Source organism: Amblyraja radiata, chromosome 2 (genome assembly GCF_010909765.2).
Source record: "Amblyraja radiata isolate CabotCenter1 chromosome 2, sAmbRad1.1.pri, whole genome shotgun sequence".
Classification (NCBI taxonomy): Eukaryota; Metazoa; Chordata; class Chondrichthyes; order Rajiformes; family Rajidae; genus Amblyraja; species Amblyraja radiata.
The window spans coordinates 61,757,459-62,334,174 of NC_045957.1; the positions used below are offsets into that span (position 1 = coordinate 61,757,459).

Sequence of the window (576,716 nt, forward strand, 5' to 3'; positions counted from 1 at the left end):
TCCCGCCCCGGAGACGTACAAGGTACAACAATTTAACTATTTTAAAATGTAACAAGGTACAACACTTCCATAGAGGGAGTACAGAGAAGGTTCACCAGACTGATTCCTGGGATGGCAGGACTTTCATATGAAGAAAGACTGGATAGACTCGGTTTGTACTTGCTATAATTTAGAAGATTGAGGGGGGATCTTATAGAAACTTACAAAATTCTTAAGGGGTTGGACAGGCTAAATGCAGGAAGATTGTTTCCAATGTTGGGGAAGTCCAGAACAAGGGGTCACAGTTTAAGGATAAGGGGGAAATCACACAGAGAGTGGTGAATCTGTGGAATTCACTGCCACAGAAGGTAGGTGTGGCCAGTTCATTGGCTATATTTAAGAGGGAGTTAGATGTGGCCTTTGTGGCAACAGGGATCAGGGGTTATGGAGAGAAGGCAGGTACAGGATACTGAGTTGGATGATCAGCCATGATCATATTGAATGGCGGTGCAGGCTCGAAGGGCCGAATGGCCTACTCCTGCACCTATTTTCTATGTTTCTATGTAATTCCTGCAGCAAATAAAAACCAAATAAAGATCGTCAGGTGCTCCAGGTCCGGCGAGCAGGAACGGGAAAGCATCTTGATATTTCCAGGGTTGCACCAGTTGTTATTGGTCATGAAGTTCCAGTGACGTCAGTGAGTTCGCGGAAGCAGTCATGGACTTCATCGCAACAGTAACCGACAACATCGTCCCCACGGTAAGGGTAAGCACCTTTCCGAACCAAAAACCCTGGGTAGACAGGTCCGTTCGTGTGGCCTTGAATGCTCGCACCGCTGCCTACAACTCGGGTCTGGCATCAGGAAACATGGACGTCTTCAAGGCAGAGTCCTACCGACTGCGAAGGGCGGTGAAGGACGCTAAAAGGAGGTACAGGGACAAGATGGAGTCACAGATGGAGCAGCAGGACACCAGACGCCTGTGGCAGAGGCTACGGACTGTAACCAACTACCGGAGCAGCCCACCCTCATCCGCAAGTGCCGGCACCTCCCTAGCTGATGACCTGAACTCCTTTTACGCTCGTTTCGAGATAGGCAACACCACCCCAGGTCTGCCGACTATCGACAATACCGCCAGCGGGCTGGCTACCGAAGCTGAAGGGAGGAATGTGCACACATTCTCGCTGTCTGAGCACGACGTGAGGAGGGCTCTGACACGGGTGAACACGAGGAAAGCTGCAGACCCCGATGGCATCTCGGGGCGAGTACTCAAGTCCTGTGCTACGCAGCTAGCTCCAGTGCTCACTACAATATTCAACCTCTCCCTGGACAAGTCCGTGGTCCCTGCCTGCTTAAAAAAATCCACCATTGTACCGGTACCAAAAAATGCCTCCCCAGCCTGTCTGAATGACTACCGTCCGGTGGCCCTTACCTCGGTAGTCATGAAATGCTTTGAGAGGCTGGTGAAGAAACACATCTGCGCCTTCCTCCCTCGGAACATGGACCCGTTGCAGTTCGCATACCGTCCGAACAGATCCACGGACGATGCGGTCTCCCAGATTTTGCACACCACTCTCTCCCATCTGGACAGCCAGAAGGGGGGCTACGTGAGGATGCTGTTCATAGACTTCAGTTCAGCCTTCAACACGATAGTCCCCACCAGACTGGCCGGGAAGCTACAGGAATTGGGGCTCAACACCCCCCTGTGTGCCTGGGTCCTGGACTTTCTCACTGCCAGGCCCCAGGTAGTCAAGATGGGAGGGAATACATCAAAGTCCCTCACCCTGAGCACAGGATCGCCCCAGGGTTGCGTCCTCAACCCCCTATTGTACTCCCTGTACACACATGACTGTGTGGCTAGGTTCAACTCAATAATTAAGTTTGCTGGTGACACTGTGGTGGTGGGCCTGATCTCAGACAACGATGAGAGGGCCTACCGGGAGGAGGTGGCTGATCTAGCACTCTGGTGCCAGGACAACAGCCTCCTCTTGAACATCAAAAAAACTAAGGAGCTGATCGTGGACTTTAGGAGGGCATATCATCCGAGGACGTACACTCCATTGAGGATAAATGGGGATCCTGTGGATAGGGTGAGCTGTTTTAAATATCTGGGAGTCCACATCTCTGAGGATATGACATGGACATCACACGCCTCAGCACTCGTGAGTAAGGCAAGGCAGCGCCTTTACCACCTCAGGCAATTGAGGAAATTCAGAGTGTCTCCGAGGATCCTCCAGTGCTTCTACGCAGCGGTTGTGGAAAGCATCTTGTCCGGAAACATTACCATCTGGTTTGGGAATTGCTCTGCCCAGGACAAGAAGGCTCTGCAGAGAGTAGTGCGTTCGGCCGAACGCACTGTGGGAACTTCACTCGCCCCCCTGCAGGAACTATACATCAGGAGGTGCAACTCCAGAGCCAATAAAATCATGGGAGACCCCTTCCACTCCTGCAACGGACTGTTCCAGCTGCTACGGTCAGGCAAACGCCTCCGTTGCCATGCTGTGAGAACGGAGAGGTTGAGAAGGAGTTTCTTCCCAGAGGCCATTCGGACTGTAAACTCCTATCTCACTAGGGACTAACTTTACTGAACGTTTTTCCTTCCAATATTTAATATGTAAAATAATATGTGTGTGTTTATGATTGTGTTTATAGTTTGTTTGGTTGTTTGTTTGTTTGTCTTTTTGCACAAAGTCCGCGAGCATTGCCACTTTCATTTCACTGCACATCTCGTATGTGTATGTGACGAATAAACTTGACTTGACTTGACTTGAAATATAGATTTTTTAAAAGTGTTTCACACCTATTTATCATTTAGGCTTCATGTCCGTTCGGCGTCATAAATTTTCAACTTCATGTCCGTTTGATGTCATTTCCTATCGGCGTCGTGTCCTTTCTTTTTTTTTGGAATTTATTTTATTAGAAGCAATTGTACAAGAATAAAGCAATCAACATGAAAGTTGTACAATTTTCATACAGCTTCATTTTTAACATTAATACATGAATTTTAAAACAAGCGAAAAAAGGAAAGAATGGGGAAAAAGGAGAAAAATGCAAAAGAGAGAGAAAAGACCCCTAAACTACCAGAGAAGTGCGAGAGGAAAAAAGAGAAATAAGAAAAAAGGTGTAGATATGCCCCTCGTCCTCCCCCCCCCCCCCCCCCCCATCACCCCCCCCCCCCCCCCCGCTCACCCATCCCTAGCATCGGTTTTAAATTTGTGTTCAACCATTCTGTTGTTGAAGAAATTCAGTGAAAGGAGGCCATGTTTTGAAGAATTGGTCTGCTTTTTCAGCCAAAACAAGCCTAATGTTTTCTAAATGTAGTGTCTCGGACATGTCAGTAATCCACATCTTCACTGTGGGAACTGTTGTCGTTTTCCAGAATTTAAGTATGTTTTTTCTGAGTTATTAGGGCGTAGTCAAGGAAGCGTCTTTGAAATATCGTTAACTTAGAACAGGCCTCTGACATACCTAAAGTTATTAGTTTTGTATTGGATTCCAGTTTAATTTTAAGTGTTTTAGAGAAGATATCGAATATTCCCATCCAGAAGTTTTGTATCTTTATACAGGATGCAAAGGAATGGGTTAAGGTCACTTCTTGCAGGTGGCATTTATCACAGATAGGGGAAACAGTTGTGAAGATCTTATTCAATTTAGTCTTTGAATAGTATAGCCCATGCAGTATTTTGAATTGTATCAGGGAGTGCCTGACATTGAGAGAGCAATAATGTATGTATAGTAGGCTTTCCTCCCATATATCTTTTGAAATTAATAAACCCAACTCGTTTTCCCATGCTCGCCTATACATCTCAGAAGGTGGGGTATCCGCATTTAAGAGAGTGTTATAAATGTAAGATATTAACTTGCTTGTGTCGGCATGTCTATTCAAACTCGTCTAGTATAACTGGACCCATAAAATGACAGTCTTGTGTGTATGTTTTCACATAATCGCGGATTTGAAGATATCTAAAAAGATTGCTTGCTTTCAAATAATATTTCTCCTGTAGTTCTTGAAAAGAGAGGAAAGTCCCCTTCTTATAGAGGTCTCCCACCGTTTTAATTCCTAGGTTTTTCCATTGCGCAAACGCCTTATCTAAAATAGACGGTTTAAACGAGGGATTGTTAGCAATAGGTAGAAGGAGAGACAAATTTCTCAGTTTGAGACTTAATTTCAACTGTTTCCAGATACGTAGGGTACTGTGTATTATTGGATTTTGCTCATACGTTGATTTATTCAGATGTGTTGGAGAAAGAAGAATCGCGCCTATGTTAAAAGGCAAACAATCTTCCCTCTCCATTTTTAACCAATTTACCTGTTGACATGTATCACCCATCCAGAAAATTATATTTTTGATGTTAGTCGCCCAATAGTCGAAAAGAAAGTTAGGACGAGCTAATCCTCCATTTTCTTTGGATTTACTCAAATGTCTTTTGTGTATTCTGTGGGTTTTGTAGTCCCAGATGAAGTTTGTAATAATAGAGTCCATTTTTTTGAAAAAACTTTTGAGGAAGATATATTGGTATTGATTGAAATATAGGAGTTGTGGAAGGAAGATTATCTTTGTGGCATTTGCTCTACCTATAAGGGAAATAGGGAGTGTTTTCCAGAATTTAATGTGGGCATTTAGTTCAGTAATTAGTGGTGGGAAATTTGTTTTAAATAGGGAGGTGTATTTTCTAATCACGTAAACTCCGAGGTATCTAAATTTTTCAGTAACAATTCTGAAGGGAAATTTTTGGAGTTGAGAAGGATCTTGAGCTTTTATTGGTATAATTTCACTTTTATTCCAATTTATTCTATAACCTGAAAAGGCACCAAATTGTTCGATAAGGTTTAATACCTTTGGGATACTAACTTGGGAGTTAGTAATGTATAAAAGTACATCGTCTGCATATAACAAAATCTTGTTACTGATATATTTAGTGTTATATCCATGAATACCCGAATGTACTCTAATACAGTGTCGTGTCCTATCGGCGTCACGTCCGTTCGGATTCGTGTCCTTTCAGCGTTTTGTCTGTTCGGCATCTCGGCTTTTCGACGTGATGTCCGTTCGGCATCTTGGCTTCAACTTGGCTTCACCTTCTTGGCTTGGCTTCTCGTCCCTCAGCGTCCCGTCCGGGTACCCTGAGGACCTGCTGAAAGGTTGTCGAATGTTTCAAGAAGACCTAGATCAACTGGCAAAGCGGGCAAAGGAATGGCAGATGAAATCTTGCGTATAAGCTTGACAAGCTTAAGCTTAGGGCCTTGAGATCTAGGGGGGCCTCGCAGAGTCGGATTTGCCACTTGGCTTCATAGGCTGAAGCCTAGGGCCTCAAAATCTAGGGGGCCTCCAGCCAAGGCAGGACACCTGTCATTCAACTCCGGGCGGACCCCCCTCTCTATCTCTCTCTCTCTCTCTCTGTCACTCTCCGTCTCCGCCCGCCATCCGTATCCATGTCCGTGCCGCCGGGCTCCGCTCTCCGCTCATTCCTCATCCGCCGGCACGGCAGGCCGCCTTACACATGCGCATTGCTACGGCCAGCACATCCTCCCCACTGCACATGCGCACAACCACGGCCAGCACATCATTGGCCGCCCTGTGCATGCGCACTGCCATGGCAACTGGTTGGCACTGGGCACTTTCTCCCTCGCTTTGAATTGTGGGAGATCTGGCCACCATTGCTGTCCGGTCACCACCTTGCCGCGACCGCTGAAAACCAACGCAGAATCGCTCCCTGACTCTGGATCTGGAATAACTCCCTGGAGTAACTCTCGCTTCTGGTTTCCTGGTCCTCCATAAATATTCTAAATGGAATTTAAACTGGAGGCGATGGAGGGCAGAACAATAACAGCCTATTGCATTTTATCTATTTATTTATTGTGTATATATATGGTCTATGGTATATAAACACACTGAACTTTTATCTCCTGTTCTGTATTATGTTTACATATTCTGTTGTGCTGCAGCAAGCAAGAATTTCATTGTCCTATCTGGGACACATGACAATAATACTCTCTTGACTCTTGATTTGGACTTAAGCAAAAAAGGGTTCTTGGGGAAAAAAGAGGTACCTTAAATTTAGTTGCGTCTGGTTGGGTAACTATGGTAGGGTGAAGACTATTCCATGCTTTAATTGTGCGGGGGAACTCCATGGAGCAGCCAGCAACTCTGGATAGAAGAAATTGGGTGACATTTCGGGTCGAGACCCTTCTTTAGACTCCCTCTGGTTTTAGTGTTTTCAGTTTAATTTAAAGATACAGCGTGGAAACAGGCCCTTCGGCCCACCGAGTCCACACCGTCTACCGATCACCCGTAACCCAGTTCTATCCCACACATTAGCGGAGTAAGTCAAGTCAAGAGTGTTTTATTCTTTCACGTCCCAGTTAGAACAATGAAATCCTTACTTGCAGCAGCACAACAGAATATGTAAACATAGTACTCTGTAAACAAAGTTATAAACATGAACAAAACATAGATACATAGAAAATAGGTGCAGGAGTAGGCCATTCGGCCCTTCAAGCCTGCACCGCCATTCAATATGATCATGGCTGATCATCCAACTCAGTATCCTGTACCTGCCTTCTCTCCATACCCCCTGATCCCTTTAGCCACAAGGGCCACATCTAACTCCCTCTTAAATATAGCCAATGAACTGGCCTCAACTACCATCTGTGGCAGAGAGTTCCAGAGATTCACCACTCTCTGTGTGAAAAATGTTTTTCTCATCTCGGTCTTAAAGGATTTCCCCCTTATCCTTAAGCTGTGACCCCTTGTCCTGGACTTCCCCAACATCGGGAACAATCTTCCTGCATCTAGCCTGTCCAACCCCTTAAGAATTTTGTAAGTTTCTATAAGATCCCCCCTCAATCTCCTAAATTCTAGCGAGTATAAGCCGAGTCTATCCAGTCTTTCTTCATATGAAAGTCCTGACATCCCAGGAATCAGTCTGGTGAACTTTCTCTGCACTCCCTCTATGGCAATAATGTCCTTCCTCAGATTTGGAGACCAAAACTGTACGCAATACTCCAGGTGTGGTCTCACCAAGACCCTGTACAACTGCAGTAGAACCTCCCTGCTCCTATACTCAAATCCTTTTGCTATGAAAGCTAACATACCATTTGCTTTTTCACTGCCTGCTGCACCTGCATGCCTACTTTCAATGACTGGTGTACCATGACACCCAGGTCTCGTTGCATCTCCCGTTTTCCTAATCGGCCACCATTTAGATAATAGTCTGCTTTTCTGTTTTTGCCACCAAAGTGGATAACCTCACATTTATCCACATTATACTGCATCTGCCAAACATTTGCCCACTCACCCAGCCTATCAAAGTCACCTTGCAGTCTCTTAGCATCCTCCTCACAGCTAACACTGCCCCCCAGCTTAGTGTCATCCGCAAACTTGGAGATGTTGCCTTCAATTCCCTCATCCAGGTCATTAATATATATTGTAAATAGCTGGGGTCCCAGCACTGAGCCTTGCGGTACCCCACTAGTCACTGCCTGCCATTGTGAAAAGGACCCGTTTACTCCTACTCTTTGCTTCCTGTTTGCCAGCCAGTTCTCTATCCACATCAATACTGAACCCCCAATACCGTGTGCTTTAAGTTTGTATACTAATCTCTTATGTGGGACCTTGTCGAAAGCCTTCTGAAAGTCCAGATACAACACATCCACTGGTTCTCCCCTATCCACGCTACTAGTTACATCCTCGAAAAATTCTATAAGATTCGTCAGACATGATTTACCTTTCGTAAATCCATGCTGACTTTGTCCAATGATTTCACCACTTTCCAAATGTGCTGCTATCCCATCTTTAATAATTGACTCTAGCAGTTTCCCCACTACCGATGTTAAACTAACTGGTCTGTAATTCCCCGTTTTCTCTCTCCCTCCCTTCTTAAAAAGTGGGGTTACGTTAGCTACCCTCCAATCCTCAGGAACTACTCCAGAATCTAAAGAGTTTTGAAAAATTATAACTAATGCATCCACTATTTCTGGAGCTACTTCCTTAAGTACTCTGGGATGCAGCCTATCTGGCCCTGGGGATTTATCGGCCTTTAATCCATTCAATTTACCCAACACCACTTCCCGACTAACCTGGATTTCACTCAGTTCCTCCATCTCCTTTGACCCGCGGTCCCCTGCTATTTCCGGCAGATTATTTATGTCTTCCTTAGTGAAGACGGAACCAAAGTAGTTATTCAATTGGTCCGCCATATCCTTCTTCTCCATGATTAATTCACCTGTTTCTGACTGCAAAGGACCTACATTTATTTTAACTAATCTCTTTCTCTTCACATAAACGGTGTATATTTATTTATGAATATATAACTATGTGTGTGTGTATGTGTGTGTGTGTGTGTGTGTGTGTGTGTGTGTGTGTGTGTGTGTGTGTGTGTGTGTGTGTGTGTGTGTGTGTGTGTGTGTGTGTGTGTGTGTGTGTGTGTAATATATATACCCACACACACACACACAATTTCCCTCCTGGGATTAATAAAGTTATATCGTATAGTATCGTGTGTGTAGGAAGGAACTGCAGATGCTGGTTTAAACTGAAGTTAGACACAAAAAGCCAGAGTAACTCAACAGGTCAGACAGAATCTCTGGACAAAAGGAAAATATTATGTTTTGGGTTGGGTCTGAAATAGGTTCCTGCACACCTTTGGAATGTGGAAAGAAACAAGAGCACCCGGAGAAAACCCATGCGATCAAAAGGAAAAGGAGCAAACTCCTTACAGACAGCACCCATAGTCAGGATCAATTCCGGGTCTCTGGCACTTTTAGGCAGCAACTTTATGGCCAATGTACTGCCCCATAGTCTTGAACTTAATTAACACATACAGTAGCTGTAAAGGGGGACATAGCATCACTTGGAGATTTAAGACTGAAAATTGATATTTTCATTTTTTTAGTAACCAAAGTTATCAACGTATAATTTTTTGTGTGTTGAAAAACAATATATAGTGGCACAGCTGGTAGACTTGCTGCCTCACACGCCAGCGATCAGTGTTTGATCCTGTCCTCGGGCACTGTCTGTGTTGAATTTGCACATTCTCCCTGCAAGCGTGTGGGTTTCCTCCCACATCCCAAAGACACATTGGCTTTGTAGGTTAATTTGTCTCTGTAAAATTTCCCTTAATGTGTAGGGAGTGGGTGAGGAAGGGATAACTGAACTTGTGTGAATGGGTAGACAAAAATGCTGGAGAAACTCAACGGGTGAGGCAGCATCTATGGACCGAAGGAAATAGGCGATGTTTTGGGTCGAGACCCTTCTTCAGACTGATGTGAGGGTGGGGGGGACGGGAAGAAGAAAGGAGGAGGCGGAGACAGTGGGCTGAAGGAGAGCTGGGAAGGGGAGGAGAAAGCAGGGATTACCTGAAATTGAAGAAGTCAATGTTCATACCGCTGGGGTTTAAACTGCCCAAGCAAAACATGAGGTGCTGCTCCTCCAATTTACGGTAGACCTCACTCTGGCCATGGAAGAGGCCCAGGACAGAAAGGTCGGATTTGGAATGGGAGGGGGTTGAAGTGCTGAGCCACCGGGAGATCAGGTTGGTTATTGCGGACCAAGCGGAGGTGTTGGGCGAAGCGATCGCCAAGCCTGCGCTTGGACTCACCGAGGTTGATCACACACTGAATAATCTAACCACATTTTTGTTTGGAAGTGAAAAGAAATAATAGAAATTGCATTCATTGCAACGTGTAAAAAGAGTTGAGATACTGTATTATAATTTTGCTGCATGTCATTGTGGTATATATCATGTCTTGATTGGTGAATATGTTTAGTTTGTGACTTTATTTGAAGCAGAAATAATATGTGAATGCTTCATTGAGCATAATTCCGACTGGTAACTACGCATTTCGTCCGAGCACATTATCGCACGCGTCATGCAAGCCGTCTTAAATGACCACCTAAACTGTCATTTGGCAACTTAAAAAGCTGCCAAGGTTGCCCGGCTGACAACAGAGAAAAAAAATTAAGTGAGAGCCCTGCGAATGCAAGGTCCCTGAGAAGTGAGGCAGAACTAAGAGACGATCACTCTTGGCTGACTGAAGTATTGCAGCTGGATTCACAGTGCACCAGGAGAAAATAATGAAACAGTATTTTTGTAGGGATAGGGAATCTTTATTGAGACTCTGCCAAAGATTTTGCTCAGGTAAGTGTCCAATTACCTACTGATCATTGTAAACCAGCTGCCATTCTGCATGCTCACATAACAATATAAGAAACAGGAGGAGTAGCAGACCATGTGTTTTCTCAAGCGTTTACCATGACTGATCTTCCAGCGCGCCTTCATTTTGCGCACTTTCTCCAGATCTCTTGATTCCCTTCCTATCAATCTCTGTCTTGTTAAAACAGGTTGAGTTAAGGTGGAAATGAACCTGGCCTTGAGTGGACGGCAGCTGCAATGTCTGGGGTATTTGATCCAGATATTAGTTTTAAATGAGCTTCACCTCTACCAAGAGAGCAGTCCAAGCACAGGCATGGGCTCCAGGTGTGCCTGCAGGGAACTGAGACTTGTTATGGGTCTCCACCTTTGGATTCAATGCTTCCCTTCTTCTTTGTGCTCCCTTGGCACGTTGCCCTTGTCTTTGTGAACTTCCCTCTTTGTCTGAAGGAACAGCTGCTAAAGCATGCAAATGTGTTAAACAAGTTTATGCCTTGAGAAACAAAAAAAATGCAAATTGCTGGAAATCTAAATAAAAATGGAAAATGCTGGAGGAAATCTGCAGATCAAGCAGCATCTGAGGAGAATGAAGCACAGATAACAATTCAGTTCGATGTCCACTTCTAAAGAATCGGAAACGTTAGAAATCTACCATGTTTGAAATTGCAGAAAAAAGGGGAGGATGAAAATAAAGAGAATCTTGCAAGGAAGATTACCTACAATCTTTTGCTCTCAGTGATTGTAATTTGAGCTGCAAATGTCTCACCAATAAGCCATCAAGTGACAGAAGATTGTTCTAAATAATTTGTCAATGCTGTTATGATCCAATTCCTATATATGGTTCATTTTGCATTTTAAATGTGTATTTGTGATTCGGTTTCACTGGGGAACTCGGCTTTATCCACATGCATGATGCTCCATTTTCATGTAAGCCTCATGCTGCTCCTGGCATGAAATTCGACACTCATATTAAATGAAACTTGGCCACTCTGAGCATTATCATCATTTGAGGCCATGAGAGTACATATTGTGAGATAAGATTGCTCCTGCTGAGAGCTCAATATAGCTCATCTATGGTAAATTTTCAGTGCTATATCACATCTGAACTTATTCATTTTGCCACAGTGCTGGTGTCACATATTGGAGGCTTCAGTGTGGAAACAGGCCTTCATGTGGAATGTTCAGTGCTCTCTGTCATTACTTTCATGGGCTGATGCATCAGTGACAGACAGACTGATGAGTGAGAGAACAGGCAGGTTTTCCCTCCTGTTGGTAATCACAATTGTCTTTAAATTGAGGACACATATCATTAGCTCAATGTGGGAGCTGTGTCCTACGGGGCTCAAAACAGCAGTGATAACAATCAAACTCCTTTTCTGAAAGAAACTGAAATGTCCGACACAGATTGTCAGTTCCTTGATGGGGGGGGGAACAGGGGACGGGGGGGGGGGGGGGGGGACGGGGGGGGACGGGGGGGGGGACGGGGGGGGGGGAAGGTGTGAAGGGAGGTATTTAATGTTGGATGTCTCTTTGATCAACAGACTGATCTTTTATGGTTAAAGCTGATATTCTTGACTGTGCTAAATGTTCAACTATAGACAATTTCATCACATGGCTGACTCATCCCTTCCTCGCAATGGAGAGATCTTGGGCAATCAGAAGGTGAGTGACCTTTGTAGAGTGCTGAGCCTATAAGCTGTTGTAGTCACAGCACTTAAGTGCTTGGATTTAGTTTGTGGTCACCTTTGGCCCGTGGGATGTTGATGGTAGAGAATTGAAAGGGCCTGTACCTGGCACTGAGTGGTGTGGACATTAGTTCCCATGTATCAACTTTGGTCTCAATATTGCCTAAAGATTTTGCATGCAGTTATGGGTTGCTGCACAATCTGAGAAAGTGAAAATTAGAACTGAGTTATGCAATTATTAATGAATAACCAATTCTGTCTTCAAGGTGAAAGGAAGGATGAGTCTGAAGAAGGGTCTCCACCTGAAACGTCACCCATTCCTTGGCTCCAGAGATGGTGCCTCACCCGCTGAGTTACTCCAGCATTTTGTGTCTACCTTCAAGGAAGGATTGGCCTTAATAAATCAGCTGAAGATGGGAACATGTAAAATATTGCCCTGGGTAACACCTACAGTGGCTTCCTATGGCCAAGTTGACTGGCTTCCAAGAATCATTACCTATGCTGAGGAACCTGTGCTGAGTATAGTTCAATCCAGTCTGGTCTCCTTTGACTTCACTACACTTGTGCTCACTTAGAGTCATGGAGTCATACAACATGGAAACAGGTTCTTCAGCCCAACTTTCCCATCCTGACCAAAATGCCCCATCTATATTTGTTCCACCTGCCTGAGTTTGGCCCACATCACTATCTATGCACCCGTCCAAATGTATTTTAAATGTTGTTTTGTACCTGGCTCAACTATGTCCTCTGGTAGCTCATTCCATATATCCACCACACAAAGTGGTCCCTCAGGTTTCTATTAAATCTTCCTCCTCTCACCTTAAACCCATGTCTTCTGGTTCTTGATTCCCCTACTCTGGGTAAAAGACTGCATTCACCCCATCTATTCACCTCATGACCTTATGCACCTCTATAAGATCACCCTTCATCCTCCTGCAGTCCAAGGAATATAGTCTTAGCATTCCCAGCCTCTCCTTATAACTTAGCCCCTCAAGTCCTGACAACATCCTTGTAAATCTTCTCTGCCTTTCTTTCAGCTTAACAACATTTTTTCTATAACAAGGTAGACAAAACGGAAAACAATACTCCAAATGTGGCTTTACCAGGGTCTTGTACAACTGTAACATAACATCCCAATTTCGGTATTCAATACCCTGACTGATGAAGGCCAATGTACCTAAAACCTTCCTGGCCACCCTATCTTGTGGCCTACTTTGTCAAATGCTGCTTTGAATTTGATGGCAGCTCCTGTTTGACATTCAGCTCTTTTGTCCTTTCAGGTTTGACTTGTCTGGAACCCAGCTACCCTTGTGGAACCCAAGCTGTTCATCGATAGGCAGGTTAGTGGTGAGTTGGAGTTATGAAATATATTTTTTTGCATCATCTAACATCCTTCTAATTGCATGATAATAAGCCAGATTAAATTTATCCTGCTTCTCAAGGCCAACTATGCAATTTTTCAACTTTATCAGATTGATGCCAGTATTTTAATTGTACTGGGCATGAGTGCATTTCTTTGTTCAGAAATACATCTTTAAGTCCAAAATGTTGTCCCATAACATTGGATCAGCGAAGACTGCTGATACAGTATTGAATTAGCTGAAATTAGACTTCTCTTATGGCGGTGCTTTTATTATTTCAGAAATAAACTTTACTGAGAATGAAAAATATATACGCAACAAAACCCATGTGTAAACTCTTCATATATTCTCAGTCTGTATTCCTTCAGCATTACATCATCTACTCTGCACATCTGGCTGAGGATGGCTGCAAACATTTCAGACTCGCCTTTTACATGTACACAAGGTTCTGCCGTCATTAGGGTAAGGTTGGACCCTTATCCTCTGATCAATATTTTAACAGTCTGCATTATACATGACTGGATGTGGCATGATTCTGGAGCTTTGCTCTGATCCATTGGATATGGGAATGCATTTTGCTCTACCTATAGCATTCATTTTTCACTACTTAGCATGCATGAGGCACTGTGCAATAGCTTTTTAATCTGCAGAATCTTCTACTGGTCACTAATCAACTATTCTGATACCTCAGTACAGGATGTGATCAAGATCTTGAAGAAACTATTTAATAGTTACTCCATAAAAAGCCACAACATGCTGTGGTAACTCAACGGGTTAGGCAGCATCTCTGGAGAACATCGATAGGTGATGTTTCATGTTCACACCCATCACGACCCGAAACATCACATAACCATGTTCTCCAGAAATGCTGCCTAACCCGCTGAGTTACTCCAGCACGTTGTGTCTTTTTTGTAAACCGGCATCAGCAGTTCTTAGCTTCTACAAATATTACTCCAGTTCCATTGTGCAGTGGTGTTTCTGCAGCTCATTGATACTGAGTGGGATAGAACCACTGACATCCCTATTTGAGGCCGTCTGATTTCTCATAGACAGACATATTGAAATCAAGATACAAAACCTGTTGGACCATATGTTAACCTACCTATAAACATGCTTTTGAAATTTGGGAAAGATTAATTAAAAAATGTTGGGATGAAAAGTATACTTTACCTGAAAAGGCATACTAAAGTGGCTTTGTGTGGAGTCCTGCATGAGTTATGTACAAGTGTCATCCAACCTCAAGCACTAATATTCTGTTAGTAATTTTATATTCACAAATATAAGGTCATAAGTGATAGGAACAGAATTTGGCAATTTGGCTCATCAAGTCGACTCTACCATTCAGGCTGATCTATCTCTCCCTTCTAACCCTATTCTCCTGCCTTCTCCCCATAGCCCCTGACACCTGTACTAATCAAGAGTCTGTCTGTCTGACTGTCTGTCTGTCTCCGCCTGCCTTAAAAGTTCAGGTGCTAGAAAATAGCCCTACATTTAAAGGCCTGTCCCACTTGGGCGACCTAATCCGTAAGTTCTGGCGAGTTTGCCCTCGACACATACACGCAGCATGGTCGACATGAGGTTGCAGGTCTTCGTAACTCTCCTTCATGCTCGAGAGTGGTCTCCGCATACTCGAGGCCTCAGCTAGGCGTTTTTTTTCAATATGTTAAAAAACGCCCGCGAGCAAAAAAAAGTCGCCATGAAAAAAATCAATACTTTTTTTACTCGTAGATTTAGTCGTAATAGGTCGTAGTATGTCGGCATGTTAGTCGTAGGTACTTGAGGGTAGTCGAAGGTAGTCATAAATAGTCTTCATCATAGTCGAAGGGAGGTCGAAGGGAGGTCGAAAGAGATCGAAGGAGGTCGTCTTCACTCTCCACTATTCGGTGTCCAATTTTCCCGAAGTTAATCGTAGCTAGTCATACCTAGTCGAAGCTAGTCTTCAACATAGTCGAAGGAGGTCGAAGGATGTCTTCTACAGTCGAAGGAGGTCTTCAACATGTCATTTTTTTAACTCTTCTAAACTCGCCAATTAGGTCGCCCAAGTGGTGCAGCCCCTTTAACATATTGAAAAAAATGCCGCGACCTAGCTGAGGCCTTGAGTACGCGAAGACCACTCTCGAGCATGAAGGAGTGTTACGAAGACCTCCTACGACCTTGTGTCGACCATGCTGCGAGTATGATTCAAGGGCAAACTCGCCAGAACTCGCGGATTAGGTCGCCCAAGTAGGACGGGCTTAGGATCACACCAAAGCTCTTTGTCTACATGCACTAGTTATTACAGAGCTTACAGAGCAAAGGGGTTGTGCTGTGGGTTGTCAGGTTGGCTTGGGTGTTAGACAGGATTGACTGTGTCGAGATAAATTCAGGGGGATAGAGGGGATCTTGGTTTGGATCTTCGATTGGACGAGTTGATGTGGGAGGATTAATCAATAAGGCGATCTGCAGGGTTGGTGAAAGGGTGGCATGGAGGAGTTGGGTGGGACAATCTATCAGGTATGTAATTGAATGTGGTAGCAGGAAATGAATGAGCATAAAGAGTACGTCTTTAAGGGGAACCGACCCAAAATACAATTGAGAGAAGACTACGGAAGGTTGAGCCCCCTTTATCTAATATGCAGGCCTCAATCCTCCATGTTAAGGAAGGCTTGGTTCATTGAGAGCCTCACACATAAACCGCATATGCATAAAATAATTTTTGTAAATGATATTGAATTGCGCATTAATGCTTTTTGACATTATTTTCCGTGCCCATTGATCCATGTATGGATTTGGCTTGATAGTAGCAGAAGAAAGGAACATTTGGGTCGATAAAAGCAAAAGGAAGGAGCAAAATGTATCAAAACGTTGTATGGAATGCAGTTTTGAGCATTTCAAGTTTTCCAACGTGAGTCAGAAGAAAAGCAACAAAAAGTTTAGTTTGATTCAGTAATTAGGGATACAGATGTTGACGTCTGTAAGCAGCACAGGTCATCTTAAATTCATATAAAAGAATATTGGGGGTGAGCACCCTCAAATTAGTGCTGCGATAAGCAGATTCAGAATGTTATAATGTGATTTTGAGGGGTGCAAGTCCTTTTTCATGGCATATTAGCACTAGCACAGAAACTGTTTGGAGAAGTTAGACACAAAAGGCTGGAGTAACTCAACGGGACAGGCAGCATCTCTGGAGAGAAGGAATGGGTGATGTTTCGTGTCGAGACCCTTCCTCAGTCTGTTTGGAGAAGCTGCACTTAAACAAATTGGAACCTGGGCTCAAGCAGAAAATTAAACAGAACAGACATAATGAGTCGCAACTGGTAAATGATGGTATTTGGTGAGGGAAGGGATGAATGGAGAGAGTTCAGGGCATATGGTGATATCAGTCATAGGTCTAGATCAAACAAACGGACAGGAAGTTAAACAAAGAGCACTGCAGATGAAAACAGTAAAGGACTGATTGATATGAGTATAAATGTAGCAATTGGAGTTCAACATAAGCAAATATGAGGTTATCCACTTTACATTTAAATAGGATAAAACAAGATAATTCCTAAATTGTGAAAAGATAGAAGCAATGGAGGTCAGAGGAGACAGATAATTATGTAAGACAATTAATGCTATTGAATGAAAAATAATACGGAAGGTTATCTGACAGTGAAACGCTACTTAGATATCAAGGGGAAAACTTTCAGTTCAGTCTGGAACTCAGCTCTTTTGGTTATGTTTGGACCAAGGCTATATCAATATCTAGAGCTGAGTTGTCCCGGCATAACTTAAATTTAGCATCAATAGGCAGATTATTTGTGAGAAAAGTTATATGTGAACATACAAAGAAGGTAGAGATTAAGTTTTAACCTTAAGGAACTTTATTTATTTTTGCCAAGACTGCTATGCAAACACATCTGCACAGCACTCAAAATGATGAATGCCGAAGTTCAAAACTGTGACACAAATACCATAAATCTTGCTGACTTGGAGAACTATCAACTGTGCACTTTTCTGTTCAGTTCAGAATGTAGCAACAATTATATATATATATATATATATATATATATATATATATATATATATATATATATATATATGTGTGTGTGTGTGTGTGTGTGTGTGTGTGTGTGTATATATATATATATATATATATATGTGTGTGTGTGTATAAGTGTATGTATATACACATATATATATATACCTTTCTATATATCTCTCTATATATACATATGTACACATGTGTATATGGAATTTATAGATATATCAACAAAAGATTCAGCACTTGCTACCAGAGATAGATGTCTAGCATATGTGAAAAATATTGTTAAATAATGTTGAAATGGCTTGAGATGGGGTAGAGGTAGTACATATATAATTTATGTATCAACATTGCAATATATATATATATATATCGCAATGTTGATACATAAATTATATATGTACTACCTCAGCCCCCTCTCAAGCCATTCCAACATTATTCAACAAGATTTTTCACATATGTTAGACATCTATCTCTGATAGCAAGAGCAGAATCTTTTGTTGCCCACAGTCTGATTTGGACAGTATTCATATGCAAAGCTCTTAGATGATCCATTGTCAGCACAGACCTGTATTCCTTTAGCAGTGGTCATCTCTGGTTCCAGATAATGAGAACTTCATATGTTCATATTCATATGTTCTTCAGGGCAAAGGCAATTTTTGAACTTATGGAAGAACCATTTGAGGCAATGGCTTCATTTTATGGGACAGGAAGACCAGAGATTTGTGATCTGTGACAATTATGAAGTGGTTTCTTAAATGCTTTGCACTCTAAAGATGAGGGCTAAATCTCCTTTATCCAGCTCTGAGTACTTTCTCTGCTGCTATTAGCATTCAGGGTATAAGGTCAGTCGACTTTTCAGAGCCATTGCTTATCTGATGGGCCAACACAGCAGCAACTCATTGTTTAGTAGTGGGCTAGCATGTGAGTACAAAGTGCTGGAGTAACTCAGCAGGTCAGGCAGTAGCTCTGGAGAACATGGATCAGTGACGTTTTGGGTCAGGTCTCTTCCACATGTTTAGCATGTTAGTTATCTGTAACCGTTCTTTGGAAGATACAAAAGCCTTTTTGTCCATTTCTATTGCACATCCTTTCGCACCGATTGATGTAATGCAGCTAAAAACATGGGTACATTTGATATGATTATAAAAATTCAACAATCTCAGATTGTCATCAGCTCAATAACATGAGTTGGGGCAGAAGCATTGATGATGCCTTTTACTAAACCTTGAACTGTGGATAGTCCTCCAGCATGTGCCAAGTACTATACTTCATTCAGCAAGAAAGTTCACTTACCTCTCTTTAAATCTAGGTTTGTATTTTCCATTCTGCTCCAGACTGCTTCCAGATTCTGCAGCTGCTCATCTGTCGAGACTCTTGTAAGCAGGATATCATCCAAGTAGACACTAAACATGGGAATGCCCTGCAGCAAGCACGTCATGGCTCTACGAAAGATAGCATGCACATACAAAGCATGTGTGTGTTCACGGTCAAAAGCCTTTATACTGATCCTTTTGCACAATCAGTTGATCTGCATAATTCAACTGCCTATCAACAATGTTATTGGCCACCCTTCAATCAAAATTGCAAATAGTTCTTCAGTTCCAAAATTGGAAACTGTTCCAAGGACAAGACTCAATAATAATAATAATAAAGGATGGGATTTATATAGCGCCTTTCTAATACTCAAGGCGCTTTACATCGCATTATTCATTCACTCCTCAGTCACCACGGTGGTGATAAGCTACTTCTGTAGCCACAGCTGCCCTGGGGCAGACTGACGGAAGCGTGTCTGCCAATCTGCGCCTACGGCCCCTCCGACCACCACCAATCACTCACACACATTCACACACATTCACACACAGGCAAAGGTGGGTGAAGTGTCTTGCCCAAGGACACAACGACAGTATGCATTCCAAGCGGGATTCGAGCCGGCTACCTTCCGGTTGCCAGCCGAACACTTAGCCCATTGTGCCATCTGTCGTCCCAATAAACAATAATTTTATAATTTCCATGTCACGCTGGATCCGTTATGCCATAATTATATGATTTTACAGGGTTGTATGCAAAACAAGGCATTTCCCTGTACCTAGGTACATATAACAATAAAGTATAATAGTAAGATTAAACGAGAACTTACCAGTTCGAAGTTTGATCGTTATTTTATGAGGAGTACGTTGAGGGAATACGTGAAGAACCCTGCCAGGACGCATGCGTGGCATTCTTCAAAGCAGCGGTGTGAAATCACAGATAACTGTAATGACTTAAACATAGTAAGATTAGAGAAGAAATACCAGTTAAGTATATGATCATGGGTGGGAGCGGAGGGCACGTATTCCCTCAACGTACTCCTCATAAAATAATGATCAAACTTCAAACTGGTAAGTTCTCGTTTAATCTTACTATTTTACTTCGGAGTCACGTGAGTGACTACGTGAAGGTTTCAAAGCTCTGTGATTTCATGCCATGGAAACGAGTCCATGCATCACATCTGCCTTAATGACTGTAGGAGGAATTGTGTCAACATAATTTAGACATAAATCCGACATTGAAATTCATGAAATTTATTAACACAAAATTATAGCCCCCATTATTGGGGTAAATTAAATTACAGAACTTAAAATTGTTTCTGCAAACGTTCCAGGTTTAATGACTGGTTTATGATAAAATAGTTGGAATTTTTTATTTCCCCCCCCCCCCACCCCCTGCTGTCTTGAGGATTTGGTCCATTGGTACATCCAACTGCATAGCTACCGATGTAGCTGCAGCCCTGGTGGAATGAGATTTAAAAATATTAGCTTTTGGTATTAGAACCTGTTTCAGCCATCTTGAGATGGTCTGGACCGTCACTCTTTTGTGTGGTTGCTTATGGCTGACTAAAAGTGCCTTCTCATTGCCTCTGATGATTTTCGTGTTCTCCATGTATAACAACAAATGTCTTACTATACAGAGACGATCATCTGTTGGGTAAGACCTAAATTCTATATTGAGGCCTGCTGATCCCTGTCTGTTCTGCTTAACTAATTCATAAATATGAAACGTAATATTTTCAGATGAAGAAGTCATGTTGTCCAGTCTTAATTTATGTAATGACTGTACCCTTTGTGCCGTGACCAAAGCCATTAGCATGACTGTTTTTAATGTCAGTCTATGTAGGGACAGAGCTGTTGCTGGAGACCAATTCCTGAGCATCTTCAGGACAATACTCACATCCCATATTTGCGAGTACCTGGTTCTTGGGGGAATGGTATTAAAAATTCCTCTCATAAGTTTTGTTACCAGTGGGTGAGTCCCAACAGAGTGACGCTCTGTTCCTTGCCATACATAAGTTGACAGGGCACTTCTGGCGCAGTTGATGGCACTATAACTGAGCCCCTCATCATAATGGAGGCCTGCCAGGTATTCCAGAACAGACGGGATGTTCATTTCTCTGTAGGTGATGCTGTTTTTGTGACAATACATCTCCCACTTCCTGATATAGACCAGATACTGTTTTTTGGTGGACTGTCTGTGGGCCGCCGAAATCATGTTCACTGTTCGGTCCGTCAGTCCCAGCTGTAGTAGTGGTATTTTTAGACTCTACAAATTAATAAATTCAAATAGTTATGGCATGGGTGGCTATCCCTAGTTATGGGATGAACCAATAAGTCTGGTCTATTCGGGATGGTGATACATGGTTCTAATACCATGTTCAGTATCACTGGGAACCATGGTTGAGTAGGCCAATTGGGTACTACCAAAATACCAGACGCAGAGTCTTGCTGTATTTTCCTTAATACCCGACTGATGAGGCAGAAAGGAGGGAATGCATAAATAAACAATTTCCCCCAATGCAGCGAAAATGCATCTGTCGCCGCTGCCCCAGGGTCTGGTTCCCACGAAACATAGTTTGATAACTGGTGATTAAGCCTGGATGCGAATAGATCGATATCTGGTGTTCCATATCGTGCTGTAATATCAGCAAATACTTTTTTATTCAACATCCATTCGGTGTTTTCATTAAATTTGCGTGACCTGGTGTCTGCCACTAAATTTAGTTTACCTGGTAGGTAAGTGTCTGATATCCGAATATATCTCTGGATACACCATTGCCAAATTGTATTAGCCAGATTGTCACATGATGTCGATTTGTTTCCACCCATGTGGTTGATATATGCTACCACCGTGGTATTGTCAATCTGTAGTCTAACATGCTGGTGATATGACCCAGTACAATATGACTTTAGGCCATAGAATGCACCCAACATTTCCAGGTAGTTTATGCCCAGTGTTAGTAATAATGATGCCTCCTGAGCAGTCCATCTACCTCCACAGCTGGAGATGGAATTGGTGGCACCCCAACCAAGTGCACTGGCATCAGTTTGTAGCACCATAGAAGGGTTGCTGATAATGATTGGATTGAAACAAAGCCGAATGTTATCTATCCACCATTTTAGTTCCATTATAGCTTTGATTGGTAGTTTCATTGGTCTGTCAAAATGACCAGCATTAATTTTGAGTGCTTGTATTTTTGCTCTCTGTAAATTTTGGTAATGTAAAGGTCCAAATTGTGTGGCTGGAAAAGCAGCCACCATTTTGCCAATTACTTTTGCTACCAATCTGATGGACGGTTTACTGATGTCAATGAGGTTATTGCAAGCCTCTATTAAGTCTATAGCCTTTCCCTTTGGCAAAGTCACCGACATGTGAACTGAGTCAATGGTGAACCCCAAATAGTCTATAGTAGTGGAAGGCGTTAATTTAGATTTAACTGGATGAATGATAAACCCCAGTTTTACTTCGGAGTCACGTGAGTGACTACGTGAAGAAGCCCGCCAGGACGCATGCGTGCCATATCGCTTTCACGCTTGCAAAACGACAGGCGGGGTGGAACGTTCCCCCGCAGCGGTAAGTTTGAAACCGCGACCTGCAGGTAAGTGATTTACTCTGCGGTAGTTTTTGTCCCCGCACTGTTTTTACACAGGGGGGGGGAGCTGGGAAAAATATCGTCCACAAGTGCTGCGAGTAAAGCTGCCTGGGGAGGACTGCGAAGTTGTGGGAGGCAGCAGCAGCTGAAGGCACAAGCCCCATAATGAATCAGCTGTGCCGACTTTTTGTCCCGCGCCGGCCAGAACACCACGGCCGGGCGGGAGACTATTCAGAATGGGGCCGTCGACGTTTGACAAGTCGAAAACGGAGGAGGCGGGGCGACAATTTAAACCAGGACCTGCAGGTAAGAGCTGCGGTCTTTTTGTGTTTTCCCATGCTGATTACAGGTGGAGAAACCAACGGGCTGCGACAAAGCTGGTGAGGGATGACCGCGGAGCAGCGGGCAGCCAGCAGCAGCCAGCGGCACTCGGATCACCGATAGTGGGATCAGCTGTGCCCGATGTCGCCTCCGCACCGGCCAGATCCACGCGGCCGGGTGGTAAGGCTAGACACAAAACAAACAAGGTCGTGGACTCAGAGGAGTCCGACTTTGAACAACAGCGGGCGGCCAGCGACCGAGAGCGCTGGAGCCGGATGGAGCGGAGGGTGGAGCATTTGCTCCAACGTGACAGACTCCGGGAGATGGAGTCGGTTCACTATGGGCCCTATGATAAACCCACAGCAGTATCTCTTGAAGGGCTGCACAGTGCTTCTACCTCATCAGAGGGGAGCACTGCGGGTCAGTTCTGGGCTGACCTGGAAGAGGGGTCCGCAGAAGGAAAGACAAGTGTGCAAGGGGTGCAGGGACTGTGCAAACCTGGGACCACAAAACCACCAATACTATTGTTTGGAGGCAACCTATCGAAGCAAGTCAAGGAGCTCAATGAGGAAGCAAAAACCCTGGGACTAATAAAAGGGACTCCAACAAAAACCCACTACAGCCAAAGACAGCACCCCTACGCACCCACCAGCAGAACTGGTGAAAGCTCGAAGGCCCGGTACTCAAAACATGAGTCTTTTTAGGCCATGGCCCAGGCCGGCCTTCTTGGAAGATACGGGGACCTCCAACGCCAACCAAAGCGAAATTCCAGACACCAGCGCAACAACAGCAGCGAAGAACCTACAAAAAAGAAGTAAACCTGCCACTGGTAACTATGGAGGTAGGTGGGTCTGGTTCCCTACAAAATACAGGGAGCATGGAGGTTGGGGGGAGATTACACTCTTTTCTGAATGCATGGAGCATGTTAACAACCGATACTTACATCTTAAGCAGTATCCAGGGATATACAATAGAGTTTATACACAAGTACAGCCCTCAAGTTCAACATATACCGAACCGAATGTTCGTGCTTTCTGATAAAGAAAAATCAAAAGCGCAAGCTGAACTGGAGCGGCTTTACGTAAAAGGTGTAATTGAGAAAACTCAACATGAACCATTAGAATTCGTGTCCAATATATTTACCAAAAACAAAAAAGATGGTGGTTGTCGCATCATCATAGATCTGACCAAATTGAATACATTTGTACAATATATTCACTTCAAAATGGAAACCTTTGTTACTGCTAAACAATTAATTTCCAAAGGTTACTTCATGGCCAGCATCGATTTAAAAGATGCTTACTATTCAGTGTCTATACGAGGTGACCACAGATGTTACTTAAAATTCAACTGGATGGGACAACAATGGCAGTATAAAGCACTGCCAAATGGTTTATCATCAGCCCCCAGGCTGTTCACAAAAATTTTGAAACCAGCCCTAGCGTTTCTACGGAAACATAAACACATGGTCATGGCATATTTCGATGACATACTCATTGTGGGCAAAACTTTGGAATTGGCCAAACAAACTGTAACAGCCAAAAACAGTTATTTGAAATACTGGGATTTATTATCCATCCAGTTAAATCTAAACTAACGCCTTCCACTACTATGGACTATTTGGGGTTCACCATTGACTCAATTCACATGTCGGTGACTCTGCCTAAGGGAAAGGCTAGAGATTTAATAGAGGCTTGCAATAACCTCATTGACATCAGCAAACCATCCATCAGATTGGTAGCAAAAGTAATTAGCGAAATGGTGGCTGCCTTTCCAGCCACACAATTTGGACCTCTACATTACCAAAACTTACAGAGAGCAAAAATACAAGCACTCAAAATTAATGCAGGTCACTTTGACAGACCTATGAAACTACCAATCAAAGCTAAAATGGAACTAAAATGGTGGATAGATCTGGCTTTGTTCCAATCCAATCATTGTCAGTAACTCTTCCATGGTACTACAAACTGATGCCAGTGCACTTGGGTGGGGAGCCACCAATACCATCACCATCTGTGGAGGTAGATGGATAAATGTGAGGTTATCCATTTTGGTGGCAACAACAGGAAAGCAGACTAGGAAAAGGGGAGATGCAGCGAGACCTGGGTGTCATGGTACACCAGTCATTGAAAGTAGGCATGCAGGTGCAGCAGGCAGTGAAGAAAGCGAATGGTATGTTAGCTTTCATAGCAAAAGGATTTGAGTATAGGAGCAGGGACGTTCTACTGCAGTTGTACAGGGTCTTGGTGAGACCACATCTGGAGTATTGCGTACAGTTTTGGTCTCCAAATCTGAGGAAGGACATTATTGCCATAGAGGGAGTGCAGAGAAGGTTCACCAGACTGATTCCTGGGATGTCAGGACTGTCTTATGAAGAAAGACTGGATAGACTTGGTTTATACTCTCTAGAATTTAGGAGATTGAGAGGGGATCTCATAGAAACTTATAAAATTCTTAAGGGGTTGGACAGGCTAGATGCAGGAAGATTGCTCCCGATGTTGGGGAAGTCCAGGACAAGGGGTCACAGCTTAAGGATAAGGGGGTAATCCTTTAAAACCGAGATGAGAAGAACTTTTTCACACACAGTGGTGAATCTCTGGAACTCTCTGCCACAGAGGGTAGTCGAGGCCAGTTCATTGGCTATATTTAAGAGGGAGTTAGATGTGGCCCTTGTGGCTAAGGGGATCAGAGGGTATGGAGAGAAGGCAGGTACGGGATACTGAGTTGGATGATCAGCCATGATCATATTGAATGGCGGTGCAGGCTCGAAGGGCCGAATGGCCTACTCCTGCACCTAATTTCTATGTTTCTATGTTTCTATGACTGCTCAGGAGGCATCATTATTACTCACACTGGGCATAAACTACCTGGAAATGTTGGGTGCATTCCATGGCCTAAAGTCATATTGTATTGGGTCATATCACCAGCATGTTAGACTACAGATAGACAATACCACCGTGGTAGCATACATTAACCACATGGGTGGAAACAAATCGACATCATGTGACAATCTGGCTAATACAATTTGGCAATGGTGTATCCAGAGAGATATTTGGATATCAGCCACTTACCTACCAGGAAGACTAAATTTATTGGCAGACACCAGGTCACGCAAATTTAATGAAAACACCGAATGGATGTTGAATAAAAAAGAATTTGCTGATATTACAGCAAAATATGGAACACCAGATATCGATCTATTCGCATCCAGACATAACCACCAGTTATCAAATTATGTTTCATGGGAACCAGACCCTGGGGCAGCGGCGACAGATGCATTTCCGCTGCATTGGGGGGAAATTGTTTATTTACGCATTCCGTCCTTTCTGCCTCATCAGGCGGGTATTAAGGAAAATACAACAAGACTCTGCGTCTGGTATTTTGGTAGTACCCGATTGGCCTACTCAACCATGGTTCCCAGTGGTATTAAACATGGTATTAGAACCATGTATCACCATCCCACATAGACCAGATTTATTGCTACATCCCGTAACAAGGGATAGCCACCCATGCCATAAACATTTGAACTTATTAATTTGTAGAGTTTAAAAACACCTCTACTACAACTGGGACTGATGGACCGAACAGTGAACATGATCTCGGCGGCCCAAAGACAGTCAACCAAAAAACAGTATCTGGTCTATATCAGGAAGTGGGAGATGTACTGCCATAAAAACAACATCACCTACAGAGACATGAACATCCCGTCTGTTCTGGAATATCTGGCAGGCCTCCACTATGATGAGGGGCTCAGTTACAGTGCCATCAACTGCGCCAGAAGTGCCCTATCGACTTACCTATGGCAGGGGACAGAGCGTTACTCTGTTGGGACTCACCCACTGGTAACAAAACTTATTAGCTGAATTTTTAATACCAATCCCCCAAGAACCAGGTACTCGCAAATATGGGATGTGAGTATTGTCCTGAAGATGCTCAGGAATTGGTCTCCAGCAACAGCTCTGTCCCTACACAGACTGACATTAAAAACAGTCATGCTAATGGCATTGGTCACAGCACAGAGGGTACAGTCACTGCATAAACTAAGACTGGACAACATGACTTCCTCAACAGAAAATATTATGTTTCATATCTATGAGTTAGTAAAGCAGAACAGACAGGGATCAGCAGGCCTCAATATAGAATTTAGGTCATACCCAACAGATGACCGTCTCTGTATAGTAAGACATTTGTCGTTATACATGGAGACAACGAAAATCCTAAGAGGCAATGAGAAGGCACTTTTGGTCAGCCACAAGCAACCACACAAAAGAGTGACAGTCCAGACCATCTCAAGATGGCTGAAACAGGTGCTAACACAGGCTAGGGTGGATACTAATATTTTAAAATCTCATTCCACCAGGGCTGCAGCTACATCGGCAGCGATACAGTTGGATGTACCAATGGACCAAATCCTCAAGGCAGCAGGATGGTCTGGGGAAAAAACATTCCAATTATTTTACAACAAACCAGTAATGAAACCTGGAACGTTTGCAGAAACAATTTTAAGTTCTGTAAATTAATTTAAACCCATAAAAAGGGGTTATAATTTGGTGTTAACAAATTTTATGATTTCAATGTCGAATTCATGTCCAAATTATGTTAACACAATTCCTCCTACAGTCATCAAGGCAGACGTGATGCATGGACTCGTTTCCACGGCATGAAATCACAGAGCTTTAAAATCTTCACGTAGTCACTCACTGAATCCGAAGTAAATTAGTAAGATTAAACGAGAACTTACCAGTTTGAAGTTTGATCTGTATTTTATGAGGAGTTACGATGAGGGATTACATGCCCTCTGCTCCCACCCTTGATCATATACTTAACTGGTATCTCTTCTCTAATCTTACTATGTTTAGTCATTACAGTTATCTGTGATTTCACACCGCTGCTTTGAAGAATGACACGCATGCGTCCTGGCGGGCTTCTTCACGTAATCCCTCATCGTAACTCCTCATAAAATACAGATCAAACTTCAAACTGGTAAGTTCTCGTTTAATCTTACTATTTTTCAAATAACTGTTTTGTGGCTGTTACAGTTTGTTTGGCCAATTCCAAAGTAGTTTGTTTGGCCAATTCCAAAGTTTTGCCCACAATAAGTATGTCATCTAGATATGACATGACCATGTGTTTTAGTTTCCGTAGAAACGCTAGGGCTGGTTTCAAAATTTTTGTGAACAGCCTTGGGGCTGATGTTAAGCCATTTGGCAGTGCTCTATACTGCCATATGCTGTCCCATCCAGTTCAATTTTAAGTAACATCTGTGGTCACCTCGTATAGGCACTGAATAGTAAGCATATTTTAAATCGATGCTAGCCATGAAGTAACCTTTGGAAATCAATTGTTTTGCAGTAACAAAGGTTTCCATTTTATAATGAATATATTGTACAAATGTATTCAATTTGGTCAGATCTATGATGATGCGACAACCACCATCTTTTTTGTTTTTGGTAAAGATATTGGACACGAATTCTAGCGGTTCGTGTTGGGATTTTTCAATTACCCCTTTTGCGTAAAGCCGCTCCAGTTCAGCATGCGCTTCTGATTTTTCTTTACCGGAAAGTACGAACATTCGGTTTGGTGTATGTTGAACTGGAGGGCTGTACTTGTGTATAAATTCTATGGTATATCCCTGGATACTGCTTAAAATATAAGTGTCGGTAGTTAATATACTCCATGCATCCAGAAAGGAGTGTAATCTCCCCACAACCTCCATGCTCCCTGCAATTTGTAGGGAACCAGACCCAGCTACCTCCATAGTTACCAGTGGCAGGTTTACTTCTTTTTGTAAATCCTTCGTTGATGTTGAGGCGTCGGTGTCTGGGTTTGTGGTTTGGTTGATGTTGGAGGTTTGCGTATCTTCCAAGAAGGCCGGCCTGGGCCATGGCCTAAAAAAGACTCATGTTCGGTGTACCGGACCTTCGAGCTTTCACCAGTCAGTCTTGTTCTACTGGTGGGTGCGTAAGGGTGCTGTCTATCCGCTGTGCGGGTGAAAGCTGTTATCCCCGCTGTTAGGAGTTTTAATACATTTTGGAGTTTGATATCCATGCCTCTAACTCCTATTCCAATATGTTTCCATATACAAGTATTTACTACAGGAACATTCAGGGATATACAGTTACCCGGTGCCAGGTGTCTTGACGTGGTGTCCAATACAGCCTGTTCTTGTAGTTGGTTAAAGGACATATAATCTATACTGGCAGCTAGTTTTTGCTCCAGGTTTTGGCCAGTCTGATCTGGCTGTATGAAGTTGGACACCATGTCCAGTAGATTTTCACGTTCCTGCACCCCCTGCACACTTGATTTCTCTTCTGCAAACCCCTCTTCAGGATCAGCCCAGTACTGACCCCCAGTACTCCCCTCTGACGAGGGAGAAGCACTGTGCAGCCCTACAAGAGGTGCTGCTGTGGGTTTTACATAGAGCCCACAGTGACTCGACTCCATCTCCCGGAGCCTGTCACATTGGAGCAAATGCTCCACACACCGCTCCATCCGGCTCCAGCGCTCACGGTCGCTGGCCGCCTGCGGCTGCTCAAAGTCGGACTCATCTGTGTCCACGACTTTGTTGGTTTTTTGTTTTGCCTTACCGCCCGGCCGCGGAGTGGATCTGGCCGGTGCGGAGGCGACATCGGGCACAGCTGATCCCATTATAGGTGATTCAAGTGCCGCTGGCCGCTGCTGGCTGCCCGCTACTCCGCGGTCCTCCCCCACCAGCTTTGCCGCAGCCCTCGTTGCTTTCTTCGACTTGTCCATGCTCCCCACCTGTAATCAGTATGGGAAAACACAAAAAGACCGCAGAGTACTCTTACCTGCAGGTTCTGGCTTTTAAACTGCCGCTGCGGGGGAACGTCGTTCCACCCCGCCTGACTGTTTCGCAATGCGTGTAGCGATATGCCACGCATGCGTCCTGACGGGGTTCTTCACGTAGTCACTCACGTGACTCCGAAGTAAAATTGAATCATTGAATTGAATTGGTGCAATGGGTGCTGCCCTTTCAGAGTACTTACCTTCAATTACATTCTCTCTAAGAAGCCTGTTAATTTTTGCCCCAATGTAGTTTTTACTGTTTAAACGTCAGGCTTGCAGGACTACCGTGGTGCATTGGGATTAACATGGATTTTTGCTTGGGTGCCAATTAATATTCCCAGTTTATCCTTGAAACCCCTTTTACGACTCCCAAATCACCCCCTGTATTTTCTAGCTTCCTTCATATTAATGTGATGAATGTTTCTCCAGTCCAGGGGAATTACTTTGAGCCAGGTTGTTCCCAGCTGGTTTGATCTGGAGCCTGCAACAATTACCAATGGTAAAGGGTTTAGACCTTTCCTTGGCATTTCACTGCCAAATCGGCCACTGCAAATCCCTCAGTCCTTTCTGATTTAGAAGTGCCTTTAATATTGTTTCGACCAATATTGCATATTTGGTCTGCATAATCAGCAATGCAATGAATCTAGTGTTAAATGTTAGGTCCTTGTCATTCACTTTCAAAACAACTATCAATGTTTGCCATTTCATGTATGAACCACCACTTTATCGCTTCCTTTGCTTGATGAGATATTGGTAAATTTGGAAATGTTGATTGCTTTCCTTTAACAGCTCACTTTGATTTGGTTTCATATTATAGTCATACTGCATGGAATCATGCCCTTCAGCCCAACGCATCCATGCTGACCGAGATGCTCCATCTAAGCCTGCTCCATTTGCTTGCATTTGGCCCTTATCCCTCTAAACCTATCCTATCCATGTACCTATCCACGTATCTTTTACATGTTTTTATAGTACCTGCCTCCACTACCTCCTTTGGCAGCGCATTCCACATACCCACCCTTGTCTTGTGAAACTTATGTTAATTCTTACAAGCTCTGGTGATGCCATATTTCAAACAAGATTTTTCCTGAGACCAGCAGTCAGTGAGCATATATATTTCCTCCAATTTAGTAACAGCATTTAAAGACAATGCCCATTTCGCATTGCCAGTTGTCCCATGTGCACACTGTTGCATGGGGCTACAGGTATCAATGGCAAGTACTACATGTTTGTCCTTGCAGATTCAACTGCTTGGACAATGTTAAGTGCGTTCCTGAAGGTCAATTCACCCATGATAACAAATTGCACTGAATCAGTCATTGATTCCACACACTTAAGGGCCTGTCCCACGAGCATGCGACTTCATGCGGCAAGCGCGACCTAAAGGGCCGGTCCCACCAGCATGCGCCTGCATGCGGCAAGCGTGACCTAACGTGGTCTCTTGAGCCGTACGGCCTCGCAGGGCCGGTCCCACTTCGATCGCCGGAGCCGTATGGAGTTGTGCGGAGCTGGTCCCGACATCGCGCGGGGCTCCGAAAAAATGACCGTGTTCAAAAATTCCGCGTGGCAACGGCCTGTCGGCCTGCAGCTGCCTCGACGCCATGTCACTCACTCGACCTCCGCGCGGCTCCCGCTTCTGGTTTGGTCGCGCTTGCCGCATGCAGGTCGCAGGCTCGTGGGACAGGCCCTTTACCTATTACTTTACAACTGAAAGAGTGTGTGGTCATAATTACATGCCTGTAATTAGTTCCTAAATTTTTCCCCATAGTCAACACAGAAGTTCATTAAATTTGCTTAACAATCAGTTATATTCAGATTTTTGCTTGTTCTTACATGACTTTGAGTCCAATTGATTCTTCCCGAATTCGGTTAATTTATCTTTTTTTATTACAGGGTTTCTCAAAGCTCCCCTGTTCCTCATTAAATGGACTGTTGAGGCTTTCACCACAGTAATTACGACAGACCTTTGGTAATTTTCATCATTTTTTTTGGTAACAAACAACATTCAACCGTATCTCACAAAATGTCTCCCATGTCTTGATTTAAGAGCTAAATGCTGCAATCAAGCCTGTGGTGGCAGTGTGTTGTTAGACACTCTGTATCTCTTCCACAAAGTCACCAATCCACATTCTCGAAAGATGCCTGACCCGCTGAGTTACAACAGCAATTTGTGTTGTTAAACGAAGCAGCACAACCCTTACAGAATGCACCCAAAATTGTATATGTCAAACAGTGACACATGATTAGCTTTCAGAAGGATAGACAAACTTGCTGGTTTTGAAAAAAACAATTATCAAATGTACACGTTCAATTACATGTGATGTAATTATATATAGAAATTTATATGTAAAAATTGGATATGTTACTAAAAATAAATGCCATGGCCACATCCTTGACAAACTTCCCATCACTATAGCTATGAACGAGAATAAGCTGAAGGGTGAGTAACTGGTCAGTCAATATTTATCTTAAACTTTGTGGATGAGATCTTTCAGGGCAATTTTCCACTTCCACAGATGTTGTATTGTAAATGTCTATCTTTGGAGCACAGGTCTTTAATGTTACAGTTGGGATGTTGTCAGATCTCTTAGTCTTTGCTATATATGTGCTCAGCCAAGTTTGATGGAAAATAGATTAAAATGAATTGGTTGCATTCTGACATCAAGAATAAATGAAACGGATTGTGCATGTTATACCTCTAACTTGGCTGAACGGATTTATTTTATTTTGCATATATCAGCTTATATCCATGATAACTAATAGTAAGATTAAACGAGAACTTACCAGTTCGAAGTTTGATCGTTATTTTATGAGGAGTACGTTGAGGGAATACGTTAAGAACCCCGCCAGAACGCATGCGTGTCATTCTTCAAAGCAGCGGTGTGAAATCACAGATAACTGTAATGACTTAAACATAGTAAGATTAGAGAAGAAATACCAGTTGAGTATATGATCATGGGTGGGAGCGGAGGGCACGTATTCCCTCAACGTACTCCTCATAAAATAACGATCAAACTTCGAACTGGTAAGTTCTCGTTTAATCTTACTATTTTACTTCGGAGTCACGTGAGTGACTACGTGAGGATTTCAAAGCTCTGTGATTTCATGCCGTGGAAATGAGTCCATGCATCACATCTGCCTTAATGACTATAGGAGGAATTGTGTCAACATGATTTAGACATGAATCCGACATTGAAATCCATGAAATTTATTAACACAAAATTATAGCCCCTATTTATGGGGTAAATTTAATTACAGAACTTAAAATTGTTTCTGCAAACGTTCCAGGTTTAATGACTGGTTTATGATAAAATAGTTGGAATGTTTTTTCCCCTGACCATCCTGCTGCCTTCAGGATTTGGTCCATTGGTACATCCAACTGCATAGCTGCCGATGTAGCTGCAGCCCTGCTGGAATGGGATTTAAAAATATTAGTATCCACCCCAGCCTGTATTAGAACCTGTTTCAGCCATCTTGAGATGGTCTGGACCGTCACTCTTTTGTGTGGTTGCTTATGGCTGACTAAAAGTGCCTTCTCATTGCCTCTGATGATTTTCGTGTTCTCCATGTATAACGACAAATGTCTTACTATAAAGAGACGATCATCTGTTGGGTAAGACCTAAATTCTATATTGAGGCCTGCTGATCCCTGTCTGTTCTGCTTTACTAATTCATAAATATGAAACGTAATATTTTCAGATGAAGAAGTCATGTTGTCCAGTCTTAATTTATGTAATGACTGTACCCTTTGTGCCGTGACCAATGCCATTAGCATGACTGTTTTTAATGTCAGTCTATGTAGGGACAGAGCTGTTGCTGGAGACCAATTCCTGAGCATCTTCAGGACAATACTCACATCCCATATTTGCGAGTACCTGGTTCTTGGGGGATTGGTATTAAAGATTTCCCTCATATGTTTAGTTACCAGTGGGTGAGTCCCAACAGAGTGACGCTCTGTTCCTTGCCATAGATAAGTTGATAGGGCACTTCTGGCGCAGTTGATGGCACTATAACTGAGCCCCTCATCATAATGGAGGCCTGCCAGGTATTCCAGAACAGACGGGATGTTCATATATCTGTAGGTGATCCTGTGTTTGTGACAATACATCTCCCACTTCCTGATATAGACCAGATACTGTTTTTTGGTGGACTGTCTGTGGGCCGCCGAAATCATGTTCACTGTTCGGTCCGTCAGTCCCAGCTGTAGTAGTGGTATTTTTAAACTCTACAAATTAATAAATTCAAATAGTTATGGCATGGGTGGCTATCCCTAGTTACGGGATGAACCAATAAGTCTGGTCTATTCGGGATGGTGATACATGGTTCTAATACCATGTTCAGTATCACTGGGAACCATGGTTGAGTAGGCCAATCGGGTACTACCAAAATACCAGACGCAGAGTCTTGCTGTATTTTCCTTAATACTCGACTGATGAGGCAGAAAGGAGGGAACGCATAAATAAACAATTTCCCCCAATGCCGCGAAAATGCATCTGTCGCCGCTGCCCCAGGGTCTGGTTCCCACGAAACATAGTTTGATAACTGGTGATTAAGCCTGGATGCGAATAGATCGATATCTGGTGTTCCATATCGTGCTGTAATATCAGCAAATACTTTTTTATTCAACATCCATTTGCGTGACCTAGTGTCTGCCACTAAATTTAGTTTACCTGGTAGGTAAGTAGCTGATATCCAAATATCTCTCTGGATACACCACTGCCAAATTGTATTAGCCAGATTGTCACATGATGTCGATTTGTTTCCACCCATGTGGTTGATATATGCTACCACGGTGGTATTGTCAATCTGTAGTCTAACATGCTGGTGATATGACCCAGTACAATATGACTTTAGGCCATAGAATGCACCCAACATTTCCAGGTAGTTTATGCCCAGTGTTAGTAATAATGATGCCTTCTGAGCAGTCCATCTACCTCCACAGCTGGAGATGGAATTGGTGGCACCCCGAACAAGTGCACTGGCATCAGTTTGTAGCACCATAGAAGGGTTGCTGATAATGATTGGATTGAAACAAAGCCAAATGTTATCTATCCACCATTTTAGTTCCATTATAGCTTTGATTGGTAGCTTCATCGGTCTGTCAAAATGACCAACATTGATTTTGAGTGCTTATATTTTTGCTCTCTGTAAATTTTGGTAATGTAAAGGTCCAAATTGTGTGGCTGGAAAAGCAGCCACCATTTTGCCAATTATTTTGCTACCAATCTGATGGACGGTTTACTGATGTCAATGAGGTTATTGCAAGCCTCTATTAAGTCTATAGCCTTTCCCTTTGGCAAAGTCACCGACATGTGAACTGAGTCAATGGTGAACCCCAAATAGTCCATAGTAGTGGAAGGCGTTAATTTAGATTTAACTGGATGGATAATAAACCCCAGTTTTTCAAATAAATGTTTTGTGGCTGTTACAGTTTGTTTGGCCAATTCCAAAGTTTGGCCCACAATTAGTATGTCTCACAGCGGCAGAGACCCGGGTTGCTGATTGTACTACGAGTGCTGTCTGTACGGAGTTTGCTCCGGGTGCCCTGGTTTTCCCCACACTCCATGTTTGCAGGTTAATTGAATTTGTCCCGAGTGTGTGTAGGATAGTGCTAGTGCGTACGGGCATCGCTTCGGTGGGCCGAAGGGCCTGTTTCCACACTGAATCTCTAAAGCTGTGCTACCACAGAACCCGCTAAATAGCCCACCGCATGGAACGTGTTAAGAGCTTGCTGCGGGCCGGATAAAATCTCGTTGCCTGCGCGTTATAGTTTGGAGACCCCTGGTCTAGATCATGCTGTAAGGAGTTAGTCTTACTTTGTTGTTTTCTCATGTTGGTACGTACCTCTTTCAGGTATGGCTGTACTCCTCTGACATTGAACTTCTGCACTACACATTACACAGTGGTTAGAGGACTCATGGAATTGATAGAGGAAGAGACACAGCACGTCATGACATATTGTGGTGGAGACATGTTGTGCAAAAGTCTCAAGAACACCTTGTCTTGATGTTCTGTCTGGACTTTGCCCCCATGAGAACTGTACAGTCATCACTCCGAATAATACCTTGGCAGAAAGATGAATCCCCCACTGGTGGATTAATAAGAATAACTCAGAACAGGTTTGCTTTTGTTTCGGTTTTTCTCATCACCTTCCAAAAGCCAGCTATGGCAGTGATATGCTCATAAGGTCTTCTTCTGATGAAAACGGAAGGCCCTTGCTCACACCCACTGTGCATAGTGCCAGAAATAGTTAATACTAGACCAAGTGCAGACCCGTTGGGTCTGTTCCCCCAATGTGCGTTTGTGGAGGGGGGGGGGGAGGCAGCACGCAGCGTCACACACACTAACTATCCCCCCCCGCACTCACGCTAATTACCCCCTTGATATTATATTAATATTATTAATTTGCTCCTTTTACCCAATAACCACCCTATCTACTGACGCATAGCCCCCAACTTGCAGTCACATCTAGAGAGGGAGGGGGGGGGGGGGGGGGGGGGGGGTAGAGGGTGAGGGCAGAGAGAGAAGGGGCAGAGAGAGAGACAGAGACACAGAGAGAGGGGCAAGAGGGATAGGGGGGTGGAGAGGAGGATAAGAGGGAGGGTGGGTGAGGGGGGAAAGGTGGGGGAGGAGGGGAGGAGAGAGAGAGGGTGAGAGTGAGGGGGAGAGAGAGGGGGTGCTGAGAGGGGGTGAGGTAGGGAGCAGGGAGGGGGGAGGGCGGAGTGAAGAGGGTAGGGGGTGTGGAGGGGAGGGGGTTTAGGGGAGGGAGGGAGGGAGGGTGGGGGAGGGGTGAGAGGGGAGAGGGGGGGAGAGAGGGGAAAGGGGGGGAGAGAGGGGAAAGGGTGGAGAGAGGGTGTGCTGAGAGGGGAGGGGGAGAGGTGGGGAGCAGGGAGGGGGAGGGAGGGTGGGGGAAGGGGGTAGGGGTGTGTGGAGGGGAGGGGGTTTAGGGGAGGAATGGTGGGGGAGGGGAGGGGGGGAGAGGGGAAATAGAGCGGGGAGAGGAGAGGAGAGGGGGGGAAGGAGAGGGGGGGAGGAGAGGGGGGGAGAGGAGAGGGGGGGAAGGAGAGGGGGGAGGAGAGGGGGGGAGGAGAGGGGGGAGAGGAGAGGGGGGGGAGAGGAGAGGGGGGGAGAGAAGAGGGGGGGGAGAGGAGAGGGGGGAGAGGAGAGGGGAGGGGGTAGAGGAGGGGGGGAAGAGGAAAGGAGGGGGAGAACCTAAAAAACATTTTAGAACCAAAAAAGACACATTCTGCAAGCATTGTAGAACCAAAAGAGACACTTTTTGCAAACATTTTAGAACCAATAAACACTTTTTGCAAACATTTTAGAACCAATAGACACATTCTGCAAACGTTTTAGAACCACTGAGGCCACTTACATTTGAGTAGACATGTGTTCAGTGTTATTCACAGCTCAGAGAAACGTGACCCTCTGCCTTCCTCCAGCTTGCAGACACTGATTGAGGCACACCACTTCCTGGTTTTATAGTCCCTCCCCCCTGCCGCCAGCAGGGGCAGCAGAGAGAATGGGGAATTTTGTAAAATCATTAATATCTCTGTCTTTTTTCATCGACGGGAAAATTCCTCGGCACACATATGTCGGAGGGGGGCTCTGAGCAAGGTGGCCAAAAATGACGGCCGTAGGTGGCGGCGTTCTCTCGGAAATCGCAGCACAGATGGCCAAAACCGGTCAAGAACAGACTTTTAGTAATATATAGATAGATTATAATGGTGGATTGGGGGCAGGTTGAATGGATTACTTTGAGCTGAGTGGTGTTGAAAACTCTGTGCATCAATGAACTTGCAATCACCAAGGCAAGGGAAAAATACTGCATAATTCTCTTTTGCTATGTCTTGGAGGTGTTTGCAAATCTTGTGGTATCAGGAATTGAGCCACTTTTCAAAGATTAATGAGTCTCTACCTAGCTCATGTAGCCACAAGATTTACATAGCAAATTTCTGGTAAATATTTATTGAACTTTATCCAACAGAATATATGTTAATGAGCAGCCTCTCTCTTTGCACATGATCATGACATGCAGGCTACAAAGCTCCGTTGCCCAGGTTTCACTACTTATCAACATCAGCTATTTAATTGAGGTATGATAAATAAGGTGAAGAATTGCAAGCATCTGAGAACATTATAATTTCTGAGCTCATGATCAAAAAAACATCACCAATGAAGGTAGACACAAAAAGCTGGAGTAACTCATAGGGCCAGGCAGCATCTCTGGAGAGAAGGAATGGGTGACGTTTCGCGTCGATATCCTTCGATGGTTAAATTGGGAGGATGTCCCCATTGGATACAAAAATCATAACTATTTACCTCTTATCTAGGTAATATTACTGCCAGTGAATTAATTTTGCACATGTTTCCCCACTGACAAATTTACTAGAGCAACAGAGTTTAATGTTCTGTCAAATATAACAGGAATGTCAAAGGCATGTCTGATTACTGGGACTGAATAGTCATGCAGAACCCAATTTTACATTTGCAGTCAGGTTATTAGTAACTATGTATTATTTGATAGAACATTTAATTGATCATCTTTTCCATTGTACTTTGCTGAAAGTTACAATCTGCCTTGCTGTCACTCTTCCATTCTTTAAATCATTGGCTCGCCAGGTTGCTGTCTTGGCAATTTGAACAGAGTAAGAATAATAATGTAGAAACAAAGAACTGCAAATGCTGGTTACACAGAGTGCAGGAGCAACTCAGCAGGTCAGGTAGCATCTCTGGAGACATGGATCTCTACAGAGTATGAGGAAGGTTGCGGTGAGGACATGGAAAGAAAGAGAGAGGTGTATTTTTCATCACATCTGCGATTTGCAAGTCAGAAGATGGGGAAGGTTAACTATAAGGATGCCATTATTTTCAAGGTTCTTCTCTGCTGCTGCTGCTCAATACAGTTAATGGATACTCAAGTGATGAAGAGGGTTGTATCCTCCATTGATGTGACCAGTATGGGAACAAAATGAAATTAAACTCAATAATTTCCTTTCCATTGTGTGAGAGAGGAAATTAATGATTCATACCTGTGTGATTGTTCAAATTAACCTTTCTGAATTTATATTATATCTTATTATGATTTCAAGTAGTATGCAGTTCTGACCTTCCCGTTAGAAGAAGTGTGGAAGCTTTAGAGAGGGTGCAGAAGATGTTTATCATAATGCTTCCTGGTTTAGAGGGAATTAGCTTTAAGGTTTAATAAACTTGGATTGTTTTCTCTGGGGCATCATAGGTTGAGGGGAGAACAGATAGAAGTATAAAAAATTATGATATCTATATAATAGAACAGAGCCCTTTTCCAAAGGTGGAAATGTCAAAGTCTAGAGGGCATATCTTTAAGGCAAGAGGAAGAAAGTTTAAAGGTGATGTGCGGAGCACTGAGAGTAGTGGGGCCGGGAATGTGATGCCAGGAGAGGGAGTAGTGGGGACGGGAATGTGATGCCAGGAGAGGGAATAGTGGGGTTGGGAATGTGATGCCAGGGATGGGAGTAGTGGGGCCGGGAATGTGATGCCAGGGATGGTCACAGAGGCAGATATGTTAGTGATATTTAGGGAATGGAGGATTATGGATCACGTGCAGAGGAGATTAGTTTAACTTGGTATCATGTTTGGCATGGACAATGTGGAGCTAACAGCCTGTTCCTGTGCTGTACTGGCCACTTCCATGTACATAAGGAACTTTATCATATGGGAAATATGGCAGGTGGTATGTAAATGATTCTAAAAATGAGAGGACACCAACAGAACAGGAGAAGGAAGATAAGTTAGTCATCAAATGCATGTTTGCCCTGCACCTATGCTCTGTCCACAACGAACATCCCGAATGCCAGGATAAATGTCATTTTAACTTTTCTTCCCATCTCCACACTAACCTCTCTGTCCTAGGCCTTGTCCACTGCCAGGGTGAGGCTCAATGCAAACTGGAATAACACCTTATATTCCACCAGAGTGGTCTGCAACCCAATGATATGAACATTACATTTTACTTTCTCATGTCACCCTTGCCTCCTATGTTCCCCTCTCACTCGCCTTCTGATGCACCATTGGTCCACCCATTTTTGTCCCCTTTCCTTTACCCCGTCAGAGCTGACCATTACCCATTTCATCCTCCTTCTCCTTCTCCTTCTCCTTCTCCTTCTCCTTCTCCTTCTCCTTCTCCTTCTCCTTCTCCTTCTCCTTCTCCTTCTCCTTCTCCTTCTCCTTCTCCTTCTCCTTCTCCTTCTCCTTCTCCTTCTCCTTCTCCTTCTCCTTCTCCTTCTCCTGGATCCATCCAACCACTACCTACACATTTTACCCACCAGATATTCACTCCACCTGGCTTCACTTGCCCTTCATTTAAATAGTTCCCATTACTACCATCCTCACCTATCAGATTCCCTAACTTATAACAGCTGTTTCCCTGCTTTTTACTCTCTTACCCCCCCCCCCCCCCCTGTCTCCACCTTCACCTCCATTCACCCCACCTGGCTCCATCTGTCCCCCTCTTATTTTTTCTTCTTCATATTTGCCCCTGCCTGTGGCCTGCTATTCCATCCCTTCCACACCCCCACGGTTCCTTTTGTTCATGATCCTTCAACCACCTTTGGTCTACCTATCATCTACCACCTCCTGTCCCCCCATCTGTAAATGGGCTATATTTGCTCCCCACTCTGTCCAAATGCAAGGTCTTGATGAAAAATGTTGACATTTCCTTTCCCCCCCACAGATGCTGCTTAACTCAATGCATTCTTCCAGCAGTTTGCTTTCTGCTGCACATTCAAGTATCTGTAGGCTCTTGTGTCTCCGAGGTACAGATAGAGTCTGATACAGAAAACTGGCAAAACACAAATAAATAATTTTATCCGGATTGATTTCACAATCTTGGAGACAGGGCCGGCCTTAAGCCAATTGGGCCCCACACCTAAGGGGGCCCCGCGCTAGAGTAATCTACTCTCGGCTCGGGTAGATCTACCCTGGGTGGAGGGGAGAGAAAGGGGGTGCAGAGAGAGTAGAGGGGTGGAGGAGGAAGAAAGGGGTCGACGGGGAGAGGGGTGTGAGGGGGAATGGAGAAGGGGGGGAGGTGGGTCGTTCCCTCACGGTCCCGAGGCAGCGCTCCCACCCCTCCAGTCGCCGTGCTTCAAGCACACAGCCCCGGCTCCACCCCTCTCGCTCCCCGGGAAGATGCGGTGAACAATACAGGGAGGACCGGGCCGGGCCGGGCCGGGGGTTGGAGCAACTTTGACAAACCTCGGCCTCAGCTCACACCCGTCCACCCGGACCCCGGCATCCGCTCCCGCCGCCGGCCCTCTCCCATCCTTCTCTCCTTCCCTCCCTCCATCCCAGGCTCCATGGTGTTTAAAATTCAGCACCGCCCGCGGCTGAATGTCTGCAGCCACTGCTACTCGGAGGTTGGAGTCGGCGGTCTCAGCACTCTGGAGCCCACCGCACGGCGACCAGGGTAAGGCATCGCCCACTCCATGATGGTGCTTCAGTGTTGTGCCGCCGGCAAAGCTGAAGTTCTGGCCGGTCCCAGCAGGAAAACGCCGCTCCAGTCTGTTGGTAGGCCGTGAGGAAGGGGCGAAAATACAGCTCGGAGAAAAGCTGCATCTCTGATCAGGTAGCGACTGAGAAAAATAGTTTCCCCCTTTCCCTCCCCCCACATAAAAAGGCTAGAAGACCTCCAAAACAAAAACTTTTAACTCACTAAAAATAAAATAAAGCGTGAAAGGACTAACAGCTGCTGGCAGGGCAGCCATACTCTTGGGCGGCGCGACTCTTGTCAGCAGCGGCCTCTGCAGTCCGTATGTCTTTTTTAAAATTGTTTTCTGTCTTGTTCTATGTAGTTTTTATTGTTTTTTTTGTCGGGGTATGTGTGTGGGGGTGGGGGAACTTTAAGGTCTTTCCCCTGCACGGGAGACCCGACCTTTTCTTTGTCGGGTCTCCATTGTCGTTGGGGCTGCAACGTGGAGCGGCCTCCAACAGGAATGACCTGGGGCTCCAGTCGCGGAGCTGCGGATCTACTCACCATCACGGAGCTGGCCGAGTCCGGAGCGGGTGTAGCTGTGGTGGAGCGCTGCTGTGACCCGACACCCGGAGATTCGGAGGCTCCAACCGCAGGTCTGTGGACAGTGATGCCGGGAGCCCGCGGGTCCCTGGTGGGAGACCGCTTTTCGGGGCTTCCGCAATGGCGACTTCTCCCGCCCGAGTTGCGGGGTTGAAGAGCACCTGGAGCGGGGCCTTACATCACCGCCCCGCGTGGCTTGGAATGGCCGCGGGACTTTGTGAGCGACCGCCGGGGCTCCAACACCAAGAGCCCGCCGGGGCTCCAACACCAAGACCCGGTGCGTGGCCTTGCATCACCCGGCGTGGCTTTAATGGCTGCGGGACATTTAACATCGCCCGCCGGGGGCTTTGACTCTGTCTTTGACTCTGACATGGGGGGGAGAGGGGAGTGCAGGGGAGAGATATGTTTAAGTTTTGCCTTCTATCACAGTGAGGAGGACTCACTGTGATGGATGTTTATGTGAGTTGAATTGTGTTGGTGTGTGTCTTGGTTCTTTTTTTGTATGGCTGCAGAAACCAAATTTCGTTTGAACCTCATGTGAGGTTCAAATGACAATAAAAGGTATTGTATTGTGTAGGTATTGTATTGTATACCCGAAGGAACCCTTCTTCAGACTGAAGTCTGAAGTGGAAGTGACTGTCGGAAAAAGGGTCCCGACGCGAAACATCTCCTATCCATGTTCTCCAAATATGCTTCCTGACCTGGTAAATTACTCTAGCACTTTGTGCCTTTTTTGTAAACCACCATCTGCAGTTCTTTGTTTCTACCCACTATCTAAGTCTGAGTGTGACTGATGGTCGTACTGGCTCACAGACTGAGGGATCTGTTAGCTGTACTTACCAGTTTACTGAAGCCTGAGACACATCAGCAACTTTGCAGATATAGAAATTCCAGGGGATGATTCATAACATGTTAGGACAATACCTGGGCAACACTTTATATCTAACAAGTTCGCTGTTTTCTCAGTGGATCATGACTGAAGCCTTCTCGTGGCGATCCCTGGAAACAACGACACGATGCACTCTGTGACGCGTCGGGCGATCAATTCTGTCAACACGTTGGACGACGACGAAAGCCAACAGCGAGCTATGCGTCGTCTGACACACGAACCAACACACTATTTTCTCAGAGGCTTGACAGAGTAAATGTGGAGCTGATGTTTCCCCTGGCTCTGGAGTTTAGAATCAGTTACAGACATAAACTGTGGGGTTGGCCTCTGGGATGAGATTTTTTTTAACCCAGAAAGTATGGTATCTGTGGAGTTCCACACCCAAGAGGACTGTCCCTGAGAATATCTAAAATAGGAACTATTTTTATTTATTAAAGAAATTAAGAGGTGCAGTGTTAGTGCGGTGAAGTGGCACTGAGGTAAAAGATCGGCCATGTCCTTATTGAATAGTGAAACAGGCACAGATTTTGTTTGGGGGGGGGGGGGGGGTGATTAAATAATCTTCTCATGCTCATATAGTGCTTCTTATATTCTCCTGTGATAGTTTCTTTGTTGAATATTACGTCAATAATATTGACTGCAAATTGCAACCTTTTGATCAACCTTTTGTAGTGCTACACAAACTAGTGAAATTATTTAATCATAAAATATAATAGGAAATTGATGTTGGTATTAGTGCTAAGACCCCCCAGCCAGTTTCCTGATGGACAGGAATGAGTTCCATGCTCCATGCTTAAAGTACCTGTTATTTGTGTTCAAAAACAGCTATTAAGAATAAGGTGGTGGGCCATTTAGATGAGGAAAAACTTTTTCACACAGAGAGTTGTGAATTTGTGGAATTCTCTGCCTTTGTAGGCAGTAGAGGTCAATTCACTGGATGCATTCAAAAGAGAGTTATATAGAGCTCTTAGGGCTAGCGGAATCAAGGGATATGGGGAGAAGGCAGGAACGGGGTACTGATTGTGGATGATCAGCCATGATCACATTGAATGGTGGAGCAGGCTCGAACGGCCAAATGGCCTACTCCTGCACCTACTGTCTATGTCTCTATGTATCTATGTATCTAGCTGCAAATCCATTTTCCCTAATATTCAAAAGGGGATGGCTGCTGAAACAAAATGCCATCAAGTCGTAGGAGAGTCATTTGTGGGAATTTGAAAAGCAATGTTACTTTATTTTAACAATTTTACAGATACTAGAAAAATAATATAGCAATTGAGTTGGGCTCTATTTAACTCTGGAACAGTCCCAAGAAGTAGAGTCATAGAGTGATACAGTGTGGAAACAGGCCCTTCAGCCCAACTGGCCCACACCGGCCAACACATCCCAGTTACATTAGTCCCATCCACCTGTATTTGTTCCATATTCCTCCAAACCTGTCCAATCCAGGTATCTGTCTAACTGTTTCTGAAATATTGGGATAGTCGCAGCCTCAACTACCTCCTCTGGCAGCTCGTTCCATACATCCACCACCCTTTGTGTGAAAAAGTTACCCCTCAAATTCCTATTAAATCTTTTCGCCTTCATCTTAAACATTTGTCCTCTGGTCCTCGATTCACCTACTCTGGGTAAGAGACTGTGCATCTATCTGATCTATTCCTCTCATGATTTTAAGTAAGAACACAGCAACAACAAAAGTAGAATACAGATCCCTGCTAGGACTTGTGATTCTTGAGTAGTACAGGTGCCAGGGGTTAAGGGGAGAAGGCAGGAGAATGGGATTAGGAGGGAGAGATAGATAAGCCATGATTGAATGGCGGAATAGACAATGGGCCAAATGGCCTAATTCTACTCCTATCACTTATGAACTTATGAACATGTGTTTAGAGGGTTATGGGCCAAATGCAGGCAAATGGGACTACCCTAGAATGCCAGCTTGGTCAGCCAAACAATCCATTTTCCATCTGTATAGCTCCATTCCTCTTGTGTATGTGCATGGAGATAATACTGGGAACCACAGTGCAGCAATTGAAGAGTGCACCTTCTGAGATGAGGACTGTACAGAGCTGGTCGGGGGGGGGGTGCCGAGGAACAACTCCAGGACTGTTTGGCATCTGTAGACTGGGCGATGTTCAGGGACTCGGTAACGGGACTGAACGAATACACCACAATATAAAGACTTCATAAAGAAATGTTTGGAGGACTGCATCTCAACAAAAACCTTCCGAGTGTTTCCCAATCAGAAGCCTTGGATGAACTATGAAATCCGCACTCTTCTGAAGACCAGACACTTCATGTCCGAAGATACAGAGGTCTACAAGAAGTCCAGATACGACCATCAAAAAGGCCAAAAGAGAACTGCTCCAAACTGGAGGATGAGACGGATGTTCGGTAGCTGTGGTGGGGCTTGAATGCCATCACCTCCTACAAGGCGAAACCAGGAGGCAGCTCAAATGTCAGCGAAGCATCACTCCCTGACGAGCTCAATGCGTTCTACGCACGCTTTGATAGGGTGAACACTGATGTGCCTTCCCGAGCCCCCATTTGCCATGATGGTATTTCGGTCACAGTCACAAAGGTCGACGTCAAAAAATCCTTCAGAGGGGTGAACCCTCGGAAAGCGCCTGGACCTGATGGCATACCCGGTCGTGTTCTAAAAACCTGTGCGGACCAACTGGCTGGAGTTTTTACAGACATTTTCAACCTCTCACTTCTAAAGTCTGAGGTTCCCACCTGCTTTAAAAGGGCATCAATAATACCGGTGCCCAAGAAGAGTAAGGTGACGTGCCTCAACGACTATCGACCAGTGGCACTAACGTCTGTGGTGATGAAGTGCTTTAAGAGGCTGATCATGGCACAAATCAACTCCTACCTCGACGAAAACCTGGACCCACTGCAGTTCGCTTACCGCCACAACAGATCAACGGTGGATGCGATCTCGCTGCACTCCGTTCTGGACCACTTGGACAACAAAAACTCATATGTCAGGCTGTCATTCATTGACTACAGCTCGGCATTTAATACAATCATCCCCTCCAAGCTGGTTACCAAGCTCTCAGAACTGGGTCTCTGCGCATCCCTCTGCAATTGGATCGTCGACTTCCTCATTCACAGCATAGTCTGTTCGTATTGGTGGAAATGTGTCAGCCTCGATAACAATCAGCATGGAAGCACCTCAAGGCTGTGTGCTCAGCCCCCTGCTGTACTCACTCTATATTCATGACTGCGTAGCCGGTCATAGTGCAAACTCCATCATCAAATTCGCCAACGACACCACTTTTGTGGGAAGTATCACTGATGGAGACAAGTCGGAGTATAGAAGTGAGATCGACCGATTGACCAAATGGTGCCAGCACAATAACCTGGCTCTCAACACCAGCAAAACCAAGGAACATTGGAAGGGGTAGGATGGGGACCCACAGTCCCGTTTATATCAACGGGTCGATGGTGGAAAGGGTCAAGTGCTTTAAATTCCTGGGCGTGCATATTTCCAAAGATCTCTCCTGGTCCCAGAACACTGATGCAATTATAAAGAAAGCACATCAGCGCCTCTACTTCCTGAGAAGATTACGGAGAGTCGGTATGTCAAGGAGGACTCTCTCTAACTTCTACAGGTGCACAGTAGAGAGCATGCTGACCGTTGTATCGTGGCTTGGTTCGGCAACTTGAGTGCCCAGGAGTGGAAAAGAATGCAAAAAGTTGTAAACACTGCCCAGTCAATCATCGGCTCTGACCTCCCTACCATCGAGTGGATCTACCACAGTTGCTGCCTCAAAAAGGCTGGCAGCATCATCAAGGATCCACACCATCCTGGCCACACACTCATCTCTCCGCCGCCATCAGGTAGAAGATACAGGAGCCTGAAACCTGCAACATCCAGGTTCAGGTACAGCTGCTTCCCCACAGCCATCAGACTATTAAACTCAACTCAAACAAAAATCTGAAATTTAATAGCCTAGTGCACTTTATATGTTTATAATCAATAGACAATAGACAATAGGTGCAGGAGCAGGCCATTTGGCCCTTTGAGCCAGCACCGCCAGTCAATGTGATCATGGCTGATCATCCCCAATCAGTACCCCGTTCCTGCCTTCACCCCATATCCCCTGACTCCGCTATTTTTAAGAGCCCTATCTAGCTCTCTCTTGAAAGCATCCAGAGAACCTGCCTCCACCGCCCTGAGGCAGAGAATTCCACAGACTCACCACTCTCTGTGAGTAAAAAGTGTTTCCTCGTCTCCGTTCTAAATGGCTTACTCCTTATTCTTAAATTGTGGCCCCCGGTTCTGGACTCCCCTGACATCCAGAACATGTTTCCTGCCTCTAGCGTGTCCAAACCCTTAACAATCTTATATGTTTCAATGAGATATCCTCTCATCCTTCTAAACTCCAGAGTGTCAAGCCCAGCTGCTCCATTCTCTCAGCATATGACAGTCCCGCCATCCCGGGAATTAACCTTGTAAACCTACGCTGCACTCCCTCAATAGCAAGAATGTCCTTCCTCAAATTAGGAGACCAAACCTGCACACAATACTCCAGGTCTCACTGATCTGTTCTGTATTTATTTATGCCTACAATATTCTGTTGTGCTGAAGCAAAGCAAGAATTTCATTGTCCTATCTGGGACACATGACAATAAACTCTTGAATCTTGAATCATATGTAATGAAAACAACAAATACTAGTTACGCAAAGCCTACCAGGCAACAGCTGTGGCAGTTTGGAGAGTGAGTCAGAGTCAATGACTTTTCATCAGACAGAGTTGATCTGACACGTTGACTGCATCCAAAGGTGCTGGCTAATCTGCAGTCTATTTCCAGCATTTCCTATTTTTACATTTTGTGTCTACATTTACTAGTGATTTAATGTAAATGGCAGAAAACAAATCAGTTACTGTATTAAAAAAATGTTTGTTAGTCAATTATAAATATGGCCTTTGTGCTGGAATATAGATGTACTGTTGCAAAAGTAGCCATTAAGAAATGTCCTAACACTAGGCATCTCCTGGTTGAGCTTGAGTTATGTTTGGAGTTTTCTAGTGTTAATAGATTGACTAATTACCAACAGGGAAATTATCGTTTCTAGTCTAAAACAGGAAACAAACTCAGGGCTCATTTGGTCATGACACAGTTATTTTGAGATTGCTACCCCAACCCGAATGGGGAGGATAGTTGCATCGTAGATTAAGAAATCAGCCATGAAGAGTGCACAGAAAAAGGTATAAACTTTCCAAACAAGATGGAGTGGAGACATATGAAAATCATTTAGAAAGAGCAGGTCAGAGGGTTAACAATAGCCTTTTAGGAAGGATCCTGAAATAACCAACAGGGGAAGGGACATATCACTGGATACACATCAAACCAAAACGCAATACATTTTCCAAAGAAAGATGCAAGAGCTGGAGGAGAGTTTGAATGTGTAAAGTTCGGAGATAGTGAATGCTAGAGTTAAAAGCGATATAACCTTCTGAGATGTACATACAAGGAACTGCAGATGCTAGTTTACAAAAATACTCCAACACAAAGTGCTGGAGTAACTCAGTGGGTCAGGCAGCATCTCTAGAGAACAAGGATAGGTGATGTTTTGGGTCCAAAGTAGGTTCCCGACCCAACATGTCACCTATCCATGTTCTTTAGAGATGCTGCCTGACCCACTGAGTAACTCCAGCATTTTGTGTCTATAATCTTCTGATATCTTGTCTTTCATGAGTATGGGGTATTTTAAATATGTAAACAAAGTGTTTTCTGTAAGTATAAGGTAGACAAAAATGCTGGAGAAACTCAGCAGGTGAGGCAGCATCTACGAAGCGACAGAAATAGGCAACGTTTCGGGTCGAAACCCTTCTTCAGGCTCTGTAAGTATAAGCTGTTTTCACCTTGTTAATTTTTCCCCGTGTGCATGCAGTTGTACGATATTTGTAAGATAGGATGAGTCATATTTTGATTTTCAACTATTTGTACTTCAGGACATTTATTTGGCTCAGGAATATCATGTAAAGATCTGACAGCCTCTGAGCTGATAATGCATTACAACCTCATACAAGCAGCAAGTATATACAGTTGACATTTTCCAATTTAACTGTCGCCCCAAGTTAAAGCTGAAATTGCACAAATGCTCAACATAAATGTGGCAATTTTGAGTCCTGAGCTGTGGGTTTTCAGGGATTTCCAAGTTGTGCTCTGAAGTTGGACATCCCTTGCAATCTGGTGATGGAAGTTAGACCTACCAATTTCTCAGCACTCATGCTAAGGAATACAGCACAGTGGCACAGTGGTAGAATTGGTGCCTTACAGCGCCAGAGACCCGGGTTCGATCCCAACTAAGGGTGCTGTCAGTACGGAGTTTGTACATTCTCCCTGTAACCATTCACATTCCAAAGAAGTAATGGTTTGTAGGGTAATTGGTTGTGGTACATTTGTTAATTTCCCTAATGTCTAGGACAGTGTTAGTATACAGGCGATCACTGTTTGGCATGGACTTGGTGGGCTTAAGGGAATGTTTCCGCACTATATCTCTAACTTCCCAAATCTTTAACACTGACACATTATGAATTCTTGCAAGTCGCAAACAAGGAGCAGGCAGTCATCAACGAAAACCGCACATTGTTCAAATAGTGTCCCCAATTGAAGAACAGGTTGTGGACACTATTAGCAGGTCACTTCAGGAGCTTGGTATCTGGCAAGCTTGTTAGCCAAGTTTTGAAGTCTTTTTAACAATTTCCATTCCTGATATTTCCATTACTCACATGGCGTGACATATTGCAGCTGCTTTCACGATTCACTTATCCACCTTTGCATAACCTTGCAACTGTTACTTTCTTATATTTCAGATCCAGACAATACAGATAGCCTGCAGGTAAAGGAGACGGTAAAGCTGCTGAACAAGAAGTGTTAATTAATCTTACATCTATAAACACTAGGTAAGAGACTAGCACGGTGTGTCACACATACAGTAAGATGAATCTGCTCAAAGCAACTCAAGCAATAAAGTAGCAAGGAGGGGAGGGGGGGGGGGGGGGGGGGAGAGAGAGCAAAATACGGCAACTTCTCATACATGGTGGCCCCTCAGTGTTGCCGTACAACAGGATCAGGTTGCAAGCCTTCCCTCTAGTTTGCTGTTTCATGGTTACTAAGTTGCTGTATTTCGCTCTCTCGCTCTCTCCCCCCGCCCTCCTACTTTATTGTGTGAGTTTCTTTGAGCACATTCATCTTACTGTATATGTGACACACAGTGCTAGTCTCTTGGTCTAATGGTCATCCACAAGGGCCTTCAAAGTGCACTGGTCTATGTGTCAGTGGATTTTGCACTAAGTTGAAGAACAAAGGAATCTTGGATCAACCTGGGTGCTGACTTTGTACATGAGATCAAGAATATGGAGTAAATTGAGAGAGGATTTGCATGCAAAGATCTATGGGTGACATCTCCAATGGATTTGATAGCAGATCAGACATATATCTTTATATATTTCTGGTATCCAGCATATCCGTTGTTTTTATAAACCCTGAGGTGGATGTTGCAGCATACTTGCAATCTATTTTTATGAAAATAACAAAAATTTGGGAAACTAAAAGTGGCGTTGATTCCACAGAAATACTTGCTCAAGAGGAGAGCGTGTCTGGCCTCTGTCAGTCTCTCCACCAGTATTCCTATCAGTGCTAGATAGATATTCACATGAGGCGATGCAGCCAAACCTCCCAGCGTTTGTCTGCTGTAGGTGTGTGAGCGACTAGATTTCCTTGAGGTTGCCCAAAGCAATCGTCTCAAGTAGCCATAACAGAAGCTCAGCTGTAATTAGAAAAGCCTCTTTGTACATAGATCACTTGAAAAGGGTAAGGACCACGTAAAATATTCATTAATCGATTGAACAAAGGCAATTTGTGAATAACATTAGTATGTAAGACTTTGTCGAATGGTGTTTGTGGAGTTCTGAAGTACAGTGGGGGGTGGGGGGTGGGGGGCCGGTCCTCTCTGCCTTCTACATTGTTTTGTCAGCCAGCGAGATCCAGCCCTCAGGGCTGTTAAAGCTATCATGTAAAAACCTGTAAAATCCAAATACAACTGAAAACTAAAATAGTTACCTTTTTTAAAGTTTTAATTTACTAAAATAATTCTACTTCCATAAAACAACGACCTATTAATTAATTGATTTAAATAAAAGAGAGTTAGATTTAGTTCAGATTTTGATATTGAATGGTTCGAAGGGCCAAATGGCCTACTGCATCTATTTGTCTATGTTTCTATGTTTATGAAAGAAAAAGGAATTTAGCTTCAACACTGTCCTATGCTGTTTCTTCCCATCCATTGCAATGGGCCTTCTGAACTTGCCCTGGAACCGGAAGACTGGAGGAGCTCCGCACTGCCTGAGGAGTCTATTGACATTGAACAAGTGTTGTCACAGCAGATTGACAGTTTTGGAACAGTAGAATGGGGCTATTTTGTTTTTGGACCATTGTTAATCTTCAATATCTTATTGGCTTCGGGAGAACACAGACATTTTAGAGCATGATGCTGTGAGCCAAATGGCAAGACGGAGTGTTGGGAGAAGCGCAGGATTGATGCAGAATGACTCCTGAATGAAAGGCAAAGCTCTTCATCCTCTTCTTCAATTTTCTCCAATTTTTCTTCCTCCTCATGGATCTCCAAAGCATCCATGCTCTTAATAAGGACATTTTAGGAAATCAGCAAATGATGACAAGCATTATAAGCAGCTTTGAGTTATAGCGATTAAATGTTCCCTATTTATTCAGAAGAACCATGATGCCATTGCTCTGTACACTCTGTGATATAGAACTCTCATTCATTCAGAGGAATCATCTGTGTCTGGGTTCATGAGAAACATGACAACAAGCAGGTGGTGAAGACATCATGCCTTTCTGACACTTGGTTAATTGAATGTAGAGGGAGAAAATCAGGTATTCCCCCGACTGTCAAACTGCCAAGAAATGAAGCACAAGCTTACATAGAAATATAGAAACATAGAAACATAGAAAATAGGTGCAGGAGTAGGTCATTCGGCACTTTGAGCCAGCACTGTCATTCAATATGATCATGGCTGATCATCTAAAATCAGTACCCCATTCCTGCTTTTTCCCCATATCCCTTGATTCCATTTGCCCAGCGAGCTAAATCTAACTCTCTCTTGAAAACATCCTGCGAATTGGCATCCACTGCCTTCTGTGGCAGAGAATTCCACAGATTCACAACTCTCCGGGTGAAAAATATTTTCCCCATCTCAGTCCTAAATGACCTACCTTTTATTCTTAAACTGTGATCCCTGGTTCTGGACTCCCTCAACATCTGGAACATTCTTCCTGCATCTAGCCTGTCCAATTCCTTAAGGATTTTATATGTTTCCATAAGATTCAAAGAAGGATTCCAGAAGAAATTACACGACTCAATGTCTGAGAATACAAGTATTTTGGATATTGACCAATTCAGAAACAGTGGTGGGTTATGAATTGTAGTCAAAGAACCCCTGTACCTGTGGGAATGCAGAAGTACAAGTACATTTCAGAATTGGATGCAAGCATACTGATGGTAGACAGAAAAAGCTGGAGTAACTCAGCGGGACAGGCATCATTTCTGGAGAGAACGAATGGGTGACGTTTCGGGTCGAGACCCTTCTTCAGACTGGTATGGGATAAGGGAAACGAGAGATATAGACGATGATGTGCAGAGATAAAAAAGAATGAATGAAAGACATACAAAAAAGTAACGATGGTAAAAGTAACAGGCCATTGTTAGCTGTTTGTAGGGTGAAAACAAGAAGCTAGTGCGACTTGGGTCGGGGAGCGATAGGGAGAAAGGGAATGCCGGGACTACCTGAAGTGAGAGAAATCAATATTCATACCACTGTAAGCTGCCCAAGCAAAATATGAGATGCTGTTCCACCAATTTGCATTTAGCCTCACTCTGACAATGGAGGAGACCTAGGATAGAAAGGTCTGTGCAGGAATGGGAAGGAGAATTAAAGTGTCCAGCAACTGGGATATCAGGTAGGTTCAGGCGGACTGAGCTAAGGTGTTCTGTGAAACGATCGCCCAGTGTGCGTTTGGTCTCGTCTATGTTTGAGAGTCCAAATCTTGAACAACAGATACAGTAGGTGAGGTTGGAGAAGGTGCAAGTGAACCTCTGCCTAACCTGAAAGGACTGTCGGGGTCCCTGGACAGAGTCGAGGGAGGAGGTATAGGGACAGGTGTTGCATCTTCTGCGGTTGCAGGGGAAGATCCCTGGGGAGGGGGTGCTTTGGGTGGGAAGGGATGAGTTAACCAGGGAGCTACGGAGGGAACGATCTCTGCGGAAGTCAGGAAGGGGTGGAGATGGGAAAATGTGGCTAGTGGTGGGATCCCGTTGGATGTTGCAGAAATTTTGGAGGATTATGTGGTGTATGCGTTGGCTGATGGGGTGGAAGGTAAGGACTAGGAGGACTCTTTCTCTGTTGCGACTAGGGGGAGGGGGAGCAAGGGCGGAGCTGCAGGGTACCGATGAGACACAAGTGCGAGCCTCATTTATGATGGGACAGGGGAACCCCCGTTCCCTAAAGAATTAGGACATCTCAGATGTTCTATTGGATGACAATAGACAATAGGTGCAGGAGTAGGCCATTCGGCCGTTTGAGCCAGCACCGCCATTCTATGTGATCATGGCTGATCATCCCCAATCAGTACCCCGTTCCTGCCTTCTCCCCATATCCTCTGATTCTGCTATCTTTAAGAGCCCTATCTAACTCTCTCTTGAAAGTATCCAGAGAACCGGCCTCCACCGCCCTCCGAGGCAGAGAATTCCACGGACTCACAACTCTCTGTGAGAAAAAGTGTTTCCTCGTCTCCGTTCAAAATGACTTACCCCTTATTTTTAAACTGTGGCCCCTGGTTCTGAACTCCCCCAACATCGGGAAAATGTTTCCTACCTCTAGCGTGTCCAAACCCTTAATAATCTTATATGTTTCAATAAGATCTGCTCTCATCCTTCTAAACTCCAGAGTGTACAAGCCCAGCCGCTCCATTCTCTCAGCATATGACAGTCCCGCCATCCCGGGAATTAACCTTGTAAACCTACGTTGCACTCCCTCAATAGCAAGAATGTCCTTCCTCAAATTAGGGGATCAAAACTGCACACAATACTCCAGGTGTGGTCTCACTAGGGCTCTGTACAACTGCAGAAAGACCTCTTTGCTCCTATACTCGACTCCTATTGTTATGAAGGCCAACATGCCATTTGCTTTCTTCAGTGTCTGCTGTACCTGCATGCTTACATTCATAGACTGATGAACAAGGACCCCCAGATCCCGTTGTACTCCCCTTTTCCCAACTTGATGACATTTAGATAGTAATTTGCCTTCCTGTTTTTTATACCAAAGTGGATAACCTCACATTTATCCACATTAAACTTCATCTGCCATGCATCTGCCCACTCCCCCAACCTGTCCAAGTCACCCTACATTCTCAGTGCATCCTCCTCACAGTTCACACTGCCACCCAGCTTTGTCATCTGCAAATTTGCTAATGTTACTTTGAATCCCTTCATCCAAATAATTGATGTATATTGTAAATAGCTGCGGTCCCAGCACCGAGCCTTGTGGTACTCCACTAGTCACTGCCTGCCATTCTGAAAGGGACCCGTTAATCCCTACTCTTTGTTTCCTGTCTGCCAACCACTTCTCTATCCATGTCAGCATCTACCCCCAATCCCATTTGCCCTAATTTTGCCCAATAATCTCCTATGTGGGACCTTATCAAATGCTTTCTGAAAGTCCAGGTACACTATATCCACTGACACTCCCTTGTCTATTTTCCTAGTTACATCCTCAAAAAATTCCAGAAGATTAGGCAAGCATGATTTCCCCTTCGTAAATCCATGCTGACTCGGACCGATCCTGTTACTGCTATCCAAATGTGCGGCTATTTCATCTTTTATAATTGACTCCAGCAACTTCCCCACCACCGATGTCAGGCTAACTCATCTATAATTCCATGTTTTCTCTCTCCCGCCTTTCTTAAAGAGTGGGATATCATCACAATTGAGGAGCCATCTTGGTGAACGGCTGCTAGCCAGCAGCCGTCCGTTTTAACTCGTTTTTTAAATAGTTTTTAGTGAGTCCTGTTTTTCGTTTGTAGGGGATATGGACTTTTTAATGTGGGGGGTAGGTCTCAACTTTATTTCTAGGTCCCTACCTGGTCGGTGTGGCAGCTTTTTCTCCAGGCTGCCCGTCGACACGTCCTCGTGGCCTACCAGCGGGCTTGGAGCGCCGTTTCCTGGCGGGGACCGCCCACCACCTCAGCCTCGGTGGCGGCACAGCGCTGGAGCGCTATCGCGGAGCGGAGTGGAGCGGGCGATGCCTTGCCTGGGTCGCCGCGTGGATCGACGCGCTGAAGCTCTGGTGAGCTGGACCGCCGAGAGCAACATCTCTGGGCTGCGGGTCTGCGGAGCGGAGAGGCGGCGCCGACTTTAACATCGGGAGCCTGGGAGCTCCAAACCGGCGCGGCCTTGTCGGCTTCGGAAGCCGTGGTCTCCAGCTAGAAAGCGGCCGTTCCAGGTGGCCCAGCCGCCGAGAGGACTCTCCCGACGCCGGGGCAAGACCACCCGGTGAGAACGGCCAGGAACATCGTGCCTCCGTAGAGGTAATTGCGGTGGCCTCAATAGGCCTGACTTTGGGGTGAACTTGGGGTGGGGACTGGACATTGTGCCTTCCCCCACAGTGGTATCCATTGTGGGGGGATGATTTTTTTGTCTAATGTAATCCTGTAAGTCTGTGTCCAAGATGGCTGCCGTGAAGGGAGAGTGGACGCTGGCGCGCTTTGGCTGCCGCTGCTCTCTCTTCACACTGTGTTTTTGATTTTCTGTTTTTGGACTGAATTCTGTTTTTAATTTGTGTCTCTGTGATGTCTTTATTACTTATTTTATTCTGATTATATGTTTTTATTTCTATGAATCTATGTAAGGTGTCCTTGAGATGTCTGAAAGGCGCCCATTAAATAAAATTTATTATTATTATTATTATTAGCTACCCTCTAATCCACAAGAACTGATCCTGAGTCTATAGAACATTAGAAAATTATCACCAATGCATCCATTTCTGGAGCCATTTCCTTAAGTACGCTGGGATACAGACCATCAGGCCCTGGGGATTTATCAACCTTCAGTCCCATCAGTCTATCCAACACCATTACCAGCCTAATGTGGATTCCCTTCAGTTCCTCCATCACCCCACATCCGCTGGCCACTACTATATCAGGAAGATTGTTTGTGTCCTCCTTAGTGAAGACGGATCTAAAGTACCTGTTCAACTCATCTGCCATTTCCTTGTTCCCCATAATAAATTCACCTTTTTCCGTCTTCAAGGGTCCAACTTTGGGCTTAACTAATTTTTTCCTCTTCACATACCTAAAGAAGCTTTTACTATCCTCCTTTATATTATTGGCTAGCTTACCTTCGTACCTCATCTTTTCTACCCGTATTGTCTTTTTAGTTACCTTCTATTGCTCTTTAAACATTACCCAATCCTCTTGCTTCCCGCTCATCTTTGCTAGGCTGTACTTCTTCTCTTTTATTTTTATACTGTCCCTTGTCAGCCACGGTCACCCCTTACTCCCCTTGGAATCTTTCTTCCTCCTAGGAATGAACTGATCCTGCACCTTCTGTATTATTCCTAGAAATACTTGCTATTGTTGTTCCACTGTCATCCCTGCTAGTGTATCTTTCCAGTCAACTTTGGCCAGCTCCTCCCTCATGGCCCCATAGTCCCCTTTATTCAACTGTAACACTGACACCTCCAATCTATCCTTCTCCCTCTCCAATTGCAGATTAAACCTGACCATATTATGGTCACTGCCTCCTAATGGCTCATTAACCTCAAGTTCCTTTATCAAATCCAGTTAATTACATAACACTAAATCCAGTATTGCCTTCTCCCTGGTAGGCTCCAATACAAGCTGTTCTAAGAATCCATCATGAAGACACTCTACAAAGTCCCTTTCTTGGGGTCCAGTACCAACCTGATTTTCCCAGTCTACCTGCATGTTGAAATCTCCCATAATAACAACAGCATTACCTTTGCTACATGCCAATTTTAACTTCTGATTCAACTTGCGCCCTATGTCCAGGCTACTGTTTGGGGGCCTGTAGATAAGTCCCATTAGGGTCTTTTTACCCTTACAATTCCTTAGTTCTATCCATACTGACTCCACATCTCCTGTTTCAATGTCACCCCTTGCAAGGGACTGAATTTCATTCCTCACCAACAGAGCAACCCCACCCCCTCTGCCCACCCGTCTGTCTTTTCGATAGGAGGTATACCCTTGAATATTCAGTTCCCAGCCCTGACCCTCTTGCAGCCATGTCTCTGTAATTCCCACAACATCATACTTGCCAATTTCTAACTGAGCCTCAAGCTTGTCCACTTTATTTCTTATACTTCGCGCATTCATATACAACACTTTGACCTCCGTATTCACGTCCCCCCTCACACCGCTCGCAATTGGCCCTGACTTTACTCTCTTATCCCTTCTAGAAATTTCCTTCCCATTAATTCGAGAATCTTTTGTAACTTTTCCTGTACTTACTTCCCCTTCAACTCCATCTTGATACTCCCAATTTGTCAATTCCTCCCCCCCACTATTTAGTTTAAACCCACAAGTGTAGCCCTAGCAAACCTGCCTGCCAGAATGTCGGTCCCCCTCCAGTTAAGGTGGAACCCGTCCCTTTTGTGCAGGTCACCCCTACCCCAGAAGAGATCCCAGTGGTCTAGAAATCTAAATCTTTGCTCCCTGCACCAGCCCCTCAGCCACACATTCAGATCCCATATCTCCATGTTCTTGGATGGTTCTGCAGTCAAGGAAGAAGCGGAGTGCTTGAAGGCCTTCCTGGTGGGGGATGGAAGTATAGAATGGCTGAATGTCCATAGTAAAGATGAGGGAGTGGGGGCACGGAAAGTGATTGTCATTAAAGAGACGAAGGGCATGTGAGGTATCTTGGACATAGGTCGGGAGAGATTGGACCAGGGGGGATAGGATCAAGTCGAGGTACGTGGAATAGCATACTGATTGTCTTTCTACATGACAAAGAAAATAAACTATTTTCAACATGCAAAGTGACTTGACCAATGATTAGCATTATTGATGTGATGGATTGCCATTAACACCGTAAACGGAGCAATGATACTAATGTGACTAAACATTTTTTTCTTCTCTGTGGATTGTCACTTTGTCGTGTGGTCCTGAGACCCTGAGAGCGATGCTGTCTGGAGCTATGCTCCTGGTAGGGTCACCCATGGCGGTAAGGTCAAGGGGGAGGTCTCTGACAAAGAGCAATCCAACCAAGACCTCAATGGTGGAACAGGCGGAGGATGATGGCAGACTTTAGTGGGGCATCACAATGGCTGGGAAGGCGGATAAAGGCTGCAGCAGAAAAGGGTCTCCGGTCGTCTTCGATTCCATGCCACTGGATTCTGACCGAGATCTGTCAAGGACCGTGCGGTGGCTGTCTGTGCACCAGTCTCCCCACGTTAAACAAAGTCACGCACAAGCGTCCTCCATGAGAGGACATTCATACTTGTTTCAAGTGACCGCCGATGATGAAAAATGGTTTGAACCGCACTGGCAGCTGAGTATTCGGTATTCCTTCTCTCATGTCACCACATGTCAATAATAACGTGTTGTGATTGTACTGTGTCTAAACGTACAGGATATGGCAGAAAGCTACGATGATTGCTTTGCAGGAGTCTTCACTTCTGTAAATAATCCTTAATAACATTTAATAGGTTACAGTGCCAACATGAACAATGTTAAAACATTAAATTGCTGACAGTTAAGAACATCAAAACCGACTAGGCTGCTGGTTCCAATGGCACATAAGCAGGTGGGGCATTTGCTTTGCAAGCTGCTTTATGCATCCTCATAGCTCACTAGAGTCAGGTATTATTGCCTTGGATTGAAATAGTGTCCAAAGAATGTCAAAATTATTGAATTAATCAAAACACGCTATTGTTTTGTGTAGGAAGGAACTGCAGATGCTGGTTTCAAGTCAAGTCAAGAGAGTTTATTGTCAAGTGTCCCAGATAGGACAATGAAATTCTTGCTTGCTGCAGCACAAGAGAGTATTGTAAGCATAAATACAGAACAGTTCAGAGAGTCTATATAGCATAGACCATATATATACACGTAAATAAACAGATAAATTGCAATAGGCTGTTGTAGTTCAGAGTTTGTTTGATGGCAAGTTTAATAGCCTGATGGCTGTGGGGAAGTAGCTGTTCCTGAACCTAGATATATCAGATGTCAGGCACATGTACCTTCTACCTGATGGCAGCGGAGAGATGAGTGTGTGGCCAGGATGGTGTGGGCCCTTGATGATGTTGGCAGCCTTTTTGAGGAGTGGTGTAATCGGTGCCGTTTCAGACAAGCTGCTTGGGCAGCTGAAAGCACTGGCAAGGGGCAGAGGAACAACTCCAGGACTGTTTGGAATCTGTAGACTGGGCAATGTTCAAGGACTCGACAATGGACTTGAACGAATACAACACAGTCGTTACAGACTTTTTAAAGAAATGTGTGGAGGACTGCATCCCTACAAAAACCTTCCGAGTGCTTCCCAATCAGAAATCTTGGATGAACTTTGAGATCCGCACTCTTCTGAAGTCCAGACACCGGGCATTCACGTCCGATGATACAGTGGCCTACAAGAAGTCCAGATACGACCTTGGTAAGTCCATCAAAAAGGCCAAAAGGGACTTCTGCTCCAAACTGGAGGATGAGACAGATGTTCGGCAGCTGTGGCGGGGCCTGAATGCAATCACCTCCTACATGGTGAAACCAGGAGGCAGCTCGAATGTCGGCGAAACATCACTCCCTGACGAGCTCAATGCGTTTTACGCACGCTTTGATAGGGAGAATACTGATGTGCCTTCCCGAGCCCCCATTCGCTGTGATGGTATTTCAGTCTCAGTCACAAAGTCCGACGTCAGGAAATCCTTCAGAGGGGTAAACCCCCGAAAAGCGCCTGGACCTGATGGTATACCTGGTCGTGTTCTAAAAACCTGTGCGGACCAACTGGCCAGAATTTTTACGGACATTTTCAACCTCTCACTTCTGAGGTCTGTGGTCCCCACCTGCTTTAAAAGGGCATCAATTATACCAGTGCCCAAGAAGAGTAAGGTGACGTGCCTCAATGACTATCGACCAGTGGCACTAACGCCGGTGGTGATGAAGTGCTTTGAGAGGTTGATTATGGAGCAAATCAACTCCTACCTCGACAAAAACCTGGACCCACTGCAGTTCGCTTACCACCGCAACAGATCAACGGTGGATGCGATCTCGCTGGCCCTCCACTCCGCTCTGGACCACGGACAACAAAAACTCATATGTCAGGCTGTTATTCATTGATTACAGCTCGGCATTTAACACAATCATCCCCTCCAAGCTGGTTACCAAACTCACAGAACTGGGTCTCTGCGCATCCCTCTGCAATTGGATCCTCGACTTCCTCATTCACAGACCACAGTCTGTTCGTATTGGTGGAAATGTGTCAGCCTCGATAACAATCAGCACGGGAGCACTTCAAGGCTGCGTGCTCAGCCCTCTGCTGTACTCACTCTATACTCATGACTGTGTAGCCGGTCACAGTGCAAACTCCATCATCAAGTTCGTTGATGACACCACTGTTGTGGGACGTATCACTGATGGGGATGAGTCAGACTATAGAAGAGAGATCGGGCAACTCTCCATATGGAGCCAGCACAATAACCTGGCCCTCAACACCAGCAAAACCAAGGAACTGATTGTGGACTTTGGAAGGAGTAGGAAGGGGACCCACAGCCCCGTTTATATCAACGGGTCGATGGTTGAAAGGGTCAAGAGCTTCAAATTCCTGGGCGTGCACATCTCTGAAGATCTTTCCTGGTCCGAGAACACTAATGCAATTATCAAGAAAGCTCATCAGCGCCTCTACTTCGTGTGAAGATTACGGAGAGTCAGTTTGTCAAGGAGGACTCTCTCTAACTTCTACAGGTGCACAGTAGAGAGCATGTTGACCGGTTGCATCGTGGCTTGGTTCGGCAACTTGAGCGCCCATGAGAGGAAAAGACTACAAAAAGTAGTAAACACTACCCAGTCCATCATCGGCTCTGCTCTTCCTTCCATCGAGGGGATTTATCGCAGTCGCTGCCTCAAAAAGGCTGGCAGTATCATCAAAAACCTACACCATCCTGGCCACACACTCATCTCCCTGCTACCTTCAGGTAGAAGGTACAGGAGCTTGAAGACTGCAACAACCAGGTTCAGTAATAGCTGCTTCCCCACAGCCATCAGGCTATTAAACCTGGCTCGGACAAAACTCTGATTATTAATAACCCATTATCTGTTATTTGCACTTTATCAGTTTATTTATTCATGTGTGTATATATTAATATTATGGTATATGGACACACTGATCTGTTTTGTAGTAAATGCCTACTATGTTCTGTGTGCGGAAGCAAAGCAAGATTTTCAGTGACCCATCAGGGACACATGACAATAACTTGAACTTGAAAGATAGATAGATAGATAGATAGATAGATAGATAGATAGATAGATAGATAGATAGATAGATAGATAGATAGATAGATAGATAGATAGATAGATAGATAGATAGATAGATAGATAGATAGATAGATAGATGATATTTAGCATGATTAGTTTTGTTTTCTTGTTTATTGGACAATAGTTTAGCTTCATAGAAGTGTTCCAAAAACTCTATGTTTAAAACAATTTATCCAAATGGGCTTGTTTTTGGTTTGCAGGTTGACCTGATATGTCTATTAAAAATAATGAATATACAAATGCATTTATATTAACAGACTATTATAATTAGATTCATTTGGAAAGATTCGGTAGGATTGTGTAGACATTAATGTTGTAAAGGTTCGGGTGTCATGTTTTTTTTCTTTGGGAAGAGGATTGTGCACTTATTGAATAATTGTCTGTAAAGAGAGCACTTGTTGCAAACTCACAAAAGTTCCTGAATGGAGCAGAGATCACAGAAACAAAAATGGGTGCTACTCTAAAGCATGATTACATGATCTCTTGGACTGGTTTTATATTCTCATGGAAGACATTGGATTATTTTTTTTAATTTAACCCAGAGGGCTATCTAATTGCTATTTGATGGTGAATCTCACTGGTGAAAGCATCATGAAAATGGCAACTGAGTTGAACCAGCAGTACCTCCGTACTTGTTTGCATCGATGCAATAGTTTATCAGATATTCACACCATTGAATTATATCAATAGAAATCTGCTGGAAGACATGTCTTTGCAAAGGGGAGCATCCCTCCCTAAATAACCAAAGCCAAGTCATTTTAAGAATCTCTCCCTGTGTGGAGGTGCAGATGGACTGGATGGACTGGATGATGCCACTGGCATCTTTTACAGGCTCTCCTCTTCACTGAATTCTCAGTGGCAAGCCATCTGGTGCCTGTAAATGAATCTCAGCACATGAAATTAAATGGCAGCGGCTGAAAATAATGTGACTGATCAGAGTACTAGCTGAAAACATCATAGGCTTTATAAACCTGTGGCTGTTTTAATAATCACCCCACCTGCATATCTGAAATGCATTTGTCCATTCAGGTTTCACCAATATAATGGGATATTTTCTCTTTTGGAGCCTCAGAGTGCCAGTAAATGGTTTCATTGTCAGGTCCATTCCATTACCGAGCCTAGTTAAAATTTCAATAGCCTGAATGCAGGTTTAGTTGCCCACTTGCATGAATAATGACTATTTAGAGATTCTATGGTTAACATATATATCGGTTACGTTTAGGCTATACTAAAAACAAAGGACAAACCAAGTCTTACAGGATTTTTATGGATGCAAATTAACCGCAATTAAAGGAATCAATATGCAAGTGTTGACATTTAACTCTTTTTTTTCCAGCCTTCATTTATTCCAAATAACACGGTGATTACTTCAGTTACATAGAAGTATATAATGCTATTTTAAGTATTAATTATGTGGTGATTCAAAATATTCCATGAAATATATAAGATTTTGCATCTGTATTTACTCAAGCACTGTAGCATAGGAGATCATAAATGTATACCTATATTAACGCACTATGTAGCACATGTATATGAGTATATTACTGACATTCGGAGCTGTCAACAGCTGTCTCAGTCTGAAAGGTCACAGAAACCTGCCATTCATACTAAGCAGTTGGAATAAAAGATCAGACAAATTTATATGCAGGCATTGTCGTCTGCCAGTAAATTAATGGTGCATTTGATTCTTCAGGTAATAATTTCCTAGTGCTGAGTGTAGCTTCTGATGTTATACAAATGGTCCTGTTCACATTACAGTGTATGTTTGCAGCACTGCATCCAGCTGTACATTACTGCATGTTAGAACTTATACCTGTCATTAGATTTATACACCCCTTGCCGCCCTCCTGATTTATAACCATGCATCAGTTGTTTTCAGCTTTTTTTGAAAACTGTTGAAATTAGAAATAGTAATCTTGCATTTATGTTTTCATTTTACATTCTACCGGAAGAAATTTTGAAAGAGAAACAGCACAAATAAATTTGCCAGGATTACATTTATAATATTTCAAAATCTTCAGCACTTCCCAAAGCAATTCATATCCACTGAAAGACCTATGTTGTGGAATACCTATGCTGGGGATCACAGCAGCCTATTGAGCACTAGCATGATTCTGAAAACAGCAATAGGATTAATGACCAAAATCATTCTCTTTTGCTGATGGTGGTTGAGGAATAAAAGTTGGCCATGACACTGGCAAAATGTTCCTTTCCTTGAGTGGTGCAGTAAATTTATTGAGACATATCTGTGTAATCTGGAAAGGCCACGGTGTCATGTGTCGTGCAGAGGATGCCACCACAATTGTAGCAGTCCCTCAGCTCTGCACTGAAGCACCAGCATATGTTACTTGTTCCAGTCTCCAGAAAGGGGCTTTAACTTGAATCAGTAGACAGTCCTTCACCAAGAAAGCAAAATGACACCACTTAAAATCTTCCCTACTGTGTCTCTTTAGTAAATTGTTTCTCCAGGACAATGACTGGAATTTTCAAGTATTTTTCTGTGAAGAATAAATTGCAAATCGATCAAATACATGTGTAGGAAGGAACTGCAGATGCTGGTTTAAACGGAAAAAGCCGGAGTAACTCAGCGGACAGGCAGCATCTCTGGATGGAAGGAATGGGTGACGTTTCCCGCTGCCTGTCCCGCTGAGTTACTCCAGGTTTTTGTGTCTATCTTTCATTAGATACATATTATTTCCATAGGAGAAATTGCAAAGAGATTTTAGATTGCTATTGCAGCTATTACTGGGTTTCTGCGAAGGTTGACAGCACCATTGGTGAATGTTTCACCTTGAATTCTGAACAAAATGAGATGATAAAATTGAATACCTTCTGACTAGAATATGTGCTGCTGGGATGGTCCACAAGGTGGAATGTTAAGGTCTACCAGCTGAAGTGTCCTGCACATGGATTCCATATATAAAAACTTAACGAGTTGGAGGACACCTGAATTTCCACTGTGCGTTTCAATAAAACAAATTACAATGTGTTTTTGATTTAGCATGGCATCGGCTTCATTCATACAGTAAGAGTACATGTGGTTTTCAAATAATAGACTTCCTCAAATAAGCTACAACATGAGCTTGAGAACGATGTATTCACATTTTCGTCTGCATGCCTGTGCTTTCTGTGAGAAAACAGCCAAACCATTCAATTCACACACAAACCCGTTGTGAGATTTGATCAATTATTTGTCTGGCAGCATTGGTTGAACAGTTAGAAAGACTGTTATATAAATTTGCCTACTCAGCTTGTTTTAAGATGCTAATCAAACTATGTGGTTAAATTGAGTCCTGAAACATTAACCCCCGAGTATCTGCGGATTTGGGAATTGGTTGGAGGTTGAATCTGGTTAAGGATAGCGCAGTCACCTGCAACTTGCTGATTTCCACATTTAAAATAAGCATGTCAGGTTGCACTTAGGACAGACAGATTGCCAATGTGAAAATGTTAGCACTTCATTGAGAACAATACTAACAAGGGGTTTGAACTTTATGTTTGACTGCACAGAATTCCAGATCTCTTGGAGCTCATGTTGAAAGCAGACGGAGAGCAGAAAATAAATTCGCCAAACAGCGCAGCGCTACACCCTCAGAGTTGCTTAGTTGAATAATTTATCGAAAGATTTTTGTTTGCAGAACTTGATGTTGAAACTTCACCTTACTGCTGTGATTTGTGAACTTTACAGTTTAATTTCCAATCTTTTGGAGTGACTACTTGTAATCTTCAAATTTAATTCCTTAATGATGACATAATACTTTTCAGATGCTGAGCATAAGCAGTAGTTTATTCAGGAACAAAAGAAAACTGCCTTGTAAATAGCTTCATCTCCACGGGAGAGAGAACAGCTGAGTGATGCAGGTCGCAAGAAGCCATACCTACAAACCAAAAATCTGCTTCTGCATTTCTGAACGCCAGTGTCTCAAGGTTTCATTTCCAGGGGAGCAGACATTTACAGTCAATTGGAATAAGACATTCTGCCTGCTGGACAGTTTCTTGCTGGCTACCCAAATCACTACTGTCCCCAGATTTTTTGCCTCTAGGTCATACCAAAGCTCTACCAGAAACAATTGAGTTCTTACTGCTGATGGAACACCAATCCACAAGACTAATGGCTTAGCTACCAAGGTGAGCTGTTACAACAGCTATATTTGTGGTTCAGCCAACTGGAATGAGTGGGCATCAGCTTTGTGGCATTGGCTACTTTCCCAGTGTGTGTGGGTTCATCAATAAACTGCAATGAACGCATCACCAGGCCATTGGGCAGTCCTCCTCAATACAAGGGATGCCACATGACCGAAATGCAACTACCGTGAAATCACAAAATTATCTCAACGCAGTGTCCAAGAATCCTTGGCAGTCCCTGCTCCTTACATGTTGCAACATTTAATTTCAGCACAGAGATCATAAATAAGATCATGTGATAGGAGCAGAATTAGGCCATTCGGCCCATCAAGTCTATTCTTCCATTCAATCATGGCTGATCTATCTCTCTCTCCTAACCCCATGCTTCTGCCTTCGTCCCATAAGCTCTGACACCCGTACTAATCAAGAATCTATCTATCTCTGGCTTAAAAATATCCACTGACTTGGCCTCCACAGTCTTCTGTGGCAAAGAATTCCACAGATTCACCACACTCTGACTAAAGAAATTCCTCCTCATATCCTTTTTAAAAGAACGTCCTTTAATTCTGAGGCTCAGACCTCTAGGGACCACAGACCGTTCCATTGTGTTCTATTTATGCTACATATCCACTCTTACATATGCACAGCAGTTATGAATCACGTATTTATCTTAAATTGGAATAAGTGCAGTGTTCAAAATGGAACTAATCTAGTTAAAGGTAACTACGAAACTGCCAAATTCTTGTAAAAACCTTAGTTTATTAATGTCATTCAGTGACAGAGATTTGCCTTCCTTTTTCATCTTGGTTGATATGAGACTCCAGACTCCAAAGTGGATGACACCCGACTGTTTCCTCAGATCAAGAGCAATTAGGGATGAATAATAAATGCAAGCAATGCCCAAAATAAATAAGAAATATATATCTCTTACTACTGCTTTGGTTCAGATTATTTTGTTGTTTAATATTTGACAAGCAGTTATGGCTTGTCCAATTCCAAAGTGGTCTTATTCTGTTCTGAAGACAAGGGTGTGTATATGTGGGTGGCTTTTGGCATGCTGGCCTTCATCAGTCAGGGAACTGAGTATAGAAATTGGGACATTATGTTACAGCAGTACGATATGTTGGTAAGGCTGCACTTGCTGTATTGTGTTCCGTAAAGTTCAGTCTGCTGTAGGAAAGATGCCATTAAGTTGGAAAGGGTGCAGAGAGATTTATGAGGATGCTGCCAGGACTCAAAGCTCTTGGATACCGAGAGAGATTGAGCAGGCTCGGACTAATCCCTGGAGTGCAGGAGGCTGTGGAATGATTTTATAGATAGGGTGAATGTACAGAATCTTTTATTCAGCATAGTCAAGAATTAGAGGGCACAGATTTAAGGTGAGAGAGGGAAGATTTTATAGAAAATTGAGGGGTATTTTTGTGACACAATGTGTGTCTTATGTAGTGAGCTGCCAGAGGAAGTAATTGAGGCAGGTACAATGATAACATTGAGAAGATAATTGAACAGGTACATGAATAGTAATAGTTGGAGGGATATGGGCCAAACACGGGCACCTGTGACTACCTTAGATGGGATATTTTGGTTGGCATGGGCAAGTTTAATGGAAGAGCCTGTTTCCATGTCGTATGACTTTATGATTCTAAGGTTAGCAACAAATATGGATGAAAAAAAATATAGCATTAGAAGGATACTAACAATGTAGGGAGTGGATTAGAAAGCGGGATTAGGTGGAGTGGATTAGAAAGAGTGGATTAGTACATAGAACTATGTGAACTCGGTGGTTGGTGTGGACTCGGTGGGCTGAAAATTCTGTTTCTATGCTTTGTCTCTAAGCTCTAAGCTAAACTGCATGTTACAAAATGTAACCTGAACTGACTAAAACCAGAAATTAAAGAAAAAACATGTATTTGGAAAATTGTTTTATTAGTCTTGACTTGTAGTTCCAGGTCTTTCCTTGAAGTAGCAAGAGCTGACAGGTGTTAATGCATTAGGTACATTCATTTACAAATTGATTTTATATTTTGAATGAAGAAATACGCTCAATGTAGCATCATAAATGTGTTGATTACCACAAGAATGGGTTTTTTGGGGACATGGCAGAACACTGTCTCATCAATATCAGTGTAGCTGGGAGACTACAAGTGAAAGAAAAAAATGGATGAACCAATTGTGTGAAATGATTCAGACTACAAGAGGAAGAAGCACATTCCTACAATTCTCTCCAGATGACATTTTAAAATTCACAGAGAAAAGCCCAGACATTACTACTTTCGGACAATGACTTCACAGTCATATATTTTGTCCTCAAAGGAAAAGGTACAAACATGCCAACTTGTCCTAATTGAACCAGGGTTTCATGTTCTCTGTAACTGGGATTTATTTTAAAGCATCTGAACACCATGAATAAACTACTTGGCATCACATTGCAACATTAAAGCTAGGGACGAATGAAGCAATCTATACTCAAAAGGGATCCTAACTAGAAATGTCTATCAGTTCAGGATCCATTTCTGGTCTTTCTATATAATACATGATTCATTTTTGCTCTTCTTCAAGCATCAGTCAACTGCAACTGCATTCTGGCAGTGAAGGTATGTCAGGGCAAATTAAAGAGATTGAATGCGTCCTGACTTACTGCAACAGAGATGGATTGAATTTAGAGATATCACTCCATTCTAGTATCTACCCGATGCCTGTCTCCTGATGTTTCACTGGTGCCATATGCTCATTTAAAACAAAATATTAGAACTAAGGCAAAGATGTGGATCATGTTGCTTTGAAGTAAATATGCCATAGAGGTGTCCAGTGTCATTGCCATTAGAAAATATCTTCTTGAGATTATTGACAAAGACCAAAAATTTAAGTGACTTAAAAACAATCAGTGGTGTACTTTTAAAGCTAAAAAAAGTATCTATCTATCTATCTATCTATCTATCTATCTATCTATCTATCTATCTATCTATCTATCTATCTATCTATCTATCTATCTATCTATCTATCTATCTATCTATCTATCTATCTATCTATCTATCTATCTATCTCCCATTTCATTTCAACGTTGTGTAAGCCGATGTACACCATAATGCCTTTCTCCATTCTCTCTACACCTCATATAGCCTGGCTGTTTAGAAGCAATGGATATCCCCTTAAAATGTGACTAATGACGTACCAACACAAAAGATTGCAGTTTGCTGGAATCTGGAGCAACATTGTGTGAATGGAACTCAGTGGATTGAACAAAATGGAATCTGAGGAGACAGATGGACTAAAGAAGGTCCATCTGTCTCCTCAGATTCTGGTGAACTTCTACCGCTGCACCATCGAGAGCATCCTTATCAACTGTATCACAGTATGGTATGGCAACAGCTCTGTCTCCGACTGGAAAGCATTGCAGATGATAATGAAAACTGCCCAACTCATCACCGGTTCCTCACTCCCCTCCATTGAGTCTGTCCAAAGCAAGCAATGTCTACGAAGGGCGCGCAGCATCGTCAAGAACTGCTCTCACCCCAACCACATTGTCAATGTACTGTACACTGCACAATGACAATAAAGATTAAATCTGAATCTGAATCTGAATATCTGCGGGGGGTGGAGGGGGGGAAATGACCAGTCAAAGTTTTTGTTTTGAATTACATATCTTTATTTTTCCCAATGCTTTTATATAGTGTGATTCCAAAGATATCAGCAGAGAGGATGTTGGCATAGATCCCAACTCCTGGATGTTCCTCGCTGATTTTGGCTGCTGTGAGAGTCATCAGGACACAGACCACAGGTTACATTACCAATGCTTTTCCAGAAATGAACGTGAGGTTGTGAGGCAGAATGTAGGGTATAGCTTGAAGCCACACAATCACTGAGACATTAAAGTGTTCCTCATGCCCTTTCATCATCATCCCTTGCTTGCCACCCATGCACCTCTCAGGTAGTAATGGGTTTGTATGTATTTTGCATAGATTAGTTGGCATCAGTTTACAGTCCAGGCTCTTGGCTTCTTGTATGGATAGTTTCAATGTAGATTGAATTCCCATGACAAAACACATGTGATATGCTTGAAGCAGCAAGTATAGGTTAGCTGTGGCATTTACCTGTACATTATCAAAAGTATCCTGTTCATCAATTCAATATCTATCTATCTATCTATCTATCTATCTATCTATCTATCTATCTATCTATCTATCTATCTATCTATCTATCTATCTATCTATCTATCTATCTATCTATCTATCTATCTATCTATCTATCTATCTATCTCATCTTGTTTCTATCTATATATCTATCTCTGAAACTCTCATCTTGTTTCTATCTATCTCTAAAACTCTCATCTTGTTTCTATCTATCTATGCGTATGTGCTCCCGGAACTATGCCAAAACAGTACACGTTAGCGCTAAATCCCGTTTCATTGTGGGGGGAGGGGGGTGGGGGGGGGGGGGGGGGTTGGAATAGGGGAGAGGTCTTATTTCCAGAACTTTGTTTGTGAGAGTGGGATGGGGGGCAGATCAGCGCAGACACGGCGTCCGCGTTGACCTGGGGGTTTTCATTGTGGGGGGGGGGGGGGGTGGAATAGGGGAGAGGTTTCATTTCCAGAACTTTCCTTGTGTGGGGGGGGGGGGGGGGGGGGGGGGGGGGGCTTTCACGTTGGAAGGATTCATTAATGTTTTACAAAAAAAGATTCCAGAAATTTACTCCGACGCCGCCCCCGGGTGAGTGGTGAGTTATTGCGTTGGGGGAATGGGACTCAACGGGACCGACTTGCGCTCGTATTATATTATTAAAACTCTCATCTTGTTTGTTTTGTGAGTGGCTGTGCGTGTGTGTCTGTGATTCATGCCCTGAATTACGCTACAATCACCTTACTCACCATTGTCCTGTGGTCTTGACTATCAAGTTTTGTTCAGTTTTGTTCAGATTCACATTTTCAACTTTACAAAATCGAATTTGAGAAAGAATCACTTGAACACTGCAGTGGAAGTTACAGCTATGACGTCACAATGGGATCTCATTTACATAAACTGCCCGGCAGCAGTGCTCCACTGTTACAATGTTAACAAAGACAGGACTGCCAGTGCAATGAGAGATTTGTTACATTGTTGTAAGGTGAGGGAGGGAATAGGGGAGGGGGCGATGAGAGGATTGTTGTTTAATATTATTTAAGCAGATAGCAGGAGAGGAGGGGGGTAGGGAGGGGAGAGGATTTATGGAAGGAGGGATGGGGAAGAGATGAGTGTTGGAAATGGGTTGTGTTGGGGGACCAGGCCTCCCATGTGACAGGGACCCAACAGGTCCCACTTGGTCTATTATTATATTACTAAAACTCTCATCTTGTTTGCTTGTGTGTGTGATATTCCAAAACCCCGCCAAAACGGTACACGATAGCGCTACAATTTTTGGCCCACCTTACTCACCATTGTCCTGGGATGTGAAAGAAACGTTTTGTTCAGATTGATGGTATATTTTACGTTATTGACAATAGACAATAGACAATAGGTGCAGGAGTAGGCCATTTGGCCCTTCGAGCCAGAACTGCCATTCAATGTGATCATGGCTGATCATCCCCAATCAGTACCCCGTTCCAGCTTTCTCCCCATATCACCTGACTGTTCTATTTTTAAGAGCCCTATCTAGCTCGCTCTTGAAAGCATCCAGAGAACCTGCCTCCACCACCATCTGACATTTTAAACTTTACAAAAAACACTTTTCAAACCGCATTTACACTTGCCCAGCCCGTCAGCTGCATTCAACATCTTCACAAAGACGTCGCAATGGGATCCTGAATCTCATCTACATTTTAAAAAATCGTGATTTTCAACAAAATCCGTTTTAATCATATTCTTCCGTTTTCATTAACAGTTAACATTGTGTTTAGGATTTAAACAAAACATCATGATTTTCATTGTGGCGAGGGGGATAGGGGGGAGGTGAAGTGTGGGGGAGCAGGGGGATATGGAGGAGGGAGGCAGGGAGGGGAGAGGGAGGGGGAAGTGGGTAAGGTGAGGAGGGAGTGTGGGGAGGAGGGGGGATATAGGGAGAGGAGGGGGGGAGGGGGGGAGGGGGGGAGGTAGGGAGTGATAGATAGAGGGAGAGGAGGGCAGTGGTGGAGTTGAGGAGGGAGTATGGGGGAGTTGGATATGGGGAGGTGAGGAATTGGGGTACAGGGAGATAGAGGGAGAGGAATGAGGTAGGGAGGGAAGAGCGGTTATGGAGGGAGGGAGAGTTTGACTGAGGGTAGGGGAAAGGAGAGGGAGGGAGAGGTGAGGGGAGGGGAGGAGAGGGGAAAGAAGAGGGAGGTGAAGAGGAGGGGGACGGAATGATGGGAGATGAGGGGGAATGGAGGAGAAAAGGGGTAGGAAGAGGGATGGCGAGGCGCAGTTGGGGAGGGTTGCTGTGACTCGCGTCACAACATGGATCTCTGGCGTCACAACGGGAACCACTCAGCCATGCCTGCGCAGTTGGGGGCTATGGGTCAGTGGTGGAATATTGCCTTGGGGGACTGATCAATGGGTCCACACCTGGTCTAGTTAAGATTAAAATGGTGGCAAAGGAAAGAATAGGTCCCCTTGAATATCAGGATGGCTATCTCTTTGTACAACTACAACAAATGGAAGAGATGAATACTTTTCAGCCATTTTTACTGAAGAGACGATTGTAGAAGCTAAGGAATTGAGACATAGGAAATATGATGTCTTTGATCATATAGCAATTATCAATGAGGCTGTTTAGGGGACTTTACAGCACATTAACATGGATGAATCCTCACACCTGAACAAATGCATCCCCGGACACTGTGTGAAGCTATGGAGGAAACAGCAGAGGTCCTTGTTTGCGTCTTCTTGAGCTACAGCTGAAGTTCTGGAAGGCTGGAGAGTGAGGAATGTTGTATCATTATTTAGGCAGCGCAGGAAGAACAAGCCAGGTAACTAAGGCTGGTGAGCCTGACGTCAGTTGTTGGTGAGGATTCCTAGGGCCATGGTCTACTGGCATTTGGATCGGCATTGACTGATTAGAGGTAATCAGCGTGGCGTTGTGTGTGGGAAATCGTGTCTTACAAATCTGACAATTTTTTGAGGCGATCACGAAGAGGATTCACAATTTTTGAGGTGATCACGAAGAGGATTCACAATTCTCCTTCATTGGGAAATACATTGACTTGAAACATTGGCACATCATGATGTAGTTGTACAAGTCATCGGTGAGACTACTTGGAGTTCTGGTCACCCAGCTAGAGAAAGGATGTCAGTAAGTTAGAAAGGGTGCAGAAAAGATTCACCAGGATGTTACCTGGCCTTGCAAGCCTGAATCATAGCGAAAGGTTAGATAGGTTGGGACTTTTTTCTTTGTAACATAGGAGACTGAATGTTGATCTTATTGAAGAGTACAACATCACGAAGGGCTTTTATAATGTGAAAGCTCATGGTCTTTTTCCAAGTTTGTAGGATTCTAAAACTAGAAGGCATAGGCAAGGGGAGAGATTTAAAAGGAACCTCAGGAACAATATTGGAATGAGCTGCTGGAATGAGAGGAAGTTATTGAAGCTCATTCAATTACGACCAAAAGACATTTGGACAGATATATGGATAAGAAGTGCTTAGGGGGCTATGGGCCAATTGCAGGTGAATGGGACTACGTGGTCTTCATTGACAAGGTGGGCTGAAGGGTCTGATGTCATGCTGTATAGCTCTATGACTATCACCCGAGGTGCTACATCTGCATCACGTTGTGTTGAGTATTGCAAATCCTACGCTTTCAATTCAACCTTTCATTGGTGTCTCTACCATCTGCTGAGTGATGTGTGAGTCACCTGGAAATAAATACCAACAATCTTACAGTGCTGTCAATGGGAACATCTGAGCTGTTGCCTGGTCTGCATGAACCTTTGGCACTTCAACTGTCACAGTGAGACCTTTTCTGAGGACTCATCAACATCCTCCTGCACCACCTGCAGCATGATGTTTAAGGGCCCCGAAAGAGAACAATGACATGATATGAAAGAGAGCTGTCAAGGGAAGAATGTTTTAGGTTATCGTTATGCACATGATCATTTTGCATGTTGGCCTAAAGCTGACAAGACTGAGTATTGTGTGCAACATGAGATCCTGATATACCCATCACTGATGGCCAGCCACTCAGCTATGTCAGTTATTCCACTCACTGCCCCTTGCTTCTGTTCTGTGCTCACTCCTCCTGCAAGAAGTCGATGAGTAAAAGCAACAAAAAATGGCCAGTGGATGGATGTAGAATTTTCACTGAGGATTACTTAAGAGGGAGAGGCATAGCATGGAATTGAAGCTGAAGCTGAAGCTGATTGATGCTGGTGGCATCTAGAGAAGGATATGGAGAATTGTATAGACAGAGGGGATGGTACAAGATGGTGCAAGAGGAATGAGTTGCTGGTATGAATTAAAAGGAACTTGTTGATTTTATTTAGCAATATGCATGCAAAGGCATCAGAAAAAAGAAACAGCAGTAGTTTAGTTTAGAGATACAGCACGGAAACAGGCCATTCGACCCACCGAGTCTGCACCGACCAGCGATCCCCACATATTAACACTATCCTACACACACTAGGGACAATTTACACATACACCAAGCCTTCTTCTTCTTGCGAATGAAACATAAATAAACTAAAGGCATAATTAGATCTCAAGCCGGGTGTTGAGCAGCCGGGTTGTTTTCTCTGTGTCAATGTCTGCCAGGCCCTGAGCTCCATTTGGTGAGTGGTAGAACGAGCACTCAGAGATGACATGGTTTGCTGTCTGTTGTTCTGTTCCGCATTCACAGGCTGGGCTCTGGTGGAGCCCCCCCTCTCCACATGCTGGCATTGAAACGCCCAACTCCAGTACGGAGTCTGCTGAGCCAATTAACCTACATACCTGTACTTCTTTGGAATGTGGGAGGAAACTGAAGATTTCGGAGAAAGCCCACACGATCAGAGGGAGAACGTACAAACTCCGTACAGGCAACACCTGTAATCATGATCGAACCCGGGTCTCCAGTGCTGCAAGCCCTGTAAAACAGCAACGCTACCGCTGTGCCACCGTGGCCGCCCAGTAGGCCCTCAGGCTGTCAGGCCCACTCCACCATTCAATATGATTATGGGTGATCTATGCTGGCCTGAACTCGTCTATCATACCATTTCTCCAGACACTTCTATTCCTAATTTATTAAATATTTATCCACTCTGTTTCAAATACTTCCCACAATCCAACTTCCACCACCCACCAGTGCAAATACTTTCCAAGATTCACAGCACTCTGCAAGGAAAAAAACGACTATTTACCTTAATTTTAACTGACCATCCCCTTATTTTTGCACTACAGCCCTCTCATCACAGGCATTAGCTTGGTGAATCTCTTTTGGACTGCCTCCAGTATTACCATGTGATTGTTATAGTAAAGTTCCAAAACTGTATGCAATATTCCAGGAGTGGCCTCACCAACACACTATACAATTGCAACAAAACCTTAGTTATAAACTACATTCCCTTTGCAATGAAGGCCAAAATGCTATTTGCCTTCTTAAATACTTATTGAACCTGCCTGCTAGCTTTTTATGATGATGCACATTATGTTTTAGGTAGATCTGTCACTCTGCTAATTTTTGATCTAACTTAATCATTAAACTGCTTGCAATGCCAAATACAAGTGTGACACCTCACTCCTGATGCTAACTTCTGGTGTGTCTTCTTGACAACATTTGCTCTATCCATTAGGAGGGAACATTATCTGTTCATATTTGCTTTCCAACCCACCAGTCACTAAAACAAGAGGACGCCTATGATATTCTGCATTCCATTCTTTATCTACATGATTTTCTTCTTGCAAATCTAGAACCTATCACTGCCATGCTTGGAATGTTCCTTCGAAGACTTGACAGTTCATATGGGCTATCACATCCCCTCAAACCTATTGTGAGAGTATGCAATTGTTGGATAACGAAGAAATGCTGTTGGAAATCCCAGGTTTTCTGCAATCCTTGGATTCCTGCCACTTTTTTGCCCTCCTTTACCCTACCCATCCCATCTACCTGCTGTATTATGTTTTACATTCTCTATAATCTTTTCCTTATACAGAGCTGAACTGCTCATGGTATTCCCTATGATATTATCAACATTTAATAAAACATTTACAACCCTGTGGTCTTTCAATACTATGTCTCAAGGCTGACAGTTATTAATACTTTAGGTACATCCCATATTACTAATTGATTATATCTTGTTGTTGGACCTAAATGAAGAAACACTTTCAAGAAAGAAAGCACTTTGCTTTCAAGGAGGATAGCATTTGATTCCAGAGAGATTCTTATATAGCCCATGATATGCATTAGTCAGTGTGATACAATCAATTACCTCCACCTTCACAATTCAGACATCCTGCAACTAATAATGATTTTCATTCTTAGCTTAAAATGGATGTAGACTTTTACTGTGCCATAAACAGTGGTTTGAAGTTCCCAAATCAGTGCTCACTTTCTGCCAGGCACCGTAACAAGGGATTACTAACACAGATTGAATGCCTTTATGGCAAGCACGTTATCCATTTATAAACCTGATACGTACTCATGAAATGTTCCACTTAAGAACATTTGCTGTTACACACAGTAATGAGCATTTAGAACTATACAAAGTAGCATGTTTACTCAATGGGGTCTAAAGGATTAAGAATATTTTCTTGACTCGGTCGGCAGTAGTCAGAGTCTGAAGAAGGGTCTCAATCCAAAATCTCATCTATCCATGTTCTCCAGCGATGCTGCCTGACCTGCTGAGTTACTCCAGCATTTCGTGTCTTTTATTCATTTGCCTCATAGTTTCATTTAAAGCTACACCCAATCCTACAACGCTACTGTTCATTTGGGGAAATAATCCACATTACTACAAATCTGACATTATAGTTTAATAACCACTCAGATCTGGGGATTTATCTATCTTAATATGTTTTAAGACTGCAAATACCTTCTCTTTGGTAATTTGCAAATAGTCCAAGACATCACAACTCATTTGCTAGATCCATCTTATGCCTTCCTGATTTCCCTGTTATGTGGAAAGTATACCCTGCTTATACTTCACCGCCCTCTTCCTCTCCTGCCTGCCTGCACCCTTCTAATGCCAGTTGTCTCTCCACATAATCAATTCTCGAATCTCGTTTCTGCCCTTGTGAGAACATGAACTCGTGCTCTGTGGGGACAGATGTGCCGGCACAATGGGGTGTTCCTCAGCTGCGGCAGTCAGTGCCAGCATCTCCTCCTCCTTGACAGGTAACTTTAGCAACTCCCCTAGTGGTGGCTCAAGTCTCTCCCATCTGCCTCTTTGGGGAAAGCATGAGGAAAAATGATATGTTTGTGGTCCTGCAGCAATGATGCATTGCAGATATTACGTCTCACCACCATGCCTGTTTCATAGTCAGAGTGAGAATGCTTGCAGTGCACTGCTACCTGCATTATTCTGCATTTGTCCGAAGGAAGTATTTTTGCTTGTGTCAGAAAGATGAAACGTTGCTGAATTAATAGCTAGGATTATTTACCACTGTGGACATGTTTTTAGGCGAAGAGGGTTTGCCCTGAAGACACCAGTTCTGACCTTTGCAAAACCCACATGCTAGCTTGTATGTGGTACAGCCTCCTGAAGCTGCTGGCACCAACCACTGTTGTGCAACCTGCAATATGTATGTGACTCCTACCCAGCACATCCTCCTCTGTTGGAAGTGTTGCACTGTGAGGACATTGGGACCTCACAGTTAGTAGCAAGTTGAGAAAAAGACAGAACATAGATGGTGGGAAACGTACGTGAAGGAAGGAACTGGGAGTAGGAGAAGCAGGAGAAGCACATAAGGGGAGATGAGGATAGACAGAGAACCACACAAAGTGGGAGAGTAGATAGAACATGGATAGTAGACAGAACATGTAAATCCAGAAAGGCATATACTGACTCATTGCAGAATAGAGAGAGCCCAAACAGCCCATCGGATCCATAGTGGCTCCTCAAAGAGCAATCCCATCCATTCCTATCCCTCTTCTTATTCCCTGTAATTCTGAAACGTATTCTCTCTTACTTGCACCTTTGATTCTTTTTGCCACATGTCTACATTAAGGGGTTATTTACAGCAGCATGGTATAATATCCTTGGGATAAAGGCGAACATCAGAACAACCAAAGAAAAGCCACACCGTCACAGAGTGGCGCATAACACTATGCAGACAGAGGCACTGCCCACTGTAGCAAAATGTTGCCTTGATGGAGAATATTAGGGAAAGGGAGAGGGGCTCAGGCACCTGGAGAACAAGCAGGGATGAAAGAAGGAAAGAGAATCAGAGGGCAAAGTCCAAGGAAACTTGCCAGTGGAGTATAAATAGAGCAAAATATGAGCTGAATATGCAATGAACCAATCAGAAGTTTTTTTATTATAGGTCACTTTGCCTAATGTGTGATCATAATAATTTTGTTACTGGTCACCAATTGGAGCAATGTTGGTGGTAGTAAATTTCCTGGCAACCTGCCAATGATGAGTGTATGCCTCCTTGGAGGGTTGCTGTGGCCCCATTGGAAAGAAGATCTCAGCCTTTCAGATGCTTTGATTCACAAATCTCTTCAGGTTCCTCTCAATAAAGTTGGGACACCCTCTTTGCAGTCATTTGCAAGAAACTAACATCCTTTGGTGGTGTTGTCTGCCTATACCTTTAAGGGCTGGCAATGAGGTCATAGTTGTGTGGCTAATTGGGAGTGACTGTGAAATTCATCTGGAGCTTTTCTACGACAACATGACAGTACAAGAGTATCCTGACAATTCTGAAATGCCATTGTGTAATACTGTGTTTTAGACCTTTGTAATTCATAGTTCATGTCATATAACACAATTTTCAGTGAGAAAATAATGCAAGTGAATTTCCAGCCCATTGTCCTTTACAAAGACAATTGGTGCCTGAATATCATTCAATTGTTTTGACCTTAGGCTTTTAGCCATTCTCTCCTCCTCCTCTTCTTCTACCAGCTTGATTTGCTCTGTGTGACATTTTTGTAAACATCCCAGAATCCTAAAGGAATGCCTATTAATGAATCCATGTCTGTGATCAACCAATTTATGCAAAGGCTTTAGAGTCAAGACCTCAGCCACACCACTCCTTGTAGAATTCAGCAACTTCAGAGATCTTCAGAAGGCACCAAATACCCAAAGCACTGTATTATAGCCAATGTCATAACTTCTAAAAAAAAGCACAATTTAGAATCTTTCATGCTGTTAACCAGGTATCTGTTGTGTCTGGGTAACTGTCTTTACAGTCGCCACTAGAGGGCTCTGCCTCGAAATGTATGTTTTCCTTGGGGCCATCTTGACTAGTTTTTGACGCAGCCATTTTGGTCTTGAAATAAACGCACTTACAGGCTCGGAACAACAAGAATCGATTGTGAGTTATTAGCCATCAAACACAACATCTGGCGATGAGGATGGTTAGTTTAACTCTCGCTGTCCCATCTCCATTCTTGGAAAGTCCAGGAGAGCCTCCTGTACCATGGACACGATGGTTTGAAAGTTTCACCACATACTTGATCGCAAGCAGCCTGGACGGCGAGGCCATATTGGATGCCCTCTGCCGAGCGATCCTGCTGCATTGCCTCGGAACGGAGGGACAGCGTATCTTCGCGCAGTTTGACAGTGCTGCAATGAGTGCGTACAGTGATGCTGTTACTGCACTTGGCAAATATTTTGGCCCAAAGACAAGTGTGATGATAGAGATACCATTTTCGTCAACATTCACAGGGACATGACAAACCAGTGAAGTAATTTGTTTCTTCACTGATAGAACTAGCTACAAAGTGCAATTTGGGGCACTGACTGATGAGTTGGTGAGAGACCAGCTGATAGAAAAGACTTCTATCCTGCGGATCAGAGAGTGCCTTCTAATGGAGGATGATGATCTCAAATTCGAAAAGGCCCAAGAATTAGCTGTGCAAATTGAAAGTGCGATGCATGATGTCAAGGTGCTCAATCAACATTCGATGGCAAGCACTGAGGGAGCATCTAGTCACTCATCTCATCAGATGAATACAGCACCAGTGCACGGCATTCAGAAACAGTCATAAAACAATCGCTCAAACAAGCAGTGTCCGAATTGTGGCCGGACACACACTCCCAAGGAATGTCCAGCTTACTGTAAATGGTGCAACGCGTGTTCAAAGCTGAATCACTTCGTGAAAGTCTGTTGGTCATCAAAGAAGAAAGCGTCATCTGTCCGCCATGTAGACGATGAATCTCCGGGTGTATACAACGTATACTCCATAAAGGACAGAGCTGACCAGGATGTTCGGTCAATAGGTGTTTTCAAAGACTGCAGGGTTGAGATCGCTGGGACCTCAGTATCGCTTCTCATGGATGTGGGGGCGAAGGTTTCTATTTTGAGCGTAGACCTCTACAAAAGGTCTTTTTCGGACTACCCACTTGCTCCCCAGAGGGACAATCTTCGCTCTTATGATGGTTCAACCATACCCACGATAGGGCTAGTGACAGTTCCTGTCTGCTACAAAGTCAAGCTCGATCGATTCACATTCTACGTCGCAGAAGGAAAGAGTCTGATGGGAGTCAATTTGTTTGATCTACTAGGTTTCAAGCTTCAGAACTCAACCGGCATGAACATCAATGTGATCAGCGACGCGGACTATGGGAATGTGTATCCTTCCCTTTTCTCTGGTTTTGGGGTAGTTAAAGGTGCTGCCATGCACCTCGTGTGGACACATCAGTCCCGCCTGTTTCACAACGCCTACAGCATCTACCGTTTTCCATTCGCTCGGAACTCTCAACGGAACTGAAGCAACTTGAAAATGATGGTATCATTGAACGCATCGATTCATCCCCTTGGATATCGAATCTTGTCATCGCACGACGCACGAACGGTGAACTCAGACTTTGCATCGATCTCAAATCGGTCAACAAAGCCATCATTCCAGACAACAATACAAGAGCTGTGTCGTTCCACGGTTCAACAGTGTTCACAAAACTAGACATGCGCCGAAGCTACCTTCACGTACCACTAGCAGAACGCAGTCGGCATTTGTCAGCATTCATCACACATGAAGGAGTATTTCAGTACCGTAGGATGCCGTATGGACTGTGCTCAGCGCCTAACGCATTTCAAAAAATCGTGGCGTCGGTTCCGTCAGGCATTGACGGAACACTCAACCTCCTCGACGATGTCGTGGTCCATGGAAGGGACAAGGAGGAACACGATCGACGACTGGAAACAGTGTTAGCTCATCTCGTGCAACTTGACGCTCAACGCAGCAAAGTGTACATTTGCAGCATCCGAGATCGATTTTCTTGGGTACAGAGTGACAGCGACTGTAGTTGAGCCTACTCTGGACAATGTTCAAGCCATCAACGTGCTCCCCACCCCACCAAACGTGAAAGAGTTAGCAGACATGCTCAGTCGTGTCCCAACGGTGGCACCCGCACGCACACGCGATAGCGACGCTTCAAGCGACCTCGACGACTACGTTCTCACTGTGATTTCGCATCCGACGGCGAATCTAGTAACGCGGGAAGAGCTGAAAGCAGAGTCGACAGCTGACGGCACACTGCAAACCGTCTGCTAGTATCTCAAGACAGACTGGCCCAAGGAGATAGCTGACGATTTGGCTCCGTATCACCGGGTACACCACGAACTGGCAGTGTTTGACGATACAGGTGTCACATGCGGAACTCGAGTGGTTATACCCAAATCACTGCAACACCGTGTGTTACAACGGGCGCACCAAGGACACCCGGGCATTGTTAAGATGAAACAACGGTGTCGCGCGACAGTGTGGTGGCCAGCAATAGATTGTCGCATAGAAGATTTCTTCAAAAATTGTGATGCATGCATAATTAGCGAGAAGTCAACAAAAGCACATCCTGCCCCTCTTCAGCCAATCCCATGGCCGGACAAACCATGGAAGCCAGCGGTTTCTACTTGCAGTACATGATCTCCACAGCAAGTGGCCTGAGATCGCAACTACTTCTTCAGTCACGACAAGCTCGATCATCGCAATTCTCGAAAAGCTGTTAATTAAGTGGGGACTGCCAGAGGTCACAACGACAGACAACGGCCCACAGTTCATATCTGAAAAGTTCTCCACCTTCCTTGCCAGATGTTGTGTTTGACAGCTAATAACTCACAATCGACTCTTATTGTTCCGAGCCTGTAAGTGCGTTTATTTCAAGACCAAAATGGCAGCGTCAAAAACTAGTCAAGATGGCCCCGAACTAATTCCCAGGAAAACATAAATCTCAGGGCAGAGCCCTCTAGTGGTGACTGTAAGGAAAGTTACCCAGACACAACGGTATCTGAGGCTGAGAAGCTTTTAATTGGCATGGATGTGGTGACTCCTCCAACCGCACCTTTGTGGAGCCAACAATGATGGCTGATATCTCAGTGTTACTTCCTCACCACCAGAAGTTATCTAATCTCTGTATGCTACATACGCAGCCCAGTCTGTTGTCATCAAGGCTCTGAATTCCAGATCCCTCCAGTGCTTACAGATTTCACTGCTACCTGTTCTCTAATAAGCATTAAACACCCTTCAGTCTATCAACATTGAAACATGGCAAAGCTTAACGTAACAACGGTATTTCAGGGGATTTTGAGTAATAGGAGCAGAATTAGACCATTCGGCCCATCAAGTCTACGCCATTCAATCATGGCTGATCTATCTCTCCCTTCTAACCCCATTCTCCTGCCTTCTCCCCATAAACTCGGGAACCCTGAGGCTCTATCCTACGGATTCAGCCTGTCTGAAGCTAGGCTCAGAGTAGTTGAAGGATGTCTTATAAAGCTTAAGCTATGGGCCTCTCTATTGAAATTCAGCAGCCATCCATGGACCGTGCTGTGCCCACTGGGATAGCATTGAACAAAGTATCACTGGAGGCAAAGGAAAGCGGGAAGGCACATATCAAGGGAATGCGCAAGTGCAATTAGTTGACATCCACAAGGGAATGTTTTGTTATGTGAAGTTGCTTAAGTTGGCATTTTTATTTTATATCATCCTTAATTTCATATTGTGATCAGAAACCCACTGCGATGGTCAGCAAGAAGGCAATTCAGGAACTGTTGCAGTGAATAGGGAAATAGGCAATTTTATAGGTTTTCAATTAAGTTAGTGAATCACCAACAGTTGGTGCAGAAGGGGGTTGTCAATGTGGTCTCCTCCTCTGGTTGCCCAGCTACCTGCAGTCAGATCATGGTAAGAGATGCCTCCCCACCAGAGAAATATGGTCCTGCATACAAAGGTTATCTGTGTGGATTTCTGTAGGCTTCTCCAGAGCAGCCCATGCAGCAGAATATCAATGCTACGCCCCATGTATTTTATCGTTATCAGCGTTTTTGATGTGCACAGTCCATGCATAATAGTCAGGAGCCAGGGAGGAGTCACCCTTGTCAACCATTAACAACCCTTCAATTTTCCATGAAGGATTAAGTATTATTGGCAAAGCTGATGTCATCGCAAACCAGTTGGACATTCATAAATGCATAAAACATTGGAGCAAATGTAGGTCATCTTGCTGTTCAAGCCTGCTCCAGTAATATTTAAGATCATAATTCATCAGTTCATATCACTTCCCTCTAAAATCGCCCATTGAAAGAAATTCAATCCCACTTTCTGCCAATGGCTAACTTAATGCTAAGCTATGTTACTTTCATTTGGTGTCAATAGTCCTTTAAATCATTTTTGGGTCTGGTACCAAATGATCCTTTGAGTATATGTATTAAAGGGTCACCAACTTGAGATGTTAATGATGATTAAAGGATTTGATGCAGAAAACAGAGAGTAGGGATTCCAGAACAAGGGGGCATAATCCTCAATTAAGAATGATGCTGTTCTGCAAGATGATATCACTAAACACATCTTCAAACATAAGGGCATTGTAATTAGGAACTACTTTTGTCCAGCAAATTATTAGGACTGGGTAGATTGACATTTTCTAAAGTGGGAATGGTAGGGTTTTGTTTGGTTTTACTATTAAGAGACACTAGACCAAGTGCGACCCATTGGTGGGGTGGGGGCAGCCTGCAACGCCACACACACACTAACCATTGGCTCCCATCCCTGCCCTATCCACTAACGCATAGCATCCAACTCACAGGCATATCTAGAGAGGGAGGGGGGTAGAGAGTGAGGGCAGAGAGAGAGGGGGGCAGAGACAGAGAGAGAGGGGGGGAGAGAGGGGGGGGAGAGAGGGGGGGAGAGAGAGGTGGGGGAGAGAGAGGTGGGGAAGGGGGAGGGAGATGGAGGGGGGAGGGGGAGGGGGGGGCGAAGGCGGAGAGAGGGGAGGGGGGAGAGAGGGGAGGGGGAGGGGGAGAGGGGAGGGGGGAGGGGGGAGGAGGGGAGAGGGGAGGAGGGGAGAGGGGGAGAGACTCGAGCCGAGGTGCGAGCGGGCGAGCGAGTGTCGACCAAAGGAGCGCCGGTTGGTCTCACGGGGTTAGGCGGCAGCTCACGGAGGCAGCTCAGGGGGGGGCGTCAGCTCGCAGCGCAGACGCAGTACACGGCACGCAGCTGCTCAGAACCCGCAGCACTCAGATTCATTGTGCCAATCAGCCAAAGCCGCTGGGTTTTTATTTTCAAAGACATTTCAGATTCTTGAACATTTTTATTAATAACTGAAGAAATAATGCACAAAATTTTCAGGTAAGCCGATTTTTGACTCCAGGGGGTAAATCTCTACCGGAAAATGTAAACATTTTCCCGTTAGCGCGTTGTTTCTTTGAGTAGATGTGATCACACACAAACAAATAAATACACATATACACACACATCCGCACACACACATCCAAGATCAGTTTTTTAGTTATCCTAGACTAAGTGGGACCCGTTGGAAACACAGCATTAGCATTTCCAAACCAAAGGCAACACAGCTTTAGCTTTTCTAAATCAAGGGAAATACAGCTTTAGCATTTCCAAACCAAAGGCAACACAGCTTTAGCATTTCCAAACCAAAGGCAACACAGCTTTAGTCAGGGCCAGATTTAGATGAAGAGAGGCCCTAAGCTATTTCACTTGTGAGACCCCCCCCTCCCAATCACCCACCCCCATGACTAGAGGACCATGACTACCCGGCAGTGACAGTGTGACACTTTTAGATCCTACTGTATGTTGTCATTAAACAGTCAGTTTTAAAATAGATATTGGATACACCGTGGCAGGTCGTGGAACTCATTGAGGTGGGGACGGAGGGGGACAAAGGTGACACCTCTGCTGAGGACAGACCGTTCGGTATCAGAGAGGGGGAGGTCAGGGGGGATGGTGAACACACGGCAGGGATGGGGGTTGGGGCCAGAGGAAGGCAGGTGAGTGGACTGAGGCCGAGGCGATGTCTGGTGGAGGGGTGATGGGTGCTCTGGGGGTAGGGGGTATGAGGACTGTAGTGTGGGTGGGGAAGAGCTGGAGTCACATGGTTTGAGGGGAATGGGGAAGACACAGTGGAACACCCACTGAAATTACCAGGGTTGGGGGACTAGCACTAGGACCCAGCGCAGTCAAACCCGGGGGAGTGGGAGTCTGCAGCATGGAAACTTCAGGCCCGGTGCTGAGTCCAGGCTGCAGGTAAGGCGATGGCTGTGGGCTGCTGGAGGGCGGTGGAGTGGTGAGGGTCAGCGGGCAAAGAGTAGGAGGTCCCAGTGGGCGGATGGTCGGTGGGGCGGCGAGGTTCGACAGTCCGGAGAGGCAGCGAGGTGAGTAGGCCCCCCTAGATCTCGAGGCCCTAAGCTTAAGCTTGTCTAGTTTATACGTAAATCCGGCCCTGGCTTTAGTATTTCCAAACCAAAGGCAACACAGCTTTAGCATTTACAAACTATATTTTCAAACCACATTAAGGGCACTGACAACTCACAGTTTAGTAGACATGTGTTCAGTGTTATTCACAGCTCAGATTGAGAGGTGTGACCCTCTCGCTCCATCTTGCAGAGACTGACTGAGGCACTCAACACTTCCGGGTTTTTTAGTCCCTCCGGAAGGGCGTGGCCTTCAGTAGAGAGAATCTCACCATTTTTTTAAACACTAATAACTCTTTTATTTTTAATCGATGGGAAATATCCACTTGTCCTGCGCAGCGGAGGGGGACGCTGAGTAAGATGGTCAAAAATCACAGCCGTATGTGTCAGCGTTTTTTTTTTTCTAAAATCAATATACAGAACAGGAAGTGGTCAAGATCAGACTTTTAGTAATATAGATAAGGATAAGAATGGAAATGAGCTGGGTAAATTAAGTTATTTATAGCCCATAATCTAATTGATTTGTGGTTCATGATCGAACAGCTGATTGTTCCCATGTTCTTAAGTGGGGCTCTAATTATAATATAATAATCAAGGAATTATAAGATACATCAAATCCAGCATAAATGTTGATGTACTATTGGGCAGAGTATACGTGTTGCATATTATGCCTATTGGTACTCTGGCATAAAATCACCAAATCAGTTGGGGTTTCTGTGAATTTTTTAAAAAGCTTTTCTAATCAATTACTAACTGATCTTGTAACCAATTACAATTAGCTTACTGAAAACACATGTTGAGCTTAGATTTATGTTGAGTATTTCAGGCTGGTTCAATCTTCACTGCAGCATGTAAATCGGGCTCAGCCCTCAAAATGCATCTGGCCTTACCACCAGAATATTAGTTGTGATGGAGGTCTTTTGTTCAGCTTGACAGATGTCTCCTAAAAAATAGAGTAAGATCCATTTCCTCAGCTTGATAGTATCAAGAAGTAGAAGAGCACTTAGTACAGATTGAATAATATATTGGGCAAGCACCTATCCATGCAAAAGTGAAGTGAATTAACTTTGATATTCAATAATTTCTAATATGTGCTGCAATCTTTCAACAGTTACGTAAATGTCTGTGAGGTGGGAAGGGACAGGGTGATGATACACACTGCTTTTACCTCGAAAAGGGGGGTAAATCTAACCATATATGTTGAGTACTGCTCACTAACCTCTGACATTTACAATAATGACTGTTCAGGAGTCTGTGTCTCATGCTTCACATTTCTGAGTGGGGTGTGGTGCTCTCTGGGTCCTTCATTATTTGAGCATTGTGAGCGCAGACCACTGACTAGTGATACTGATAGACACATGATCCAAGTGGTGAAAGAGATATCACCCAAACAGCTACACTTAATATTTGCACCTTGACACGCCGTAGTGATAACCTACACAATAATCAGGAGAGATGGGGAGTGAGAGGTATGTTAATAGCAATCAGAACAAGTTCTGTTTTGCCCTTCCCCAGTCAAGGATCCTTGACCCATATTATAGTCTGAATTGGGATCTGCAAATTCAGCACATGAGGAGATCAGAGTGGAAACTTTCTGGCCATGGAATTGTACAATACCCATAGTGCAGCTTGGGTTGATAGTGGTTCATCAGTCAAGTTTGCATCAGGCACACAGGCAACTGAAAAGGAACTGACGCCTCTGTATGAAATGAGACAGTATTGTCTGCTTTGCAAAGGTTTGGTAATTGAGGTACTCGGCTTGGTAGTTGCGTGTGTGCTCAAGTAAGTTCCAGTCACACAGAAATAGAATTTACTGGTGGTGCAAAAGGTTACCTCCAGATGAATGGCCAACAGAAGGGGAGTGCCACACTTGTATGACTGAGCATTTCAGAAGTGGTATCCAGATGTACACATATGACTCTGTGCATGTTTGGATTCCTTCCATGAATTGGTACATTCGATGCATGAAGGATATTATACAAAAATTATAAACTTCAAGCAACTGAAAGTAGTCCACAAATTTCAATTATGTTTCATTTTTTGAAGAAGAGGTGTGGAGTTTTCCTTAATATCCTGGCCACCATTTGCTCCCTTTGCCATCTCTCCCAATCATTTTCCCATTCCTCACTGTCAAACCTAACCAATGTGTGCAAAACAAATTATTAAGTCAGGAGATACAAGGAACTGCAGATGCTGGTTTACAAAAAAAAAAAAAACACAAAGTGCCGGAGTAAATGCGGGTCAGGCAGCATCTCTGGAGAACATGGATAGATGATGTTTTGGGCCTTGACCCATCTTTAGACTGATTTAGTCATTTGCTCATTATTACTCTCGAAACTTTACTTAAGTTTCATAGCTAAAATTGTTTCCCTTCGAGTGAGCTTAACTGCACTCAAATAATATAAAGTTACCATCTCAGAGTACTTCACAATGCAAATAGTTAAAAAAAGATTTTATTTCAGCCTGATATTAAGTAATAGTCTCTGCAATAACCATTTTAGTGTGTTTAAACAAATATAAGCATGAAACTAGACAGCATGCTGTCATCTGAAGGCTGAGGCACATTGCAATTTGTTAGTTACTAATCGCTTTGGCACTACTAAAATGCTACAAAAAGCATGTAAACCTGTTGTAATCCTATTAAAGCTGACATTTGATTCCTTAGCATTCAGACATACCCAGGAGCCACATAATTCAGACCCATCTCCATGCTTTCTAAATTTGTTCCAGTAGAGCTGTCAACTTTGGATGATTTGGAATTTCCAGACTATACATCATATGTTTAACATAAATCTTCATGCCAAGTATAAAAAACAGTACAGGAACTGCAAGGAATGATCAATTGACAGTTTTTTTCTTCCATCAAATCTTTTCAGTTTCTCTTTCTTTAGAACTCTCTGCTTTATTCTACAGTTTTTATGGTGAAACCACTGCAACCAGTTAAGGGGCTGTCCCATTTGGGCGACCTAATCCGCGAGTTCTGGCGAGATTGCCCTCGACTCATACGCAGCATTGTCGACACGAGGTCGTAGGAGGTCTTTGTAACTCTCCTTCATGCTAGAGAGAAGTCCCCGTGTACTCGAGGCCTCAGCTAGGTTGCAGCGTATTTTTCAACATGTTGAAAAAAGCCCGCGTGTAAAAAAAGGTCGCCATGGACAAAATCTATACTTTTTTACTCGTAGGTTTAGTCCTAGTAGGTTGTAGTAGGTCGGCATGTTAGTCGTAGGTAATCGAGGGTAGTCAAAGGTAGTCGTAGATAGTCTTCATCATAGTCGAAGGGAGGTCAAAGAGAGGTCGAAGGAAATTGAAGGAGGTCGTCTTCACTTCCACTATTCGGTGTCCAATTTTCCCGAAGCTAGTCGAAGCTAGTCTTCTACATAGTCGAAGGAGGTCTTCAACATGACATTTTTGCAAACACTCCTAAACTCTTCTAAACTCGCCAATTAGGTCGCCCAATTGGGACAGCCCCTTTAGGGTGGAAATGCTTGGGTTATTCCTCTGTCAATCAGGCATGGTGACCACACTACTTCTGTAATTTAAAGCAGAAAATGCAAGGAACCCTCAGCAAGTTTGGTGGCAACGGTAATGAGATAAACAGAGTTAATATTACAGGTCAAGGATCTCTCATCAGTTCCGAGCGATAAGAGTACCTGTAATCAGTCATTTGGAGGGGTGCCATTTAGCACCAACCTCTTGTCTGGCAGCAGCAGCAAAAGCAAAGTTATGAATGTCTTGTTGGGCACAAGTACATTTACCTGATAGGGTGCCTCCTCCAGCTAATCTTTGTGCCACTAGTTCCATCCCTTCAAGAAAGCTGCAACTACTACCATTCTCACATCAACATTCCCGGGATAGCGGGACTGTCATATGCTGAGAGAATGGAGCGGCTGAGCTTGTATACTCCGGAATTTTGGAGGATGAGAGGATGTCTTCTTGAAACATATAAGATTATTAAAGGTTTGGACACGCTAGAGACAGGAAACATGTTCCCGATGTTGGGGGAGTCCAGAACTAGGAGCCACAGTTTAAGAATAAGGGGTAAGCCATTTAGAACGGAGATGAGGTAACACTTTTTCACACAGAGAGTTGTGTGTGGAATTTTCTGCCTCAGAGTGCGGTGGAGGCCGTATCTCTGGATACTTTGAAGAGAGAGCTAGAAAGAGCTCTTGAAGATAGCGGAGTCAGGGGATATGGGGAGAAGGCAGGAACGGGGTACTGATTGTGGATGATCAGGCATGATCACATTGAATGGCGGTGCTGGCTTGAAGGGCCGAATGGCCTACTCCTGCGCCTATTGTCTATTGTCTGTTATAACAGCCACTAAGGACCAACTGACTTGGTGTCAGATACAACTATATAACCATATAACCATATAACAATTACAGCACGGAAACAGGCCATCTCGGCCCTACAAGTCCGTGCCGAACAATTATTTTCCCTTAGTCCCACCTGCCTGCACTCATACCATAACCCTCCATTCCCTTCTCATCCATATGCCTATACAATTTATTTTTAAATGATAACATCGAACCTGCCTCCACCACTTCCACTGGAAGCTCATTCCACACCGCTACCACTCTCTGAGTAAAGAAGTTCCCCCTCATGTTACCCCTAAACTTCTGTCCCTTAATTCTGAATTCATGTCCTCTTGTTTGAATCTTCCCTATTCTCAAAGGGAAAAGATTGTCCACATCAACTCTGTCTATCCCTCTCATCATTTTAAAGACCTCTATCAAGTCCCCCCTTAAACTTCTGCGCTCCAGAGAATAAAGACCTAACTTATTCAACCTTTCTCTGTAACTTAGTTGTTGAAACCCAGGCAACATTCTAGTAAATCTCCTCTGTAATCTCTCTATTTTGTTGACATCCTTCCTATAATTGGGCGACCAAAATTGTACACCATACTCCAGATTTGGTCTCACCAATGCCTTGTACAATTTTAACATTACATCCCAGATTCTATACTCAATGCTCTGATTTATAAAGGCTAGCATACCAAAAGCTTTCTTTACCACCCTATCTATATGAGATTCCACATTCAAGGAACAATGCACGGTTATTCCCAAATCCCTCTGTTCAACTGTATTCTTCAATTCCCTACCATTTACCATGGACGTCCTATTTTGATTTGTCCTGCCAAGGTGTAGCACCTCACATTTATCAGCATTAAACTCCATCTGCCATCCTTCAGCCCATTTTTCCAAATGGCCTAAATCTCTCTGTAGACTTTGGAAATCTACTTCATTATCCACAACACCACCTATCTTAGTATCATCTGCATACTTACTAATCCAATTTACCACACCTTCATCCAGATCATTGATGTACATGACAAACAACAAAGGACCCAACACAGATCCCTGAGGCACCCCACTAGTCACCTGCCTCCAACCCGACAAACAGCCATCCACCATTACCCTCTGGCGTCTCCCATTCAGCCACTGTTGAATCCATCTTGCTACTCCTGCATTTATACCCAACAGTTGAACCTTCTTAACCAACCTTCCATGAGGAACATTGTCAAAGGCCTTACTAAAGTCCATATAGACAACATCCACTGCTTTACCCTCGTCAATTTCCCTAGTAACCTCTTCAAAAAATTCAAGAAGATTAGTCAAACATGACCTTCCAGGCACAAATCCATGTTGACTGTTCCTAATCAGACTCTGTTTATCCAGATGCTTATATATATTATCTCTAAGTATCTTTTCCATTAATTTGCCCACCACTGAAGTCAAACTAACAGGTCTATAATTGCTAGGTTTACTCTTAGAACCCTTTTTAAACAATGGAACAACATGCGCAGTACGCCAATCCTCGGGGACTATTCCCGTTTCTAATGACATTTGAAATATTTCTGTCATAGCCCCGGCTATTTCTACACTAACTTCCCTCAATGTCCTAGGGAATATCCTGTCAGGACCTGGAGACTTATCCACTTTTATATTTTTCAAAAGTGTCAGTACTTCTTTTACTTTGAAACTCATAGTATCCATAGCTACTCTACTAGTTTCCCTTACCTCACATAATTCAATATCCTTCTCCTTGGTGAATACCGAAGAAAAGAAATTGTTCAATATCTCTCCCCATCTCTTTTGGCTCTGCAGATAGCTGTCCACTCTGTCTCTCCAATGGACCAATTATATCCCTCGTTATCCTTTTGCTATTAATATAGCTATAGAAACCCTTTGGATTTACTTTCACCTTACTTGCCAAAGCAACCTCATATCTTCTTTTAGCTTTTCTAATTTCTTTCTTAAGATTCTTTTTACATTCCTTATACTCCTCAAGCACCTCATTTACTTCATGCTGCCTATAATTATTGTAGATCTCCCTCTTTTTCCGAACAAGATGTCCAATTTCCCTTGAAAACCAGGGCTCTTTCCAATTTTTACTTTCCTTTCAACCGAACAGGAACATAAAGATTCTGTACTCTTAAAATTTCCCCTTTAAATGTCCTCCATTTCTCTTCTACATCCTTCCAATAAAACAAAATGTCCCAGTTCACTCCATTAAATCATTTCGCATCTCATCAAAGTTAGCCTTTCTCCAATCAAAAATCTCAACCCTAGGTCCAGTTCTGACCCTCTCCATAATTATATTGAAACTAATGGTATTGTGATCACTGGACCCGAAGTGCTCCCCAACGCATACCTCCTCCACCTGTCCCATCTCATTTCCTAACAGGAGGTCCAGCACTGCCCCTCCTCTAGTAGGTACCTCTATGTATTGCTGCAAAAAACTATCCTGCACACATTTTACAAACTCCAAACCATCCAGCCCATTTACAGAATGTGTTTCCCAGTCTATGTGTGGAAAGTTGAAATCTCCCAGTGCTTACTACTAATATCTGCTATCTCCTTACATATTTGCTCTTCCAATTCTCGATCCCCATTTGGTGGTCTATAATACACCCCTATAAGTGTTGCTACACCTTTCCCACTTCTCAGTTCCACCCAAATAGCCTCCCTAGATGAGCCCTCCAATCTATCCTGCCAAAGCACTGCTGTAATATCTTCCCTGACAAGCAATGCAACACCTCCACCTCTTGCCCCTCCAATTCTATCACACCTGAAGCAACGAAATCCTGGAATATTTAATTTCCAATCACAGCCCTCCTGCAACCATGTTTCACTGATCGCCACAACATCATACTTCCAGGTGTCTATCCAGACTCTAAGCTCATCCACCTTTCTTACAATGCTCCTTGCATTAAAATATGCACATTTAAGAAACCCCCCACCTCTTATTCTCTGTTTATTTCCTTTTTCTTCTTTCTCCTCTTGTGTCCGAGTGCTTCCCTTTTCTGCTTCCTGCCTCCCATTCTGTCTACTAGCTTTCTCTATTTGAGTCCCTCGCCCCAACCATTCTAGTTTAAAGTCTCCCCAGTATATAGGTTCTTGAACTCGCCTGCAAAACCCTAATTCGACCTTTGCAACAGGATATACTTGTTTTCTAATTGTGTACTTTTACAGTATGTCTTGATTTTTGCAGTCTTTTATTTTACTGCCTTGTAAAATTTACATGTAACTTATGTATGATTTATGTTTGTATGTTATCTGCATCTATCTGCCTGTGATGCAAGCAAGATTTTCATTGGAGTTGCACCCCACTGTACTTGTGCATATGACAATAAACTCAGCTTGACTTGACCCCCTATTCTTCCTGCATTTCCACTTTATAATTTTTTAACTTGTGTGCCGACAAATATTCCATGGTTTGAATTCTATTTCCAATCACCAAAAAATAGTCACCTTCAGCAGTATTGAAACATTGAAAACTGGCTTGGAAGTATCCTCATATTTGTTTTGGTGACTCCACAGTAACTTTGTCCCTTGTTCATTCCTCTCTTGTTTCACACACCTTTGTCGACAGTGTGGTGATCACATTTTATTGATCAGCTTGATATTCACCATGTGAATTTACTAATCCATTTTTTTTCAAAAGTCCTGACTAATTTCCCTGTACAAATTTCAGTCAAATTTTTGTTTTATTTCAGATTTTCAGTACATTGCATAATTTACTAACTTAGTCTCTTAATAGTTTGACATGTTTTTACCGAGGATGCCACATTGATGATACAGCAAATGGGAGCATTCATTGAACATCCCTTTCCATTGTCTAGAAAAGTGAGCAGATCGCCAACCAAGACCTTTCTTGATCAGCTGATAATAGCCTGCACCTGCGCTACTCTCAAGCAGAGACTGAAATCCAACTTTTCCTTCAACAGCACTACTCCTGGGACACCTAAACCACTCCATTGGATTGATAAATGCCAATTACCATTGATCTCCCAGCTCTTCGGGAAAGACCTGATGTGAGTAATGCAGATCTATTAAAATGAAGGAAAGAAATATACAAAAACTGTAAGTAGAGCTTTTTATTGGTTTAATTTAATTTAATAAATAATTGTATTTATTATTTTAAGTCCATGTGTGTTTTATTGGTCCTTGAGATCTAATGCTTTTTTTAATATTGTCTTTTTAACATTTTCTTTTAGCAAATTTGAGTGAATGTTACAGCATGGTCCAGGGTCAGGTGACCGGTGATCTCAGGATAATGATACATCTTGACTTTTCATATATACCTTTGGGTCAGGAGGTAATGTTATCTAGTTCACTAACTCAATGTTGATACCTTAAAAAAACAGGGAAAAAAACAAAATTGGTGATGAAATAACCACGATACTTTGAAGCATTTCATTTTCTTCTATAAGATATCAATATCTAAGTTTTCTGATCATCTTTTTTTAGTTAATAAAGCCTTATATTGTAAGCCAGTCACATTAAAATCTTGCTCTTTTTATATATTTAGCATTATGTAAACCTTCTCAAAGTCCTGGTTGTAGCAACATAGGAACAAGATAGGGGATTCAATCCTTACAGCCTAACTGTTATTCTGCACAACACTGATCTTTATCACCGACCTCTCTGTCCTGGGTCTCCTCCATGGCCAGAGCGAGCAAAACCGGAAATTGGAGGAACAGCACCTTATATTCCGCTTGGGGAGTCTGCAGCCTGCGGGCTTGAATATTGAATTCTCCCAATTTTGTTAGCCCTTGCTGTCTCCTCCCCTTCCTTAGCCCTCGGGCTGTCTCCTCCCATCCCCCAGCCCTTGGGCTCCTCCTCCTCCTTTTTCCTTCCTTCTCCCCGCCACCCCCTATCAGTCTGAAGAAACCCCCAAAAAAATTTCACAAAAGTTATCAAGCAATATGGCACGCCAGATATCGATTTATTTGCATCAAGGCTAAATCACCAGGTACCTATGTATGTCGCTTGGGAACCAGACCCTGAGGCAGCAGCGGTAGATGCGTTCGCGCTGGATTGGGGAAATTCTTCTTCTATGCATTTCCTCCCTTCTGCCTCATCAGTCGGGGACTACGCACAGTACAAAGGGACTCTGCTTCAGGTATTTTGATAGTACCCGACTGGCCTACACAGCCATGGTTCCCAATACTCCATGACATGGTTGTTGAAACTCCGATGGTATTCCCCAGTGACCCAGAGTTATTAACACCCAGTGTCGGACTCAAGCCACCCGTGCCAAGAAAAAATCAAACTCCTGGGTTGCAGATTCTGCACAAACCACTTCTGGGACTGGGATTATCATAACAAACTGTCGACACCATGTCAGCACCCCTCCGAACATCCACTAAAAAACAGCACTTGTCCAGCATCAAAAAATGGGAGAAGTACTGCTTGGGTACAGGGACCACCTACTCAACCACTACAGTTACCAACGTACTGGAATTCCTGGCGAAACTTCACCACGATGAAGGACTCAGCAACAGAGCCATCAACACAGCTAGAATTGCCCTGCCTGTCTATTTAAAACCAGCTCCAGGACAACAGGCCATGGGGTCCCACCAGCTGGTGGTCAAACTAATGAAGGGTATTTACAACTCTAACCCCCTAGACCAAGGTACACCCATATATGGGATGTCAGTGGTCCTGACATACCTCAGGGGATGGCCACCAGCCAGATCCCTCAACCTGGAACCATCTATGCTCAAAACACTCATATTGATGGCACTTGTATCTGCACAGAGGGTCCAGTCACTACACCTATTGCGACTGGACAGCATGCTCACAGCTCCAGACCAGATCTCTGTCGTTATCCAGGGAATGATGAAACAGAGCAGACCAGGAACTCCTAATCCAGTCGTCGAATTCCGGGTTTACCCGCCAGAAACACGGTTATGTGCCATGACCCTACTATCCTACATAGACACAACCAAAATATTCGAGGGAGATGAAAAGCCTTGTGGGTCAGTCATCAAAAACCTTATGGTCGGGTGACGAGCCATTTCGAGATGGCTCAAGCAGGTGCTAAAAGCTGCTGGGATAAAAACTAACATGTACAAATTTCATTCCACCAGGGCAGCATCCACGTCTACGGCTAAAAGAATGGACGTGCCTATAAACCACATCCTGGCTACAGCAGGATGGTGGGGGGAAAGACCGTTCAGAAATTTTATAATAAGCCATTGGCAAAACCTGTTTTATTTGCAGGAAAGATTTTACAGACTGCAAATATTTAATTTAAGCCCAGGGGAGCAATTTAATTTCTTTGTTGTTATTGTTAAAAAATACCATTGTGTTTTTCTACAAACAGATTCATTGGTTGGTTACGATAACACGCTTTCTCCCTCAAAGACTTCGGCAGTGATGTAGTAATAACTGTTACACGGTTTGAAATCAGAGAGCTTTGAAATCTTCACGGAATCACTCACGTGACCGAAGTAAAATGGTGAGATTAAACGAGAACTTACCAGTTTGAAGTTTGATCTGTATTTTATGAGGTTACGATGAGGGATTACGTGCCCTCCGCTCCCACCCTCAATAATATGGGTCAAAATCATAAACTGATGTCTCCTTATCTTTACTATGTTTACTTCAATAACTGTGTCTATCTGTGATTCCACACCGCTGCTTTGAAGTATGCCGCGCATGCGTGCTGAGCGGGTTCTTCACTTAATCCCTCATCGTAACTCCTCATAAAATACAGATCAAACTTCAAACTGGTAAGTTCTCGTTTAATCTTACTATTAAATGCAACATAATGAAAGTTGCAATGGAGGTTGCAAATTTCTAGATCAGCATTTTTATAAGCACTTTTCATAAGATCAATGTTAATTTAATATGTTGCTGCTTTGCGAGTGGGAAGATACGCTTTCAGACCCGGGTTGATCCTGATTATGGGGCGGAGTTTGTGCAGAGTTTGTACGTTGCACCTGTGATAGTGTTTTCTCCGGGTGTTCCAGCTTCCTTCCACATTCCAAAGAAGTGTAGATCTTTTAGGTTAATTTTCTTCTGTAAAATTGCCCCAAGTACGTGGGAATGCAAAACGGATAACATAAAATGAGTGTACGGGTAATCGATGGTCTGCGTGTACTCAGTGGGCCGACGGGCCTGTTTCCATGCCGTATATCTCTCTAAACCCTAAGGGGAAAAACAATAACGTGAATGTAGAGCATGAAGAAAATAAGAAAAATAAAGGGATACATTTGGAAATCTGAAAACAGTCTTGAGGAGGTTTATGAAAGGAAAAGGAAAAGGTTTGAACACATAGTCAATAGCAATGGGAAATAAAGTAAGTAAATGGATAATGATACAAAGAAAATAGCGGTGAAGAGTTTAATGATAAAGTAATTTCAAAGGAGAGAGGCTTGTGAATTTAAAAATAAAACTTTATAGACAATAGACATAGGAGTAGGCCATTCGGCCCTTTGAGCCAGTATTGCCATTCAGTGTGATCATGGCTGATCATCCACAATCAGTACCCCGTTCCTGCCTTCTCTCCATATCCCTTAACTTCGCTATCCCTAAGAGCTCTATCTAACTCTCTCTTGAAAGCATCCAGAGAACCAGCCTCCACCACCCTCTGAGGCAGAGAATTCCACACACTCACAACTCTCTGTGTCAAAACGTTTTTCCTCATCTACGTTCTAAATGGCTTACCACTTATACTTAAACTATGGCCCCTGGTTCTGGACTCCCCCAACATTGGGAACAATGTTTGCTCCTATACTCAACTCCTCGTGTTATGAAGGCCAACGTGCCATTCGCTTTCTTCACTGCCTGGTGTACTTGCATGCTTACTTTCAGTGACTGATGAACAAGGACCCCCAGATCCCGTTGTACTTCCTTATCCCAACTTGACACAATTTAGATAATAATCTGCCTTCCTGTTTTCGCCACCAAAGTGGATAACCTCTCATTTATCCACATTAAACTGTATCTGCCATGCATCTGCCCACTCACCCAACCTGTCCAAATCACCCTGCATCCTCATAGCATCCTTCTCACGCTTCACACTGCCACCCAGCTTTGTGTCAACTGCAAATTTGCTAATGTTACTTTTAATCCCTTCATCCAAATCATTAATATATATTGTAAATATCTGTGGTCCCAGCACTGAGCCTTGCGGTCCCCACTAGTCACTGCCTGCCATTCTGAAAGGGACCCGTTAATTCCTACCCTTTGTTTCCTATCTGCCAACCAATTTTCTATCCATGTCAGCACCCTATCCCCAATACCATGTGCTCTAATTTTGCCCACTAATCTCCTATGTGGGATCTTATCAAATGCTTTCTGAAAGTCCAGATACACCACATCCACTGGCTCTCCCTTGACCATTGTCCTGGTTACATTCTCAAAAAATTCCAGAAGATTAATCAAGCATTGACAACCAAGAATAGGGTGGTGACGACTGGAGAGACAGTGGACAGCTCGGAAAGACGGCAACCGGGGCGGGGCGGGGAGGGTTGGCAGCCCAAACCGCATCTTCTGAGAGGAGGAGACCCAAATCACGCTACAGAAAATCACATGGAAAATACCCCCTGGGGGGCCCGAGAGGGGGGGAGTATGAGCACCTCAATTTGACGGATCAAGGGTTAACAACTAATGGCAATGGACAAGCGACTATGAGTATCAAATGCAGATGTGGTAAGGTTTGCAAGAACAGCCGAGGCCTGAAGATTCACCAGACCCAGATTAAGTGTTTGGAGGGACAGGGAGTGTCACATCGCACAGGTATTTTATCTGGTGAGACGCAGGAGGAGCCGGGCCCGGAATCACCCCCATAGAGCCCGGGGCCTCCAAGTGGCGCAACTAGCCCCTTGGAACAGTTCTCCGGAGAAATTTCGAGTAAAATGGCCTCAGGCCTGCAAGACGGCAGTCTGGCATCAGTTCGCCGAGGATGTCGACAAGGTGCTAGAAGCAACTGCGAAGGGAGACGTGGACCGAAGGCTGCGGACGATGACGACAATCATCATCAGCCTAGCTGTGGAAAGGTTTGGGGCAGTGAAGAAGAAGCCGGCCGGAACACCTTTCACCATGAACCAACGAGCAACAAAGATCCACAAGATCCAGCAGGTACTGAAGTCCCTCAAAAAGCAGTATAAAGAGGCCAGCGAAGAGCAACGTCCCCCCCTTGGCTGAGCTGCGAACCATCCTGAGGAAGAAGCTGATGACCCTCCGTAGAGCTGAGTGGCACCGAAGACGCCGGAAGGAAAGAGCCAGGAAGCGAGCATCCTTCATAACCAACCCCTTCGGCTTCACCAAACAACTGCTCGGGCAGAAGCGCAGTGGGAGTTTGGCTTGCTCTAAGGAGGAGATCGACCGGCACATCCAGACGACCTACAGTGACCCCGTCAGGCAGCAGGAGCTGGGCCAGTGCAACATCCTGATAAAACCACCTCCACCCATTAAGGAGTTTGATAGTAGAGAGCCACTCCTGAAAGAGGTCCACGCCATTGTGAAGAGAGCAAGATCTAGTTCAGCCCCAGGCCCGAGCAGAGTCCCCTACAGGGTCTACAAGAACTGCCCCTTGTTACTGAAACGGCTGTGAAAGATCCTGAGGGGAGGGAAAGTGGTGCAGCAGTGGCGATTCGCTGAAAGAGTCTAGATCCCAAAGGAAGAAGATTCCAAGAAGATCGATCAGTTCAGGATCAATTCCTTGCAAAGCGTTGAAGGCAAGAACTTCTTCAGCATAGTGGCGAGGCGGCTGACCAAGTTTCTCTCCAGCAATGGCTACATCGACAGCTCAGTGCAAAAGGGAGGCTTGTCTGGAGTGCCGGGGCGTCTAGAGCACACGGGAGTGGTGACCCAGCTCATCAGAGATGCCAGGGTGAACAAGGGAAACCTGACAGTGCTCTGGCTTGACCTGGCCAATGCCTACGGCTCCATCCCGCACAAGCTGATCCAGACAGTCATGGCCAAGCATCATGTGCTGGGCCAAGTGGCAGATCTCATCCTGGGCTATTACAGCCAGTTCAGCATGAGAGTCTCATCAGGGTCAGTAACATCAGAGTGGCACAGACTGGAGGTTGGGATCATCACAGGCTGTACCATCTCTGTGATCCTTTTTGCCTTGGCGATGAACATGATCGTCAAGTCTGCTGAGCCAGAGTGCCGGGGCCCTCGGACCAAGTCATGAATGCGCCAACCACCAATCAGAGCCTTCATGGACGACCTGACTGTCACCACTGAGTCAGTGCCAGGAAGCAGGTGGATCCTGCAGGGGTTGGAGAAACTGAGTGGATGGGCAAGGATGGGCAAGGATGAGGTTTAAGCCACGAAAATCAAGGTCACTGGTGCTAAAGAAGGGCAAAGTCATGGACTGGTTCCGTTACAGCATCGAAGGGACACCAATCCAAACTGTCTCCGAAAGGCCAGTGAAGAGTCTTGGCAAGGTGTTTAACAGCAGCCTGAAGGATACAGCATCTGTCCAGGCAACCTGTCAGGAGCTGGAGAGCTGGTTGCGAGCAGTGGACCGATCGGGGCATCCCGGCAAGTTCAAGGCATGGATTTACCAGCATGGTATCCTGCCAAGGATACTCTGGCCACTGCTTGTCTACGAAGTCCCAATATCTATAGCAGAGAGATTGGAGAGGAAAGTCAGCAGCTTTCTCAGGAGGTGGCTGGGACTGCCCAGGAGCCTTAAGAGCATCGCCCTTACGGAAATAACACCAAGCTCCAGCTGCCCCTGAAGTCCCTGGAGGAGGAGTTTAAGGTGACTCGGGCCAGAGAGGTGATGCTGCACAGGGACTCCAGCGACCCCAAGGTGGCTCAGGCAGGGGTGGAGGTGAAAACTGGGAGGAAGTGGAGAGCCAGTGAAGCCGTGCTGCAAGCAGAGTCTCGGATACGCCACAGAGTCCTGGTGGGAGCAGTGACTCGGGGATGAGCTGGCCTGGGAAGCTTCCCAACTCCCCAGTTTGACAAGGCCACAGGGAAGGTGAGGTGCAGGCTGGTCCAGGAGGAAGTGAGGGCAGTGGTGGAGGAGGAGAGGTCTACCAGAGCAGTTGGATTGAGGCAGCAGGGAGCCTGGACAAGGTGGGAGCAGGCCATGGACCAAAAAGTCACATGGACTGAGCTCTGGCAGGCTGAACCACAGCGCATCAAGTTCCTGGTCCAGGCAGTGTATGATATCCTGCCCAGCCCATCGAACCTCTTCATCTGGGGCAAAGCAGGAATCCCCAGATTGCCCGCAATGCTCAGGCAAGGGGACGTTGGAACACATCCTGAGTGGCTGCCCAAAGGCTCTTGGGCAGGGCCGGTACACCTGGCGTCACGACCAGGTTCTTAAACCCATTGCAGAAGCCATCAGCATGGGAATCAGCAGCTGCAGACGGGAACGCCCCACCACCCAGATGATCACCTTCGTGAAGTGCCGGAGTGCAACTGCCAAGAACCACAGCAGCCAGGAATCCGTCAGGAATCCTGGCGACTGAACAGGACTGGCAACTTTTTGTAGACCTGGTGAAACAGCTGAAGTTCCCACAGCACATTGCCACGACCACCCTGAGGCTAGATATCCTCCTGGTCCCAGAGGCGACCAAAAACATCCGTCTTGTTGGAACTGACAGTGCCGTGGGAGGACCGTCTGTAGGAGGCCCACGAGAGGAAGATGGCCAAGTATGAAGAGCTGGTCATAGACTGCCGTAAGCAGGGCTGGAAAGCAAGGTGTATGCCCGTCGAGGTTGGCTGCAGTGGTTTTGCAGGGCAATCACTTTACAAATTCTCGAGTGCACTGGGCATCAACGGAGTGGCGAGGAGAAGAGCCATTAAGAACACCACGGATGCAGCGGAGAAGGCCTCGAGATGGCTCTGGATCAGGGGAGAAGGTCCATGGGGAGGAGCGAATGCCACCTGAACACAAGTCGTGGTCTGATCAACCACGGCTGAGTCGCCTGGGTGAGGGTGTCTGATGTTGAAAGACCCGAAACACCCAATGACCTCAGGTTACATCACTGATGATGTGTTCAGGAGCATCAATAGATGTATTTTTAGCAATCCCCTTCGTAAATCCATGCTGACTCGGACCGATCCTGCTACTGCTATCCAAACGTGCCGCTATTTCATCTTATATTATTGACTCCAGCATCTTCCCCACCACCGATGTCAGGCTAACTGGTCTATAATTCCCTGTTTTCTCTCTCCCGCCTTTCTTAAAAAGTGGGACAACATTAGCTACCCTCCAATCCACAGGAACTGATCGTGAATCTATAGAACTTTGGAAAATGATCACCAATGCGTCCACGATTTCTAGAGCCACATCCTTAAGTGCCCTGGGATGCAGACCATCTGGCCCTGGGGATTTATCAGCCTTCAGTCCCATTAGCCTCCCCAACACCAATTCCTGCCTAATGTGAATCTCCTTCAGTTCCTCCGCCACCCCAGATGCTCTGGCCACTAGTACATCTAGTGCCATTATGCCATTTTATTCTTGATTCTCAGTATTTCTGCTGGAGAAACAGGAAAGCATGTTTCAAAGAGTTAAGCAGTTCTACATTACAAATGATGCAAATCTAAGAACTGTACAGTTGGATTAATGGAACAGTCAAATGATGTGGCAATGTGCCTATTTCTTTCACACTCTATTTTACTTGGCAAGTAATCCATCACTTTTGTTGCTGCTTGACAACTAACGTGAATAATTTATGATACTCAAATGGTAAAGTCACATTTGTAAACTTCCTGCAGTGCAAGATTTCACTCCAGAAAATGCTGAAAATCTATTCTTCATCCAAATGAACTTCTGTGGAAGTATAGGTGTACTTGAAAAGGGCAATCTAATGAGACCAACAAAACTTAATATGGTTATGTGAGTATATCAGTTGAAATAAAAGAAGGACAGGTTAATCGTGTAGGAAGGAACTGCAGATGCTTGTTTATGAAGATAGACAAAAAATACTGGAGTAACCCAGCGGCAAGGGACAGGACAGGCTAATCAATGCTTCTTCCAAATTGCCTTTGTTCAAATCTTCTATGTAATGTCAGTACAAAAACGTTTTAAATAAAAATATGCAACATCAATAATTTTATTTCAAGTGTGATGATGTTAAATTGCTCAGAAGTTAAACCAAGAAGAATTCTAATACATCATTAAATTAGGAGATTTGTTGCAGTGCAGAACAACTTTGCTAATATACATTTTGGACATCAAAGACTCAACATAATCGTTTCATACACGAACATTGAATTCTTCAATTGTAGGTAACGACATTACCCTCCTGCTCTCCCTTCTTTCCACATATAACTTCCTCCCGTATTTCCCCACCGCCCTCTACTCTGAGCCCCGCCTGGACTTGCACCTCTTTCTCTCTGTTCCTTCCACTGGCTTCACAATTCACAACTCTGTCTTTTCATCTGAGGCCTTTGTCCAACCACCTGCCCATCAAATAACCTTCCTCTCCTGTTTCAGCCTATTTTCTGCCAGGATTTGTACTGCCCCTCATCTCTTCCAGCTCTGTCCTCCCTATCCCCTCCCCCCGTCCCCTCCCCATAATCAGCCTGAAACAGCAGTGACCTCAGGTATAAATGTAAATAAACTAAAGATGTATTTCACTCTTATTTTCATCGCACTTGAAATAAAATTCACTGCATATTTTTATTTAAAACATTTTTTTGCTGGTTGCATGAGAATTGGAGATGCATGAATATCAGATTTAAAAAGTGTTCATTGTAATTTAGCACTGAGGGATCCAGGCAGCCTATAGCATAACTCCTAAACCTCATGTGATCATAACACTTATCACAGCTCATCCCTGATGGATACTCATTGTATTTCAATCAACATTAACCGTTAAAGAAAGCCACAACCATATAACTAGGTAAATATATATCAGCGTAGTCTTGTACTGACATTTCATATTAATTTATGTTGACTTCTTATGGACCAGTACAAGTAATAATTCTTAACCGATAATTGTGTCAGGCTGTAAAATCTCACAGGTGGTGAGACAAACAGAACTACCACATCACAATGATTAGGTATAGAGATAGTTCCTAGTGTAAAGCTTTGGAAGCTTTAAATAATCTTCTCATCAGGTTCTCCATCAGGTATTTAAAATCTATCCCATGGGTAACAGTGGCATGGCCACAGCAGTTGCTAAGAAGATAGTGGTGGGGTTCCATTGCACTCTTCATTGTAATGATGTTCTATTAATGATATTTGGGACAGCATTCCATTTTTACAATCCAGCCAGGTTAAAGGAAAAATTATAGGTTCCATCCAAGCAATGATAGTGTGAGAATTGGAGGGGAACTAGGTGATGGCATTCTCATGCTATTGGTGATCGGTGAAAGAAATCAAGGATGAGGAAGTGCTACAGTACAGTAGTTTCAATATATCCCATCTCTATAAAATGGGGAGGATGGATGTACTTTTCTTAGGGAAATGGTAGCCAGACAAGGTGACGGGGAATGGAATTGATGGATGCCCTGATCTGATCTGGTCTTGTGGCAATTGGACTGCAAAGGACCTGATATTATTGTTGCAAACTTTAGATGTAGACTGCAAACCCATTTCTTGAATGTGTTGGTTGTATACCCTAATAGATAAAGAAAAACAAGAATAGACAGTACTTTGCAGTTATGGAGTCATAGAGCACAGAAACAGACTCTTTGGCACCCCATGTCTATGTCAACCATCATTTATCTATTTATACTGATTCCATTTACCAGCCCTTGGTCCATAGAATACTATGCTTGCCAATTCAAATGCTCATCGAGATACAGTACTCCTTAAATGTTGTGAGAGTACACCTTCTCATTCAGTATGTTCAAATTGCAACCATTGGCTGGATGAAAAAAAGATTTATTCAGATCAGCTGTAGCTGAACTATGCTGGCTGGTTTTAGACATCTCTGCTATGGCGACAAAGGTCTTACTACCCACTACATCAATGCTCTTCATTACTTTGCACACCTCTAGTAGATCCCCCCTCAGCCTTCTCTGATCCAAGGAAAATTAACCCAGCCTTGACAGTCTCTCGTTATAACTGAAACATTCCATCCCAATCAACATCCTGGGACCCCCACTGCACCCTCTCCAGTGCTTTCCTATATTTTCTATTATTTCTGACCAGAACCACAAATAATACTCCAGATGTGGCCAAACCACATTTTTATAAAGTTGCACAATGATTTCCATGCTTTTATATTCTATAAAAAAGCATAAAGTGCTGGAGTAACTAAATGGTCAGGCAGTATATCTGGAAGATGTAGATTGGTGATGTTTCGGATCAGGACCCTTCTCACTCTAATAAAGAATCTTGACCCGAAATGTCACTTATCCATGTCTTCCAGAGATTCTGCCTGACCAGCTGAGTTACTTCAGCACTTTGTGTGTGTTTTCCGTTCCTTGCGGCTACATCTATCTCTTATCCATGGTGCAGGGAGATCAAAATGACATACACCTTTTCACAACCATATTGCTGCTGCCATCTTTCAGGATCTCTTATGTACACTTTAAAATCCCTCCTTTCCTTAACATTCCCTCGGACCCTACTGAGCACAATGTATGCCCTATCCTCATTAGATCTGCCAAAATGCATCACCGTACACGTTGGGATTAAAAGAAGATTGTATCAGTATATGTGTGGAGCCACAGTAAATATGTGAGGTCTTAATCAATACTTCTCATATGAAGTTATTGTGGAGGACAGCACAGCCGGCAGTAGAGTTGCTGCCTTACAGTGCTTGCACGTTCTCCTCGTGACCGCGTGGGTTTTCTCCGAGATCTTCGGTTTCTCCCACACTCCAGAGACGTACAGGTTTATAGGTTAATCGGATTGGTTTAAGTGTAACTTGTCCCTAGTGTGTGTAGGATAATGTTAATGTGCAGGGATCGCTGGCCGATGCGGATTCGGTGGACCGAATGGCCTGTTTCCGCGCTGTATCTCTAAAACTAAAACAAAGATATCGAAGCTAATGTGCTCAGGGAAGATTAGAGTTATATTCTGGAGCATATCAACATTATGGAGTTTCTAACAGGTGGATGAATCTCCGGGACCTGAACAGGTGTATGCTAGTATGTTATTGGAAGCAAATTAGGGGATTATTGCTGGGACACCTAACAACATTTTTGTAACTTCATTAGCCACAGGCAAGGCATTAGAATACTGTAGAATAACTAACATTGCGCCTTATTTATGAAGATCAACAAGGATAAGGCAGAAAACTACAGGCCAACGTGGCCAACATTGATGGTGGGAAAGTAATTGGAAGGGATTCACCATCAACATCAAAAGGACACACATAATACCAGAATCTAAGAAGAACAAGGTGACATCCCTCAATGACTACTGACTGGTGACATTAACATCTGTGGTGACACAGTGCCTTGAGAAGTTGGTTATGATGCATATTAACTCCTGCCTTAATATGTATCTGGACCTGCTACAATTCACCTGCCATCACAACAGATCAACGGGGGATGCTATCTCGTTGTCTCTGCTTGTCACTGTACAATTGGATCCTTGACTTCCTCATCAGAAGATAGCACCATTATTGGATGAGCCATGGGAAACAATGAGTCACTAGACTAGACACGGGAGGGCTGGTCCCCCAACGCAATATTCCACCTCTCCACCAATTCCAATATTGGTGGCCAGTGGGGGGCGGGGGGGGGCTTTCTGGAACGCTAGTATGGTATTGTGGGCTGAAGGGACTGGTTTCCAGAGGGCTAGTATGGACATTGTGGGCCAAATGGATTCTTGGGATGACAGCTCAGTCACTCAAGCCTGCTGTGCTGGCAGCTCACTCACGGCTGGTGGGCGAGCAGTTGACTCACGGCTATTCCTTGAAATTCCATTTCAAGCAGGGTGCAAGGCCACCAAATTCAAGTGCAGTTTCATACCACTTCAAGCAGGGTGCAAGGCCACCAAATTCAGGTGCAGTTTCCTACCACTTCAAGCAGGGTGTAAGGCCTCCAAATTCAGTTGCAGTTTCCTACCACTTCAAGCAGGTTGCAAGGCCACCGAATTCAAGTGCAGTTTCCGACCACTTCAAGCAGGGTGCAAGGGCACCAAATTCAAGTGCAGCTTCATACTACTTCAAGCAGGGTGCAGGGCCACCAAACTCAAGTGCAGTTTCTTCCCACTTCAAGCAGGGTGGAGGGCCACCAAGCTCAAGTGCAATTTCATACCACTTCAAACAGGGTGCTAGGCTACCAAATGCTAGTGCTGCTTAATGCTATTTCAAGCAGGGTGCAAGGCCACCAAATTCAAGTGCAGTTTCATACCACTTCAAGCAGGGTGCAAGACAACCAAATTGAAGTGCAGTTTCATACCTTTTCAAGCAGGGTGCAAGGCCACTAAATTCAAGTGCAGTTTCATACCATTTCATGCAGGGTGCAAGGCTACCAAATTCAAGTGCAGTTTCATACCATTTCATGCAGGGTGCAAGGCCACCACATTTAAATGCAGTTTCATACCATTTCAAGCAGGGTGAAACCACCATAAAACCACACAAAACACCACATAAACACCACACAGAGTTCATTAGACATTCAGTGTGTTCAGTTGATTCACAGCTCAGACAGAGTCGTAACCTCTCCCTCCCCCATTTTGCAGAGACTGAGCCACACCCACACTTCCGGGTTTTATAATCCCTCACCCCTCCCACGGAAGGGGCGTGGCTTTCATGGCGTGATTGATAGGAGAGAGATTCTCAACATTTTTTTAAACACTAATAACACTTTTATTTTTCATTGATGGGAAGAATCATCTGCACTTGATGAGCAGAGGGGGACTGAATAAGATCGCCAAAAATCACAGCCATAAGTGGTAGCGTTTTATCTAAAATCAATATACAGTGCAAACAGGACATTGTGCAGTTAACACCACCATCAACCATTTGCAGTGCAGCATTTCAAAGCAGTTACCACCACCAACAACCATTTGCAGTGCAGCATTTCAAAGCAGTTACCACCACCAACAATCATTTGCAGTGCAGCATTTCAAATCAGTTACCACCAACAACAACAATTTGCAGTGCAGCATTTCAAAGCAGTTACCACCACCAACAACCATTTGCAGTGCAGCATTTCAAAGCAACCACATTTTAATTTTCAAACCACATTAAGGGCACTCACAGTTGAGTAGACATGTGTTCAGTGTTATTCATAGCTCAGAGAGATATGACCCTCTCGCTTCCTCCATCTTGCAGAGACTGAGTGAGGCACAACACCTATGGGTTTTATAGTCCCTCCCCCTCCCACCAGCAGGGGCAGCAGAGAGAATGTCAACATTTTAAAAACATTAATAACACTTTTATTTTTCATCGATGGGAAAAATCCTCTTGTCCTGCACAGCGGAGGGGGATTCTGAGTAAGATGGTCAAAAATCACAGCCAAAAGTGGCAGCGTTTTTTCAAAAATCATGAAACTGAAAAACAGGAAGTGGTCAAGATCTTACTTTTAGTAATATAGATATGATAATTAATTGTATTTTTGGTTATTGTATACTTATTGTGTGTTATTGCATTAATGGATGTGTTAAGCTGCAGCAAGCATTTCATTATTCTGTTGCCGGTACGTACGATAATTAAAAGTGAGACTCTTGATATGTCATTTCTCTTTAAACTTCTAAGAAATCAGAGGCATTCTTTGTGATTGTATCTTTGTGCTGTGTCCATCATCAGTCATTCGAGATGTTAACGCCCAGAAATTTGAGGCTGTTGACTCTCTTCACTGACAGGATTTGTTTCATTTGTGAAGACAAGGACTAATTATGGACAATAAAAAACATAGCTCTATGCATGGGAAATTGTGTCTCAAAATTTGAGTGAGGTTTTTGAAGAGGTATCCAAGTGGAGGATGATGGATGTTGACAAGACCCTACTGTGTAGGATGTTTTGGAAGGGTAAATTCATGGGAAATAGAGTGTGCTAGCTATCTGGATACAATGTTAGCTTGGTGACCACGGGAGTGGAGGGTTGTTTTTCAGATTGGGGGCCTGTGACTCGTGGTGTGTCCAAGGATCGATGCTTGATCCTCTGTTGTTTGTCATATATGTTAATGATTTGGATGAGAATGTAGGAGGCATAATCCATAAGTTTGTAGACAACAACAAAGTTGATGTAATAGTGAACAGTGAAGAAGGTTGCGCAAGGTTACAACGGGCTATTGATCAACTATAAATTTGAATAGTCATAGAGATTTAACTCCGACAATAGTGATAAGGTGCATTTTGGGAAGTTAAACCAGGCAGGATATACGGAATGATTGACCCCCTAGGAATGTCGTTGAACAGAGACCTAGAGTTCACAGAAACAATTGCCTGAAAGTGATATTACAGATGGGCAAGGTGATGATGAAGAAGGCATTATAGTATGCTTGCCTTCATGGGCAGTGCATTGAACACAAGAGTTGGGACATCATATTATAGTTGGATTGCTGGTGGACTGGGGGCATCTGCCCATGGATTGGGGAATCCGAATAAGAATTAAATCCTGGAAGTGGTCGGTGGTTTTGGAGGCCAATGTGCATGCAGGGTCCTTTATGCATTACCTGAGGTTGCATTTCACAAAACATACTTGTAACATGTTTGTGTTACAGTTTTATTGTGTGTTCTTTATTATTGTACTGCTGCTGACAACCCAAATTTCCACCAACCCTGGTTGTGTGGCAATAAATTATATCTATCTAATTATATCTATACCCTGTCCCCAATTTTTAATTGAAGGGTCCCAACCTAAAACAGCACCTATCCATTTTCTCCAGATATATTGTCTGACCCACTGAATTACTCCAGCATTTTGTGTCTATCCCCAATTTTGGATCCTGTTTTAAGCCAAAACTGAATATTGGTTATGTACAAAAATGTGCCAACATGGGATCTAATTTATTTCCAAATATATCCTCATAAATAGGTACAATAAAGCTACCTTCCCAATTATTATAAGGTGGAGGATCTAAAGGACACTCTTCACACTTATGCTTTTGCAGTATATGTACACCATGACCACTGCATCAATCAACTGTGCTGATGATATCATAGAAACATAGAAAATAGGTGCAGGAGTAGGCCATTCGGCCCTTTGAGCCTGCACCGCCATTCAATATGATCATGGCTGATCATCCAACTCAGTATCATGTACCTGCCTTCTCTCCCTACCCCCTGATCCCTTTAGCCACAAGGGCCACATCTAACTCCCTCTTAAATATAGCCAATGAACTGGCCTCAACTACATTCTGTGGCAGAGAATTCCAGAGATTCACCACTCTCTGTGTCCTAAAAGATTTCCCCTTTATCCTTAAACTGTGACCCTTTGTTCTGGACTTCTCCAACATCGGGAACAATCTTCCTGCATCTAGCCTGTCCAACCCCTTAAGAATTTTGTAAGTTTCTATAAGATCCCCCCTCAATCTTCTAAATTCTAGCGAGTACAAGCCGAGTCTATCCAGTCTTTCTTCATATGAAAGTCCTGACATCCCAGGAATCAGTCTGATGAACCTTCTCTGTACTCCCTCTATGGCAAGAATGTCCTTCCTCAGATTAGGAGACCAAAACTGTACGCAATACTCCAGGTGTGGTCTCACCAAGACCCTGTACAACTGCAGTAGAACCTCCCTGCTCCTATATTCAAATCCTTTTGCTATGAATGCTAACATACCATTCGCTTTCTTCACTGCCTGCTGCACCTGCATGCCTACTTTCAATGACTGATGTCCCATGACACCCAGGTCTCGTTGCATCTCCCCTTTTCCTAATCGGCCACCATTCAGATAATAGTCTACTTTCCTGTTCTTGCCACCAAAGTGGATAACCTCACATTTAATTCATTTCTCAATGCTGGCTGCAAAATCTTAAACTGCACACTAAATGCAGTTATCTCTTGGCTAATTCACATGAGGGAAGCAAGGGTAGGGACCAGGCTGGAGGAGAAAAATGCAAGAATTTATTGCTTCAGATTTCTAAAGGCTCCTTAATGAAAGCAAAAGCTTGAGACACAGAAACTCCAATTTCTCCAAGACTTGCAACAAGGCAGCACCAGCATTGAGTGCTAATTCACCACACACCCCTCTCTGCCCCAGGACTGTGGAAAGGTGCTGTAAAATGTCAAGACACCAAACAACCAGGAAAGTTAATGCGCTAAAGAACATCTCTGACTGCCCATTCACCTTGATGTAAAAGCCCCAAAGTTGCAGTCTTAAAAACAGCAGCCCTGCAACCTTGTTCCCTTGTTGTCTTTCTGAATGACTGAGTGTAAAATGTCCAAATTGGTAATGTGGAATTTAGCTTTAATTGTAAGCAGCAAATTAAGAACTAATGACTTGCTTAATGATACACCCATGAATTCAGAGTGATCAGACTGTAGTCACATGGAGCACATACTAATCACTGCAAAATGACGGCAAGGTCAACTGTTGTGCATTGTAAGGCATAATGGGCGAAATTCCCACTGGCATTGGCAGGATAACCAAAGCTACAATTTATGTGGCTCCTTTAAAATATAAATTATTCCAAGCTTTTTACGTTGATGCAAAGTAAATAAATCTGCACACATATAAATAAGAACCCTTTAGTCCATCAATTTTTTTGGTAAACACTCCCTTGTTGATTACTAAAGAATGGGAATTTGCCGTCTTGAGAACGATATCCAGTCCTTAGAGTGGTAAGTCATTCTTTTCAATTTCCTGCCCGTTTGTGTCTCTATTTCTTCATCCAGGGAGAGAGCGCTGTGGCACAAAACAAAAGCTTTTCACTGTACCTCGGTACATGTGCCAATAAAGTAAACTAAACAAAACTAACGAAGACTCTTTCAGTTACCAAACTAACCTGCTAACTGAGATTTAGTAATTTGTCAATTTATATTCTTCTGGGAAGTTGAGGATTTTTTGACAACATTCCAGCAGTCATTTCTAGGTTTGGAAATATCTTAGAACAATGCTTTCAATAGATAATGTTTATGTCTGTGTTGTGTGCAAATTTGGGTAGATTGTACATTGCTCCTAACCCTACGTATATTTGTAAAAAAATAGAGACTGGCTTCATGATTTGGCTTGCCAAATCTCCCCTGTAACATAACATATAAAAGGATTAGGTCATTTTAGTACATTAAGCAGGTGTTTTACCCCTACTTTAGAAATTGAGCATAAAGTGGATGAATCTTGTGGTCGAGCAAAATATTCCATAACACATCGCTTTCTTTTGCAGAAAGTGGAAGACAAATCTGTTACAAGCCCCAGGCTGACGTCTTTAATGCATGTTATGGGCGCAATGTTAGATGCAAAACAAATCTGTGCCCAAAATATTTAATGGATGTGAATTTGACGATTACTGCTTCATCAAAAGCTCATGAATAATTTAATCTTTCTTTCAAGCACCCACATTCAATAGAACACATAGTTTTCCATACAGGTCCTCCCCAAGTTACTAGCACCTGACCGATCGACGCCAGTACGTACGAATGAGCCACATCAATGGGTCAAGCCAAGCAGAGCTGTGAGTGCTGGCTTACTCACTTGATGTATTTGGAGATGAGATCTGTGCAACGAGCAGGTGGAAATGTAGGAAGATCAGGGGAACTCTATCCATGTTCTGTCTGGGCGACTCACTCATTCATTGAGTGAAGAAGGGTCTCGACCCGAAACGTCACCTATTCCTTCTCTCCAGAGATGCTGCCTGTCCCGCTGAGTTACTCCAGAATGTTGTGTCTATCACTGAGTCAGTGATGCTGGCTGGTGGGTGCTCTTCATGTACCTGCTGGCTGCCCTGTTACAGCTGTTCCTGTGGTTTTCTCTTGAAACCTGGGGAAGACCTGTAGTGTTAGATTTTAAATAGAATGCAAATGATTTCTCACAAAGATTGTGAATTTCTCACTTGGAGACTGTAACCAAATTATCCTTATTTCTTGTTTCCTGACTTCAGTAACGTTCCTTAAAACATTTTGCTATTTTTAAAAGTTCTGTAGAAAAACACTGATTCCCAATTACCATGTACATTACACACGCACAATTCCAGAATTCAAGCTTGAGGGACAAACCTAAAATATTCTCTTATTAAAAACCATTACCTTCAATGCTTCCTCTTAAGAATACATCAAGCATTGCACAATGTAAAACAATGTTTTAATTCATTGAGTGGTAATTCAGAGGCATTAAAAAAATTTTGCATATCTTAGATAGATACATCATATTACACTTAAGATATCATAATTTAAAATAAAGGGTTAGATTGTCCTGGACTTGCCACCAGTTGTTGATCTACACATACTTGCTTTCCTGGATGCAAAGGGCTGAACCAACTGTCTAAACCCATACTTGAAAGGTGTCCAGTGAGATAGAGAGAGCTCCAAGCATTGAGGAGGCCTCAGACAGCACATGCTGAGGTCCTGCCTTAGCATAAACTGACAAAGGCTATAAAAGTGTTTTATAGTTGCCTTCCATCACAGTGATCACTGAGGTGGATGTTTATGTTAAGTTCTATCGTTCTTTTAATTGTGTTGTGTTATTTGAATTGTATGGCTGCATGGTAACTCAAATATCACTGTACCTTAATTGGTGCATGTGACAATAAATTTGAATTTGAATTTAAACCGTTTAAAAAAATCTAAGACAATTACTTAAATCATTTGATTTAAATAATTAAAAACAAATAAAAAAATTAAAAACGAATAATTGTAATTAAAACAGAATAATGAATGAATAATTAAAACCAGTGAAATATTGTTAAATAGGTAAAGCGATTATCTGCACTTGTCTTTTTCCACAGGAGTGAAGACGCTACACAAATTAATGAGATCGCTGTTGCACTCTTGGCCTTACTGGCCTGGAGAAGATGACAAGATGCATCTGGATCCTTCATTCAGCAGGTCACTGCTTGCCCTCTGAGGTGAGTGCAGCAGTAGAATAAACAATCATGTGCAGTGGCACTTCGCCTTCCGGACATCTCAGGCTTTCATGCACAATAATGTATTAGAACATTGAACAGTACAGCACAGGAACAGGCCCTTCAGCAAACAAGATAGACACAAAAAGCTGGAGTAACTCAGGAGGACAGGCAGCATCTCTGGAGAGAAGGAATGGGTGACGTTTTGTGTCAAGACCTTTCGTCACACTGGTTCACCCATTCCTTCTGTCCAGAGATGCTGCCTGTCCCACTGAGTTAATCCAGCTTTTTGTGTCTATCTTCAGTTTAAACCAACATCTGTAGTTCCTTCTTACACCTTCAGCCCACAATGACCGTGTCTAACGTGATGTCGTTAAATTCATCTCTTCATAACGGACATTAAACTTTATCTATGGAACTGCTGCACCATAATGATGATAACTATATTCTGCACTCTGTATCTTTCCCTTCACTCTATCTATTGTACCTGTGTTCGACTGGATTGTATTAAAATGCACACAATATTATCTGATTTGATTGCATTGCACGCAAAACAAAAATTTTCACAGTACCTCTGTATATATATATTAATAATAAACCTATGCATGAACATTGAATTCTCACAATTCTGTTAACCCTTGCTGTCTCCTCCCCTTCCGACCTCTCCCTCAGCTCTCGGGCTCCTCCTCCTCCTTTTTCCTTTCTTCTCCCCGCCTCCCCCCACCCCCCATCTGTCTGAAGAAGGGTTTCGGCCCGAAACGTTGCCTATTTCCTTCGCTCTATAGATGCTGCTGCACCCGCTGAATTTCTCCAGCATTTTTGTGTACCTAATAATAAACCTAAACCTAAACCTTAATATTTTTCCATTCTCTGCTTATCTATGTGCCTATCCAAAAGCCTCCAGTGTCACAATTTTATCTGCCTGGGAGCAAATGGTGCAGGACATTGTGGGTCCAAGAAAATCGGATGGAAGTCAATGTTGACACAAGAGCCTGTGGATGCAGGAATCTGGAACAACAATCTGCCGGAGGAACTCAGTGGGTCCAGCAGCATCTGTGGAGGGAAATGAACAGTTGACATTTTGGGTCAGAATCCCTCATCAGTCCAGTTGAAGGATCCCAATCTAAAATGATGACTGTCCATTTCCCTCCAGGGATGCTGCTCAATCCACTAAGTTCCTGCAGCAAATGGTTTGTTGCTCTCGAAGCCAATGTTGTCTGTTGTGTACTTCGTAACCACTCTACCAACTTCCCTATAAACCCAGATGCTTTCTCTGATCCATGACATGAGTCACATACATCTCTAAATATCAGAATGACTGCCAGCAGCTTAATAAGTTTAAATTTTCTGGGTATAGCAATATATAAAACAGACACATGAAGCAACCCAAGGTCATTTGCTGGAGGCAGAAAATTAAACATTTTATTGCATTCATGTAATCAGATGAGGCAGTTGTGGGGCTGGGGGAGGAGTGTTGGTGAGAGGTCAGGGACAAAGTCAAGCGGTAATTAAGGCCATTTGTGGAAGAGGGATGACCAGAGAATAGTGGAGACAAACCTGGGAGGGTGCAAGTGGGAAGCTGGGGAAGAAGTCTGTGGGCCAGAGTGTAGATTACGTGGGGGAGGAGCGTGAAAGATAGTCCGTAATTAAAGGAACCTAGCTGATTGTGGTTGTTAGCTTTTAAAAATAGTCCCATTTCCATGACTCATAACCAAAAATGCCTAAATGAATTTCCAGAGTAACATGTTTCCATCCTGAATTTACAGAGTCTTATAGTTATTGCACTGACAAAAAAAAACTATATTTACAAAGCCAAATATACTTTAAAACTTTTATATACCATTAATTCAAATAATGTGCATCACCTAAAGCTTACCTCGTGTACTTGCATTCATTCATCTCCAATGAAATCCACTGAATGAATCAGTGCTGGGACATTGCAAGAAGTCAATGGACACTGACCTCTCAGTGCTGCCTCTTAGCAGAGAAGAGTCAGCAAAACCCTAGAGTACTCTCTGTCGGGAAGTTTGTGATTTTAGTCTGTGCAAGAACGTTAAACGTCCCAGGACTAAAAGGGGAAAACTATCTGTACAGGACCATAGGCATTTCTCATGAAAATCTGTACGAAGTGTACAGATGGAACAGCACTGGGATTGTACACTCATTTACCCAATAATACATACATCACCAAATAATATTTTTTTCATTCATTTTAATCAATAATGAAACTGAAAGCATTACAAATGTTTTAAACACACTAATCAGCACAATCTGAAATGACATAAGAATTTTACAATTGGTTGCAAAACATCAAAAAACACATATACATTTTAAAGGGCATGCAAACTGAAAATGTTATTCTACCATTCATTGCTAGTAGGGGTTGTGTGAGAAGACAGGCTTCAATGGTCTATTTAGCACTTTCTCTCAAACATCATTTTAAAACTCGCATCTCTGTAGTAGAGATTAAAGCAAGGGCATTCTATTCACAGGCTTTTTGTTTGACCAGCCATTGTAGAGTACATTAAAGGATATATCCAGCATGCAGCATTACAGTGCTGCCTCCTCATGGTGATGATTACTCTAGCATTGAGGGAAGTGAGCGATTTCTAACCCTAGGAAGGGGTAGGTCAGGGCATGTGGGATAAAATTACTGAATGCTAAATTCAAAACATAAACTTGGAACCTTCCATGTTTGATAAGGTGCCTTACGATGACAGGAACTTTGTTATTCAATATTTAAAGTCGGACCAAAACACCTATCCTTTTAAATTTAACGTAAACGGATCAGACTTTCTGTGAGTGATTTTGTGTATTAGCAAAACAGAAGTAGGACTGAACAGATCTGTAATTTAAATTAATGAAACCTACAGAAGCTGTAAATCTGAAATAAAAACAGAAAATGTTGGAAACACTCAGGTCAGACAGTATCTGTGGAAACAGAAACATACTAAATGTCTGGTCTGATCAGGATTAAAATATTAACTCTGTTTCCCTTTCTACAAATGTTGCCTAACCGGCTGAGTGTTTCCAATATTTTCTGTTTTCATTTGACCTGTAATTTAGTTTTATAATTAAAATTGTTCCAGCTGAATGAAAGTTCACTCTTTCTATAACTTTCTCAGTTCTATCTGGCAGAACATTATTGTTTGGCCACACCATCCTTCAGATTGGCATCATTCAAACAAGTAAGATTAGTACAGGAAGTGTAAGATTACAAGGATTAACTATTGCCATTCATATTAGAGATGATGCAGTATTGTGGGGTAAACACACAAAAAATTGAGGTTCGTAGGAAGGAGGTGCATGGGCTGAAAGTTTGTGGGAAAGAAGTGTACAAAAAGTATTTGTTAATGATAGAGAGATACAGGAAAAGGACTGAGGTCACAGAAGGTTCTACCCGTCACTGTTGTCTATGTTCTCATGGAGGAAAACCTGTTTCTGCTGGACTAGGTAGGCACACACTATCAGGCAATATTTCAGTTGCCACTAGCCTCAGGTTTTTATATACTTGAATTCTTGCACAATGGAGACAAAAATATCTCAATAATTCCACACTCCACTGCACATAAATGTGAAAAATGGTGCAGAGTGAACAATCTGCAAGATTGTCAGTAATGAAAATTTGCCATAGGATTACATATTTATAAATGAACAGTGATGCAAGTTTGCTTTTACGGGTGGATCTTCAGCTGAAGCTAGCAATTAAGCATCTGCACAATGAACACTGACAATAAACAATGACAATAAGCCACCAATAATGTTAATATTGTGGCCAAAATATAATAGGACAATGTACAGAAGTGGTTGATGGACAGCATAGACTCAGTGGACAAAGGGGTCTTTGAAAATGACAATAATTGCCAATGTAAAATATTGTCTTGAATAGTTCTATTGCTGGAAAACCGATGGATAATCTATGGAATGGAATGGACTTTGGCAATCAATGAATAAAGGTGAAAAATCACTTAAATTAAAATGGGAAAACAAAAATATAACGTGAATAGAATGAACAGCAGATTTGGAAACTATACCGGCAATGCACCAGTTAATGATGATCGCGAGTGCTTATTCATACATGCGTTGCCTATAAATTACATAGTAGGGACCACATTACAGATTATTTCACGTTTTCGCTGAAGTATGCAATACAATAAACTTTCTCTCAGTCTGAATGTTCTTAGACACAATGTATAAAGATTTAACATTTCAGAGGTCCATGCCACTTTAAATGTCAATAGCACCCAGACATCCAATGGCTACTGACCTCAGTTATGCTGTCCTGTGCATGCAAATTTATTGGAAGGAAGAGTTCGATCTTTTGGTCTTGCCTATAATTTGTGCAGCATAAATGCAGGCAGAAGTCAGCTGGGACTCTTTAACGACAACACTGTCTATAATAGTATCATCAAGCAGGACATTGGCATAAATCATTTGGCACTTTGCAAAGTGTCACTACTGTCAGCCTCCCAGTGATGTGATCTTTAGTCTTTCAGATCTATAGACTGGCATTTGGATCAGCTAATGCACCTTGCACAGTGCCTTGCATTTTAAAATCATTCCAGCCAATATGTAAGCTTGATTGTAAATATTTGCAAAGTGTTGACTTACACACTTTTACAATTCAAACATTTACCCAAGCATATCAGTAAAGTAAACTTTCAAAATCTTATACCATAATAAGATTTATGTGCTTTCTTTAACAGCTTTTTTTCAGTTGAACCTTGTACACTCAGATTTTTGTTTCAGAGCCAAAAGGTTTGATGCTTTGAATACTGAATGTGCAAATAGTTTAAAGCCCTTTTAAATATTTTATAATTTTGTAAAGAAAAAATGTATAACTCTTTGACTTCTTTAAATTAATCATAAATGACAAGCTTATCCTTTTTTGATTATAAACAAACTTTTGGTGTAATTCCCTTTTTTAATACTTTTTAATCAAATATCCACTTAAAATGCCAACTTTGAACATCCACTTAAAATGCCCACGTTCTACATTATAAGCTGTTATATAAAGCAAATTGGTTCACTCATCCCTTCCCACACACCACCCCACCCCAGATACTTTTCTCTGCAATTGCAGGAGATGTAACACCTGTCCCCCATACCTCTTCCCTCGTTTCCATCTAGGGATCTCAGCAGTCCTTCCAGGTGAGACAGAAGTTCACATGCACCTTCTCTAACCTCATCTACTGCACTTGGTGTTCCCGATGTGGGCTTCTGCAGATCAAGTATAGACGCGGCGACTGCTTTGCAGAACTTATACTCGATCCGCCAAGGTCAACCGAATCTCTCGGTTGCTAACCATTTCAACTCTCTTCCTATTCTCTTACTGACCTTTCTATCTGGGCCTCCTCTATTGCAAGAGTGAGACCAGATGTAAACTGGAGGAACTGTACCTCATATTCCTCATACCTTGGGTAGCTTACAACCAAATATTGGGAACATAAAATTTACCAAATTTAAGTAACTAGCAAACAGCCTCCTTCCCTGGAACTCCCTGCCACAGAGGGTAGTCGAGGCCAGTTCATTGGCTATATTTAAGAGGGAGTTAGATGTGGCCCTTGTGGCTAAGGGGATCAGAGGGTATGGAGAGAAGGCAGGTACGGGATACTGAGTTGGATGATCAGCCATGATCATATTGAATGGCGGTGCAGGCTCGAAGGGCCGAATGGCCTACTCCTGCACCTAATTTCTATGTTTCTATGTTTCTATGTTTCCCCCTCCCCGTTCTCCCCCAAGAACCCCCCCCCCATTTTAACCCCTGACACCCCCCCCCCTATATTAACCCCTGACCCCCCCCACCCCACAACCTCCCCACTCCCCCCCCCCCCTCTGAAACCTGGTTGTTCTTGCACCGTTTCCCCCCCTCCCACTACACTTGCACCATTTACAATGGATACAAAATTCACAACTTTTCTAACCCCCGGGCTTAATAATTCGCAAACTTTTACCCCCTCGGACTTACGCAATCACTTCATCTCTGGCCTTTGACTAACAATCTGCCCATCAATTAACCCCCTTGCCTGTGTTTACCCATTACCAGCCATGCTCTGTGCTGCCCCTTTTCTCACCCAGCTTTCTTTCTTGCCCCTCCCCCCACCACAATAATTTGAAAAGGGTCCCAACATCAACGTCTTGAGGGATGCTGCCTGACCTACTGAGTTTCTACAGCATTTTGTGTCTATCTTTGGTATAAACCAGCACCTGCAATTCCTTGTTATTACATATAGAAGCAAGTGTAATGGGCCTGACCCGCTAGGGCAATTTATTTGGGCAACTACATGTTGAAAACATTTCGGCGACAGTGGCGACAATTTTTGCTGTTGTAGGTTGACGTAGGTGTTGTCGTAGGTTGTCGCCAGGTGTCGTAGGTGAATGCCATTAAAACTTGTCGCTGGCAGTCGCCTAAAGTCGCCTAAGTGGGGCAGGCCCATTATATATTAATAGTGAGGTTGAGGTTGAAGAGGTTAATGAGATTGCTGTTTTATGGAAAGAGTTTTCATGATATTTGAATAAAGTTTTGCTTACAGCACAATGGGGTTGTACCTATATACAAAATGGTACTTGGATTATAAGCAAACATACAACATTTTGTGTATTCTCCTTTGAAAAGTTCATAATATTATGAATAAAATACACAATTCTTTTATCAACTTGCATTTTTCAAAACGCATACTCTCGTAATCTATGCCAGAGATATACAAGGTTTGTGTTATTTTCATGTAATTCTACACGTTTATCATTAGACATGCTTTGTGTTATAGCACCTCTGGCACTGCATGGCCATTGTTCTATATCAGCAGTAGTCTATTCACCTACAGTATGTCTTTACTCACCCTGATAGAAAGCTAGTCATATTTCACGAAGAGAGGTATGAAAAAACCAGCTGTATATATGATCCACAATAACAGGTGGCCAGGGATAAATTGCAGACATGTAATTGAGTATATTGTTGACGGGCAATTCCTAAGTGTATTGGGACTAATTTAGCAAGGAATATTGTGTGCAGATATCTGAAAATAAATTATATAATTGTCATGAAATCGAGAGAACAAAGTATGTCCCATAATGGAAGCCACTAATTCCAATGTAGTGAATTTTAAGTCAAGTGGTATTTTATCTTCCACCACTAAATTACTTGTGGCTAGTTTAGTTTAAATTAAAGCTAGAATACAAGAAAATAGGTGCAGGACAAGGCCATCAGGCCCTTTTAGCCTAACCCACCAATAATCTGATTTATGGCTGGTCCTTGCTAGCACCAACTCTTGCAGCACTTCTCTATATCTTTCTATTCCATGATCTCAAATATTTTGCCACTCTAATTTCTTCTAATGATTAAGCTTCCACTACCCAGAGAATTTCAAAGATAAATTAGGATTTTGTCTTGTTCGAAATTCTCCACTCTGACTTAAGTTGTGAGAGGAGATTACCAGGCAGAGTAAAATATTAAAGTAAAGGCATAAAGTGCTGGAGTAACCCAATGGACCAGGCAGCATCTCTGGAGAACATTTTGTGTCCGGACCCTTCTTCAGAATCAGTCTGAATCAGTCTGAAGAAGGGTCCCAACCCGAAACATCACTTATACATGTTCTCCGGAGATGCTGCCTGACCAGCGGAGTTACACCAGCACTTTGTGGGTTTTTTTGTAAACCGCATCTGCAGTTCCTTGCATCTCCTAAAACATTCAAGATGTTCATAGCTTCCTTGAAAAAATGAAAAATTCTCACTGACATCTGGGAATTTCAGGCCTATGTCAATCAAGACGGGAGAGTACTGAAGATGCTATTGGAAGCAGAGAAGACCACCCAGTCAGACACATCTCTATCTGTGAGGCTGCGGTTCCCATTCTGACCTCCTCAACCATCTCAGGGTCCACAAAACCCAGAATGAAAACAGTCATTCTTGATCTAGAGAGATTGCCCAAAGAGAAATGGAGAAGGAGACAACACTCAGAGAATTTTAATGTTTAGTATAATTTTATTTTCTGCAGAGAATAACCACAATATGTTCAAGTTTTTATTATATCCATTGTTGCATTGGGGATATCACCGGGTTTGACAGAGGACACACCGACACTCGCAGTAGGATGTTTTCTATTTACAGTGGAAGACAGTCCAGGACCACATGGGAGAGCTGTCCATTGGCATCAAAGTACAATGATGCTGGCGATCTCGGGCATAGCCCTTGTCTTCGAAGGAGGAGTCATGGTGATCTCAGGCTTCTCCCTGCAGTTCACCCTTGCCTCGAGAGGAGGTGCTGGCAGTACAGGTTTCTTCCTGGCAGTTCCGTTTCTGGCTTGAAGAGGCAATGCTGGCAGTCTCTGGATAATCCTGGCAGCCGGTCATTGCTTCTGCATGTGTGAGCACAGTCCCTCGTTGTTTGTGGGCAGGAAGAGGTTCTAGCATCTCAGGCTTACCCCAGCCATTCAGTCTTGGGCTTAGGTAGAGGTGCTGGCTGTGTCAGGCTTGTTTTCCGGCAGTCCAGTCTTGACCACACGGTGGTGGTGATGGTCTCAGGTTTGTCTCAGTGGCTCAGTCTTCCTCAAAGTTACGACTGGGGCACACAGCTGGCAGAGATACACTCTGCTTTGTTTCCATCCCTTCATTTGTTTGTCATTTTTCCCATTTCTCTCCTGCTTCGTCTCTCATACTTTCTCTTCTCCCAGTCTATCCCTCTGGCTAGAATGCCTGGGTTTTATGGGTAGTAAGTTGACGAGGTTCAAGTGAACAACCAATGTCAGCTATTTGGACCCAGCTACTACACATGATGCTGAGGAATAGCCTCTCCTGACCTGTCAGCCAGTGAAAGAGATCAGATCAACATCCAAGGGAGAGGATGCTGTCACACCACCTCTACATACTTTTCACAGCATATACAAACTGATTTTTAGTTCTGTAATGAGCCTGGAGGTTGTCGAGGCCACACTTCATAAGGGTAGTGGCGTCGGGAATAGCACAACAGTCAGCAGTGACCAAAGTGACAGCTGCATTCGCGCAAACTTACATGATGTTTCATTTATCGTGACAAGAAAGTCCAGCACCATATGTGGGCACAGTCTTGTCATCATGGATCATGTGCGGTGGTGCTGGTAATCTCGGGCTTGTCCTGGCAACTCAGTCTTGGTCTCGAAGGAGGAGGTGTGGCAATCTCAGGCTTTTACCTGCAGCTCACCCTTGCCTCAAGAGAAGGTGCTGTCGGTCTCAGACTTATACTGGTGGCTCCGTTTTTGGCTTGAAGAGGCAGCACTGGCACTCTCTGGGTATCATGGCACTCTAATCATTGCCACTGTCTGTGGGCACAGTCCCTTGTTATTCATGGGCAGGAAGGAGCACTGGCATCTCAGTCTTGCTCCAGCCACTCAGTCTTCATCTCAGAAGAGAAGTTAGCTGTCTAGGGCTTCTTCCCAGCAGCACTGTCTTGACCGCACAGTGGTGCTGGTGGTCTCAGGTTTGTCCCAGAGGCCCAGCCTTCATCAAACCTGCGGCAGGGGAACACAGTTAGCGGGAAGGCGTCACACTCTTTTTCCCTTCATCTCTCTCTTGTTTCTTCCTATTTCTTCTTCGTTCTCTCCTGCTTAGTCTCCCACCCTCTCCTTTCTCCCCCTCTGGCTGAAATGCCTGGGTTTTTAAGAAGTATGTGGACAAGATTCAGGATGGGGCAATCTGATGCCAGCTAATGGTACCCAGCTGTTACCAGTGATGCTGGGGATTGGCCTCTCCTGGCCTGTCAGCAGTGACAGGGATTAGAGCAGCATCCGAGGAGAGGGCGCTGTCACAAGATGGAAAGTTAACACCAATCAGAATGTTAATTAATTGTGTCTGCATCAGTCTTCATCCTCTTCTCATTTGGCATTTTTAACTTTTGTAATTTATTTCATTATAATTCTCTTCCATTATCTCCTATCTTTTCTTTTCACATATTATTCTTTCACTAATTCAGGTACCAGTTTTTTTTCATAAACAATCGGTTTCCAACTTTTTTGAGAACATGGAGAGTGACCAATGTTGTCCATTGTTTAGGAAGGGAAATAGGGATAAACCAGGAAATTATAGGACAGTGATCTTCATTTTGTGGGTTTTGAAGCATTTGGGCAGGATTTTTCTGGATAGGATTTACTCACTGTAGAAGACAATGGGATATTTCGGAACAGTTAATATGGCTTTGACCAGGTCTTCAGCGCCTTATAAACTCGATTTTGTTGTTGTTGAGGAATTGACAAAGCCAATTGATGAGATTATGGCAGTGGATGTGGTCTATATTGACTTCAGTTGGACACACACACACACACACACACACACACACACACACACACACACACACACACACACACACACACACACACACACACACACACACTCACACTCACACACAAACACACACACACACACACACACACACACACACACACACACACACACACACACACACACACGTGTGTGTGAATGTATATATATGTGTGTATATATATATGTATGTGTATATATATATATATGTATATATATGTGTGTGTGTGTATGTATGTATGTATATACAGTGGCTTGCAAAAGTATTCATACCCCTTGAACTTTTCCACATTTTGTCACGTTACAACCACAAATGTAAATGTATTTTAATGGGATTTTATATGATAGACCAACACAAAGTGGCGCATAATTGTGAAGTGGAATGAATGTGATACATGGTTTTCAAATTTTTTTACAAATAAAAAACTGAAAAGTGTGGCGTGCAAAAGTATTCAGCCCCCTTTACTCTGATACCTCTAAATAAAATCCAATGCAACCAATTGCCTTCAGAAGTCACCTAATTAGTAAATAGAGTCCACTTATGTGTAATCTAATCTCAATATAAATACAGCTGTTCTGTGAAGGCCTCAGAGATTTGTTAGAGAACATTAGTGAACAAACAGCATCATGAAGCCCAAGGAACACACCAGACAGGTCAGGGATAAAGTTGTGGAGAAGTTTAAAGCAGGGTTAGGTTATAAAAAAATATCCCAAGCTTTGAACATCTCACGGAGCACTGTTCAATCCATCATCCGAAAATGGAAAGAGTATGGCACAACTGCAAACCTACCAAGACATGGCCGTCCACCTAAACTGACAGGCCGGGCAAGGAGAGCATTGATCAGAGAAGCAGCCAAGTGGCCCATGGTAACTTTGGAGGAGCTGCAGAGATCCACAGCTCAGGTGGGAGAATCAGTCCACAGGACAACTATTAGTCGTGCACTCCACAAATCGGGCCTTTATGGAAGAGAGGCAAGAAGAAAGCCATTGTTGAAAAAAAGCCATAAGAAGTCCCGTTTGCAGTTTGCCACAAGCCATGTGGGGGACACAGCAAACATGTGGAGGAAGGTGCTCTGATCAGATGAGACCAAAATTGAAGTTTTTGGCCTAAATGCAAAACGCTATGTGTGGCGGTAAACTAACACTGCACATCACCCTGAACATCATCCCCACTGCGAAACATGGTGGTGGCAGCATCATGCTGTGGGGATGCCTTTCTTCAGCAGGGACAGGGAAGCTGGTCAGAGTTGATGGGAAGATGGATGGAGCCAAATACAGGGCAATCTTGGAAGAAAACCTGTTAGAGTCTGCAAAAGACTTGAGACTGGGGCGGAGGTTCACCTTCCAACAGGACAACGACCCTAAACATACAGCCAGAGCTACAATGGAATGGTTTAGATCAAAGCATATTCATGTGTTAGAATGGCCCAGTCAAAGTCCAGACCTAAATCCAATTGAGAATCTCTGGCAAGACTTGAAAATTCCTGTTCACAGACGTTCTCCATCCAATCTCACTGAGCTTGAGCTATTTTGCAAAGAAGAATGGGCACAAATTTCAGTTCCTAGATGTGCAAAGCTGGTGGAGACATACCCCAAAAGACTTGCAGCTGTAATTGCAGCGAAAGGTGGTACTACAAAGTATTGACTCAGGGGGGCTGAATACTTTTGCACGCCACACTTTTCAGTTTTATATTTGTAAAATAATTTGAAAACCATGTATCATTTTCCTTCCACTTCACAATTATGCGCCACTTTGTGTTGGTCTATCACATAAAATCCCAATAAAATACATTTACGTTTGTGGTTGTAACCTGACAAAATGTGGAAAAGTTCAAGGGGTATGAATACTTTTGCAAGCTACTGTATGTATATGTATATATCTATATCGATATCCACGATAAATGGATGAAAATGTAGATGTGTTATTTAGTATGTTTACAGATGGCACACAAAATTAGTGGAGTTGCAGACAGTGTAAAAGCTCATGAAAGGATACAGCAGGATATAGATAAATTAAAAACACACGGACAGAAAAATCACAGATGGAGTTTAACTCGTGCAAATATGAGATGTTGCACTTCAGAAGGTCAAATGTAAGGTGAAAGTATGCAGCTAATGGCAGTACCCTTAACAGCATTGGCATACAGATGGAATTTTTGGACCATGTCTGGACAAAGTTTGGACAAGATATCAAATATGGAGATCTTTGAACAATTCACTTGAACCTCTTCCAATTGGTATTGATATTGCACTTGGTGTTCGCAATATGATCTCTTCCACATGGCGGAACTAAACACAAATTGGTTGATAGCTTTGCACGGGATATACCATTAATTCATAGCAATGGCTCATAGCTTGTTGTTATCAGTCACAGTAAGTGTTCATCCCATTACCATAGGGGGAGTACAGAGAAGGTTCACCAGACTGATTCCTGGGATGTCTGGACTTTCATATGAAGAAAGACTGGATAGACTCGGCTTGTACTCGCTAGAATTTAGAAGATTGAGGGGGAATCTTATAGAAACTTACAAAATTCTTAAGGGGTTGGACAGGCTAGATGCAGGAAGATTGTTCCTGATGTTGGGGAAGTCCAGAACAAGGGGTCACAGTTTAAGGATAAAGGGGAAATCTTTTTGACAGATGAGAAAAACATTTTTCACACAGAGAGTGGTGAATCTCTTGAATTCTCTGCCACAGAAGGTAGTTGAGGCCAGTTCATTGGCTATATTTAAGAGGGAGTTAGATGTGGCCCTTGTGGCTAAAGGGATCAGGGGGTATGGAGAGAAGGCAGGTACGGGATACTGAGTTGGATGATCAGGCATGATCATATTGAATGGCGGTGCAGGCTCGAAGGGCCGAATGGCCTACTCCAGCACCTATTTTCTATGTTTCTATGTTTACCATTCTGTGCTACCTGACTGTAGCCTCTTGCACCTTTTCAATAATATCCAATGTAAGCTTGAGGAATAGTGCTGCAAGGCTTCCATCTCTAATATCATCTTAGACTTTCTCTCTTTATTAGCACAGCCTTGACCTCCTGGGTCCCACATGTCCCATATCCCTATAATTATTGACTTTTACATTTATTTGTTTGGACTCTCATCTCTTGAACTGATCTTATTTCAGAGCTCGATCATTTTTCCTTTTCTAATTGGCCCCACTAACACATTGGCTAGTTGACCTCTACAATTTATCCCCACAGCAATCAGACCTTATCAGAGATATTCCCCTTGTCCAGTACATTCCTCCTCGAGCCTCTCTGCAATTTAAGACCTACTTGTCTTCTCTCCTCCCCAGTATTGACTAAGGACCTGAAATGTTAACTTTATTTCTCTTTGCACAATATTGCCTGAACTGCTCAAACACTGAGCTGAGGAAACTGGAAATCAGATGAGTGCAATTTGGACAATTAGCACAGAGACAAATATATCAAAGAATCAGCCCCGTGGCCGAATGCTCCATCTAATCCTTATCTTCTTGTCCTCTTATCCAGGGAGCTGGTGGAGAGGTAGAACTGGGTGATGACAGCATATCTTTAGAAATTGATCCACATATTTATGCCTGTCATTATGTGACAGCTCAGAGGGTTTTATGAGGAGCAATATTGTGGAGGAAATGCTGACTACGTACTGACATTTAGGAATTAAATGACACAAGTTAAGTATAAACGAGGGAGGCTGAAATGAGGGAGGTAGGTATTCGAAGAGAGAGACCCGGCAGTTTCAATATGCTATGAAATCAAGAAGAGACAAAACACATTGTGAAATTCATCTTTGTCAGGGTATATCATTTACTCATTATTAAGCAGCATCTTTCCTTCATGTTGGTGGAGACTCTGATTACCACAGTTAACCCTGGATAGCCACAACTTGTCAATGAACACCTAACCTGAATTTGAAAGACCATGGAATATTATAAATAAAGCAAAAACGCATTTATATACTGAGGGAGAAGGAGCAGGAAATACAGGAAACACTTGAGATGAAGTTTCAGGTTAGAACATAGTGCCAAAACGGTATCTCTTGGAACTGTTGACAAGGATTAAGAATGTGCTCTAAGCTATTTTCCATTGTAAACACAACAGAAACTGCATGCAAATCCAAACAGCAGTTTCTTGAGCTTTTGATCTTAGGGATTTAAAGATGTCCTCTTAAACCAATTATAAGGATTACACCTTAAATAACAAATGAATCTCAGGCAATACAGAGCCATTATTTGAATTATTAATCTGTCTTTCAGTGCTTCTTGTTGACTACTGTAAATTCAGAGAGAAACAAAAATTGCAATATAAATAAGTAATGAGTATGCTTATTTAACGGTAAACAAGCATTTAACAGGGAACAAGACCAACCCCAGTCTCATTACTTCTGATGCTCATTCATATGTAAAACAGCACAACATTAATCTTCTTGTTTTGTGATCTAAGCATGGCTTTAAGCTCCAATGCATTCAAAAACAGTGAAACCCAAACTGCTAAATCCTGGGAGATTTTTGATCAGACTTTAAAGAGTAACCATTTCCCGGAGAACGATTATTTCTCTTTGTGAGGAAAAGCGGCAATCAGAAAAGGTATTGATTAACATGTAAGTTGAAAGAGTCAAAGAAAAAAAGATATCAAGTAAAACATCTTCTGTAGAATTTTACTCTGAACTCTTTGCTTATTCTCTCATTTTCCCATTTTGACCATATTGGAATCTTGACTCTACTGTTTCACGTTCAGGTGTCATTGATTCGCTGTCGTCAGATAAAACAGCAGCTTTGTCAGACAGGCAGCCAGTTGTCATATTACTGAGCAAGCACCCACAGTGGATTATTCAGCAACACATGTGGACATTTGTTTTAAATAATCAGCTTTCATCCTTGTTAATATAATCAAATTATTTCTGAATTATATATATCCACAGGGATATGGGGCAGCAGAGTGACACACTGATAGAGTTGCTGCTTTACAGCACTAGAGACGGTTTTAATCCTGACTACGTGTGCTGTCTGTACGGAGTATGTACGGTCTCTCTGTGACCGTGTGGGTTTTCTCCAGGTGTTCTGGTTTCCTCCAACACTCCAAAGATGTACACGTTTGTAGGTTAATTGGCTTCTGTAGATTGTAAATCGTCCCTAGTGTGTAGGATAACACTGGTGTAGAGGGTGATCGCTAGTAGGCATGAACTCGGTGCGCCAAAGGGCCTGTTTCCATACAGTATCTCTGAAGTCTGAAATCTAAAGTCTAAAGATATCAAGAATATATGCAGCACCAAGTGAGCACGTATAAACAAGCAGATACATTTTAATAAAAATATATGCAGTTCTCCATTGTTTGTTTTGAAATACAAATTGTATGATCATAGCATATTCAACTGGATGTTGCCTTTTTGCTCATGAGCATAAAACATTGATAGAGCATTTATTAAAAGAAAGATAATGCATGTGGCTAAAGGTCAGAACATGATAAGAAATTTCATATCCACAATGAAGTCTATTGGACTTTCTGATTATTAAAATCAAAGAATGGGAAATACAGATTTTGGTATAGATGTGTATTGCTGAATTGTGAATCAAAGATTTATAGCAGCCAGGTGTGAACGTAAAGGAGATTTTTTTACAAAACATTTGTCAAAAGAAAAGACTTTCTTGGATGCAGGGAAATTATACAGAGCAAACTGTTCTGAGGTACAACTAGATTGTTATACCCCTGATTTAGGTCATATACTATGCTGTAAAAGAACATTTAGCACTATGCTATCATTTTAATCCTCTGCAAGCTCGCTGCTGCAATGGTCCACTATACGACCTATTTTTTATTGTGGCTCGTTAGTCTATATTTCAGTTCTTTCTCCAACCTCCAATATCCTCCTCACCTCCCCTTGCCTTGGGGAAAAAAAACCTCTGGGTTTTTATAACTGTAAACGTACAGACCTAGAGAGATCCTCTCCCTCAATCATGCCAGGTCCTGCCAACTCAGTGTTCTTCCCTAATCATTACAGTCGGTGCCTCTATATTTATGATGTACTTGGCTAAGAACAAAAGAGTAAAGAGGAGGACAATCTGACAGCAAGCAAAAAAGAGGCTGGAAGAGCAACTGAGTGATGCTAACAGCAGAGAAACACACAGTTAAATTGTAGAACAATATTTAGAGGAAAAAATGAGAGGGGTTGGGGGGGTTCTAAAAATACAAAGCGAGCAAGTGGAGATGAGCAACTGAGAAAGACAGACAATCAGGTATGATGGGAAGATGCAGAGTGGAAGATCGTGAGAATCAGAGCATAAGCTGAAGAGCAAGGAGTGCCATTTTGAAAGACAATTGGCAAGAGAAAGACAGCCTAAACGTGATCTGTGCCTTTGAAGACTCATCAGTGTATGTTGCTAAATTAAAACTGGCATGTGTGCCAGTCATTTTATTGAGAAACATTTGGCTCCATTCCTGTAGCAATTTCAATGTTAAAATATATACGTTAAAATATAAAATAGCTATGATGTTTACTTGTGATATTTCATTGTGACACCTTAGTAGTAGTCAAAGTATCTGACATCCTCAGCTTAATATTAATACTTGAATAAAGTGGAATTAATATTTTCTAATTAAACTGACATGCCTCCAGCTTCTCCGAGCAAGCTTTTTTCCATTTAGATTTAAGGCCATTTTCACACAACCATTGACATTAAGTCTGTGGTTTGTCATGTTTCTGAATTAGGCGGGTTTTCTGTTTTTGTGGTAACCTCTCACAACACATTCCTCTTTCTGCCCAATCTCTTTGGCATGGTGCCCAAATATAATTGGCTATAAAGTGCAGATGGGCCCAACCCCGTGCAAAAAGCATTTGATTTCTGTCCTTCCCAGACCTACCCTGCTAATGACACCCCTTCCCTTTTCTCTCCTCAGCCTCCAATCCATTGCTTCCTACCTCTTTTCTCCTGCCTCATCCGCTTGTCAATATCACTTGGTCCCACTCAGTTCAATGTCTTTAAATGTACAATTATGAAAAATAAGATGCTGAAAAACAACAACTAATAGCATCTTTCATATTTGCAGCATATCTTAAAATGCTTCACATTCAATAAAATGCTTCACATTCAATGAAATCTACCTGAACATTACACGAGCATACCACTTCATTTGCAATGTCACAAACAATTAAATGTCTCAATAATTCTTGCATATGACATTCATTTTTCTACGAATAAACTCATTGTTAATTGTTGTTAAATATAGAACATAGAACAGTACAGCACAGGTAAAGACATAAAATGCTGGAGTAATTCAGCAGCATATCTGGAGAACATCGATAGGTGATATTTTGGGTCAAAACCCTTCTTCAGACTGATTGTAGTAGTGGGGAGAAAACTGGTGTGGAGGTAGGGCCGGGACAAAGCTAGGCACAAAATGCTGGAGTGACTCAACGGGTCAGGCAGCAACTCTGGAGAGAAGGAATGGGCATAAAGTGAAAGGTGGATACAGGTGCGCAGGGTTTTTGATTGGCAGATGGTTGGACAAAGGCAAGAGATGGAAAGAAAATAAATGGCTTCGAGATAAGGAGAGAAGAGGGGCAAATGTGAAGCATCAGCAAGGCCAAGCAAAGACTAGTTCTCACGGTTGCTAACCATTTTAACTACCCTTCACATTCTCATATTAATCTTTCTGTCCTCAGTTCCTCCATTGCCAGAATGAGACCACACATAAACTGGAGGAACAGAACATCATATTTGACTTAAGAAGCTTACGCCCAAATAGTATGAACGTTAAATTCTCCAATTTTAGGTAACCAGCATCTGCAGTTCCTTCTTACACATTTTGTCCAACTATCACTTTCCTTTGCCCACCCTCGCCTCTCATCCAACTTTCTCCTCCCAGTCGGCACTTCCTGGAGCCAATGAATGGACTCGACTTTAGCATCAGCGTGCCGCTCCCTTGAGCCAATCAATCCTTCCAACGTGGGGTGGGGGCAAAATTCTCACTCTCTCTTTACTCCTCTTGAAGTTGCTGATCCCATTGTCTCTCTGTCATCTCTCCCTCCCTCTCCTTTTCCCTACCCTGTCACTCCCTGCCTCACCTCTCCCCTTTTGCACTTCCCCACTAAATTCAATGTTTAAATAACATTTCTTCTCCCATCCCTCTCTCTGTCAACTCTCATAGCTTGTGTATTGGCAGAGTTCACATTGTGATGTCATTTTTGGTTTTCAGAATCTTCAGGGAAGCTTGTGTAAATTAGATCCCATTGCAATTGGATGACTGTGAGATGCCATTGTGACATCATCACTGGAAGCTGCTAGAAAAGTCTCACTCTCACAGGCAGTTATTATTATCAAAGTTAGCGTTTTTTAAATTTAAATATCAATAACTTGTTGTGAGATATCAAATGTGAAGGAAGTTGATACTAATGACCACGGGGAAAAACTGAGTAAGATTCTGAAAAAATTGGCGCTATTGTGTACCGTTTGAGACACACAGGCTGACAAAGAAGACAAGACTTTAAATAGTATATTAGACCAAGTGCAGACCCATTGGATTTGCTCCCCCAATGCAAGATTCCACCACTCACCTGTTCCCCCAATGCAAATTGTTCCCCCAACGCAATATTGCACCACTCACGCATAGCCCACAACTGTGCAGGCATGGCTCATTCTCCTCATCCCCCAGCACTTCCTCCTCCTCCTCATCCTCTTCTTCACCCTCCCTCTTCAATCCCTAAAGAGGGAGGGGGGTAGAGAGGGGGGCAGAGAGGGAGGGGGGTAGAGTGGGAGGGGAGGGGAAGGGGGAGGGGTTAGAGAGGGTGAGAGGGAAAGGGGGGTAGAGAGGGAGGGGGAGTGGCTAGAGAGGGAGGGGAGTGAAGAGGGAGGGTAGAGGGAGGGGGAGGGGTAGAGAGGGAGAGGGCGAGTGAGGGAGAGGGAGGGGGTAGAGAGGGCGGGGGAGAGAGGGTGGAAGTGAGCGTAGATATGGAGTGGACATCTCTCTCCTCCACTCCTCCCCATCTCCTCCCTCCACACCACCACCTCTCCCCCTACCACCCCACTCCCCACCCATTTCCCTCCTCTTCATTTCCCTCATCCTCCTCCCCTCACTCCCATTCCCTGCCCCAGGACGTACCCAGGTCATAGAGCAGCGCCAGGGCCTGGAACTCGGCCTGGTTCCCTTACCCGGCCTGGCCCTGGCTGTAGACTCCAGCCGTCAGCTCGGCCGCTGCCTGGGCTCCAGTGCACGCCCCGACTTCATCTCCGGGCTCGTTCCTGACCCTGGACCCAGGCTTGTCCATGGTTCCAGCGGCGGCTTCTTTCTCGGCCCCAGACACGGCCCCATCCCAAGCCCTGGGCTCGGCTCCAGCCAGAGCCCGCGCGCCCTTGCCACCAGGTGTCGGGTGCCGGCAGCCGCCGCCACTCCTCGTTCATCACAATGCTGGAGTGCCCCTCCCTCCCGCAGTGTCCCGTCCTGCCTTGTGAGCGCATTGTAACGCCACTCAGGGTTTTTTTCCGAAATGGGTGAATTTTTGGGGCTGTTTTTAAAATGTAAATGATTAATATCATCGGAAATATAGATGGGAATGCGACGGGAATATTTTTATCGCCACGATTGGAAAAATGTGAGCAGGATATGTTAGAATGGGAAGGCTGTGGCCTAGCATTTGGAAGAAGATTGGAAAAGCAGATTGACACATCGTTGGCACAAACACAAACAATAGGAAGAATTTTAGTATTATAGAGATAGATAGATTTGATAAGGTCCCTCATGGTAAGCTGATCCAGAAGATTAAGATGTATGGGAACCATGACTACTTGGTCATTTGGATTCAGATCTGGCTTACCCATAGAAGGCAGATGGTAGTGGTGGAATGGTGTTACTCTGGCTGTGACGAATGTTGTTCCGCAAGGATTAGTATTAATTTTCATGTAATTAAGTAGTTAATTGAGGATCACCTTTGGGCTGATATATGATCTGACACTGGTGAGTTACTTACCTCCAAGGGATTTATTGAGGTGCTTTTGAATCTATGAAGATAATTCCTTCACTCTTGGGTGATAAAACTTCCCTTAGTAAGAGTGTGTGTGTATCAGTGTGCGCGTGTGTGTGTGCACGTGTGCGTGCGTGCTCATTTTCCACAGAAAGAGAGAAAATAGTTACATATGACTAACTGTACTGCTTACACACCTGCAATAACTTCTGTTTATGTTCACATTATAAACAACCTATTAATCATTTTTTCAGTTGAAATGTCAGATTCTGTCGCTGTACATAACATTTCAGTTTGTCTTTGAAAATGATTTTAATACACATAGCACAATAAATGTGTCTAGGTTTCCAACTAAAGATTTATTTCAAAAGCTGTTAAGCTTGACTGGCTGAGTTCTTCCAACATTTTATTTTTGTTTAATATTCCAACATCTGCACTTATATTTGTTTTTTTTATTTAATGATTTTTAGCTGTGAATTGTTTGCCCATCAATATTGAGATCAAGATCTCACACTCCTGAGATTTGTTAGTATTTTCATTTTGTTGATACCACACACATTATTCCCGCTGTAAGTTTAAAAATGTGGCTATATAATAGAAAGAGAGAGAGAGAGAGAGAGAGAGAGAGAGAGAAAGAGAGAGAGAGAGAGAGAGAGAGAGAGAGAGAGAGAGAGAGAGAGAGAGAGAGAGAGAGAGAGAGAGAGAGTGTGAACGAGAACATGCAGCAATGCTTTTGAATGTCAACTGAAAGTGCTGATGGACAAATGGAAGATACAGCAAGCCTTGTACTCACCAAAGTGCAAGGCGACCCCCAGGCCCACAAAAAGAACACATTGTGAAAAGATAATGCAAAATAAAGGTCAAAAGTTCAGCAGCAAATATCAAGGGATAGTGCGGGAAAATGTGTGCTGACCTTAAAAGAGTGGTCAAGGTCTGTGGATGCATTGTCAAATGTCATATCTAACCAACTATGTCAAAACCTAATATCACTGGTTAACTTACCATATCACAACACTCACTAGCAATTCTATTAATCATGTTCATATCTAATATTTGTACATGCTTCCACACTATAATTATTGATTGTTGTATATTTATGTGTATGTTATTATGTTGATGGCTCAGGTACTGATATTACATAGAAGTGGTGTCACATGGATGGAGATACTTGCTCAAGCTAAAATAGCACAGGTGTTGTATTTATTGGTTGTGAGGTTGTACATCATTTCTACTGTGGGGAAATGTGATAGGCTAGCTTCAGGACATAATATGGTGTGTAAACATATAGAAATCCTGGTGGATTAGGAAGTCTGCTAGAAAACCTGCATCCAATTTCAAGGAGCAAAAGGAATCTGTCATCAAACTTCTTTGGGCAGAAGTCGATACCCACCCAGTCTGATGATGGCTTACTCCTTCAATTCAACTATCAAAGATGTAACACCTAAAGAACAATTAGTGCTCTGGATGCCAGAGTCCAAAGAGGAAGCCAACATGATTGTAATTACCCTACAAAGAATAGCTAGGATTGCTGAAACATCTCCCCAGGCAAGTAGATCCTGGATCTGCTGTTCTCTCACAGGATAACAATGTTTGTACAACCAAGATAAATTACCCAGACTGTTGCCTACAAGCCACTATGTCCAGAACGTTTTCCCTATTTCTTCTTTGTTTGCTACCTTCTATCATCTGTCTGCCTCTGTCTCACAACTCCACCCCTCCCTCCCTTGCCCTCCCCATCGGTCCAATATCCTTCACCGTTCCTTGGTCCATTTATCATCCACTGGCTCCTGTTTTATTTCTTCTCCTTTCTATACTGGCTATTTTGCCTCTCCACTCTCAGCATAGGAACTGAGGAACTCCACTCTCCATCCTGACACAGTGTCTTGACCCGAAAGATCAATCATTCCTTTTCCGTCTACAGATGCTGCTCAACCAGCTAAATTCCTTGAGTGATTTTTTAAAATCAGATTCCAGCATCTGCAGTCCCTCAGGTCTCCAATTGAACTTATACATTTGGATTAGGCTTTATATTTTGGTATTTTTGTATTTCCTTATTTGATTGTGGCCAAGAGAATAATGTGCTGTTCAGTGAATGATCAAGGCAATTGTTTGTGTATGAAGGAACTGTAGATGCTGGTTTACACCAAAGATAGACCCAAAATGCTGAAGTAATTCAGTGGTACAGGCAGCATCTCTGGAGAGAAGGAATGGATGACACTTCAGGTTGAGACCCTTCTTCAGAATTGATTTGATGCTTCAAGATGCTAGCCAGCTTCTCTATCAATAAGACTTCACAAAAAGGAATGGCTTTCTTTAAACAGATGTGGTGTACATGACATAAGGAAACATTGGTTGCACAAACAATTGTTAACAAAGTGGCTAAAATCCAGGTTGCTCAGAGAATTACTGGCATTGATGTAAATGGTGCATTCACATGGCAGCGATTGAAGCGTCTCTTAAATTAGCTATGTAGCAAGATGGAACGCAGAGTCCATCAGGAAATATAGTTGCCGTCAATGGCATCCTTCATCGTGATTGTCCTAGCAGTCACTGCTGACCCTCGTCGTCTCCCAGCTCACTTTTACCTGGAAAGATGTAATGAAATAATATTATTTCTGTTTGTGCAGAAAGTTTCATTGATATTCCTAGCAACAGTATATTGCAAACTGCAAGAGGTTATACGTCCAATGACAGACTGAATGAAAGCAGATATATAAATGCTCAGATTCATGGTCCTTTCAAAGCCAGTAGTCCTTGATCCTCTCTGAGATTCGGGTTATTCTGCAATGTTTGACAGATTTTAGTGACAATCTCCTTATTATATTACAGGAACCCCAAACTCTGGTGTTTCTGAAATTCATGAATGATAATTGCTCTTCTTATAGCTTGGGTATATGTGATCTCCCAGTTATAACCTTCTGCCTATTCTATTCCTTCCTATATCTTCCACTTGGGAACTGTCGGGGGAGACGACGCTTCCAGTCTGAGCAGCGGACCTGTCGGTGGCTCCAATCCTAGAGATGGGACTCGACCGGCGAGACCGTGGTCGGGCAGAGCCATAGTGATGGGTGACTCCATTGTCTGAAGTGTGGACTGGAGATTCTGTGGTGGCAGGTGAGACGCAAGAATGGTCTGTTGCCTCCCTGGTGCCAGGGTTCAAGATGTCACAAACCAAATTCAGAACATCCCCGAGAGGGAAGGTGAACAGCCGGCAGTAGTTGTGCACGTGGGCACAAACGACATCGGGAAGAAGAGGAAGAAGGTTCTGCAACGTGAGTTCAGAGAGTTGGGAAGAAGACTGAAAAACAGGACTTCTAGGGTGGTTATCTCTGGATTGCTTCCAGTACCTCGTGCCAGTGAGGACAGGAACAGGGAGATAGGGAATCTGCATATGTGGCTGAGGGGCTGGTGCAGGGAGCAAGGATTTAGATTTATAGACCACTGGGATCTCTTCTGGGGTGGGGGTGACTTGTACAAAAGACAAAAGGGACGGGTTACACCTTAACTTGAGGGGGACCGACGTTCTGGCAGTCAGGTTTGCTAGGGCTACACGTGTGGGTTTAAACTAAATAGTGGGGCGGGGGGGGGGGGGGGGGGATTGACAAATTGGGAGTATAAAGATGGAGTTGAAGGGGTAGTGAGTACAGGAAAAATTACAAAAGACTCACAAATTAATGGGAAGGAAAGTTTGAGAAGGGATAAGAGAGTAAAGTCAGGGCCAATTGCGAGCGGTGCGAGAGGGGAGGTGAATACCGAGGTCAAAGTGTTGTATATGAATGCACGAAGTATAAGAAATAAAGTGGACTAGCTTGAGGCTCAGTTAGAAATTGGCAGGTATGATGTTGTGGGTATTACAGAGACATGGCTGCAAGAGGCCCAGGGCTGGGAACTGAATATTCAAGGATATACCTCCTATTGAAAAGACAGATGGGTGGGCAGAGGGGGTAGGTAGCTCTGTTGGTGAGGAATGAAATTCAGTCTCTTGCAAAGGGTGACATTGAAACAGGATATGTAGAGTCAGTATGGATAGAACTAAGGAATTGTAAGGGTAAAAATACCCTAATGGGACTTATCTACAGGCCCCCAAACAGTAGCCTGGATATAAGGTGCAAGTTGAATCAGGAGTTAAAATTGGCATGTAGTAAAGGTAATACTACGGTTGTTATAGGAGATTTCTTCTTCTTCTTGCATATGGCGTGCACAGCCTAAAGTTGTAGGACAACTTGTTCTATTTGATCTTATTTGATTGTGCATGCCAGGTTAATTGCATTCGTCGAAACAGGGCGCACCATGTGAAGGTTGCAATCTCCCACCCCAATGGGAGATTTCAACATGCAGGTAGACTGGGAAAATCAAGTTGGTACTGGATCCCAAGAAAGAGAGTTTGTGGAGTGCCTCCGTGATGGATTCTTAGAGCAGCTTGTATTGGAGCCTACCAGGGAGAAGGCAATACTGGATTTAGTGCTATGTAATGAACCGGATTTGATAAAGGAACTTGAGGTTAAGGAGCCATTAGGAGGTAGTGACCATAATATGGTCAGGTTTAATCTGCAATTGGAGAGGTAGAAAGGGTAAATCTGAGGTGTCAGCGTTACAGTTGATTACAGGGGACCATGGAGCCATGATGGAGAAGCTGTCCAAAGTTGACTGGAAAGATACCCTAGCAGGGATGACAGTAGAACAACAATGGCAGGTATTTCTGGGAATAATACAGAAGGTGCAGGATCAGTTCATTCCAAAAAGGAAGATAGATTCCTAGGGGAGTAAGGGACGACCGTGGCTGACAAGGGACATCAGGGACAGTATAAAAATAAAAGAGAAGAAGTACAAAGTAGCAAAGATGAGCGGGAAGCAAGAGGATTGGGTAATTGCAACTGAAGATAAATAAAAAGGCAATACAGGGAGAAAAGATGAGGTACGAAGGTAAGCTAGCCAAGAATGGTACAGAGGATAGTAAACGCTTCTTTACGTATGTGAAGAAGAAAAAATTAGTTAAGATCAAAGCTGGACCCTTGAAGACTGAAAAAGGTGAATTTATTATGAGGAACAAGGAAATGGCAGATGAGTTGAACAGGTACTTAGCATCTGTCTTCACTAAGGAGGACACAAACAATCTTCCTGATGTACTAGTGGCCAGAGGATCTGGGGTGACAGAGGAACTGAAGGAAATCCACATTAGGCGGGAAATGGTGTTAGGACTTAAGGCTGATAAATCCCCAGGGCCTGATGGTACTTAAGGAAGTGGCTCAAGAAATTGGTGGACGCATTGGTGATCATTTTCCAAAGTTCAATAGATTCACGATCAGTTCCTGTGGATTGGAGGGTAGCTAATGTTGTCCCACTTTTTAAGAAAGGCGGTTGAGAGAAAACAGGGAATTATAGACCAGTTAGCCTGATTTTGGTGGTGGGGAAGTTGCTGGAGTCAATCATAAAAGATGAAATAGCGGCATATTTGGAAAGCAGTAACAGGATCGGTCTGAGCATGGATTTATGAAGGGGAAATCATGCTTGACTAATCTTCTGGAATTTTTTGAGGATGTAACTAGGAAAATGGACAAGGGACAGCCAGTGGATGTAGTGTACCTGGACTTTAAGAAAACATTTGATAAGGTCCCACATAGGAGATTAGTGGGCAAAATTAGGGTACATGGTATTGGGGGTAGAGTGCTGACATGGATAGAAAATTGGTTGGCAGGCAGGAAACAAAGAGTAGGGATTAACGGGTCCCTTTCAGCATGGCAGGCAGTGACTAGTGGGGTACCGCAAGGTTCGGTGCTGGGACCGCAGTTATTTATAATACATCAATGATTTAGATGAAGGGATTCAAAGTAACATTAGCAAATTTGGAGATGACACATAGCTGGGTGGCGGTGTGAACTGTGAGGAGGACGCTGTGAGAATGCAGGGTGACTTGGACAGGTTAGGTGAGTGGGCAGATGCATGGCAGGTGCAGTTTAATATGGATAAATGCGAGGTTATCCACTTTTGTAGCAAAAATAGGAAGGCAAATTATTATCTAAATGGTGTCAAGTTGGTAAAAGGGGAAGTACAACGGGATCTGGGGGTCCTTGTTCATCAGTAAATGAAAGTAAGCATGCAGATACAACAGGCAGTGAAGAAAGTAAATGGCATGTTGGCCTTCATAACAAGAGGAGTTGAGTATAGGAGCAAAGAGGTCCTTCTGCAGTTGTATAGGGCCCTAGTGAGACCACACCTGGAGTATTGTGAGCAGTTTTTATCCCCTAATTTGAGGGATTGAGCTATTGAGGGAGTGCAGCTTAAGTTTACAAGGTTAATTCCTGGGATGGCGGGAATGTCATATGCTGAGAGAATGGAGCGGCTGGGCTTGTATACTCATTATTAAGGGTTTGGACACGCTAGAGGCAGGAAACATGTTCCTGATGATGGCAGAGTCCAGAACCAGGAGCCATTGTTGAAGAATAAGGAGTAAGCCATTTAGAACGGAGATGAGGAAACACTTTTTCACACAGAGATTTGTGAGTCTATGGAATTCTCTGCCTCAGAGGGCAGTGGAGGACAGTTCTCTGGATACTTTCAAGAGAGAGCTAGATAGAGCTCTTAAAGATAGTGGAGTCGGGATATGGGGAGAAGGCAGGAACGGGGTACTGATTTTGGATGATCAACCACGATCACATTGAATGATGGTGTTGGCTCGAGGGCCGAATAGCCTACTCCTGCACCAATTGTCTATTGTCTAACTTACCTAACAAGCCATTAACATCACAGCAGTAATAAGTTGGCATTAAATTTCAACTTTGCCAGTGATGCCCAAATCCTGAATAGTAAATAGATATATTTTAAAAACTTGAACTTTTCTGGGTATCCTATGCCCTTTCTTTTAGCCAAGAGAAAGGCCTGTTGACTGCTGATGACTGGAAGAACTAGCTTGTGAAGAACCCTGAAGACAGCAAAAAGCACTAGATATCCCACTCTCTGTATAATACAGAATTGTACCATAGCGAGAAGAAATCGTCCTACAAGCAATTGTGACCACTTCAAATATGTGTCCTGCAAGTTGCTTTACTTTATGTATAGCTATGTGAGTTGAAGAGACCATAGGCTGGAGTGTCTAGCTCCAAGTGTGTAAAAAGGAACTGCAGATGCTGCTTTACACCTAAGATAGACACAAAATGCTGGAGTAACTCAGTGGGTCAGGCAGCATCTCTGGAAAAAAGGAAAAGGTGCTGTTTCGGGTCGAGACTTTTCTTCAGACAGAGAGTGCGATGCTGTCTGACCCGTTGAGTTACGCGTGCATTTGTGTCTATCTTCGCATCTAGCTCGATGGCAGTGAAATCAGTTGATTGATGATCTACCTGTTTTTCATACTTTCTGAGGACATTAGAAACATGCTTGCTATTTTATGTGCATATGAGACAATCATTTTCACTTTATGTGAAATATGTGTTTGTATATTGGCGGTCTTCAAAAAAACCATTGTCAACACTTAGAATATAACTACCAGCATCTTGAGTTTTACGCGTGTTTGATTTATGTGTTTTTGAAATAAGGCATTCATTTAAAACCAAAGCTTGATTTATGCACGTATTTTTGAAATAACGCACTCAAATTAACACTTGGCAGCGTAATGCGACATGTTCAATTTATGCATTTTTGGATTACGTGCTGCTTTTCAAGCTCGTAACCCCCATGTAAAATGTGAGGTGCCGTAAAATAGCATATTGTTTCACAAATGGCCTTTGTTAACATCCTAAGTCTTTCTACTATCATTCACTTATGTTAAATCTCTGAAGATTTACATTACTAATTATGTTAACCTAAAGCTAAATGGCAGTGTAATAAAACGATACTGATACTGTAATGGTGGTCATTTATTTTGACAAGATTGCCTTGGATAAATACTACAACATAACAATCTCCCTTTATGCCCTGTAACAATTATATTGTTAAGTCAAGACTTCATTAATTGACCTTGATCAAATAAGGTCAACTGGCCAACTTTTGATTACAGCAGCAGATTTGAAGCTTGTTACTCTCCTATAGCTGTGACAGGTCAATGGGAAATTGTTCTTCAAACTGCTAAGTGTCTGATTGTGCAATACCTAAATCAGTCCCATTGATTATTCACACACCAATAGGCTGCCCAGAGCTGGTGAAGTAATTAGGTTTTTTTTGTGGATTATCCACTGAGGAAAGGTCAAATAACTACAAATTGTGGCAGAAAACACGAGTCGCCGAGGACTTCAGCATTCCTGATCGGTTAAGAAATGCTAGAGCAGGGTTTGATAATGATGTGCTTATGCCAGGTTCTCGGGGGTTTGATTGCTCTGTCATGGAAATCCAATGAAACATGAGTGATGGCTACTTCTTTTTGCAGCTTTCACTAAGTCCCACACGTCTTTTGAATGGAGAGGTTTGGCTGTGAATGCAAATTTGTATTCATTCTCACAAGTAAATATAGAAATATAGTTGATTTTCCTCCAAATAGCTCAATGTCATAATGCTTCACTGCAGGTGCAGAATTGTAAACAATTAACTGGAAATATAGTCCTCGCTCAAACTAAAGCCCAGAGATGTTCCATGAGCCTGAAATTTGAGGCTGGTTCTGCCTGGCTGATTTAATTTCCTTATTAAAACTGGGTTTCCGTTTCACTTCCAGTAAATTTATTTATGGCAGTGGAATAAGAGGATTAAGCAGGCAGTTGGAGACAATTGGAAGAAAAGAATGAATCCCGTAGTTATCTTTGCCTTTCAGCATGATTTAGAAGTAATGGACTGAAAAGGACCCAGTGAAAATTGCCAGTTTATACAGTCGAAGGCAGAAAAACTCCCTGAAATAGGGGCAAACAATATATAAGAATAAATAAGGAGCTAAAGAAAATGAACAAAGTTAACAAACCAGTTGTATTGGCAAAATGAACGAGTTGATAAAGGCCCTTGACCAGAGACTTCCCAAAAATTCAGAAATAGATGGCTATGGAGATAGTGGTTGTCATCTTTCATAATTGTGTGATTTGTGGAATGCTATCCACAGATTAGAAGATAGCAAATTATTTAAGAAAGGTATTAGAGAAAGAATACTGAGTCTGAAGAAGGGTCTCGACACAAAACGTCACCCATTCCTTCTATCCAGAGATGCTGCCTGTCCCGTTGAGTTGCTCCAGCATTTTGTGTCCATCTCTGGTGTAAACCAGCATCTGCAGTTCCTTCCTATACAGACAAAGAATACATATAGCTATAAACATATAGATCTGTTGACCTGACATCAGTAGGAGGGAAATTCAGGTATCAATTCTAAAGGAAGTAGTTTTATTCCTGTGAATTATTCCAGGAACGTCTATGTGAAATGTATGAGGAACAACCTTCTTAAGGATGGAATGGTAAGTGGTAAGTAATATTTGTGTCACTCAAATGGCTGACAATAGCCCTTCCCATTGAGGGACAGACAAACCATATAATCCTGACATTCAACAACATTATCATCCCCCAGCCAAGTCCAATGATCAGAAATGTAAGTGAACCAACCGTGTAAATATTCGATTCCCCGTGGCCTTTTAACCTCTTCTAGGCAAGTTCATTCATGTTTTAGAATGCTCTTCAATTGTCTTTATGAGTCCAACTCCAGCAGCAAATGCTCAGCATCATCTGGAACGAGCAACTTGCTGATAGACCAGCATCATCAACATCATCATATGTATGTGTATATATATATGTAAGTATATATGCATGTCAAGTCAAGTCAAGTTTATTCGTCACATACACATACGAGATGTGCAGTGAAATGAAAAGTGGCAATGCTTGCGGATTGTGCAAAAAAACTACAAAACAGAACGGAACAGAAGCACATATTCACATATTACATATTTGTGGGAGGAAAAAAAACCACAGCAAATTTAAAAATACACCACACAACAGTAAATTGGCACAGGAAAGTTAGTCCCTGGGGTTTACAGTCCTAATGACCTCTGGGAAGAAACTCCTTCTCATCCTTTCCGTTTTCACAACATGGCAACGGAGGCGTTTGCCTGACCATAGCAGCTGGAACAGTCCATTGCTGGGGTGGAAGGGGTCTCCCATGACCTTGTTGGCTCTGGAGTTGCACCTTCTGATGTATAGTTCCTGCAGGGGGGCGAGTGTAGTTCCCATAGTGCGTTCAGCTGAACGCACTATTCTCTGCAGAGCTTTCTTGTCCTGGGCAGAGCTGTTCCCAAACCAAATTGTGATGTTTCCGGAGAAGATGTTTTCCACAGCCGCTGAGTAGAAGCACTGGAGGATCCTCAGAGACACTCTGAGTTTCCTCAGTTGCCTGTATATGTGTATATATATGTATATATGTATGTATATGTATATATATTTATATATATATATGTATATTTATATTTGTGTGTGTGTATATATATTGGGGAGAGAGGGGGAAGAGTGTGGAGGGAGGGGGAAGAGTGGGGAGGGAGGGGGAAATGGGGTAGGGGAGAGAGGGGGAAGAGTGAGGAGGAAGGGGGAGACATGTAGGGGGGAGAGAGGGGGAAGAGTGAGGAGGGAGGGGGAGATGGGGTAGGGGAGAGAGGGGGCAGAGTGGGGAGGGAGGGGGAGAGGGGGAGGGAGGGGGAGAGGGGGAGGGAGAGGGGTGGGGGAAGTCCACCTATTCCCCACTCCCTATCACCCCCACTCCTCTCCCTCTATTCCCACACTCTCCCTCCTCACCTCCCCCATTTCCCCCTCTCCCTCCCTACTCCCTCCTCTCCCTCAATCCCACCACTTCCCCTCTTTACCTCCCTAGGATCTCGCCTGTCTTCCGGATCTGCAGAACTTGCTCGTTCACAGAGAGGAACACAGAACAGGGAGGAGTCAGAGAACCAAATGCCAGCGCACGTCGGGGGGGGGGTGTTGATGTAACTCAGCCTCGCGACGCCCGCAGCCATTGATAACTGCCAGCTGACAACAGCCCTTTAAACCGATAAGACAAGACGCGTTTGCCCAGGAGCGAGCATTCACAGCAAGGAAGCACCGGCATCAGACTCTCTGGAAACCCACAGCTGGAATGAGCGCGCAGGGGATGGGAGGGCCGCGCAGGTGGACGGGGCTTCGCGAGCTGCGCCTGTTGTGAGGGGAAAGTTCAGCGGAACTTATGAAGAGAAGTTCAGCGCGTGAGGAGTCGCTGCCCCGAGATCTGTAGAACAAAGAAGCTATAGCGGAACGCAGCTGTAGAATCTTTGTTCTGCAGAACTTTCTCGATATTTCTGCACCTTTATTCCACAGCGGCGGCGGGGGGGGGGCGCAGGACACAGGTGGGCCTGGATTGGTGGGCATGTGGGCATTGTGACGTCAGCAGCTGGTGAGCGACGTTTAGATTTTTTTAATTGAGTTTTGTGAACAATTTTATTCAAAATCTGTGGAAATAATTGACCAAGGAGTGGATTTCTGAACTCATAAGTTAAATCCCTACCAAAATTGTAAAAATCTCTGCGTTTTTGCGTCTGGTTTTCAAGGAGATATGTTTCAAAGGCAAAATGCCGTACACCTACACCCACACACACACACACACACACACACACACACACACACACACACACACACACACACACACACACACACACACACAGAGTTTTAAAAGTATATAGATATGTAAAATCAAAATTGAAGAGAGGTTATGCTAATAATAAAGGATGTGACAAAAGGTAGCAGAAGAAAAGGACCTTGGTTTAGAAAATCAAGAATCAGTTTGGGTGGAGCTAAAAAACATTAAGGGACAGCAAACATCAGTGGGAGTTGTCTATAGGCTGACAAACACCAGAGTATAAATAATAAATTCATGGTTCATATGACAAGGATAATGTAATATTCATAAAGGACTAATCTGTGTATAAAAATGGTAAAGTAAATTAATGACACTGGTGCACCGGGCAGATTCATGGAGTGTCAAAAATATCGTTTTCTACATCAGCATTTGAGGAACCGATAAAGAATAAAATCTATCTTAGATCCAGTGTTGTGCAGTGGAAAGGGTTAATTAATAATCTGCTAATTAATTAATCTTTAAGGAAAAGTAATAACATTGTACTGTATATCAAGAGCAAATGGGATCTATTACGATCGAGACCCCGGTCTTAGATTTAAACAAAGTAAAGAGGAATACTCCACTAGATTGAGAAAGATTAAAAGCTGTGACCATAAATGAATAATGGCTATTCTTAAAAGAATTAGTACACAGTTTACAGTAAATCAATATCATGCAACAGGGAAATGGTCTAGCTGTGGTTAACGAGAAGTTAAGGATAGTCTTAAATCAAAGAAAATGGCTCTTAATGTTGGCAAAAGGACAGTAAAACCAAGGATTTTGAACAAAGAAGCTGATTAGAGGGGAGAAAGTTGAATATTAAGGTAATCCAGCAAGACTGTAAACATTTTTATAGGTAAAGGTAATGTGGATCTCTGACAGAATGGAATTAGAAAAATGATATGGAGCAACAGGGAAATGGCAGAAAGATGAAACAAGTACCATTGGCTTGCCTGCATAGTGCAAGATGGAAAACCTCCCTGAAATAATGGCAAACAACAGGTCAAAAATAAATGAGAAACCGAAGAAAATTAGCAATGTTATTTTAAAAATATCAGTAAATGAATGATACCAAGAGTTGATACATCCCCATGACCGGAGACATCCCATGGTTGTGAACGAACAGTAGAATTGAAATAGTAGATGTCCCAGTTGTCAACTTTCAAAATGCTATAATTTGTTGAATTCTGTCGATAGATCTGAAGGAGGCAAGTTACTTCAGAAAAGGAGAGAAAATCTGCAACTACTGGAGGTATAGTAGTCAGTGAGAAAGGTTATCGAAGTTTACAACAAGACCTAGATCAGTTGAGGATACGATACGATGAAACTTTATTCATCCCCGGAGGGAAATTGGTCTGCCGACAGTCACAACACACAAGGTACACAATGTGCACTAAGAAAAGGCAAATAGAATTTAATTCTGATAAATGGGAGGTGCTGCTCTTTGGTATATTAAACTAGGGCAAGATGAGGGTGGGTGCAATGTTGGAGCCCAGGAGAGTATCGCAGAACAGAGAGATCTGGGAATATAGGTGCATGGTTCCCTAAAAGTGGCATGTTATATGAACTGTGTGGTGAAGAAGGCATTTGGCATGCTTGTCTTCATTTGGGAATAGTACTGAGTACAAACATTTGGATATTATGATGCAGCTGCACGTCATTGGTGAAACCACACTTGGAGTACTGAATGCAGGTCTGGTCACCCAGTTATAGGAAGGGTGTCATTAAGTTGGAAAGGGTGCAGAAGAGGTGAGGGGCATGGATAATTTGAATGCTAACAGTCTTTTTCTCTGCAGAGAGGATTCAAAATCCAGAGGTCATAAAATTAAAGTGAGAGAGGAGAGATTCAAGAGGGACCTCAGGGACAACTTTTTCCACTCGGATATGGTAGTCCATATCTGGAATGAGCTGCCTGACTAAGCTGTAAAAGCGGATGCAATTACGTATTTTAAAATACATTTGGTCAGACATATGGATTTGGAGGGCTATGGGCCAAATGCAGGCAAATAAAAAAACATTAAAGGGCCTGTCCCACTTACGCGACTTTTCAGCAACTGTCTTCGACCTTCAAGCTCGGGGGCACTCGCCTGAAAAACTGCTAGGTGCATCGACTGTCAGCGATGAAACCGCGAGCTGGATTGACCGTCAGCACACAAACACACACACAAACACATCGCAAAGTCGGGGGCCAGGGAAAGCGGGGGAGCGCTGTCTGAAATTCACACGGTGCAAGACAAGGTAATACCCCCGATGAACAGGAAGGTAAAAGACGGCTGGCACAGTGTAGGTTAAGTACTTTAAAAGAGCGAGGGGGGGGGGGGGGGAGTGGGCGAGAAGGGTGAGAAGGAGTGGAGACACTTTTAAGAAGCCAGACAACTTTTAATACAGTACTAGACTAAGTGGGACCCGTTGGGTCCCAGCATCACACGGAAGGGCTGGTCCCCCAATGCAATATTCCACCTCTCCACCAATTCCAATATTGGTGGCCAGTGGGGGGCTTTCTGGAGCTCTAGTATGGGTGTTGTGCGCTGAAGGGTCTGGTTTCCGGAGGGCTAGTATGGTTATTGTGGGCCGAATGGATTCTTGGGCTGGCGGCTCAGTCATTCAAGCCTGTTGTGCTGGCAGCTCACTCACTCACGGCTGGTGGGCTGGCAGTTGACTCACGGCTATCCCTTGAAATTCCATTTCAAGCCGGGTGCAAGGCCACCAAATTCAAGTGCAATTTCATACCAATTCAAGCAGGGTGCAAGGCCACTAAAGACAGCGAGTCGTGACCTCTCCCTCCCCCATCTTGCAGAGACTGAGCCACGCCCACACTTCTGGGTTTTATAGTCCCTCCCCCCTCCCACCACGAGGGACGTGACCTTCATGGCGTGATTGACAGGAGAGAGAATCACGACATTTTTTAAACACTAATAACTTTTTTATTTTTCATCGATGGGGAAAATCCACTTGTCCTGCGCAGCAGAGGGGGACTGAGTAAGATGGCCAAAAATCACAGCCGTAAGTGGCAGCGTTTTTCTAAAATCTATATACAGAACAACAGGAAATGGTCAAGATGAGACTTTTAGTAATATAGATAGATAGCGGGCATTTAACATTACCGGTCGGTTTTCCTTGGAGCTTACGTTTTTACTCGTGCTTACTTTTTTTTTCCCCCAATGAGCCAATTAAAATGCCCGGTCAGCAAAGGAGATTCGCTACAGCTACCTCGACCTATTCGCTACAGCTACCTATAACTAAATGGCAACCCCACTACCACTGCTCTACGAGTTCAAAAGAACTATGCCAACCAATTTTACTCGTGGAAAATATTTCAGCATATTGAAACATTTTCCTCGACCAAACTGAGGCCGCGAGTATGCGGGAACTTCTCTCGAGCATGAAGGAGAGTAATAACCATATAAACCATATAACAATTACAGCACGGAAACAGGCCATCTCGGCCCTACAAGTCCGTGCCGAACAATTATTTTCCCTTAGTCCCACCTGCCTGCACTCATACCATAACACTCCATTCCCTTCTCATCCATATGCCTATCCAATTTATTTTTAAATGATACCAACGAACCTGCCGCCACCACTTCCACTGGAAGCTCATTCCACACCGCTACCACTCTCTGAGTAAAGAAGTTCCCCCTCATGTTACCCCTAAACTTCTGTCCCTTAGTTCTGAAGTCATGTCCTCTTGTTTGAATCTTCCCTATTCTCAAAGGGAAAAGCTTGTCCACATCAACTCTGTCTATCCCTCTCATCATTTTAAAGACCTCTATCAAGTCCCCCCTTAACCTTCTGCGCTCCAGAGAATAAAGACCTAATGCCCCTGTCCCACTTAGGAAACCTGAATGGAAACCTCTGGAGACTTTGCGCCCCACCCAAGGTTTCCGTGCGGTTCCCGGAGGTTGCAGGTGGTTGCCGGAGGTTGCAGGTAGTGGAAGCAGGTAGAGAGACTGACAAAAACCTCCGGGAACCGCACGGAGGCGCTACAGGCCTCTCCGTTGCCGGACCAGCAGGTCCAGGAATAGCTCCTTCCCTGCAGCTGTTACACTACACTGTACCTCGGTGATTGCCAATCACCCCCCCCCGGACACTCCTCCCACCGTACTGCATGCACGTAAATAGTTTTATTTATTTATTGCTCATATTTATCTCGCTCTTCTAGGGAGATGCAAACTGCATTCCGTTGTCTCTGTACTGTACACTGACAATGACAATAAAGTTGAATCTGAATCTGAATCTGGAAACCTTGGGTGGTGCACAAAGTCTCCAGAGGTTTCCGTTCAGGTTTCCTAAGTGGGACAGGGGCATTACTGTGCCCTCCTAGGACCACGTGTCGACCATGCTGCAAGTTTGTGGCGAGCGCAAACTCTTCTAAACTCGCAAATTTGGTCATCATAGTGGGACAGGCCTTTAAGTCTGCTTGGTCGGCATGGATTATGTGGTATGGAGGGCCTGTTTCTGTATTGTATAACTATGACTATCTAGTTATACAATACGGTGGTGAGTAGTTCCCGCATTCTCGTAACTAGTCGCGGCTTCATTCTGGTCGCCGCTAATTTTTCAACATGTAACCATATAACAATTACAGCACGGAAACAGGCCAACTCGGCCCTTCTAGTCCGTGCCGAACACTTATTCTCCCCTCGTCCCATCTACCTGCACTCAGACCATAACCCTCCATTCCTTTCCCGTCCATATACCTATCCAATTTATTTTAAATGATAAAATTGAACCCGCCTCCACCACTTCCACTGGAAGCTCATTCCACACAGCCACCACTCTCTGAGTAAAGAAGTTCCCCCTCATGTTACCCCTAAACTTCTGTCCCTTAATTCTCAAGTCATGTCCTCTTGTTTGAATCTTCCCTACTCTCAATGATAAAAGCTTATCCACGTCAACTCTGTCTATCCCTCTCATTATTTTAAAGACCTCTATCATGTCCCCCCTTAATCTTCTGCGCTCCAAAGAATAAAGACCTAACTTGTTCAACATTTCTCTGTAACTTAGTTGCTGAAACCCAGGCAACATTCTAGTAAATCTCCTCTGTACGCTCTCCATTTTGTTGACATCCTTCCTATAATTAGGCGACCAAAATTGTACACCATACGCCAGAATTGGCCTCACCAATGCCTTGTACAATTTTAACATTACATCCCAACCTCTATACTCAATGCTCTGATTTATAAAGGCCTGCACACCAAAAGCTTTCTTTACCACCCTATCTACATGAGATTCCACCTTCAGGGAACTGTGCACAGTTATTCCTAGATCACTCTGTTCAACTGCATTCCTCAATTCACTACCATTTACCATGCACGTCCTATTTTGATTTGTCCTGCCAAGATGTAGCACCTCACACTTATCAGCATTAAACTCCATCTGCCATCTTTCAGCCCACTCTTCCAAATGGCCTAAATCTCTCTGTATACTTTGAAAATCTACTTCATTATCCACAAGACCACCTATCTTAGTATCATCTGCATACTTACTAATCCAATTTACCACACCATCATCCAGATCATTGATGTACATGACAAACAACAGTGGACCCAACACAGACCTCCATACCACATAATCCATGCCGACCAAGCAGACTTAAAGGCCTGTCCCACTATGATGACCTAATGTTGAACATGTTGAAAAATTAGCGACGACCAGAATTTTGGCGCCATGGAGAGTAGCGAGAATTTTTGTGATGTAAGTGCAGTGGTAGTGGGTTGCAAGGAGGTCGTAAGTTGTCATAGGTTGCCATAGATTGTCGCCAGTGCTGACCCGTGAATTTCATTGGCTCATTGGGGAAAAAAACATAAACAGTAGTTTTCAGAACCAAGGATAACTGATCGGAATGTTAACATCTGCCCAACTTCACAGCCGTGTATCTCTGGCCTCTTAAAAGTTGTCTCCACTCCTTCTCTCCACTCTGTCTCCCCCTTCTCCCCCACTCTTTTAAAGTACAGAACTAACCTTCCTGTTCATCATGGTGTGTGTCTGTATCAACATAGAAACATAGAAAATAGGTGCAGGAGTAGGCCATTTGGCCCTTCGAGCCTGCACTGCATTCAATATGATCATGGCTGATCATCCAACTCAGTATCCTGTACCTGCCTTCTCTCCATACCCCCTGATCCCTTTAGCCACAAGGGCCACATCTAACTCCCTCTTAAATATAGCCAATGAACTGGCCTCAACTACCTTCTGTGGCAGAGAATTCCACAGATTCACCACTCTCTGTGTGAAAAATGTTTTTCTCATCTCGGTCCTAAAAGATTTCCCCCTTATCCTTAAACTGTGACCCCTTGTTCTGGACTTCCCCAACATCGGGAACAATCTTCCTGCATCTAGCTTGTCCAACCCCTTAAGAATTTTGTAAGTTTCTATCAGATCCCCCCTCAATCCTCTAAATTCTAGCGAGTACAAGCCGAGTCTATCCAATCTTTCTTCATATGAAAGTCCTGACATCCCAGGAATCAGTCTGGTGAACCATCTCTGTACTCCCTCTATGGCAAGAATGTCTTTCCTCAGATTAGGAGACCAAACCTGTACGCAACACTCCAGGTGTGGTCTCACCAAGACCCTGTACAACTGCAGTAGAACCTCCCTGCTCCTATACTCAAATCCTTTTGCTATGAATGCTAACATACCATTCGCTTTCTTCACTGCCTGCTGCACCTGCATGCTACTTTCAATGACTGGTGTACCATGACACCTAGGTCTCATTGCATCTCCCCTTTTCATAATCGGCCACCATTCAGATAATAGTCCACTTTCCTGTTTTTGCCACCAAAGTGGATAACCTCACATTTATCCACATTATACTGCATCTGCCATGCATTTGCCCACTCACCCAGCCTATCCAGGTCACCTTGCATCCTCCTAGCATCCTCCTCACAGCTAACACTGCCCCCCAGCTTCGTGTCATCCGCAAACTTGGAGATGTTGCATTCAATTCCCTCGTCCAAATCATTAATATATATTGTAAATAGATGGGGTCCCAGCACTGAGCCTTGCGGTACCCCACTAGTCACTGCCTGCCATTCTGAAAAGGACCCGTTTACTCCTACTCTTTGCTTCCTGTCTGCCAGCCAGTTCTCTATCCACATTAATACTGAACCCCCAATACCGTGTGCTTTAAGTTTGTATACTAATCTCTTATGTGGGACCTGGTCGAAAGCCTTCTGAAAGTCCAGATATCACACATCCACTGGTTCTCCCTTATCCACTCTACTAGTTGCATCCTCGAAAAATTCTATAAGATTCGTCAGGTACAGGATGCTGAGTTGGATGATCAGCCACGATCATATTGAATGGCGGTGCAGGCTCGAAGGGCCGAATGGCCTACTCCTGCACCTATTTTCTATGTTTCTATGTCAGATATGATTTACCTTTCATAAATCCATGCTGACTTTGTCCAACCTTCCTGTTCATTGTGGTGTGTGTCTGAAATGCACCGTGTGAATTTCACTCAGACAACATTCCTCCCTCTTGCCCTGTCCCCCGCCTGCATAACTGGCTGGTGAAGGAAGCGATGTGTGTATGTGTGTGTGTGTGTTCCACTCTGACAGTCGCTATTCCAGTTGTCGGTTTTTCAGCGACCTGCTATGACTTGACAGTCGCCAGCTGGCGCCTGAAAAATCACCTGTGGGCAGGCCCATTATCCTGACATTAGTGATAGTGATATTGGTCTTTCGTGAACCAGTAATAGTGAAAGGGGCTGTTGGACCATAACCAGAACAGTGAGACCTAATGAGTAAATACAGGAATAAGCAACTGAAGTTGAACAAGTAAATGTTGAGTTCAAAATTAACTCTGTCATCATCTTTGGCTTTTTGAACACTAGAGATTGTCTGAAGCTACAAACAACAGAAGTCAAGACTGCAAATTAAATTCTGACACCAACTGATATTGGAGCTGACCGAGAAGGTCATTGGATGCTCATGAAGAAAAGGTCAGATGAATTAAGGAGACAATCATAGCAAGACTTGCTTTGCAATCTTTTGAACATAAGAAATAGCTGACATTTCAGCTGCATCCCTCAGGAAAGGATCTTTGAGCCGTGATCTTACAAGAACAGTCAGTTGATAACACACACAAGTAGAATTCAGGCGGACATGAGGAAAGGTTCTGCATAAATTGAAATATATGTACTTCCTGTGATTTTTGGGTCTTGCAACATTCACCTATACACTTACAAGGAAAATGTATATAATTCCAGTGTTTATAAACCACTCACAATCATTGTCAGTAATCCCTCCAGAGAGGATCAAGATATTGCAGAGAATGCCTGTGAAGATACCCCCGAAATGTCACCCATTTCTTCTCTCCAGAGATGCTGCCTGTCCCGCTGAGTTATTCCAGTTTTTTGTGTCTCTTTGGCTTAAGCCAGTATCTGCAGTTCCTCCCTACAAATAAATACCATAATGGCACTGTTCAGGCAAAGACAAGAATTTAACTAACACACTTAGCCGATCTTATTTAATGGACAAAAAAATGTTGAAGATATTGAGCTTGAAACACTCAACATGGTGAGATATATTCCATTTCCTCAGCTTTATGATGTAGAGAATTGAGGAAGCAACCATGAGATGGTATCAAGTCAAGTCAAGTCAAGTTTATTTGTCACATACACATACGAGATGTGCAGTGAAATGAAAGTGGCAATGCTCGCGGACTTTTGTGCAAAAGACAAACAACCAAACAACCAAACAACTATAAACACAATCATAACACACATATTATTTTACATAATAAATAATGGAAGGAAAAACGTTCAGTAGAGTTAGTCCCTGGTGAGATAAGCGTTTACAGTCCGAATGGCCTCTGGGAAGAAACTCCTTCTCAACCTCTCCGTTCTCACCGTATGGCAACAGAGGCGTTTGCCTGACCGTAGCAGCTGGAACAGTCCGTTGCAGGGGTGGAAGGGGTCTCTCATGATATTGTTGGCTCTGGAGTTGCACCTCCTGATGTATAGTTCCTGCAGGGGGGCAAGTGAAGTTCCCATAGTGCGTTCGGCCGAACGCACTACTCTCTGTAGAGCCTTCTTGTCCTTGGCAGAGCAATTCCCAAACCAGATGGTAATGTTCCCGGACAAGATGCTTTCCACCGCCGCTGCGTTGAAGCACTGGAGGATCCTCGGAGACACTCTGAATGTCCTCAATTGCCTGAGGTGGTAAAGGCGCTGCCTTGCCTTACTCACGAGTGCTGAGGCGTGTGATGCCCATGTCATATCCTCGGAGATGTGGACTCCCAGATATGTAAAACAGTTCACCCTATCCACAGGATCCCCATTTATCCTCAATGGAGTGTACGTCCTCGGATGATGTGCCCTCCTAAAGTCCATGATCAGCTCCTTCGTTTTTTTGATGTTCAAGAGGAGGCTGTTATCCTGGCACCAGATGTAACTTCTAAAACAAATGATTCAGTCAGAACACAAAGAGAGACGGCATGACGGAGACGGAAATACATACTTGCCATAGAGAGAGTACAGAGAAAGTTCACCAGACTGATTCCTGGGATGGCAAGACTTTCATATGAAGAAAGACTGGATAGACTTGGCTTGTACTCGCTAGAATTTAGAAGATTGAGGGGGGATCTTATAGAAACTTACAAAATTCTTAAGGGGTTGGACAGGCTAGATGCAGGAAGATTGTTCCCGATGTTGGAGAAGTCCAGAACAAGGGGTCACAGTTTAAGGATAAGGGGGAAGGCTTCTGGGACAGAGATGAGAACTTTTTTTTCACACAGAGAGTGGTGAATCTGTGGAATTCTCTGCCACAGAAAGTAGTTGAGGCCAGTTCATTGGCTATATTTAAGAGGGAGTTAGATGTGGCCCTTGTGGCTAAAGGGATCAGGGGGTATGGATAGATAGATAGATATAATTTATTGCCACACAACCAGGGTTGGTGGAAATTTGGGTTGTCAGCAGCAGTACAATAATAAAGAACACACAATAAAACTGTAACACAAACATCCACCACAGCATTCATCACTGTGGTGGAAGGCACAAAAGTTTGGCCAGGCCTCCTCCATTTCCCCCCCGTGTACAGGACCAGAGTCCAGTCAGTCCAGGATCGGCTCTTCCTCACCGGAGACCGTGGCTTTAAGATGGTGTAGGCCGCAGGCCGGCGGTCGAGATTTAAAGTCTCCACCGCAGCCAGAAGCACCGTAGACTGCAGGGCCGGCGGTCGAAGCTCCCCTCCAGGGGTGATGGTAAGTCCATGCCGGACCCGCGGTAGAAGTTGGCCGCGGGCCGGCAGTGATGGCTTCTTCTTCCCCCGGGTCCCCCACGAGGGATCCCGGGCTGTAGACGCCGCACCAGCTTCAGGCTGCGACTTCAGGCTGCCGGCTGCCCCGGGCCAGCGAAACGGAGCGCTCCCCTCCAGCGAGCCCCAGCGAGGGCTCACCCGCTCCACGCCGAGAGTCCACGCTGCGCCCGCCGCTGAAGTCCCGGGCGCGTCTCCGGGAAAGGTCGCGTCGATCCTTGATGTTAGGCCACGGGGGAGGCGACCTGGAAAAAGTCGCCTCTCCATGGAGGAGGCGGCCGAAGCGGTTTCCCCCTTACCCCCCCACACCACCCCCACACAAAACACACGAAGAAACACAAAATACACACTTTAAAACATACTAAAAAATAAAAAAAAGCTGGAAAAACTGACGCACTGCTGACATGGCTGCACACAGAGGAGCGCCCCCTACCAAGTACCAAGGAGAGAAGGCAGGTACAGGATACTGAGTTGGATGAGCCATGATCATATTGAATGGCGGTGCAGGCTCGAAGGGCCGAATGGCCTACTCCTGCACCTATTTTCTATGTTGCTATGTTTCTATGACATTTAACCTACTCGCTGATCATACTTTCACATGAAAGATGAAATACACATTTAAAGTTACCTGATCTTCAGAGGTGGTTGTTCCTAAACTTTGAAGGCACAATCAAACGTTCACTCTTTGTAACCCGTAATGATTGTTTTCTTCTATAGAAAATGAGAAAGCATCCCCAGATGAGAGAATGAGGAAATCAGGGCCAAAGAGCAGAAATGCAAGATCTGCAGATCTGTCAAAAAGAATTAATCAAAAGAACTATGTCACTAACAGACACTTGATCAAAATTGGATTAGACTTGTTACAACTGGATGAGAAAATGTATCTGGTTGATAGTTTAATATTTTTCAAATATTCAGCAGTCAAGCATGAGCTCAAAAGATAGTTTACTGCAGATGACATTTCTAAGATACTAATTATAGATTATAGACTACAGTTCATAAGTACATAGGAGAAGAAATTGGCCATTTGGCCCATCGAGTCTACTTTACCATTCTATCAAGGCTGATCTATCTTTCCCTCTCAACCCAATGCTCCTGCCTTCTCCCATGATCCTTGACACCCTTAACCCAATCATCCCCTGGATCATTCTCAAACACCTCCCCTGGACCCTCTCCATCACCAACACATCCTTCCTCAGATATAGGGTCAAAAAGCTCACATACTCCAAATGCAATCTGACCAGTTAGCATTACATCCCTGTTTTCATACTCCACTCCTCTTGAAATAAATGCTAACATTGCATTTGCCTTCCTTACAACCGATTCAACTTGCAAATTAACCTTTTGGGAATCTTGCAACCAGCACTCCCATCCCTTTGCACCTCCGATTTCTGAATCCTCTCCCCATTTAAATAATAGTCTAAATATCATTGCATTTATTTCTACTACCAAAATACACGACTCCATACTTTGTTACACTGTATTCCAACTGCCACTTAGCCCACTCTCCCAACCTGTCCAAGTCCTCTGCAGAGTCCCTGCTTTCTCTACACTACCTGGCCCTCCATCTATCTTCGTATCATCCACAAATTTGGCCACGAAGCCTACAATTCCATCATCCAAATCAATAGACAATGGGAATTGCAGGAGACCCAGCAGCCACCCTTGCGGAACAATGCCAGTCATTGGACTGTAGATCACTTCTTAAAGTCTCTGAGAACTGGTAATGTAATCCTGGACTTCATCGTCTGACTTTTCACAAATGATTAGGGAAGGAATACTATGAAGGTGAATTTGATATAATGATGGCCATACCCCTATTTGAGCTTCCTCGCCTCAATAATATACCCTAAAAAGGGATGACAAGTCATCTGCTGCAGAAATGTGTGTACATGCCGATGATATCTAAAACCAACCATGGCTATTGGACAGAGATCCAGAAAGGTGGTCAACTGAAGACAATCATAAAGAGGCAGGCACACTATTACAACAGAAGTGACAAAGGCCTGCTACTGCTAAGATTTGGAGATTCATTGAGGATAACAACAATATCAGGCAAACATCAGAGTGGCAGGCAGTGGTGACGAGATTTCACCTCAGATCATTGAATGTGATTATGGAGGAGAGAGTCCTAAGTTAGAAAGATCACTGAAGCAGGGCTGCCAACATTGGGTGAGAGTTGGGAGTGAGAAATTGCGAGAGACCAAGCCCGAGGGAGCGCAGCGACCGAGGGGGTGTGGGGTGGAGAGCGTGTGGGGAGGGGGGCGAGGATGTCTCCTCCCATTGTTTCGGAGCTTTTGCATTTTTCAGGTTGAAATTGTGCAATCTGGTGCATACTGTAGCGAGTCTTTTAACTTACACTTGAATGCAATATTTATGCTTTAAATTAGATTAGCTGTGAATAAGGTTAGGCTAAATTACATTCCTAATTACATTCCACAGTAGAGCCAGGCTCTGATCAACAGGTGCAGCACATGAATGATCTTAGCATATTCATGTATGGAAATCAGATTATAATCAAACACTTGGCCCATGTTGACCAACCTGGGTCTCACTGCACACCTGGTACTACTCCTGACCCTGACTCCAGTTGCATACCTTCTCTCATTCCTGACCATGAATCCAGCATTACACCTGGCCCCCTAGTCTACCATGATCATAGCTGCTTACCTGCTTAGGGTCCCAGTGCTGAACACTCCCATTGTCCCAGCTTTGACTGCACACCTAGTACTATTCCAGACCTTGACTCTGGATGCACACTTGGCCTTGCTCCTAGTCACTCTGCACTGATAATATATCTGGGCCACACATAAAGTCCCATATCTGACCCCCTGGACTTAACCTATTATGTTCAAGTCCACGGGCGCTTATCTAATGCAGCAATCTTTAATGGGGCACTTCATAGACAAAATTTTGTATAACAAAATTTGCTCCATCCATTGGCTTTATTGTTATCTAACATGCTAGTTACTTTGTCAAATAAGTAATCAATTGTTTGAGCACAATTTCTCATCTATAAAATTATACTCACTGAGCTGTATAAGTATTATGTTACCATTTCCTTCATTTTCCTAATAAACTGTCCTGAAGTCATTTTCACCCCCAATATTTTCAGTATTTTGCTGTCTTCCTCTCAGCTGGGACATTTCCGAAATGCAAAGTCTAATAACTATATATCTAAGCAATATTATTCTATGAAATGTGTTAATATGAGAGTACATAATATTTTCTGTGGTATTCATAACACAATAATGATAAAAAGATCTTTGTTTTGATAGTACCAGGTGTGCAGTGAGAACCAACATGCATGCATTATTATATTACAGTTAATATGTACCGATAGCAAATTTTTGTTCCAATGCTCCCCATTCCCAATTACTTTTACATTGAAGCAATTGAAATCCAAGTGAAGTTTAAATGGCATCAGAAAAATTAAACCTCCGGAATGGATGCTATTCATTACGTGGTTGGTTGCAGTCAGTATCAGCACAATTACTATATCAAACTTTGAATCTTCAGATGTCCTGGTTCAAACTAAAACTAAAGACAGATAATAACCTCCTCATACATTCCCCTGCAATTATCTCTGTCACTCCTTTAAAATATGCCCCTTCTTTGAACAAGCTCTTAAACATCGCATCTGAATCAGTTTCCATCTGATTACACTCCTTGAGGATGTTCATTTACGTGTTCAATTAATAAAACAACAAGATTGGGTACATTTCTATTCAACCTGTCAAATGAATTTGGGGTGGGGGGTGGTTTAGAAATAGTCAGTGAGGTAAACAAACATAATAATTGAGTGGCAAATAACAATAGTGCTACCTTCCCAATATTTAACTGAAGGAAATATGGGTTATCGGGGCTGTATGTTGTGACAGACAGCCTGACATCTTGCATGTCATTGTAATGTTACACTTATCCCATCCCCCTGGATATTCTGGATTAATAAATTAAGGTTTTGTCAACTAATTACAAATCAGGCTAATTACAAATCAATAACATTAGCCAACTCCGAAACACGAAGCGCTGAGCATTGGGATACAGACATCACGGACAACTGACCTCAGTTCCCTGCTCACATCTGGCAGTGCTGTCTGTCTGAACCAGGGACCACGGAGCGTTTTTGAAAGTGGGGAGGCTGAGCGATCACTGTTCACTGGCCTTGGGGGTACCCGGCGAGGGAGTGGAGCAACCTAGTGGGGGCACGTTGTGGGAGGGGGGGTGTCCCCCCTCTCATGGTAGGTACTGTAAAGAGCTTCAATAACGCACTGTTGTCTTTACTACTTTTATTAGTAACTCACAAACAATACTGCACTAGCTGTACGTGGTCCGTCACACGAGCTAGAGAGAGATCAAGGGGTGGGGAGGTTACATTTATACTTGTGATATAGGGAGTGGTTAGTAGTGGTGAGGTCACTATGTTAAAGGCACATCTACATCCTTTCCCTTGGAAACAAACAATACAGTAGTGACATAGCGACCAGGTCTCATGCGCTACGAGCAGGTAGGCAAACAGTTAAACAAGCAGAGGAGCATACAGCTAAGCAAATTCACCATAACGGACAGGCGGCTTAACCAGTCGGCCGGACCGGGTCCGCAGCTCGCCATCTCCTCCCTCTGCAGGAAGAGCAGTTGCCGGAGCGGTGGAAGGAGCCGGGGAACCCGGAGGAGAAAGAGCCGGCGGAGGCGGAGGCGGGGACATAGTGGTGGAATCGGGTGGACGGGCAGGCGAGCCAGGGGAAGCAGGCGGCGAGTGAGGCTGAAAGAGCTGGGAAGGCAGGGACCGAGGCAAACGCGGGGCGGCAGGCAGTGTTTCGTTCAGGGGAGGGGAGAAAGGGACGGCAGGCGGCGGAGGAGGCTCGTTGACAGGCCGAAGATGTTGGCGGGTCCGCCGGTAAATGGTGCCGTCGTGGTTGACCAGGTAGGATCGTGGCGTCCCGCATCACCGACAACGGTGGCAAGTTTAGAGGGACCTGAGGGGGACTGCATCCGGACGACTTGGCCGGGGAACAGACGCGGAAGGGGGCGGCAGGACTGGTCGTGGGAGCGCTTCTGCACTTCGTGCTTGTGAGCAATGCGCTCCTGGACAGCAGCCGGCTGGAGGGGAGAGGGCACGAGGGACCGCTGGGTCACAGGGAGCGGAGGTCTCGTAGTGCGAGACATCAGCCGTTTGGCTGGCGAGCCCAGGGCAGTGTCGCGGGAGATGTTACGGATATTAAGAAGGGCTAAGTAAAAATCAGATTCAGACAGTCTACAATGTTCCAGCAAGTCCTTGGCACTGCGGACAGCGCGCTCCGCCAGGCCGGTACTCTGCGGGTACTCTGGACTGCTGGTGTAATGACGGAAGTTCCAGCTGGCAGCGAATCCCCGGAACTCGGCACTGGTGAACTGGCTGCCGTTGTCAGATTGGAGGGTCGCCGGGGAGCCGAAGGTTGCGAAGTGGCGGCGCAGCTTGCCAATGACGGCCGAAGAGGAGAGAGAGTGCAGCTGATCAACTTCGAACCAGCTGGAATAAGAATCAACAAGGACCAGAAAGTGCTTGCCACGCCACTCGAAAATGTCAGTGGCGAGAGCCATCCATGGAAGTTCAGGGGCAGGCTGTTGCAGAAGTGGCTGGCGTTGCGGACGGGGAGCGAGGCTATTGCAGGTAGCGCAGGCGGAGACCCTGTCCCGGATGTATTCGGCCATGCCGGGCCAGTAGAATTGACTCTGGGCGTGTGACAGAGTGGCTTCGGCCCCAGGATGACCGCGGTGGGCGGATTCGAAATAGTGAGCGTGCAGCGCAGCGGGCACGACCACCTTGTGTCCCTTCACCACCACGCCGTCGTGCAGGACAAGCTCGTCGCGGACCAGGAAGTACGGTTCAGCACCGGCAGGTAGAGATGAACGACGGTCTGGCCAGCCCTGCCTGATGACGTCGGCAAGCTGCTGCAGGGCAGGATCCAGGGCAGTGTACATGACCAGGGATTGCATCTGCTGAGAAGGCACAATGTTAAGGTTAAGCACCATCAGGTCGGACGACTCGTATGGGTGTTGGGCAGTGGATAGCAGGGGTGCACGGGACAGCGTATCGGCCACAAACATGTCCTTGCCTTTGCGGTACACAATTTGAAAGGTGAAGCGTTGGAGCTGCAGCATCATACGCTGCAGGCGGGATGAGGCGGCGTGTATCGGCTTGTTCAGGATGGTGACCAGCGGCTGGTGGTCAGTCTCGATAACGAAGTTGTTGCCTAGGATGTAATCCTTGAACTTCGAGCAGGCAAACACCACGGCAAGGAGCTCCTTCTCGATCTGAGCATAACGCTGCTCAGCAGAGGTCATGGTGCGGGAAGCGTAGGAGACGGGTAGCTGCAGCTTGTCGTAGAGCTGCAGGCAGGCGGTACCGAGGCCGAACTTCGAGGCATCGCAGGTGAGGACGATGGGGCGCTTCAGGTCGAAAAATTTGAGAGTGGGTGCTCGGACCAACTGGGACTTCAGGGCTTCGAAAGCCGACTGATGGTGCGGGAACCAAACCCAGGCGGCGTCCTTCTTGGTCAGTTCCCTCAAAGGAGCGCTCATTTCGCTGAGGTCGGGGATGAACTTCCCCAGATAATTAACCATGCCCAGGAAACGCTGCAGGCTGGGCACGTCGGTGGGCGATGACATGCTGGAGACGGCAGCCGTTTTCTGCGGGTCGGGCTTCAGACCCGAGGCAGTGAAAACATGCCCCACGTACGTGACCTCCGGGACATGTTAAAGGCACATCTACAGGTACTTTTTGAAATTTTGATGTATTAAAATCATGTTTTAGTGCATGTAGAAATATGATTTCAATGTTTTTAGTTTGAGGTATTTTTAAGAGGTAACTTTTTAAGGGGTAACTTTTTCCACACAAAGGGTGGTGGGTGTATGGAACAAGCTGCCAGAGGAGGTAGTTGAGACAGGGATTTTCCCTACATATAAGAAACAGTAATGGGGCTTTTTCACGGGGCGAGTTGACGCAAGATGTCACCAGAGTGAAGTGGTCGTGGTCCAGCACGAGTTTCGCACGATATAACGGGGGGTAGATAAAGATTTCCCACGGTACTCGGCATTTCTGTTATTTGTGCAAGTGACTTGTCCGTCTCCCGAGCTTTCCCGTTAATCTTGAATGAACATCGTGAACTGTAGTGTTGTTAATCACGTGGCACAAATGATGTTACTTTGTTTTCACACACTATATTGGTTTTTTTCACACACTATATTCCTCCCTTGGTTGAATTGGCTCATTTGGAGACATGCCTATACTAACTATGTGCATCGAGAACACTTGCGTGAAGGCAGAAGGGTGAGATTAATTAAAAAGAGAATTAAGAGGAAGTCTCACTGGGTGAAGCCCATCTTTCAACGGAGACCTCAATTTGGACAATATGATCAGCTGCTTAATGTGCTGTGCGAAGAGGATAAAAGTGCATTCACAAACTTTGTCAGAATTTCACCCGAGCTCTTTAATGAGCTGAAGAATAATCTGTTTTTTTTAGACAAATGTTGTTTGGTGTGATGCACCTTCTCTCAATATGTGCAAGAAGTCGTCTTTTTATTTTGTCAAATAGGAATAAAGACTTTGTCTCACATTGACCGTGATGGTTGTCTTATTTTATTATCTACTGAGAGGTGAAACTTTCAAACGTTTAACCAGTCAGTAGACAGACAATAAATAGTAACAATCGAGCCATAAATGGTGTATACATGGTGAAGGGAACAATGCTGTGTGCAAGATAATGTTTAAAATCATGCGAGGAATCGATCGGGTAGATGCACAATCTCTTGCCCAGAGTAGGCGAATCGAGGACCAGATTACATAGGTTTAAGGTGAAGTGGAAATTATTTAATATGGATCTGATTAAATACTGTCAGTAGTAAACCCGATCAAAAACAACATCAGGACGTCTATTAAACACCAGCGATCCCAGTAAACACCCAGCCGAGACTTATTACAGGTCTAGTGGAAAGACACAAAGCGCTGGAGCAACTCAGCGGGTCAGCCAGCATCGCTAGACAACATGGATAGATGATGTTTCGGGTCGGGACTCTTCTTCAGCGCTGAGTTACTCCCGCATATTAATCGCAGATTAGCGTCTGCGATTCTTTGCTCCTGCATTACGGGGTCTATCTCGATTCCCGATAAAGTCTAAAACCCATCCTCCAGAGTTCTCAGCCCAGGGCGCCCATAAACAAGCCCTTAACTCCACACTGGGGACAGAGGCTGAGAGGTGTACAAAACCATGAGACGAACAGGCAGGGAAATAGCCAGAGTCCAGGCTAATATATGTCCTTTGCCCACAGAGGGGATTCGAGGACCAGAGGGCATAGGTTCAAGGTGAGGGGGGAAGATCTAATAGGAATCTGAGTGAGGGGGTAACATTTTCGCACAAAGGGTGGTGGGTGTATGGGTGTATGGAACAAGCTGCCAGAGGAGGTAGTTGAGGCTGGGTCCATCCATACATTTAAGAAACATTTAGACAGGTACATGGATAAGACAGGTTGGGAGGGATATGGACCAGACGCAGGCAGATGGGACTAGTTTCGATGGGACATTTTGGCCGGTATGGGCAAGTTGAGCCGAAGGGCCGGTTTCCACACTGTAACTCGATAACGCCAGTGAGTATACGATCTAAGATAGTCCGAGGGTCTCGAATGAGGTAGGTAGTAGTTCAGAAATGCTCTGTGGTTGGTGTTAGGATGGTTCAGTTACATAAGTGCTCAAATGTAGGCACCGTTTTCGCAGTGGAAGCTCCGAGACTGCAGCGGGCGATTGTCGTGTTGGCTGGGACTCCTGTTATCCATGCAGGGGATTGACCTCAGTCTGAAGAAGGCTCTCGAGCCGAAACGCCACCAGTTCCTTCTCTCCAGAGTTGCTGCCTGTCCGGCTGAGTTGCTCCAAGCAACTGGTGTCTATCTTCAAAGGACTGACCACCGGGCTGGATGTCGGGGTTGGCGTGTTGCGTTTCACAGACCGAACTGTCCAATTAATGGTAACAGATGGGCACTGAGGGAAGTCCCCCCCCCTCTCTGTTTATCTGCCCTTTCTTTAACTTTTGTGCCTCTATGCAAGTATCTCGCGAGCCATCCCAGACTGCCCATTTCTGCTCCCCCTCGTCTTTAATAACTACATTTCCCTAACAATTACTATCTTTGTTAGTTATAGGAGCAAAATTAGGCCATTCGGTCCATTAAGTCCACTCCGCCATTCAATCGCGGCTGATCTATCTCTCCCTCTCAACCACATTCTCTTGCCTTCTCCCCATAACCTCCTGACAGCCGCACTAATCAGGAATGTATCTATCTCTGCCCCTATTCTTCACCCTTTTGACAGTAGTTTTGTTTTATTGGAGACGCGGGAGACAGCGGATGCTGGAATACTGAACAAAACACGAAATGCTGGAGGAACTCGGTGCATTTGTGTTTAAGAAGGAACTGCAGATGCTGGAAAATCGAAGGTACACAATAATGCTGTAGAAACTCAGCGGGTGCAGCAGCATCTATGGAGCGAAGGAAGTAGGCAACGTTGCCTATTTAGTTCGTTCCATAGATGCTGCTGCACCCGCTGAGTTTCTCCCGCTGAGGTTGGGCAGGCGAGGATTATGTTACTTGGAGTGCAGGAGGCTGAAGGGTGATCTAATGGAGGTGTATAACCGAGGGGAAATGCACAGACTTTTACTCAGGGTCGGGGCATCAAAAAGTAGAGAACACGGGTTTAAAGTGAGAGGGCAAGATTTAATAGAAAGCTGAGGAGCAGCTTCTTTACACAGAGGGTAGTAGGCAACATTGCCTATTTCCTTCGTTCCATAGATGCTGCTGCACCTGCTGAGTTTCTCCAGCATTTGTGTGTGTGGGTGGGAGTAGGGGGGAGGGGGTGGGGGGGGAGAGAGATAAGGCAGCCTGAAGAAAGGGTCGCCTGTCCATTTCCCTCCGTAGATGCTGCCTGGCCCGCGGAGTTCCTACAGTCTTAGAAACTGCTTTAGACAAAAAGAGACACAAACTGCTGGAGTAAAATAGCTCAGCAAGTGAGGTACCTGAACACTCAAAAATGAAAAAGAATGAAAATGTGATTATTTCACCTCCCTTCAACTATTTTGTGTTTCAGCATGAGAGGGATTATAACATTAGAAACATTCATCTTGTAGTGATGTGTTAATGAAGAATTGCAGACATCAATCTGATAGTAAAAAATATATTTATTTAACAATGAGGTAAAACAAGCACTGACAATCAAACTGCTCAGTTACTCACCGTTCGCAGGAGTTCCCACGGTACCCGCAAGAGTTATTTTGGATATTGCACGGATATCGCACTGGCCACTTGTTCATACAATGTTGCAATGCTCAACCACAAGTGTACGTCACTCTTGGAGAAATTCAAACTTTCTTGAATTTTCTCCCGAGTGACCAAGTTACACGATTACCTGCCGTTAGCGCCACGGTGGTCCACGGTGGTCCACGAATGCCGTACTGTTATCGCACGAGGTTCCCACGATGTTAAACTCTGGTTCACTCTTGCGTCAAGTCGCCCCGTGAAAAAGCCACTTTAGACTGATACATGGTGGATAGGAAAGGTTTGGAGGGATGTGGACCAAAAGCAGGTAGTGTAGCTGGGACATGTTGGCGGGTGTGGACAAATTGCGCTGAAGGGCCTGTTTTCACAGTGTATCGCTCTATGACTACATGAATGCTTCAAAATCAAGTGGTCGAGTTTTATTGCCATATGCTCAAGCATAGAAACATAGAAAATAGGTGCAGGAATAGGCCATTCGGCCCTTTGAGCCAGCACTGCCATTCAATATGATCATGGACTGTTCATCTAAAATCAGTACCTCTTTCCTGTTTCTTCCCCATATCCCTTGATTTCGCTAGCCCCAAGAGCTAAATGTAACTCTCTCTTGAAAACATCCTGTGAATTGGCCTCCACTGCCTTCTGTGGCAGAGAATTCCACAGATTCACAACTCTCTACGTGAAGAAAGTGTGACCTCATTTCAGTCCTAACTATCCTACCCTTTATTCTTAAACTGTGACCCCTGGTTCTGATCTCCCCCAACATTGGGAACATTTTTCCTGCAGTTAGATTAGTGAAAATCTAGCAGGCAAGCAGGATGCTTTCTCCAACCACCCCCATTTGAAGGCCACTATCTCCCACCGCTTCTACCCAGTGCTTGGTACTTACCTCCAGCAACCCCTGGTTGTCCTCCAGGATGCACCAAGCCGCAGCCTGGTCCATGCCGATAAACAGGACGAATTCGGCGCAGAGACTCTCACGGCAGCGGCGCAATGCATCCAACGCCTCTGACGACCTGGAACTGTTGCACTGAGGCTGCTCCATGGCCGGAGCTGCAGCCCGGCAAACACTTGCCAGCCCCGGCTCCCCATCCACATCTGTCCCCGCCATTGGTTCTGCTTCCATTCCTCCCTCAGCCCCGGCTCTCCAACACCCGCGGCCCATGCAGTTGATGAGTTTTGAAATTTTCGTTGATCACAGAATTTCTCACGACAGAGTGTGAGAAATTTGTGATCAGCGTGAGAGCATGAGAATTTGTCGAAATGCGTGGTTCTAATGCTCAATGCATGAGAGTTGGCAGCCCTGTATATATGTGTACTTACGTCACTTACGGCCGTCTTTTTTGGCCTCCTCGTACAGAGCCCCCCTCCGCTGGACTGGACCAGAGGATTTTTCCCATCGCTGAAAAATCAGAGATATTAATTGTAGATGGTTTATGCATGCAACCTATAATGTAGCTACCTCAATACCACTAACCACGCCTACCCATATCAGTATAACTGTGATATCCTCCCCTTGTTCCCCCCTGTTGGTTCCAGCACGCCTGAAGACTAGATGCAGTCAGTGCTGGGACGTGTGTACTATGTGCTATAATAAAAGACTCAGTAAAGGTTACAGTGTGTTAGACTTCATCCTTTACATGGTGTCAGCAAGTAAGCCTAGTGCCTCCTGTTTGTCGGTTTTTATTTCTCCCTTGTGTATCAGTGTTTAATTTCATTTTGTCATGGCATCTTCATGCCGAAGGCCATCTCCCCTTGTCTTTAACGCTGACATTGCGGAACGATGGGCTACTTTTGTGATGGACTTCAATCACTTTGTTAATATTGTGCACCGAAATGACCCAGATGCGGTCAAAGCCTCCCTTCTGTTGAACCTTGCCGGTCCAGACGCCATGAAACGGGCTCAAGCTTTCGTCTACACTCCAGCGGTCCTGGATGACAACGACCAGGTCGTCGAGCCGGCGGTATCTGCCAATGACCCGGTATGCCTCTTGCGCAAGTTTGCGGAGATTTGTGACTTGCCCTCCAACCGCATATTGGAGCGGGCTAGATTCTTTACTCGTAAGCAGCAGCCTGATGAGCCTGTTGAGTGTTTTATCGTTGACCTGCGCTACCTTGCTCAGCGGTGCCGTTTCGATACCATGCGTGATCAACTCACCAGGGATATCCTGGTCCCCGGCATGCTAGATCAGAAACTACGTGCAGATCTGCTGCAGAAGCCAGACCTCACCCTAACTCAGGCAATGCATGCCTGCCGTATCGCTGAAGTGGTTGTCCCGCCACATGGGCTGAGGGGGTCTGAAAACCGTGCCATAAATCTAACTGGCTTCGCTGTGCCCCGTCGCAGGCAGGACAATTTTCGCCCTCCGCCGCGTCCCGCTCACACATCTCGGGTCCTGAATACCAAGAAGTGCCCCAACTGCAGTTATGTCCACTCAATGCAGTCCCAGTGCCCGGCATTTGGAAAGGCCTGTACCTTCTGTGGGAAAATGAACCATTTTGCAGCTGTATGCCGCTCCCGTGGGAAAGCTCCCCAACCTTCCAGACAATTCTTAAACAACCTTCAGCAGTTTGATAACTACCTCGATTCTCAGTCTTCTGTCGACACTGCCCCCGACTCTGAGCTCAGCGTTTCCATGGGAGACACCAGTATTTACACTCTCCTCCGTAGTTGATCTCGCCTCCCCGATCCTTCTGTGCTCGTTACTGTGAACAACAAGTCCTTCTCTGCAAAGCTAGATACGGGGGCGAAAGTGAATGTTATGTCAACATCACTGTTCAACAAGATAAGGAATAATGAGCTGTTGACTGCTGATCGCTCTATACTACGTGCTTATGGGGGAGAAGAGCTAACACCTGTGGGGAGGGCCACCTTCCATTGTCTGCTGCAGAAAGCATCCCGTGACCTGTCGTTCTTCATTCTGGACTGCGACTGTGTGACTCTTTTGAGTAATCAAGCCTGCCAGGACCTTGGTCTAGTGTCTTTCGACCACACGGTCCATGAAGTGCGGGTGATGCTGAATCCACTCTCCGAGTACCCCGACCTCTTCGATGACAAACTGGGAAGCTGCCTCTTGTGTACAAGATTGCTACTGACCCCTCTATCACGCCTGTGATCTGTACCCCACACAGGGTGTCATTCGCTATGAAGGACATGGTGGAAGCCATGCTGAACAACATGGTTAAAATGGGGGTGTTGGAAGCCGTCAGCGATCCCACCGAGTGGGTCTCCACCATGGTCGCCACCATGAAGAAGGGTAAGAACGAAATACGGGTGTGCATCAACCCCAAGGATTTGAATCTGGCTATAAAACGTCCCCAGTACCCTATGCGGACTGTAGAAGATGTTGCTGCCCAGGTCGGTCAGGCCAGTGTTTTCGGTCCTCGATGCCAGGAGCTCGTTCTGGCAAATACCTCTGGACAAACGCTCCTCAGACTTAACAACTTTTAGCACACCCTTCGGAAGATTCAAGTTTTTACGAATGCCGTTCGGCATCAACTCTGCTAGCGAGGTGTTTCAGCGCTCCATGGAGCAACTGTTTGCCGGTCTGCCATGTGCCATTATTGTGGATGACATTCTTGTTTATGGGAGAGATGCTGCTGAGCATGATCGCAACCTCCGACGGATTCTTGACCGCGCTCGCCAGATCAACCTAAAGCTTAACCCATCCAAATGCAGGTTTCGTGTAGCTGAGGTGCCATATGTTGGCCACATTTTTACGTCCCGCGGGCTGAAACCTGATCCGCAGAAGACAAACGCTATCTCCGAGCTGCCTGCCCCGACTGATGTTACCAGCCTGCAGCGTTTCCTGGGCATGGTTAATTATCTGGGCAAGTTTATCCCAAACCTCAGCGAGTTAAGCGCGCCTCTGAGGCAACTGACGAAGAAGGACATCGCCTGGTCCTGGTTTCCCCAACACCAGCAGGTTGTTCGGTTCTTCAATCTGCAGCGTCCAATTGTGGTGACGTGCGACGCTTCCCGTTTTGGACTCGGTGCTGCCTGCCTGCAGCTCTATGATGACGGCTCACTGCAGCCCATTTCCTATGCCTCGCGAACTATGACGGACACCGAGCAGCGCTATGCTCAAATAGAGAAGGAGCTTCTGGCGGTTGTGTTTGCCTGCTCCAAATTCAAGGACTTCCTTTTCAGTGCCAGGTTCACTGTCGCGACGGATCATCAACCCTTGGTGACTATCCTCAACAAGCCAATCCACATCACCCCGGCCAGACTGCAGCTGCAGCTCCAGCGGTTCGACTTCAAGATCGTGTACCAGAAGGGCACTGAGATGCACGTGGCTGATGCGCTGTCCAGAGCCCCCCGGTCCTCCTGTGACAGACATCCCTACGAACAGGAGGATTTGCAGGTTCTCAATGTCAATTTCGTTCCCTCCAAACAGCTGCAGTGCCTGGTTGAGCACACTGCCAACGACCCCGATCTGCAACAGCTTGCTGCTGTCATCAGGCGCGGGTGGCCAGACAAGCGCACCTCGTTGCCTGCGGGTGTGCATCCCTTCTTTCTGGTTCGCGATGAACTGGTGCTCCGGGACGGGATCATCATCAAGGGTCACAAGGTGGTCATCCCTGCTTCCCTGTACGACTCGTACTACACCGCTGCCCACATGGGGCATCCAGGAGCCGATGCCACAGTCTCACATGCCCAAGAACAATACTATTGGCCTGGCATGGCAAAGTACATTAAGGCCCGTGTAGCCTCCTGTCCTGATTGTAACTCTCTTGCCCCTCACCAGCAGCGGCAGCCGCTTCTGCAACAGCCGGCCCCTGACATGCCCTGGTCATCGCTAGCTGCAGACATTTTTGATTGGCGTGGTAAGCAATACCTCGTGTTGGTTGATTCCTACTCGAACTGGTTCGAAGTGGACCTTCTCCCTGCCATCACCTCTGAGATGGTCATCAGTAAGCTGCGCCGACACTTCGCCACCTTTGGGTCCCCGGTCCGTTTACAGACCGACAACGGCCGTCAGTTCACCAGCGCAGAGTTCAAAGCTTTTGCTGCGAAGTGGAACTTCACTCATTTCACCAGCAGCCCAGAATAACTGCAGAGCAATGGCCTGGCTGAACGTGCTGTCCGCAGCGCCAAGACCTTGCTCGAGCTGTCTCGTCTCTCCAATAGTGATTTCTACCAGGGTTTGTTAAACCTCCGTAACATTTCCAGGGACAATACCATGCGATCCCCTGCTCAACGTCTGATGTCACACGTTCTTCGCCCACCGATGCCAATCGCACAACAATCCTTGGTGCCAAAGGTCCTTCAGCCTGCTGCTGTCCAGCAGCGGATTGCTCAACGGCATGAAGTTCAGCGCCGCTCCCACGACAAGTCCTGCTGCCCTCTCTCACCACTACTGCCTGGCCAGGTCGCTCGCTTGCAGACTTCCACCGGTTTCTCCCGACTCGCAACCGTGGTCGGGGTGGACAATTCGCCACGGTCTTACTTGGTGGACTTTGAAGGGACTATCTATCGCCGCAGCCGCCAGCACCTGTTGGCTGTCAACGAGCCTAAGCCTCCCCCTGCGGCCACGCATGCTCCTCGGTTGCGATTCGAGCCTCCAACCACTAACTACCCCTCGACTCGCTGCGTGCCCCCATCTGCTCGCTCGCCGCGGTCCCCTCACCCTGCTCCTCCGGGTTTCTCAACCCCTGTCCGCTCCTCCCCTTCCCGCTCTCCTCTCTCACCGCCTGCTCCGATCTCTCCTGCACAGTCCCCTTCCCCTGGCTCTCCTGTGCCGGTCGGCTCCCCTTCCGCATTCCGGGCTGCGTCCCCGCCGGCGTTCTCCTTCCCAGCTGTTCCTGCTCCTCCTCCTCTTCTTTCGGGTGGGGAGGGTGAGGGTGCCATGCGCACCCGCTCGGTCGGATTGTCAGACCTCCTGACCGTTACGGTGATTTTGTTTAGATTTGCAGGTTTTGTATAATCTCCCTGCCACTGTTATATCTTTGATTTCTTAATTTTCTAAGGGGAAGGATGTAGATGGTTTATGCATGCAACCTATAACGTCGCTACCTCAATACCACTAACCACGCCTACCCATATCAGTATAACTGTGATATCCTCCCCTTGTTCCCCCCTGTTGGTTCCAGCACGCCTGAAGACTAGATGCAGTCAGTGCTGGGACGTGTGTACCATGTGCTATAATAAAAGACTCAGTAAAGGTTACAGTGTGTTAGACTTCACTCCTTTACATTAATGTTTTTAAAATGTTGCCATTCTCTCTGCTGCCCCTGCTGGTGGGAGGGGGGAGGGACTATAAAACCCGGAAGTGGTGTGCCTCACTCAGTCTCTGCAAGATGGAGGAAGCGGAGGGTCACGTCTCTCTGGGCTCTGAATAACACTGAACACATGTCTACTCAACTGTGAGTGCCCTTAATGTGGTTTGAAAATGAAAATATGGTTGCTTTGAAATGCTGCACTGCAAAAAAAAATGGCTGGTGTTGGTGGTGGTAACTACTTTGAAAGGCTGCACTGCAAAAAAAATGGCTGTTGTTGGTGGTGGTAACTGCTTTGAAAGGCTGCACTGCAAAAAAATGGCTGTTGTCGGTGGTGGTAACTGCTTTGAAAGGCTGCACTGCAAAAAGAAATGGCTGGTGTTGGTGGTGGTAACAGCTTTGAAAGGCTGCACTGCAAAAAAAAATGGCTGTTGTTGGTGGTGGTAACTGCTTTGGCAAAAAAAATGGCTGTTGTTGGTGGAAACTTGACAACTTCCTGTTTGCACTGAATATTGATTTTAGATAAAATGCTACCACTTACGGCTGTGATTTTTGGCCATCTTACTCAGTTCCTCGCCACTCATCAGGTGCAGAGGATTCTTCCCATCAATGAAAAATAAAAGTGTTATTAGTGTTTAAAAAAATGTTGAGAATCTCTCTCCTGTCAATCACGCCATGAAGGCCATGCCCCTTCCAGTTGGAGGGGGAGGGATTATAAAACCCATAAGTGTGGGTGTGGTTCAGTCTCTGCAAGATGGGGGAGAGAGAGGTCACGACTCTGTCTGAGCTGTGAATCAACTGAACACACTGAATGTCCACTGAATTGGGAGTGTGGTGTTTATGTTGTGTTTTGTGTGGTTTTATGGTGGTTTCACCCTGCTTGAAATGGTATGAAACTGCATTTGAATTTGGTGGCCTTGCACCCTGCTTGAATTGACATGAAACTGCACTTGAATTTGGTGGCCTTGCACCCTGCTTGAAGTGGCATGAAACTGCACTTGAATTTGGTGGCCTTGCACCTTGCTTGAAATGGCATGAAACTGCATTTGAATTTGGTGGCCTTGCACCCTGCTTGAAGTGGCATGAAACTGCACTTGAATTTTGTGGCCTTACACCCTGCTTGAAATGGCATGAAAGTGCACTTGAATTTGGTGGCCTTGCATCCTGCTTGAAGTGGTAGGAAACTGCACCTGAATTTGCTGGCCTTGCACCCTGCTTGAAGTGGTGTGAAACTGCAATTGAATTCAGTGGCCTTGCACCCTGCTTGAAGTGGTAAGACACTGCACTTGAATTTGGTGGCCTTGCACCCTGCTTGAAATGGTTGGAAACTGCATTTGAATCTGGTTGCCTTGCACCCTGCTTGAAATGGAATTTCAAGGAATAGCCGAGAGTCAACTGCTAGCCCACCAGCCGTTGAATCCATTTGGCCCACAATGTCCATACTAACCATACTAACCAGTCCTTTCAGCCCACAGTACCCATACTAGCGCTCCAGAAAGCCCCAGCCCCAGCCCCAGCCCCAGCCCCCACTGGTCACCAATATTGGAATTGGTGGAGAGGTGGAATATTGCGTTGGGGCAGCGACTGTGCTAGGTCCCTTCGATGGTGGGGAGGTCAGAGCCGATGATGGACTGGGCAGTGGTCACTCTCTCTCTCTCTTGTTAGCCCCCCTTATCCTGGGACCCCTCCTCTCCACTGATCCCCATTCCCGCCTCCCTCCTCCCCTCCACCCCTCCCCTAGCAAAAAGGCAGCCAACATCATCAAGGACCCACACCATCCTGGCCACGCTCTCATCTCTCCGCTACCATCGGGCAGAAGGTACAGGAGTCTGAAATCTGTTACATCCAGGTTCAGGAACAGCTGCTTCCCCACAGCCATCAGGCTATTAAACTCCCCAACAAACAGACTCTGAACTGTAACAGCCTATTGCACTTTATCTGCTTATTTATGTGTATATTGAACTGAACTGTTCTGTATTTTTGGAGCTGGAGTCCGGGAGATCGGGGGTAAGTGACGGTTAGGGTTAGCATTAGGGAAGAAAATATAAGCTGGAGATGGAGCTAGATGGAGATGGGGGGTTAAGTTATGGAGGTGGCAGTGATAGGTATGGTGGCCCAAGCCTTTAGACCAGCATGGTGCCTATGCCATTTAAATCCATGAGGGATTGCTCAACACAGGTGACTGACGGTAAATTACTCAAATCGTGGGGTCAAGACATTTTTGAAAAAAATTGTAAGATTTATAGTTTTATCAAGAATAGAGGAATATTTTTAAGGGTGATAAATATTTTGATCATTAATACCTTCTAGTTAAAAGTATTTTCATTTCAGATAGATCCCCCATTAAATAAATATGCCGACTTGAATGTTTACAAGTAACCATCAGGACATGCGATTTTCGGTGGGGGAGGGGGGGGGGCATTGAACATCGCGAAAAAAATAAAAAAATAACACTTTATTCATTGACGATTTCATCTTTATTACTGAGGATTATGTTTATTAACATTATAAAAAAAGTAGAAATGGGATAGAATTACAGATTTTCCTTATATACAACATCAAAGTAGCGGGACACCAAAGTAGACACTTACAGAGGAATCACCCTGCGCCGTCCCAGCCGTGAAAGACAGAAGAGGAGAAATGTTTAAACATTAATAACTTTTAAAACATACCACCGATTGGAACAAAACTTGGTGCATTTGCAGCACAGGACAATGGTGTGTATGTTGATGTTGTATCTGGAACGATGAAAAATCGTAGTCCAATCACGTACCATTTTTGCGCAAATTTAAAAACAACGCAAACCAGAAGATAACAAGATTAGAGTTTTAGTTAGGTATAGATGTAAAGGAATATAAAACATAATTCATTCAACATAAATGTTGTTGTTCAACATTTGGACTATAGTGTAGCGATGTGTATGGAGATGGTTGATGGACCAATCTGGGCATGAATGTTCCTTCCACACAGGTGACAAAGGTGTAGACATGCGGCAACATCAGTGGTTTTTGATTTTTGTGATTCTCTTTTCTCTTTTTTCTTTCCATTCTTGCTTCCTCAGATGAGTGAGATCCACTTTTCCTGTGGATACACCAACCAGGATGATCCAAAGCTTGTCGTATTCAGTGAAGGTGTCAAAGTTGAAACTCTCCAGAGTTGTTCTAAGAGAATCTTTGTATCTCTTTTTCTGTCCACCACTTGCTGGATTGCCCTCAATCAGCACTCCGTAAAGTAGTTGTTTTATGATTCTGTCATTAGACATTCCTCTAACATATCCTGCCTGCCTAATCTGTGATTGTTTCAACAGTATGTAGATGTTGTGTCTGGAATATGTCTTGCCGCTTGATGTGAAGTATTCTGTGCAGACAGGTCATGTGGAACTGGTTAAGTTGTCTGGCAAGTCAGCTGTACACTGTCCATGGTCTCACAGGCATAGAGTAAGGTAGGTGTGAATGATACATTTTCGGCTTGGTCTTTATGCTGATTCCTCCTCATTCCCACATTTTACTTAGTTTAGTTTATTGTCCCATGCACCATGATTCATTGAAAAGCTTTTGTTGCGTGCTGACTACTTCTCAGTCTTCCAAACGCAGAGCTGGTTTTTGCTATCTTGACTTCATCATCTTTGTTGACTGATCTTGAGAGAGTCTACCAAGGTATGTGAACTTGTCCACTACTGAAAGTCTCTGACCATATGCAAGGATGTTTGTTTCGGTGTATGGGTTCTTTGTTGCAGGTTGGTGCACAATTTCTGTTTTCTTGTGCTAATTGTGATACCATAGACACTGGGAAGTTTGTTCAAGCTTTCCTGCAAAAATATAAATGTTGCAGTATATGTGAAAAACTATGTCGTTATATGGTGCACAGTGGGGGTGCTAAATTGAATGCACAGTTAGGTATATACAGGAAGATACAAAGCACATTTCCTTGCTGACTAACCAGAAATCACAAATTCACTTCATCCTGGATTGTTCCCACAAAACTTCACTTCGATAATCTGATCAAGAATGACAAACTCGCCCCCTGGGGGAAGTCCATGTGCGAATGTCAAGAAAGATTAGGATTCAGTTTAATGTGGTTTCCTGGTTGACAAGCCAATGTCTGAAACTGTCAAAGATTGCAATGTTTTCCTATATAATTCATTCACTTTCACTATGTTTTTATTTTGCATTTCAGACAATATATAAAATATTGATTTGGAAAATTAAAAGCACACTTAATATTATATGGAAGGAACTCTAAGCATTCTGCACAGAAGATACTAAGTGTCAGCTAAACTAATGGTTACAAAAGACTGCTGTGAAGGACTCAAGCAACGATTTCCGTTACGTGCACAGCATTCATCAGAATCCTGATGCACATGAACAAATTAAAGAGTCCTGTGATGCAGTACTAATGATCTCTCTTGGGATCGACTTTCAGTGATACCATTCAAACTGCAAACAGGCCTAAGGCTGATTAGTTGCACACTTCGAAAATAATCTGTACAGGTAGTGGCATTTTGTTATTAGGTTGCTACTGAATCGGACCTTACATCATTTTTGTGTGTTACTTTGGAAGAATCTTGATGTATTATTCCAAGAAAGCTTTACCAAAAGGCAAAACTGGTTTATGCGGTCAGCAGCAAAGGCAGGAAACCAGATGCTGACTAAAATGGTCAAACCATGCCAAGGATCACTGAACTGATTAATGAAGCAACACGAAGAAAAGTGGCCCTTATTATATGACCTTACACATTTCAATTAAATGGATTGCACACTTGAAAAATGGCAGAATGAGTAAAACAGTCCCTTACAGCTAATTACATGAAAAATACTTTGTGTATGGCCTTGCAGACTACTCTAGCCTCAGCAATAAGACCCTGTCAAGTACAAATCCTTTTTCTTGCTTCTGGCCTGAGGCAATGAATGAGTCAAATGACTGTTAGTGTAGATCAAGAAAATGGGATTTTAAAAGTGACTGAATCAATTTCTTTCTTTCATATATTCAGTTACAACATTTTAACAGTCATAAACAATTTAGAATGAAATGTTTGGCAATATTTCATTGAAAGAAGTAGGGCACATAGAGGAAGCAATGACAGTAACAACTGGTTTCAAAAATAATGCAATGAAGTTTCAATATTGTGTAAAAATGAGTGAAAGGTTAATGCACAATATATATTGTTTCTATATGGATGAAAGATCCAATATGGTCTTTTGGCTTTATCCTGAATAATGGCTATAAAATGGATGTTATCTGATTATCATATTTTGTACAGTATTTTCCTTTTCTAACAGCTATAAATTTACCACAAATCTTTCCTTCATTTTTAAGAAGGCATAATTTTGCTTTGATACATATTACCAAAGTTATAATATTTTTATTCTCACGACATACGTAGCAAGGTATGTCTCAAATTCTGTTCAATTTCTCATGTTCGGATTCCATCAACCAGTGAAATTCATGTATGTAGGCTGTATTAGAATAGATTTTTGTAATGATTCTAGAATTATTTATAAATAAAGATTAATTATTAACAGAAATGATCACCACTATTTCAACTATTTAAATTTAAGCTATTGAAAAATTTGCCTGAACTTATAAAATGTAAACATTTAATAAGCTCATTAAAATGTTTCCAAATATGGTCAGGAAGTTAATCTAAGGGGAAAAAAAATGTATTTTAAGATAGATAGGAGAGAAAGAACTAATAGGTTTATTTTTCAGACTGCTTCAAGTTTAATGTCATGGTTACCTTATTGGCATAACTCCCTGTGTTGGGTTATTTAGTGAGAATGAAAGTATTAACATCATAAACACATAATTTCAATCTTGACATTTTGGAAAGATCAATTTATAGGACATAGAATAGCATAGAACAGGTCCATCAATCCATCATGTCAGTGCCGAACATAATGCCAATTTAAACTACACATTTGTCTGCACGGTCTTGAACATAGAACAAATGTTCTAATTTTATTTTTAAAATTAATATCTTCAGTTATCCCCCCAGACCTTTGCCGTGTTTTTCAGATGCACATTACACCATTATTTAAAGACGTGAGCACAAAGAACTGCAAATACTGGTTTACAAAAAAAGACACAAAGTGCTGGAGTAATTCAGTGGGTCAGACAGCATCTCTGGAGAACATGGATAGTCTGATTTACATCGGTGAGACCAAGCGTAGGTTGGGCGATCGTTTCGCCGAACACCTCCGCTCCGTCCGCAATAACCTACCTGAACTCCCGGTGGCTCAGCACTTCAACTCCCCCCCCCCATTCCCAATCCGACCTCTCTGTCCTGGGTCTCCTCCATTGCCAGAGTGAGCAACAGTGGAAATTGGAGGAACAGCACCTCATATTCCATCTGGGGACCTTGCATCCTTATGGCATTAACATTGAATTCTCCCAATTTGGCTAGCCCTTGCTGTCTCCTCCTCTTCCTTAACCCTCTAGCTGTCTCCTCCCACCCTCCCATCCACCCGCCCTAGGGCTCCTCCTCCTCCTCCTCCCCTTTTCCTTCTTTCTTCCCCCCCCCACCCCCCATCAGTCTGAAGAAGGGTTTCGGCCCGAAACGTCGCCTATTTCCTTCGCTCCATAGATGCTGCTGCACCCGCTGAGTTTCCCCAGCAATTTTGTGTACCTATGGATAGGTGATGTCTTGGGTCAGGACCCGTCTACAGACTAGAGATATGGATTTACATTGCATGTCCTAAAATCGTTAGAACAAATTAACTACGATTCAAGTTATAATCTTGGAAATTCTTAAGACTATGCATGCGTGCCAAAGTCCAATGTGTTCATGACCATGGGCTAAATATTGGCTGGAACATCAGGTAGAATTCATGTAATATTTTACCTGAATCTTTGACGGCACATGGATTAACCTAAACCTATGGAGCCAGGGCCAGCCTTAAGCTGAATGGACCGATTTCTCCCAATTGGGCCCCGCGCCTAAGGGGGGGCCCCGCGTTAATTTTCCGTATTTCGTACAGAAATACAAATTCGCTTTGTTAAATAAAGATTTTTTTTTTTTTAATTGCCATAAGGATTTTTTTACAAAACGAACATGTATAACAACCGCTGCACGACCATCAGACACAAACGATTTGTTAACTACTACTGTAGCACTTGTTAACAGCCAGTAGTTAACAAGTAGTTACACAATGTGTCATCACTGCATCTATCCACATTCCACAGTAAATGTAATTGAGTTTTGAACAAGTATTAACAACACTGCGTTCCTTTGAATACAATTCACGCGGCACCATTAATACTTGTTCAAAACACAATTACATTTACTGAGGAATGTAGATCAATGCATTGATGACACATTGAGAATTTCTTAAAACTCACCATCATGATTGAAGGCTTCTTCTTGGTGTGCAGCAGGTTAGTTATTCAATTTACCTACCGACCCACGTTGTGTCTCTCTGTCTTTCGCTCTCTCCCTCCCTCTCTCTCTCTCTCTCACCCGCTCCCCATCTCGTCTCTCTCTAGCTCTCTCGGCATTCCCGGAATCATTGACGTTTTGCGGTAGACAAAAATGCTGGAGAAAGTCAGCGGGTGAGGCAGCATCTATGGAGCGAAGGAAATAGGCAACGTTTCGGGTCGAAACCCTTCTTCAGACCCGGCCCGAAACGTTGGCTATTTCCTTCGCTCCATAGATGCAGCCTCACCCGCTGACTTTCTCCAGCATTTTTGTCTACCTTCGATTTTCCAGCATCTGCAGTTCCTTCTTGGACGTTTTGCGGTGACAGCTGCATCTGCGGATCTTTTCTGTTGGGGGGGGGGGTGGGGGGTCCTGGCCCGTGGCGGATCCTGATAAGTGATATGTTCCCTCCACGGGTGCTGCCTTGCCCGCTGAGTTCATCCAGCACTCTGTGTTTTTTGTTTGGCTCTGGAGTTGAAGGTGGACCCCCCTGTGTCTACCTTCAACTCCCTGTCTGTGGTGGCTCAGCGGGATGGGCAGGGGCTCTGGGGAGAGGGTTGCATTTCTGGTCGAGACCCTTCTTCAGACAATCACAAGTACTCTCACTGACGAGAGTTCAGTTCAGTCTGAAGAAGGGTCTTCTCTCCAGTCGCTGCGCTGTCTGTCCTGCTGAGTTACTCCAGCTTTTGTCTATCCTCAATTTCAGAGTTAAATAAAATTTCTCATGGGGGGCCTATAGTGTCTAACCCCCCCCTCCTGGCCAACCTCAGCCTCACGGACCTTAGCGTATCCCTAGTTCCTAAAACCCATTTCCATCACTGATTGCAATATATATGTAACACCACATTGCAGGTTCTACAGAGATTTTGATTATATTGAGTGGATGTTTCTAGATTAATTTACGGGAATTAAACATTAAATTCCTTCCATCTGGCATATAAATTCATGACAGTGAGATTTAAAATTAATGTTATATTGTGAATTCTTGTGTGAATGGGATTAGTTTGTTATTTGGATACTTAGGCTATTTTTAAAAATTATCCTTTTCTTAAGAAATGGAATCTACAGGACATTCTTAATGGGAAAGTAGTGGGTAGAAAGGCATGTCATGCGTGGTTTGAAGAGCAAAAACCTGTAGTTTACAATGCCAAAATTGAAAAGTTGAGGAAAAACAAGGTGTACAGAGTTGTTTATTGGTTACAATCTGAGGAATATGATGATGCTACTGATTATGATATGCCAATGTACCAGCTAGCAACTGATCTTCTCCATAAAGACCAGGTCTATTGCTAGAAATTGTAATTTATTTACCTATTTGTTACAGACTTACAGCATATAATACAATAATATTAAAGTTCTGGTCTTGAGAATATCACATTTTTGAATTTTCAAGGCAGTCTGGGTGTTTATTACTATTTCCGTCACAACGGTCAATTTTGTAATTAGCTACAATTAGGTAATCAACTAATTATATGCTTTAATTTCAGGTCATCCAAGTAAGATGTTTTATATTTGTTTCAGAATGCTTCAATCTATAATAACAGAACATTTCATTCAGTTCTCTTAATTTTTAAGAAAGTTATGGACTTTTAACTGTCCTCGATCACAGCTTTTGTGTTAAGTCAATGGAAAAGCAATAGGGAACAAGATGCTAATTTCTGAGTATGAAAATGGGCATAACATTTTTAATACTGAAGATATGAAAGTGAATTAGGTGTCAAATTAAACTTCTTTTTAAGCTTTATCTGATGGGATAAATTGCAGATTTGATTTTTTTACCCACAAAATTTTGTAACATTGCTAGAAAATGTACCTGCATCTTGGAGGCCGAAGGTTAGGTTGTTAGCCAAGAAAGATAGACTTCGTTATCCCTCAGTACAGCAACATCAAGAACTATGTGGCTGTACTCAGGGATAGCCAAGTCTATCTCTCATTGCTAGCAGCTGATGGGAAGCGGCTGTAAAGTGGGAAGCGGCTGTAAAAGGACAGCGCTGCTGGAGGGAGGGGGGGGGGGGGGGAGTTCCTTTCACAGCGTGTGGGTAGCCTGTCCAGGGGTAAAGTTGCGGGGAGGGCAGGAGCGTTGAGAAGGAGGTGGTAGGGGATCATGCCAGCATCCAGTTCAAGAGCGGGTCAGCGGGCGATGGATAACAGGACAGCGGGCGGTGGAGCTTACTCCATATGTCAGTGCGAGTAACTTCAATTGATCCCTTGTTCGCGCTGACACAGGAGTAAGCTTCACCATTTATCCATCACCCGCTGAACCACTCCGCTCTATGATATTTGCTCTTGAGCTGGTCCCCACTGTTCAGACGGAGAGCACTGCCAAAGGTGAGCGGGCCGGCAGAAGGTGCTGAGATGGCAGTCGGTTCCGCTGTCCGGTGATGGCGGCCGCTCGTAGCCACGCAAGCTGCTTCCCTCCCCGGCCACAATGCGGTGGCTCCGCGCTCGGAGCGCCGCGGCAGCGGTGAGTGATTGGGTTACTAGCATGAACCCGACCCCCTCCTTCTCAACGCTCCTGCCCTCCCCGCAACTTTAGCCCTGGCTCGACTCCCCACACACTGTGAAAGGAACTCTCCCACCAATTGGTCCCTTGAACTAGTATAGTCATTCAATATGTTGACAACTGATTCAACTCGTCCCGGTGTGCTCCCGTTTTTCCCACCATCTTTCCACCTGCCGTCACCCTCCACCCCCCACCTATTCAGTAATTCAGAAAGAAGAAGATTTGGAAGCTTTGGGCAAATTGAATTGTCACTTTATTTATTTTTATTTTTATTTGTACGGAGAGAACAATTTGCGCATGCGCGGTTTAAGATTTAAAAAAAGCTGACTGACTGTCATATTACTCACAACACGTGACTCATTTATAATTATTTATTCATATTTCTATGAAAATTGTTCCCAATTGGGTCCCGCACCTCCTAAGGCCGGCCCTGTATGGAGCCATGGATTAACCTAAACCTATGTCTTTACTTCTACAGACATATTTCTGCATTACAGAACTGCAGGTTATAATAAGGTGATTCTGCAAGGGTGCAAATAAAGTGGACCACTACTTTCATATTGATGAAGATAGGCTCGAATCACTGCGCAACACCCTGTGTCAAGCTGACTGAACACACTTGCTATTGAATATTGGTCTTCTAACGGACTTCCCAATACAACAAACATTAAATTACATCCATTAGTCTTCGTCTTCAGCCTGCTCTCTCTAGGAATACATGTAAATCTTTTTGTAGCAAAATTGTTTATGACCACACCTTGTGGTGAACTAATACCAATTCCGTCCTTTGATTTTGCCTTACCTGCAGGCTATTCATGCTTAGTGGCTCACCTTCTGCAATTACAACCTCAAGGGTATATTTTAAAAGATGCACAGTTAGCATTTAAGCTGGTGGCTGCAGGTCCTGGATTGAGTTATAGAGTTTCATTTGTGTCTTGCACAGCCTGGCCAGTTATTGGGCACTGTCCTGGAAATAAGACTACAAAGACAATGGTAGGATTATGTTATGCAGTGACATTAAGAGTTATATACTTACACTGTTTGCATCTTATTATGAGAAAGGTGAGTGATTGCAGGGTGAAGACAGAAGTGAGAAGTGTTAGGGAATGATGGTACTGTTAGGTTTGATGTGCTTAGCTCTAGTGTTGGACAACACTGCATTTGCCAAGGATTTAGAAGGTGCAGAAGCATCTCCATCAAGTTAGTTCCTGCTACCTCTGGTAACGTGCTAGCTGATCATATAAGAGAGAGGGATGTATATCACTGAGTGTCATGTAAAGTGTTTGGCTAATGTGACTGTCACAGTTGAAGAGGTAGGAAAACATATGATAAAGAAGCACATGCAAGTATTACAAAGTAAATGAGGACGCAATGTAATAGATGAATGGATCTTGGCTGACGGTGATAGTTGGGATGAACTACACACTATCTGAAGCTGAGTCTCTCATTTGATGGAATACTGTGTTTGAAGATGCATTTGCTGACCTTGAGCACTAATGGTGAATTGCTTTATCTTATTGTGCCATTGCATCAAGATTCACAGGGACTGGTGTGGCATTGATATCCACAGCAGCACAATCACAGGAATTTTAGGTTCCCTGTAGATATTTTCTATGTTCTACCACCTCCTTCCCAAGCTTCCAGTGCCCAGCCAAAGAAAATACATTTTGGCACAGTTCTCCAATTATAGAATTGAATATAAAACATTTAGCAGTTGAGGTGCCCACATTCAACATAACTATTTTAGGGAACCTGCACATTGCAATGGCTGCTTCCATTTTTGTTCGTTATCAAATGTAGTTTCTTGAACACATTGTAAATGGGTGGAGACGAGAGGAGGCATATGAAACACGATAAATTGATTATTTTGATTCCCAAGTTGCATTTGAAACTGATTCATGAGTTCCGTACAAATGAGAAATCTGCTTACTTAAAATTTTTCACTCACATTCCAGAGGCCTAATGCAGGAGCACCTGGTTATATTTGGTTCTATCTAACTTTTGTTAGAATAAGTGGGTGACATTATTTACAGGCAAGATCTCAGGTGCTCAGAGACTTCTCTGAAGATGTTGCAAAATATATTTGTCTTTTTAGGATGACATTTCAAAAATAAAAACTGTTTCCTTCACACAAGTGGAAGTCCTCACCAAGGAGGTTCTGTAAATTAAAAGACTATTTAAAAATCCTCCTTAGAAAACATTAAATTTATTAACAATATTTTTACCATTTTACTTCATCAACTACTCATCTAATTATTACTGCTGATCACTTCCTTCATTCCTTCAGATAATTTTGATACTTCTATGCAGAAATATTGTTTACTAAGTAAAATATTTGATTACTATTTTGAATGACTGAGGTCATTTCCAGAAATACACTATAAATAGTTTTGTAGGATCAGGAAGTAATGTCGTAAATGCTATGGTTATTTCAGTCAATGGTGTCACTATGTGGTTTTAATACCCCCTTTTGCAATTTACTACTTCTCCACACTGTCACAATATGGAAGTTAAAGTTTGTATATGAATGGGCGAAGTATAAGAAATAAAGTGGATGAGTTTGAGGCTCAGTTAGAAATTGGCAAGTATGATGTTGTGGGAATTACAGAAACATGGCTGCAAGAGGGCCAGGGCTGGGAACTCAATATTCAAGGGTATACGTCCTATTGAAAAGACAGACAGGTGGGCAGAGGGGGTGGGGTAGCTCTGTTGGTGAGGAATAAAATTCAGTCCCTTGCGAGGGGTGACATAGAATAGTAAGATTAAACGAGAACTAACCAGTTTGAAGTTTGATCTTTATTTTATGAGGAGTTACGATGAGGGATTACTTGAAGAGCCCTCCACCCCGCATGCACATCAATCTTCAAAGCAACGGTGTGAAATCTCAGATAACAGTTGTTGAACTGAATATAGGAAGATTCGAGAAACTAGAACTACCAGCTGACCTTTATGAGAGAGGGTTGGGAGTGGAGGGCACGTAATCCCTCATCGTAACTCCTCATAAAATGAAGATCAAACTTCAAACTGGTAAGTTCTCATTTAATTTTACTATTTTACTTCGGAGTCACGTGAGTGACTACGTGAAGATTTCAAAGCTCTGTGATTTCATGCCGTGGACACGAGTCCATGGGTCACACACTGCATCAATTGACCAGGGATGAGTGAAATTTAATAAAGCATGACATAGATTTAAACATGCTGATGCTTTTTAATGACGAAATGATAATCATAGTAATCCCACTCATCCAGGAGGAATTATAAAACAGAACCTAAAAATGGAGTTGGCAAATACCCCCGGTCTGCCAATGGGTTAGTTATAACACATTTGGAAATTTGCTTGATTGACCATACTGCAGCCGCTAGGATATGGTCCAGCGAAACATCCATAACCCTCGCTGCTGATGTTGTCGCAGCCCTGGTGGAGTGAGATTTGAAAACATCAGTGTTCCCTCCTGCACAAGCCAAAACCCGTTTTAATAACCTGGGGATGGTCTATACTCATACCTACATATGAGTTTTTTTGTAACTAACAAACAATGCTAGTTCAGAGCCTCTGGCTAGGTGACATAATGACTGTTGTAGATGAGTGACCACACACACAACAAAAGGTCCATGGGGTATGCCATGAAACTAGATTGAGATCTGACGCCCCCAATCTACTCTGCAAGACTAAGTCATAAACATAAAGTTTCATATAATTTGCAGATGTAACCATCCTGTCCAGTCGTAGATTATGCAACGACTGGACCCGTTGCGCTGAACCCAGCGCCATGAGGATAACCACTTTGTAAGTGATTATGACCGAGGACAGGGATGTAGCTGGAGCCCACCGGCGACGCAGCGTCAGCATGACATAAACATCCCATATCTCCGAGTACCTGGGCCTGGGGGAATTTGAGTTGACGATACCCTTCATAATCTGGATATCAGAGGTCGAGACCCGACAGCGTGGTGTCCCGACCCCAGCAGGAAGTATGACGACAAGGCACTTCTGTTACAATTCATAACACTATAACTCCATCTCTCGTGAAATATAGCTTTGAGAAGAATTCCAAGACAACTGTTATATGTACCGTGTCATACGATATATTGGACTGTAAACAGAACACTTCCCATTCCTTGATATAGGAGATGTACTGTTTCTTGGTACTATCTCTTAGATTAGATTAGATTAGATTAGATTCGTTTTATTGTCATTCAGACCTTTCGGTCTGAACGAAATTTTGTTTCCCTGCAGTCATACATATAATTTTTAAAAATGGCAAAAACACACAATCAACACAAATTTAACATCCACCACAGTGAGTTCACCAAACACCTCCTCACTGTGGTGGAAGGCAAAATCTTAAAGTCTCTGTCTCTTCCCCCTTTGTTCTCCCTCTGCGCCGAGGCGACGGTTCAAACTCCGCGGGTGGTTGCTGCCTCCGCCGCAACTCCAGGGCCGAGTCGGGTCTCCGCCGCTGCTGCTGCTGCTGCCGCCACCGCAGCTTCTGTGCCGAGCCGGGTCTCCGCTGCTGCTGCTGCCGCCGCTAGAGCTTCGGGGCCGAGTCAGGTCTCCGCTGCTGCTGCTGCCGCCGCCGCCGCAGCTTCTGTGCCGAGCCAGGTCTCCGCTGCTGCTGCTGCCGCTGCCACAGCCTCGGGGCCGAGTCAGGTCTCCGCTGCTGCTGCTGCTGCCGCCGCTAGAGCTTCGGGGCCGAGCCGGGTCTCCGCTGCTGCTGCTGCCGCCACCACAGCCTTGGGGCCGAGTCAGGTCTCCGCTGCCGCTGCTGTTGCTGCTACAGCTCCAGGGCCGAGCCGGGTCTCCGCTGCCGCTGCTGTTGCTGCTACAGCCCCAGGGCCGAGCCGGGTCTCCGCTGCCGCTGCTGCCGCCGCCACAGCTTCGGTGACGAGTCCGGTCTCCGCTGCCGCTGCTGCCGCCGCCACAGCTTCGGTGACGAGTCAGGTCTCCGCTGCCGCTGCTGCCGCTGCTACAGCTTCGGTGCCGAGTCCGGTCTCCGCTGCTGCCGCCGCCGCCGCCACAGTTTCGGGGCCGAGTCAGGTCTCCGCTGCCGCCGCTGCTGCTGCTACAGCTCCGATGTCGCCAGCTCCGCCATTAGGCCTCGGCGCAGACGGAGACGGGGAATACGACCGAAGAAAAAGTCGCATCCCCCGAAGGAAGAGACCAAAACAGGTCTTCAGGTCGCAGTGATTACATCCACCGTACAACCTGACAGTCCGTACCCCAGGAAAGGTCTTCTCATAGTCTGCAAACTGACAATTTGATTCGCTCATGCAGAGGATGGTTCTCCCCAGTCACGGGGTAAACCAGCAGATTTTTGCGTTTGGGAACAGCCATAAAAGGCTCTGGTATCATTCCCAGTATGAATGGACCCATGGCTGTGTAGGCCAGTCAGGCACTATCAAAAGCCTGAGGCGGAGTCTTGCTGGATTTTAAGCAAGCACCGACTGATGAGGCAAAATGGAGGAAAGACATAAAGAACATTCCTCCCCAGTGTAGCGAGAATGCATCCATCTCCACTGCCCCTGAGTATGGACGCCATGCCAGATATTTTAGCAACTGGTGATTGAGACTTGATGCAAACAAATCGATATTTGGTGTTCCATCAAGCCACAATGTAATTAAATACATTGTGATTCAACATCCATTTTGTGTTGTCATTGATTTACATGAAGATACACCAGCGCGAAATGAGGTCAGGTAAACTATCACAGGATATTAACTTGATTGCACCCATGTGATTAATATATGCCACCACCGTAGTGTGTCAACTTGTAGTTGAGCATGCAGATATGCATATTCGCACAATAAGCCTTTAACCCATAGAACGCACCTAGTGATTTTAGGTAGTTGATACCATATAACTGAGGGATTGGTAACTCATACACATCCCATCTGCCTCTGTGACTAGAGATGGGATAGTAATTTCCCATCATTGAGCACTACCATCAGTTTATAAAATAACTGAAGGTTAAAGGACCAAAAGTACTGGAGCAATGCTGAATACTGTTTGTCCATCATTGTGACTTTATAGCTTCAGCTGGTAATAGCATAGATCTGTTCACAATGACCTACATGGTACATGAGAGCTTGCTCCTTTGCACGATGTAAGTTCTGATAATGCAAAAGCCCCAATTACTCAGCTGAAAGCAGCCCCTAAATTGCCAATTACACTGGCCACTTGATGAATAAACAACAAGATTGTTACAAGCTTCCATTAATTCTAATCTTTTGCCCCAGGGCGGATTCACAGACAATTAATAGAATTAAAGGTCAATCGCAATCTATAACTCTAGTTAGTATCAACTTAAATTTAACTGGATGGATGAGAAACCCCAATTTCTCAAATATTGGTTTTGCGGCTGAAACAGCTAATTTAGCAAGATTCAGCGTTTTTAGAATATCATCCAGATAGGCCATAAACATGTATTTTTGAGTTTTGAGCAGCCCAAGCACTGGCTTGGTAATTTGGTAAACGACCTGGGAGCTGAAGCTAGCCCATTTTGCAACGCTTTAACTGCTATCGTTGCCCATCCAGCTAAATTTCAAATATCTCCGGTGAACCCTGTGGATGGGAACTAATAGTATGCATCTTTGAGATCGATGCATGCCATAAAGTATCCTATGGAAATCCGTTGTTAGACAGTAACGAAGTTTCCTATTCTAAAAAGTCTATACTGCACATGTGAATGTGAGTTAATCAAGGGTGATCCGACATCATCCATCTTCCACTTGTTTGGATATCTGCTTGTATACCCAAACCTCTTTGTTTGGAATGAATAGATGTAAAATTTGGTGTATATTGTATGGGTGGCAATAAGTTAAAGGAAATTCAATTTGGAATCCTTGTGTACTGTGCACCATAAACTGATCTGATATTATTCGTCGACATTCGTGCAAAAAACAAGTGTAATCGATTACCAACTCGTAACTAGTCCACACATCTCGTGTTTCGGAAAGAACCAGACCCACCTACCTCCATGGTTATCGGTGGTCTTATGGTAAGCCCAAAGGCCCCTGATGCAGGTTCTGTTTCCGTCCTCAGGTTCCAATTCCATCCTTGAATGGGAGGATATGACTGCTGGGGTGCGTGGATTGCACATTTTCCCTCAGGGCCGGCTTGTGCATTGGCCTAAAAGACCTCTGCCCAGAGAATCAGCTTTCAAGCTGCCATCAGCTTCAGTAAACCACTTACTGCCAATGGAGGCGTAGGGGTGTTGTCGCCGAAACGGTGAGGATTTTGCTCGTCGTAGATACCTTGACTAGTCCGACAGCTTTACTTCCTCATCCAGGTTTTTTACCTGTTTGGCTAGGTCTTCTCCAGGGAGACGATTCGGCCTGCGCTGATATGGCTCTGTCCACGGACCATATCAGGATGGAGCATCTCCTCAGTGGAATGAACGCCCTGCGGATTCATCCATGCTCCACCTGGGCAAACGTCCGAGGACGTACCCAACTGCCTACGCTCCCATCCTCAGAGAGGGAGATATAATGCAGCCCTGCACCAGGCGCGGCCGCGGGCCCCCGAGACCCGCGCTGATATGACTCCGTTCCTTGGAGTATATCATGTTGGAGCATCTTTTCCATGCGATGCTCTATCCGGAAAAGATGTCCGAAGACGCTCCCCACTGCAGGAGGCGAACCTTCCCGACCACACTCGTCCGAGTCAACCGACCTGCCGAGCCGGGTCTCCCCGCGGAGCCGGGATTCCCCGCGGAGAATGGATTCAGACCCCGGAACGTCATCCAGCAGGAACTCTGTAAAGAGCTTCCTGCAAGACAAAAGCACAACCTGAAAAATAAGTTCCAAACTTACCTTCAGGTTTTGAAACTTACCGCTGGAGGAGCGATGCGCCTGCCAGCCAGTCGTGCGGCATGCGTTAGACGTAATGACGCGCATGCGGGCTGGCGGGCTCTTCACTTAGTCACTCACGTGACTCCGAAGTAAAATCAGGAGATGTAGTCAGAATGGATAGGAATTGTAAGGGTGAAAAGACCCTAATGGAAGTTATCTACAGGCCCCCAAACAGTAGCCTGGATATAGGATGCAAGTTGAATCAAGAATTAAAATTGGCATGTCGCAAATTTAATGCTATGATTGTTATGAGAGATTTCAACAAGCAGGTATGGGAAAGCAGACTGGGAAAATCAGGTTGGTACCGGACCCCAAGAAAGGGAGTTTGTCGAGTGCCTCCGTCATGGATTCTTAGAGCAGCTTGTACTGGAGCCTACCAGGGAGAAGGTAATTCTGGATTTAGTGTTGTGTAATTAACTGGATTTGATAAGGGAACTCGAGGTAAATGAGCCATTAGGATGTAGTGACCATAATATGATGTTTTAATCTACAATTTGAGAGGGAAAAGGGAAAATCGGAAGTGTCAGTATTACAATTGAACAAGGGGGACTATGGAGCCACGAGGGAGGAGCTGGCCAAATTTGACTGGAAAGACACCCTAGCAGAGATGGCAAAGGAACAACAATGGCAGGTATTTCTGGGAATAATACAGAAGGTGCAGGATCATTTCATTCCAAAGAGGAAGAAAGATTTCAAGGGGAGTAAGGGGCGACCGTGGCTGACAAGGGAAGTCAGGGACAATATAAAAATAAAAGAGTAGTCTAACATAGCAAAGATGAGTGGGAAGCCAGAGGATTGGAAAACTTTTAAGGAACAACAGAAGATAACTAAAAAGCAATACGGGGAGAAAAGATGAGGTACGAAGGTAAGCTAGCCAAGAATATAAAGCAGGATAGTAAAAGCTTCTTTAGATAGAAGAGAAAAAATTAGTTAAGACCAAAGTTGGACCCTTGAAGACTAAAACAGGTGAATTTATTATGGGGAACAAGGAAATGGCAGACGAGTTTATTATTATTATTATTATTATTATTATTATTATTATTATTATTATTATACATTATACTTTCAAAGGACTCTCAAGGACGCCTTACAAAATGTAGTAAGCAGATTACAAAACATATAAGCGGAATGAAACAAACCAAAAAAAAAGTAATATTTTCAATAATACACAATTCAACGAGAGAGCAGCGGCAGCTAATCGCGCGAGCGTTCACTCTCCCTTCCGGCAGCCATCTTGGAAACGGAACAATCAAAACACATTTTAACATTGATCCACCACAGTGACTCCTACACACTCCTCACTGTGGTGGAAGGCAAAATAAAGTTCAAGTCCTTCCCCTGGCTCTTCCTCGGTCATGGGCCTCGAGCCCCCGTTGACGGGACGATCTTGACTCCCGTAGCCGGCGTTTGGGCCCTCCGCGTCGAGGCACTTCACTCCAGCATCGGGGGGATGCCAGCTCCCCCGCACCGGGCGTTCGTACCTCACGTCGGGATTGGTCGAGCCTTCCGCGACGTTGGAGCTCCCGACTCTGCCTCACCCGAGACTGTGAGCCCTAGATGTTAAAGTCCGCAGTGGTCACGGTGGGAGCGATCCCAGGCAAGGGATCCGCTCTGATGTTAAGTCCACGCCCCGCGGTGGGGCTCACGACAGTTCGAGGAGGCTTCCAGCTCCAGCGATGGTAGGCCGCAGAGCCCGGAGAATGTGACCCGAAAATTGATCACAATTCCGGGAAGGTAGGAACTTGAAAAAAGTTTCCCCTCCCCCCCACATAAAACACACCAAAGAACATTAAAACAAACTTCTAACAATCTAAAAAATAGCAAAAAGAATGGAAAGACAAACAGACTACCAGTAGGGCTTCCATCTCCCCCCGTGGCCACCAGTTGAACAGGCCCATGTTCACTAAGGAAGACACAAACAATTTCCCTGATGTACCAGTGGCCAGAGGATCTAGGGTGAAAGAGGAACGGAAGGAAATTCACATTAGGCAGGAAATGGGGTTGACAAGACTGAAGGGACTGAAGGCTGTTAAATAACCAGGGCCTGATGGGCTGCATCCCAGTGTACTTAAGGAAGTGGCTCTAGAAATCGTGGATGCATTGGTGATCATTTTCCAAAGTACTATAGATTCTGGATTATAGACCAGTTAGCCTGACATCGGTGGTGGGGAAGATGCTGGAGTCAATTATAAAAGATGAAATAGCGGCACATTTGGATAGCAGTTACAGGATCGGTCCGAGTCAGCATGGGTTTATGAAGGGGAAATCATGGTTAACTAATCACCTGGAATTTTTTGAAGATATAACTAGGAAAATGGACAAGGGAGTGCCAGTGGATATAGTGTACCTGGACTTTCAGAAACCATTTGATAAGGTCTCATATAGGAGTTAGTGGGCAAAATTAGAGCACATGGTATTGGGGGTAGGGTACTGACATGGATAGAAAATTGGTTGGCAGACAGGAAACAAAGAGTAGGGATAAATGGGTCCATTTCAGAATGGCAGGCAGTGACTAGTGGGGTACCACAAGGCTCGGTGCTGGGACCGCAGCTATTTACAATATACATGAATGACTTAGATGACAGGATTCAAAGTAACATTAGCAAATTTGCAAATTACACAAAGCTGGGTGGCAGTGTGAACTGTGAGGAGGATGCTATGAGGATGCATGGTGACTTGGACAGGTTGGGTGAGTGGGCAGATGCATGGCAGATGCAGTTTAATGTGGATAAATGTGGGGTTATCCACTTAGCTGGCAAAAACAGGAAGGCAGATTATTATGTAAATGGTATCAAGTTGGGAAAAGGGGAAGTACAACGAGATCTGGGGGTCCTTATTCATCAGTCACGGAAAGTAAGCATGCATGTACAGCAGGAAGTGAAGAAAGCGAATGGCATGTTGGCCTTCATAACAAGAGGAGTTGAGTATAGGAGCAAAGAGGTCCTTCTGCAGTTGTACAGGGCCCTAGTGAGACAACACCTGGAGTATTGTGTGCAGTCTTGATCTCCAAATTTGAGGAAGGACATTCTTGCTATTGAGGGAGTGCAGTGTAGGTTCATGAGGTTAATTCCTGGGATGACAGGACTGTCATATGTTGATAGAATGGAGTATCTGAACTTCTATACTCTGGAATTTAGAAGGATGAGAGGAGATCATATTGAGACATATAAGATTATTAAGTGTTTGGACACGCTAGAGGCAGGGAACATGTTCCCCGATGTTGGGGGGGGGAGGGGGGGGGGGGGGGGTCCAGAACCAGGGGCCACAGTTTAAGAATAAGGGGTATGCCATTTAGAACGGAGATGAGAAAAAACTTTTTCACACAGGGGGTTGTTAATCTGTGGAATTCTCTGCCTCAGAAGGCAGTGGAGACCAATTCTCTGGATGCTTTCAAGAGAGTTAGATAGAGCTCTTAATGATAGCGAAGTCAGGGGATATGGTGAGGGCAGGAACTGATTGTGGATGATCAGCCATGGTCATATTGAATGGCGGAGGTAGATTGTAGAGCCGATTGGCCTACTCCTGCACCTATGGTCCATTGTCTATTCAATGAGATCCTGCATTACATTTTATTGTACCCACAGTTAATACAGTAGTAAGTTATCATTCTGTGCATTTCATCATGTTTCAAAATGTGGCAAAGTAATAAATACCCACAATATTATTCTTTCCATCTCACAGAGATTAATAAATTCCTACTCTAATTTTCACCGCATGCAAGACCTCAGATGAAAGTTACTGTATTCAGACAAAAACTCAAATGAAAGATCAGTGCTGTGGAAATTGTGAGCAATTTTGGCCCCATATATGAGGAAGGATGTGCTGGCATTGGAGAGGGTCCAGAGGAGGCATACAAGAATGATCCCAGGAATGATTGGGTTAACATATATGATGACTGTTTGAAGGAACTGGGCCTGTACACGCTGGAGTTTAGAAGGATGGGGGGGGGGGGACCTTATTGAAGCCTACTGGATAGTGAAAGGCCTGGATAGAGTGAATGTGGAGAGGATGTTTCCACTAGTGGGAGAGTCTAGGACCAGAGGTCATAGCCTCAGAATAAAAGAATGTACCTTTAGAAAGGAGATGAGAAGGAATATGAGAAGGTGGTGAATTTGTGTAATTCATTGCCACAGATGGCTGTGGTGGCCAAGTCAATTGATACTTTTAATGCGGAGATTGACAGATTCTTGATTAGTAAGAGTGTCAGGGGTTATGGGGAGAAAGCAGGAGAATGGGGTTGTGAAGGAAAGATAGATCAGCCATGATTGAATGGCGGAGAAGTGATGGGACGAATCCCCTAATTCTGCTCCTAGAACTTATGAAATGTTTATTTACACATAAAACAGCAAGCATATATTAATCTTCCCTGAAATCGGCCCATTTAAGCCTTCAACATTAAAACTATATTCTTTATTCTCACTGTGATCTGAACTTCCATAGACTCAAATATGGAAGTCAGTTCTGTTTAGTCTATTGTCACGAGTACCAGGGTACAGTGAAAAGCTATTGTTGCATGCTAGCAAGTCGGCAGAAAGACATGGCTCGATTACAATCGAGCTACTTACAGTGTATAGATACATGATTAAGCCCCTGTCCCACTGTACGAGGCAATTGAAGAATTTTCCCCTGATTCTAACTCGGAGAATGTCCGTAGCGGGTCCGTAGGAGTTCGTGGATGTCTCGTAGTGGCTCGTGATGCTAACGGTAGGTACTCGGGACATCCGGTAACTCGTGACGTTTTTTCATCCCTGCAAAAAATGTCCACGAGTAAAACAATACTCACGATTAATTTTTAATATACTGTTTATACCACACCTACCTGTCTATTGAGAACTCATGAATTGCCTCGTACAGTGGGACAGGGGCTTAAGGGAATAACTTTTTGTGCAAGGTAAAGCCAGCAAAGTCTGAACAAGGATAGTCCGAGGGTCATTAATGTGGTAGATAGTAGTTCAGCACTGCTCTCTGGTTGTGGCAGGGTGATTCAGTTGTCTGATAACAGCTGGGAAGAAAATGTCCCTGAATCTGGATGTGTGCTTTTTCACACTTCTATACCCTTTGCCTGTGGAAGAGGGGATAAGAGGCCAGGGTGCGGCATCCTTGATTATGCTGCTGGTGTTGCCAAGGCAGCGTGAGGTATAAATTGAGTCCCCTCCCCCTTCCTCTACCCCCTCCTACCCCCTTCCTCTCCCCCCCTTCACCCCCACTCCTCCTCTCCCCTCCTCCCCCTCCCCCTTCCTCTCCCCTCCCCTCCCCCACACCCTCCTGTCTCTTCCTCCCCCTCTCTCTCTCACTCTCTCCCTGCTCTCTCCCCCCTCTCTCTCTCTCTCTCTCTCTCTCTCTCTCTCTCTCTCTCTCTCTCTCTCTCTCTCTCTCTCTCTCTCTCTCTCTCTCTCTCTCTCTCTCTCTCTCTCTCTCCTCTCTCTCTCTACACTCTCTCTTCCTACCCTCCCTCTCTCTCTCCCCCTCTCCCTCTGTTTCTCCCCATTCTTGCTCTGCCCTCACTCTCTACACTCACCTGCGAGTTGGGGGCTATGCGTCGGTGGATAGGGCGGTTATGGGGTAAAAGGAGCAAAGTAATAATATTAATATAATATCAAGGGAGGTTGTTAACGTTTGTGGGGGGGGGGGGGGGTAGTTAGTGTGTGTGATGCTGCATGCCGCCCCCCCTCCCCAGCCCACCTCCGTTCCCCCGCAACCGCACATTGGGGGAACAGACCCAACGGGTCTGCACTTGGTCTAGTATAATATAAAACTCTGATCTTGGATGTTTACTTGTGGGGATGTTTGCTTGTTTACTTGAACTTTTTTTTTGATTCACATCTCCTCGAAAACCCGACGGAGTAACGGTGAAATTTTTATATATTCCGGTAGATTTACCTCATGATTTCAAAAATCCTCTCATCTGTAAATTTGTAAAAAAAATCCCCTCATGTGTAAAAACATCTCATTATTTCCCGATTTTTTTTAACTAAAGTTGTTCACCAATCTGACATATTTTTAAATTAACGAGCTGGACGACGTCACAATGTCTCCTCTCGCTCACAGGAGCCCTTCCAGCCGCACTCCCCCCCCCCCCCCCGGGCTCTGGATTGAAGCTGCTGATGAGTTACGTTAACCCCCCCCCCCCCCCGACTTTACAATCTGACATCTTTATAAAATCTAACGAGCTGGAGGATGTCATAATGGCTCCATCCCCTGGGCTCTGGATTAAAGCAGCTGACGAGTTACGTTAACCCCTCACTCCCCCCCCTGACTCACGGTCATTTTGTCACCTCCCGACTCGCTGTCGACTAGCACTCGCCCTGCCATCCGCAGGGCAGCGCAGTGTCCAACCCCAGCCACAGCCCAGCCGCTGAACACGAAATACGCTCGCGCCTCGACTCGGGTTTTCTGACGGAACACGAGATAACTCGAGAGCTCCGACAGAACACGAGATAACCCGAGGGCGTCTGCAGCGCACCGCCCAGCCCCACCCACAGACCAGCCGCTGAACATGAAGTACGCTCGTGCATCGGCTCGAATTTCCCGACAGAACTCGAGATAACCCAAGGAGCCCCCGAGTGATGACGTCGCAAAGAGCTCTACGACCTAGGTAGGTGCTGCCTCTACCCACTCCCTCTCGCTCTCTGCCCCCTCCTCATGGCAGAGAAAGAGAGAGGGGGGGACTGGGTGTAGAGAGGGAGGGGTGGATGGAGAGGGGGGAAGAGGGGTGGGATGGAGAGGGTGGGAGGAGAGGGAGAGGAGAGGGGGGAGGAGAGGGGGAGATGGGTAGGAGAGGGAGGAGAAGGGGGGTGGGTGCCCTTCCTCTCTGCCTCCCCTCTCTGCCCCCCTCCCTCTCTGCCACCCTTCTGCCCTCCCTTCCTCTCTGCCCCCCCCCCCCCCTCTCTGCCTCCCCCTCCCTATCTAGGGAGTGGTGAATATTGTGGACCTATGGGTGAGTGGTGGAGTATTGTGTTCGGGAACCAGCACCCCCCCCCCCCACCCCTCAATCTCTACTCCCTCCATCTCTACCCCCTCTCTACCCCCTCCCCTCCTTCTCCTCCACCCACTCTAGCCGTGCCTGCGCAGTTGGGGGTTATGCATGAGTGGATAGGGCGGGGGATGGGGTAAAAGGAGCGAATGAATAATATTCATATAATATCAAGGGGGGGTTAGCGTGTGTGGGGGATGGTTAGTGTGTGTGTGTGTGTGTGTGTGTGTGTGTGTGTGACGCTGAAGGCAGCCCCCCCACAAGGGGACGGGACCCAAAGGGGCACCCTTAGTCTAGTAAATTTATATAAAAACAGGCTTATCATTTGGTAAAAAGTTCTAGATGTTCTCTTTGCATCGCAATCCTAAAAAAATGTATCTGTTTATGTAATTTATACATCCTTCTAAACTGTAGAAAATAGAGGATTAACCCATCCTATCATCAAAAGGCAAATTTGCATAACCTGTTCTGATGAATTTTCACTGGACACTGTGAATGGATCCTTCCTTTGGAAATGGCAACAAGATTGCAAGAATCAGACAAATCTCTATATTAGCTAGAATAGTTTATTAACATTATGTTAGTTTATTAACATTATGTGTACAGAAGTACAGTGAAAAACCTTTTGTTGCATGCTATCTGGTCAAAGAAAAACCTATACATGATTACAATCAAGCCATCCACAGTGTACAGATAAAGGATAAAAGGTATAAAGTCTAGTGCAAGATAAATTCCAATAAAATCTGATTAAAGATACTTCAGAGGTCTCCAATGTGGTAGATGGGAGGCCAGGACCGTACTCTGCCTGATGAGTGGATGGTTCAGTTGCTTGATAATAATAATCTTTTGAAAGATCATCAGTTAGCAATAGTAATCATGTTGGTCTTCACCCCAACATTTTGTTCCCTTTGTTCTTATTGACCAAATTACATTTAAAGTTATTCATGGAATCGGTTTCCATTCATTTTTTCTTCAGGTTTCAAATCCTGGCTGTTCTCTGAATGGAAGTAATTCTCCTCATCTTACTTTCATAGTTTAGCTAATGACCTTGATCAGCAACAATGATCTATCACAATAATCAATAAACTTTGATTCTTTGCCAATCCATTAGAGGGAATAGTCCCTCTTCATTTCGAAGTTGTGAAAGGCTCAATGTGAATGCAAGTACCTTGATTTTTTTATTTTCAATATGTGACTATTACAACATTCCTTTAAAACTGGAGACTCTCATATCTAGTAATTCAAGTATTCCAAGACCTTTTAATGCCTCCTTGAGTGCTGTTCCTGGAATGATCCACAATGCACCAACCAAGGGCATAACTGTAATAATTAATAATTCTGATGTGATCTATTTGCTTTTATATTCCCAATTCATAAATACCCATCCATTTAATTATTGTATTACAATACAATACAATACAATATTTATTCCATGTCATTTGAACCTCAGTGAGGCTCAAACGAAACTCCGTTTCTGCAGCCATACAAACAAAACCATTCCTGCAAGACACACAAACAACTCAATTCACACAAACATCCATCACAGTAAATCTCCTCCTCACTGTGATGGAAGGCAAAGTCTTTTCTATCCCCTGCACCATTTTTCTCCCGATGTTGAAGCCCCAGGCGGGAGATGGTAAGTCCCACGGCCATTTAAGGCCGCGCCGGGCGATGTACTTATCCGGGCGATCTCCAGCTCCAAATGTCACAAATTTGGAGCCCCGGCGGGCGCTGGAATGTCCCGCGGCCATTAAAGCCCCGCCGGGCGATGTATGGCCCCGCTCCTGGTCGTTCCAACCCCGCGACACAGGCTGGAGAAGTTGCGGGAGCTCTGAAAAGCAGTCTCCCACCCGGACCAGCGAGCTCCCGATGTCACAGTCCACCGGAGCCTCCAAGCTGTTCCTGGAGCTATTGACTACAAACCTATGTTAAAATGTGCTTTATATACATTTAATTTGTGATAATAAGCAGGGCTCGAAATTAGCGGTTGCCCGGGTGCCAATAACCACCCAAAGTGCCGCCGGGCAACCTAAATGCCGAGTCATTTTGCCCGGCTTGGCACTGCAGATACTGGTTTATACCGAAGATAGACACGAAAAACTGGAGTAACTCAGTGGGTCAGGAAGCATCTCTGGAGAAAAGGAACATGACGTTTCGTGTCGGTGGCGGCGACGACATAGTGCGGAGCAAAGATACAGGGTGTGGGGTGATGATGGGTCGGAGCGAATGACAGGCCCCTCACAGCAGCGGCCAATGATCCCGTAGGATCTTTGGCATGGCAGCTCCTCCTCCTCCCGCCCGCCCTGATAGCGGTCGCTGCTTGCCACTCCGCTAACGGCGATACCGCTTTCAAAACAAACACTCCCGCACGTTGAGGCCGGGAGGAGGGAGGGAGCCCCCTTCCGCCATCTGAAGCAGCTGCACCTCTCAGCCCCGCACCTTCTGTTGGCTGGCGGAGGGGAGGCGGTGGCGAGGACATCCCAACCGCCTCCCCCTTTGGCGGCGGCACTTGGCGGTGCACAGGGTCGGCCAAGGAAGCGGAGCGATGATACCTTCCGTGTCCGATGAGCGCTGACCTTCCTTCCTCCCCTCCCCCCCCCCCCTCTCTCTCTCTCTCTCTCTCTCGTAAGCCCCCCTTATCCTGGGACCCCTCCTCTCCACTGATCCCCATTCCCACCTCTATACAGTCCTCACTGACATCCCCTGTGCTCCCCTCCCCACCTACCCCCCCATCTATTCACCCTGCGCAGATCTCCCTACCCACCCAACTCGCATTGATTCTCCTGCCACCCCCTCCCCATCCATCCTACACTTGTCCCCCAATTCATCCTGCACTCACCCCCTTTCCCATCCATCCTGCACTGCCCCCCCATTCATCCTGTACTGATCCCCTCATTCATCCTGTACTGATCCCCTCATTCATCCTGTACTGATCCCCCCGATCCATCCTGTACTGATTCCCTCATTTATCTTTTACTGATCCATCCATTCATCCTGTACTGATGTCCCCCTCAATCCCATACTGATCCATCCCATTCAACCCCACTGACATCCCCCGTGCTCTCCCCTCACTATTTTACCTATTCCAACCAACACGCACTAATTGCCCTGCCTCAATCCATCAATCCCGCACCTTGCCTTCTCAATCCCCCCCCCCCCTCGCGCCATCTATCCATCCCACACTGATTCACAGCCCCCTCCCCCAACCCTACTGTGCTGGAAATGTCATCAGAGCAAAAATTGACTATGTTTGATAATGTAATGCAATCAAATGTGTTTTAAATCCTAATGTTATTATTTGTTTTAATCCATAAACATGGATTCATTAAATTGTGAACACGTGAAATATTAAAACTGCAGTGTTCGATTGTCACTGCTACCGTTGACACGTTATTACAGAATTCATTTTAACGGCAAATCAATGCTCTTAATATGGAGTATCAGTACTGTTATTTAATGAGCAACATTCACAACTATACATTGGATTTATCCAGGTTTTACTTCTGCAGTTGGTCATATACAACACAAATTTGGTCAGGAGATATTTTGGTTGAAATTTTAACGTTAATTCTGAAGTGGGAATGATGGAAACAGCGTTTATCAATAAAAAAATTTTTAATCTCGTGCATACAAACTGGGCATCTTCATTGCTGTTCACAACACATACATTTAATCTGAATGTCCGGTAATGTGGCATTTTGACACCTTTAAACATATTACCAAAAGAATATTTGCTGCAGTTGTGTCCTTTGGCCATCTCTTGTCAGTTAGTGTAATGTTTAACCTGTCAGATGGGTATAGTCGGTTTTAACAACTATTATCATAAAATGCCTTTAGAAATTTCCTTGCAACCTGTATATTTTGTTGTGGATAAATTATGTGGGAAGTGAGAATGTTTCTGTACCAATAGCAATAATGACCCATGCTATGGCCATGCCATGATAATTTTTGGTCCTTCACAGAAAACATGCTTGCATCAATCTGTAGTGTGCATGGTTAAGCATATATGTTACCATGGTCCAGGATTTATTGACACAGGTCGATCATACGCTGAATAATCCAACCACATTTTTGTTGGGAAGTGGAAAGAAATAATAGAAATTGCATTAATTGCAACGTGTAAAAAGAGTTGAGATACTGCATTGTTACTTTGCTGCATGTCATTGTGGTATATATCATGTCTTGGTTGGTGAATATGTTTAGTTTGTGACATTATTTGAAGCAGAAATAATATGTGAATGCTTTATTGAGCATAATTCCGACTGGTACGCACTTTGTTCAAGTACATTATCGTACGCGTCATGCAAGCCGTCTTAAATTGACCACCTGTCATTTGGCAACCTAAAAAGCTGCCTAAGTTGCCCGGCTAGCAACAGGGAAAAAAAGTTAAGTGAGAGCCCTGATAAGACTTTCAGAAAAGCTTCAACAAAATCTAAAGAAAGTTTAGCTGGCAAAAAAAAAAAAACGTATGGCTGTGCTGATCAATGCAGTCAGTGGATTGTTTGCAGGGGTCGATCCTTATAATGCATTCTTGTACAGGCTTCATGCAGCTAATCAATCTGTACATGCTGCTCTGAAGGTTATGCCACTCTTGGGCATTGGGCATATTTCCCAATTAGGAAAAGGATATATGCAGACTGAAGAATAATGCAATAAATTAAAGTGCATTATTGACTAGCCCTTTAAGTACCTTTATGTCCTTTATGTGTTTTAATCTGAAAGACTTCAAATGATGTTATATAAATAACTTTTAACCTTTTTGACCTTATATCAATTATTAGCACTAATAATAGATGGACAGGGAACATTTTAATACTAACAGCATGCGGTTTAATGCGGAATTTAATGATGCATTACAGCTTATGTTTTAAATTGTAGAGTGGAATGTTTTTATTCTGAACTAGGGTTGAAGGGGTTTTTAAAGCTACAACATTTTGATAATGTGAAATCATTGTATGATAAAGTTAAACAGGATGCAAATTACTTTTAAAGACAGGATTGTTACATTAAAGGCTTTTGATTACTATTTATCAGAAAAGGGACAAATACATTAAATCATATTCTAATATTTACAAACCAGAATTATTTTGAATGTGAACCATCAAAGTAAACATCAAATATTACTTGGAAATGTTATAAATGATTCCACGTCAAGTAAAACTATGATCCAAATAATGGTGTATGCAGTTGAAGAAGCACTTCAGATGCCTTGCTTATGTTGTTCCTTTGTTTTATAAAGGGAGTATAAATGAAGTAGAGAGAATCCAGGGAACAATCGGCCAGTGAGCCTCACGTCAGTGGTAGGGAAACTGTAGGAGAGAATTCTTCAAGGTAGGATTTACTCCCATTTGGAAGAGAATGGGCTAACGACAGATAACCAGCATGGCATTACATGTGGCATGTCATGTCTCACTAACTTGATTGGGTTTTCTGACGACAAAGGAGATTGATGAAGGTATGGAGGTCCATGTTGTAAATATTTTTGATAAGGTCCGACATAGATGGTTGATCCAGAAGATTAAGATGTACAGGATTCACAATGACCTGTCGCATGGATTTGGAACTGGCTTAGTCATAGAAGACAGAAGATGTGGTGAAAGGTAGATATTCTGGCTGGAGGTCTGTGACCAGTGGAGTTCCACAGGGATGTGCTGGGACCTCTGCTGTTTGTGAAATATTTAAATGATCTAGACGTAAATGTAGATGGATTGGTGAGAATGTTTGCTGATGACACCAAACTTTGAGGAATGGCAGACAGCGAGGAAGACCGTGAGAATAAAGTTTAACTGAGCGAGAGAGTATAATGGCAAGACCCTTAACAGCATTGTTGTGCAGGGGAATCTTGGTGTCCAAGTTCATAGCTCACTCAAGGTGGCAACACGTAGAAAAGGTGGTAAAGAAGGCATATGGCAAGCTTGCCTTCATTACAATGAGCATTGTAAGGAAGTCATGATGAAGCTCAATTGGACTTTGTTTACGCTGCATTTGGAGTATTGCATGCAGTTATGGTTGCCCATTACATGAATTATGTGGAAGCTTTGGAGAGGGTGCAGTGGAGGTTTACTAGAATGCTGCCTGGACTACAGAATTTCAGCTACTGGGAGAGGTTGGATGGACTTGGATTGTTTCCTCTGGAACATTGGAGGTTAAGGGGAGACTTGATAGAAGTATATAAAATTATTGGATGCATAGATAGGGTAGAAAGTCAGAACCTTTTTCCTTCATCCAGATGAGTTGTCCTCCAAATGCTTTTGTAGCGATTGTTCTCACACAACCCTTTACTGGCAATGTCATTGTGCTCATTTCAGTCTTAACTTTACCAGCTCACAGATGCTCACCTTGGACTACCACTCAACCCGCAATCCTTGTATAGAACAAGGCTGTGGTAATGATGATATCAGAAGGCTTACAGCAGTTCAAGAAGGCAATTCACCATCATCTTCTCAAGATCAATTAGGGAGGTGCAATTAATATTGGTCTTCCAAGTGACAGCCACATCCCATAAATAAAAAAATAACAATGGGATGCCCAAAAAGTAGTCTGAAGAGGCAGCCAGCATGGTGTTTGCAATTTATTGCTATGTTTTACAGCAGTATCGTAGGTCTGTAAACTTTTCCAGTCTTGAAAATATATAACTATTTTTTGAAAGAGAGATTTAACCACACAAGCACTTTAGAAATTCATGAGGCAACAGTTTCTGTTTAACTTTTAATATACAGTTATTAATATAGACATTTTCCTCATCTAGTTTTCTGGTCCAAATTACTAAATCTTCAAAATTTAGTGGAACAGATTTACCCTAATTTTTTTTGTCATTCAATAAAATTATGGCTGACCGCCAACTTTGCATTGCTGCATACGCCCAGCAAACTATCACCCCTAGTTCATGGGCAATCTTTGCACCCCTGCATTAAAAAACTATTTAAACACATTGCCTCCATTGCCCATTGAGGAAAAGAGTGTCTGAGGGTACGACTTTCTGAGAAAAGATAAAAGTTGCCTCATCTTGTTTTGAAGAATTGACCCTTAGTTCTAGATTCTCCTGGAAGATGAAACATCCTCTCCAAATCAATCTATCAAAGTGCCTCGAGTAAAAACTTAATGCGATAGAAAAATAGTAAGGTCTCAGGACCAAACAATACCATTGCTGATGTTATATAACATGGCAGTAAATAACTGTAGTCAGAAATTCACAACTTCATTTCCCAAATATGCAAAGAGGAGGATATGCTTGGGAATATTAGAGACATCATAATAATGACCATTATCAAGAAAGGGGACAAATTCAATTAATGTAATTACAGTGGAATTGCCCTGCCATGCACTACAAGGAAAGTCATCGATAGGATCCATCACACCCACCTTCTCCCAATAGTCAAACAGCCACCCCCTGAATTATCATGAAGAATGCAATAATCTAGAGGCACAAGGAAAGTATCATGCGCAATAATTTATCCCCAAGAAAAATGCAGAGAACAGACATGGCCTTCTGACTGCACAAAATCCTTTGATTGCCAGTTAAGTGGTCAATGAAGCTAGGATGTGAATCAACCAGTCCACAACAGACTAACTTCAGAACAGACTGGTGTCAAAACAACAATCTGCATTTCTTGCTGCAGTGTTCCACTTCATCTCAACTAGGACTCCCACATGGGTGGAGCTAATTTTCAGAACAAACATGACATTTTTCACCCACTATTACCTTCACCTGGGAACCAAGTTAACTGAAACCATGGAACTTTATAAGCAGATGATGCTTGTATTGGCCAGGCTCCAAGTTATTGTTGACACAGTCAAAGAGAGCACATGAGAGAATAGGCCTTCCACTCAATGCTTTTAAACAAAAACCGACCAACCTCCCCCGGCTGCATAACATACCTATTTGATAATTAAGATCCACAAGACGACTCTGGAAAATGACAGCTGCTTCCTATATTCAGCAGCCACTTCTCAATGAGAGTAATGGGATTTGCAATATTCACCACCATATTTAATGAGCACAGCCTTTGGTCATCTGAAGAATTTAAAGATCAAAACATCAAATTCAGCACAAAGCTCTGATCTACTGAGCTGTGGAAATCCATGCCATTCTGTATGCTTCCAAAATATGTGGTACTACAGCATTCATCTCAAAGCACTGCATAGATACTACTAATGATATCTCTCCAAAATCCTTCGTCCACTTGCGGAAAAACAAAACTTATGTAATTGTCTCTGCCAAGCCAACATCCCCAGCACCGATCCTAATTTCCCTCCGTTGGCTCTGATGGGCGGGTCATGTCATTTTATGTCCAGCATCAGATTGAGAAGAGGCACTCTTTGCTGAGATACAATATGGCAAAAGAGTGCCAGGTGACTAAAGGAAAAGTTTCAAGGATGTTCAAAAAGACTTCCTAAAGATGTGCAACATTCCAGTCAGCTTGTGGGAATCCCTAGCATATAAGCACTCAGAATGAAGAAAATTATTCAGTGGCATTAAGAACCTAGAGTCCATTCATTGTAAGAACACAGAAATGCAGTAGAATGAATAAACCCCCTCCCAAATGACCAACCTGCCTACCCTGTCATGCACTTCTTGTCCCAACTCATCAGCCATTTATAACCGAAAAGAAAAACTGCTGTGGGAGCTAGTCATTCTCTTTGCCAAAGGACTATCTAAAAAAAACTAATTGTGAGGCAATTATCTGAACATTTTACCAATATATCTTAAACATGATAATGGAAAAGTCAAAGATTTGATGAGGTAAACAAAAAACAATATTTTTCTGCTTCAAAGATGGATATAGCTCTAAATCTTTTAATTCATAAAAGAATTATTTATCCTCCATTCTGAATTTCTCTACAGAAAGCTGTTGTGAGTTGTCTTTTTAAACTGTTGCAGTTTGAGTCACCATTGATTAATTTTCATTACTGATAATTATTTTGGTTTTCTTGTAAAATGTATTCACCTGTAGATGTTCCAGGCTTGTCTACGGCACTTCTTCATCATTAAATAAACTCTTCCAACTCGTATGAAACCTTGCATCAAGAGAAACATGTTTTTCTTAGCAGAAGCAACCTAAATCAATAAAAATATGATCAATTAAATCAATTAATCTTGAAATTACACCCGAACCAAAATATTATGACAAGGTGCTAAAATATAGTGTTGACCTTGGATGCTAAATGTCAGTAAGATCATTCCATTTCATGCACCATAAAATACGTTAGGTGGTGGGAAATCACTACTAGTGCTTGATGTGAAGTTATAGGGAAAGTTTGCAGCGAATGTGGTGAGAACGGGGCAGAGCGTGATCTTTCATGAGGAATTGTTGGTTTGAGGCGGAGGGAGAATGGTTGGTGGGTTAGAAGTCATGGCCTCAGGGTTAGGATCATTGGGGGATTGACACCATCAGGAAATTAGAGAATTTGGTCCTTGGTCTCAACAAAGTTCAAGGGAGGGAGTCAGAAGCTAGATTGTTTGGTGCCATAGCATGATGGATGGGCACAGAGGTGCAAAAGAATCAAAGGCAAGTATAGACTTCCTATTACAGAGGTCACAATCCACCATAATAATGCTTAAATATCATTGTACCAGAAGTGCCCAGCAATGGCTTTTCCTGGGGCAACTTAGTTAAATAAAGTTTAACTATGCAGCATTGTGATGTTGTATCAGTTGCACCACTGATGACTCCTGCCAGAAAATGCCTATCCAAATTGTGTACTAAGAGAATTGATTTTCCTTGGGAAAGAAACGTAGAAATTCAAAGGCAAAATGGTATGTGTCAAAACTGTAAGATGTATTAAATCTAAAAATGCTGGAATGCACTTCATATACATTCCCCTCATAGTTCACAGATCAGGCCACTTTTACAACAATAATTTCATTCTGATTCAAGTGTTGATTGTTGATTTCCTTTAATTCCAGATTTTTATTTCTCTTTTACTAGTTAGAGCCTATGTTTTATTTGATCTTCTCCAAAATTATTGTTGTTTTCACATTCTATTTCCTTGCAGTTATCATAGGCTTGAATTTGAACAAAGGCCACATAACATTTGCAAATCCACCCTTTTAAAAATAATTGTAAGTGGTGCAACTGACGATGTAGATCTGTATTCATATAGACTCTGCGATGTATGTACAGATATAAACAGATACGTATCAAAGCTGCCAAATGTTGCAAAGCATTTCTACACAAAGCAGCACAGTTTGCTATACAATACACTACCGGTAATTCCCATTTATAATTGTTTTCTAAATTGCATTTGCAATCTTTTCCCAGCGAATGTCTTCCTATATTTTAAATGTGTTCTCGCCTCATTGTATTTGGCACAATTCCTAATGATTTAAACTAGAACAGCACCACATGTTCTGCTTGGATAGCCTACAACTTAATGGTATTGCCATTGAATTCCTGTTTTCGGGTAACCCACTTCCCATTTTCCTTCTCCTATCATGTACAAGCCTGCCTTTACCCTTCTCCCTACCTTCCCACACCTAGATCCATCTATCCATCTATCTACTTTTTTCTCCTCTTTTCTTTTCTACCACCCTGATTCAACATTATCTTCTTTCCTGGCTGTTCCATCTGTCCAGAATGCCCACCTCATACAGTTCAACCTATCAACTTCCAATCTCTATCTTGTTCCTTCCTTTTACTTCTATTTACTGGTTATCTTATCTCTGCACTCTCAGTCCTGATGCAGGGTCTCGACTCGAAATGTCTGTCACCCTTTGCCTCCACAGATGCTGCTTGACCTGCTGAGTTCTTCCAACAATTTATATTTTAGAAGTGCATACTCTGAAATTTTAGCTCAATCTCTTGTTTTGGTGAGGAAAGGCGTATTGAACTAATGTTTTCCTTTTTGTCATTTAATACAAAAAGGTGAAGAATTATGGCAATAGAAAAGTTGATCTCTCGAAAACTAAGTGTTTTCTCATTTTGTTCCCTTGCAGTTAATATAAAGCATGAATTTAAACAAAGGCCCTGGTGCACAAATACTTAGAACAAATACATATCATGTGGAACTCTGCCCATTTTAAAAATAAATTTCACTGGTGCAACTGATAATGTAGATTTGTGTTTATATAGACTCTTGTGATGCTTGTATAAACACAGATATATATCAAAGTTGGCAAATGCTGCAAAACTTTTCCACACAAAGCAGTTCTGTTTGCTATACAGAACATTAGCTCCCAGTTATATTTTATTTCTAAGTTGCATGTTAGCCACCTTTATGTACAAATAGCCATGCTTTCTAGATTACGTCTTCTTATATTTTAAATGTGTTCACGCCGCATTGTATTTGACTGAATTCCTAGAAGTATCTACTCTGAGAACTCAATTCAACCCCTTTCTTTGTCGAGGAAAGGTATCCTGCACCAACAGTTTCCTTTTAGTCATTTGAAAAAAAAAGTGAGCAATAATGGCAATAGAAAAATAATGTGATGTTACTCAGCTGACAATTGATCATGTAACTGATGACAGAACCAATTTAAAAGCTAATCAAAGATGGGTATAACAAACCATTTAGAAGGTAGCTTAATCACAGACCAGGAAGGTCCTGGACTTAATTCTCTGTCATATTCTGAGATATTGATGGTATCAGCTGTGGTATAGATATTACAAATTATGTTTCTTGACTTGAACGTGGGAATAAATTATAAACAAAGTCCCTTTTCCAAGCTTGAGAAAAATCAAAAAAAATTTGCTGATCTGGAACTTTGAAATAAAAACAGAAAATACAGGAAACACTAACAGATCGGGCACATCAGTGGAAATTGGAATAGAATTCCAGGTCCACATGAAATGTTAATTCTGTTTTTCTTTCCACACATGCTACCTTGCCTGCTCAATGTTCCCAGCATTTTCTGTTTTTAGCCATGCTTGATTTTAGATCTCTAGTTCTAAATATTTCCCCATATATCGAATCTAGCATTAATGCCAAATGATCTCTGATTACTTGTAATTAATTTTGCTTTCTCAGTAATATGCTTAATTCCATACTCAAAACCAAAATTTTCATCTACGCTCAGTACTGATGTCCAGTACTACTCACAGATGTAATATTGAGTTTTGATAGTCATGTGTGAGAAGGAGGAAGCAAGAAAATTAACAAGCAAAGATATAACACTTTTCTTGCTTCCTCCTTCTCACACATGACTATCAAAACTCAATATTACATCTGTGAGTAGTACTGGACATCCGTACTGAGCGTAGATGAAAATTTTGGTTTTGAGTATGGAATTAAGCATATTACTGAGAAAGCAAAATTAATTACAAGTAATCGGATATCATTTGGCATTAATGCTAGATTCAATATATGGGGAAATATTTAGAACTAGAGATCTAATTTCAAATTCCTACTGAATTTTGCACCATGTGATAGAAAATTGACTTATTGTGGGGTCAAGCACATTTAAAGCCAATTTCTGGACTGTTTTGCAATACTTCAGAAATTCAGTTGATCATTTCCTATCCTGCAATTCTCTCTGTTACTGATGCAATTTCCACATCAGGTGCACATTAAATTACATCAATCTTCTTGTTGGAAGGTGACTGAGGAACTTAAGTCGACATGTCTGGAAGTGCCAGTGTTGGCAAGTTCCAATGCAACCAGGTTTTACTAGTACAGTGCATTCAGAAAGTATTCAGACCCCTTCACTTTTTTCCACATTTTGTTACGTTACTGCCTTAACTTAAAATGGATTAAATTCTTTTTTTTTAAATCAACAATCCACACACAATACCTCATAATTAAAAAAGGGAAAATGGGTGTTTAGAAATCTTTGCAAAGTAATTAAAAAGAAATAACTGAAATATCACATTTACATAAGTATTCAGACCCTTTGCTATGACACTCAAAATTGGGTGCACCCTATTTCCATTGATTATCCTTGAAATGTTTCTACAACTTGATTGGAGTCCACCAGTGGTAAATTAAATTGATTGTACATGATTTGGAAAGGCACACACCTGTCTATATAAGGTCCCACAGTTGACAGTGCATGTCAGAGCAAAAACCAAACCCTGAAGACGAAGGAATTGTTCGTAGACCTCCGAGACAGGATTGTGTCGAGACACAGATCTGGGGAAGGGTATAAAACAATTTCTGCAGCATTGCAGGTCCCGAAGAGCACAGTGGTCTCCGTCATTCTTAAATGGAAGAACTTTGAAACCACCAGGACTCTTCGTAGAGCTGGCTGCACAATCTAAGCTGAGCAATCGGGGGAGAAGGGCGTTGGTGAGGGAAGTGGCCAAGAATCCGATGGTCACTCTGACAGAGCTCCAGAGTTCCTCTATGGAGATGGGAGAAATGTCCAGAAGGACAACTATATCTGCAGCACTCTACCAATCAGGCCTTTATGGTAGAGTGGCCAGATAGAAGCCACTCCTCAGTAAAAGGCACATGACAGCCGGCTTGGAGTTTGCCAAAAGGCACATAAACAAGAATCTCTGGTCTGATGAAACCAAGATTGAACTCTTTGGCCTGAATGCCAAGTGTCTCGTCTGGAGGAAACCAGGCACCGCTCATCACCTGGCCAATACCATACCTACGGTGAAGCATGGCGGTGGCAGCATCATGCTGTGGGGATGCTTTTCAGTGGCAGGTACTGGGAGACTAGTCAGGATCGAAGGAATGATGAAAGGAGCAAAGTACAGAGAGATCCTTGATGAAAACCTGCTCCAGAGCATTCAGGACCTCAGACTAGGGCAGAGGTTCATCTTCGAACAGGACAACGACCCTAAGCACACAGCCAAGACAACACAGGAATGGCTTTGTGACAAGTCTGTGAATATCCTTGAGTGGCCCAGCCAGAGGATGGATTTGAACTCGATCAAATATCTCTGAGGGGACCTAAAAATAGCTGAGCATCGACGCTCCCCATCCAACCTGACAGAGAAGAATGGGAGAAATTACCCAAATACAGGTGAGTATATTCAGGGCATGCAACCTCACAAATGCATGTTCTATTGTTTATTTTCTCTGATCTGCTGTGGTACTGATTCATCCTCACACCAATTTCATTATCCCAACCTTCCATTTGGTTTTAGCCTCAATCACTGGTCCATACTCCTTGACTGCTATCCTACTCCCACTCCACATGTTCTATCCACGATCGTGTTGCCAAAACCCCAGACGGCCTTCAATCTCCAACCTATTTTGCATCAACCTCCAGTCAGCTGTACCAACCCATCATCCACCCAGATTCCAATTGGACTCTTCATATTCTCACAACCCACTTCCCCGATTGGCACTTTGATCTCCACACCCTCCTCTTAGGCGAGAACTGGAAATTCCACAACAGGTAAACTCATTTGGGCTATCCATCTATAATTCATATTTTATATTTATTTCCTTACAACATAGGTAGTTGTTCAACCCACCAAGACTATTCTGGCTCACAGAGCGATCCCATTGCCCTATTAATGTACCACTTCTCCCCACATCAATACTGCCACATATACACTAGGAGTCATTTTTATTGGTTAGTTAACTCTCTGCTTGTTGGTCCAGTTTTCCTCTTTCCACTAGCAAGATCTGATCTACTAGGCATTTCCGACAGCTCTGCATTTTCCAGTTTTTATGTTCCATGGTGTCTCTCTCTACATTACCTTCACAAACCTATCTACTAGATTACTTCATCTATAATTTATTCCCGTGGCAACCTTGGTCTCACCCTATCACAGGTATTCTCTCTGGCCAATCCTTCCTTCATGCAACATAAACCTAATTGGTTTTCTCTCTTTCCAAGTTCTGACAAAGGGTCTTTGAGAAACGTGCTTTCCCTTCCCATAGATACTGCCTGGTGTTGCCACCAATCTCCATTTTATTTCAGATTTTCTGCATCTGCACCTTTCTTGATGTTTAATCTTTTTGCACTACTACAGCAATGAAGGTGAGTTCAATGGTACGGTTTAGCCTTGTGATTTTGAAAAAGCAACAATAAATGTCCTTGCCAAGATGGTATTTAACAAGAAGGAACTGGCAATTCCCTTTTTACAATTCCAGTAATTGATTATTTCAATATAGAAGTTTTAACTATTAAATGCCTTGCTGAAGATCTTTGCCCTCCATCGCCTTTGGTCTGGGTCAGAGACACAAAATGCTGGAGTAACTCAGCGGGACAGGCAGCATCTCTGCAGAGAAGGAATGAGTGTCGTTTCGAACTATTAAATATGGGGCATCCACAGAGCAGTAAACAAAAGGTCTTTGAGAAACGTGCCTGCCCTTCCCATAGATACTGCCTGGTGTTGCCACCAATCTCCATTTTATTTCAGATTTTCTGCATCTGCACCTTTCTTGATGTTTAATCTTTTTGCACTACTACAGCAATGAAGGTGAGTTCAATGGTACGGTAAACAATTTCCTCCATTCTAACTAGTTCTTATTCATAACCCAAAGTATTTTGAATGTGAAACTTGCTGTTACATCCAGTCTTGAGACAATAGCGTTGACCCATAGATTATTATTGGGCAGTGGGGGTGGGAGAAAGACATTATGATGATAATATTAATTAGAATAAGGTAGAAAGAGGTCCATCTAAACAATGAAGTAGGAGTAAATTGTACACTTGCGGTATAAATTTGGATTAGTGATCTTTAATTTATCTCACAACTTTGTGTTTAAGGAATATATTCTGTGAAATTGAACAAGGGCTTCTTATATAGCCTAACTAAAAATGTTATACGGTTTTAAATTGTCGACACAGACTGTCAATTGCTAAGAGGATATTAAGAAGCTGTCAACCCAAACTATGTTCCTGCAGATCATCCAGCGCCGTCCACTTACATGGACGAGAAATGCCAACCCAGGGAGGAGACACCAAGCAGCACCCGCCATCCCGCAGCTCCCTGTCTAATCCGGTTGCTAAATCTCCCGGTTGCTAAATACTTTGTGTCCTGGGCTTCCCCCACTGTAGGAGGGAGGCCCAGCACAAATTGGAGAAACATCACCTCATATTTCGCTGGGGCAGCTTACAACCCAGCGGTATGAATATTGATTCTCTAACTTCAAGTAACCCTTGCTTTCCCTCTCTCTCTCTCTATCCCTGCCCCAACCTAGCCATTGTACTAGTTTCACTGTCCTCCTGATTAATTTTACTTTGTAATACTTAGTTGTTACCTTCCCCTGTTAATAATAACCATTCTACATTTCCTTGACTATCCTCTGCTTTGATCTGTCATTTCCACACCTTCCAGATCTCGTCTCCCTCTCCCCTGATTCTGTCTGAGGGATCTCCACCCAAATTATCAGTCATTCCTACTCTTCAGAGATGCTGCCTGTTCCGCTGAGTTACTCCAGCATTTTGTGTCTATCTTAGGCTTCCAGTTACACTCATTTCTCCAGAATCATTTGGAGGAAAACTTCCATGAAGCCAATTCTCCATCCAGTCGGTTATCTCTCCCTGGATCCCAAGCGATCTAACCTCCCAGAGCAGCCTACCATGCGGAACCTTGTCAAATGCCTTGCTGAAGATAGACAGAGGGGAGTCTCGGCTCGAAACGTCACTCATTCCTTCTCTGCAGAGATGCTGCCTGTCCCGCTGAGTTACTCCAGCATTTTGTGCCTCTGACCCGGACCGAAGGCGATGGAGGGAGGGCAAAGATCCTAGCTCTATAATCTTAGATGGAGGGAGGGAGGGCGGCGACCACTTCGGGTCTAATCAGGCACGTTGACAGTGACGTCGGCGACGTGTGTCCACGCTCCCGGCCGGCCGGCGGTGCGTGCGCGCTCGCTCGCGCTCTCGGCAGCCGTTGGGAGCGGTACTTACTTCCGCGTGGAGCGAGCACTGTCCGGTGACACCGAAGGGAAGGGAAGGCGGGCGAGCGAGCGAGCGAAGATGCAGCAAATCCCCGAGGACATAAAGAGCCTGATTACAGGTAAAACATAAAACCTCGCAACCTGACCGCGACCACGTCCCCTCTAGCTTTCAGTCGATTCGATAGTTTCTTCTATAGGTAAACACACGTTTATTAGAACTCGCTTGTATTGGGGAAAGTGAGAAGAGGAAGTTGCAGCGATGTTTGGAGAAGTTAATATCGCAGAGGGTCCCCTCTTGCAACAGCTTAACCCCAGTGTAGACTTGGATCTTGTCCCCCCCGGCAATACGGATTTTTCATTCGTTGCCACGAATAGACAGGTGGCAAATGTTTAGCGAGGATTATTCAGCGGAGTCGGGGTTGCTTAGCGTGCTGATCTCTGCACTCCCCATCACCTGTACCGCTCGGGTGGTCAACCTACTGTGTGCGTTTTACCAGCTGAAGCCCACTCACTGTTCCTAACCCCGCTCAACTGTGACATGTTTGATTATTTTTTATTGTATATAAATTCCTCAAACGCACAAGTCAAATAAACAAGATGTATACGATCTTAAAAGTTCTTCTATTTTCCTTGAAACTTGTGGAATGTAATAATGAACTCTGGAAGCAAATAAAACTGCAGACGTTGAAATCTAAAATATAATCAGTTCGGCAACCCTTCCTCAGAACTGTTTGTTCTTTCCAATAATGCAGCTTGACTGATTGAGTTCTTCCATTGTTTTTAGTCAAGTCAAGTCAAGTTTATTTGTCACATACGCATACGAGATGTGCAGTGAAATGAAAAGTGGCAATGCTTGTGGATTGTGCAAAAAAAAAAACCCCCTACAGAACAGAATAGAACAGAATCAGTAATTACATATTTGTGAGAAAAAAAACAGCAATTTTATAAAGACACCACACAACAGTAAATTGACACAGTAAGTTAGTCCCTGGTGAGATAAGAGTTTACAGGCCTAATGGCCTCTGGGAAGAAACTCCTTCTCATCCTCTCTGTTTTCACAGCATGACAGCGGAGGCGTTTGCCTGACCGTAGCAGCTGGAACAGTCTTGCTGGGGTGGAAGGCGTCCCCCATAATGTTGCCGGCTCTGGAACTGCACCTTCTGATGTATAGTTCTTGCAGGGGGGCGAGTGTAGTTCCCATAGTGCGTTTGGCCGAGCACACTACTCTCTGCAGAGCTCTCTTGTCTTGGGTAGAGCAGTTCCCAAACCAGATTGTGATGTTTCCGGACAAGATGCTTTCTACAGCCGCTGAGTAGAAGCACTGGAGGATCCTCAGAGAGACTCTGAATTTCCTCAGCTGCCTGAGGTGGTAAAGGCGCTGCTTTGCCTTACTCACCAGTGTGGCAGCGTGTGATGTCCATGTCAGATCCTCTGAGATTTGGACTCCCAGGTATTTAAAGCAGCTCACCCTATCCACAGTATCCCCATTTATCTTCAGTGGTGTGTACGTCCTCGGATGTTGTGCCCACCTAAAGTCCACGATCAGCTCCTTAGTTTTTTTGACATTCAAGAGGAGGCTGTTGTCCTGACATCTGAGTGCCAGATCAGCCACCTCTTCCCGGTAGGCCTTCTCATCGTTATCGGAGATCAGGCCCACCACCACAGTGTCATCAGCAAACTTGATTATAGAGTTGGAGCCGAACCTAGCAACACAGTCATGTGTGTACAGGGAGTACAGTAGGGGGCTGAGGACGCTACCCTGGGGGGATCCTGTGTTGAGAAAGTCCAGGACCCTGGCACACAGGGGGGTGTTGTGCCCCAATTCCAGCAGCTTCTCAGCAAGTCTGGTGGGGACTATCGTGTTGAAGACTGAACTGGTCAATGAACAGCATCCTCACGTAGCCCCCCTTCTGGCTGTCAAGGTGAGAGAGAGCGGTGTGCAGAACCTGGGAGACCGTATCGTCCGTGGATCTGTTCAGACGGTATGTGAACTGTAGCGGGTCCATGTTGCGAGGGAGGAAGGTGCAGATGTGGTTCTTGACCAGCCTCTCGAAGCATTTCATGACGACCGAGGTGAGGGCCACGGGTCGGTAGTCATTCAAACAAGCTGGAGAGGCATTCTTTGGTACAGGTACAATGATGGACCTTTTGAAGCAGGCAGGGACCACGGACTTGGCCAGGGAGAGGTTGTATATTGTAGTGAGCACCGGAGCTCGCTGAGTAGCACAAGACTTAAGTACTCGCCCAGATATGCCATCTGGGCCTCCAGCTTTCCTCGTGTTCACACGTGTCAGAGCCCTCCTCACGTCATGCTCGGACAACGAGAATATGTATCCATCCCCAGCGGAGGACCTCCCTCCAGCCTTGCTAGCCAGCGCGTGGGCGGTGATGTTGTTAACCGGCATGCCCGGGGTGATGTTGCCCGTCTCAAATCGTGCGTAGAAAGAGTTCAGGTCATCAGCTAGCGAGGTGCCGGCACTTCCGGTTGAGGGGGAGCTGCTCCGGTAGTTAGTTATAGTCCGTAGCCCCTGCCAAAGGCGTCTGGTGTCCTGCTGCTCCAACTGTGACTCCATCTTGTCCCTGTACCTCCTTTTTGTATCCTTCACCGCCCTTCGCAGTCGGTAGGACTCTACCTTGTAGAGGTCCATATTTCCGGATGCCAGGCCAGTGTTGTAAGCAGCATTGCGGGCATTCAAGGCAACACCAATGGACCTGTCCACCCAGGGTTTTTGATTAGGAAAGATGCTAACCCTTACCGTGGGGACGATGTTATCAGCTATTGTTGCAATGAAGTCCGTGACCGCTTCCTCGAATTCACTGATGTCACTGGAACTTGCATGGAACATATTCCAGTTGACATCGCTCAGTGCATCTTGCAGCATAGCCTCTGACTGGTCGGACCACCGCTTTACGTCCCTCATCACTGCCGCTTCCCGTACTATCCTTTGTTTAAACTCCGGCGGCAGGAAAATGGCAGCGTGGTCAGATTTTCCAAAAGGAGGGAGTAAAACGGCCTTGTAGCCCTTCTGGAACGGCGTATAGCAGTGGTCCAAGGTTCTTTCCCCCCTGACACGTGATACAAATACATCAATAGATGCTCCTGAACACATCATCAGTGATGTAACCTGGGGTCATTGTGTGTTTCGGGTCTTTCAACATCAGACACCCTCACCCAGGCGACCCAGCCTTGGTTGATCAGACCACGACGTGTTCAGGTGGCATTCGCTCCTCCCCATGGACCTCCTCTCCTGATCCAGAGCCATCTCGAGGCCTTCTCCGCTGCCTCTGTGGTGTTCTTTATGGCCCTTCTCCTTGCCACTCCGTTGATGCCCAGTGCACTCGAGGCTTTGTAGAGCGATTGCCCTGCAAAACCTCTGCAGCCAACCTCGATGAGCATACACCTTGCATTCCAGCCCTGCTTGTGGCAGTCTATGACCAGCTCTTCATATTTGGCCATCTTCCTCTCGTGGGCCTCCTCCAGACGGTCCTCCCACGGCACTGTCAGTTCCAACAAGACGATGCTTTTGGTCGCCTCTGAGACCAGGAGGATATCTGGCCTCTGGGTGGTCGTGGCAATGTGCTGTGGGAACTTCAGCTGTTTCACCAGGTCTACGGAAAGCTGCCAGTCCTGCGCAGTTGCCAGGATTCCTGACAGATTCCTGGCTGCTGTGGTTCTCGGCAGCTGCATTCCGGCCTTCACGAAGGTGATCATCTGGGTGGAGGGGCGTTCCCGTCTGCAGCTGCTGATTCCCATGCTGATGGCTTCTGCAATGGGTTTGAGAACCTGGTCGTGACGCCATGTGTACCGGCCCTGCCCAAGAGCCTTTGGGCAACAGCTCAGGATGTGTTCCAACGTCCCCTTGCCTGAGCATTGCGGGCAATCTGGAGATTCCGCTTTGCCCCAGATGAAGAGGTTCGATGGGCTGGGCAGGACATCATACACTGCCTGGACCAGGAACTTGATGCGCTGTGGTTCAGCCTGCCAGAGCTCAGTCCATGTGACTTTTTCGTCCATGGCCTGCGTCAGCTATTGTTGCAATGAAGTCCGTGACTGCTTCCGCGAACTCACTGACGTCACTGGAGCTTGCATGGAACATATTCCAGTCGACATCGCTCAGTGCATCTTGCAGCATGGTCTCTGACTGGTCGGACCACCGCTTTACGTCCCTCGTCACTGCCGCTTCCCGTACTATCCTTTTTTATACTCCGGCGGCAGGAAAATGGCAGCGTGGTCAGATTTTCCAAAACGAGGGAGTGAAACGGCCTTGTAGCCCTTCCGGAACGGCGTATAGCAGAGGTCCAAGGTTCTTTCCCCCCTGGTGGCACACGTGAAGTTAGGCATGACCTTTTTGAGATTTGATTTATTAAAATCTCCAGCCACCACCATAGCCGCATCCGGGTTCTTGTTTTGGTGTTGACATAGCACATCGTGTAGGGCCGATAGTGCCACATCGGTGTCCACATGCGGTGGGATGTAGATGGCTGTGACGATCACTGAGCCGAACTCGCAGGGAAGGTAGAATGGACGGCATGGGATCATCAGATGCTCCAGGTCCGGCGAGCAGTAACGAGAAAGCGTCTGAATATTTCCAGAGTTGTACCAGTTATTATTGGTTATGAAGCAGACTCCTCCACCCTTGGATTGCCCAGATTCTTCTGTTCTGTCAGCACGGTAAACAGTGAAGGACTCGGTTGGGCAGATTACCTGATTCTGCACCAGTAAGGTCAGCCATGTCTCGGTCAGGCAGAGGATGTTGCAGTCCCTTATGTCACGCTGGAATCTCCAGGGACTGGACGTTCGCCAGAGAATGCTGGGCAGAGGTGGACGGAAGGCTTGGGCTCTCAGCCTATTCCGAATCCCCCCCACCCCGCTTACCCCAATGTTTTCTCCGGGTTTTCCTTGGAGCCTCGCTCCCATTGTTGTTGCCGCGGCACGCTCTGTTGATCCCTGCTGGCCACGCTGGATCGGTGAGTACAGTGTTTAAATAGTCTCCGGTTAAGCTAAAGTTTAGTTTTAAGAGAGTTTCCCTGTCATACGTTGTTAGTGCTAGAAAGTTAGTACTTAGAAATAAATTTTAAAAGAACATGCAAGTTAAAAATACGCACAGTTTCCGCGCAGCTACCACGATGGCGACTGGACCCGGCCGCGCCATCTTGGAAGAATAATAAGGAACTCTTCTATTTCTCATACATATTATTATGCGCCAGCCACGATGCTTTGTATTCCCCTCACCATCCCCATCGCCAACTAAACAATTAAACGCTCAGTGCTGTTAACACAAAAAATCGGAGATAATTGCAAAAACTCTTGAAATATGAAAATCCAAATATTTATTGAAGAAAGTAGATACATACTTTGTACTTTCATGGGACCTTGTTAATATTACTTCCTTTGTTTGTGTTGGTGAAACATGCACGTTTAGAATAAGCAACACAAAAGGTTTGCTGAAGATAATGTGCATACATGATGTCATTAATTTAATAGTAATTTCTATAAACTATCCATGTTTGAATATCATGCTTTATATAACACAAATTATTCAGTTTGCATTCTTCACAAAGTCTAGGGAAATTGCCTAAATTGGGAGAGCTGACCATCAGGCAAGAGCTTGATGCACAAACTGAGGTGAGAAAAAAACGTTTTCACCCAGAAAGTTGTGAATTTATGGAATTCCCTGCCACAGATGGCAGTGGAGGCCAAATCGCTGGATGGATTTAAGAGAGAGTTAGATAGAGCTCTAGGGGCTAGTGGAGTCAAGGGATATGGGGAGAAGGCAGGCACGGGTTATTGATAGGGGACGATCAGCCATGATCACAATGAATGGCTCGAAGGGCCGAATGGCCTCCTCCTGCACCTTTTTTCTATGTTTCTAAACATATGTTGCAACGTTTAGACTACTCCTCCACAATCCTTGGGAATATACCATCCTACTGACAAGATGGACCAAGCAAAGGCATTAAAATGTATACAGATGGGAGGGAGCACTCTTTGGAGTCTTAAAATGTGGCTCAAGTCCCCATAATATTTTGTTGCTTTAGATCAAACCATCTATTGTGTCCCCCAGCAGATAAATTGGTGTTAATCCATGCTGAATAACACTTGAAAGAAGCACAAAAAATAGAAAGGAAATGTACCCATGTAAACCTAATTGTCCCATGCTATGACTTGGTGGTACCATCCAGCTGGTTGCGTTCCGATGGGAATGAAAATAAAAAAATTCCCTGGAAATCTGATATAAAATCTGAGAATATTGTGAACACACAGGAGGCCAGGGCGCATCAGTGGATAGAGACATGTCAGAGCTAGAAAAATAGAGAACACAAGTTTCTTTTCAGAAGCAAGAGATATTTAGAATAAATAGAATTTTACTGATAGAGTGAAACCAACTAATGTAAAGTGACAGTTAGATGGCCATTACATTTTTTTTTAATCCACACTATGTGTTATAAATAACAATGTTTTGAGACATGCCCCACAGACCCGACAATGTTAGTAGTAAGATTGAAATAGACAATGGACAATAGGTGCAGGAGTAGGCCATTCGGCCCTTCGAGCCAGCACCGCCATTCAATGTGATCATGACTGATCATTCCTAATCAGTACCCCGTTCCTGCCTTCTCCGCATATCCTCTGACCGCTATCTTTAAAAGCCCTATCTAGCTCTCTCTTGAAAGTATCCAGAGAACCAGCCTCCACCGCCCTCAGAGGCAGAGAATTCCACAGACACAACTCTCTGTGTGAAAAAGTGTTTCCTCATCTCCGTTCTAAATGACTTGCCCTTATTCTTAAACTGTGGCCCCTGGTTCTGGACTCCCCCAACATCGGGAACATGTTTCCTGCCTCTAACATGTCCAAACCCTTAATGATCGTATATGTTTCAATAAGATCCCCTCTCATCCTAATTTCCAGAGTATACAAGTCCAGCTGCTCCATTCTCTCAGCATATGACAATCCCCATCCCAGGAATTAACCTTGTAAACCTACGCTGTACTTCCTCAATAGCAAGAATGTCCTTCCTCAAAACTGCACACAATACTCCAGGTGTGGTCTCACTAGGGCCCTGTACAACTGCAGTAGGACCTCTTTACTTCTATACTCAACTCCTCTTATTATGAAGGCAAACATGCCATTCTCTTTCTTCACTGCCTACTGTACCTGCATGCTTATTCACTGCTTGCTGTACCTGCATGCTTATATTATTGACTGATGTACAAGGACCCCCAGATCCGTTTGTACTTCCCCATTTCCCAACTTGACACATTTAGATAATATTCTGCCTTCCTGTTATTGCTACCAAAGTGGATAACCTCACATTTATCCACATTAAACTGCATCTGCCACGCATTTGCCCACTCACCCAACCTGTCCAAGTCACCCTGCATTCTCATTATCCTCCTCACAGTTCACACTGCCACCCAGCTTTGTGTCATCTGCAAATTTGCTTATGTTACTTTGAATCCCTTCATCTAAATCATTGATGCCATTGATTTATATTGTAAATAGCTGCGGTCCCAGCACTGAGCCTTGCCCTACCCCACTAGTCACTGCCTACCATTCTGAAAGGGACCCGTTAATCCCTACTCTTTATTTCCTGTCTGCCAACCAATTTTCTATCCATGTCAGCACTCTACCCCCAATGAACTAAAATTATGACAATTCTACAGACAGAAATGAACAATGAATTCCTGAAGTTAAAGAAAGTTGTTTTGAGTGTGCAAGGCTGTAACACATCAGGACAGAAGATAAGATGCAGTCCTCAAGCTTATGACAGGCCTTTTTGTTGGGCGGCACAGTGGCTTCGTTGTAGAGCTACTGTCTTACAACACCAGAGACCCGGGTTCGATCCTGACTACGGGTGCTTGTCTGTATGGAGTTTGTACATTCTCCCTGTGACCTGTGAGGGTTTTTCCCAAGATCTTCTGTTTCCTCCTACAGTCCAAAGATGTACAGGTTTGTAGGTTAATTTGCTTGGTTATAAATATAAACTTGTCCCAAGTGTGTGTAGGGTAAATGTGCAGGGATCGCTGGTCGGTGCGGACTTGATGGGCCGAAGGGTCTGTTTCCGCACTGTGTCTCTAAACTAAACTAAAACTAAGCTGGAGGCCACAAATGAGTGAATGGGGGTGGGATGGGGAAGCTCATTGTCACTTAGAGTCAGTCATAGTGATACAGTGCGAAAACAGGCCCTTCAGCCCAACTTGCCCACACCGGCCAACAATGTCCCAGCTACACTAGTCCCACTTGCCTGTGCTTGGTCCATATCCCTTTAAACCTGCCCTATCCATGTACCTGTCTAAGTGTTTCTTAAACGATGGGATGGTCCCAGCCTCAACTACTTCTTCTGGCAGCTTGTGTGAAAAAGTGACCCCTCAGTTTCCTATTATATCTTTTCCCCTTCACCTTGTACCTATGTCCTCTGGTCCTCGATTCCCCTACTCTGGGCAATCGATCGGCATCTACCCAATCTATACCTCTCATGATTTTATACACCCCTATAAGAACCCCCCTAATCCTTCTGCGCTCCATGAAATAGAGAACCAGCCTACTCAACCTCCCTATAGCTCACACCTTCTAGTCCTGGCAACATCCTCGTAAATCTCTTCTGAACCCTTTCAAGCTTAACATTATCGTTCCTATAACATGGTGCCTAGAACTGAACACAATATTCTAAATGCAGTCTCACCAACGTCTTGTACAACTGCAACACAACCTCTTAACTTCTACACGCACTACTCTGATTGATGAAGGCCAAAGTGCCAAAAACCTTTTTGACCACCTTATCTACCTGCGACTCGACCTTCAAGGAACCATGCACCTGTACTCCTAGATCCCTCCGCTCTACAACATTACCCAGATGCTTACTGTGTCGGTTCTGCCCTTGTTCGATGTCCCAAAATGTAACACCTCTCACTTCTCTGTATTAAATCCCATCAACCATTCCTCTGCCCACCTGGACAATCGATCCAGTTCCTGCTGCAATCGTTCACAAGCATCTTCACTATCTGCAAAACCACTAACTTTTGTATCTTCAACAAACTTGCTAATCTTTGCCTGTATGTACTCATCCAAATCTTTGATGTAGATGACAAACAGTAACAGGCCCACCGCCAAACCCTGAGGCACACCACTAGTCGCAGGCATCCAGCCTGAGAAGCAACCTTCCACCATCACCCTCTGCTTCCTTTCATGCAGCCAATTTGCTATCCATTCAGCTATCTCTACTTGAATCCCATGCGATCTAACCTTCCAGAGCAACCTACCATGCGGAATCTTGTTGAATGCCTTACTGAATTCCATGCACACAACATCTACGCTCCTCAACCTTTTTGGTCACGTCTTCAAAAAAATCAATCAGATTTGTGAGACACGACATACAAAACCATGCTGACTATCCTTAATCAGCCCTTGCCCATCCAAATGCCTGTATATCCTATCCCTCAGAATACTCTCCAGTAACTTCCCAACAGATGTTAGGCTCACTGGTCTATAGTTCCCAGCATTTTCCCTGCAGCCCTTCTTGAAAGAGGTACAACATTTGCCACCCTCCAGTCTTCCGGCATTCCGGTATTTAAAGACGACTTGTAAATTTGAACTAGGGCTCCTGCAATTCCCTCTCTAGTATCCCACAATGTCCTCGGATATCAGATCAGGCCCTGGAGATTTGTTTACCTTCAAACACGACAGTACCTTCAGTCATCATCATCGGCGGTCACTCAAAACGAGTATGACTGTCCTCTCCATAGGGTCGTCTACTTGTGGGTCTGCAGATGTCTGTAGAGGTCGATCCGTGATCCACACACCTTGGTGCAACGTGGGCACTGGAGACTGGTGGTGGTTGGTAGTCGTCGAGCCCCCTTCTCTCTCTCCTTATGGTGCTGTCGCTTTGTCTCTGCGACATGGCTTAGTTCCATTTCGTGACGTGCAGCTCCTTTAGTACTTCAATACTTCCTCGACAGTAACTCTGACTGCTCTCAATACACTTCCAGTGACTGCTTCAATTTCCTCTGTCCTACTTTCTTTCTCCTCGGTAGATACAGAGGTGACCGCTTTGATTTCTGAGAGGTCCCACTCTCTCTCTAGTTGCACTTTTCCCCCTCATGTGTTTATAAAATAAGTGCTCTGCTGTTTAATCATTCAATCTGTATTTGGTTTCTCCATTGGGGAAGAGATCATAGTACCAGGTTGTGTCTGGGATAGGCAGCATGATTGTGACATCTGTCTCTTAACAGTATTTGTAGAAGTGACTGGCACATGACTTGTGCAGAGACGAACTCCCAGATACACCCATGGGCCATTTTCATTGTCTTGTGTATTGTTAAGGGTTTGGACACACTGGAGGCAGGAAACATGTTCACGATGTTGGGGGAGTCCAGAACCAGGGGCCACAGTTTAAGAATAAGGAGTAAGCCATTTAGAACGGAGACGAGGAAACACTTTTTCTCACAGAGAGTGGTGAGTCTGTGGAATTCTCTGCCTCAGAGGGTGGTGGAGGCAGGTTCTCTGGATGTTTTCAAGACAGAGCTAGATAGGGCTATTAAAAACAGCGGAGTCAGGGGATATGGGGAGAAGGCATGAACGGGTTACCGATTGGGGATGATCAACCGTGATCACATTGAATGGCGGTGCTGGCTCGAAGAGCCGAACGGCCTACTCCTGCACCTATTGTCTATTGTCATTGAATTCCTATTTTCAGGTTACATGTGATAGGCAGAGCTACATCTTTGCAGTTCTGCCACATTTAGTCATCAATCGAGGTAGAAAATTAAATAACTAAAAGTAGAGAAGATTGCACAAACACACCAATCCATAATTATGGCAGGGCCTACCATGCGAATGCAAAAGACCAAGCTGAAGCTGGTGCCACAATATATAATTTGTCGTGCTGAATGGATGACCCATCCTGCATTGCTCCTCAAATCATTCGTAAGTCCCAAAAGCCAATTTTCAGCCAATTGGCTGAGATACAATGAAGGCTGTGGCATCAGATAACATTCCAGCTGTCATACTGAAGACCCATGCTCCAGAATCAGCTTCACTTCTCACACACTTCTCAATAAAATGCTGCACTGGCATATATCCAAAGTGAAAAATTGCCCGGTATATGCCGAGCACAAAAAGGCAGGACATATCCGACCCAGTTTATTAAAACTAAATTAGTCTACTTCAATCAACAGAAAAGTGATATTGAGGAACTATCAAGCTGTACTTCCTCATCTATGATCTGCTCACCAACCTCTGGTTTGGATTACACTGCAACTATTCAGCTTCAGAGTTTATTTTAGCATTGGTCCAAAGATTCCAGACATTAGATCAAATTGACTGCATTTGGTTGTTTGGCATTGTGGAGCCCAAGTAAAACTGATGTCAAAAGGCATTGACAGAAAACATTCCAATTGTTGGAGTGGTACCTCACGTAAATGAGGATAATTCCAATTGTTGGTCAATCATCCCAGCCCCAGACAGCAGGAGGTTCTCGGGGCAGTGCACAAGGACTGGACATTCACTGTACCTCAGTACACGTGACAATAAACTAAACTAATTTTTAGCTGTTTTGTCATTAATTATCCAACAATATTATTCATCTTCCCACACAATGAATCTAAAATTGGGCGGCATTAAACAACACTAGACACTCTTTTCAATATTAAATCAACCTAAAACAGAGAAAGTATAATGTATTTAACGAGACACTAGAAACTATTGATGCTGGAATTTAGAGGGCTGGAGTAAATCAGCAGGTCACCCAGCATTTGTGGAGAGAATGGATATGCAACATTTTGGATTGGGATCTTTCTCCAGAAGGGTCCTAATCCGAAACATTGCCTACCCATTCCATCTGCAGATACTGTCTGACCCGTTGGGTTACTCCAGTACTTTGTTTATGCTGTTGCTACCCAGGTGTGATGCATTTTAGATATGTAAGTTTTTGTTTTATGTAAAATTCCACTCAAAAATTATTGAGATTGAAATTGATTGTTTTCACAGGCTTGGACGTTGCTTTGAAAATTTGTGCAAAAGACTTGTTGAAGTTTAATGAACAAAGTGATATATGATGATCATTAATTGGCTATAACAGGCATTTTGTAGATTAGAGTGTAATCCAATTTGGAATTTTAACTTTCCAGCAATTATTCAGATGATGGTCTTATTTTAAGTTTCCTCAGTGTGCATCAAATTAGATTGCATAAATAAATTATTATATTTCCTCAAATAATAGCTGCGTAAGATTGTTTTTGTCTTAAGAGCTAAATTAATACAATTGCATGCGTTATTGCACTTATTACCTCTCCACACATTCCTGACATCCACAGATGGGGATGATCTTGTTGTTTCCATTTAGAATAGAATTTGTGAAATAATCATTTTAATTGAAGTTGTAATAAATCTATTACATGGGGAAAGTCTGATTCAGCAGTTAGGGTTAATTTTTTTCTTCATATTCCTATGTTCTGATTGATTATGTAGAAATCTTGATGTAAATTGCATTGGCAAGAACGAGCACACATTTTGTTAACTTGTTATTCATGCCTTTGCAAAATATCTTTCTTCAATGTATTGCTGATGCGTTGCCAGTAACTTCATAAATACTTATATTAATTGACCTACAATAATCTATCCCATCCTATTGCCACATAACTTAAAACATTGATAATGTAACCAGCCTTGAAACTTTGATCTTTTGAATAAGTTCCAGAGGGTAGATCACATCGTCTGTATAGCTGATACCAGATTCACAGGACTCCTGAGAATAATTCTACTCCAAGTTTCATCAACTGAAGACATTTTGTGGAGAAGTGGTTCAAGGACATTCTCAAAGTCTCCTTTGTAAAATTGTAACATCTGAATCAACTCTGGGATCCGTGGTCCCTAACTGCGAGAGAGAGAGCGAGAGAGAAGGGGGGGGAGAGAGAGAGAGAGAGAGAGAGAGAGAGAGAGATAGAGAGATCCTCCTCTCCAAGCACCACCAGCTCATTTTTGGAATGGTCTCTGGATTCTGTAAAGGAATCTTCACCCAGATCAGAGTTCACAAAGCTGGAGTGGAAGGTCGTCATCCTCTGCACTAATGGACTGCCTAAGACAAATATTATATCTTTAAATTATATGGATAAATAGATTAAAAACATAGACAATTAAGAATTAATTTGCTGTAAAAATTTCAGCATCTTTAAGAGAGAAACCGCATTAAAAATTGAATTTTCTTTAACTATTGACAGTGGGATGGAACACTGGGAAGATTTCTGGAGCTCTGGTGCCTTATAGTTCAAATTATTTAGCTTCTATTATGACCTCTAGAATATTCTGTGAGCAGTTTGCATAGTTTCTCTTTGATCATATGTGTCTCCTCCAGTAGCTCTAGTTTTCTCTCTGGTACCAAAGATCTGCAGGTTAAATAGTTATTAGGCCACTGTAAATTGTCTATTGTTTATCGAATTTTAGGGTAGTTGTTGGGAATCTGGAGAATATGTTTCGGGAAAATTAAAGGTGATATTGTTCTGTGAACCAGTCTTAATTTGATGGACTGAAGTGCCCTCCTTCTAAGTTCCAAGGAAATATATTTAAAATGATTATTTGAAAAATATTTATTTTATCTACTCATTTGTACAAATATTCTACTATTGATGCATATTCTTCAAATATGAAGAAGGTAGACAAGTGGACCATGAAACAAAGCAGCAAATCCTGGGATGTCAGGACTTTCATATGAAGAAAGACTGGATAGACTCGGCTTGTACTCGCTAGAATTTAGAAGATTGAGGGGGGATCTTATAGAAACTTACAAAATTCTTAAGGGGTTGGACAGGCTAGATGCAGGAAGATTGTTCCCGATGTTGGGGAAGTCCAGAACAAGGGGTCACAGTTTAAGGATAAGGGGGAAATCTTTTAGGACCGAGATGAGGAAAACATTTTTCACACAGAGAGTGGTGAATCTCTGGAATTCTCTGCCACAGAAGGTAGTTGAGGCCAGTTCATTGGCTATATTTAAGAGGGAGTTAGATGTGGCCCTTGTGGCTAAAGGGATCAGGGGGTATGGAGAGAAGGCAGGTACAGGATACTGAGTTGGATGATCAGCCATGATCATATTGAATGGCGGTGCAGGGCCAAATGGCCTACTCCAGCACCTATTTTCTATGTTTCTAAAAGAGGAGAATCAGTGGTTCGTCAATCCTCCAGGAATATCCAACTCTTGGACAAATCTGGTTTTAAATGGCTGAATTTTGACATCTGACCTACACAACAATCTTCTGCCTAAGAATGTTGCCCATCTGAATCACTGGAAAGTGACTACTGTAAGTGCGCAAGATTAAGTGAGGCAGTCAATTTAGTTGTAAATTTTGTGAGGTTCATCACAGGAAAGAATAGACAAGAAAAAATGAGCCAGTAAATTGTGTCTGTCAGTCATATCTTCGCCGATAGGGACAAATACTTCCCTAATCGTAGATGAAATCTTAGAGTTAATGTAGAAAACCAAAAATAGTGTTTCTCTTATTACTCAAATAAAAACATTTGATGACTCCAGATTAACTGAGATGAAGCATTCTTCCAATAACATCCCCCTTGTTTACTTTATATTATATGGGAAATTCATTTGTATGTTTGTTAATCAATGCACTTGTGGTTGCTTCTTACATGTTATATTTGAACCAAATCAAATGCTGCTGATATGAAATTTACTAAAATCTGTGCTACTCAAGAATGAGAAGTACCAGTTGTTTAAGCCTATTATGCGAAATGCAGGCCCTTTGAACTAGGCTATACCATTTCACTAATTTCATAGAGAACCCAATGTTATCAGAAAGGAGAATCTTTTTGGATCTGTTTCACATAATCAAAAGCCTAATCAAAATAAAATGCCAGTTTCATTGCAGTTGAGCAATATAGTGCATGCATTGGTAATAAATTACATATTTTTCGCAACGGAATTTCAGCCGTCAGAATGGAGGGAAACTTTGTGTGCCTTAAGAATGTTAAAGATTGATTGTCACAATTCAGTGTTGAGCAGTTAGCTGAACGTGAATTGTGACACGAGCATTTAGTGACAGATCTTCTTTAAACCTGTTTGTGAGAAACAACTTTCTATGAAACTTAGACCTTAATTCTGCTAAAATAACATTAGATAAATATATACCAATGGGTCACATTTTGTGTAGTATATTGGCCTGTAACTCGAGTTTTGCCCTTTGTTTTCCATTTGAAATGGACCTATTTAGTAAATTCTCCCCCTGATAAATTTGACGCATACAGTATATTTTGAAAATATTTCTAATGTCAAGCATTTTCTCCTTTAGTGAAAGGATATGAGATTAGTTCTTTTGTACTGATTTTTAAATCCAGGAAAATGAATTACTCACAAGCTCGCTGAAACCAGTCCCGCTTGAACAACCTAATTCTTATTGTCAGCACTCACATGCGCATAAGGACTCTCATTTGCAAGATGGCACTTGGAAGATCCTCAAGAATTCCGTTTTGAATTTCTAATAGGGCACCAACTAGCACAGTTGGTTCAGCACAGAGCGGGTTCTTATTCCTAAATTTTATTATAAATATGCTTTCTTCTTTTGCAGATATTGACATATTTATAAACGAGATACTAAAGGGAGAAAACTTGACAAAGAAGGCAAAAGAGAAAAAAGAAACGCTTTTGAAAAAGCTTAAGATTATTAAAACAAGGTAAACATTTACATTATTTTTAAGTTGCCTAAGATGACAAATAAATAAAAAAATTCCCTGGCCAACAGAAGTTGTAAAGGGGATGCCATTTAGAAGTTTTGTTACAATTCCATAGGGTGTTTGAACAATTCCATAGGGAGTATTGAACAATTTCTTTTCTTCGGTATTCACCAAGGAGAAGGATATTGAATTATGTGAGGTAAGGGAAACAAGTAGAGTAGCTATGGAAACTATGAGGATCAAAGAAGAGGAAGTACTGACACTTTTGAAAAATATAAAAGTGGATAAGTCTCCAGGTCCTGGCAGGATATTCCCTAGGACATTGAGGGAAGTTAGTGTAGAAATAGCAGGGGCTATGACAGAAATATTTCAAATGTCATTAGAAACGAGAATGGTGCCGGAGGATTGGCGTACTGTGCATGTTGTTCCATTGTTTAAAAAAGGTCTAAGAGTAAACCTAGCAATTATAGACCTGTTAGTTTGAAGTCAGTGGTGGGCAAATTAATGGAAAGGATACTTAGAGATAATATGTATGATCATCTGGATAAACAGGGTCTGATTAGGAACAGTCAACATGGATTTGTGCCATGAAGGTCATGTTTGACTAATCTTCTTCAATTTTTTGAAGAGGTTACTAGGGAAATTGATGATGGTAAAGCAGTGGATGTTGTCTATATGGACCTCAGTAAGTTCCTTTGATAAGGTTCCACATGGAAGGTTGGTTAACAAGGTTCAATTGTTGGGTATTAATATTGAAGTAGCAAGATGGATTCAACAGTGGCTGAATGGGAGATACCAGAGAGTAATGATGGATAACTGTTTGTCAGGTTGGAGGCAGGTGACTAGTGGGGTGCCTCAGGGATCTGTGTTGTGTCCACTGTTGTTTGTCATATACGTAAATGATCTGGATGATGGTGTGGTAAATTGGATTAGTAAGTATGCAGATTATACTAAGATAGGTGGTGTTGTGGATAATGAAGTAGATTTTCAAAGTCTACAGAGAGGTTTAGGCCATTTGGAAGAGTGGGCTGAACGATGGCAGATGGAGTTTAAAGCTGATAAGTGTGAGGTGCTACATCTTGGCAGGACAAATCAAAATAGGACGTACATGGTAAATGGTAGCGAATTGAGGAATGCAGTTGAACAGAGGGATCTAGGAAAAACTGCGCATAGAAGGTGGAATCTCATGTAGATAGGGTGGTAAAGAAAGCTTTTGGTGGCTGGCCTTTAATAAATCAGAGCATTGAGAATAGAAGTTGGGATGTAATGTTAAAATTGTACAAGGCATTGGTGAGGCCAATTCTGGAGTATGGTGTCCAATTTTGGTCGCCAAATTATAGGAAAGATGTCAACAAAATAGAGAGAGTACAGAGGAGATTTAATAGAATGTTGCCTGGGTTTCAGCACTTAAGTTAAGGGGGGACTTGATAGAGGTCTTTAAAATTATGAGAGGGATAGACAGAGTTGACGTGAATAAGCTTTTTCCATTGAGAGCAGGGAAGATTCAAACAAGAGGACATGATTTGAGAATTAAGGGACAAAAGTTTAGGGGTAACATGAGGAGGAACTTCTTTACTCAGAGAGTGGTAGCTGTGTGGAATGAGCTTCCAGTGGAAGTGGTGGAGGCAGGTTCGATTTTATCATTTAGAGAGTTAGGGCAGAGAGAGAAGGGGCAGAGACAGAGACACAGAGAGAGGGGCAAGAGGGAGGAGGGGGGGGGGAGAGGAGAGGGGGAGAGAGGGGGAGAGAGGGGGTGTGCTGGGTGAGGGGAGGGGGGGAGCGGGGAGGGGGAGGGGGGGTGGAGGGAAGGGGGTAGGGTGTGTGGAGGGGAGGGGGGTTTAGGGGAAGGACGGTGGGGGATGGGATGGAGGGGAGGAGGAGGAGAAAAAGAGGGGTGAGAGAGAGAGAGAGAGTGGGAGAGGAGAGGGGGGGGAGAGGAGATGGGGGGAGAGGAGATGGGGGAGAGGGGGGGAGGAGAGAGGGGGTGTGCTGAGGGGAGGTGGGGAGCAGGGAGGGGGAGGGGGGGTGTGGAAGGAAGGGGGTAGGGTGTGTGGCGGGGAGGGGGGTTTAGGGGAGGGACGGTGGGGGATGGGATGGAGGGGAGGAGGAGGAGGAAATAAAGAGGGAGAGAGAGAGAGTGGGAGAGGAGAGGGGGGGGGGAGAGAGAGAGGTGGGGAGAGGAGATTGGGGGGGAGAGAGTGGGAGATGAGGTGTGTGCTGAGAGGGAGGGTGCGGTGAGGGGATGGGGAGAGGTGGGGAGCAGGGAGGGGGAGGGGGTGGAGGGACGGGTATAGCGGGTGTGGAGGGGAGAGACGGTGGGGAGGGGCATGGAGGGGCGAGAAAAAGTGGGGAGCGGGGGAGAGGGAGAGGGGGGGGAGAGGAGAGGGGGAGAGGAGGGGGGGAGAGGAGAGGGGGGGAGAGAGGAGAGGGGGGAGAGAGGAGAGGAGGAGAGATGAGAGGGGGGAGAGGAGAGAGGAGAGGGGGAGAGAGGAGAGGGGAGATGGGGGCAGAGGAGAGGGGGGAGAGGAGAGGGGGGAGAGGAGAGAGGGGGAGAGGAGAGGGGGAGAGGAGAGTGGGGGGAGGAGAGGGGGGGAGAGGAAAGAGGGGGGAGAGAGGAGAGGGAGGGGAGAGAGGTGGGGAGAGAGAGGAGGGGAGAGAGAGAGGGAAAGGGAGAGAGACAGGGGGGGAGAGAGAAAGAGAGAGGGATAGGGGGAGAGAGAGAGAGAGAGTGCCTTTTTACTTCAACCCAAACCCCCCAAACAACCATTTGCAGGCAGTGCTTTTTTACTTCACACTAACCATATTTTCATTTTCAAACCACATTAAGGGTACTTACTCACAGTTGTGTAGACATTTGTTCAGTGTCATTCAGAGCTCAGAGTGCCCTCCAGCTTGCAGAGACTGATTTGAGGCACACCACTTCCTGGTTTTATAGTCCCTCCCCCTCCCTCCAGCAGGGGCAGCAGAGAGAATGGTGATTTTTTTCAAAACATTAATTTTTCTCTGATTTTTCATCGATGGGAAAAATACTCTGGTCCAGGAAGGCAGAAGGCTCTGATCGAGGTGGCCAAAAATGACGGCCGTAGGTGGCGGCGTTCTCTCGGAAATCGCAGCACAGTGGGCCAAAAGCGGTCAAGATCAGACTTTTAGTAATATAGATAGATTGAAGGCTGTCCTAAAGAGATTCACTAGGAAATTCCTGGGATGAGGGAGTTCAGTTCAGTTCAGTTTAGTTTATTGTTGAGTATACCGAGATACAGTGAAAAGCTATTTTTGCGTGCTAACCAACTAGAGGAAAGACAATACATGATTCCAATAGAGCCATTCACAGTGTATAGATACATGATAAGGAAATAACATTTATTGCAAGACAAAGCCAGTAAAGTCCGATCAAAGATGGTCCAACAGTCATCAATGAGGTAGATAGTAGTTCAGGACTGCTCTCTAGTTGTGGTAGGATGGTTCAGTTGCCTGATAACAGCTAGGAAGAAACTGTTGCTGAATCTGGACGTGTGCATCTTCACACTCCTATATCTTTTGCCTGTTGGGAGAGGCTAGGAGTGAAAGTGACCAGGGTGCGACTCGTCCTTGATTAAGTTGCTGGCCTTGCCGAGGCAGCATGAGGTATAAATGGAGTCAATAGAAGGGATCTTGATTTATGGGATCGTCTGGGCTGCGTCCACAATTTGCTGCAATTGTCTGGTCAAAAGAGGCTCTGCGGGGTGGGTCTGTAATGTTTGAAACATATGTGTCTTTTTACAATACTGCACCCAAAAATGTGACAAATGGGGTCAAATTTCAAATTCCTTCAAAAAAGTTGACAAACACTTTATTGGGTTCATGACTAACAGAGCATCAACAACAAATATAAGAAAAGATAGCATATTGATGGCAGGTTTCTGAAAATGGCAATAGAATACACATATACATTTTGTGTAACGGTTGTTGCGTGGTGTCCACCTGGTTGGCACAGTAAGTAAACATATTTCTTATTCCTTTCTATGTTTATGAATAAAATTGCAAACACCATTTCTACTTCATTTACCTGATCATGTAGTAGAATACTGCATCCATCTGAGTGGACACCGCAACGCGCGTTACACATCATACACACAAACGTATGTTGGCGTGGACACTAAAAAAAACGTTTGTTTTGGTGTCCCAGTGAAAGCCAAGGATTTTCACCGATGCGATCTAAATGGTACATTACCTTATGGATCTGAGCGACATCGATGGCTGATGATTCGTCAGATCATTTGATTTGGGCTGATTTTTTTGTAAGTAAAATGTCTCCGTAACGGTCGTTGCGGAGCTACCCGAAGTTGACACAAAGGAATTAAGTTAGCGGGCTTGGTCCGTACAAAAGATAAACAAGAGACAGTGTGTTGCCAAATTGAAGATTGGCTCAGTTTCTTAGTTTTGATGACCAATTTATGTCAAATAAATTTTTATTTTTATTTTAAAAAGTCGGGAAATATATCGTAAACGGTTGTTGCGTTTTTGACACCATGATGTTTTTGATATATTAACTTGCAATACAAGAAAAAATCTACTATAGGATCTTTACTGTACTGTATTACCTTTATGTTACTGTATAGATGAAGATATTTCCTTTGACCATTATCAAAAAGTATATGTATGAGGGGCCATATGAAGTTTATGAATTAAATATTCAGGACTAAATGTGGCAGAGTTTTTAATGTCACACTTTTGGTGTCCAAAATGGTGGGAAAACGATGAAAATGTGTCTATTATGAAAAAAGTTTTTGACTTTCAGTCTTGAAATTATCTATGGTATATCTGCTATTTATAAAGTTTCACATGATGGGTAGATTGTTGTTAAGAACAGTGTATTGGTGTAAAAAAGTGAATACTAATCTTGTTCTTCAAAAACTCTCCAGGGGAAGAATCTTGAATAAGGGGACATAGCTTAAAGATAGAGGGCTGGTCATTTAAACCGAAATATATAGAAATATATTGCACACACAGTGGTGGATGTTTGGAATTCTCAGCACAGAAAGTTGCGGAGGCTGGTTTATTAGAAATGTTTAAAGTGTAGGTGGATACATTTTTGAATAATCGGGAAATTGAGGGCAATAGGAATCTGGCACACAAGGAGTTTGGGTCGATCAGTCATGATTATATTGAATGGTGGGACAGACATGAAGTTGCTATTTTCTTTTGTTCTTGTGAATATAAAATAAGTCATAATTAACCCAAGGCTTTGAGAATGAGTTTTCTTGTTGAATTGGAAGGGGAATTTGATAGGAGCTAATTTTGCTGGGCCCTTCATGGTTTAGTATGATTAGATATAATAGTTATTACACAGTTATTTTGAATATGCTGTAAAATTAATTAAAAAAACACTATCCAATTTGCCTTTCTGTAATTTTAATTATCAAATATGGTTTTTATAACGTGGAAACCCATCTGCACAATTGCAGAAAAGATGTATTTGAAATTGAAGTAGAATTCAGTTTAGTCCAAGTAAATTGGTAACAGATGCAAGTATAATGTGTTTTTTTTTAGAGTTTTAATGAATGGGAGAAGTAATTTGCAAAATATGTGGTGAAACCACTGGTTGAGAAGAACAACCCAGTATGAAATTACAAGAGAAAATAAAGCAAAGCTCTCCAAATAGTTTAAATATGAAATAAACAGGAAATGTTTTGAAAAACTCAGGGAGTAGCTATGGGGAGAGAAACAAAATCGATGTTTCAGTTCAATTACTTTTTGACCAAATTTAGAAAACAGGCATGCAGGAAAAATAAATATTTATTCACATTATAGAAATATATTTGTTTCCCGATTTATTTATCGAAAAACGCTATCTCTTTTTCAGCTATCCCCAGGAGTTCCAAGAGAGAGGTAATTTTTAAATTTTTTTTAAGGCTCATTTAAACTTATTTCATGTAACTGTTATCAGGCTGTATTTTTCTTCAAAATGTATGTGTACTATCCTACCTCATTCCTTGAGGTTTCTATGAGTCACCCCATATATTGTCCAGTCCCTAATTGTTCAAGTGCAAGAGTGCATGTATTTTTTCAGAACAACAATCGTACAGCACACTATTTAACAGTGTAGAGTGGAATGGGTCACTTTGGACCTTTGTGCAGATTATTCTGCCATGTAATATTTCAACTGCACCTGCCAAGTTAATCTTCCTCAGTGAGAGTTGTAGTCATTGTTTGCAAAAAATGCAATTACTGATGTGTAAACTTAAACTTATTATGAACTACACTGCACATAGTATTAGTCTAATTTTGGAAATTCTACTTTAGTGTCAGAGTCGTAGAGTGATCCAGTGTGGAAACAGGCTCTGCGGCCCAACTTGCCCACTCCAACCAACATGTCCCAGCTATACTAGTCCCACCTGCCAGCATTTGGTCCATATCCCTCCAAACCTGTCCGATCTTGTCTAACTGTTTCTTAAATGGCGGGATAGTCCCTGCATCAACTACATCCACCACCTTTTGTGTGAAAAAGTTACCCCTCAGATTCCTATTAAATCTTTTCCCCTTCACCTTAAACCTATGTCCTCTGGTCCTCGATTCATCTACTCTGGGCAAGAGACTCTGTGCATCTATCCGATCTATTCCTCTTTTATACACCTCTATAAGATCACCCCTCATCCTCCTGCGCTACAAGGAATTGAGTCCCAGCCCACTCAACCTCTGCCTATAGCTCAGACCCTCTTGTCCTGGCAACATCCATGTAAATCTTCTTTAGGTATCATTGTAAAGCTTCTTTAGGTATGTGAAGAGGAAAAAAATAGTTATGACCAAAGTTGGACCCTTGAAGACTGAAAAAGGTGAATTTACTATGGGGAACAGGGAAATGGCAGATGAGTTTAACAGGTACTTTGGATCCGTCTTCAGTACATCAAACAATCTTCCTGATGTACTAGTCGCTGAAGGATCTGGGGTGACGGAGTAACTGAAGGAAATCCACATTAGGCAAGAAATGGTGTTGGGTAGACTGATGGGACTGAAGGCTGATAAATCCCCAGGGCTGGTGGTGTGCATCCCAGGGTACTTAAGGAAGTGGCTCTTAAGAAATCGTGGATGCAGTGGTGATCATTTTCCAATGTTCTATAGATTCAGGATCAGTACCTGTGGATTGGAGGGTAGCTAATGTTATCCCACTTTTTAAGAAAGGCGGGAGAGAGAAAACAGGGAATTGTAGACCAGTTAACCTGACATCGATGGTGGGTTGTGTAAAGAAGTTAAGTCTGACACACTTGTAACTTTACTTATTGTTTAATGAGCACTCAGGTTAATCATGTTAAACTGTCAATCATAAGAGATGAAATAGCGGCACATTTGGATAGCTGTAACAGGATCGGTCCGAGTCAGCATGGATTTACGAAGGGAAAATCATGCTTGACTAATCTTCTGACATTTTTTGAGGATGTAACTGGGGAAAATGTACAAGGGAGAGCCAGTGGATGTAGTGTACCTGGACTTTCAGAAACCATTTGATAAGCTCCCACATAGGAGATTAGTGGGCAAAATTGAGGCACATGGTATTGGTGGTAGAGTGCTGACATGGATAGAAAATTGGTTGGCAGACAGGAAACAAAGAGTAGGGATTAACGGGTCCCTTTCAGAATGGCAGGCAGTGACTAGTGGTGTACCGCAAGGCTCGGTGCTGGGACCACAGCTATTTACAATATACATCAATGATTTAGATGAAGGGATTCAAATTAACATTAGCAAATTTGCAAATGACACAAAGCTGGGTGGCAGTGTGAACTGTGAGGAGGATGCCATGAGAATGCAGGGTGACTTGGACAGGTTGGGTGAGTGGGCAGATGCATGGCAGATGCAGTTTAATGTTGATAAATGTGCGGTTATCCACTTTGGTAGCAAAAACAGGAAGGCAAATTATTATCTAAATGGTGTCGTTGGGAAAATGGGAAGCACAACGGGATCTGGGGGTCCTTGTTCATTGGTCAATGAAAGTAAGCATGCTGGTACAGCAGGCAGTGAAGAAAGCGAATGGCATATTGGCCTTCATAACAAGAGGAATTGAGTATAGGAGCAAAGAGGTCCTTCTGCTGTGTACAGGGCTCTAGTGAGACCACATCTGGAGTATTGTGTGCAGTTTTGGTCCCCTAATTTGAAGAAGGACATTCTTGCTATTGAGGGAGTGCAGAATAGGTTTACAAGGTTAATTCCAGAGATGGCGGGACTGTCTATGCTGAGAGAATGGAGTGGTTGGGCTTGTATACTCTGGAATTTAGAAGGATGAGAGGGGATCTTATTGAAACATATAAGATTATTAAGGGTTTGGACACGCTAGAGGCAGGAAACATGTTCCCGATGTGGGGGGAGTCCAGAACCAGGGGCCACAGTTTAAGAATAAGGGGTAGGGCATTTAGAATGGAGATGAAGAAACACTTTTTCACACTAAGAGCTGTGAGTCTGCGGAATTCTCTGACTCAGAGGGTGGTGGAGGCCATTTCTCTGGATACTTTGAAGAGAGAGCTTGATAGGGCTCTTAAAGATAGCGGAGTCAGGGATATAGGGAGGAGGCAGGAACAGGGTACTGATTGTGGATGATCAGCCATGATCACATTAAATGTGCTGGGTCGAAGGGCCTAATGGCCTACTCCTGCACCTATTGTCTATTTTCTATTGAACCCTGAGGAACACTACCAGTCTCAGGCTTCCAGTCTGAGAAACAATCTACCGCCATCACCCTCTGCTTCTTTCCATGAAGCCAATTTTCTATCCATTCAGCTATCTCTCCATGGATCTCATGCAATCTAACCTTCTAGAGCTGCCAACTGTGACGAACCTTGTTGAATGCTTTATTGAACTCCATATATAGAACACTTAATCAGATTTGTGAGACAAGACCTCCCATATTGCTGACTGTCCCTAATCAGCTCGTGGCCTTCTAAATGCCTGTATATACTATCCCTCAGAATACTCTCTAATAACTTTCCAACTACAGATGTTAAACTCACTGGCCTATAGTTCCCAGCATTTTCCCTGCAGCCATTCTTAAATAAAGGCACAACATTTGGCACCATCCGGTCTTCCATCACCTCTCCTGTATTTAAAGACGACTCATAAATTTCAACCAAGGCTCCCTCAATTTCCTCTCTGGTTTCCCACAATGTCCTCGGATATATATGATCAAGCCCTGGAAATTTGTCTACTTTCATACATGATAGCACCTCAGCACCGCTTTGACCATAACACTGACTGCTCTCAAGATAATTCCATTGACTGCCCCAAGTTCCTCCGTCCTTGGTAGATATAGAGGAGAAATGCACGTCGGTAAATACAGAAGATAAGTACTCCTTGAGGACCTTTCCCAACTCCAGTAGCTCCACACAGTGTTGATTGCTTTGATTCCTGATTCCTGGTGATTCCTTGACTCCTATTGTGGATGGCAAATTGATGGAAAGTGCACAAAGATATTTGTACAAAAAGCATCATATTTTGAAGAAATTTTGGATTTTTATTTAGTGTGGATGGCAAAGTTATGAAAAGTGCACAAAATAAATTTGCAGGAAAAGCATATTTTGAAGAAAATGTGGATTTTTCAATCAATTAGAGAATGTTAATAGATATGTACAAAATTATAAGGTATTTTTTACGAGGCTTAAATTGAATGAATGAAAGTAGAATTAGGGTTTTAGTTTAAACTGTGTTGTTAGGACATCGAAAGCCCTAAAGTGAGGTAGATCAATATCTTAGGTATCAGAAAATGTAAACAGTTATATAGAAAGAACTGTGGAGAAGAATTAAAACAATGTCGCTTCAGAGTTTGTTGGAACTAGTGAAGAGGTATTAGCAATTTCCTCCTGATGTTTTACTTTATTCATTTATTGGATGTGAATTGATGAGGTTTGTTCTGAATGAGAACAATATTCAAATTTGCTGAAGGTAGACAAAAATGCTAGAGAAGCTCAGCGGGTGAGGCAGCATCTTTGGAGAGAAGGAATAGGCGACGTTTCCGGTCGAGACCCTTCTTCGGACTGATGTCGGGGGGGGGGGGGGAGAAAGGAAGAGGCGGAGACAGTAGGCTTGTGGGAGAGCTGGGAAGGGGAAGGAGGGAGAAAGCAAGGACTATCTGAAATTGGAGAAGTCAATGTTCATTCCGCTGGGCTGTAAACTACCTAAGCAAAATATGAGGTGCTGTTCCTCCAATTTGTGCTGGGCCGCACTCTGGCAATGACGGAGGTCCAGGACAGAAAGGTCAGATTCGGAATGGGAGGGGAAGTTGAAATGCTGAGCCACCGGGAGATCAGGTTGGTTGTTGCGAACTTATTACAATTTGCTTTGATGGTTAGGTTGGGTGGGTATAATTGCTCCCTCTGCTGGTCAAACATTAACCAATGCAAAATTTGAGCAATTGATTGAGAAGGTAAATTGTAATCAATTGTAAGTTATTTTTAGTATTATGTTACTTTTCCTTTTATAAATTGTTTGGTTGTAAGGTAAATCAGAAATAAACAATTAATGAGAGCAGTGAAAATACTTATGTCCTTTTATGTGCTGAAAGAAACCAGTTCCTTTGTTATAATAGCGATCTGTCTCACAGCAATGTAAATAAATGAAGTGTTATGTATTTTTATAGATCTTAGTACTTTACAGGTGATTATTGATAAATCTTTTGCCTGCCAATTGTTAAATGCATTGGGACTTTCTTCTTAATTTAAGGCATAAGTGCAACACAAAGTGCTTTTGGCTACAATTTTAGTTGTGATCATTATCATTGTTTGGTTGTTAATTCTCTACAGTATTATTTGCCGTAAAAAGTTCTTTAAAAAAATGAAAATTCTGTGAGTAACCTCTTCCCTTTATATGTTTTTGACACTTTCAAGTTAAAATGAGTGAATAGTGATTTGGATCCAGATTGTACAATAGATTTTCTTGATCCTCCAGTTAAATTGACTTTTCTCCCAAGATATCACTTGAAGAGGTCATGACCTGCAGCCTGTGGCCACTGGTATGAGGGTCACAGTTTGAGGTCAGCAAATGCTTGTGTGAACCTACGGGCAATGGTCTGTTATCTATTAGCTGTAGATGTTGGATCAATCTCTATACAAGTATCTATGACTCTCGATAGGTTAAGAACGTAATGACAGAGCAGCAGTTTGGTAAACTAGCCAATCAGATTGACGAATTGAAAGCTGAAATTCAGTGATTGCATTTCTTAAGACTAAATGTATTTAACTAGAATATGAGGTTGGGGATTTTTTTGAAGCATTGATTCTAATTTGTATGGCAAACCAGTTAAGGTAAATATAAATTTATGACTACATAAATTTTGTTTCAAAGCCTCTTAACTAACATTATCTTTTGTTCAATGTTGTTATCTTGAAATGTTTGAGTAGCTTATTTCACTTTAACTATTAATTTCACTGTGTACTCAAAAAGTACATTGAAGAAAGTGTCCAAAAGTCTTGGATCATTTACAACAAACAAGTGAAAACATTGTAACCACTGAGGGTGGGTAAAATGAATTTATAGAAATGTTTACAATATTTCCCTAATTATCCACAAATGGAGACATTTACTTATGTCAGAGGGTTATGCTCTTTATTTAAATACATGGTTTTTGTAGTGGAGCAAGTAATTCAATATTACTGGTCTTAAATTAACAATGTAAGTAGCTTTGCAAAAAAAATGTCAGCTGGCTACCATGTGCAATTTATGACGAGTAAGCTCAAATCATTATAGCACAACAAAGTGGGATAAATGTTACAACATAAAACTGGCTTGATTAATAGTTTGTGGGTTGTAAGCGGAGCAACTGCAATACTGACTCATGCTGTACTGACAGATGTTTGGCTAGAGTTGAGAGTCAAGGGTTTACAACTCCATGTGGTTAAAATGATGACATATTTTATTGCACCAATATAAAATTGTTAAATGTAACTAAATGTGTAATCCTGATTTGACTCTTTAGAGTTATTATTTTTACGGCTGACTTCGTAAGGGAATAATAAAGATGCCTGTCTTAAACACTTACTACAATTGCCTTGAATTTACAAAAGTCAGGTGTAAGTCTCTTTACAGTTCTTTTGTTTGTATGCTGTACTTGGATGTCTTGTTCATTTAATTAGTGCTGCTCCAAAGTACAGTTTTACATAAGCATAACATTCAATGCCTGCTAAAAAAGAATCACCGAATTGTGTTGAACAATACATCTGTTTTAAATGAAAAATGTCTTCAACATTTTGGAATAGCATAATCAAATTATCATAGTGATTTTCTGAAGTCATATGTTAAAACTATCCTGCCAAAACCTTAATCCTAAAATATTCCAAGGTTTAGATGTTTCCAATGCGAGACAGAGAAGAATGTAAAAGAGGTGGGGGAGTAACACTACAGATCAGGGAGAATATCACTGTGGCACTTTAGAGAGGACATACTTTAGAGCTCATCTAGTGGGTAGGGCTCAAAAATATGAAAAGTGCAATCACTATGATGAGGTTGGACTATGGAAGATAGGGAAAGATAGCGATAGGGCAGATAAGGGAAAGATTTGAAAACCGGGATATTGAAGAAGGTGTTCTTAATTTTCCAATATTGACATGGACTTAGTGCCAGATGCTTAGATGGGGCAGAATTTTCTTAGTGCATTTAGGAGGGTTTTGTGAAATACTGCACAAAACCCTAAAGTCCAATAGGGAAGGGGCCATACTAGACCTTCCCTGGTAAGGTCATCGCAGATTCAGTAGGAGAGCATTTTGGGGACAGTTATCATAATTCTGTAAACAGGAACTTGGAGGAAAGTGGTAAAATGGGGGAAGGCTATATATAACAGATTTAAGCAGGAACTGGGGAGTGTAGATTGGAAGCGGCTGTTACTGGGTAAATCTGTGTCTGATATGTGGGAGTCATTTAAAGATCAACTGGTGAGAATTCAGGGCCAACATATTTCTGTGAGCAAGTAAGACAAGGATGACAAGATTTGGGAACCAAAAGATGTTATAAATTTAGTCTAAAAGGAAAAGAAAACATGTGAAAGATTCTTAACATACAAAAGATCCTCAACAAAAGGTTAAGGATCCTGGTCAGACAGGGTCCAAGAGGAATATAAAGGAAGCAGGACAGAACTTAAATATGGAATTCAGAGGGTTAAAGGGGCCATGAAATGTCCTTGATGTGTAGGATTAAGGAGAATCCCAAGCCCTTTTACATAAACATTTATAACGAGGATAAATGTTAGGACCACTCAAGGACAAAGGAGGAAATCTATTCCGGAACCTGGAGGAAATGTGTAAGACATTAAATGAGTAGTTCCATCGGTACTCACCAAGAGAAGAGCATGGAGGAATCTTACATAGGTCTGCTAATATTTGAGTGCACGGTGATATAAAGAACAAGGTGGTGTTGGATTTCTTTCAAGTACATTACAGTGGATAAGTTCCCAAGGCCTCATGGGATCTATCACAGGTTATTGACAGAGGCAGCAGAGGACATTGCTGTGGCCTTTTTATCCTTTTCTTAGCCATAGGTGAGGTCCCAGCAGACTGGAGAATAACCACAGTTTATCCTTTGTTTAAGATGAGCACCAGGGACAAACCAGGAAAGTATAGGCTGGTTAGTCTTACATCAGTGGTAGAGAAATTATTGGTGAAAATTCCTATTGGATAGCATTTGCATACATGTGAAATGGATTTGCATACCCGGGTTTCAGGCGCTGCAAGCGCTGTAAGGCAGCAACTCTACTGCCGGACAACCGTGCCGCCCCAGTTGTACAAACTTTTAAAATTGCTTTTTCTGGACCAGAGATGAAGGGATGACCTGAGAGAAGTACATAAAATTACAAAAGGCACAATTGGAACATAAAACGATCAGTCCCTTTGGCCCACAATGTCTGTGTTGAACGCAATGCCAAACTAAACTAATACCTTCTGCCTGCACTTGATCCATATCCATCCATTACCTGCAAATTCAGGTGTCTATCCTAAAACATTTTGAATGCCACTATTGTATCTGCTTTTACCACCATCACACAACGTTTCAGGTATCCACCATTCTTTGTGGGGAAAAAACATTTGCCCCAAATATCTCTTAAATTTTCGCTCTATGACTTTCAACCTATGCCCTCTAGTTCTTGACATTTGCATCCTTGGAAAATGGTTCTGACTGTCCAGCTTATCTATGATGCTCATAATTTTATAAACTTTTGAAGGATCTTACCTCGGCACTCCAACACTCCATTGTTTGAGCCAATGTCAAATTTATTGCAAATTACAACAGATGGTGGAAATCTGAAGTTACAACAGAAAATGCTAGAAATGCTTATCAGGTTGGGCAGCACAGGAGAAGAAAATTCCTGGTTCTAAAAAAAACAGTAACTTTTCATTGGAATCAGCATATATTTTGTTGCAGATCCAATAGCGAGGTAAAGAGAACAAAATTGGCAACCTGATTTTAAAAAAAAGGCAGAAGAGATTGAATGACAGAATTTATCATGGAGCAGGCTAATGGAAGTTGCCTGAGAAGGTGTAAAAAGAGGTGAATAAAATTTGTAGAAAAGTGTTTGGAATGTGGCTGACGTGTTGTTTCTAGATATATCCTCGGGGAATTTGTTGGACAGAGTAGAACTACATTTGGTTTCCCTTAAGTAAACGAGATGATATTAGGAACACTGAATGTGGAAAGTTATGGTCAGAATGGAAGGAACCCTATCCTCCTCGTGGATAGGAAATGGGAGGGTAAAAGCAGAAATTTGAAAAATGTAACCAAAATGATTGAGAACCCTGACGTTCAAAGCAATGGGAAACAATTTGGCCAGGAAGCATTGTGTGGAAATGGTGCATTAGAACAGTTTAGTCCAGTTCAAGAAAATACTATACATGATTACAATCAAGCCATCCACAATGCACAGATAAAGGATAAAGGGTGCAACATTTAGTGCAAGATAACGTTCGATTAAAGATAGCTCATAGGTAAATGGGAGGTCAGGACCACACTCTAGATGATGAGAGGACCGTTCACTTGCCTGATAACAGCTGGGAAGAAACTGTTCCCAAGTCTGGAAGTATGCATCTTCAAATCTCTACATCTTGCCTCAGGAGAGGGGAGCAGAGGGAGTGACCAGGGTGAGACTGGTCCTCAATTATGCTAGGGGCCTTGCTGAGGTAGTGTGAAGTGTAGATGGAGTCAACGGAAGGGAGGTCGCTTTGTGTGATGGTCTGAGCTATGTGCACAACTCTCTGCAATTTCATGTGGTCTCAATGGAGCTGGTTCCTGGTAAACTACTTAAGGACATTATGGGTCATTCATTCCAGGTGCTCTGAAGCTTCCTAGATTTTTTTAGATGATCAGTACATCACTTAAGCTACATAGCTTAACTGTTAAACAAAATAGGTACATTAGGTAAAAATGCAGAGTACAGTGCTCTATTAAGTAAATACACAGTCAACATTTAGGCTTTGTTTTTGTCTGAATCTCTTCATAAACTTGGAATGTAAAACTGGGCAAAAGTGTATACTCTCAGTTAATTTCAGTGTTGATATTGTAGTTTTTGAGACAATGCAAAATGCTGAAAACTTCATTGTCGGTTTCAGGGGATTTTTGTCAATTAGCAAATATTAAGCTTATTTTACCTGCAGTTGTATTCAAACTTACATCAAATTACATTGACAGATTCTCCTTTTGTTGAAATAATAAACAATTTGATGTATGAATCAAGTTTTGCCTGAAGTTTCATTTGAACCTTCAGGCAAAACCATATAGGCTCTTCAGCTCAATGTTTGAATCCTGTCAGGCAGTCTTCTGGAAATGCAATGGCACTGAAGCAGCCATGAAGTTGCAAATGACTTCATTCAACTATCTCAACTTGACCCTTCCAAACCTATTTGCGATCTTTCAAATGGTTGACTAAACCTCTTCCAAGTCCCTTGCCTTATCCAGTTTGCCCTGGTTTGGTTCCTATGGTTTTTATTCAGCAAAGGTCAGGAATCTTTTGCAGACCATTTTTCTATTCCTAAGTACAGGTGCACAACCTTTTATCCGAAAGCCTTGGGACACTTTTCGTAATTCGGAATTTTTCGGCTTTCGGAATGGGAGATTTTTAGCGTAGATTTTAACGGCTGGCTCAGTGGTAGAGTGCTCGGCTCATATCCGCAAGGTCGCGAGTTTGCGCCTCGATCCCGGCAGTTACTCGATCGCGAGTTTGAGTCTTCAATGTAGTTTTTTCTTGCAGAATAGGAGAGAATAGGGAGGGTTAGGCTGGGAGCATTCTCTGCGAGATGATCTTAGTGCGGGAGACAAGTGTAGGAGAGGTGTACTGATTGTGTGGGCAGAACTTTGGAAGTGATTGCCCACCATTCTCAAAAGCCGCTGTGTCTCCCTGTCCCTCCAACTCCAGAGGAATCCGCTCCCCGATGGGCCGCTACGGCGACAAGTGGCAGTTCGCCCACAGCCCGAGCTGCGCCACCCCAAGAACAAGACGTACCTTGCACACCATCAGCTTCTGCCCCCACGGGGAGCATGTTCCTCTGAAGTTGGAGCGGGGCTGAGCTGGAGTTGCTGATCTGGGATCTCTGTGCTTGCAGTGGGCCTGGGGGTCGGTGTCCCGATGAGGGGGCACAGCTCGGGCTGTGGGCGAACTGCCACTTGTTGCCGTAGCGGCCCATCGGGGAGCGGCTTCTGGTGGTCCTGACGTCTCTCAGCTCCTGTCCAGGGGGGTGGCCGGAGACGTCAGGACCAACAGGAACCCGCTCCCCGATGGGCCGCTACAGCGACAAGTGACAGTTCGCCCACAGCCCGAGCTGCGCCCCCTCATCCGCAACCCGGGTTCCTCTGGAGTTGGAGCGGGGCTGGGCTAGATTTGCTGCTGGCTGTGAGTCTCTGGGATCTCCGTGCTTGCAGTGGGCCTGGGGGTCGGTGTCCCGTTGGTCCTGACGTCTCCGGTGACTGGCACTGACCTGCTGGCATCGCCGACGTGAAGACAGTGCAAAGCCCCCGCGCCGGTGCAATGGGCGGGGAGCTGGAGAGGGGAGGGAAGGGGTCACACACATGGCCTTGAAGCAGAGGGGTGTAGGTGGGGTGAAACTGAAGGGAGCGACAATCTGCTGCTGCCTGCCCGCTGAGTTAAAAAGTTCCCACGCAAGACTCACGATACACTGTGTATCGTGAGTCTACCGTGGCAACATTTTTAACTCAGCGGGCAGGCAGCAGCAGATTGTCAATTATTAACCCTCCCGCGCAATATACCCTCACCTCTTTTATGAATGGGGATTTAGTTCCCCTTTCTTTGAGGACCGACCGGAGGGTCCGCTGTCACCTCTGCGGGCCGCCCTCGGTGAACGTCTTCAAGGACCTTTCTTCAAGGACCGAAAAAATGTCCGCTATTCGGAGCTTTTCGTTATTTGGAATTTCGGATAAAAGGTTGTGCACCTGTAATGCTATTGACTTTTTCAAGGAATCTATTCAATCTGTTTCTAATATAAGTGATATTATTTGACAAAATTGTAGAAACAAGGTGGATGAGGCCATTTGTTCCTTCAATCTCGCCTTTGTCAATGTAGGGTGTTGCCCTTTCATTGCAAGAGGATCTGAGTGTAGGAACAAGGATATCTTGCTGCATTTGCACACGGCTTTGGTGAGAGCCCATCTGGAGTTTTATGTGCAGTTTTGGTCTCCTTATCTAAGTATATTCTTGCAGGATATTCTTGCATGAAGGGAGTGCAACATAGCTATGTTGTAGTAGACTAGTTCCTAAACTACGGGTCTGACCTGGGAGAATTGGGTCAATTATACCTGCATTTACTGCAATTGAGAAGATGGAGAGATCTCATAGAAACCTATAGGAGTTAGTAAATTGAAGAAACATGATGCAGGGAGGATCATGGGGTTATTGATAACCTCAGGTCACAGCCTCAAGATGTGGGGTCTACATTTAGAACCAGAATCAGGGTTATGTTTTCATCCAGAATGTGGCAAACCACTGGCATACCCAAACCACAGAGGCAAAGGAGGCCAAGACATTAAGTGTATTCAAAACGGACTCTGTGACCCTTCCCCATGATGCCTTTTGTGTCTTGAAATCCATCTATCACCTTTGTATTTTCATAAATTTGCCCTCAGCATTCTTCCGTGACAGCCAATTCCAGAGGTTCACCACCGTCAACTCAGTCATAGAGTCATCCAACATTTAAACAGGCCCTTTGGCCCTACTTGCCCACACTGACCAATATGTCCCATCTACAGTGCCCTCCAAAATGTTTGGGACAAAGACCCATCATTTATTTATTTGCCTCTGTACTCCACAATTAGAGATTTGTAATAGAAAAAAAATCCCCCGTGGTTAAAGTGCACATTGTCAGATTTTAATAAAGGCCATTTTTATACATTTTGGTTTCACCATGTAGAAATTACAGCAGTGTTTATACATAGTCCCCCCATTTCAGGGCACCGTAATGTTTGGGACACAGTAATGTAATGTAAATGAAAGTAGACATGTTTAGTATTTTGTTGCATATCCTTTGCATGCAATGACTGCTTGAAATCTGCGATTTATGGATATCACCAGTTGCTGGGTGCCTTCTCTGGTGATGATCTGCCAGGCCTGTATTGCAGCCATCTTTAGCTTATGCTTGTTTGGGGGCTAGTCCCCATTCAGCTTTCTCTTCAGCATATAAAAGGCATGCTAAATCGGGTTCAGATCGGGTGATTGACTTGGCCACTCAAGAATTGACCATTTTTTAGCTTTGAAAATCTCCTTTGTTGCTTTAGCAGTAAATTTGGGATGATTGTCTTGCTGTAGAATGAACTGTCGGCCAATGAGTTTTAAGGCATTTGTTTGAACTTGAGCAGATAGGATGTATCTATGCACTTCAGAATTCATTATGCTACTACCATCAGCAGTTGTTTCATCAATGAAGATAAGTGAGCCAGTACCTTCAGCAGCCATACACGCCTAGGCCACAACACCCCCACCATCGCGTTTCGCAGATGAGGTGGTATGCTTTGGATCTTGGGCAGTTCCTCTCCTCCATACTGTGCTCTTGCCATCATCTGACATAAGTTAATCTTCATCTCATCTGTGCACAACCTTTTTTTCCAGAACTGTGGTTGCTCTTTTAAGTACTTTTTGGTAAACTGTAACCGGACCATCCTATTTTTACAATTAACCAGTGGTTTGCATCTTGCAATGTCTGTATTTCTGTTTACAAAGTCCTCAGCGGACAGTGGTCATTGACAAATCCACACCTGAAGAGTGTTTCTGATCTGTTGGACAGGTGTTTAAGGATTTTTCTTTATATAGAGATAATTTTTCTGTCATCAGCTGTGGAGGTCTTCCTTGGCCTGGCAGTCCCTTTGCTCACCAGTGCTCTCTTTCTTCTTAATGATGTTCCAAACAGTTGATTTTGGTAATGACTTTAGTAATGATTTTGGCAGATGTCTCTAACGGTTTTATTCTTGTTTCTCAGTCTCATAATGGCCTCTTTGACTTTCATTGGCACAACTTTGGTTCTCATGTTATAAACAGCAATAAAAGTTTTCAAAGGTGATGGAAAGACTGGAGGAAAGACTGAGGGCATTAAGGAGGCAATTAAACACACCTGAGCAATTACAAGCGCCTGTGAAGCCAAATGTCCCAAACATTGTGGTGCCCTGAAATGGGGGGGACTATGTATAAACACAGCTGTAATTTCTTCATGGTGAAACGAAAATGTATAAAAATGGCCTTTAATAAAATCTCACAATGTGCACTTTAACCACATGTGATATTTTCTATTACATATCTCAAATTGTGGAGTACGGAGGCAAATAAATAAATGATGGGTCTTTGTCCCAAACATTATGGAGGGCACTGTACATTTGTTGCACCTGTCTACTTTGGCCCATATTTCTCTAAACCTAACCTATCCATGTATCTTTCTTAATGTCTCTTAAATGTTATGATAGTACCTGCCTCAACTACCTCCTCCGGCAACTTGTTCCATACACCTACCGCCCTTTGTATAACAAATAGTTGCCCCTCCGGTTGCTATTAAATCTTTCCCCCCTCACCTTAAACACATGTCCTGAGGTTATCAATTTCTCAACTCTGGATAAAAGACTGCATTTACGCTATCTATTTCTCTCATTATCTTTTACACCTCTAACAGTTCACCCTCATCCTCCTGCGCACCAGGGAATAGTGTCTCAGCCTGCTCAACCTCCCTTACAGCTCAAGCCCTCGAGGTCTGGCACCTTGTGAATTTTTTCTGCACCCTTTCCAGCTTAAAAACATATTTCCTATAATAGTTATAAACTACCCAAGTGAAATATGTGGTGTTGTTCTGGCTGCACTCTGGCAATGGAGGAGGCCCAGGACAGAAAGGTCAGAATGGGAAGGGGAGCTAAAATAATTAGCGACCAGGATATCGAACTGGCCTTCGAGAGTAAGTGTTCAGCGAAAAGGTGCCTTGTCTACACTTGGTCTCACCAATGGAAAGGAGGACACTTCGAGAGGTTAAAGAAGGTGAAGCCGCTGAGGCCTGCTGGCAATGGGGGCTACTGCCAGCTGTTTGTCTGACCTGGATGATATCTTCACTAGTTCTATGATCTGGTTGTCAGTTAGAGAGGGCAGAGACCGAGTTTCTGTGCATTTTTTTAAATGCCCCAGTTGCTGGTACACAAAGCAAGTCCTCCTTGTTCTCGCACAGTTGCCTGTTTCTGGTTTGATGTAGGCCAATTAACATACTATTTTGTCTGTTGATGCATATGAGAATGTGCGGTCATATCAGTAGATAGTCTGTCTGTTTCTCTGTCCTTTTAATTTCATATTGATTACTGCTTGCAATGAGCATTAGGACAGATTAATTCTTGTTCAAGTCAAGTAAAGTCAAGTTTATTTGTCACGTACACATACAAGATGTGCAGTGAAATGAAAGTGGCAATGCTCGCGGACTTTTGTGCAAAAAGACAAACAACCAAACAACCAAACAAACTATAAACACAATCATAAACACACATATTATTTTACATAATAAATAATGGAAGGAAAAACGTTCAGTAGAGTTAGTCCCTGGTGAGATAGGCGTTTACAGACCGAATGGCCTCTGGGAAGAAACTCCTTCTCAACCTCTCCGTTCTCACCGCATGGCAACGGAGGCGTTTGCCTGACCGTAGCAGCTGGAACAGTCCGTTGCAGGGGTGGAAGGGGTCTCTCATGATATTGTTGGCTCTGGAGTTGCACCTCCTGATGTATAGTTCCTGCAGGGGGGCAAGTGAAGTTCCCATAGTGCGTTCGGCCGAATTGATGGCTGTTATATCCACATAATTTTATAATTCCTGAATAATTACTTTCATTGGGAATACAGTGTTGGGCTGGAAACACATCCTTGTAAGGTACCAGTGTTGAGAATCATGGTAGATGTTTTGTCATCTATTCTTGCTGATTTCAGTCAATAGGTCAAGAAGTTAAGGATTCAATTGCAGAGGTGGGTGCTGAGTCCAAGGTCTAGGAGTTGGAGATGGGTTTGGCTGGAATTGAGTAATTACAAAACTGTGTACTTTGAAAAAGGAGATAGTGATTGACTTCATGAAGCGAAGCAGTACGCATACCTCAGTTTATATTGATGGCGCCGAAGTAGAGGTGGTTGAAATGTTCAAATTCCTAGGAATCAATATCACCAACAACAGCTTTTGGACCACCCATAATGAAGCAACGTCCAATAATGCACACCAACACTTCTACTTCCTTAGAAGGCTTAGGAAGTTCTGCAACAACTCTCACCAACCTCTACAAATGCGCCATAAAAAGCATTTTATTGGGATCAATCGCAGCTTGGTTTGGGAACAGCTCCATCCAAGACTGCAAGAAATTGCAGCGAATTGTGGATACAGCCCAACCCATCGCACAAACCAACCACCCTTCCATTGACTTCATTTATACTTCACGATGCCTCAGCAAGGCCAGCAGCATAATCAAGGACGAGTCGCACGTTGGCCACTCCCCCCTCCTCTCTCCCATCGGGCAAAAGGCATACCTCCAGATTCAGGGCCAGTTTCTTCCCAGCTGTTTCCAGGCAACTAAATCATCCTACCACAACTAGAGAGCAGTCCTGAGCTACTATCTACCTCATTGGTGACTCTTGGGCTATCTTTGATGAGACTTTACTGGCTTTATTTTGCACGAAACACTATTCCATTATAAATCAATACACTGTAAATGGCTCGATTATAATCATGTATTGTTTTTCCACTGACTGGTTAGCACAGAACAATAGCTTTTCACTGTACCTCAGTACACATGACAATAAACTGAACTGAATTGAAAAGGTTATGCCAGGTTGTTTGCAAAGATTAACATTGGCCAGGTACAGAGCTGTTTTAAAAAATCAATCTTCATTATTGAACTATCTTTTTCCACCTTCATAACATTGTCTGACTCTGACCTTGCCTCAGATCACTTGCTGTTGAAACCCTCCTCTGTGCTATGTTATTGCACCACCAGACCTGACATGTTCATACCTATCCAAAACCCTGTGCCTGATTGTAACTTGTTTTTTGTCTGATTTACCCATCAGTCTTGTCCTTGCTGAATCACATAGCACCTGCCCTGAGCATGTCTTTGTTTTTAAATCCATATTTTCAAGACCTACCTCTCCCTTTCCCACATCTTCCACTATTTTATCTCTTCAAATCCTATGGACCTTCCAGATCTCTGCACTTTGCAAATTCTGACTTGCACCGTTGTGTTCTTTTGTTTGTTCATTTCAGCATTTTCAACCCTGCCTTCCAGTTGCCATTCCTGAGGCTCCGCAATTCATCTCCTCCCTACCGCGTCATCTCTCTTCTTAAATTCCAGCTCATTAAATCAAACCTATCGTATCTATCCAGATGTGTCTCAGTATTTCAGGTGTCATTTTGTTTGATGGTGCTTCAATTAGGTGTTCGTGTGGTATTTTTCAAACACGTATTTATTCTGAAATGAAAATATTGTTATTTTCTAGGATTTAATCAAACTACTGCCAAATAATTACAATAAAAATCTTCATATTGCCATTTAGTAAGGGAGACTTTTTTATTGGGGTGGGAGGGTTCCTAATTGTGCACTTGTTCTCTCTTTTGCATTCAGTTTTGCCACCCACAGTTAACTATGTTATTCATGCTTATCAATATTTTATAAAGCATGCTATATTTTCTTTCATCAAGCCCCAGATCATGAAACTACCTTTTATTATTCTCATTGAAACTCTCTATAGTTCTTCAGTGACCCTATTGAAAGTAGACTGAAAATTTGTTTCTAAGACAAAGTTCTAGTACTGCAGTCGAAGCTCAATTGTTGAATATTTTGAAAATGTCTTTTGTGAAGTAAATATTACCCATTAATTTGAGTGAAGGTTGATTTTGGAATTGATGATAAACTAGAATAATGTGTTTGGAGGCTATATCTTCCAGCAGTAGAAGGTGCCATGAATTTGAGGTGCAGCCATGTATAATTTTGACAGTCAATCTTGCCAACAAGATAAATAAAGGGGGAGGGGCAGGTACCCATGGTGGAGAGGATCGGAATCCCAGAAGAAGGAGGATTATCTTGAGTGGGACTCTTTAGCTTTGTGGTCTGCACTGTGCACAGTCTGACCCAACGTGCCAGTTGGGATATCACGGGATTCTGATTTCCATATTAAAATGGACCATCCACATTGGCAGATTATGTGGATTCTGACAGTAGGTTATTTTCTGGATGGTGCTGGTCACATTGTGTTCATGAAGCTGCAAACAAATCAGATTTTTGAGATAGTGTGTCAATATTCTGTTCATACCAGGTTATTGGAGTGAAATTGAATTTTTACACAGTTTAGGTGAATTAGTAGGGCAGTAGAGTTGCTGCCTTGTAGCATCAGAGACCTGGGTTCGATCCTGATTACAGGTGCTGTACATTCTCCATGTGTCCACGTGGATTTTCTACGGATGCTCTGTTTCCTCCCACATTCCAAAGGTGCACAAGTTTGTAGGTTAATTGGCTTCTATAAGTTGTCCCTAGTGTGTAGTTTTCTTGTTTACAAGGATGTACACTGGCAGGTCGGCGTGGACTCCGTGGGCGAAACGGTTTGTTTCCATGTTGTATCTCTAAACTAAAGTAAGCTAGTAGTGGGCAACAAATGTATCTCTAAACTAAAATAAACTAGTAGTGGGCAATAAATGTGGCCATGGTAGTGTTGACCATATATCCTAAGAATAAGTTTGCTGTCTATTGATTTGGCTCATTCCCTTGTATTTCATCTGCGAATAAACTTGCATTTTTTAATCTGCGACACCTAATTACAGTATACTTTAATGACCATTTTGTCTACATATATTAACATGTTTAACTGAGCCAATGTTTTTAATTTTACAGGCGAATCGGATGATTCTGACAGCCATGAAGAATCTTTACTCGATGGTGCCTCATTAGCATCTGATCGCAATGATAACCAAGAAGAAGGTATAGCTGATGGTATGTAATTGGTTACATCATCATATAATTTCCCTTCACCATTTTTCTACAGAGACTGAAACATAGATCTTCAATTTATTGTTGTTTGGAAACCAGATAAGCCACAAATTTATAATTGATGTTGCAGCTCTACTTCCCTTGTTCGTATGACAATACACTCAATAGTTTCTCCAGCAATTTTGTGTACCTTTGATGTTGCATTACCTTCCTTTTGGAAGGCAGCTATGTGGAATTGAAGAGCTCCCTCTAGTGGAATTCAAAATGTATAAAGGGAAAAAAACTATGACAGCTGAAGCACAAAACCAAAATCTCAACAAAAAGATCAGTTTAAAATGCATTTGTCAACTTGTAACCAACATCTAACTAAGCCGCATTGAATACATGTATTACTTAAATTATAGGAATTTATGTTACAATTTTCCTCCACGCTGTATGCCCACAATGTTTAGCTTTGAGAATTAGTATCGGAAATGTAATATAATGTAAAACAATTAATAAAACAAAACTCAGAAGGCTGGAAGAACTGGAAGCAGTGTGTCAGTCAGCATCTGAGGATGCAACAGAAGCAAATCGACATTTTGGGTCAATCGTTGCATCAAGATTGAAAGGGATGAGGAAAAATTGCCAGTATATATTAACACGAGGGGCAGAAGATTGGTAACGAGATAGAAGCTGGGATGTGATAGGTGGAACAGATAATGGGCAGATGAAGCTAGATCGAGTGAGCGGTTGAGTAAGAGGAATGAAGGTAGAAGCAAACCAGATTTGCAGGTGAATGTGTGTGGGAGAAGAAAACCGGAAATATATGGTGCCTTAATTTGAAAATTCAATATTCATGAATTAGTTTGGGATGTAAGCTAGTGGTATGGTGGCACTGCGGTAGAATTGCTGCTATACAGCACCAGATACCCAGGTTCGATCCTGACTACAGATGCTGTATGTACGGATTTTGTACGTCCTCCCTGTGACCGTGTGGGTTTTCCTCAGGTGTTCCATTTCCTCCCATACTCCTAAGACTTACAGGTTTGTAGGTTAATTGGCATCAGTAAATATTGTAAATTTTCCCTAGTGTGTAGGATAGGGCAAGTGTACGGGGTGATCACTGGTTGGCGCAGACTTAGTGGGCCGAAGGGCCTGTTTTTGCACTGTATCTCTAAACTAAACTAAACTAAACATACAGAATATGAGATCTTCTTCTAATTTGCTTTTGGCTTCACTATTGTAGCAATGTTACAAAATTTTGAGATTAAAAAAATCAAGTCTGTAATTTATCCCATCAGATAAAGCATAAAAAGAAGTTTAATTTGACACCTAATTCACTTTCATATCTCAAGTATTTAAAAAGTTATGGCCATTTTCATACTCGGAAATTAGCATCTTGTTCCCTATTGATTTTCTATGGACATAACAAAAAAGCTGTGATCGTGAACAGTCAAAAGCCCATAACCTTCTTATAAATTAAGAGAACTGAATGAAATTTTCAGTTATCGTAGATTGAACCATTCTGAAACAAATATAAAATAATCTTACTTGGATGAGCTGAAATTAAAGCATATAATTAGTTAGTTACCCAAGTGTAGCTAATTTCAAACTTCAATTACTAGATCTAAACATCTATCCATTTCTTAATAAACGATTAACATTTTTAAATAGCCTAAGTGTCCAAATAATATTCATAAATAATTCACAATAAAACATGATTTTTAAATCTCATTTACATTAATTTATAGGCCAAATGGAAGGAATTTAGTGTTCAATTGCTGTAAATTAAAGTCCATTTTAAATCAGCTTTCTAGTGGGATCCTGTGAACGCGCTGGTTTAGAACGTTCACATTGCGGTAGATTTGTGCCCTCAAATGCCCAGAAAAATACTGCGGGATATAATGGGCCCAAAATGAGCTACTCGCAATATTAAACTTTGTATAAAGGGATCTTAAGAAGCCCTTTTTAATGTAAAAATAAGCAGCCTACCTTCTATTATTTGCTCTATGCGACCCTGACAGCTGCCGGTGGTCGCGGGTTTAGAGATTGATTTTTAAACTACTATAACTATTATACGAGGACTTTAAAACTAATAATAGCTTTTGCGACGTGGTCTTCCAGCGATTTTTCGTTAATAATTAACTAGGCTGAACATCTTCGATTTGAACAGCCTAGAGAAAATCGCGTTTTAAACCCGCCCCCCTCTAAACGGTACCAAAATCGCGCACACCCGCAGCGACAGATTTTCAGCGACGCTTCAGGTAGGCTTTGCAACATACCTAACTATAGGAATAGAAAAGACGAATGACATATGGATGGAGTTTGTGGGAGTGAGAGGAGAATTAAAATGACATGTAACTGGAAGCTCAAGATGGGCATTGCAGACAGAGTGCCGGTGCTCCATAATACAATTATCTAACATCATCCTCTGCCATTTCCACCAGCTCCAACATGATCTTCCACCTTTCACATCTTACCCTCTCCTCTGCTTTCTGCACGGACAACTCTCTCCAAGATTCCTGGTCTGCTCATCCTTCCTCAAATAGCTTTCCTGTTTCCTGCTATTTTCCCAGCAACTGAAGAAGGTGGAATACTTGTCCATTTACCTCCTCGGCCATCACCATCAAGAGACCTAAACTGCCCTTGCAGGTGTGGCAGAGGCTCACCTGCACCTCTTCCAACCTGGTTAACTGAATTTGGTACTCATGTTATGACCTCCTCTACTGTATATTAGTGAAAGCAAGTGTATATCGTGCAATTGTTTTGCAGAGCAACTTGAGCTTCCTGTGCACATCACTTTAACTTTTGTTACCACGCCCATACCATCTTGTCTGTCCTAAGCCTTTTCCATTACTGCTAGTAATCAAGTAATGGTGCATTAAAATATTAAGCAAAGGAAAAGTCACTTACAGGAAGAATTTGAAAATGATGAAATTATACTCATCTATTTATTGTTCGCTCTTTTCAAAATGGGTTCAAAGAATGTCATGACAACCAGAGAGCAAAGAATTATGGAAAAGTTTTGTAATTTCTGTGTGATGTAGTAAAGAGTAATTTGATGCACTTCACTTGCAAACAATTGTTAAGTTTAACTGAGCTTGCTAGAACTTGCAGCAAATGTTAAGCTTAAATCACATGTAACATTTCTACATATCATAGCAAGTGCATTTGGTATGATCTTAATTTACAGTGTATTGTTTTTGATGCTTGCTGACTGTATAAATATGCATATAGAAATGGTGTCTGGAATTTTATATTAATGGTAATTTCTTTAATGAATCAGAATTTTGTACTAACCAGAAGTGGAAGTATATTTCTGACTGGAGTGAAAGGTGTATATTTGTAATATTTCTATCCGTTGATCTTGTTAACAGGTGGTACTGAATTGTACATAGCATAATAGCATAATGCAAGTATTTCATAATCTTTCTCGCAGATATGATTTTTTTAATATACCGTTTCAACATGTATAATCTATTCACCAAATGTAGGCTTTACCTTCCAAAATGGAACATTACATTTTTGTGCTGAAGAATGAGGGGTTTTCCAAATACCCCTTGTTGAGCGTGGAACCTGACATGCGCATCATACAATCATTTGTTTTTGATTTTGATTGTTTTTCTTGATTTTCCAATGCATGCCAATGACAAGCAAGTATTCATGCTAGAAGTAAGGATCTGTAAAAGATTTGGACATTACCTCATCAGTATCTAGATATCAACAAATTTGAAAATCACCATGAATTGGTCATTTTCATACATGATAGTCGAAAAAGATTAAAACTGGGACAGGCTCAGTGATGATGCTGGTAATTTCAGCATTTGGTTTTGAACTCAATGTATGTCTGAAAAGAAAGGCAATGGTTATTTTACTACTTGGTAGTGTAGGTTTTTATGTAAATATTCTACCCATTTTAAGATTGTATTTTATCCCATTGAAAAGCCATCAACCTGATTAGTATATTACTTTTAGTTTGGAATAAATTTAGTTTGGAATAAGAGTGCCCAAGCCTGGCGACTCTTTGTGTGCTGGTCTCGGAAGCGGATTTGCAATCATTGATCACAATTGGTCCACTCTTTTAAGCCTCTACTCCAAAAGCAACATTTCTTACTTTAATTATGCTCTTAATCTCCTCTCAGATCTGTTGCACTAAATGTTATTTCCTTCATCCTGTTTCTGTACACGGTGGATGGCTCGATTCTAATCACGCATAGTCTTTCCACTGACTGGATAGCAAGCAACAAAAAGCTTTTCACTGTACCTCGGTACACACGACAATAAACTAAACTAAATATATCAAATTGATTCCAGTGTAGGACTATTTTGCTGTAAACTAATATCCGAAAAGAAGATCTGTTAGAAAAAATGTGCTTCCTCTTTGTAATGTAGTAGACAATAGGTGTAGGAGTAGGCCATTCGGCCCTTTAAGCCAGCACCGCCATTTAATGTGATCACGGCTGATCATCCACAATCTGTACCCCGTTCCTGCCTTCTCCCCATATTCCCTGACTCCGCTATCTTTAAGAGCCCCATTTAGCTCTCTCTTGAAAGTATCCAGAGAACCGGCCTCCACCGCCCTCTGTGGCAGAGAATTCCACAGACTCACAACTCTCTGAGAGAAAAAGTGTTTCCTCGTCTCCGTTCTAAATGGCTTATCCCTTATTCTTGAACTGTGGCCCCTGGTTCTGGACTCCCCCAACATCCACCATGTTCTTGGGTGCAATTCTAGTGAGTGTTGCAAAAGAGCAACCACCTGGGGATATAAACAAATCCTTGCAGGTGTCTATAGACTCTCAATTGTGTGCATTGTTGAATCTAGCCTTAAATGGTTATATGTCAGCTGAAGTATTAATGTAATACCTAGCGTACAAATAAAATCCAATTCATGGATTGCATTTGTATGTTTGGCGTCTTAAATTAGGGAACATTCTCAAAACCTCTGGCATCTTTTCATAAACTGATATCTGTTCATGTGACCACTTTTAAATAGCTTGTGAAGCAAAACTTGAAACCTGCACATTTACCTATAATTTAAGGAATCTTGTAGAGTACTCTAAGCACTGAAGGCCTTCACTATTGAGACAAAGATAAGAAATAACGCATGAAACATTGCTGGGAGACAGCAATGAAGACTCAGAGGCAGTTATGGTCCGGGTTTGGGGGAAAGAGGAGGGCGAGTGTTGGATGGGAAGTGAGGTTTTGGATGGGGAAGTAGGAATATGATTATGGTTTGGAGGAGAGAAGGCAAGAGAGATGAAGGATTTTCTTACAAGCCCCCTCCATTTAACTTTTTCTCTTCCTCACTCACTTTTCTTGCCCCTTGTTTAGTGCAAGACTTCAGGCTTCTGTACCTCTTGCATCATGTGAGTACTAGTGAGAAGAGGGTATGACCCGGATAATGGGGATTCTTTATGAATGATGGGGATTATTCTTGAGTCAACACCTTATGTAATGGTTTCATTGTTCGGTAGCCTATGCCTGTGATGCCTATGATGGATTGAGAAGTCCCCCACTCTCTGCAGTTATTAATTGCTTGCTGGACCTACATGTTAACCAGCAATTATTCATGCACAAGCAACTTGGGTACCTCTGAACACCCAATACTTTAAATTTCTCACCACTTACTAGATAATTTGACTTTCTAATTTTTTTTTAACGATGTACGTAACCTCACACTTTTCATATTGCATTCCACCAGCCCTGTCCTTGCCCAGTAACTTAACCTGCCTATTTCTTCTGAAGCCTCTCATCATCCTCCTTGCAGTTCGCATCAGTAGAATGAAGTTTTATTGCAAATGTTGTTTATTTTATATGCTAACCGCCTGACGTAATTCAAAGGTATCTTGTTCTTAATGTACACCCATGTATGACCTACTAGAGCTCCCTACTAAGCAACAGTGTGATTTAATTTTATTTGTAATTTTCTAGTTATTACCCCTCCCAATTTATGTAATCTACTTCTGCACTCTCTTTAAATCCTGCAACCTTCAAAGATATTTAAGTGCCTCTGACAATGACCTTTTAGTCATTCATAAATGTAGTTGCTGTTCAAAGTCCTAAAGACATAGTCATATAATGGGCAAACAGCATATTCAAACCACCCAGTGTGCACCTTTATGTGGACAATCCCATAATGCACATTAATATACTTATGTACTCTAATCCTATTTTATTTTTCCTACAGTCCATCAACTGCTTCAGATTCTACTAGTTACTTAAATCAGGGGCAAGTTACAAGACACATTAACCTACCAACCCATGTATTTTAGGGATTTAGGAGGAAACCCGAGCACCCTAACAAAATCCGTATGATCAAAGGGACAACATGCAAACTATACACCCACACTAGTGAAACATAGAAACATAGAAAATAGGTGCAGGAGTAGGCCATTCGGCCCTTCGAGCCTGCACCGCCATTCAATATGATCATGGCTGATCATCCAACTCAGTATCCTGTACCTGCCTTCTCTCCATACCCCCTGATCCCTTTAGCCACAAGGGCCACATCTAACTCCCTCTTAAATATAGCCAATGAACTGGCCTCAACTACCTTCTGCGGCAGAGAATTCCAGAGATTCACCACTCTCTGTGTGAAAAAAGTTTTCCTCATCTCGGTCCATAAGATTTCCCCCTTATCCTTAAACTGTGACCCCTTGTTCTGGACTTCCCCAACATCGGGAACAATCTTCCTGCATCTAGCCTGTCCAACCCCTTAAGAATTTTGTAAGTTTCTATAAGATCCCCCCTCAATCTTCTAAATTCTAGCGAGTACAAACCGAGTCTATCCAGTCTTTCTTCATATGAAAGTCCTGAGAATGTCTTTCCTCAGATTTGGAGACCAAAACTGTACGCAATACTCCAGGTGTGGTCTCACCAAGACTCTGTACAACTGCAGTAGAACCTCCCTGCTCCTATACTCAAATCCTTTTGCTATGAATGCTAACATACCATTCGCCTTCTTCACTGCCTGCTGCACCTGCATGCCTACTTTTAATGACTGGTGTACCATGACACCCAGGTCTCGTTGCATCTCCCCCTTTCCTAATCGGCCACCATTCAGATAATAGTCTACTTTCCTGTTTTTGCCACCAAAGTGGATAACCTCACATTTATCCACATTATACTGCATCTGCCATGCATTTGCCCACTCACCCAGCCTATCCAAGTCACCTTTCAGCCTCCTAGCATCCTCCTCACAGCTAACACTGCCCCCCAGCTTCGTGTCATCCGCAAACTTGGAGATGTTGCATTCAATTCCCTCGTCCAAATCATTAATATATATCGTAAATAGCTGAGGTCCCATTGTGAAAAGGACCCGTTTACTCCTACTCTTTGCTTCCTGTCTGCCAGCAGGTTCTCTATCCACATCAATACTGAACCCCCAATACCGTGTGCTTTAAGTTTGTATACTAATCTCTTATGTGGGACCTTGTCGAAAGCCTTCTGAAAGTCCAGATATAACACATCCACTGGTGCTCCCTTATCCACTCTACTAGTTACATCCTCGTAAAATTCTATAAGATTCGTCAGACATGATTTACCTTTCATAAATCCATGCTGACTTTGTCCAATGATTTCACCACTTTCCAAATGTGCTGCTATCCCATCTTTAATAACTGATTCTAGCAGTTTCCCCACTACCGACGTTAGACTAACTGGTCTGTAATTCCCCGATTTCTCTCTCCCTCCCTTTTTAAAAAGGTCACATTAAACAAGGCAGTCAGTAGCTATACTAGCTGCATTATTGTTTCTCCTCTGATTTTATACTTCTTGCTTTAAGAAGCTGTTTGATACCTACCTTTTTAACCATTCTTTTGCAAGTATCCTCTGTGAATATATTAAAATCAATTTTATAATGTTTCATGCCCTGAGATGTTTTGTTCTGTTGTGTGTGCTACATACATAGGGGAACAATTTTGTTGTAGACCAGCTTCTTCAAAACCACCATCAGTGCTTAATTACAGACTTCCAAACTATTATTGCATGATGGCTGTCCATCAGTTTCATAGAGCAGCACCAATGTGCTGCAGCACTCATGCCAGTGTGTACTCGACCTTTGCCCCTGGATAATACAGTGTGGAAAATGGACATGCCTCTCAGATCTAGCAACTCAGGTTTGATCCTGACCTTGGAGTACTCTGTGAAGTTTGCATGTTCTCCCTGTCATGTTCAGGCTACTGCAAACTTCCTCGTGTGTACGTGCATGGTCAGGCCAGAATTGATGGACATGTGAGAGAGTAGATAACAGTGGTTAGTGGAGGAACAGGATAGCACTGAACTTGACAAAAATCAGGGCCCAAATGGCCGCCTTTTACATTATAAGGGAATATCCCCCTTATATGTGAAATATGTGATCTCTTGCTCCCAGTACTGAGTCCCTTTTAATGTCTAGCCACATTAGCATGGTCCCATTTATTTGAATGGGTATCCTTACTTAAAGTGAAGGTAAATAATTTACTTTTTAATTAGTCATAAGTTGAATGTGGTTTTTAATTATTTTTTAATTAAAAAATACATTTCAGTAGTATTCATTTTTTAAAGATATATTTAATCATTAGAGACATTTAGAAAATGTGGAAAATTTCCTTCTGTTAGCATAGGCAGTAATGGTATGAGTTTCTGCTGTTGGCACTCATTGCACTGCCTCATGCATTGCACCTAGTTCTGGGGCTTGCATAAAAGTGGAGTTATGGTGCTGCAAAAGTTAGTATGACAATAGGCATCCTGCGAGAGATGATTGTAAGGCTAGGGCTGAATGTAGTTCAATTTGTCCTATTGGGTTTCAATGTACACTTTCACTCAGATTGTACATGTAGAATTTCTGTTTTCATTTTGCAATGATTTTTTCTCAGTCATACATAACCAATTTAACCGTTGTCGATACATATATATTTGTATGAAAATGTCAGCCTATTCACAGGAACCAACTCTTGGCTTAGGTGGCCATCAGTGATGGAATTCACACTGCCTTCCCCAAGTGCTGGCACAGCCTATAGCCAATTGTGGTAAAATGTTACTTAAGGATCAAGACTTTAGACCTAAAGCATCAGGCAGCGATAATCCCTGTTCTTCTATGTTTCTTCCCTCAGAGGTTAGTAGATTCTAGAACTCCTGCCCCCTGGGAGTGATGGAGGCCAGATCATTAAACATATTGAAGATGAAGATGGATAAATAGTTGAAAGGATTTAAAAAATGATTATGGCAAACTGCAGTGAAGAGGATTTGAGGCAAGCATAGATCAGCCATTATCATATTGAATGGTGCAGGCTTGAGGGGCATGATAGCTTATAGCTGCCTTATTTGTTCATGTTTCTGAAATCTGGACGATGGGGTGGAAGATTGCAACCTTCATCATGGTCCGCCCTGATTCGACTAACGCAGTCAACTCGACATGCACAAACGGAAGCTCAAATAGAACAAGTTGTCCAACAACTTTAGGGTGTGCATGCCACACGAAAGATGAAGAAGAAGAAGAAATCTGGATGATCTATGAAAGGCACCTCAAGACACTGGAAAAATAATATCAAAGCTTTTTCACTAAATTCACTGAAAGAATAAATGAACCAAACGTCAGTGAGGCCAATACTCACAGAACTGAACCCGTAGTTACATTCAGATGGCCACATTGCCTGCACACCCAGCACCAGATTCCCAAAATAGACAATATATTCTAAGCTCTGTCAAAGAAAGTAATAACTAGGTAGACAGAGGAAAAGATTCCAGGATTTGCCGTAAGCCTCCTTGAAGGAAATGCAATGTCATAATGGACTCCTGGGGATCTCTGGTCTATCAATGCTCAAAGTGCAGAAGGAGCAAATGGAATGCATCAGAAGCACACAGTATCACCATGTAAATGACAAAAGGAGTGTGCCACCTCGCAGACTACCATCCAGCCCACCAGGCGCCTTTTTCCCATCTATGGAAGAGTCTGCAATTCCCACATTGGGCTCATTAGGCTTATTGAAACACATAAAATCAGATTTGAAGGATGACTCCTTTATCCTGAGGGACTGCCTGAGAAGAAACATAGAAACATAGAAATTAGGTGCAGGAATAGGCCATTCGGCCCTTCGAGCCTGCACCGCCATTCAATATGATCATGGCTGATCATCCAACTCAGTATCCCGTACCTGCCTTCTCTCCATACCCTCTGGTCCCCTTAGCCACAAGGGCCACATCTAACTCCCTCTTAAATATAGCCAATGAACTGGCCTCAACTACCCTCTGTGGCAGAGAGTTCCAGAGATTCACCACTCTCTGTGTGAAAAAAGTTTTTCTCATCTCGGTTTTAAAGGATTTCCCCCTTATCCTTAAGCTGTGACCCCTTGTCCTGGACTTCCCCAACACCGGGAACAATCTTCCTGCATCTAGCCTGTCCAACCCCTTAAGAATTTTGTAAATTTCTATAAGATCCCCTCTCAATCTCCTAAATTCTAGAGAGTATAAACCAAGTCTATCCAGTCTTTCTTCATAAGACAGTCCTGACATCCCAGGAATCAGTCTGGTGAACCTTCTCTGCACTCCCTCTATGGCAATAATGTCCTTCCTCAGATTTGGAGACCAAAACTGTACGCAATACTCCAGGTGTGGTCTCACCAAGATCCTGTACAACTGCAGTAGAACTTCCCTGCTCCTATACTCAAATCCTTTTGCTATGAAAGCTAACATACCATTCGCTTTCTTCACTGCCTGCTGCACCTGCATGCCCACTTTCAATGACTGGTGTACCATGACACCCAGGTCTCGCTGCATCTCCCCTTTTCCTAGTCGGCCACCATTTAGATAATAGTCTGCTTTCCTGTTTTTGCCACCAAAATGGATAACCTCACATTTATCCACATTATACTGCATCTGCCAAACATTTGCCCACTCACCCAGCCTATCCAAGTCACCTTGCAGTCCCCTAGCATCCTCCTCACAGCTAACACTGCCCCCCAGCTTAGTGTCATCCGCAAACTTGGAGATATTGCCTTCAATTCCCTCATCCAGATCATTAATATATATTGTAAATAGCTGGGGTCCCAGCACTGAGCCTTGCGGTACCCCACTAGTCACTGCCCGTCATTGTGAAAAGGACCCGTTTACTCCTACTCTTTGCTTCCTGTTTGCCAGCCAGTTCTCTATCCACATCAATATTGAACCCCCAATACCGTGTGCTTTAAGTTTGTATACTAATCTCTTATGTGGGACCTTGTCGAAAGCCTCCTGGAAGTCTAGATACACCACATCCACTGGTTCTCCCCTATCCACGCTACTAGTTACATCCTCGAAAAATTCTATAAGATTCATCAGACATGATTTACCTTTCGTAAATCCATGCTGACTTTGTCCAATGATTTCACCACTTTCCAAATGTGCTGCTATCCCATCTTTAATAACTGACTCTAACAGTTTCCCCACTACCGATGTTAGACTAACTGGTCTGTAATTCCCCGTTTTCTCTCTCCCTCCCTTCTTAAAAAGTGGGGTTACGTTTGCTACCCGCCAATCCTCAGGAACTACTCCAGAAGAGGGTATATATTGTATATATTTGTGCTGACAAGCGGAACTGTGAATATTCATACATTAATATTAGATGTACACTATAAATTATTATTTGTATCTAGCATTTTCTTCTGATCAATTTATTTTTAAAATATCCCTTTTTTCTCAGGAATCTACATATAATATTTCATGTTGAATTTAATTTGTCATCACTAAAATAAAACACACCAATATGTGTGCTGTATTGAAGATCTTTAATTATTCTTTTACACTAGTGATTGAGATTTGAGATCACCAAGTCAGTTTTGAATAAATTGGTCTTGGTGCTGCACTTCCAAATCCTGTCCATGTATAAGCTTTATGACTCATAAAACTCTGCAGTTGCAAATCATGTAGCCTGTTCAGATTTGACTCAATTTAAATGCTAAATTAGAATTGCCCAATAAGTTGTTTGTGAATGTACCCCACTCGCCACTGAATTTTGTACATAATTAGTGTGCTAACAATTTAGACACTATTCCGATTACAATCTTGAAGTTTGTCTTCACTGTTTTACTTTTGAAGATGAAAGACAAATTATGGTATCATAGTTGAAGATTATATCTCATAAATAATTATTATTCACCTGCTTTCATAAGAGCACAGTGTTTTGTTTTCAGCTCTCTGTAGATGACATATAAATGACACTTGTGCTTCTTTGTTGCCCTTTTTTTCATTCTGCTGCCCACATTGGATTTGGAAGCATATATTAACACTCAATTAGATTCAAGTTGCAAGAACTTTCAACAAATCAAATTCATAATGTCTGTCTTTTTTGCTTTTAATATTAGCATTCAGACAAAACATATTGGTTTGGAGGATTATACATTTTTGTTGGTAGTCTAGAATAGATTTTTCATAAGCTTATGTAATTTTCGAGGTACTGTGAAGGTCAAAAAACTTACACCCATTTAGTCCTTTATTTCTGTGTCTGCTTTTCTCTTTCAATCTCAGACAGAGTCCTTCTAGTTCAAAAGTTCACTCAATTCCCAAATGGCCACCTAATTTTCCAGTTATTCCCTCAAGCCATATGTGTTTGGGTTTCTTTATGGTTTATTAGGTACTGTAGGAAAGAAACATCCGTTATATCTTCTAATGTAATTCACACACACTTCAGTGGTGCTTCTTCTTGATTGCTGGCAGCAATTAAGTCATAGCAAAGAGGGGTAATGCATGGACTCCCCAGGCCAGTGCTACTCCGCAGAAGCTGACAAAGCCTAAAAAATAAATGCCAGCCCCACCGTTACCAATCTGCCTCTTTTCTGGTTGCAAGACTGATTGATTGTGAAATCATAACTTGCTTCATGCTAACAGGGTGAGTTCACTGGTAGGTTATTGTGAGCGGATAAAGCACTGGATGAGGTTTTGATTTTTCTGTATCGAATCTGGGTACATCAGATTAATGGAATTTCAATTACTGCATGGAATTGCCATTGCTTTGTCAGGAAAACTGATGGAGATTCTATTGCTATGTCTAGGAGCTAATACCAAATGCCTAAAAGGTGTGCTCCTCATTTATATGAAAGAACAGAAAAATTGGAGTTAGATGGTTTTTAGCTTATTGATGTCCGTACATCTGTCCTTTTCATTTTTCCCATCTCTTCAGATTGTTCTATTTAGCTTGACAGTGCAGTTCCAGTTTGAGTATATGAATCAGATTTAATTTGGATGTTTCTATTTTAACTTTACTCACACCATTGTTAATCGATTATATTCAACAAGTATACGCTGATGTTTACGGATAAATATTTTCAAAAATACACTTCGGATCGTGCACTTTATAAGAGTAATTGTGGAGTGATTAATGAATCATCAGGATTTGCACAGAACCAGGAAATGAACACATTACTCACGTGAAGATAATTGGTCATCAATATATTTTGATACTACACCATGTTTAACTCTTAAGAGTCAGAGGTTTTTTTAACCTATTTAAATGATACAAAATATCCAGCAACATTTTAAATATTTACTGCAATCAAATCACATTTGATCTGTGGAGGAATCAGCAGCATTAATATCTGAAACCCATTATTGACAGTGTGTAATTAATGTGATAAATTATATTGTGATGGAAACGATCAATACCAAGGCATATTGTGGTTTCAAATTTCTGTAATATCATGAAGTAGAAAAGAATAGATGTCTAGGAATGATTGCAAAGGTGTGAGCCACTTGAAATTCAGAAAGTTTAAATGGGTTTTTAATCATTCTCCTACATAATCTTTACAGAGGTTCCTAATATTCTATAAACTGAAAATATAACAGAATCTATGTTAAATATTAACAATAATTCTATGGTCATTGGCAAGGCCGTTACAAATGTATGTTCTAAACAATACACTGGCTTTTTTTCCCCCACGAAGGAGTGATAAGAAACATCATTTACCTGAACATTGCATGAATTGAAAGTATTCGCTCTCACTCTCGTGAGGAAATTGTCACATCAGCAATGGCATATCATAAATTTAATTTCTTGGTGGTAGTGTTACATTCATTTGGCCATCATGTATCTAATTTGAATAATGACTAACTTATCTGCTAAATATGTTCATACATAATGTTAACAATGCTGACATTGTTATAAATGTATCTAAACAATATAATGTTGATTGCTTAAATTCTTTGTACATTGTACATATTATACGCTGCTACTATTTTACTTCGGAGTCACATGAATGACTACGTGAAGAAGCCCGCCAGGATGCATGCGTGTCATATCGCTTTCACGCTTGCGAAACGACAGGCGGGGTGGAACGTTCCCCCGCAGCGGTAAGTTTGAAACCGCGACCTGCAGGTAAGTGATTTACTCTGCGGTAATTTTTGTCCCCGCGCTGTTTTTACACAGGGGGGGAAGCTGTACAAAATAGTGTCCACAAGTGCTGCGAGTAAAGCTGGCTGGGGAGGACCGCGAAGTTGCGGGAGCCAGCAGCAGCTGAAGGCACAAGCCCCGTAAGGGATCAGCTGTGCCGACTTTTTGTCCCGCGCCGGCCAGAACACCACGGCCGGGTGGGAGACTATTCAGAATGGGGCCGTCGACTTTTGACAAGTCGAAAACGGAGGAGGCGGGGTGGAACGACGTTCCCCCGTAGCGACAATTTAAACCAGGACCTGCAGGTAAGAGCTGCGGTCTTTTTGTGTTTTCCCATGCTGATTACAGGTGGAGAAACCAACGGGCTGCGACAAAGCTGGTGAGGGAGGACCGCGGAGCAGCGGGCAGCCAGCAGCAGCCAGCGGCACTCGGATCACCGATAGTGGGATCAGCTGTGCCCGATGTCGCCTCCGCACCGGCCAGATCCACGCGGCCGGGCGGTAAGGCTAGACACAAAACAAACAAGGTCGTGGACTCAGATGAGTCCGACTTTGAACAACCGCGGGCGGCCAGCGATCGAGAGCGCTGGAGCCGGATGGAGCGGTGTGTGGAGCATTTGCTCCAATGTGACAGACTCCGGGAGATGGAGTCGGGTCACTGTGGGCCCTATAATAAACCCACAGCAGTACCTCTTGAAGGGCTGCACAGTGCTTCTACCTCATCAGAGGGGACCACTGCGGGTCAGTTCTGGGCTGACTTGGAAGAGGGGTCCGCAGAAGGAAAGACAAGTGTGCAAGGGGTGCAGGGACTGTGCAAACCTGGGACCACAAAACCACCAATACTATTGTTTGGAGGCAACCTATCGAAGCAAGTCAAGGAGCTCGATGAGGAAGCAAAAACTCTGGGACTAATAAAAGGGACTCCAACAAAAACCCACTAAAGCCAAAGACAGCACCCCTACGCACCCACCAGCAGAACTGGTGAAAGCTCGAAGGCCCAGTACTCAAAACATGAGTCTTTTTAGGCCATGGCCGAGGCCGGCCTTCTTGGAAGATGCGGGGACCTCCAACGCCAACCAAACAGAAAATCCAGACACCAGCGCAACAACAGCAGCGAAGAACCTACAAAAAAGAAGTAAACCTGCCACTGGTAACTATGGAGGAAGGTGGGTCTGGTTCCCTACAAAATACAGGGAGCATGGAGGTTGGGGGGAGATTACACTCTTTTCTGAATGCATGGAGCATGTTAACAACCGATACTTACATCTTAAGCAGTATCCAGGGATATACAATAGAGTTTATACACGAGTACAGCCCTCCAGTTCAACATATACCGAACCGAATGTTCGTGCTTTCTGATAAAGAAAAATCAAAAGCGCAAGCTGAACTGGAGCGGCTTTACGTAAAAGGTGTAATTGAGAAAACTCAACACGAACCATTAGAATTCGTGTCCAATATATTTACCAAAAACAAAAAAGATGGTGGTTGTCGCATCATCATAGATCTGACAAAATTGAATACATTTGTACAATATATTCACTTCAAAATGGAAACCTTTGTTACTGCTAAACAATTAATTTCCAAAGGTTACTTCATGGCCAGCATCGATTTAAAAGATGCTTACTATTCGGTGCCTATACGAGGTGACCACAGATGTTACTTAAAATTCAACTGGATGGGACGATGTGGCAGTATAAAGCACTGCCAAATGGGTTATCATCAGCCCCCAGGATGTTCACAAAAATTTTGAAACCAGCCCTAGCGTTTCTACGGAAACATAAACACATGGTCATGGCATATTTAGATGACATACTCATTGTGGGCAAAACTTTGGAATTGGCCAAACAAACTGTAACAGCCACAAAACAGTTATTTGAAAAACTGGGATTTATTATCCATCCAGTTAAATCTAAACTAACGCCTTCCACTACTATGGACTATTTGGGGTTCACCATTGACTCAGTTCACATGTCGGTGACTCTGCCTAAGGGAAAGGCTAGAGATTTAATAGAGGCTTGCAATAACCTCATTGACATCAGCAAACCATCCATCAGATTGGTAGCAAAAGTAATTGGCAAAATGGTGGCTGCCTTTCCAGCCACACAATTTGGACCTCTACATTACCAAAACTTACAGAGAGCAAAAATACAAGCACTCAAAACCAATGCAGGTTACTTTGACAGGCCTATGAAACTAACAATCAAAGCTAAAATGGAACTAAAATGGTGGATAGATAACATCTGGCTTTGTTCCAATCCAATCATTGTCAGTAACCCTTCCATGGTACTACAAACTGATGCCAGTGCACTTGGGTGGGGAGCCACCAATACCATCACCAGCTGTGGAGGTAGATGGACTGCTCAGGAGGCATCATTATTACTCACACTGGGCATAAACTACCTGGAAATGTTGGGTGCATTCCATGGCCTAAAGCCATATTGTACTGGGTCATATCACCAGCATGTTAGACTACAGATAGACAATACCACCGTGGTAGCATACATTAACCACATGGGTGGAAACAAATCGACATCATGTGACAATCTGGCTAATACAATTTGGCAATGGTGTATCCAGAGAGATATTTGGATATCAGCCACTTACCTACCAGGAAGACTAAATGTAGTGGCAGACACCAGGTCACGCAAATTTAATGAAAACACCGAATGGATGTTGAATAAAAAAATATTTGCTGATATTACAGCAAAATATGGAACACCAGATATCGATCTATTCGCATCCAGACTTAACCACCAGTTATCAAATTATGTTTCATGGGAACCAGACCCTGGGGCAGCGGCGACAGATGCATTTTCGCTGCATTGGGGGGAAATTGTTTATTTACGCATTCCCTCCTTTCTCCCTCATCAGGCGGGTATTAAGGAAAATACAACAAGACTCAGCGTCTGGTATTTTGGTAGTACCCGATTGGCCTACTCAACCATGGTTCCCAGTGGTATTAAACATGGTATTAGAACCATGTATCACCATCCCACATAGACCAGATTTATTGCTACATCCCGTAACAAGGGATAGCCACCCATGCCATAAACATTTGAACTTATTAATTTGTAGAGTTTAAAAACACCTCTAATACAACTGGGACTGACGGACCGAACAGTGAACATGATCTCAGCGGCCCAAAGACAGTCAACCAAAAAACAGTATCTGGTCTATATCAGGAAGTGGGAGATGTACTGCCATAAAAACAACATCACCTACAGAGACATGAACATCCCATCTGTTCTGGGATATCTGGCAGGCCTCCACTATGATGAGGGGCTCAGTTACAGTGCCATCAACTGCGCCAGAAGTGCCCTATCGACTTACCTATGGCAGGGGACAGAGCGTTACTATGTTGGGACTCACCCACTGGTAATAAAGCTTATGAGGGGAATTTTTAATACTAATCCCCCAAGAAACAGGTACTCCCAAATATGGGATGTAAGTATTGTCCTGAAGATGCTCAGGAATTGGTCTCCAGCAACAGCTCTGTCCCTACACAGACTGACATTAAAAACAGTCATGCTAATGGCATTGGTCACGGCACAGAGGGTACAGTCACTGCATAAACTAAGACTGGACAACATGACTTCCTCAACAGAAAATATTACGTTTCGTATCTATGAGTTAGTAAAGCAGAACAGACAGGGATCAGCAGGCCTCAATATACAATTTAGGTCATACCCAACAGATGACCGTCTCTGTATAGTAAGACATCTGTCGTTATACATGGAGACAACGAAAATCCTAAGAGGCAATGAGAAGGCACTTTTGGTCAGCCACAAGCAACCACACAAAAGAGTGACGGTCCAGACCATCTCAAGATGGCTGAAACAGGTGCTAACACAGGCTGGGGTGGATACTAATATTTTAAAATCTCATTCCACCAGGGCTGCAGCTACATCGGCAACGATACAGTTGGATGTACCAATGGACCAAATCCTCAAGGCAGCAGGATGGTCTGGGGAAAAAACATTCCAATTATTTTACAACAAACCAGTAATGAAACCTGGAACGTTTGCAGAAACAATTTTAAGTTCTATAAATTAATTTAAACCCATAAAAAGGGGTTATAATTTTGTGTTAACAAATTTTATGATTTCAATGTCGAATTCATGTCCAAATTATGTTAACACAATTCCTCCTACAGTCATCAAGGCAGACGTGATGCATGGACTCGTTTCCACGGCATGAAATCACAGAGCTTTAAAATCTTCACGTAGTCACTCACGTGACTCCGAAGTAAAATAGTAAGATTAAACGAGAACTTACCAGTTTGAAGTTTGATCTGTATTTTATGAGGAGTTACGATGAGGGATTACCTGCCCTCCGCTCCCACCCTTGACCATATACTTAACTGGTATCTCTTCTCTAATCTTACTATGTTTAGTCATTACTGTTATCTGTGATTTCACACCGCTGCTTTGAAGAATGACACGCATGCGTCCTGGCGGGCTTCTTCACGTAATCCCTCATCGTAACTCCTCATAAAATACAGATCAAACTTCAAACTGGTAAGTTCTCGTTTAATCTTACTATTTCTCAGCAGCTCAAGATCATTGATTAAAACTTCAGCAGTGACCTGTAACGTGCTGTAGGAATAGCAATTACAACATATCATGATTGACGTAATGACATGCTACGAGCTGAAAGTATCCAAAATTAAATGAAATGACTCGTAAAATGAATATTATTTAAGCAATTGATAAATGGGCCTCATTATATGTGAGATTCCAAAGACCTTTAAAATATTTGAACTTTTATTTTGTAGTTACGAGTATAGATTAATACATTTAAGTAATTTCTATTAATCCATCATTTTCTGTTTTGGTTTTAAATCCATATGTAAAATTGTTACAGCTAACGATTCCATACAGCCCATAAGAGTTAATGTTGTATGTTAAACATTTCCATAGTGTTTGACTTGCACAAGTTGAATATGATTGACATATTATATTTACATTTGTGATGTATACATTTTGCTTTTACAATAACGATGAAGCAGCTGGTATAAAAGTTGTATTTGAGACTTCTGTTCCATAATTACTGATAGGCTGGGATCACTTCACTGTTTGGTCGTAAAATCTGATGGATGTAAATTTTTTAGGATATCTGCAGCATATTTAGTTTTACTTCTAATGTCACCTTTATGTCTGATTAGGAAAAATACCACCAGATAAAGTAAAAGGATGAAATAGGGAACTCTCCATATATGCTAGACTTCACCATCACATGGAGGATTTTTTACATTGATTAAAAAAAAATGTTTTAAAGGGGAATTGGGCAGCCCATGACTATTCATGGTTTGTTTTGATCGTTGTACTGAAAAACTTCCCATATTCTAGAACTGAAAACATATAGATCGTGGGCCAAGGTGCTTTTGCATTTCATTTCCACATTAGGCAGGAAATGGTGTTGGATAGACTGATGGGACTGAAGGCTGATAAATCCCCAGGGCCTGATGGTCTGCATCCCAGGGTACTTCAGGAAGTGGCTCTAGAAATCGTGGATGCATTGGTGATAATTTTCCAATGTTCTATAGACTGAGGATCAGTTCCTGTGGATTGGAGGGTAGCTAATGTTATCCCACTTTTTAAGAAAGGCGGGAGAGAGAAAACAGGGAATTATAGACCAGTTAGCCTGACATCAGTGGTGGGGAAGATGCTGGAGTCAATTATAAAAGATGAGATAGCCGAACATTTGGATAGCAGTAACAGGATCGGTCCGAGTCAGCATGGATTTACGAAGGGGAAATCATGCTTGATTAATCTTCAGGAATGTTTTGAAGATGTAACTAGGATAATGGACAGGGGAGAGCCAGTGGATGTAGTGTACCTGGACTTTCAGAAAGCATTTGAAATGTCCCACATAGGAGATTAGTGGGTAAAATTAGGGCACATGGTATTGGGGGTAGAGTGCTGACATGGATAGAGAAGTGGTTGGCAGACAGGAAACAAAGAATAGGGATTAACGGGTCCCTTTCAGAAAGGCAGGCAGTGACTAGTGGGGTACCGCACGGCTCGGTGCTGGGACCGCAGCTATTTACAATATACATCAATGATTTGGATGAAGGGATTCAAAGTAACATTAGCAAATTTGCAGATGACACAAATCTGGGTGGCAGTGTGAACTGTGCGGAGGATGCTATGAGAAGCAGGGTGAACTGGACAGGTTGGGGGGAATGGGCAGATGCATGGCAAATGAAGATTAATACGGATAACTGTGAGGTTATCCACTTTGGTAGCAAAAACAGGAAGGCAGATTACTATCAAATGGTATCTGGGGGTCCTTGTACATCAGTCTATGAAAGTAAGCATGCAGGTACAGCAGGCAGTGAAGAAAGCGAATGGCATGTTGGCCTTTATAACATGAGGAATCGAATATAAGAGCAAAGAGGTCCTTCTGCAGTTGTACAGAGCCCTAATGAGACCACACCTGGAGTATTGTGTGCAGTTTTGGTCCCCTAATTTTAGGAAGGACATCCTTGCTATTGAGGAAATGTAGCGTAGGTTTACAAGGTTAATTCCCGGGATGGCGGGACTGTCATATGCCGAGAGAATGGAACAGCTGGGCTTGTATACTCTGGAGTTTAGGAGGATGAGAGGATATCTTATTGAAACATATAAGATTATTAAGGGTTTGGACACACTAGAGGAAGGAACATGTTCCCGATGTTGGGGGAGTCCAGAACCAGGGGCCACAGTTTTAGAATAAGGAGTAAGCCATTTAGAACAGAGACGAGGAAACACTTTTTCTCACAGAGAGTTGTGAGTCTGTGGAATTCTCTGTCTCACAGGGCGGTGGAAGCCGGTTCTCTGGATACTTTCAAGAGAGAGCTAGATAGGGCTCTTTAAGATAGCGGAGTCAGGGGATATGGGGAGAAGGCAGGAATGTGGTACTGACTGGGGATGATCAGCATTGATCATATTGAATGGCAGTGCTGGCTCGAAGGGACGAATGGCCTACTCCTGCACCTATTGTCTATTCAACTGTGAACTACTGCACTTTGTTATGGCAGGGCATACAATGGGACCGACTGTCACCTATAAATTTTAAATCCACTCTCTTAATATTTTTATTACCGTATGTCGCTGCCACAGGTACATTTTAGACTTGGTGAGGATCATGTCCTCCTGGCCCCAAAAGAGTAACTGCCAGAGTTCATTACAGTTTTAATTTGGAAGCCTGATTTAAAACTGACCAAGAGTATGATTGGTTTCCCTGAACTTGCAGTTAGATAGATAGTTGATATTGGAACTTCCTAGTTAAGAAACATAGAAACATAGAAAATAGGTGCAGGAGTAGGCCATTCGGCCCTTCGAGCCTGCACCACCATTCAATATGATCATGGCTAATCATCCAACTCAGTATCCTGTACCTGCATTCTCTCCATACCCCCTGATCCCTTTAGCCACAAGGGCCACATCTAACTCCCTCTTAAATATAGCCAATGAACTGGCCTCAACTACATTCTGTGGCAGAAAATTGCAGAGATTCAACACTCTCTGTGTAAAAAATGTTTTTCTCATCTCAGTCCTAAAAGATTTCCCCTTTATCCTTAAACTGTGACCTCTTGTTCTGGACTTCCCCAACATCGGGAACAATCTTCCTGCATCTAGCCTGTCCAACCCCTTAAGAATTTTGTAAGTTTCTATAAGATCCCCCCTCAATCTTCTAAATTCTAGCGAGTACAGGCCTAGTCTATCCAGTCTTTCTTCATATGAAAGTCCTGACATCCCAGGAATCAGTCTGGTGAACCTTCTCTGTACTCCCTCTATGGCAAGAATGTCCTTCCTCAGATTAGGAGACCAAAACTGTACGCAATACTCCAGGTGTGGTCTCACCAAGACCCTGTACAACTGCAGTAGAACCTCCCTGCACTTATACTCAAATCCTTTTGCTATGAATGCTAACATACCATTCGCTTTCTTCACTGCCTGCTGCACCTACATGCCTACTTTCAATGACTGGTGTACCATGACACCTAGGTCTCGTTGCATCTCCCCTTTTCCTAATCGGCCACCATTCATGTAATAATCTACTTTCCTGTTTTTGCCACCAAAGTGGATAACCTCACATTTATCCACATTATACTGCATCTGCCATGCATTTGCCCACTCACCCAGCCTATCCAAGTCATCTTGCAGCCTCCTAGCATCCTCCTCACAGCTAACACTGCCCCCCAGCTTCGTGTCATCCACAAACTTGGAGATGTTGCATTCAATTCCCTCGTCCAGATCATTAATATATATTGTAAATAGCTGGGATCCCAGCACTGAGCTTTGCGGTACCCCACTAGTCACTGCCTGCCATTCTGAAAAGGACCCGTTAACTCCTACTCTTTGCTTCCTGTCTGCCAGCCAGTTCAATATACACATCAATACTGAACCCCCAATACCGTGAGCTTTAATTTTTTATACTAATTTCTTATGTGGGCCCTTGTCGAAAGCCTTCTGAAAGTCCAGATATAACACATCCACTGGTTCTCCCTTATCCACTCTACTAGTTACATCCTCGAAAAATTCTATAAGATTCGTCAGACATGATTTACCTTTCATAAATCCATGCTGACTTTGTCCAATGATTTCACCACTTTCCAAATGTGCTGCTATCCCATCTTTAATAACTGACTCTAGCAGTTTCCCCACTACCGATGTTAGACTATCAGGTCTGTAATTCCCTGTTTTCTCTCTCCCCCCCCTTTTTAAAAAGTGGGGTTACATTAGCTACCCTCAAATCCTCAGGAACTACTCCAGAATCTAAAGAGTTTTGAAAAATTATCACTAATACATCCACTATTTCTGGGGCTACTTCCTTAAGTACTGTGGGATGCAGCCTATCTGGCCCTGGGGATTTATCGGCCTTTATTCCATTCAATTTACCTAACACCACTTCCCGGCTAACCTGGATTTCACTCAATTCCTCCATCTCATTTGACCCCCGGTCCTCTGCTATTTCCGGCAGATTAATTAAGTCTTCCTTAGTGAAGACAGAACCAAAGTAGTTATTCAATTGGTCTGCCATGTCCTTGTTCCCCATGATCAATTCACCTGTTTCTGACTGCAAGGGACCTACATTTGTTTTAACTAATCTTTTTCTCTTCACATATCTATAAAAAACTTTTGCAGTCAGTTTTTATGTTCCCTGCCAGTTTTCTTTCATAATCTATTTTCCCTTTCCTAATTAAGCCCTTTGTCCTCCTCGGCTGCTTTTTCTGGCTAATTTGTATGCTTCATCTTTTGTTTTGATTTTCCTTGTTATCCACAGATGCACTACCTTCCCTGATTTATTCTTTTGCCAAACTGGGATGAACAATTGTTGTAGTTCATCCATGCAGCCTTTAAATGCCTTCCATTGCATATCCGTCAACCCTTTAAGAATCAATTGCCAGTCTATCTTGGCCAATTCACGTCTCATACCCTCGGTTACCTTTCTTTAAGTTCAGAACACTTGTTTCTGAATTATTGATGTCACTCTCCATCCTAATGAAGAACTCAACCATATTATGGTCACTCTTGCCCAAGGGGCCACGCACAACAAGACTGCTAACTAACCCTTCCTCATTACTCAATACCCAGTCTAGAATAGCCTGCTCTCTCGTTGGTTCCTCTACATGTTGGTTTAGAAAACCATCCCGCATATATTCCAAGATATCCTCTTCCTCAGCACCCCTGCCAATTTGATTCACCCAATCTATATGTAGATTGAAGTCACCCATTTGTTGCACACATTTCTAATTTGTTTTTGTTTTTTAAACTCAGACAAGACCTTCAATATCCCACAAATAAACCAGCTGCTTATCCTGGTGCTGAAAATAGGATGGTTTTGCAGAAGAAATGCTACATGAATTAGGTTTAGGTCTATTATTGTCACATGTACAGCAAAAAACTTCATTTTGCATGCCGACCAACCAAAACATAAATAGAATCAAGCCAAATTCATGTACAATAGGTAGAGTGAAGGGAAAGTTAGAGTGCAGCAACTAGAAATAGTGCTAGATTAACAGGCGGAAAAGAGATGAAAATATATTAGGCTGATTGTATCGGATGATTCCCCTTTCCCTCAGTCTGAAGAAGGGTCTCGACCCGAAACATCTATTTCCTTTCTCCAGATATGCTGTGTGACCCGCTGAGTTACTCCGGATTTTTGTGTCTGTATCCGATGAAGACAGATCCTCTTCTGGGACCAGTATGCAAAAATCAACATCTTGCCATTAAAATTAGGTGATATTAACTACACGGAGAGGTGGGACAAACTTTGATTGGTTTCTCTGGGACGCCAGAGATTGAGGGGAGACTTTTATCAAGTACATAAAATTATTAGAGGAAAAGATAGGGAAGTCAATCAGAACCTTTTCCCAGAGAGAAAATATCTAAGACTGGAGGGCATAGCTTAGAAACATAGAAACATAGAAATTAGGTGCAGGAGTAGGCCATTCGGCCCTTCGAGCCTGCACCGCCATTCAATATGATCATGGCTGATCATCCAACTCAGTATCCCGTACCTGCCTTCTCTCCATACCCTCTGATCCCCTTAGCCACAAGGGCCACATCTAACTCCCTCTTAAATATAGCCAATGAACTGGCCTCGACTACCCTCTGTGGCAGGGAGTTCCAGAGATTCACCACTCTCTGTGTGAAAAAAGTTCTTCTCATCTCGGTTTTAAAGGATTTCCCCCTTATCCTTAAGCTGTGACCCCTTGTCCTGGACTTCCCCAACATCGGGAGCAATCTTCCTGCATCTAGCCTGTCCAACCCCTTAAGAATTTTGTAAGTTTCTATAAGATCCCCTCTCAATCTCCTAAATTCTAGAGAGTATAAACCAAGTCTATCCAGTCTTTCTTCATAAGACAGTCCTGACATCCCAGGAATCAGTCTGGTGAACCTTCTCTGCACTCCCTCTATGGCAATAATGTCCTTCCTCAGATTTGGAGACCAAAACTGTACGCAATACTCCAGGTGTGGTCTCACCAAGACCCTGTACAACTGCAGTAGAACCTCCCTGCTCCTATACTCAAATCCTTTTGCTATGAAAGCTAACATACCATTTGCTTTCTTCACTGCCTGCTGCACCTGCATGCCCACTTTCAATGACTGGTGTACCATGACACCCAGGTCTCGCTGCATCTCCCCTTTTCCTAGTCGGCCACCATTTAGATAATAGTCTGCTTTCCTGTTTTTGCCACCAAAATGGATAACCTCACATTTATCCACATTATACTGCATCTGCCAAACATTTGCCCACTCACCCAGCCTATCCAAGTCACCTTGCAGTCTCCTAGCATCCTCCTCACAGCTAACACTGCCCCCCAGCTTAGTGTCATCCGCAAACTTGGAGATATTGCCTTCAATTCCCTCATCCAGATCATTAATATATATTGTAAATAGCTGGGGTCCCAGCATTGAGCCTTGCGGTACCCCATTAGTCACTGCCTGCCATTGTGAAAAGGACCCGTTTACTCCTACTCTTTGCTTCCTGTTTGCCAGTCAGTTCTCTATCCACATCAATACTGAACCCCCAATGCCGTGTGCTTTAAGTTTGTAAACTAATCTCTTATGTGGGACCTTGTCGAAAGCCTTCTGGAAGTCCAGATACACCACATCCACTGGTTCTCCCCTATCCACGCTACTAGTTACATCCTCGAAGAATTCTATTAGATTCGTCAGACATGATTTACCTTTTGTAAATCATGCTGACTTTGTCCAATGATTTCACCACTTTCCAAATGTGCTGCTATCCCATCTTTAATAACTGACTCTAGCAGTTTCCCCACTACCGATGTTAGACTAACTGGTCTGTAATTCCCCGTTTTCTCTCTCCCTCCCTTCTTAAAAAGTGGGGTTACGTTTGCTACCCGCCAATCCTCAGGAACTACTCCAGAATCTAAAGAGTTTTGAAAGATTATTACTAATGCATCCACTATTTCTGGAGCTCCTTCCTTAAGTACTCTGGGATGCAGCCTATCTGGCCCTGGGGATTTATCGGCCTTTAATCCATTTAATTTACCCAACACCACTTCCCGGCTAACCTGGATTTCACTCAATTCCTCCAACTCCTTTGACCCGCGGTCCCCTGCTATTTCCGGCAGATTATTTATGTCTTCCTTAGTGAAGACGGAACCAAAGTAGTTATTCAATTGGTCCGCCATATCCTTGTTCCCCATGATCAACTCACCTGTTTCTGACTGCAAGGGACCTACATTTGTTTTAACTAATCTCTTTCTTTTCACATATCTATAAAAACTTTTGCAGTCAGTTTTTATGTTCCCTGCCAGTTTTCTTTCATAATCTATTTTTCCTTTCCTAATTAAGCCCTTTGTCCTCCTCTGCTGGTCTCTGAATTTCTCCCAGTCCTCCGGTATGCTGCTTTTTCTGGCTAATTTGTACGCATCATCCTTCGCTTTGATACTATCCCTGATTTCCCTTGTTATCCACGGATGCACTACCTTCCCTGATTTATTCTTTTGCCAAACTGGGATGAACAATTTTTGTAGTTCATCCATGCAGACTTTAAATGTCTTCCATTGCATATCCACCGTCAACCCTTTTAGAATTAATTGCCAGTCAATCTTGGCCAATTCACGTCTCATACCTTCAAAGTTACCTTTCTTTAAGTTCAGAACCATTGTTTCTGAATTAACAATGTCACTCTCCATCCTAATGAAGAACTCAACCATATTGTGGTCACTCTTGCCCAAGGGGGCACGTACAACAAGACTGCTAACTAACCCTTCCTCATTACTCAATACCCAGTCTAAAATAGCCTGCTCTCTCGTTGGTTCCTCTACATGTTGATTTAGATAACTATCCCGCATACATTCCAAAAAATCCTCTTCCTCAGCACCCCTGCCAATTTGATTCACCCAATCTATATGTAGATTGAAGTCACCCATTATAACGGTTTTGCCTTTGTCGCACGCATTTCTAATTTCCTGTTTGATACCATCTCCAACTTCACTACTACTGTTAGGTGGCCTGTACACAACACCCACCAGCGGTTTCTGCCCCTTAGTGTTTCGCAGCTCTACCCATACCGATTCCACATCCTGCAAACTAATGTCCTTCCTTTCCATTGCGTTAATCTCCTCTCTAATCAGCAACGCTACCCCACCTCCTTTTCCTATCTGTCTATCCCTCCTGAATATTGAATATCCCTGGATGTTCAGCTCCTAGCCTTGGTCACCCTGGAGCCATGTCTCCGTGATCCCAACTATATTATAGTCATTAATAGCTATCTGCACATTCAACTCATCCACCTTATTACGAATGCTCCTTGCATTGAGACACAAAGCCTTCAGGCTTGTTTTTACAACACTCTTACCCCTTATACAATTTTGTTGAAAAGTGGCCCTTTTTGATTTTTGCCCTGGATTTTCTGGCCTGCCACTTTTACTTTTCACCTTGCTACCTATTGCTTCTACCCTCATTTTACACCCCTCTGTCTCTACGCTCACACATTTAAGAAACCCTTTCCCTTTAACTCCATCCTCCACTAGCCCATTCGACACCCCACCCCCCTTATTCAGTTTAAAACCACCCGTGTAGCAGTGGCAAACCTGCCTGCCAGAATGCTGGTCCCACACCTGTTAAGATGCAATCCGTCCCTTTTGTACAGTTCCCCCTTACCCCAAAACAGATCCCAGTGATCTAAGAATCTAAATCCCTGCCCCGTGCACCAGTTCCTCAGCCACACGTTCAGGTCCTGTATCTCCCTGTTCCTGCTCTCGCCAGCACGAGGAACTGGAAGCAAACCGGAGATAACAACCCTGGAGGTCCTGCTTTTCAGCATTTTTCCGAGCTCTCTAAAGTCACGCTGCAGAATATTCATCCCCTTCTTTCCGACATCGTTTGTGCCGACATGCACTACCACTTCCGGATGTTCACCTTCGCCCTTGAGGATTTTCTGCACTCTGTCCGTGACATCCTGGATCCTGGCACCAGGAAGACAGCACACCATCCTCGCATCCCGTCTGTTGCTGCAGAAACCCCTGTCCGTACCTCTCACAATGGAGTCTCCCACTACAATGGCGTTGCCTGCCTTAGGCCTTTTTGGTTTTGGCTCAACAGCCCTATTCGCATCACAAGCCAGTCCGTCGCCCAGTGTAAACACCTCTTCTGTCCCAACAGCTTCTAAGTGGGTGAACCTGTTCACAAGAGGTACAACACCCGGGGAAGTTGGCATTCCATGCTTCCCTCCCGTTCTCACTGTCTCCCACCTTCTCTCTTCCAGTACCTTAGGTGTAACAATCGTACTGTAGGACTTGTCGAGGAACGACTCCGTTTCTCGGACGAACCGGAGGTCATCCACTTGCTTCTCAAGTTCCCCAACACGGCCCTTCAGGAGCTCTACCTGGATGCACTTCTCACATTTGTAGCAGCCAGAGGCACCGGCGGTGTCCTTGACCTCCCACATACTGCAAGCATCGCACTGAATCAGCTTGCCTGACATCTCCTTCTTTCGTCTCCTCTCCGAAGACTCTCGAGCCAAAGACTCACACTTTTCTCACAGGGCACTTCACTCACTGCCGCTCGCTAAGAGCAGTCTTGCTTAAATTGACTGATAAATTGCCTGATTTACCAATTTACAAACCAAATTCCTCCGTTTTCAACTGTTTTCCCAGCACTGACTCACTTCTCTCCTCCCACTTGGGCTAGAGCAGTCGTATCTCTTGCTAAGCTCCTGCTGCTGTTGTTGCTCCCAAAACCTACAGCAGTTCTGAGTCAAGTCTGCCTGTCCTTGACCTGTACTTTAACTGTTTTCACTTCTCTCCTCCCACTTGGGCTAGAGCCAATCAGTCGTATCTCTTGCTAAGCTCTTGCTGCTGTTGTTGCTCCCAAACCTACAGCAGTTCTGAGTCAAGTCTGCCTGTCCTTGACCTGTACTTTAACTGTTTTCACTTCTCTCCTCCCACTTGGGCTAGAGCCAATCAGTCGTATCTCTTGCTAAGCTCCTGCTGCTGTTGTTGCTCCCAAAGCTACAGCAGTTCCGAGTCAAGGTTAAGGCGAGAGGAACAAAGTTTAAAGGAGATATGCAGGGCAACTTTTTTTTATACCAGGGTGTGTGCACAGCCCCCTGGTCTACTCAATCTATACCCATAACAGTGCAGCCAGACACAGTTCCAGCTCCGTAATGATGAATCAGAGTATTGAAGGGAGTATGATTGTTTGAGTGAATGGTGCCTGAACAACAGCCCTGGTCTCAATGTCAGTAAAACAAACTAACTGATTTTTGACTTTAGAAGAGGAAGGCTGAAAGGACCACAAACTTGTCTTCATTATGGGTTGGTGGTGGAGGGAGTCACCAACTGGCAAATGCAATGCTAGCATTTAATTCGAGGCAAATCCAAATATACCATTTATTTGGAGAGGACTCGAATGTCTGTCGATCAATCAATCAGTTTTATTCGTCACTTGCACATAAAGTGCAAGTGATATGAATTTGCCAGCAGCGGTACAATGAAAAGGAACACACAAAAACACAATAAAAAATGTAACCCAAACATCCACCACAGCATTCATCACTGTGGTGGAAGGCACAACATTTGGCCAGTCCTCCTCCATTTTCCCCGTGGTCTGGACCTCAACCCTCCGCAGCCGCCGCTGCGGTCGTCCAGATGTGCAGACAAGGTAAAAGTCCAGGTGAGTCCTGAATCGGTGCCTCCTCACCGGAGGCGGCGGCTTCAGTATGGTGTAGGCCACAGGCCGGCCATCGAAGATTTAAAGTTCCCGCCGCGCCGTAGCCAGAAGCACCGCAGACCGCGGGGCCGGCGGTAGAAGCTTCCCTCCAGGGATCCCTGGCAAGGGACCCCGCTCCTGATGGTAAGTCCCCGCCACGCCTGCGGTAGAAGTAGGCCGCGGGCCGGCGGTTGGAGCTTCTTCTTCTCCCGGGTCCCCAACGAGGGATCCCAGGCACAGGACACCGCGCCAGCTAGAGCTCCGCAGACCGCCGCTTCAGGCTGCCGCGGGCCAGCGAACGGAGTGCTCCCTTCTGGCGACCCCTAGCGAGGGCTCGCCCGCTCCACGCCGAGAGTCCACGCTGCGCCCGCCGCTGAAGCCCCGGACGCTTCTCCGGGAAAGGCCGCACCGATCCTTGCTGTTGGGCCACGGGGGAGGCGACATGGAAAAAGTCGCCTCACCGTGGAGGAGGCAACTGAAGCGGTTTCCCCCTTACCCCCCCACACAAGACACACAGAGAAACATCAAAAACACACATTTAAACACACAAAAAAAATTTAAAAAGTAGAAAGAACTGACACACTGCTGGCAGGGCTTCCGGCTTGCAGCGCCCCCACCGACGAATGTAAAAACTTGGATATAATACTGAGGCTTAATAAGGTACTGGTCAGACCACATTTGGACTATTGTGAGCAGTTTTGGGCCCAATATGTGAGGAAGGATGTGCTGGCATTGGAGAGGGTCCAGAGGAGGTTTACAAACATGATCCCAGGGATGATTGGGTTAACATATGAGTGTATGATGGCACTGAGCCTGTAATCGCTGGAGTTTAGAAGGATGAGAGGGTCCTCATTAAAACTTACTGAATAGTGAAAGGCTTGGATGAAGTGGATGTGGAGAGGATGTTTCCACGAGTGGGAGAGTCTAGGACTAGAGGCACAGCCTCAGAATAAAAGGATGTACCTTTAGAAAGGAGATGAGGAGGAATTTATTTAGTCAGAGAGTGGTGAATCTGTGGAATACATTGCTACCAAAGGCTGTGGAGGCCAAGCCAATGGATATTTTTAAGGTGGATATTGATAGATTCTTCATTAGTATGGGTGTCGGGGGTTATGGCAAGAAGGCAGGAGAATAGGGTTGATAGGGATAGTTGATAGGGAAAAATCAGCAATGGTTGAAAGGCGGAATAGATTTGATGGACCGAATGGCCTAATTCTGCCCCTACAACTTATGAACTTCAGGTTCCTGGCCGTATATATCTCTGAAGATATGTCCTGGACCCAGCACATTGTTGCAATCATAAAGAAAGCCCATCAACCCTTCCACTTCCTTACAGTGCATTCAGAAAGCATTCAGATCCCTTCACTTATTCCACATTTTGTTACGTTACAGCCTTATTTTAAAATGGATTACATTTTTTTAAATCATCAATCTACCCAGAATGAAGAAGTGAAAACGGGTATTTATAAATAATTAAAAATAAATAACTGAAATATCACATTTGCATAGGTATTCAGACCCTTTACTCAGTACTTAATTTACTCAGTACTTTACTGAGGCACCTTTGGCAGCGATTATAGCCTCAAGACTTGTCACAAAGCCACTCCTGCGTTGTCTTGGCTGTGTGCTTAGGGTTGTTGTCCTGTTGGAAGGTGAAACTCCGCCCCAGTCTGACGTCCAGACGCTCTGGAGCAGATTTTCATCAAGGACCTCTCTGTACTTTGCTCCACTCATCTTTGCCACGATCCTGACTAGTCTCCCAGTTCCTGCCGATGAAAAACATCCCCACAGCATGATGCTGCCACCACCATGCTTCACCATAGGTATGGTATTGGCCATGTGATGAGTGGTGCCTGGTTTCCTCCAGACGTGACGCTTGGCATTCAGGCCAAACAGTTCAATCTTGGTTTCATCAGACCAGAGAATCTTGTTTCTCATGGTCTGAGAGTCCTTTAGGTACCTTTTGGCAAATTCCAAGCAGGCTGTCATGTACCTTTTACTGAGGAGTGATGGCCACTCTACCATAAAGGCCTGATTGGTGGAGTGCTGCAGATATAGTTGTCCTTCTGGAAGGTTCTGCCATTTCCCCAGAGCTCTGTCAGAGTGACCATCGGGTTCTTGGTCACCACCCTGACCAAGGTCCTTCCCCCCGATTGCTCAGTTTGGCCAGGCGACCAGCTCTATGAAGAGTCTTGATGGTTCCAAAGTTCTTCCATTTAAGAATGACAGAGGCCACTGTACTCTTCAGGACCTCCAATGCTACAGAAATTGTTTTATACCCTTCTCCAGATCTGTGGCTCGACACAATCATGTCTCGGAGGTCTACGGACAATTCCTTCATCTTCATGGCTTGGTTTTTGCTCTGACATGCATCGTTAACTGTGGGACCTTATATAGACAGGTGTGTGCCTTTCCAAATCATGTCCAATCAATTTAATTTACCACTGGTGGACTCCAATCAAGTTGTAGAAACATCTCAAGGATAATCAATGGAAACAGGGTAAACCTAAGCTCAATTTTGAGTGTCGTAGCAAAGGGTTTGAATACTTATGTAAATGTGATATTTCAGCTATCTATTTTTAATTACCTCGCAAAAATTTCTAACACCTGTTTTCGCTTCTTTATTCTGGGGTAATGTGTGTAGATTGATGATGAAAAAAATGAATTTAATCCATTAAAAAATAAGGCTGTAACGTAACAAAATGTGGAAAAAGTGAAGGAATCTGAATACTTTCTGAATGCACTGTAGATTGTGGAGATTTGGTATGTCAACAAATACTCTCTTGAACTTCTAAAGGTGTACGGTAGAGAGCATATTGACTGATTGCATCATGGCCTGGTTCGATGACTCGAATGCCCAGGACCTAAGGAGATTACAAAAAGTGGTTCACACTACCCTGCCAATCACAGGTTTCCCACTATTGAAGGGATAAGAGGCGCTGCTTCAAAAAGGCAGCCAGCATCATCATAGACCTACACCACCCTGGAAAGCAGGTATAAGAGTCTGAAAATTGTAATGTCCAGGTTTAGATGCAGCTTCTTCACAATGACCATCAGCCTATTGAACACTACGAACATCCAACTAAACTACGAACTGCCTTGGTTGAATTAGAGTCTTAGGGCTTTCTTTTGGGTTTTTTCATTACATTGGTTTTTATTTATTGAACTTTTTAAAAATCTTTGTCTATTATATTATTGAGTACTGTGTTTGTAAATCTGTTGTGCTGCTGTAAGTAAGTATTTCATTGTTTTTGTGCCTTTGACAATAAAACACTCTTGTTTCTTGAATGGTGGGTGCCTGTAGGGCGCTGCCAGCAGTGGTGGTGGAGGCAGATACGATACTGCTGCTTAAGAGACTTTTAGATAGGCACATTGATATGAATGAAAGAATGAATAAGTTTATTGGCCATACAAGGACAGACAAGGAATTTGCCTTGTTGCTCCGCACACAAGTGACAACATGACATACAGTGACAATTAGGAATGACACATAAAACATTAAACATTAATAATAAAACATTATTGATTAAATATGTGAATTAAATAAAATACCAGAGCATAAGGAGGCTACAGATTTTTGGTTATTAAGTAGAGCTACTACTCGTGGAAAAAAGCTGTTTTTATGTCTGGCTGTGGCAGCTTTGACAGTCTGGAGTCGCCTTCCAGAGGGAAGTGATTCAAAGAGTTTGTGGCCAGGGTGAGAGGGGTCAGAGATGATCTTACCTGCTCGCTTCCTGGCCCTTGGAGTGAATGAAGGGATATAGATATAGAAGGGATATAGAAGGGATAGGGATATGCAGGGAACAAAGGGATATAGATAATGTGCAAGCAGATGAGATTTGTTTATCTTGGCATCATGTTCTGCACAGACATTGCGGGCTGAAGGGTCTGTTCCTGTGCTGTACAGTTTTATGTTCTAAACATGGCTGCTCCTACCTGCTAAAATCTGTTATTTTTCTAACCTGAGCAGTACTTATAGAAACATAGAAACATAGAAATTAGGTGCATGAGTAGGCCATTCAGCCCTTCGAGCCTGCACCGCCATTCAATATGATCATGGCTGAATTGAGTATTTCCTTTGTATTTTCTCCCCAATCCCTGACCCATTTTGTGTTTCCGACTCCTTACTAACATTTCGACCAACAACACTCTTTCTATATTCTGCCCCATATTCTGCAGTTCTCTCTCGCTACTTGACCTCTCATAATTTTTTCTTTTAGTTGAGTGCTGATTCATGACATCATGTGATTTAGAGAAGATAAACATCAGCCTGCTGTCGATCTGCAGTGATACAATTGCTTTGTCGACTGTACTTATATAATGTTGAAATTCAATTTGCCTCCCAATCTTCTGATTAGATGAACATTCCGAATCCACCACAAAGCAAGATTTATTTGAGGAGAATGAATTAATGATATTTCCTTGTTCTAAATGGAAAGTGTATTCTCAACTAGCATTTCTAAATCCCTACCAGCTTCACAGACAACACCTGAAAAATGTTTGTTGCTGTTTGTTTGAGGAAATTGGCTTGACTATCTACTCAGCCTTACAAATGGTCCCAGTGGGAGATCTGGATCATTCATGCAGGTTGAGATTTTTTTCAAAAAAGGAACCATTAGTCCTTCCCTTGCTGTTTAAAGCCATCTAATGTGGGAAACAGAAATCCAGTGTGTGTGTCACAGGTTTTTGCTTAACATCTATTAAGTTAGGTTCAACATTTCACTACAATCAGTGAAATAATTTTAATATTGTTTTCTTTACTAGATTCTTGGAGAAGTTGAGAGCCAATTCACCAGTGTCATTGAGGAAATATTTTTGAAAAATGATGTGAAACAACTTGCACACTTGCAGCTTTTTGGACGCAGTAAAATGCAGCATGTCAGTAATTAAAATATTTTAGTGTGATTGCATATCAGTCACACTAAAAGAACTGCATTTTATTATTTTGCATGTAACTTAATTAGTTGTGTTTCACAGTATTTACCTTGCCAGATTGAGGTAATTTCTGTACTGGACCACAAAAAAGGTTGTGCTTGACCCACTGAGTTCCTCCAGCAGTTTTTTTTAAATATACACTCTACCACATTGGCTTTTTACCCACGAACTTCCCCACAATATCAACCAAATCCCTAGAAAGATTAAAGGTTTTTCTGCCGGTTAATGACTAAAACTATAGCACTTGGCTATAATTTGGAGCTAGATCTTTCAAGATTGAAGTAAGGACATGCAATGAATGTTAGAAATTTAGCACAGGGCTCTATATTTAAAGATACGGTGCAAGGACAAGCATGGAGTTACGTCCTAGATCAGTCATGATCTGATTGATTGGCAGAAGGGGCTCAAGAGACTGAATTTTCTCATCCTGTTTCTTTTTTATGTTTCTACCTTGACACAAACACAACCAATCTGCCAGTCTGGCTAGCTAGGGGTGGATAACCTGTCGAGATAATTTAAAGCAGCCACTACTTTAAATTTGGAAGGGGCCCCGCAGGAAATTCAGGGCTGACATTTTGGCCATACTATTCTATGATTCCATGTATTCACACATTAAAAGAGACAAAAATGTTCTCTATGAATTTTGGGATGAAGTTGGCTGTGCATTTTTCTGCATTACTCGAAGTGTCAGCTTATTTTCAAGTTACTGATGATTCTGCTCCTTTTGCAGCTCTGTCTTGGCTATTGGTCCTATAAACTGTGGCCATGGTTCTATAGAATCAGCACATGGTTATGTGCTGCCATCTCTTGAGTATCCTATGTCAGGTGATTTATGAGTACCTTCAAAACATCCTAAATATCAAACAGAAACATCTGCTATCCTTGAGGGGGTAACTCTTTGCTGCAGTGAAATTTAGGGACTGCAGAAAAGCATGGATTTTTGTGTTCACAGCAGCAAGGAAAAAACTTTTTTGAGCGGGTATATCTGTTTCTTGCTTGTTCCCTGGAAGTTGGGATTTTTTTTTAGTGCTATGTTTCATGTCTTGTCTACGTGAGCTCCCATTCATTGCTTTGTAAGCAATGAGAAAATGTTCATCTGGCCATACAGCTCATGAACAAGAACAGGTATGAAATTTCAGCCTTATTTCTTTGCCTATTATACGGGAGAGAATTGTTTATGTAATGAAGCAAATCTCCCGATCATGTTTTTTCAGGCATATTTGCTTTGCTTTCTTTTACAACTTGATTTTACATTTATTATTACTGAGCACACTAGACTTAAAATACAGAGCATTTCTGATGTAAATGTATTAACCATAAGCTTCTTTAATACTGATAAACTAATTAATGGAACAATAAATTAAGATACGTATACTGCAAATTGTAATCTGATTGCATGCCTCCAGGCCTAAGTCTATAATTAGAATAATTCTTGGCATGCATAATCAGATATTTTGAAAGAGAACAGACAGGCATAATCATTTTCTGCTCCTATGGCAACTACTCATGTTCAACCATGGCTATTTGAATGATGTTTTACAAAAGGCCTCATTAGTGTAAATTAATAAATATCTGTGTAAAGTTAGTGTAAAGCATTTCTGGGATAATGTTTCAATACTCAGATTTTCCTAGCAGACGTTGTTTGTGATGGACAGACAAATAGAAACACAATGCAATGTTTTGTTTGAAAATTAGAATTATTTTCATAAATTGAGGTGTTCTAAAGTGAAATGTTAGAAGAATCATTTCCTTGCATAAATAGCATATCGTTTTATAAATGGTATTAAATTGATCAGTTGGGTCTTTCCAAATCTAGTCATAAGGTTGCTTATGTGGGTTGTATGAACTGTTTAAGATGTTTTAACTATGTATGTGAGATATTTGGAGGAGGAGAGGTGAGGGGATATCTCATCTGGACATTATCCAGATGCGAGAAGAGAACTTGGATCTTAAAATGAAGTAAATGTTAAATGTCTGTAATTTAAATCACTCCTTTGTCAGGATTCCTGAAATTATCCCTTTAAGGGTCATTAATAGATTGGGATACACACTATGGTGTATGCATGGTAAATTTGGAAGTTAGACCCTGATTTGGACATTTAAGACTATTTTGTATCTTTTACTTCAAATATTGTTTTTCTTTTAAACACTTTTCATGAAAGAAATATCAATGTTAGATTTACAAAATGCTAATTATTTTTAAAGAGAAAATATATCTTTTTAGTCTGTGTAGCTCCTCCTTCATAAACGTTTGGTCAAATGATCTGTTTCATGAGGTGAAAGTGGATTAGCATAGTGCTCGGGTAATACTATGTTTGCAATATGAATGTATCGAAGACATTTAGATGGCATCCATGGTAATACATTTAAGCCACTTTCACCCCTGTTGCTGTTAATGATATATGTATCAAGAAGGAGGTATTCAAGAGAGAGTTAGATATAGCTATTGGGGCTAATGGAATAATGGGATATGAATAGAAAGCAGGAACGGGGTACTGTTCTTGGATTATCAGCCATAATCATATTGAATGACGGTACTGAATGAAGATATATATATATATATATATATATATATATATATATATATATATATATATATATATATATATATATTAATATCTTCATTTGTAAATCCATCAGTCGTAATTTTTATGCACTGTACTTTGGGGAAACCTTTTTGCATCATGTTAGCGATAGGAAATTCTTTGCAGCTTGCTAAAATTGGTATTTTAGCAGGTTCATAAGTTATAGGAGCAGAATAAGGCAATTCAGCCCATCAAGTTTACTCCACCATTCAGTCATGGCTGATCTATCTTCCCCTCTGAACCCGATTATCTTGTCATCTCCCCATAATCCATAACACCCTTACTAATCAATAATCTGTCAATCTCTGCCTTAAAAATATCCATTGACTTGGCCTGCACAACCTTCTGTGGTAATGAATTCCACAGATTTGCCACCTTCTGAGTAATGAAATTCCATCTCATCTCCTTTCTAAGGTATGTCCTTTTATTCTGAGTCTAAGGCCTCTGGTCCTAGACTCTTCCACTAGTGGCAACATCCTCTCCACATCCAGTTTATTTAGTCCTTTCAATATTCGGTAAGTTTCAATGAGGTCCCCCCTCAGCCTTCTAAACTCCAGTACAGGCCCAGTGCCGTCAAACAGTCATCATATGTTAAACCAATCATTCCTGAGATCATTTTCTGGACCCTCTTCCATGCCAGCACATCCTTACTCTGATATTGGGCCAAAAACTCCTCACAATACTCCAAATGCAGTCTGACCCACAAGTTGTGTGATGGGTGCATTTCTTCTGCTTGCGTATGGCGTGCACAGCCTAAAGTTGTAGGACAACTTGTTCTATTTGATATTATTTAATTGTGCACGCTGGGTTGATTGCATTCATCGAAACAGGGGGAACTACGTGAAGGTTGCAATCTTCCACCTCAATGGGTGCATTTAAATTAATGAAATGATTATTTGTAGTGGTTAAAATGAAAGAAAATACACACTAACATCCTTGAATTGCACCTATTGACTAAATCAAATTCTTAAATGAGTTGTTCCAAAACTCTGACAAATGTAAGGCGATGCTGAGGAGATCTGGAGTAAGGAATGGATGGTGACGGCAGTTTATAAGATGACATCTCCATTCTCAGGTACCCTTAAATAGTTCCCTTTCCTTGTGAGTTTCGTTTGAGCCTCACTGAGGTTCAAATGACATGGAATCAATATTGATTGAATATTGATTGATTGTCCTTTTCCTTTTATCACAAAATATTCTTCAATTGTGAGCCGGAAAAAAACTGTCTTTCAGATGCTTCCAGCATAATGAACTGTTAGACAACATTTGTTTTTTCTTCAGTTTATTTACCTTGCATGATTTTTCTACTGGAGGTGATAGCTTAGCTGAGATTAGGTTCGCTGTTTGGGGAGAATGCAGGTATACAAACTGGAAAATATTTTTGTGATGCTTTTTTAAAAACAGGGTCATGTAAGCTAAGATTAATGTGTTTCCATTGGTTGTTTTTAAAAGCTATGGTGAATAAGAATGCAATTGAGCATAATTCTCTTTGTTTCATATTTTGATAAAGACATGATTAGTTATGTATAACATTTTACATATGGTTTAGAAAAGTGTATGTTTGTTAAATACATGGCTTTTAACCAACAATTTTCATGTACTTCAGTGTTTTTTGTTAATTGATGTTTTAAGGCACATCAATCAAAGGAATAAAAGGTCCAATGAGGTAAGGAATATGCAACTAGTGGTTAACATTTTTATTAGAACAGAAATTACATTGCTTTGGTTTTTGGATCACAAGCTAACAGATTCTAACAGTGCTCTAAACTGGCAATCACTATTTCAGCTATCGCAGAAGTATATATTTTTTAAATGAAGGAATAAATCTGAACAATCCCAATTCACAGGTTATTATACAGAAATTTGGCTTTATTATGCTTCTCAATCCATCGCTAGTGACTTGAACAGAACCATACTGCTATTGCCGTTGGTTGATTGAATGTGCACAGAAAAGCCTAATGGTGACAGCTCTCGTCAGGATAGAGTTCAGCTGGCGGTCAGCAACAAATAATTCAAGATTGTTTCCGAGTTTGTAGCTGGCGGAATTTGCTGCTTACGCTTTGCCAGCAGAGCTGCTGAGTCCAGTTATTTTGATTAGAAAGGAAACATTTTGCATTGTAATGGTACAATTGGACTTAATTGTTGATTGATGGACAAAAGAGTTCTATCTTGTGGTGATGCCATCCTGTCTTTGTATTACACTTTGAATTATCATATATGTGTGAATTAATTGAAGTAAGTTATTACCGGATAAATTGCAGAGATAAAATGTTTCAAATTTCTTTAATCTAATCCACATAAACGTGTGACTTATCTTTTGTTTGCTGAACCAAATTGTCAGCCTGGGGTGTTCAAACTTTTTAATTGAATTAAAGTATTTATAGCTTCTGTGGTAAACAAGGGGTGTGAAGGAAATGAAAATCTTTATTGCCTTTGCATGGAAATCTGCCAGGAAAGGGGGAAGTGTTATTACTTTATAACCTTCAGTCTAAAGTTCTTGGGGGAAAACTGGAAAGGGATGAAAGGAAGAAGGTTGTGGCACAGCAGCTTATTTCAGATGTTTTTGATGAGCTTTCCACCATTTTTATATCTATTTTCATTAGAATGGAGTTGGAGATACACTGAGTTACCGAATTGAGAAAATATTTCTTGTGGTCAGATTCAAATTTTTAAACATTTTTTTGGCAGTGCATATATAAATGTATAATAGTTTGGAGGATTTCATTCAATATTGCATGCAAATTAAACAACTACACTGCTAATGTGACTGAAATATATGTGTAGAGCGTAAAGACGTATTTAAAACTGATTGTATGAAAATAGTACATTTTTAACATCAAAATCAGGATTTCACAATAAGTTCTAGAAGTGAGATTGTGTAGATATTTTACGAGAAATTTCCTTCCAAATCAAGTGGACACATATTTTGTGAACAGTAATGATGAGGATTTAGTTTTTTATCCTTTGAATATTAAGACTCAAGTGCAAAGTTTTTTTATAGAATGCTTCAGAATTATTAGAGGCAAATATTCTCAGGTTTTTTTAACTCTATTTCTGAATGCCATTAATTTACATTCCTAATACCAGTGTAGACATCTACAAACATCATTTGGTTTAGATGCTTTTTGATTCATTCATGTTCATTTTGGAGCTTCATTATGCTGGTGCTAGTGTTCGGAAAGAAAATGCACAATTCATAATATCAAAAGTTAATCTTGAGGGCTAGTTGCCATTCCCTTGGACTATCTAATTGCAATGGGTTTTAATCAGCATCTGAATAGGTTTCACTGCATAATTTTATCATCTCTAGATTTATTTTTTCATATATCATCTGAAGTAGCAGCTAGACTAGTAGAAGGTGGTTTCATTGTTTCATGGCAGAATCTGGCGTGTTATTCTGTTAATGAATTTGATCTAAATTTCTCACGAAAGTGCTTTTAAAATGTAATACATCTTTGGGTGCAACTTGAGCTGTTTTGCTAACTCCAAAGCAAATTAGTAATAAATATTCAGATTAATTTATAGTCATTTACTCCAGGGTGCAATGAAATTACTAGTTTGCATGAAGCTCACAGAGGAAACAGTATACAGTTGTGATAGATGCAACAATAAATAGAACAATGAATGCAAAACAACATAATGGTGCAAAGAATTTAGTGCAATCTGAAGTACTGCAATGAGAGAATAACTGAATGAGGTAGAATTACGAGTAAGATTATGTGGTAACACCTCCAGGAAGTGGGTGTGAAAGAGGTGATTAGTTCAGGAATCTGATAGCTGTGGGAAAGAAGCATTTTTTAATCTGGACTTTCAAGTTTACAAAACTCCTATATCTTCTCCCAGAAATTAGAAAAGACAAAAAAGAATGGCCAGGTGGCAGGCCTGCTTGACGATACTTCCACTCTGCCCAATGCAACACACCTTGATTATGGACACTAAAAGCTGGAGTAACTCAGCGGGACAGGCAGCATCTCTGAAGAGAAGGAATGGGTGACGTTTCGGGTCAAAACCCTTCTTCAGACCGGTTGACCCAAAACGTCACCCATTCCTTCTCTCCAGAGATGCTGCCTGTCCCGCTGAGTTACTCCAGCTTTTTGTGACTATCTTCAGTTTAAACCAGCATCTGCAATTCCTTCTTACACCTTGAATATGGACTGAATGGAAGGAGGTTTTACGAGCCTGTGATGGATTGGGTAATGTTCACCACTCTCTGATCTCTTGCTTCACTTTTAGTAACCTCATTAGTAACCTCATAACATGATTAGTTATGTATAACATTTTACATATGGTTTAGAAAAGTGTATGTTTGTTAAATACATGCCTAAAATAATCTTTTGCTTATGATTTTGTCTTGCATTGCTTGGTGCCACAGTTTATTTATCAGCAAGGTACATAACATTCATTAACTTTCATTTATAGGATATGGGCACCATTTGATACAGATATCTATCGGAGTTTAGCATGCTATATCTTTGGATATTCACAATTAGCTAAGCAAATATATTATTTTCATGTTATTTTTAAGAAGTAATTTACACGAGGCTGCGTTTATTGCCCATTCATAATTGCCATTGAGAGGATGGTGGTGAGCAACATTAGATCACTGCAGTCTTGCTGAAGATAATCCCAGACTATTGTTGAATCAGGAGGTCTGGGATTTAAATCTAATGATAATGAGGAATTGCAATGTATTTCCAAATCAGGATGGTGTGGGACTTGGGCAGCATGTGAGTAATAGAATTCCCTATCCCTCTTCTACCCTTTCATTTATTGGTTATAGACGTGTCAGGCTTGGCCGATGCTATCAGCAATTGCAGTGCTTTTGTGGATGCGCACATGACGCACATTGCAGCCACAATGTGCAAATGGTGGGAGGGGGGGAAGGAGTGTTAGTTAGTTGGTACACAAAAATGCTGGAGAAACTCAGCGGGTGCAGCAGCATCTATGGAGCAAAGGAGATGGGTAACGTTTCGGCCCGAAACGTTACCTATTTCCTTCGCTCCATAGATGCTGCTGCACCCGCTGAGTTTCTCCAGCATTTTTGTGTACCTTCGATTTTCCAGCATCTGCAGTTCCTTCTTGAACACGTGTTAGTTAGTTGGTTAGTTTAACGTCATCTGTACTGAAGTACAGTGAAATTATATTTGTTTCGTGCTAACCAGTAAACGGAAAGAATGTACATGAGTATAATTGAGCTATCTACAATGTACATGATAAAGGGAATAATATTTAGTACAAGATAAAGTCCAATAAAACCTAATGAAAGATAGTCTGAGGGTCTACAATGAGGTAGATAGTTGCTCAGGACTGCTCTCTAATTGTTGATAGATTGATTTATTTGCCTGATAACATCTGGGAAGAAACTGTCCTTGAATCTGGAGGTATGCGTTTTCACACTTCTTTACCTCTTGCCTGATGGGAGAAGGGAGAAGAGAGAGTGACCGGGGTGAGACTTGATTATGCTGGTGGCCTTGCCGAGCCAGCATGAAGTGTAGATGGAGTCAATGGAAGGGAAGTTGGTCTGTGTGATGGTCGGTCTGCGTCCACAATTCTCTATAATTTCTTGCGGTCTTGGGTGGAGTTGTTCCCACACAATGCTGTGATGCATCCTGATAAAATGCTCTCTTCGGCACATCTGTAGGAGTTGGTGAGAGTTGTTGGGGACATGCCAAACCTCCTAAGCCTTCTAAGGAAGTAGAGGCGTTAGTGTGCATTCTTGGCCATTGGTTCGATATGGCTATTCCAGGCCAAGTTGCTAGTGATATTAACTCAGAATTTGAAGTTTTCAACCATCTCTACTTTGGCAATCACTATCTGCTTTGTCTTGCTGACGCTGAGAGAAAGGTTGTTGTCTTGACCCCAGGTCCCGAGGTTCTCAATCTCCGTCTTGTCATTATTTGATATCCGGTCCACCACGGTGCCGTCATTCGTGAATTTGTCACAAGTCAAAGTCAAAGTATCCTTTATTGTCATTCAGACTTTTCAGTCTGAACAAAATTTTGTGCCTTGCAGTCATAACATAGAATAAAATAACAAAACACACAATGAACACAGATTTAACAACCACCACAGTGAGTCTACCAGGCACCTCCTCACTGTGATGGAAGGCAAAAGTCTTAAAGTCCTTGTCTCTTCCCTCCTTGTTCTCCCTCTGCATTGAGGCGATCCAGGCTTCCGATGTTGTGACCCCGCCGGATGATGGTAAATCCCGCGGCCGAATCCGAGCTCCGCGAACGGGCCGGTTCAAACTCCGCGTCTCGGGGCGGACGAAGCTGCCACCCACGATGTAGATTGTAGATTGAATTGTACGTGCGCTTGGATGCACAGTCATGGGTGTATAAGGAGTAAAGAAGGGGGCTGAGACTGCATCCCTGCAGAGCACCAGTGTTGAAGATTATTGTAGACGCCACGCCAGCTGGTGCTCTGCAGACCGCGGCTTCAGGCTGCCGGCTGCCCCGGTCCAGCGAAAAGGAGCGCTCCCCTCCGGCGAGCCCCAGCGAGGGCTCACCCGCTCCACGCCGAGAGTCCGTGCTGCGCCCGCCGCTGAAGCCCCGGGCGCGTCTCCAGGAAAGGCCGCACCGATCCTCGTTGTTAGGCCACGGGGGAAGCGACCAGGAAAAAGTCGCCTCTCCGTGGAGGAGAATGAACTGTAGATGCTGGTTTATACAAAAGATGGACACAAAATGCAGCAGTAACTCCGCGGGATAGGCAGCATCTTTGGAGAGAAGGAATGGGTGATGTTTCGGACATTCTTCAGACTGATGTCAGGGCAGAGGGAGATACATAGATAAGGAAGTGTTGGGAGTGAAAATTGGACAGAGGGAATGGAGATCAAGGAAAATGTAGAATAGATGATTGTTAGCTGGGAGAAGATAAAAAACAAAGCAAACAGATGAAATATAGTCAGAGACAGTAAAACTGGTTGGAGAACTGGGAAGGGGATGGAGAGGGAAAGCAAGGGTTACTTGTTAGTGAAGTTAGTGAGTTGGTGAAGTCAATGTTCATACTGAACTTCAGTCTGAAGAAGGGTCTCAACCCGAAACGTCTCCAATTCCTTCTCTCTAGAGATGCTGCCTGACCCGCTGAGTTACTCCAGCATTTTGTGTCTATCTATGGGTAACTTGATGATGGTCATGTGATAACATCTGAATGTAAATGGCCAGACTGTTGTGATGAAATGGTTATTGTCAAGCACCTGTGGTTCAAAATGTCTCTCTTTGAGTTGAGTTTAATTAATTGTCACGTGTACCGAGGTGCAGTGACAAGTTTTAGTTGCATGCTAACCATTTATCAACCCATTCTCAAAAGTTATTTAGGCAGAATGCGAATGTAGATTATTTCATTTGATGAGAAATCACAAATGAGATTAGACCATCATCAGTTGATAGCCCCATTTTTAATCTTGTATTAAAAACCAGACCATTGATGAAACATCAAGGTTACATCTACTTTGAGCCATTAACAGAACCTGGCTAATAGATGATGATATCGTCCCTCATGTGGTTATTCCTTTCACGCCTTGTCCGGTTATAATGGGAATGATAAAACTCACTGTTATCAGCAAATTGCATCTTAATGTGTTTTCATCTGCAACTCATTCCTCTTTTAGCATCTTACTTTGTTGCAATCCTCTTACCAGTTTTTGAAATACTCATTCTCAGCCATTCTCCAAAGCCCCATAAAACATTTTCTCACTGTGGTATCCTGCTCTTTATCCTTCCTTAATCTATACCTTTGTTTAAACTCTCTGAACGCTTATTCATGGTCACTTAAGATGGAACCTTGCTATTTCACATGGTATTGCTAGTTCCATTGTCTTGATCACAGGCAAAGTCATTTATGCTTTCTCCCTTATAGTACTCGCAGTCCCTTCCTCAAACAGAATTCTTTGAATCCAGGTTTTGGTAGAAATATCTTCCTAATTCCCCCCTTTTTTCATATTCATAACTCTAACCTTTAGCTTTCTATGCATTGCAATGTTTCTGCAATTACTCATCTATATAAGCGATCGTCTCAGCCTTTTTATAATTTAGATTCCAATAGGCTGCTTCTGTTGGTATAGCTGCCATTTCCTAGGGTTAGAAATTTGAACAGATTCAGCACACAACTTTTTATGCATTTACTGAAGAAACGGCTAGATCTTTGAACTTTGTTCTCACCTGTCAAAATTGCTAAGTATTTGCAGTATCATACTGGGCTTCAAAAATAACACATGGATTCTTTACCACAAGCTGTTTCTTTATAATTCCTTCTTCTGTCTCTCTACCATCACTTCCATCAAAACATATGGAGGAATGTAAATTTCTGCCACTAACTTTAAAATTATCTGCTTTTCTGCCTTCCCTGCATCATTGAGCAGAATACAAATAATTCCCAAATTCACAGCATTACTCAAATCTCCCCTAATATCCTGTCCATGTTTATCTTGTCTATGATTTCCACTTAGAACATAGAACATAGAAACGTACAACATGGGAATTGGTCCTTCGGCCCACAATGTCTGCTGAACATATTGCCAAGATAAATTAATCTCATCTTCATCTGCACATGATCCATATCCCTCCATTTCCTGCAACCAATATGTCTATAAAAGCCTCTTAAATGCCATTATGGTATCTGCCTCTGCCACCACATCTGGCAGCGAGTTTCAGGCACGCACCACCCTCTATGTAAAAAATAAAGCTATGCACTCTAGTCTGTGACATCTCTACCTGTGGGAAAAAAATTCAGATTGCCAACCTAATCTATGCCTCTTACAATTTTATATCCTTCTTCAGGTCTCCCCTCAACCTTTGGCATTCCAGCAAAATAACACAAGTTTGTCCAACCTCTCCTTGTTGCTAATACCCCCTAATCCAGGCAGCGTTCTGGAAAATAACACTTGATCCTTTGGTCATAATCCCACAGAACAACCAACCACCAAACTTTGTCCCCTGGCACTCCCTTTAGCTGATGTTGTTTATGGTTTTCTTTCCCTCAAATGTGTCATCAATATCTAATTCCTCAAATAAGCAATATCTCTCGTCCCCTCTAGCTTTGTGAATTACTGTTCCATCTTCTCTTAAGTAGCTGAAATTTGTCTTTTGCCCCATTTCCTTCTTTCCCAGCATTCCTTGTTTGAATTCCATTTGTCATGATTCCACAACCTCCACTGAAGAGTGCCAAAATAGATCATATCAATGTCACCAACTTTTTATCTGACCATATGTTCATAATTGTCATCAGGTCAGAAGGGATAGGATAGAATTAGGCCATTCGGCCCATCAAGTCTACTCTGCCATTAAATCATGGCTGATCTATCTCTCCCTCCTAACCCCATTCTCCTACCTTCTCTCCATAACCCCTGACACCTGCACGAATGACATAATATGATTATAATATGATCATAATATGATTAGTTTTAATCTGCAATTTGAGAAGGAGAACGTTAAATCGAAAGTGGCAGTGATGCAGTTGAACAAAGTGGACTATGAAGACATGATCATATTGAATGGCGGTGCAGGCTCAAAGGGCCGAATGGCCTACTCCTGCACCTATTTTCTATGTATCTATGTATGATGGCATGAGAGGGGAGCTGGCCAAAGTAAACTGGAAAGGTATCCTAGCAGGAATGACGGTGGAACAGCAATGGCAGGAATTTCTGGGCATAATCCGGGAGACGAAGGATCATTTCATTCCAAAAAGGAAGAAAGATTCTAAGGGGAGTAGGAGGCAACCGTGGCTGACAAGAGAAGTTAGGGATAGAATAAAACTAAAAGAAAAGATGTATAACACAGCAAAGAGTAGCCAGAAGCCAGAGGATTGGGAAACTTTCATAGGACAACAGAAGGAAACAAAACAGGCAATACGGGCTGAAAAGATAAAGTACGAAGGGAAGCTGGCCAGCAATATAAAGAAAGACAGCAAAAGCTTATTTAGATATGTTAAGGGAAAAAGAGTAGCAAAGTCAAATGTGGGTCCCTTGAAGGCAGACATGGGTGAAATTATTATGGGCAACAAGGAAATGGCAGAAGAGTTGAATAGGTACTTCGGATCTGTCTTCCCTAAGGAAGACACAAACAATCTCCCAGATGTACTGGAGGACAGAGGATCTAAGGGGGTAGATGAACTGAAATAAATTTTCATTAGGCGAGAAATAGTATTGGGTAGGCTAATGGAACTTAAGGATGATAAATCCCCTGGGCCTGATGGTCTGTATCCCAGGGTCCTCAGGGAGGTGGCTCTAGAAATAGTGGACGCATTGGTGATCATTTTCCAATGTTCAATAGATTCAGGATCAGGTCCTGTGGATTGGAGGATAGCTAATGTTATCCCACTTTTTAAGAAAGAAGCGAGAGAGAAAACTGGGAATTACAGACCAGTTAGCCTGACCGGTGGTGGGAAAGATGCTGGAGTCAATTATTAGAGGTAATAATGGGGCATTTGGATAGCAGTAAAAGGATTAGTCCAAGTCAACATGGATTTATGAAAGGGAAATCATGCTTGACTAATCTTCTGGAATTTTTTGAGGATGTGACAAGTAAAATGGATGAATGGCTGCCAGTGGATGTAGTGTATCTAGACTTTCAGAAAGCCGCAGACACCGCAGCCCCCCCCCCCCCCCCCCCCCCTCGGGTCGGAGAAACGGAGTTTGCCACCCATGATAAGAAACAGACTCCCCCTCCCGCAACGCAACATTGCACTACTTACCCATAGTAGACACGAGGGCAAAGGCTCCACACAATCAGAGATCCTCTAGTATCATTGGTGTGGAGTGAAAATTGATCAGATCTGATCCCGCCCGGACCCACTGCGCACGCGCGGAGAGACAGCGTCATGTTATGCCCCTACTGCGTCACCGGCTTCCCCCAAAGGGTAAACGCTGATTGCGCTCCAATTTTTTTTTCCTAGGGAATTTTTCTTACTGAAAAAAGGGGGGGTACGACCGCACCCAACGCACCCCCCCCCCCCCTTCGGACGGCCATGCATAAATCCATGTTGACTTGGACTAACCCTTTTGCTGCTATCCAAATGCCCCATTATTACCTCTTTAATAATTGACTCCAGCATCTTTCCCACCATCGAAGTCAGGCTAACTGGTCTGTAATTCCCCGTTTTCTCTCTCGCTCCTTTCTTGAAAAGTGGGATAACATTAGCTATCCTCCAATCCTCGATCAAATGCTCAAATTTCTTCTTATTTGTCCCAGTGTCAACATTTATTTGGTAATGCTCCTCTGGTGCCTTGATGTTCTGCAGGTTAAGGTACCCTACAAGTACAAGCAGATATTGCACTGAGCCGTAAAAGGAAATCATATCTGTTTTGTTAGCTTCATGTAAGCCCATTTGAGGTGATGAACAGTGTCTTAAATTCGATTGTGCTTTGATCATGTTTCTTTTAAACCATGGAAAGTAGTGTTTTATTTTGCTTTGAAGTTAAAGCTGCTCCAATGGCTAATTGAGGGTCCTGCTTGAGACTTTAATTAGGTGGTGGTGCATTTATGATCTGGGAAAATCTGTTGTCAGAAACAAGACTTTACATTGAAGCTCATTGAATGAATTTAACATGTACAAGAAGATAATGCTAACTCTGCCTATCATAGAATAAAAAGCTTTGGTTCTCCCAAAATATATTTCTTGAGTTTTTTTTGCTTACCTTTATGCTTAGATTCCTCATGACAGCATTTATATAATACTCAAAACTCAGAAAGTTGCAAATGCTGTAATTTTGAAATAAAAACACAATATACTGGAAATACGTTATAGTTTTCACGGAGAGGGAAACAATTAACATTTCAAGACAAAGACTTGTATTTTGCAATCTATAATGCCAAAGAATGCAACAAAAAGTTTGCAGGACTTTTTTCCACTCTCCCTGTAAAAAATAATTATTTCATACAGTTTAGTTTTCATCGTTTAGCACAACAGAAACTATACTATATTTCCTTAAAGTATAGACAGAAGGCTTGAATTCAGAAGTCTGCAGTGAAGTCTGATGTGCTGTAAGTTTCTACGTTTTCTAGCAACATCCTCGTTTACTTGTCTGGATAATTAATCTCCATATGTCCACTACTTTAGTTATTGGTATGAGCAGCACCATTTAGTAGTGCTTGACATTTTTGAAGGTCATGTGTTTCTGAATGAGATGTTAGTCCTTGCTTTTCATGAGCAAATCTAACCATTTGGTGAAACCAATTATTTTAATTGCTACCCTTTGCAATTAAGGGTACAATTTGCATCCTATTGAGGCAGCAAAGACTGTGAAACCAGACAAAATATTTGGCTGCAACATTGAAGATCTGTGTCCAGAATTAGTTGTACCTCTAGAATGGTACAGTTGGAGTGTTGCCATCTGCTCAACAACATGGAAGATTGCCCCATTATGTTTAGTCTGCAAATAACAGAACAAATCCAATCAATCTACTTTCAATCATCAAGATACAGATCAACAGAAAACAGCTTTGTAATAAACATGCTCCCAAGTGACCTTTTCTCACTATTGGATTATCCATGTTTGGATTTTGTCATTATATCTTGGTTCCAGACCTCATCACAGTCTTGGTCCAATTGGATCAAAATACTCCCATGGATGGATTTTCATTTTTTACAATGGAAGAATGTTATATGAAAATAAATAATCCTTGCCCCAGAATATCACTGTTGCATGGTGTGCTAAACCCATTCATCTTCAATTGTTTCATCAATGATTTCCATTGTAAAGTCAAAAGTGGATATGTCCATTGCTTGCACAGTCCCTCAAATGAAAAGATCCACATTTCAAACAGCAAACCTGTACAACAAAAGGCATTGACTGGTAAGTGGTATGTAACATTAGCACTTCATTGTGTAGGAAGGAACTGCAGATGCTGGCTTACACCGAAGATAGACACAGAGTGCTGGAGTAACTCAGCGGGTCAGGCAGCATCTCTGGAGAAAAGGAATAGGTGATGTTTTGGGCCGAAATGTTTCTTCAGACACAGAGTGGGTGAAACTGTGAGAGCACTTCATTGCCAAGCAATAATCAATTCCAGACAGAGTCTAGCTATCTACCCTTTATATTCAATTGTATTTTTCACCATCAAATTTCAGAATTGAACTGAAAATAAATTAGACAAGTTACATAATGTGGAGATAAGAGCAGACCAGATGTTGGAAAGAGTGACTCCCTACCTAGCACCCCAATCCATTTTCTGAATACCCGAACTGTCAGAAACACAATGGAATAATTTGCACATTAAGTGAATGTATTAGTCACCTCTGGAGGAGCTAGATCAAATCTCATTTGGTACCCATTTACATTTTCCACCAATAGAATGGTGGAATACCGAGAATGCCACCTGTAGATTTTGCACTGTCACACAGCATCCAGGTTAGGAAATATGTCACTATACCTTTTATTATTGCTGATTCTAAATCTTGGAACCCCCTGTGTGATGACACAGTTGATTTATTTTCAGCAGATGATCTTTAGTGGCTCTAGAAGTAGCTCACTAGCATATTCAGAAAGGAAATTGGATCAGCAATAATTCCAAACCTTGCCAGAGCTGCCCATATGACATAAATTATTTTTTATAAGGTATTGCCCTGAAGCAATATTTTGAACCATAGTGACAGTATGTCATTATGATTTAAAGTTTAAACCATCAACTTTTACTAGATGTCTATATTCAGGATCGTCCCATAAAAGGTGCAGTACACTTGCTGCAAATAATGACCATGAAGGTTTTAGAAATGTGACTTCAAAGAAACTCCATTTGGATGCTTTGAGTACCGTGCTGCTGATTCCCTTGCATAGGCCTTTTCTCATTTTGGTGACCAGTTATGTTGTTGATAGCTAACTGTACTATATCATTTCGCTGATATTCATATTTCTTATGAGTATGAGTCAAATGGTTAGAATGTTTAATTTTGCTTTGCTCCATATGAAACTAAATGGCAGAGAAGGGTGGTACAGTGGTAGAGTTGTTTATGGTAGGTCTTCCATTGTGCCTTTCATTGCCTTATTCATGCCTAGTATAATTTAATTATTGAGTTTATTTTGTTTTAAGAGTTAAAAGGTATTCCTTAATTCTTCTCAAGGTTACAGTCTTGTCTTACATAATCTGTTTCCTATTCTCATGCTAGTCACTCTTTTACCTGGTCAGAATGTAAGAACTTTTATAAAAAATTCCTAACTACTTAAGTGAGGTATGTAGACCACTATTCACTTATTTTTCAAGTTTGATTATTTATGATATCTGACATTCATACTAATTGATTTTATTCAATGGGATATTGAGAAAATAATTGGTAAATGTCTAGATATGAACCATGTTTTAATTTGCCCTAGTGATGATCAGTGTTGCTTAGTTTAATCAATATTTTTAAAATATGTATGATTGACCTTTTAGGGTTGCTTGATATGAATATATGCGGTTGAGAGCTACTTAGGTTCTTACTGTTTGCTATGTTTTTGGGGATTGATAATGCCAGCACTTTGTTGAATGTAAAAAAATATTATGCCTGTAAATGTTGCAGGATTTGTATATCTGTATTTTAATTATTTTAACATCTGTTATTTTTGGTTAAATGGGACAAAGATTTTTCAGCATTACAGATATTGGCCATTAGGTTGAGTTCTTCAGTGTATATTTGGAAAGCAATATGTTTTACTGCCAAAAAACGTTAACCATTTTCAAGTCCAAAGATTTAATGATTTCTGTTGAACCATGAGCAGCTTGCATCAAACTTTAATCAGCACATTGATGCAATTATAAAATGAGCCAATAAAACACCACTAGTTCCTTAGACGATTGAGTAGATTTGATGTTTCGATGAATACTCTCTTAAACCTCTTCAGGTATGCGGTAGAGGGCATATTGGCAGGTTGCATCGAGGCTTGGTTCGGCAACTCGAATGTCCAGGAGCAAAGGAGATTACAAAAAGTGGTGGTCACTGCCTAGTTCAGCATGGGTACTGACGTCCCCATCAACAAAAGTGTCTTTTGGAGGCACTGCCTCAAAAGGGCAGCCACCATCATCAAAGACCCACATCACCTTGGCAGTACTGTCATTTCAGTCCTAGCATTGGGGAAGAATATATAGGAGTCTGAAAAGCGAGGTTCGAGAACAGCCTCTTCCCAGCACTCATCAGGCTTATAAACTTTACAAAACACCAGCTAAGCAATGGAACTATGGAGTATCTTTGGTTACTAATGATTTCAAGCTTTTTTGCACTAATATTGTGATTATTAATTCATTGCATTTTTAAAAATTCATTATATGTTGTCTATGAGCATTGTGTTTACAGGCCTGTTATGCTGCTGCAAGTAAGAATTTCATCGTTCCATTGTCGGTTCATATTATAATTCAACACTCTTGATGCTCCTGATTCTTTACTTCCGCGGAAAGTGTTTTAGAGATTTCTTAATCCTGCAAGTTTTAATGTCCTAACAAAGTAAAAGGTTTGCTTCTCAAACAAATATGTTATTTGCAAAAATGGAATGCAAAAAAACAATTGAGGTAAAAGGACATTAAAAGATGTAATAAATCAAGAGAAAATAGTATTTAATTGTCATTTGCACCAGGAATGGAAGAATGTGAATATTACTTGTTGCAGCTTTACAGGCCCATTAATACAATAATACAACAAATAAATGTACAATAATCAATATAACAACAACTTATCTGTAACACTAGGTAACCAGAACATATTAGTGTAAGCTGAAATATGATGTACAACCAAAACAAAGTTCATTGTAGTTCGTTGTTGTGGTAAGGTTGTGGTTAAGGTTGTGCTGTGAAGTTCAGGAGCCTGAAGGTTGATGCAAAGAAGCTGCACTGGGACATGGAGGTCACAGTTCTCGGGCTCCTGTATCTTCATCCCAATGGTAGCAGTGAGAAGATAGTGAGACCGGAGTGGTGTGGGTCTTTAATATTAGCTGCCTTTTTGAGGCAGCACTTCATATATAGCTCTTCAATGGTGAGGTGGTCAGTGCCCACGATGGGCTGGGCAATGTCCATCACTTTTTGTGGCCTCCTTTCTTCCTGGGTATTCAAGTTACTGAACGAGCTGTGTTGCAGTCAGATAGCATGTTCTCTAATGTACACCTGTGGAAAATCATTTGAGAATTTGGGAACATGCCAGATTTTCTCAATCTTCTTTGGAAGTAAAGGCAATTATGCTTTATTTGTGATTGCATGACACAAGACAGATAATCAAAGATATGCACGCACAGGAACTTGAAGCAGTTGACTCCCTCCACCACTGTCATGTCAATGCAGGCAGGTTCATGGATCCTCGGCTTCAATGTATAATGTAGATCCAGAGGACAGAAAGACATATACGCTCAAGCAAACCACTAAAAACTATGGTGAGAGTTGCACAATGTGACATTTAAGGAACACCATGATATCCAGATTTCCACGACTATATAGTAATATAGGCCCATTTGCAAATCCAGTTAATATTGCAAATAATAATAAGGAAATGACAAACTTGTTGAATAATTCCTGGTCTTGTATTAAGGGACAACTGTTTTGCTGTCTACAGAATTTTTCATGTCGGACAGAATATTTTTCTGCTCTTGTAGGCATACTTTTAAATTCAGGGTCAGGCAATTTTGAGAGAGGTTGTGAAATGTACTACTTTGAGCAAAGGATGTTAGAAACTGAAACTATTTCTTAGAAAAGCAGAGGATGCTAATTCAATAAGATTTAATTAAAGAACACCCATGATTATTCTGAGTGGAAGAAAAAGCTTGATGGTTGGTGTTCACTCCTGTGTGAAAATCTTTACCTGACTGAGTACTTACCTGGTATCACTCTTCTGTACCTCCAATTATGTAAATCAGTTTCATAAAACTCTGTTTGATGTTGTTCTTTAAGAACATCACTGTCACAAATACCTAAAGCATCTTTTGAAACTTGCTTATTTAAGAAAGAACTGCAGATGCTGGAAAAATCGAAGGTGGACAAAAAATGCTGGTGAAAGTCAAGTCAAGTTTATTTGTCACATACACACAAAAGATGTACAGTGAAATGAAAGTGGCAATGCCTGTGGGATTGTGGGAAACTCAGTGGTTGAGGCAGCATCTATGGAGAAAAGGAATTGGTGACTTTTCTGGTCAAGACCATTCTTCAGACAGATGTCGGGGGGGGGGGGGGGGGAGAAAGGACTTGCTTGTTGTTTGGTATTTGGCCTTCCACTCTAATTACCTGGTTGAGAAATAATACTGAGGAAATAGTTTTTCATATAGGAATCATTATTTAATGGGTGCAAGTACTTTGTCCTCCAATGCATAAGTAAACCAAATTAGATATGCTTCCTCTGGACTTGAGTTGTAACAGGTAAAACGAATAATGAGTGAAATGTTATACTGAATAAAGGCATAAAATAAACAAATACTGCTGTTGACATAGTCGGATATGAGTTTGCTGTTCAGCAGGCATATTATCCTGTCCTTTCACCATGAAAGAGGTGTTCACCATGGAAAAAATATATATTTATCAGCTGATGGAAGGTAGTGAGTGGGTGGTAACTAGCAAGAAGGTTTTTGCTTGTGATCCTGATGTCATGAAATTCTATGGTGCCATGTGACATTTAAGTTAAAGACTGTTGCCAGTCCATCCCATCTGTATATCAATTTGCTACTTTCTCTCACGATTCTGTACTTCTAGTGGGGTAGAATATGCTTGGAATGCTAATGAGACTTTTGGGATGCTGATTGAAAGTTAGGATTCTGAATATGGCTATTAGGCTTTTGCTTCTTTGTTGCTTGGCTCTTCAGCTTCCCCATGCATGGTAAGGGTCAATACAGTGAGGAGAAGTTTGCATGTTTGACTAGACTGCTTGTGCCCTTTCTTGATTGGAGCTGAGGCTTGATAATTGGTGGGCTGTCCAACTTTACATTTATTGTGTTTCACCGCAGTGGTTTCACGCCAGGGGATTGCAAGGCCATTTTAGAGAATGATCAAAGAGTCAACCGCATTGCATGGGTATGTCTGGTAACATACCATCAAGGTCAGATAAGCATGGCATATCTCCTTTACTCAAGGATACAAGGAAACACTGGAGAGATTCATGAGTCACACAAGTCATGAGCAGACCTCGTGGAGCCCGAATGGATCAAATGCTTAGGTTTGAACTAAGAACAGAACAGTGATTATGTAATGAAATGTCTCTTTTGGAGTTTACTGAAAACAGATTTTGTCCAGATCTATTTTACAGCTCATTAATCTACAACTTGAATGATCATGTTCCATAGATAGTTCAGCTATAATCCACACAATTCAAAATTTGTAACTGCATTTGTGAAGTAATGTACTGACATTTTCAATCAAATAATATACATTTAATTTTAAAAATACATCAGCCAGTTGCTATTTCATTGATAAGTAACTATATTTTAGTAGTTGATTAGATCTCTCAATGTCGTGACAATGAATGCATGAAATGGGAGAGATTATATTTTAAAGCATCAACCGAGGGTGCCGCTTAGATGCTCAAGAATGTTTAAATTATCCTGACTGTAAATTAACAGATTTCATCATTTTTAGCCCTAGTCCGAATATAGCACACGGAGAATATCCACACGATCACAGAGAGAACGTACAAACTCCATACAGGCAGCACCTGTAGTCAGGTTCTAACCTAGGTCTCTGGCACTGCAAGGCAGCAACTCTACCACTGCGCCACTGTGCCAATCTTTGGTTCATTTTAGGCTCAAGGGTGTGATCGGGGCTGGAGCAGAGTGGTCCTGGCAAAACTCAAACTTTAGGATTGATGAGCGAGCAGATTATTGGAGAGCAAATGTAGCTTTATAGTATTTAATTTACTTTTACTGTCACAATGTTAATGCTTGACGTTAGATAAAGTAGTAAATAGCTAGATTGGATTTCTCATGCTTTTTGTGAATCCAGTTTATATGGGCTGCAGCACATCGTAGAGAGTGAAGATGGTTATCAAAAATTGTAACAGGGTCCTGATCAGCTGAGCAAGTAGGCTGAGGAATGTTATCATGGCGTATAATGTAGATAAGTGTGAGGTGTTGCATTTTGGTAAGTCAAACCAAGGCAGGATGTTCAGGAAGGGCCCTGGGGTCTGCAAGTATATAGTTCACTGAATGTGGCGTTTCAGTTGATTAGGGTGATAATGAAGGTTTTTGGTACATTGACCTTCATCAGTCAGGATACAGAGTACAGAAGTTGTAACGTTATGTTACAGTTGCACAAGACGTGGTGAGGTGGTGAGGCTGCAATTGGCGTATTGTGTTCTGTTTTGGACACCCTGCTATAGTTCATTAAGCTGGAAAGAATGCAGAGAAGATTTACGAAGATGTTGCAAGGACTCGAGGGTCTGAGCTATATGGAGAGATTGGGCAAGCTAGAACTTTATTTTTTGGAGTGCAGGTGGCTGAGGGGTGCTCTTCTAGAGGTACATAAACTCATGAGGAGAAATGATAGTTTGAAAATGCACTCTTTTACCCAAGGTAGGGGAATCAAGAACTGGAGGACTTAAGGTGAGGAGCAAGATTTAGTAGGAACCTGAGGGACAACTTTTTCACACAGGGTGGTGGGTCTATGGAACAACACTTGAACAGGTACATGGAGAAGAAAGGTTTAAAGGGATATGGTCTGAACACCGGCAAATGGGACTAGCTTAGATGGAGCATCTAAGTCGGCATGGATGTGTTGGACAGTTTCCTTGCTCTATGACTCTGACTCTAAGGAATAGAAGCATATGAGTTCTGATGTCTTAGACCATTGACAAATTACCAAAGAAGAGTTTTTGGTCGACTGAAAGCACATTAAGGTGTATAAATCTCCAGAGCCTCAGTAAGGCTCCCTTGGACCTTATGGGATGCTAGGGAAGAAATTATGAAGGCCCTTGCAGAGATATTTGCATCATCTTTAGCCACAGGTGGAGTTCCAGAGGAGTGGAGGGCAGCTAGTGTTGTACCGATATTGGAGAAGGGCAGCAACGATTAGCCAGGCCAGTGAGCCTGATGTCAGTGGTCAGAACGTTGTTGGAGGGAATTCTGAGGGACAGGATCTACCAGCATTTGGACAGGTAGGAACTGATACAATACGATAGAACTGTATTTATCCCAGGTGGGAAATTGATCTGCCAACAGTCATAAAAACACAAAATACATTAAACATGAAATAAAAGTGACGAGTGTACATTGGGGATGTGCAACGATTGTGTGGGGGGGGGGCGTCGGTCTCAGTCTATCCCACGACAGAAGGGGGAGGAGTTGTACAGATTGATAGCCAAAGGGAAGAAAGTCTCCTGTGGCGTTCTGTCCTGCATCTTCGTGGAACCAGTCTGTTGCTGAAGGCACTCCTCAGCTTGACCTGTGTGTCATGGAGGGGGTGTGCTGTATTGTCCAGGATGCTCCGTAGTTTGAGGAGCACCCTCCCCTCCAAAACCACCTCCATGAATCCAACAGAGATTCATGATGGTCAGCAATGCTTTGTGTGAGAGAAATAATGTGTCATCAATCAGTTTCTTGAAGAGGTCATGGATCACATGGAATCTAAGGTGAACTAGTCAATTGGATTGAAAACTGGCTTGGAGGAAGGAATCAAAAGTGTAGTTGTTGAAGGTGCTGGAGATTACCTGGGAATGGTTTATAGGAAGTTATGTGGGACTTCAGGCCACATTACCTCCTTCTCGATGGTGACAGCCAGAATAGTGCAAGGCCTATATGGTGAAGATCCTTGATGATAGACGCTGCCGCCTTGAGGCAGCGAGTCACAGAGGCTTGAATTACACTACTTTTTATAACAACTTAAACTATTTTTAACAAGCAACACATAGTAGTAAATAAGCCAATTAGCTGGAATATACAGTATGAGCCTGTAAAAAGTGATATTTATCTCTACAATAAAATATGCATTAGTTAATTTATTAAGGCTAATCATATTCCTGTGCTTTTTTTTGCTTTGGCTGAATATTTTTTTTTATATAGAATTCCATTCAAGGCCAAAGTTCTGTTCACGTACTTCAAATCTGAGCTATAATAACATCTAGAAAATTGAATTTCTATTATCGTTCTATTACCTCTTGTTTGCTGGCAGAATTTTTCAAATCTTTAGTCTTTAAAGCCCATTAACATTATTGAATTTTGGCTAGGATTCGGGATTATTAATCCAGGCCGGATCAAATGAGATAAGCAGACACTGAAATCAGTCATTGAGCATCCAATTTTCTCCCAGCTTCAGGTTCATCACTGGGTCAGCATCCTTCCAGTGGAAAGGGACCATGTTGGTTTAGCAGGTTTAACAAAATATTTGTGTACAGGTGAGGATCCCTGGCTTTCAGATCACGGTAATTATGTGATGTGTATCCACAATGCACCAGCCAATAAAGGCGTTTAATGATGGTAAGAACAGTAAGAAGTGATGATTAATTGTCCTGGGTACTCTGGCTTGCTATTGTATGTGCTTTGGAACAAACTGGCCATCAGCTGGTAGGCATGCAGTCTTGTAAAGGGCTTTCTGTGCTGACATTAGTCATATATCATTGCAGCTGTGCCCTTTGATTACTGGGAGGGCTTGCAGAGTGATTAATAGCCAGGATCAATGTTTCTGCCCAGCACATGACATTTGGTCACAAAGCGACCATATACTTATTCCCCTTTGGCATGGCGCTTAGGAGAAATGAAGGATGAGACCTGCCAATTTATAGCCAAAGAGCTTCCAGTGTATAAAATGAGTTCAGTTTGACTCAAAGAAATTATTCCCTATTGAAATAATTAGTGCAGCATTAAACGCAATTACAACTGAAACTATGGGATGACTTTTGCTGAATCTGAGCTGGTTAACAGATGGTGTATTAATACCTATCTGGTAGTAAAGACCAATAATATTATTTTAATTTTGTAAAGCAAGTGAACACAGCTCAGAACAAGTTAAATATCGAATTATGAAGTATATGGTAATATTTCCAGTCATGGACTATCTCAGATTGTGATAAATTTAGTTTCTGCCAATGCAATCCAACTTAACACTTTACTTAAATTGTCTAATGTCATTTTTTAAAAGACTAGAACTGTGATAGTTATTTGAATTTGAGAAGCTTTACCAAAATAAATTTAAATTTAAATGAAATTAAATTCTAATTAAAATTTTCAATGAAAAAAACAAAGGTCATCGTAAATGGGATTGATTTTTTGTTTGGCTTCGTAGCATGGATTCAACTATTAGAAACCATTGGAAACAAATGCATAATAACTAAATAGATTCATTTATTTTGTTTCTTTTAAGAGGTTATTATAGAAGGTTCCTTTAGCTAGCTGCTGTGGAATCAGATGAGGAAAGTAGGTTTCCTTTTAGTCTTTTTCTCAATCAATAAATGATGTTTAAGAAAATGTAATTTACATTATCAAAACTTGGAGGGTGAAACCAAATGCAATAAACCTTGTTTTTGGATAATTTTAGGTGTCAATCAACAAATGAAAATATAAATTGATTGCTCACTGCCTCTTGGTATACCTTAAAATTGGATGCATTTCTGGATTTCTTCACATTTCAAACATTTTAAACCCCTTCTCAATGTGATGCATGTAATATTTGTAAGAATATGTAGCGAGAAAAAACCCCATTCCATTTAAAATATACCCAGATGAGCAATTAATGTAGTTATCTTGTCAGATTATAGACCCAGAGCTGGAAAATAGAATTAATCTGAATAGCAATTTTTCCCAACTGGTATGGATGCAGTGGTCTGAATGGCACTTCCTCTGTTGTAAACTCCTGCGGTTCAGTAGATTGTGCACACACACTAACATTTTTCCTGTCAAGGCCAGGAAGTTGAAACATTTTACCATACTCACTGGGATTGTTGATTCCAAAACTCGCTGAAACCAGAGATAGAACCTAGTTCCTTCCTGATCCTAGTTACTTCCTGTTCCATACAACTCCAGAAATATTTATTGAATCTTTCATGAAGTTACCACGAAGAACAAGTTTATTCCCATATTTGATTAGTTTGTGGCTTAGGTCTATTGACAGATTTTGCTGAATCCTCCTGGATGTTTGGTACAGAACTGTAATTATTCACCAGTCTAGGTGTCTGTACATTTCACAAATACAGAAATCCCTAGCCTGCTAGTTGTGCTCTGTAGGCCTGTTCCATCTGCTCTTCATCTTTTTAGCAGAGCAGATTCTGGCTGAAATTTGTTAGCAGTGGCTGCAAATTCTGCACCAAATTGGACCATGTAGAGTGTGCAGCAATGGCTTTAAGTATTGTGGTGTGTTAAACCTATTATTACATTTAATGTGGTTATTTTTACATGTCAGCAACATTGAATGAGGCTAAAGTTGTTGACACATGTGACATTTATTTTATTGCAGGTCAATTTTACACCAAATAGATTGGCGATATTTTAGACTACCGTAAGCTAGTATTCAGTATTATAAATAAGTTGTTTTGCTCTAACATATTCTGTGTGGCCTGACAAAGCAAAGGCTGGGAGGGGGTAGGCAGGGGAAAGCAACAATTAGTAAAGAAAAAGCAACAGGATGAGGTAGCATTTAGGAAGGAAATATTGGATAAAGGAAAACGAGAACCAGAATAGGGAGGAACAGCATGTCATTTTATTGTTAGAATGGCCATGGCACTTTACAATCTATACTTGCAATGACAAATTTATTAGCCACCTTAAAAATCACAAAAACATCCATTCACATTACCTCTTCGTCACTACCATGACGCTGCATTTAACAAACTAAAATCCTTGGACAGGATCTGTTTTCAGTGATGTTCTCACAAAAATATTGCTTTGAGGAAACATTAAACTAAACAGATCTCCTGGAGCACCCAATGCCGTCACCTGACTCCTGGGCCAGTAGGTCGATCCACCTACTTCATGGCATGGCCGACAATCCCTTGGCATAACCAACTTCAAGCTACAATTCCTCAGCATGGCCAGGAACATCCATCCTCTTAGGAAACGTAAGAGACAAGATGGACTGCTGGTGAGACTGAAACACCTTGGCTTCAAATGGCTCCTAATCGATAATGTTTACACCATGGCTCCTAATCGATAATGTTTTATTATTAATGTTTTATGAGTTATTCCTAACTGTCACTATGTGTCATGTTGTCACTTGTGGGCGGAGCACCAAGGCAAATTCCTTGTATGTGAACACTTGGCCAATAAACGTATTCATTCATTCACTCAAGTTGCCCCTTCCCCAGCATATTGCTGACAAAGTCCAAGCTATTGAAAACAAACTGGATGATCTTAAAGCTTTCAATCTACCTGAGAATAGAGGAACTGCTGTGTGCTCTGGTTTACAGAGACATGGCTCACCCCTGCTTCACTCAACTGTGCTATACAACCTAAGGGCTTCTTGTTACACTGAATGGACTCCACTGCATCCTTGGGCAAGGAAAAGGGCAGAGGGGTCTACATTCTTAATAACTCCACATGATGCTAAGTCCTGGTGGTCCCAGCGATCCTGACAAGCTCCTGCTCCCCAGACCCCGGAATATCTTACGGGTGAAGTGTCATCCTTATTACCTGCCATGACAATTCACTTCAGCTATTCTGACAACAGTCCACACACATCTTTAAACTCTGCCAACTCCAGCCTGAGTTCCCGCCTGCTTTAAACAAACCATTTTCACCCCAGTCAGTGAGGAGCTGCCAACATATCCTTCACAATAATTCTCAACACGATCCCCACAAGAATGCATTCTGTCCCCTACTATACTCCCTATAAACTCATAACTGTGCGTCCAAATTTGGCTCTAACTCCATCCACAGGTTTGCAGGTGCAACTATGATGGGCCAGATCATGAACAATGATGAGATGGAATACAGGAAGGAAATAGAGAACTTAGTAACATAGTGTCAGGACAATGTATTTTCCTCAATGTCAGCAAGACAAAGGAGTTAGTTATTGACAGCAGGAAGCATGGTGGAGTACATGCCCCAATCCAGGGCTCTCACTTAACTTTTTTTCTCTGTTGCTAGCCAGGCAACCTAGGCAGCTTTTTAGGTTGCCAAATGACAGTTTAGGTGGTCATCTAAGACGGCTTGCATGATGCGTGTGATAATGCTCTCGGACGAAGTGCGTAGTTACCAGTCGGAATTATGCTCAATAAAGCATTCACATATTATTTCTGCTTCAAATAAAGTCACAAACTAAACATATTCACCAATCAAGACATGATATATACCACAATGGCATGCAGCAAAATTATAATACAGTATCTCAATTCTTTTTACACGTTACAATGAATGCAATTTCTATTATTTTCCACTTTCAAACAAAAATGAGGTTGGATTATTCAGCGTATGATTAACCTCGGTGAGACCAAGCGCAGGCTTGGCGATCACTTTGCACAACACCTCCACTCAGTTCGCAAAAATAACCAACCTGCTTGAAGTGGTATGAAACTGCACTTGACTTTGGTGGACTTGTACCCTGCTTGAAGTGGTATGAAACTGCACTTGAGTTTGATGGATTGCACCCTGCTTGAAGTGGTATGAAACTGCACTTGAATTTGATGAAATGCACCCTGCTTGAAGTGGTATGAAACTGCACTTGAATTTGGTGGACTTGCACCCTGCTTAAAGTGGCATGAAACTGCACTTGACTTAGGTGGCCTTGCGCCCTGTTTGAAGTGGTAGGAAACTGCACTTGAATTTGGTGGCCTTGCACCCTGCTTGAAGTGGTATGAAACTGCACTTGAGTTTGGTGGACTTGGACCCTGCTTGAAATGGTATGAAACTGCACTTGAATTTGGTGGCCTTGCACCCTGCTTGAAGTGGTAGGAAACTGCACTTGAATTTGGTGGCCTTGCACCCTGCTTGAAGTGGTATGAAACTGCACTTGAGTTTGGTGGACTTGGACCCTGCTTGAAATGGTATGAAACTACACTTGAATTTGGTGGCCTTGCACCCTGCTTGAAGTGGTATGAAACTGCACTTGAATTTGGTGGCCTTGCACCCTGCTTGAAGTGGTAGGAAACTGCACTTGAATTTGGTGGCCTTGCACCCTGCTTGAAATGGCATGAAACTGCACTTGAATTTGGTGGCCTTGCATCCTGCTTGAAGTGGCATGAAACTGCACTTGAATTTCATGGCCTTGCACCCTGCTTGAAGTGGCATGAAACTGCACTTAAATTTGGTGGCCTTGCACCCTCCTTGAAGTGGTAGGAAACTGCACTTTAATTTGGTGGCCTAGCACCCTGCTTGAGGTGGCATGAAACTGCACTTGAATTTGGTGGCCTTGCACCCTGCTTGAAGTGGCATGAAACTGCACTTGAATTTCGTGGCCTTGCACCCTGCTTGAAGTGGCATGAAACTGCACTTGAATTTCGTGGCCTGGCACCCTGCTTGAGGTGGCTTGAAACTGCACTTGAATTTGGTGGCCTTGCACCCTGCTTGAAGTGGTAGGAAACTGCACTTGAATTTGGTGGCCTTCCACTCTGCTTGAAGCGGTATGAAACTGCACTTGAGTTTGGTGGCCTTGGACCCTGCTTGAGGTGGTATGAAACTGCACGAGTTTGGTGGATTGCACCCTGCTTGAAGTGGTATGAAACTGCACTTGAATTTGGTGGCCTTGCACCCTGCTTGTAGTGGCATGAAACTGCATTTGAATTTGGTGGCCTTGCAGCCTGCTTGAAATGGAATTTCAAGGAATAGCCGCGAGTCACCTGCCAGCCCACCAGCCGTGAGTGAGCTGCCAGCACATTAGGCTTGAGTTACTGAGCTGCCACCCCAAGAATCCATTTGGTCCACAATATCCATACTAGCTCTCTGGAAACCAGTCCCTTCAGCCCACAACACACCCATACTAGTGCTCCAGAAAGCCCCCCCCCCCCGAAGATTGCGTTGGAGGACAAGCCCTTCCATGTGAGTCATGTGTGTGTCAGGCTGTCTGTCTGTCTGTCTGTCTGTCTGTCTGTCTGTCTGTCTGTCATATATACCCAGGTGTATATATCAATTCCAGGTCTCTGGCACATTTAGGCAGCAACTTTATGGCCAATCTACTTCTCCATAGTCTTGAACTGAATTAAAACCTACAGTAGCTGTAAAGGGGGACATAGCATGACTTAGAGATTTAAGACTGAAAATGGATAGTTTCTTTTTTAAAGTAACCAAAGTTATCAACATCTAATTTTTTTTGTGTTGAAAAACAAAACATAGTGACACAGCTGGTAGACTTGCTGTGTCACACACCAGAGATCTGTGTTCGATCCTGTCCTCGGGCACTGTCTGTGTTGAATTTGCACATTCTTTCTGCAAGCGTGTGGGTTTCCTCCCACATCCCAAAGACGCATTGGCTTTGTAGGTTAACTTGTATCTGTAAAATAGCCCCCAAATGTGTAGTGAGTTGGTGAGGAAAGTGGGATAACAGAACTTGTGTGAATGGGCAGACAAAACTGCTGGAGAAACTCAGCGGGTGAGGCAGCATCTATGGAGCGAAGGAAATAGGCGACGTTTTGGGTCGAGACCCTTCTTCTGACTGATGTGAGGGGGGGGAGGGGGGGTGGGAAGAAGAAAGGAAGAAGCGGAGACAGTGGGCTGAGGGAGAGCTGGGAAGGGGAGGAGAAAGCAGGAACTACCTAAAATTGGAGAAGTCAATGTTCATACGGCTGGGGCGTAAACTGCCCAAGCAAAATATGAGGTGTTTCTCCTCCAATTTACAGTGGGCCTCACTCTGGCCATGGAAGTGGCCCAGACAGAAAGGTCGGATTCGGAATGGGTGGGGGAGTTGAAGTGCTGAGCCACCGGGAGATCAGTTTGGTTATTGCAAACCGAGCGGAGGTGTTGGGCGAAGCGATCGCAAAGCCTATGCTTGGTCTCACCGATGTAGAGCCGCAGACACCTAGAGCAGCGGATGCAATAGATGAGGTTGGAGGAGGTGCAGGTGAACCTCTGCCGCACCTGGAAAGACTGCTTGGGTCCTTGAATAGAGTCAAGGGGGGAAGTTACCCCTCGCCTCCACCCCCATTTCTGCGAATATTTGGAAGATCATGGCTAAATGTATATATGGAAAGAAACTTGCCAGGGATTTCTTATGTCTTTTAAGATTTAAATTGAAAATGCTGGAAACATTCAGCAGGTCAGGCTGCATCTGTGGAAACAGAAACAGAGTTAATGTGTGAGGCTTGACACCCTTTGTCAGTACATGTTTTATAATTATGTGTTGTAAAGAAAGCAAGTCTTTACAAGATTGTTCTTCCTTATGCCACAAACCAGATTCTTAGCAGTGCATGGTTTCATAGGAAAGTGATGTTTCTGATATATGTGATATGCAATTAAAGTAAGATTTAATTATACCTTCAAGCACGTTTTGTGAAGAATGTTCATGGCAATTTATGAAAACTACAAAAGAAAGGCAACTTTAAGAGTTGACTAGTTGTACAATGGATTTGCTTTGTTATTCGATGGGAAGAAAATTAGAACTGTAAAACTCTTGATTCTGGAAACTTCAAAATATTTAGCAAACAATATGGATGTTAATAAAAATAACAACAGATTGCAATCTGAGACGTGGCTGCAGGAGGATTGGGCCTGGGAACTTAATATTCAGGGTTATACATCCTCTAGAAAGGACGGGCAGGTGGGCAGAGGAGGGGGGGTAGCTCTGAAGGTGAGGGATGGAATTCAGTCCCTTGCGAGGGAAGACATAGGGACTGACGAGGTAGAGTCGCTGTGGATTGAGTTGAGGAATTGTAAAGGCAAGAAGACACTAATTGGTGTTATTTACAGACCTCCAAATAGTAGCCTGGATGTAGGGTGTAAGTTGCAGCAGGAGTTAAAACTGGCATGTAACAAAGGTAATGCCACTGTGGTGATGGGGGATTTCAATATGCTGGTAGACTGGGAAAATCAGGGTGGTTCAGGACCCCAAGAAAGAGAGTTTGTAGAATGCCTCCGAGATGGATTCTTAGAGCAGCTTGTAATGGAGCCGACCAGAGAAAAGGCAATTCTGGATTTAGTGTTGAACCAGATATGATAAGAGAACTTGAGGTAAAGGAACCACTTGGAGGTAGTGATCATAATATGATTAGTTTTAATCTGCAATTTGAGAAGGAGAAGGTTAAATCGGAAGTGTCAGTGATGCAGTTGAACAAAGGGGACTATGTTATTGGCTATATTTAAGAGGGAGTTAGATGTGGTCCTTGTGGCTAAAGGGATCAGGGGGTATGGAGAGAAGGCAGGTACGGGATACTGAGTTGGATGATCAGCCATGATCATATTGAATGGCGGTGCAGGCTCGAAGGGCCGAATGGCCTACTCCTGCACCTATTTTCTATGTATCTATGTATGATGGCATGAGAGGGGAGCTGGCCAAAGTAAACTGGAAAGGTATCCTAGCAGGAATGACGGTGGAACAGCAATGGCAAGAATTTCTGGGCATAATCCGGGAGATGCAGGATCATTTCATTCCAAAAAGGAAGAAAGATTCTAAAGGGAGTAGGAGGCAACCGTGGCTGACAAGAGAAGTTAGGGATAGAATAAAACTAAAAGAAAAGATGTATAACACAGCAAAGAGTAGCCGGAAGCCAGAGGATTGGGAAACTTTCATAGGACAACAGAAGGAAACAAAATGGGCAATATGGGCTGAAACGATGAAGTGCGAAGGGAAGCTGGCCAAGAATATAAAGAAGGACAGTAAAAGCTTCTTTAGATATGTTAAGGGAAAAAGAGTAGCAAAGTCAAATGTGGGTCCCTTGAAGGCAGACACGGGTGAAATTATTATGGGCAACAAGGAAATGGCAGAAGAGTTGAATAGGTACTTCGGATCTGTCTTCACTAAGGAAGACACAAACAATCTCCCAGATGTACTGGAGGACAGAGGATCTAAGGGGGTAGAGGAACTAAAATAAATTTTCATTAGGCACAAAATAGTATTGGGTAGGCTAATGGGACTGAAGGATGATAAATCCCCTGGGCCTGATGGTCTGCATCTCAGGATCCTCAGGGAGGTGGCTCTAGAAATAGTGGACGTATTGGTGATCATTTTCCAATGTTCAATAGATTCAGGATCAGTTCCTGGGGATTGGAGGATAGCTAATGTTATCCCACTTTTCAAGAAAGGAGCGAGAGAGAAAACGGAGAATTACAGACCAGTTAGCCTGACTTCGATGGTGGGAAAGATGCTGGAGTCAATTATTAAAGAGGTAATAATGGGGCATTTGGATAGCAGTAAAAGGATTAGTCCAAGTCAACATGGATTTAAGAAAGGTAAATCATGCTTGACTAATCTTCTGGAATTTTTTGAGGATGTGACAAGTAAAATGGATGAAGGGGTGCCAGTGGATGTAGTGTATCTAGACTTTCAGAAAGCCTTTGATAAGGTCCCGCAGGGGAGACTGGTGACTAAAATTAGAGCACATGGTATTGGGGGTAGGGTGTTGACATGGATAGAAAATTGGTTGGCAGAACGGAAGCAAAGAGTAGGAGTGAACGGGTCCTTTTCAGAATGGCAGTCAGTGGCGAGTGGAGTGCCGCAAGGCTCGGTGTTGTGGCCGCATTTGTTTAACATATTTATTAATGATTTGGAAGAGGGAATTAGGAGCAACACTAGCAAGTTTGCGGGTGACACAAAACTGTGTGGCAGTGTGAACTGTGAAGAGGATGTGAGGAGGTTGCAGGGTGACCTGGACAGGTTGAGTGAGTGGGCAGATGTGTGGCCGATGCAGTATAATATAGATAAATGTGAGGTTATCCACTTTGGCGGCAAAAACAAGGGGGCAGATTATTATCTCAATGGGGTTAGGTTAGGTAAGGGGGAGGTACAGCGAGACCTGGGTGTCCTTGTACACCGGTCACTGAAAGTTGGCGTGCAGGTACAGCAGGCAGTGAAGAAAGCTAATGGAATGTTGGCCTTCATAACAAGAGGATTTCAGTATAGGAGTAAAGAGGTTCTTCTGCAGTTGTATAGGGCTCTGGTGAGACCACATCCGGAGTATTGTGTACACTTTTGGTCTCCTAATCTGAGGAAGGACATCCTTGTGATTGAGGCAGTACAGCGTAGGTTCACGAGATTGATCCCTGGGATGGCGGGACGGTCATATGAGGAAAGATTGAAAAGACTAGGCTTATGAGGGGCTATCTTATAGAAACATATAAAATTATAAAAGGACTGGACAAGCTAGATGCAGGAAAAATGTTCCCAATGTTGGGCGAGTCCAGAACCAGGGGCCACAGTCTTAGAATAAAGGGGAGGTCATTTAAGACTGAGCTGAGAAAAAACTTTTTCACCCAGAGAGTTGTGAATTTATGGAATTCCCTGCCACAGAGGGCAGTGGTGGCCAAATCACTGGATGGATTTAAGAGAGTGTTAGATAGAGCTCTAGGGGCTAGTGGAGTCAATGGATATGGGGAGAAGGCAGGCATGGGTTATTGATAGGGGACGATCTGCCATGATCACGATGAATGGCGGTGCTGGCTCGAAGAGCCGAATGGCCTCCTCCTGCACCTATTTTCTATGTTTCTGTTTCTATAATCTTGTTTAATGGGTTTGCTGGTTCAAAAAATATTTCCCTGTGAAAGTATTATATGATTGTTATTAAGTTGTTCTCGGCACAAGGTTGATTGACCTCCAACACCATTAGCCATCTTCCTTTGTGTATCATTTAATTCCTCACCCCAGGAAAGATGCGGTGGAGGTGGTGTAATATGGGGCATTACTACTCTCACCTGATTCTCCTGTCTGATTCCTTTTAAATGATTTTTTAATATTTATATGATTAACAAGTGTGTGGTTGGTGCTCTTATAATGAGTCTACCTGTCCTGATTTTTTTTTTACACTGATTACATATCCTGTGCTAACAAAGATCTATCAAGATCAAGGCAGCCTTAATACCTTGTATTAAAGGGGCATAGTTGCCTGGCATTCACTGAAAGTTGGGTGCAACAAGATGATAAATTCAAAGCAAGCATTTACTAAAGCAAACATTTGCTTTAGAGTATTGAAGGAACACAATGTTGGTGCATCTGGCATGCAGATTTACTCAAGATTCACTCTAATCTATGAAAAGCAGCAAGAACATTATTTCAATATTACTATTCAGGGCTGCCAACTCTCACGTTTAGAGCGTGAGACTCACGCCCTCAAGCAAAATCTCACGCCCTCACGCTGATCAGAAATATCTCACGCTCAGTGGTGAGAAATTTTGTGATCAACGAAAATTTCAAAACTCGGATAAACTGCATGGTCGGCGGGTGTTGGAGAGCCAGGGCTGTGGGAGGGATGGGAGCAGAACCCGCAGCGGGAACAGATGCGGGGAGCCGGGATTTGCGAGTGTTTGCAGGGCTGAAGCTGCAGCTCCGGCCATGGAGCGCTCCGGACATTGCAAGAGTCCCGGGCCGAGGAGCCGTCGGAAGCGCCACTGCCACGAGAGTCTCTGTGCCGAAGGGACAGACTCTCAAAGGGAGGTGGAGAGAGAGAGAGAGGGGAAGGAGACAGGGAGACAGTGGGGGGTGAGAGGAGAGAGAGGGGAGAGACAGAGGGGGCGTGAATGGAGAGAGAGAAGAGGGAGAGGGGGCAGAGAGAGGTAGGGGAGAGAGAAGGGGGAGAAGGGGGGAAAAGAGAGAGGGGTGAGAGGGAAGAAAGAGGTGGAGAGGGTAGGAGAGAATGGGAGAGAGAGGGGGAAGAGAGAGGGTTGGTAAAAGAGAGAGGGGGAAAGAGAGAGAGATGGGGGGGCAAAGAGAAAGAGGAGATAGAGACAGAGGGGGAGACAGAGCCAGGGGGAGAGTGAGGTGGGAGGGAGAAATGGGGGGAGAGGGAGAGAGAGATGAGAGAGAGAGGTGAGAGGAGAGAGAGAGAGGGGGGGAGAGTGTGTAGAGAGGGAGAAATAGAGGGAGAGAGAGAGGGGGGGAGAGAGTGGGGAAGAGAGGGAGAGAGAAGAGGGGGAGAGAGAGAAGAAAGAGAGGGGGAGAGAGAGGGGGGGGCAGTTAGGGGAAAGAGAGGGGAGAGAGAGTTAGGGGAAAGAGGGGAGAGAGTTAGGGGAAAGAGAAGGGAGAGAGAGGGGACGAGTGAGAGGGTGAGGGTGAGGTGGTAGGGAGAGAGGGGGAAGAGGGAGAGAGAGAGTGGGGAGAGGGGGGAGAGAAAGAGGGGGGGAGAGAAAGGGGGGGGAAGAGAGGGGGGGAGGGAGAGGAGAGAGGGGACGAGAGAGGGGGAGAGTGAGGTGGGAGGGAGAGAGGGGGAAGAGAGAGAGAGGGGAAGAGAGTAGAGAGAGGGGGGAGAGATAAGAGAGAGGGAAGTGGAAAGAGTGAGACAGGGGAGAGAGGGGAGGGGGAGAGAGAGGGGGGTTGAGAGGAGAGAGGGGGATAGAGAGGCAACTCCCATGCATTGAGCATGAGAATCACGCATTTCACCAAATTCTCACGCTGATCACAAATTTCTCTAGCTCTGTTGTGAGAAATTCTGTGAACAAAGAAAATTTCAAAACTCATATCAACTGCATGGGCTGCGGGTGTTGGAAGTGGAAGCAGCGGCGGGGACAGATGCGGACGGGGAGCGGGGCTGGAGAGTGTTTTCCGGGCTGGCGAGTCGCTCACAGCAGCTCCGGCCATGGAGCAGCCTCAGTGCAAGAGTCCCAGGCCGTCGGAGGCGTCGAAGCGTTGCGCTGCTGCCGTGAGAGTGTCTGTGCCGAATTCGCCCAGGTGACCGGCATGGATCAGGCTGCGGCTCGGTGCGTTCTGGAGGACAACCTGTGGCTGCTGGAAGTAAGTACCAAGCACTGGGTAGATACGGTGGAAGATAGTGGACTTCAAATGGGGGTGGTTGGAGAAAGCATCCTGCTTGCCTGCTAGATTTTCACATTGTAACTGCAGGAAAAATGTTCCCGATGTTGGGGGCGTTCAGAACCATGGGTCACAGTTTAAGAATAAAGGGGAGGGGGCCAGTTCGGACTGAGATGAGAACAAACTTTCTTCACGCAGAGAGTTGTGAATCTGTGGAATTCTCTGCCACAGAAGGCTGTGCAGGCCAATTCACTGGATGTTTTCAAGAGAGAGTTACATTTAGTTCTTGGGGCTAACGACATCAAGGGATATGGGGAAAAAACAGGAAAGAGGTACTGATTTTAGATGAATAGCCATGATCATATTGAATGGCAGTGCTGGCTCGAAGGGCCGATGGCCTATTCCTGCACCTTGTTTCTATGTTTCTATGCTTGAGTATATGGCAATAAAACTCGATCACTTGATTTTGAAGCATTCATGCATGGTGGAGATATAATGTAGTCATAGAGTGATACAGTGTGAAAACAGGCCCTTTGGTGCAACTTGCCTACACCCGCCAACATGTCCCAGCTACGCCACCTGCTTTTGGTCCATACCTCCAAACCTGTCCTATCCATGTATCAGTCTAACATTTTCTTAAATGTTGGGATGGTCCCTGCCTCAACTACCTCCTCTGGCAGCTTGTTCCATACACCCATCACCCTTTGTGTGGATAAAGTTACCCCTTAAAAAGTTACCTCTTAAAAATACTTCATACAAAAAACATTGAAATCATACTTCTACAGTGCACTAAAACATGATTTTAATACATCAAATTTCAAAAAGTTCCTACCCTGGGAGGGGGACACACCCTTCTTCCACACCCTCTCCCCACTTTGTTGCTCCACTCCCTCACCGGGTAACCCCAAGGCCAGTGATCAGTGATCGCACAGCCTCCCTCCCTTTCAAAAACGCTCCAATCCAATTTAAAGCATACAGTATATATTGCATTCAAGTGTAAGTTAAAAGACTTGCTACAGTATGCACCATATTGCACAATTTCAAGCTGAAAAATGCAAATGTTCCATACCAATGGGAGGGGGACATCCTCCTCCACCCCCCCCCCCCCCCCCACCCCGGTCGCTATACTCCCTCGGGCTTGGTCTCTCGCAATTTCTCACTCCCAACTCTCACCCAATGTTGGCAGCCCTGCTATTTAAGATCAGGTGCAGCTGATGCTCCATCTGGAATTGAAAGAAATCCGATCAGAGAATCAGGGGAGAACAAATGACGCAATACTCCATTACAACACCACACCCACCTCATACTCTGGGGGTGAGGAACTACATAATACACAAAGAAAGATGGCTAATGGTGTTGGGACCTACAATCAATGATAAATAACATGCCTGTTCAATAGATGAAAGGATGCTTTGAACAATTTGTACAAATTGCAGCTGTATTTTCAGTGAAATGGGAGCTATGATACATTGAATGTAAAGTTAGAATGTCTTCCATTTTCTGCTGCTGATTTGTTATCAATCATAGATGTGGTCTGAGTTACTTGATGGTACAGTTATTTTAAATTAGCATTATTTATTGGAAACTAAGTTGTTCAAAAACTATGAGACATTTGGCATAGTTTGTTAACTGCTAATTGTCTGCTATACACAGCGCCTTTTAAAGTAAGAGTTACAACCGCCACTTCCACAAGAAACATGCATTCCACTGAGCATTTTCAATGTGATTCTTTCAGATCTTCCAGTCATCCACATGTTATAAAACCCAGCCTTTGCCAAAAGCTGTATGGCAGCCTAAAATATCTGCTGCACTTAGGATTTCCTTCTGCCCTAGGCATATCATTTCTTGATTGCACAAAAGAAGTACATGAAACATGATTAATATTTTTCCCTGATAATGGAATTAGCTCTCTATACAAGACAATCATAGTTAATCCACTAGTGAATACTAAAATATCTAAGCATTAAAAAAACAAAAGACAATGTGGACACTCTTAGCAATATCCAGAAGGAATCTATAGTCAGCAGAAAGCTGCTGACCTTGAATTTAAAACAAAGTTAAACTTTTCTGAAAGCGATCTCCCAGCAGGAATTTGTGGGGGAAAAGGTGTTCCAATCTTTCATGGTGAGGTCATATAAATAATCTAAAACTTTCCTATCCCATAAAAGAGAGAAAGGAAAAATTGATGATCAGCTAATTCATGTGGTCTGATTTAGCCAGAACTTTAGTTTAGTTTAGAGATACAGCGTGAAAACAGGCCCTTCGGCCCACCGAGACCACGTGATCAGCAATCCCCGCACACTAGCACTATCCTACAGACACGAGGGACAATTTACAATTTACAACAGTCAATTAACCTACCAATCTGTACGTCTTACGAGTGTAGGAGGAAACCGGAGATCCCGGAGAAAACCCACGTGGTCACGGGGAGAACGTACAAACTCTGTACAGACAGCACCCATAGTCAGGATTGAACCTGGGTCTCTGGCGCTGTAAGGCAGCAACTCTACCGCTGTGCTACCCTTATACTACCACAAGGCAAATAATTTCTGCATGTTTTAGAAACTTGTAACAACATTAGAATTATTCAAAACTTAAGATAAATGTTAAACGTGAAATGCATGGGTAAATTATCAAGCATTTCAATAAAAAGTCTTAATTAATGTATACAGCCAGCTTTATCCCTTGCTGGTTTTCTGCTCAAATCAATGGGGAAATACCCCTTGTATCGCCTCTGACGTTGCTCTGGGTGAACATTCCACAATATCTGGTAGAGAATCACTGGAACTTCCTGCTCTTTCAATGAATTCCTTACATTGTTCGGCAGCCAATCATTGATAGTAAGTTCCTGCAGAAATATAACGTTAGTGTGAATTTTGGAGTCATAATTGTGAACTCTGACAATTTCACTAACACGTTCCCACAACATCTGACCTATTCTCTTATGAAGGACTACACGTTTTACTGGCAGGGGAAGGACTCTGACAAGACCAGAGAGCACGGAGTAGGCTTCGCAGTAAGGAACAGCCTGCTGAACACGGTGGAACCATGCAGTAATGGCTCAGAGTGACTCCTGACTCTCCGCCTCAACACCACCACAGGCCCAGTCACTCTTGTCAGCGTGTATGGCCCGACACTGTCCTCCACATCAGTCACAAAGGACGAGTTCTATGAGAACCTCGCATCCATCATCAGCAGCATCCCCAGCAAGGAAGAACTTGTTCTCCTGGGCGACTTCAACACCAGAGTGGGTGCAGACCACAAATCGTGGTCTTCCTGCCTTGGGCAGTTTGGTGTGGGCAAAATGAATGAGAATGGACAGCGACTGCTTGAGCTGTGCACTTACCATGACTTGTGCATCGCCAACTCATACTTCCAGACAAAGCCCCAGCACAAGGTTTCCTGGAGACACCCACGCTCAAAGCATTGGCGTCAACTGGATCTGATCCTAGTCAGACGTGCCGCCATCAAGAACGTTCTCCACACACGCTCCTACCAAAGTGCAGACTGCGACACAGACCACTCCTTGGTGTGTTGCAAGATCAGGCTGCAACCAAAGAGGTTTTACTGTACCAAGAAGCAGGGGAACCCCCGCATCGATGTCAGCAAGATGACCTGTCCAGACCTTGTGCAACAGTTTGCAGAGGCTTTTGAGAGAGAACTTGGCACCTCGTGTCCTGGAGACTCTGCAACAGAGAAGTGGGAAATTCTGCGGGACACCATGCACCGCACAGCCTTGGTTAGCTTTGGGAAGGAGACCTCAAAGACACATGACTGGTTTGAGGACAAGCCGACCGAGATGACTCCCATCATCGAAGCCAAGCGCGCTGCCCTAGCCGAGTACAAGCGGTCAGCCAACGAGAAGAACCTGCAGATCCTCAGGGCTGCCAGGAGCAAAGTTCAGCAGAATGCCAGGCGTTGCGCCAATGATTACTGGACACAGCTTAATGAAGCCGCCATAACAGGGAACATCAGGGGAATGTACGATGCCATTAAGAAGGCACTAGGATCAGTCCAGAGCAAGACAGCCCCCCTCAAATCCTCCACTGGGGAAGTAATCACAGACGAATGCCAGCAGATGGAGAGATGGGTGGAACACTACTCCGACCTCTACTCGAGAGAGAACACTGTGTCCCCCTCAGCCCTTGATGCCATCGAGTGCCTGCCGACCATGGATGTGTTAGACGCAGAGCCGACGGTAGAAGAGCTCAGCAAGGCCATTGATAGCCTGGCCTCAGGCAAGGCCCCAGGCAGCAACGGGATTCCCCCTGACCTGATCACGCATTGCAAGACTACCTTACTGCTTCCTTTGTATGAAGTGCTCTGCCAGTGCTGGCAAGAAGGAGCTGTACCTCAGGACATGAGGGATGCCACAATCATTACCCTCTACAAGAACAAGGACGAGAGAAGCGACTGCAACTACAGAGGCATCTCCCTCCTCAACAATGTCGGCAAGGTCTTTGCTCGGGTCACCTTGATCCACCTGCAGAAGCTGGCAGAACGTGTCTATCCAGAGTCACAGTGCAGTTTCCGAGCTGGAAGGTCAACAATGGACATGGTCTTCTCCATTCGCCAGCTCCAGGAGAAGTGCAGAGAATAGCGGATGCCCCTGTATGTTGCTTTCATTGACCTCACCAAGGCGTTCAACCTCGTCAACAGTGATGGCCTATTTAAGGCTCTGCCAAAGATCGGTTGCCAACCAAAACTGCAGAGCATGATAGAATCCTTCCACATCAACACGAAGGGGTCAGTGCAGTTCAATGGCAGCTTCTCGTAGCCCTTCGACATCCGCAGGGGCGTCAAACAAGGCTGCGTCCTCGCTCCCACACTCTTCGGGATTTTCTTTGCTCTGCTCCTGAAACATGCCTTTGGCACTGCAACAGAGGGGAATCTACCTGCGTACTAGATCAGATGGCAGCTCTTCAACCTCACCCGCCTCAGAGCAAAGACGAAAGTACGTGAAGCTCTTATCAGAGACATGTTGTTTGCCGATGATGCTGCAGTTGTGTCCCACACCCAGCAGGAACTACAGTCACTGATGAACCGCTTTTATCGGGCATGCAAGGACTTCGGGCTGACCATCAGCCTGAAGAAGATGAACATCCTGGGGCAGGATACAGAGGAGCCGCCTGACATCACCATCCACGACTACGGACTTGATGTCGTCCATCAGTTCACGTACCTCGGCTCCACCATCACCGACAACCTCTCCTTGGACACATAGATTGACAAGAGGATCGGGAAGGCAGCTACAACTCTCGCTCGCCTCACAACTCGAGTGTGGACCAACCCAAAGCTGACGGTGAAGACAAAGATAGCAGTCTACAACGCCTGAGTCAACAGCACGCTGCTGTACGGCAATGAGACATGGACTACATATGCCAGACAGGAGAGAAGACTCAACACCTTCCACTTAGAAGCATCCGCCGTATCCTGGGCATATCCTGGCTAGACAGAGTGTCCAACGCCGAGATCCTGTCTCGCTCTGGCCTTCCCAGTGTGTACACTCTACTCAGGCAGCGCAGACTGCGGTAGCTGGGCCATGTCCACCACATGGAGGATGGCCGAATTCCAAAAGACATCCTCTACGGAGAGCTGACATCTGGGAGGAGAACAATCGGTCGCCCCTAGCTACGTTACAAGGATGTCTGCAAGAGAGATATGAAGGCGCTCAGCATCGATGTGGAGTCCTGGGAGAATGTTGCTGCTGACTGCACGAGGTGGAGAGGTACCCTGAACCAACATCTCAAAACGGGGGAAGAGAAACTGATGAACGCAGCGGCAGACAAGCAGGCACGCAGAAAGGAGCGCAGCAACTTCAACAAACCAGAGACCACACACGAATGTGACCTTTGCGACAGAGACTGTCACTCCTGCATTGGTCTCTTCAACCACAAGCGATGCTGCTCTAGCCGAGGTTTGGAGCAAGCAGCCAACAACTAGGATGCATCACCCATGGTCAGTCATGACCGAGGGGGGCCTACGATGACTTTACTACTGTTAACATTTTTGAAACTGGATATTTTCATTGAATTCAAACTCTGTTATTTACTACAATTAATGCATTAATCATTCATATCTTTAAGAAACCATTTGAATGCAAATTCTAAATGTTGTAAAGAGCTCGAGTTAACGACCAACTGTTACAACTATATGGTATTTCACTCCAGTTGGAATTTGGTATGTTTATGGTATTTTCAAGTGTAAAGTTCATATATAAAGAAAGATCTAAGTGTTTTCTGCAGGTAACAATAATACATGATAACAGGAAGAACGAGGCTGTGATGTAATCAACTGGAGGTCTATGCAGCGGACTTGACAGTAGTACAATGCAAATACTTTGCATCTTTCCTCAAGGAAAGATGATGCTGCCATTCGTAATAGTTCAAGTTCAAGTGAGTTTATTGTCATGTGTCCCTGTATAGGACAATGAAATTCTTGCTTTGCTTAAGCACACAGAAAAATAGTAGGCATTTACTACAAAACAGATAAATGTGTCCATATACCATGATATAAATATATACACACATGAATAAATAAACTGGTAAAGTGCAAATAACAGAAAGTGGTTATTAATAATCAGAGTTTTGTCCGAGCCAGGTTTAATAGCCTGATGGCTGTGGGGAAGTAGCTATTCCTGAACCTGGTTGTTGCAGTCTTCAGGCTCCTGTACCTTCTACCTGAAGGTAGCAGGGAGATGAGTGTGTGGCCAGGATGGTGTGGATCTTTGATGATACTGCCAGCCTTTTTGAGGCAGCGACTGCGATAAATCCCCTCGATGGAAGGAAGGTCAGAGCCGATGATGGACTGGGCAGTGTTTACTACTTTTTGTAGTCTTTTCCTCTCCAGGGCGCTCAAATTGCCGAACCAAGCCACGATGCAACCGGTCAGTATGCTCTCGACTGTGCACCTGTAGAAGTTAGAGAGAGTCTTCCTTGACAATCCGACTCTCCGTAATCTCCTCAGGAAGTAGAGGCGCTGATGAGCTTTTTTGATAATTGCGTTAGTGTTCTCGGACCAGGAAAGATCTTCAGAGATGTGCACGCCCAGGAATTTGAAGTTCTTGACCCTTTCAACCATCGACCCGTTGATATAAATGGGGCTGTGGGTCCCCCTCCTACTCCTTCCAAAGTCCACAATCAGTTCCTTGGTTTTGCTGGTGTTGAGGGCCAGGTTATTGCACTGGCACCATATGGACAGTTGCTCGATCTCTCTTCTATATTCTGACTCATCCCCATCAGTGATACTCCCCACAATAGTGGTGTCGTCAGCGAACTTGATGATGGAGTTTGCACTGTGGTTCGCTACGCAGGCATGGGTATAGAGTGAGTACAGCAGGGGGCTGAGCACGCAGCCTTGAGGTGCTCCCGTGCTGATTGTTATCGAGGCTGACACATTTCCACCAATACGAACAGACTGTGGTCTGTGGATGAGGAAGTCGAGGATCCAGTTGCAGAGGGATGCGCAGAGACCCAGTTCTGCGAGTTTGGTAACCAGCTTGGAGGGGATGATTGGGTTAAATGCCGAGCTGTAATCAATGAATAACAGCCTGACATATGTGTTTTTGTTGTCCAAGTGGTCCAGTGCAGAGTGGAGGGCCAGCGAGATCGCATCCACCGTTGAGGAGGCAATAGGGATAATGCATAGGCTAAAAATGAACAAAAGATGGGGTACTCGAAAAGTCTGCCCCAATTTAAACTTTGTGTTACCATGGCTAGAGAAGATTAATTATTGCATGGGAAAGTTAGAGATGTGAAGGTTCTTCCCTTTGACTTTAAAACTTCAAAGGTATTGAGATACTGGAGATTTGAAATAAAAACAGGAAGAACCCTTCTAGCTTTACAATGTTTTCCTTTTTATATTCCATTGTTCTGATTGTTTGTGGAGAAAGAAGTGATGTATGATATTAGTAGCTGTACCAAGAAATCAAAATTATCACAAGCACTTAATTTAAGCAGAATCTACAGCACATATAATGTTATAGTTTTTAAATTGCTGTCCTGCTACTGAAACAAAGCAAGCAAACATTTTTGATGATTATTGTGGAATATGGATTGGTTTAGTTTGCAAGATTTGTACAATTACCAATTCTGAGTATACTCTGGTGACCTTTGCTGGCTAACTCTCCCAGAAAATTCAGAAGATTCTTACATTCCATTTACCTTTATTTCCACAACTCTCCTCACATTTTATTGACAAAAGCATCTGACAGAGCCAGCTATTATAATGTAGAAATTGTTGTTACACATTCTGAATTGTTTTATTTGTGTGCTGGACTGGATCATATTATTAATTTACCATTGGTAAGCTGCCATCTTGAATTGTTGCAGTTTGTGATGTATGTGTGCCTTAGAGGAACATTGGGAGATTAGGGCACCCACCCGTGTGTGTGTGTGGTGTGTGTGTGTGTGTGTGTGTGGTGTGTGTGTGGTGCTCAACTTTCTTGATGGTGAATATCACATGATTGGAAGTTGCTATCAAAGAAACATAATTGACCAACTGAATTGTTTGTTGTAGAAGGTATACACTGCAACCATGGTACATTAGTGCAGGAGGAATCAAATTTTAAGTTGGAGCATATGAACAGATCAAAGTGAAGTGCTTGATCATTGATTGTGCCAAGCTTGTACATAGTTGGAGTTCCAGATGTCTAGACTCTTGGAGTGTATTCCATCACACTGTAACTTGTCCCTTGTGGAGAGTGGAAATGTTTTGTGGAGTCAAATAACCAAGCTCCGACCTGCTCTTGTAGGCTTGATGTATATTTAGTGTGCCCTGTCAAATTTCTGATCGGTGTTGACCAGCTTTGCTGCCAACCAGCACTCTCTGCTTCTCTGGTTATTGATAATGGTAGATACAATAACAATAATGTTGTTCAATTTCAATTGAAGTGGTTAGAATCTCTCATTCATGAAGCTGGTATGATGTAAATGTTACATAGAATCATAAGAGTCATACACGTCCATGCTGCCCAAGATGCCAATCTAAGCAAGTACCATTTGCTCCCAATTACATATATCTCAATAAGCTAAACTGAGTTGTCATGGAGGTTGTGTGCATACAGTCTGGATTGTTTCATTTGGAAGCACTGTGAATGGAACTGAATACTAAGCATTCTCATTTCCATTGTAATAATGTTTATTGAAACATTTAGAAAATGGTTGTTTTGTGACGTATTGATGAAGAACCCCTGCATCAATATCCTTTCATGAGAATGAGGCTCTGCAGATCAAATTGATTTGTTTAAATCCCTTTGAGTTCATCTTTGCCTACTTCCAGTCACTGCCAGCCGCTCAACCTCTCCTGTCATTGAAAATGGGCACATAGAAAATAGTGTAAGACAGTAATGGTAGTTGCCTGGGCCCTTATATGGCAACTGTGAAGTTTACAATATAAATGTAGAGATTGGATAAACATAGAGCAAAAGTGGTTTGTTTCTCCTTTGGAAAGTTTTTAGCAACAGCATGAACAGTCCTACAAGCAGCAAGTGGCAGGCCATATTAAATATGTAATAAACCATATTTACTTAATAGTCCAGAATACAGGAAAGGTGAAACACATGCAAAGATTCTAGATTTGGATAATTCTGATTTCATTGAAAGGAACGAAAACTCACAGAAAATGAACACATCTATTAATGGGAAAAATGGCAAAAAACTAATAGGTGATTAGAAGAAAAAGAATTTAACGATACTGAACAAATTCTTTCCATTTTAGATGCAAAAGCATTTGCTATCTTGTGTGGACTAGATTAGATTATACCTTTAATAATCCTTTTCAGGAAATTACAGTGCCACGACAGCTTCAAGACAAACATAACACCACACATTTCCTTAAATTGCTTCCATACTTAACAAGTTAAAATACGTTAAAATACAAGTTAAAATACAATTAATTTAAAAAAAGTGCAATTATTTATGCGCATTATAAAGTCTTATAGCAGCTGGTAAACAGGACTTCCTGTATCTCTCCGTTTTGCACATTGGTGCAATCAGCCTCTGACTGAAGATGCTGCTCTTGATCACCTTCAGGGCATGGAGTGGGTGAGTGGGATTTGTCATTATAGAACCTAGTTTATTTAGAGTTCTGGCCTCTGCCACCTGCTGGACCGTTCGTTGCTCAGCCCCGACCACTGAGCCGGCCTTCCTGATTAGTTTGTCCAGTCTGTTTTTATCCGCTATACGGGCGCCATCTCCCCAACAGGCCACAGCAAAAAACAGAGCACTGGCCACCACTGAATGGTAGACACTGCACAGTAGGGGTTGGCAGATATTAAATGACCTCAGCCTCCTTAAAAAATACAGTCGGCTTTGTCCCTTCCTGTACACCGCCTCCATATGACACTTCCAGTTCAGCTCACTGTCAAGCTGCACCCCAAGGTACCTGTGATTAGCGACCACCTCCACCTCAGTGCCCTTAATGGTGATCGGCGTTGCTTGAGTCCTCCTCCTCCCCCTCCTGAAGTCCACAACTATCTCCTTTGTTTTTTTGGTGTTAAGATGGAGGTTATTGTGTGCGCTCCACTCCACAAAGTTACTTATTATATCTCTGTATTCCTCCTCATTGCCCCCTTTAATGAGGCCGACAACAGCTGTATCATCCGAAAACTTCTGCAAAAAGCAGCTGTTGGTGTTACATTGGAGATCCGCTGTGTAGATGGTAAACAGGAACGGAGCCAGCACAGTTCCTTGTGGAGCCCCTGTGCTGCTCAAGATGGTGCCCGAGACACTGTTCTGTAGGCGCACGTACTGTGGTCTGAGGGAAAGGTAATCCAAACACCACAGTACCAGTGATGGATCCACTTTCATCTTCTCCATCTTCTCCCCTAGCAGTCGGGGCTGAATTGTGTTGAAGGCGCTTGAAAAGTCAAAAAAAGTAATCCTTACAGATGCATCAGTAGTGTCCAAATGTGTGTACACCCTCTGCAGCATGTAAATGAGGGCATCATCGACACTGATGTTAGGCTGATATGCAAACTGTAAAGGATCCATGTGATTTGACACACTAGTCCTGATGTAGGAAAGGACAAGTCTCTCAAATGTCTTCATTATATGTGAAGTGAGCGCTATAGATATAGATCTCTATTTCACTATGACTGACTATAATGAACAACCTAAAGTTAAGAACATGTGGGAAGTGACCATGACAACAGGAAGAGATACAAAATACAATAACAAAATAGATAATAGCCACAGGGAAAGAGTATTGCGTGAAATCTACAAGGGATATCAACATTTAAGTGGAAAGGAAAGAATTGAGGATTATGGATCGCATGCAGGCAGAAAAGTTTAGATTAACCTGACATTATGTTCAGCACAGACACTATGTCGAAGGGCCTATTCCGGTGCTATTCTGTTCTATGGAAACATAGAAACAAAGAAAAATAGGTGCAGGAGTAGGCCATTCTGCCCTTTGAGCCAGCAACGGCATTCAATATGATCCTGCTTTTTCCCCATATCCCTTGATTCCTTTAGCCCTAAGTGCTAAATCTAACTCTCTCTTGAAAACATCCAGTAAATTGGTCTCCACTGCCTTCTGTGGCAGAGAAATTCACAGATTCAATACTCTCTGGGTGAAATTTTGTTTCCTCATTTCAGTCCTAAGTGGCCTACCCCTTATTCTTAAACTGTGACCCCTAGTTCTGGACTTCCCAGTGCTTCCACACGTCAACAAAAAAAATTCCTGAAATAGAATCCAAAATTACTTGGAATTAATAATAATAATAATAATAATAATAATAATAATAATAATAATAATAATAATAATAATAATAATAATAATAATAATAATAATAATAATAATAATAATAATAAATGTATTTGTATAGCACGTTTAAAAACAACTCACATTGACTAAAGTGCTTCACATCAGTGCAGGTACTAATTTGATACATACAACGGTAGACAGACCTAACAATACATACATAAACTGTTTACAGCGCCCCCTCAGAGGGGCTCAAAAACGCTTGGGAGTAGAAATAGGTTTTGAGTCGTGACTTAAAGGAGTCGATGGTGGGGGCAGTTCTGATGAGGAGCGGGATGCTATTCCACAGATTAGATGCTGCAAAAGCGCGGTCACTCCTGAGCTTAAACCTAGACCACGGGATAGTCAGTAGCCTCAAGTCGGCTGACCTGAGGGACCTGGAGGTAGAATGGTTGGTTAAAATATTTTTGATATGGGGGGGGGGGGGGGCAAGCCCGTTAAGGGCTTTGTAAACGTATAAGAGGAGCTTGAAGTTGATTCTATACCGTACTGGGAGCCAGTGGAGAGAGGCCAGGATCGGAGTGATGTGGTCCCTTTTATGGATACCTGTCAGAAGTCTTGCTGCAGCGTTTTGGACCAATTGCAGACAGGACAGGGATGATTGGCTGATGCCAGTGTATAGGGAGTTGCAGTAGTCAAGGCGGGAAAAGATGAATGCGTGGATGATTTTTTTCAAGGTCATCGAATTTGAGGAATGATTAGATTTTAGCTATTGTACGAAGCTGGCAGAAACCAGCTTTTACCACAGAATTGACTTGCTTGTCAAACTTTAATGCGAAGTCAAATATCATGCCAAGGTTTTTGACGTGCGGTTTGACTAACGAGGTTAGGCTTCCAAAGCTGCCTGTTATAGTTTTGATGGTGTCGGAGGGGCCGAGTAGGATGACCTCAGACTTGTTCTCATTAAGTTGGAGGAAGTTCTGAGCCATTCAGCATTTTAAATCATTGAGGCAGTGCATGAGGCTGTTTAAATTAGACCGGTTGTTGGGTTTCGGGGGAGATAGAGCTGTGTATCTTCTGCATAGCAGTGGAAAGAAATGCTGTGCCTTTGAATGACTTGGCCGAGGGGGAGCATGTAGAGAGAGAAGAGAATGGGGCCTAGGATGGAACCCTGTGGAACTCCGCAGAAAAGGCTAGCTGGGGAAGAGAATGAATTGCCTATGTTGGTAGAGAAACTCCTGTTTTTTAGGTAGGAAACTAACCAGCTCAGGGCAATTCCATCAACACCAACCCCATACCGGAGACGGTCGATTAGGATGGTATGGTCCACTGTATCAAGCGCTGCGCTGAGATCGAGAAGGAGCAGGATTGCACAGTCGCCGGAGTCAATGGCGAGAAGGAGGTCGTTGTGCACCTTCAACAAGGCAGACTCTGTGCAGTGGTGGGCCCTGAAACCTGATTGGAAACTTTCCAGGATGGAATTTTGGTGTAGATAAGGCATTAGTTGGTCTAGAATTACCTTTTCAAGGACTTTTGAGAGGAAAGGCAGTTTGGAAATAGTTCAGTAGTTACTAGGCAAGGTGGGGTCTAGGTTAGGTTTTTTCAGGAGTGGCTGGACAACCGCATGCTTGAAACAGGTTGGAACAGTGCCAGTGGCCAGAGAACTGTTGATGATAGAGAGGATACTGGGACCGACTATTGTAAAGACATCCTTCAGAAGGGCAGTAGGAACAATGTCAAGGTTGCAGGTTTCATAGAGACCAGCTTTACAAGGGAGGGTAGAGTAACGGGCTGGAAGCAGTCTAATTTAGAAGAACGGACCAAAGAGACAGCTAGGTCATGAGTGGGAGGGGAAATATTCGTTCTAATGTTCTCAACTTTACTGGTGAAAAAAGTAGAGAATTCTTCACACTTGGCAGAGGACCCAGCTAAGCTGGTACTGGGGGCGGGACATATGGAAGAGGTAATAGTGCTAAATAGGACGTTGGAATTTTGAGCATTTTTGGAAATAAGGTCGGGGAGGTATTGTGTTCTCGCAGACTTTACTGCTTCCTGGAATTTGAGAAGATTGTTTCTCAGAAGTTCAAAGGAAATTTGAAGCTTATCACATTTATACTTCCGTTCTGATTTTCTGCACTCTCGTCTTAGGATGGTATTTCCTGAATTTTTTTAAAATGCTTCCTGCGTGCTATTTGTTGGGGGGTTTTTGTGGGCACACGTTAACAACACACAGTAAAACAAGGCAAAGCAGATCTATGTTACTACACCATATCTGCCTGCTTCTGTTACACACTTGTACAGTGTTATGCAAGGCAGCTTTCGTTGCCTCCAACAGCTTTCGTTGTCTTCGTTTTACCAACCTTCTCTCATGTGTCATGCATCATGCTCTGTCTCTGCTCTCCCTCCCTCCCTCCCTCCCTCCCCTCCCTCTCTTCGTCCCTCCCTCCCTCCCTCACTCACTCACTCACTCCCTCCCTCCCTCTCTTCGTCCCTCCCTCCCTCTCTCTCTCTCTCTCTCTCCTTCCCTCCCTCTCTCCCTCCCTCTCTCCCACCATCTCTCCCCCTCTCCCTCCCTCCCTCTCTCCCTCTCTCCCTACCACGTTCCTCCTCTCCCTCTCTGCCACCTTCCCTCTCTCCCTCCCTCCCTCTCCCTCCCTCTCCCTCCCTCCCTCTCCCTCCCTCTCTCTCCCTCCCTCTCTCTCCCTCCCTCTCTCTCCCTCCATCCCTCTCCCTCCCTCTCCCTCCCTCCCTCTCTCTCCCTCCCTCTCTCTCCCTCCCTCTCTATCCGTCCCTCTCTCCCCTCTCTCTCTCTCTCCTTCCCTCCATCTCTCCTTCCCTCCCTCACTCTCTCTTCCTCCCTCCCTCTCTTATTCCCTCCCTCTCTCTCTCTCCGCCTCCCTCCTTTTCCCTCTTTCCCTCCCTCCTCCCTCTCTCTCTCCCTCTCTCCACCCCTCACTCGCTCCCTCCTACCGCCCCCCTCCCTCTCTCCCAGTCTCCCTCCCCTCTGCCTCCTCTTCCTCTCCCTCTCTCCACCCCTCCCTCTCTCCCTCTTGGCCCCTTGAGCCCACCCACCGTTCTGTAAAATCAAGGCCAATCTCAATGTAACTGCAATCCCACCGCCCACTGATAACATTTCACCAAAGGCTTATCCAGAATTCTACCACTGCCTGAGAGTCAGAGTGGGCCATCACACATCCACGGCCTCAGCCTCAGTACTGGCTCTCCACAGGGCTGCGTGCTGAGCCCCCTGCTTTACACCATCTACACATATGACTGCACCCCCGCCCACCACAATAACACCATTGTCAAATTTGCGGATGACACCACGGTGGTGGGGCTCATCTCTGGGGGGGATGAGTACGCCTACAGGGATGAGGTGGAGCAGCTGACAGTGTGGTGTGGAGAGAATAACCTGCTCCTCAACACCTCAAAGACCAAGGAGCTCATAATAGACTACAGGAAGAAGAAAACGGACATTACACCATTAATCATCAAAGGGGACTGTGTGGAGAGGGTGGCGGATTTCCGCTTCCTGGGAATCCACATTGAGGAGGACCTGACATGGAGCGTGAACACCTCTGCACTGCTGAAAAAGGTCCAGCAGAGACTGCACTTCCTGAGGGTGCTCAGGAAGAACAACATCACCCAGAGACTGCTGCTGTCCTTTTATCGGTGCTCCATAGAGAGCATCCTAACATACTGTGTATGCGTGTGGTACACCAGCTGCACAGCGGCTAAGAGGAAAGCGCTCCAGAGGGCTATTGACAACGCCCAGAAGATTGTCGGCTGCCGTCTCCTCACCTTGGAGGACCTACACAGTTAGAAACATAGAAACATAGAAATTAGGTGCAGGAATAGGCCATTCAGCCCTTCGAGCCTGCACCGCCATTCAATATGATCATGGCTGATCATCCAACTCAGTATCCCGTACCTGCCTTCTCTCCATACCCTCTGATCCCCTTAGCCACAAGGGCCACATCTAACTCCCTCTTAAATATAGCCAATGAACTGGCCTCGACTACCCTCTGTGGCAGGGAGTTCCAGAGATTCACCACTCTCTGTGTGAAAAAAGTTCTTCTCATCTCGGTTTTAAAGGATTTCCCCCTTATCCTTAAGCTGTGACCCCTTGTCCTGGACTTCCCCAACATCGGGAGCAATCTTCCTGCATCTAGCCTGTCCAACCCCTTAAGAATTTTGTAAGTTTCTATAAGATCCCCTCTCAATCTCCTAAATTCTAGAGCGTATAAACTAAGTCTATCCAGTCTTTCTTCATAAGACAATCCTGACATCCCAGGAATCATTCTTTCATCTGCACTCCCTCTATGGCAATAATGTCCTTCCTCAGATTTGGAGACCAAAACTGTACGCAATACAAGACAGTTCCCACTGTCTCAAGAAATCCCAGAACATTATAAAGGACATTTCCCTGTTTGAACTGTTGCCGTCAGGCAGACGGTACAGATCAATGAGGACAAGGACAAACAGACTCAAAAACAGATTTTATCCCACAGCAATAACTACACTTAATGTAGCCACCAAATGAGCGCAGGTGCGCTACATACCAAAGGGATTGTGCAATCGACAGAAGAATGTATGGTTGTGTGTTTATGCTTGTTTTTTTTCATGTTATTTATTTTAGTTGTTTATTTTAGATATTTCTCTTTTACGTATCGTTAGCTTTTAGATAATGTGTGAATGGTGCACTGACTGGTTGCATTTTTAATTTTGTTGTACATGTTTACATGTTATAATGACAATAAAGAACCTATATATACTATATATAATCAAAGGTTCAACTTCCACTGAGAAAGAGAATTACAAAGATTCATTGTTATACGAGAATTTCCCCGAACATTCTGTGACCCATAGCGCTGTGGCCATAGCGCTATGTTTAAAGCCCATAGCGCTGCAGCCGGTAGCGTTATATTTAGAACCCAAAGCGCTGCAGCCGACCTCTTTGTTTAAATTCCCACGCTTTAAACTGACAGCGCTCTGTTTAAACCTTTGAGCGCCAAACTGGCAGCGCTGTGTATGTTACCTTTACACCCCTTCGCGGGCCGGATGCGGAAATTTCCCGAAATTATTCAATTTCCCTAAAATTACACGAAGACAACCAGAATTTCCCGGATTTTGGGTAATTTCCTTCAAAGTGGAAACACTGGGACTCCCCCAACATCGGGAACATTTTTCCTGCATCTAGCCTGCCCAATCCTGAGAATTTTATTTCTCTAAAATCCCCTTTCATCCTAAATTCCAGTGAATACAAGCCCAGTCGACCCATTCTTTCATCATATGTCAGTCCCACCATCCCGGGAATTAACCTGGTGATCATACACTGCACTCCTCAATAGCAATAATGTCCTTCCTCAAATTAGGAGTAAAATTGCACACAATACGCCAGGTGCGGTCTCACCAGAGCCCTGTACTACTGCAGTAGGACCTCCTTGCTCCTAAACTCAAATCCTCTCGCAATGAAGGCCAACATGCCATTAGCTTTCTTCACTGCCTGCTGTATCTACATGCTTATTTTCAGTGACTGATGCACAAGCACACCCAGGACTTGTTGCACCTCCCCTTTTCCTAATCTGACACCATTCAGATAATAATCTCCCTGTTCTTGACACCAAAGTGGATAACCTCACGTTTATCCACATTACACTGCATTTGCCATGTATCTACCCACTCACCCAACCTATCCAAGTCACCTTGCAGCCTCATAGCATCCTCATCGCAGTTTACACTGCTATCCAGCTTTGTGTCATCCGCAAACTTGGAGATGTCACATTTAATTTCCTCATCTAAATCGTTAATATATATTGTAAATAACTGGGGTCCCAGCACTGAGCCTTGCGGCACCCCCCTATTCACTACTTGCCATTCTGAAAAGGAAACGTTAATTCCTACAGTTTGCTTCCTGTCTGCCAACCAGTTCTCTATCCACGTCAATACCCTACCCTCAATACCACGTGTTCTAATTTTGCACACTCTTGTGTGGGACCTTGTCAAAGGCTTTTTGAAAGTCCAGATACACCAGATCCACTGGCTCTCCCTACTTGTTACATCCTCAAAAAATTCCAGAAGATTCGTAAAGCATGAAATCGCCTTCATAAATCCATGCTGACTTTGACCGATTCTGCTTTCCAAATGCGCTGCTATAACATCTTTAATAATCGACCCAAACCTCTTCCCCACTACCGATGTAAAGCTAACTGGTCTATAATTCCCCGTTTTCTCTCTGCCTCCTTTCTTAAAAGTGAAGTTACATTGGCTACCCCCAGTCCACAGGAACTAGTTCAGAGTCGAGAGAACATTGGAAAATGATCACCACCATGTTCTTATTTAACCTACCATTTTAGGGTTCATCTTTCATTATTCTTGAATATAGAAATGAAATGTTCTGTATCCCAATGATAAATATACTGAGCATAGCCAAAATATTTAATTGTGATATTAATATATCAAGAATCTTAGCATTTCTTTTAGATAACAATTACTCAGAAGAGTTAGATAACAATTCCTCAGAGAGTTAGAAAGTCGTAACCAATATTTCGGCCAATTTACACATTTCAAGCAAATGTGGTTAGAACTAATCTATTAAGTTTAAAATTCTTCACATTATTGTAAACTTATTTAACTGGAAATTATAACATGGCAGGAGGACATTCAGATAAAGTCTATGCCAGCTCAGTACATAAGCAATTCCAATCCTCTGTCATCTCTCCTTAGTCCTACAAATTGTTTCCTGACAAGTACCTATCTGGTATAGGAAGGAACTGCAGATGCTGGTTATACATCAAAAATAGATACAAAGTGCTGGAGTACCTCAGCAGGTCAGGCAGCATCTCTGGAGAAAAGGGAGAAGAATCTCGACCTGAAACGTCACCCATTCCTTCTCTCCAGAAATGCTGCCCGTCCAATCATAAAAGATGAAATAGCGGCACATTCGGATAGCAGTAACAGGATTGGTCCGAGTCAGCAAGGATTTACGAAGGGGAAATCATGCTTGACTAATCTTCTGGAATTTTTTGAGGATGTAACTAGGAAAATGGACAAGGGAGAGCCAGTGGATGTGGTGTACCTGGACTTTCAGAAAGCATTTGATAAGGTCCCTCATGGGAGAGTAGTGGGCAAAATTAGGGCATGTGGTATTGGGGGTGGAGTGCTGACATGGATAGAAAATTTGTTGGCAGACAGGAAACAAAGAGTAGGGATTAACGGGTCCCTTTCAGAATGGCAGGCAGTGACTAGTGGGGTACTGCAAGGCTTAGTGCTGGGACCGCAGCTATTTACAATATATATTAATGATTTAGATGAAGGGATTACAAGTAACATTAGCAAATTAGCACATGACACAAAGCTGGGTGGCAGTGTGAAATGTGAGGAGGATGCTATGAGAATGCAGGGTGACTTGGACAAGTTGGGTGAGTGGGCAGATGCATGGCAGATGCATGGCAGATGCAGTTTAATGTGGATAAATGTGAGGTTATCCACCTTGGTAGCAAAACCAGGAAGGAAGATTATTATCTAAATGGTGTCAAGTGGAAAAAGGGGAAGTACAATGGGATATGGGGGGTCCTTGTTCATCAGTCAATGAAAGTAAGCATGCAGGTGCAGCAGGCAGTGAAGAAAGCGAATGGCATGTCGGCCTTCATAATAAAAGGAGTTTAGTATAGGAGCAAAGAGGTCCTTCTGCAGTTGTACAGGGCCCTAGTGAGACCATACCTGAAGTATTGTGTGCAGCTTTGGTCTCCAAATTTGAGGAAGGACATTCTTGCTATTGAGGAAGTGCAGCGTAGGTTCACAAGGTTAATTCCCGGGATGGCGGGACTGTCATATGGTGAGAGAATGGAGCGGCTGGGCTTGTATACTCTGGAATTTAGGATGAGAGGGGATCTTATTGAAACATATGAGATTATTAAGGGTTTGGACACACTAGAGGCAGGAACCATGTTCCCGATGTTGGGGGAGTCCAGAACCAGGGGCCACAGATTAAGAATAAGGGGTAAGTCATTTAGAATGGAGATGAGGAAACACTTTTTCTCACAGAGAGTGGTGAGTCTGTGGAATTCTCTGCCTCAGAGGGAGGTGAGGGCTGTTATCTGGATACTTTCATGAGAGAGCTAGATAGGGCTCTTAAAGATAGCGGAGTCAAGGCATATGGGGAGAAAGCAGGAACGGGGTACTGATTGTGGATGATCAGCCATGATCACATTGAATGGCGGTGCTAGCTCGAAGGGCCGAATGGCCTACTCCTGCACCTATTGTCTATTGTCTCCCTAGGTACCTATCTGGTACTATTTTTAACACCATGATGTAGATTTTAACTACTTGATGCACTTTTTTAAAGTAAAGTATTTAATTTAGTTATTTTGCCAGTCTTGCCCCTTGCTTCATGTCCACCAGTAGAAACTGTTCTCTCTATGCCTACTGACAAGATTATCCATGGTTATAAGCATCTAATCTACCCTCTTGCCACAATATCGCCTTCTCTAGTTTATTTTGCTAAAGTTACTTGTCCCTCAATATTCTAGTAAATCTGTTCTGCACACCCTCTCTTGAGATTTCACATATTTGCCAACTGAACACAATTCCAATTATGACCAATGCCTTGTGAAGATTTTTCTTGAGTTTCTTGCTGTTGTACTCAATGCTTTAAAATCTGGGAATCTGTATTTTTTAACATGTGTTTCAAGGATCTGTACACATAACCTCAGACCTCTATTCCTGAACCACTTTTTAAAAACTGTTTTCTCTAGTTCATAACTGATCACATTTTTCCAGACTAAATGTAACATTTAATTTCATCTGGCATGTCTTCATTTCACCAATGTATCTGTCCTTTTGGATTCTTATAACCATATAACCATATAACAATTACAGCACGGAAACAGGCCATCTCGGCCCTACAAGTGCGTGTCGAACACTTATTTCCCCCTAGTCCCATCTACCTGCACTCAGACCATAACCCTCCATTCCTTTCCCATCCATATACCTATCCAATTTATTTTTAAATGATAAAATCGAACCTGCCTCATCCAATTTATTTTTAAATGATAAAATCGAACCTGCCTCCACCACCTTCACTGGAAGCTCATTCCACACAGCTACCACTCTCTGAGTAAAGAAGTTCCCCCTCATGTTACCCCTAAACTTCTGTCCCTTAATTCTGAAGTCATGTCCTCTTGTTTGAATCTTCCCTACTCTCAATGGGAAAAGCTTATCCACGTCAACTCTGTCTATCCCTCTCATCATTTTAAAGACCTCTATCAAGTCCCCCCTTAACCTTTGCGCTCCAAAGAATAAAGACCTAACTTATTCAACCTTTCTCTGTAACTTAGTTGCTGAAACCCAGGCAACATTCTAGTAAATCTCCTCTGTACTCTCTCTATTTTGCTGACATCCTTCCTATAATTGGGCGACCAAAATTGTACACCATACTCCAGAATTTGTCTCACCAATGTCTTGTACAATTTTAACATTACATCCCAACTGCTATACTCAATGCTCTGATTTATAAAGGCTAGCACACCAAAAGCTTTCTTTACCACCCTATCTACATGAGATTCCACCACAGTTATTCCTAGATCCCTCTGTTCAACTGCATTCCTCAATTCGCTACCATTTACCATGTACGTCCTATTTTGATTTATCCTGCCAAGATGTAGCACCTCACACTTATTAGCATTAAACTCCATCTGCAATCTTTCAGCCCATTCTTCCAAATGGCCTAAATCTCTGTAGACTTTGGAAATGTACTTCATTATCCACAACACCACCTATTTTAGTATCATCTGCATACTTACTAATCCAATTTACCACACCATCATCCAGATCATTGATGTACATGACAAACAACAGTGGACCCAACACAGATCCCTGAGGCACCCCACTAGTCACCGGCCTCCAACCTGACAAACAGCCATCCACCATTACTCTCTGGCATCTCCCATTCAGCCACTGTTGAATCCATCTTGCTACTCCTGCATTAATACCCAACAATTGAACCTTCTTAACCAACCTTCCATGAGGAACCTTGTCAAAGGCCTTACTAAAGTCCATGTTGACTGTTCCTAATCAGACCCTGTTTATCCAGATGCTTATATATATTATCTCTAAGTATCCTTTCCATTAATTTGCCCACCACTGAAGTCAAACTAATTTTAAATAATGGAACAACATGCGCAGTACGCCAATCCTCCGGCACTATTCCCGTTTCTAATGACATTTGAAATATTTCTGTCATAGCCCCTGCTATTTCTACATTAACTTCCCTCAATGTCCTAGGAAATATCCTGTCAGGACCTGGAGACTTATCCATTTTTATATTTTTCAAAAGTGTCAGTACTTCTTTTTCTTTGAATCTCATAGTTTCCATAGCTACTCTACTTGTTTCCCTTACCTCACATAATTCAATATCCTTCTCCTTGGTGAATACCGAAGAAAATTGTTCAATATCTCCCCCATCTCTTTTGGCTCTGCAGATAGCTGTCCACTCTGTCTCTCTAGTGGACCAATTTTATCCCTCGTTATCCTTTTGCTATTAATATAGCTGTAGAAACCCTTTGGATTTACTTTCACCTTACTTGCCTAAGCAACCTCATATCTTCTTTTAGCTTTTCTAATTTCTTTCTTAAGATTCTTTTTACATTCCTTATACTCCTCAAGCACCTCATTTACTTCATGCTGCCTATAATTATTGTAGATCTCCCTCTTTTTCCGAACAAGATGCCCAATTTTCCTTGAAAACCATGGCTCTTTCCAATTTTTACTATTTCCTTTCAACCGAAAGGAACATAAACGGACATAAAGATTTTGTACTCTTAAAATTTCTCCTTTGAATGTCCTCCATTTCTCTTCTACATCCTTCCCATAAAACAAAATGTCCCAATTCACTCCTTTTAAATCCTTTCGCATCTCATCAAAGTTATCCTTTCTCCAATCAAAAATCTCAACCCTAGGTCCAGTTCTCACCCTCTCCATAATTATATTGAAACTAATGGTATTGTGATCACTGGACCAGAAGTGCTCCTCAACGCATACCTCCGCCACCTGACCTGTCCCATTTCCTAACAGGAGGTCCAGCACTGCCCCTTCTCTAGCAGGTACCTCTATGTGTTGCTGCAAAAAACTATCCTGCACACATTTTACAAACTCCAAACCTTCCAGCCCATTTACAGAATGTGTTTCCCAGTCTATATGTGGAAAATTGAAATCTCCCACAATCACTACCTTGTGCTTACTACTAATATCTGCTATCTCCTTACATATTTGCTCTTCCAATTCTCGCTCCCCATTTGGCGGTCTATAATACACCCCTATAAGTGTTGCTACTTCTCAGTTCCACCCAAATAACCTCCCTAGACGAGCCCTCTAATCTATCCTGCCAAAGCACTACTGTAATATCTTCCCTGATAAGCAATGCAACACCTCCACCTCTTGTCCCTCCAATTCTATCACAGCTGAAGCAACGAAATCCTGGAATATTTAGTTTCCAATCACAGTCCTCCTGCAACCATGTTTCACTGATCGCCACAACATCATACTTCCAGGTGTCTATCCAGACTCTAAACTCATCCACCTTTCTTACAATGCTCCTAGCATTAAAATATACACTTTTAAGAAACCCACAGCCTTTTATTCTCTGTTTATTTTATTTTTCTCCTTTCTCCCCTAGATTTTGGGTCCGAGTGCTTCCCTTCTCTGCCTCCTGCCTCACACTCTGTCTACTAGTTTATAATTATCTTGCTCACGATTTATCAAGCTTCCAAGTTTAATACTGTCTGCAGATTTGGAAATTTTGCCTCGTTCACTCAAGTCAAATTCATCGATATATATTAAGGAAAACAATGTGTCTTTCTGGAAACACCAGCTTACACCCCCCTCTTGTCCAGGAAACAACCTTTCAATCACCTCCTTCACTGCAGTTTCCACCATTGCTTCTCTCAGTAAATGGCAGCATGCATCCAATATGGGCTGGATGATTATTCTCCTTATGTACAGCTGGCATTTTTAGGTCATTGTCTTTTGGCACCGCAACTCCATTTTCCATGCTGCCATTCTTGGTACACTGTGTTCCTTGCTAAAGATCTAAAAGTGGCTTCATAAGATACCTTGCTATGTCCTCAGCCTCTGTTGCTCCCTGATGATCCCATCTGTCCTTGTGTTGTACCTGGTTATTGTTTACGTTTAAAGTAGATTTTTGGATTCCCTTTAATGTTTGCCTTGAATCTTTTCTTATACTCTTTTTGTCACCTTATTTCTTTCTTTTAAAAATTCCTATTATCAGCATGATTTCTATATAGTGGTAATGTGGCTTATGGCCTAATTTCATTCTTTTCCTCACTTGTTCCTTCATACTACCACACCAAATACTCCCACTCCCATACAACTGTGGCGCAGTTATAGAGTTGCTACCTCACACCGCCAGAGACTCTGGTTCGACCCTGACCCCGGATGCAGTTTGTGCGGTTTGTACATTCTCCCTGTGACCGCTTGGGTTTTCCCACATTCCAAAAATGTGCATAGTTGTGGATTAATTGGCTTCTGTATATTGTCCCTCGTGTACAGGATAGAACTACTGTACTGGCGATGGTTGGCGCAGATACGATGGGCTGAAAGGCCTGTTTCCATCTCAAAACTAAACTAAATGGGGAGCTTTGCCTTATGGAAATATGACAGGGGTACATCTGAATCATCACCTTCTTAAAGGCCTCTCATTGTTCAGTTATACCCTTTTAACTGCAATTTACCCAGGTCGGTTCTGTTCCCATTCACACTGAAATTGTCTCTGCTGCAGTTAACTTCAAAAAAATCTTTGAGTGGTCCATAATCCTTTTGAGAATTATTCTAAATCTTATTGTACAATGATCGTTGCTACCAAATTGCTTGTCCACTAATATTTTCCCTACATAGTTCAATTTGTTCTCTAGAAACAAGTCCAGCAATGTCTTTTTCCTCATCACACTACAAATTACATTTCAAAAATTCCTTCCCATCCTATTCCCTTATAGACTAGATAAAGGGATCATTAAAGCCTTCCATCACTCTTCTGTGGCTTTTGCATATCTTGGTAGTTTTCCTACAAACTTGCCTGTAGAACATTCGAATAGTACAGCAAGGAACCGGCTCTTTGGCCCACAATTCCTATGCCGAACATGATGCCAAGTTAAACTAATTTCCTCTGACTGCATGTGATCCATATCCCTCCATTTGTTGCACTTGTGTGTGCCTATCTAAAAATCTCTTAAATGCCGCTAATATCTGCCTTCATTGCCACACCTGACAAAATATACCTGGCACCCACCACCCAAAATTGTCCCACACAACTCCTTTAATTGTTGTCCCTCTCAGCTTAAAGCTGTGCTCTCTAACCTTTGACATTTCCACCCAGGGAAAAAGGTTCTAACTGTCTACTCTATCCATGTCTTTTATAATTTTATATACTTCTCTGGGGTCTTCCTTTAGCCTCCGATGCTCTAGAGGAAACAATCCAAGTTTGTCAAGGAAAGGACATAGTGCTGGAATGATCAGCGGGTCAGGCAGCATCAGGAGAACATGGATAGGTGCATGTCAGGTCGGGATCCTTCTTCAGATTGATTGTGAGTGGGGGGGTGGGTGGGAAGGAATGAAAGCTTGGAGAGGGGAGAGGCAGTGCAATGCGTGGCAGGATAGGCAGATGGTTGGAACAAAGGCTAGACATTAATACTAGTAAATAGATTGAAAATGTGCAAATTTTGAAGCCAGAGGAAGGATTATGGGGAGGAGGGTAGGGAGTGATAGATGCAAGTCTAGGTGGGGCACAGGGAAGAGGGGTGTGGGGGATATGGAGGAGGGAGGGGGTTGTAGGGGTTGCTCAAAGTTGGAGAATTCATCATTCATACCATTCGACTGCAAGCTACCACGGAATATGATCTGCTGTTCCTCCAGTTTGTGTGTGGCCTCATTCTGACAAGAGAGGAGACCTATGACGGAAAGCTTTATTTGGAAATGAGTAGGGAATTAAAATGATAAGGAACCGGGAGTTCTAATAGGCCTTGCAGGTCTGAGGGCAAGTGTTCAGTGAAACAGTTGCCGAGTCTGCACTTTGTCTTACTGATGCACAGGGGGGCACTGGATGCAGTAGTTGATGTTAGAGGAGATGCTTGTGAACTCTGTCTCACCTGGAAGGGGATGGAGGTGAGGGAAGATGTACAGGGACACGTGTTACATCTCCTGTGATTGCAGGGGAACATACCTGGGCCCTCACCTGGACTTGCACCTATTTCTTCCCCCCTCCCCTCCCCATCCACCCACATTCCCTTCTGTAGCTTAACAAATTAAAAATCTTTGATATCTTTATTTTTGACCTCTACCCATGTTGTCCATTGACTCACATTGTGTGTGTGTGTGTGTGGACAAATCCTTCAGTATGTTTTCTCTGAGCATTGTCGTGACATCGTCCTTGATTAGTAAAACAACTCTTCCACCTCTTTTACCTCCCTCTCTATCTCATCTGCAAAATCGAAACCCTGGAACATTGAGCTACCGGTCCTGTCCCTCTTGCAACCAAGTCTCCGTAATGGCCACAACATCATAGCTCCAAGAAGCAAAGTGCTGGAGTAACTCAGCAGAACAAGCAGCATCTCTGGACAATATGGATAAATTAAATTTTATGTTGGGTCTTTTCGATGTTCTCCAGAGATGCTGCCTGACTTGTTGAGTTGATCAAGCACTTTGTCTTTTTTTTTTAACCAGCATCCGCAGTTCCTTGTTTCTATAATAGTTATCATATTCTTTAATCTCACCCTGCCTGCCCCCCTTTTGAGACCTACTGGTCATAACCTCTACCTTTCCTTCAGTACTTCCATTTGCTAACTTACTCTGGTCCCCCTCTCGTGCATATGTGTAAATGTTTTCTCCTTTTCACGATTACATCCAGTTTCTTCCCGTTGCCTAATTATTCTAACCTTCCCTCCCCACCACATCAACAGGTAACTTCCCCTCTAAGGATACTGATCTTAACTCTGTTGAGCTGCAATCAGTTGAACGTGTACGGATGCCACCTCCTACGGAACTGATTTCAGATTCCTAAGAAACTACAGCTCTCTCGCCTGCACCATCTTTCTTTCCAACTGGGCATTCATCTGAACTATCCTTCTATTTCCTACGCTGACATTACTCAATGTAGTTCATTTAACTTTTGCCAAGTGTGTTTATGATATACAGTAGCTATTACTGTCTGCCGTCATAATCTTTGCATGTATATAAGTTGAAACAGCTGGTTTATATATCTTTCCTTCTGCCCAGAGATGCTACCTGTTCCGCTGAGTTATTCCAGCATTTTTTTGTCTACCTTTGGTTTATATATCTACTTGCGTATTATCATTCCCATTGGGTCACTTGTTAGACTTACAGTGCTACCATGTGGATGAACTGCAGAATACAGTCCCTAAACCCAGTTCTGCCAAAATCCTCACATTAACTAAATTGTAAAATCAATATTTTTCAAAGTCTCTGCACAAGGTTCCAAAGTTTTAGTGGTATTAGTGAAGAACACCATAATCTGCCCATTTGAAATAGCTTTGCAGTTTGCTATTATTATTGCCAGTGAAGGTGAAATAGTCAATAAGGCAGCTGGTGCACAGCAAGAGGTTCTAGGTGAAATTGTCTGCTCTTTATTGTAAGATAGGTGTTACAAGATCAAGACAATTATGAAAATCTCTCCAGTACTTCAGTTATTAAATTTATTAAATTAACTATTAAATTAATACTAAAGATATTAAATTAAGCTACTCCAGTAACTCTGAGTTACACCAGCTTTTTGTGTTTAAACCAGCATCTGCAGTTCCTTCTTACAAATGTGTTAAATTATTCTGTTGGCGTGGCTAGCAGCATAGCTAATGTCACTGCCTCCCAGCAATAATTTACAGCTTAATTTGGAAGTACAATGGGATCTGGGGGTCCTTGTTCATCAGTCAAAGTAAGCATGCAGGTACAGCAGGCAGTGAAGAAAGCGAATGGCATGTTGGCCTGTATAACAAGAGGAGTTGAGTATAGAAGCAAAGAGGTCCTTCTGCAGTTGTATAGGGTCCAAGTGAGACCACACCTGGAGTATTGTGTGCAGTTTTGGTCCCCTAATTTAAGGACATTCTTGCTATTGAGGGAGTGCAGCGTAGGTTTACAAGGTTAATTCCCGGGATGGCAGGACTCTCATATGCTGAGAGAATGGAGCGGCAGGGCTTGTGTACTCTGGAGTTTAGAAGGATTAGAGGGGATCTTATTGGAACATATAAGATTATTAAGGGTTTAGACACGCTAGAGTCAGGAAACATGTTCCCGATGTTGGGGGAGTCCAGAACCAGGGGCCACAGTTTAAGAATAAGGGGTAAGCCATTTAGAACTGAGACGAGGAAACACTTTTTTTCACACAGTTATGAGTCTATGGAATTCTCTGCCTCAGAGGGCGGTGGAGGCCGGTTCTCTGGATACTTTCAAGAAAGAGCTAGACAGGGCTCTTAAAGATAGCGGAATCAGGGGATATGGGGAGAAGGCCGGATCGGGGTACTGATTGGAGATGATCAGCCATGATCATATTGAATGGCGGTGCTAGCTCAAAGGGCCGAATGGCCTACTCCTGCACCTATTGTCTATTGTCTATTGTCAACCCACATTTAGAAATACTTCAGAACAATTTAAATACACCTAAAATTAATATCTTATAATCATAAAATTTAAAACGTAATAATTTTTTCAAATTAATATTGATTTCATAGAATAAACAACACCTTAATTTTAATATCCAGATCGTCCACCTCCTTCAAATGAACGAGACTGTTTGTTTCCCATAAAGCTGAGGAACCAGATTTGAAATGCACATCACCTCTCACCTTAGGACAGTTTGTAACCAGTTTTAAACCTGATGATAAGCCTCTGCAAGACTCTCCATTCTGTTCTGTACTTTGGACTTTCTCCACCTTATTCATGACTGTAGTAAGAGTTCTGTAATCATTTTATCAGCTGATTTGCACACACCACACTTTGGATCTATGCTAAATTCTGAATTAATTAAATTTTTGAATAGATTTTCAATAGACCAGCTAATCTGGTAAAAATGTGCATTTAGCCATGGGAGACTGGGAAAAGGTCTGCTAAGAGCCATAACCATATGGTGTTACCCACCAACATTTTTTAACTGGGTAATATACTGGTGTTCGGCTGAAGATTTTCAATTAATTAAAATTCGAAGACGGATGCAATTTTTGGAATGTCCGTTGTGACTGGTTGTCACTGAATGCCACTATGTGTGAAACTTATAATTTAAATTAATTTCTGCAAACCCCAAACCTGACCACCCATAAAAAGTGCCTTGACCATTTAACCTGAAGATTGCTTATCTTGCTTATCTTCCAAGGCACTTGCATTTTGACTTAATTTATAAATTGGAACCCTTTTGAATTCAGCCATTACATAATTCTGAAAGTGTGTAACCTAATTTATGTTAGTGCACATGAACAGATTTAATGACCAATTTGTGTAAGAAGTCGATATAACTAACAAATAGATATAACTTATGGTTAAAGTATCTCATTCTTTTTATAAACAAACCATTGTTGTGTTAAAATATGGTACAATGTTGTCTAGATTAAAATAAAGTATGTAATTTGGTATTAATAATAATGGTTAAGCAATGATCCATTATTTTTGCACAGTAAAATTGCTTTTATAAACCTTTGCAAACAGTTATGCTTTAGCTTTCTTAGTTAATCAATTGATTGGCCTTCAGTATTTTATAGTAAATTCTCCCTCAGTAATAAATAGTTGTCTTAAGTTATAAATAGTTGTGTTAAGTTTTGTATGATACAGCATAAAACTTCATTCTATAAAATCTTAATGTCTTCTCCCTCAACAGGACGGCACTGAACTCTTAGATATATTCTCAAGCACATTGTCAAGCTATGTTCTAAATATTGCTTACTTATTGTTTACTTATTTATTATGGAAATTAGATTAATTACTCTGTATTGATCTATTAGTATGCAAAGTACTTCCTGAAATGGTAGAGGCGGATACTATTGCAACATTTAAAAGACACATAGTCTGGTAAATAGATAAGAAAGGTTTGGAGCATATGACCAGGTCAACTTGGTTAAGCAATTTAGTCGGCATGGATAATTTGGGCCACCAGGCTTGGTTCCATGCTGTATAGCCCTATGACTATGCATTTTGTGCACTGATATTTCAACTGTGACTTTCACACCCAGCAGAACCTCCACATTTCTAAAATGTCCATGTTTACCACCTGCATAATCTAAGCTTCCATCACTTCCTGCCTTTCCATGAATATCAGGACCCATGAAGTCAATCTCCTCCTGCCATCCTCTATATCATCCTCTTTCTTTTTTCCATTGTCTTTTGCAGCTGCTCACCTTCTCAATCTCTATTTATTTCCATGTCTTTTTCTTCCACTGCATGCTTTATCTAAGAATTATTGGCACACTAAAGGAGATTGTTTGATCAAATAAAATCCATCAGCTCTTCATTAAGCAAGCTCATCAGTCTCATTTCCTCGAGCTCTTGCTCCATAGCCCTGTAAATTACTTTCCATCATTCCTTTTGGTTTCTTTCTGAAAGTCTTGATTGACAGTCTGCCACTTGAATGAGCCACAAACATTTTTCTTCACATCACCTCAGTAATCTCTTGAAAACACTTTCCTGGGTCCTTGAACAGCCTGCCAACGAGAACAGCTTTTCACAATTTATCCTTACTAAACCTTACATTATCTCATACACCTCTATCAAATCTCCCTACAACCTACTTAGCCCTGAAGAACCCTAGTATCTCCAATCTAATCTTGGTGCTGAAACCCTTCAATCCTGTCACATTTCTTCTAAATCTTTTCTGTAACTTCTCTAAAATGTGATGACCATAAGTGAGTACAATAATCAATTTGTGGCTTAATTACTGGTTTAATAGTTCATACCTCTGTTTATGAAGTCGAAGTTCCATATGTTTTATTAACTGCGCTCTCAGAATGTTCTGCCTCTTTAATAGATGTATGAATATATAGAGCAAGGTTTCTCTGTTTCTGTGCAACCTTCAGATAGCGCCATTTAAGTTATACTGTCTCTCCGTGTTCTATCTGACAAAATGTATCACTTCAAGTTGCATTGAATTTTATCGACAACTTTTCTGCCAATTCTGCTCATCAGTCAATGTCCCTTTGAAGTCATCTTCTATTTGTGTCTCCCCCTCCAATTTATGCCTGCTAATGCTGCTGTCTTGCTTGCAGTTTTACCATCTCAATTACCTAATTTCCGCCTAGTCAACCGCTCAGTCCGCGATATCCCGGTTGTCAAATACTTTAACTACCCCTCCCATCCCATACTGGCCTTTTTGTACTGGGCCTCCTCCACTGTAAGGATGAGGCCCTATGCAAATTGGAGGAACAGCACATCATATGTCGCTTGGACTGCTTACAACCCAGCAGTATTAATGTTGATTTCTCTAACCAAATACCCCTTGCTTTCCCTCTCTCTCTGTCCCTCCCCTACACTCGTTCTCCGACTAGGAGACCTGAAAGAAGCATATACAATTACAAGAGGCATATCAGCACTTGCTGTCTCCTCCCCTTCCTATCTCTCCCTCAGCCCTCGGGCTCCTCCTCCTCCTTTTTCCTTTCTTCTCCCCCCCCCCCCAATCAGTCTGAAGAAGGGTTCCGGCCCGAAACCTTGCCTATTTCCTTCGCTCCATAGATGCTGCTGCTGTACCCGCTGAGTTTATCCAGCTTTTTTGTGTACCTACAAGAGGCATATATTGGGTACACAGTCAGAACCTTTTTCCCAGAACGGAGAAAAAGAATCACTAGAGGGCTAATTGTTAAAAATAGGGGCAAAATTTAAAGGAGATATGTGCACAAGTTTTTTACACAGAGAGTGTTGTACCTGAAACGTGTGGCCAGGGACAATGGTTTAGGCATACACAACGGGGTCTAGTGAGCAGTCGAGAGGGGTGGATGTGAGGGAGGAACTTACAGAGTTGAAGGGCCGGCAAGCTCGGCTCTTTACTTCTGGATCATCTTCCGATCCAGGGTCTGCCACGTGGAGCAGGATGAGACGTGCTCACGCTTTATTCTTCCATAAGGTTCACAGGGGTAGCTCAGTGATGAACAGCCTTAGAGAGAAGGACGGCTCGGTAACATCCTTGCAGACGGACATGCTGAGGATCTGCAAATCCTTTTATACGGATTTGTACGACAGAAAGGCCACAGACAGCACCGCCTCCCAGAACTTCCTGTCCTCTATCACGGAGGTCTTGGAGGACAGAAAACGGGAGGGTCTGGGCCAACCACTGACCCTAGAGGAGCTGACTGGCTCCATCCGTTCCTTTGACTCGAGTGAAACTCCCGGAAGCGAGGGCTTACCGGCTGAGTTGCATTCGGCTCTGTGGGACTGGGTCGTCCCGGACCTGCTGGAAGTGTACAACGACATGCTTCTAGCCGGCAGCATGTCAGACTCTATGAGGAAGTGCAGCATCACCCTAATCTACAAGAAGAAGGGGGCGATGAATGACATAAGGAATTGGAGACCCATCACATTGTTGAATGTTAATTACAAGATCCTGTCTAAGGCCATTGTCAACCGGGTCAAGTCTGCTCTGGGACGGGTGATCCAAACCTGTGCTGTACCTAGCAGGAAAATCTCAGACAGCCTGGCGCTGCTGAGAGATACCATTGCCTACGTGCAGAACAGATGGGTGGATGCCTGCCTAGTCAGCTTGGACCAGTAGAAGGCCTTCGACAGGATATCACAAACGTAACATGAGGGACGTGCTCTCCGAAATGGACTTTGGGGAGGGAATCAGGAATTGGATCCAACTGCTCTACATCGATATCTGTAGTGCAGTACAATTCAATGGGTGGGAATCAGACAGCTTCCCCGTCAGGTCTGGAGTCAGGCAGGGTTGCCCTCTCTCCCCTGTCTTGTTCGTCTGTTGTATTGAACCTTTTGCCGAGTCCATTAGGAAGGACGTGAGCATAAGAGGAGTGACATTGCCAGGCACTGGGGGCACTCAGGTTAAAACCTCCCTGTACATGCACCATGTCGCCGTCTTCTGCTCGGATCCAGGGTCGGTCCGCAGATTGATTAGCGTCTGCGACCAGTTTCTGTCAGCCACGGGAGCCAGAGTGAAACGCAGGAAGAGCGAGGCTATGCTTTGTGGCAAATGGCCCGACCGATCTTCCATCCCCTTCACCATCAAGCCTGACTTCTTGAAGGTGCTGGGGATCTGGTTTGGGGGGGGGGGGGGGGGGGGGGGGGTGGAGGCGTGTGAGAAGAACTGGCTGGAGCGGAGAGCCAAGGTGGGGAAGAAACTGGAACTGGGAAGCAGTGCTCCCTCTCTACAACGGAGAAAAATTTGGTTATCAGGTGCGAGGTGCTCTCGGGGCTGCTGTACTTGGCACAAGTGTGATCTGTCCCTCCCTCCTACGCCACAGGAATCACCCGGGCCGTCTTCCAGGGCAGGGATTCCATGCCAAAGGCTCTGGGACAGAGTATATTGTACTGATGCCCCACACTTCAGAGATAGTTATGCCTCCAGTCAAGCTGTTCTAGTAAGATATGGCACTTGCATCCTCCTGTCAATTTAGGCCGCAGCTTTGCGTCTTTGACTGTCTCCATCAGGACCTTGGAGGTGCTATCCCATCTGTTGTCGGCACTGCCGGATCATCCAGCCGCATCGATGATGCAGCTGAATTCCTACAGCCTTAGTCCAATGATGGACCAAAGAGCTGAATAAGTTCACGTGGCGTTGATTGCCATTGACTCCAAAACAACCTTTGACCAAGTGTGACAGCAAATAGCCCCAGTAAAATCACATGGATTTCACCTTAAACCCCATTTTTCACAATTCAGACCCACCTAGGATCTGAGATATTTTTAAATTATACAGCGTTTCTCAATGCCGTGTTCTCATTCGCATTGGCACATGTGCTCTCTTGACCTCTCTCTGCAATTACACCAATGCACTCTATCTCAAAGCTTTTCGACATTATTCCACCATATTAGGCATTCCAACAGATGACTTCTTTCTTTGAAAATCATAAACTGCAATTGCTGGAAATTTGTATTCAAAGTAGAAAATACTGGAAATGCCGTCGGAGATCAGACAGCATGGAAAGGGAAAGAACATAAATATTTAATGTTAAGGACACTACCAGAATGAGGGAAAGCAAGTTCATTTTCTGCAGCATGGAATGCAGGGGAGGGATGGGTAGAAGATTGGTAATATATTCTATCAGGTCTATATCTGGATCTAGATTTGATCTGGATGAGGGAATTGAATGCAACATCTCCAAGTTTGCGGATGACACGAAGCTGGGGGGCAGTGTTAGCTGTGTGGAGGATGCTAGGAGGCTGCAAGGTGACTTGGATAAGCTGGGTGAGTGGGCAAATGCATGGCAGATGCATTATAATGTGGATAAATGTGAGGTTATCCACTTTGGTGGCAAAAACAGGAAAGTAGACTTGTATCTGAATGGTGGCCGATTAGGAAAAGGGGAGATGCAACGAGACCTGGGTGTCATGGTACACCAGTCATTGAAAGTAGGCATGCAGGTGCAGCAGGCAGTGAAGAAAGCGAATGGTATGTTAGCATTCATAGCAAAAGGATTTGAGTATAAGAGCAGGGAGGTTCTACTGCAGTTGTACAGGGTCTTGGTGAGACCACAGCTGGAGTATTGCGTACAGTTTTGGTCTCCTAATCTGAGGAAAGACATTCTTGCCAAAGAAGGAGTACAGAGAAGGTTCACCAGACTGATTCCTGGGATGGTCTTCATATGAAGAAAGACTGGATAGACTCGGCTTGTACTCGCTAGAATTTAGAAGATTGAGGGGGGATCTTATAGAAACTTACAAAATTCTTAAGGGGTTGGACAGGCTAGATGCAGGAAGATTGTTCCTGATGTTGGGGGTGTCCAGAACAAGTGGTCACAGTTTAAGGATAAGGGGGAAGTCTTTTAGGACCGAGATGAGAAAAATTTTTTTTACACAGAGAGTGGTGAATCTGTGGAATTCTCTGCCACAGAAGGTAGTTGAAGCCAGTTCATTGGCTATATTTAAGATGGAGTTAGATGTGGCCCTTGTGGCGAAAGGGATCAGGGGGTATGGAGAGAAGGCAGGTACAGGATACTGAGTCGGATGATCAGCCATGATCATATTGAATGACGGTGCAGGCTCGAAAGGCCGAATGGCCTACTCCTGCACCTATTTTTCTATGTCAGATTTAGATTCAGATTCAGATTCAACTTTAATTGTCATTGTCAGTGTACAGTACAGAGACAACGAAATGCAGTTAGCATCTCCCTGGAAGAGCAACATAGAATATGATTTCAATAAATCTATTTACATGCATACAGTCATAGTGTTTTTCCTGTGGGAGGAGTGTCGGGGGGGGGGGGGGTGATTGGCAGTCACCGAGGTACATTGTTGAGTAGTGTGACGTCGCAGGGAAGACGTCTGCTGGTCCGGCAACGGAGAGACCTGTAGCGCCTCCGGATGGTAGGAGGGTAAACAGTCCATGGTTGGGGTGAGAGCAGTCCTTGGCGATTCTGAGCGCCCTTCGCAGACAACGCTTGCTTTGGACAGACTCAATGGAGGGGAGCGAGGAACCGGTGATGCGTTGGGAAATTTTCACCACCCTCTGCAGTGCTTTCCGGTCGGAGACAGAGCAATTGCCATACCATACTGTGATACAGTTGGTAAGGATGCTCTCGATGGTGCAGCGGTAGAAGTTCACCAGAATCTGAGGAGACAGATGGACCTTCTTCAGTCTCCTCAGGAAGAAGAGACGCTGGTAAGCCTTCTTGACCAGAGTTGAGGTATTGTGGGTCCAAGAGAGGTCATCGGAGATGTTGACCCCCAGGAACCTGAAGCTGGACACACGTTCCACCTCCGTCCCGTTGATGTGGATGGGGGTGTGCGTGCCGCCCCTAGACTTCCTGAAGTCTACAATGAACTCCTTGGTCTTCTTGGAGTTAAGGGCCAGGTTGTTGTCAGCGCACCATGCTGCTAGGAGCTGGACCTCCTCCCTATAGGCCGACTAATCATTGTTGCTGATGAGGCCAATCACCGTTGTATCATCTGCATACTTGATGATGGTGTTAGTACCATGTACAGGTGTGCAGTCGTAGGTGAAGAGGGAGTAGAGGAGGGGGCTCAGCACAGAGCCCTGTGGAACGCCTGTGTTCAGGGTGAGGGTTGAAGAGGTGTGCTTGTCTAACCTAACAGACTGGGGTCTGTTGGTTAGAAAGTCCAGTATCCAGTTGCAGAGGGAGGGGTCGATGCCCAGGTTACCGAGTTTGGTGATCAGTTTAGAGGGTATAATGGTGTTGAATGCTGAGCTGTAATCGATGAACAGCATTCTTACGTAAGTGTCTCTGTTGTCGAGGTGGGAGAGGGCGGAGTGAAGTGCCGTTGAGATGGCATCCTCCGTACTCCTGTTCTTGCCGTAGGCAAACTTATAGGGATCCAATGTGGGGGATAGGCAGCCTTTGAGGTGTGCCAGGACCAGCCTCTCGAAGCACTTGGTGATGATGGGAGTAAGTGCAACTGGGCGGAAGTCGTTGAGGCTTGCCGCAGTGGAGTGTTTTGGCACCGGCACGATGGAGGTGGTTTTAAGGCACGTGGGGACAACTGCTTGGGCAAGTGACTGGTTGAATATGTCAGTCCAGACGTCTGTCAGCTGCGCAGCACAGGCCCTGAGGACGCGCCCGGGGATGCCGTCAGGGCCAGCAGCCTTACGTGCATTAGTCCTACTCAGTGCCACGTACACATCGTAAGGGGTGAGTGTGAGGGGTTGGTGATCAGCAGGGAGCACAGCCTTGATAGCTGTCTCTAGATTGTCCCTGTCGAAGCGGCCATAGAAGTGGTTAAGCTCCTCAAGGAAGGAGGCGTCGCTGGATGTGGGGGTGGTGTTGGTGGGTCTATAGTCCGTGATGGCCTGGATGCCTTGCCACATGCGTCGGGGGTCGGAGTTGTTGTTGAAGTGCTCCTCAATCCTGAGCTTATGGCAGTGCTTGGCCTTCTTGATGCCCCTCTTCAGGTTAGCCCTGGATGAACTGTAGGCTCGAGCATCGCCTGACCTGAAAGCGGTGTCCCGTGCTTTCAGCAGTAGCCTGACCTCGCTGTTCATCCATGGCTTCTGATTCGGGAATATGGTCACCCGTTTGAGGGAGGTGACACTATTGATGGTGGAGTTTATAAAGTCCAGAACAGAGGATGTGTAGGAATCAATGTCTGTGTGGGAGTCAAGGGTGGCCTGGGCTGCAAACGCCTTCCAGTCAGTGTTTCCAAAACACTGCTGAAGTGTGGAGTCCGCTTCCTCTGACCAGACTTTAACTGTCCTCACAGTGGGTTTAACCCGTCTGATGAGTGGGGAGTACTTAGGGAGCAGGAACAATGAGAGGTGATCAGACTGACCAAGGTGGGGGAGGGGGACGACTTTGTAAGCTTCAGCCATGTTAGTGTAGACTTTGTCCAGTGTCTTGTCTACTCTAGTGGCGAAGGAGACATGTTGGTGGAATTTGGGGAGTACAGTCTTCAGGTTGGAGTGATTGAAGTCACCCGCAACAATGAAGGCTGCCTCGGGGTTGTGCGTCTGTTGTTTGCTAATGGCAGTATGCAGCTCTTTCATTGCAAGCTTGGCATTAGCATCAGGAGGAATATAGGCTGCAGTCACAACAATGGAGGTAAACTCTCTGGGCAGATAGAACGGTCTGCATCTAACCAAGAGGAGCTCAAGGTTAGCTGAGCAGTGACTCTCGATGATGGTGGAGTCCGTGCACCATGCTTTATTTACATAGATGCACAGACCCCCACCTCTGGTCTTACCGGAGTCTGTCGTCCTGTCCGCTCGGAGTAAATGACGCCCCGTTAGCTGGATGGCGCTATCAGGAACGTCGATGTTGAGCCAAGTTTCCGTGAAGATCAGGATGTTGCAGTCTTTGATCCAGTTGTGGGAGGTGATCCTTATCCGGAGTTCGTCCATTTTGTTTGCCAGTGAGCGCACGTTGGTGAGGAAAAGGCTAGGAATCGCTAGCCTGTGTGGGACTAGCTCTAACCTGGCCTTTAACCCACCTCTGCGTCCCCGGCAGTGCTTTCGTACGCGTCGCCGTCTGTTGGTGCTTCCGGTCGGCCGAGCTGGCTTGGTGCACGCTGGTGTTCTGTTGCTCCGCGGCTCCGGTGGCGGTCTCCAGCCCCACGGCTCCGCTGGCGTTCTCCAGCCCCGCGGCTCCGCTGGCGTTCTCCAGCCCCGCGGCTCCGCTGGCGTTCTCCAGCCCCGCGGCTCCGCTGGCGTTCTCCAGCCCCGCTACTCCATTTGGCGGTCTCCAGCCCCGCGGCTCCGCTGGCGTTCTCCAGCCCCGCGGCTCCGCTGGCGTTCTCCAGCCCCGCGGCTCCGCTGGCGTTCTCCAGCCCCGCGGCTCCGCTGGCGTTCTCCAGCCCCGCGGCTCCGCTGGCGTTCTCCAGCCCCGCTACTCCATTTGGCGGTCTCCAGCTCCGCGTCTCCGGTGGCGGTCTCCAGCCCCGCGGCTCCGCTGGCGTTCTCCAGCCCCGCGGCTCCGCTGGCGTTCTCCAGCCCCGCGGCTCCGCTGGCGTTCTCCAGCCCCGCTGCTCCGGTGCTCCGTTGCTCTAACGAGCTCAGGAGCGAGACAGAGATCGCCCAGAAAGTTGTTGCAGCCGCAGGAACCGAAGTCCAGAAGTTCCTGTCGGCTGTATGTTTTTATGTCTCTATATAATGTGTTTCTAATCGTAAGGAAATAGTGCATCAGCAGGTCAGACAATATTAAAAAGGAAGAACAAAGGCAAATGGTGACAGAAATAGTACATACAGGCAGAAATAAGGGAATTACCTAAAGCAGGATAATTTTATACTGAGTCTTGAAGTCCTCTGTCCTGAAAGCTACAACGTGCCCAGATGGAAGGGAGATGTTGCTCCTCATGCTTGCATTGGGCTGCACACAGAAAGATCAAAGTGGGGACACAAAGAACTGCTGATGCTGGAATCTTGAGCAAAACAAAGTGCTGGTTGAACTCGGTGGACAGGCAGCAACTGTGGAAGGAATGGACAGATAACGTTTCAGGTCAGGACTCTTCTTTAGAGCAGGAGTGAGGCCCTTTACTCTTTTACTTTTCCCTGATTCTTTCTCAATACCTACATCCCACCATACTTCTAACCACTGATTTTTTTCCAAAATTAATGAATTTGACTTGAACATTCATACTTGAAGATTCATTTTGGTTATCCCCAAAGCAACCCTGGCCTCATCCAATCACCAATATTCCCTTTAATCTATCTACCCATCGAACCTTTTCCAGTGCTTAATACTAGCTTTTTTTGTTTCCAATTCTGACACAGGGTTAACTTTGTCTCTTCACAAATAATGCCAGACCTGCTAAGTATTTTCACTATTTTCTGTGGTTATGAGAAGAAACATGTTGATGTAGTGAGATAATGGAAAGAATTAGGTTTTTGTTGAGAAATCTTTGGCATTGGGACAAATGAATTTAATTAGAAAGTAAAATTAGCAGGTGCATAAGTTCCTATTTTGGAACTTCGATCCAAATGTTCTCAAACACAAAAGAGCTTCTTTCTTGGTGTTTTCTGAACAGACCTCTCATAGGATGAGGGTGTATCATATCTCATTACAGTGAGGCAGGCTCTCCCAGTCTACCTCACTGTGCCATTGTACTTTTTTAATCTGCACTCTCTCTGGAGCTGAAACACTATAATGCTGTAGCATTACATTCTGAACTCTGGCTATTTTTCTTTTTGCACTACCTGTTGTACTTCAGCATGGCTTGATTATACTCTTGTATGGTATGACTTAACTGGATAGCACACAAACAGCTTTTCACTGTATCCAGGAACACGTGCGAACCATATATCAATTCCAATGCAGTTTACTTTAGAAAGCTAGTTTAGGTTAGCGTTCGAGCGAGGTGCGGACAAAGCAACGGACAACAGTAAGCAGTAGTAGGTGGGAGGGGTGGGAACACCACAGTAACCGAGCACATCCTGTCGGTGGTGGTGGTCTGAAGAAAGTGCTGTTCTCAAAGGCTACAATGGGAGCCACAACAACAGCCATGTCAACAGACTGTGTAGTAGGTAAAGAAGGGCTCACTGGTACACCCTGCGAGTCGGGGGTGATGCCAGAAGCCAGAGCTATATGCGGCCAGGGAGAAGGTGCGAGGCGGGGGTGGGTCCCAGGTTCGTCTGTTATATCCGAAATCTGTTATAAAGGGTTTAAGAAGGAACTGCAGATGCTGGAAAATCAAAGGTAGACTGATGTAGGGCGGGGGGGTGGGGAGGCTTCTCCCCGCCCCCTCCACACCCTACATCAGTCTGAAGAAGGGTTTCGGCCCGAAACGTTGCCTATTTCCTTCGCTCCATAGATGCTGCTGCACCCGCTGAGTTTCTCCAGCACTTTTGTCTACCATCTGTTATAAAGGGGTCCGTTAAAACGAGGGTTTACTGTACTCATCTCCCTCTGAGTGAAAACATTGTCCCTCAGATTCTTATTAAATCTTGCCCCTCTCACCTGAAACCAATGTCCTCTGGTTCTTGATTCCCTAACCCTGGGTACAAAACTCTTTGAATTCACTCTATCTCCTCATGATTTTATACACCTCCACACAATCACCCCATGCCTTCTGTGCTCCAAGGAATAAAATCCCAGCCTGCCCAACCTTTCCCTATAGCTCAGGCCCACGATTCCTGGCAATATCCTCATAAATCTTCTCTGCACTCTTTCGAGCTTAATGACATCCTTGCTATATAGGGTGACCAAAACTGAACACAACCTTACCATCATCTTGTACAAATGTAACATAACATCCCAACTTGTATACTCAGTATCCTAACTGACGAAGGCCAATATACAAAAAGCCTTTTTTGTAACCCTACCTACTTATGGTGCTACTTTCAGGGATCTATGTAATTGTATCCCTCTGTTCTACAACACTTCCCAGGGAGCGGGCAGTTGATGGTCTTCACATCACTCCATTTCTTCTTTCACCTTGTTGGTTCTGTCTTCTACTTATTATTTAACTTTGTAGCTAAACAACAGCTTGTTGGTAAAAGATGTATCAAGGCTGCTGCTGCTGCTGCAAGTGCATTGGCATGGTGCAGTACCTTTAGAAAGGTAATTTAATGAAAAGGTTTAGAGACTAAAATTTAAGGTGAGGGAAGGCTTAGAATCAATCGGCATGAAAGAGACAAGTTACTTTGAACATGTCAGGTGGCCTAGTTCTAATATTTGCATTTTCTTCTGAAGGACTGGTGTCTACTCAAGGAAGACTGCTGCTGTTTCACCTGGCCTTGTCACTGAACCTGTTCATTGACTTGAAGAAATAAGGATTAGTGCTAGTAACTACACATGAGAGCTACAGTGTGTTTTGTGATGTAATGACATTAAATAGTTGCTTAAGAGCTATATGATCTGTGGTTATACAGGCAGAAAAGCAGCATTTGTCAAGCAGTCTTTATGTTTTTTTTATTAATGGAGCAACGGAATTAGGTTCTGCGTCTGTTATAAATGTTGTTTTATGTTTATACTATTAACTGAATTATTTAATGAATTTTTAGCAATTTGGTTCAAGTACAGCGTATATTAACTGTTTTGCTGGGTTTGTTTTCCAGTTATTTAGTTTGTTTATCTTCTTCTTCTTGTGCATGGCGTGCACAGCCAAAAGTTGTAGGACAACTTGTTCTATTTGATCTTATTTGATTGTGCAAGCCAGGTTGATTGCATTTGTCGAAACAGTGCAGACCATGTGAAGGTTGCAATCTCCCACCCCAGTTTGTTTATGAAAGTCTACTTATAAGTTAAAGCTTGATTCTTTGTTTAACTTATGAACCAGCAGTACAACCATGTTAGCAGCATGGTTGTGTGGAAATTAGAATAAGGGAAATGCATTATCGCATATTTGATTTGATAGATGCAGAGAATGTTATAGTCATGGACAATCTAATCCTGAAACATTTACCTAAATATACCTATTTCAAACAACATGGAATTGCATACAACATAAAAAGTGAATTGCTGGACTAGCTTTTAGATAGTACAAAAATACTAATATATTTTAACTTCCATTAGAATATGTGCATCATAAATAGAGCAACATAAATTATACAATATATTATTTCCCTTTCAGGGGGAATTATGTATGTGTAGTTATACATTTTTAAAAATTTACTTGATTCAAGAAATGACACTCAGCAGATTTTGTGGTATAATGAAGTTGAAACCAAAGACAAAGCTTGATTTCCTGAATGTTGTGCTGACTTGCATAGAACAGACTGATGTTGAGGCAGGTTCCCCTGACAATTATATGGTGCTTAAATTGTCAGAGCATGTTTAGCATGTAAAGATGAGCAAATCTGCTCCAAGGTTTGAACGAGGTTGGAATAAATGAAGCACTTGGCTAGATGAAAGGATTAACTGTGCAAATTGGACAAACACTTCTCTCGCTGAACAATAGGTTTTATTGAGGATTTAGCAACCCTTGAAAATATTGATTACTTATCCTCTACTTAGAACAAAAATGACAGAGCATGTGCTAATGTTTATTTAACCTGTATGCCGGGCCATGAACCATAATGCCTTAACTGTTCAATATTCATATTAAAGCTTTGCTATAGATATTTTAAGACCTGGCTTTAAATGCAAAACAAAACAAAGTGTCTGTTCTATTTGAAATAGATGTCATCCTGAATGAAAGAATGATAAAGTTCCTGTATGAAGTTTAATATAAGTATGATTATGGATTGCAGTGTACAATCCTAACATTTTCTTTGTTTGAGATCTAGAGATAACATCACTCCCTTTTTTCTGTATTGAACCTTTATTGTTCATGTTACATGGAATTGCTGGTAATTAATTTGTTAATGCTAAAATAATTCTATTTTTCTCTCAATTCTTTGGCTTTGTTTCCACTACAGTAGTGAAATATCTCTTATTAAAGTCACAAATTATATTATTTACAATCATAACTATGGTAAATTATCATATCCCATTCCTCTCAACTGACCTCAAATCCACATACACCATTTTCCTCCATTGCATCCGTCTGGATGGTACTGCTCAAGCTTGTCTATGAAAATCATGGATGAGTAGTTTTATTTTTAGTCAGCCAGCATGCACACAATGAGCCTTATGGTCTAATCATAGAATCATACAGCACTGAAATGGACCTTTCGGACTACTACATCTATGCTGACCGTTTTGCCCATCTATACTTTCATTTGTCCACATTAGGTCTGTATCTTTCTATGCTTTGTCTATTAATGTTTTTAATGGTTCCTGGATAAAGTAATTGCAAATGATTACACAACCTCCACTTGCAGCATGTTCTAATTATCAACCACCTTTTGTACAAAATGAAACTTTTCCCTCAGATGCTCTTTAAATCTCCTTCCTCACTTTAAACCGATGCCTTCTTGTTTTTGATACCCATAGCGTGTGGGAAAGATTCTGACTACCTACCTTATATATGCCTTTCATAATTTTATATACCTCCTATCAGGTCATACCCTCAGCTTTCTTTGCTCCAGAAAAAATAAGCCCAGTCTATCCAATCTCTCTTTACAACTAAAGTCCTCCAATCCGGGCACCATCCTAATGAATCTCCTCTATACTCTCTCTAGCATAACCACATCCTTTCTGTAGTGTGGAAACCACAACTGCATGCAACATCTGTGGAGAGGAAAGTAGATCAATTACCTTTTAGCGGAATTAGGAACATTTCTAAAATAAATTTCAAGCTTCACAGTTTTACATGAACATGGATGAACCTGTAATGATTGGCGTCCTTGGTTAGTTTGACCTCCACAGATATCTACTTGATTCCAGCATTGTATTTGTTTCAGATACTAAGGAGCATGTTACCTCTCGATTTGAATCCTTGCTTTGTTTTTCCTTGCTCTTGTTGTCGATATCAATATATCAATATAGGGAATAGTTGTCGATTATCAATATCAGGAATAGTTTCTTTGTTATCGAAACATAGAAACATAGAAAATAGGTGCAGGAGTAGGCCATTTGGCCCTTCGAGCCTGCACCGCCATTCAATATGATCATGGCTGATCATTCAACTCAGTATCCTGTACCTGCCTTCTCTCCATACCCCCTGATACCTTTAGCCACAAGGGCCACATTTAACTCCCTCTTAAATATAGCCAATGAACTGGCCTCAACTACCTTCTCTGGCAGAGAATTCCAGAGATTCACCACTCTCTGTGTGAAAAATGTTTTTCTCATCTCAGTCCTAAAAGATTTCCTCTTTATCCTTAAACTGTGACCCCTTGTTCTGGACTTCCCCAACATCGGGACCAATCTTCCTGCATCTAGCCTGTCCAACCTCTTAAGAATTTTGTAAGTTTCTATAAGATCCCCCCTCAATCTTCTAAATTCTAGCAAGTACAAGCCGAGTCTATCCAGTCTTTCTTCATATGAAAGTCCTGACATCCCAGGAATCAGTCTGGTGAACCTTCTCTGTACTCCCTCTATGGCAAGAATGTCTTTCCTCAGATTAGAAGGCCAAAACTGTACGCAATTACTTAAAGTAGCTGTATGTTACTTTAAGTACCTTCAGATATTTCTCTGCTGTGATGATCTACTGAACAATACCATTTCTGCCATAACTTCCTCAACAAAGCAGCTTATTCACTACAAATCTGGACTACTTTCCTGGGATACCATAAGTCTCAATTTGCTCTTGGTATGATGACTCTTACTCATGCAGTTGTAATTGTTTTCTTTGGCTGTTTTTGGAGCTACACTCATTCAGCTAAATGGAGAGTATTCCATTAAGCTGCTGACTGGTGCCTAAAGGTTGGCAAATCTCTTATCACATGATAAGCCATTTTCTAATTGTAACTGTCCCCATACTATTTAGATTGCCATGTTAATTGGAACATTAATAACCTGGTTGGGCTGAAAATAATGTTCCTGTCCTCTGTTTCTGTCCTGTATTCCTAGCTAATTTAGCACATGACTTCTATGTCTGTTTTTATATGTGAAATCTATAAATTAAATTTAGAGTCTTGAAACAAAAGCAGAAATAAATTGGAGACATTGTTGTGTAGCCTTACCTGTTATCTTCCCAATGTTGTGTTCCTCATGACCTGATACCATTATCAGTTTATCTGTGTTGTTATTCCATTTGATAGAACTGCTCTGGAACTGTGCCCTGTTTACTCTAACTGTTTGAAATTTATAAAGGCCATCAAAACTTTATTTAGCCATTCAACAGTAAAAATTGGTAATTCAAAATACTGAAATGGGATTGTTTAATCATTTATGCTTTTATTTATAGTTTGGAAAGTTTATGTTTTTTTGCGGAATGTCGGCATTCCTAGTATAGCCAGCATATATTGCTTATCATTAATTGTTCTTGAACTGTGACTAACTGGACAATTTCAATGGACAGTTCAGAGTCATTTCTTTGTGTCTGAAGTCATATATAGACTAGACTCGGTGCATGACAAATTTCCTTCCCCAAAGGACATTGGTGAACTTATAAATTAATTGATAATACAATCAAAGTGAATAGTCAAAGCATATAAAATTACATAGTGATCAAATGAAATTAATATTAACTGAATTAATAATCAAACTCTGAACTGGTGATACATCTTGACACAATTTCAATAAGATGTGATTTTAATATTCTATTTCTCTTTTTACTGGAGCTCTTTGACAGATTATGTGCTCTAAATGGCCATTTAAAGATTTGGGGGTCATCTTTCTGAGTTGTGGCTTTTGGGCCAAATGCACTCATTGAAAACCTTTTTCTTTTCCAACAAATATCAGCTAAATATCAGTGTGATAGGGCTGCATTTTAAGAGTTTTTTTTAAATTATATAGAAAATAACTATTTTATACATTAAAATAGTTATTGCTTTGGATTCAAACAGCAGAAATGCAGGAGAAAGGCCTGATAAATGGGGTTGAGAGGGAAAGATATTTATTCTTGAAATAATGACTTGGGTAAACCGTTATAATCTTTGACAGTTATGAATCAAGTCATTTATTGTCATGTGCACAAATATAGTGAGGTATGGGTAAATTGAAAATCTTGCTTGCAAAAGCATCACAGGCACCTAGACTCAGGCAAAACACAAAAATATAATTGTACATAAATTACATAACTTCTGCAAGGCAGTGAAAAGAATAAAATATGCCATAAAACAAGACATTAGTTCAAAACATAAAGTAAAAGAAGGCATCAACAAAGTGCAAGATGTGGTCCATAGACTTCCATTGCCAAGGTGGGACTAGGAATGGGCAGATTGGTTCAGGAACCTGATAATTGTAGGAAAGTAGATGTTCCTAAACCTGGTGGTATGTGACTTCAGGCTTCTGTACCTCCTGTCTGAGAGTAGTAGTGAGCAGAGGACATGGCATGGATTGTGGGGATCTTTGAAGATGGACGCTACGTTTTTGAGGCAGCACCACATGTAGCTGTCTTTGATAATGAAGACGGCTGTGCCCATAATGGCTGAGTCCCCACCGCTCCCTGTAGCCTCCTGCATTCCTTTGATACAACCTGTCAAGAAAACTTGTACAGTACACCTATCGAAGTTTGTTGTATTTGGTGACATTTGAGTATCTGGTGACATGCCAAATCTTTTTAAACTTCTGGGTAAGTAGAGACACTAGAGCATATTCTTTGTGATTACGTCTATGCGCTGGGTCCAGGACATTCAACACAGATGTTGATGAACGGATTTAAAGCTGCCAACTCTCTCCACCACCGATCCACCATTGAAAACTGGTGCAAGGTCTCCCAACCCTTTCTAAAGTCAATGATTGGTTTGTGACATTGAGCGAGGGGTTGTTGTGACACATTCAACCAGGTGTTCTATCTCTCTCCTGTACACTGAGTCATCACCTCCTGTGATTCAGCCAACCACAGTGGTCTCATCAGTGAGATTATAGATAGCTTTGGAGCTGTGCTTAGCCACACAGTCCTAGGTCTAAATAAAGTGGAGCAAGGGGCCAAGCACCCAGCCTTGAGGTGCACCTGTGTCGATGGTCAATGAGGAGGGAATGTTATTACTGTTCTGCATTGATTGAGGTCTGCCAATGAGGATGTCAAGGATCCAGTAGTATCATTCTGCAGAATCAGGACCATTGCAAAAAACACGCATACTTTCTCAGGAAACTGTCTCTTTCGCTATATGGAACACAAGTTCCTCCAAATAAATCTTTTGTACTTTTTTAGCCTTGATACATAGCTTTTCAGAATGAAATGTCAAACATCGGATATGTAAATCGTAAATCCTCTTGCAGTTGATGGAGAAATTTAAGTCCATTCAGTTTGCTTTGAGCATGAAAGGTAGAGTGTCTGATGAAGAATAATAGGCGAGGTGCAACGGTGGATGATGGGGCACCTCAGTCTCATTTACAAGATTTCTAGATGTGACTGCAAAACACTGTATCAAGCTGGTATTTTGCAATATTTCTTACATTAAATTGGCCAAAAACTTAACATCCAGAAAGTTAAACTGATCCTGAGATTCATTCTCGCATCTACAAATTAATGAGGCCTGCATCTACGTTTTGTAGCTTCTTGAATGTCGGATACAATTGAATTTTTCTTTTTTCCATTTCTCGTTTACTGCCTTTACTTGACTTTTCAAGACAAAATCAATTGAAAAAATTAACAATATTTTTCAGTTTGTTTTATTTGGTGCAGATCGTAGTTTTATCAGTAATTGCATTTAATCGTGGTAACCAATCTGTTGCTATCTATACTAAACAATCTTGTGCAATGTGGATGGATAAATGCAAGTAGAACTAAAATTATTATTTGTGGAACAATGTTTAAGATATATCTTTATTCCTTTATAGTTCAACGTTCCCCTCCAATACCTGCACAGGAACTAAATCAAATTCTGAAGGCTGGGTATTTGGAAAAGCGTCGAAAAGGTAAATTGTTTTATATTAGATTATATATCTATGGTATCAGTGTTTATTAATTCCAAATGTACATGTTTTACAACAAAATTTTACATTGTGAGCATCATGGAAACCATTTTGCATGTGTACTTATTTAAATTGACCATAAAGTGCACTCAGAAATAATTCCTGAAAAACTTGCTGCAACAGCACGAAGAACCCTATATCTGCACATCAGCATTCATCGCTATTCACTTTGGAATTTGCATGTAAAATGTACGGTTTCATTTCAGACTGCTTACGTTTGAAGCAGGTTACAACTTCAGCATTTCTAAGTTATACTAAATCAACATTAGATCAACATAGAACAAACAATAGGGGGAAAGTGATGACAGATTGTCAGTACATTGAAGATTCAAAAAACTGATATAATTTGAGGTGGAAACACTATTGCTCACATTGAAGCAATAGTTTTCTGGTTGTACATCATGTCTGAGGAAAACTTGCTGACAGCTAGGCCTTTATCGCCCTACAGATTAAAAGAATGACAGACATTCTAGAACTGCCACCAGTTTGCATTCATTATTCATCCTGAGAAAGTGTATATTGCTCAAAACAGCAGATCCACCTTCAGAAGTTAAAGAAATCCTGTCCATGGCAGGGTTAAGATGGGAGGAGCTGCCTGTAACCGCTGATGGAGCTTACAGGTGTGACAATGTGGTAGAAAACCTTTCTAATCTTTTCCCTTCTTATTCAGCAGTGTCGAGGACGACAAATGATTTGTGACAGTCTGGTTAAGTTGAATCCTCAATGTTTAACCATATGACATTGAAGCAAACAATGCCAAATCTTATGTGACTTTTCCCAGTTTCTATCTGCCCCATTTTGCTAATACAAATGTTTTTAATATTTGCTCAGTACAAATAAATACTCTTTGATATTTATTTACAATATAAAAACATCTTTAATCACTTGCCTCTTGCCTAAAGAGGAAGGAGATTTAATTGGAAGCAAGGGGGCAATGTTTTCACATAGAGGGAGGTGGGTAAATGGAATGAGTTGCCTGGGGAAGTAATTGAGGCAGTTACAATAACAATATTTAAAAGACATTAAGGCAGGATAGAAGAGGTTTAGAGGGGTAAGGACTAAATATAGGTAAATGGGAGTAGCTTAGACGAGGCATGGTTGGTATGGACATGTTGGGTTGAGGGGTTATTTTCTGTGCTGTATGGATCAATGACATGTTCATTTCCATGTAACTACAACAATTGGTTTGTGTTCATTTTAGATCATAGTTTTTTTGGATCAGAATGGCAGAAACGGTGGTGTGTACTAAACAACAACATTTTCTATTACTACGGAACAGAAAAAGGTAATATTTTCTTGAGACCAGAATGAAATCAAATATTAACATTTGGAGTTAATTTCTTGACATTGACTATTAAGTGATCAAAATTATTCTTATCGATAGACATAGCAAGCACCAACATTATTGTTGGATTTGGCAATATTGTTTTAAAATCTGAACTATGCATTCCTACATCATTCTGATACTATGTGCATGCTAGAAAGCAGAACAATAAAACAAAAAAAGCTGGAAATACATGGCAGCATCTGTCAAGAGAGAAACAGAGTTAACGCTTCAGCTTGACGACTTATCAGAACTCGAAAAACAAGAGGATGAGTTTGTTTAAATTGCAGAGAAGGGAAGTGGGGGCGGTGTGGTGAAGAGAACAAAAGGAATATTGTGTAGGAAGGAACTGCAGATGCTGGAAGAATTGTCTGAAGAAGGGTCTCGACCAGATACGTCACTTATTTATTTTCTTCAGAAATGCTGTCTGACCCGCAGAGTTACTCCAGCTTTTTGTGCCTATAAAAGGAATATTGTAGTAGGTTAGAGACCTCCGGATAATACAAATGCTGTTGGTGCTGTTTGAGAGAGGGAAGTGAATCACTGTTATTCACAGCTCTTCAGCCTGGAAGAGAAGTAAACACAGGAAGATAAAAGAGAGCAGAACACAAACAACATAGAATTGTGATGAGCAGAATAAAATGCCAGAACTGGCCAGTTCTGACACAAACAGGAAAAACTGGTTATCTGAAATTATTGAAAGGATGGCTTGAGGATTAAATTGTAAGGAGTGTAGAGAATTTATCAGAAGGTTATGAGAAGGTTGCCAAGACTTGAGGGCCAAAGCTACAGGGAGAGATTGGTCAAACTGGGACTTTATTCCTTGGAGCGCAGGAGGCTGAGGGGCGATCTTATAGAAGTGTATAACATTGATACACTGAGGGGAATTGAGAGGGTGAATGCACTAAGTCTTCTACCTACATAAGGGGAAACATGAACCAGAGGACATAGGTTTAACGTGAAAGAGGAAAGATTTAATAGGAACATGAGGGGCAAAGTTTTCACACATTGCGGTGGGTATAAGGAATGAGCAGCCAGAGGAGGTAGTTGAGGCAGGTACTATAACATATAAGAGACATTTGGACAGGTACACGGAGAGGAAAGGTTTAGAGGGAGGCCAAACACGGGCAAATGATACTCACCTAGATGGAGCTCTTGGTCCGCATGGATGAGTTTTTGCCGAAGGGCCTATTTCCGTGCTGTACGACTATCCTGCGACATGTTGGGCTTTTCCGCAACCATATATAAAGCCGGAAACAGAGGCCTGAGTGGGAACAAAAATGTATACTGGGTACTTAAAAGATAGACAACTGCAAATTAAGTTTCATTTTCACAGATTGAACGGAAGTGTTCCACGAAGCATTCACCCAATCTATATTTGGTTTCTCTATTGTAGAGCAGACCATTTTTCCGGCAACTAATGCAGTACATTGAGCTCTGCTATATCACGCTTGTTGCATTGCTAAGAAACCTTGCGTTATAGAAAATTGTGATGTAAACATAATGTTGTCAATGGGGGTAAGGAGTTTAGAGGCTAAACAGTTTCAGACTTGCAATAACAAAGTTATTTTTCTCACAGTATTTTCAAAATTAAAGGTCTTTTCAATAGCAATGAGTTTATTTTTGTTACTGCGAGAGAAAAATACCAAGGACTGTATGTTACATTATTTAATTGTATTATTGCATATTTGTCAGTTGAAGCGATTGCTTGACATTTTCAATGGCCACCAACTGTGTTCTTAAGTGTCTGATTACTGCAGGTGGTAACAGGGAAACATGGATTTTTTGGCACCTAAGATAGACACAAAGTGCTGGAGTAACTCAGCGTGTCAAGCAGCATCTCCCGAGGTAAAGGATAGGTGACATTTCGAGTACACTAGAGGAAGTCACTATGTGGTAGATGTGGAATAATCATTGCTTCACATTACTCAACCCCACTGCCCCACCTCTTTTCTTGTTACACTGATAACTGCAGTTGAAGAAGCCCCAACACAAGGTGTGCGGGATAGAAATTGTACAATCACGAATCAAGCATTTCTTGCATCAATGGGACCATGTCATGTTGCTCCCTGCTTCACTCTCACTATAGACCATGCAAACACTCATTCCTTCTCCTTCATTTTGACAGATTTTTCCATCTGCCAATGTTGTATGGTTGTTTCAACAGAAAATAAATGATTACCCCTGTGAATAAAGTCTTTACATTTATCTTACCAAGGCTAATGAAATGTTTTTTTGGATGCCTGAGATATATATTTCAAGGTGCATCTTCTCCAGTTAATTACGTCAAGTCTGAGATTCACTTCAGTTCAAAACCTTGTGTAGGGGCCATGTGTAGGAGTCTGCGTACGATCACTCCCACATTCCCGTGTAGTAATGGCAATGGAAAGTTGGACATTGAAAAAGTTAGAAATTGCCATTACACCATGGATATCTCTGTTGATATTATATGTTTGGCATTCAGAAAAGGTGTGCGCTGTTGTTGCTTTCGTGGATATATCGCCCCTCTCTCCCAATTTTTATTTTGGTGAAGGAAGCATTGATATGCATTAATGTTGCTTTGATATTCTTATCTTTTCATTCAGTGCTTTAGTTCTTTAAATTCATGTGGATGTTAAACATTCTTATGCATTTTATCTACAGATAAACAACAAAAAGGTGATTTTGCCATAGATGGATATATAGTCCAGCTCACTGCTATTATGAGGAAAGATGCAAAGAAGGACTGCTGTTTTGAACTTACAGCTCCCGATAAACGTCTATATCAGGTTTGACTTTCTTATTTTAATTTATGTATATTAATCTAGATGGTATGAAGAAGGTTCGACACTCATTCCTTCTCTCCAGAGACGCTGTCTGTCCCGCTGAGTTACTCCAGTTTTTGGTGTTTATTTTGGATTAATCCTAGTTTGGAAAATCCCTAGATTTTAATAGATTTTGATATGCTGAAGCAGCCCAGAGCTGAATGCTAAAACTACTTCATGTTGTTTCCGTGGTCAGTTTTTATCGCAAACCAAGTTATGTGTTATAATTACGGCATTACTTTGTTTCTAAGTATGAGAACTTTATGGTTAGGGAAGTATTTTTGAAGTGCAGTCACTGATGTCATGATTGAAGATAGCAGCCAGATGTCTGCAGCAAGCTGCCACAAGCAGCAATGTAATAATCACCCGATAAAGTGTCTTTTGATGTTGATTGAAGGATCTTTTACATCCACCTGAGAAAACAATCAGAACATCAAGTTATTATTAGATCCATGTGACTGCTGCCATGGTTCCTCAGTACTGCATTGGAGTGCTATCTTAGACTTTTAGACTCATATCTTTGGATGGATATTGAATTTATTACGTTCTGACTTGGGGAAGAGAGTGGTGGCAACTAAATTAAAATAACTAATTATAATAAGAATAAATTAGTCCCAGTATTTCAGAATTTTGTAGCTGCCTAGTTGCAAAAGCCCCTTTTTTGGGGCTCCAACCCTTAATCTCTTTCATCATTTAACTAGTGATTTAATGATCACTTCCCCATTTCAAGTAGTTTTCTTATTTTAGTCAATTGTATACAGTATTGTCCTTTAACCTGGTTTCAGAGTATTGCTGAAGATATTGTACATTTGGAGAGTTAATAATGCCAGAAACTTGAGAAAAAGACAAACTGCTGGAGGAACATAAACAATAGGTCAAAAGACAATAGGTGACGAGTAGGCCATTGGGTCGTTCGAGCCAGCACCGCCATTCACTGTGATCATGGCTGATCTGGCAGCAACTATGGAGGGAAATGCGCAAACATCTGAAAATGGTCTTACATCTGCAAGAAAGTTCCTTCTGGGAATGGAGGAGGCCCAGCACAGAAAAGTCAGAATGGGAAGATGAGTTAAAATGGTTAGCAACTGATAGATCCGGTAGGCCTTGTTGGACCTAGCGCAAGTGTTCGGCAAAATGGTTGCTGTGTTTACACTTGGTCTCGCCAATGTACAGGAGGCCATATCAGGAACAATGGATGACGTAGATGAGGTTAAAGGAGGTGCACATGAACTTTTGTCACCTGGAAAGACTGCTGGGGTCCCTGGATGGAGGTGAGGCAGGAGGTATAGGGACAGGTGTAAAATCTCCTGCAGTTGCAGGGGAAAGTACCTAAGTAGGGGGGAGGTTTGGATGGAAAGGGATGAGTGAACCGAGGTGTTGAGGAGGCAGCGATCACTGTGGAAGGCAGAAAGGGTTGGGAATGGGAAGATGGGACCACTTTGGAGGTGACAGAAATGTCGGAGGATGTTGTGTTGGATGCGGAGGCTGATGGGATGAACGGTGAGAACCAGCGGAACTATCCTTTTTCCATCTGCGGGGGAAGCGGGGGAGGAGGTGCAAGAATAGAACTATGGGATACAGAGGGGCCAGGGATGAAGGATCCATCTAAGACAGCAGGGGAAACCATATTTACTGAGGAAATAGAACATCTATGTCCTAGAATGGAAAGCCTCATCGTGGGAGCAGATGCGACTGAGTCGGAGACAGATATGGAGAAATTGAGAGTAAGGGCTGGTGTCCTTGCAAGAGGCAGTATGGAAAGTAGTCCAGATAGCTATGTGTGTCAGTATGTTTGTAATAGACGGCAGTCCATATCCGTCCCATGTGATGGACAACTTTCAAGAAAGGGGAGGGCGGTTTCTGAGATTTTAATAAATTCAATAATAGAGATTTTAGAGATTCAGTGAAGTTAAGGGCAGGGTGCAAGCTAACGGTAAAGTTAATGAAATCAACGAGTTCTGCACACATGCAAGAGACAGCACTGACGCAGTCGTCGATATAGTGAAGGTAGACTAGAGCAATGGTGCCAGGGTATGTTTGGAACAAGGACTGTTAGACGTAACCGATAAAAAGGCAGGCACAGTGGGCCTGATGCGACTGCCCAAGCCTACACCTTTAACTTGGAGAAAGTGAGTGGAATCAAAAGAGAACGTTGAGGGTCCCAATCTATTTCCCTCTACTAACACACTACTCCATAGCAGAACCTGTCCTCACCCTCAACAACTTCTCTTTTGGCTCTTCTCACTTTCTAACTAACTAAAGATAGACACAAAAAGCTGGAGTAACTCAGCGAGACTGGCAGCATCTCTGGAGAGAGGGAATGGATGACGATTCGGATCGAGACCCTTCTTCAGATTAACTAACTAACTAACTAATTAAGTTCAAGAAAGAACTGCAGATGATGGAAAAATCAAAGGTAGACAAAAATGCTGGAGAAACTCAGTGGGTGTGGCAGCATCTATGGAGCAAAGGAATAGGTGATGTTTCGGGTCGAAACCCATCTTCAGATTGATGTGGGGGTGGGGGGGGGGGGTCAACTAGATAAGACCATGTAAATATTGAAAGTAGAAATATCTAATAGCATACATTTCCAATTTCTATCAAACAGTAACATTTGTTTCTTTGTTTTCAGTTTGCCGCAGCCACTTCCACTGAGGCTGAGGAATGGGTTGAGCAACTTCAATTTGTGTTAAAAGGTATGTGATAGCCACGCTGTACTGAGCTGAAGATGTAGGGAATGCATGGATAGGGTGGTAGAAAAAAGTGTGAATCAATTGAGCTGCTTTGGTCTGGATGATGTTAAGCTTCCTGAGATTTGTTGGTGCAGCATTTATCCAGGCAGGTTGAGAATATTACATCAAATTCATGACGTATCTTGCAACTGGTGGAAAGCTTTTGGATGCAGGGAGGTGAAGCATTCACAACAGGCTACCCAGCCACAATCCTGCTTTTATAGCCATGATATATCTTCGGCTGTTCCAGTTGAGCTTTTGTTTTGCAGTAACCCCCCAGTGATTGATGGTGAGGAACTCAAAATGCTATTTACTTTCAAAGGTAGGTTATTAGTCTGTCATTTGTTGGCAATCATCATAACTTGCCACTTTATGTGGCATCACATATCCTCTGCTGTTTATATGAATGTTTAGGCATTGCTGCATGCTTCATTTACTGAGGACTACCTGGACTTATGTGTGAATCAGTTGCTTTCATATGCAGATACATTAGTAAGGATTTCTATTATAATATATCGTATGTGGGAGAAGAAACAGGATAAGCTATTGTTTGCTTTATCTGTGGTGTGCTTCCTCTCCCATAGTGTCAATGTGGTTGGACCAGGACATTTTGTTAGTGAAATATACAACAACCTGAAGCTCATGAGCATCATCTTTTTGGCACCATTTAAACAGCTTGGGCCAAATGTTTCACCCCATTGTCTGAAGTCAGTGACTAGTTCCTTTGTTTTGCTGACACTAAGGGAGAAGTTATTTTCCTGATAGCGTGCTATTAAGCTCTGCATCTCCTTCCTGCACTCCGTCTTGTCATTATTTGAGATTCGGCTCATTACCTAGTGTCATCTGCAACTTGTAACTGGAGTTAGAGCAGAATTTAGCCCCACAATCGTGAGTGCACAGGAATTATAACAAGGGCAGAGAAAGTAGTGTTGTGGAAAATTGGTGCTGAGAATTATGGAATTATCAAGGATCCAGTTGCTGAGCCCCAGATCCTGGAGTTTGGAGATGTTTGGCTGGAATTTTGGTGTTGAATGTGGAGCTATCGTCAATAAATAGGAATCTGACTTGGGTGTCCTTGTTATCCTGTTGTTCCAGGGATGAGTGTAGGGCCAAGTGGATGGTGTCTGCAGTGGACCCATCATGATGATAGGTGAATGCAAGGAATCTAGGCTGTCTCAGAGGTTGGAGTTCATGTCAAGACACTTCACAATGGTTGATGCCAGAGACAGATGAGAATCTCAGATTACAGTAGGATGAGGTTAAGGATGGAAAAGATATATGTGAAAGAAGAATTGCTGTGTCTCTAATTTATCATAGGATATTTCAGTGAATCCAAAATACAAATATTGGGCTTTTTGACCAGTTTCCTACTTCGATGATAAGTCCTGTATCATCGCACAAGTGTCTGTGCACAAATCCCAACGTTGCTGTCAGTTATATGAATGAACACAATTTAAAGCACATTTTTCTTGTTGAAATGTGCATTACTAACTGGACTACTGCAACTCACTTCTCCTTGGCATCAGCTCCACCCTCATCAACCGACTCCAACTGGTCCAGAACGCAGCCGCCCGACTCATCACCCACACCAAATCCTGGCATCACATCACTCCAGTCCTCAAACAACTTCACTGGCTTCACATCTCCCACCGGATCACCTACAAAATCCTGGTCCTCACCTACAAAGCCCTCCACCATCTGGCCCCCCATATCTCACTGACCTCCTCTCCCCCTACCAACCCTCACGGTCCCTCAGATCCACATCAGCCGGTCTCCTCTCCATCCACAAGTCCAACCTCCGCAGTTTTGGGGACAGAGCCTTCTCCAGGGCAGCTCCCAGGCTCTGGAACTCCCTCCCCCAACTGATCCACAATTCCGTGTCCCTCACCATCTTCCAGTCCCGCCTCAAGACCCATCTCTTCACCTCTGCCTATCCTTAGCCCCACATCCCCCTCCCTTTTCATCTGTGCTTGAATTGCCTCATATTGTGTTTTGAATTGAATTCTGTCTTTAATTTGTGTACTAGTCATGTCTCTACTATTTATTTCATTCCGCTTACATGTTTTTCCTCTACTTGCTAAATTTTTGTAAGGTGCCCTTGAGACTCTTGAAAGGCACCCATAAATAAAATTTATTATTATTATATTATTATTAGTAATACAATTATATGAAGACCATTTATAATGTGAATGTTACATGCAAATATAGATATTACTGCTGCAAACTCTAAACTACTGCAATTATTAACGCCAACGATGGCCTTGACACAGTTACAAACTCATTCTCAGGTATCAAACTTCTGAAATGTATTTGACACAGTGGGTAGTGGGTATATGGAGCAAGCTGCCAGAGGAGGTAGTTGAGGCAGATACTATACCAACATTTAAAAGATATTTAGACAGGTACGTGGACAGGAAAGGTTTGGAGGTATATACGCCAAACAAGGGCACGTGGGACTAGTGTAGATGGGGCAGCTTGGTCGACTTGGTTAAATTGGCCCAAAGGGCCTGCTTCCGTGCTGTATGACTCGATGAGTCTAAAATATCTTTTGTTTAGCTTTCCCTGAAATGGAAAGTAAGTGATTGATAAATAAATTATACATTTTATAAAAAGTAATTTAAAAAGTATCAACAGAGCTTCAAAGCCAGTTTGAGGAAATTAATCAGCCAAAAAGGTGAATCATTGATGATCCGAATTGAAACTATCCAAATATAAACAATAATTCATTGAGAATAAGCATTTTGTTTTTATTTATTCTGTTACTCAGTACCCATCCCCTCAAATTGCACCCCTACACTTCCTCCCCTTTCCCCCACCAGTCTGGTTCCACTACAATGTTGATTCGTTTGAGTAAAAATTTTCCGGGATCGGCATTTTCCCAGACTTTTGTGCATGGTCCAGTCTGACTCTTCAGTGTGTTGCTGAGTGATCGTTTTGTGATCTTGTGTGTGTTTTATGTAAGGTGTTAAATCTTGACCCCTATCATCATTTTTTATATTTTCAAAAGAAGTGAACAACAAAGAACAATACAGGAACCTATCGAGCTTTTGTTCTTCTTTTCCCTGAATGTTATTTACACCTAACGACAGCAGCAAATATATTCTCATACACCAAACCAGTTTTCTGCCAATGTTAGTCCATTGCTGTTAATGAGAATGTACATAGGAAATGATATATATTATTACATTTTCTTTTAACTTACTCAATACTTTCCAAAACCTAATGCAATAATTATTTGTTTGTTTAAAAAAAGACAGAGAATCTGGTATAATCCCAGTAGATGATGACGGTGAAGAAATGTATGACGATATAGAACCAGAAGTTAATGATGTAAAACCCAACCAAGAACCAATAGATGAAGACATTTATGAAGAGCTTCCAGGTTTGTGTTTTTAAAGTACCGTCATTTTTTAAATAAATAAAATATTGAAAATGCTAATGTGAGTTCTGGAAAAAAATGGTTTCAGCATTCTTATTTCCATAGAGCGGCAAAAAATAATGGCCTATCTAGAGAGCTGATTTAATTGTTTTGAGGGAAATCATTATAGAACATAGAACAGTACAGTTTTGGAACAGGCCCTTCGGTCAACATTGTCTTTGCTGAACATGATGCCAAATTAAACTAATCTCCAAATTATGATATGGAACAAGGCCACTGGAGGAAGGGCAGGCATATATGCAGCCTCGGCTTTGACCAAAGATCATGCCTCAAAGTGAAGAAATTATTTTATTGAATATCCAAATAACTTGTTGAAATTACTTTGAGTCTGAAAAAATATAATAATTCTATTACACAGTTCAATAGTTGCAATTTGCAGTTTATTTAGTGTCCAGTTCGCTACCTATTCGCGTGAAAAGGCAAGGCTTCAGAAGAGGCTTGCACTGATCAGGTTGAAAATGGATGGATGGTTCGATATTGTTCCGTATTATTATAGTTCAATGTTAACATTATAATTTTAGAGGTTTCAGCTAATGCCATTGAAGTAAAAGAAAACTATTCCCATGAACCTCTATTAAACAATGACTCCATTACAACTTCCAAATTGAGTAAGTTTGGTAAGTAGGTCACATCCACAGACAACACAGATGTATTCCTCATGAATGTACTTAGAACATGTACTTTTGTTATTCAAAGAGCAGAGCACCTGGAGGCTCCAATAAGCATGGATTTATCAGTAGACCGAGAGGCGTGTGATCTTCTCAGGAGTAAACTCCAGACACTGTACTCCAAGGACTGTTCATTCTTGGAAGCAAGGGGAATCTACTCCTTCCCTGGGTTCTAACTCCTAACTATCAGAAGGTGTTTAGCAGAACCCCCCTCCAATGGAATAAGGTGGAAAAGCTGGAGATGGAGGTCAACTAAGCAAAAGAGGATGGAGAAGATAACCACAGATGAGGATGAAGTAGTCTTTCTCTGGACTTATCAGGGTGCATAATATTAGCCATTTTCTTGAATTGAAGTCTGTTTGCTCTACACTCTGTCAGTAAGTTAGTAAATGGGGAAATAACAAGCTGACTTTGATTTTCAATTACCAATGTCCCGGTACAAAAGGTTATGTGTGAACTTAACTGCAGTGCAGATGACCACGCCCAGAATTGTTTCCGAAATGTCTACAGTAAAAGCTGCAACTTAACTGAGAGTTTGTTCATTTGTCAAGCAACTCTGGAACAATGAGAAGTAGACACTATTCCGATTTAGAAATATATTGTAATTCCTTCATCATCTTCGGGACTAACTCATACAGCTCTCCACCCAACAAGGGAGCAAAACACAAATAAGACACTGAAATAACTCAGTGGATAAAGCAGAATCTGTGGAGACAAAGGGTGTAAACTGACTCTTCAAGTCTAGACCCTACATCAGGACCAAAATGTCAGCCCACACCTTTTGCCTCCACAGATACTGCTTGATCCATTGAGTTCTTCCAGTGTTCTATTTTTTTGTTCCACAGTTCAGCATCTGCAGTGTATTTTAGCTTCAACACTCTGGGAGTACCATCACCAAAAAGACTGCAGCAGTAGAAGAAGTGATTGGTGTGGGCAATATGATTGCAAGAATAACTGTTACTCCTCCTAACCCTTGAAAAATATTTGAACAAAACAAATCCTCAAGTTTTCCAATTCTTCAGAAACTTCCTTGGGTAACCATATAGCCCATCATTTAAGCTTATTAACAGAAGGTTCATGCTTTATATTTTAATCTTTGGAAAATATAATTGTCAGCAACAGCAAAATTACAACAGTCAGAAGAGGCTTAATAAAATGAAACAGTTTCTTTCCATTTGAAATCCAGCCTGAAAATTAGATTCAGACAGGCAAAATTTTGCCTCATGCTTCCTTAATTTTCAAATGACAAATGTGCAATTAGCATTTAAAGGTTACCCATGTATATTCAGATTTGTAAATGAAGGTTCTAAAAGTAAATAATTGTATTTAATGTCCGTACTCGCGGGTTGGAATAGAAATAACACCACACATAACTAATTGAAACATGCTTGAAATTATGCTAGAAAAGTTTATACCCTGAAAAAATGATTCTGCTGTATCTTTACCATAAACAAAATCTTCACACTTAAAGTATGGATGAAGCTACTGATGTTACATCCTTGTGAAATAAAAAGCAAATTGCTGGACCTAGGCAGTATGTTTTAGCAGTGTATAGGAGGAGAAAAGGCAAAATGATGTTTTGGATTCTGGCTTTGAACCGGTTTCAATTTGAAACATACACCAGTCTATACTTTTATCTTCATATTAATTCCTTTTGCTTCTCACTTCAATCACTTCTTGAATAAAGTGTTCTACTTTGGATTAAATAGATATTATTTTGGAATCCAATTTTAAATGCATCAACCTAATAATTTGCTGCCTTGCCTTTTTAAATCCATCAATTAATTCTGATATGGTTCTCTCAACCTTTCCATCCAATTGTAGGGTAGTCATATCTGGTATTCATAGGCTTAATGTAAGCAATTCATGATGACTTTTTCCCCTTGTTTTTGTATCAAGATTGAGGTGTTAGGACCAAGGGAGTACTTCCAATAAGATAACAGCTAACTACCTAATAGAACTAAAAAATGGGCAATACGTGCTGATTTTGCCAGTTAAGCCACATCCTGGCAATTGGTTTACAAAAGAAAGGAACTTCAGGAAATCTAGTTGACTGAAAGAACTGTTAATTACTCATCCATTTTAGTACTGTAGTTGCAATGTACCCAAAGATTTACGATTGATTGTTCTTATTTGGTAAGACTTGCTCATTCTGAAAAAGGGTCTCGAGCCGAAACGTTGTCTATTTCCTTCGCTCCATAGATGCTGCCTCACCCGCTGAGTTTCTCCAGCATTTTTGTCTACCTGCTCATTCCTTAATGTAGTTTAGCTTTTGTTTTCTCCCACTTAATTCTTTAAGAGAATTTAGAAATGTTTTCCCCAAATTGCTTTGCTACTATGTCTTGTAATGAGCATCTTCCAATGTCAACCTGGTGGATCGATGTATGGATATGATGCCTACAAAAGTGAGAAATAATTCCCAGAGATTTTTATTATGTAGAAGTTTTCATGGAACAATATCACTCATTTACTGCAGGAACAAATTAAATTCAAAGATGTTGGCTATGTCAAAAGTAAGGAAGGTAGTAGGTAATTTTACTTTTGTTAATTGTAATCCCATATACAAAGTCAGTTTAAAAAATATATATGTACAAATTTAATTTATATAAAAAAATACTGCTGGGATATATATATATATAGTTGTCTCCCAGCAATATTCTTATAAACAGGATGTTCTTTTCAACTATTGTATTTGGAAACAAACATTTTCCAAATTAGCTGTGTCCAGAACTTCACTTAACAGACCTTGACATGCCCTTCCTCTCCCACAATGCCCTAAATCTGCCTGGAGATGATTTCAATAGCTGAATCCATTATTTAACTTTGTTTCCTCTGCTACTGGCCAAATTTACAAACATACTTTCCTGACCATAATCTTGAGACACCAATTAGGCTGACAAGTTGGGAGTTTTCACATTAGCATTCATCCCTTAGCCAACATGACCAAAAATATTATAACTGATAAACGAACATATTCGCTAAACACAGGGTTTTGGCCCGAAACGTTACCTATTTCCTTCGCTCCATAGATGCTGCTGCACCCGCTGAGTTTCTCCAGCATTTTTGTGTACCTTCGCTAAACACCTGATTGTTTTACATGGGTTGGGAATTAGGAACTTGGTTTTGAAATGGATATGATCTGTTCAGCACTCCATACATCATTTGGATATCCCTAAATTACACTTCTGAAGGCATTGTGCCCAGTGGCCATGAGTGAAAATACACGGGGGCAGTCAAACGTCCACTGAGAACACACAGATAAATCCACAACAAAGTTGGTAAGGAAGGGATGATCAGTATACCGGCTTCTGCAGGGCTGCAGGTATCTTCTGCCATGTGGGCACTTAGTTCTCAGTCACAATTCTGATGTGAACTCTTTGTGTAACAAACAGTTGACAGGAACAGAATCCTATCATAACCAGGGAGGACCTGAAGATAGACACAAAATGTTGGACTAATTCAGCGGGACAGGCAGCATCTCTGGAGAGAAGGAATGGGTGACGTTTTGGGTCCAAATCCTTCTACCAAGGGATGTGAGATATCTAACTGTCTTAGCTGTAAGAGTGCATCCTCCAAATGATATGACTAGCTTTAGTTTCACAATCTAGTTGGGAGGTGAAAGTTGTCAGACGATATAGTCTTTGTTAAAACAGAGCATACATTAAATCTTGCAGAAGTACAGAGTGGCAGAAATCTAACTCCAATTCATTTTAGAATCTCCCTTAATCATATTTCATTGTTCACTAAGAAAAATAATTATTTGTCCAGACTAAAAGTATTCAGAAATTAAATCCATAGAGACTTGTATTTCCAATTGCAACATTCACAACTATAATCTTTTAAGCCACTTGTATAGCAAAATTGCTGCCATTACTACATTAGTTAAAGTTTGTTAGTGGTTATCAATTATTTCTGATGTGAGTTGACACAATTATTTGATAATGTTCTGAAACCATCATATTACATTTCATATATTGTATCACTTATATATTTATCTCATGTATCATTGAGTTTCAAAGGAGAATTGAAACTGACATCTAATCTTGCTCAATAAATTATCCATTTATCCTCATGCAGTTCAGTTAAACAATGAATTCCCTGTTTGGATAGATTTATCCTATCCCCCTCCTAATCCCATTAATTATTTGGGTCCTAAGATTGTGGAAAACAAGTAAACAATAGTTTCCCACATGGTTTGTGTGCAATCATGTTACCATTTTTCCAGCAGGAAGCCTGTTGGGTCTGTGAAACATAATTTTCGGTGTTCCTTTGCTGCTTCAAAGGGACGTCTGAAACAAATATCCATCACTAATGCCTGCAGAGCTGGCTAACCTAAACATTAGCCTTTGGAATGAGCATCAGTTGGCAACAATCTTTTTGACAATCTTAGTCTGGATGTTTTACTAATTAGCAATGGCATTATTCTTCTTCATCTTGAAATATTATTGTGCAGGAAATTTCAATAGGGAATCAAGTTAATCAGCCCATCTAGTCCAAATTGTTTGTTATGATCACGGAATCCATTCTTCTCTTTTAAAACAATCATAATAATTATTTCTTTCCTGGTAAATAGATAGTTACCTTCTGCATAAATGCATACATATTATTTACTCCAACATGCCCTGATTCCTGGGATGTCAGGACTGTCTTATGAAGAAAGACTGGATAGACTTGGTTTATACTCTCTAGAATTTAGGAGATTGAGAGGGGATCTTATAGAAACTTACAAAATTCTTAAGGGGTTGGACAGGCTAGATGCAGGAAGATTGCTCCCGATGTTGGGGAAGTCCAGGACAAGGGGTCACAGCTTAAGGATAAGGGGGAAATCCTTTAAAACCGAGATGAGAAGAACTTTTTTTCACACGGAGAGTGGTGAATCTCTGGAACTCCCTGCCACAGAGGGTAGTCGAGGCCAGTTCATTGGCTATATTTAAGAGGGAGTTAGATGTGGCCCTGGTGGCTAAGGGGATCAGAGGGTATGGAGAGAAGGCAGGTACGGGATACTGAGTTGGATGATCAGCCATGATCATATTGAATGGCGGTGCAGGCTCGAAGGGCCGAATGGCCTACTCCTGCACCTAATTTCTATGTTTCTATGTTTCTATGATGTTATTTTCCATGATCTAAACAGTGAATAAAGATTTTTTTTTGGAATTCATATATAAAGCAGTCGATATCATAACGGAGCCCGAGCTTGAAAATATTCAGGCGTGGCTCTGATAGGTGCCAACCACTTTCAGACCACACATATACCAAGAAATGACCATTTACATTTTTACAACAAATTCTAAATACCTATCCATGACCTTCAATGGCATTATTATCACAGTTTCCATCAGCACTTATATGCAGTGTATTCTGTATACAAAGTACAGACCAAGTACCGTCTGCAAGTTGCACACTACTCCGACTTGGATATAATTTGAAATTCTGATCCAAGCATCAAAAAAATACACAAAACTTAACCCTGGATTACAGCAGTTCAAGGTTGATCTAACACTTTTCCAAGGGCAGTTAGAAATGGTGGTCTTACCAGAGATGCCCACAAGCTGTAAATGACGATTTAAAAATATCCTATTTGACTTCAAATGATATTTTAGATATTTTTACAAAGACTGAACTAGATGGCCATCAGTCTGAGGGTCTCGACCCGAAACGTCACCTACTTTTCTCCTTACATGCTGCCTCACCCTGAATTTCTCCAGCAATTTTGTCTACTTTAGATGGCAAGATAGGTCAGTTTTGTTTTATGTTGAATTCTATCTCAATTTGCTGTTGAGCTTGCAACTCAGAATAAAAATAACGTTTTGACATTCTTCATGATACTTTATTCCATCTAAAATTAACTATTATATAATTGTCCAAATTAATTATTTGAAATATGCAGATAATTTAATGGTTTTGTGATAATAGCTTATTTTATACAATAAATAGTTTATTATTTTATTAACTTTTTGTGACTGAGTTGTATTCATTAATTTACATAGTTTAAAACTGTAAAATTTAATTGGAAGTTGTGAATTTGGAGAAAGAAAATAGAGCAAGTAATTGTTAGCATAAAGGATGGAATCAAGGTTGAACTGTCAATCTAGACAATTAATTTAGAACAATTTCTGATTGTGGATGATCAGCCATGATCACAGTGAATGGCGGTGCTGGCTCGAAGGGCCGAATGGCCTACTCCTGCACCTATTGTCTATTGTCTAAGCCACTTGCTCCTATTTTCTGATGCAGAAACAAGGAACTACAGATGCTCATTTACAAATTAAGTATACAAAATGCCAGAATAACTCAGCGGATCAGGCAGTATACATGGAGAATATAGATAGAACATGCAGCCTGACGAAAGGTCCCGATCTAAAATTTCACCTATCCATGATTTCCAGGGATGCTGCCTGACCCGCTGAGTTACTCCAACGTTTTGTGTCTTTCCTATTTACTGATGGTCTGATGTCATTATTTCCAGTAATTGTAAATATATTACAAATTATTCCTTGGTCCAAAGGTTGAATCAGTGATTTGCAGTTGGAGCAAACATGTATTGCAAAAACATTTCTGGACTTCAGGAGGAATAGGATCCTGCAGCTCTTCAACAGCCACACATTCTAGTAATGTACCAGATCCTCCTCCAAAAAGTGATTGTGAAGCCACCTTGTAAGTCAGCCCTCTGGTGATTTAGGCCTGTTTATTACTCCTATAAATCATGGGAAAAATCTTCATCGCTTTAAGGCTTGAGGATAAGCATTCCTGGCCATCAATATAATTTATGCTTATATGTGCCTGCTGTGTTTGCACATGAGTCTTTTTACAATACTGGAGAGATTTTGAGGAACAAGATTATTATTCAGGTTTTTACACCATTACACTATTCTTAACAAAAATCTACCCAGAAATGAAACCTTACACATAATAGATTAAAATTAGATAACTTCAAGACCGAAAGTCAAAAACTTTTTTCATAACAGACAAATTTTCATCATTTTACCACCATTTTGGACATCAATAATGTGACAATAAAAACACTGCCACATTTAGTCATGAATATTTAATTCATAAATAAACTTTATATGGCTCCCTCATACGTATATGTTTTGATAATGATCTAGGGAAATATCTTCATCAATACCAGGAGAAAAATACAGTAACATGTCTGGTATTCCGCCTAGCAAAGATCCCGTAACGGTCGTTGTGCTTGGTGTCCATTGTCACAACGACCATTATCGGGGTCGGTACCTCTGTAAGTTAAACCGCTGAGGCTCCAAACCTCTAATGCTTTTCAAAGCACTCAAACCACTCCTACGGTAGTAGCGATTCATCCATCAAACCATTCCTATGGTAGTAGCGATTTTTGGGCGAGTTAAGTATTTTTTCTTCTTTTCCAATTTAATATATCAAAAACATCGTGGTGTCATAGAAACATAGAAAATAGGTGCAGGAGTAGGCCATTCGGCCCTTCGAGCCTGCACCACCATTCAATATGATCATGGCTGATCATCCAACTCAGTATCCCATCCCTGCCTTCTCTCCATACCCTCTGATCCCTTTAGCCACAAGGGCCACTTCTAACTCCCTCTTAAATATAGCCAATGAACTGGCCTCAACTACCTTGTAAAAACGCAACGACCGTTTACGATATATTTTCCATCTTTTTAAAATCAATAAAAACAATTTTTGGACATAAATTGGTCATCAAAACTAAGAAACTGAGCCAATCCTCAATTTGGCAACTGTCTCTTGTTTACCTTTCGTACGGACCAAGTCGCTAGCTTCATTCCTTCGTGTCAACTTCGGGAAGCTCCACAACGACCGTTACGGAGACATTTTACTTACTAAAAAATCAGTCCAAATCAAACATTCTGACGAATCTTCGGCCATCGATATAGCTCAAATCCATAAGGTAATGTGTCGTTTAGATCACATTAGTGAAAATGTTTGGTTTTCGCTAATAATGTAACGTTAGTTTTCTGGGACACCAAACCTTTGAATGTCCACCGCAACGTACGTTTGTGTGTATGATGTGTAACGCGCATTGCGGTGTCCACTCAGATGGATGCAGTATTCTACTACATCATCAGGTGAATGGAGTGGAAACAGTGTTTGCAATTTTATTGTTCCATGTGGTATTCATAAACATAGAAAGGAATAAGAAATACGTGCACTTACTGTGCCAACCAGGTCACTGGTGGACACCACGCAACAACCGTTATACATAATGTGGTTGTGTATTCTGATGCTATTTTTGGAAATTTGCCATTAATAAGCTATCTTTCCTTTTATTTTTTGTGATACTATGTTAGTCATGAACCCAATAAAGTGCTTGTCAAGTTTTTTTGAAGGAATTTGAAATTTGACCACATTTGTCACATTATTGTGTGCAGTATTGTAAAAAGACACACATGCAAGAACAGTCACATTGAACCAAGCACTGCCTGTTCAGCTCTTCCAATTGACACAATCCCTGGAATCCACTGGCATAAAAGGGTTGGTTTCATTATACATTTGTTCAGGAAAGAAGTATTCATCTTTCATTAGCTGTGAAAAGAATGTTCTTCTATTTTGCAGACGTTTTCTCATCACTCACTTTAATGCAATGGATGCCATGGCACAACATTTTTCTAGCCATTGAGCCACCTCCTCAAGGCTATGGAATTGGCAACTCCTCATGAAATTGTTTGACCATTTCTCACAATCATGCCCCCTTACAATGGGACATTGGTTAAATTGCTCATAAACAATTTATTAGGTTCCGTAGTGTTAGATTTGTGTGTGGTCTGGTGCTTAACAGTGCCCATATTTGAATCAGCTTTAACATTTTTATTTTTAATCCAGCTTCTTCATATTATCAAGGTTGAATGACCAACTCCAAAGTTCTCTCTTTACACACTGACACCAACATTACCTAAGTTATGTAGAATTTCAACATTCATCACTAGTTTTCTCTTCACAGCACTGTAGTCAGCATTATTTCTTGTACACTTCTGGGACATTCGTAAAGCACAAACACAAATGCTGTGAATTCTAATTTTTTTATTGAAAACTAGTGACCCTAGTGAGTGGCAATCCTGAATGCGTTTGGACTTTTATACAGGACTACTGTTGTAGAACTACAGTTGTAGAACTACTGTTGTTGAACTTTTTTATTACATCTAAATTCCTGTATTGATTTATTCAGCATCATTAATTTGCTGTCCCACTATCAATGATTTATGTGACTCAACCCTCTACGGGCACCTAATTTCTTTGTCCTTTAAAATGCATTTCCTTTCCTAATACTTCCTCCCAGAATCTATCACCGATACTTGTCTCTATAAAATTTTTGGCAGGTAGATATCTGATTTCTATCTATATACTTTTAAAACTCTGTGGATGTGTGGGTGTACGGCATTTTGCATTTGATTCGTTAAACTCCGCGCAAACCAGACAAAAACCGACATATTTACCATTTCACTAGCGATTTTACTTTTACATTCGCACATCCACTCCTTGGTCAATTATTTCCCCAGATTTAGAGTAAAATTGATCACAAAACTCAAACAAAACTCAACTTTTAAGATCTAAGATCTGAACGGCTCTTACCAGCTCTGACGTCACAATGCCCACATGCCGACCAATCCAAGCCGCTTCTCTCTCTTCATTTGGCAGCCTGGGTCTCCTCCACCCCCCCCCCCCCGCTCGAAGTATGCTCGCGCCAGGCCTCCCGCAATTCCCATGCCCGCCCGCTCCAAACGTGGTTGCTTGAGGCGTACGGCCGTGCAGGGCCGGTCTCAATTTGAACCGCGGAGGCGTATGGTCCCTACATCATACTCACCAATCAGCTGAGTGGGAGGCGGGCCGACTGAATTTGGATGTCGCACGCCGTCGGGCGGTGACGTCATCATGCAACGGCACGCCGGGCGGTGACATCATATTTCCCCAGATTTTGAATAAAATTGTTCACAAAACATCAAAAAAAAATTAAAATCAAACTGCTGCATGAGCCAACCTCACAGATGTCCAATCACAATGGATCTCATTTACATATATGACATCACAATGGAGATTGAAGGAGATTGGAACCTTCACATGTTCCCACTTAAATCAAACTGCTGCATGACTCACAGTGCCATCTCACAGATGTCTAATCACAATGGATCTCATTTACATATGCCATCACAATGGAACAGGTGAGGGAGATTGGAACCTTCACGTGGTCCCACTAAAATCAAACTTCTGCATGAGTCACATGGCGAGTTGGGGCTATGCGTCAGTGGATAGGGTGGTTATGGGGTAAAAGGAGCAAATTAATAATATTCATATAATATCAGGGGGGGTAGTTAGCGTGTGTGCGGGGGGGGGTGGGGGTAGTTAGTGTGTGTGACACCGCATGCCACCCACGCCCCCCCCCCCCCTCCCCGCAATCACACTTTGGGGGAACAGACCCAACGGGTCTGCACTTGGTCTAGTATCTACTAAAATTCTGTCCCTGTCCCCCACTGCATCGCTCCCCTTCTGAAGATTGAGTTTCTCAATGAACCAGCCTCCCTATCTTTATGTTGTCTTATTTTTACGTCAAAATCTCTCCTACAGGGCAGATAGTATTCTTAGTTATAAATACTAAGCAGTAGCTACCAAAAGTAAGGGTATTACATTATAAATGTTTATTACAATCAAGCTATATATTTTCTCATTTGTACTTTGCTTGAAAGTGAAAATTGTCACAAAGGGAAAGGTAAGCAGAAGCCCTCTGGCCTAGCCTATTCCATGTACCACTTTGAATTACACTCGAGACATGCTTAAGAATGATCATCCAATTTTCCATCTTGATCTGCAGGTTAATATCTAACTTATTTCATAAATTTTAAACTTACTTCATAATTTGTATATTACCCGACAGGCGAAGATAAAAGCAATTAAATTTGTATTGGAAAATTTCAGCATATCTTGGTGCAGACCTTCTGCCCTGACAGCAGTGCTTATACCAGGACTTACCCACACATGTCCTGGGTAAGCTTGCCACATGCATAGCAGATATTAACTGTGGAGAGAAAGGTGAATAGATTGTTTTAATCATTTATATGTCTATTTTAATTAATATTTGGTGTTTTAAAGGCAAAAAAATTAAAATAACATTTTAATACATAATGATACCCTAGACAGCCTGTCAGCCAGATAGTGTTGAGGGAATAGACTCACTGGATATCAATATAGTTCTGTAAGGCCAGCTGCCTCTGCTGAAATGGCACGAATGTTGTGCCAGCTATCCTAATTGCTGGGCACCAGGCTGCCATACAACACTACTGAGAGGGCATGTTGGAATAAATGGTGTGGCACAGTGACAAGATAGAGAGCAATTATAGGACAATGTAATATCTATCAAGAGTTACTTATGGCATCTTCTTCTTGCGTATGGCGTGCACAGCCTAAAATTGTAGATCAAGGGTAGATATCCAGGCCAGGACAGCATCAGTTACTGGGTGGATGGCTTTGATGCCCCCAGGGCAAAGCCTCAGTGGACAGTCATTCACGATGGTCTGGTCTGGATGTCCACAGTCGCAAGCAAGGTTCTCTGTCATCCCCTACTTACGCAAGTGATGGGCAGTTCTTGCATGGAGGGTATGGATTCTGTTCAGGGTTAGCCATTGCTTGCGATGGAGGTCAAAACCCAGTAGTTTCACTGTGGGGTCCGTGGTGACTTCTCTGTTGTTGGTGTTGGCATCTTTCCAGGCTCTGCGCCACTCAGTCTTGGAGTCAAAGTCTTCCAGGGATTTAACGGAAGACCAGAAGGTTTTGCGGGACTTCAGGCACATGTTGGGCAGATTATTCAAGTCAGCATGGATGGGAAGGTCAGGGTTAGCCTCGATGGTGCACCAATCTTTCAACATCCTCTGCATATGCTGGGAGGGGCGATATGAGACAGGACAAGGAGCCACTACAAAGGTGTTGACTTAAGCGTCCCTGTGATGACCCGCATTGCAGAGTTAAGGACAGTGGCAGCTATTAGCTCAAGCTGTTGAACAAAACTCGGCTGTTGAGTAGACTATGGCTAAACTTGCCATTAGGGAGGGTTTGTGCATTGGATCCCCAGCTGTTGCCTGCAAGTTTCCTGATGTTGACCCTTGCTTTCAGCTTATCAGCCACCCTTTTCAGGTGTTCACGATAGATGAGGATGTGCGATCCAGGGTGACTCCGAGGTACTTGGGGAATTCTTCATTCTTCACCGGCTCACCACAAAAGGACACTCGGAGCTTTGCAATGGTGAGCTGATTGCTGAGGTGAAAGACAGTGACAGTTGTCTTAGATGGGTTAGGGCGAAGTCTCCAGAAGGTGACTTTGCCCTAACCCATCTTATGGCATAGAGGGAGGTCATTCAGTCTGTCCATGCTGGCACCCATCAGAGCAAATCCATGAATCCCGTTCTCCATATTTCTCGGTATTTAGTTATTCTCTCATGTGCTCTTCAACTCTCCTTTGATACTTATTTACACAGAGGATGTTACAGTAGCCAATTAACCAACTAGCACGTCCTTTGAATATGTTTAGTTTAGTTTATTATTATCAAGAGAACCGAGGTACAGTGAAAAGCTTTTCTGTTGCTTGCTATCCATTCAGCAAAAAGACTGCACGTGATTACTATCAAGCCGTCCACAGTGTTCAGATACAGAATAAAGTGTATAGCGTTTGTGCAAGACAATGTCCAGTAAAGTCCGATTAAAGATAGTTTGAAGGTCTCCAACAAGGCAGATGGGAGGTCAGAACTAGTCCTTGATTATGCAGGTGGCTTGCTGAGGCAGCAGGAGGTGTAGATGGAGTCAATGGAAGGGTGGTTGGTTTGTGTGATAGACTGGGCTGCATCCACAACACTGCAATTTCTCACGGTCTTGGATGGAGCTGATCCCAAACCATGCTGTGCTGCATCAAAATAAAATGTGTTCTACAGTGCATCTGTAGTTGGTGAGTGTTGTTGGGACATGCTGAACTTCCTAAACCTTCCAAGAAAGTAGAGGCATTGGTATTCTTTCTTGGCCATTGCTTCGAAGTGGCTGGTCCAGGACAGATTGCTGGTGATATTTATTCTTGTGGATGGAAACCAGAATCCTGTGGAAATGTGTGCACTTCACACAGAAGCAAGCACCCAATGTCGTGATCTAACTTGGATCTCTAGAGATGCAAGGCAGCAGTACTATTTCTGCACCACACTGCACTGCAGTGTTCTAGTTTTTACACAGTCTATACGTACAGATTAAATGAACAACAGGAAATACTGTGATTGTATTACTCTAGAAATTCACCATTTAACAATTGAATGCATGCTGTTTTTTCAGTTTAATAATACCTGTAATCCCAGCAAAATTTAAATGCAAATGTAAACAGCAAATTGATCAAATATTAATTAGAAATTGTATAATTATTGCACCCTTTTGAGCTCTCAAAGCGCCATCTATAATTAATTGTTTCTTATAATTTTATTACTTAAATTACTTGAATATTTCATGCACGTATTGAAAGTGTTGGGACAATTTTTTCACTGATAAAAAAAGAGATCTTTACATCTGCTGCTTCAAAACTATGTGATTTGAATAAACTAATATTGAAATGGTTTTGATGGCACAAGAATAGTGTGTAAATACAAGCTGTTAATTTGTCAGGACCACCAGATTTATGATTACTATGGAAATCGCACAATGAATGTTATACAACCATCTGTGTGGTTTGATTTTTTCCCCTACACTACAGTATTATGTTGTTTACTATAGTTACAAATTCTACAAATAACTTATCAATTGTCAGTGTCAGATGCCAGCTATATTAATCACAAAAATGGCAATGTGCCAATAAACCAGCTTGCAGCATCATTGATTCTATGTTGCAGCATCAATTTAAAAGAGAACTACCCCAATCAAAATGCTTGTGTTATATTGTTTTATAAATAACATTCTCAGTCTTAGCCTATAGCCGTCATATATTCAATGCAAGAACGTGATGTTACTGACTGTCTTTAAAAAAAAGTCTAACTTGCATTATACTTATAATATAATAATTTAAAACAAATACTCTTACCCAGAAAAGTTGCAAGTGCTAATTGTAAATATGTAATTTGATTTTCTTCCGTTAGTTCCATATGTCTCAAATCAAAAATTCTTCAAACATTTCTTAAATTAAATGTATATTTAGTTACCTTTGAAAACCCTAAAGTGTAGAATGCATGATTAAGCACTTTTGAACTATAATTGATGTAGGATTTTTTTTTAAACCTCAATTAGTCACAGAGGTAGGATTAAAAGTTACATGAGCAAAAAAGTTAGCTTTGGTGGTACTGAAAGTTAATTTTGGTAGTCCTTAGAAAGTGTATCAAAAATTAGATTAGTTTTCTTCGATGTAAGACAATCAGTTTATTAAAAATGCCAAAATATAAGTTTGGCTGTATGAAAATAAAGATTAAAAGCTCCTGAATTTTGTTAATATTTAAATTACTCAAATTTGATTAATTACAGCAATCTATAGCTACCAACATTGGAAATAATTGTACAATAAAACACTGACAATCCAACATTCCCAGGACTGCCAGATCTGATTCAGTTTAAAATGATTCCATTCTTGCTGTTTTTTTAACTAGTTGTTGATGTTACTGGTTTTTAATCAGATCTTTATCAGCATCAAGCAAGAGGTTCTCTACAATATCAAGTAATCATATTCCACTAGAAATTGTTATAATATATCAAAAATATGTATTATTTTTGTTTCTTACAGAAGAAGAGAACAATTTGTTACAACCTTCACCAACATTAAATGAAGTTGACGAGAAAAAGAGCCTACATGCTGATGGGAATAAAACAGGTATAGTTAATGGAAATTTGTTTTAATTGTTTCACCTAAATATACAGTAAATGTAATTTTAGCATTAGCTGATAGATGTGTCCCCAGAAACGTGTTTATTCCTTTAAAATGATGTCTTATTTTGTGGACAAAATAACAAATATTGTAATGAAATAAGACATGTTGTTTGAACAAAATATATGAATTCACAATATAATATAAACAGGAATAAGCCACATGGCCCTTCATGCCTGACTTACTGTTGAGTATGATCATGACTGATCTACCTCAACAACTTATCTGTGTCAGTTCCTCATCATCTTTGATCCCGAGATCTTTCAGAAATGTATCTGCCTCCACTGTACTTATAATCTGACCACCACAATTCTCTGGAGTAAAGAATTTCCTCTCTGTGAGAAGACGGTTCTTCAAACATCGGTTTTAACTGATTCACTCCTTTCTTGTCTTGAAGCTCTGCCTTCTTTTTTGAGACTCTTTCAATAATGCAATCATGTTAACATCTTTCCTGTCATGACCCTTTGGATCTTAAATGTTTCAATATGATCACCCCTCCTTCGAAACTCCAAAGCAGATTGAATCTTTTTAACTTTTTGATAGGACAATGCTGTCCTATTAGGAATGCACTCTAGACTGCCTCCTATGCTACTAAATCCTCTCCAAGATAAGGGGATCAAAACTGTGCACTGTTTCAGGCACTGTTTCAGGCAGGTCAATTTTCTCTTACCAGTGTAATATTGTATTTTTTTTAGTAACTTGTCAGTTTCTTTGTTGAACAAAATTAAGGCGCATGTTGCAATCAAAAGCGCTTGAACAATTGGTTGGGAAGAAAGCCAAACTGTAAGAAAGACGACTGCGCCTCCTTTAATCAATTGATTAAAGAATGAGAATATTTTCCTTTCCATTCATTTTTACCGTAAAGGATTTGAATGTGCATACCTGGCAAAACTATCTACCCAGGACATGTATTCACAGCACCACCATCAAGAATTAGCACACTGCTTCCTTCTTTCCTTTCAAGCCATCTTCCATGAGCATTGTACAGTATTATGCCATTCAACTGGCCATTGCATCATAGGGAAATGCAACCACAGTCTTGTCTGCACTTTCAAGACACTGAATAATATTCAAATATAGGACTTATTTTCTGACACTGCATTCCTTACCTGAAATCAGCGAACTTTTGCACATTAGTGTACTTCTTCATGTTCATGCATTTCTCATTCTAAATAAAGGTTTAACAGTAACTTTTATTTTTTAATAAGTCATTCATTCTTTAAATTGGGCACATTGGTGTTTAGGATTCTTCTGGGCTTAGGATGATGATTCTGATTGGATGACAATTACTATTTTTTTAATTTAGAAGACAAAGCTTTATGCATAGGTCAGTCTTCTTCTTTCATGTCCTTATGCAATATAGTGGCTCGCCACTGCTGTATACATCGTTGCGCTATTGGAGTGTTAAGTGAAAGGTCTACAGTAGTACATGGATTATCCAGCAATGGGCATTGCAGTAGGTGTTGCAATGTCTGGGTCTGTGTGCCACAGTCACAGGTTGTTGTACCCTCGATGTAGCCCATTTGTGCATTGTCACCCTTGACCGCCCGACCCCGGTTCGCAGTCGGTTGAAACATCTCCAGTTCCGCCAGTAATAACTCGGTAATAACTCAGTATTACTGATACTGAGATCTGATACTGATACTGGTCAGTACTAACTCAGATAATACTTAATATATTGAAAGAAATATATGTGCAAGATCTTCCAACAAAAGCGTTTTTATAACTAAACATTGACCTGGTAAAAATGAATCTAATTTCTCACAAGGAAAGGCTAGGGTGATAGCAGAGTCATGAAGTTCTTATTTTCCTTAAAAAATAATATTAGACCTAATGACACACTTACATAGAAAAAAGGCTGTTAACTAATGCTTTCCTATAGAAAAACGGATAATTTCCAATTTGCTTATATCCATTGCGTGATGTCGTGAATTGAATAAATAATACATAAAGTTTAATTCCTGGTCCTGCTAGTAGAACAGTTCATTTGCAGTGTGAAATAATACACATTTTCTGGGTATCCTTCAACTTTTTCTTCCTCATTATTTGAACAATTTTTAAAATAGTTTTTCCACGTTTAAATTGGACATTTAGACAACTTTGAAAATTTCCTGAGATGTTTACCTTCATAACCATGTTTATGGAGATTCTAGATCTATCAAAGACAGTGTTGTAGCAGTACAACCTTTCCAATAAAATAACTTTCAGACAAACGCTATTCTCTTTCCATATTCTCTTTCTCTTTCATCCCCATCCCCCCATTCCTACAAATGTACATGTCATGATTTCCATATATATTTTATATATAAGATGTATCTGAAAGGGATTAAAGGGATTATCTCCCGGTCATTGATTTCTACAGCAACCCCTATGGGAAGATAGGAAACTGGTCTGGCTTTTTTCCAAATTCATGTACTTGTGCAGCAGTACAGCTCATAAGTATCGATTAGTGTATGTGGGGGCCACTTGAGAAGGATTTATAAAATAAGCCAATTTAGTTCTGCCTGAATTAGATTGTAATGACTCAATTACCTTTTATTTCTGTACAAAAGAGATTTAGGTGAATAAATTAACAGATCATTATTGAGGAAGTGTCACTACTAAAGGACAGTTTATAGATGTAATACACAGTTGCTGTCACACCTTTAAGATTGTAATATAGACATCTGTGTATACTTTGTGGTTTAGTGAAACAGACTTCTGTCAATCAGAGGCTGACGTGGGACTTAGAGATACCCAGGGGATATACAATGTAGATGTCTGAAAAGGTCAACTTGACGCAGGCTGTGAAGATCGACCCGCTGCTCTGTCCGCTTTGATAAAAATCAGATAAACCTAAGACTGCTAATTGATCTGCAGCCTGTTTAAACGTTGGCCGTGCATACCTCATTGCATTTGATTATTGTAGAAAGCAAATGAAGCTAAACACATGAAATGCTGCTGACAAGAAGAATAAATATCACCAGAAATTTCAGGATAGGGAGAGGTTGAGGAATATATTCTTATCTGCCTCATTTTTATATTTGTTTATGAACTAATTATCAGTGTAATAGATGAACAGCTATGTGTGTTCAGTTGGATTTTTAAAGTGTGACCTTGTACAGTTATGTCTAATTTTCATTAGGTTTGAAAGAATGATGCCTCACTAACTCAAGGACATTGAATTCAGTAAGACAACTCTGAGTAAAGTGGGCCAGATCTGCTTCTTATCAGGAATTTACACCTCACCACAACCAAATGTCAACTACAGCAGGCTTTATTATTGTATCTTTAATGTGTCCTGTGAGGAAATGCAGTCTGGGTCACCTTCCTCCTCATGTACACCAAATACATCATTCTCTTAGTGCTGTCAAACAAAGACTGGGTGGACAGGTACTTTGTGCTCAGGAAGTTGCTTTTCAGATCCTTTCCTATTAAAGCATATGGAGAGGAAACAGAACCCAGTTTGGGAAAAAACCCACAGAGGAAGTTAGAAGCAGGTTGCTGTTAGATTTTGGCTTACACATAAGCTTTACATAACGGAAGTGGTCATTGGGTCATCTAATGACAGTACTTGAAGATAACCAGAAAACATGGCTAGTGATTACTCATCCTAATTTGCTTGTCAGATCTTTTCTTCTTTTTTTAAACTGCCTAATTGTCTCATTCTATTGCATCTGTGCCACAAATTTAGTTCTCTTCTCTGAAATTAAGTGGACTGCAGTTCTCTAACTTAATGGCGTGTTTATGTAACACCTCTAAAGTAGTAAAGTTGCTTCACATGAGCATTACCGAACAAAGTTTGACACTGAGTTAAAAAAACAGTTATCAATGCAGATAGTGGGAGCTTTGTCAGAGATATTTTTAAGAAGCATCATAAATGGGAAAGAAAGGTCAAAAGGCAGACAGTTTTAGGGAGAGGGTGTAAGCAGTTGCGATCATGTTGCTGTTGAATAATGACCTTTGCCCTTACCCAGACAGTTAACTTTGTAACACTAGAAGTTTGGTTGCCATGTAGAGCAGAAAGCAGGCAAGGGTATTCCTTTCTTGCTGCGTATCACCTAATGTGAACTTCTGACCTTGCTGAAGAATGTCAGATATTTCAGTCCCACTCGTGTTTACATTAAAATACTTGGAGCATGGGTTGGACATCATAAGATGCAATCCATGATAATTAACAAAAATATTTTTCAGTCGGATTAGATTTTTTCGGTTGGGGGGTTGGGGGGAACAAAACGTAATTATTGTCAAGCTGTTGGGCAAGCTTTATATTTAAAATAAGAGAATTGAGAGAGAGAATAAATAAAGAGGGAGCTAATATGCATAGCTTAATTAAACGTTGAAATATTTTCATGGCACTTTATACTACCTGCTTTTCCCAGTTTTTATGACTTTTATCTGTAGCCATTATCGTCACCCAATGCCATTTTCTCTCTACCCTCTGGAAAAATGTACCTAATCTTCATGCTCCGAAACGGAACTGAATAGAAATTCTCATGAGTAGATTTCACAATTTCAACCAATATTGGTTGAGAACCAGTAAATTTGGGTATCTGTACAGGTTTCCAGTCTGGATGTGATCCAGTCCAATACTGGATTCCTATAAATCCTGCAATGTTTAAGCAATTCCTAGCACAATGCTGGGGAATTCACACATACCTTCACACAACCTGCAAAAAACTTTTCCTGGTGTAGAAATTATGTTCATTTACATTAATAGATTATACTGAGGGATTAAGGTAAATTAATATTTTTTAACAGTTTAGTTTTAAATATTTTTAGTTGTCATATTATATATGTTTTTAATAGTTTTTGTTTGTTTCCGAATGTTACAAAAGCATTCAATGTACGGGAAGCTGGCCGTGTGTGGCTAGCTGTTCGTTGTACCAGATATAAACACAGAATTGTTCAAGGCACTCAGGAGGCAAGGCCGCATATGTGGAAAAGGAAACAGCCAATGCTTAAAGTAGTTGCATTTCTACAAGTCTCCAGCAATTTCTGTGTTTATTTTAGATTTCCCAAATCTGCAGTTTTTTTACTTCTATTCAGTTCTGTTAGCATTTTTGTGGTTGGAATCTTTTCAATACACCCCCATTCCTAACCACCATGAAATGGTTTATTTGAACAGAAGTTCAAGCTAAGGCATAAGGTCTTCTCATTAGGATCAGAACTGGTACCTGGCAGCAAATTGACTGTGGGAGATTCATGCAAATTCAATCTTTTATCCTTGGTGTGTGGTGAGCACTGCAGTTTGCACTGTTCACAGATTCTGATCTCAATGTCATCTTCTTTATGCAGAACCCTGGATTAATGGCTGACATGCTTCCACTCTGATTTTGTGGATGTTGAGTCATTTGGTGATACATGCTTTCAAGCTTTTGTATCTTCTGCCCAATGAGACAGGGGAGAGGAAGGAATAACCAGGATGAAAAAGTCCTTGATTATGTTAACTGCTTTCCCGTGGCAGTGTGAAATGTAGATGGATTCAATGGTAGGGAGACTGGTGATGAATATCCACAACTCTCTACAATTTGTTGTAGTCTTGGTTGTTGCCAAACCAAACTATAATGCATCCAATAAGAAGCTTTCTGTGGTGCATCTGTACAAGTTGTTAAGAGTTGTTGGAGAGGCGCTGAACTTCCTTAGTCTTCTGAGGAAGTAGAGGCATCGGTTTTCTTGACCCTAACTTCTTTGTTGTTGGTCCCCGACAAAGTGTTGGTGATGTCAGTCTATGATATTGAACCTTTCGACTGTCTACACTTCAGCACGATTGATGCTGATTGGGGGTGTATGAAATCAATAACTAGCTGCTTCTTCTTGCTGACATTGAGAGAGACGTTGTTGTCTTGACAACAAGCTCTCTCTCTCAGCTTTTAAAAACAAGGGCTTCAATGCGGGGGTCATCAGTTTGTAAAAGAGCAATGATGTTTGTTTATCCTTCCAGTGAATTTGGAGAATTTTCTGAGGACAGTATTGGTGGTGTCTTTCCAGTGCTTGAAGCATCTGTAGTTAATACTGGCTTCAAAGCGTTTAGGAGTGCCAGAATTGTTGAATTGAGACCATGGATTGTTGTCAATATGGTGATCCAGAGAATTAATGTTATTTCTCACCAGGAATATAGCTCTAGTGTGTTGCACCACCTTGACGTTATACATCCACAGCCCTAATATCATTTTAGTGGTGCCTATCAGCAAAAGTCCTACACTATTTTGTGGTTAAATTAATACTTGATTGCAAAAATATTATGTCAGGGATGAAGACTGTCTGGTCGATACTTGAAGCTTAAAAAATGACTTCAAGAAAAACAGTGGGCTATAACTTTTTAGGGAACAGTTCAAAATGGCTACGCCAGAGTAAGCCATTTTGCAGTCCAATTACTTTGTCAGTTTATATCCTATGTTGTTAAAATTTGAACAAATTTGCAAAGGAAAAATGGGGATAAGAAATAGCAAGCAGCAGAGGGTTTTATTGTTGTCCTATTTAGGTAAATATTGCTTGTAGTTAGGTAGTAAAAAAATATATTTTAATAGATGATGTAGAGAATATTTGGCAAAAACAGATGATGAGGAAGAAAATCATGTATGTTTATTTTGACATGTTTGAAGTTCCTATTTTATCATGGCAGTTCATATCAGAAAATGATGCATTTTCTCGTACTTATAACTAATAGAACATAAAGAACAGATCAGTACAGCATGGGAATGGGCCCTTCGGCCCACAGCTTTTGTGCCAAACATGATGTCTAACTGAACTGATCTCATCTGCCTGCATATGATCCATATTCCTCTATTCCCTGCTCTTCTAGGTGCCTATCTAAGAGCCTCTTAAATACCGCTAACATATCTGCCTACACCATCACCCCTGGCAATACGTTTCAGCCCACCACCACCCTCTGTGTAAATAAACTTGCCCTGCATATCCTCTTTAAACATTCCCCCTCTCACCTTATAGCTATGCCCTTTAGTGTTGGAAATTTCCACCCTAGGAAAACATTTCTGCCTGTCTACCCGATCGATCCATCTCATAATTTTAGATACAACAAGTCTCCCCTCAATCTCTAACGTTCCAGAGAAAACCACCCAAATCTATCTAACCACTCCCTCTAGCTGAAATCCTCTAATCCAGGCAACATTCTGGTAAACCTCATCTGCACCGCCTCCAAAGCTTCCACATCTTTCCTGTATTGGGGTGAGCAGAACTGCACATAATTTTCCAAATGCGTCCTAACCAAAATCCTATAGAGCTGCATCATGACTTCCTGACTGTTATATTTAATACCCTAGCAATGAAGGCAAGCATATCATATGCTGCCTTTACCAACCTATCGACTTGTGCTGCCACTTTCGTGAGCTATGAACTTGGGCTCCAAGATCCTTCTGCACATCAATGCTAAAGTGGTCTTGCCATTAATTGCATACTCTCTCCTCACACGCAATCTCTCAAAATGCAACAACTCCCACTTGCTCAGGTTAAACTCCAACTGCCATTTCTCCGCTTAAATCACTTGAAGCAAATGTTAAAAAAAAATTTTTAGATTACACTTAAAGTGAAAGTAAATTCATGTGTACCTACATTTGATTATTTGATCAATGTGAAATATTTAAGGTTGGTTCATTAAATATTGATCAGTTCAGACACCATACATTCATTAATATTTATTATACCCAACATCAAATTGGAGTGAGGCAGAATTTGATATTCAGTGCATTTTGATTATATAACCTTTCAACTGCTCCTGTAAAACTCAAGTTCATCTTAAATTGTTTGAACTAGTTTGATTCCAATCCCATTCATTTCTTGATTTTCTTTTCTAAGTTATACGAGTAGCAAGTAATTTTTTAATCTGGTCTGGTTTTGCAGAAAATTAGATCACTTTGGGTAACATTATTTATTGATAACCAACTATAAATATAGTTAAAATATCTTCAATACTGAATACAAGAAGATGCAAATTTCAGTGGTGTAGCATTTGGAGATGGATTATGACAACCAACCAAACTTCATTTTTCCAATAGAATTTAAAAAAAGAACTGATCAATCTTACAGGTAGACAAAAGCGCTGGAGAAACCCAGTGGGTGAGGCAGCATCTATGTGAGCGGATTATGAGGTTATTAGATACATGACAGAAGCGAAGCAGTTATGAGGCAAGAGAAACTCCTGTATCAGTGGGGGATAGGGGGAGTGGCAAGAAACTTTGTAGACTGATGCACAGAGGTAGTGCAAAAGCCCGGTGTCAACAATTTAGCCTTGAGGATCTATGTTCAGTACCACAAGAAGTTGAGTAATTTGTGATTTGTAAACACATCTTCAAATACAGTTTCCTACCCAAAAAACAGACTGCTAGAGGAGCTCACTGGGTCAAGCAGAATCTGTGGAGGCAAAGGGATGATCAAGGTTTCATATAGGGACCCTGTACCAGTCCCGATGAAGGATCTCAACCCAAAATGTCACCTATTTCTTGGCCTCTACAGATGCTGCATGACCTGCTGAGTTTCTCCAACAATTTGTTTTTTGCTCCAGATTCCACCATCTGCAGTCTCTTGCAGGGCTGCCAACATTGGGTGGGCGTTGAGAGTGAGAAATTGCGAGGGAGCTTAGCGACCGAGGGTGGGAGGGGGGTGTTCCCCCTCCCACGTTAGGGAGTTTTTGCATTTTTTAGCTTGAAATTGTGCAATCTGGTGCATACTGTAGCGAGCCTTTTAACTTACACTTGAATGCAACATTTATGCTTTAAATTGGATTAGGTATCAATAAGGTTAGGCTAAATTACATTCCTAATTACATTCCACAATAGAGCCAGGCTCTGATCGACAGGTGCAGCACATGAATGACTATATTCATGTATGGAAATCTGATTATATTCATGCTGTTATGTATATATATATATATATATATATATATATATAGAGAAAAACACAGAGAAACAAAGCAAAAGTCAGACTTCCATCACTGTTCTGCACAAATAAATCAACCTTACCCTTTGAAAATAGAAACAAGACGAAAATAATGCCACATATTCAATCATATATGATTCAATGAAATTAAGATATATATGTAAAAATATATATGGAAACTGGCCCTTCAGCCCACCGTCCACACCGACCAGCAATCTATCATACACCAATTCCATCCATCACGCCAGAGACAATTTACAGAAGCCAATTAACCAACAAACCTGCACTTCTTTCGGATATGGGAGAAACCGGAATATCCAGAGAAAACCCATGTGGTAGTAAGGCAGCAACTCTACCGCTGCGCCACCGTGCCACCCCATTAAATTATTTTTTCTGTAATATATTTATTATGGTGTCACGTGAATAAAGATGAACACATGATTCTGATTTCTGCCCTTAGTTGGATAACACACATGTCCAGTCATTGTGTCTTATGGCTGGTTTTCAACCTCTTCAGGCTGAAGGTCTCGACCCGAAACATCACCCATTCTTTCTCTCCAGAGATGCTGCCTGTCCTGCTTAGTGTTTCTAGTTTCTAGTTTTTAGTGTCTATCTTCAGTTTAAACCATCTTATCAAATCTTTCTTCAAAATGAAAAAAAAATTCCAGCCCTGTCAACATCTTCCTCCAGCATTTTTGTATACCTTCTTCATAAATCACCCCTGGATCCTCTCCAGAGCAATTGCACCCTTCCTACAATGTGTCATAGACTTACAGCATGGAAATAGGCCCTTCATCCCAACTTGTTCATGTAGATCAAGATGCTCCATCTCCATCATAATCCGCTCACATAGATGCTCCATCTAAACGTCCCATTTATCCACATTTATGGGCCATTTATCCACATTTGGCCCATATGCCTTCAAAGGTTCAAAGGTTCAAAGGTTATGTATTGGTCACATACATCTAGGTGTAGTGAAATGCTTCTTGCCAATGCAGCACATAAAGAAAGAATACAGACATAACATTAATAAGAGATTTAAACATAAAGAACATCCCCCCACAATGGCTCCCACCATGAGGGAAGGCACAAAGTCCAGTCCCCAACCCCAGTTCACCCATAGTCGAGCCAATTGAGGCCTCCACAGTTGCCTCTACGGAGGCCCGATGTTCCTGGCCGTTCTCGCCGGGTGATGGTGCTCCGGCGTCGGGAGAATCCTCACAGCGGCTTGGGACACCTGGAACGGCCGCTTCCGTACTGGAGGCCGCGGCTTCCGAAGCCGACAAGGCCGCGCCGGTTGGAGCTCCACTACTGGCGATCTCGTCGCGAGATCCCAGGCTCCCGGTGTACAGTTCGGCGCCGCCGCCCGCAGCTGGCCACTCCTCAGACCCGCAGCTCCGCGATGTTGTTCCCGGCGGTCTTCAGCTCACCGGAGCTCCAGCGCGGCGACCCGGACAAGGCATCGCCCGCTCCACGATAGCGCTCCAGCGCTGTGCCGCTGCCGAAGCCGTGGTTCTGGGCGGTCCGCGACAGGAAACACCGCTCCAGGCCCGCTGGTAGGCCGCGAGGACGGGTCGAAACTGCAGCCCGGAGAAAAGCTGCCTCTCCGACCAGGTAGGGACCCTGAAAGGTAGTTTCCCCCTTCCCCCCCCCCCCCCCCCACCCCACCCCCCACATAAAAAAGTCTAGAACTCCAGAAACAAAAACACTTTAACTAACTAAAAATAAATTTAAAAAGATGAAAAGACGGACAGCTGCTGGCTGGGCAGCCGCGCACAGGTCAGCGCCCCCTAGATGATGCCTTTAAACCTGTGTGTGCCAGTATGTGTATGACAGTGTGTCAGTGTCAGTGTCAGTGAAGCGGCGACAACATCCGGAGTGAGCGGAGACTTGGCGATGCCCGGGGAGCGTGCCCCCCCCCCCCCCCCCCCCGCCTCCCGGGAATGCGGGCTGGCTCAGGTGCTCCTTGTCCAGCTGGGGTCCAGGGGAGGTGAGGGTCAGTGACCCGGGGGTCAGGCATCGGAGTGGAGCCTTAGCCCGAGATTCATCCCCACGGCTCCGGAGGCGGCACCGACGCCCCCACTCACCTGGTCCGCTCCTGGCTCCGGGCCGGGGTTAAAACTCCATGGGTTGTGGACAGAGCGGCCGACGGACACAGAGCCGCCGGAGGTGAAGGTGGGAGGTGTGTTCCGTGCCTCAGGGGGAAAGAGGGAGGGGGGTTGGTGCTGGGACCACCGCCGTGTCTCACCTATCACACCATCTGCATGGGAGAAACAAAACTACTTTTTTTTTTCCCCAAAATCATCCGGCAGGCCGGTAGTTTGACAGCCCTGCTTTAAACTAGTTCTTGAATCACATATCCCAGGAAAAAGAGTATGCATTCACCTTATATTCTCCACGTGGTTTTTACTCACCTCTAAAACAATTTTTGCTTTATTTTGAACTTCCAGCACCTGCAGAGTTTTGAGCGTGAGAAATTTTGTGATCAGCGTGAGAGCGTGAGAATATTGTGAAATGTGTGAGTCTCACGCTCAATGCGTGAGAATTGGCAGCCCTGCTAATAATGCAAACATTTTATGCAAGTTCCAATTGTTTGGACAAAAATCACTTATTACTGCTTTATAACAGTTAAGTTACTTTAAGACCATTTCAGAAATTATGGCAATCAACAAACAATCAATTAACAAATTAAAGCAAACTAAAAAAAAATAACATGTTCCCTTTCCTGACTACCTCATAAGTACTTTAACGCTGTTAACAGAACAAAGTGATATTAATCTCAAGAATCAAAAGTGGAAAGTGGGGGCAATTTGGCTTAAATGGCAATTCTAAGCCCATTCAGATCTACATAGTCAGAGTTATACAACATGTACATGGCTGGCCCAATTTGTCCATAATGATCAAGTTGGCATTCTGCGTGCCCAGGGACTGGCTGCCGTTCCCAGAACAACTCGCTTCCCAGGGACTGGCTGCAGTTCTCAGGTCGGCTCGCCTGCCCTGACCCCGCGAAAACGAATTGAAAAAAAACCTGGTTTTTCAGGTTACGGGCTGGGTTCGGCCTGTGTGCCGTAGGTTGCCGAACCCTGTCCTAGATGTTTGGCCTCATTGTGGTCCCCCCATGTTTTACAACCGATTCACCTGGTTAGTTCTATCTCCGGCTGCTTCATGTTGTCAGCGGTTGCACATCCAACCAAGAAAGAAGAGAAGAGACACGATGTCACTCACAGCCTCCAACTGACGCGCTTCCCCAGACTGCACAGATCGCTATGATGTGGCGCAAAGACAAACTGTGCAGGGACTGAAGACAGCATGAGAATTCTGTCATCAGCGTGAGAATTGGCTGAATGCGCACATGAGTACACGTGCATGGTTCCTTGAAGGTCAAGTCAAAGGTAGATAAGGTGGTCAAAAAGGCTATTGGCACATTGGCCTTCATCAGTCAGAGTATTGAGTATAGAAGTTGGGAGGCCATGTTGCAGTTGTATAAGACGTTGGTGAGACCGCATTTAGAATATTGTGTTCAGTTCTGGACACCATGTTATAGGAAAGATGTCAAACTGGAAATGGTACAGAGAAGATTTATGAGGATGTTGCCAAGACTAGAGGGAGAGGTTGAGTAGGCTGGGTCTCTATTCCATGGAGCGCAGGAGGATGAGGGGAGATCTTATAGAGGTGTACAAAATCATTAGAGGAATAGATCGGGTAGATGCGCAGAGTCTTTTGCCCAGAGTAGGGGAATCGAGGACCAGAGAACATAGGTTCCTAATTTGATAAATGACATTCCTAATTTGAGGAATGACATTCTTGCTATTGAGGGAGTGCAGCGTAGGTTTACAAGGTTAATTCCTGGGATGGCGGGACAGTCATATGCTGAGGGAATGAAGCAGCTGGGCTTGTACACTCTAGAGTTTAGAAGGATGACAGGGATCTCATTGAAAGATTGTTAAGGGTTTGGACACACTAGAGGCAGTAAACATGTTCCCGATGTTGGGGGAGTCCAGAACCAGGGGCCACAATTTAAGAATGAGTAAGCCGTTTAGAACGGAGACGAGGAAACACTTTTTCTCACAGAGTGGTGAGTCTGTGGTATTCTCTGCCTCAGAGGGCGGTGGAGGCAGGTTCTCTGGATGCTTTCAAGAGAGAGCTAGATAGGGCTCTTAAAAATAGCGGAGTCAGGGGATATGGGGAGAAGGCAGGGACGCGGTGCTGATTGGGGATGATCAGCCATGATCACGTTGAATGGCGGTGCTGGCTCGAAGGGCCAAATGGCCTACTCCTGCTCCTATTGTCTATTGTTCAAGGTGAAGGGGAAAAGATTTAATAGGAATCCGAGGGGTAACCTATTCACACAAAGGGTGGTGTGTGTATGGAACGAGCTGCCAGAGGAAGTAGTTGAGATCGGGACTATCCCATCATTTAAGAAACAGGCAGGTACATGGATAGGACAGGTTTGGAGGGATATGGACCAAACACAGGCAAGTGGGACTAGTGTAGCTGGCATATTGTTGCCGGTGTGGGCAAGTTGGGCCGAAGGGCCTGTTTCCACACTGTGTTACTCTATGACTCTATGACTCTATACATGTTCTCCGGAGATGCTGCCTGACCCGCTGAGTTACTCCAACACGCTGTTGGCCGCGATGTTTGAGGCTGGAGCAGGTTAGAACATCAGGGAGGCGATGGCTCTCCTGCCCGCTCTTCGGCGCCCTGGAGCCGGCTCTCTGCTCTCTGCCTCCTCGGCGGCTCTTCATGGACGGGCTCCTCGGGTGAATCAGTCAAAAAGTGAACAACATAAAGAAGAAAAACGAATTAATTGAGACCTGGAGTGAAAGTCCTCTGGACCTGATAAGCTACTTAATACAATAACTAGACGTGAGAGGGTGGGACATGGGAGACAATTTAAACCATGATGACGTGAGCCAGCGGCAGCAATAATAAATTATTTCAATTGCCGCTAATGAGCTCCTAGGAACGGTGCGGGAGGTGACATTTCCAGCTCAGCCACATGTCATCAGTGCTACCGAGGTAGAGGCACATCTCAAAAATCCCAGTGTGCAAAACCTACAAAGAGGTTCCCCTAAACACCAATTTTTTTAACTCTGGGGGAAAAAGGGGGGGTGCGACTGCACCCATTGCACCCCCCCTTCGGACGGCCATGTGAGGACACTGTTGAAGGCTAGAGAGGAAATTGCAAGTGCCCTGGCTAAGATTTATGTCATCAGGTGCCAGAAGACTTGAGGGTGGCAAATGTTTTGCCACTGTTTAAGGAAGGCGGCAAGAAAAAGCCTGGAACTACAGGCCAATGAGTCTAACATATGTGGTCGGAAAGTTACGAATTAGTATTCTGAGAGATAAGATATATATGTATTTGGATGGGCACAGTTTCATACATTGGAGATCGTGTCTCACGAATCTGATTTGGTTTTATTAAAGATGTGACTTCAAAAGTCACCAGAGCTGTCCAGAGCTGTAGACATTGTGTATATGGATTTCAACAAGGCATTTGACAAGGTTCAGCATGGTAGGGTTGTTTCGAATGTTAGATTGCATGGGATCCAAGGAAAGCTCGCTGACTGGATAGAAAATTGGCTTTGTGGAAGGAAGCAGAGGGTGACAGCGGATGGTTGTTTTTAGGATTGGAGGCCTGTGACTAGTGTTATCTACATCAATGATTTTGATGAGGACATACAAGCATGATTTGTAAGTTTGCTGATTACACTAAAGTGGGTGTTATTGTAGATAACGAAGATGGTTGTCAAACACCACAGCAGATTCTTGATCAGTTGGACAGATGGGTTGAGGAATGGTTGGTGTAGTTTAACACAGAGAAGTGCGAGGTGTTGCATTTTGGGAAGTCTAATCATGGCAGGACTTGCACAGTGAATGGCAGGGCTCTGGGGAGTGTTGTAGAGCAGAGGGTACAGGAGTGCAGGTACATATTTACATGAAAGTGGCGTCACAGGTAGAAAGGGTGGTCAAGAAGGCTTTCGACACATTGGCCTTCATCCGTCAGACTATTGAGTATAGAAGTTGGGAGGTCATTTTACAGTTGTACAGGACATTGGTAAGGCCACATCTAGAGCATTGTGTTCATTTTTGGTCACCCTGTTATATGAAAGATGTTGCTAAGCTGGAAAGGGTGCAGAGAGATTTACGAGGATGTTGCCAGGAATCAAGGGCGTGAGCTACAAGGAGAGTTTGAGCAGGCTAGGACTATTCCTTGGCACACAGGAGGATGAAGGATGACCATATGGAGGCCTATAAGATCATGAGAGGATTAGATAGGGTACATGCACAGTCTTTTACCCAGAGTAAATGAAGAATCAGAAGACATAGATTTAAGGTAAGGTGGGAAAGATTTAATATGAACCTGAAGGGCTACTTTTTTTCCAAAGGTGATATATGGAACAAGGTGCCAGAGAAGGTAATTGGGGCAGGTACTATCACAATGTTTAAAAAACAAGGATAGGATAGGTTTGGTGGAATATCAGCCAAACGCAGGCAGCTGGGATTAGTGTAGTTAGGGCATGTTCGTTGGTGTGGGCAAGTTCGGCCGAAGGGCCTGTTTCCATGCTGTATGATTCTACTGATTAGACTATGACGTAGTGACTCTTAAATGTGTTAACAAATTGAAGCCACTACTTTTGAATCTATATTTGTTAAGTAATTTGCTCCTTTTTTTATGTTGGCCCTTGGATGTATTGAAGACATTGGCCACACTGTTCCCAATCAATCACTTTTCTTGCTCCAGCTTATCAAATTACTTCTCTAATAAACAGTGGTGCAACTTTACCACTGCATGACCAGGGATCACAAGTGTCGTATGACATGCACTGCCAATAATGGCATTGTGGTGATATCTGGAACAATCACATGTCAAAGTTAACAAAAATGCTTATGTAAAAACAGCACGTACACATACGTGAAATTATGATTTCTTGCCTATTTATCAGGGAAAAAGCCAATATCTTTTTCACTACAGCAGAAGCCCTTCTGCAGCTCACCATCTCTTTCATACCTTTTTTTAATATGACAACAAATTGATTTCTTCCATTTATCTATCAGATGTGTAATACCAAGTCTACCAACTTGAATACACCAAGTCAACGAGTAACCATATGTTATTTTTAATCCCTCACCAAGGCATTAGATTTGAATTAATTTTGGAGTAATTATATTTTGTATTCTTTTTAAATTCAGAGAAAGAGAGTGACTATGTCAACTACTATCAAGGCTTGTGGGATTGCTCGGGGGACCAGGCTGATGAACTGTCTTTTAAACGTGGTGATGTCATTTACATTATTAACAAGGTAAATTAATACTATGCTTAAAATAATTAATTGTTTTGAAAATGAAATAGAGTTTTAAACCTGCATGCCAATGATCGGCAATTGTAAAATTTTATGTACAATTACAGCATGGTGTTTAAACATTCATATGTTTTTCGCAAAATAAAACCAGTTGTATTTCTTTGAAACAGATACACTTCTTAGTACGGTCTTCAGGTGGAAGATCACCTGACGACAGGTTATTGTGAAAGCATCTGTAGTGTCACTGCAGTATTAAGTTCTGCACTGCATCTCTGTTTAAAGCAGAGAAATATTAGATAGATCACCATTATTTTTAAAGTTTCAAAAGCACTTGACTATTGATTATGTCGTTTTTATGTGTTCCATTATTTATTCTATGTAATGTCTTGTATTTTATCTGGACCTGGAGCCTGTAATAAAAAGTAAGTAAGTAAGTATTGTAAATGCAGTGATTTGACATGAAGATGTGTTGTAATGCTCAATAAGCTAAGTGAGGTCCGTTTACTAGAATCTGAAAATAATTGAACACCGTACCAGAAATCTTGACAGCAGTGAAGAATAATTGTTCACTTAACATTATTTTAAAATAGTTTACGACTATGCATATTTAGATACACTTCCAACCATTCCAAAAATAAGTCTTTAATTGTTTGTATTTATAGGAGTAACTGCTGACCATGCTTTGGAAGGTCTTTCTTACTAATACTGTGAAGCAGTTGGTGTATTAGAGGTGTGACATAAGCGGAATTTGCCTATCATTTGTAATGATTCATAATTTCATTTGTAGTGATTTTGTTTTGGTGCTTTGGTATTGTGACATAGAAAATGTTCCAGTCAGCAAAAGAAAGGAGTTGTTGACAGGCAATTGAAATTTATTGGTAGTAGAATCAGATAAAGAAACAATGGACAGCATGGCGACTAAAGGGCATTGCAATCATTTAATGTCCCCTCTTTCCTGCCCTTGCACCCTTCCCCATTCTTGTCAACCATTGGCTCCCTATCACCCGCATTCTTAGATAAACACTGACATGCAAATATAGAGCAACTCGTCCAAATGACAGGAACTCATGTTTTACTTCAAAATGCTTTGAGTGATCAGCAAATTGTCATTCCCTATTGCACAAAAGTCCAAATTTGCCTTCTGTAATTGGCTCATTTGCCATGACTAGGATGACAGAGTTCTTGATGGCTTGTTCCAATAACTTTGGCAAATATTTCATTTGCTCAAGAGTCGAGTGTGCTTAATTGTCAAGTGCAGCAGTATTGTGAAATCTGTATTTGCAGCACCATAACAGGCTTGTAACACAATACACATAGAACATATATAATAAACAAAATTCAATAAAATAATAACTTAAATACCAGTGATTTGTGATCCCTGAATAACCATGTCAGTAAATAAAATGTTTTTGAAAACCCATAAAACTACAGAAACAAAGTTACTCCCTTACCATTAACAACTCGTTACAGAGGCTTAATAGCTTAATGTGCTGTTAAAAAAAAAAGACAAAGTGGTAGAGTAATTCAGTGCAGGACATGGATAGGTTACATTTTGGGTCCGAAAAGTCCAGTGTGAATAAGGGTCCTGATTCAAAATCTCACCTATCCACATTCTCCAGAGATGATGCCTGATCCACTGTTACTAATGGTGGATCATGATATGTCACCAACAGTGCACAATGACTATAGTGTGTTCCATATCCAAAATGTGCTCCAATTGCTCACCATGCCTATTCCAACAACTCCTCTCGAGCCAGCAACATCTAGCAAAGACAAAGTCAGCAGGTGCATGAGTACAGGAAAATCTGCAGATTATCCTCCAACCTGCGCACCATCCTACTTTGGCAGTATATCACCATGCCTTCACCGTCACTGGGAACTAAGTCCTGTAAAACTCTTTACAGAGGTATTGTGGAAGTAACTTTATGAGCGGAATGAACAATTATGTCATAATGGTGCTCTACTGAAATTGTACTTCTGGAGTAATATCTAAAGTGTCCTTTGTTTTGTAGCAACAACTGATTTTACTTCGGAGTCACGTGAGTGACTACGTGAAGAAGCCCGCCAGGACGCATGCGTGTCATATCGCTACACGCATTGCGAAACGGCAGACGCGGTGGAACGACGTTCCCCCGTAGCGGCAGCTTAAAAGCCGCAACTTGCAGGTAAGAGTTTACTCTGCGGTCTTTTTTGTTTCCATTTCCAACTACAGGTGGGAACATGGACAAAACAAAGAAGACAAGGTCTGCGACAAAGCTGGTGAGGGAGGACCGCGGAGCAGTGGGCAGCCAGCAGCAGCCAGCGGCACTTGGATCACCGATACTGGGATCAGCTGTGCCCGATGTCGCCTCCGCACCGGCCAGATCCACGCGGCCGGGCGGTAAGGCTAGACAAAAAACAAACAAGGTTGTGGACTCAGAGGAGTCCGACTTTGAACAACCGCAGGCGGCCATCGACCGTGAGCGCTGGAGCCGGATGGAGCGGTGTGTGGAGCATTTGCTCCAACGTGACAGACTCCGGGAGATGGAGTCGGGTCACAGTGGGCCCTATGATAAACCCACAGCAGTACCTCTTGAAGGGCTGCACAGTGCTTCTACCTCATCAGAGGGGAGCACTGCGGGTCAGTTCTGGGCTGACCTGGAAGAGGGGTCCGCAGAAGGAAAGACAAGTGTGCAAGGGGTGCAGGAACAAAAGAACCTACTGGACATGGTGTCCAATTTCATACAGCCAGACCAGACTGGTCAAAATCTGGAGCCAAAGCTAGCTGCCAGTATAGACTATATGTCTCTAAACCAGTTACAAGAACAGGCTGTACTGGACACCACATCAAGACACCTGGCACCGGGCAACTGCATATCCCTGAATGTTCCAATAGTAAACACCTGTATATGGAAACACATTGGAATAGGAGTCAGAAGTATGGACGTCAAATTATAAAAAGTATTGAAACTCCTAACAGCAGGGATAACAGCATTTGCCCGCACAGTGGATGACAAGGACATGTCCCAGGACCAACAAGATGCACTGGCACTACTCTGCAACACTCAACATGAGATAAACAACATCAGGAAGAGTGACATTCAACCCACACTAAACCCAAAATTCGCGGGACTGTGCAAACCTGGGACCACAAAACCACCAACACTATTATTTGGAGGCAACTTATCGAAGCAAGTCAAGGAGCTCGATGAGGAAGCAAAAACCCTGGGACTAATAAAAGGGACTCCATCAAAAACCCACTACAGCCAAAGACAGCACCCCTACGCACCCACCAGCAGAACAAGAATGACTGGTGAAAGCTCGAAGGCCCAGTACTCAAAACATGAGTCTTTTTTAGGCCATGGCGTATGCCGGCCTTCTTGGAAGATGTGCGGACCTCCAACGCCAACCAAACGACAAATCCAGACACTAGCGCAACAACAGCAGCGAAGAACCTACAAAAAGAAGTAAACCTGCCACTGGTAACTATGGAGGTAGGTGGGTCTGGTTCCCTACAAAATACAGGGAGCATGGAGGTTGGTGGGAGATTACACTCTTTTCTGAATGCATGGAGCATGTTAACAACCGATACTTACATCTTAAGCAGTATCCAGGGATATACAATAGAGTTTATACACAAGTACAGCCCTCCAGTTCAACATATACCGAACCGAATGTTCGTGCTTTCTGATAAAGAAAAATCAGAAGCGCAAGCTGAACTGGAGCGGCTTTACGTAAAAGGTGTAATTGAGCAAACTCAGCACGAACCATTAGAATTCGTGTCCAATATATTTACCAAAAACAAAAAAGATGGTGGTTGTCGCATCATCATAGATCTGACAAAATTGAATACATTTGTACAATATATTCACTTCAAAATGGAAATCTTTGTTACTGCTAAACAATTAATTTCCAAAGGTTACTTCATGGCCAGCATCGATATAAAAGATGCTTACTATTCAGTGCCTATACGAGGTGACCACAGATGCTACTTAAAATTCAACTGGATGGGACAACAATGGCAGTATAAAGCACTGCCAAATGGGTTATCATCAGCCCCCAGGCTGTTCACAAAAATTTTGAAACCAGCCCTAGCGTTTCTACGGAAACGAAAACACATGGTCATGGCATATTTAGATGACATACTCATTGTGGGCAAAACTTTGGAATTGGCCAAACAAACCGTAACAGCCACAAAACAGTTATTTGAAAAACTGGGATTTATTATCCATCCAGTTAAATCTAAACTTCCACTACTATGGACTATTTGGGGTTCACCATTGACTCAGTTCACATGTCGGTGGCTCTGCCTAAGGGAAAGGCTAGAGATTTAATAGAGGCTTGCAATAACCTCATTGACATCAGCAAACCATCCATCAGATTGGTAGCAAAAGTAATTGGCAAAATGGTGGCTGCCTTTCCAGCCACACAATTTGGACCTCTATATTACCAAAACTTACAGAGAGCAAAAATACAAGCACTGAAAACCAATGCAGATCACTTTGACAGGCCTATGAAACTACCAATCAAAGCTAAAATGGAACTAAAATGGTGGATAGATAACATCTGGCTTTGTTCCAATCCAATCATTGTCAGTAACCCTTCCATGGTACTACAAACTGATGCCAGTGCACTTGGGTGGGGAGCCACCAATACCATCATCAGCTGTGGAGGTAGATGGACTGCTCAGGAGGCATCATTATTACTCACACTGGGCATAAACTACCTGGAAATGTTGGGTGCATTCCATGGCCTAAAGTCATATTGTACTGGGTCATATCACCAGCATGTTAGACTACAGATAGACAATACCACCGTGGTAGCATACATTAACCACATGGGTGGAAACAAATCGACATCATGTGACAATCTGGCTAATACAATTTGGCAATGGTGTATCCAGAGAGATATTTGGATATCAGCCACTTACCTACCAGGAAGACTAAATTTAGTGGCAGACACCAGGTCACGCAAATTTAATGAAAACACCGAATGGATGTTGAATAAAAAAGTATTTGCTGATATTACAGCAAGATATGGAACACCAGATATTGATCTATTCGCATCCAGACTTAACCACCAGTTAGCAAATTATGTTTCATGGGACCCAGGCCCTGGGGCAGCGGCGACAGATGCATTTTCGCTGCATTGGGGGAAAATTGTTTATTTACGCATTCCCTCCTTTCTGCCTCATCAGTCGGGTATTAAGGAAAATACAACAAGACTCTGCGTCTGGTATTTTGGTAGTACCCGATTGGCCTACTCAACCATGGTTCCCAGTGGTACTAAACATGGTATTAGAACCATGTATCACCATCCCACATAGACCAGATTTATTGCTACATCCCGTAACAAGGGATAGCCACCCATGCCATAACCATTTGAACGTATTAATTTGTAGAGTTTAAAAACACCTCTACTACAACTGGGACTGACGGACCGAACAGTGAACATGATCTCGGCGGCCCAAAGACAGTCAACCAAAAAACAGTATCTGGTCTATATCAGGAAGTGGGAGATGCATTGTCACAAAAACAACATCACCCACAGAGACATGAACATCCCGTCTGTTCTGGAATATCTGGCAGGCCTCCACTATGATGAGGGGCTCAGTTACAGTGCCATCAACTGCGCCAGAAGTGCCCTGTCGACTTACCTATGGCAGGGGACAGAGCGTTACTCTGTTGGGACTCAGAGTTTAGAAGAATGAGAGGCGATCTCATTGAAACATATAAGATCGTGAGGGGCCTTGATCGGGTGGATGCACCGAGGATGTTCCCAATGATCGGGGAAACTAGAACTAGGGGACATAGTTGCAGAATAAGGGGGGGCTCTTTTAAAACTGAGATGAGGAAGAACTTCTTCACCCAGAGGGTGGTTAATTTATGGAATTCACTGCCCCAGGGAGCAGTGGAAGCAGAAACGTTAAATATATTTAAGACTAAAATAGATGGTTTTTTAGCTGCCAAGGGGATAAGGGGCTACGGGGAGAGGGCAGGGATATGGACCTAGGTATGGTTAGTATAGTAAGACCTGAGTGATCTCCTGGACAAGTGTCGATCGCCTGGATTGGGGTCGGAGAGGAATTTCCCGGATTTTTTTCCCGAATTGGACCTGGGTTTTTATCCGTTTTTTTGCCTCCCCCAGGAGATCACGAGGTTCTTGGGGTGGAGAGGGGTGATAGCGGTATAAAGGGGAGGGTAGTGTCTTGTGTTCTGTGTCTTGTGTCTACTGTTTGTGGGTAAGTGTGTCTGTTTAGTGTTCAGCCAAGAGCGAATGGCGGTGCGGGCTCGACGGACCTGGTGGTCTACTCTCGCACCTACTTTCTATGTTTCTATGTTTCTATGACTCACCCACTGGTAACAAAACGTATGAGGGGAATTTTTAATACTAATCCCCCAAGAACCAGGTACTCCCAAATATGGGATGTAAGTATTGTCCTGAAGATGCTCAGGAATTGGTCTCCAGCAACAGCTCTGTCCCTACACAGACTGACATTAAAAACAGTCATGCTAATGGCATTGGTCACGGCACAGAGGGTACAGTCACTGCATAAACTAAGACTGGACAACATGACTTCCTCAACTGAAAATATTACGTTTCATATCTATGAATTAGTAAAGCAGAACAGACAGGGATCAGCAGGCCTCAATATACAATTTAGGTCATACCCAACAGATGACCGTCTCTGTATAGTAAGACATTTGTCGTTATACATGGAGAAAACGAAAATCATAAGAGGCAATGAGAAGGCACTTCTGGTCAGCCACAAGCAACCACACAAAAGAGTGATGGTCCAGACCATCTCAAGATGGCTGAAACAGGTGCTAACACAGGCTGGGGTGGATACTAATATTTAAAAATCTCATTCCACCAGGGCTGCAGCTACATCGGCAGCAATACAGTTGGATGTACCAATGGACCAAATCCTCAAGGCAGCAGGATGGTCAGGGGAAAAAACATTCCAACTATTTTACAACAAACCAGTAATGAAACCTGGAACGCTTGCAGAAACAATTTTAAGTTCTATAAATTAATTTAAACCCATAAAAAGGGGTTATAATTTTGTGTTAACAAATTTTATGATTTCAATGTCGAATTCATGTCCAAATTATGTTAACACAATTCCTCCTACAGTCATCAAGGCAGACGTGATGCATGGACTCGTTTCCACGGCATGAAATCACAGAGCTTTAAAATCTTCACGTAGTCACTCACGTGACTCCGAAGTAAAATAGAAAGATTAAACGAGAACTTACCAGTTTGAAGTTTGATCTGTATTTTATGAGGAGTTACGATGAGGGATTACGTGCCCTCCGCTCGCACCCTTGATCATATACTCAACTGGTATCTCTTTTCTAATCTTACTATGTTTAGTCATTACAGTTATCTGTGATTTCACACCGCTGCTTTGAAGAATGACACGCATGCGTCCTGGCGGGCTTCTTCACGTAACCCCTCATCGTAACTCCTCATAAAATACAGATCAAACTTCAAACTGGTAAGTTCTCGTTTAATCTTACTATTCTGTACCATAAGTTGTAGAATCCTCTGGTGCCAGCATGGAGTTCAATGGTTGGGAACATTTGATCCAAAATTGGCTGGTTTTATGTCTTACCAATTATCTACTCTCACGCCAGTAAGATAGAGTCAGTAACAGAATTTGGCAACATTTACCTAAGATGTCAGAAGTGTTAAAAATAAATCCTACGATGGATTTTTAGTATTAATGTGCAGTTGAGTCACAAAAAAGCTGCTTTTGGATAATATGGGCAATCCTTCGGTTGTTTAGTTTAGTTTATTGTCATGTGTAATGAAGTTCAGGGAAAATCTTTAGTTGCGTGCTAACCAGTCAGCGGAACGACTATAATGCTATAAATCGCTATAAATGTTTGGAGAATAATCATCTGTGACAAATAACATATTACTCAGTTTGTTGTACATTTGTAATGAATTCCAGAAGCATGAGTCGCTTATTTCACTATGACACAGACCTGCAAATGTTCATGAATTTGAAAACTTCCTTGTACAGATCGGAGATTTAATTTTCTTATGTGCACAATTTTTTTTGTATGAAAACAGATCAATATTCACCCAAAACAAAGGCTGTGAATCACAGTATGTCAGATTTACAATTTACATCTGAAGAAGGGTCTCGACCCGAAACGTCATACATTCTTTCTCTCCAGAGATGATGCCTGTCCCGCTGAGTTACTCCAGCATTTTGTGTCTACTTACAATTTACGCCACCTGGTGCACATTAGCCAGCTGTGTTATTAATATGTTCAAAGGAGAATAAAGCACAGGCCCAATATGAATGATTTTTATTTATATTTATTGAATATTTGACAGTCTAAACCACAACAAACTAAACATTTTGAAAAATGAAAGTTATTACAAATGAAATTCACAAAGTGTAGTTAAATTTCAGATTTGATGTGGATGTTGCAGTAAATCTGAGGTTTAATTAAATGTGTTCCTTTGCCTAGATGCTGATATTCTAAAATGATTTAAACATTTTGAGAATTATTTTGACAACATTTTGCTTTTCATTCGTTTCTGTGAATAAGTAAAATTATTTTTGCCGTTTAGGTGTGTGCTAGATGTTTTCAATGCTGCATACAATACAATCACCAGTGAATTGGCACTGAACCAGTTGTTGGAACCACATGTGCTCAAGTCCTCAGCCCCTGCAGGACTTCATATTCTGTACTGCCCTCAAAAACACTGTTACCTCCTCAATAAGAGTTAGTCAGATTGGACAAACAAGTTCTGCTCTTGACAAAGCCATGCTGGGTTTCTCTGAATAATCCCTGCCTTTCTAAATGCCCATAAATCCTGCGTCTCATAATTTTTTCCAATAACTTCCCTACCACTGATGTCAGGCTCAGGATCTGTAATTGTTCGTTTTTTCCCTGTTACCCCTCTTGAAAAGGGGTCAATATTTGCTGTACTCAAATTATTTTTTACCACACTTGTGGCCAGCAAATGCGTAGAGATCTCAGCAGAGCCCCAGCAATCTCTTCCTTTGTCTTTCGTAGCAACCCGGAATAAATCTAATTTGGCCTGGGAATTTTACCTGTACGACCAGCAGGGCATTGAGAACCTCATCTATATTTATGAATACTTGCATTAGGATTTCACCTTCCCCTTCCCCGAGTTCTCCAAACAAACTTTTGTTTTCTTCGTAATGAAAGGTATTCATTTAGGATCTCGCATTCATCACCTGGCTCCACACACAGACTGTACCAATTAACCCTTGCATGGATCCTCCTCGAACCCTAGTTATTCTTTTGTCTTGATTATACATATAAATCCCTTTGGATTTTCCATAATCCTGTTTACCAATGATATTAAATTGTGACCCCCCCACTTTGCCTTCATAAGTTCTTTTTTAAGCATCTGGGTGTGCATTCTCCATGCTGAGTTTGCTATAACTGAGGAGCTATTGAAGTTTGCCAGGCAGAATAGCACAAATATTGTTTCAACAAGGAGGTCATAGAAATTGATTAAGAGACAAAAGTAGAGTAAGAATGTAAACTTTCAGAGAACATAAAGGTGCACTGTGAAAGCTTTTACAAATATGTAAATAGAAAATAATTAGTGAAGTCAGGTGTAGCTCACCTGCTGTCAGAAGCAGGGAAATTTGTAATGGGGAATCGGCCAACCCCTTTGATTCAAAATTTATTGTTCAAGCAGTTTTCTAGATTTTAGTTTTCATTAGAGATTATACTTTTCCTTCAGTATCTCTTCATTGTCATTATTTTACTTTTTGTACTGGTTTATGGAAAATTAAGAATTCTAACTTCCTGATACTGATCTTGATTCCACAAAATACATTTTATTGTGGAAAGGTTCAAGGATTTGGTTACAGGTAAGGGGTCAAAAATGACTAAATGTATAGCTCTTTGGAAATCTACAGCACAGAGCTACTGATTTCTACAGTTGACAGTGTTTGGGCCATCTGCACATAACCCTTTTGAGAGAGATTGATTGCCAACTTTCAAAAGCTAATCATTCATTTTGTGATATTGATATTGCTTTCATTGTAATGTGAAGTCTAGGTGTTTCCTGAGATTCTTGAAATTCACCAGAGAAACAAAGTAGAGATCCAAGAATTTGCAGATTGTGTATCAAAAATCAAATTGGAAGCAGAGGTGATAGTCACCATTTAGTTGAGATCTGCATCAGGACAACTGAAATGCTGAAACATTCTGTGTCAAAGATATCAATGCAACTCAGGGGTCAAAATCAATTTCTTATCTGCTGATACATTTTGTTCACAATACTTATACTGACAGATTATATTATACATGATGATATACGAAAATAGGTGGATGGGCAGGTAGTGCAGAGAAAGCAGGGACTCTGCAGAAGAGCTTGGACAGGTTGGGAGAGTGGGCAGAGAAGTGGCAGGTGGAATACAGTGTAGTAAAATGTACAGTCATGCATATTGGTAGGAGGAATAAAGGCCCAGACGCAGGATTCCCAAAAAGGTAATTTGCATAGTGAAGGCAGGCAAACGCAATACTAGCATTTATATACTAGAATTCAAAAACAGGGATGCCATTCTGAGGCTCTGTAAGGCGCTGGTCAGGCAGCATTTGGAGTATTGTGAGCAATTCTGGGCCCCATATCTGAGGAAGGATGTGCTGGCTCTGGAGATGGTCCAGAGGAGGTTTACGAGAATGATCCCAGGAATGAGTGGGTTAATATATGATGAGCGTTTGAAGGCACTGGGCCTCTACTCGTTGGAGTTTAGAAAGAGGAGGGGGGACCTCATTGAAACATACCATAAAGTGAAATGGCTGGATAGAGTGGATGTGGAGAGGACTAGTGTTCGTAGCCTCAGAATTAAAGGATGTTCCTTTTCAAGAAACACTTATCAAGAATACACCTAGCAAATTCTGCTCCACCTAAACATTTGGCATTTAGAAAGTCCCAGTCAATATTGGGGAAGTTAATATTACCCACTGATCCCCTGTTGCTTTGGCTTCTATCGGTGATCTGTCTACATATCTGTTTTTCTATCTCCATCTTACTACTGGGGGGCCTATTATACAATCTCATTAGAGTGCTTGCACCATTCTTATTTCTAAGCATAACCTTTATCGCCCCAGCAGATGAACCCTCCAGTATGTCCTCCATGAATTCCAGTCCTCCATGAATGCCACCATGACAGTCTCCCAGATTAGTAGAGCAACTCCTCTGCCTTTCTTTCCTCCCTTTGATTGGCAGCTGAAACATCAAAACCCTGGGACATTGAGCAGCCAGTTGTGTCCCTGACACAGCTATGTTTCCACAATGTCCAAAACATCATAGCCCCAAGCACTGATCCAAGCACTGTTCATATGCTTTCCCAACTATACTCCTTACATTAAAATAAATATACTTCAGCTGATCAGTTTTGCCATTTTGCTTCACCACCTCCTGCCTGCCCTTCCTTTGAGACTTACTGGTCCTAACCTGTACTTTCCTATCATCCTTCCAATTTTTGACCACTTACTCTGGCTCCCACCCCCTGCCTCTCTAATTTAAATCCTCCCTAAGTAACATCATAATTAGTAAGTTTGCAGATGACACTAAAGCTGGCGATATTATCAGTGAAGTATAATGGTGTGTTGATCAACTGAGCCAATGACCAGATGGTGTTTGGCAGATGGAATTTAATTCAGATAAATGCAAGGTAAGACAACCCAGGGCAGGATTTACAAAGTAGATGGTATGATCCTGGGGAGTGTTGTATAACAGGGAGACCCAGGAGTACAGGGGCATGTTTTCATGAGAGTGGTAACAAGGGTTGACCAGTTAGTGAAAAATACATTTAGCACACTTGCCTTCACAGGTCAGGTAGTGAGAACAGGAGTTGGGACATCATGTTCCAGCTGTGCAAAATGTTAGTAAGACAGAGTTTGGAGTACTGTTGTGGTTGCCCTGCTTACAGGATGGATGCTATTTAACTGGAATGGGTGCAAACAAATTTACGAGGATGTTACCGAGTCTGGAAGGTTTGAGTTATAAGTTTAGGCTGAGTCATGATTCCTTGAAGCATAGGAGGTTGATGAGTTTTGTAAAATCTTGTGGACTGTAGATACGATGAAAAGCTACAGTGTTTTCTTCAATGTTAGTGAGTCTAAAACTAGAGGGCATAGGTTTAAGGTGAGTGGGGATACATTTAAAAGGGATCTGAGGAGCAACTTTTTCACACTGAATGTGGTGCATATATAGAGCAGGCTGCCAGAGGGTGGCAAGTGGTGGAGTTGCTGCCTCACAGCGCCAGGGACCCGGGTTTAATCCTGACTCTGGGTGCTCTCTGTACAGAGTTTGATGTTCTCTATATGATCATGTGGGTTTGCTCCGGATGCTCCAGTTTCTTCATACATTCCAAAGACATGCAGGTTTCTAAGTTGATTCATAAAGCTAGAGTAACTCAGCGGGTCATTCAGCATCTCTGGACAAAAAAGGAATAGGTGATGTTTCAGGTCGAGACCCTTCTTCAGACTGAGAATCAGGGGAAAGGGAATACAATTCAATTTATTGTCATTTGGACCCCTTGAGGTCCAAACGAAATGTCGTTTCTGCAGCCATACATTACAAAACAAAAAGACCCGAGACACAACACAGTTTACACAAACATCCATCACATCGTTGTGATGGAAGGCAAAAAAAAACTTATCTCTCCACTGCACTCTCCCCCCCGATGTCAGAGTCAGAGTCAAAGTCAAAGACCCCGGCTGGCGATGGCGATTGTCCCGCGGCCATTAAGGTGTCCTTGAGACTCTTGAAAGGCGCCCATAAATAAAATGTATTATTATTAAAGCCACGCCAGGTGATGCAAGGTCGCGCACCGGGTCTTGGTGTTAGAGCCCCCGGCGTGCGCTCGCAGAGTCCTGCGACCATTCCAAGCCGCGCGGGGCGATGGTGTAAGGCCCCGCTCAGGTGCTCTTCAACCCCGCAACTCGGGCGGGAGAAGTCGCCGTTGCGGAAGCCCCGAAAAGCGGTCACCCAGCAGGGACCCGCGGGCTCCCGGTTGCAGCCTCCGAACCTCCGGAGGTCGGGTGGCAGCAGTGCTCAACCACAGCTCCACCCGCTCCGGACTCGGCCAGCCCCGTGACGGTGAGGTGAGTAGTCGGCAGCTCCACAGCTGGAACCCCAGGTCGTTCCTGTTGGAGGCCGCTCCACGTTGCAGCCCCAACGACAACGGAGACCCGACAAAGAAAAGGTCGGGTCTCCCGTGCAGGGGAAATATTTTAAAGTTACCCCCTCCCCCCCACACCACCCCCACCCCCCCCCACACACATACCCCAACAAAAAAAATAACAAAAACTACATAAAAACGAGACAAAAAATAATAAAACACAGACGGACTGCAGAGGCCGCTGCTGATGAGAGTCGCGCCGCCCAACCGAAATAAGCAATATAGACGGTGATAGAGAGAGATTTTGAACAAATCAATGAAAGATATGCTAAAAAGTGACAATGATACAGGCCATTGGTAGCTGCGGGCAAGGTGAAATTGAGTTACAGGCAATGAAACACCAGGACGACAGTGAAACTGGTACAACTATGGTGGGGGAGGAACGGAGACAGAGGGGATGCAAAGGTTACGTGAAGTTAGAGAAATCAAAAGTCATACCGCTGCCAAGTAAGCTGCCCAAGCGACATATGAGGTGCTGTTCCTCCAATTTATATTTTGCCTCACTCTGACAATTGAGGTAGCCCCAGGACAAAAAAGTCAGTATGGGAATGGGAAGGGTAGTTAAAATGTTTGGCAACCAGGAGATCACGTAGGGTCAGGCGGACTGAGCGAAGGTGTTCAGCAAAATGCTCGCCCAGCCCACGTTTGGCCCGCCGAAGAGTCCACACCTGGAATAACGGATGCAGTACAGGCGGTTAGAGGTGGTGCAAGTGAACCTTTGCCTAACCTGAAAGGACTGTTGGGGTCCCTGGACAGAGTCGAGGGAGGAGGTATAGAGACAGGTGTTACATCACCTGCAGTTGCAGTGGACAATACCTGGGGAGGCGGTGGTTTCGGTGGGAAGGGATGAGTTAACCTGGGAGTTACGGAGGGAACGGTCTCGGCGGAAAGAGGTAGAAATGGTAAAATGTGACTAGTAGTGGGATCCTGTTGAAGGTGACGAAAATGTCCGAGGATTATGTGTTGTATGCGATGGCTGATGGGGTGAAAGGTAAGGACTAGAGGGACTCTGTACCCATTGCGGCTGGGGGGAAGGTTGAGCAAGAGCGAAGCTGCGAGGTACCGAGAGACACGTGTGAGGGCCTTATCTATGATAGAAGAGGGGAATCCCAGTTCCCTAAAGAATGATGACATATCAGATGTCCTGCTATGGAACACCTCATCTTGGACGCAGATAGACAATAGGTGCAGGAGTAGCCATTCAGCCCTTCGAGCCATTCAATGTGATCATGGCTGATCATCCACAATCAGTACCCCGTTCCTGCCTTCTCCCCATATCCCCTGACTCCGTTATCTTTAAGAGCCCTATTTAGCTCTCTCTTGAAAGTATCTAGAGAACAGGCCTCCACCGCCCTCTGAGGCAGAGAATTCCACAGACTCACAACTCTCTGTGAGAAAAAGTGTTTCCTCTTCTCTGTTCTAAATGGCTTACCCCTTATTCTTAAACTGTGGCCCCTGATTCTGGACTCCCCCAACATCAGGAACATGTTTCCTGCCTCTAGCATGTCCAAACCCTTAATAATCTTACAGGTTTCAATAAGATACCCTCTCATCCGTCTAAATTCCAGAGTATACAAGCCCAGCCGCTCCATCCTCTCAGCACATGACAGTCCCGCCATCCCAAGAATTAACCTTGTGAGCCTACGCTGCACTCCCTCAATAGCAAGAATGTCCTTCCTCAAATTTGGAGACCAAAACTGCACACAATACTCCAGTTGAGGTCTCACTAGGGCCCTGTACAACTGCAGGAGGCCCTCTTTGCTCCTACACTCAACTCCTCTTATTATGAAGGCCAACACGCCATTTGCTTTCTTCACTGCCTGCTGTACCTGCATGTTTACTTTAATCAACTGATGAACAAGGACCCCCAGATCCTGTTGTACTTCCCCTTTTCCCAACTTGACACCATTTAGATAATGAGCCTGAAGAAGGGTTTCGGCCCGAAACGTTGCCTATTTCCTTCGCTCCATAGATGCTGCCGCACCTGCTGAGTTTCTCCGGCATTTTTGTCATACCTTTGATTTTCCAGCATCTGCAGTTCCTTCTTGAACACCATTTAGATAATAATCTGCCTTCTTGTTTTTGCTACCAAAGTGGAGAACCTCACATGTATCCACATTAAACTTCATCTGCCATGCATCTGCCCACTCACCCAACCTGTCCAAGTCACCCTGCATTCTCATAGCATCCTCCTCACAGTTCACACTGCCACCCAGCTTTGTGTCATCTGCAAATTTGCTAATGTTACTTTGAATCCCTTCATCTAAATCATTGATGTATATTATAAATGTGGAATAGACAGACGAATTGGGATTATGGGATAGTCTTTGCAGGAGGCAGGGTGGGAAGAAGTGTAGTCTAGATAGTTGTGGGTGTCAATAGGTTTATAATAGATGTCAGTCATAATTGGCTTCTGTAAATTGACTCTAGTGTGTAGATATAACTAGTGTATTGGTGATTGCCGGTCAGCGTGGACTTGGTGGGTCGAAGGGCCTGTTTCCATGCTTTATCTAGAAAAATTTTAAACTAAAGTAAGTGGTAGTGGCAAATACACTTCTGGAATTTAAAAGATACATGGACAAGATACGTGCACAGGCTAGTCTGCAGGGATGTTTAGAGGCTACAGACTGGAACATCTTTAAGGTGGCCACAGATGACATTCATGAATACACAGAGGCTGTGAGTGACTACATCAGCTGGTGCACATCTATATGTGCCCCTCCCAGAACTGTGCGTGTGTTTCCAAACCAGAAACCTTGGTTCAATGGAAACATAAAACAGAAGATCAGGAAAAGGCAGGAAGCTTTTAAGTCAGGAGATCAAAGGGAGTACAAGAAAGCCCAGTACGAGCTACAGAAGTCCATCAGAGCTGCAAAGAGGGCTTATTCCCAAAAACTTGAAAGCTTTTACCTAAGTAACAACACACGCAGTATGTGGCAGGGAATCCAAGCAGTCACAAACTACAAGAAAACAGTACCAACCACAGACCCCCAGGATGTCACCCTCCCAGACAGCCTTAATACCTTCTACACCAGGTTTGACAGACTGAACACAGACACCCCCTCAAAAGCCCCATGCAACCCCACGGACACTGTTTTTCAGGTGACACCCGTACAGGTCCTGAAAGCTCTGAGGCAGGTGAACCCCCACAAGGCTGTGGGACCAGATGGCGTCCCTCCTAAAGTTCTGAAGGCCTGTGCAGAACAACTCACGGGAGTGTATGTAGACATCTTCAATCTGTCTTTAAACCAAGCAGTGGTCCCCCGTATTTTTAAATATTCCACCATTGTACCAGTTCCAAAAAAAACAAACCCATCCACCCTGAATGACTTCAGGCCAGTGGCACTCACGCCAGTTGCCATGAAGTGTCTAGAAAAACTGGTTCTCACACACATCAATCACATGGTCCCGGGCACGATCGACCCCCTCCAGTTCGCCTACCGCCCCAACCGCTCAGTGGACGACGCAGTGGCCATTGCTCTACATCACATCCTGCAACACCTGGACAGCAGAGGAACATACGTCAGAACGCTGTTCCTGGATTATAGCTCGGCCTTTAACACCATTCGCCCGGGCAGGCTGACTGAGAAGCTGACAGACCTCGGCATCCCGACTCCCACCTGCAACTGGATCTTGGATTTCCTGACTGAAAGACCACAGGTGGTGAGGATGGGAAGGAGGGTGTCTGCAGAGCTCACCGTCAGCACAGGATCACCACAAGGCTGCTGTCTCAGTCCCAAACTTTTCACCCTGTACACACACGACTGTGTCTCCACCCAGGAAAATACCATCATTATTAAGTATGCGGATGATACCACCATCCTGGGCCTCATCAAGGGGGGGGACGAGTCGGGCTACAGGAGTCTGGTGAACGACATTCTTGCCTATGGTGAGGTGAACGACCTAAGCCTCAACACAGACAAGACAAAAGAAATAATAATGGACTTCAGAAAAAATCCACCCCCCCTGCAGCCCCTCATCATCAAGGGGACTGTGGTGGAGAGGGCTGACAGTTACAGATACCTGGGACTACAAATAACATCAGATCTGAACTGGACTTTGAACACTGCAGCCACAGTGAAAAAAGCCCAGCAGAGACTGTACTTCATCAGGCTGCTCAGAAAAGCTGGTCTGCACTGTCGCCCTCTCACCCAGGTCTACAAAGGACTGGTAGAGAGCATCCTCACCACAGGCATCACGGTGTGGTATGGAAACACCACACAGACAGAGAGGAAGGCTCTGCAAAGAGTCATAAAGACTGCAGAGAGGATCATCAGAACTGAACTCCCCTCCATGGACACAATCTACACACAGCGCTGTCAAAAAAGAGCAGGGAGAATCATTAGAGACACACTACATCCAGCTCACTCCCTGCTCAAACACAAAAACTGCACATACAACCTCAGGCACAGACGAACGGACAGTATCGCCACAAATAGAACACGCTTTTTTAAGAGCTTCTTCCCTGCAACAGTGAGACTCTTGGCCAAAACACAACAAAATGAACTGATGTCCTGATTATAGTGTTTGTGCAAGTTACAATGCTCTATGTGTCTTCTGTGTGTCTTTTTTAATTTTTTTTAAATTTTTTTATTTTTAATTTAAATTTTTAACTTAACTTGACTCTCTGAATAGCCGCACAAGAGTTCCTATGTGTGGAAGCACAAATGGCAAATAAAGTTTTTGACCTTTGACCTTTTGACCTTTGACAAGTACATGGATAGGAAAGGTTTGGAAGGATATGAGTTTAGGGATAAGTGCGACTAGCTTAGTATGGCAACTTGGTCAGCATGGACGAATTATGCCGCAAAATCTATTTCCGTACTATATAGCTCTATCATTTGAAGGTTTCCTCAATCACACCAGGGTGCATTTAATTCCATCTTATATTGCATATTCTATGAAGAACAAAATGGCCAACAATCAGCCTGCAATTACAAATTTGTAGCTGCATAACAAACGGGACCAATGAAGAAGTGTGTTGTTTGCAGAGGCATTTTCTACAATATATGTGTACAAAAAGTCAGTTAATGTATTGTGTCAGAACACTAGGAGGCATCTCAGGATGTTGAATCACATGGTGTAAGCCATCTTCTACCTCCTAGAAGAAAATTTGCTTTCTGTAGGATCTGATGTTAGTTGTGTAACTATTGATGTTGACATTTTCATTGTCGTTAAATATCTTTACTTCCATGAGCGGAAATCCTGGGGGGTTGGGGGGGTGTGGGGGGACACGTCCCCCCTCCCCAATGCTTTGAGAAGTGGGAGACAAATCCCCCCCTCCCCCCTTGTTTTGTAATTCGGACTTTATCAGATAACATATAACATATAACATATAACATATAACAATTACAGCACGGAAACAGGCCATCTCGACCCTTCTAGTCCGTGCCGAACACATAATCTCCCCTAGTCCCATATACCTGCGCTCAGACCATAACCCTCCATTCCTTTCCCATCCATATAACTATCCAATTTATTTTTAAATGATAAAAACGAACCTGCCTCCACCACCTTCACTGGAAGCTCATTCCACACAGCTACCACTCTCTGAGTAAAGAAGTTCCCCCTCATGTTACCCCTAAAATTCAGTCCCTTAATTCTCAAGTCATGTCCCCTTGTTTGAATCTTCCCTACTCTCAGTGGGAAAAGCTTTTCCACGTCAACTCTGTCTATGCCTCTCATCATTTTAAAAACCTCTATCAAGTCCCCCCTTAACCTTCTGCGCTCCAAAGAATAAAGCCCTAACTTGTTCAACCTTTCTCTGTAACTTAGTTGCTGAAACCCAGGCAACATTCTAGTAAATCTCCTCTGTACTCTCTCTATTTTGTTGACATCCTTCCTATAATTAGGCGACCAAAATTGTACACCATATTCCAGAATTGGCCTCACCAATGCCTTGTACAATTTTAACATTACATCCCAACTTCTATACTCAATGCTCTGATTTATAAAGGTCAGCACACCAAAAGCTTTCTTTACCACCCTATCTACATGAGATTCCACTTTCAGGGAACTGTGCACAGTTATTCCCAGATCCCTCTGTTCACCTACATTCTTCAATTTCCTACCATTTACCATGTACGTCCTATTTTGATTTGTCCTGCCAAGATGTAGCACCTCACACTTATCAGCATTAAACTCCATCTGCCATCTTTCAGCCCACTCTTCCAACTGGCATAAATCTCTCTGTAGACTTTGAAACTCTACTTCATTACCCGCAACCCCACCTATCTTAGTATCATCTGCATACTTACTAATCCAATTTACCACACCATCGTCCAGATCATTGATGTACATGACAAACAACAGTGGACCCAACACAGATCCCTGTGGCACCCCACTCGTCACTGGCCTCCAACCTGACAAACAACCATCCTTTGGTTGGAGAAGATGCTTTCTCAGAGCTAAATCGGCCCGTTCATAGGGCCTTTTAGCGCCCGACGTGACTTAAAATCAAACTGCTGCATCGAGGCGATCGAGGTTCCCGATGTTGAAGCCCCCGCTGGCCGATGAAAGGCCCCGTGAATGGGCCGATTCAAGCCCCACGATTCGGGGCGGACGAAGCTGCTGTTGCTGGAGTTCTGAATCGGTCATCAATCAGGTCAGCTTCCGATGTTTCCGTCCACAGGGCCCACGGCCGAAGTCTCGCGTGTGTGCGCATGCGCGCGCAGCCGCCAAGAAATTGTGTGTCCCCCATGTTTTGATAGCGATTTCCGTGCCTGTTTACTTCCATATTTCAGATCCTAACAGTTAGGTTATTCCAATCAGTCTGTTCCTCGTATGAAAGTGTATCAGACAATTAACATTGTATGTTTACCAGGACCAATAATTACGTCAACTTTGCAAGCAATGTTGTCAGTCAAAATGAGCAATATTCAGTCTTGCAGCTAAATAGCACCATCAGCTGTGCAACCATGACAATTGGGCAGCCTTCATGTAATCAAGAGAATTCAACGGCAGGAACTTCTTGTCAATATGCAACAGGAATGCAATTAAAAAAATGTTAACTGGTGTCTGCAGAATTCCTGATTATCTTCCACAATTTCAACCTGTGCCTGTCACCCTTCATGGTCTCTTTGTTTCTGGAAGTAGAGTTGAGGCTTAATGACATATTAATGAGTGAGGGCTTAATATTTTAGGTCATCAGAGGGAACTGGAGGCAGGAAGACTGATTTGGAGAATATTGGGTGCTGGCAGACAGGAATTGGTCCCTTGGCAGTTTGTACATCAAACCTAAAGAGTAAGTGAACATTTGAGTAAGTGAGAAGATGGAAATTCCATTTGATTGGAAAAATTCAGCAGGTCAGGCATCTGTGGAGGGAAATGGACAGGTGATACTTTGGGTCGGGTCCCTTCTTCAAACTGATGGAGTAGTTGTAAGAATTTGGTTCAACTTGATAAAACACTAATGTAAGGAATTAACCAAGCCATTGAGTTGGGCTCCCCAAAATTCTTTGATTTTTCAGAGAATCAGAAAACATTATGGTACAGGAGGCCATCCAACCCATCATGCCGCATGAAAAAGAGCAAAGTGCCATCTTCAAGGTCTGGGCTCTTATCTCTTCAAGTACCTCTCCAAATGCTTTCAGTTATATGAGGGATTATAACAGTTATATGAGAGATTATTAAAGCCCTCTGAACAAATCTAACAGGTTATTCAGTTTTATCATTAAAAATGTTTGCAACTAAAATGTGAATTTGTAGCAGTATACCTGAGCATTAGCTGTTCAACAGATTTTAACTATATTCAGAGTTTTAGTAAAGCACACAATTAGTTTTCTCAATAGTAATGCAACACCATTTAACCAAGTTATGGATTTTATCCTATGAAATAATTTCCACTCTACTGTAATGTGTTGTCTGCAAGATGATGCAAGCCGCCATCTTGTGAATCAGACAGATCAAAGTATGATGTTCAGTGATGGCCTCGTGTTTTATGGGAAAAAATATTGACCTCAGTTAAGTAGGTAAAATTAAAAGCAATATTGTTAAGCAATATTGACCTTATTTACTGCTGAGATATTATCTTCGTTGTTAGTTCTTGTGTGTATTAGCAGGAATATATATACACCTGTATGTAATTCATCAGACACTGTGAAGCATTTATTCATCCAGCTGCACCATCATGTGGCTACAAATGGAATTGCTTTCAACTTAGTTTAGTTTAACTCGTCGCAACAATTAGTTGAATGTGGTTGCAGTTAAACCAACATTTTTGCATCAAGGCAAAGATGTTTTTGATTTAGAGATAATAGAACTTGAGTCATGTCTTTTGAAAAAAGATGTGCAGCACTTGTTATGTTTTACATTGGGTGTCATGGCTCTCTTCTTACATTAAATATACCTCGTCACATTTATTGTTATTATGGAATAAAGTAGATGGAAACTAGCAGTCAAATGGATAAACCTAAAGATCTCTAAGTTGCTACCTGATTTTTTCTGTTGCAACATAAGTTTCACCATACTATCATTGGATGGTAGTCATTAAGGCACACCTAAATTTTCTTTGTCACTAGGATGACAGTGGTCTTCTTGAAGCAGGTGGGGACCTCAGAATGGAGTAGTGAGAAGGTAAAGGTGTCTGTGAATACATCTGTCAACTGGTCTGCACAAGACTTTGAAGTACTGTGTGCAGTTCTGATCACCCAGCTATAAGAAGGATGACAGGAAGTTGACAAGAATGCAGAAGACATTTACCAGGATATCAGGAATTGCAGGCTTGACTTATCAGGAGTGGCTCGTGTTTTATCTTTGGAGAAAAGGAGGCTGAGAGGTGATTAAAGTACACAAAAACAGAAGGGCCGTGAATAAAGTGAACACTCAGTCACTTTCCCAGGGTAAATTATTATATTATAGAGATCTGTTAATATACATCTTCGTGGCACATTTGCTAGGGCTGGAAACAGACCCTTCATCCCACTGAATCTGCACCGACCAACGATCACCCATACACTAGTTCTATGCTACACACTCGGGACAATTTACATAAGTTAATTAACTTGCAAACCAGCACGCCTTTGGGATATGGGAGGAAACCAGAGCACCTGGAGAAAACCCACGCTCTCTGGGAAAATGTACAAACTCCATCCAGACACCTCCTGTAGTCAGGATCAAACCTGGGCCTCTGGTGCTGTAAAGCAGCAAATCTACTGCCGTGCCACTGTCCTGCCCCTATTGATGATGTCCCCTCAGATTGATAGTCAGCATGGATTCAGCAGACCAAAGGGCCTCATTCCATGCTGCATCTCTCTCTGACTTTATGACAGGCAGAGACATTCGGCCTGAGGGAAGTAGTACCTGCCCCAGGTACTTGCTTCCCTATTGCCCCAGTCCTATTGGATCTTGCTACTCAAGTTGGATACATCCAATAGAAACATTGACATTAGATCAATCTGGTCCATCTAGCTCAGTACTGCATATTGCTTTGCTTAGTTCCACCCTACATGGCTCCTGCTCCTCATCAACAGCAAAATGCGTGCAGCATTGCAGGTATTTTTTGGTGTCTTTTTGTAAATTACTGCAGGTTGACCTGACTAGAGTCGGGTTAGGTTTTAATGTTAATAGGCAATATGCAGTACTGAGCTAGATGGACCAGATTGATCTAATGTCAATGTTTCTATTGGATGTATCCAACTTGAGTAGCAAGATCCAATAGGACTGGGGCAATAGGGAAACAATAGGTGCAGGAGTAGGCCATTCAGCCCTTTGAGCCAGCACCGCCATTCAATGTGATCATGGCTGATCATTCACATTCAGTACCCCGTTCCTGCATTCTCCCCATATCCCCTGACTCCGCTATCTTTAAGCGCCCTATCTTGCTCTCTCTTGAAAGTATCCAGAGAACTGGCCTCCACCGCCCTCTGAGGCAGAGAATTCCACACTCACAACTTTCTGTGTGAAAAAGTGTTTCCTAATCTCCTTTCTAAATGGCTTACCCCTTATTCTTAAACTGTGGCCTGGACTGAACAGTGTCTGAACAGACTTCTAGTCTGAGGGATAAGAAAGTAAGAATTTGCCCTTAACCACTTACTTATACTAATCCTACGTGAACCCCATCTTTATCTTCAAAAACCTAGAGGAGACCCACGTGGTCACAGAGTGAACTTCACACTCATATTTGGGTAGCACAGCGGCGCAGATGGTACAGCCACTGCCTCACAGTGCTAAAGACCCAGGTTCGATCCTGACCTTCGGTGTGGTGTGTCTGTGTGGTGTTTGAACATTCTCGCTTTGACTGTGGGTTTCCTCTGGGTGCTCTGGTTTCTTCCCACATCGCAAAGACGTGCAGGTTTATAGGTTGTTTGACTGTTGTTGTAAATTGTTCCTAATGTGCAGGGAATGGATGCAAAAGTGGGATAACATAGACCTGATGTGATTGGGTGATCAATGTTCAGCACCAACTTGGTTGGCTGAAGGGTCAGTTTCCATGCTTTATCATACGTCATCAGGCGGTGCCGCATCAGCAGTTTGTCCGTCCTTTCACCCTTTTTGTTGTTTTTAGTCTAAAAAGTATGTTTTTTTAAGTTTCTTAGTCTTTTTTATATGGGGGGTGGGAGGGGGAAGAGGGGAGACCGTTTCCCAGTCACTAACTGGTCGAGGATGCGTCTTTTCTCCGAGTCGCATCTTCGCCACCCCCTCGCGGCCTACCAATTGGATTGGCGTGGCCTTTCCTGCCGGAGACCGGCCAGGGCTTCAGCAGTCGTGGAGCACTGAATTCCATCGTGGAGTGGGACGATGCCTTGCCGGGGATCGCCAGTTGGAGCTCCGGAGTGTTGGGCTTGCTGTTTAACCCCATGGAGCTGTGGTTTGCGGAGCTTCCAGCCGCAGGCGGCCCAGACTTGCTTAAGTCCATAGTTTATATGGACTTAAGCAAGGCCTTTGATAAGGTACCGCCTGGTAGGCTGCTCTGGAGGTAAGCTAGCATGGATTCGGGGAGAGCTGACAAACTGGATACATGATACAAGTTCGGGTCCAGTGATCACAATACCATTAGTTTCAATATAATTATGGAGGGTTAGAACTGGACCTAGGGTTGAGATTTTTGATTGGAGAAAGGTTAACTTTGAGGAGATGCGAAAGGATTTAAAAGGAGTGAATTGGGACATTTTGTTTTATGGGAGAGATGTGGAAGAGAAATGGAGGACATTTAAAGGTGAAATTTTAAGAGTACAGAATCTTTATGTCCCTGTTCGGTTGAAAGGAAATAGTAAAAATTGGAAAGAGCCATGGTTTTCAAGGGAAATTGGACACTTGGTTCGGAAAAAGAGAGAGATTTACAATAATTATAGGCAGCATGGAGTAAATGAGGTGCTTGAGGAGTATAAAGAATGTAAAAAGAATCTTAAGAAATAAATTAGAAAAGCTAAAAGAAGATATGAGGTTGCTTTGGCAAGTAAGGTGAAAGTAAATCCAAAGGGTTTCTACAGCTATATTAATAGCAAAAGGATAACGAGGGATAAAATTGGTCCATTAGAGAGTCAGAGTGGACAGCTATCTGCAGAGCCAAAAGAGATGGGGGAGATATTGAACAATTTATTTTCTTCGGTATTCACCAAGGAGAAGGATATTGAATTATGTGAGGTAAGTGAAACAAGTAGAGTAGCTATGGAAACTATGAGATTCAAAAGACACTTTTGAGAAATATAAAAGTGGATAAGTCTCCAGGTCCGGACAGGATATTCCCTAGGACATTGAGGGAATTTAGTGTAGAAATAGCAGGGGCTATGACAGAAATATTTCAAATGTCATTAGAAACGGGAATAGTGCCGGAGGATTGGCGTACTGCGCATGTTGTTCCATTGTTTAAAAAGGGTTCTAAGAGTAAACCTAGCAATTATAGACCTGTTAGTTTGACGTCAGTGGTGGGCAAATTAATGGAAAGGATACTTAGAGATAATATATATAAGCATCTGGATAAACAGGGTCTGATTAGGAACAGTCAACATGGATTTGTGCCTGGAAGGTCATGTTTGACTAATCTTCTTGAATTTTTTGAAGAGGTTACTTGGGAAATTGATGAGGGTAAAGCAGTGGATGTTGTATATATGGACTTCAGTAAGGCCTTTGACAAGGTTCCTCATGCAAGGTTGGTTAAGAAGGTTCAATTGTTGGGTATTAATGGTGGAGTAGCAAGATGGATTCAACAGTGGCTGAATGGGAGATGCCAGAGAGTAATGGTGGATGGCTGTTTGTCAGGTTGGAGGCCAGTGACTAGTGGGGTGCCACAGGGATCTGTGTTGGGTCCACTGTTGTTTGTCATGTACAGCAATGATCTGGATGATGGTGTGGTAAATTGGATTAGTAAGTATGCAGATGATACTAAGATAGGTGGTGTTGTGGATAATGAAGTAGATTTTCAAAGTCTACAGAGAGATTTATGCCAGTTGGAAGAGTGGGCTGAAAGATGGCAGATGGAGTTTAATGCTGATAAGTGTGAGGTGCTACATCTTGGCAGGACAAATCAAAATAGGACGTACATGGTAAATGGTAGGGAATTGAGGAATGCAGTTGAACAGAGGGATCTAGGAATGCACAGTAGAGTGAACAGTTCCCTGAAGGTGGAATCTCATGTAGATAGGGTGGTAAAGAAAGCTTTTGGTGTGCTGGCCTTTATAAATCAGAGCATTGAGTATAGAAGTTGGGATGTAATGTTAAAATTGTACAAGGCATTGGTGAGGCCAATGCTGGATATGGTGTACAATTTTGGTCGCCTAATTATCGGAAGGATGTCAACAAAATAGAGAGAGTACAGAGGAAATTTACTAGAATGTTGCCTGGGTTTCAGCAACTAAGTTACAGAGAAAGGTTGAACAAGTTAGGTCTTTATTCTTTGGAGCGCAGAAGGTTAAGGGGGGACTTGATAGTGGTCTTTAAAATGATGAGAGGGATAGACAGAGTTGACGTGGATAAGCTTTTCCCACTGAGAGTAGGGAAGATTCAAACAAGAGGACATGACTTGAGAATTAAGGGACAGAAGTTTAGGGGTAACATGAGGGGGAACTTCTTTACTCAGAGAGTGGTAGCTGTGTGGAATGAGCTTCCAGTGAAGGTGGTGGAGGCAGGTTCGATTTTATCATTTAAAAATAAATTGGATAGTTATATGGACGGGAAAGGAATGGAGGGTTATGGTCTGAGTGCAGGTAGATGGGACTAGGGGAGAATATGTGTTCGGTACGGACTAGAAGGGCCGAGATGGCCTGTTTCCGTGCTGTAATTGTTATATGGTTATGAAGATAGACACAAAAAGCTGGAGTAACGACCCGAAATGTCACCCATTCATTCTCTCCAGAGATGCTGCATGTCCTGCTGACTTACTCCAGCTTTTTGTGTCTATTTTTGGTTTAAACCAGCATCTGCAGTTCCTTCTTACACAAACTGGATACATGGCCTGTTTCCTTTATCATTGTTACTTTGTTGCATATCTTTCATTCATTTGTTCTATCCCTCGACCCGAAACGTCACCCATTCCTTCTCTCCAGAGATGATGCCTGTCCCGCTGAATTTCACCAGCATTTTGTGTCTATAAATTGGATGCATTATTGGATTTCCAGCAGGAAGTAGAGAGTAATGGTGGAAGGTTGTTTATTGGACTGGATGCATGTTTCACTACCGGCGTGTCTCATGGATTGGTACTGGGCCCGCCCATAGCTGTTTGTCATCTATGTCAACTATTTGGATGAGAATGTACAGGCATGAGTAGTATGTTTATAGATGACATAAAAATAAGTAGTATCGTAGACAGTGAAGATGATTATCAAGAAACGCAGTAGGATCTTGGTCAGTTAAGCAAGTGGGCCAAAGAATGGCAAAGGGAATTTAATTTGAATAAGTGTGAGGTGTTGCAATGTGGAAAGGCAAACCAGGACAGAAACTTCTGAGTAAACTGTAGGGCCTTGGGGAGTGTTGCACCACTGAGGGATCTAGGAGTACAAGTACATTGTTTTCTGAAAGTGGCATCACTTACAAAGAGAATGGTGAAGAAGGCATTTGGCATGTTGGCCTTCATCAGTTTGGGGACTATGTATAGAATCTTGGACGTTATGTTACAGTTGTACAAGATGCGGCACTTGAATTGTTGAGTTCAGTTTTAGTCACCCTGCATTTAGAAATATGTCATTCAGCTGGAAAGAGTACAGAGATGATTTATAAGGGTGTTGCCGGGACTCAAGGGCCTGAGCTATAGGGTGAGGTTGGATAGGCTCGGATTTTATTCCTTGGAGCGCAGGAGCCTTTAGGGCTATCTTGGAGATGTATATAAAATCATGAGATGCAAAGATAGGCTGAATGCAGGGTAGGAGAATCAAGAACTAGCGGGCGTAGTTTTAAGGTGAGTGGAACCTGAGAGGCAACCCTTGCACACAGAAGGTGGTGGGAATATGGAATGAGCTGCGAGAGAAAGTAGTTCCGGCAGGTTTGATAAGAATGTTTAAAGATATGTGGACAGTTATATGGATAGGAATGGTTTAGAGGGATATATTCAAATGTGGGTAAATAGGACCAGCTTAGATAGGGCACTTTGGTTATTATAGTCAAGTTGAGCCGAAAGGCCTGTTCCATGTTGTGTGACTTTATGATTCACTCATTGACCAGATAACCTTGTTTAGAGTTTATTCCAATATCAGTGATAATCCACTCCTTGTACCTTCACAAGCTTCTTTTCCATTCTTCCCAATTCAGTTTGGGATTTTAGTCTGAAACATTAACTCTGTTTCTCTTCCTATAGATGAGGTCTGACCTACTGAGTCTTTCCAGCATTTTCTGTTTTTATTTTGAATATTTATCCTTTAATAAGATCATAGCTTACCTTTTTCTTAGAGTTTATTTTCCATCATGTTCAGAGATCTATCAATTTCCAAGTACTTAATTGAAGTAAGGCAAACTACAACTTTATTAGGCAGGTGCTTGAGAGGGTATACTAGGAACAATTGTTATTAGGTAAGTCTACATCTGTTTAAAGACATGTTCACATGTTCCATCGCATGTTCCAATAAGGAGGAGCGATAAGGAATGCAAACGAGATTGTAAATTTACTTGGTAAACACAAAATGCTGGGGTATTTTCAGTCTGAAGAAGGGTCGCCACCCGAAACGTCACCCATTCCTCTCCAGAGATGCTGCTTGTCCCACTGAGTTACTCCAGTATTTTGTGTCTACCTTCAATTTAAACCAGCATCTGCAGTTCTTTCCTACTCATAGTAAATTTACTTACAAGGTTTAAGAGGATGGAATCACTCAGGTCTTTTGAGAAATACAAAAAAAAGAGGGAAAAGGTTAAACAGGCAATTAGGCACAGGTAATTAGAAGGGCCAAAAGGGGCTACAAAAAGGCATTAAAGAAATGTCAGATTAAAGAAATTCCAAAGCTTTTTAAACCTATATTAAAAACAAGAGGGTAACCAGGGAGAAGGTAGGATCACTCATGGATAAAGAAAATCATTTGTGCTTCGAGTCTGGGGATGTAGATGAGGTACTAAATTAATACTTTGCATTTGGTTTCATCAAGGACAAGGACATGGAGCACAGTGAAATCAGTGTGGAGAATAATAATAATAATAATAATAATAATAATAATAATAATAATAATAATAATAATAATAATAATAATAATAATAATAATAATAATAATCATGGGCAGGTTGAGATTAAGAAGGAGGAAATGTTGGGGCTCTTGATGAGCATTAAGGTGGATACATTTCCAGAACCTGCTGGAATTTATCCCAGGTTATTGAGAGGCAATAGAAGAAATTGCGGGAGCCTTAATGAAGATCCTTGTGTCTTTTCTAGCCACAGACGAGGTCCTAGAGGATTAGAAACATAGAAAATAGATGCAGGAGGAGGCCATTTGGCCCTCCGAACCAGCACTGCCATTCATTGTGATCATGGCTGATCGTCCCCAATCAATAACCTGTGCCTGCCTTCTCCCCATATCCCTTGATTCCACCAGCCCCTAGAGCTCTATCTAACTCTCTCTTAAATCCACCCAGTGATTTGGCCTCCACTGCCCTCTGTGGCAGGGAATACCACAAATTCACAACTCTCTGGGTGACATTTTTTTTTCTCTCACCTCAGTCCTAAATGACCTCCCATTTATTCTAAGACTGTGGCCCCTGGTTCTGGACTCGCCCAACATTGGGAACATTTTTCCTGCATCTAGCCTGTCCAGTCCTTTTATAATTTTATATGTTTCTATGAGATTTCCTCCTAAACTCCTCCTAATCCTTCTAAACTCCAGTGAATACAAGCCTAGTCTTTTCAATCTTTCCTCATATGACAGTCCCACCATCCCAGGGATCAATCTCGTGAACCTACGCTGCACTGCCTCGATCACAAAGATGTCCTTCCCCAAATTAGGAGACCAAAACTGTACACAATACTCCAGATGTGGTCTTACCTGAGCCCTATACAACCGCAGAAGAAGTTTGGAGAGTAGATAATGCTATTCCTTTATTTAAGAAAAGACGTAGAGAGAATCTAGGAAATTGTAACTGGTGAGTCTCATGTCAGTGGTAGGGAAGCTATTGAAGAAGATTATTCGGGATAGGTATACAGTAGATGAGGTTGAAGGAAGTGCATGTGAACCTTTGCCGAACCTGAAAGTCCTTTGTTCTGTTGTTCAAGATGTGGACACATATATTTCGGTGAGACCAAACGTAGACTGGGCAATCACTTCGCTGAACACCTTCGCCCAGTCCACCTGAACCTATCTGATCTCCCGGTTGCCAAATTAATTTGCCTTCCCTTTTTGGTCTCCTTTTTGGTCTCCAAATCTGAGGAAGGACATTATTGCCATAGAGGGAGTGCAGAGAAGGTTCACCAGACTGATTCCTGGGATGTCAGGACTGTCTTATGAAGAAAGACTGGATAGACTTGGTTTATACTCTCTAGAATTTAGGAGATTGAGAGGGGATCTTATAGAAACTTACAAAATTCTTAAGGGGTTGGACAGGCTAGATGCAGGAAGATTGCTCCCGATGTTGGGGAAGTCCAGGACAAGGGGTCACAGCTTAAGGATAAGGGGGAAATCCTTTAAAACCGAGATGAGAAGAACTTTTTTCACACAGAGAGTGGTGAATCTCTGGAACTCCCTGCCACAGAGGGTAGTCGAGGCCAGTTCATTGGCTATATTTAAGAGGGAGTTAGATGTGGCCCTTGTGGCTAAGGGGATCAGAGGGTATGGAGAGAAGGCAGGTACGGGATACTGAGTTGGATGATCAGCCATGATCATATTGAATGGCGGTGCAGGCTCGAAGGGCCGAATGGCCTACTCCTGCACCTAATTTCTATGTTTCTATGTTTCCCATTCCCACACTGATCTTTCTGTTCTAGGCCTCCTCCATTGTCAGAGTGAGGTTAATCGCAAATTGGAGGAACAGCATCTCATATTTTCCTTGGGCAGCTTATAATCTAGTGGTATGAATATTGATTTATCTAACTTCAAGTAACCCCTGCATTCCCTCTCCCTCCATCCCTCCCCTACTCAAGTCGCACCAAGTTCCCGTTCTCACGTACCAAACAGCTAACAATGGCATGTTTCATTTATCATCATTACTTTTTTGCATATCTTTCATTTATCTCTCACTACTTCACTGTCTATATCTCTCGTTTCCCTTTTCATTCTACTTCTTCTTGCGTTTGAGGCAGCGGAAGTTATGTAACGCCCTGCAGGCGTTGTAGCCAGTTCAATGTGCTGTTGTTGAGGGCCGTGATGTCTACCCCTCCAACAGGGGGGTGGAGGACAGCGCAGTTGAAAATGACGTGCTGCGCTGTTTGTTGGTCTGCTCCACACACGCAGGCCCTGATGAACGCAGCCCCCAGCGATGAATGTTGGCGTTGAACCGGCCGACCCCTGTACGGAGCCGGTTCAGGGCGACCCATTCTTTGCGGGGCAGGTCTGAGCTGGATGGGGCTGTCGTGTTCGGTAAAACAGTGAATTGCATAGGTCGCGAAGTCGGTCCCTTTTCATTGACTAGGCTGAAAAAGGGTCTCGACCCGAAACGTCAACCATTCCTTCTCTCCAGAGATGCTCCAACATTTTGTGTCATATCTTCGGTTTAAACCAGCATCTGCAGTTTCTTCCTACACATATGATATGCTTGCTTTCATTTATAAGACTTTTGGTTAGACTGAATTTGGAGTATTGGGTGCTATTCTGGTCACCCCATTACAGGAAGGATGTAGAGGCTTTGGAAAGGCTGCAGGAGCGGTTTACATTGACGACTGCTTTGGTGCCACCTCCTGCACCCACACACAACTGACTGACTTCATCCACTTCACCACCAACTTCCATCCGGCACTCCAATACACCTGGACGATTTCCGACACTTCCCTACCATTCCTTGACCTCACCATCTCCATCGCAGGGGACAGACTCCTGACCGACATACATTACAAACCCACTGACTCACATGGCTATCTGGACTACACGTCTTCCCACCCTGCCCCCTGTAAAGACTCCATCCCCTACTCCCAATTCCTCCGCCTACGCCGCATCTGTTCCCAGGATGAGACATTTCATACCAGGGCATCCGAAATGTCCTCGTTCTTCAGGGAACGGGGATTCCCCTCCGCCACCATAGATGAGGCTCACACCAGGGTCTCATCCATACCCCGTAACACTGCTCTCTCTCCCCATCCCCGCACACGCAACAAGGGCAGAGTCCCTCTGGTCCTCACCTTTCACCCCACCAGCCGGCAAATACAACACATAATCCTCCGCCATTTCCGCCACCTCCAACGTGACCCCACCACTCGCCACATCTTCCCATCTCCCCCCATGTCTGCCTTCCGCAAAGACCGCTCCCTCCGCAACTCCCTCGTCAATTCTTCCCTTCCCCCCCGCTCCACCCCCTCCCCCGGCACTTTCCGTTGCAACCGCAAGAAATGCAACACCTGTCCCTTCACCTCCTCCCTCGACTCCATTCAAGGTCCCAAGCAGTCGTTCCAGGTGCGACAAAGGTTCACCTGTATCTCCTCCAACCTCATCTACTGCATCCGCTTCTCTAGATGTCAGCTGATTTACATCGGTGAGACCAAGCGTAGGTTGGGCGACTGTTTCGCCGAACACCTCCGCTCAGTCCGCAATAACCTACCTGACCTCCCGGTGGCTCAGCACTTCAACTCCCCCTCCCATTCCCAATCCGACCTCTCTGTCCTGGGTCTCCTCCATTGCCAGAGTGAGCAACAGCGGAAATTGGAGGAACAGCACCTCATATTCCATATACCTCTGGGGTCCTTGCGTCCTTATGGCATCAACATTGAATTCTCCCAATTTGGCTAGCCCGTGCTGTCTCCTCCCCTTCCTTCACCCTCTAGCTGTCTCCTCCCACCCTCCCATCCGCCCGCCCTCGGGCTCCTCCTCCTCCTCCCTTTTTCCTTCCTTCTTTCCCCACCCCCCATCAGTCTGAAGAAGGGTTTCGGCCCGAAACGTCGCCTATTTCCTTCGCTCCATAGATGCTGCTGCACCCGCTGAGTTTCCCCAGCAATTTTGTGTAGCTTACTAAAATGATGCCTGGATTAGGATATATTAGCTACAGGGAGGGGTTGGAAAACTTGGATTGTTTTTTCTGGAACGCAGGAGGTTGTGGGGAAAAGTGATAGAATTATATTAAATTATGGGAGGCATAAATAAGGTAGAGAGTCAGAATATTTTTCCCAGGATGGTAAAATCAAATACTAGAGGGCATAGATTTCAGGTGAGAGGGGTAAAGTTTAAAGGAGATGTGTGGGGCAAGGTTTTTACACAGATGGTGGTAAGTGCCTGGAACATGCTGCCGGTGTTGGTGATTGAGCCAGATACAATATTGGCATTTAAAGAGACTCTTGGATAAGCATATTGATATGCAGGGAATGGAAGGATATGGATTATCTGCAGGTAGTTAAGAGATGTGGCATCATGTTTAACACAGACATTGTGGGCTGAAGGGCCTTTTCTTGAGCTGTACTGTTCTATGCTCCACCTTGAACATTCTTAAGGACAGTATATCCAGAGCCAGAGAATTTCAAAGATTTTAATAAAACTACCCCCACTCAAACTCTCCACTCCCCACAGTTCCGACTTTTCTAGTTATTCTGCATAAAAGCTGAAAGAGCTATAATATTTTAATCATGTATCCTCTGAGGATTTTGAATGTGATATTGAATTGAATGATTTACCTCCCATGGATAAATAAGACAAGCAGGCCAGGCATCTCTGGAGAACATGGATAGTAACATTTCGAGTCGAGACCCTTCTTCAAACTCTGGTTTGGAACTTGTTGAGGGGTGGGCGTAAGTGTACAAAGGTAAGGTTTCTGCTGAGGACTGACCATTCTGCATTGGAAAGGGGAGGTTAGTGGGAAAGGGGTAAGTGCTGGGGTCAGAGCCATGCTCTGAGGAAGGCAGAGGGGTGGACGGCTGGTATAGTGTTGGAGGGTGGTTTAGTATTGTGGGGTGGTATAATGTTGGGGAATATGACATATGGCATAGGGGGAAGGATAGCAGGAACCAGTGATGTCAGTGTTGAGATCCCTAGTTGGAAGGGGTAGCAGTAGGACCCAGGAGAATCGGTCAAAGTGAAGGAATTGGAACCGGCAGTGGGGAGGCCCTCAGCCTGGAAGTGGGCCTGGTACCCTCTGATGGATACCCTGCCACCCTCTCACCATTAAATTCAGTAGTGTGGAGGGTTGTCAGATTGGGATTTGGTTTGAAATATTTATGTTTAAATTTATTCCCACTTTTTCAAGCAAGGCATCAGGTTTTTGCCTCTTTGGAAACATGAACTACTTGCTCTACAATGGGCTTAGAAGAATCATTACATCAATTCCTTAACCCTGAGCAAACTGGACACAAAACACATGCAGGGCAAAGATCAAATACAGCAGATATATGGGCTGTTTAAAGTACAGCTTAGACCATATCTTCAAAGTATGTTAGAAATAATTGCAGCAACAGCAGTAGGCTATTGTTTGGGTGACGTGGTGGTTAGTGATACTTAACAGTCACTAGAATCACACTGTCAAAAAAACCTTAGTGCTGTGGTCCAATTAAGGAGTTTTTCCTGTGACAATAATAATCTAAACTAAACACCCACTTAGAATTATTTGGTATACCTGCAAATGTTTAGTTTAGTTTCATGTCCCTTTTCCATTTCTGAATTTGAAATATTTATTATTATTGCTTTTGATTGTAAAAATAAATTGAAGAGGAGTAGAAATTATCTGCAAAATGTACCTGATCATCCGTCTTTTCATTTAATCAGCAGTAGCTGTGCTGCACTTTATTAAATTAGCATGATTTCTCTTTCAAGCATACTATTACTAAATAATATTGTTACAAGGAAACAGTATGGAGGTGTTAGGAAAGATCTCAAATGATGCAGTTATGTTCGTGCAAACCATCTACCTCCCTGTGTAAGCTAATTCTGGAAGTAAATATGAAGTTACTGCATATTAAAAATTCAATTAGGAGTCATGTGGTTGTTATGTTCCACATGGTTCCACAAGGGTGTTTCTAAGAGTTACAAGGTTTTGTTCACTGATTGTTCAACACATCCATTGTGATGCCTTGATTAAAAGCAAAAGTCAGTGTAAAGATTAATTGCTCATCAATTCATAACCATACTGCAGACTTCCCTAGCTAAACTCATACTCTGTGACACTGCAAATAAAAACATAAATTGCTGGAAATATTTAGTTGGGATTCATCTGTGTGGAGATATACAGTTACGTTTTTAGGACAAAAACCCTTCGTTAGAACTGAAAGTTAGAGAAATGCAAGTTCTAAAATATAGGGTGAAAAGGGAGGATATAAAGAAACATTGTTCGACAATTGGGAGAAATGAAATTCTGAAAGAGGCAATAATGTAAACTAACAAAATGTTCTGCATTTTGGCATGCTATCAAAGAAATTGGAAAGAATTCTGGAAATCATTAATGTGCCCAGTTAGAAGTGAAGGACTGTTTCACAAATTTATAATGGATTTAGAAGGATACAAAAAGCTCGAGTAACTCAGCGGGTCAGGCAACATCCCTGAAGAACATGATATGTGACATTTCAGGTCAGGATTCTCCTTTGACTATCTGAGTTACTCCAACATTTTGTGTCTTTCCTTGGTAAACCAGCATCTGTAGTTCATTGTTTCCATCTCTTATAATGGATTTGATTGGAAATTACTTATTTGATAAAGCTTTTAATCTCTTCCCTAATATCTTTTCACATGGGTTGGCATCATAATTTGTTTGAAGCCCTTTGGGACATTCATTAATTTAAAGACATGATAGAGTTAACAGTTATTGTATATACAATGTAAGACTTGTAGATTTTGTTTGCTCTGACACTGGATTATTGAATTTGCCTTGAATTAAATTTACTTTATATGCTATGAAACTGAATCTATTTCCTTCTCTTGAAAAGTGTATTGGTTGCTATTGGTTACAGGTAACTGGTGGTTTACACCTCAATCAATAACAAGTGTTCAAGGCTAATGACTCGTGCAGAGCATAATACACTGTAAAATGTATAGATCTACTTGTCTGTAGGGAGGTTTGTGCATTCTCCCTGTGACTTGTGCGGGTTTCGTTCCACACTCCAAAGACATACAGGTTTGTAGGTTAATTGGCTTGGTATGAATGTAAAAATTGTCCCCAGGGTAGGATAGTGTTAATGTGTAGGGATCGCTGGTCGGTGCAGACTCGGTAGGTTGAAGGGCCTGTATCCGTGCTGTATCTCTAAACTAAACTAAACTACTGAAAACAATATTTTCAGCAGAAATCACCATCTGACTTTTGTTACCAGCAATAATAAAGAGGAAAGGGGAGAGAAGGAGGGCTTCGTGCATACACCATCTGTAGCTGGTAATCAAAAATGGTTCCACTATTGGCACCATTATGCCCCATCTTCCCTATAGATAAGGGAGATCCATTGGTGAATTTGATTATATCTTCGATGTGCTTATCTTTATTGAATATCAGTGTGTACAAGTTGTGTGAGGCATGGATTTAGACTTTACAGATAACAGCATGGAAGCAGGCCCTTCGGTCCACAGAGTCCGTGCTGACCAGTGATCCCCATAAACTAACAATATTCTACACAATAGGGACCATGTACAATTTTACCAAAGGCAATTAACTGACAAACCTGTACTTCTTTATGAATTTGGGAGTAACCCGGCGCATGCGGAAAAAATCCACGTGGTCACAGCGAGAACGTACAAACTCTGTGTAGACATCACCCGTAGTCAGGATTGAACCCGGGTATCTAGAGCTGTAAGGCAGCAACTCTATCGCTGCACCACTGTGCCACCCTTTAGTGCTGCCCTGCTGGATTAGTGGTGTGTATAGTAGGATCTCTTGAGTGTTTGGTCAGGGTAGAATTTAATTGATAGAAGTTTTTGGTAGCTGAGCAATTGTATTATATTGAATTGAGCATTTTGTCACAATAATGATTCAATTAGTACGATGAGATATTTGAAGATGTATTCATCGACCCTAACCACACTTATGAGGTCCTAGAACATCTTACAGCATGGCATCTCATTAATCTTGCCAGTACTTCCCTATCCCTCTCCTGCCTGTCTCTGCAGAGCTTCCTGATGTTCTTTGTACAGAGGACCTCCTTTATTCTCATATCCACCTCTTAATAATCTGAGCGTGTGTTAAATTGTGTTTAACTGTAGTTTATAGTAAATTGTTTAGATTCTGATATTACTTCTACCATTGATTTTACCTTTAAGACATGCAAACTAGCTTGGATTAACAGATGGCAAGATTGTGGCCTCAGAAAATGTGTCAGGGAATCAACACTGTTTCTTGAAATTGTGATAATGTACTGGAAGCGTGAATGTTGTGTAAACCTAGCACTAGTATGAATGACCATAAGTGTACATTACGATTCAAATGGCCACAAATGGTGTGTGTTTTCAGCAGCTCCTAATATTGTATGTAGAATTTTTTATTTTATATTTCCCACTTATCACAGAGCATGCCTCTGAATTGTCATTCTTTCCCAAAGGGCTTCCCAAAATGTTAATAAATATTTCTAAATAAATTCTGAAGATCCTTTTTAATTCTAAAGTTTCTTACTTGACAACTAAATTAAGTGCACATTTATTTTAAATAAGTTTTTTTTTTAAATATTATTTGTTTTTGGGGACATTATGCAAAACTAGAGAGGAAATTGCAGGAGCCCCAGTTGAAATTTTTGAGTTGTCTTTAAATACAGGAGAAGTGTTGGAAGACTGGAGGGTGGCAGGGCTGCAGGGAGAATGCTGGAAACTATAGGCCAGTGAGCTTAACATCTGTAGTCTGAAAATTACTAGAGAATATTCTGAGCGATAGGTTGTGCAGGCATTTGGATGAACAGGGGTTAATTAGGGATAATCAGCATGGTTTTGTACGTGGGAGGGCGTGTCTCACAAATCTGATTACGTTTTTTGAAGATGTGACCAAAAAGGTCGATGAGGGCAGAGCTGTAGGTGTTGTATACATGGATTTCAGTGAGGCATTCGACAAGGTTCCACATGGTAGGCTGCTCTGGAAGATTAGATTGCATGGGATCCATGGAGAGATAGCTAAATGGATAGAAAATTGGCTTCATGGAAGGAAGCAGAGCGTGATGGTGGAAGGTTGCTTCTTGGACTGGAGGCCTGTGCCTCAGGGTTCAGTGCTGGGCCCGTTACTGTTTGTCGTCTACATCAATGATTTGGATGAGAACATGGCAAGATTAGCAAGTTTGCTGATGATACAAAACTGGGTGGTTTTGCAGAGAGTTAAGATGATTGAGAAAAATTGCAGCGTGTACTTGAAATGCAATATGTTATTCATGTCTTATATTATTGTACATCACTTCTAATAAAAATATTTAAAAAAAAAAAAAATTGCAGCAGGATCTTGATCGATTGGCCATATGGGCTGAGGAATGGTTGATGGAATTTAATGCAGAAAAATGTGAGGTGTTCCATTTTGGGAAGTCTAACATGGGCAGGACCTACACAGTGAATGGTCGGGCTCTGGGGGGTGTTGTAGAGCAGAGGGATTCATGAGTGCAGGTGCATAGTTCCTTGAAGGTCGAGTCGCAGGTAGATGAGGTGGTCAAAAAGGCTTTTGGCACATTGGCCTTCATCAGTCAGAGTATTGAATATTGAAGTTGGGAGGTTATGTTGCAGTTATATAAGACGTTGGTGAGACCGCATTTAGAGTATTGTGTTCAGTTCTGGGCACCATGTTATAGGAAAGATGTTGTCAAGCTGGAAAGGGTACAAAGAAGATTTACGAGGATGTTGGCAGGACCAGAGGGTCTTAGCTATCAGGAGAGGTTGAATAGGCTGGGACTATTCCTTGGAGCTCAGGAGGATGAGGGGTGATCTTATAGATGTGTATAAAATTCTCAGAGGAATAGACCGGGTAGATGCACAGAATCGCTTCCCCAGAATAGGGGAATCAAGGACCAGAGGACATTGGTTTAGGTGAAGGGGAAAAGATTTAATAGGAATCCGAGGGGTAACTTTTTCACATAAAGTTGTGGTGGGTGTATGGAACAAGCTACCAGAGGAAGTAGTTAAGGCTGGGATTATCCCAATGTTTAAGAAACAGTTAGACAGGTACATGGATAGGACAGGTTTGGAGGGTTATGGACCAAATGCAGGCAGGTGGGACTAGTGTAGCTGAGAAAGTGTTGGCCGGTGTGGGCAAGTTGGGCCAAAAGGCCTGTTTCCACACTGTATCACTCTATGACTCTAATTGCTTGCCATTAACAAGGTCTCATAATTAAAGTAAACAAATCATTCCCCCATCTGGTACAAGGATAGAGCTCGCTGGTTCTTGTCTTTCACCCCACCAGCCTCTGCATTCCATCACGTGTCACATCTTCCCATCCCCATCCCTTTCTGATTTCCACAGAGACTGCTCCCTCTGCAACACTTTGGTTCACTCATCCCCTCACACCCAAACCACCTCCTCCCCAGGCAGTTTCCCCTAGAACTGCAGGAGATGTAACATCTGTTGCTATACCTCCTCCCTCAGATCCATACAAGGTCTTCAGCAGATCTTTCAGGTGAGACAGAGATTCACATGCACCTCCTCTTACTCATCTACTGCATTTGGTGCTTCCGATAAGGCCTCCTTTCCATTGGCGAGACCAAGCCTAGACTAGACAACTGTTTTGCTGAACACTGGCATTTGGTCCGCCTTGGCTTGCTGGATCACCCACATGCTAACCATTTTAACTCCCCTTTCCATTCCCATATCAACCTTGCTGTCCTGGGCCTCTTCTACTGCCAAAGTGAGGCTACATGCAAATTGGAGGAACAGAACCTCATATTCTACTTGTGTAGTTTACAATCCAACAGTATAAACATTGAATTCTCCAATTTTAGGTAACTAACCAACAACAACCCTTTCCCCTCCCCCCATCCCGTTCCACTTATAGTCTTTCGTCTGGCTTCAGACTTCACACTTCTTCTCAGCCTTTTGTCTTCTTCCCAGCCTTTATCTACCCATATGATAATCAAACCCCCATCACCAGTACCCACTTGTCATTTGCCAGGATTTGTTATGCCCCACCTCTCCTCCAGCTTTCTCCTCTGTACTACAATTAACCTGACCCGCTGAGTTACTCCAGCTTTTTGTGTCTTTTTTTGGAAACTACCATCAGCAGTTCCTTGTGTCCAATCTGAATGAATGTTTGTATCTAATCATTAGTTAATAGACCGTATTTACTTTGAACACATCTTCTTTATTAAACAAATCCAAAATACCATGTTTAACCATATCCAGCAATATATTGTTCAATAGCATATGTTAATTCAGCATAATAGTATCACGAACAGATGTTATACACCTTTTCAGAAGATTGGTATTAAAATGTAAAATTTTATCTAGTAAACAAGGTAATTATCAAATTATTCTTCAATAGAAAAAACATTTTAATATAGTAATCTAATGTGCTGTGGTAAACTTCAAATTGGCTTATTGATTCATGGTATGTTTCTGAGAAAAGCAGAGAAATATATGTTTAAAAATTGTAATTTTATTGAGTTACATATTTTATTCTAGCTAGGCAATAATAATTTCAGGTCAACCAAAAATTTCAAAAATCTACTCAAAATAATCTTTTCCTTTGTTTGGTTTACTTTACACCTCATCAGCGCTCACTTAACCTTAACTCCAGTTGTCCTAATATATACAGAAAAAGTAATTTACGTGTTTTGAAATAAGAAATCATCTTGAATTAGGGTCACATTTCCCTGCTTCCATCCATAAGTATCTAATGCCCCAACTATGCAAGGCAAGGTAAGGTCTCACCAGGAGTTTTGTATTGGGATTTGTCCCATTATTTAATGGAGGGGAGATCTACTTGGATTGGAGAAATTTCATACCTGGTTCGAAAGGTTGCCATATGTGTAAAACTTCAGCAGGTAGCGTCTATATTCATTAGAATTTGAAACATTACAGGTTTTTGACCCTAAACATCAACAATTCCTTCCCCCTCCCCCATACATACGCTGTTCGACCTGTGGTTCCTCCAGCAGATTTTTTGTTCCTTAAAATAGTGTACATATCACTCAAAATGTTCTAATGTGTTTTACAACCAGTACATAGATTTGAAGTAATTGATGTTTACTCTACCGACACAGTTGACAATTTGTGTGCAGCAACATTCCACAAATGTTGGGCAGCACAGTGACGTAGCAGTAGAAAGCGCCTGGTCCAAACCTGATTGTAGCTGCTGTTTGTCTGGAGTTTGTACGTTCTCCCTGTGACCATGTGGGTTTTCTCTGGGTGCCGGTTTGTAGGACAATTGTCTTCTTTAAATTGTCCTTAGTGTATAGGATAGGTCTGGTGTACGATGATCGCTGGTCGGCGTAGGCTCGGTGGAATGAAGAGCCTGTTTCCATACTGTATCTCAAAATTAAACTAATTTTAGTTGTGGAGAGTGATTGGATAGGCTGGGCTTGTTTTGTGCAGTGAGCCTGAAGGGTGACCTGATGGAAGCATTTGTAAGCATTTTATCAGCATGCATCACAGCTTGATTTGGGAACAACTCCATTCAAGACTGTAAGAAATTGCCGCGGATTGTGGACGCTACTCAGACCATCAAAAAAACACACAAACCAACCTCCCTTCCATTGAATACATTTACACCTCATGCTGCCTCGGCAAGACCAGCAGCATAATCAAGGACGAGTCACAACCTGGCCACTCCCTCTTTACCCTCTCCCATTGGACAAAAGGTACAGAAGTGTGAAAACGCACTCCTCCAGATTCAGGGACAGTTTCTTCCCAGCTGTTATCAGGCAACTGAACCATCCTACTGCAACGAGAGAGCAGTCCTGAACTGCTACCTACCTCATTGGTGACCCTCAGACTATCTTTGATCGGCCTTTACTGGCTTTATCTTGCACTAAACATTATTCCCTTATATATCTGTACACTGAGAATGGCTCGATTATAATCATGTACTAGACTAAGTGGGACCCGTTCTGTCCCTGTCACACAGGAGGCTTGATCCCCCAACGCAATATTCCACTACTCACCCATAGCTCCCACTGCACAGGCGCAGCTCATTTCCGCTCATCCCTAGCACTCTCTCCCCTCCTCTTCACCCTCCCTCTTCTTTCCCTTCTCCTCCTCCCCTCCCCCAATCCCTCCCTCACCTCTCTCTCCCTCTCCTTTCCCCTACCCTCAGCCACCCCCTCCATACCCCCCTCCTATCCCTCTATCCCCCACTCCTCACCTCCCCCTATCCCATTCTACATTCTAGAAGCATTAAGAGGTACTCAAAGAGGCAAGGCACAGAAAGATACATACCTAATGCAGGCAAATGTGATTAGTGTAGGTGGGCCAAAGGGAGCCCATTTCTATGCCATTCTTTGTAAAGCATGAAGCAACCATTTGCATTTTCCTGTGAGCTTGCACGATGGATACACAGCATTATTCTAGAAAGTTAAGGAGTGACGGATCTGTGCAATTTCTTACGTTAGGTTATAATTTCAGAAAACTTCCTTCCCGCTCAGTCATCATAATTAATTACAAAAGTTTTGCCCACCAAATTCAATCACTAGCGTGAGTTTGCTGAAGTATCTCTATTTTGTTACTGCAGCCACTTTGACCAATTGTATTGGTTCTTTGTGTCAGCCAAATTATATTTAGTCTCTCTTTCATTTTAAATAAATATGGAAAATGTTTCTTTGTCTGCACTTAGATAATTAAAAAGGCAAATACATGGGGCTAAGTAAATTGAAATTGGAAGGAATCTAATAGAGGAACAGCTGACAGCTCTTTTATATCCACACCATATCCATTTTTTGTGTGTAGGGGCATTCCAAATAAAACATTAAGACAAACTAGCCCCTAAGGTTAAAAAATTATAATCCATTAATTCTGACCTTTCTCAAAATTAAATAAAGCCGTAGTCCTCTTCAACTGTAATTTAATTGTCCATTCCTTGTAAAGTTCTAATAAAGAACAAGGTGATTGAAAATACAAAACAAAACTGTGGAATAAATAAATAAATAAGATGCTAAAATTGTTAACCTGAGGTTTTTGCATCATTTTATTTTCTTCATGCAAATTTCACTTTTGACATTTCATAAAAATCTCTGACATCAGGAACATTTATTTTATGGCACACATTAGCAGGAGTGCAGTGTAGCATTATACCTTGTTTGAAATAAGTTACTGTGAAACTTGTGTAAAGAAATCAATGATCAAGTAATAAAAATATAATTAAAATATCCATTCAGTCTTCTTGTGTATGGCGCGTACAACCAAAAGTTGTAGATCAAAGGTAAACATCCAGGCCAGGACAGCATCAGTTGCTGTGTGGATGGCTTTGATGCCCCCAGGGAAATGCCTCAGTGGGCAGTCTTTCACGGTGTATCCATTCAGTGAAATATGTGTTTATGAACCAATTGGGGCCTATTTAGCTTGTATTCAATGCATTGGATGGTATCACTGAACTATGTATACTATTACATCTTGTGTGTATTTTTTTGTGCTGTTATATTTGCTCAGTTAAATCTGTTTACTTTTCTGACATCTGGTGCATGTTGAAAGTCTAATATTCTTAATCAATTTTGGCAGAAACAGCTAATTTGTTATGTTAAAAGGGAAGCATTAGCAATGTCTATAGGAGAAATTTGATTTTTGAGGCAATATTGAGTTTTTTTATAACTTATGCATCAACATGCAAAGTGTTTAAATACAACTGCTGTGGAAATAGTTTAAGAGATATCTGGAGAGATACGTATTGCTGTTATTTGATTATTGTGAGTTTTTTAATAATGGATCATAGCTGTACTCCTTACTTTCCTTTTCAATACATGTAAGGTCATTTAATAGTACATCAGTTTATGAATTTCATAAAATAACTTGAACTTAAGGTAGTCATTGCAAATGGTTAAAATTATTCATAGCATTATTGAGCAGTATATCAAAAACATGGAACCAAAAACTTTCCTCTTCCTGACAACTCCTGACAAGCTGTGAATCTCAAAGATAAAATGGGGGGGCCATGTTTTAATAATATGTCCTGTCAAGTGTACAGAAAAAGAATGTAGTAAATACTTGGGCGGCACGATGGCATAGCGATGGAGCTACTGCCTTACAGCGCCAGAGACTCGGGTTCGATCCTGACTATGTGTGCTGTCTGTACGGAGTTTGTATGTTCTCTCCGTGACCTTCGTGAGGTTTCTCCGAGATCTTTGGTTTCCTCCCACACTCCAAAGACCAACAGGTTTGTAGGTTAATTGGCTTGTTATAAATGTAAATTGTCCCTAGTGTGTGTAGGATAGTGTTAGTGTGTTGGAATCGCTGGTCGGTGTGGACTCGTTGGGCCGAAGGGCTTGTTTTCGCACTGTATGTCTCAACTAAACTAAATCTTTCAGTTTATAATTGGTTCTTATTCTGTGACTGAAAACATTTGACTGTTGTTGGGTGATCATTTTCTTTAAGTTTAACAACTACTTTTTTCAAAGAAATCAACCCTGCATTAGCCTGCTGAAACATCTTGGAGAAACTAGTGAATATCTAGCAATGTGTCATCCAAAAAGCCATCCCATCTTGAATAGAGCACAACATTTGAACGTAAATGTTCTGGAAAAGCTAAAATGGGAATTCTAACTTCCCTCAACATTTTAATTGTTAAAGTAATATCAGTATTTTATTTTCTATTTCCTCATTCCCCCCCCCCCCCCATAAAACCCCCAACCCTATTGGCCTTCATGTCAGAATTACACATTTGTAACTTCACATCAGTGACGTGCGATGAGGTCAATGGCTGGGGAGGCACTGGCTAGTATCAGTGGTCCGGCCCTCCCTGTATTGATCACCGCGTCTCCCCGAGGAGAGAAGGGTGGAGCCGTGGCTGGGAGGGAGGGAGGGAGAGGAGAGAGAGAGAAGGAAGGGAGAGAGAGAGAAGGGAGGGAGAGAGAGAAGGGAGGGAGGAAGAGAGAGAGAAGGGAAAGAGAGAGAAGGGAGAGATAGAGAGAGGAGAGAGGGAGCAGAGAGAGGGAGAAGGGAGAGAGAGAGAAGGGAGAGAGAGAGGAGAGAGGGAAGGGAGAAAGAGAGAGAAGGGGGAGAGAGGGAGAGAGAGAAGGGGAGAGAGAGAGAAGGGAGAGGGAGAGAAAGGGAGAGGGAGAGAGAGAGAAGGGAGAGAAAGAGAGAGAGAGAGGGGGAGAGAGAGAGAGAAGTGAGAGAGGAATGATGGCACGTTATAACCCGCAACCGGTAACAACACTGAGAGCAGCCCCGGGCCGCCGTGCTCCCTGACTCGAATCTGAGCTTGCAAAATCTCGTGATGGTTTGATGTGTCCCGCGGGCCATATTTTGGAGACTCCTGCCTTACATGAACTAAACAAAAATGTACAGAAGTACAAAAATTGATGACTTTATTATTGTGATAAGTATAGATCTATTTTTTTTTAATCTAATAACTTTCTAATCTACCGACAAAGTCTACCTTCCCAATGCAGTGCTGCGCCACCGCAGCTGAAGTTAGCTAACGTGGAGGGAGAGTGAGGTAGCGTCACTTACATGGGCTGAGCCGACGTAATTGATGCTCGCTCTTCCTCCACTGGGCTCAAGACAGGCCCTCTTGTGAGGCAGACGTGATCGCTGACTCCCGTGGAGCTTTTCCATTGCAGTTTTATGATGAGTTCAGCGAGCACAAATTTAATATATTTATACGTGAAATACGTTACCTGGACTATGGAAGGTAAGGACATGTAATGAAGGGGTTTACACACTTTACATTGGTGGCATACATAGAGACAGTAACAGGCACACGCTTATTGCCCACGCTCCATGCAGTTTCTGAGGGGTTGCGCAATCAGAGGGGAGGCTCAGCTCGTTGCTGCCTCACCTCTCATCTCTCCCTGTATTTGCAGCAGAGCTGCGCAAATTTGGCGATTTTTACTATAAAAAATGATTAGATTCATATAGAAATGACATTTATAACAGATCAGTAGAAAAATCTTTATATTTATTTTATTTTGTTATTATTTTTCTTAACAGCTATTTTCATTGGGAGTATGACAGGTGAGGCTCTGCCTCCCCTGCCTCCCCTGACCGCATGTCCCTGCTTCACATATACTTGATTAGGTTAGTTGTGGGAAATGGAATTGTTATTATAGGCGATTGCCTATAATAACAGTCATACACAAGAGGTCTTAACTTATATAGTGTTACTTTAGATGACCTGTTCCCTGTGTCAGCACAAGCTTTCCCAGTTTAAAGTGTCATCTTTTTAGAATATTATTTATCAAAGAGATTATCTTTATTAGTTGAAAGACTGAATAATGTTATTAAGATGGTGCGTATCAATTAAAAATCATTTCAGCAATGCCAACCAGAAAGGCAGATGAAATACCAAACACATATTCCCATTTTCCATGTTCATTCTCAGTGAAGTCAAATTATAAAAGGTGGGTGTTGCTGGATTGATTTGCACACAGTGAACATGCTACTGAATCATACAAACTAGCTGTCAGCTGTCATTTCCTTTTCCTCCATCAACTGCATTTTAACATGTTTAAAAAACAGATAGATTCAATCCAACAGTTGAATTAATTGAATATTTATTAATGATTCATGTGTGAATTGTATCCACTAGTTGCTGTAAACCAGCTGGTTGGTGCTGCTGGAATGAGATATTAGGATATGACGACACGTTGACATTAAATTCAAGAGATTCTTTAGCTATAAACAATAGGTTTCATTTTGTATTTGTGGTCTCAGATCAATCTCAGGCCACCATTAAAATGCATATGTAATGCTGCTGGCTATAGGAGTCACTTGGTATTCTCAGATATCATCATGCATAACAAAACATCATGTTTTCACTGACGTTTGTCTAAAACATGATACTCTCTTTATTTCCAGTGAAATAAAGAACACAATATGTAATTTAAGAACAAATTTGAACAAAGTATATCTTAATTTTTTATTTGTATGAATATGCTATTGTGGTTACTCGAATTGTTTAAGAAGGAACTGCAGATGCTGGAAAATCAAAGGTACACAAAAATGCTGGAGAAACTCAGCGGGTGCAGCAGCATCTATGGAGCGAAGGAGATAGGCAACGTTTCGGGCCAAAACCCATCTTGGTTGCACTATGTAGCATAATTAATAACATAAATATATTTGACAACAGTTTTTTATAAAGCTAGGTATTCTTCAGAAACAATCAGCTATTTATTGTAGTAATTTTATTTCCAGAGGCCATGTTAGAAATGGCATACATTTCACCCTTAAGCTGTTATTGCTTCTCTCTCATTTTATTTTCTTGCGTATTGTTACTGGGGATAGTTGTGTAGCCTGGATCTCTGAGATTACTCCTCAAATCTAAACTGATTTGTGCATTAATTATCTCAGATTTGTAAGATTTCGAACACAAAACTTCTAATCAGCGATTTAATTATTTAATTTTACATAACCAATTAATAGAGAAGCATTTTTGTTTTGTATAAACTGATGTCATCATCACTTAAAAAACTAGAATATTTGATCTGGGTGTTAAAACCAGTTTTTCTGACATGTTACATAATTCCATTTGCAATTATTTGTGCCTCTGTTTTCTATGGTAACATAAAGGTTTTCTTGCATTGAGGAATACCAGATGGCTGATTTGCACATACCTGTGTTGCTGCATGCTGTCTGGAGATCAAACCAGGCTATACACCTCTTCCAGAACATTATGCAGAGACAGTAAATATATATTTTGGTTTACATAGGCTTTCACACCTCTGCTTCAATTTTGAAAATAAAGTCTTAAAATAATAAGAAGCAGCTTTGAGAATACCTAGAGTTGTGTACAATTTATCACCCACACAAGTCTTCTTCTTCGAGTCCGTTGCAATCTCAGATGTCGTTCTGCCAGTATCTGGCGCAGGTCACAGCTGGTCGGGTCGGTTCAGCCAGGTCCTGGGGGCTGCACTGGGGGGCGTCGTCACACTCCAGTAGGTGGGACATTGTCTGTACTGCTCCACAACTGCATGTGTCTTCTGCCTGGTAGTTCCATGCTTTCATAAGTGCTTTGCACCTCCCCTGCTCCACTCGTAATCTGTTGAGGGTCTTCCAGGTTGGCCATGGGAGGTCGTGCCCGCTGGCGAGGCATTCAGTCGGAGTGATTCCTCTCTCCATCCAGTCGTGGGCTCGTGTGTTGAGCTGGTTCCATTCATCTTTCCAGATGTTGGTCCTTGCTGTTTCTTTGGTTGTCTGGAGAGGTGGGACTGTCTGCAAGAAACTGGCTCTGGATTTCAGTCGGGGTGGAGGTGCTGTTTGGCCGTGCAGGGGGTGCCTGGTATCGATCTCCTGTGCTCTCCGCTCGTCTTGGGCGACGATGGATCGTCTGATATGGGGGGGGGGCAATACCAGCTAGGTACCAGCTAGCTACACAAGTAATATTTCAGAATAATGTGCCTGTATATTTATTCTGCCAATAGACAAAGATCAAGCTACGTAGAGATTCCCAAATTATTGGTGTTTTATATCTAGCAAGGCTATTCAATTTTTGAAACTCAGGTTATATAAGTGTGCTGTTAATGCAGCGGATAGTCAGTTTCATATTAATTGAAATTGGTAGAATTAACTGTAAATTGGACAATGGAAATAATCAATGTTGAATAGGAGCAGGTTTATTGGATATTGCTAAGGTAACATTTGATAGATTTATTACAAGTTGAGTTGTTTACTTTGTTTATGTAAGGTACGTTTACAACAAAAGTTACTGGCTGTCATATGTGTTCAATAATATTTTCAAGCATGATGTGGAAAATTAAAACTAACATTTTTTGTAATAGGATTTTGAGTAATTAAATCTCCTTTGTGAAAGTCATAATTTGTTTAATAATTGCTTTGCATAATAAATAGTATTACAATATCCCCAAAAGTGAGTTATAAGTATCAGGAATTACACACTGAGGATTTTAATGAAATATTTAAATAGTCGTGTATTCTTTAAATTTAAATATAGATTTTAATTGGCTTTGCAGATTTATTTTATTCCCAGTGTTCATGCCTTAAACACATAAGGTAGAATGTAATAATATGCAGTGTTCCTTCTGCCCGAATATCCTGCTTTAGGGTGGTCACACCTCACTAATTACCCTGAGAAAATCTATTGGGAAAGAACCTTGACGTTTACTGGTAAAAGTCTGCAACACTTCTAAATAAAACAGTGGGCATTTAGTTTTTTAGTATTCATTAAAATTTGAGATTTGTCTATTAAAGAATTAGAATTAAATGAAGACACTTCAATCAATTTTGTGCCAGATCCACTGTTGGTAATAATATATATATATATATTTGCATCTCATTTTAATTTAGCAGTGTTTTGAATGTTGATCTTGCAGTTTTACTATGAAAAATCCACCCTGAAAATGCTTCAGCTGTTTATAAGCTGTATATTAGTATTTGTAGCAAAAAATGTAAGCATTTCATATAAAAATTCATACTACAAATAAGAATTAATTGCAATATCTTTTGGTTAATTGGTAACCAAGTGATATTTTAAGTAAGCACGTAGTAACTGTCAAAGTGATCTAATAATATTATATGTAGGTATTCTGTTGTACATAAATGAAATTCCTCAACATTTATTTTAGCAAATTGTGAGTGTAATTTAAATATCTCACAATAGAGGAAGATATATCATGGAATCCTGAAACAATATTTGCTAATAGGAATTGTCATGTTCTTGTTTTAGCTTTGGAGGCCAGATATTTCAGCCATCATATGATTCTTTTTTCTTTACACTCAATAGTCTTTCTGATATTAGAACTAGTTGATACTAATTTATTGATTTTCTTTTAAATTGATCATTTGAATCAAAAAACTTTATTCGGGAAATAAAACTGTTTTTGCTATCTTTGATTAACTGAACCTGTTTGAAATTTAAGATTTGTTGTTCATTAGTATTTCATCCATACTGGCACTAAGATAATTTAGTGTCAAAGTAATTAATAAATAAAGCAGATGGCTTTAATTGTCTATCTTGTTGGATCTTATTTTTCATAAAATAATCATACTTCTCACTGGGATTATGACATTTAAAAAGTTTAACCAACTCAATGAAAAGTGTATTTCTCAGCTTATTAAGTAATATTGTTTTAGGTTATTTAAAATTAAGGAGAGATCACGGCAATAAAAATAACATCATAAACTTGTGCATTTCTGCCTCGGAAATGACTGTAAACCCCTCCAGTTCCATCCTTCAAATCTATCGAGAAAAAGAACAAACATTTCTATGCAACAAAATGGAGTACAGCTATTTAAAGTTGCCTTTATGTTCTTTAAAAATCTCAGTTGCTTTCTGGTACCATGTAATTTATTCTGTTTTGTCCTAATGATGATATTCTTAAACTATTGAATTAAATATCCAATAGTTTAATTATTTCTTGAAATCATTTTTTTGTTGGCATTTTTTTAATCAATATTTTTAAAAACACTTCCTGAAACTGACAGTTAAAAAAAATAATGTTATCATTCAATTTTGATGCAATGGTTATTTATTCCTTTATGCCGATCAAGAACTTTGGCATTTTATATGTTACTGAGCTGCTTGAATGAACTGTGAATGGACAAACTTTGTTCTAAAACTCTGCATGTACTGTCATTGATCTTACAGAAATGTGATGTTGAAGGCAAAACTATTTGAAACATATATTGACAATTTCTTATTGAGCATAAAATGGTATACCCTCTGATATCATGACAGAAATAAATAGATCACTTTTATTTCTATATGAAACCTTACATTGGTTCAGTCATAATCAAAATATCTAATGAACATTTCAGTTATAAACTTTTTATAATTATATTACAATAATGTTATTTCTAACATGATGTATTTTTGTCTTTATAGCCTATAAACAATGGAAACAAAAGTCATAAATGTATAGGATATTTTTCCATTGATTAAATCAGATATTTATGTTTGTTATGCAAAACAGCTTGCGAAAAAACATGCATGGTAAATTGCATTATTAAATGTATATTGTTTTAATGTTTAAAGTTTTGAGTTACATGTATGGTTAGATGCATACAACATTTTATTTGCCTTTGCACAAATGTTAAATTTTACTAAGCTGTTCATTTAAAAAAAATCACACTATTATATTTATGTGCGTATTTCTGTTATTTTAGGAATATAATGCATTTGGGTGGTGGATAGGAGAAATGAAGGGAATGATTGGCTTGGTGCCTAAAGTGTACCTAATGGAGATGTACAATATTTGAGAAGGTCTGGGTAAGTACATTTTAATTGAATCTCAGTATAATAGACCATAAGTACCTTATTCCCATATCGTTTATATAGAAAGCATTCTTGTCAAGGTTTCATTCTGTAGTTTTGAAATAGTTTTTATGTTAGGAGACAGACTTATGCATCTTCCCGTTGTGAGCTGTCAAAACAAACCATGGAATTATTTACCAAATGAGAAAAGATAACTGCTTTGGGGCTGTTTCTGCATTTTATTGATTTAATGCTCTTCTTTTGCCCTCTGTGACTAAATGAGAATATTTCACCTGTCAAATATTCCTGAAAAATATCTTCATGAAGAAATACTCTATCTGTAGCACATGGATTATATTGCTAACTGGAAATTGACCTTTTTACAATGAAGCTACTTCCTTTTAAAGTCCCTATGGTATTTGAATAGAAAAATCATATGCAATTCTGGTAATCAAAATGTATTGTATAAATAAATGAAATATGATATTATATAGCCTAAAAATAGTCATTCCAGTGCTAAAATTTGAGGACCTGGCAAAATTACTCAAAAGACCTCAAGGCACATTTTTCCATTAGCAAAATATTCTCAGAGATAAACAAAACAAAAATAACAGTTTGATCTATCTATTACAGTAAAACAACATTCTAGAAAAATGAAGGATTCATAATAATTTTTAAAATTACTAGAAGCATTCAGCTGTGCAAAGAAATGAGGTGGGAGGAGGGGGCAAGACTTCTCTCAGCTGAGTGTAGAAGTATTCTGACTGATAATGAAATTATTGCATTTAAAGAAACCAGAAAATATAAGTATTTGATGCATGCATTCAACTCATTTCAGACGACCATTGATAAAATTTGATAAATATCTTATTATTTTCAGAGCAGATTTGAAATGCGTCAAGTGAGCATCACGTGATAATGGGGTATACCAGCTATTGTATATTGGAAGAAAACACTAGATGGCAGTAGTTTTCTGCAGACCTCAATTATATTGTCCATTCCCTCCCCCCCTCCCCACCACATACACATATAGGCACTAATCCCACCTCCCCTGCCATTCCTATCTACCTATATGACGTTTTATTCTGCACAAAGGGATTTTATAAGCTAGATAGAAGGTCATGCAAAGCTTCTCTGTCCATTGCCAGGAGAGGGAGTTTGCACCCACTAGTTTTGTTCCCCAGCTTATTTTATCACAAAGATAGCATCATCTTATTAACAAAATAATCTATCCTCTTACCACAGATGTGAAACTCAAGAAGCAGCTAAGTGTTTAATTAAATTATTTCCTCATTATTGTAATTATTTTCTATAATTTTACTGATGCATTATTTTTATTTTTCTGCGCTTTGCAGCACGAACAACTCAATATATTTGTGACTTCATACCAGCTTTATATAACATCTTTGGTGAATACCTAGCCAGTATATTTGCATTGGTTTCAAGACCTGTCATTACAACTTAATCAATTGTAGACAAACTCAAAATCGAAGGGGATGAGGCTGATTTTCCTTCCTTTCCCCCAGAGTATCTTGAAGTAACTGTAAGCACTGTTTTCTGTCTTGTCTGTTTCACTTTATTGAATCTTGTTCTAATGTTCCAGTCTGCAAATTTTACGGTTCAAATAAAGTTTAATTGTGTGCAAACTGTTGTTATGCTAATAATTTAAATGCCTGCTGTGTAACTAATGAAATTACTGTGTTATGATTAATTTGGAAACTGGTATGTTGATTGTAGTAATTGAACACAACAAGGTGAAGTAAATGATTATGATGCCATATGGCCTGTTAATCTCAAATTTTAAAGAGGATAACATTTTCTTCCAATAATTTTTTAATACTTATAAACATACTTTTTGACAGATCGTAAATTCATTAAGATGCTTAGTTGCAGTTAACTCTCATAACATTTGTGCTGAAAATCTCAGGTTTTGGTGTAAATCTTGAATTTAACAAGAAAAATAATTTTACCTGTTGATTAACTTGAATAAATAAACATTTTTTCAGTGTCTCTTTGTTTATTAATAAATATGATCATAATGCACAATTCTCCATTAAACTTTATTTGTAAGTCTGCCTGTGTATGTCTGCCATCCTGGTTACATAGTTTGTAATTAAGAAATTTATTTGAAAAGTCTCTACATGGCTAGCATATTTATCCTGCAAAAGTTGCAGAGCATTACCCAGCACAAAAATGAAGATGACACCATGAATATATTAAACTCAGTTAACCCTTATTAATCAGTCTTCCTTATTTATGTTAATTATTTTTTTATTTGTTTAGTTTCTGGTTCATTTTAAAACATGCAAAATATACAATTATATTTTACATTCTAGCCACCACAAGAAATAAATATTTTATGGATGATACAGAATTAAAAATAGATCAAATTAGTGTTTAGAATCAACACTTAGAATCATTACGCTCAAACATCAAGGGTAGTTGCTGGAGTCAGTGAAAATGTTAGCAGGTGGAGGAAATAAATGACGAATAATAAGACATTAGTAATTTATTTCCACTTTATCATTGATCAAAGGTAGGACTTTCATAAAGAATTGTTTTGCAACTCACACATAACTAACTTTATTTCAATGCATTTATATAAAATAGATTCACAAACAATTAAACTTGCCAATGTGTATAATGTTTATGTTTCATTAAAATCAATGGATATTTAGCAAAGGCAAAATACACTACAGAGGCCGACTGTTGGTTCTCGGTGTCAGGATTTATTCCATTCTTTTTACTGTATCTGGCTTTACCCCATTATTTATGAATGCTTCAATGAAGATAGAAATTGGTGGTCCAGCAGCGATCACTTCTGAATGCACGTTAAAACAACGTTTTATTTGTGATTATGCCTCTTTCAATATCTATGTACTTTATTTTTATTTTTATTATCTATTAAGGTTAGAAAATATATTTTATTAATGTTTTGTTTATATTGGAGTTTTGTTTTCAATTGAGTGACCAATATTACAGCGCAAGATTGAAGAGAATAAATCAAACCCAGCCATGCCTAAGAAAATTAATAAAAATCATTGAAGCTATAACAGTAAAATATGAAGCCACCTTTTGTAGATATTTCAATTCTCAACATCTTGGAGGAAAGGCTATTGTTAATAGGCAAATACTGCATCTAATAATTAAAACCTCCACAATATTGAAAAATAAATCACTGATATATCTATGTTTGGTGTAATAAGAGTTTGCTTTACTTCATACATAATATTGAAAAAGTTGCATAAAAGGTATTGACTACCTTAGGGAGGTAGCATTGTGATGTATTGAGGAAAAAAAAATTGTTTCCAGTATAAATGTATTTCTTTCAGAATCTGATAAAATTACATTATGTTCAGAGCAGATGAAAACTTATAATCAGAAAAAAAACTACTGAATCATTTACTACATTCAAACAAATATATAATTTTGCACAAAGTTTAGACTTTGTTTCATATTGTTAAAAACACAGCTGAGATGCTTTAACTAAGAAAGATTTATCAACTTCAATGTTTATTTACCTGAGTAGAGTACAGAGTAGAATGGGTAATCGTTATTTTACCCATTAAACCAGAAGTGGTAACTTATGGTACATAATGCGTATTTTAATGGGGTTGTATAACTTTTTTAAACATTTTGACAGTTTTTCATTTGAACATCATAGAAAGAGTTAGTTGAATACAATGAAATATATAAGTGACGATTGTTTGTTTATATTAAATCATCTTTCCTCAGTTAATCTAGCAATCATATCTAAAGAGCAGACCAAACTAATAAATGTTCTGTAATAATTTGAATAACATTTTCATGAATATGTTGTTCCTATTTCATAACCTTTAATATAACGTATGTTACCACAAATATGTAATGACTACATTAGAATGCACCAAAACAAAAGGGATGTTTGAAAAAGGTAAGGTGATGAGCCGAATGTTCATTTCTAGTCTAGAGAGCAAAGTAATATGGTGGATCCCTGTGGTTGCAGCTTGTGGTGCTGATCATCTGCTCATTCTTCAGGGGCCGCTTTAGCAGCAGTACATAAGGTGAGGAGGATAAGCCTGAGAAGGAACCTGTGTATTTGTAACTGAAGTGTGGTATTAGGAGCAGATTTCAAGGAAATGCCAACCTTTGCTGCTGCAATGAAATTACCAGTGCAAAATAGTGTTGGGAATGGGAACTAGGACTGTGCCAGACAGATGGCACACCCTGCTGTGCCTTTGATTGAAAAAGAAGGGTAACATTTGCAGGGATGTCAGAAGAATGGTGATCAGCTAAACAAATTAGTCTCAGAAGTGCACAATTGTAAGTGCTAACACTGCTGCAGGGTACATCAGGAGCTGTATTTCAAAATATACCATGTTTGCATTTTTTAAATTGCATAAATATAGGAATCTGGGGTTCAGGTAAGATCGACCGGCTGATTGAGGTTTATTCAGATCACATGGCATACAGCATAATTTTATTATCGAATTGTTTTTGTAATCACTAGAGCCAAGAGGAATTATTCAGATTTTTTTTTTAAATTATTGCACTGCAGTGGTTAAGGTCTCAGATGCTTACATTAGATGGAATTCATATGCATTTGCAGACAAAAATGGAAATTGCATACCAAGTAATCACAGAGGTGTAATTGAACAAAGGAAGATATTAAGAGCAGAAACCTCATCGTACCTACATTCTGCTCACAGTATAAACATGATGCAGTAAGAATGGTTTTTGCTCGTCTCAGCTGGCAGGCTGATTCCGCTTCAGTAAAGACAAGGTACGGAAATGTCCTTTGGGTGACATTCAAAACTCGATATAAATCCTGTGCTTTATGAGACTGCAGTGCAATAAATTACTTAGCCTAATTGTAGATGTAATGAATTACCATAATTAGTCATGGGCTACATTAAATTAATCAGCATGGTACATTATTTTGCTAAATTACATCCTTGCCTTCAGAAGCCACCAGTGCAGCAATCACTGTTTCTTCCAAGAGGGAATGATGCCATAATGAGAAGCCTTTCTGCTCCTAGAACTATGACAGGATATGAATTTTGATAGGAGACAGGAAGGCTTTTAGACACAAGAGCCTCAACTTCTGCCTGGAGTGTCTCTGATAGTTAATGATACTTCAGGTCTCCTGCAGGGGAGCAGTCGGCTGTGTCTGAGAAGGATGAAGATTCTCCTTACGTGAAAAGAATTCAGACTTAGCTGGGGCTTTAAGGCAAAGAGTGATGCTAATGCAGCAGTGGAAAATGTAATGTTGGATGATACAAACAGAAGTATTCAATAGACATATGAAGTACTGAGCACATGGGTAAAAATGTGCATCGGGGTACAAAAAAAACATTTCTAATGTGATAATTTGTGTTTTTCCTGGTGGGCACTCGTTTAATTAGTGCTATGAGGGTTTGGATTTCTGCTTATCATGCACATTGTTTTCCAGCTGCACAATGATTGCCAAGTTTATAATGGCTTGACCTTGTTCTGTAAAGCAGCAGTAAATTGCAACGCATACATAGAGTGGAGGCAAAGGGCTCATTCTTTTGGGTTTTTTGCTGTCACATCTACCTGGGCTAGGGATTAATGGTCTGATGTTAAGCATCTGTCCCCTGTCTTTTGGGGAAGCAAACAGTTAGAATCTCATGCCACTTTCTAAGATGTCTGTAGTGGGAAAGTCCTTCCACTAAACCCTCCCCCCATTTTTGTGAAGTGACTTATTACTGCCATAGACGGTGGGACATGGATGGTAAACAGAAGCAAGATATTGGTTTGCTGACAGACATTTTTAGTGCAGAAGATAGACACTTTGTTTTCATTTAATCTTTGTTAATTGCCTAAATTGTATATTACCATTATAACTACTTTCAGAATTATAAGTAGATATTGACAGGAAATTAAAACATATTGATTTAATTGATGTTGAAATTATATTGAAAACAACAAAATAGGATAAGCAAGCTAAATAAGAAACAAAGCAAGTTTTAGTTCTTTTATGAAAAGCCAATATTAATGGATATATTTCTTATTGAATAACATAATTGTTATTCAATAACAGGCCATTATATGCGTTCAAAATAATGGAATTCCTATCACTGACACTATGCACGAGTAATACAAAACATTCAAGTAAGAGCATTGCATGGATAAATGTGAAATACAAACTTTGTAATGTTTTGCTGTATGAAAATGGCCTTTTGCTGCCCTGCAATACAATTGAAATTCTGTGAACACTAAAGTTGCTGCATTTCTATGCTAGCTGTGAATTAAATTTGCTGTGGCAAGTTAAGTCTTATCTGTGTTAGTCTTAATACCCTTTTAACAACATAAGTCTAACCAGGTATTTACCAATGATTTGTATACCTGGTAAAATGATCAGGGCACATGACCTAATGAGAAAATGAGTAACACAATAGATGCATTTAAATTGGAATAAGGGGATATATTTAATAAATAATTAAGCTTACAGAATAAATTCCTGGTCCAAATGGATTACACCAACACAGTTGTAAAAACTCTGGGGAAGAGATAGCAGAGATATTATTACAAATATTTAATAATTCATTAGAAAAAATGTGGTGACAGAGAGGAGCAAATAGCTGTTGTGACATTTATTTAAAAAAGGGAATCAAAATGACCACTATTGGCTGGTCAAGTGCTTGGTTTGCTTTCTCATTGGTGCAACTTTGAGTAATTGTGCTCAAAGACTCCACCTTTTAATTAATAAGGGACCTCCATATTCTGCCTATAAAATATGTTATCTTCCAATTATCTTTGTTTAATCTCATCTGTCAACTATTTGTCCATTTTTTAAAGTTCATTAAGTTCCTCCTGTAATTTTAATTAACATCAGTAGTTAGAAAAATAATGGAATCCTAACATTCAAAATCAAAAAGCAAAAAAACAAATAATCAATATAGATTTCAGAAAAAAAGATTTTGCTTCATGAAACTTATTGTGCTTGTTAAAGAGGTAGAGAAAATAGATGGTCATAATGTAGTAGGAGAAGGGTGCCATTCCATAACATCGTCTCTCCATTTCCCTCCACAGATGCTGCCTGATTCAAGTTGAGTTCCTCCAGTGCTTTATTTATTTTTTGCTCAGGATTCCACATTTGCAGCTCCTTGTGCCTCCCTAATGTAGTTGATGTAATTTATCTCTATTTATAAGAGGCATTCCACAAGGTGCCTCATAATGGAGAAATAAATAAGGCCAGAGAATGGAGTTAGGGGCCAAGCAGCAGAATGAATCACAACCCAGCTTCAGGACAAGAAAACAGAGAATGAGGGGAACAAGTGGAAGGAGGTGGGGCGGTAGTGTTCTAGAAAAGGCAGGGCTGGACCACCACTTAAATTCATGATTCCGATTTTGAAATCAGGATGATAATCTACAAACTTTGCTGATGCCAGTAGATTGGCAGAAAGTTCTTAATACTGAGGAATATGACTCACAGCGCCAGAAACGCGGGTTCAATCCTGATGTCAGGTACTGTCAATGTTATGTTTGCACATTCTCCCTATGATTATGTGGGTCTCCTCCCACATCCCAAAGAGGTTAATTAGCCTCTGTTAAATTCCCTCTAATGTGTGGGGAGTGGATGAGAAAGTGGTATCCTATAGAACTTGTGTGAACAGGTGACTGATAGTGCTGAAGGGCCTGTTTTCATGCTGTATCACGAAAATTAAAATTACAGGAGGAACTTAATGAACTTTAAAAAATGGACAAATAGTTGACAGATGAGATTAAACAAAGATAATTGGAAGATAACATATTTTATAGGCAGAATATGGAGGTCCCTTATTAATTAAAAGGTGGAGTCTTTGAGCACAATTACTCAAAGTTGCACCAATGAGAAAGCAAACAAAGCACAAATGGTTAAAACTAAACCAGTATTAAAGCTTGGTTGGAGTATTGCATCCTGTATTGTTGCAGAGGCGGTAGAGAAGATGAATAGGTATGCGCATTGAGGTAGGATGAAGAGACTAGACTTTATTGAGAAGAGAAACTGGAATGGTGATCTAATAGAGGTCTTTTAAATGATAAAATTATTTTGATAAAATGGATGCAGAGAGTATGTTTTCATTTCAGGGTAAGAGCATAACTAGATGCCACCAATAGAAGATGGTCACCAAAAAGTCCAATAGGGAATTCAGAATGTGTAACTCAGTACCACATTGAGTGATTGAAGCTAATAATATGAATTTGTGTCAGGGGATTTTGAACAATCGTGAGGGAGAAGGGAATGGAGATCTGCAGGCAGATTTAGAGGAGGAAAGGCTTGAGGAGTGAGTAGAGGATGTTCGCCAACACGGACTAGCAAACTAGACTGTCCTCGTGTATATTCAATGTAATTCTTATGTAATTCGTTCCTGCCAAACAGAACAGGTACTAAAAAGTATTCAAAATATGGTTTCTTTCCTTTATTGCATAAGAAAAAAAGTTTATGCGTCTAACTCTTTCCGACTCCAGCCTTTTCTTTTAGTACACAATTCAATTTATCGAGTTTAATATACACCTTTTCAGTCCCTTGAGCTCTGATTGATTAAATATCCTTAATGGTTCAATGATACTTTATTGTCATATGGAGTGAGGTACAGTGAGATTATTTTTTGCATACACTTCAGTAAAAGTATTACTATACATAAGCGCATCTTATAGGAATAGTACACTGGAACAGTATAAAAGAGTCATTTTGTCGTCATTTTCATGTCCCAGTTATGTGCAGAGTTTGTAAGCTGCCATGAAGGTCTGTTGACCTGGTGCATTACAGGCCAGTCTGGCGAAGTGTAGCCATTGGTATCCTCCACTGCTGCCTCATCGTTCTGTACAGTGGCAAGTCGTGTCCAATCCACATGTTCGGCTTTTGGAGATGCGCCTGAAACAGCCGAGCACCAGGCTGCTGCAGGGCTTACAGTGGGCCACTCCATCATCGTGATACACTGCATTGCTGCCCACATGCTCGGACTCTTGTAGTGGCCCCAATCCCGCCAAGCCCCAGGCTGCTGCAGGACGTCCAGCAGCCCGCTTCCATCAAAGTCCACTGTACTGCCTCCTGCAGTCAGTCTGCTTACCAGCCCTTTGTTCCTTGCGTCCATCTTGGATATCTTCATCTGCCTAGGGAAGGAGCAGGGAAGGGTCAGCGGCTTCCCTCTTGGTGGAGGTGGGCGGGCCAGGCCTGCTGCTGGAGGATACGTGCGGCATCACAGTCTGTCACTACATCACAGGAGCTGGCCATTGAGCCCACAATATCTGTGCCAACATTGATGACATTTAAACTCATTCCCTCTGCCTGCACAAGGTCCACATCCCTCCACTTCCCATATGTTCATGTGTCTGTCTAAATCCTTTTTAACTTGCTATTGTATCTCCTACTACTTTCCCAGCAGCATGTTCAAAGCACCTACCACCATCTGTACAAAAAAAGTATTTAAAAATTTAACATTTTCTCCTTCTCATCTTAAACATATGCCCTTGAGCATTTGATATTTCCATTCTCAGAAAAAGACACTGACAATCTACCATATGTCTTTCATAATTTTATATGCCTCTGTCAGGTCACCCCTCAGCTTCCAATGCTCTAGCAGAAGTCCCAGTTTGTCTTAAGCTCACCTTATAGCAAATACACTCCAATCCAGGCAACATCCTCTTCTACACGCTCGTCAAAGCCTCCATATCTTTCATGTAACATTGCAACCAATGACACACAATGTTCCAACTGTAGCTTTAGACTTTAGACATACAAAGCGGAAACAGGCCCTTAAGCCAATTGAGTCCACGTTGACCAGTGATCGCCCCATACACTAACCTACATACACTAGGGAAAATATTACAGGTACAACATACCAAAGCCAATTAACCTACAAAGCAGTATGCCTTTGGAGTGTGGGAGGAAACCAGGGCACCTGGAAAAAACCCATGCGGTCACAGGGAGAATGTACAAACTCCGTACAGACAGTATCCGTAATCAGGATCGAACCCGGTTACTGTAAGGCAGTACACTACTATTGTGCCACTGTGCCTCTCTTAACCAACATTTTATTGAGCTGCAATATAGCTTCCTAACTTAAATATTCAAGAACAACCAATTGCTTGTTCTATGCACTCAAGACCTGATATCCTGTTCACTGCCATATTTGCAGACTAGATTTGTGGCACTCAATATCAACAGTTTATGGTGCAAGGGCAGATTTAAACAATGATATACTGTTCACAGCACTGCTTATAGCAAACAATGTCCCAATTTTACATTAAGGATACTCACTTTTTTTAATGATCATGTTCAAATGGCCATATTTTACTATGGAAAACAATTTAGTGCATGTGAAGCATAATAAATGATTAGAATATATTACACAATAGGTGCAGGAGTAGGCTATATGGCCCCTCGAGCCAGCACCACCATTCAATGTGATCATGGCTGATCATCCCCAATCAGTACCCCGTTCCTGCCTTCTCCCCATATCCCCATATTGTGCCAAAAAGTTGTAGAATTGTCTCTAAAGTAGTGAAACGTAGAGATTGGCCAAAAGAAGTATTCACAACCTTGACATAGCTAAATAGTGACATGGTATATTAATGACAAGAACATAGAATTAACACTCAAAAGCATAACAATTGAGGTTAGAAATCAATTTTGGAGAAGTTTATGAGAATTTGGAATGCAATACAGAGTTTGGCTACTGAACCTGCGTCATTCACAGTTATTTGGAATGAATTAGGTCAGCACCCAACAAATATATTAAAAACTGTCGGTATTGAGGTTAGATATTTATGATGTGAACCTGACACCAGTAGATCTGAAGAGCAATATTAATGTCTGCTAAGAAATATTTGTTTTCCAATCTATCATTTAAATATTGCAATAATCAGACTATATTTATTGACACTAAATATGCCACAAATATTGAAATAATAAAACAGTATTAGGTCAGACTATGTCTAATCATGTCTTAATAAGGTAGAAAGCATAGCTGACTGATAAATTTCGATATTTAGATTATTCAATAGGTTATTCAACCCCTTGAGCACACACATTTTTATAAAAGGACTAAACATAGAACAGTGCAGCAAAGGAACACAATGACTGCGCCAAACATGAAGCAAGGTAAACTAATCTCCTCTGCCTGCATGTCATCCATACACCTCCATTCCCAGCATATCCATGTGCCTAACTAAAATTCTCTTAAACTCTTATCTTATGTGCACCTATTGCTCTCTGTGTAAAAAAAAAATTGCTCCATATATCTCCTTTAAACTTTGCCCCTCTCATCTTAAAGCTAAGCACTCTAGTCTATGACATTTCCACCCTGGGGAAAATGGACCTGATTGTCTACACCAAAGGTCCGCGCTATGATCTTTGGTCTACACTTTAAGAAATTGATATGAAAGGAATATTTCAAGACTGAACTAAAGTTGAAAGTCTTGGCAATGTTATTATATGGTTTGACATTGTGGAATTTTACATGACCATCCCCACTATCCCGGAGAAATTTTGCAGATTTATTTTTAAGCAGTGAAAGATGTAAAAAGTATATACAAAGCATAGAAAGGAGTGGACTTAAATGTACCCTAGTGACCTTTTGCTAGTATGCATTTAAAAGCACTATTGAACAATTTGAAATAAATTCACGTCCCAAACACGTGTGCGTTTGTAGGTTAATTGGCCTCTGTAAAATGTACCCTAATATGTCAGGGGTGAATGAGCAGTGGGATAACATAGAACTAGTATGACCAGATGATCTATGGTCAGTGTGGACTTGGTGGCCTGAAGGGCCAGTTTCCATTCTGCATGTCTACACTAAGCATAATTGTCGTTTTAATTGCACTGTTAAACAATACTAGAATACTGATATTCTTGAATGGACTATTGGAAAATATTTTGTTTTGAAATTTGAATAGTCTAATAGAACATGCCCAGTCTTTTTAATCTCAGATAGTGCAGTTTTAATTCTCATTATCTTCAAATCCCTCAATGAATTTGCCCCTCCCTATCTATTGAACAACATTTAACTCTCTGAATCCCTCCACATTCAATCTCCTCTGCATCTTATTTTCATCCCACTATTAGTGACAGCGTATAACAAACAATCAAATATATTGCCACTGCGCAATCAAATATATTGGACAAACTCACTGCTCAGCTTGCTCACCAAGAATAGATTTTATTTTGATGAGCTCCGATGGGAGTGACGAGCAAAGAGCTGTGGGAGCAGCAAGAAGTCTGGGTAGTTTAGTCAATAGTATTCAACTATCATTCCCTTTCTCCATCCCCACCACCCTCCCAGCACTTCAGGTTTGGAGTGTGGATGGTATGTCACACTCACACCAAGATGTTTCCTTGCCTGCTGATGAGATAGCATGGAGATTCTGTGCCACTGAGTGCAGAACTCCCCAGCTCCCAACAATTGGACGAAGATGTTGCTTATTAAATCACACTGACCAATTGCTATTGTCACGCATGTTGATGTCCATCAGGTTCAAGAATAACTGTGCCAGTCCCTTTGCAAACACACGTACGGATGTAATGTTGTTACTTGGACGTGCTATTGCTCTGGAAGTATACTGTTGGCCGGTGTGGCCTAAAGCACGGCATTTACATCCAGCTGAATAGAACTCGGGGGTCCTGCAGTCAGATGTACAGAATCTCCATGCTCTTATCTCCACCAATGTTTTCATTTGATATATTTGACTACTAGATGAAATCCCACCCCCCTCACTTGTTGTACGTGCCAAAGTGTGAAATCCGAGATGCTGCACAAGAGGCAGATGTGATCTCCTTGAGAGAGACATCATCATCAGGATGCATTTCTTGATGGATGAATGAAGGACAATTTGGCAAAAGTCACTGCATACAAGGAAAATATTTTAAAGTTGTCATCCGCATTTGGCACTGATGAATAGCTGTTTTATGCAATGTATGCGTGAAAAATTTATCACCAGGTAATGGAGAAAGTCATATTTTTTGTTAAGTAGCTGAAGTTGTACCTCCAATCTCTCGCAAGTAGCTTGAGGTTTCTCCTGCAAAGAGGGAAACAGACATGGGCCTGAGACAAGGGTATGTGTTGGCAAATGGATAAAGAACCAGGTCTGAGACACTTGGGATTATGTAGAATGAGATTGGATAACAGTAGTGAGTAGTGATTAATAGGATTAGTGTAAATGGGTGGTCCATGGATGGCTTGGATTCGGAGGCCAAAGAACCTGGTTTTGTGCTCTATCCCTCTATGATTCGGTGACTATAGAGAAGACAATTTAATGAATCAAGAAATAAAGATGATTTTTATCATAACTTTTTCTAATAGGAATTTGAATTAGATGTGACACCAAGATCTATTTCAGCCTTGCTATTCTACAATGAATTAGTAATCCACTGCTTAAGATTGGTCACCATTAAAGTGCCTGCCATTCTTTCTTTAAGTTGTTTCCATGTTCTCACATGAAATTATTTCATACCTTCTCTATGTACCCATGCCTTCCCAGCTGATTTTGAGCAAAGGCAAACTAAATTTAAGCTTCAGTTGTTCCTCAAATTACAAAAAAGGATGCATAGAAGTGACATGTGCTGACTCTTATCCATGTAGAATAAACTTACTTTTGAACTAAAATAAGGAATTGCAGTAACTCCCATCAGATTGATATTCATGGGAATATGACCACAACATACAGCCATGGGTCATTGTGCTGCACTAAAGCAATTGTACCAGTTTAAGGGAGATTTGGGGTGGCATATAATCTGCACAGGTTCATACTTCTCTCTCCACAGGCTGGACATTTTATGTTCACCATTAATTACATTTTATTCAAGATTCATTTAATTACTTAAAATTAAATTCCTTTACCTTGTTGGGATTTGAACTCATGCTACAATATCAACATTTAAGACATCTGGCTACTGTTCCAGTAACAACCATCATGCCACCTTATTCATCCCTGTATGGAATGCATTGAAACACAATGTGCACGCATGGGCAGGCTTTTCAATACAGTGGAACAAATGTAGCAGTTGTGTTAGAACAACTTAGTGTAAATGTCAGGTTTATTATGGCTAAATACTGTATTGTAAGTGTCAACCAATAAATCATGGCTGTTCTTTCTCCTGTCATTAATAAAACAATGCCCTCACTGCCTGACAAAGCATAATCCAAAATTGAATATTATAGGCCCAGTGGTATACGCTTCATGAAATATCACTTTCATTTTACAGATGTTAACAAGTAATTTTGTTTTTGGTAAATTCATTTTTAGATATTGTAAAATGGTTTCAAGTTCAAGCCGCAAACACACTTATGAAGTGTCCAGTTAAATACCACTAACATGTCAATATCCTCTTCTAAGTCAGCATTCACCACCTAATTTCACTAAGTCCACTTTGATGGGCAAGCCATGTGATTTACGTGCCCAACACCAGCACCAAACTCTCAAAGCAGACCATCTCTTCTGCTCTCTCTAAAGCAAGAAAGGAAACAATGAAAATATGTTCTCCAAGCCTTGAAAAAGTGTAATATCTCGACCAATTTGAGCAAATCCCTGGGCCATACTGGAGAATCAACATTCAGAATGACATTGGGGAACTTAAGTCCATTCATTTCGTGCACAGAGAGAGCCCTGTGTACATGATTGAATGAGAATGCCGGCTCTCAAAATTATCCACCCTGCTACTGACAAGCACCTCCTGCCACATCGGAGGGAGAGTTAATAGTAAGATTAAACGAGAACTTACCAGTTTGAAGTTTGATCGTTATTTTATGAGGAGTAACGTTGAGGGATTACGTGAAGAACCCCGCCAGGACGCATGCGTGTCATTCTTCAAAGCAGCGGTGTGAAATCACAGATAACGGTAATGACTAAACATAGTAAGAGAAGAGAAGAGATACCAGTTGAGTATATGATCAAGGGTGGGAGCGGAGGGCACGTAATCCCTCAACGTTACTCCTCATAAAATAACGATCAAACTTCCAACTGGTAAGTTCTCGTTTAATCTTACTATTTTACTTCGGAGTCACGTGAGTGACTACGTGAAGATTTTGAAGCTCTGTGATTTCATGCCGTGGAAACGAGTCCATGCATCACATCTGCCTTGATTATGGGGAGAATAGTGTTAACATCATTAGACATCAATACGATATTGAAAACCCAACGATAAATATATTAACAGCAATTATTGCCCCTATTTATGGGGTAAATTATATTACAGAACTTAAATTTGTTTCTGCAAATGTTCCAGGTTCAATGACTGGTTTGTTATAAAGTCGTTGGAAAGTTACCTCCGTTGACCATCCTGCTGTCTTGAGGATTTGGTCCATAGGAACGTCCAACTTCATAGCTGCCGATGTAGCTGCAGCCCTGGTGGAGTGAGATTTAAAAATGCTAGTGTCTGCTCCAGCCTTTATTAGGACCTTTTTTAGCCATCTAGAGATGGTCTGGACTGTCACTGTTTTGAGTGGCTGTTTGTAGCTGATTAAAGTGACATTTATTTCCCTCTGATGATCTTAGTATACTCCATATATAATAGTAAGTGTGTTACAATACAGAGACGACCATCTGTCAGGTAGGCCCTGAATTCTGTTTTTTTAGGCCTGCTGACCCCTTTCTGTTCTGTTTGACTATTTCATTGATGTGAAAAGTTAAATGTCCAGATGAAATAATCATGTTGTCCAGCCTTAGTTTCTGTAGTGACTGGACCCTTTGTGCCGTGACCAAGGCCATCAGCATGACTGTTTTCATAGTCAGTTTCTGTAGGGACAGAGCTGTAGCTGGAGACCAGTTTCTTAACATGGTCAGTACAATGCTCACATCCCATATTTGGGAATACCTGGTTCTTGGGGGATTAACATTAAAATGCCCCTCATGAGTTTGGTTACCAGGGTGTGTCCCAACAGAATGCCGCTCTGTTCCTTGCCACAGGTATGTTGGCAGAGCACTTCTGGCGCAGTTGATGGCACTATGACTGAGCCTCTCATCGTAATGGAGGCTTGCCAGGAATTGCAGAACAGACGGGATGTTCATAGATCTGTGGGTGATGTTTATTGTTGTGACAGTACTTCCCATTTCTTGATGACACCAAGTACTGTTTTTTGGTGGACTGTCTGTGGGCCGCTGAAATAGTATCCCCTGTTCGGTCCGTCAGTCCCAGGTGTAGTAGAGGTGCTTTCAACTCTATAAATTAATAGGTTTATATAATTATGACATGGGTAACTACCCCTTGTTGCGGGAAGAACCAGTAAATTAGGTCTATGATGGATGGTGATGCATGGTTCTAAAACCATGTCGTGTATCACCGGGACCCATGGTTGAGTAGGCCAATCGGGTACTATCAAAATACCAGACGCGGAGTCTACTGTATATTCCTAAATACCCGACTGATGAGGCAGAAGGAGGGAATGCATAAATAAATAATCCCCCAATGCAGCGAAAATGCATCTGTACCACTGCCCCAGGTTCTGGTTCCCATGAACATAATTCGATAACTGGTGAGAGCATGGATGCGAATAGGTCGATATTTGGTGTTCCATACCGTGCTGTAATTTCAGCAATACATTTTTTTTTTTAATCCAACATCCATTCAGTGTTTTCATAGAATTAGCGTGACCTGTTGTCTGCCACTAAATTCAGTTTACCTGGTAAGTAGGTAGCTGATATCCAAATATCTCTCTGGATACACTATTGCCAAATTGTGTTGGCCAGATTGTCACATGATGTCGATATGTTTCCACCGATATGGTTGATATATGCTACCACGGTGGTGTTGTCAATTTGTAGTCTAACATGCTGGTGATAACCCAGAACAATATGACTTAAAGCCATGGAATGCACTCAACATTCCCAGGTAGTTTATGCCCAGTGTTTGTAATAATGATGCCTCCTGTGCATTCCATCTCCCCCACAGCTGGAGATGAAATTGGTAGCATCCTATCCAAGTGCACTGGCATCAGTATGTAGTTCCATAGATGGGTAGCTGATAATGTTTGGATCGGAACAATGCCTAATGTTATGTTTCCACCATTTTAGTTCCATTGTGGCCTCTGTTGGTAGCTTCATAGGTCTGTCAGAATGACCCCCATAATTTTTGAGTGCACGAATGTGTGCCCTCTGTAATTTTTGATAATGTAAAGGTCCGATTTGTGTGGCTGGAAACGCAGCCACTATAATGCCAATTATTCTTGCTACCAGTCTGATGGATGGTTTTGTTTTGCTGCAAGCCTCCATTAAGGCTGTAACCTTTTCTTTCGGCAAAGTCACTGACATGTGAACTGTGTTAAGGGTGTACCGCAGATGATCCATTGTGTTAAATAACATCTGTGGTCACCTCTAATGGGTACTGTATAGTAAGCATCTTTTAATACGATGCTTGCCATGTAGTAACCTAGGAATCAATAGCTTAGCAGTAACAAAGGTTCCCATCCAGAAATGAATATATAGTACGAAAGTATTCAAATTAGTCAAATCTATGATGATGTGGCAACCACCATCTAGTTTATGATAAAGATTTTGGACACGAATTCCTGTGATTCGTGTTGGATATCCTCCATTACTCCTTTTTTATATGGGCACTGTAGTTCAGCATGCGCTATTGATTTTTTCTTTGCCTGTAAGCACGAACATTCGGTTCGGTACATGCTGAACTGGAGGATTATGTTTTGTATAAATTCTATGGTATAACCCTATACTTCTGAAAATATAAGTGTTGGTAGTTAATTTATTCCATGCATCCAGATAGAATTGTAATCTCCCACCAACCTCGTAAGGAACCAGACCCACCTACCTCCATGGTCACTATTGGTAGGTTTGTTACTTTTTCGGCATCCTCCGTGGACGTTGAGATGCTGGTGTCTGGATCTGTAGTTGGGTCGGTGTTGAGGGTTAGCGCATTCCCCAGGAAGTAGTTTTTAGACGTTGCTTTAATGAGCCCCAGGGTTTTACCCTCTTTGTCAAGTTGTTTTACCTGTTTTGATAAGTTGCCTCCAAATAGTAATATTGGTGGTTTGGAGGTTCCAGGTTTGCATAGGCCTGCAAATTAGGGTCTAAAGCCGGTTGGATGGCACTTCTTCTAATGCTGTTTACTCGTATTGGTAGTTGCAAAATAAAGCCAGTGCATCCTGGTGATCTTGTGTCATGTCTTTTTTGTTTATTGTGCGGGCGAAACCCGTAATTCCCGCTGTTAGGACTTTCAGAACTTTCTGTTGTTTCAAGTCCCTGGCTCTGCCATGGTTTCAAATACACTGGTTGACACTGGCAACATTCAGTGTTTTGCAGTTCCCTGATGGTAAGTGTCATCCAATAGGTTTTCTTGCACCCCATGTGCACTAGGGGTATGTTCTGCACCCCTCTTCAGGTTCAGCCCAGAATTGACCCCCTATACTCTCCTCTGATGAGGGAGAAACACTGTGCAGCCCTACAAGAGGTACTGCTGTAGGACTTACTAGCTGCCCCCTGTGACTAGTCTCCATCTCCCGGAGCCTTGCCACTTACCTGCTCCAACAGCCGCTCCAGCTGGCTCCGATGCTCTCCGGCACTGGCCACTCACTGCTGCTTCAGTTCCTGCAGCCGCTCCAACCGGCTCCAATGCTCATGGTCACTGGCCGTCGTGGCTGCTCCTGAAGCCGCTCCTGCTCCAGTTCCTGCAGCCGCTCCAACCGGCTCCAATGCTCACGGGCACTGGCCGTCGCGGCTGCTGGTCATCCTGCAGCCGCTCCAACCGGCTCCAATGCTCATGGTCACTGGCCGTCGTGGCTGCTCCTGAAGCCGCTACTCCTGAAGCCGCTCCTGCTCCAGTTCCTGCAGCCGCTCCAACCGGCTCCAATGCTCACGGGCACTGGCCGTCGCGACTGCTGGTCATCCTGCAGCCGCTCCAACCGGCTCCAATGCTCATGGGCACTGGCCGCTCGCGGCTGCTCAAAGTCAGACTCATCGGAGTCTGGCATTCGGTCCGTTTTTTGCTTCGCTTTCCCGCCCGGCTTCGCCGGTGTGGGAGCGAAGTTGGGCACAGCTGTTCCCATTTCGGGAGATTGGCGTGCCGTTGGCTGCTGTTGCCCGCAACTCCGCGGTTCTCCCCCGCCAGCTTTTCCGCAGCCTTCGTGGATCTGGTCCATGTCTCCACCTGTAAGGTAAGTGGAAGGAACGCAGAGTCTCCTTACCTGCTGTTCCCGGCTTTCAAATTCTGCCACTAAGGGAACGTCGTTCCCCCTGCTGTGACTCGTTGCAATGCGTGTAGCGATATGACACGCATGCGTCCTGGCGGGGTTCTTCACGTAGTCACTCACATGACTCCGAAGTAAAATAGGTCTCTTATAGGCCTCATCTGTCAGCTCAGAACCAAAGAACCCTGGGACTGTGTAAAACAAACAAGTCAAAGTTTCTTATGATTTGCAATTCTGACTAGCTTCATTGAGTATAAACCGTAATCTAAAATTATATGTGTGTTTGAGGAAAAATAGCTCCTCTGCGTTTTAATACACCTGAGAAAATAATGTGGCAATAAGAACATTTTGGCTCAATCCAAATTATGATCCAAAGAAAACCATTCAAAATCATATCAATAAAGCAATAGTTAGGCACCTACGTTTTGGTCAATGCTTTGTGGTTCACCTCTGCTCCTGGCCTGGAATATGTGTTCATAAAATACTGTCCCATATATCTACAAAGGGGAATTCACATCTACCATTTTGTCGACAATCTACAGAGACCACCCCAAGCCAATGCATAGGTGGTATTGAATGAATTATACATAGCTGTCAACTCTCAAAAGACAGCAAACCCATCATCACAGGTGACTTCAATCAGGCTAACCTCAGAAATGTTTTCCCCTAATACCATCAGCATATCCCCTAACCCATGCAGGGTGTGAATACTCTTGATCAATGTGATTACACCTATCACTCCGTCCCGTCCAACCCCCCCCCCCCCCCCCCTCATTACAATCAGTCTGATCATCTGTTAGTATTGCTCCCATCGGCCTACAAAGACTGAAGATTTACCACCCTCTGATTCACACCCTCTGAATAAATACATTTCTCATCATCTCCTTCCTAAAAGAACGTCCTTTAATTCTGAGGCTTTGACCTCTAGTCCTAGACTTTCCCACTAGTGGAAACAGCCTCTCCACATCCACTCTATCCAAGCCTTTCACTATTCAGTATGTTTCAGAGGTCCCCGCTTATTCTTCTAAATTCCAGCAAGTACAGGCTCAGTGCGGACAAATGCTCATCATAGGTTAACCTACTCATTTCTGGGATCATTCTTATAAATCTCCTCTGGACCCTCTCCAGAGCTAGCACATCCTTCCTCAGATATGGTGCCCAAAACTGCTCACAATATTCCAAATGCAGCTTTACCAGCACCTTATAGAGCCTCAGCATTACATTCCTGTTTTTGTATACAAGCCCTCGTGAAACAAATGCTAGCATTGAGTTTGCTTTCTTTACTACCGATTCGACTTGCAGATGAACCTTTTGGCTATCCTGCACCAGCACTCCCAAGTCCCTTTGCACCTCCGATTTCTGGATTCTCTCCCCATTTAGAAAATAGTCTACCCCTTTATTCCTACTACCAAAATGCCTGACTCCACACTTTGCTACACTATATTCCATCTGCCACTTTTCTGCCCGCTCTCCCAACCTGTCCAAGTCCTTCTGCAGAGTCACTGCTTCCATTACACTACCTGCCCTTCCACATATTTTCGTTTCATCCGAAAACTTGGCCACAAAGCCTTCAATCCCCTCGTCCAAATCATCAATATACAACATGAAGAGCAGAGGCCCCTGCACCGACCCCTGCCATCCAGCCAACGTGCTATCCATGCCAGTATCGGCCCTTTCATCTTCCTGAGCAGCCTCAAGTGTGGCAACTTATCAAAGGCTTTCTGAAAATCTAAATAAACAACATCTACTGACTCTCCTTTGCCTGTCCTGCTATTTTGTCTGTCTATCTCCTTTGTCCTGCTTCATCCAGCCTGAATGAGTATACCATTGTCGGTAACATTTTTATCATGAAATGTGTGGACAACTGCATTCTGACAAAGACAATTAGAGTCTATCTACATTCAGCTCTGGATCAATAAGAACATCTAGGTCAGGATGCTATTCATTCACTACAGCTCACCCTTCATCACTATGAATAAGCTCTCCTCCATCTGCAACTAGTTTCTGGACTCCCTGACTGGCAGACCTGAGTTGGGTCAGTGACCCTCAAACCATCAGTGTTGCCCTCAGTCCCTTGCTCTACTCCTTTTTTACCCTTATTCTACTACTGTACATCCTGTCTGCGTGGCCAAGCACAATATCAATTAGCACAATACCAGACACAGGGAGAATGTACAAACTCAGTACAGACAGCACCGGTAGTCAGGATTGAACCTGGGTCTCTTTTACTGTAAGGCAGCAACTTTTCTGTTGTGCCACCATGCTACTCTAATGGTTGGCAGGGAACAAAAGCTTTTCATTGCACCTCGATACACGTGATAATAAACTAAACTCAAACTAACACGTATTTACTCTCTCAAGCATCAGAGAAGATTTGGCATGTCCACAAAGGTTTCTCGAACATCTGCAGAAGTACTATAGTTTAGTGGTCTGAGAAACGACTACTAGAGTTTCCAACAGATCTTTATTCGAAAATCAAATATCCAGCATACAGGCTTATCAGACACGTCTGCCCACAACAGTGGTCAGCGCTGAACTAACGCACGCAAGGGAAAAACCGCGCGAAAACAACAGCCCCTCCCGAGTCACGTGACCGCGGCTTCCGAAAGCCGGGTTCGATATCTGCGTGCGCTAGCAGGCGCCGCTACAATAGAAACTATCCTGACTGGATCTTTTCCTTCCAAACAGTCCAGTAGAGTATCACCATACCCCCAATTAGCAGTGTACAGGAATAATCTCCTTAACCGTATGCAGCAGGTGCCGAGTTTTGGTGCCACGTTCAAAGCTCACGCTCTAGTTCTTATGAGCGGTTCCTGTACCAGGCAAGACCCAGACAGTTGCTTGCATGCCACGTCGCTCTCCCCGCCTGTCCTTTGTTCCCCAGGGTGCTTCCCGCAGCCGACCATGAGAGCGCGGTAGCCAGGCCCCGGTTCCCTTTTCTCTCCTACCAGCCTCGCTCCTTGCCCGCACGTCACTGGTTCCATCCTCCTTGTCTCTGGCGGCTGAGCAGGGGCCGGCACAGCAGCTTCCCCCCTGCTCTGCCCTTGACCCCCTTTACCTGCAGAAAGTGGTGAACACTGCCCAGTCCATCACATTTTGTCACTTCCTTCTGTCCAGTTCATTTTCATGGTGTTTTGCCACAAGGGAGGTTGGAAGTATGGTCAATGCCACCCCGACAATTCCCTTTCAATCTTCTACCTTCTGGTAGAATGCTCGGGCAAGAGCAGCTTCTTCCCCATTGCTATCAGACTCTTGAATCAATACCTCTTTCAATCCCACTTCCCAAAGACGCTGCCACATACTCTCACTCTTAACACGGTTTCATTCGGTTATTCTGATATTGTAATTTAACAAATTTTTTGTACTATTCAGACTGCACTACAATTTTGCACCACTGTTGTTTTGCACTTGCCATTCTACTTATTGCTGCAGTTTCATTAATATATGTATATTGTTGAATCTATGAGATTCATGTGAACAAGGAATTTCATTGCATCTGAGTATATATGGCAAAAAAACATGAATTGGAATCAGAATCTGCAATACAATTGTTGCTGGATCTCATGTGGCATTGACACTCTATCTATATAACTGCATTCTACAGAACTAACAAATACTTTAAAAATAAATAACGTCATATTAGAACAAATCTCTAGTTATATATTCTGTTTATTCCAAAGACCTAATAACAATTTAATTACTTATCAGAATTACAAATTTTCTACTCTGCCTTACAATGCCTGCTATAATTGTCTGTGAGAGTGATTAAATATTAGTAAAACCAACTATAATTATTAATTACAACATGAAAATATTTAGAAAATTATTAAATTGTAATAAATAAGTTTGTTTCAATTTTATTAATGAACTGTGCTGGAAATATGTTTTGACTGAATACAAAGTGAACACACCGAGTGATGATTAAATGATTAACTTTGGTGACTGGGATGTGAACATCCAATTGAGAGGCTAGTGTAAATTAATATGGTCGTGAGATTTTGGAATTGTGATAAATGCAAGCTGTGGAAAATGAGGGCAATATTGCAAGCCTTTGACCTGTTTGTTAAACCAGGAGTTTGAAGTATAGTTGCCACTTGCAAAGGAGGTGGCTCTCAAATAAATCATCTTCCAAACCCTTAAATAATGAAGCAGCCTTGCACTGGTGTTGGGTCGCATTTGATCTCTTAACCCCAAATGTTGAAGTGTGGAATATGGCCAACAAGCTAGAGACAACCTCTCCAATGAGATGCATGTTGCTGCTAATTGGTGTGTAACTGGCATGCTACACAAGCATTATAATTTTAAAACTTCAGCCGACAGCTGCCTTGCCTAATGGAACATTGCCTGATATTTTAATGTTAGCTCTGGAAGGTGAGTGACAATCTCCATACTTTATCTGCAGAATGCCAGCGTATTACTGTTACCTTTAATGCTGGCTTCCGGACAACTGCACGCAACCTACACTTTGTTCATCAGCACAAAAGACTTGCACTTGATTGACGATAATTAGTTTCCAACTGCCTTCTGATGCATAAATATGTGAGCATGCTGCAAAGTCAATCCCAGACCTGTTCTTTCCCTTTGGAACTAAAGCGTATTGATTTTTACTTCTTTTTTTTAAATCACATCAATGATTTGTTTCTAGTCACCATTAGAAGGCGACTAACAACAAATTGAACATTTTAGTACTGCACAAGCTCAATTCATCAGAAGATTATTCCAACAAAATTCAAATTCAGACATATAATTTTTAAACGCATTGGCTGATCATTGGCAAAAGATGATTGGTTTATTTTGCACTTGTGACAACATACCATTCACAATTGCACTAATACTTCTGCAATCAGTCGGGGCATTAAAATCTAGTAATTCAAAGGGAAAAAAACGGTTGCTAGAATTTTGAAATAAAACAGAAAAAATATGAAAATATCATGTCAGACAGCATGTGTGAAAGGAGAAATTGTGTTGTTTCATCAATCAGAAAACAAACATGAGCAACATTGAAAAGGAGGTGGGCGTTATAGGGTCCATAGAAAGAGAGAGAGAATGGTACAAGTAATGGTGCTGCCCGCTACCAGATAGTCATGAAGGCTTGTCTTTATCTCTCCACATCACCGTCTATATCTCTCGTTTCCCTTATCCATAACCAGTCTGAAGGAGGGTCTCGACCCAAAACGTCACCCATTCTTTCTCTCCAGAGATGCTGCCTGTCCCAGTGAGTTACTCCAGCTTTTTGTGTCTATCTTCTTGTTAAATATATAATTGCACCATATGGAAATGGGCTCATTCAGCCCAGCCCATCCATGTTAGACATTATGCTCACCATTTCAACCGACTTCTCTGGAGGAGATGTTAATAGAGGGAGATGAATGAAAAAGGAAAGAAAATATTCTGAATGTGAATTGCTGAATATTGGAGGAGCAAAAGACTGCAGATACTGAATGTCTAAATATGTCTGAAGTAAAAAAGGATGCTGTAAATACTAAATGTGTAGAAAGGAACTGCAGATGTTCAAGAAGGAACTGCAGATGCTGGAAAATCGAAGGTAGACAAAAGTGCTGGAGAAACTCAGCGGGTGCGGCAGCATCTATGGAGCGAAGGAAATAGGCAGAAGAAGTTTGAAGAAGAAGAAGGGTCTGAAGAAGGGTTTCGGCCTGAAACGTTGCCTATTTCCTTCGCTCCATAGATGCTGCTGCACCCGCTGAGTTTCTCCAGCACTTTTGTCTACCAAGGAACTGCAGATGCTGCTTGGCAGCAAAGATGGACACAAAATGCTGGAGTTTGTTCGCTCAAGTGTCAGACGACACATAGCTCGCTGTTAGCTTCCATCATCGTTGGCATGTTGGCAGAATTGGTCGCCCGAAGCATCACAGGGTGCATTGTGTCATCATTTCCGGGGATCGCCACGAGGAGGCCTCTGTCATGACCCCCAATGCTAGAGTAACTCAGCGGGTCAGGCAGCATCTCTGGAGAAAATAAACCAAAACTTCACTTATTCCTTTTCTCCAGAGATGCTGCCTGACCCGCTGAGTTATTCCAGCACTTTGTGTCTATCTTTGTTGTAAATACTCACCAGGTTAGACAGTATCTATGGAAGAGAAAAACAGTGAGAGAGTTGACCTTTGACATTTTGGGCAAAAGTGAACCTAAATTCCCAATTGTTGTTTGTGTTAATCCTCCATCCCAGGTCCTAATCTGTGCAATCTGTCTCCAGACCCTGACATTCTTCCAAGCAGCCTAATGTGAGCTCAGGGGACAGCACCTCATCTTGCAACCTGGCACATTAAAGCCCACAGAGCTTAACATTGAATTCAATAATTTCAGATAACCAGCCTTTCCAATTTGTATTTGCAGTTCTTGCAGTTCTGATGAAAGGTCATTATTCTGAAAGAACCACTCATTTTTGCACGAGAAATGCTGTCTGGCCTTCTGAGTATTTCCAGCATTTTCTATTTTTATTAGAGGGGGCTCATCTTTCAAAGTCAAAAATCACAATGTAAATCCACATCCAGAGGTTCATACAGTCACTATTTCCATCAACACTGCTCTTCCTTCTCTTCACTTCATTGCCCTTTTCTGAATCAAAACGATCTGTAACGATTTGATGGCTATAACTTAAAGCATTCACTGAGTTTACAGTTAGACCAAATTAAAAGCCTGGGATAGATGATCAGGGAGAAGGGTATTGATCAAAGTTCCATCTGCAATAAATAACTATATTTATATTTAATAGCTTTTACAGTCCATCTTCAAGCATTAAGTAAACGCCTTGAGCTATGCACATGATAGAACGGAAAAGAAGAGAACAAATTACCCAATGCGTTTTAAATATTTTTAAATTTCAAGTTTCATTGTTAAGGGGGGAAAAAAAGAGTATTTTGAACAGATTTGAGCACATCAGCAGATTGCAATATGTGTTGAGATACAAAGGTCCATTTAAAAACTCTGGTATAATTAGAGAATTATTAAATGTGAGTTACAAAGTATAATGGGTAATACGGTGTCGGGGAAGCAGCATCATTAAGAGGTACTCATCCACTACTCATTGGATAATGAGGGAACTGAGCCGTGTAAGCAATAGACAAGAAAAAGGGACGTTTACCCATGAACCTGAACTACGTGTGAACATTTCAGGTGCCAAGGTCCCACCTATTGTCAATGTGGTCACAGAACCATGAGAGGATACACTTTGCACTAATCTGCAAAATGAAGGAATTGTTACGATTTCATGGCTATAACTCAAAACATTCGCAGGGTCCAATGTTACACTCAAAGTCTGGAATACGTTATCAGGTAGAAGGGTAGTGATCAAAGTTCCATCTGCAATAAATAACTATATAATAGCTTTTACATCGATACATAGATAGATACATAGACAATAGGTGCAGGAGTAGGCCATATGGCCCTTCAAGCCAGCACCACCATTTAATGGGACCATGGCTGATCATCTACAATCAGTACCCCGTTACTGCCTTCTCCCTATACCTCTTGATTCTGCTAGCCCTAAGAGCTCTATCTCACTCTCTTTTGAATGCATCCAGTGAATCGGTCTCCACTGCCTTCTGAGGCAGAGAATTGCACAAATTCACAATTCTGTGTGAAAAAGTATTTTGTCATCTCAGTTTTAAATGACCCACCACTTATTCTTCAACTGTGGTCCTTTGTTCTGGACTCCCCCAACATCGGGAACATGTTTCCTGCATCCAGCGTGCCCAATCTCTTAATAATTTTATATGTTTCTATAAGAAACCTCTCATCCTACTAACTTCCAGTCAATACAAGCCCTGTTGCTGCATTCTTTCATCATATGACAGTCCTGCCATCCCGGGAAATAACCTCGTGAACCTACGCTGTACATCGTTGAACAAAGTGTCTTTACCAACCTGACCCAAATTAAAATAGCATCCTCCAACAGTAAAGATTCATTGGGAGATCTTGGAAAACATGGATTGCTATTATTATATCAATAATTATAGAAAATTAATCATGTATAACTGTGAAATATCAGGTTATTTTTAATAAAGCTTAATACATGATTTTGTGTTGTATGTTTTGTGTCTTGGCAGCATTTATTCTTCAAACTGCATCCTTCAAGCTGATTATCATCACATTACTCCATTCACAAATTAAGTGTTGTCCGTCCTGAGTCACAAAAGTGACTATAATTCAAGATTGCTTGAAACAAATGTAAAGCATTTATCGACATCCTAAGGTCATAAACCCGACTTGCGTAAATGCAAAACTTTTTTTTGTCCCCCCTTTTCAACACGGGAGAAATGTGGAGAGAATCCTGTTTCTGCAATTACATCAGTGCCTGATTAGGAGGTGACAATTAGGCGAGGGTGAACCCTGAAAAGATGGTGTAGGAGAGAAGTCAAGTCAAAGTTGGAGATTTACTGGCTCTGATGAAAGTTGAAACAAGCGATAACAGTCTCACAGGGCTACTCACGGAGAGAGGATGGGTGAGAACATCATGTTTAACCATTTCAAAATGCACAGAGAGACCAAGGTCACTGGCCCAGGAAACACTGGCTGTAACTTAGACTTATGGCTGTGGGAGTGATGGGAAATAATTTGAAAGGTTCAAGGAAAGGGAAAGAATTTCTTGTTTGGACGACAGTTTGTTAATGTAGGAGTTTGTATACGTTTGCCTTCATGAATAGTGATGAGAAGTTTAACTTTAGAAATGAAGGGATTGCATTAGGCAGATACAAGGGATTGCAGATGCTGGTATCTTGAGCAAAACACAAAATGCTGGAGTAACTCAGTAGGTCGGGCAATATCTGTGGAAGAAATGATTAGCGATGTTCAGATTGTGTTATACAGATTAGTTTGGAATTTAAAGGAATGGGAACGTTCTATTTAAAATATGTAAAATGCTGAGAGGAGGTTTTCTTTGATGGGGAATCTAGAACAAGGGTATATGGTCTCAGGAAACAAGGTCACCCATTTTAGAAGATACAAGATACAAGATACAAGATAGATTTATTCATCACATGTGCCAGATGTCACAGTGAAATGTAATTCCCATACAGCCATACAATAAAAATAAGGGACACAACACACTATAGGGTTTACCATAAAACATCCCCACACAGCAGAATCAAAGTTTCCCACTGTGTGGGAAGGCACCAAAATCAGTCTCTTCCTCCATTGTTCCCCGTGGTCAGGGCCTCCCCGTGCCCTCCGCAGTTGCAGCTACGGGCGGCCCGATGTTCAGGACCGCTCGCTGGGGTGTTGTAAGTCCGACGTCGGGGCTGCGGGACGTCCTCATCGGCGTGGACACAGAGTCGGCCCCCTCCTACCGGAGTCGGCGGCTTCCAAAGTCCGCAGGCCGCGCCGGGTGGAGACTGCTGCTGGCGGCCCTCTGCAAGGCGCCCCAGGACTCCACGATGTTGTTCAGCGCCGCCCGCGTTGGAAGCTCTCCGCACCAGAGCTCCACGATGTTGGAGCAGCGGCTCAACGCTTCGGAGCTCCAAACGGCGACCCGGGTAGGCATCGCCCGCTCCGCGGTGACTCCAGCGCTGCGCCGCTGCTGTAGCAGCCCCGGTCCAGTTCCCGGTCCCCGGCAGGAAAGGCCGCTCCGATCCAACTGGTAGGCCGCGAGGTGGGGGACGATGACGCGACTCGGAGAAATAGTCGCGTCCCCGCCAGGAAGAGACTGGGAAACGGTTTCCCCCTTACCCTGCCCCCCTCCCCCACATAGAAAAGTTAAAGTTTCCCCCAACACAAGACTTTAGACTAACTAAAAATAATAAAAAAGATAGAAATAACAGACAGGCTGTAGGTAGAGGCTGCTGCCAGTGCAGCGCCCCCTAGGTGAAGAGAAATTTAATTTCACAAGGTATTATAAATGTTTTAATATTTCTATTTCATAGAGTTGTGGGGTCGGGGTCTGGTTCATTACAGATATATTGATTAAATTATCCAAATTATAGAAATGTTAAGGTTTGGGAGATGAAGGATAATGGGACCAGGCAGGAAAGTGGAATTGAGGACAAGCTCAGATCTGGCCATGAATTGTTTGAATAGTAGAGCAGGCTCGAGAGGCTGTGTGACCTACTCTGTTCCTATTTCTTACATGAAGTAGCATTTAGGTTTCTAGATTTGGACAAGGCTGACTTAAAATGTGACGAGACAGAAACTCTCCAATGTAAACCAGACAAATCTGCTAATGGATAAAATGACAGAAGATCAGTGGGAAGTGTACAGAAACGAGCAATGCAATACAGTTTACATCCCTCAGGTGCAAGAGCTATTGTTACCAGATTTTTTTTTTAAACCAAGGATGACTAATGAGGTAACACACAGTACAAAGCTAAAAAGGTGGAACATATAACATTTTATAAAGTTGTACAGGTCCTAGGAATGATACAAAGAACAAAGAAATGAATAGAAAGATTGTGTAAGCCATGAAAAGGCCACATTCAAGAGAGTCATAAACAACTGGAAGATAATAGCACAAGTAGGTCATCAGGAGCAATGAAAGCTTCAAAACAATAAAAGGTGATAAGATCATAAGTGATAGGAGTAGAATTATGCCATTTGGCCCATCAAGCCTACTTCACCATTCAATCATGGCTAATATATCTCTCCCTCCTAACCACATTCTTTTGTTTTCACCCCATAACCTCTGACACCTGTACTAATCTGAGTTGGATGATCAGCCATGATCATATTGAATGGCGGTGCATGCTCGAAGGGCCGAATGGCCTACTCCTGCACCTATTTTCTATGTTTCTAATCAAGAATCTATCTATCTCTGCTTTACAAATATCCACTGACTTGGCCTCTACAGCAATCTGTGGCAAAATAAATCCACAGATTCACCACCCTTTGATAAAGAAATTTCTCCTCATCTCCTTCCTAAAAGAACGTCCCTTAATTCTGAGGCTATAACCTCTAGTCTTAGACTATTCCACTAGTGGAAACATCCTCTCCACATCCACTCTATCCAATCCTTTCACCATTCTGTATGTTTCAATTAAGTACCCACTCATTCTTCTAAACTCCAGCTAGTACAGGCCCCGTGCTGACAAACGCTCATCATAGGTTAGCATACTCATATTTCAAAAGATATAAATGAAAAGCAAATGCCAGACATTGAATCAAGGCTGATTTTAGATTTTGGCAGGTGCTTTCATTATACCAAGAAACAAACTGCTGGGGAAACTCAGCGGGCCAGTCTGCATCTGTGCAGGGAAATGGACAGTTGATGTTTCAAGTCATAGTCATACTTTATTAGCCAAATATGTTTTGCAACATACGAGGAATTTGATTTGCCATACAGCCATACTAATAAAAAGCAACAGAACACACAAAATACATTTTAACATCAACATCCACCACAGTGAATCCTACAAATTCCTCACTGTGATGAAAGGCAAAAAAAGTTCAATCTCCTCCCTTCTTTGTCCTCCAGCGGTCGTGGGCCGCTAACCTTCCGTTGAGGGGAAGATCTTTCTCCCATAGCCGGCGGCGGGCCTCCCCGACGGGGCAATCAAGCTCCAGCATCAGGGGGGAATCTCAGCTCCCCTGCGCCGGGCGATCTACCTCGGGTTGGGGCTTGTCAAATCTTCTGCGTCATTGGAGCCTCCCGACTCGGTCCCAACCAAAGACTGCGAGCCCTTGATGCTAAAGTCCACCGGCCGCGATTGGAGCGTCGATCCCAGGCAAGGAATCTGCTCCGATGGTAAGTCTACGCCTCGTGGTGGGGCTCAAATTAGTCCCGAGCAAGTCCTCCAACTCCACGATGTTAGGCCGGAGATACAACCCAGAAAACAATTGCATCTCCGGCAAGGTAAGAGATTGAAAAAAAGTTTCCTCCAACCCCCGCCCACCCCCCACATAAAACAAACCGGAGGACATTAACACAAACTTTTTAAACACAATAAAAATAACAAAAAAAAGACGAAAAGGACAGACAGACTGTAGGCGAGGCTGCCATCGAAGCGGCACAAGATCCATCCTCAGGACTGTAAGTCTGTAAAAGAGATGGGGAGATGGCCAGTGTAAAGAGGTGATGGTTTCCAGCAAGAGCTGACACATGCTGGGTGGATCCAGGGAGGAGGGGTAGATTGGTGGATGGAGTCAGGTTAAGATAACTGGAGTCTTGGATGTGATTTGTGAAGGTAATCAGGGGCTGCAGATGATGGAATATGATGGGAAAGAAATGGAGTATGAGACCAAGCAATGCAGGTGGGGTGGGCTGATACCAACAAGGAGAGTTCAGCTCAAATTTAAATATTTGGTAGAAAACATTCTAAACATGTGAATATACAGACAAGAGGAAGGTGACAACAACTAATACACAAGCTTGAAATATATAGTTATATAGCCTCAAATTTAAGAGCAACAGTGGGCCATTCAGCCCATCAAGCCTACTCCACCTTTCAAATTCAGCATGCTCCTGCTTTCTCCCATACCATTGTTCCCTTAAGCCCAAAGAGTTGTATCTAACTCCTTCTTGATTATATTTAATGATTTGGCTTCAACTGTTTCTGTGGTAGTAAATTCCATGGGTCCAGTGCACTCGAGATGAAGAAATTTCTCCTCGTCTCATTAATCTTTCACTGCATCCCCCAGTCTCTCACCATTCAAAACATCCTGCTTGTATTTAATCTGTCCAATTCTATTAGCACTTTTTAGCTTTCCCTGAGATCCCCACTCATTCTTCTAAATTCTATACATTCAACCCAGTTTTTCTTCACACATTACTCCTACCATGAAAGGAATCAGTCTGGTGAAATATATTTTACTTTGAAATATTTATCCTAAGCATTAATCTGCAAATATAAAATGTTAGCATTTTTTGGACCAGAAAGTATTCTGAGCAATAATGATAGCTCAGCTTGCCTTTCAAACTCCTATTGGACCTCACATGTTCAGTAAATACATATGAAGAAAAAATAGTTCAGTAATTCCTTGTTCTCATCAAATTACAGAATTCACCAGAAAAGACCAGAAAACAAGATAACCCTCGGAGGAGCAGGGAAGGGCTCACATTGGACATGGAATTCTTGCATTTCAATGCATGGGAACAAGTTGCTTAGAAAACAGCAAATGCTGGAAATATGAAACATAAACAGGAAATGCTCAGCAGAAACCTCTCTCTCCATTCTTGCTGCAAACCTGCTGAACACTTCCAACCGTTAATGGTTTTACTCTGCAAGTGACAGTCAGTTTCATGGTTATAAATTATTAATATCCGAACTGTTATTCACAGGCCCCTAATGACAGAGAGTGTTTACGGGGGGGCAGGGTACCAAACATTCTGAATGAAATAATATTGTAAATGGGCAGCGGTTCACCAAAATTAAAATTTCCCCTCAGCTGGCAGGATTGTGTTTTCTCTGCAGGTTGCAGTTGATATCCATTCAGCAAACCATTACACACATTTGCTTTTTAAAGCAAGGATTTAAATGGGGTTTTTTAATATATCAATGTATTGAACTTCAGTATGATTATTGTTTAAATAACCAGATTCCAAACCTTCTTTTAGTTTTTCTTGTGATTATTGGATCTGCTTTCTTCTTGTTGTTGTGCCATCACATAATTCTATGCTGATCTAATTTATGATGATCACATAATTCTATACACTGAACTGTGCAGGATTGCCACTATTGACAGGAAGAACACCATGCCACCGCTTCACAAAACTCAAACCTAACAAACTTTTCTGAATCATTCATTTGCACATCCATTAAAGGAGCTGCAGGTTGTGTTGAACAACCTACTTTTACCTTGGTGCTATTTTTTCATGAGTGCCTGCTGCTGGAGTATACAACATGGAAAGCCAAACAGTGATGCAAAGGCGTATATTAATGAGGCTCAACTTCAACAGGATGTCTTAGAGGAAATGGCTCAAGGTGCCAGGTCTGTTTACTAGAAACTCTCCGTACTTTTTGGTCTGAAGACAATTAATGTTTCCAATGATTGCCATCAGTTTTCCAGTCCTGCAAGAAGGGCAATTCCTGGTCAGGACAAAAGACGTCAACCACTCTGCCTTTTCATCCCTGGGCACCAGTATAGTTCATGTTTATAAGTTCATGTGATAGGAGCAGAATTAGGTCATTCAGCCCATCAAATCAACTCTGACATTCAATCATGGCTGATCTATCTCTCCCTTCTAACCCCATTCTCCTGCCTTCTCCCCATAACCACTGACACCCTCACTAATTAAGAATCTATCTCTCTGTCTTAAAAATATCCATTGACGGCCTCCACAGCCTTCTGTGGCAATGAATTCCACAGATTCACCACCCTCCGACTAAATAAATTCCTCCTCATCTCCTTCTTAAAGGAACATCCTTTAATTCTGAGGCTCTGATGTCTGGTCCTAGACTATCCCACTGGTGAAAACATCCTGTCCACATCACCATATCCAGAGTATATATATCTGGCCCAAAGTTAAGATTCACAGCTATCTCCTGGCACTGCCCTTCTGTTAAAGGAAGTGACATCTGGAACTCATGCAGAATGGGGACATTTCTTCTGGTTTCTTCTGGTTGCCATTATTTGCACTGATAGCCTTAAAATCTACTTCTCCATCTTCACAAAGCAATACCACTACATTTCATAGTGGTTATCCAGGAATTGCCTCCTGGAGACAATTCTACCTAATTCACAATCTTCTTCTCTAAGAGGCGGACAATAACTCATTGATGCTGTCTTGAAAAGAAGGATGGTCAAGAAATATCATTACTTCAAACAGACCGAGGTCAATCTCTGAAGATGAGCAGCAACTGACAGGTAGCACTCTAATTTGGGTGAACTGGGGTTGGGGACTGGACTTTGTGCCTTTCCTCATGGTGGGAGCCATTTGTGTTTAAGACTCATTGGTGTTATGTCTGTATTCTTTTTTTGTGTGCTGCAAAATGGCAAAAAGTATTTCACTTCATTACACCTCAGTGTATGTGAATGTGACTAATAAAAACCTTTCAATACTACTTTTGAATTTCCACAACCATCATTTGTATCTATGTTAGGGATGAGGTTAAGTAAATTTGTGGAAGTCTGTGACCAGTGGTATATTTCACACTGGTGCTGGGAGCCTTTGTTGTTTTTGAAATATATCAGTGAGTTGCATGTGAATGTCGGAGGTATGATCAGTAGGTTTGCAGATGATGCAGAAGTTGTTGGCGTTGTGGATAGTGAGGAATGTTGTCTCAGGCTGCAGCAGGATATAGATTAGTTGGAAAGTTGGGCGGAGCATTGGCAGATAAAATCTAATGGTTCGCTGATGCATTCTGGAAGGTCAAACAAGGGTAGGTATACAAAGTAAATGGTAGAGCACCCAGGAATGTTAATGAACAAGACAACCTTAGAGTTCAAGTCCTTTGTTCCCTGTAAGAGACAACGCAGGTAGATGGGTTGGTGAAGAAGGCATGTGCCTTTATAGTTAAGGTGACAAAATATTAAAACTGGGACATACTGTTGCAACTTTACAATTGTATCTGATTCCATCATCTCCTCTGGCAGCATGTCGGATCTGCCAGAGGAGATGGCAGATCCGACATGATATATCGGTGTTGTGCTTCTGCTGTAGGAATAACCAAAGTCACACACCGTGATTAAGATCCAAAGACTTTATTAACATTACAGCATAGGTAACTTCATCTTAGCACGTTACTCTAAAAGTGAGAGAGAAAGGCGGAGAGGCTTTCTGTTAAACTAGTGGGCGTAGCTACAAAGTATGACTCACAACATGAGTGACACTGATCTACATCCTCCCTCTTGAAGAATTAAATGTCAGTACAAAACCATTGACTAAATAAGGCATGCATAGCAATTGATAATAAGCTGGAGGAAACACGACCAGCACGTGTGCGATAAAAAAGATCTCCGTTTTTCCCCACCGGGGACAGAGCCGGTGGCTTCACAGGTGAGGGAGACTGAACCAGCATTCCCGGTGATGAAACAGGAGACTGTGATGCAGGTGGAGGGGGCGTCGCCACTGGCAAAGCAGCCGTTGCAGAAGTTGGTTGTTGTGCTGGTGTAGGCGGATCAATGCCGCTGGACACGGACGGCAGTACACTTGTACGGTCGGGATAGTACGCCTGTATGTGCCGCCATCGGCACTGACCAGATATGAGCGTGGCTCAGAAGCAGTTCCTGATATTACACCGATACGGTCATGACCTTTGTCAGTCTGCAAACGAACCACCTGCCCCTTGGTTAATGGTGGTAGCAGCCTACTTGTCAAAGGTCAAAGGTCAAAGGTATTTTATTGGTCACATTCACATACACCTAGGTGTAGTGAAGTGAAATGCTTCTTGCCATTTTGCAGCACATAAAGAAGGAATACAGACATAACATTAATAAGAGTTTTAAACATAAAGAATATCCCCCCACAATGGTTCCCATTATGAGGGAAGGCACAAAGTCCAGTCCCCAACCCCAGTTCATCCATAGTCGGGCCTATTGAGGCCTCCACAGTTGCCTCTACGGAGGCCCGATGTTCCAGGCCGTTCTCGCCGGGTGATGTTGCTCCGGCGTCGGGAGAGTCCTCTCAGCAGCTTGGGAACCCTGGAACGGCCGCTTCCGTACTGGAGGCCGCGGCTTCCGAAGCCAACAAGGCCGCGCCGGTTGGAGCTCCACAACTGGCGATCTCATCTAGAGATCCCAGGCTCCCGGTGTAAAGTTCAGCGCCGCAGCTGGCCGCTCCACAGTCCCGCAGCTCCGCGATGTTTTCCTCAGCGAACTTCAGCTCACCGGAGCTCCAGCGCGGTGACCCGGGCAAGGCATCGCCTTGTTTTGTCATACCACTGTTTTTGAATGTCACGCTTTTGTTGCAACCTGAACTGGACTTCCGATAGTGGAACCACCTGTGGGATCAATGCCTGATCCGCCACAGGCACCGTGGCTCTGGTTTGCCTTGACAATAAACGTTGAGCAGGTGAACCCAAAATGGGGTCGTGGGAGATGTTGCGGGAGATGTCGCGTAAGTTGAGTAGATCCAGGAACATGTTGAAATTAGCTCTGAACGAACGTTCCATGAGCTGTTTGGCACTCTTGAAAGCCCACTCAGCAAGTTCATTCGACTGTGGATATTCAGGGCTGCTGGTGATGTGGCGAAAATTCCAGCGTGCAGCAAATTCCTTGAAGTGTTGGCTGGTAAATTGACTGCCGTTATCAGATAACAGTATGCCCGGAGCTCCGAGGACTGAAAAATGGTGTGCAAGCTTCGATACCACCCCGCGAGAAGTGGGGCTGCTAAGGAAATCAATGTCAAACCATCCTGAATATGAATCGATGAGTACCAGGTACTGCTTGCCATGCCAATCAAATATGTCAGTTGCCACTGTAGACCACGGGAATGCAGGAACCGGATGTGAAAGAAGTGGTTGCTTTTGTTGATGAGATGCCAAGCTGTTGCACACTGCACAGGACGCCACATTCTCGGTGATGTATTCGGCCACGCCAGGCCAGTAAAACATGCTTCTTGCCCGTAGGACAGTAGCTTCAGCGCCTGGGTGCCCTGCATGGACAGCGTTAAAATACTTGCTGCGCAGCAAAGCAGGAACCACAGCCTTGTGTCCTTTTAAAATAATGCCATCCTGCAGCACTAGCTCCTCACGGACGGCAAAGAAAGGCCGGACATGCAGCGGAACGTTGTAGTGTTTGTCTGGCCAACCGCGCTTAATGATGGAGGCAAGCGACCGTAAAGTACTGTCAGCAGCAATGTGGGGAATCAAATCCTCCATACAGGACGAGGGAACAAAGGACACAGTCATTACGACAAAGTCATCATCTGGCGAGGGCGGACCCTCGCAGGTCTTCTGGGGTGCACGCCAGAGAGTGTCGGCCAGATGCATATCCTAACCACGTTTGTAGGTCAGAACAATGTCATATAGGTTGTAGCAGCATCTGCTGTAGGCGCGCTGGAGAGGCATGAATCGGTTTGTTAAAGATGCTGATCAGAGGCTGGTGGTCGGTTTCAATCGTGACCGTGTGTCCAAAGATAAAGTCGTTAAATATCTTGCAGGCGAAAACAACCGCCAACAGCTCTTTCTCAATTTGGGCATAGTGTTGTTCTGTGTCAGTCATAGTGTGCGAGGCATAGGCAACAGGCTTATTGCCGCTACCGTCATTTTGAAGACATGCTGCGCCTAGTCCGTGTTGTGAAGCGAAACAAGTCAGTGTAACCGGTCGTTTTGGATCAAAGTAAGTGAGAGTAGGAGCACAAGACATCTGCTGCTTAAGTGTCGAACGCCCTCTGCTGTTGCTCGTGCCAGGTCCAAGCATTGTCTTTGTGTGTAAGCTGGCACAACGGGGCTGATATTTAGCTGAAGTCCAGAATAAATTTGCTCAAGTAGTGAACCATGCCAAGGAATCTCTGTAAACTGAGCACGTCTGTGGGCGCTGGGAGCTCGTTGATTGCACTGGTTTTCGCCAGATCAGTGTTTAGGCTGTCTTTAGTAAACACATGGCCTATGTATTTCACCTCACTTACCCTGAATTTTTTAGGGTTCTTGGCGCGATCCAGGACCTTTGTCAGATTAGCATCGTGTTCTTCGACAGTTCGTCCAGCAACGAGGATGTCATCCACTTCAATGGAGCATGGATAGCCTGCAAACAACTGCTCCATACCTTGTTGAAATACTTCACTCGCAGAGCTTATGCCAAAAGGCATGCGAAGAAATCTGTAACGCCCGAACGGAGTGCTGAAAGTGGTTAACTTGGAGGAGTTGTGTTCCAGCATAATCTGCCAGAATGAACTCTTGGTATCTAGTACAATGAATACAGTTGCCTCAGCCATCTGCGCTGCAATCTCGTCCACAGTGCGCATGGGATGGTGAGGTCGTTTAATGGCTGAGTCCTTAGGATTAATACAAATCCGTATTTCATCTTTATTCTTCTTCGTTGCCACGACCATGGTGGAAATCCAATCCAAGGGGTCAGCGACGGGAGCAATCACACCTAGAGACACCATTCTGTTAAGATCACTTTGAACATGGTCCCGCATAGCATGGGGAATCTTGTGTGCTGGATGAACAACTGGAATCACCTCAGGGTCAATGGTAATTGTGTACCTAACAGGCAACCTGCCCAGCTTATCATCAAACAAAATCTTATATTGTGTCAGGATTTGTTGGCTAAAATCACAGCCTGTAGTCAGATGACAAAGAGAAGGGCTGAAAGAAACAAGACCCATGTCTTGACATGCATTGGCACCTAGTAGAGATGGCACATTCTCAAGAACTACATAGAAACTCAGGTCATGGACACGTGAGTTAAGACAGCAGCGTAACTCAACTTGACCGATATGGTGCACTGGACCTCCTGCAAATGGGATAAGGGAGGCAGCCGATGGAGTGAAAGTCTCTGTTTTTTGTAACTTTTTAAACACAGCTAAACAGATAACATTGCATCTGGCGCCTGTGTCAACTTTCAGATAAAAGTACTTGCCATTAACGAGCAACCCGTCCTTGGGGTCTAGTTGTTTATGCATTAAATCAGACAAGGAACGTACATCGAAGTCGAAATCTTCGCCAGCAGCCTGCAAATCCATGGGAGCTGGTTGAGAGCATTCTGAGAGCAGGTTTTCATGGCCAAGTGAATTAACAGATTGGCTTGTTTGAAATCTGTTGCTACGTGAACGACAGCATTTGAAGAAATAATTTATTTTGTTGCAAAATCGACATAATTTTACATACGCAGGGCAACGGTTACGAGCAGCAGCATGTGAACCCCCACAGTTAAAGCAATTGTCTATTAATCTCACAATAGAGGTATCTGGCACATGAGGAGAACGGCGAGAGATTTGATAAGACAAACCGGCAACATTAATTTCATGACCAACAGAGTGTCCTAAACCTTTTGTATGAGCGTCAGCCATTTCAGCAATGCAACAGCGGTTTTCAGCAGTCTCTAGAGTGAGCTCAGCATCCCGCAGTAACTCGTCGCGTAATTTATCATTGCAGACACCATAGACCAAACGGTCATGGACAAGGCTATCACATATATCCCTGAAATCACATTGATTGGCAATGTGCTTCAAGGCACTGACATACATCTCCACAGGTTCTCCCTGTTTCTGGCTTTGGGAAAAGAGCAAATGCCTCTCCATGACCAAGTTAGTACGTAACTCACATAACTGTTGGAATTTGCGTAGTAGGCAATCCGGGTCATGGATAGGCTCAGCAGGAGTGATCTGGACACCAGCCGGGTCAAATCGAGCCGGTTCATAGTGAAATCTTCTGGCACGTTGGGCAGCTTCCGTGTCTGCCAGATTAAGAAGAATTGACGTGAACAGCAGGAGCAGCAGTAGGGTGAGCCGCTTCAATGTAAATTGAGAAATCTTCTTCAAATATGTGCCACCATTCCACAAAGTCCTCATCAAACACCAGTATCTCTGGTTTCCTGAGAGCAGAGCCATTGCAATATTACCGGAGAAAACAATAAACTAAAATAAAAGCAATATAATTAAGCAAGGAATGAGTCCGTACACTCTGACACCATGTTGTTCTTCTGCTGTTGGAATAACCAGAGTCACACACTGTGATTAAGACTTTATTAACATTACAGCATAGGTAACTTCATCTTAGCACGTTACTCTAAAAGTCAGAGAGAACGGCAGGGAAGCTCTCTGTTAAACTAGTGGGCGTAGCTACAAAGTATGACTCATAACATGAATCACTGATCTACAGTCGGGTAAGAAGCGGCCACCCCAGCTTAACTCCCGCCTGGCCAACCAACAGGCCTCAATGCTGCGGGCCTGTCGGTTGTCGTTGAAACTCTCACACACACGATGCAAACTGGTCCAATTGTCAAGTCAACGGGATCTAAACCACAGCTAACAATGAATGACCTGTGAAGGAAGGAACTGCAGATGCTGCTTTTTATGGATGGAGGGAGGGAGTGACTGAGGGTAGGGAAAAGAGGAAGGGAGGGGTGAGGGAGGGATTAGAGGAGGGGAGGAGGAGGGGAAAGATCCTGGGGAGGTGAGGAGGAGGGGGGAAAGATCCTGGGGAGGTGAGGAGGAGGGGGGAAAGATCTTAAGGCAGGTGAGGAGGTAGAGTGAGGGGATTGAGGGAGAGGAAGGGGTAGGGAGGGAGAGGGGGAAAGTGGGGGAGATGAGGAGAGTGGGGGAGGAGGGGGAATAGAGGGTAGAGGAAGGGGGAGTGGGGGAGGTAGGGAGTTGGAGGCTATGCGTGAGTTGTGCAATATTGCGTTGGGGGGACAGGTTGCATTGGGGGAATGGGTGAGTGTTGGAATATTGCATTGGGGGTCCAGGCCTCCCGTGTGACAGGGACCCAACGGGTCCCACTTAGTCTAGTAATTCCTAAATTGGTGTCCTGCTTTAAAATCTCTTTCTTCTTTGACCTTCCATAATTTGACGCCATTGCAACACCCAGCCTGGTTGGATTTAAAGTCACTGTTGGGGCATGCCTAATTTCACCATCTCAACTGACCCTGCTCAATAGGGGGCATTGTTTCTCAATCACACCAGTTGAAGCAGTTCTATTCACTGGATTAGCTACTTCTGTGGCAACTTTCCTACATTTCCTCTCGTGTCCACCTCACTTCTTCTTACTTGCCTCTTCTCCAATGTCCACCTGATGTGGCAACAATGTGTATCACATACCTTCTGACTAGATAACATTCTGTTAAATTCACAATCAAATCAGAATAAGTCTTGTGCTATGTATCATGGTAAGTGAAGAATTGGGAGCATATTTCTTCAACTGTTTTATTATAATTAACAATGTGCACCCCTTTCCTGCTTTCACATCTCTCACACTCATGTTTTGTTTTACTAGGACCACCAGATGAAGTGGAAAGCAATGTGCACAACCATTCTTGCACAAATTTGGACACATCATATTTCATTGTTCCGTCAACCCACAGAAAAAGAAGTGAGATGTAGAGAGTAGCTTTTTACACATCCAACATTTCACTGTGACTATTGATGGAAGCAACAGGAGCCCAATTCGAACTCTAATATTAACAATGTTAATTAATGTACATAAAAATCACTGTGGAATCAGAATAAGTCAAGTGAAGTGGTTCTCAGCATTTCTGATTTTTAAAGTGTAACAGATCATTTGGGCTATATTTAATGGATAAGATTATGAGCCCCTTTAAGATAAGTCAAAAGCTGCGCCGTTCCGGGAGTCAGTCACAGAAGGCATTTTTTATTGCAGCTGTTCGCTTATAACATATTCTGAACTTGTCAGATTAATGAAATGCTTTGCAGCCATTTCTAAGGTAGCGTCTTTAGTGCAGGTTTAACTAAGGCTGATACATTCAGAGTACACTGGGTTCATTAGAAACATCAAAAGGGGTCTAAAGCCTTTACAGCTAACGTGCAGTTGTCCTTCCAGTCTCTTTCACCAAAAAGATATTTCAAAAGAAAGTTGTACAATCCATAGACAGGGTTAAATGTGATTAACATGAACAGTCCAAGCTGCTCAAGATGAAAACAACAATCAGTCAGATTTTTTTTTAACCTAACATAAACTATGCTAGGCAAAAAAAAAGCTTAAAGTTATCAATTGCAAATTGTTCCAAAATAAACCTGCAATGATTACATCGCTCAGGTTTAATCCACTTGAGTGACAGTTATCTCCGTATTTTCTGACAGTCATATTTCACGTTGACACATGATGCCAGAATGGAAGCTGTTACAAAGGGTGTCAACACCACAACAGAAAAAAAATGAGTGTCGAAGTATCAAGGAGAAATTCAGGCTGTAATATAATTTCATAGTTTAAAAAAATCTATTATGGACTATACATTCTGATCCATGCCACCTGGGAGCATCTATTTCCTAGCAAGCAAATACCAGGAAGTAGGAGTTCCCATTCCTGTAACATTACCCAACAATTCAGTGGATAGAGTGAGTTTCAGATACTGTGACATTCCACCGATACAGAGCAGGATATATCTGACGGTAACCTGCACTCTTTCAATTTGCTGATGTGAAATTCAGTGTTGTGTTATTCTAAACCACTGCCAAGCCTTCATATGACAGGTGAACTAAACTAAAAGTGAAATACTATCTGTTTAAATTAACCATTCACTGACTTAGGATATTCCAGCACTGACAAAGAAGTAAGCGGGGAAATGGACAATGCATAGATTTGTTGGGCTGAATGGCCTCCATCTATGTCGTGTAGAAAAGATGGAAATTGATCTTTATCATATCTCAGATCTTATTTACAATTTGTGTCTATTTCTAGTAATAGCAGAAAGTGGAATACAAATTTAAATGCATTTTGAACTATTCTAGTTCTGTCTTGCTTCTATTTTTAAGATACGTTGAATTTTTAAAGTATATTTTCGAGGCAGTTCAGAGCTTTCAAGCCTGTTGTAGTGGGATGTTTATCAGGAATTTCCCAAGAGCTGGAATGAATCCAGAGCACAAAAAGTAAAAGTATATATTATCATATATCACCATTAAAATTACCTGCTCCTGATTTCCTTCCATCACTGTATCACCTTGCAGGCTTATTTCATGATAGTATATGTATAGAATTAGGGACATTTTGTTTACTTTTATTTAGCCATCAAAAAATGCATCGCCAAGTGCAAGTCCAATTACTCCAACAATGTTATAATATCGCTGCAACTGTTCTGAATAAGGGGCCCAGATATGAAGCATTGCTTCTTTTTCCCTTGATGCTGCCTGTGGTGCCGAATTTTTCTGGCATTTCATATTTATACATCAGATTTCCAACATCTGTTGTCTTTTTGATTTTCATGTAATATTTCTTTGTAAATTTCTGCTAGCCAAGCAAAGAGCTTATGGTGTCTTTCACAAAGCTGCATTGAATACACTGAGACATAATTGAACGGGCCTTTCATAGTCTGGAGTGTGGTCCTGACCTCCCATCTACCTAATTGGAGACCTTTGATTCATCTTTAATTGGACCATCAGATTTCAATGTTATATCTTGCACTAAATGTTATACCCTTTATCTGTGCACTGTGGATGGTTTGATTGTATTCCTTGTATTGTCTTTTCTTTGACTGGATAGCATGTAAGCTAAAGCTTTTCACTGGGCCTCAGTACACATGACATTAATAAAATAAACTAAATACAAGGAACTGCAGATGCTGAAATCTTGAAAACACAAAGTGCTGGAGGAACTCAGCGGGTCAGGCTGCATCTTTGGAAGGAATGGATAGGTGATGTTTTCCGGTTGGGACCCTTCTTCAAACTGATGAAGGCTTTAGGACAGTCTGCAAAGGGTCCCGACCTGAAACGTCGCCTATCCATTCCCTCCAGAGATGCTGCCTGGCCCGCCGAGTTCCTCCTGCACTTAGTGACTTTTATTGAATACACTGAGGTGGCTTTGTGGCCTGGGTTCAACCTTCATGATCGAGTCTTGGGCATCCATTTGTTTGCATTCATGGCCCAGTTGTTTTAATATATATATTCTTTTGAGGAATATTTAATATTGGTAAAAATGCTACTTTATATCTAATACATTTCTGTGTTGGCATTTGAAAGAGATGGATTTACCAGCTCAGTAATATATGGCATTCAATGCCAAGCAGAGTGCTTTGCCTGAGGCCGAGTTGGTTCAGTAATATTATCCGAATATAAATTATCCACAACTGACCCGATGTTTGGACAAACATAGATACTAATTACAAGAGTCGCCGTGTCACTAATTAGTAACATCTTATGCAGCAGTGCACATCTTGTGCATCATTTATGGAACACATAACACTGATACCAATACATAAGTGAAGATTTTGCAGTGCCTGTCTATTTATACACTCTTCTGCACATTCCTTCCAGTATTTAGGGCACAACCAATTCACATGTCATTTTCCTAGTTATTAATAGCCCTGAAAGTGTCTTGACTTTGTGCTTTTACCCTAAAGAAGGATCGCAGCTGACAGTATTTGGGAGTAGAATGGTGTTTCTGTATCAGTCAGCTGATCAGGTCATCGAACACTCAAGCTCAAAGCCTTCACTGTCTAACCGCTCCTAACTGTGGCGGCTTCTGTAGATTTTGCAGCTTTCTCTTTTTTTTGTGAAATATGTCAAGGACAAAAACAAGAAATATGTTCCGTCTATTCTTCTTTCTTTTCACTCTTTCTATAATATTGTTTCCTGTTGAGAAGATTCTGGGAGAAATGAGGTTGTGAGCCAAAAAGAAATTGCTTCAATCAGCACTGATGCTTAATGACTGTTAATGGGAAATGGAGATAGGATAGTAAGTGCTACTTTGATTAATAAGTGAACTGCATAGAATTTAAATTGTGCCACTGATGGATTATTTTCTTCAAGCTTGATAAGCAGTTCTCATTTGTTCTTAAATTTGGTCAATACTGTTAAAGACGGCAAATGAAGTATAATTAATTCTGTTGCTATTACTCAAACCAACTGTTACCAGGATGCCTGCAATATTCAAAACATTTTAAAGTGTATTGAAATGTGCTTTGATACATAGAGTGTTGCACCACAAATGCACACACTTATTAGTGAGCACAGTTTATTTGTAATTCCAGTAAAGATTAAAGAATGTCAGCACTACTATAGAATTTGTACTTTAAATCTGTGAAGGTATGTTGCTGTATAATTCATACTTAAAAACACCCATTCTAGTTTTGCTGAATTATTGATCTTTAATTAAAATAGTTGTAAGCACGTGATGTATATTTTTCCTATATGTATGAGCTTGTGGAGGCCCAATTATATATTATTTCAATGCAGTTCAGCACTGCAGAGCCCTACTTTTGTCAGTCAGTCTGATAGTGAGCAAAGGGGTGCAGTGAACTGGAACGATGCACTTCCTCCCTGAAGGAGACAAGTCAATTCAGGCCATTATCACGCACCACTTAGCAACCAATTAAAGAGTAGCATTGGAAGAGGCCAGGAATGGGCCTGCTTCATTGTCCAGGGATCAATGTTCATGTTTGAAGGGGCAGAAAAAGGCATATTTTAAACTTCTTAAATCTTCTGAGTAAAATATAGTCATTCTTCTGGCTCAGTACGAAGGTGGTTGCCAATTTTAACAATATTAAATGTTAGCCCCCTTGGCTGGTTGCACATAACAAAAGTGTAATAAATGACAGAGAATATGGTGATATCTTGTCTTTCCTACCAACAAGGTGATAGTCACTCAGCATTGCAAACAATTTAGAACATAAAACATATGCAAATCATCTAATCATCAACAAAGATTATTGCTAAAGCATATATAAATGCAGAACATTATCACTTCCCTTGGATGCAGGATAAAACTGCTGTATAAGCACATGTAACTGAATCAAGATGTGAAGCTTTATTTGTGTCAGACTTTCCATACTTTGGCCATTATGGGCAATATTAATAAATATCATGCTACTGTGTTGCACATTCAATCCTCTAGGACATTGAATGCATATCACACTATGATAACTTTTAAAACCAATGATATGTTTTGTGATAAATATTTAAGACACGTCTTTTTTCACTTTTAAACAGTGTTTTATGCTCGTCCAGTCAGTCAAAGATCCATCGAATGCCGCAGTTTGGAACAGAACAGAGAATGAGAGGGAGGATAAATTAAGAAGGTTGTATTTTATATGGGCTTTTTGTTAGAAAGCTATAAACGAGATGTGTTATATTAGTCTCTTAAAGGAAGTCTGCTATGTTATTATGTGATAATATCTTGTATTTATTTGCTTTTTTATGAATCATTGTAAGTAATAAAAGGAAGCAAAAATATATTTGTAACCATTGTTATGTTCCCATAGAGAATTGTGCTTTTGTGATTGGAAGTCTCACTGTATGGATTGTCAATAGACATTCTTGCATACTTTTTTTTTAAATCCTAACAAGAGAACCAGGTTTTATTCCTGCGGACAGCCGACCTGTATTCTACGAAATAACAGCCATGTAGACATTTGTTCCCTCTCAACCAAATTTCTCTTTGGCCGGAGAACAAAATCGTTAGGGACATTTGTGCCCATTATAACTGCACATGGTCTTTCCCGTCAGTCCTCACAATTACAGGTGGGAATTGAGAGCTTTATATCTGGGGTCATGCTTAGGTGGGCAAATGTCATGAAGCGCAGTATAATGATTTAAAAAAAATCTCTATAACCATGTTCTGAGATAGGGAAGGTGAGGATAATAAACATGTGGAGCACTGTGAAAGGTGTTTAGTCAAATCAATTATGATATTTCTGGGAATTCCACAGCATGAAGTGTGGCCTTTATCAAAAATCATATGCAATATCTTGGCATCATGTTATAAAAACAGAGTGGAGCTGAAGATAATTCAATTTATTTTCTGAATGAATCAATTTTAATTGAATGTTTTAACTTTGAAGATGTAGTGGAATATTCACAGCCTCTCGGAAGTAGTGTTTATTCAGTGATATTGATATATTCATCGCTGCTCGGCAAAGTGTCCTTAGCATGTCCGTGAGTTTATCACATTCCATCCCCTAGTCACAACAGAGACAGAGTCCCCTTTGTCCGTATCTTCCACCCCATCAACCGTCGCATACAACACATAATCTTCTGAAATTTCCGCCACCTCCAACGGGATCCCACCACTAGCCACATTATTCCATCTCCACCTCTTTCCACCTTCCACAGAAACCGTTCCCTCAGCAACTCCCTGGTTAACTCCCTGGTTAACTCCCTGGTTCCCACCCAAACCACCCCCTCCCCAGGTACCTCCCGCTGCAACTGCAGAAGATGCAACACCTGTCGTTATACCTCCTCCCTCGACTCAGAGACCCCAACAGTCCTCTCAAGTTAGGCAGAGGTTCACTTGCACCTCCTCCAACCTGAACTACTGTATCTGTTGTTCAAGGCGTGGACTCTTATACATCGGCGAGACCAAGTGCAGACAGGGCGATCGTTTCGCAGAACACCTTTGCTTAGCCTGCGTGAAGCAACCTGATCTCCCAGTTGCTGGACACTTTAATTCTCCTTCCCATTCCTACACAGACCTTTCTGTCCTCAGTCTCCTCCGATGTCAGAGTGAGGCTAAACGTAAATTGGAAGAACAGCATCTCATATTTTGCTTGGGCAGCTTACAGCCCAGTGGTATGAATATTGATTTCACTCACTTCAGGTAACCCCAGCATTCCCACTCTCTCTCTCTATCTCTCCTCCACCCAAGTCACACTAGCTTCTCATTTCCATGCCTCAAACAGCTTACAATGGCCCGTTTCCTTTATCATTGTTATTTTTACGCATGTCTTTCATTCATTGTTCTTTATCTCTCCAACATCACTGTCGAGATCTCTCATTTTCCTTATCCCTAACCAGTCTGAAGAAGGGTCTCGACCCAAAACGTCACTCATTCCTTCTCTCTAGAGATGCTGCCTGTCCCGCTGAGCTACTTCAGCTTTTTGTGTTTATCTTTGGTTTAAACTACCATCTGCAGTTCCTTCTTACACAAGGAAGTCTTATGGTTCATTTATCCTATTTTAGGAATTTATTATTCAGCGTTTTTGTTACACAGATCATTTCCGATCATTCTTATGCTTATACCACAATGCATATTTTATATACTTTTGGAAGTACCATTTCCATTAAAACTAAAATAGTAATAGACTTATCAAGAGACCCCTGAAAAATTGCCCTCACGGAATTATATTACAACATTATTAATTCTGTTGAAGCGAGTGGTAATAATAGGGTATCATTATGTCAAAGATGTTTTTGGGGAACAATCTGCCACTGTTCCAATGTGATTTGCTTTATTATATACAATCACATATTAGTCACATTCAGTAGGTCGATCCCTGGTTCCTATAGTCACAAAATATGAAATTTTATCACTTGGACTGTATGGAACAAAAAAAAGATCATTTCATTCTTACTAAGCTCTAATACATGTTAGTTGAGGTACACATTTTGTTGCCAAAATAGAACGAGGGGAAACAAAGGTAAAAGTGAGAGAACAAAAAGTTGAAGAACAATCTAATGATACTGAAGAGAGAAGGTCCGTTGGAAACCATAACACACACTGGAAAGAACATTTTTATTTTCAAAGTGCCTGTTATCGCTTTAACTGGGAGGAATTACTCAACTACTAAGCTTACATACATAGTATCATTTTATTCTGAAGATCCCCAATATTAAATAATTTTCATCATATTTGAAAGTCTGCTGAACATTATATTCATTTGTAACATCAAGAATACATGTTGACAGGGTAAGGATGTCCACCTGTATAACTCACAAGATAAATATCACTGGTGTTATGTCAAGCCTTTTGTCTCACAACCAATACAATCACAGAATCATGCCACCCATGTAAACCCCCTTTAAAAATATAAAATGTATTTTTTCACTGTTGTCACAATTACTCACACTTCAGCGAAGTACAGTTAATTAACAGAGCAATGCTAACACATTCTTCCATGTTTGAGTTGGGGCTCTCATGAATCAATTAGTACTTATTTATGGAATATAAGAGGGTATCAACAAGTGTTTAGTGTACGATCATGCTCGAGGACATCATCTTTATTCCATTGATGCGTAATGTGCAACTGTGTAATTTTCTTTTAGTTCAAGCTGAAGCGAATGTCTTGCAGTTATCGCCAGATGTAAAATGCTCAGACTTCTGGTAATGGATGTCTACGTTTAGTTCAAGACCTTGGGCTAGCAGAGTATAGGAGGCAACCATTGCTTCTTTATTATTGGCATTCAAAGTCTCTAGTTTACGGTCACTATTCAGTGGCACAGACTGAAAACAGCATGTGGCAGATGCGGGTGGCATTTCATTGTCCATATTGAAAAGCCCAGCATAGGTCTGTAAAGGGAAGAGGAGCATCTGGATAATGTACCAAGGAGTCATATTCTAGCATGAGCTATGAGAGAAGGTAAATGGAAGAAAACTGGGCAAGCAACTCTATTTCCTTCAATAACATTGCAGTTTCCTATTTTGATATTATACATTTTGATACCACGTTTTCAAACATTCCCCTTTCTCCCCGAATCTTTCAGTTTGTGCCCCAAATATTCCCATCAGGCAAATACCAACTAAATGGCATTATGCTGGCAGCTGCCGCAGGTCACCGCTGTTCCAATAGCATCCTCTTACAGTGGCACAATACAGCGTAGGAGGCCATTTAGCCCATAATATCAGTGTCGCATATTCCTCTTTCCCATGCAAATCTTTCCTTTTCAAATGCCTTAACAATTCGCTTTTTATAATCATTATCAAATGCTTCCAGCATTGAGGAATTCAAAATTGTTTTGTAAGTTACATAGCATTTGAAAAAAGAAAGGCCAAATCTTAAGAATTATTTAAAATCCAGTCTTAAATCTGAAACAATACCATTTCATTTCTACGGGATATTAACTATACTGCATTAAATTTATAGCATTTGCCGTATTGATTTCTCATTTCCAATTTTTTTAGAAAATTTTAAAAAACTGAAACTTTCAAAATATTAAAAAACCACAATGTATTACCTACCTCAGAAGCTCAGCAAAGAAGGCTTCTATTTTGAAATATCTCCAATAGGGTGCACGATCAAAGCAATTCTTTAATATGCATCACCATTCTATACACAGTAAGATACAAACAGATGGACAGGGCAGATTAGCGGTGAATCCTTACAGCCCTCATTAAAAATCAACTTGAATTATTACCTCCTAGGCTTTGGCTTAAAACAAAATGTACAGTGCTCAAGGATGATTTTACGCTGCACTTGTTTACGTGCTAAGTGTAAAAGAGATGTCCTGTTCTCTTTCAAGCACGTTGCTAAAACCAGATATATTAATGGTTTTTCAATTCAATCTGTCATTTTAACAAGACAACAGGGATGCTAACTTACCATAAAAAATACAAATGTTACAGTCAAGCTACATATTTCAACTTGCATGCTAAAATCTATGCCGCACGAAGATTTTTGCCAGCTGCTCCTGCTAAATAGACAGTCCAGTCCTTCTGGCAATTTACCTCTGCTGAATTCCCAAACAATCGACAATTAAATTACACATTTTTATTCCATGTCAAATTAAAAAGTTCTCGCCTGATCCTTCGACAAATGCAGCAGAAATATATGAATTTAATATTAGGAACAATTAAAATGAGCAACAAGGGATGAGAATCTTCCTGTTAACATTCAGTGCACATTTTCTCCCATGAAGTGCAAAATAAAGACAATAATGGTTTTTTTTTAACATTAGAAATCTATGCCTGGAGAAATTAAAGAATTACATCTGCCCAAATATATTCTGTGCAGATAAAGAGTGTTGTGGTCCACAGAAACAATGTAACAACACTAGACCTTTCACAATATATAACATGCCGAGCACACCTTTAGATCATATAAATAATGAAATAAAATTTTGAAATGAATCCCCAGAGTTTGAGAAAATGTGTTTTAAAAGTATTAATGCTGTTCCAGGGAAGATATTTTATCCACGCCAATAAATGGGCCATGGCATAAACTGAATGCAAATAAGAATGATCAGGTGCAGATTTTTTTCTGTTCTGCAGTCATTGGTTTAAGCTTCTGTCTGCAGTGACCCACTTACTTGTTACTTAGTTTTTACTATAGAATCCACATAAATGAAATACAAATAGCTATATCTATATACCATATATAAAACATTGATGTGTCTTTGTGTGCATGTGTATAATAATTTGAAATTATTTTCATGCAACTTTTCTTAAATATTGCAAAAGATGAATATTAAATCTTTATAAAATGAACTATCAATCTGAAAAAAAGTTATATTCGGCATTTCACTGTAATTGAGGATAAAGATGTTTTTTGAAAGAGTCTGAGACAAACTTATCATGCTTTCTGTGAGCAGATAATAAAAAATATTTCTTTAGAGTTGCTTCCAAAAGATTTTTGCTCATTTATGGAATTGAGCAGCCCATTAAAAAATATCATAAATGAATGTCCATTTTTCTCAACATCGGCTGTCCTCAAATTAAATACCTGCTGCATTTCTCATTAACATGATATTCTGCTCATGGAATGTGTTTATGAAATTAGAACGTCATTTTCAGTGAACTAACCAGTGGAGCACTCAGTCCAAGGTTAGATAGCAGGGCTTGACCTGTTCCAATAGAGAGTGAAAATTACACTTCGAGCTTCACATTTGGTAAAGGAAATATTTATTTTGTTTGAATGTCTTTGTCTTTCAGTAGTTGAATGCAGTTTAGTTTGGAGAATTATTCGACAATCAGTTGTCATTGCAGATTTCAGCTGATATCAGTGAATTCTTCACTGTCGTATAATCACGTTATTAACCCTACTTTGTTCAGCCTTATCTCCTGTGATAGTTTTGACATATATTTAAAATAACTGTCTCTTGAAAAGATACAGTAATGCAGATAGTAATGTCATTAAAGGAAATAAAGACAAATTTGTTTTAATATAATCTCTTAGCAGTTTACATACAATGAGATGTGCTGGGTGCAGTGACTACTGGTGTGTAGATAATGACGGAAGCCATTTCACATTAAGACCTTACAAATTTTAATAAGCTGAACAAATAGCTAACCAGTTAGTATATCTAGTAATGCAAAGGGAAATACAATGCCATATCACAAGGTCATTCTTCAGTTGCACCATGATGTCCTCAATCCATCCTGCAGAGGTGGAAAAGGACAAATGTTACTCCCATTTCATCTCAATAGGAAACTCCTTTAATTCCCACACTCCGGGCATTTTAAGCGGTGGCACAGTGGCGCAGTGGTAGAGTTGCTGCCTTACAGTGCCAGAGACCCAGGTTCGATCATGACTACGGGTGCCGTATCGTGAATGTACGGAGTTTGTACTTTCTCCCCGTGGCCGCGTGGGTTTTCTCTGGGTGATCTGGTTTCCTCCCACAATCCAAAGACATACAAGTTTGTAGGTTGTTTAAGAAGGAACTGCAGATGCTGGAAAATCGAAGGTACACAAAAATGCTGGAGAAACTCAGCGGGTGCAGCAGCATCTATGGAGCAAAGGAAGTATTTCCTTCGCTCCATAGATGCTGCTGCACCCAAGTCAAGTCAAGTTTATTTGTCACATACACACACGAGATGTGCAGTGAAATGAAAGTGGCAATGCTCGCGGACTTTTGTGCAAAAGACAAACAAGCAAACAACCAAACAAACTATAAACACAATCATAACACACATATTCTTTTACATAATAAATAATGGAAGGAAAAACGTTCAGTAGAGTTAGTCCCTGGTGAGATAGGCGTTTACAGTCCGAATGGCCTCTGGGAAGAAACTCCTTCTCAAACTCTCCGTTCTCACCACATGGCAACGGAGGCGTTTGCCTGACCGTAGCATCTGGAACAGTCCGTTGCAGGGGTGGAAGGGGTCTCTCATGATATTGTTGGTTCTGGAGTTGCACCTCCTGATGTATAGTTCCTGCAGGGGGGCAAGTGAAGTTCCCATAGTGCGTTCGGCCGAACGCACTAATCTCTGCAGAGCCTTCTTGTCCTTGGCAGAGCAATTCCCAAACCAGATGGTAATGTTCCCGGACAAGATGCTTTCCACCGCCGCTGCGTAGAAGCACTGGAGGATCCTCGGAGACACTCTGAATTTCCTCAATTGCCTGAGGTGGTAAAGGCGCTGCCTTGCCTTACTCACGAGTGCTGAGGCGTGTGATGCCCATGTCATATCCTCGGAGATGTGGACTCCCAGATATTTAAAACAGTTCACCCTTTCCACAGGATCCCCATTTATCCTCAATGGAGTGTACGTCCTCGGATGATGTGCCCTCCTAAAGTCCATGATCAGCTCCTTCGTTTTTTTGATGTTCAAGAGGAGGCTGTTATCCTGGCACCAGAGTGCTAGATCAGCCACCTCCTTCCGGTAGGCCTTCTCATCGTTGTCTGAGATCAGGCCCACCACCACAGTGTCATCAGCAAACTTAATTAATGAGTTGGAGCTGAACCTAGCCACACAGTCATGTGTGTACAGGGAGTACAATAGGGGGCTGAGGATGCAACCCTGGGGCGATCCTGTGCTCAGGGTGAGGGACTTCGATGTATTCCCTCCCATCTTGACTACCTGGGGCCTGGCGGTGAGAAAGTCCAGGACCCAGGCACACAGGGAGGTGTTGAGCCCCAATTCCATTAGCTTCCCGGCCAGTCTGGTGGGGACTATCGTGTTGAAGGCTGAACTGTAGTCTATGAACAGCATCCTCACGTAGCCCCCCTTCTGGCTGTCCAGATGGGAGAGAGCGGTGCGCAAAACCTGGGAGACCGCATCGTCCGTAGATCTGTTCGGACGGTATGCGAACTGCAACGGGTCCATGTTCCGAGGGAGGAAGGCGCAGATGTGTTTCTTCACCAGCCTCTCAAAGCATTTCATGACTACCGAGGTAAGGGCCACCGGACGGTAGTCATTCAGACAGGCTGGGGAGGCATTTTTTGGTACCGGTACAATTATGGATTTTTTGAAGCAGGCAGGGATCACGGACTTGTCCAGGGAGAGGTTGAATAATGTAGTGAGCACTGGAGCTAGCTGCGTAGCACAGGACTTGAGTACTCGCCCCGAGATGCCATCGGGGCCTGCAGCTTTCCTCGTGTTCACCCGTGTCAGAGCCCTCCTCACGTCGTGCTCGGACAGCGAGAATGTGTGCACATTCCTCCCTTCAGCTTCGGTAGCCAGCCTGCTGGCAGTATTGTCGATAGTCGGCAGACCTGGAGTGGTGTTGCCCCTCTCGAAACGAGCGTAAAAGGAGTTCAGGTCATCAGCTAGGGAGGTGCCGGCAATTGCGGATGAGGGAGGGGTGCTCCGGTAGTTGGTTACAATCCGTAGCCCCTGCCACAGGCTTCTGGTGTCCTGCTGCTCCACCCGCTGAGTTTCTCCAGCATTTTTGTGTACCTCAGGTTTGTAGGTTAATTGGCTTCTGTAAAGATTGTAAATTGGCCCTTGTGTGTAGGATAGTGCCAGTGTAAGTGGTGATCACTGATCGGCGTGGACTCAGGGGGCTAAAAGGCCTGGTTTCATGCTGTGTATCTAAACCAAAACTGAATTATTGTGCCATCTGTTATCCCAAATTCTTGCAGTGAATGTTAAACCCGTCAAATCACATCAGATTTATTGCCATGTGTACAAGTACGGTGAGGTACAGGTACAATGCAAAATCTTGCTCCGAGCAGCATCACAAACACGTTGGACATAAGAGTAAAAGCTCAGCTATCACTATGCTGTTCATTTGGAATTTAACTCGAATCAACTGACCGTAGGCTTGGACTTCTTACATCATCATTGCTGATCGCTTCTGCTTCCTCAGTTCACGGGTGCCCTGGTGTCCAGTACTAGTGCACTCGTCTCCGAGACTCCACATCACCATGACAACGCATAATGGAATAGAGAGAAAATAACATGATCTCACTGGACGTAATGTTGTTTGCAAAGGAATTGAACACATCAATTCTTTCAACATGATAGGCACATAATATTTTATCAATATACTCAGTACACAACTGAAATATACACACAGCATATTAGTTGCAAAATAAGAAAATAAACATCCCCTTTTTCACATTTAATTTTGCCACATTATTTATGCACTTTCTACACTATTACAAAAATTTGAAAGTTGCAATAAAAGATTTTGGTGTTTTAGATGTTTGTCCTTAATTCTGTAGTCTTTGAAATGAATTTATGAAACAAGATGCAATGTGCTGACTCCATTAAATAGCATGTTTAGTTCTACCCATAGGGAATTAATTTCTCAGCATTGATGTCCATCCTAGGGGATAGACAGAGCATTGAGCCAAATACCTGCAGAGCAACACACCCTCAGCAGAACAGTGGCAGCCCAGACTTTGGTTGTGGATCTTGCACAGCCTTCAGAGCCCAAAACGCGCACACTATCAGTTGAGCCTTGGATAACAATGAAATAGTATTCAAAATTCAAGAATGTGTTTCAATGTGATAAATATGAGCATATTATACATGTTAGGAGCAGAAGTATTCAATATATGCAAGGACTCTGCTTCTATCTTGAATGGCTCACAAAGAAATCATCTCTCACAGTCCACCTTGAAGCTTACAAACTCCACCTCACTAATTACAAAGATGCCCTCATTGCTGCAAAATCTGCCTACCTCTCCTCCATATTCACTGATCCCTGCCTAAACCACAGAACCTTCTTCTCCACAGTGGGCAACCTCCTCAAGCCTCGAGCAAACACTCTCCCTACCTCTACTCCGGTTCTCTGCAACTCATTCCTCCACTTTTTCGCTGATAAAATCAGCACCATCTATCAATCTTTATCCCCTGTACCCGACTCCTCAGCATCTACTCCAACACCTACCAAGGCCCCTCCTTTCAACATCTCCACTGACCTCCTTACCCCTCCTCCACACTGCTTCCTCTCCCAGTTTGACCTGGTCACCCCTATTGAAATCTCCAAACTCATCAGCTCTTCCAAACCCACTACCTGCTCCCTCGACCCTCTCCCCACTCCCCTGCTGAAGTCCTGCCTCCCCGTTCTCTGCCCCTACCTCACTAATCTCTTCAACTCCTCATTGTCCCAAGGAATTGTCCCCTCCGCTTTCAAAACTGCTGCTGTCACACCAATCTTAAGAAACCTGGCCTTGATCCCTCCTCTCTCATTAACTATCGCCCAATCTCAAACCTCCCCTTTCTTTCAAAAACCCTGGAGCGTATCGTTGCGTCGCAACTTCATTCCCACCTCCTTGCGTATAACCTACTTGAACCCCTCCAATCTGGCTTTCGCCTCCTCCATAGCACAGAAACTGCTCTCCTCAAAGTCCTCAATGATCTCCTCACCTCTGCTGACACTGGTTCCCTCAACATCCTCATCCTCCTTGACCTGAGCGCAGCCTTCAATACAGTGAACCACAACATCCTGCTCACCAGACTCAAAGACCTCGGCATTGAAGGCTCTGCACTCAACTGGCTCCGTTCCTACCTTTCCAACAGATCCCACTTCATCTCTCTCCACAACCACACCTCTGCTACAGCCACAGTCACTCAAGGCGTTCCCCAAGGCTCCGTACTCGGCCCCCTCCTCTTCATCATCAACATCCTCCCCCTTGGTCAGATACTCCGCCACTTCAACCTGGACTTCCACTGTTACGCCGATGACACCCAGATCTACCTCGGCACCAAATCCCCCCACAACCCCCCCCTCTCCCATATCAACTCCTGTTTGTCAGCTATAAAAACCTGGATGCAACATAACTTCCTCAAACTCAACAGCGATAAGACAGAATTCCTCCTCGTAGGCTCCAAAGCCACACTCAGCAAAATCAATAACCCCACTTTCACCATCGACGGCACCACTGTCTCCCCATCTCCCAAGGCCCGCAACCTTGGCATGATCTTTGATTCCACCCTCTCCCTTGAGCCTCACATCCGCCATGTCATTAAAACCTCCTTCTTTCATCTCCGCAACATCGCCAAACTCAGACTCTCTCTCACACCTCCCGCTACTGAAAGACTCATCCATGCCTTCATCTCCTCCCGACTGGACTATTGCAACTCACTTCTCCTTGGCATCAGCTCCACCTACATCAACCGACTCCAACTGGTCCAGAACGCAGCCGCCCGACTCATCACCCACACCAAATCCTGGCATCACATCACTCCAGTCCTCAAACAACTTCACTGGCTTCCCATCTCCCACCGGATTACCTACAAAATCCTGATCCTCACCTACAAAGCCCTCCACCATCTGCCCCCCCCCCATATCTCACTGACCTCCTCCCCCCCTACCAACCCTCACGGTCCCTCAGATCCACATCAGCCGGTCTCCTCTCCATCCACGTCCAACCTCCGCAGTTTTGGGGACAGAGCCTTCTCCAGGGCAGCTCCCAGGCTCTGGAACTCCCTCCCCCAACTGATCCGCAATTCCGTGTCCCTCACCATCTTCCAGTCCCGCCTCAAGACCCATCTCTTCACCTCTGCCTATCCTTAGCCCCACGTCCCCCTCCCTTTTCATCTGTGCATTAATTGCCTCATATTGTGTTTTGAATTGTATTCTGTCTTTACTTTGTGTACTAGTCATGTCTCTACTATTTATTTCATTCCCCCTACATGTTTTTCCTCTACCTGCTAAATTTTTGTACGGTGTCCTTGAGACTCTTGAAAGGCGCCCATAAATAAAATGTATTATTATTATTCTATCGCCTTTCAAGGAGGAGTTCCAAAGTCACATGAAATCTACTGTGTCAGGGCATTGAAGGATCCTATTTGTTTCAATTAAGTCACCACTCATTCCTCTGAGCTCCGCTGGACGCAAGCTTAGACTGTCCAACCTTCCCTCATAATATAACCCACCCTTTCCAGATATTAGTCGAGTGAATCTTCTCTGAACTGCTTCAATACGTTAATATCCTTCCTTAAATAAAGAGACTAAAACGGTACACAGACTCCAGATATGGTCTTATCAATGCCCTATATAACTGAAAAATAAATCTTTCTTTTTAAGCGATGATGCTTTCACTTGCTGATGAAGGATGAATAACATAATATATTTACCTGCCTAGAAATTGTCTTTCAGCATGAAAGGCACACTTTTCACAGCATGTCATGGGCCTTTTCATTTATGAGTGCTGTGGCTAACTTTATAAATGCAAAGTAAAAACCAAACTGCTGGTGGAATTTAGCAGAACAGGCAGCATCTGCGGAGGGAAATTGGCAGTCGACATATTGGGTTGGGACTGATGTTTTGGGTGTGGACCATTTTTCAGACTCAGGGTCTGAAGAATAATACCAAAATGTTGTCTGCTCATTTCTATTTTATTTCCCTCCACAGATCCTACCTGACCTATTGAGTTCATCCTTTCTTTTTCGCTCAGGATTCCAACATCTGCAACATTTTTTAGGCAGAGGTTCACTTGCACCACCTCCAACCTCATCTACTGTATCAGTTGTTCAAGATGTGGACTCAACCAAACGTAGACTGGGCAATTGTTTTGCTGAACACCTTCGCTCAGTCCGCCTGGACCTACCTGATCTCTCAGCCGCCAAACACTTTAATTCCCATTCCCACGCTGACCTTCCTGTCCTAGGCCGCCTCTATTGTCAGAGTGAAGCTAATCGCAAGTTGGAGGAACAACCTCTCATATTTCTCGTGGGCAGCTTACAACCTAGTGGTATGAATCTTGATTTCTCTAACTTCAAGTAACCTCTGCACTCCCTCTCTCTCCATCCCGCCCCCACCAAAGTCACACCAGATTCCCGTTCTCACCCAGCAAACAGCTAACAATGGCCGGTTTCCTTTATCATCGCTACTTTTGTGCATATCTTTCATTCATTTGTTCTATATCTCTCCACATCACTGTCTATATCATTCCTTTCCTTTCCTTTTTCTCCGACTGGTCTGAAGAAGGGTCTTGACCCGAAACGTCACCCATTCCCTTGCTCCAGAGACGCTGCCTTTCCCGCTGAGTTACTCCAGCATTTTGTGTCGATATTCGGTTTAAACCAGCACCTGCAGTTCCTTCCCACACATTCAGTCTGCAATCCCTTGTATCTTCATAAAACCAATGTCCCCAGCTTTATTGAATCACCAATATGGTTTCCTTTCTGTGCTGTAGACCAGGTAAAGGAAAATTAAGGAAGTGACTGAGAGGTGTGTTGACGGGAAATGAAGGCCGGTGGTCATGGGCTTGATCTGGTCAACGAGAAGGGAGCGAGATCATGATGATTTGTTTTAGATATTGAGTTTGGGTGGGAGTTGCTGGCTCTCCAATAATTGGAGTGGTATGAGGTGGGAAATGGAGTTCAGAGCATTGTGGATATGGTTCATCAGTTAGATAGTGACTGGTGTGCCAGGGGATCAGGGGAGCAACAGTGGAGGCAGTGGGACGTTCAGAGAATCAGGGCTTTGGCCTTTCAAAGTTTGAGACTGGTGACTGAAGGAGGGGTCAGGAAAGAGGAGAGGAATAAATTGCCTGGACTTACCTGAGTGGAATCCCCATCTGGCACAGAGCAACAAAAGCAGAGTTATTTTAGGACTCAAGCACGATTATTCCTCGGATCAACATGCACTGATCCCTGCTTCATATTGCATAGAGATGAAAAGCACTAAGTGATCTAATTCCTCAGTATGTATCCTTGAAGTAATTAATGTTGTAGCCATCCTTGGTTATTTTAAATCTTCTCCGTGAAGGAGGAATGCAGAGGGTAGCATCACATGAGGTGGATTTGTTTCTGATACCAGATCACACCAAATTATTTTTCCCCAATAATTGAGGAATAGGTATGTCTCAGCCTCTCCCCTCCAACACAAATTCCCCCCACTACATCAATCCCCTCCTGCCACCAATCCTGCGATATTCTTCATTGGCCTATCCTGGTAAAGCTTAAAATACAGCAGGAAAGAATTAGAATTTAACCTACTATGTATCAATCAATTCCCACTCCATTCTGTAAAAGGATATGTGCCTATTCCCAAAGTGAGCTGTGCTGAGGGAGGACCTCATGCACTTTCCCTGCACCATTCCAGACTAAAATGTTAATGTGTTGGAAGGAACCGTAGATGCTGGTTACATCGAACAGACATAAAATGCTGGAGTAACTCAACAGGACAGGCAGCATCTCTGGAGAGAAGGAATGGGTGACGTTTCAGGTCAAGGCCTTCTTCAGACCTTAATGATCTCCTTGGAAGATTCTAAGTTGCCAATGATCTCGGAGTGTGGGGCGATGTAAAGAGCAGGAGTTCTGTTTTCTTTGGCAGCACATTACTGGAGAGGCTTAAACTCAGCTGCTTCATTCAATGGTTCAATGTTTTTTTATTATCATGTATGCACAACACAGTGAAATTCTTTTGCACAACTCACAAATGCATAGTCACCATATTTTGGTGTTGTTTACAAAGGAAAAGAAAAAGTCCAGTCGGGTGGACATTCTGGAAGTACTGGAGTGACCCCAATCCAGGTCACACATATTAGTTCACACACCAGTTCTGGTTTTCCTGATCAATGGGGCAGAGAGGCTCGATGACAACATGAACGCATCCATTCTGGCTCTCTAAAGGCACGTTGCAAACATTATACTCGATAGCTTATGATTTCACCCGCACCGCAAAGGGGAAGAGGAAGTAGACAGTGGATGTATCAAAACGGTTCCCATGTTCACTGATCCATAGCCCCCATGCTGAGGGCTCTAAAGGCCGTGGGGAAATCAGCACCCCTGCTGTTAAGCAGAAGGTTTCTTATAGAAACTTACAAAATTCTTAAGGGGTTGGACAGGCTAGATGCAGGAAGATTATTCCCGATGTTGGGGAAGTCCAGAACTAGGGGTCACAATTTAAGGATAAGAGGGAAGTCTTTTAGGACCGAGATGAGAAAATCATTTTTTACACAGAGAGTGGTGAATCTGTGGAATTCTCTGCCACAGAAGGTAGTTGAAGCCAGTTCATTGGCTATATTTAAGAGGTAGTTAGATGTGGCCCTTGTGGCTAAAGGGATCAGGGGGTATGGAGAGAAGGCAGGGATGGGATACTGAGTTGGATGATCAGCCATGATCATATTGAATGGCGGTGCAGGCTCGAAGGGCCGAATGGCCTACACCTGCACCTATTTTCTATGTTTCTATGTTTCTAAGGAAGCTGCAGCTAAACTGAGATTGCATGGCTGGAGTTAGCTGCAGAGCCACAGTATATTAGTTGGCAGCTGTATGGGTGTAGTGCCTGCTGCTCGTCTTGTTTCAATACCATGGGTGGTTTAATGGCCTTATCAGGTCAGGAAAGTGGGCATGGTAGCAGCTTTGCCTACAGCCAGCTATATCTGTTATTCTGAGACCTTCAATCTACCCCCTTACAATAACTGTACTTCAATGTGATTTTCCTCACACTAGCGTAACTTGTACAGTATGTTCATGCTAGACTTTCCGTATGGTTACTCTATGCAACCACATCATTAAGCAAGGTCACAGCTCTTGGTCATCATTATCTGCACTTAAAGTCAAAAATAATTTGTCTGTGTTTACCCTCTGTACCCCTCATGATTTTGTACGACTGTAAATGGATGCAGGTAAAAATCTCATTCAATCCAGGACTCTTGAGGTAATTTCTCAACGAGGGAGAAAAGTCCGGGCCTATCCATTGAACTCAAGCCCACTGGTCCTGGCAACATTTTGGTAAATCTTTTCTGCACCATTCCATCTTAATGATAAACATCCTATCGCAGGGTGACCAGAAAGGCACAAACTGCTCCAAATGTGGTTCCACAATCAACATCTTGTACAGCTGTAACACAATGTTCCAACTCCAGTACTCAATGCCCTTCCACTTCTATGCAACACACCCTGTGCAACATGGACTTCATATCTACACCATTCAGCCAGTGGCTTTGCCCCGACATCACATTTGCCCACAGTCTCTTTCAGTCTCTGGCTGTCCACATCAAATTGTTTAAATCTCTCAATGCACTAGATTAAAATTCCCCTTCCAAGTTCTTATGTACCCTCATAAGAGACCTTGTCAATGATCTATGGCTCCCATAATTCAATAGTGTTCAGTATGTCCCTAGCCCAACTTCAGACAATATCTTTCACCTTCCCATCTTCACACTAGGTCACACTGCTTGGTTCTGTGGCCTCCCCAGGGCATCAACTATGTTATTTGTTCTCAGGAACATTTCCACCCATTCCATGTGAAAGTAAAGGGCAGCAACCTCTCACACTTCATCATATGCTCCATGTCCAACATCTGTCACTGTTATTGCTGTCTTGGTTCCCCAATGTTTTCCTCCCACTTGATTACAGGCTCTCTACTACCTCTGTAGCAACAGACTTTTCCAAATAGAGTCTGTCGGTTCCTTTAGAACATAGGACATAGTAGAGTACAGCACTGGAAATCTTTGTCCCATAATGTCTGTGCCAAAAATATTGCCGAGATAAACTAATCACATGATCCATACCCCTCCATTCCCTGTATATCCATGTGCCTATCAAAAAAACTTTTAAATGACACTATTGTATCTGCCTCTACCACAACCTCTTGGTACACTCTCCTCTGTGTAAAAAAAACTTGCTCTGCATATCTCCTTTAAACATTGCCTCTCTCACCTTAAAGCTGAGCCCTCTGATCTTTGACATGTCCATCCCAGGTTATAATTGGTTAGGTTTAGGTTTATTATTGTCATGTGTACTGGGGTAGTGTGAAAAGCTTTGTTATGCATGCTCTCCCAGTCAGATCAGATCATATTATAACCCTATCTATGCCTCTCTCATAACATTGTATACCTTTCTCATCCTCTGGCGCTCCAGAAAAAAACATTCTAAATCTGTCCAAGCTCTCCTTGTAGCTAATACCACCCTGTTCGAGGCAACATTCTGGTAAATGCCCTCTACACCCTGTCCAACACCTTTGCACCCTTCCAATAAACATACGACCAAAATTACAAATCATTACTCTAAAACGGCCTAATACTCCAAAGTCTTATATGACTACATCATGTTCCTGACTCTTATACTCAATGCCCCAACCAGTGAAAGCAAGCATACCATATACCTTCTTTACTGCAGGTAGACATAAAATGCTGGAGAAAGTCAGTGGGTGAGGCAGCTTCTATGGAGAGGAGGAATGGGCAACGTTTGGGGTCTGTTTGTCTTGCTATATTGAGGGAGCTAAGGACTTGGGCCCTAAGATCCTTTTATGTAATGTGTAGCAATATTGTAACCAAAATGGAGACTCCAACCAAACATTCTTTGCAAATGGTGAATAAGACTCAATTCCATTTGTGGATGTTGCAACAATGCAGCAGAAGTCATGCCACATGGTACAACAAATTCTCCAAGATAGCAGGGTCTTGACCCGAAACTTCACCCATTCCTTCTCTCCAGAGATGCTGCCTGTCCCGTTGAGTTACTCCAGCTTTTTGTGTCTATCTTCAGTTTAAACCAGCATCTGCAGTTCCTTCCTACACAAGTTCTCAAAGATATATACACATACATTTTGGAACAGCGATAGCCTTGTTCAGTCAGTGCCCCACTGGTCTGCATCAAAATGCTCATTAGCTCATTGGTGGCAGAATATTCTGGAAAATCTTTGGGATAGATGATGTTGATGGAAGCTATAGAAGTCAAGATTCTCTCTGCTCCTCCATGTCTCATGAGCAATCCCTCACTGATCAATGATCCAGCGTCCAATAGCTTCTCTCACAGTTACAGCTGGGAAAGGTTATCGAAGGACCTTCATAAGCTCCAAACAATAGGGCATCAACACTGCCACCTCCCCAATTTTCACCCACTGCCTCTCTAGTCTCAGAGTTTCATTGGCTAGATTCAGAGAGCTATGGACACCTATACACCTTGGGTTAAATACCAAAATTACACTAAAGACCATCTAAATTATCAAGTCGTCACTCCTGTTGGGGTTTACTAATTACCAATGTACTTAGGTTAAATCCAGAAAGTGGAAAGATTGAGTCTCATTTCTGACCGTGACTAAATTTAATCACCATGAAACACTTGCAGGTGTTAAAATCCACCCCACCTCCCATATACCTTCATCCATGCCAACCACGGGTAACATTATTCATTTAATTCCAATCACATGGACTTGTGAGTACTTCTGAGATGTGGCTGGTGGGGTTACACCTATTAATGACATCCAACTCACTTCAACAGGGTGCCTTGCAGCACACCAATGGAAGAGACTGAGCCTAGCACAAGCAAGGAGCTTTATATCAATATCCCACCTCATCCTTGAAACTTAAAGTTTAGTGCTCAGAACACACGCATATATTCACGTGCTTACACACACAAGGCAGTTGCTTCACTCGTGTGGACTGACCCAGCTGTATTCTACTACTATTTTCACAACCTAAATCATTTAATAAAAATAAAAAAGTCTATTCTTTTTCTTTTAAAGTTCCTTTCAATCACACTATGTGTGATTTAAGCAAAATGCATAAAAGACTGTGTGATTTATGCTGAAATAAGCCAGCTAGTGAGTCTGGCCTGTTTAATTCATTAACACTTCAGGCTAGTGAGATATGCACCCATCATCATTCATTCAGTAATTCAACATGCCATTACTATCTCAGATAAATCTTACAGATGCTCAGATAGTTACTAATGTTTAATGAAACTTGTATGATATATGTTCTAAAGTTATTTAATTCAGGTATTTTTGTAACATATCCAATTACATTTGATCATTTATTCATTTTGGGTTCCCATCCAAAGCCAATTCAAGCACAACATAATTAAGAGAAAATGTAAATAAACGCTTAGTGTGGTCTCTTAACATTTCCAATTTTTATAGATCCGTTTCGCTGCCATTTTATAAAATGTTGAATGTTTTCTCTTCTAAAGAAGATGGAAGAGTGGATCACTACATTCACCCAAGCTCATAAATCATGCAAAATCTTATTTACATAATGTAAACACACGTTTCTGTCTATTACTGTGAATAGAGGGGGCATCCGAACTCAAAGACTGCAAACTCTTACAATCATCTGCATTTTACACCCCGTTGTGTTCTCTGAAATGTTGTTCAAATCAGCTTGTTTCATCTCATGTTGTCATAAAAGCAACTCATTGAAATGAAATATCACAAATACTTGGCCCAAATCCTCTGGACACAGATTAATGAAGAAATTCAACTGGTACCAACCTCAAGAAGTGACCCCTCTATAACTAGGAACTGACACAAGGTCCAAGCTAAACTTTTCTTCATGTCTTAACTAAATTCTTCAAAGAAACTGCATGTATCACGAATGAACGTGTGTCTGTTGCTCCCTGGCCAAGGATACAAGGCATCCTCAGGCTCCATTATGATACCAATCAGCAGGTGAGAGATGATTAAAGGCGAGGAGGGAGCAATCATAAAGTGGACGTTGAATGTGTTGATGTGGACAGATTTTTAATTGGGGCAAAAAAAGAGCAGATCAGATATTTCCCAAATTGAATCTGACCATATAAACTATCTAACATTAATGAATGTACTGTCTAAATGCTGAAAATGGTGGATGAGGTTTTGCACTGTTCTTGTTTTGTATATATTTTTTACATTCTGAATAAAGTTTATTTTTGGAAAAATAATTTGAGCAGTTTTGAACACCTTTTGAGAGAACTGGTAAAATTATGTGGACAGTTTGTGCTGGAACCTCAGCATGTTTTGACTAGAATTTCCATTAACTTTATAGCAATTAGAATTAGACTGCAATTGGCAAATTTAAAGAGACAAGCATCCAGTTCAGGCAAGAACGTTTATAATTAGAAGATGCCTATACGAGTGTGCGGCCAGGAGCACCTCGAGTCAAAGACTGCTGAAGCAAATCACTGTGCTACTATTCAGAGGTCGAACAACCATTTTGTTGCCCAAAATAAACAGATACAGGTTGCTTTTTCACCCCACATTGTATTTACTGTATTCCACGAGCATTGAAAATGTGCCTACTTGTACACATTGACAGGAGGCAGTAATCAGTTATAGATGAACTTAAGCAACTGCAACTAAAATCAGAGCTCTGCAGATGCTGGAAGTCTGAAATAAAATCATAACATGCTGGAAACACTCAGCAAGTCGGGAAATGACTGTTGAAAGAAATAGAAAGTAAAAATTTCAGTTTACAGTGGACCTGGGGAAGAAAGAAAACATAGAAACATAGAAACATAGAAATTAGGTGCAGGAGTAGGCCATTCGGCCCTTCGAGCCTGCACCGCCATTCAATATGATCATGGCTGATCATCCAACTCAGTATCCCGTACCTGCCTTCTCTCCATACCCTCTGATCCCCTTAGCCACAAGGGCCACATCTAACTCCCTCTTAAATATAGCCAATGAACTGGCCTCGACTACCCTCTGTGGCAGGGAGTTCCAGAGATTCACCACTCTCTGTGTGAAAAAGGTTCTTCTCATCTCGGTTTTAAAGGATTTCCCCCTTATCCTTAAGCTGTGACCCCTTGTCCTGGACTTCCCCAACATCGGGAGCAATCTTCCTGCATCTAGCCTGTCCAACCCCTTAAGAATTTTGTAAACAGACACAAGAAACTGCAGAGGCTGAAATTTAGAGCAGAGACAAACTGCTGGAGGATCTCAGCGGGTGAGGCAGCATCAATGGAAGGGGATGGACAGAGGACATTTTGAGTCATGACATTTCCAGTTGCTACTCTTCAGGCTGAAGAGATAAAAGAGATAAGTTTTAAGTTGCAACCCTGTCCTTGCAAGTTAATACTGCACCCCGTTCATCTAAAACAAATAACATCTTCCATTTAAATAGTCTTTAAAAGGGCCCAACACCTCAAATGACAAAGCTGTCAAAACACTAACAATAGATGTTGTGCTAAAACTTGAACTTTGGAATCATTGGGCAAAAAATTGCAAATATTCAAAATAAAAACAGCAATTCAGCGGAATGAGAAACAGAGCATCCCATGCATGCGTATATGTGTCCTGGGTCTCCTCCACTGCCAGAATGAGGCCACATGCAAACTGAAGGAACAGCACGTCATAGGGTAGCTTACAACCCAATGGTATGGACATTGAATTCTCCAATCTTAGGTAACTAACCCACAAACACCACCCCCTTTTATTCCTTCCCACACCCACCCACCCCCCTTTTCCTAGTGCCCCACATGTCCTAACACCCAATTCTTCCATTCCAGCTCCCCTTCCACCTACACTCCTTCCTCTGGCTTTCCAATTCAGACCTCTTCTATGCTTTTCTCACACCTTTTGTCTTTCAAGGTTAGCCTTGAATCTAAGCCCTGGTTAGATTTGATTTGTTTGTGGGATCCATGGACTAAAACGGAAGGCATTTTATGTGTTGATACCAACACAGCTGAACATTTCAATGCCTCTGGGTCTGAACGGTTCCATGTGGGTGAAAAGGAGCTGGTACTTCCTGAGAGAGGAAATCCACCTTGTCCTCCTGACTCCTCTACAGAAAGTGCTGTCATCTTGTTTGGTCTCATGACTACCTCCCATGACCCCTCCAGACCAAGAAATGACAGTTTTCTTGCTCTCCTTTTCCCCCTGCATCCCCTGTAGGGTCTTCATAAGGCAGAGTGGCACAATGTACATGCTTTTGTTTGGGTGATGTTCATCAGAGAACTATTGGATGACGCTTCAATAGAGTTTGATGAATATATGCAAAGATATCCTGGAAAATCTCCAGAAGTGCTTTGAAAGAATTCCATTTGCAATGGAACAGGAACTTGAAATTTCTCCCTTTGCCCTCAGAAACCCCTGGGATGATGAGTTTATTCTCTACAGCAGCTATTGTTAAATTACTAGTCACCAAAATCCTATGCAGTCCCTGAACAAATTCCAGCAAACAAATCATGTGATATTCAGCCCCTCAATGCTATTCAATTCTCAAGAGCTCAATTCAATATCTGTACAAAGAAAATCATACATGAATGAAGCAGCCCTTCCGTTTCAGGTGCAGACTGAGGGATGTTTCATCTAACGTATTAGATAAATATTATTGAGAGAAATTTTTTCTCAAATGGACATTTGCTTTCGATGCTGATAATCTTATCACCAATTCTCGCAAATGCTCTACAAATCCCAAAGCTGTTGGTAAATCTTTAGACCCAACAAGTCATCAGAACAAAGCTTTCACCGCTTGACAAATAGTGACAAAATAGACCTAAATACTGTACCTGTTCAAGAAAGTGCAAACTTGCCTTATTTGCATTTGCCAAGTTCTTTGATTTCCTTCCTACTCCTGACTTGTCGATTTTTGTTCCGCTGATCCTTTCAGTGCTTACTGTATAACAAGTAGTAAAATGCCCAAGGAACGAGGCTCGTGTAAAAGCAAGCTGACAATTCACTATCTCTCAACCAGAAACATTAACTCTGTTTTCTTTCTCTGTTAATGTTATCTGATTTGGTGTACATTTGTAGTACGTTTTAACAGCCTTTCAACCTTTAAGAGGCTAAATCTTCTTTGCCAGGACTTTGAACAAATAATTGTAGAATTTAATGTATTTATAGGTGAGCAAATATAACAGCAATTATGTTATTTCAAATATTAATTGTTCCTGTAAATTAGCCAATGCAAATATAGCATCAAATATCAGACACAAACATGGTATTAATTAGCAAAGTTTTTAAAGTGATTCTAATTTCCAAATGTCTAAACCATACTGACAGAATAATACCAACAATAACTGTGCTGAAGTCAAGTGTTTTCCCTTGAAATTAGGATAATTTAAGTAAGATTCAAAAAGACAAAGGTATTTGATAAGGAAGACATTTGATGAGTGGGAGGAAGTTATATCAAGGCAGAAGCAAAGGGTGGTGAAAAGCAGAACTCTCAGCTTCATGTCCATGGATGTTAGATCAATTGGAGCTTTCAAAGCAAGATCAAGTTTGAGATCTAGTGCATGAAGACATTTGGAACAAACATGGCTACTCAAAGTGTAGGGCTTCCACTAACTCACTATCCTTGGCCATACATCATCTTGATACTGCAAATGATTACCTTACTCAGTGTGACATTTCACTCATATTTCTAGATACCACTTCCATTATATAACATCATACCTATCACTGCAAAATAATGCCATGTGAGCATTGTCACAGGAGCTCCAGTAAAACACATGGAGAAAAACTGCCAAGATATTTTGATGACACAGTGTTAATCTATTTTAGATAATGCACGAGTTTGCTATGTTTAAAGTCCAAGATTTAATCAACTATTTTTCTAAACTCAGTGGAAAGTTTAATGTATTTTTTGACACATCACATTATTCTTCATCTGACATGAGCACCAGCTGAGTCCACTGTGCTCAATTAAGCTGAGCTGGGCTATAATGCATATTTGAATCTTTGCTGTGGTGCAATGTTACTTGACAATGTTGCATTAGTGTACGGACTGTTTAAACTATCCTGATGCATAACACACAACTTCACAGGTTTGTCATAACTCTGAAGATTCTACAGGAGGCTTATCACTAAGTGCACAACACATTGAAGGGGAAAAGCATCAAGGCCAGTGTGGTGTAAGATAATTTGGTTTATGCGCCTATGGGCCTGTAATCATTGATGCTTCAGACAAAAGGATGCCAGGCCCTCATTGATATTGCCAGCAATAAAGTGATTCACTTGTTACAAGTCTATGCCTCTTTATCTCTACATAGGTGTTTGCCAGGAGTAGGATTCGAGTTTCCCACAGTAATTAATCAAACCAAACAAACTTCGAGTAGGAAGAAGGCAATTTAGTGACAAAGGAAAGAAAGGGGTTTACGGCAGCAAGTGTATGGCAGGAAGAAGCCACAGTGCTGGACACAGAACCTCTCCAGATAACAGCCACATACATGAGAGGAAACGGAACAAAGCGACAGACATGATATTTTCTTCGCAAGTCGAATGCTCCCCACCTATTGGCACAAGGGACTTCTTAACATCTTGTCCTGTGTACTTGATTCCGTTCCTTGATAATCTTTGCTCTGCAGCACAATGTACAAAACACTGCCATAGAAATGGTATGGAACAATCAAGAAGCATGCGCCATTGGCATTGAGTTTCAAGGCCTGAACCGCATCAATATAATAGCGGTTTCAAATATGAAGCCATTGTAGTTTTGATTATTACATTCCTGTTGTAATTCTAATATTGTACTGTTAAAGGTCCTTCAGGTATAGTCAAAACGTTTTGGTGTAATATTACATGTTGACATCTGCACTTTGAGCCTTTTATAAACCTCCTACACAGGCAGATTGGGGTTGTCAACCATCTGTTGCAGGATAACAATGCTCCTTCAATACTACATCTTTTTGCACTCCAAGATGGAACAGAACAACGATCAGGAAAAATGATCAGTACTTCCATGCCTGCATGGCTGACAAAGTGAATCCATTCGCTTCAGTGCACGCGGACATCCATGTACGGAGGATGCGGAGTGAATGCCAGAGACATCAGCGATGCACAGATGATGTTGCTGCAACACTGAAGGAACAGCCGCTGGGCCCAAGCTCATGAACCACTGTTGGGCAACATCCTGCTGAAGAGAGCCTTAAAATCTCTGTCAAAGGATAAGATGCCTCTAGAGTTATTTGGGGGAAAGAAGAGGGGGTTGGGTCTGGAGGTGGGGCAGAGGAAGTGCTCCAACAGTTCAGCACCCAACAAAAGCCTTTCACTGTATCTCAGTACACGTGACAATAAACTAAACTCAGCTGTGTCCCCCAGATGCGGAACTCCAAAGCCACTCCTGCCTTTCTCTGCAGTACCTTCAAAATACATATTGGTTGGCTGCGGCCGCTGACCCTCTACAAAATCCAGGAAAATCCACAAACACAACTGCACAGCACGTTTCTACCTTCTCCCCAAAATCCACAAACACAACTGCCCTGGCAGACCCATTGTTTCTGCCTGCTCCTGTCCCACGGAAATGATTTCCACGTACCTCAACTCCATCCTAGCCCCCCCTGGTCCAATCTCTCACGACTTATGTCCAAGATCCCTCACATGCCATTCGTCTCTTAAATGACTTCCGCTTTCTGAGCTCCCGCTGCCTCATCTTTACTGTGGACGTTCAGTCACTCTACACATCCATCCCCCACCAGGAAGGCGTTTATTCCTCAACCGCAGAACCATCCAATTTCCCTCGACTAAAGGGCCTGTCCCACGAGCATGTGACTCCATGCGGCAAGCGCGACCTAACGTGGTCGCTTGAGCCGTACGGCCTCGCAGGGCCGGTCCCTCTACGATCTCCGGAGCCGTATGGAGTTGTGTGGAGCTGGGGCGGGGCTCCAAAAAACTGACCGTGTTCAAAAATTCCGCGCGGCAATGGTCTGCCGGCCTGCAACCGCCTCGACGCCGTACGCACTGCCTCGACGGGCATACGCAGCATCTTGATGCCGTATGCAGTGTCTTGACGCTGTACGTCACGCGCGAACTTCCCGCCGACTTCGCTCGAACTTCACGTCATCACTCGACCTCCGTGTGGCCCCCACTTCTGGTTTGGTCGCGCTCGCCGCATGCAGGCGCATGCTGGTGGGACCGACCCTGTACGGGGATCACTCGACCTCCGCGCGGCCTCCGCTTCCGGTTTGGTCGTACTTGCCGCATGCAGGTCGCATGCTCGTGGGACAGGCCCTTAACACTCTACTCGACCTAGCGGAGCTGGACCTGACCCTCAACAACTTTTCCTTTGACTCCTCCCACTTCCTCCAAGTCCAAGGCGTAGCTATGGGCACGCGCATGGGCCCCATCTATGCCTGTCTCTTTGTAGGGTACGTTGAACAATCCCTGTTCCAGGCGTACACTGGCTCTATCCCCGAACTCTATATCCATTACTTTGATGACTGCATCGGTGCTACCTCCTGCACCCATGCAGACCTCACGGACTTCATTCACTTCACCACCAATTTTCATCCTGCACACAAATTTACTTGGACCATCTCCGACACCTCCCTCCCCTTTCTTGATCTCACAGTCTCCATCACAAGAAATAGACCATTGACTGACGTTTATTACAAACCCACTGACTCCCACAACTATCTCGACTTCTTCCCATAAACACAACTGCCGCAGCCGTTCCCACTACTTCCCACCCTGCTTCCTGCAAAGACTCTATCCCCTACTCACAATTCCTCCGCCTAGGCCACATCTGCACCCAAGATGAGGTGTTCCATACTAGAACATCCGAGATGTCCTCATTCTTTAGGGAATGAGGGTTCCCCTCTCCCATCATAGATGAGGCCCTCACTTGTGTCTCCTCGGTACCCCACAGCTCTGCCCTTGCTCCCTCTCCCCCTAGTCACAACAGAGACAGAGCCCCCCTAGTCCTTATCTTTCACCCCATCAGCCGTCGCATACAACACATAATCCTCCATAATTTCCGCCACTTCCAACGAGATCCCACCACTAGCCCCATTTTCCCACCCCTTTTTGCCTTCTGCAGAGACCGTTCCCTCCGCAACTCCCTGGTTAACGCAATCCTTCCCACCCAAACCACCCCCTCCCCAGGTACCTTCCCCTGCAACCGCAGAAGATGCAACACCTGTCACTATACCTACTTTCTTGACTGTCTCCAGGGACCCCGACAGTCCTTTCAGGTTGGGCAGAGGTTCACTTGCACCACCTCCAACCTCATTTACTGTATCCGTTGTTCAAGATGTGGACTCTTATACATCGGCGAGACCAAATGCAGACTGGGAGATCGTTTCGCGGAACACCTTCGCTTAGCCTGCGTGAACCAACCTGATCTCCCAGTTGCTGGACACTAATTCTCCTTCCCATTCCTACACAAACCTTTCTGTCTTCCGTCTCCTCCATTGTCAAAGTGAGGCTAAATGCAAATATGAAGAACAGCATCTCATATTTCGCCTGTTTTCTCTCACTTCAGGTAGCCCCAGCATTTTCTCTCTATCCCTCTCTCTATCCCTCCCCCACCCAAGTCACACTAGTTTCTCATTTTCACTCAACAAACAACTTAGAATGGCCTAGGTACACAAAATTGCTGGGGAAACTCAGCGGGTGCAGCAGCATCTATGGAGTGAAGGAAATAGGCGACGTTTCGGGCCGAAACCCTTCTTCAGACTGAAGAAGGGTTTCGGCCCGAAACGTCGCCTATTTCCTTCACTCCATAGATGCTGCTGCACCCGCTGAGTTTCCCCAGCAATTTTGTGTACCTTTGATATTCCAGCATCTGCAGTTCCCTTTTGAACAACTTAGAATGGCCTGTTTCCTTTACCATCTTACTTTTTTGCATATCTTTCATTCATTGTTCTTTATCTCTCCACATCACCGTCTAGATCTCTTGTTTCCCTTATCTGAAACGTCACCCATTCCTTCTCTCCAGAGATGCGGCCTAATCTGGTGAGTTACACCAGGTTTTTGTGTTTATTATAGATAATAGAAAGCTGGGTGGAAATACATTTAATTTGTTTATCTGGTGTAATTTACCTTTGTCATGTCACCCACTCTCACATGAATCTTTCCACCTTAGACTTTAGAGATACAGCACGGAAACATGGCCGTCGGCTATACCGAGTCTGTGCCGACCAGCGATGATCTCTTACATTAGCACTATCCTATACAGTAGGGACAATTTGCAATTTTTACCAAAGCATGTACGTCTATGGAGTGTGGGAGGAAACCAGAGCACCTGGAGAAAACCCATGCGGTCATAGGGAGAACGTACAAACTCTGTACAGACAGCACCCGTAGTCAGAATCGAACCTGGGTACCTGGCAGCAACTCTACTGCTGCACAACTGTGCCGCCCTATACTCTAGACAAAGTTCACACTAACTTTTTGAGTCACAGTTTCCCATTGAGAACTGTTGATCACGAGATGTAGCTTTGTTCGGAGACCCAACAGTCAAGATGCCAATTTCTGTAGTGGAACTCTGTTCCAGTAGCCAACCCCACTGAAGGTGTCAGAACTATTTTACTAACCTCCACAACCGCAGTTAAGATAAGTTATGGCCCTGTCTCATGGTGTGAGTCCACCCATGAGTGATCCCAAGTGAAAGAAAAAATCAAACTCGTGGTTGTCTACGAGATTCCAAGTTTATGTTCACGAGTTTAAACGAGTTCCCACGTGTATGTCTAAGTTTACTGTTTACTTCTCATTTCTGCGATGTACCAAGTTCCTCTCCCGAGTTACTCTTGAGCCAACAACGACTACCGACGTGTGGAAAAATCATCACATGATGTCATGCAAATTTTTGTTTCTCGACCCGAAACATCACCTATTTCTTTTCTCCAGAGATGCTGCCTGACCAGCTGAGTTAGTCCATCATTTTGTGTCTATCTTTGGTTTAAACTAGGATCTGCTATTCCTTCCTTCAAACTTTTAGAACAGTTTGTTTCAAGAAACAATCCTTCCGAAATTGCATTCAAAGTCCATTTGAACTGCATTTGTTCAAGGTCTGGCATCAATCATTGAAAGGCATAGGCTGTTTTGTGTCGGGAGGAACTGCAGATGCTGGTTTACACCGAAGATAGATACAAAATGCTGGAGTAACTCAGCGGGACATGCAGCATTTCTGGAGAGAAGAAATGGGTGATGTTTCTGGTCGAGTCCGTTCTTCAGACTGAAAAAACGTTTCGACCCTTCTCTCCAGAGACGCTGCCGGCTTGGCAGAGTTACTCCAGTTTTTTTGTCTCGTAAGATTGTTTTATTCCTTTAATTTAACTCTCATCAAAATGTTGGTAAACTTCTAACAAAAAGAATAGGTAAATTGAACATTAACGTTATTTTTTCCCCCGACAGCAAGGTCCGTAGACCAGAGGGATAGCAGTGTGTGTCTCTCTACTCACCCAGTATGTCCGTCAGAGCAATGATATAGTGAGAGAGAGCACGGGTTAAAGCTAACTTGGATGACTTGCAGCCTGGTTGCACTTTGAGGCAGTGGGCAGAAACTGATTCTACAGCTGATGATGAAGTGGGAGATACACTATATTGACCCTTGAGAGGGAGCGAGCTCTGTGATTATAATTGATGCACAGATGGGAGAGATATCCTCTCTCTACAGGGGACCTGAAGGCATTTCACAAACAAACTCCGAGGTTAATGCAGATACAAGGAACTGTTCTATCTTCTACGTTAACGGTCCCGACCCAAAACTTCATCTGTCTATCTATGTTCTCTGGAGATGCTGCTGCCTGACCTGCTGAGTTACTCCAGCACTTTGTGTCTTTTTAAGTAAAGCAGCATCTACAGTTCCTAAGCCACAAGGTGCTGGTGTAACTCAGCGGGTCGGGCAGCAGTATCTCTGGAGAATGTGGGAAGGTGGCGTTTTGGGTCAAACAGTTCTGAGTAGGCCCTTCTGAAGAAGGGTCTCAACCCAAAACGTCACCTACCCATGCTCTCCAGAGATGCTGCCTGACCTGCTGATTTACTCCAGCATTTTGTGTGTATCTTCAGTGTAAACAGGTATCTGCAATTCATTTTGACACTCCTTAAACTAAACAAAGTTGCTCACATTTCTTTCGATGAACCTGAATTTTTGAAAAGAGTATCTAAACCGTTTAGCTCGGGGCAGAATGTTGCATCTGCAAAGAAACTTGCCCTCATACATCATAGACTGGTAGCTGAATCCCCCCTCCCCCCCCCACCTCCTTTTTAGTCAGTACTTCCTGACTGCTGACCTTTGCAAATTCTAGCCAATTACACCAAGCCAATTAACCTACAAACCTGTACGTCTTTGGAGTGTGGGAGGAAACTGGAGCTCCCGGGGAAAATGTACAAACCACAGTCACAGGGAGAACGTACAAACCCCGTACACACAGCACCGGTAGTCATGATTGAACCAAGGGTCTCTGGCGCTGTAAGGCAGCAACTCCACCGCTGGCCACAGTGCCAGTATTTTGGATTTCACATCATCAGCTGCCTGAGATCAGCACTGTGATGAATATTTCGTTTATTTTATTGTCACATAAACCGAGGTACAGTGAGAAGTTTTTGTTTGTTCCGTGCTTTACCAGTCAGCAGAAAGACTATACATGATTAGAATCAGGCCGTCCACACAGTGCACAGATACAAGATGTATAGTTTAGTTTAGTTTATTGTCACGGAATCAAGGGATATGTTGAGAAGGCAGGCACAGGTTACTGATTGTGGATGATCAGCCATGACCACAATGAATGGCGGTGCTGGCTCGAAGGGCCAAATGGCCTCCTCCTGCACCTATTGTCTATGTTTCTATGTAAATTAACTCTCACAATGTGGCTTTCCACACACTGCACGGTTCATTCTTTTTGCCACTGTTTCTCAGATCCCCGGTGAGTGCTTTTTGCTCCTTCACTGAAAAATGTCCATGAAGATCGGACTAATCTTCAACATTTCACTTCTGGCACTCAGGCCAAACCCACGAGTTACTCACGAGTCACTACGGTAAACTCAACGGTCTACTACGGTAATACGAGTTTAAAAGTTTCAAAATTTTCCTTCAAGAGTAAATTTGACTCATGGAAATCTTTCAACATGATGAAAGGTTTTCACGAGTTAACAAGTTTCCCGAGTACCTGCCGTTAGGGTTACGAGTCGCGTTCTCGAGTTCCGACGTTCCCGCTACGTTAATTCTACGTGATTACCACGAGTTTGATTTGTTTTTAACTCGGGATCACTCGTGGGTGGTCTCGCACCGTGAGACAGGGGTTTTAGTCAGAACAATCTGCCAATTCCATGAATGAAACCATCTTATTGCACATTTCTGGCATGTTGATCCAATTCCAAGCAGGACAACGCTCAGACCAAACTTTTTACAATGTCAATATTGGTTTTATGAGTGCAATCTATTGTAAGCAGCTGGTATAAATCCAACTAACTGTCAAATTATTGTTTTTTAATGTTTTTATGTTTCAGTGAGTTTTTTAATGTACAGTTAAATCCTCGCAATAACGAACCTTCACTGGAGAGGTGTCCGTTATTGCCGAATTTCCACTACAACCGAGTGAGGAAGGTAAAGTTCAACCCAAGGCCAGGAGGGAAGAAACACTGCATGGTGGAGGAGGGGGTTAAACAGGCGGGTATTCATAGGCCAGGGAGCTGCAGAGCCCCCAGCCCCGCACATAGTGCACCAGGGATGGGCACCTCCATGCTGCCCGCAACCGGAAGCACGCTATGTGGCGCCAGCGCATTGGGTAAAACGGAAGTGGGGGTGGGGGGTGTGCAACGGGAGCCTCGGTCCATTATAACTGACATCCGTTATATAGAAGTCCATTATTGTGAGGGCTTACTGTACAATACAGGATGCAGCAAAGAATGCAGAGTAACATTTAATAAAAGGGAAAATTCTAAAAGATGCATTTAGCTTAGTCGAGGTTGTTATATGATACACTTGCATACAACTATAAACATGTGACCAAATCTATCATGCAGTGATATCATTCAGATTTACAGGATAGGAAGAGTGATATGAACAAACAAAGGCAGATGGGACTCGTGTAGATGGGGCATCTAGGTCGGAATGGGCAAATTGGGACGAAGGGCCTGTTTCCATGCTTTATGACTCAATGACCCTATATGCTACATTGTGTAACCTCAGCCTGCTGAATTACACCACAATGGTTAACAAGAGGTGACGGCTCTAATATCATTTAAGATTATAGATCTGAATATCATGAGTCACTTAATTAATTTATTTATTTATTTTCGCAGTACCTTCAAAACATATTTTAACATTTTTAGGTCACAGCCATCTCTATGTGTTGAAATGTTGAATGAAACGGTTTAGTTTTCCTCATGTAATTGAAACTAGTCATGCTGCTAATTTAATATTGCTCAGAGTAGGGGAATCGAGAACCAGAGGACATAGGTTTAAGGAGACGGGGGAAAGATTTATTAGGGGTAACCTTTTCACCCAAAGAGTGATGGATGTACAAGCTGCCACAGGAGGGAGTTGAGGCAGGTACTATCGCAACGTTTAAGCAACATTTAGACAGGTGCAAGGATAGGACATATTTAGAGGGATATGGGCCAAATGAAGCCAGGTGGGGCTAGTATAGATGGGTCGTGGGCAAATTGGGCCAAAAGGCCTATTTCCATTCTGTAAGACTATTCCTGGAAAATTCCCCCGAGTCACAGTGCACGATTAACCTGCAGACATTGATTCTGTTGTAGAGAAATTTGTGCTGCCTACTCTTTTGGCCACTTATTTTGGCCGTTCGCCTGAATTGGAGTCCCAGTTCCCCATTTTGTCACCAATTCAAGTTGGCCCTTATTGTCAAAGCGTAGGACTTCAGCACTTGGGAGGGTTGCAGCACTGTGGCCATGGCAGGCACTGACAGCGATTCTGGAACTCGCTCTGAACATTAAGGAAATGCATGAAATGGAAGCTAGTCCACTGCAGGATTTCAGTCATGTTGCAGTGAGGATAACACACATAACATATAACGGTACAGCACAGTAAGCGGACTTTCAGCCCACGATGGCTGAGCTGAACATGATGTGGATTTAAACTAAATTCCTTCTGCTTGCATATGATCCATATCCTTCCATTTTCATGTTCCCATCTTACGTCATTATCGTATCTGCTTCAATCACCACCCCTGGTTGCGCATTCCAGGCCCCTACCATTCTCTAAGTTTAAAAAAAACTTGCCCCGTACATCTCCCTTAAATGTCCCCCCTCTCAGCTTACACCTCGTGTACTCTAATGTTTGAGAATGTGGAGAAATGGCCATTCTACAGGAAACCAGGCATCTTGAGGCACACAGTGCCAAGGCAGCTGTGAGAAATAGCTGATGTATACTGAAAGAAAGGATCAGGTTTTTGTACCGGGGGATCCTTTCATTTCTTGGCACGGTGACACAAAACACCACTGACATGTTGAATAATAGGTTGCTGGACTGCTATAACATTCGGCACACTTCCTAAACCCTGGCATTCAGATCCGTGCAGGCTGCCTCATCAGCTGAGTTACTCCAGTATTTTGTGTCTACCTTTACTTGAGAGCAGCCTGACCATCTAAAGTGCACGATGGCAGTGGAGATGAAACACCAGTGCTCAATTTGACATTGGCAGCCACCAGTTCAGATAGTCTCAATTTTAGTGTATCTTTGCATAAGGCAAGATTTGCGTATGTCCCGGAACTCCTTAACCAAATGCCAGGTGGGATTCTGGAAATCACTGCAGAGAAATCATATGAAGACTTTGATGGACCAGGCTACAAGGAGGACACAAAACCAGAAATGCTCAGGGAGTCAGGCAGCATCCATAGAAAGAGAAACAGAATCAATGTTTCAGGTTGTGAGAACAAAAGTTCTTCAACTTGAAACTCTCAGTTTCCGTTGCCATAGATGCTGCCTCTCCTGATGAGTGTTTCCAACATTTTGTATTCTTGTTTCAGATTTCAGCCATCTGTAGTTTTTGATTTTTACTTGCAGAAGACAGACAGGCAGGCATACTGTAATCAAGTACTTGATACATTGAGCATTAGATTTCTGGCAGGTTGGCCAATGTCAAAAAACAAGCAAAAGTTCAGCACCAACTTTACGCTGGACTTTGTACAGCGCTTGGGGTTCATTACAACCAAATCGTGTGCATCTTCCGACAGCTGATGTTTTTTAGTTTAGAGATACAGCACGTAAACAGGTCATTCGACCCACTGAGTCCATGCTGACCAGCGATCCCTGCACACTAGCACAAACCCACACACACTAGGGACAATTTACAATTTTACCAAGTCAGTTAGCCTACAAACCTGTACGGCTTTGGAGTGTGGGAGGCAACCGGAGCACCCGGAGAAAGGTCATGCAGCTCGCGGGGAGAATGTACAAATTCTGTACAGACAACACCCACAGTCAAGATCGAACCCAGGTCTCTGGTGCTGTAAGGCAGCAACTCTACCACTGTGCCACTGTGTCGCCCTTTATCTCAGCTTCCATTGCACCACAACCAGCAACTTCCAATGTCTGAGTATTGTTTTAGCACAAGCTTTTAGATAAACAGCACTACCCAAACTGCTAACTGTAAATGCTTGAAGCCCCTGACAAATAGAGCATTGATAATGAAGTAATTATCCAGCACCTAAACTGTGAATGGTTAATAGTTTCCTTAAAATATAATAAGAATGATACTTCTCTGTTTAATCTCTGGCTCAGCTCTGTGAATCAGAGCTGGCTAGCACGTGACATATGAAGAGGTAGCCCTCGTTCCTCATCTCCATTGTACATAAATTACCATCACAATTTGCTGGTTTAATACGCTGGCAGCAGTTGCTGTGACCAGGTGAGCAGAGATGGTTGGTGGATGAAAACTCAAATTGTTTTACGACAGCAGACTTCCCACTGGAGATGTGCACTTGGTAGCCATTTGCAAGTGTTAGATTGCCACATAGTGGCTAGAAAACAAGCACTACAGAATTCAATTCAGTTGTCTACATACCCTATACAAGACGAGGCTTTACCATGGCACAAATTGCTGAGAGTGCAAATCTGTTGTTATTTCAATTATTTGAATCCCAGGGCATGTGCAGACAGCAAAGATTGTGGAACACTTGACATTAGGAACTTCTATTTTTAAGTATAACCTACGTTAGAACTCATGCTCTACATTTTGCTGATTCGAAGAACAATCTCCTATAGAGAATAGATCAGCAATCCTTCCACTAAAAGGCAATGCTTTTAGTGACCCACCAATGCAAAATGACAAGATGTTTCAAGCCCCTGAGCAAAGTTTAGTGTCTGTAATGTGTGTTTGATGAAATATAGTTGTCAGTAACAACATGTTGTCAAGTTGGCTCTCTCCCAACATAGCTCCGATGTTCCATTTATGCATTCTTAAAATTTAATTCATCATTTCTGTTGAGAATACAAATGACCCATAATGAGCTAGAGAGAGAAATCTTATAAAAGTCCGATGCAATATAATGTTGATTTAAGGGGGTTCTGTGTGCTGCTCACTGCGCTCAGACAGTCAAAACAAAGATAATCCCATGCAATGGGAGTTTGTTAGCTGAGGTGGGAGAAATTCATTATATTGGAAGTTTTACCAGACTATTAATTAATTGAACATTGCTGACTGTCGGATTAATGAGAGGGAGAAGGCAGTAAAGTGGAATGTATGAAGCTGGCTGACTGCTAAACCTGTGTCGTCTACAAATGGATTTCTGATGTATATTCTGTTTGGCAACAGGTTGTAAGCTTGACCTTAAATTGACCTTGAATGCAAGACATTGAACCTAAAATTCCCTAGTGCTTTAGTGCTGGTTAGAAGTTATAATGTGAATCTATTTTCCTTCTTCACAAGTGGATAAGACATGAGATATTTGGTTGCATTTTACGGAGGGGGGGGGGGGGGGGGGGGGGGGGGGAGGGGGACACACGCAAGATCAGCATTCAGAATTTCATGGTAAGTAGGTAGTAATTTCATCAGAAAGGACAGAGTTTATCATTCTGTTACATGTTGAGTGAATTGAGGCATTAAATTATTTTTGCTCTGATTTCAAATTCTAAATATGAGATTGTGTTGAAGGTGCATCCTTACAGGAAACATTAACAATTAAATACATACATTTATGCAGATGAAATTAATTTTCTGCATATTAAAATCTTATGACAAACTAAATTATTACCAATAAAAATAAAAACATAAAATATGTAAATGGAGCAAGAATTTTCAACATAAACCAGTGATCCCGGAACATCAGTGTGTCAGCAATGATATTGTTATCATTATCATTAGCTGAAGATAACCCACCACAACATTCCTGTGGAAACCAGAGGTGAGCGATAAATCTGCTCTTTCTTGTGTCACCCAAATTGTAAACAATTCAGCCATGCAAGTTTCCAATCTTGGCTGCGTTATTGGGATGCAGCTACGAGCGTAGTCTAGGTGCTTAGGGCCAAGACTTTGCATTATGAATTACAATCATGTTATGGGCACTCAGGTTATTAAATAAAATAGGCAGCTGGTTCTTCTGGAGTCATTTGCTTAACTACAACAAATTCAAAGTCACTGAAAGCCAAATTCAACCCAATTCCCCAGAAAGAGAAACAGGCAAATAAATGGTGTCAGGGCAACAATCGGGCCCTTAATGTCAGCAAGACAAAAAAAATTGGTTGATGAACTAATGAAGCGAGGTGATGAATAAAACCCTGTCCTCATTAATGGAACTGCTGTGGAGATGGTCAACAGTTTCAAACTGCTATGATTAAAAAGGCGCATCATTTAATTTTTCAGGTATCTGAGAAAATTTGGCACAAATCCACGAGGATTTCCTTGAACGTCTACAGATGCACTATGTCAAGTATTCTGGCCGTATATGTCTCAGTCTGACATGGCAACTCCTTTGTGTAGGAAAGAACTGCAGATGCTGGTTTAAACCTAAGATACTGTGGACACAAAATGCTGAAATAACTCAGCAGGACAGGCAGCATCTCTGGAGAGAAGGAATGGGTGACATTTCGGGTCGAGACCCTTCTTCAGAATGGCAACTGCTTTGCTCTACATGGTCTGAACCTGCAGGGTGGTGAACACTGCCCAGTCCATCACAGGCTGGTCACTCTCCTCCATCCAGTTTATCTGCATCATGGTGCATTACATCAGAAAGGCTGGAGATATCACCAAGGATGCTTTCTTGTCTGGCCATTCATATTTCTTTCTTCTACTTTCTGGGAGAAGATGCAGGAGTTTGAAAACTTGGACGACCAGAATAGCATCCCTACTGTTACCCAACTCTTAAAACCAATCACCTCTTTCACGTTCCCTTCCTGGAGGTGCTGCTACATACTCTTACCTCTACTCATTGACTTGTTCCATTATTGTATTTTAGATTGCACAACAATCTTACTCCATTTTGCTGTTTTACTCTGGTTGTTGTATTTGCTGTTACATTTATCATTACTTTATGTATTCCATGAGCTTCATGTGAACAAGGAATTGCACTGCATTCTGGTGGGAATTACAATAAACTAATTTAATCTTCGTTGCCCCAGAGTTACATCATTGGAAATCCAGGTGAAAACAGTGAAGATCAGATCCTGACCCAAAACATCACCTTTCCATGTTCTTCAGAGATGCTGCCTGACTCGCTGAGTGAGTTATTCCAACAATTTGTGTCACTTTTAAAAGAAATCGTACTCGAGTTAAACAATCAAGGAGTGGAAGAACAAAAGTTATGAATAAGACGTGCCTGCACAGAAAAGCAGTTAATAGTTTTAATATCCTATAATAAGCAATTTGAAAAATATTAATGGGTTTAATGTTGATTAGAGGTCAGCCCAGTGAGGCAGTGATAATAGATAATAGACAGTGATTAAAAAAACCAAAAGTGATAATTTCAGAAACATTTAGTTTAGTTTAGTTTAAAGATAAAGCAAGGAAACAGGCTCTTCGGCCCATAGACACCATGCCGAACATCGATCACTCGTTCACACTAGCTCGATGCTATCCCATTTTTGCATCCCCTATTTACACATTAGGGACAATCTGCAGAGACCAATTATCCTACAAACCTGTATGTCATTGCAATGGATGAAATTGGAGCACCCGCAGGAAACCCATGTAGTCACAGAGGGAACATGCTATCTCCACACATACAACACCCAAGGTCAAGGTTGAACCTGAGTTTCTGGCATTGTTATGACATAGAGATTTGCCTGTTTTAAGAGCACACTGGGACCATGGGCTCCTATACGCTTCGTGACTTTACCTCTGTTGGTAAATGCATATTATTGGGAAGCAAATATAAATTCTTCAAACCTGCCCAGACAGCTGGAGAGAAAAGAAAGAGGTTAACCTTCCATTAATAAAATAAGGCTGACTCCCGGTCAAGAGTTCTGTTTGGAAAATTATTCCATGGAGACATTAAATTAACTGAGAAAAAATAGCATTGATAAAATCAGCTCCAAAATGGAAAGACATGTTTGAAAGATACATGCAAAAAAAAGGCAGGAACGTTGTGACTGATGTGTGTGAGGGATAGAGGAGGGTGTGAAGGGAGTTGTGGAAATGGTTGCAGAATCATTAAAGTCTGGAATTGCTAATATCAATGTTCTGACTAGAATGTCTGTGCCATCCAAGTCATCAATCCCATCCAAAAAATCTTGTTTAGCCCTTGCTGTCATGGATCCAATGTATTTGTACGGATCTGTTCCAGGAAAGCAGCACCAGATGCTTTGAAATATTGGGATGACTGAGCAGAGAGTAAAATGCATGCTATTCATCAAAGTCAGAACATTAATCCCAGATGAACATGGCTGGCTCAAATGCTGTTTGTTTTTGAAGGAAATCTGCTTTACTACATGCAGCTGGGATGCAAGTAAAGGTTTTAGATTCCATTAAAATGGTTCATCAAGCCAGGCCTTCTGCTTTGACAAGGTGATTATATTACAGCGCACTAGCCAGATGATGAAATGTTAGGAAGCAAGATTGCAAAAGATTGGCTCCAAAAAAAAAACATTCTCATGAAACCATGGACTCATTCTCTGCTAAAATAAAATTTAGATAAGTAAAGTGGAGTTCCTGGAGGTAAAGGGGAGACCTCCATCTCCAACCCCCCACTGAAGACAACTGTGATGTGGTGGCACATTTCATGCACATGCCAGAGAGGGCTTGTGGGCTTTACACCCGACCAATACTGGTTTCAGTCCTGAATATCACCCACTGATAATGGAAGATTGATCTTGCTATGGAGCGAGTCCAAGCTTATCTTGTAATTTGATTCTGGAATTCACCCCTGGGTCAGACTATAGTTGTATTTACATCAACTCCTCATTAACTATGGAATCATAGCCATTTCAGAGCCACTGTGGATTGAATGCCACACAGCAAACATTCAACATGGCCATTTTATTGTGTAATTTATGTTAAGTCAATTTTAATTGCAATGAGGGCTTATGAAAACATTATAATTATTTCTATTGTCAAAAGGTGTGTATATGTTGGATGTTTTCATGGCCTCAATGATTTTATACAAAATAATTCTCAAATTTATTAAATAGGCAATAATTTGTCATGAGGGAAAACCATTATTGTTTTAATTGGTCTTTGGCCATTAATTATTGTTGACAGCTACTTGGCTACAATGTGATCTGGTCTTTGTAATTCCAGTAATTGAGGCCCCAGTTTGTTAATTATGCTTCAAAATATAACCCAAGCCAAGGCTTGCACCATTATGTTTTTGCACTCCAGAAATGATAATGTTTTTTTTAAATGATAAGTTGGTGGAAAAGTAGAGCAGTTTAATCGTTGGGGAGCCAAACTCCAATTTTGGCTTGATCTGTCATTCACCATCGTTCATGCCAATAGGCTGTCAATAAGTTACAGATGAATTATGAACCAACTTTGGCAACAGCTATAGTGATTTCCAGATAAACAAATTTAAAGTTACAAGCTAAGTGAAATAAATTAACAAGAACAAGACACCTCAAAATTTGTTGTTGGATCCTCTGCATTAAACGTATGAAATGTTAGTGATTACTCAGGCGGGTTTAAACTAAAGAGGCATGGGAATGCGAACCAAAGTAGTAGGTCAGAAATTGGAAGTGGGGATAGGAAGATAGAGTAAGGGCAGTAAGGCTCAAAGGAAGGACAGGCAGGGAGAGGTGAAGGAATATGGCGACGCTGAAGGGCAAAAATGTGTTCATTTCATTGCAAGGAGTGTTCCACCAACAGGCATTCTCCTGTAAATCCTGTGTTAAACATCAAGATAAAAATGAATGATGTAACCCTCACTTCCACAAAGCAGTTATCAGCTGGGCACAAGATCAAGATCAATTTCATAGGATTTTGGTGTTAAAATATATAAGCTCCGCACCGTTGATTGCCACGTCAACAATATTCACAGCACGGTACTGTGTGAAAGAAAAAGTCCTTTCTTTATTGAAGATATTGAAACAGTACAGGATTTTGATTTGGATCTGATTGTGTTGCATTCTAATGTCTTTTCCAGTCATTGCGCATGAGAAAAAAATGCTTTGTCCATTGTTGAATCATGACGTGACATGATCCAATCTAAAGCAACAAAAGCTTTTCACTGTACCTCGGTACACGTGACAATAAAGTAAACTAAACTGAACTGCATCCTTCATTATACTGTGTCAACTCTGCCAGGATTTCAGAGGGAAGATGCATTTGCATTGAAGATGGCATCATACAGAAAAACGTTGGAAAATGGAGATGCTTCTAGAATCAGGAATAAAGAATGCTTGTGAGAGGGGGAGGGTGGGGGCAATGGAGGCACTTGGTCAAGAATCAAGAAGGGGACGCGAGGGATCCTCCAGAAATCAGGTGAGGATCAGGACCCAAGTCTTGATATCGGGACAAGACTTGGCAGGAAAGAGAACCAGGAATTGCAGAGACAGTGTTGAGGGAAGAGGATTGGAAGTTGATCTGGCAGCACCAGCAAAGTTTCTATCACTAGATTGACGATCTAGCCTTTTGATGTGGGCTGAGAAGGAGCCCTCCCACTCCATATTGGGGTCAATTTCTGGTGATTCCTTGAGGTTGGTGCCTTTGGCTTCCAGAGAACTTCAAAGTTGGGTTGCTTATTTTGCCAACAGTTCCTGACCCAATCTTCCAATTTGTTCTTGCAACAGACCTTGCTGATTTATCCATTTAAAACCAAAAAAAGTTGGGTCAGCATTTCAGCACTTAAATACAGCATGGATATTTTTCAGTAGTGCGTGAGTTTCTAAGGCCTATGAGCACAAAGTGTATCAATTTAGCAGCAGCACGTTGTCTGTTTTTGAGGCATAAAACGTTCCTTGTTAAAGCGTGGAATAGAGTATTAGAAAATGCAAAACGGGTGCTTTAAACTGGCGAAAATGATAAATAGGAGCATTATGTTGTTTGAAAGGCTTTCACAAAATTATTAGCTAATAAGCAATGTATTCATCAGGACAGGGCTCAGCATTCTTTACAGCTAAAATATGAGTCATTTGTTGCTAGATGCACATATATATCATATAACAGATCACATTCTTTAGCTTTGTGATTGCATAGCACTGCTACATCTTCAAAGGAAAACATTTTGGCTTCAATTGAATATTTGTCTGACAACCACAACACAGGTCCTTTACCAGTGCTTGAATATCCCACCATGTATAAATGTAAACACTCTTTAGCATTAATATATTCAGCCTATTTAAACAAATCCAGAAGGCAGCGTAACACATTTTAAACAAGACATTTAAAAATGGAATGAAATCACCCAGAATACAGTGGATGATGCAAATCTTAATTGTCTACATTTAGATAACTTAGCACTACATTTCTGTGTTGCTAGATGCATTTCTGTGTGAAACATAAGCCAATTTCAAAAAAAAATAAAACAGTTAAAATTGAGGAATTACTATATGAAATGTGAATGAAGTCATTTATCTTCCGGGATGTCACTGTGTCTCAGATAAACTGATGCATGGATACTCCAGTACAGGAGAACCGTGGATGTGTGCAGTAGAGTTCAGTATTATGAAACATAAGCTTGGGTGGTTCATTCAAAAGTTATAACTGGACTAGGTATTCAGTAGCCTGCTTTGTTGCAACTTAAAGGGGACTCCTTAGTGGTAGAGCTGCTCCTTCATAACGCCAGAGACCCTGGTTTGATCCTGACTAGGGGTGCCATCTGTGCGTAGTTTGCATGTTCTACCTGTGACCCTGTGGGTTCAGCTGGTGCTCCGGTTTCCTCCCATATTCCAAAGACGTCTTTAGTCAGAGGTTGGTGAATCTGTCAAATTATTTGCCACAGGAGGCTGTTGCACAGTCAATGGGTATTTTTAAGGCACAGATTCTTGATTAGTACAGGTGCCAGAGGTTATGGGGAGAAAGCAGGACAATAGAATGAATAGAATAGAATAGAATGCCATTTTATTGTCACTATACACATGTACAATGAGATTAAAAGCAGCTCCTACTCAGTGCAGACATGTAATTAGTGCAAAAAACAAAAAACAAAACAAGGGGGGGGGGGGGGGGGATAAGGTGCACAGTTCTGCGGCGCTATATACATATCTATAAAAAGACAATGGATGAATAGAGTGAATAAATAGGATTCCTATATACAGTATGGGTTATTGCACATATTTTAAAAAATTACAGTTACAGTACAAATTACAGTAGGTGGATAGATGGAAGTCCGGGGGTTAGGCTGTGAAGTCAGTACATGTGTGAGTTCAGGGAGGTTATGGCTTTTGGAAAGCAACTGTTCTTGAGTCTGTTTGTCCTTGTTCTGATGCACCTATAGCGCCTCCCTGAGGGCAGCAGGTCGAACAGGCCAAATGCAGGATGGGAGCTGTCCTTGATGATGTTCTTCGCCCTGCTGAGGCAGCGGGAGGTGTAAATGTCCATCAGGGAGGGGAGAGGGCAGCCAATGATCTTCTGTGCTGCCCTAACTACCCTCTGAAGCCTCTCCCTGTCTGCCATGGTGCAGCTGCCGTACCATGCTGTAATGCAATGGGGCTAGGATGGAGAGATAGATCAGCCATGGTTGAATAGCGGAGTAGACCTGATGGGCCAAATGGCCTAATTCTACTCCTAGACCTTATGACGTGCAAGGTTGTAGGCTTCTGTAAAATTCCGCCTAGTGTGTAGGATGCGAAAGTGGGATAACAGAACTATTGTTCAGATGATCAATGGCCAGCGTGGACTCAGTGGGCCGAAGGGCCTGTTTCCACATCGTATCTCCAAACTAGACCAAACCCAGGTGTTACAAAGAACAGTTCCAAGCAACAATATTGGTCTTGGCCTCCTGGGCCACTTACCATTTCTGTAGTCTTCAGTTCACATTGACAAAAATGTGAGAGAATGAAGCCTCAGTCCGAGTATCTCAAGTTATAATGCACATCAGCCCCATGATCTCTGGGCACGATGCAGAGAGGAGGTGGTGTGGCAGAGTGGGTCAGCCAGAGGATCTCCTCAATACTCTGCTACGAGTGGCCATTCGTGGGGCTAGGCAGCGGGCTGACGAGAGATCAAGTCAAGCTGACTCTTAACCTTCCTCAAGGAATACGTCCATGCTCAGGAACATCAAGAGAGGGAGCACACAATGTACACTGGCTCATCATCCAGGACTGATGGATACGCATTGGCTGGAGTGCATCTTGGATAGCAACGATCACAAATTAATCCCAAATTGCTGTCGGCATTGTACATTACTTTCTAAACTAAACTGCAGGGGATCCATGGGGAAAGGCCACAGTTTGACAGCATAAGAATTCGTTGATTTTAGTGTTAAATCCTACTGTGGACTTGGGGTTTGTTTCTAATTATGTTTTTTCACTGATGTTTTGTTTCTGCAATCTTCTTTCTTTTAGAATTTTGTGTGTGATTTATGTATAATTTATGTATAATTTGTTTTAGTGTGTTATCTGAATGGTTACGTTTTACAATACAGCGCGGAAACCGGCACTATGGCCCACTGGGTCCACGCTGTCCAGCAATCCCCACACACTAATACTATCCTACACACACCAGGGACAACTTACAATTATACCAAGCCAATTAAACTACAAACCTGTATGTCTTTGGAGTGTGGGAGGAAACCGGAGATCCCAAAGAAAACCCACACGGGTCACGGGGAGAACGTACAAACTCCTTATAGACAGCACCGGCAGTCAGGATCAAACCCGGGTCTCTGGCGCTGTAGGGCAGCAACTCTACCACTGTTCAACCATGCCACCCTGTTGTGCCTGTGGTTCTGCTTCAAGCAAGATTTTTAATTGGGACAGTACCTCATTGTGCTCGATATATGACAATAAACTTGAATTATAAATGGATGACAACTGATGATCAGCTAATGTTAATGTTTAAGTAATGGAAATACATTTATAATAAACATTTTTGACTTGAACAATCTGCATTTTAAAATATTCGAAAGTATTTTTGTGAATAAAGTACACTTTGAAATGTAATGCTAGGAACCCAACTCAAATGGGAGACTTTGACTAATTTACTTTCCCCGCTCTACCCAAAGAGAAGCAAACTCCAGTCAACAACGTATGCCACACATTGACAGTCTACTAATCTCCACTCAAACAAAGGCACATCACCGCCTCTCCAACCAATAATTCCCCCTCACCGCTTCTGTACCTGACTGACAATTATTCTGCTGACGCAAAGACCACACGCCTAAACTATTCCACACACAAGTGAGCATAACTCCTGCACCACCAATGGTCTTAGCCCCCAACACTGCTGACACTGAACACCCACTCACTAACCCCAACCAATGATCAAATCCCATACTCCTCCTCCCACCCCAGCTGATGATTGAAAGTCGACTCCCCTCTCCCCATACACCCTGCTCCCCACCATGACCATAGATCAAACCCCACACTCCAACCACCCACACTCCTCCACCGTGACTGCAAATCAGACCCCGCAGATCTGAAGCATGAGTTGTGCCGTTACATCCTATGGTGAGATGGCCCAGCAGAAGATTCTTACGAGTTGAATGTGCTATGAACAGCATTGGTCACTTGCACTGGAATGTGCCTTCACCATAAACCATGCCGCTTCATTGTTATCTTGACAGGAACCTTCTGAGCTCATGGCATCCAATGGTGGTAACTGGCAAAATTAGTGCCCTTTGTTTAAATATTTACACTCCCACATGGGGCTTTCACAACCACAACCGCATCACATGCCCAATTTTAACTGATTCATCTCCCTCCCACCCCCCGCAACATCTGATAATGTCCTGACCCATTGTCCTGGCAAACATCATCAAGGACCGACACCATCCTGGCCACACTCATCTCTCCGCTGCTATCAGGTAAAAGGTACAGGAGCCTGATTCAGGAACAGCTTCTTCCCCATAGCCATCAGACTATTAAACATAACTTCAAACAAACTCTGAACTATAACAGCCTATTGCACTTTATCTGTTTATTTATGTGTGTATATATATGTTCCATGGTATATGGATGCACTGATCTGTTCTGTATTTATGCCTATAATATTCTGTTGTGCTGCAGCAAGCAAGAATTTCATTGTCCTATCTAGGACACATGACATACACTCTCTTGACTCTTGACTTGACTTGTCTAGAGGCCCCAGTTATCTCCTGACCCCAGCACCCCCTCTGCACTACAATTTCTACTAACACATAATCTATCAACATTTCTTCACAAAGATGGAGCAAGCTGATGGAAGACCTTTGTGCTGTTTACACACATAAGGTTGCTTTATCATACTTATGCCTTGCCTCTTAAGTACAATTGATTTTTTTTTTTAAATCAGCAGGCTCTCACACAAACACCGCCCATTTAATTCACTTTTCCCGGTACGGGAGAATTTTCAGACCACCGGAGTTTCCTTTGACCTCAAGTCTATACCTTCTCTATCACGTCTCTGCAATCTCTGCCTCTGTTTTACGTATATTTTAGGAGGGATAGAGTTTTATTCTTATTGCTCCAGTTACAGTATATAAACATATTTAATATCACTTTAAATTATCTGTCACATGGATGTTTTGGTACTGTGCAGCTGAGCTCCTGAGGATGCCTTGCTTGTTGTCCACTTTAGAAATCATAATGGCCTGGCATTTGTGACAAGAATAATAGTGGAACTATCAGTGTTTTGCTTTTTTAGGAGATAGGACAACATCTAGAGTGCACCCTTTGGCAGCCAACACAAAGGTAGCTGTTAAGGGCCTGTCCTTATGGTCGCCACATGTTCGCTGGTGGTCTCTGGTGAGTCTCCTTCATGGTGGCGAGGAGTTCCTGCATTCTGGGAACTAGTCGCGGCCTCAGTATGGTCGCAGCAAATTTTTCAACATGTTGGTCACCATGGAGAAAATCGATACTTTTGTAGTCATAGGTGCAGTGGTAGTGGAGTCGCCATGTAGTTGTAGGTAGTTGAGGTAGCCGTAGGTAGTTTTAGTTAATCTTCTTTGCTGACCGGGCATTTTCATTGGCTTAATAAACTTAAGCACGAGTTTTCAGAACCAAGGAAAATGTGTGCGTGCGTGTGCTCGTGAGTGTGTGCGTGCGTGTGGTTTCCACTCTTGACACTCGCCGTTCCACTTCCCGGTTTTTCAGCGAGTGCCACGAGCTTGACACTTGCCGGCAGTCCGCAAAATATTCTCTGTGCCTCCACAGGGTGCACTCTTGTGGTGTTTACTGGGTAGTCAAAGTAGAATCAGTGGATTGTTGTGAACCTGAACATTATGAAATATTCACATTACGATACCCTTGGAACTGTTTTTAATGATAATGATAAAGATTAGTGATCCATCCCTCTCTAAAAAGCTAATTTTGTGCCCAGATTGTCATTCCATTGTTTGATATTTAGCCACTTTAATCAGTCAATGTTCCATTCTTTATACCATTCTCTATTAACTGTTGTAAAAGTTCAATATTAAAGCTTTATTTTCATAGGTTTACAGTCAGAATTCATAGTCAGAGTCAGCGTCAGACCACATTGAAACAGGCCCTTTGAACCAACTTATCCATGCCGACCAAACGTTTCAAAGGTCTATTGTCACATGTACCAATTAAGGAACAGTGATATGCGAATGACCATACAGCCATATGAGAAAAGAAAGCAAGACACACAACTATATAAAAGTTAACAAGCATCCACCATGGCACATTCCCCACATTCCTCACTGTGATGGAAGGCAAAAAAGTCCAATCTTCTTCCCCTTTATTTTCCCACGGTTGGTGCAGTCGAACCATCCGTCGGGGCGATCAATGCTCCCGCGTTAGGGCGGTCGAAGCTCCCGCGTTAGGGCGGTCAAAACTCCCGCTTCGGGGCGGTCAAAACTCCCGCGTCGAGGCGGTCGAAGCCCCTGCGGCTTGGAGTTCCCGGAGTCGGTCTCTGACCAAAGACCACGAGCTCCGTGATGTTAAGTCCACAAGCACCCACGGTTGGAGATCCGAAGTCAATCCCTGGCAAAGGGGTCGTGGGCTCCGCGATGATAAAGTCCCGTAGGCTTCCCGCAGTGGAGCTCTCAAAAGTCGGACTGCAGCAAAGGCCGCCAACTCCTCGATGTTAGGCCGCAGTGCGGACGGAGATACAATATGGGAAAAAAATAATCGCATCTCCTTCGAGGTAAGATTAGAAAAAGTATCCCCCCCCCCCCCCCAACACAACGAGACCAGTACCACTTGCTTGCATTTGGCCCGTATTCCTCTAAACCTTTCCTATCCACGTATTTCCTATCCACGTATAATGAGTGCCCCCCCCACCCACCCCCTTTGGACAGTCTCCCTCAGATGGTCACGTCAATCAATACAGCTTGTTTATTTATGTATTGTATTTATTTACCTTTCTTGTACATCAGTGGAGCTGCACACTAAATCTCGTTGCACTGACGTGCAATGACAATAAAAGATATATTATTATTATTATTATTATTATTTATCCAAGCGTCTTTTAAGTGTTGTAATATAATTCCTTAAGTTGTTTGTCAGCTCAGTTATCTTGTTATTAGCGTTGGTGCTGTTGATATGGAGATACAGTGAAAAACAGTTGTTATAAAGACAAATCATACCATAGATAAGTAATTCTGATAGAGAAAAACAGAAAAACAGAGTGCAGGAAACAGTGTTACAATTACAGAGAAACAGTAGCTTTAAGGGGGAAAAAAAATCCTTCAACAAGGTATGTTGGGAAACTGGGAAAATAATCCCTAGCATATAAGAGTCAAGGATTTGACAACAGGGGACAACAGGAGATGCATTTTTTCTGTATCGTATCTCCGTCCGCACTGCAGCCTAACAACAAGAAACTGTTCTTGAATCTGGTGGTTTACCTGTTCTCAAGCTTTTGTATCTTCTGCCTGAAGGGATAGAGGAGAGGTGAGAATGACTGGGGTGTGAGTGGTCCTAAGGTCATGAGTGATAGGAGGAATTAGGCCATCTGGCCCATCAAGACCACTCCGCCATTCAATCATGGTTGATCTATCTCTCCCTCCTAACCCCATTCTCCTGCCTTCTCCCCATAACCTCTGACACCCGTACTAATCAAGAATCTATCCATCTCTGCCTTAAATATATCCATTGACTTGACCTCCACAGCCTCCTATTGCAAATAATTTCTTGATTAAGTACGGTTGCTTTCTAAAGCATCAAGAAGTAAGATGGAATCAATGGTGGCAGAATGTGATTTGTGTGATGGACTGTGCTGTGTTCACAACTTTCTGCAATTTCTAGCAGTCTAGTTCAAGGCAGTGGCCATACCAAGCTGTGATGCTTTCCATAGTGCATTCTGTAGAAATTGGTAAGAGTCATTGGAGACATAGAGAATTTCCTTAGCCTTCTGAAGAAACACAGTTGTTGATGTGCTTTCTTGACCATAGCTTGATAACATTACAGTTGCTGGCCATACCTCTTTGGCTAAATGTGTAAGAAAGAACTGCAGATGCCGGATTAAATCGAAGGTACACACAAAATGCTGGAGTAACTCAGCGGGACAGGCAGCATCTCTGGAGAGACTGAATGGGTGACGTTTCGGGTCTGAAGTTGGGTCTCGACCCGAAACGTCGCCCATTCCTTCTCTCCAGAGATGCTGCCTGTCCCGCTGAGTTACTCCAGCATTTTGTGCCTACACATTTGGCTAAAACATGATTGCAATGGAATCCAGCTGAAAGTATGAGGACAGGGTTTTCTGAAATCAGCCATAAACATTGCCACAACAATCAGTCCTCTGTGCAATTATAATAAACTGGGTTTTTTTAAATACTCCCCTATGAAGATTCAATAAAGCAATGTTTGATGAAAACATTAATTAATCCAGTATATTTAGTACACTTTCCAAAACCAGATTCATTAGAACATTAAACCACTAGTACACAGAAAATAGTCAAAATGTAATTATTGCTCAGCCATGAAATGAGATGTGCAGAATGCCTTTTATTTCACTTTTTACAGTTGCAGATTTTGTTGAAAGGAGAATATATTTTGAGCACGTCATTTATATTTCTGAGGGTCTGGAGTTCCATATTAGTATCACAGACCTATTTAAATGTATTGGCATTATGCAAATAAATGCCAGAAAGAGGTCTCTATTAAAATAAAGACCGAGGAGGGAGGTTAAATAGAAATGGAGAAAAGGAGGGAAGTGATAGTGCAGTGAATTTGCTATCATTCAGCATCCCCTCGCAAAGTGAAGCATTCTCACTTGTCAAAAGAGCCATCGATCAGCAGCATCTTTATCTGGTGCCATCGCGGAAAGTGATTAATCGAAGTGTATTGTTATTCCTGACAGATTTAGAAATTAAAATGCTGCGGATGTCACTCTCCTTCACTGGTTATCAATTTGCTGCATTAACCAAAGGGATTCCGGTTCAGCTCCTTCCAAATGCTGTGGATGAGGCCCATTTGAATAATGCTGCTCACAGGACATATTACTCGCTGTCCTTGGGAAGGGCTAAGAACACTGGATTTCTATAACATGTAATGGGCATCAAAGGATGATATTCAATGCAGTCGATGCCTTTGTAGTAATGGCGTGTTGCCAGGCAACCCACTGGCCCGGTGCCAAAGTGACTTCAGGCAATCGTTAACACAGCTCCTGACTTAGGAGTCAAACTGGGATGAAACCTTTCTTTAGAGAAGTGAGTGTCTCCACTCATGGCTGTGACTTTGCTGCCAGTAATCTAGACGGCTTTTCAAGTTTTAATCCAAAACTGACAGTTAACTCCAAAATCGATTCACTGTAGAATAAAAGTTGCATAAACAGGACTGAGCGAAGTACTAGTTGACAATCAAAGTGAGTGATCTCTGCTACAGAAGCTCGTCCCAGCATTCTGCTGCAACCTGAACAATGTGCTGAAGGCAGTATCAAATATTAATTTGCATGACTATCTTCCAAAAAGTGATCGTATGATTGAAGCTTCATGACAATAAATTGGATGTTTTTGTTTTCTTTTCCAAAGTCACTGAAGCGTCCGTTCAAAATACTTACTAGCCTCTCTTTATTTAATTCCATCTTTTTTGTAACCTGATAAACAATCATATGTTTGGGTCTGTACAATTATTTCATAGCTCCTCAGTCTTTGCAATAGACACGGGGTAAACAGTAGTGTAAACCTAGAAATCTTTTAATTCAGCATTCAGGACAAAAAACATGCCAGACATCACATGTCCAAAGACGAGCTTTAGTCCCATAAGAGTTGATTATGATGCCCCTGTGCGAGTGTGGGTTCAATGCTGATGACAACAGAGCTAACCTCAGATATTTACTGATTTCACACAATCATCTAAATTATATCAATGTTACAAAGCATGTTATTATTATAACAAACTATTGCGGTGGATGAATATTGGTTTCTCCAATTTCAAATAACCCTTGTATTTCCCCCTCTCCCCATCTGTCCTCCACCCTAGTCGTCTTGCTAGTTTCACTGTTCGTATCCCTTCATTATCACCTCTTCCACAGCCAACAATGGAGCATTGTGGGCTCCACCTTTCCTGCGGCTCTGATGTGTTCTGTGCCTTTTCATACCTCTGGTTTCCCTCTCCCCTGACTGTCTGAAGAAGGGTCTCAACCTGAAGTGTCATCTATTCCTTTTCTTCAGGGATGCTGCCTGACTTGCTGAGTTAACCTGCATTTTGTGCCTATCTACTATGTGTGAAATATTCTATTGCTGGCTATGGGGTAATGAGTACCTACATATCATTTAGATTTTCTTTTGTTTATTTCCTTCTGTTTCTATTGATACTTCAAACTATTTTTGTTGATGTACCTTATTGACTTTTTAAGTACAACTTTCTCATCCAGTTGCTTGGCTTAGCTTTTGAATTAACTGCAATGCTTATTTTGGAGACTATACTTTACGATAAATGTTTCTAGAATTAGAGTGCATTTTAAATAGCTGAATATTTCCTTAAATATTATTGGCAGGGAGTAGTTTATCAGCATGGCAGTTTGAAAAGCATGAATTAATGTTAACATTGCCATCACACCACGGTTGATCCAATGATGACATAACCCCATCCATACATGTTAACAAAGCTCTTTTATCCTGTCATCAATATTTACTTACACAAAAATATTTCAAACACTATAACAGTAGAACTAAAATACATATATTAAACATTGAAACAGCTCACTGACTGACAAATTAAAATAAATCAAAAGGGCAAGATTGTAATAATGGGTTGCAGGTGACAAAGGTCCAAAATCTTTGGGTAGAAGTTGAAAGACTAAGTTCCTAGAGTGAAGTATGTCCCACCAAATCACACAGGTGACTTGGGCATGGAAGGCAGTTATTGTCAGTACATTATTGCTCAAAACTCCTCCTTACCTGAATGGACATTTGGGCCTCAGCCACACTACCCTTCCACAGACCTGCATCCAATTGTCCTGAAGACCATGCGGCCACAGCCATCCCACAAAGTTCACGTAGCAACCCAGGGCTACTTGAAAAAAGAGCTTTGGTCATGCAAGAGTGGACTGATCCCTGAATGTTGAGTGTCATCTCAATGCCTCTGCACCAGGCTGATGGATCGTTGACTGTTTTGCTGATGATAGTAACATAGAAACATAGAAAATAGGTGCAGGAGGGGGCCATTCGGCCCTTCGAGCCAGCACCGCCATTCATTGTGATCATGGCTGATCGTCCCCAATCAATAACCCGTGCCTGCCTTCTCCCCATATCTTTTGATTCCACTAGCCCCTAGAGCTCTATCTAACTCTCTCTTAAATCCATCCAGTGATTTGACCTCCACTGCCCTCTGTGGCAGGGAATTCCACAAATTCACAACTCTCTGGGTGAAAACGTTTTTTCTCAACTCAGTCTTAAATGGCCTCCCCTTTATTCTAAGACTGTGGCCCCTGGTTCTGGACTCGCCCAACATTGGGAACATTTTTCCTTCATCTAGCTTGTCCAGTCCTTTTATAAGTTTCTATAAGATATCAGGGACATTTGTTTTCCAAAACTGTATAAATTGATTTTATTAATTTAGGTTTTAAAACAACAGTTAAACACAAAATGATTTAAAACAAAATTAGAAAACATTTTTAACGGATATAAATTAATTAAAATAAAAGGGAATGAAAATAAGCCACTGCATTCAATTACCAGGTTAGCAATCCTGTTCAGCCATTGCTGAAGTAAAGATGATGGGACAGATATGAAGGGTTTCTGGCCCCTCAGCTCAGAGCATCCACTGAGTTCAATGGTGAAGTGGAAGCTTAACTGCATTGGCATTGGACCTTCAGCACCTTTCTGGCAGCCACAGGTGAGAAAGATGGCAAGTTGTGACTTATGCCACCTCAGGTTCTCCAGCAAGTCGCATGCCATCCTGACTCGGAAATGTACCACTATTTATTTATTGTTTTTGAGCCTTCATTGTGGAACACTATCTCCAACAGCACTGATGGAATATCTTCACCATCTGGAGAGTAGCAATGTCAGAAGATGTCTCAGCACTATCTTCTCAAGCATAATTAGGGATGAGCAATAATTATTGAAAAATGAATTTACTCCAAGATGCCTGTTTTATAATCTTCTCAAGCCTTGCTTACTCCCTATCCCAATTCTTCATTTCCCCAAGTCTGGGCAACAGACTCTCCCACTTTTTACCATCATTTTTGGTTGTGCCTTTGTCTACCAAGGCTCCAATGTCTGGCATTCACTTCCTAATTATTCAACCTCTCCAACCCTTCTCCTTTTAAAACCCTTCAAAGACCAATCTCTTCCATCACGTCAGCTGTAGACACATCCTCTGCTCAATGTGACATTTATCTGCACTCCCATTTGATGACATGTTAACAATTCTATGGAAATCCAATACTGCTCTGGCTTTATTAATTTTAAGCTCCATTTAAGCAATCAAAATTTAATAGCTCTTTAAGTGAAGAATTAATTTGTAAGTCATACCCCGATTTAAACTGACTGTCACAACATAGAGAGCGAGAATAATGTGCTTTCCTTCAACACTTTTGGCACAGAACTTAATGGACAGAAAGTCATGGAGTACAGGCACTGAATTCCCAGTCAGCATTTGTATACTCCCGTGTAAATTGAAGAACAGAAAACAAAAAAGACAATATTGAATGTTTCTTTCACAGAGTTCACAAATAAAGAGAAGAAGATGGTCTTACGGATAATTGGGAATTATAAAAATGCTGTGCCATTGATTATGTCTGCTCTTAATTACCCAATATTGACTAGAAAGGCCTCAGAGTGAAATCTCAAGAATACATTTTGCTGGAGATGTAATTGGACTGCTCTCTAACTCGGTTTCTCCTCAGCCAAAAAGTTAGAGATTATCTAGCTTCAACAGTACCCAAATATGATATATAACTGAGCTAAGTAGATGTACAAGATAAATAATAACAATATAGTTGATCATAAAATGGCAATAAAACAAAATTGCAGTGGAGGAAATTATTATTGTGTGGGTAAAAAAATAAGTTGAACATTCCAATAAGTAGGATATTTGCAATCCAACTGTTTAAGGAAATACAAATAATAGGTAGCAACTGCTAGAATGGCTCATGAATGCAATTCAATGTGGACAAATGTTAAGTACAAGTATTTAAAGAAGTACCATGTATGAAAGGGTCATGCACTATACTGGTGAGGGAAGATATCTCGAGGTATGGGAAATAAATCTCCAGAACTGTCATCACAATGCTTAGCCCAGCAGTAAAAAAAGGTATGTGAGTACTATCAGAGAGCTAGGATATAAATCAATAGCAGTTGAATTGTTGTGTAAAGCAACAGGTTCTGTCTATGTACTTCTGGTCATTTATTTTAAGGATATTATGATCCACCATAGACGGCAGAGGTGAACAATTAAGATCATGCCAGCCTTCAAACATCCATTATAGAGAAACTTGAACAAAGCCAGTCCCGCTTTCTTTAACAAACAGAAGACATTGTGGTGATCAAATTGTTGTATGGTGATGGAGGTTTTGCTCATCTTTATTACCACGGTAAATGCTTCAAATACCAGAGGCATCAAGATGAATATTTGAACGTTAAAAAGGGAAAAACAAGTCAGAAAACTTCTTAGATATATAGACAGCTTTATGGAATAAGTTACTAGAGGGGACAATCCAAGTAAATAATATTAACGGGTTCAATTGACATTCTTTTTTTATCTAGAAAGGGTGGAATAAATAAAGCAAAACAAATGCAGATACATGGGTTAAGATCTAATGACCCTTTCTTGTTCTTAAGAATTCTTTCATTCCATATGAATTCCAAACACAGAGTAAATCATCACTTGCCATATTAAGGTTGCTGGAGCATGCATTAGATGTACTAAAGGTGTGGAAAGTTGAAGATTTTTCTATTAGTAATCCAATGCAATTTCTCAAGACTTTCTGTGCTCCTAGCAACCATCAGAGTCAATTTCATGAAACATCTTTCCTTGTTACAATTCTCTCTGGTTGCAACTTGTTGTTCCACGTAATTTTGCAGGGGAAGGGGTGGGAGGGCTGGAGAGCAAAAGCTTTTAACAGCTTTTCATCTGATGTGCAAGTGGCTCGAATGAGTTTCAGCTTATCACTGTTTTGGATTAGGTGAAGTGTACAGAATGGGTATTTAGATCAAATAGCCAGGAGCTGAGAAATGTGTTATAAATTGCTGTTCCAGACACAGCTGTACACATGCAGGAATAGCAGGAATATTTTACAACAATACCAATTTTAAGAATTCTAGTGCCAAATGGATTTCACTGACAATTAATAAATAGTGAAAAAATATGAAATTGAATTATAATTAAGATAATTTAACAAGAAATCTAATTTGGGAAAACATGTCTCTGATAATCGACTGATCACTATTTTCAAAGTTGATTAAGGTACAAGGTGTGGGAAGTGCAGCTTATATGGCAGGATACCACTCCTGTCATGTGGAGTGTCACATACTCCTCTGAAATTTCCGGCACCTCCAAAGGGATCCCACCACTAGCCACAGTTTTCAATCACCCTTTCCTGCCTTCCGCAGAGACCATTCCCTCCGCAACTCCCTGGTTAACTCATCCCTTCCCACCCAAACCATCCCCTCCCAGGTACCTTCCCCTGCAACCGCAGTAGATGCAACACCTGCCGCTATACCTCCTCCCTCAACTCTGTCCAGGGATCCCCACAGGTGAGGCAGAGGTTCACTTGCACCTCCTCCAACCCCATCTACTGTATCTGTTGGTACACAAAATTGCTGGGGAAACTCAGCGGGTGCAGCAGCATCTATGGAGCGAAGGAAATAGGCGGAGTTTCGGGCCGAAACCCTTCTTCAGACTGATGGGGGGTGGGAGAAAGAAGGAAAAGGGGAGGAGGGGGAGGAGCCCGAGGGCGGGCGGATGGGAGGGTGGGAGGAGACAGCTAGAGGGTTAAGGAAGGGGAGGAGACAGCAAGGGCTAGCAAAATTGGGAGAATTCAATGTCAAGGTCCCCAGACGGAATATGAGGTGCTGTTCCTCCAATTTCCGCTGTTGCTCACTCTGGCAATGGAGGAGACCCAGGACAGAGAGGTCGGATTGGGAATGGGAGGGGGAGTTGAAGTGCTGAGCCACCGGGAGTTCAGGTAGGTTATTGCGGACTGAGCGGAGGTGTTCGGCGAAATGATCGCCCAACCTACGCTTGGTCTCCCCGATGTAAATCAGCTGACATCTAGAGCAGCGGATGCAGTAGAGGAGGTTGGAGGAGATACAGGTGAACCTTTGTCGCACCTGGAACGACTGCTTGGGTCCTTGAATGGAGTCGAGGGGGGAGGTGAAGGGACAGGTGTTGCATTTCTTGCGGTTGCAACGGAAAGTGCCCGGGGAGGGGGTGGTGCGGGAGGGAAGGGAAGAATTGACGAGGGAGTTACGGAGGGAGCGGTCTTTGCGGAAGGCAGACATGGGGGGAGATGGGAAGATGTGGCGAGTGGTGGGGTCACGTTGGAGGTGGCGGAAATGGCGGAGGATTATGTGTTGTATTTGGCGGCTAGTGGGGTGAAAGGTGAGGACCAGAGGGACTCTGCCCTTGTTGCGAGTGCGGGGATGGGGAGAGAGAGCAGTGTTACGGGGTATGGATGAGACCCTGGTGTGAGCCTCATCTATGGTGGCGGAGGGGAATCCCCGTTCCCTGAAGAACGAGGACATTTCCAATGCCCTGGTGTGGAATGTCTCATCCTGGGAACAGATGCGGCGTAGGCGGAGGAATTGGGAGTAGGGGATGGAGTCTTTACAGGGGGTAGGGTGGGAAGACGTGTAGTCCAGATAGCCATGTGAGTCAGTGGGTTTGTAATGTATGTCGGTCAGGAGTCTGTCCCCTGCGATGGAGATGGTGAGGTCAAGGAATGGTAGGGAAGTGTCGGAAATCGTCCAGGTGTATTGGAGTGCCGGATGGAAGTTGGTGGTGAAGTGGATGAAGTCAGTCAGTTGTGTGTAGGTGCAGGAGGTGGCCCCAAAGCAGTCGTCACTGTATCTGTTGTTCAAGATGTGGACTCTTATACATTGGCGAGACCAAGCGCAGACTGGGCGAACGTTTCACGGAACACCTTCGCTTAGCCCGCGTTTCAACCTGATCACCAGGTTGCTGGACACTTTAATTCTCCTTCCCATTCCTACACAGACCATTCTGTCCTCAGTCTCTTCCATTGTCAGAGTGAGGTTAAACGCAAATAGGAGGAACAGCATCTCATATTTCACTTGGGCAGCTTACAGCCCAGTGGCGTGAATATTGATTTCTCTTACTTCAGGTAGCCACGGCATTCCCTTTCTCTTGCTATCCCTCCCCCACCCAAGTCACACTAGCTTCTCATTTTCACCTACAAACAGCTTACAATGGCCTGGTTCCTTTATCATCGTTACTTTTTTGCATATCTTTCATTCATTGTTCTTTATCTCTCCACATCACCGTCTATATCTCTTGTTTCCCTTATCCCTAACCAGTGTGAAGAAGGGTCTCGACCTGAAACGTCACCCACTCTGGGTAGAGATGCTGCCTGTCCCACTGAGTTACTCCAGCTTTTTGTGTCCATCTCCTGTCATGTGTGTGGCTGTTAAAGAAAGCTTAACTGTGCTTGTTGCTGTAACGTAGAGAAAAGCTGCGTACGTTCCGAACAAATGTGTATCTCAAACAGTGAAAAAGATGTTCTTCCTGGCTCCTTTATCTTGAAAGGTTTTGAAAACCATCATGGATGAAGCACTAAATTCATCCCAATGCATTCAAAGGAGGCAGAGTCACTGTTGCTTGCACAGAGTGTCATCATTTGTCTTGAGAACACAGAGGACAATTACTTCAACCTGTGAAACTGACACCTTGAGCTATGATGTGCACTGCTGCATCAATAAGAACCTATCTCATCATTCAGTACATGTCAGGAGAGCTGAATATCTAACAAGAAGCGTCAGAAAAATGCCAACACTTCATTCCAGATTTAAAGGGGTAACGGTAGATTTCCAATTTGCCACCTCTACGGCAGGCTTTGCAGATTGGATAGGCATCACTGAAACTGTATGCTTAAATCAATTGGTCACAATTTGAGGTTTTCATAACAGGCCACAGATGCACAATGTCAGTATCACTAATTTTCGTGTATAGGTTCCTTTACAGACCCACCCAATTTTAATTCAGTTGATAGAAAATCAGAGCATAATATGGACAGACAATCCAATATTTTCCATTTGTGCCACCAGCTTTGTGCAAGAGCATGTCCATAGCTTCTAGGAGCAGAATAGGCCATTTGGCCCATCAAATCTACTTTGTCATTCAATCATGGCTGATCTATCTTTCCCCCCAAACCCATTCTCATGCCTTTGTGCCTTAATCGCTGACACCAGTACTAATCAATTGACACCCTTATTAATCAAGCATAATTTGAAACATCTACCAAACTAATTTATCCACTGTGAACATCCAGGGACATAAAACCTTTTAATGTAGATAAATGAGGTGGAGTTTTAATTGGTCCATACAGATTTGACATTGAACTGTCATGACCAACCATCTCCCATGTGTCGAAGGTCCCATGCATAGTATTGGGATATTAAATATAGACATGTCCATTCACTTGGAACGATCATTCAGTGGATTGATAGCTCAGGCAAAGAACCACATTGTAATTAAACTTTTAATTAAAAAACAAAATAATAATCAATTAATTGGCATAGACATTACATGCGTTCAGAGGAAAGTCTGAATCAAGTCAGGAGATGCACATCCTTGAAAGCAGACACGGCTTTTACAGATTTCAAAACAGTGTTAATTATGAGCAGGGTTGACCAGATTGCATCTTGAAAAATCCAGTGTTTGTTCACTGGAACTATTCTGCCATGGAGCATGGAGTGTGGCTCTCCAACTTTCAGTCATTCCCGCGCAAAGGGTAATTTTACATTCTTTGTGCAATGCTACCTCAGATGTCTTTGGGATTGTTTTGTTGATCTTTTCATGCACACACCTGGACGACAGTCTGGTTTGTTCCCTAGTTTCTAATCATCCTTCACTCCCATTCTCACATGGCTCCATTTCAACTCTCCTGATGTTTGTCTGTTGTCCTTTATCAGCTTCTACCTCATCTGAGACTACAATTTTGTTCTGGACTGGGCACCCTGATGTATGTTGTCAATGGGAATTTTCATTCTCATAATGGAGTTTGCTAAATGAAAATAATCACAATCAGCAAATGCTAGTAACCTCTTTAGGTAAGTTAGAAATGGGAAAGAGCAGCGAGTTATTATCAACAATTGGATCTGGTGGCAAAGATTCATCAGGGAGCTGCAGATTAATGACATAATGGCTTTCCTTCAGTGGCAGGAAGGAAAGTCTTCAACGGACTCTTTTAATTAATTGACAAACAAAGATAGGAAGAAACAGTTGTATGGAAGAGATGAACTTTTTGGGCCAGTGACATTTAGTATCATCACAAGAGGGGGGAGGGGGGGGGGGGGTGTCACAAAAACCTCTGATTATGTAAAACAGATTTCTGAGATACAAAAGATTGAGAATCCCCGAGATGATTTGTTATAGATCTCTTTCAACTATGAAATAGTTTTGTATCCGGTCTATAATATTACGGCTAATTTCCACCCAAATTGTTGAATTTTATGACATTCTCAGAATATACAGAAAATGCTATCATGTGGTTCTATGCCAAACCAATGCTCATATTTGGAGTACAGTTTGTAGCAAAGTTTAGGGAAGAAAATGTGTTCTGCAAGACGCAATTGACTCATTTATTTTAGATAGATTTACAGTTCTATTAAAGTAATGAGAGAGAAATGGTATATGAGAATATTCAGCTCCAGTATTATTTTTGTCAAACTATTTAACACATACTAAATTTAAGTCAATCTTTAAACACATCTTGCAATTTTATTCCAGTGCTTTTAACATTACAGATGCCAAATAGATACCAATTTTTCCCAATCAGCGTAGTACATGTTCCATGACGTTTTGATCACCAGCCTTCCGATTCATGGGCCCTACCTGAACCTGGCAGAAATTACTTTTGAAAGGGGGAATGAAAAGTTCAAGCTGAAGCAGCCAGCACAGATTCATCACTGGAAGACTCTGTGGCAAGTCAGAAGGTGGAGGGGAGGGGGGTGGGGGGGGGGGGGGGGGGGGGGGGGGGGGGGTAGAAGTAGGAGTGGGGAAGGGAAAAAAAGCAGGAAAACAGGCAAACAAAGTATCCTGTGCAGGAAGGAACTACAGGTGCTGGTTTACATCGAAGATAGACACAAAATATTGGAGTAACTCAGTGGGGCAGGATGGCATCTCTGGAATGGGTGGGTGTTTCATGTCAAGAGCCATTCCTTTAAACAAAGTATCCTAATGGAACTCCACAGAACCGGCATGCTTCATCAAGGATGAAAATAATTTCCATTCACATCCCTTACAGGCTACTTCATGAACTCCCAATCTGATAAATGCACTGGGACCCACATGTAGAGATGGGAAACTAAAGGCAATACCAAGTAATGATAATCCCTACATGCCACAGTTGAGCTGCTCTCATAATCATTCATTGATCTGCGTGGCAATGGTGATCCAGACTGTAGGGCCGAAACCTATGGTCTCTGACAGAGTGAGGCAGTAGATCTAGCCGTTGCGCCACTGTGTTGCTTTGGATCATCTGCTGTCCCAGAATCACAGTTACATTGTTTTACAGATGTGCCTCTGGACATGACCTTCGACTGGGACCCTAATGCCCAGCACTGCAGGGTGCAGAGAAGGGGCTGTCTGAACACAGACAGCCAGCTGCACTCAGAATGGCACTATCGTGAGCCACGTGTTGTGAATCAAAGTGATCTTTGGGGTAATTCAGAGAACAGCACACACACAACTGGGGAAGGTTTACCCAGGGCTCTCAATATATACCAGGGCACATCCACTAACCACGTGTCGAGTCCTTCCTGCCAAACACAGTCACGTGACCCTGTCAGCCCAAGTGCCAAGGGTTCACTCAGTAAGTGGCCTAACCACTAGGTGGCGCCACAGGGAACCTCCCCCAGAACCGGAGGCACGAAAACAAAACAAAACGGCAGACAAACGAGGCGCTGCCCCCTCACATCCACCAACAGGGAAATGTCAGCAAATCCAGGTAAAATGACAGGAGCCAAATATGAGCGGGACCGGATGGGGCTGCCATTTGCCGCGGTTAACAAGGGCCCCCGTTTGCCAGAACTAGGGTCCACTCCCAATGGGTGAAAAACGCTAACCTTCACATCCGTGTCAACGAGGAGCCGCTGTCCCGACTGTCAGTCGCAAGCGTAGAGGCGGAGTTTCTGGCTAACTGCCGCAGCGACTACCGGAGGCCGGCCCTGGCATTGCCCGGGTACGAGCAGGGTGGGCGGCACTGACGGGCTGCGGAATCCCAGCACTGATGGTAGAAACACCACTTCCCTTTACCAGTGTCGCCCGGGACTGGTTGCACGGCCGAACGTCCGGTGGATACAGGGCCCGGTCGCTGGGCCTTCCAAGGCACTGCCGACACCCGATCGATCACAGCGTCACTCTGTTGCTTGGACTGCCACAGCTCGTCCGCATGCTCCGCTATCTGCAGGGGGTCAGCGAAATGCAGGCGGATGTCATCCGGCATCTGCTCCAGGAAGGTGTGTTCGAAGAGGAGGCAGGCCTGATGACCATCCACGAAGGTAAGCATTTCAATTATCAGCACAGACACCTTGCATATGGAACTGGGCCTCGGTCTGCTGGAACCACACTTGGGGCTACAATGACCAGAACATGGGCAGCTTAAATGAGACGGCATTCTACTGGGCCGAATCAACCGCAAAGCCGTGTTACAGGTGTTGATCGTTGACTGCTTCCATTGTGCAAATCCAAAATAACCATTTAGGATCGTCGGGGTCACCACTATAGTGAGCCATGCGTTGTGAATCAAAGTGATCTTTGAGGTAGTACAGAGAATAGCACACACACGACTGGTGAGGGGTTATCCATGGCTCTCTATATATACCAGGGCACACCCACTAACCACTTGACGACTCCTTCCCACCAAACAAAGTCACGTGACCCTGTCAGCCCAAGTGCCGAGGGTTCGCTCAGTAAGTGGCCTAACCACTAGGTGGTGCCACAGACCTAGCAGTCAGAGAGGGACCTTGCTCCAAGTCTCACTGACAGTCTAGGTTACCATTGTCACACAGATCACTGAATGATTATGAACGCCATTGACACATGAAAGTTCAGCAACACACTGGACTTTGCAAAAATAATTCTTAATGTATTTTTTTGTACAATAAATAAATAACAAGATCCAGTTATACTAATCTCTCACACTGCAGCTGAAATCTTAAATATTTCAATTGAGATTGCAGGACTTGCAATCTTACGGCACAGTCTGTGGTTAAGAAGCTCCATCCGTCGGAGCTGGAAAGCCTGTGGAAGTTCACACTGCCTGTTAGACTGCATGAGGAGTCCCCTGTGGTAGCAAAGGGGCAGCTGCAGGCCAGATGATGGAAAAGATGCTGGCGCTGCCTTGGATCCAGGTCAGCAGCAGGCACCAAGTTTTCTACAGAGAAGCATGAAAGGCACAGTCCCCTGCTGACATGAAGTTTGAGTTTATTTGCACCAGAACAAATAAATCCTTACTTGCTGCAGCTTTACAGGCACATTAGGCACATCAGCACAACAATAAGTATACAATAACTAATCTATAATTCTCTGTATACCAGACACAAGAGCAAAAGCCAAAGTACATAGAGAGACCTTGGCAAGGCAAAGCCTGGTGTCAGTGTTGCTTCATGGATCTTATTTTATGACTTTGTTTTCTAAATAATAAGGGGATTACTGTAAAAGTAGCATAAAGTGAATCAATAAAAATCAAAGCAGTTCCAACTGCTTCAGCGAACCATGGCGGCACAGTGGCACAGCGGATAGAGCCGTTACCTCACAGCTCCAGAGACCCGGGTTCAATCCTGACCATGATAACTTTCTGTGTGGACTTTGCACATTCTCCCTATGACCACGTGGGCTTCCTTCGGGTGTTCTGCTTTCCTCCACATCCCAAAGACGTGCGGACGTATAGGTTAATGGGCCTCTGTAAATTACCCCTATGTGTAGGCAAAGTGGGATAATATAGAACTAGTGTGAATGAGTGAGCAATGCCTGGTGTGGACTAGGTAAACTGAACAGCCGTTTCCATACACTATATCTAAACTAAACTTATTCATGTTTTAAATAACCCAGCCTCCCTTTCTAATTGCAATTCCATCCTGCAAATGTCATTTTCATTAATATTTAGAAAAATATGTAGGTGGTCAAATTCAATTTGAAGACAGGTGTTGAAAAATTAAAGTTCATTTCAGCTGTTCCTTAAGTTACATAGCAGATCTCACATGCAAGCAGTTAAATGACTACTGTAAAGGTACAGACATCCCTTAATCATCCTAGACAACATCCTAGACAACATCAGCACAAAGATGAAGGAGATGAAGAAGATGTATAATCTAATTTGCAACCCATTCCTGAAATAGCAACATGGAGCAATTGGAGGAACTCGACAGATTAGGCTGCATCTGTGGAAAGAAATGGACAGTCAAAGTTTTGAGTTAAGACCTTGAATCTAGACAAGACTAGTTTAGATCAAGGGTCTCTATTGTCTCTACTCCAAATATTGACTGCCTATTTCCCTTCACAGATGCTGCCTGACCCGTTGAGTGACTCCTATGTTCTTGCTATTGTTACTCCGAATTCCAGTATCTGCAGTACATTGTGCCTCCAATCCTGCAATACTCTTCAGCCAACTCTTAATTCATCACTTCTTAAGCTCTCTTGGTAAACCATATCAGAAGCCATGAGAAGCAGCACTAAGTACTAATTAAAGACCCTCACCTTCATTAAGGTACAACTCTGATGAATCATCTCCAGTTAGAGTGCTTTCTGGACCAATTTGAAAACTCAAGTTGGCAATTTTGGCCGCAGTAGCTCTTTGATGAAGTAACGGAGAGAGTTTCACGAGGAAAGTGAAGCAGGTGTTAAGCAAATAGACCTGTTGGCAAAATTAAAGATAATGAAACTGAAGGGTCATTGACAAAATGAAAATGAAATTGGCCAAGGGACAGAAAGCAGAGAGTACTGCTGAACAATTGTTATTACACTGGAGGGAAGTTTTCAGTGGTAATGTGTACAGATTTATGTTTAGACAAATGCTCTTTCATAAATATTAGTAACCTAGGATTGGTTATGAAGGACAAAATCTTAAAGTTTACAGATGATAAAAACTCAAATGTGGTAAGCAATGATTGTACATTGATGTATTTGGAAGGTCGTAAACACGCTGGTTAACTGAGTAGACGCATGACAATAGAATGCAAGGAAGAAGCCTGAAGAACCAGCACATATTGTCGACACGGGGAATTGCATACTGTCAGGTTCCTTAACACTTTGATTTGGGAATAGCTATTTCCAAGAATGCAAGATATTGCAGAGTTGTGGATATAGCCTAGTCCATCACACAGATCAATCATCTCACCATTGACTCCATCTACACTTCATGCTGCCTCGGAAAAGGAGACAACACCATCAAAGAGTTGTCCCAACCCTGTTATTCCTCCTTCTCCCTGCTCCCTTTGGGCAGAAGATACAGAAGCTTGAAAGCACGCACTACCAGACTCAGGAACAGCTTCTTCCCCTATTATCAGGCTTCCGAATGGTCCTTCCATAAGCTCGGGTACATCCAATTTACCTCCAACCCTTTGCAGACATTGGACTTTGTCTGTGGAACTAGTGTGCCATGATGCCAAGAATTATATTCTGCACTTTGTACCTTCCACTTTGCTCTACCAATTATACTCAAGTTTTGCCTGCTTGTATTTATGCAGGGTATTATCTGATTTGTTTGGATAGCGAGTAAAACAAAGCTTTTCATTGTACCTTGAGATGTCAAATATAATAAACCTAAACCCAAGTAGCTCATTTGAGGTAAAAGAATGTGAGGAAGAAAATAAACAAAGTCATACAATGTTAGAAATGGATGCAAAAATGAGACAAATAGCCTTTATAAGTGACAGGTTAATATGAGAAGGCTGTTAAGAGAGAACATTACAAATTTGCCTTTATAAATAGAGGAATCAACTAGAAAAAAAAGCATGCTAATTATTTATGAAATATTCATTAAACTTCAGCTGGAGATTTGAATTGAATTCTGGGCCCGAGTGACCGTAAAGAGGGTGCAGAGATGATTTACTAGATGGTACTCAAGAAGAGGGACATCAGATGGGAATGGAAACCAAGGAAACCAAGGTTGTTCTTCTTAGAGTAGGGATGATTACAAGGGGATTTGAATGAGGCATGCAAAGTCATTAAAGGCATTGCAGGGGTAAAAGTGGCAAAACATTTTAGTGGATTTCCTGTGAATGCAAGACTTTCCTTTCAGCCCAAAGGCAAGCTGATAGACTAATTGGCCACTGTAAATTCCCACAATGTAGGTAGGTAACTTTTGAATCAAAGAGGAGTTGATGATCTTATAGATCTGTATAAAATCAAGATGGCAATTGATAGGGTGAAGGCACAGAGTCTTTTAACCAGAGTAGGGGAATCCAGAACCAGAAGACATAGGTTTAAAGTTAGAGGGGAATGATTTAATTGGAAGCTAAAGGTACCTTTTGGACGGAGGGTGGTTGGTATATGGAACGAGCTGGCCAGAGGTATTCACTGGAATTTAGACTTGTATTCACTGGAATTTAGAAGGATGAGAGGATATCTTATAGAAATATAAAATACTTAAAGGATTGGACAGGCTAGATGCAGGAAAAATGTTCCCAATGTTGGGGAAGTCCAGAACCAGGGGTCACAGTTTAAGAATAAGGGGCAAGCCATTTAGGACTGAGATGAGGAAAAATGTCTTCACCCAGAAAGTTGTAAATCTGTAGACTTCTCTGCCACAGAAGGCAGTGGAGGCCAATTCTCTGGATGTTTTCAAGAGAATTAGATTTAGCTCTTAGGGCTAAATGAATCATGATATGGGGAAAAAGCAGGAATGGGGTATTGATTTTTGAGGATCAGCCATGATCATATTGAATGGCGGTGCTGGCTCAAAGAGCTGAATGGCCTACTCCTGCACCTATTTTTCTATGTTTCTCTGTTTCTAGCTAGTAGTTGAGGCAGGTACAAGGAAAGGATTAAAGGGATATGGGCCAAATGCAAGCAGGTGGGACTAGCATTGATGGGGATATCTTGGTCGGCATGAGAAAGCTGGCCTGAAGAGACTACTTTTGTCTGTGTTTCTCTGTTATGCTGAGCCTATGGTGAAAGGGAATTCATGCAGACTGCAGAAAAATAATAGGAGGGAATAGGACCAACAGGATTACTGTTCTGAAAACCAACATAGACCCAATAGATTCAATGGCCTTGTGTTGTAACAAGAAATAGGTAGGGGAAAAAGGCCACCAGTCAGAGGAGTGAGATTTAAAATAATTGAAAGGCAAAAACGGTGTTAGGAGGCAAATTATCTGCAGTGAGTTGTACTGGAAAGAAATAGGCTATCTGAAAGGCCCATGCAAGCAGAATGTCTTCCAACATTGAATTAGGTGCTCGGAAGGGGGACATTTATAGCATTGGCCGATGAGAACAGTGGCGTACAACTAATTTTGTGGCTGGTTTAGTGGCGCTATCCTTCCTTCATCTAGTGCCAATCCTTAGTGTCTCCCCTGCTTCACCCCAGCAGTAGATGTCAGGCAGTGTCCTCAAACACTCAACTCACAGGCAGAGCCGCACCCATCCCACCCGACATAGAAGCACAGCTGGGTGCAATGGTTTATTTTAGGGATACAGTACAGAAACAGGTTCTATGGACCACTGACTCCGCGCCGACCAACAATCCCCTCACACTAACACTATCCTACATGCACTAGGGACAATTTACAATTATACCAAGCCAATTAATCTACCGACCTGTACATCTTTGGAGTGTGGGAGGAAACCCACGCAGGTCACAGGGAGAACGTACTAACTCCGTACAGACAAGAATCCGTTGCTAGGATCAAACCCGGGTCGCTGGCGCTGTAAGGCAGAAACTCTACCGCTGTGCCGCTATTGCAGAATGCTGCAGGTCTAGTTCTAACACTGGTGGCTGCTCCCTCAGCTCATCCTCTGCCTGTTGACATGGCCAACCATTCCTTAAATTTAGCCAGGAATTTGCTTTGAAATATGCTTGGTTCATTCTTTTTTAAACTGTTCCGTAATTAAAGCATGCAAGCCATAAAACTGATCATGCAGTGCTGATACATTTGGGTCTGAGTGGCAATTTGCTTCCAATTTAATTTTAACTTAATTCACACCTCTCAAAAATAAAATCGGCAGCATAGTAGCAGGTATGTTGTGTACACAAGCTTATCGTATGGAGACTGGCCCATTCA

General features: G+C 42.7%; 1 protein-coding gene across 2 annotated transcripts; it reads left to right on the forward strand.

Moving 5' to 3' along the window:
* Window positions 1-212,680: 212,680 nt before the first annotated feature.
* Window positions 212,681-466,849, forward strand: skap2 (src kinase associated phosphoprotein 2). Of its 2 annotated transcripts, none has more exons than XM_033047701.1 (13): window positions 212,681-212,827; window positions 228,273-228,378; window positions 234,221-234,246; window positions 252,698-252,796; window positions 371,581-371,658; window positions 372,917-373,000; window positions 375,683-375,807; window positions 378,476-378,539; window positions 381,829-381,957; window positions 397,410-397,496; window positions 413,622-413,731; window positions 464,526-464,628; window positions 465,969-466,849. In XM_033047701.1, the coding sequence occupies exons 1-12, from the start codon at window positions 212,788-212,790 to the stop codon at window positions 464,616-464,618; spliced, it is 1,041 nt and encodes a 346-aa protein (XP_032903592.1). In that variant the 5' UTR covers window positions 212,681-212,787; the 3' UTR covers window positions 464,619-464,628; window positions 465,969-466,849. The 2 variants fall into 2 exon arrangements, with proteins under 2 accessions (XP_032903592.1, XP_032903598.1); XM_033047707.1 differs by having other exon boundaries at window positions 252,698-252,784.
* Window positions 466,850-576,716: the final 109,867 nt, after the last annotated feature.

Coding starts and splice junctions, on each gene's coding strand:
- skap2 (XM_033047701.1), top strand. CDS start 212,788: ATGCAGCAAATCCCCGAGGACATAAAGAGCCTGATTACAG. Junction 381,958..397,409: donor CATTTATGAAGAGCTTCCAG/GTTTGTGTTTTT, acceptor TGTTTCTTACAG/AAGAAGAGAACAATTTGTTA. Junction 397,497..413,621: donor TGCTGATGGGAATAAAACAG/GTATAGTTAATG, acceptor TTTTAAATTCAG/AGAAAGAGAGTGACTATGTC.